The sequence below is a fragment of the Onthophagus taurus genome, chromosome 8, assembly GCF_036711975.1.
Source record: "Onthophagus taurus isolate NC chromosome 8, IU_Otau_3.0, whole genome shotgun sequence".
In the NCBI taxonomy this organism is placed as follows: Eukaryota; Metazoa; Arthropoda; class Insecta; order Coleoptera; family Scarabaeidae; genus Onthophagus; species Onthophagus taurus.
Window position 1 is genome coordinate 4724 of NC_091973.1, and position 506782 is coordinate 511505.

The window sequence follows — 506782 nt, forward strand, 5'->3', positions numbered from 1 at the left end:
CCAACCCAACCCAACCCAACCCAACCCAACCCAACCCAACCCAACCAACCCCAACCCAACCCAACCCAACCCAACCCAACCCAACCCAACCCAACCCAACCCAACCCAACCCAACCCAACCCAACCCAACCCAACCCAACCCAACCCAACCCAACCCAACCCAACCCAACCCAACCCAACCCAACCCAACCCAACCCAACCCAACCCAACCCAACCCAACCCAACCCAACCCAACCCAACCCAACCCAACCCAACCCAACCCAACCCAACCCAACCCAACCCAACCCAACCCAACCCAACCCAACCCAACCCAACCCAACCCAACCCAACCCAACCCAACCCAACCCAACCCAACCCAACCCAACCCAACCCAACCCAACCCAACCCAACCCAACCCAACCCAACCCAACCCAACCCAACCCAACCCAACCCAACCCAACCCAACCCAACCCAACCCAACCCAACCCAACCCAACCCAACCCAACCCAACCCAACCCAACCCAACCCAACCCAACCCAACCCAACCCAACCCAACCCAACCCAACCCAACCCAACCCAACCCAACCCAACCCAACCCAACCCAACCCAACCCAACCCAACCCAACCCAACCCAACCCAACCCAACCCAACCCAACCCAACCCAACCCAACCCAACCCAACCCAACCCAACCCAACCCAACCCAACCCAACCCAACCCAACCCAACCCAACCCAACCCAACCCAACCCAACCCAACCCAACCCAACCCAACCCAACCCAACCCAACCCAACCCAACCCAACCCAACCCAACCCAACCCAACCCAACCCAACCCAACCCAACCCAACCCAACCCAACCCAACCCAACCCAACCCAACCCAACCCAACCCAACCCAACCCAACCCAACCCAACCCAACCCAACCCAACCCAACCCAACCCAACCCAACCCAACCCAACCCAACCCAACCCAACCCAACCCAACCCAACCCAACCCAACCCAACCCAACCCAACCCAACCCAACCCAACCCAACCCAACCCAACCCAACCCAACCCAACCCAACCCAACCCAACCCAACCCAACCCAACCCAACCCAACCCAACCCAACCCAACCCAACCCAACCCAACCCAACCCAACCCAACCCAACCCAACCCAACCCAACCCAACCCAACCCAACCCAACCCAACCCAACCCAACCCAACCCAACCCAACCCAACCCAACCCAACCCAACCCAACCCAACCCAACCCAACCCAACCCAACCCAACCCAACCCAACCCAACCCAACCCAACCCAACCCAACCCAACCCAACCCAACCCAACCCAACCCAACCCAACCCAACCCAACCCAACCCAACCCAACCCAACCCAACCCAACCCAACCCAACCCAACCCAACCCAACCCAACCCAACCCAACCCAACCCAACCCAACCCAACCCAACCCAACCCAACCCAACCCAACCCAACCCAACCCAACCCAACCCAACCCAACCCAACCCAACCCAACCCAACCCAACCCAACCCAACCCAACCCAACCCAACCCAACCCAACCCAACCCAACCCAACCCAACCCAACCCAACCCAACCCAACCCAACCCAACCCAACCCAACCCAACCCAACCCAACCCAACCCAACCCAACCCAACCCAACCCAACCCAACCCAACCCAACCCAACCCAACCCAACCCAACCCAACCCAACCCAACCCAACCCAACCCAACCCAACCCAACCCAACCCAACCCAACCCAACCCAACCCAACCCAACCCAACCCAACCCAACCCAACCCAACCCAACCCAACCCAACCCAACCCAACCCAACCCAACCCAACCCAACCCAACCCAACCCAACCCAACCCAACCCAACCCAACCCAACCCAACCCAACCCAACCCAACCCAACCCAACCCAACCCAACCCAACCCAACCCAACCCAACCCAACCCAACCCAACCCAACCCAACCCAACCCAACCCAACCCAACCCAACCGCGAACCCAACCCAACCGCGAACCCAACCCAACCGCGAACCCAACCCAACCGCGAACCCAACCCAACCGCGAACCCAACCCAACCGCGAACCCAACCCAACCGCGAACCCAACCCAACCGCGAACCCAACCCAACCGCGAACCCAACCCAACCGCGAACCCAACCCAACCGCGAACCCAACCCAACCGCGAACCCAACCCAACCGCGAACCCAACCCAACCGCGAACCCAACCCAACCGCGAACCCAACCCAACCGCGAACCCAACCCAACCGCGAACCCAACCCAACCGCGAACCCAACCCAACCGCGAACCCAACCCAACCGCGAACCCAACCCAACCGCGAACCCAACCCAACCGCGAACCCAACCCAACCGCGAACCCAACCCAACCGCGAACCCAACCCAACCGCGAACCCAACCCAACCTCGCGCAAACCATTACCTCGCCCGACACGCGCGCCAACCATAATAATAAATAAATATTGAACAATGTTATCAAGTTTAAAAATAGAATTATATGTATTTTAAATATTTATAATTGCATAAATATTAAAATTATATATACATATATAAAAATTAATTAGAATTTTAAGAACATTTTTTACAAATCACCTTTTTAAACAAACATTATTTCTGTGTAAGTAACTGTGCAACTTCTCTTATTGAAGCCATATTTTCATGTATGTAAGCTTTGGTTTCCCATAACATTTTGCATAATCTTTCATCGGATTTTTCATCGAGGGCGAAATCTTCAGACAAGCGTGGGCTGAACCTAAAATAAGGGATTCCTGATGAAGAACACCAAGCTCTTGCTCTATCCACTACTCTGCCATCTGTTGCAGTTGCCTAATATTTTTATTTTTTTTTTAATTGTATATTTATTTATTGTTATTACCTGGTCAAGGAGTAAATATGCTAACGGCTGTAACACCAAAACTTGTTTTGGTCCTTTCCAACTATCTTCATGTAGCTTTTGATAAATATTTGACTCTGTAACCGGGAGAATACCCGTCCCTAAACTAACAACGATTTCTGCAGGGCATTCTTCACTGCAACGAAGTTTTGCTCTCAAAGCCAAATTGTATTCGTGAATTTCTGTCAAGGCGTCTAATGTTGGATTATTCGCTATTAAACCACCATCTAGGAATTTATTGAAAGCGCTGCAAAACATCAATTAGATTTCTATAAAAATAATTTTAAAATACTTTGGTCGGCCGACGTCTTCGTAGTCGGCCGAGATTACTTCTTATATCACGAACAATATCTGGAGCGGGCGTAGGGTGCTATAAATAATTAGTGTTATTTTTCCGAGTGATACATTAACAACTTCTAAAACTTGAAATTCATCATATTTTCGTATTTTTCTTGATATGCAGATGTTCCATAGCTTCCGCATCACAGCATAATACAGTTGTAGGACACATTATTCTGAAGCGATCTTTCTAATAAAATTTTTCCGAAATGTTTATAATAACCGCACGGGAACTGTTTAAAGTTATAGAAAAATAGCAATTTTCCGTGAATCACGGAAAATGTTTATTTCTCTTTCCGTGTTGATTTTATTGGTGAGTACACGTGCGAAACTAGCTTAGAACGGCGCGGTGGACCGGCCGAGGATGGGACCGATTGCCTGAGTGTTTTTTTTAGTGTAATAAAAATCAGAAGATATGAAAATTTGATGAATTCGTAGTTTTTACAAGTTGTTAATGTATCCCTCGAGATTGAGAGTAGCCTGCTGGAAATTTATGGAAGAAATAATCTCGGAAGACTTCCAAGACGTCGTATTATAAGTATTGCTCGTGATTAAAAATCATTCAAAAAAATGTTCACCTAAAATAAGTAGGGGCTGCTCCAGTGGCTCTGGCAACGTGCCAGAGCAAAGTTTCGTCCGGTGGTTTAGGTAATTCATAAGGTGAGTTATGTTTATCACCCAAAATTTCTCTGGGACTCTCATAATTTCGAAATAAATGTAACTCGGCGGGTTTTCGATCGGCTAAAACGCCGGGAATTAAAAGCTTTGGCTCTTTAATATCAGTCATAACAGAGTTTGAACCCAAACATTCTTTCAATATGGTTTCAAGGGGCTCGCTTGGATATGGGCGGCTTCCGCTAAACATTTGTTGTTTTAACCGGAAATACAAACATTGACACTCTTTCAATGTTTTACCAGCGGCTAAACCCAATGCTAAAATCCCGCCTGTGCTAGTTCCGGTGATCCAATCAAAACAGTTGTTAATTGGACAGCCGATAGCAGCTTCTAACTGCAAAAGTATTTGAATCAAAATTAATCCGCGAATTCCACCTCCATCTAAACACAGTAATCTTCCTTTTTGTGGGAGATTATTTTTGCGATTTAATGAAGTAACTGCAGTTAACGTTTCGTTCAATAAATCACGATCTGAGCTAAAAATTCTTGGTGGTGCGTCCCCGTTATAATTGTTATTGTATTTACAACCATTTGCGCAATTAGAAACGTTTGGGGTACACCTTCTCGCTCCAACAGCATGCAAACAATACAAACCCGTGGAATTGTTACTTTTAGCGGCTAAATGTCTCGGAGATTCCTCTTTGCGATTCACGGCATTTACATCAGCACCGAAAATAATTAAACATTGGATGATTGAGGTATTTCCCGAGTGAACAGCTAAATGTAAAGGTGTATTCCCATCGCGATCTTTAATGTTAGTTTCGGCCCCTCTACTTAATAACCCAACAACACATTCCAATTTGTTTTGAAAAATAGTTTTCCCATTTAGATTATCAGCCATACAAGCCAAGTGTAAAGGGGTATAACCCAATTTATTCTTGTTATTCAAAGAACGCGGGCGAAAAACATGCGGAAGAGTCGCAATAACTTCATTTTCTTTCGCAGCAAGGTGATAAATACTGTTAGCATTATGGTCAACATGATCTAACGAACATTTTAATTTTATCAAAATGTTTATGGTTCTCAAGCGCGCAAGTTTTAGATTATTTGTGGCTGTTAATGCAACTTGTAAAGGTGACATTCCTGTGACGGTATCTGTACTGTTTAAGTAACGCTTAATAATATCGTTATTAAAAGCATCATAAAGCGCGAAATAAGCCGCAATATGGGCGATATTCCACGATGGATAGTATAAGATAACATCAGAAATTTTCTGAATGTCACTGTTGGTTTTCATATCTTTAACGATTTCTAGAAATGTTAGAAGTTTGTCTTTTAGGGAGTTGAAGCGTTCTTCAGCGTCAGCTTGATTGTCTGATCGAAATACGCTATTAATTACAGATCATTTTAATTTAATAAAAAACTTTATATGTATAGTGTTAGTGTTACTACCTGAATGCTTGAGCTCTTGTCACTCCTTGTTTAAATAAAATTACTTCAAACACAAACTTACTTCGGAAACGGACTCTTGTTGTTTCGGGTGCGTAAAGAACCAGGTCATCTTTTCGGCAAATAATGCGCCTTTTAGCATATAAAGCTGGGGTAACATACATTACTTTAGTAGGGGGAGTTTCATTGGGAAGTAAGTTACGCATTACTACAAACAAAAATAAGAAATTTATGCAAAAAATTAACTAATAAAAATAAATTTTTGGTTTACTTACGATTAAACATTATCCCTTGTTTACAAATCAGATCAAGTTCAGTCAAGTTTCAAACCAATTAATAAAGATTTTTATCATTTTGATAAAAACAAAAATATATATATCAAACATTTATTACTAAATATAAATATATATATAATTATTTGTACATTAATACATTAAAGTAATATTTGAAATTAAACTGTTAACTAAAAAACTAACTTTTAAAATTTGTTATAAAAGTTCGAATTGTTTTTAGGTTAAGTTAATTGTTTTGTTTACCATCTTGTTGAAGTACGACCACTACGATACGGTAAGTTTATAATTATATTTATTAGAGATTTGGAACGTTTAAAAAAAAAGTTAGTATAAAAGTTATAGGAAACATTATTCTTAACAATATTGGACCTTTATACTTTTCCTCTTAGATGCATTAATATCGAGAAAAATATGAAAATATTCTGAAAGAAACGAATATTGTTAAGAACTAAATTTCCAGCATTAAACGCTGCGTGTACACGCAGCTTCATGTTTTCCTATAAGCGTGTGACGCAAACTAGTATAAAATTTGTTTCATCTTGAATGAGGTTTTGGGTAACCGTACAATGGATCCGCGATATATTAACAAATTGTTTCTCTTGTTAAGGTGGAATTTCCTAAGCGCATCGAACGCGTTCGACGTTTAATCACAGATGCAAACTAGTTAAACGTAATAGATTTCCTATGAATGCGAACTTAGATAGATTGGGCAGAGCTAAATACTTTAGCAGTCTCGACCTTAGTAATGGATACCACCAAATAGAATAATTGAAAAGAAGACTCGATATGTTGACGTAGAATTTCCACATACAGTCTGTCCGTAAAGTAGCGAATATACCCAGTAAACAAGAAACCTCTGTGAAACATTTCAATTTTAACGTACAGTGAATTAAATGAAACATCTTAGAACTACGTTTCATATACGTGACAGATACGATTTTTACGAAACGTATCTAAAGATATGTATCAAATACATTTCAGTAGAAATATTTATGAAATATCATTAAAATTTGTAGCAGAAACATTTCATTTGAAACATTTCGCTATAAATGTGTCTGAAACATGTCTGGAATATCTTCAGCACCGCCTGTGAACGTATGTACAAACATTAATTAATGTTTGTAAACAGAACTAACCTAAGGTAACATTCCTTCACGGTTTAATTGACAGTTCAAAAGAAAACTTCACGCTATGATTGGCATTACTAATTACTAAAGAAAACTTCACGCTATAATTAATATTTGTAAACAAAACTAACCTTACGTAACATTCCTTCACGGTTTAATTGGCATATCAAAAGAAAACTTCACGCTATGATTGGCATTACTAATTACTAAAGAAAACTTCACGCTATAATTAATGTTTGTAAACAGAACTAACCTTACATAACATTCCTTCACGGTTTAATTGGCATTTCAAAAGAAAACTTCACGCTATAATTAATGTTTGTAAACAAAACTAACCTTACTTAACATTCCTTCACGGTGTAATTGGCATTTCAAAAGAAAACTTCACGCTATAATTGGCATTACTAATTACTAAAGAAAACTTCACGCTATAATTAATGTTTGTAAACAGAACTAACCTTAAGTAACATTCCTTCACGGTTTAATTGGCATTTCAAAAGAAAACTTCACGCTATAATTAATGTTTGTAAACAGAACTAACCTTACGTAACATTCCTTATAGGCGATAAAATCATTATAAGCGTAAGTATTGGCTTTCACGGCCGGTGTTAATTAAATTAAAACTAACATTAGACCTACAACTAGAAACTTTCGGGTTAAGCCCGAAGTTATTTATTAAGTGCATTAAGTGCGGCTTTTGAAAACATTTTTGGCGTTTCGGATGCGATGTTGCAACCTTCTTTAGAAACAAAGAGAAAACTTCGAACTTGTTACTCTCTCATATTCCGCAATAAAAATGGGAGATTGCCATTTGAAAATAATATTGATGACGTAATAACTCGTTTAAAAATTGCGGAAAAAATTTAAAATCTATCCCAAAAAAAAACTTTTACAAAAATTTAAATCTTTAGACTCTTTTCAGGAATTTTTCCATAAACACCGACGTTTCTGTTCTTCTCTTGCTATCTTCACAACTTCATCCATAAAATGTACAAATAGCAATGGGGATAAACTGTCCCCCTGTTTAACATCTTTTTCCATGACGTTATATTTTCTTTGTAAATAATTTGTATGCAGAGTATACTAGTACTTTTAGTTAGCTATAAAACTTATCAATCAAAATACTACATACATACTTGTATCATTTACCAAGTACATTGTTTCTACGTCCTCTGATTAATTTAAAAGATTACATTATATTTATTGTGTTTAACACTTTCAAGTCTTATTAAAACTTAACAAAGATATAGAAAAAAATGCATTCTGCAATTTATAAAAGTGTTACGACAATAATTTTTCAATTAGTAATTAGTTTAACAATCAATTTTTAATTGTAATTTTATACATATAAGAAATTACGATGCTCTTTGGATACGCCACTGGATAAAATCAGACCAATTTGATTGTGGGGTATCGTTGGATTCGTATTGTTTTATTCTTTCGGAAGGTACCATAATATACTGGGTGTTCCATTTAAAAAAACAAAGTTGATCCACTTTCCGGAAAAACTAAAAGTGACAAATTTTCCGTAAGAAAATATTTGTGCTGATAAAGTATAGAAACTGACGTGTTTTTGTTCATATTGATATCTCAATCCGTTCAGAAGTTGAAGGGGGGGGGGGGGGGGGTTACTTTACGCTAGCACTGTATAATGTATACAATTTCTTTGCCCTGTCTTTTCCAGTGCTTTCCAGACCTCTAACTTTAGCACCACATCAAACGCAAAGTGCATACCCCAGATATGCAAATTTCCCTCTGCTAATCCACTTATCAGTTAGACGTACAGAGCAGAGAAAAATGGGATCATCTATTTGACTTTTCCACCAGAACTGTCTACTATCTTGGCAGAAGTTTCTATCCAGTAGAGGTGTTAACCGATACTTGTACCTGTTACTTTGGAACAGGTATTTGTATGTTGTTCCTTGGAACCGTTACTAAATTTAAAAAATAACAGCTACAAAATACTAGTTTTGTAAACGTTATCAATTTCTTCTTTACCTTACTTATTATTCGGTATGGGTTAGAACAACAAATATTTGATGTATTTTTTGTAACAACTGTTACCAATTAAACTGATACTGGAAACTGGAACGTATAACTCATTTATAGTAAAGTTAAATTGTACCTTTATGTTACTGACCTACTTATTATTAAACTGACCGTTAAGTTTGTTATCCACTAATAATTATTAATTAAGCAAATAATTTTAGTTTAATTTAATAATACTATAAGAATTTAAAAAAGCATATTTATATTTTGCTGTTGGTAGAGCACGGGATTCAGAATGTTTTGGAAAACAGTTTTAGTATAAAAGTTGTAGCAAACTTTATTCTTAACAATTTTACTCTTTTACACTTTTGCTCTCAGATCCATAAATATCGAAAAAAATTCGGGAAGGTGAAAATTAGATCTAATCGTAGGTTTACATGTTGTTGTTGGTTGAGCATAGGATTCGGAGCGTTTTAGAAAAAAACGTTTGGTATAAAAGTTGTAGTAAATTTTAGTTTTAATTATATTGTTCTCATACTTATGCATAAATATCAAGAAAAGTTCGAAAATATGAAAAATTGATGAATTGGTAGGTTATGTTAGATAAGGTTGACTATCGCCTAAGGCTCACTGTGCGCATGCTCACGCGGTTAGAATAATTAAAATTGCTCTCCATTTAAGGATACTATAAAGCGTATTACGGAACATAGCTAATTTTAAAATTATTTCTATTTTATTAATTGGTTCATTAATAGTATTTTTTCTCAATTAAAGTGATATATTGTTGGTCATTCTAACTTTCGCGCCCTGTTAGCCCTTGCAAAGGGGGGGATAATACGTTGTTCGGATTTTATCATGTAGTGGGTGCTCTTTTTATTATTGAATACCCGGTGTCGTTAGTTTACGTCAACTTCTTGTTTCATAACAAAATATAGAAAAAAGTTGTGTCGTGCTAGTCGAATACGTTGGGCCTCTATGACGCAGTGATGTTAAGTCCAACAAAATATTTCGAATTAACTTCGGGCCCCAAAGATTCCGTTAGTTGTTTGGAATTTTCTCCGTCAACACTTCTGCAAAATTTTTTAGTGGCCGGAAGTTGGGATCACAGTGTTAGATGTTGGGATGTTGAACAAGGCGGAAAGACAGTTCTAAAATCAAAACAGACTTATAAACTACCAGTTGTAGATGTTTCTTGGAGTGATGATGGATCAAAGGTAAGATATATTGCGATATACAGTGCGTGACAAAAGTAACTCCTAAATAAAACTCAGTTTTCGTACTTTAAAAGATAGATTTTTTAAATTTATTTTTTTTCAACTCGACCGGTTTCGAGTTCTTAATCAAATCATCTTCATTAGAAGGTTTTTGTCATCCATAATAATAAAAGGAAAGATATTAGAATTAAGAAATTCATACTGTAACAACTGAAGAGATGAAGTCGTTTGTTTTAGATAATTTAACAGGCTTAAATCCATTTTAGACGTTACTCCTGAAGATGATTTGATTAAGAAATCGAAACCGGTCAAGTTGAAAAAAATAAATTTATAAAATACATCTTTTAAAGTACGAAAACTGAGTATTTAAAAGACTAAGAATGGAAAGAAAAAAACAATAAAAGTAACTCCCCCGATGTAATTTAAATACGGTTGGAGATGTTGTCATGAGCCAAAACAACCCGATTATCATTTTTTTTATTATTCTTTAATGACTATAAATATATACAGTGCGTCCGTAAAGTAATGGATATAAGCGATAAAATCATAATAAACGGTTTATGGAAAAATCATGCGAAGAAATAGTACTACTATACGAATACTACTTGGGGTGCCCGACGTCTTCGAAGTCGGCGGAGATTATTTCGTATATCAGAAACAATAGTTGGGGCGGCTAACGATGCCAACAAAGATAAGAAATTTAGATTCTAATATAACTCATTTAAAACGATCAAAATTAATCAAAATTTTGAATCGTGCAATAATTATTAACATAACCTCAAATATATATATTTGTATACCAGTATAAAGCACCACCTGATGATGATATCGAAATTTTAATTAAAGGAATTAGTTTTAAGTGATATCGTAAACAAATTATGTAAAACATCTTTGGCTCATGACGATCTTTCCGTTTTCAAATTAAATGGGTGGTTACAAATGACGCGCACTGTATTTAATGGTACTTAATGAAGATAATTTTTTAATTCAGGTTTTTATGGCTGGTTGTGACAGAGAAGTCAAAGTATGGGATTTAGGGAGTAATCAAACCGTGCATATTGGAGCTCATAAAGCATCAATTGAAACATGTCATTGGTTTAAAGGTTCGAATTATTCATGCTTAATGACTGGGTCGTGGGATAAAACTTTAAAGTTTTGGGATATCCGCAGTCCATCTCCCATGATGAGTATCAGACTTCCAGAATATTGCTATTGTGCAGACGTTGATTACCCATTTGCTGTTGTTGCAACTGCCGGTCGAAAAATTATTGTTTATCGACTTGAAGGCAAACCTCAGCAGTTTAAAACTTACGAAAGTCAACGATGTGAACACAAATGTATTGCTCTTTTTAGGTAATAGTATTTTCACTTATACAAAATATTTAAATTTATTCAAATTTTATTAGGGATGAGAAACAAGAACCAGCTGGTTATGCATTGGGTTATGCAGAAGGACGAGTAGCGATTCAACATCTGAATTCATCAAATCCAAGCGATAACTTTGTGTTCAAATGTCATAGCTCTCAGCCTGTAAATAATCTGGCGTTTCATCCGGTCCACGGAACGTTAGCTACGGTTGGTTTTGATGGAGCATTTAATTTTTGGAATAAAGACACAAGAACCGCATTGAAGACGAATTGGAAAGCGTTGCCGAAACAGTCGATTACTCGTTGTGCTTTTAATCATGATGGCCAAATATTTGCTTACACCGCGGATGACAAATGGAGCATGGAGGATGGATACAGTACTGAGAAAAAGAAACAATATCTTTTTCTTCGATCGTGTAAAGGTGAATTAAAGTCGACTACATCATAAAAATTGTTTGTATTTGGTTTTAAGTAGATGTTGTGTAAGCAATAAATATATTTTTTTACGCTTTGAAAGTTCTATGATCTTGATAACCTAAAAGATAACCTATAGTAAAGTGATGATTGTTATTTTTATTAAAAATGTTAATGTTTTGAAAATACTTCTTCCTAGAAAAAGAGAAAAAAACGCGTTGCTTATAAATTAATATTTCTAGAACTAAAACACTGCGGAGCTAATGCTTTGATAATAGCGAGAGCAAGTTAGGACAACCATTTTTTTCCAACAACAGCATTTTAGAAAAAGTTGTAGCAAACTTTATTCTTAACAATATTGCTCTTTAACACTTTTACTCTCAGATGCATAAATATCGAGAAAAAATCGCCTTTTATCACTTCTTTTATGAGCTTATTTATTCAGACATACTTTTTTAAAATAAGATATAAAATTGATTTTATAGCTTCATTGTTTAAAGAAAACTTACAAATTGCTTTTTTAGTTTAGCAAAATGAATCACAACATAACATTTGTCTTTTTCATTTCGTTACTTGTATCCACCACAAATTCTTATAAAATTCTTGGTCTCTTTCCGTTACCCATCAAGAGCCATTTTATATTTTTTGAAGCAATTTTGAAAGGGTTAGTTGAAAGGGGACACGAAGTTTATGTGGTGAGTCATTTCCCACAAAAGAATCCTACAGCAAGGTTCGATTTTAATCCGATTAATTTTTTTAATTAATATATGTTTTTTTTTAAAGATATAATGATATAAATATTTCCGGGAGTATCCCTTATGATATCTCAAACATATCAATTTCTTACAAACTGTTTAGGAGTGTTTTTGGTATGGCTTGGCACATTTATAAAACATGTGGAAGTGAAATATGCGAATATTTAATGAAAAATCCCAAGATAATAGCTTTAAAAAAAAATCCTTTAAAATTTGATGTGGTTATTAGTGAAATTTACGGCACGGATTGTTTACTAGGATTTGCCCATCATTTTAACGTACCAATAATTGGAGCTTCGAGTACAGATCTTTTACCATGGTCGGGGACAAGAATGGGAAATCCCGATAATCCGTCCCATGTTTCAAATTATTTGGGGTTTAACAGCTTAAAAATGAATATATTCGAAAAAATCTATGCGGTCGGATTAACAATAGCAACAAAAATAGGGTGAGAAAAAAATTTAAAAATTAATTAAAAAAATTGTTAATAGATATTTTTGTATATCTACAGTCGTTACTGAGATGAGATCACGCGAATTTTTTGGCAAAACTTTTCCCCCAATGGAAAATTTAATTTACAACACCTCTATTTTGTTATCAAACACTCATTTCAGTTTTACTGAACCGAGACCAGTAGTGCCTGGAATTATAGAAGTCGGAGGTGCTCATATTAGGAAACCAAAACCAGTTTCTCAAGTAATTTTTTTAAATTAATAATTTTGAATTACACCTTGGCAAATTTATCTTGGCCGGTGAAGGTTAGATGTGACGTAGCAAACGGTGAGCGGCATGGTATAACAATACGTACAAATTTATTAATTAATTTGCCAAGCTGTACAGAAATAAAAACATATACAGTGCATCCGTAAAGTAGATTTCAATTTTTGCATAACTCGTTTAAAAATGCAGGGATTTTCCATAAACCGCGTATAATGATTTTATCGCCTATGTCTGCTACTTTATTATTAAAAATAATTAATTTTTTAGGAAATTGAAGTTGTCTTAATGGGATCAGTTGGAATTTATTTTAGTTTAGGATCAGTTATAAACTCAAAAAGTTTACAGCAAAAAGAAATTGAAATATTTGTGGACACATTTTCCAAACTTCCTTACCAAATAATTTGGAGTGGGATTTCAAATATCTCAGTACCAAAATGGGTGAATACCAAAAATATACATTTATTCGAATGGGTTGATCAACTGGACGTTCTTTGCCACCCAAATATAAAAGCATTCATCACTCATGGTGGTCTCTTAAGTATTCAAGAAACGATTTATTGTGGCAAACCAATTTTAGGGATTCCAATATTTCCCGATCAACAACGAAACGTGGAAAGAATCGTTCAAAACGGAGCGGGAATTTTAAAAAATATTAACGATTTAAATCAAACGATTTTAATAAAAAATTTAAACCATTTAGTTCGGGACGAAATGTTTCGAGAAAACGCCGAAAAACTGTCTAATTTATTTCAAGATCGGCCGATTCCGCCTTTAAATCAATCGACTTATTGGATCGAATACGTTATCAGACATCGTGGAGCGGCGCATATTAAATCAAAAGGAGTTGAAATGACTTGGTTCGAATACTATTTAATCGATGTTTATTTATTATTCTTAACCGCATTTCTTATATTTTTCAAATTTTGCCTCGTTTTACTGGATGTATTACAAAATTATTTTGAAAACCAAAATTATGATAACATCGAAAGAAACGAATAGATATTAATATTTATACACAAAATCAAATATAGTAGCAATTATAATATATGCAATTATTATTATAAATTTATATAAAAAACTTATGTTTGTTATTTTCGCAAGTACTATCTTCTAGTAAAGTTTATCGATTAAAATCTAAACCATCCCGTATATCATCCATAATCTCATCCAACTCTCCTTTAATTTCTCTCTCTCTCTTACTTCTGACCTCCCCTTTCATATCTCTCACCTTATATCTGTGTCTATTATCGATTGCAGCTCCGTCTAAGTTATCGTCGCTACATCTTATTGTTAGATCATTACTCTAACCTCTCTCATCACTTATTACTTTTTTTTCTACTTATTTATGTGAAACATATTTTTCAGCTCTGGCATTAATAAAAACCAGTGTTGTTAAATACCCGGGTATTTATTTTCAAGGGAAAATTTCCTGGATATATACCCGGGGGTATTTACCCAAGATGGGTATTTAGAGGTATTTATAAAATTTAATTTAAATTGAGTTGATGGCAGTTTTGCAAGCACTTCAAGAATTCAGAGTCGATTATCGATATACCAAACCTATTTATAACATCTACAAGAATGCTACAATGACGGTAAAATTGCATAAAAGTACTGAAGAGAGTAGCACTGATTGTGAGTAAAACAAGGCGATACGCTGTTGAACCCAAATTGTTCATCACAGTCCTCAGAGTGCATTTAAACAACTGGATTTGACCCAAAAAGGCATAAACATTAATTGCAAATGCTTAAGTAATTTGCGCTACGCGGCCGATATAGTTCTTATTTTGAGAGATTAAACTAACGCTGAACGACTTAAAGAGGGTGTGTGCAAAAGTCGGGCTAAATATCAACGAGGAGAAATTAAAATTTATGATAAGTCTTGTTCCCAGCTCTAACATCAACATTGGGGATAATGAGATTGAGAGGGTGACAGCTATGTATATCTTGGCTATGAGGTTCGTGTATCGAGAGATAATCAAACAAGCGAACTAAACAGAAGGATCACACTCGTATGCAAAGCCTACGGGAAACTTAGAGACATCTTCAAGAGAAAAGGCCAAGAAAGGCTTTCAATCAATACGTGTTTCCGGCTATGACATAAGGCTCCGAAACTTTAATATTAACGGTAGCCACTGCCAGGAGGGTCCAAGTAACACAAAGATAGATTTCGATCCTAGGTCGATCCTGGGTCTAACTCTGAGGGACTACATACGAAATGAAGACCTATGAAGAAGAACTAGCGTAAATGATCTGGTCAACATTGTGGCAAAGCTTAAGTGAAAGGCTCGGCGAAAAAAAGCTTAGGTTTGGATTAGGGAAGAACGGTACGGTTTCATGCAAAACAAATCTACTATCGACGCAACACTCATAGTCCGACAAGTTATTGAAAAAGTTATTTATTTAAGTTTGAAAGAGTTATTACTCGCAGTAATTACAACTACATTAAGGTACTCACTTATGCATCGGAAATTAGTGCGGATACATTAAAAGCCAAGAGCATCCTTAGAGTCATCAAAATGAGAACGCTAAAGATAGCAATATGGGAAGAAGAGAGTTGAGGGTGCCTGATGTGGTGCGATTTGTGAGAGTGAGGCGCAGATGTTGGACAAATCAAGTGGATAAGATGGACAACAAGTGTTGTGCATGGCCCAAGTTCAAGGAGACCTGTCGGACGACCATCAAAAAAGTGGCATGAATGTTAGACATAAGCGTTCCAAGAGTCTGATGAAGCAAACAAGCCACTCTTAAATAAAGAGAATAAGACGAAGAGAATGCCTAAGCAACTAATTGGTAGAAGGATACAAGGAGAGAGAACGAGAGGATGGCCAAGGATGAGATTGGACAGAAAGTGGAAGAGACAGGCCAAAATTTTGCTTTAATATAAACACAATAAAATAAAAGACTATAAAAACTGAACATAATCAAGATGCATAAACTAAAGAAACAATCATAAAAATTTCGAAACTTACTTTAATTTTATTTTCAATTAAAATTACGTTTTTTAGAACTTAATAAATAGTATCTCACAAACAGCCTTTAGGAGGATTTTTATATAATGCACAAAGTTCTTTACGAAAATGCTTAAGAACTTGCGCTAATGGAACATCTAAAGAACCATTGAATTGAACGGTTGGGATAAAATCAATTTTTGGTTTAACGGCATGAGTTCTTTCACCATACGTTTTTAACAATTGGGATCCTAAATTACCATTAGCACATTCAATCATTGGGTTATAATCAATTCCTACTTCTTTCCCACACTAAGAAAAAAATAAAGGTTGTTAATCTTTTAAAATAATAATAACTTACTAATAAACTTACTTTTTCTAGTGCCATAAAGGGAACAACATTATCGGAAATCATACAAGCCACATATTTTAGTTGGTCTCCTTGATCTAAGATCAAATGCAAGACACAAGCGTGAATTTTATTACCTATACATTCGGTTTTTCCATGTTGACAAATAAAGCTAATTTGTCCATCTTCTTCAATCGTCTTTGGTGATATGAAATGATATGTTAAAACTTTCATTACAAAATATATTTAAATCATACCTGTGCTTTCCCATATGGTACTAAATCCAAATTTATATTTTTTCTAAGATCTTCATACACATGTTTTAGTTGATTAACGATAAAGTTCTTCGAATCTGAACATAAAGCTTCGTAAAAAACGCTGACTGTAACAATTTCGGTTGGATTCTCATAAAGATGTTGTTTACTTGTTGATTTTTTATCGCCGAAAGGAAAGTAGATGACAAAATTTATAATTAAAAAGAGAATTAATGCAGGAATTAAACCATATTTACAATATTTGTGCATCGCGAAATGTACTAAAGAAATTAGTCAACCATTTTGTCATTGTTTATGAGCATCAGTTGCGAAAGGAAAATATTAATACCAACGTTGTAATATCAAAAACACCAGTTGATTTAAAGATGCTATTATTATTATTATTATTATTATTATTGATTAGGGCTTAGAATTTAAGCCATAACGTAAGTGCTGCTGAAACTGTATATCTAGAAATGAATCATATCATGAGCCAAGCAATTCATATACAGCAACGTAATTTTGGCCCACCTAGCGGTCAGAGGTTGAATAAATAAGATAATTAAATACGCATAGTCCTAAGAAAAGGAAACTTCCCTAGTTAAATAGTTTTCAATACCAACCTAAGATTTTGACAATTGTTTATAAAAAATCTACGTAAAAACTTCAATCTTTCCAAATACGTATTGAGATAAACGCGGTTAATTTAAAGTAGTTTTTTTAACCTAAAACAACAAAACACCGCGTGACCCCAATAACGGTTTGTAATTGGTTAAAACGAAATAGTCCTAAACCACGTGCTTCTCCCCAAATCGAAACGAATAACGAATCGACAATTCGTTTATAATGGGTCACAGCAAGCGTACCAAAAAGGATCAAAATTCGACCTCCAAGCGATACGAAGAACCCGAATCCACCACGGTTGCGGAAAAGAAACCAAAGAATGGTAAGAAACTCAAGTTTGAGAAACAAGATTCACCTGAAAAGTTGAAAATAACAACACGTATCTCCAAAGTGGAAGTTGATAGGAAAAAACGCTGCAAAAGGACTAAAAAACAGGCTAAAAACTTTAAAACAGTACAAAAAGTAGATGTCGTAGAAGAAGATGAAGAGTTTGCCAGTGATTCCAATGAGGCAAGTCAAGACTCTGATAAAAAATTTGACAGGAATGTTAAAAACGAAAAGAAAGTGCAAGATGTGAACAAAAACAAAAAACGAATGAGTGTTATTTCCGAGGATATTACATTTCCAGAGAAAGATCTTAATGAATTACTTCAAAGGATGCTTATAGCTATCCCAGAAAATGATTGTTTACTTTATAACACAAGAGTAGAAAAGTTAAATTGGGATGATGTAAGTTTATTTAATTATTTAAATGTATAGTATATATAGATGTCATCCGTTCTTCCTGTTGGTTCCCTTTGGAAAGGGGCAGAAGAAGTTTTGCCAAGATGTCACCTGGCATCTTCAGTGCGTTGTCGTAGTTTCCTGCCGGCAGACAGTCTGCCCCTTTCCAAAGGGAACCAACAGAAAGAACAGATGAAATCTCAGATCGACCACAACAACACATACTTCTCCATCTGTGAAGCACTACGCATTACCATTATAATATATTAGTATACATTAGTGCTAGTATACAGCGTGTTTGATTTTAGCTGTCACAGCAGATATCTTGATTATTATTGGAGATCTGACAAAATGTTATAGAAGGAAAGTTGCTCCACATTTAATATTCTATCATCTGCCATATTCCAAAAGCCAATTGAGCATCAAATATGTTAGATACTACAAAGATTGGCAGGCTAAGATGGGCAGGACATGTAGCAAGTTATGACATCGGTGTACCAACAAGGCGAACCTTTGAGGCCGTTCCAACAGGCAATAAAGGCTGAGGGAGACCAATTTACAGATGGAAAGATGGGGTATCCGGGAAAGATTAGTATGGTTAACTGTAGGATCCTTGCAAGAGACCAGAAAGGATAGAGGGCAAGGCTAGAGAAACTTGAGGCCCCCCTATAGGACTGCAGAACTACTGATGATGATCCTGAGCATATTAGAAATAATGTGATATATCGTTGCAATTAGATTTTTTTTATAGTTTAATACGTTATAAAATTGGACACATTCTATTTGAAATTTCAAGTCTATTCGCTGTATCTAACATTTTATGCCCACTTGCTTTTTTGAATATGGCAGATAACGTTTTGTCATATCTCCAACAATAGTTGAGATATTAGTATTATAGTCCTTTAGTAGTATATTATAGTTTACTAATATGAGTTAATTCATAGTTTGATCATTAATTCTTATGAATATATTTTTAAGATTTCTTTTAAAAAATACACTGGTGATGAATGTAAATCACAATGGTTATTATTACAAAGCAATGTTCGAAGATTTCGTTTATTAAGCGAACTGATTCAATCCGCTAAAGATTTGATTCACAAACCAGGAGTACGTGCAAAAAATGTAAGATTCAATTAATTTTTATATTTTTATTTACAAAAAACGGGTTTTCATAAGTTTTAAATATATGTAGTCAAGACATCCAGATATGCCGAAAAGGCCTTTGTCGTCATTTATGCTCTTTGCGATGGACAAAAGAAATAAAATTCGAGCTGAAAACCCTGATTTGGAAGTCACAGAAATCTCTAAAATAGCCACACAAATGTACAAAGCTTTACCGCCATCCAAGAAAGAAAAATATATTAAAGAAGCCGCTGAAAAACGGAAGGTTTATGACGCTGAAATGCTTGAATTCAAGTATGTTTTTATATCAAAGAGATGGAAATGTGTTATTATTAATTTAAATTTTCCTTTTTGAATATTTTTTTCTTTTAGTCGTTTACATCCAGAAACGGAAAATCCAACAAGAAATACGTCATCGGTACCGAAGAAACCAAATACACCATTTATGCTATTTTACGAATCCGAGTTGGAAAATTTGGATAAGAAAACAAAAGATAAAGACAGTAATAAAGAATTTAAGGATCTGTGTAAGGAGAAATGGAAAGATATGACAGATAAAAAAAAGGTGATTTATATTAACTGGTCCCTGGACCAAGAAAATAAATATTACGTAAGTATTTCTTTTTATTACGAAAAATAAAGTCAAAAACTTTCCCTTCAACACAAACCATCGCCATAGACTTTAAGTCCGTAAGATAATCCAGTACATATTCGCATATATGTATTTATCCTAGGCAAAAACATCCTTAAACTCACTGTTAATTAATTTTTGTCGATAATTCAAGTGGACTTAATTTTTTCTGTTCTGTTTGCAAAATTTAGGATGAATTAAAAATGTATAAAATGCAAAATCCAAATTTCGTTCCATTACCAAAAAAGTCAGTTCTAACCAAAGAGGAAAAAATGTTGAGAGAACGTATTGCTGGAAAACCATTAAAACCACCCAATTCCGCATACAGTCTTTATTCCAGAATGATGTTACAAAGTGATGAAATAAAAAACATCAATCCCAAAGATCGTATGGTGTACATAGCCGATAAGTGGAAAAGTTGTTCAGATGAGGAAAAAAAAGATTATAATGATAGAATAGTGCACGTAAGTGAAATTATTAAAAAAAAAAAATAAAAACTTCTAATAAAAACTGGTTTTTAGCTTCGCGAACAGTACAAATTGGATTTTGCGTCATATTTAGAATCATTACCAGAAGAAAAAAGACAAGAAGAAATAAGGAATACACTGCCAAAACGGAAACGAAATATAAAAAATGAAGAAATTGCTTTGTATAATAAAAAAGTTAAAACGGAGGATGAAAATGACACGAAATTAAATAAAGAGAATGTTAAGAAATCGAAGCTGAATCCGGAAAGTGGATTAGATAATGGAAAACACGAAAAAAAGAAAGTTTCGAAAAAAGACGAACCATTTTCGAAGCCGCCGTATTGGAATCGAATGAAGAAAGACGAAAAACAAAGTTTCAGAACTGCCATGCTGAAATTAAGGAAACATTTGGAATCCAAATTTGAATATCATGTAAGTTTAAAATTTTATTTTTATAAAAACAATAAAAACTTTTTAACTTTTCTTTTTAAGTTATATCTCATACTCTGACGACTGTTATTGTAGCTCTTTTATTTATTTATTTATTTTTTTTTTTTTTTTCAGGTTGATGACAGAGATTCAGTGTCTTCGGGAGAAGAGGAAAATTCTTGGGGCGAAGCATCATCATCAGATTCATCTTCAGACGAAAGTAGTTAAAACAAGTTTTTTTTTAATGATTATTTTTTATAAATTTAAACGTTTACTTACTGTTTCAATTTTTATTAAAAAATAAAAAAAATACCTATTACAAAAATGTTTTAAAAATAAAAAATTTGAATTCCATTAAGTTTTATTTCTAAATAATAATAATGCCAATATTTTTCTGTAATCACTCGGGATTCGAAGCGTGAAATCAAGTCTACCCTGCTTGTAGTTTATGGAAGAAGTAATGTCGACCCCAAGCACCACGAATAATACATAAACTTCAAGTAGGGTATACAGGATCCCGTATCGTCCGGATCAGAGCATTATACGGTTAAAGGATACATTATTCTGAAGCGATTTTTCTAATAAAATTTTTTCGAAATGTTTATAATAACCGCACGGGAACTGTTTAAAGTAGTCCAATAGGACTCAGTGATTAATCTTAACCTAAAACTGGATATTTCATTTCTACGTATATTATACAATACTTACCATGCAAATATACATATATAGATGTATTATTCGTTTACAGTTTATGATGCTCTTAACAGGATTAGATGAACCCGTTCGGCACCGAGGCGGATTTGTTAGGCGTATCTCAGGGACCGGTACCGACAGCGATGCGTGTTCCTGTGATACTCAATTAATCCACATATAGTATATGTTCAGAAAATAGAGAGAGATTTTCTAGCAAGATTTATTATAACAAAAACATGTCACACTTCAACATACCCTCAGGAAGTTTTCCTATAAAGTCAGAACACAAGGAGATCTATCAAGAACATTTGGAATTTATCAAAGTGCAAACGTTGACATGAATTGGCCTTGTAGCCAGAATGGACTTAAAAAGTGCCACAAGAATTATCTTTGATTGCCCTGGACCTGTAGATAGAAGATCGGTTGGAATATTGATGAGACGATTTGTGGACGATGTGGAGGACGACTTAAAAAGGCTGGAGGTCTGGGATTGGAAATAACAGGCGTGGGATGGACAAGTTTGGAAGTAACTATTACGGCTGGCCCAGTTTTAACGAGCTGTAGAGAATGTGAATAAGCCTTGTATTGGCTCATTTCACATATATATGATTATATAACCATATGAACGCAATCGCGTGGTTGTTAATATCGGAGGAACATGTAGGGACTACATGTTCCTCCGATATTAACACACTTTTTATTTTGAATATATATGATATATACGATCTTGGCCCTTAAAGGGTTAAAACATAAATTTTAATTTATATTATAATTTATTTAATAATATGTATCCTGTAGTATACAAAGTTTTGTGCTAATAATGAATACAGTGTTATGTACTTATATTATTCATTATGGGGTGTTCAAAATCATATTTATATTTTGAACACCCACTCAGAAAATAATACTTGATCAATATTAATGTTAAATCATCTTCTAGATTTTAGGATGTAGCTATTCCAATAGCAACACCAGCACAAAAAGATAAAAGAAATATATGAATTTCTTCCAGTCGGCAATCTGAATCGCCCATCAATCCAGAATACCAACGTTTTGCCTTTTTTGCTTTTCCCTTAATCACATCTTCAGCTCTATCTACTTTTCGTTCCAAAAACCGTTCGGTCTGCAACAAATATTAAAAATTTTTTTGAAATTAAGTAACAACTAAAATTTTTATTTAAACGAACCTTGTCCATCCAACTTGAACCTTCCCCCGTAATTTTTTCCTCAACTTTATCAACTATCTTGTCTATCTTTTTATTCACTTTTCCCCAATTCACATTTATGTAACCTTTCTCATTCGCTATTTGCAATAAAATTATTCCTCCACCTACAGAAATTGCAACAACCTTTCCAAATTTCATAGACAAATATCCAGTAATCCAACCAGAAGATGCCCCTAAGAAAATTTGTTTCGTTGCCGAAGCTTTGCTGATATCACCTAAACATTTTTCTAAAAACGAAGAAGATGCCGATGATTTTTCAGTATTTTTAAGCCTAACAATGCCTTTATTGCTTTCTTCTTTCGCAGATTTTCGAGAAGTCATAATAATATATATTGATGTATACTGTAATAATAAAAAAATTACTTATGTATTTATTAAAATTATTAGTAATATTGATTATGTCTAAAAATGTATGGAATTTTTATAATATTTTAAGATTGTTACATCTAATTCATAGTTGTAATAGTGATGAAAATATGAGATCTTTGTCTTAAATCATTTTTATATTTAGAAATATATTGTATATCATTGCAAAGTTACCAAAAAAAAAGGATCATTAAAATATTTTTCTTTGTTTTATTAAATTCTATACTATATATGTATATACATATATAATACTGTTTTACCTTTTATCAATACAACTAAATTAAGTAAATCACCAAATTGACAATCTTACTTTTGACACAACCACCCAGAACAGATGACAATATTTACTTTAACATCGGAAAAAGACAGGTATAGTATAAAAGTGCTGTTGGAAAAGAAAGATATTGTCATAGACCTTGTATTGCATGTTGATAGGAAAAACCTTTACATATATCTATTGCGCAATAGATGTCACCATAAATATTATTATCTATTTAATACATTAGTATATTTAAATATAAATGTTAGCGCTCATAAATAGAATCCAACTCGGGTTATTCCCCAAAGTTGCCCAATTGTAGGGAATTCAGGCCTACACGTGTGAATTCGCACTGGTCAAAGAATGTACCGGCAACCTGAGAAAACTCGTCAGGGGTAATGAAGTTACTCTATGGTGGGTTTCAGGTCACAAGGATATTGAAGGCAATGAAATGGGGTGGACAAGCGGCAGTGCAGACGAACTTTATTAGACCCAACCTGGCTGTGTATTACAAAAAATCCACTTAAAACAGGTAATTAGCACATGGGAGGACTCAAAGGTAGCCTGGCGATGGAAAGAACTTGCAGGGTACAGACAAGCGAGGAGTATGATAACTCCGTCGCAAAAGAAAACCAAAGAGGTTTTATGCCTAAACAACAGGGGACCCAGGGTCACTCTCAGGTTTCCTTGCCGGACATACGCCCCTAAAATATCTATTCAGCATTAGACAAGATCAGGATTCAACTTGTCGACTTTGTCTAACCTAATAATTAAACAATTAACTTAAATTTTGGTTTATATCAATTCAATGCATTAACTGACTTTAAATCTTGAAAGAATTGAAATTTCAAATATATTAAAACAGCATGTTGGTACCTAGTGGCGAATAGATGTATTAAACGTTTCTCTATCTTAAATAAACGTTGTAAGCAAGTACATTGATATTTTAGATATCATTGTAGAGAATATAACTACACATGCGTATAAGCGTAAGTTACAAAATACGGTGATCATAATATTTTTTAGTGAAACTTCAATTTTCTATAACAATGTGGTACGAAATTTTGCCGAGTGCTGGAATTATTTTGGTGGCGATGACCTTTCCGCACGCCTCTGCGTATGTTATTAATAAATTGGTACTTGGAAACGTAAGTAAAGATATCTTAAATGTTCTTTTTTGAGGTTATGTTAGATTATGTAATTTTAATAAAAACTTCTTGTAGATGTATCGAAGAGGTATGGTTACTGGAGCTGATAGATACAATTATACTAGGGATAGAAGACTAGCAGGTGGAAATCCTTATAAAGTTGTGGTTCGTATTAATAAAAAAGTATCGACATTATGCAGTGGGTTAAGAAAGTATTTGCTGAACCTAACTTTTTTTAAGTGTTTTCTCTATAAAATCTTTTATAAATACAAAGGCTTATACTAAAAGTAATATTAGCACTATCACTACGGCAAAATCGGTAAGAGGTTGAAAAAGTATATAACTGTTACTTAAATCAAAGTTTTGTAAAAAACCATTTTACACGAAAATATTGGCTGTTTGATAAAATTAATGTTTAATTTTAAAGAAATGTTAACACCCTACATCCCGTTAAAGTGGAATTTGAGAGCCTATCTATATTAAGACTATTCATCTCAATTTTTCATGTATTACCTGCTCTTGAAGTTTATCGACGGTTTTTTGAGTCACCCTGTCCATGTAAAATCCTATCTCACATACGTGGTTTATTAGTTGTTGTAAATTCTATTTCTAACTCGGTAAGAATCTTGCAACTCTAAAATAATATCGCGACAGACAAAAAAATTAAAATATCAACTTTAACAGAATTTTCAAGCATGATTTGATTGTTATTTATTTTTTTAGGGGTTAGAAGCCATCCCAAATAAATGAAGATAGTAGATGAAAAGAAAACTGAAGAAAAATCAATTCATAGGAAGTATTAATGATGTAAAATAATAATAAATGTAAATTTATTAATTGTTTATTTTTTGTTCTTCTTGGTTGGGGGTATGTTTGGGTAATTTGCTTTATACCTAATTTTTGTCAGTATATTTAGTTACAACCTTAAAAATTAATAAAAAAATCTGTTTTGGTTGGAATTAGCAGGTTTATTATCAAAAAAACTTGACTATGAAAAATAAAAATGCTTTTTTAAGGAATATTCTACATCGACACGGTTTTTTTCTGATAATCCTATACAAAAAAAAATATATATATATATATATGAATAATAAAAAATAAATATATAATAGTTGAAACATTTTTAGGTTCCAATTTCACTTCTTTTTTATTTGCATATTGGAAATAATATTGCCTACATCGTGAAATTCATTAAATTATCTAATATTTTTTAGGTCTAGTATAAAAAAAAATGAAAATGAGAAAAAAAAAAGTAACAAAAGTAAACAGTAATAATAAATTGAGGAGTAGTTTTAATGCTTGCTTATTTCGTTTAGAAAAATGCGTTAATCATTTATACTCATTTACAAATATAAAACAATTGAGGATATCATTACATCGTTTTACGAGCGTTTTTTTATTATATTTATTTATTTACAAAATACAGGGAACCCAAAAATAAGAGTAATCCGCCATTTTGATTTTCTCTTAAAAATCAGATTTTATAATATGGCTATTGGGTTACACCAACCCAATATGTGCAGATCAATTTTTTTACCCTTATTTTTTTTGTCTAATTTTTTACTCCCCAGTTACTGCAAAAAAAAAACTTTTCTTTCTTTCTTTACTATAACTTATGATTACTTGTTAACCACGTGAGACCTTCGTACAGACCATCTCCAGTAGTAGCGCAAGCTGGTTGAACATACCAATTCCTATCCCTTATTCGTGTCAAACCAAGTTTTTCTTGAATTTCATGTGGTTTCATCGCTTCAGGTAAGTCCTGTTTGTTCGCAAAAATCAAAATAATCGCATCCCTCATTTCTCTGTCATTAATAATCCTATGTAATTCTTGTCGCGCTTCATCTATTCGGTCTCTATCGGCACAATCAACAACAAAAATTAAACCTTGTGTTCCAGTATAATAATGACGCCATAATGGACGAATTTTATCTTGACCGCCAACATCCCAAACATTAAATTTTACATTTTTGTACGTAACTGTTTCAACATTAAAACCAACTGTTGGAATTGTTGTTACGGATTGACCGAGCTTCAATTTGTATAATATTGTGGTTTTACCCGCAGCGTCCAAACCTAACATCAGAATGCGCATCTCTTTATTACCAAAAATTTTTGATAGGAGTTTACCCATGGTGGAACGGGACCTATTCAAATAAATAAATATTATTCAAAATAGATATTTTACTTTGTTTAATGACCCGCCAGCGCTATCTATCCACTTAACATGATTGTGTATTAATTTTTGACGTGTATATGTACAAATATAAACTCAACCGAATGTAAACTTTTGACCACCTCTATAAAACCTAACCAACAAGACACTTTTCCTCAATATAGTAACGTTTTACCCTAACCAATTAGCTTATAACTTAGACAACAAATAAAAAGTTTTAAATTATTGAAACTGCTTAATATATTACCAATATATATTGATATTAAAACACAGTTGATATATAACTATGGCGGGTCAACTAACGGAACAAACAAAATCGATTTCGCCGGCGTTCCCAAAAACGTTTAATATCAATTAGACATTCACTTGAACCGTTTACGTACCCTTAAACATCAAGTAGTTTATTATCACAGTTCGTGTTGTTTTTGACGTGACGTTGATGAAAAACACTCCATATTGACTTTGGTACTAGTACACACTATGTGCGGTTGGTGGTTGTATTATTTGTTGGTCTGTATGTCATTCACGAAATGGGAGGATCTCACCGAGTGTACACGAACGGTGACGAAAAATTCACGAGGGGTTTTTGGTTCCTCCAGGTTCCTCAAAAATGTTATTTTTTTTTTCATTATTTTTTTTCAACTAGATCATGTGGTTATGAATATACCTGTTTTAGTGATTTATTGTTAAAAGTTAATAAATATATTTTTTATTCTATGTAGCTGATTATAAAAGATGTAGGGAGGTGAATGCTTTTAGGTTGGTGGTTATACATAATGTATATCTATATCATTTTTAAATGTTTTTGTATGTATTCACTTATAAAATTAACGATAATATTTAAAAAACATTACTTTATCAATATGTTTATTAAAATTTATTATTAATATGGCATTTTTATATTAAAATATCAAAAATAACGATATTTTAGTTCAATTTAAGAACACTATGTTGGTAATACCAGAAGTCTTCATCATAGGAGTTCTTATAAAGTTCATTTCCTGAGCTCATCGTTTATTCGCTGTAACAATTATGGCATAGATAATAATAATAATCACATTTAGGTATCAAACAGTTCAAAAACTGTTTTAAAACATGGCATTTTGTTTATAAGAATAGTTGTCTTTAAAAATTATCATGTTCCATTTTTTCTTTATGTATGTTTATTATTTATTTATTTAGTTTAATGTAAGTTTTATTAAAACTTATACTTAATACTACAACTAAAGCAAAACTTTAAAAAAAGCGTTACTCGTTTCCACTAGATGCACCATTTACTCCATTTAGTTCTCTAAATATGCAGACTAGTTTTGCTACTTTAGCATTTCCTAATCTAAGACGCCATAGCACGCCATAGGACTAAAAAAGGCGCTCAACATTAGCTGACATTGGCAGATGATGGATACTATCATACCCCTGGCACTTAATAGGAGCTAGGTTAACCATTGTGAACATAGTCACGAATGTTATTGTTAGTATAGAACCGACGCATTGATGGCGCTAGTGTTCATTATATCGTTACCAACTTCAGGGGCGACTTAGGAAAGCTTTGTTTTGTTGACAATGACAGTTTGTTGGTGTAAGTTGATGTGTAAGAGTTTTGTAAGTTTTCGGTGTTTTTTAAGTAATTTGTTACTATGTATTTTATTAAGGATGTTATTTTCCGAAGTTTTACCTATGGTAAGTACATTTAATTTAAGAGTTTTCTTTTTTTTATAAATGTAATTTAAAAATGACAAATATGTAGGTACATCTTTTTTAATAGAAAATTAGTGGAAGGAATTACGCTATGGATGAATGCAGAGAACGGTGTGGAACTTTTTACCGATTTCCAAACCCAAAACTATCCACAAATATTTTAACTAAGTGGATGGGAAGAATTATGGCAATATGAAGACATGAGAATTTACAGAAATGTTCATGGTGGAAAGCATTTCTCTAAGGAACATGTTGGATGGAATAGTAATAAGAAATAATAGTATGTTCTAGTTTTGCCGATGGTATGACAAGAGATTATGAGTTTATATATATATATTTTATATATTATAAACATTATACATAGGTCTGTACCTACAGGCTTATGCATGCATGTTATATATTATATATAATTAAATAAATGTTATAATATAATAATATACCATAATTATAATACTTATTATACTTATAACTTTTTATTTATTTAATTTCTGTGTTAGATAAAATACCATAGTAACATATTGTAAGCAATTTTGTTGGATCTTTATATATACAGCAATTAACCTTTGTGTAACATCAAATCAATGTTAAAATTTTAATATGACTGTTGTAACAATTGTACTTATACATTAAATTTTTATTTTATGAACGTTTTAGGATGAACCGATAGTCAGAATGTGATAAAGGTTTCAAATTGGAAACGAATTAGGAAAAATAACAAAAAAATAAAATAAGAGTATTGAATACTGTTAATACTAATAATAAACGTCTTTATTCAACATAAATTATAATGCAAAATAGAACATAAAGTATCTATTCCAAATTACAGTGCACATATCTGAATTAATGTGAATTTTTCTGATATTGTTAACATTTCCAACTATTGTAATTGTAAATTTCAATTATTTTATTTATTATTATTTCTGTTTAAAACTTTATAACTAGAAAACTTTTTCTTTATTATCTAAGATTGATTTATTGTCTAAGTTTTAAGTTTTTTACTGTTCAAAACTGTACTTTTGTTTTACAACATTCAATATTTAAATAAAATTTTTAAGTATACAACATACACTTCTTAATTGTCCCAAAATCAAAAAATTATCTGAAAAGTTTTTTTAGAATAAAAAATATGTCACATTTGAAATTGGCGGTATTTGATATTAGTATGGAATCAAGCATTTGGTGGCGCTAGTGCTGAGCGACAAAAATTCAACGCTAATGTCACATCTATACATTATCTATGGATACTATATCCACTATATCAGTGTTCCCTGCCATCTAGTAATCAAGTTTACGAACTGTAGATTCAGTTGTCTTTAAATAAAGGTAACGCTTAATAATACAATATAAATAGTGATTTATATATAGCTTTGTAAAAAGTGCAAATTTATTATTATAAAGTTAATTAATAGAGTTTTAAAATTTTATAAATTAGAAAGTAATAATTTAAAAATTGCTTTAAAATAAATTATCCACCTGTTTTAATACAAATTAACAAATAATTAAAAACGATTTTTATATTAAGCGTTTGAGGACGTACCCATAGTCAAATTTTTACGATAAAGATAACGCCTACATTATCGGCAATGTCAAATAATCTGTCAGTTGCGAGAAAATTTCTGTTTCTAGATGATCTGATGTCAGTTTTTTAGTGTTTGACCTAGTCAAGTGCGTGTAAGTTCTGTCTTCACCTAACCGGTACACACCTGCATAAAAAAATAATCAAAAAACCGGAAAAAGTATTTAAACAGGCATCAGTTTTCATTGAAAAACTTCAAAGTTATGGTTTCATTAAGAAGACGAATCAATTGTAAAGGTATAAAAAATTGGACTAAAACGTGATTAAGACTAAAATGCAAGCTAAAAAACGTTATTTATTAGTGTTGTTATCGTGTGCGTTTTTAGCTTATTGTTATTTTGGTGGATATCGATTGAAAAGTTCAAGTGAAATAGTCGATTTTATTGAAAGTTTACCTAATTATTTAATTTCATCTCGGACAGGTAGTGTTTTAAAACGTCGTGAACGTCCCCGTATTGAATTGGAAAACACAAATTTATGTCGAATGGAAACATGCTTCGATTTTTCACGTTGTAAAAATGATTTTAAAGTATTTGTTTACCCATCTGAGGATAATCTAGAACCAAGTCAATCTTATCAAAAATTGTTAAAAGTCCTTAAAGAATCACGTTATTATACATCCGATCCAAAAACAGCTTGTTTATTCATTTTAAGTTTAGATACGTTAGATCGTGATCATTTAAGTCAAGATTATGTCCGTAATCTACAAAGCCGTATCCAAAAACTTCCACATTGGAATAAAGGACTTAATCATTTAATTTTTAACTTATACGCCGGTACATGGCCTAATTATACTGAAAATGGTTTAGATTTCGATTATGGATTAGCTATTTTAGCTAAAGCTAGTATGTCGGAAAATCATGTAAGACCTGATTTTGATGTAAGCATACCTTTATTTCAAAAAAGTCATCCTGAAAAAGGGGGAGAACCCGGATTTGTTACTAGTAATAATTTCCCTTTAAACAAAAATTATTTATTAGCGTTCAGAGGGAAAAGATATGTTCATGGGATTGGCTCCGAAACGCGAAACTCATTGTATCATCTACACAACGCTAAAGATGTGGTTTTGGTAACTACTTGTAAACATGGAAAGAGTTGGAGAGAAATGCAAGACGATAGATGCGATGAGGATAATAAGGAATATGACAGGTGAGAAATTATGTTAATTATTTTATAATCAACAGATTTGATCCAAAAACTGATAGAAATCATATTATATATATAATATATAATTTAATAATTTTAATAAACGTATTAAAATTAGGTATATGGCAGCAATTGTAATATTAAGTACAATAATGACATATTTTATTACACATTTTTCTTTAAATTGTAAATATCACGAAAACTACTAAAATTGGACATATAACATACTTAGCATAAATTAAACGGAAGTTGATGGGCATTTCAACCAGCACATAACTGTATGTTATATGTTCCATTTAAAAACCTTGGTAAAAAGCCGTTTGAAAAACATCAAAATTTACAAAGTTTTATAAACGCGCTGTATAGTGTATCTAATATCTTTAGATACTCTCATCTACCTATTGGTTTTGACAATTATCTGACATAGTTTAAAGGCAAAACCGGTAAAAATGTCGTTTTTACATCGTAAGATCCTGCAACGGGCATATTTTGGAAAAACAATTGAATATCTTAGGAACTATTAATGCTGTAATAAAATATACATTTAAAAGAATTTACATACTTGTCGTCACGCTTAAATACAACACCCTGTATAAATGAAAATAATTAACTTTATAGAATTTTTTTCTCAGACATTTTGGTAAGAAATGTAGAAAATATTTTTATACATACAAGTGTTTCATAATGACGTACCAAAATAAACATATGCTGTTTTAAACGGAATAATATAGTTTTTGTTACGTGTTCTGATTCTACATATAAAAATATGTTGACTTTGATAAGACATGTTGGTTCCTGGCGCATTTAGTTTTTGAGTAATTTTGAATAGAACTTTTTCTAGCAATTAACACTATATGCTTGAAATGACTTTCTTTGTCATATCTCCAACAATAATTAAAATATCTGCTGTTAACGGTAGAAAAAATAATAGTAAATTAATAAAAGAAAATAATTTAACGGCGACATATATAAAAGGCTATTTGATACAAAGAGATTAAAAGCTTAAAATAGAGGCGTGTTAAAGCAAAATGCGATTAAATTGTTTAAACAAACCGTATTGCGTTATTAATTATTTGTTTATCCAGATAAATTTCAACTGTATTCGCTGTATCTAACACATTTGATGCTTGATAATTTTTTTTTTGAATATGGCAGATACAGAATATGAAAATGTTGGTAAGAAAAATAGCATACAATAAATGTTCAAAGTCCAAGGTTTAATCTAATTAATTTAAGTTATATTTTTTTTATAAATATGTGAGCCTAGATAATAGGTATTTATCTGGTTGTAAACATAAATTGAGGTCTTCTCAAAGGTGTGGTTTTTATAAACAAAAACGTGTAAATAAATTGGTTTCGTGTAAACTCATCGCAACATAAACACTTGAAGTTAAAAGATTCTTAGAAACCTTGAGGATTGTTTAAGTTAGGTACTCCCTGATTGGGTTAGGAGGATCGAAAAACAAATATTACGCTCGTTTAAAATCGGAAACCGGGTCATCTGTATATTTTTATGATTAAACGATATTCTAGGAAAACTAGTTGTTAAACAATTTCTCACAATTTTATAATGAAATTTTTTTTTGATAACATTCCTGTATCCGATTCGTAACTAACTAATAATCAATTAAAAACCTGGAAAAACCATCAGCATCATTTTCTGCTATTAAGAAGTATAAATAGTTTTGTGTAAACAATTTAAACTTGTTAAACAATTTTAGCACGTACGGACATGAACGCAAAAACATCAAAGGAATATTAACTAAAAATTACGACGCTGAGTAACTCACAAAAAAGAGCGATAAGAATATCGCCCGAGAAGAAACAGTTTTTTATTTAAATATAAACGACTGAAAACATACAAGTGAATAAATAAAAACGTAAATAATATAACGTGGGTTAATTAAATAACAACATTTTTGATTAATTTTTTAGTATACTGTTTTTAGTATAACTCTGAAATGAATGATGTGTATAAGTTGTTTTCAAATGTAAAGAATTGTAGAATTGTAGACAGATTGTTGTATACAATAAACTCTTAATCACAAGTTGTTTTCAAAAAACCATCGTTAGCCTTAATAAAGGCATACAAGCATAAAAAAGTTCGACGTTAAATTTAAAACTAAATTATATGCTTTACTAAAAATAAAAAATAAACTGTTTGGTATGAAATTTAAATCGAGTTGTATAACCGCAATAAGTAAAATCACAATTCTATATATGCAAACAATTTTATACTAAACTAAAGCTTAAATTGTGCTCTTTAAATCTGTTATATATTATATAACATATATTATAACGTATATGTTACATATTATAACATATAGCTTCATGTTGAAAAAAAGTTGAGAAAAAATTTGTTTAAGTAAAAAAGTTAAAGTTAATTCATCTTTTATTATGTATAGGTTGACGTTAAAAAAATTGGATTTTTTTTATGTGAAGTTATTTATGAAGTTCTTTATGCGAAGATACAAGATTACAATAATTTTGTTATCTTTTTTCTAGATTTGATTACGAGGTTCTTCTACAAAATTCTACGTTTTGCTTGGTTCCAAGAGGACGAAGGTTGGGTTCTTTCCGTTTTTTGGAAGTTCTTCAAGCCGGATGCATTCCTGTTCTCTTATCCAACGGTTGGGCTTTACCGTTTGCCCAAGTGATTGATTGGAGTAAAGCGGCTATTTGGGCGGATGAAAGATTACTTTTACAAGTAAATAAAATAATACTATTTACTTTGATCCCATAAATTAACGTTCCTTTTTCGTTAGGTTCCAAACATGGTACGGTCAATACCGCCGAAAAAAATCATGAAACTTCGTCAACAAACTCAAATTCTTTGGGACAGGTATTTTTCATCGATTGAAAAAATTGTATTTACTACCTTAGAGGTAAACATAGAAAAACTAACAATTGTGACAATGTTTTTATTTCGCTCCCATCTTCAGATTATCAGGGAAAGATTACCAAAAACTATTCCAAGAGACGGTGTAACGTGGAATAACTTCCCAGGCGCTTTGGTAACCCTTCAAGAATTTTCCGATTCGCCAACTGAGTTTCCATTTCACGAAACTAGTCGCTCTGATCGTTTTACTGCCGTCATTTACTGCCAATTAGGGCTTAGTCTCACTTCTTCATCAACATTATATCGGTTGCTTCAAAATGTTGGGCGAAGTAAACATGTTTTTAGGGTAAGTTTAAATATATATATGTATATTTATATATGTAAGTCACGACTTGTACAGTATGGTTAGTTTATTTTAAAACATCCATAATATTGAACTAAAACTAGAACTAACAGTAGATCTCATAAAATATTCGCGAAAAAATAATTAATAGTCCATTAACATCAGCGGCAGATGACATCAATCAGGGAGATAGTTTTAACCCAATCCTATTTAACAGTCATGGACAAAATATTGAACGAAGTCAAAGTCGTAGAAAAGGGATACTCATTATTCTGTCAAAATCATATGTTCGGTGACGACGCTGTGCTTATTGATGAGGACGATTTATAGAGAATGCTACATAAACTCGAGCGAACGGCAGAGAACTACAAAGAACATACAAACAACCGAAAAGCTGTAAGTTAGCTGTCTACAACCAGACAGTTAAATCAGGTTTTTTAGGAACTGCAATCCTGTCGCCCTTACACTGCTGATCCATTTCCGAATGGTTATAGGGTCAGGAACACTGTTATTACGATTTAATCCGAAAAGCCGAAAAGCAACTAAATCTTAGGTCTCCCCAGGATATCTTGGTTAGTTACGATATGGAATCCCTATTTACCAGAGTACTAGTCAAAGGTGCTGTGGATGATCTTCGCCAAAAAGTCATCCCAAGGGCTGACATATTTTAGGTGGCTTAACCCGAAAGGTTCTACACCTAGTTTTAGTTCAATTAACACCGTATTAACCCTGAAAGCCTTCGTACTTATATCCATAATTTTATTATATACTTTTAATTACATACATATATTCTTATGTATTTTTAGATAATTGTTGTTTGGTCGAATGATAAAAGATCGCCATCAAAAAATCGTTGGCCAACATTACCGTCCCACGTTCATTTCCACATTTTACAATCGTTCGCAGATCCATCGAATCCAGGAATCTCGCAACGTTTTTATCCGTATCCGTTAATCGAAACCGGCGCTGTATTATCGTTAGATGAAGATACAACATTAACCACCGACGAAGTTGACTTCGCTTTTGCCGTTTGGCAACAATTTCCGGATCGAATTGTTGGTTATCCAGCCAGATCGCATTATTGGGATGATTCGAAAGGTTCCTGGGGTTACACGTCAAAATGGACAAACGATTATTCAATCGTTTTAACGGGCGCAGCATTTTATCATCGATATTACAACGTTTTGTATACGCAATGGTTGAGCCCGTTGCTACATAAAACCGTTGAGCAAAGTCAAAATTGTGAAGATATTTTAATGAATTTTTTGGTAAGCCACGTGACGCGACGTCCACCAATTAAGGTAACCCAACGAAAACAGTATAAAGAGCAAGCGCAGGTAGGTGGTTGGTCGCCATGGAACGATCCGGATCATTTCATACAAAGACAGACTTGTTTAAATACTTTTGCGGCTGTTTTTGGTTATATGCCACTATTGAGGAGTAATTTAAGGTTAGATCCGGTTTTGTTTAAAGATCCCGTTTCTAATATGAGAAAGAAATATAGAAAAATTGAGTTGGTAGGTAGCTAGTTGGGTTATATTTTTGGTACTTACTCGATATTATGAACAAAATGTATCGTCCTAGTCTTAGATTTTAGTAAAAATGTGTTTTTAAGTTTCCATGAAAAACAATCTTTTTTAAGGTCAAGGAAACTTAATACACATATTTACTTAGACATTTCTATCTGTAAATAATTTTTGATAGGTAATTTTTAATAAATAAATTTTTATCATAAAAAAGGGAATTATTTTATTTATATTATGCTTAAGCTTTTTTTAAATATTATTTATGTAATACGAAATGTAACAATATTATATATAATTTAAAATATTTAGATTATCAAGTAAAATAATTTTTCAATGTAACATAAAAATTGCGATTTCTAATGTATACAGGATGATCTTAAAAACATTAAAAATCTTTACTGTTAATTTCGCCAATTTGGAACACCCTGTATGTAAAAAAAATCTGTATATAATACGATATAAAAAATAAAGAATCTATAAATGTCTGGCAGCACAAGATGTCCATTATAAATATATAATAATAATAGATTTATTGATTACATATTTTGGCAATTTTTTTTACTATTTGGTATATGCATATATAAAATTATATATAAACAAATATATATAGTTCCTTATATTATTCCTAAAAAAGATGTACTTAGTACCGTGCCATAAAATTTATTATTTCCTACACATTTTTCAATAATTTTTATGTAATATAGATGTCGCTTATAACGATTTTTTTTATTTGCGGAAAAATCTTTCCCCAAATCCAAAGTTGGGGTTTGGGGATTGTTAAAAGCGATTTTTACAGTACATATTATTTAATTATATTGATGTAAATTTTTAATTTTTTAAAAGCATTTCAATTTTTTATTAAATGTTGTGTTTATACATATTAATTGTTTATATTTGTTGTCTATTATGTATTAAATTTTTTTTCAACATTAACGGAGGAGGGATTAGAAAAATTCAAATAAAAATGTTAGAGTTTAACACAGCAATATAAAAGGTTGGGAAAAGGTGTTGTACACGGGAAACCAAACAATTCTTTATCGAAAACTATAAAAGTTTTATTTTTTGAGATAATTAAAAAATATTTACATAAAAATGATTTTCTTTTTAATCTTCTCTTTTAATATCTGGTTAGTATTGAAAATATCAAAACATTTTTAAGTTGCTATTAAAGATTTTGGATTTCTCGTGTATCTGATGTATATACAATTTTTACTCAAAAAAGTTATTTTATTACTAAATGACTTTTTGCAAAAATAAATAAATAATGACTATAAACTATGACGCATATTATTTAGCCATATGTTGATATAGTTAGGATATATTTTGGTACGTGTATGAATAACTACATAAAAATAGAGTGAATGTTTTGTACAATTTTGTATACACTTTAATATAAGTTAAACATTTATTTGTTGTATTTTTTTTATTGCTTACACCTACATTTGTAAATATAGGCATTAAGAGGGGAATTAACCACGATTTCTCAAAATCTACTGGCTCAATTGTGCTCAAACTTGGTACACATATACCAGTCGCCACAGAGTCGCACTGTACGGATATACCGTTCCAGAACTTTCTCAAGGGTTTTCAACCGAAATGACGTCAAGTTTTAGGTATTTTAGTCCATTTTGCCAGTACATATTTCCAGGCGACACTCGCTCTGAAAACTTTTACCAAAATAATAATAGTGAGCTTCCTTGCTGTAACAAAGCAGGAAAGATATTGTCTTCTCCGGGCGATATGAACGGATTAAACGTTTGAATTATTGATAGCACAATATCAGAGCTGATAATGTCTTCCGCACCCCATTGGTAGGACACGTCGGAGCAGCTTTGAGCATATTGCTTAAATCTGTAAATGGTAGTTCTAGCTACTTTCCCTATATGCAAAGGAATAAGTTAAGATGACGTTAAAATACAAGGTGCCCAGAACGAATACTTCCAGACCAACGGAGGTGTAAGACAAGGAGATGCTATCTTATCTATCCTATTCAACCTGGTCCTATATGCGGCTGTCGATAAAGCGAAGTGGCCTATTAGATATAAACTTAAGCAATTTTGTATACAAAATTAATGAATTTAATATATTATTTAAAAATGAAATATAAAAGAGCCATCTATTGGATTTCTAAAGCAACGTACCCTACATTTCGTTATAAGTAACTGCAATTTAGCTTAGCTTGCCGAATATGCCATCTAGATCGATCCATTTCATGTGAGAAAGACGGTGCTATCGCGCATTGTATTAATTAGACAAGCACAGATTCATGTACCATTTTATTGTGGTTCTAGTTCTCTCTCTGATTACTTTGTGTTCTTAATACCATTAATAAAAAGTATTCTTGTCAACATGATGGTTATTACTGGAAAAGTGAACATAACAAACGTTTAAATCACGGGCAATTTCTGTTGTTACATTCCGGATAGAGTTTCACGAAGAAAAGGGTCCTGTTTGGGTGTTTGATACGTAAGAAAAACGCGTGGTCCTAGAATTCCAAAAATACACACAATATTCGGATTGGAAAAGAAAACGTTTCACTTCGTTCTTTATTCACGTTTTTTGTGCATTGTAAGTTAACTTTTATAGTTAAAACATATAATCGTTTGTTTATTACGTTCAATGTTGTTCATTTAGTTAATTATTTTATTACTTCTTTTACTATGCTGAAAAAATATATTAATTATATAACATTAGAAATATATTTATAAATTTAATTGTTTTATGTATATTTATATAAATATGGTAATTTTTAATTATTTTTTAAAATTAACAGGTTTCATAAAATGAATAAACAAGTTGATAAAAATGAAGAAAAAAATCCTCAAGAAGAGAAAATTCGTCGGAAAGATTCGAAAATGATAGACAACGTTTTGAAGACTTTAACAAATTTGGACGTGCAAGATAAATATGATGCGTTAATTGATAAATATAAGGAGCTTTATGAAAATCATCGTCAATCACAAAATGCTTTAAACAGTTTAAAAAAGAAAAATTCAACTTTACAACAAGAAAACGAACACATTACAAATGAAAACAACAAATTAAATTTGGTTAGAAATCGTTTGGAAAAACTTTCCAGAGAATTTCAAAGACAAAATAAAATTTTAAAAGTAAGTTGATATATTTTTGACAATCATCAATTTTGTCAAAAAAAGTTTTATATAAAACTTTCATCATAAGAAAGGAGAAAATATTCTGTATGATTGTCATTGCATTTTAGAAGAGCTATCAATGTCTTCCAATTATTAAGTAAGTTTATTTAAATGGATACATTGTTTAAATTTTTATTATGCGTAATATTGATTAAATAAAAAAATGTTTCAAATAAAAATTACTTATTTTGTCATGCAGAATAGCATACTTATCTAAATATATGTATTCGTTTGAAAAAAATTACTTGATAATTGAGTAATTGGCCGGTGTACATCCAGAAGTTTCAGAACTTTCTCGGTAAAGTAACCTCAAGTAAACCCCAAGTATCATGAACCCAGAACCATGCTAATACAGTTCAACATAACATGCCATCATGAACCCAAACCCATGTCATAATGTTCGTGATACTTGTGGCGGCCAACGGCTTCATAGTCGGCCAGGTTATTTCTTGCGTCCGTTTCAAACGAGATACGCGAACCCAGAACCCAGGTCTTAATGTTCGTGATACTTGGGGCGGCCTTGGGGAAGTTTTTTTGAAACTTTTTTCGATAAAATTGATGGTTTGTGAGTTATTAATATCAATCCCAGTATGTTGATAATGTTTTAATAAAATATATATGTTTTAATTTTGATTAGGAAGAAAACTTTATAAAAATAAAAGAAGAAGAAGAACGTCGTCGTAAAATAACGGTGGAATTTCAAAAAGCTTTAAGTAATGTAACGGCAATGATGGCGGAAAGTAACGATCAAAATACAAAATTAGGGGAAGAAAATAAATTAATGGCAAGAAGATTAAGTAGTATTTATGAAGATTTTAAAAACCGTCAGTCTGAAGTGGATCGTTTCTCAAAACAAATTGAATTAGAACGTCAATTGGCTGAAACTCGTATTGCAAAATTAAGTGCTGAGTTTACAGTTGAAAAAGAAAAGGTGTGTGCTGAAAAAGATTTATTATTAAAACGTTGCGAGTTTTTAACAACCGAATTAAAAGTGAGTACGGAGAAATCATCATCATTAGAAAAAACCGTTGGAGAGTTTCAAAAAACGATCACAAAAAGTAGCGATATTTTTGATCATTGTAAATCGGAAATTGCAAATATGAGTGAATATATACAAAATCAACAGAAAAAGTTATTAGATTGGCAGGAAAAAAATGAAAAGAATTTAGCAACAATCCGCGAATTAACAATTTTAAATAATCAAAAATGTAAATTAAACGAGCAAATTACAAAGCAACAAGCTCAATTAACAAAACTTTGTCGACGACTTCAAGCCGAAAGAACCGCTTATATCAATGCATTAAGAACGAACGGCTTTAATCCAGACGATATTGTAGTTGAAGCACCTGAGGATCTTGAAGAAACTTCTTCAAACGTTACAAATACCGTTATAACAAACGTTACAAAAAAAAATGAAAATCTAACCGGAAAAGGTAAAAAGAATAAAAAAAATAAAAAAGTAGATTTTGAAAGTGGCAATGAACCTCCTGACAGCTTAACTTTAAAAGAAATACAACTTGCCGAACTCAAAGATGAACTTAAACGCGTTCAAGAAAGGGTCGAAAAAATTCAATGCGGGAAAATTGAGGTTAAAATTGACGACAATGGCGTTACTTTTGAAGAAAAAGAAAAACCTTTTAATCAAGAAATAAAAGAAAATTCTGAAAATCAAGAAGAAAAATGTGAAATTGAAGAAAAAACATTTCAAATTGATGAGAAAGAATCTGAAAATGTAGATGCTAAAAATGAGATTGAAAATGATGGAGGGAAAAAAAATGAATCTGAAATAAAGATTGAAGAAAAGGTAATCGAAAGTGTACCGAAAGTGGAAGAATCCAAAGATGATGAAAAATTTTATGAAAAAGTAGTTTAATTAACATTTTATTATTGTGCCTATTTATTGCTATAAAAAAGATTTTTGCACACATACTTTGTATTACGTCGTTTTAACTCGTTATTGTTTTTTAAGGTTTTTATCAAAACGATGAAAAATTGATTATATCGAATATTGAGTGAATAAAGTGTTTTGATTAAAAATTATTTTTGTTTCATATGTTGTCTATCACTTAAGCTAAATCTATAAACGGGAAGTGGCTCTTAACCTGAAGGATATCGAACTTTTTTCATATAAACTTGCACTTTAAATAGTGATAAATGATTAATATGTTTTATGTATCTTTATAATTATCAGAAAGGTTCAGATATAAAATTTCAATTAATTAAAAACGATAATTTATCGTTAAGGTTCAGTCGATCTGCGATAAATGAAAGATGTGATTGCTAACGCTTTTAAATCGTCGATAAGGAAATTATAAAAGTCTGTTATATCGCAAATAGGTCTTAAAAAGTAGGTTCCCGGTTTCCGAACTTTTCCTTTGTCCATATCTACATCATATATTCTCACATAACGGATGCAATAGGAATTTAGTTAACACTATCATGATAGGAAAAAGTAATAAACAATTTTTTAGTGTTAATTACAATTTTTATTCAAATGAAGCATAATACAATTGAAAACAAAAACGAATTTCAACGAAAATGATTTTTTTTATCCAAATTTTCAAATACCTTTTTTTTATTTTGTTTTTTTTTTACTTTTGCATTTTTATACAAGTTTTAAAAAATTGTATAATATAAATGGCACTTAGGTTAGTCGTTTCCTACCCAAGGTGGAGCAGTCATGATATCCATGTTATTATTTGTATGATTATTTTGGAATGTACTATCTATACTTTCGCTTCTATTAATAAAAAGTTGGAATGTATTCTAAGAAAAATTTAATCTAGCAAAAAAATTAATTTCAATGTAAATACATCCCAGGATAAAAAGATAATAATAACGAATAATCTTAAAGAGGAAAAAATATATATACCTTCTAATTATATATTACTTAAATCTTAAATTCTAGAAAAGAATTAATAAATGTTCAAAAATATATAATACATAATAAAAAAATATATAATATTATACAAATGCTCGACAGGAATGTTACGTACTTGTTTACGGTAACACAATTTCACAATTAATAATAATCATAGTAAAAAATAATAGTAATTAGCAAGTTAATTAATGTCAGTTGCAAGAAAATATTAAAGAATTATAATTTAAAATAGTATTACCATTTCCTCATTTTTTATTGCACGGAATCCAAAGAGAAAAAATGGGCCATTTTTGTTGATCATGCCGAAACTTTTCATGGATCACAGACACAAACAAATTTATACAAAAAAATAAGAATAAACGGTAATTTACGACAAAAAATTAAGCTTATAGTAGTAATAGTGTGGTTGAATATGGGGAAAATGACGTCTTAATCACGTCGATTATCAGCGTTTACTCTTGCTGCTGCGTTTGGCTGTCCATATTCGGTACATAATCCAAAGACATCAAACAAGCGAAAACCGTCATCACCATCTTTGGCTTCACTTCAATTATATCTTCAGGCAAAGCGTATACTCTAGCACCAGCTTTACGTGCCATCGATATTGCATATTTTGCGTTAGCCAAATTATCCTAGAAAAAAAAATGTATTACATTTTGAGTATTATTATTAGTAAAATTGAAATATTGTTCATCAGGATTGAGTAGCTCAGGAATCATCATTGCCGATCCCAAGCCCAGATAAAGGAGATGAGATTGGAACATAGAACATGAGGACACTAAACAAGCCAGGAGCACAAATAGGCTTGCTTAATGAAATAAAGGAATATAACTTAGCAATCACAGCCATACAAGAAACCAGATGACTGGCCGAAGATGTAAAATCAACAGCAAAACCCAACAAAAAAGACAAACATAGAAAACTGCATATTGAAAACGTGAAAACACCGGAAACGCAATGCAGATTAAAGGAGGAAATAGAAGTAAAGATAAAAGAACGTAGCGGTGATGAAGACGATTGACGAACAGAGGAATATTATTAAGACAGTTATGCAAGTGGCAGCAAGGAACGCAAAACGTGAGTACCAGAACAACCAAACATTCAATATGGAGGCGGACTTTAAAGCTATTAACACCAAGAATGCGTATAAATTTGTTAGACAGTTAAAACAGGGGTATAAACCGCACACAGCTCTATGCAGAGATGAAACAGGAAAAATAATAGGTGATAATAATATAAATAACATTTGGAAATATTATTCCCGTAACCTATGAAGACTGATTTGGAAATGGACTGGAATTTTGGAAGTTCACCACACAAAATTATTTGTAGAGAATTACCTTTTAATAAAATATGGGGCATTCCATATAAAATTTTGGACTTTTTTGTCATTGAATGCGGAAAAACGGTAATTTAATTTGTGACCAGTCTGTATAAGATACTGTGATACAGCAAATGGCAATCTATTTGACAACATTTGAAGAGTAATCGTGTAATTTAGAGCTTTTTTTAATGAACGGTAGCTGAGATATGGAGTTTTAAAGAGCATGGTGAAATTTGCCAAGAAAAATTTAAAATGAAAATAACTCGAAAACGAAAAAGGATAGGTACCTATAACTTTCATCAAAGTCAACTTATTTTTTGTCATATAATTAAAAGCTGTAATGATATGACTGTAAAGCCATGAAGAGAGAGTCATTAACTCTAATCAACTCTAAAACTCTACAACATCAAAACAAAGTTTTAAAAACTTACCTCTTCGGATCCACTTGATTTAACCAAATCGTAATTGATCGCGCCGGGTTTAATTGCATCAATAAGATCGATAACAACTTTTCCGTCGGCGATAACCGGATCTTGGAAATTTTTGATAAACGATTGTTTTCCGGCCGAGTTTAATTTGTTATTGACCCAGGTAACAATTTCCTTTTCGACGATTGGATTTCTATTTTCGGCAAGTTGTGACAAAATCGATAACGTGTAAGCTCGCATCAATTGCCAGATCAGGGCCAAAGTGAGCGTAACGTTTCCTTCGTTGATATCTTGACCGGCAATGCCAACCAAAGAAAATTTAATGCATTTACCCAATTCAACGGCGTAGTTGCAGTTTTCTAATTTCTCCATAAACTTCCCGAGATTCGAGAATTTCTTGTGGACACGATTCCAATTGACAATTCCCGGTTTAATGATGTCATACAGTTGAAAAACTACTAAGCCATCGGCTAAATCAGAGTACAACCAATTTACATGTGGACTAACACCCATTGAATTCATCCAATTACGATATGCTATTAAAAAATAATAATTTTATTTGCTTATAATGTTCATTAATATTATTTGTTCTTACTTTTTTCTTCACGTGTTTCCTCGATAGTTTGATACTCTACAGTACCGTTAGTTTGATCCAACCCAGGATAATTATTAAACAAATTAGCTACGTACGCTAAATTTAATTTATAAACACCATTAACCACATCTTGTGGCGTTACAAACGATCTACATTTCAATTTAGCAGCTTGTTGCAACATCTTCTCGGCCCTTTCGTGAAGATCAGTCTCATACAATGCTTCGGTATTAACACCAGACTCAGTGGGAGCAATTTGTTTCAATAAATGAGTATAGATCTCGGAATCACTGATATCTCCCTGAAAATTATTGATACGCCTATTCACGCCGGCTCTCTCCAAATGGTAGTTGACCCAACGCAACAAGATGGATTCCGGTGACAATTTTAATAGATCTTCGATCTTTTCTTCATCGGTTAAAAGAAGGGTTAAACCTGGACATTGGTCCAATGTGATTTGATTAAACAAACCGATACGGATTATTTGCCAAACTAAACCCAGCACTAAGTGAGGCGTTCCTTTTGAAAGACTGTGAGCGTCTATATTTACGACGTTACACCCGATCGACTGGGCGGAAGAAAGGGCTAATGTTAAATTTTCTAATTTTGTGTAAAGAGTTAAATTTTTTTTATTTATTGCACGCTCATCGATTGTATCCGGGCAAGAATGATTTATTACCTTACTAAAAAAACAAAAAAAAATATTTTTATTGATTTGTATTTGAACTTAATCTTTCGATTTCCAACCGTTTTTTATTGATTGCAACCTCACCTTTATCAATTTCGAGCTAATTTAATTTTCCGATTTTAAGATGATTTTTATTGATTTCAATAATTTTTATTAATTTAGTTTTATTAATAATGGTTAAGTTGCAAACATTAAATAAAGTGAATCCGTACTCATCCAAAAATTTACGGTTTCAAAAAATATTAATAAAACTAAGAAAAAAATTTGGTATTTACCATAATAAAATACCATCTTTAACTTTGTCGTATAAAGTTTTACCATGAGCATCGATTGGTAGTAAGTGTCCCAAATCGGGATCGCGACTTAAATTGGTATTTATCCAGTCGGAAAATGCCAATTGTTCCTCAACGCGAACGGAATGCGTGGTTCCTTCATTTGAAGCGTCGGAAGTACCCCCAATGTGTTGCAAATTTTCTTTCCTAGTGACAACCTGCTTGAAAGTGCTAGCGACCTCGTTCGATTTCAATTCGGCACAAAGCGATTCGAATTCGTCGTAAGTTAATTTTCCTTGTTTAATGTATCCAGGCTTGTTCTTAAATTCTTCTTCCATTTGCCTAACTCTCCATCCCGGGATTTTAAAACCACAAACGTCCAGAGCTACCTTTAGTTCCTTTAAATCTATGTAACCATCGTTGTTTTTGTCGATCTAAATAAAAAGTTTTTTTTATTAATTTTAATATGCGTCAGAATTTGATAAGGAAAATAAACAATTATCTAAGGCGTGGACTTATTTTATTTAAGTCTATTTGTTATTTTATTAAGATTTATCAAAGGAGAATTGTATACCGATATTATTGTTACGTTTTGTAGTATTTTTGATATTGTAAAATGTATTGAAATGAATTGATTCGATCGATTTCAACGAAATCTTTTTCCCAAAGAAAGGAATTTCCATTAATACAGTGAGTCCATGAACACACAGTGCCCTAAGAATGTGTAATTAATTGTGTAAATTATGGCTGATGAAGCAAACGGTAAAAATATTGAAAATGAAACTACATAGAAATGCTGGGGTGGGCTAAAACCACACAAAGTGCATCGAAGTACAAAACATTTTTATTATTATATAACTTATTGAAATTCTTGAAAATTGCAATTTTTTAAGAATAGATAAAGTTTAGCTTGAAAATAAAATGTTATCTGAAATTAAATCCTCAAATAAGATTTAAAATAATACTTGGCAAAGTTATCTTATCTCATTTACAACAAATATTACAACAAAAATTCTAAACTATTTGTTGTAAAAAGTGCATATTGTTCTTAATTGTTGACAATTCGTTGAAAAATAACATTCTTTCAAATATTTATACACACCTTTTTTATTTCAATTTCAACTCCATTCTTATACAGTATGCGGCATAAGTACCCCCCTCCTTGTGTGATTGGAAAACAGTTCGAGATATCGTCATGAAACACGTCGATCTTTATTTTTTTTACCCAATAATTCAGAATGAAAAATTGTTTATCACATTTAGTTTTTCCGGAAAATGAGTCAACTTTGTTTTTTAAATGGAACTTATATATTATATTATTTTCTAATAGAAATAATAAATACGAATACAATCAAATATTGATTAATTAGTTGTTATGTTGCGGGGGCATCTATTTATGCATCCGAGAGCAAAAATGAAAGAGAGCGATGTTGTTAAGAATAAAATTTGCCACAACTTTTGTTCCAAAAGTTTTTTTGTAATAGTGTGACATAGGTCGCCGCAAATATCAGTAACAATACTTACGGCGGTCGACATCTTTTAAAAGTTTGCACACCGCATTTTTCCAAAATTTTTATTAATTAGTATCATAAAAGCTAATTAACCAATATTTGATTGTAGGGTATTATTGGATTCGTATTTTTCGCTCTATTAGAAAATGTTATAATATATAGGGTGTTCCATTCAAAAAAAAAACAAAGTTAACTCATTTTCCTGAAAAAACTGAAAGTGATAAACAATCATTTATGTTAAATTATTTAGGTTAACAAAAAATAAAAATCGATATCTCGAACAGTTTTCAAATTAGGCAGGGGGTTACTTATGACGCGTACTGTATACACTCTGTATAAAAGGTTGTAGAAAAAGAAATAAATCGATTAGAAATCTAATCGTAAATATATAATTGCTTTCGGTTAAGGACGCTTTTTATTGGAACTTAAAACAGGTGTCCTTAAAACATTGAAATACTTTTGTAATGAGCAATGGGTTTTAATTAGATCGCCTTTTAATGTTAAAAGCGGCTTCAAAAAGGCCAATAATAATAAAAAATAAATTAAAAATCCACAGATGAAATCGTTTTTGTTATTTTTTTATCACCTAAAACCCCTCTATAAATCGATTTATCGTGAAATAACACCTTATCGATACCTTACATTATGTAAGTTATAAAAAATGTTTTTTAAGAAAAGTGATTCTTTTTAAAAACGATGACAGTTTCGTTTTCGTAAGAAATAAATAATTTTTTTTATCTGATTTTTAGAGTATTTACTACATTTTTTGATAAAAAGTGACTTATTATTTTTTTAAAGGAAATAAGGAAATTCCGAAGTTTGAAGATATAAAATGAGTATTTTCAGAGAACGCTATTGTTTATCTAGTTATCGCATAAAGGATATCCTGTCTCATATAAGTATTAAATTGAAACAAAATGTGAATTGTCGTTTCAAAATTGTCTTATCTTTCCAATATTTCTTACGTAAGGTTTAAATCATATGATTATCCACAAAAAATTTTTAAAATGATTTTAAAAATTATTACTTACTTGAGCGTACGGTTTATTTTCTTTTAAATATTCAAGAAATTCATGATGAGCACTTATTTGTCTGCTAAACGTTACATCCATTTTGACAAAAAAAAATTTAATAAAAATGCAAAGTGAACACAATCGATGCACACAACGAAGCGTAGAAAAACAGTACAGAACTGAACGCTTACGTTGACAGTATATTTCTAATTGATAAAGGTATAAAAAAATCAATTATTATATCTATGTCCTTATCAACGGACGTGTGACTATTTAAAAAAAAATTTAAGCTCCCCTCCTCTCCAATAAAATAGTTAAGCCGCATTTACTACACCTGTTAACATTATTTTATTAATATCATCGATCAAATAGTCTTTACATTTTACAAATCATGTACCACAATAATATCGTTAAATATTTGAGTTAAATCACAATTTATCAAGTCATATTATTTCAAATATTTTAAAATAACTCCATTTTTATTCACTCATTTTATGATTCAACATTTTTTTGACTCGATATTTGTTAAATTCACGGTTTCCAATATGTTGCGAACTCAACGAAAACCCCAAATCATTTATTAGATTTTCGATATATACGCATAATTTTTTTCGGTTTTCCATAATTATCAACGGAAATCGCGGCTTCAGATGTAATTTAGAAATTTACACTGTTTAAAGAAATTATTTCAAACCCACTGTTTATCAATAATTAGCCGTTTTTGAGAGAATTTCTCAACGATTTTGTCTGTTAAGATAATTCTAATCGAAATCTTATAAGGAATTGTATACTTGAATTCGTTAAAAATCATTGTACACTTTACCAAAGGGTTTTTTTAGAATGTTATCAAGATCTATATATGTATATACATATATGTATATAGCTCGTAGATTAAGATTATTAAAAAGAAATTGGACACTAATTACAACGTAAACAAAATTGACAGGAAGTAAATCTTACGATGCAAACAAAGTTGACGTGAAGGAAAAGAAAACGCAAGGCTGGGATTAATTGTATTTTGATCATGAGCTTATACGACGTTTTAACAAGGTTAAAACATCCGCAAGTGTTAAAAACTATCAATTTCGTTGACAACAATATGCGGTTTTTAAGATTTCTTAAATAAAATCGAATTAAAGTTAATCTAAAATATTATAGTATCAAGTGATGATCTGTAATTTAACATATAATAACGTTGCTAGTTGGGAGAAATACGGATATGATGTAAACAATTGATAAATTTTCGCATGAAAATGTACAAGTTATTATCTGGGATCGGAAAAATGTTCAAAAGCATTATCAACTCTAGAATAATTAACCTTACAAACAACAACGGCTTCAGATCCAAGCAGTCCACAATACGTTCTTTAATTGTCCTCCCAAACAATATTTAAGCATCTAAAATTCACGCCAAGTAGATATATATATAATGTTCGATAGTAAATTATATGCAGGATTCCTGGATTATATGATTGAGGCAACTACTTTCTTTTCCATATATTCTTTACTAGTTCCCGAAAGGCTGCTTCGGAGCCTTGTTGTTTCTCATTTTCTTTATTGCCATTAATACTTCGTTGGGTGTGGGTGGTTACGTTTCCCTTAACCCATTTGCATCATTCGGAAGAAATGACAAAGTCATTTCAGTCCCATCCATATCAACAAACATTTTTTTATTATATACCAACTACAAATATATACAAATTATAATACATTCGCGGGCGACCAGAGAAAAAATAGACATCATCGTTTACCAGCAAACGAAGGAAATGACAACGTGGTCGTGAACAGGAAAGAATAGGACGACAAGAAGATGACGAGTCGTTTGGATCCAGCCACCTACAACAAAATCAAGAAGATGAAATCTACAGAAATTTCAGCAGAACAACAGAAAAGTTTGTTTGTACAGGCCCCAGTACCACCAAGAATTTATGTATTACTTAAAATCCATAAACTAGATATCAGTGCCATAAATTGCTCAACAGGTACCAGTTGGCGAAGCTCCTTTCCAGATTCATTCTCCTTTTACAAGTAAAACAAAATCATATGTCAGAGATTGTACGCATTTTGTGGAATCAACCAAAAGTATGAAATTAGGTCCCAGGATATCTTGGTAAGTTTCAATGTGGAACCTCTATTTATCAGAGTACGAGTCAAAGATGCCGTGTATGGTCTTCGCCAGAAACTCATTTCCGAGGGTTTACGGAAGTATATTCCAGGGCTAGTGGAGTACTGTTTATCATCCAGATATTTTAGCTAGAAGAGAAAAACAGAGAAAAGCGTCTCCTGAAGTTCGTAGACCACCTGAATTCGCAACACCCCATGATCAAATTTATCATAACAGTATTAGTTGCTGTTCAGCGTCAAACTGTTGTATATTTTTATTAAACTAAAACTAGAACTAACACTACTTAGACCTTGAATTTGAAACATTTCTAGTTCTAACACTAGATTTACAACCAGAAACATTCTGGTTATAGGTCTAGTGACGGTTCAAGTACTAAAGTATGTTTCTACTTGGTTCTTTAAGTTGCTGTATGTTCAGTTTGTCAAGTTTTGCTTGACAAACTACTTGTTCTTTTTACACAATCCGGGGATACCCAGATTCCCTTGTATACTTGTATATATCTTATCCCAAGTGCGTACTCGCGACAATTACATTAAGATATGTTGCTAGATTTATTAATGTAACCGCATTATCGTTGAACTCTTCATGTAGATTATAGGCCTGTTTTGGTTCAAAAGTTTGGTAGTTCCTGACAGTTCTGAACTACAGAACACGTGAACTAAATCAGGCCATATATTTACCATGGAATTAATATAATCTTAACATCCCACGATATCTTCGGTAGGGGGTTTTGAGATCTTAGATATAAACGTAGATATAAACCCGTTATGAAAGATTATAACAGTCATAAAGATTGCAGTGAAATTCCAAAATACGTAAATAAACATATAACGTTAAGCAACAATATCTCATGCGCGGGAGATATGTAAATTGGAAGGTTGTTGAGAAAGCTTTGTAAAATGTTGCAGGCTGTCGTTCAAGTTTTCGGGTGGGTTAATTATTGATTCTCTTCACTAAATGAAATTGAGGGGTTTTCTGTTTACTAATTGAAAAAAATAGCAACCATTTCCTTTAAACTTTCAATGACAAACATAAGTTTGATTTTCTCTTGATAGTCAATAAAAATTTAATATATAACACCTTAATTCATTTATTTAATCAATTATGTTTAATTGATAACATGCGTAGTTTTATCGGAAAGAAACTTGGGAAGGAAAAAATTTTGAGGAAAATCTCAGAGTGAAATGACGCATTGATGACTAATCAAAAAAGGATTACTCAGTGTCACCAACAAGTAAAAAATTACTTAAATTACTTTCAATAATTATCGATTAATTTTTAATTGAAGTGTTTTATAAAAAAATCCAAATGTATTTCATTTTAAGAGACTCTACATTGAGAGTCTTTAAGTGTACAACGTAACATTGACCCAGTGGAGACAACAAACGTAACCTTTAAATAAATCTAATTGAAAATCACTGAATAAATGAATATTAAAACGATGGATTGCGAATTAAAGTAGACAATAATGTAATAACAGAATAAAAACGCTGAACAGAATATAAATACTGGAACAGAATTTTATATAAGAATAAAAATTAAAGCGTCGTTTTCATTTTCTTTTTTGAGGTTATGTTTAAAAATTCATGAATAAAAAAAATTGCTTTATAATTACTAATTACCTATAGAAACGTAAAAAAGGAGGCTTATATCTTTACGATTGCACGCAAAATAAACGAAACCGTTAAAAATTTGTGTTTACGAGGATTAAAAACATTTTTTATTCATTTTATTTATTTATTTAAAAAAAATCGTAAAATATCATTCTTTGGGTGTAACAAAAAAATACAAATTTAAATAAAATAACAGAAACAAAAATTTATAAAAAAAATTCTTACCGTATTGAAATGTTCTTTGAGTTCTTCTCGTTCGTCTTTTGTTATTTTCGCAAAGTTATTTATGGAAGCCATGTTTGGGACGCACTCTGGTTTTGTGTATTCAAGAAAGGAAAATATGTATAATATATCTATATATATGTATATATATTATGTGTATGTTGTTTAAAAAAATCGAAATGATTAACACCACTTTCGCTTTAGCTTTCCGTTCGCTTACTGACTCTTTTCGTTTCGATGAACGCGAACCCAACCCTGGACACCCAACCAAACGATTTAACGCTATTCCCCTCCTTACTTTCGAATGAAAAACTTCTTTGGGAGGAGTCCGTACTTTTACGATTCAGATATCTCGTTCGTATTACTTTAAAAATTTAAATCAAAATTTGCATCAAATATTTAAAATACATAAATTTGTTTATACATATATACGTATATATACATATACTTGTATTAAAGCAATTTTATTGATTTTTGGTCGCACCCTTAAAAATAAAGGCGATATAAAAGCATAAAAATCATAAACTTTATTTTTGTTCACTATTTCTGTCTTTTAAAACTTTTAACATTGCTTTTAAAATTATCGTATAAAAAAAAAAATTTAGGGTTATAAAAAATTTAATGATTAATGCACCTAACCTCAAAAAATTATTTTGTTACCATGCTTTTTGTTGTTATATTCTTTTTTGTGGTGTTATATTTACATCGCGACGATGCATATTTTTATAGCGAATAGGAATTTACTACGCAAAAAAAGCTGTGTATAATTATGTTTGGTGAATTAACCACATATTTTTTGTTTACATTTATATTTACCGGTAGATGGCGTTTGCTTGTTGACATAACAATGGAATCGTCTTTATCTCTTATTTGAATTTAAGTAACTTTTTTTTACCATGTTATAATCTTTTTAATCAATAAATAATTTGATAACATTGATCCTTGGTATCAATAAATCCCACTGGAAAGGAAAGAGTATTTTGGAAAATAATATTTATTAAGTGTAAACGGTGTCGCAATAATAATAGTGCCCAGATACTCCAAAATTTCTTGTGTGGATATGACGCAGTTAATGATAGAATCATTTGCGTACGATCCCAGGCCTTAACACGCACTCTGCACATTTCCAATTTCCACGACTATAATTTATACACAGGTCTTCGAAGTTGGCCGAGATTATTTCTTCCATAAACTTCAAGTAGGGTAGACTTAATGTCACGCTCGGAATCCCGAGTGATACATTAACTACAATTAATGATAGAATCATTCACCTACGACTCCAGACCTTCACATGAATTCTACACATAATACAAGTCTACGCCTCAATTTCCACGGCGGAAGCGACAAGCAGGCAGGTTTTGTAAAGGGAAAAGGGACCAATATTGCTTTCTTTCACTTCTGCTTTCAAGTTGTTAATGGTGACACTCGGGAATCGGAGCGGGATCTCAAGTGCAGGCAAGAAGATTACAAACCTGAGATATGCTGACGATACTACTTTGATAGCTGCATCAGAAGAAGAAATGCTAGATTTTCTAAACCGAATTGAGACTGAGTTCTGATGTTCTGTAACTGACCGTTGCTCTACACAAATTTCAAATCGTAGACTAGAAAGAGATTTTTTTTAAAGTTTCCGATTAGATTACACAATAAATATTTAGCAGCTACGAAATCGTTAACAATCAAATAAAATATAATTTTTTCAATCTCATTAATTTTATCAATTACTTAATCAATTAAATATTCGTTGCAAAGAGCCTATATTTTTTCACTTGATTCATATCAATAGATATTTTAGCATTACTAAACGCTGATTAATATTTGAGATAGTTACAAAATCACTTCTATATATTTTTCAAATTTAAGCAATATGTATATATTTGATATATAGTTCATTTGCTGGTAAACGTTCAGTAACTTATCTTGATTATTTATCAGTTTGAGTAAGGGATTTTTTATCATATTTACTTGAAAACTGCAAATATTTAATTTTTAAATATTAAATTTCAATTTTAGTTTTTCTATTTTTTCGTAGATGTCGCTACGTGTAGATAGTGTTAAGTCTGTATTTACAGACAGAAGCAATATTTAAAAATTAACTGTAAAAATATAAAAATATATTAATTATATTTTTTTTTAATAAAATCAGTTAATGCTTTTTGTTTCACGGTAATACATTAATTAATTTTTGAGATACATAAAGATTTAATACTATTATCCCAACGTTTATTATCATGGTTATGCAAGGTTGAATTCAAAAATTCATAAATTTAAAATTTGAAGATTTGAAAAAAATTTCCTCAAAATATTAAATGCTAAGTAAATTTGCTTTAAATTGCTTTTTATTTCATGATGATATCTCAATTCCTTGAGATACAATTTTAAAAAATTCACATTTCATATTTATTACAATAAAATTATGGATATGAAAACGATGTTTATGGAAAATAAGAATCATTGAAGAAAACGCAGATGGGCGCAAAAAAAAAACAGGAAACAAATCTTCAAAACCCCACCGTCCTTGGGTCTCGTTTTAAAAGCATTCCAAAGGGAATCCGGTAGAAGAAGGGGAAGGATAACAAGTGAGAGAAATAGTGGGGGCCATCTGATGGTGTTCCATCTCCATCGTCCAGCGACCAACAAGCCCACATTTCGGAACGAGATGCAGCCACCGTCGCGACGCTCGTAATCACAACGTACGTTGTTCGGTTTCCCGGCTTTTCCTTCTCCCAGTTTTTTTTGTTTGTCTTTATTTTACCTCTTAAATTTGGAAAGTGACGAAAATGGGTGAAGAAGAAATTCACTTGGAACTGGACGGTCCGTCGTTAGAAACTCATTTGGTGACACTTTTCGAAAAATTGGAGTCGATGAGAAATCACGACGAACTGTCGGCTATTAATCGGTGCGCGAAATATCCAATGCGAGTGGAAGTGAGAAGACTTGAATTTTGGAAATCAGTTTTTTGCGAGTGCGTGGCCTCTTTTGTGTACGTCTTGGTCGTTTGTGGAGCAGCCGCCGGTACCGGCGTTAGCCCGTCGATGTCTTCAATATTAATCAGTACATCACTATCTTCAGGATTTGCTATTGCAACTTTAACGCAATGTTTTGGACACATTTCAGGTAAAATATACCTTATTATATTTAAGAAATATATAAAATATTCTTTTAGGTGCACACATAAATCCGGCAGTTAGCATTGCTCAAGGTTTTACAAAACGCATATCAATGCTGAGGACTGCTCTTTTCGTTATCGCACAGTGCGGAGGTGGAATTGCCGGCGCTGGTTTCTTGTATGGGTAAGTTTTCTATTCATCAACTTCCGAGATCGTTTCCGGTCTGTTCACCTGCCCGTAGATGTTTTAATGAATGGGCGGTTTTTTAATGAATGTCGCGAGAATAAATAATTATAAGACACATAGAATCACACAGAATAATGAGCATTAAAGAAAAATTAGTAACCGTAATTAAGTTAATTACTTCTTTAGTTTCCATCATTTTTATATAATGTTGTAGATTCCGATTTAGAAATGTAACCTTCTTTTAACTTATTTACAATCCATAGCACGATTCGTGTTTTTTCTACCTGAGGAGCAGTTGTGTGAGGATTCTATGGGGGATGCAGCTGCTGATCTTTTTCAAATTAACACAAAACGTCCTTTTCCTTCAATCTCATTCAAGACACCGGCTGTCACACTTCTAAATGTTTTAAAAAGAATTACAACTTAACCCAGTTAAAAAAGAAAACATTTCTTCGATTGATTTTTGGTTCTTATCTGTTTAGATTTTGGGCAAATACGATATCAAAAAAGCAGACGTCTGCCGGTTCGTCGGAGTTACAGATAAACTTTTTTCCCACAGTTGGGGGAGAGGTCGAATCATATCCCTGGAGACGCTTTAGTTTATGAGACAAGTGGCTGACCCCAAATTTGAGCTCGTGTCGCGAACGCTCGTCGAATTATCGCTATTGTTACCATCGCGGAAGGGGTGGTCTCACAATAAACCCTTAAAAAAACTATCACACGCCACCGTCCGCGCGCCCCTTGAATTCGTTGTTTGCAAACCCCCACGAAATCACCGAAATGAATCGGATTATCCCCGAACAAGGATTCAGGGTATGCAAACAAGTTTTTTCATAATTCTATTAAGAATTGATGGGAGAATTTACATAGATGCTTTAATATGGCGACCACATGTTGAGCACGTCTTTAATTTTTTCTACTCCCCCTGTCTTAGTTTAGTTTGAAATCTATTTTAAGACGTCTTTCAAAAAAATTTTTTTGTTTAACCTAAATTTTCTTGAAAATCGTTTTATCATCAATTCATTAAAAGTGCGGTTACGTTTGTACTAAGAATCTTGAAGTTTTTTTTTTCATCGTCAAACTGTACAATATTCGTGGATCTTGTTGCACGTGTTTTTCGGAACGGCAACCACCTGGCGGTGGCCACCACTTGCTCCCATTTCCGCCCTCGCGTCTCTCGCCCATGTGTAACAGCGTCTTTCTCTTTCGTCTGAAAAGAAAATAAACTCCCGGCCTCCGCAGCTGTCCGCCTGCATCTCGCACTCTTCTTTGTCGCTTCATGACTCAAAACGGCAGATGATGATAATCTCGTACAATAATAATAATAGTTTATTGTAAAGAATAATAAACTCTTTTTCTCAGAAAATTGTTAATTTCAAAAATTATTGAATTAAATTATATATATATATATATATATATATATATATATATATATAATATAAATTATTAATTTATGGGGTTATAAAGTGGGAAGGGTGGGTGTGGATTGAGATATCAATAACTTTGAGTATCCCTTCCCCCTTTCTATTTTCTTTTTTTTTGACGGTCTTGGTTTATTAAATTCCACTTGTGTTTGGATGATACGTGAGGGCGCGGGGGCAAATTTAAACGGGGCTTTAACAGTTGGCGTCGTTCGCAGACGCTCAGACGGTTTTAATGAGCGCAAACGAACCTAAACAAAGAACCATGCTACACGCACGATTAATCTATTTAATTTTTTTTACAACCAAACACTTGTTCAATTTTATTGTTACCATTAAAATTTCTTACGTAGCTTTTCTAAAAATAATTATTATCATTTTTATGTTGTTATTTTTTAGTGTGAATATTTCTGGGTATCGTACAAATTTAGAAACGGCAATCTCACATTCAACGAACGTTTCCGCTTGGGAACGTTTTGGAATCGAGTTCATCCTGACATTTGTGGTCGTTTTAACATATTTCGTTTCAATGGATACCCACAGAAGATGGACTACATCAAGCAACATAACAATTGGAGCTGCTTACTCGGCATGTAGCTTTGTTTCGGTACGTATAGCTAATTACTGCTTCAAAAAAGATATGTCTGGAGAGTGTACAATATTATAATGCTGTAATATAAACTTGAAATGTCAGTGAATGCAATTCTTTATTCTTATTTCTATTTATATATTCTCAGTTACTTTTTGAAGATACTCGTTTTTTAATAGAATTTTTAATGAAAATTACAAGTTTATTATACAGGATGTATTTGAAATCTGAATTGCTATCTGAATTAGTCAAAAGATCTACAAGTCCGTTTAATAAAGCCGAGGCGCTTCAAGATGATGACCAGTTTTAGGTTAATATAATCTTAATCAGTAGTCTTAGTTTTAATAAGTCAGTGAAAATCTACAACATTAAATAATAAAGCCGAGGCCACTTGCGACCATTATTATCATCAGCCGTAAGCGACCTCGGCTTAATTAGTCTAAAGAACTACAACTTAACCCGATAAAACCAATAATAAAGCCGATCTCACTTCAACGATATACTTATTCATTTATTGTCGCACTCCTTTGCAAGCTTTATTTGATTTTTCAAACTGAATAATAGATTTCTTTCTCTGAAGAATTGGAGAAAAAGGCTTCGTGGTGATTTCTTTGGGGCATTATCGTTATGATTTATTTTCAAAATATCAACTAAGTGACCAAATCTGATCTTGTTAGTTTTTTTTGGCACATCGTAAAGAATAATATCTAATTCCTCCCGCTTCAAATTTTTAAATTCAGGTTTATCTTATCTTATCAATGGTTTATCACTGGTTCTCTTAGACAAGAATGTCGAAATACTGGTCGTAAACTGCATAAAGAAGTTTTCGTCTTTTAAATCAGATGAACTCCGGATCATATATATATATATATATTTGCAATTATCTAAATATGATTAAATACGCTCTCCAGATATGAAATATCTATCAATTGTAATAGGTATTTATTTATGTAATTTTTTTTTGATTAGATACCATATTTGAATCCAGCAAGATCTTTGGGTCCATCGTTTGTTTTAAGTAAATGGGATAATCATTGGGTGTATTGGTTAGGTCCGGCGATGGGTGGAGCAGCATCCGGATTAATTTACGAATATCTGTTAAATCCAAAACGTCAAAGAAAGACTAAATCGGCCGATGGTGATACATCGAGTATGAATTCAGATGCTGATACTTATGATGATTTAGAAAAAACGAATGGAAATAAGTTAGGATCAAATTATAATTCTTATAGACCACCTGGCGGAACGACTGCGAATGCTTTAGCTGCTTATTGTCCAAGCGTGGCATCGACTAGTTTATATTCAGCACCTCCAACTAAATTGGAACGTGTCGATTCTTTATACGGCAATTCAAAATCTTTGTATTGTAAATCTCCGCCTTTAACTCGAGCAAATTTAAATCGGTCGCAATCGGTTTATGCTAAATCGAATTCTTATTTGAATCGAGAAACATTGCCTAGACCTGGACCGTTAGTTCCAGCACAATCACTATATCCGATTCGATTAAATCCGGGCGGTGGTAATAATCAACAAGCGGAAAACGCTCAAAATCAACAACGAACTGAGGCTTACAATAATTCGAATTCAAATCGGGACCGAAACGATGGCTATAATAGCAATACGGTGGAAAGAAGAGAATATTATAGAAACGGCAATTACGATTCGGTTCAGTATGATGAAAACGAGAAAAGGGCCCCTAGGTCAACCCGACCTGAATCTTTATACGGTAGTGTTAATGGAAACCAAAGACGAGGTGGAGGCGGAGGTCAATCGGCTCCTTCTGACGATTCAAATTATGGTGGAGGATCTTATGGAGGATTTAGTAATAGAAAAACTAGCGGGACTTATAATGGAAGGACTGTTACGGGTGCTGAAGTTCGACAATCACCTAATTCTCAATATTAAGACTGGTTATTATTATTTTTGTATACATAGCTTAGACTGTAAAATTTATTTTTTTTTGTAAATACATTATTTCTTTAATTTCGACTAAATTTGTTTTATTTGTACAAAGCGCCACAAAACAATGACCAGTTTTAGGTTAGCATAATCTTAATCATTAACCCTCGGCCGCAAGCAACCTCGGCTTAATTACTCAATATATATATATTTGATAAGCTATAATATTACGAGTTCTGTGCAACTGACTGGCCAAGCTGTACAGCCACATTTTCCGCGGGTTCGGTTACTTTGATTTCTCTTTCGATCTTCAGTACTTTTCTAGAATTTCAATTTTAGACTGAAGAAAAGACTGGGCACTGAGTTCAGAGAAGCAGTTCGGCGGAAAGAGTTTTTCTAAGGCAGTTCAGTTCGTAAGTAGTTCGTAGTCTAGTCCAGTCCGTCCAGTCAAAAAGGGAGTCCAGGTCTGGAGGAGTCCAGAAAGCAGAGAGTAGGCGCAGACCACAAGAGTCGAAAACCAAAGAACAAAAATAAAGTTGAGAAGTGAGGTTTTTGGACAAAAGAAGTTTCTCCCAAGAGAAAATTACTAATATTCAAATTTTCAAATATACTTTGTTACTTCATTAACAGATGGCGCCACCGTAGACATAAACGTAAAAAAAAAAAAAAAATATATAATATATGAAGTTGTGGTTAAGATTCCGGTATTCGTGTTGACCGTTAAAAGGTTACAAAAATGATTTTCATAGTATTACCCTGTTTAGTTCTCCTTTACATTTTGTTAATAAACTTTTTATATGAATTATTCTGTGCTAAAGAAAAATCGGTTCAAGAAAAACACGTAGTGGTTATTGGTGGCTCAAGTGGGATTGGTAAGGCTTTTGCATGTTTAGCAGCCCAAAAAGGGGCACATGTGACAATCATAGCACGAAATGAAGACAGACTTCGATTAGCAGTTGAAGAAATTAAAAAGGACCGTCTAAATGACTCACAAAGAACGAAATCTATCTCCCTTGATGTTTCTGATTATGATCAAGTGAACGGGTGTTTACTATCTTTGGATGATGAACTTCCAATTTATATGTTAATGAATTGCGCTGGGTTAGCAATTTGTGGAATAATCGAAGATGTAAGTGAAGAAAATGTTAAAAAAATGTTTGATGTAAACTATTATGGAACTCATAATGCAATAAAAACTTTAGTTCCCCGATTTAAGACTCGGAAAGAGGGACATATTGTTTTAACTGGATCTCAAGCTTCATTACTTGGAATTTACGGTTATACAACTTACGCAGCAACTAAATTTGCTTTGAGAGGTTTAGCGGAAGCTTTAGCTATGGAATTGAAACATTATAACATTCATGTAACATTGGCCCTTCCTCCGGATACAAACACACCTGGTTTTCAAGAGGAAAATAAATCGAAACCTGAAGAAACTAGATTAATTACTGAATCAGCCGGTATTTACCAACCAAAAACGGTGGCTCAAGCAATTTTAAAAGACGTTTTAAAAGGATCTTTTTTTAGTTATATTGGGATGGAAAGTTTTTTGTTGACCACTTTATGTGTTGGAATGACTTCACATCGCAAATATTATGAACTCGCTTACCATTGTATTTTATTGGGACCTTTTAAATTGATTAGTTCCTTTTATTTGGGAAATTTTCATAAAATTATTAACGACTGTGCAAAAAAGAATAAAAAAGCTGATTAAAAGAATGATGTATTTGACAACGCATTTAAATTTAGCTTAGTATTAAAAGTATTTTTGTGAAATTAAACGATTACTTTTAAAAATAATTAATTAATTTTATTTTCCAATACAAAAATTATGAAATATTTCATCTAAAACATCAACGACGGGACTGTTATCTTTACGACCTTCGATAATTTCGGTGATATATCGCAAAGAGTATCTTAAATCATTTCCTAAAAGTCCATAATCTAAATCGTTTAATTTCTGTGAATCGCGAGCTTCTTTGATAGTATCTAAAAATGAATTGAAATGTTTTTCTGATTTTTCTAATAACAAACGGTATCGTAGTTTTGTTATTGCTGGATTTTCTTTTGTTGGTTCAGCACAACTAAAACGAAAATTACACTTTTTTGATGAAAATTGTTGTTTATACTCACATGTCCTTCAAGTGTGCCCCCATTTTAGTAATAAATTTATTTAGTCCTTTTTGCGTTTTGACGGAAACACATAACGCCTCATTTTCAATTGTATCATTAATTTTATCAACTTTGTTCAATAAAATAATACATTTTTTATTAAATAAGTTCTCTAATTTTTTTTCTTTCAAATCCATTTCATTAATGATATGAGGAACCTTTAAATTATCAACAACGTGTTCTTTAATAAAATCAAAAAGTACTTCATTATTATTCAGTTTCTTCCAAATTGTAAATTTTTCAACATCAACAATTAAAATTAATAATTGAGCTTTTTCTATGGCGCTTAAAGCAATTTTAACACCTTCAGCTTCAATTGGATCAACATCTTCATAGCGTAATCCACATGTATCAAATAAAATAACCGGATATCCTAAAATATCTAAGTTCATTTCAAGTGTATCTCGAGTCGTTCCTGGATAAGGAGTAACAATAGCTGCGTTTCTTTTACATAAAAAATTATATAAACTACTTTTCCCAACATTTGGTTCACCTAAAATAACCGTTTGAACGCCAGATCGTAACGTTTCCCCTCTAGTACCATCATTAAGGTGCTTTACAACATCGTTTCGGATCACCTCAATTTTAATAAAAATTTCATTTAATATTTTTTCACTTTCGTATTCTTCAATATTTTCAAAATTAAATAAACTCTCGAAATTCATTAAACTATTAAATATGTCATCCTTCCATTTTTTATAAACCTTACTTAAAACACCCTGACTTTGTAAGAAAGCTTGCTTTCGTTGCAACTCAGTTTCAGCATTTATTAAATCCGCCAAACCTTCAGCTTCGACTAGATCCATTTTTTTATTAAAAAAAGCACGTTTCGTGTATTCCCCAGGACGAGCTAATCGAAAATTTGGTAAAGTTTCCAAAGCTTGTAAGATACTTGAAACTATAGCGGTTCCACCATGCACTTGAAATTCACAAACATCTTCACCAGTAAAGCTATTTGGCGATGGAAACCAAAACAATAATCCTTTATCAATAACATCGTTAGTTTTAGGATGACAAATTGCCGTTAAATTAGCGTAACGTGGTGGTGGTAAACTCACGTTGTACTTAGTTAGTTTTTTTATGGCTAAGGAGGCATCTTTTCCTGATATTCTAATTACAGCAACTCCACATTTTCCTTGTCCTGAGCATAACGCATATATTGTATTTTCAGAAAGAGTTTTGACAGTTGTGTAATATCTTTGAAATTTAAACATTATTTATTATTATTTGGAGAACGGTGATGACAAATATTTTTCTACATAATTACTTTTAAATAGTTTTAATATTTTTCTTTATACATACTTTAAAAAAAAATTATAAACAAGTCACATAACCCAACTTTTTCCAATTATCCCCGAGAATATTTAGATAAGTCAACTTTAACTCGTGCATGTTAGATGCCGTTAGTATATGCCATCGCCTAAAATCATTGTTTCGAACTATTGTATATAACCTGACGAAATTAACCCCAAGATAGATTTTAGCCTTGTTTATAGATATACCTATAAACAGGTGTATTATTAATATTATTTAAATTAATAATTATTGTTGTGCGGCCGACGTCTTCGCAGTCGTCCGCCGAGATTATATCTTATGTCACAAACAATACTTGGTGGGCTCCCGATCTCCATTCGCTATTCGCTGAGGGTCATCTGTCGGAAGGCTTTTAATAAAGCTAAACAAACCACCCCGATTGAATAACTACATATATGTATAAACAAAGTTTCGAACTAATTAATTCAAAAAAACTTCGTTAACGCACAACAACATTAAAATATGTATAAACATGTAAAGATGCGTACACATCAAGCGAACGAATACCGAACATGGACTAATGTCTACGTTAATACACAGGATACATAAGCGAATCAAACGTTTGGTTCGTCTTCGCATGCGTTCGCCCCAAGAGCGGTACGTCAAAGAAAATCGGTGTGTGGACGGATTTGTTATTCGTGAGCTTGGTGTGTACAAACTTCCAAGTGTTGAACAAACGAACAACAAACGTTCGTTGTTCGGAGTTCGCTTGATGTGTACGCACCTTAATATGCACATATTTTAATTTATTGCAAGTTGGAGTACTGAATATAAGATGTCGCTAGTGTAAAAACTCCCCCTAGAATTATTTTTCCGAACTAATCCGCCATATCAATTATTATTGTTGAATAGAAATCATATTGAGAGTGAACACCCACTGGTTTATTCAAAAAATTTACTGGAAAATTCGTGCTTTTCTGAGTGAAAACTTGTGTAATTAAAAACCAACTGTGAAAATGGCAAAAATGGCATTTCAGCACCAAGCCGGAACGGCTATGGAATGTTTAAGCGTAAGTTTTGCAAGTCTGTTGGCGTCTTGTAAACATCATCATCGTCGTTGCAAAAGTTGAACATTAATTGTAAATTTAGATTCCAATAACTTTACACAAAGAAGGTGAAGGCGACAGCTTAAGGTGTGGTTTTAAAATTGGAGGTGGTATTGACCAGGATTATCACAAAAGTCCTCAAGGATATACTGATAATGTATATGATTTTTTTGCGTATTTATTTTTACTTTTTGTTTGAAATTTTTAGGGTATTTATGTGACCGAAGTACATGAATCAAGTCCAGCTTCACGCAGCGGTTTGAGAGTTCATGACAAAATTTTACAATGTAATGGTTATGATTTTACAATGGTTACTCATAAGAAAGCTGTTAGTTATATTAAAAAACATCCTGTTCTAAATTTATTAGTTGCACGTAAAGGTGTAACTTCCACATAATTATATTATTAATTTTTTTTATATAAAAAAAAAGAAAATATAACTCCTAAGGATTTTTTCTAATAATGTTTGGTTCGCATTGTGAGCCTGCGCAGTAGGATTTTTACACCCAGAAACAATGATGCGCATGCGCCGAAGGACGAAGTTTTATACATATTTAATATTAGCGTTACATGAAAAACATTTTTGTTAACAGTTAAATACTAAAAATGTTTAACCTTTAACTAATCGTAAGTTTCGCGTGATGTGACTTAGCGACTAGTTCAGGGTTAATAGACAATTTGTTACCAAGTTATTTTAGGACGTTTTTAGGTGATTTAGATTAATGTTATTAAAATAAAAATCGTTCGATAAAAGATATGTATATATATATAAGTTTTGATAAAGATTCTTGATTATGTGAGATTATACTCATTGTCTTAAGTATTTTTTGATTATTAATTAATTTAGATTTCCTTTTTTTTGTAGTCGACTACTGAACATTGCCAAAGTGTTACTGTTAGCAGTGTAAATGTCCTTGTTTTTATAAATGAAAACGTTTAATTTGCAATAATTTTTTTTCTAATTATTATTTTTATTGTACACGCCATTTTTCAAGCTACAAGCGGACATATGTTGTTTATTTCATATATCTATATATAGTTTTGTTTAAAATAAAAGGTTTACAAAAATCTGTTGTCGAATTATTAATACGTTTATTGTTACTTTGCCAATTTCTTTTTAATTGAACTGATTGACGTCGAGATATCTATTTAAATGTAGGTCATTGTTGTCTAAAATCTATGAATAAACCCTCATTTCTTAGTTGTAATCATTATGGAAACCTGGGCTAGATGAGAATTTTTTATTTATACTTTATTATAGACTAGAGTATGATTTTAACTGTCACAGCAGATATCTTCCGAATCTCAAGTGATACCGTTAACAAGTTGTAAAACAATTTTTACACATCTGAGGCTGTCTGAGGGGTCTGAGGAAGCTCTTGGGACATTGAAAAAGATATTTATATTATTGATTATATGAATTTTGCTGTTTATTATTATTAATTTGGATTCACTTTAAATTTATTCTTCCATCTAGTATTAACACTAAAAAATTCAATTTTAATTCCAGTTTCCTGTAAATTATTATTTTTAGTGTAATCAAAATGTTAGATTTCCTGTTATAAGATCATCAGATTTTTTTATTGTTTACAATAACATTAAATATTTGGAAGATAATAAGATAAGATATTTTTACGATTTGAAACCGTTATAAAAATATATAATTTGAATTAAAAATCCCGCGTTTTCGGATGCAATTCAATCATAAACGGATAGATGGCGACGTTTTAGTATCCGGTACACAATTGACACCGTCGGGTACATATTAGTCGTTCATACATATTACCCGTTGTCAGACAGACACCGTTCGAAAAAGATAAAAAAAAATACCCTGTAGATTCTGTTTTATTTATTATTTATTTCTTTGATTATATGCGACTCGCGGTTTATTGAAGAGTCCCCGTTTCCGAAAGACAGTACCCTGGAGAACTTGTTAATACAACCATGGATGCGACCGGTGTCTTGCAAGTCGGAACGAGCATCGACATAAAAAGAACCGATGGTAAGTTCATATAACCAACAAAAAAAAGACGTTTAGTGACACAAATCGAAATCAATCAATCAAAACGTTTGTTGTCTTTTCTATAAATATGTTGTATAGTCAAATATATTTTAAACCATACTCCAGACCAACCCGTTTCTTATCCTTCTCTTTTTCCATTTCAGTTGAAACCGAAATTTTGAATTTTAACCGTTATTGATAAAATTAATGATAAAGTTCATGTTCAAGTAATGTTAACCACACAGCGATAATTATATATATATATATATATATATATATATATATATATATATATATATGTATGATTCATGATCATAGACCAAGATTTTTTTATGTACTAGGAGGAAAAAATTATATGCTGTTTCAAAAACATGTGGTCTTTAACCAACAAAAAATATTTTATTTTACGTTTGCTAATTCATAGATATAATATAATATTTCCTTCATATGATGACTCATTGAGTATCATTTTTTTTTCGAGCGTATTGACCAGAGTACCAGGAGTTAAAGGAGTAGGTGTTTTGGTGCGCCCACCAAAAAAAAAAAATCTTATATATATATAAGACGACGTCGAAGAGACACTGATGTCTCTTAAGGTGTGTCCAGACATTGCGCGGATGCCTCGCGATGTTTAGACGTGATCGCGCGCGGCAAATCTGCCGGTGGCGAACATTTTTAGTAAGTGCGCGGCGTGTCTCGCATATGTCGGATAGCACTGCCGCGCAAACATTCTGTGGTATGTCCAAACTTGCGCGTGGCAAAACGCCGCGTGTTGCTGCCGCGCAATGTGTGGACACACCTTTATAGTTCGTCAAATATAGTTTGTCGAGAAATTAACATACAACTAAATGTAAAACTGAGTAATTGAAAACGAAAAAAGATATATGTGCGATTGAACGAGTTGGTAGCGGTCGTTTCTTTTTTTTTTGCGCGTCGAGAGACGAAATGACGTAAACCCCGCCGTTTTAAAACCGTTGGTACCTTATATGGGCTGTGTGCACTTCGTCTTTGAAGGCCGTTTCATTCTTCTCAATGCCTGCCACTGTAAAATGGGAGGTACATTTTTGGTTATTGCGTTTTTAGATTGGAAGATGAAGAAATGTTGTTTTAAAGTTTTCGATTTTTTCGAATACCGCTAAATTGCATATGCAGAAAGCAAGAAAATGTTAAGGTTAATTTATGTGCGTTATGTTAAAACTTTGTTTTCTGACTAATATTATTATCAAGAATATAATCAGATAAGTAGGTTTCATCATCACTATGTTTAATCGGTTATTGCAGTACCAACTATTTATAATTAATCATTAATAAATAGGTAAAAATATTAATTTTATTAATATTATTTGTTATAGGACGCGTACATTCAGCAATGGTGGCAGCAATAAATTTTGATTTGCGAACGGCTACAGTGGAATGGTATGAAAGAGGTGAGACAAAAGGGAAAGAGGTGGAACTTGCAGTGATAGAATCTTTAAATCCGGAAATAATAATTGTACAGCCTGTGGAAAAGTGCCTGCAGCAACCGATGTTACCTTCGCCATTGCAGAGGGTAAGTGAAGTGGTGAATAATTAGAAGCAACGCTATTATGTCCATTCCGACGACGAGTCTTCTTTTGAAAGACCCGGTACCAGGTACCTAACTCTTTTTATCGATTTGCATCGCGTGGTTACGTTTCGCAAAATTATCGTCTGAATAAGCCATGCAGTAATCCGGGATTTCTTTCTTTTCCTACACGCTGCTTTTCGATATTTTTAATGAAGGATTCGTCCGCGTCACCTTCGGAGGAGGAGGAGACGAGTACTGCCGTCGCGCAGTTATCCAGATTCGGACATAAATTGCACGAATCCGATGACGATTTTAACAGCAATCAGTTATCACCGGATACTGCAACACTTTCGGTATACTTTTTTTTTAGATTCTAATGAGAGTTTGTATTCGATTTGAATTAAAAACCAATTCATTCATACCTAATCATTATATCATTACGATTTTGTTTAGAACCCAACTCGACAAACCATAGCACCTTCTATGAACGATAAGAACAGCAATGGCGGGTTGCGTATACCTAAACCTACCACCGTTAAGGCGAACAACGGTCAAGTTATGGAAAATTATCCTATTAGCAAAGAAAATACAGCTTCAAGAACTAGCATGCTCCCTCAGGTATTACAGCTATTTTCCATATTATATATACAGAGTTCGCCAACAAGTCAGCAACACCCTGTTCCTTTTGGTTCTATTCACGAAATTTTGAAAAAAATCATTTCGGCTGTATTTTTAAGAATCACGATATGATCTGTATGTTAAATTGAAGCTTAAAGATTTTAGTTTATGTTATAATATAAGTACTATAAGATAATATTGAAATTTCCAAGAAGAAATTGTCACCTTTTTTAGTCAAAAATATATCGATGTATGTTAAATTGAAGCTTAAAGATTCTAGTTTATGAAATGATATAGAAACTATAAGGTAATATTATTGAAGTTTCCAGGAAAATTTATTTTAAAATTAAAATAACTGGAAAAAGCAAATTTGTTTGAATATGTAATAAAAACCGTAGCATAACGATTTTGTGGTCTACTTCCGTTGGACCTGACGTGGTGACCATCTTAAAAATATTTTAGATCGAAAATTTCAGAAATGTAAGTGCAATGAAACCAAAAAAAAACAGTGCGTTACTGACTTTTTGACGGACACTGTATATGCTATACTCACCTCAAAAATTCACGCATCATTATTAAATATTCGATTGAATATTTGACGCATGAATTTTTAATAATTCTTTATATTGATATGAAGTCTTTATCAAACAAGAATTCGAGGACAAGTAGCGTTGTAAAGGAAGTGGAGAAATTAAAAAAGAATCGTGAAGAACGAAGACAACGCCAAGCGGAAGAGAAGGCAGAAAAGGAAGCTTTTCTTCAGTCAGCACCGGGTAATCCTCATTGGGAACTCTTAAATATGATTCAGTAAGTAGTAATAATAATTATATATTTATACTCAACCCACAACTCGAAATAAACGTTTTTAGTTATTAAAATTTAACTTGGAAACTAAAAACAAACAAAAAATTCTCTTTAAAAATAATAGTAAGTAGATAATTTGGTTTACTAAAAAATGTACTTTTTTAAAGAGAATATCGTCGAGGAATAGATATAAAACCGCTGACAGAACACGACGCGCTCGAAGATCACTTAATAACGGTTTGTGTAAGAAAAAGGCCATTAAATAAAAAAGATGCATCGCGAAAAGAAGTTGACGTAATAACGATACCGTCAAAGAATCAGTTGATTGTTCATGAACCGAAAAACAAAGTGGATCTAACCAAGTATTTGGAGAATCAAATATTTCGATTCGATTACGCATTTGACGAGACATGCACGAACGATATTGTTTATAAATACACAGCACAGCCGCTTATAAAAACGATTTTCGATGGGGGTTTCGCCACGTGTTTTGCATATGGTCAAACCGGATCTGGAAAAACACATACAATGGGTGGCGATTTTAACGGAAAAACTCAAGACTGTCAAAAGGGTATATACGCGATGGTATCTGCCGACGTGTTTAGGTATATCAACATGGAAAAGTACCGTCATTTGAATCTCCTCGTTTGCGCGAGCTTCTTCGAGATCTATTCCGGAAAAGTATTCGATCTGCTCAACAATAAATTAAAACTACGTATCTTGGAAGACGGAAAACAACAAGTACAAGTTGTCGGATTGACCGAAAAAATCGTTTCCAGTGTCGACGAAGTCCTCAAACTCATTCAAAAGGGGAATCAAGCGAGAACATCGGGACAAACTTCGGCCAATTCGAATTCGTCACGATCTCACGCCGTTTTCCAAATTATATTGAGGTCGCAATCTTCAATGAGTAAAATACACGGAAAATTTTCGCTTATTGATTTAGCTGGAAACGAAAGAGGAGCTGATACCTCTTCTGCTAATAGAGAAACTAGTAAGCATTAATAAATATTAATTATTACATCAAGCAATATTAACTCGTTTCTTTTAAATCTTAGGAATGGAAGGAGCGGAAATAAATAAATCCCTTCTAGCTCTCAAAGAATGTATACGAGCTTTAGGTCGTAAAGGAGCTCATTTACCTTTTCGAGTAAGCAAGCTAACGCAAGTCCTTCGAGATTCGTTCGTCGGCCCAAATTCTAGAACGTGCATGATTGCTATGATTTCTCCGGGAGTTTCCTCTTGTGAACACTCCTTGAATACTTTACGTTATGCAGATCGAGTGAAAGAACTCGGAGCCGGCGATTTGGTAATCAATCAAGGTGACGATGGTTTCAATAACGCGGATAAACAGGGAGATGGCGATTTACAACAATTGCGCTCTCTAAACGTAAGTATAACTTTTTTTAAATAATTTAATGAAATAATTTTTTTGATTTATTTTAATAGGAGCACGATATGAGTGTTGAGATGCTTAATTTTCATCAAGTTATTTCTGAGTTGCAAACGGCTGAAGATTCTATGTTGGATAATCACAAGCAAACCATCGAACATTTGCATGCTAGCCTACAAAGAGCAAAGAAATTATTAAGAATGACTGACGATGTTACCTACGATCAAGAAGGCAAATATTATTTTAATTCGATTATCGTTTTCTTATTCATTTATTTGTAGGTTATTGTCGATTGTGGACGGATTTAGTAAAAGAGATGACATCACATTTGATACGTTCTGAAGAAACAGTGGCGGACTTTAAAGCTAAGTTAGCAACGGAAGAACAACTTAGCCGTAAGACGCAGAAAAAGAAAAACGAAAAATAAACTTCATTTAAAAAATGATAAAATTGTTTTAAAACAAGCAAAATTAAAACCTGCTACTTGTATAACACAAGCTTACGTTGTATTATTGAAGGTCATAATGACGTTTAAGGCGGTGAAAAGAATTAAAAACAGTTTTATTTAGTTTATGATATTCAATAATGTGATGTATTTGTCGCGAATACCACCGGGGACCGCCCAGTTTTTAAAAATTATTTACTAAAAGATGCGGGAGCCGTGTGTGCGATGAAAAAACTATATATATAGAGAGAGAGATCTGGCACAGTTGTCTTACCAAAAAAATACTATGCTCCTGTTTTTATAAGATTATTTATTTGTTCTTTTTTTTTTATTAAATCGGTCTCTGCATTTTCTTTTAATTTGTACACAAAACATTCCTAAGTTATTCTCAAGATAAGAAGGCGGCCACAGCGAAAGTTGGCAACGAAGATTTTGAAATAATTATGTTGTTTAATAATTTTTTTCTGTGAATTGTTACGTCGCATTGTTAGGCTGTGGTAATGTTTTTTAGAGTTATCTGCCGACTGATCGTTTGTTTAAAGCCGCCACCCTACCCTCGCTCCGCATTGCTTTCCCCCGAACATTGATTACTATAACAAATAACGAGATGTAGAGGCCTTAGTATCCACAGATGTGCAAGTATTCGTTTTTTCCCGTTATGTTACAATTTTTACCACTAATTTTGTGTTTTTTTTTACTGCGTTTATTTGTAATCCACCGTTTCACTTTTCGCTAATAAACTTTTCGAAATTTAATTATGTTTTTTTTTTACTATCTCTCAATGCTTTAGGCGTAGAAGAATCCAGCTAAATACCCCACAGAAGGGCTGCCTCATCGAATCTGGAGGAATAAAAAAATTCGCTAGACTGCAACACAACCTATATAGGGTGTATATACAGATTTTAGCTGTGACAGCAGATATCTTGATTATTGTTGGAGATCTGATAAAATGTTGTACAAGGAAAGTTTAATATTCTATTATCTGCCATATTCTAAAAACAATTGGTTATAAAACTATAAAAAAGTCTAGTTACAACGATATATCACATTGTTGGTAATATGCTCAGAATCCCGATCGTTACTATTAACAACACACAAAACTACGCACTCATCCCAGTTTCATATTTTCGTACACTTCTCGATATTTGTGGATCTCAGAGCAAAAAGCTCTCTTTCACTTTTGCTCTCAGCTGCGTAAATACCGAGAAAAATATGAAAATTTGCTGAATTCGTACTTTTACAAAAATGACATGTAAAATGACTTTTACATGAATGACGTTATATAGATGAGAGCAAAACCGATGAAGCAACAGGCAACACAAAATTGGTATAATCCGCGACAAGCAAACCAATACACTTACTACGTGTTAGACAAATAGGTCTGGCCTAGGCCTGTGGACAACTTAAATACGATTTCAAAAGCCCACTTTCGATATGTTTGAGAAAAAAGATATTATTAATGTTATTATTAATGTTTTACGAGACAGAGGCTGGGTGATGATGAATGGCTTTTTCTGGAAGAGATGGCAGAGCAATAAAAGAAAATATGACTGTATTAAATTAAATAATTTAATTGATTTATTTTTTATAAATAAATAATAGAAACACATTGGTTTTAACACAGATCTTTGATAATTAATTAGTTAATCACATTTTTATCAATCTTCTACTTCAATAACGGGACTACTGTAAATTTCATGGGTGATCAATTTATTCCTACCAAGATAAGTATTTAAGGTTTCGTCCGTACAGTAAGCGATAAATCTCACAAACGGTCTTAAATCACCTCGATTAGCTATTTTTAAATAATCGTAATACTTTTTTCGATCTTTTTTGCTAACTATAACAGGCGGATATCCCGACCTCAATAATATTAAATTCATAATTAATCGACTTGTGCGTCCGTTACCGTCCGTAAACGGATGAATATCAACTAATTTGTAATGAGCTAACGCCGCATAACGTACAGGATGCATATTGTGCGCTTCCTCGGAATTTAGCCAATCAACGTACGAATGCATTAGTTCGTTCAATTTTTCGGGGGGTGGTGGCATGTGTCCACCTACGAAGACTTGTTGATTACGGAAGTAACCTGCCTCTAATGGATCAGTATGACCCATAACGCGTTTATGTATTTCTAACAATTCGCGAATCGTTATTGTATCGGTTGTTGTTAGAATTTTTATATAACGGAGAGCCATTTCTAAACCTAAAATTTCGTTATGTTCATGTATTGTCTTTCCTGCAATCACCATTCCTGTTTCTAAAAGATATTGAAGTTCTGGTACAGTCATTGTGTTACCTTCTATTCCTACCTAAAAAAAAGTGATATAATTAAAATCTGTAACATATTGTAAGCTTACCGTATGATAAATATGTAAATAAAACAATTTCTTTTTCATTTCAAAATCAAATCCCGATTTTAATCTTTCTTTCAATAACTCTCTTTTTTCATCAATAATCTTAAACATCTCTAAATCAATTTTATCAACTAAATGCGAAGTCCTTCTGTGATTGCTTAAAGCTCCTTGATGATTAGGAGCATAAGTTAAAGCTCGTAAATATAGTTCGTCAGCGGAGACAACGTCTTCGTGAGTTTCTTCTAAATACTGTCCATAATGGATTAAAACTTCTGGGTTGTCAGGGGCCATGGCAGCTGCATGTTCAAATAATTTCAACGCTTTATCTAATTTACCCGATTTTCGGTAAGCTTGGGCAGCCTTTAAACAGTGTTCCACCTCGGAGTCTCTCGTCTGTGGACGACGTCGCTGATGTAAAAAAGCTGGTTGTTCAAAGATGACTTCATCCGCAAAGGATTTTACGTCACTCAGGATTAAATCCGTGAAAAGAGGTTCGTGTAATTTTCCTGTTTGATGACTTTTTTTTGAGTTGAGGAGATAATATTGTAGTATCGTCAACAAAATACAAATAACGCAAAGTATTATTGATGAAACTATTGTCGTTATATGCATTTCATACGTTAGAGTTGCTTGTTAACTGATTTTTGTCGAGCATCATACATTTTATCGGTTGGAATTTTTAAAGTACACGTATACGAAATTTGTTGGTTATCCATGTTATTTTTGACTTTGACATATCTTAAAATGCATTTTTTAAATAAATGTTTTCTACAGTATTTCTCTTATTTTACATTAAAATAAAGTCAATAGATGGCACTGTTTCCAGGCGAAGTTGTTCTAAATGTTGCCGCCATTTGTTGGCGACAAAAATTTGTTTCTGCGTTTAATTAAAACACTAACATACTAATCCTTAAAAGCCGGATACTTAATGTTCTGGGCTGCTTATAATTTTCAGTTAAAATTTCATTTATTAAAGTGGAGTGATCAGATTTGTTTATTGTCGAACGAGGGGCTAACTATCAATAGATGGCGCTGTTGTTTTTGAAATTTTCCGTATTGAAGTTAATTGATAGGGATTTAAATATTATAAGTCTATCTTGCATCCTTCACTGAATACCATTGAACACGCATTCCGTGAATTATAGCAGATAATTGAGCTCCATATCGCCCACTGTTTGCTACGGCGCATCTGACCTTCACCGTCAACATAGATTTGCCAGACTGTATGTAACTTTTGGAAAAAAATCATATCAGTTTCGTTTCATTTAAGTATTTTCAAGTATTAATATAAATCGTAGCGTAATCTTCAATTAAATAAAACTGATAGCGATGATATTTTATGAAAATATTTACAACGTATCGAGCTTTCAGTGCGTTAGATTTAATTTGGGCGTTGGTTTTTTTATTAAAGTGCAATGTTATTAATACTTGCAGCTTTAACCCTAGTTTTTATATATTTATATTTTGTGTTTACTACGCCTTTTTGGGATAAATTTGAAATTCCTTACTTAAAACCGAATCCGTTCTTTGGAAATTTGACGGATGTTGTTTTTCAAAAAGCTAGCTTAGTGGATGTTTATAACAGGATTTATAGGTTTGTCTGAGATTATTCTTAATTAGTAAAAGATTTAAGACATTTGAAATATTTTAGAAAATTTAAAAACAGTGCGTACGTTGGGATTTATATAATAAGAAGGCCCGGAATTTTAATTAGAGATATTGATTTGGCTAAAGATGTTTTAATTGGTAACTTTAGTCATTTTCACGAAAACGATTTAGAAGTTGATCCGGAATATGATCCGATTTTTGGAAATAACCCGTTTACTATGAAAGGTGAAGAATGGAAAATTCAAAGAACTAAACATGTACCTCTATACACAATAGCAAAAGTAATTTTTAATTTTTCAAATTTCGCAATTTCAATATTCAAATTTTAGATGAAAAATATGTTTGAATCGGTAAAGGATAGTTCAGAAAAATTAGTAAAATACTTAAAAGAACATACCGTAAAAAATAGTTGTGTTGAAGCAATGGATATTTCAGCAAAATACACTATTTCAAACGTGGGTAGTTGTGCCATAGGAATAGATAATCGAACATTAGAAGAAAAAAATTCAGAAATGCGTCAAATGGGGAAAGACTTAGTAGAAATATCAATTTACAATTCAATAAAACAATTTTTAATGATTGTTATTCCGAGTGTATTCGACTTTTTCAAGGTAACTTTGGTCCCAACAAAAGTTTACAAAAGGCTTAAAAGTATTATCATTGAACAAATCGATTATAGAAACAAAAATAATCTGAAACGGAACGATTTTTTTGATAATATTCGTAAACCTAAAGGAAAAGGTGCCGAATTAGAAGAAATAATCGCCCATGTTGGCGGATTTTTCGTAGATGGTTTTGCAACAAGTTCCCACGCCTTAAATTTCACACTTTACGAAATCGCCAAAAATGTAGATGTCCAAAGAAAATTACGAAAAGAAATCGACGAAACCATTTCAAAAAACGATGGAAAAATCACCTACGACATTTTAAATGAAATGGTTTACTTAGAAGCCGTTATTTTGGAAAGTTTAAGAAAATATCCCCCTTTAGGATCGATGACGAAATTGTGCACATCACCGTTTACGCTTCCTCCAGCAACTCCGGCCTCCAATCCAATCAAAATTCAAGTTGGAACACCCGTAGTAATTCCATTAATGGCCATTCAAAACGACGATAAGTATTATCCAAATCCAGAAAAATTCGATCCTAGCCGATTATTACCAGGAAACAAAGAATTTATTGAAAAAAAAGCTTTTATGCCATTTTCAACCGGCCCGAGAGCTTGTATTGGACAAAAATTTGCTTTGATGCAAGCTAAAATGTGTATTTTTAAACTTTTGGAACATTTTAAATTAAAAGTTAATTCCAAAACTAGAGAACCTATTATGTTACATCCGGCTGCTGTTTTAATTACTGCTAAAGGTGGGATTTGGTTAGATGTTACTAAAAGGAAATAAAAATAAAATTTTCAGGAAATTAAAAGTATTCATTATTTATTTCTTTACTGTGCCGTATTAATTTAATTAAACATTATTTAACAATACTGTTTAATATTTAATTTAATATTTAGTACGGAGGAATTTCGGATATAAACAAAAAAGCGCAAAAGAAACAAAATACTGCTCATAACTGATTATTATTTGGTAATTCTGTACCTAACCAACGTTCGAGTAGCTCATCATAACATATTAGATATTAGATTTGGCGGTATTAGATAGTAGATATCGTTCATTTGATGTCTTGGAATGTGAATCAAGCGTACAGCAGTTGAATAAGAAATCGTTTATCCTCACTCTGCCGAGATCATATATATCAATATAAAGCTAGTGTATACTATTGGTTCTAGCACCTCGTCCGCAAGCGACCTCGGCGATGTGAGGATAAGCGATTTCTTATTCAAGTGTTGTACATTTGGTGCTCTTTCTGGACATCAAATGAACTATATCGTGATGTAACATCGCTGAGGTTGCTTGCAGAGGAGACGTTGGATATACAATTATCGCAAGCGAGAATCGAAATTGGATAGGAGAAAAAAAAATTTTAAATTAACGGAATGTGCTATTAATTGTTAACTTATATTAACAATTTAAAAATTTAATTTTAATATTTAGGGGTATATTTTACTATTCATCGTTAGATGACGCTGCAATAATGTAAATAAACACTTAGGTTATTATATTATTTATAGCCGCAGTTATAACATGGTTATATGTATGTACATTGGGATAAGAATGCTGTAATAGCTACACATTTTTTTGTGTAAATACCATGAACTTTATCAAGAAATATTTATTGTAGCTCAGGTAAAGATCAATTTAAGTGTCATAAGCTTTTATATATTTAAATTAAAGTGTGCAGTAAACAATTTGTTGGTAATTATGTATCTCCATACGTAAATACTGTAAAAGTTGCTGCTAAATTATTGCAAGTTGAAGAATATGTAAATTATATATTTATTTATTTACATTTTGTACACCTGCAACATTTTAAAGATTCTTTAAAGCTTTTAAAATTATAAATAATTAAGTATTTATATTTGTTTAATTTTTTATGCGCTAGATCTAAGAAGATAAAAATAAAACCAAAACCTCGCAATACAAATATAAAAATTATTTGATTATTTTAAGTTATTAAAATATATATAAATGTTTTATAGATAATTATCATTCGTACTTGTAAAGCATAAAGTTTTGTATAAATTAATGAATAAAAAATTTCCTTTTGCACTTTTTTCAATATTTCCAACAGTTACCTTTCCTCTAGACAGTTGGTAATTTATCCATTTATCCGCTTTAGTACATTTTACATAGTAACATTTTTTGTCTACTAAATTACTAGACACAACAACAGGTTATAAAACCAAAGTATTTATTAATCGTAATGTGATTCTTTAACAATATCATTGCCAAAAAAACAAATCAAAAATGTATTTTCCACTGATACCTATTTTTCTACCAATGATTTATTCAGCTTCCGCTATGCAAACGGATTTTTGCGTTGTATACGGTGGAAAAATCTGCAAAAATTATATGCGCGATACAATGGTTTATAAGAACGGCACGAACGATATCAACGAGAATATAACAGCCGGTCTGTGGGAAGAAATGGTTGTAAAATTAAAAGAGCCATGTAAGAGTGCCGCCGAAGTAAGTTCATCACTATCTTTGCTTCAACAAAAACCCCATTATATAAAACGTTTTGCAGAAACTATTATGTATGTATGCATTTCCGTTGTGCAACGAAATGGGAAAACCTCTACCGCTCTGCTACGAAGATTGTTTGGTTGTCAAAGAACAATTTTGTTACAACGATTGGTTGTTGATCGAAGCGAATAAAAAGAGGAATGTGACTTATAAATCAAAGGGACATTTTCAGTTACCAATTTGTGATGATTTACCAAAGTATAAAGATAATAATAGTTCATGTTCTTATGCTAATTTAATGGATATAAAACAAGATGAAGTTACATGTAAGTAAATTATGTCTAAAATAAAATCTAATAAAATAAATTCATTTAGATGATTGTGTAAAAGGAAGAGGTCGTTTTTATCAAGGTACTATGAATGTGTCACAAAGTGGTTTACCTTGTCAAAATTGGGAATCGCAAACTCCTCACTCTCACATACACCCACCAATGTTTTTACCAGAATTACAAGGTGCTGAAAATTATTGCAGAAACGCCGGAGGTGCAGAACCAATGCCCTGGTGTTTTACAATGAACAGTACTGTTCGTTGGCAACATTGTAACATAACAAGATGTTCAAACGAGACCAAAAGCCCAAAAGAAGATGTTAAACCCCCAATAACAATGGATCAATATTTAACACCTACTTATATAATAGTTGGAGCAAGTATTGGGTTAATACTGATATTAATTTGTTTGTTATCGGTATTATTGTGTCATCGAATTCATAAACATCGATTGGGTTATAACCCGACTGGAAATACAGATGTGACTATCGATTTGGATAAATTACCAAATAACGCAACATACCATAATTCGGGGGCGCGTTTAAATCCGAAATTAGAACGTTTAGAGTTTCCTAGAAACAATATTATATATATAAAAGACTTAGGACAGGGGGCGTTTGGTAGAGTTTTTCAAGCCAAAGCGCCAGATTTAGTTTCAGGTGAAGAATTTACTTTGGTTGCTGTTAAAATGCTTAAAGATGACGCGACTGAAGACTTACAAGATGATTTCGAGAAGGAGGCGTGTTTACTAGCTGAATTTGATCACCCAAATATCGTAAAACTTCTAGGGGTTTGCGCTATTGGGCGGCCAATGTGTTTACTCTTTGAATACATGGGTAAAGGCGATTTAAACGAATATTTGAGAAAGTGTTCACCCACTTATCTTCCAAGAAGCGTTGATGAACGCGATTCCAAGGAAAACCTATTGAATCATGTCGAGCTATTAGAAATTGCACTTCAAATCGCTTCCGGAATGGTTTATCTTTCAGAACGGAAATTCGTACACCGTGATCTTGCAACAAGAAATTGTTTAATTAACGATGATATGGTTGTAAAAATTGCCGATTTTGGATTATCACAAAAAATTTACTTACAGGTAAATTTTACAATTTATAATTAATAGTTTAATAGAAATTTATTTTATAGGATTATTATAAAGGAGATGAACATGATGCGATTCCAGTTAGATGGATGCCTTTAGAAAGTATTCTTTACAATAAATACACGTTAGAATCGGACGTATGGGCTTTTGGGGTGTGTTTATGGGAAATTTTTTCGTTCGCTCTCCAACCGTACTTCGGGATGACGCATGAGGAGGTTGTCAAGTATTTGAAGGCGGGTCATATGCTACTTAGTCCGGAAAATACTCCGGCACCCGTTTATGAAATAATGCGAATGTGTTGGGCTCAAAAACCCGCAGACAGGCCGAATTTTAAAGTTATCTTTAACGCATTGCATAATATTTATAATACAATGATCTCTTTGCCGCAGCATCATTAATTTACTATTATATTGTAGTTTTGTTCCAACACATACACAATTTAAAACGCCGGTTTGAGTATTTATTAATAAGTGTACAGCTTAGTCCAAACTAGAATAGTTTAGATCTCATTTTATCTAAAAATTGGACCACTTTGTACACATTTATCCTACTTAATTTAACACATTCACTTGAGGACACATCTTTATATATATATATATATATATATATATACACTGGCAGTACAATCCTGTGAAATCCTTGATCTCACGGATAACCTGTCTTCATTCATAGCTGGTAGAGCTCTTGGTATGTATCCTTCATTCGCCTCGCTCACAGATGGGACCGTATATGCGACGAAGTACCTGTTGAGGAATTGCTCATCTCTCACTGTCATCACCCACGTCTCGCTCCCATACATTATCACTGGTCTTACACTGGTACGGTATATTTGGTCTTTGGTTCTCCGCGACAGTAGTCAGTAATTAATATATTAATTGGTGCCTGCACTGTATTGAGGTTTCTATTTCTTGGTATAAACATATATTTTGTCTTCCCCTCGTTAACTGCAAGCCCAGCTCTTTTTGGTTCTTCCTCAAACTGTGCAAAGCTTTCCACTACTTGTCAGCAGATCAACATCATCATCATACGTTAAATAAAGCGTTGAAAGCGTCTCGTTACTCTCTCCAGCTTACCGGTTCGACCAGGCTGTCCCTGGCGAAGCCTAATACCTTATCTTTCCATTACTTGACTAAAGAGGAAAATTTGGTCCATCGTTGATGAAATACCAGTATGTAGAATGCTATGTTTAAGAGCGTGATTCTTCTAAAGTTATCGCAGCTGGTCTTATGTATCGGACAGATGATTCCGATTTTCCATTTCTATCATACAAGTTCTAAATCATGTTCTCTTCTTACACCTAAACATTAATACATAACATTACACCACTATAATAAAGTAGTGTGGAGATGGTCCAACTGGGAATGTGTTAAATGTTATTTATTAACTTTTTTATTATTTATAATGGACTTGTTATTTTGTACAATAAAAAGAAACGGCTGCAATTGTGAGATTGCATAAATAAAGATAAAGCTCAACGTAAATAAAGAAAATGTAAATCGCACAAAATGTAAATTGTATTGCTCGTAGATAGGAGGAATTTTATTTTGAAGCTTATGATCACTATGTACTCTCGATTTAAGGAACCATCCTCAGGAGTTAAGATGTGCTAAAATGAAACCAACATTTTCTAAAAGAATTCTAAACCCGAATAAAAAGTACAATTCGGAAATATTAAAATGGCAGCGTGTAATGTAATGAACGGAGGAGTTTTATGTCCGAAAGACTGATTTAAAATGTTTTTTTTTAATTTCATTTCAAGGTTATTTAATGTTTTGACCAAAATAATAGCATGTTATTGTGGTAATTAAAATTACTTTGACCGATTTTATAAAGCTACGATTTATTGCCATTTTATTAAACTTTGACGTAAATTGAAACAAATAGCAAAATTAATCAGACCAAAAAGAACTCGTTATGGTTCGCCGTGTGATAAGATTTCATAATAATGGAAAATTAGTAATGGTTTTAGGTAATGGAAACACCCAACCACACGAAATAAAATTCCTTTTCTTATTTTTTGTGTCAAAATATGCATACAATTTAAGAAATTCGTTACAATCCGTTTCGTGAATTCCAAAATAAATTTTTAGATAAGAAGTTGTGTATATCTGTGAATGTGAATGTATTTCTTTTTTATATTTATACAAATATTTAAGCTTTGGAATTTTTTTATACACTTTATTTTTTATGTATGTAATATATACCGGAACTGTATGATTTTTCTTTTGAATTTATTGCTCTACCAAATAAAAGTAAATAAAAATCTTGTTTTTAATAACATAATGAAATTTTCATTTTTCCTCTTATAAGTATATACAGTGTGTTTGATTTTAGTTGTCAGAAGAGATATCTCGACTACTGTTACAGATATGACAAAATATTATAGAAGGAAAGTTGCTTCAATCTTATTATTTCTTATATCACGAACAATACTTGGGACTGCCATATAACTCATTTAAAACGACCAGAATTCGGATTCGGATCATAATACAACTTTTAGAACAAAAGTTGTAGCAAATTTTATTCTTAACAATATTGTTCTCTTTCACTTTTGCTCTCAGATGCATAAACATCAAGAAAATATGAAAATACGAAAATTAGATGAATTCGTAGTTTTCCGTGTTGTTAATAGTAACGTTTGGGATTCGGAGCATATTACAAATAATGTGATATATCGTTATAACTAGATTTTTTTATAGTTTTATAATCCGTAATAAAATTGGGCATGATAAAATGAAACATACTGTATATTAATATTTTGAAATTACCGCGTTTTCTTAATTTAATTTAAAAATTTTTAATAAATTTGAGAATTTTTTTTTGATTCAAGTGAGGATGAAAAATTGTCGGGATTTATTGCTGTTTATTGTTAGGGTGAAAAGTGATTAAATTAAAGCAATGTGAAATTATTAAACGAAATTGATATGTATATAAAGTAGTCAGTAGGTTTTCGGACGTAAGTGAAGGTAGGCGCGGAAGATTAAAAAGTAAATAAAAAAAAATAAATTAGGAGCTCAACTGTCGGTACGCAGGCGCAAAAATATTTTTGTTGTGCTACGTAGTACATATCTAATTCAGTCATTTACTAATGTAATATAATATGAATATGATTCCTTCACGTCATACCGTTGCCATTTAGCCGAATACGTAGTAGCGCGAGAGAGATAGTCGTAGTGTTTAGCTCTTTTCTCTGTATTATGGTCTGACATCTACACTTGTGCCATGGTATCACAATCTTTTTCCAAAGTTGAAACGCTAATGCAAAATAGGGCCGAGTGTTTTCAAATCTGAAATGTCAAGTATCAAGCTAGGGACAACAAGAGTGTTTTGTGTTAGGTAATAATTCGGACGTTACAGTTTAGGTAAATATACGGGGACCAGTGCGTATTTTTCCGTTTCTATTTTACATGGCACATCGTACTATTTCGTCTCGAGCCTAAGATTATTTCCTCTCTGGCTAATGAGAGCCTTTTATTTTCCAGTTGTTTACTAGAGGATGGCAGAAGAAAACGTAAGTAACCGTCGAAACAAAACATTTTTTCTAAACCTAAACATCTACGTCTAGGTTATGTTGCCTTACGTTTATTATCCCTCTCTCAAAATCTCTCACCTAAAATCCGTTCTTATTTTTAACCTAACCCTACGATTTCAACTATGTTTTAGACTAATGACGAAACGTCTGTTACAACAAACGGCACCAGGCGACCTAGAACCAGCGAAGACTTTTACATGTTTTGCACCTATGTTTTACAATATGAAAATTATGATACGGACAAAAAAGAGGTAAGTTATTAAAATATTAAATTAACTAAAACTTATTCATTTAAATTCATTTAGGAGGTTAGAAACGCAGTGAACCAAAGCCCCCCGTTGGATAGTTCCGGGAGCAGTGTAAACTCAGAGTCGACAAATTCAGACGCCCAACAAGATGATAAACCCAGCGGCGACGACACCGACGATGGGGATTCCTACGATCTGATTACGTGCTTTTGTGGCAAACCATTTGCTGGAAGACCAATGATCGAATGTTCCAATTGCCTAACTTGGATACATCTAACCTGTGCAAAAATTAAGAAGTCAAACATACCTGATGTAAGAAATATTAATTATTTTTAAATTATTTTACCAAAAATTATTTTTTATTTAAACGCTTTGTATCAGTATATTTGTAGGATATTTACCTGTAATGAAATCCAATATTATATTATGATCACCTGCTGATGGATTAACGAGTTTTAGAATGTTGAATATCACTGCCTGTAGACAAGACTTAAATTTTATCCTTGAAACGTCCAAAACGATGAAGTTGATGACTCAAATGCAAAAAGTACAAATAGTATAGGTGTCCCAAATTCGTATATCTTCGAAACTAAAAGAGTTAGAAAAAAACGTACCTTACATGTCATGACCTCGTATTTCGAGAAACTCTGAACAGCTATCGTCTTTTGTTTTCACCCTGTGCGGACAACGAATTTGGGACATCTGTACGTATTATCGATGTGGCGGTTACGACTATATTCTTCTATATTCAATTTTAATAAGGAGATAAATCTTTAATAAAACTCAGGGGTTGACCCATGGATATTGAGGAGGGGGATTTTTTTTTTGACCCTAAATTGCGACTTGAAAATAGTCGAAATTTCTCTTTATATTGAGGCTAGTTTGTTTAATGACGGAAATAGTGCCTCGAGAACATCGAATTATTCGACAGAAATGCGCAACGAAGCTTAACTATAGAAGCTTAGAAAGCAAGGAAATAAAAGTTAGTAATGGCAAGTCCTTGTTATGAAGAAGCATAGGTGTTTTGCTTTTTCACATCAAGATTCGTCATATCCTGATCATTGCTCGGAATGTATAGTATCTCCTCCACAAACATTTTTGCTCGTCTAAATGTATCTTAAGGTAACACACCTCCCATCACACGAAGCAACAGGTGCGACAGTATTTTCGAGTACGTTTCGAAGATATGCTTCAAAGAGCGCGCAGAAATGTACAAGATCTATAAAATAAATAAAATTGATATTGATTGTTTATTTCCATCTTTTAAAAACAAATACTTCAAGGCCGGTTCAACAGTCGTAAGATAAACTCGGGATAAGCATTTATCGGTATAACTTGAAAGGGCTGAACCGATTTGAACGCGGTGTGATTTGTCATATCTGATATTGTTACTTAACAGTTTATATTTTAGAATATTTTAATTTGATTAATAATTATTGAATTAAAATTGTTTATTTGTTGTTAGGTGTTCCATTGTGCCAGGTGCAAACCCAATAAAAAGCAAAGATCAGCGTCACCGACAAACCCGCCAGATAAAACCGTAAAGCGCCCGAAAAGAACAACGTAAGTAAGTTGTACATAGAGTCTATCGCATAGTAGATATGTATAATAATGTAAATACTCTCATTAATCAAGAGGTACCCTTTGTAAATTGTTTAAATCGCGCCCGATCCGTCAATCGGTCGTTGTTTTTTTTTGTTCGTGAGAATAATAATGATAATAAAATTAAAACAAGAAAAAAAAATAGAATTGTTATATTTCTATATGGATCCTAGGAATTTTGAAATTTCGTCTCTGACTCGTTGGCTGTTAGCTAGTGGAACAATGTGATAGCTACTACCGGCACTCTGATTTTATTTTCTATAATTTCTTTTCTAATGATAGTGTATTAGTGTTTATTGCCGCTATGTTGTTAAGTTCGCTTTTTAAACCGTGGAACGACAAATCAATTTTTATACATTTAAAGAAAAAAAACTAGTTAACATTTTAAAATTTCTAGGTGTTTTTTTATTTCTTTACTATATCTGTTTAATTTATTTTATTTTTTCCATTTATCATGGTTTAGTTTGTAAACAAAAAACGAAACGGTACGATAATCAAATTCTTTCTTATAATTGTATTGGATTTTTATATATATATATACATATATATATTGTGGATGAAAATGAAAAATACAAATGCAACAATGTCTAAGAGACAACATTGTAATTATATCACCTGTCATACATAATTCACCATCCCCTTTTTATTGTCGCTACGTTTTAGACTCCCGCTTAATGAATAATAATTTTTTTATTGTAAGAGGAAATTTACCTGAACGTTTTCAACTTGGTACGCGTACATTTCTATCAAAATATAATACATAAAAAAATATTATATACGAAATATATTATTGGATACACCTTATATTGTTCTTTGCCATAAATACTGATGAGTCAATGTAGGGAGTATTGTGATATTAAAAAAAATAATAAGAAAAATATATAGATGATGTGATAATATATGATATTTTATTATTGCAATTCGAAATTCGATATTTTTTGAAGATTTACATTGATAATAATTCATTTCACACAATCTCGGATAATATTATATTGATAAAAAAGGTGGGGGATGATCGTAATTGTTGTAAATAATTAGTGCTAAGAGCTTAAAGAATCGGACGTATACGCGCTATATCCAAGTGTGAAAACGACGGAAAAATTTCTTTAATAATATCTAAAAAAAGAAATTCTATTACAATATAAGCGATTAACAGGTTTTTTTGTGATACTATGTACAGATTTTAAGTTAAAACAAAACAAGTTATCGAAATGAAATTAAATCAAAAAAAAATAATAATTAATAATACAGTGTGAATCATAATAATGTATAAAAAAATTATCTTGACTATTTTCAAGCATAAACAGAGGAATTAATAAAAAAAAGAATTTTTTAAGAAGATAAAGGGTGTTAAAAATTGTTAAAAGAATTGAATTTCAAATTTGTTATTTAATTAGTTTGTTTATGTTTTAGGATAATCGGATAATTTCTTTTACTTATTTGCACTCTGTATACAACAAAATTTGTGTATGTTATGGTTTTTAATTTAGAAGTTGGATTTTTTGTGTTTATATGAAAAATTAATAAATGGATTGAAATTAGGAAGATTTCGTATCGACTAATAAAAAAATTAAACCCTAATAGATCTGCTATGTGAACTGTTTGATAAAATTTTCAGGGTAATTTTTTTATCATTTTCACCTTATTCCTAATTATTTTTTGTTGACTGACCGAAACTAGTACAGAATGGTATATAATACTGTTCGCAACATTTAAATTTAGTATATGTCCATTTTCCTTTCCCAAATTTAAGTACATATAGACACAACCCAAATATTATTTATGTTAATAATTTTCTTTATTTACCGTAATTGCGTTTTAATTATTATATTTTTGTATATTTGTTTTTCCCTTACACATTCTTTCATTTATTCTTATTATTTCTGTTTTGTCAACTACTTATAGTTTAATGGAAATTAATCATATATTGACTGAGTGTCTTTTACATGAGTGAACAGCTACATAATTTTTATAAAATAACTGTATTTGCAATAAAAAGTTCATGTTTCATTATTGTTATTATTTCTTTTTATTTTATTTAATTATCATGTATTAGAATTTTTCCAAGCCACCTCAACATTCTATACCTACCTCTACCTTAACCCAACACAACCCAACCCAACCACTTACTACGATCGCTTAAGGGAGGAAATACCTTCAAAAATTTTTAAAAAAATCAAATTTTCCTCTTCAAATAACGTTGAAAAAATTGATGAATCTAACGAGTCTCTATCCATAAAATCCTGGGAAGCAGGGAAATATAAGTTAGCAATGGAAAGTCTATTTCATGAAGAAACAGAAGCTTTATTGTGTGGCCCTGGAATTGCAGATTACTCGATGTCATTGTAAATTGAAAGAAATCATTTTCCCAAAACTACGTTTTTACAACTCTTAGACACGATATCTCAAAAACTATTCGACCAATCTTCCTGAAATTTGTAACACATAAAAATAGTAGTGCCTTTTTCTATTTGAACCTAGAAGATTGTATAAATCTCTTTTTAAATTGCATCTTTTTAATTATATTGCACACACTCCCCTGCTTTGGTCCCTTCTAGTTGATGATCTGATTGCGATAGTCGAAGTCGTTGGTAGTAATGTTACGGATGTGAGTTTAGGGGATGCGGATGCGGAATCGGATTTTCTAATTCTAATTTTGCGGATGCGGAGTTTTTGAAAAAAGTTACGTACTAAAATTTTCATGAAAATAATATTTCTATGGTAATTAATAGTAATTAGTAAATTATTAATTAGTAATTAGTAATTATTTATTGTAACGGAGCTCAGCTAAAATATATGCGGATGCAGATGCGGATCCTCAAAATAATGCGGATTATCCGCAGTTGCGGATGCGGATGCGGATATCCCTGACATCACTAGTCGTTGGTGTAGAAATACAAGCGTATGCTGATGTTATTTTGTCGTTATGGTCAAAGGAACCAGTTTGTCGAGGATATCCAAAATCCTCTAGGTGACCCTAGCTACCATTTGCGCTTGGTGTAAGGGAGAGAATCTCTCGACAAACCCGTTGAGACAAGACAATCGTTGCGCCCTTCACCAGAACACGAAAGTTGGATGGACTAATCCGCCCAACTATTCAAGGTGAAGAAATTCCTTTCTCAAAGGAAGTCTAATATCTAGGAGTAATGCTAGACAAAACCCTCTCATGGAATGTACATTTGCAGGGAGTTTTACGAGTTTTACAAAGCTAGACTATCCTTGTGGACTTGTCATAGTCTTTGTGGAAAAAATTGGAGTCTTACCCCTGAAAGACTGTACTGGCTCTATGTGACTGGTTAGACCTACGATGAGACTATGAGCAGTAGCCTGGTATAGGAAAGTCCGACAGACTTCAGTTATCAGTAAACTTTCACGAATTCAACGAGTAGTTGGATTGGCAATTTCTGGTGCGGTAAGCACAACGCCAACTGTAGGATGTTCTGCTTGGCCTATCTCCTTTGCATTTATTTGACTCTGCATTCTCGAAGTGCATGCAAAACCGTCACCAACTCAACTTAAATTAAATTTTATATATACCTCTAAATAGCCATCTTGGGTAAATACCCTCGGCTGTATATCCAGGGAATTTTCAATTGAAAATAAATACCCGGGTATTTAACAACACTCCTCATATGACGTATATTTGTTCGGCGCGGCATCTCGGAATACAGAGATTAACAGATTAGTTTTAAAATATGGACAAAAGAAGGACTGTCCTCCCTAAAGGAGGACGATTCACCTTATATTTGACCTAATTTATAAAATGCGTAATAAATAATAATAAAATAAAACAAGATGGCCTCCAATAGTTTTAAACGGTACTAAAATAACGCACCAGGTGGCGCTAATGCGGTAACAGAAAGAGACGATTAAGTGGCACATCTACCTTACCTTCTTTATTGGTATATATGTATATATATATAATTATATTTTCTATGGAGAGTGGAGAGTATCGTGGTAACAAAAAAATAAAAATTAATTAAAAACGCGATAGTAAGTGGTGATTTAGTTTAGATTCGATAATTAATAAAATTAAAAGAAAAAAACGGTGGCTTCAACTTGATTTATTAGGTAAATTTTAGGAATAAACTCTCAAATAATCGGGGCTAAATCAAAACAAAAAGTTATATTAAATTATAATTCGCAAGAAAGTATTGATTACAAATTTTTTTGTGTTAAATTTTCGTTTTCATTCGAGAAATCTAAGTTGCGGTTAACTTTATTAACGAAGAGAGACAAAGTTGAGGTTATGTTCGTTCGGATACAGTGATTGATTTGTATTCGCTATGGTTCTATTTGGGATGTATTTTAAACGTAAGTAATGTTCTTTTAATATTTTATTTATTAACCAAGTAAACTAAAGGATGATTTATTTTTTTTGCAAAATCCATTCGTTGTACAAAATTTTGATCAAAAAAAATGTTACCTGCTCCAACCCTGCATTACAATAGCAGTTGTCAAAGCGTGTTAACCACTTGACTTTGAACAAATTACTGTGGATTTAAGTAAATCGGCTTTAAAGAAAATATAACGAACATAACAAAGGTTTTTTAAGAAATTCCTGGGCGATATTTTGTGCGGATGACCCGAAATTGTTGCTTTATATCGTTCGCAATTTATATGTAATCTATTATAACGGAACAGCTGTCATTTTAAGATGATCTGCCCATGTGAATATATTTAAGATATTCGCTTTAAGATATCATTCGACAAACTGTAAGTTTTTAGAAAGCATGATCGTTATAATTGTGTCTCAAAAACGGTTTGGGTTTTCTAAGAAAAAAAAAACTAAAAGATTTCGTATTTCCTCCTTTAAGAGTACTTCAAATGCATTTCTAGTAGAAAATCTCCACTTGCCGACTTATATAAAGCATCAAATAGCAATTAAAATCAATTTACAATCGTTTTAATAATCCAAAAAGTTCCAGGTGTAACATAACCTTTTAATTAACCTCTATTTTTATAATGGAGAAAGTATTTTTTGGGCGTTTAATATCTTATTTTTATTAATCTAACTATAACGTTAATTTTTTTTATTTGCAGTATTAGAAATGGCCGGATCAATATATCTTTCATTAAAACCCTTCGAATATAAACAATGGGCTGAGTCGATTGAAGAAGTTAATAAATGTAAATTAATTGGTAAGTTCATTTATTTAATAAAATAAGGCGAACAAATTTGTATTAGCTAAGAATGTAAAAAAGGAGTGATAAAGTGATAAGCATGCGATTAAAAAAATGCGATTTTTCATTTACAAAATTAAGGTTACTCATTAATACCATGAAGCCTAGTCATTCATGGAAGGTGTTTCATCTACTTAATTCTTTATGTTACTACCTTTATTTCGACACAATCTTTTTGTTTAGTTTATAAACTGTAGAAAAGGTTGTAAGTTGATCTCAAGGAACCCTTGTACGACCAAAACTGTCTGTGATAGTCTGAAAATGATGATTAAAATTTGATGTTGTTGTCCTAGTATTATTATTCTCATGCGATATACAATTAGTTTATGCTTTTATACATCGTGTCATAAATGACTCGAAGTTATTAAGGGAAACCTAACCAATCATACGGTTAGACATGTAAGTCACAATAAATCTGCCCAACGTTTCATTCTAAAAGTTATTGTGGAAATAAATTTATTGTATGTTTTAAAATGTATTTGAGTGATATATAAAATATCATAACGCTGGGGATCGCCCTATTTAAATCACTTGATTTAAAAGACGATTTTTTTTGTGTTATTTCAGATTATCTACAGCAGTGGTCGACTTTTTATATAAAAGTCTTGCCAAGTTCGACCGAAGGGTTTAAAATCTTTTTTACAATTAAAACTAACCTTCCGTTTTTGGCTCTGAGGTCCAGATGCATATATTTCAGATTCATGATTTTGTTGGCAATCGACTCAAAATGCCTTCGCGATCGCCCTTATGGACACCATTGATCTACAAAGACGTAAATGCTTTAAGCTTTAATGGTCTTTTATTATGAAATTTAAATGTTAAATGATAATAAGAAAACGGTAAATGAATAAAATAACGAAAAGGAAACGTTATGAAACATTATCTTTCCATTAGAATACTTCCTTAATATAGTTACATGTTTTACAAAAACCTTAGATGGTTCACCATACCTAGGTCTAAACTGACCCATCATGGTCGTCCATGTTCGTTAAATTATTTTGGTCGTACAAGGGTATTAATTCTAAATACCAGACAAAACTTTATAAACAATCTGTCGAAATAGACGTAGTTACTTTCTAGAAAGGCGCATTTTTGAGATCGCCTTTATCGTAATCTAAATTTGTTAATTATTCTTTTGTTAGTAGTTGTGAAATCCTGTTGAGCACTTAACTATCACCAAATTAATTGAAAGTATTGACAAAAAGTAAGTGGAAATAATTATGGTTAATGTTGATATAACCGATTTTAACAATACAAATCAATAGATTTCGGTGTTATCAACGTGAACGGTAATTTATATCTAGAACAAAAATCGATGTTTATGTAAATGATTATAGATTTATTTATTACAGTATTAAAAATGTCAGGATTAACATATCCTTCATTAAAACCTTTCTATAATAGACCGTGGGGTGAGTGGTTTGAAGAAGTGGATAAATGTAAAATAACTTGTAAGTAAAAAAAAATATTAAAAAAATTTTTTTTCATATTTTTATTTGTTACATCAAAATAGCTGATGATAAATGTGAAGACAAAACCGTAAATTCCTCAGTAAGCTTGCTACCTAGAAAAGACATCCTCTTGTATGGTACCTGTCCAAAAAATGATGTGCGCGTTTTGTGTCGTTGCGAGCGATGCAACAAACTTTTAATGCCCGTCGCCTATGTGAAACATATGAACGAAAAGCATGGGCCTGATCAGCATCCCCAGTCGCTCCCTGTTGTGCAACCGGGCACAAGTTTGCTCAAAAAGAAATATTCCCATTCGAAGAATAAGAAGAAAATCAATCCACCGCCAGTTCCACCTCCCCCCTTATTTCAGGTACGTTTTAAGTGTAACCTTTCTGGAATCATTTCGATTCGTGTTAACCTTTGATTAATTCTTCATAAATTATTTTACTTTGCAGACGTACGAAGCGCCAGTGCCGGCGTCCCCAATCCAAGCACCGGCCGCCATCTCGGCAGCCTCAACTGCAACGACAACAACGTCAGCAACAGCAGCTGCCACAGCAACGGCCGCCGCAGTCCCGTCCGGGGCGTCCGGCACGACAACCGCCGCCCCGACGGTCGTTTGTGCAGCAGCAACGAGCGAGGGGAAATCAGGTGCCATGCAACCGGTGCACGCTGCGAAATCAGAGCACGAGGTACTCGCTGAGGCCGCGCCAAACCCCGTCAGTCCTGCCGGGGTCGGCACGGACCCTACGGACGGCTACAGCATTGTCGTCAACATCCCGGTCTCTAACTCCACCTCCTCCTCCTTCTCCTCGTCGTCGTCTTCGTCGAAACACAAAAAGTCCAAAAAAAGCTCCAAGAAGGTCAAAGAATTCGACCCGGACAAGCACTGCGGAGTCTTTGAGGGGAATAAAGGACCGTGCTTAAGATCTATCACGTGCTCTAATCATATGGTAATTAAATTATTTTTACAGTTGCTTATCTGCCAGTACGTCGGGAACTTGTGTCCCTTTGTTTACGACATTTTTTACTATGGTTAGTCCCTGGGGGAAAAATGTTTCAAATTCATGAAAATCAATAATTGACTTGAACATCTGCAATATATAATAACGTGAAAATTGTTGTTATAAATGTTTTTTTTTGTGACTTTCCGTTTCTGTACACGTTAAAAGTGATGTAGTCAACAGGGTGAACGATACGTTTAATTCATTTTATTATCTTCGCGTGGAAAGTTTTTAATTCAACAATTTACTCCGGAGAATTAAAATAATATTGTTCTTTCCAATCATTTCTTTTGATAAAGTTGTAATTTAGTGTAAATTAGGTATATACGCGATCGAACATTTAACATTGAAGCCAGGAACGGATTCTATCCCATCTTAATATTACTACTTTCTAACATTGTATTATTTTAAACTTTTAGACTATAACTGCTTCTCTTATTTTGTCAAATTTACGGTTGCAGTATCTTTTTCTTCTTCCATCATAAACCATTTCTCTATGAGATTAACGTTAAAAAAATTAATTTGCTGTCACTATCGATTATAAAGAAACCTTATTATAACTCTCCCATTTCCTCAATCAAAAAAATCATTTTCATTTCGTTATTTCTTAAGTTTCATTCTAGATAGAATTTTTTTAACAATTCATTTGTAGTGTGTTTAATTAATTTGAAGTGATGGTGACAGTAAATTGATGAATTCGATGTAAAATAATGAAATTATTCACCCGAGTATTTAAAAAATAAATTAATTTTCCCGATTAAAGTGTAAGTCGTCGTTGTTCTGAAAAGTAACTCGTATCCAAGCGTATACCTAAAAGTTTTTTGTGTCATGAACAAGTGTAATCGCAAAGGTGTATTAAAGAATATCAAAACATAACTTTGCTGTATCAATTTTACGTTTCGTTATATTTTTATTTTCGACCGTTAAAAATTATTCCAAATAACCGCTTCTTTTTGACTTGCTCTTTTTTATAATTTCTTTTTATTAAACCACAGTGCTATCGTAAAATTAAGTTTAGAAAGATATTAAAGGTAAACCAACGCTCGTCGATTTACAAAGTACCATTAACGGACGAATTTTCTTTGTAGATACATTTGAGAAAAGCGGTGCCGGGACGTAGCAAAGACCTTCATCAGCTTATTGCCGACCATAAGGCATCTAAAGATAAAGAAACTGTTAAGCAGCCCGTATCCGGTATTCCAAAAGCAACGTCGCTCACCACTTCTTCATTGGTATGTATAATTTTTTTAAAATTTTTCTTCATAAATTTATATTAATTAACAATCCTCATCCCGTTTTTTTTTCTTTTTTAAATCATTGTGATTGTTTATTTATTAACAGCATCCCGTACAGGCTGTTCCGACGTCAATACCAACGGCTACGGCGGTTTTAACCACTGCAACAACGGCCACAACTAAGTCCTCCGACGTACATGTCATAACGCAACCACTCCATATATCCGTACCCAGTACCGGCGTCAGTATAGTTTCATCTCAGGGAAATAACGAAACTTGTACTTCTGTCGTTTATATGCCTATGAGTCCTGTCGCTGTTGTCTCACCCGTTCAGGTACTAACAATAAAATTTTAAGTAATTTTATCTAATTTCTACGTGTAACTTACTTATGCGAAGTTAGCCCTCGATTAGTTGGGATTTTACATGGATAGTATTTTAATTATAAAAAGAGAACCTCTCAACAGATTTTGATTCGACGATTGATATTTTTGTGTTATTTTCGTGTACCTTCGCACTATTTTGGCGTTTTAGCGGAATTCAAAAGAGATTTCGAATCGGGCAGTTCCACTTTCGTATTGGTGAAGGATGAAGCTTTCGAATGTGGTATCGTTCATCGAATTCCGCTGAGAAAATATATGTAATATCTAATTGGGAGCTACCTTCGCATAGGTGACTAAATTAATGAAAAAGAATTTTTTTTCTATTTTTTCTGATTTTTTAAAATTTTTTACTTGATTTGTTTTTTTTTTTTACAAATAGCTGGGTGGACCTATACTTCGTGTAGCATCCACGCAACCAGTTTTAAGTCCTCCATTAGCGACCCAACCGATTGTCGTGACAATACCAGTACAAACGAGCGGAGCACCTCAATATCCAGCACATCCCAAACCGCTGGTGATGTCGTCTTCATCGACAAGGAAAATTGGAGGTACGTTTGTACTGCAAAACCAGCGGATCGATCGACAACGTAGTGAAATTCAAGTAGCTTCAAACGCCCGTCGAGCAATTTCTAATTCGTGCACGATCGTCAATACCCACCATAAGCCTAACATATTGAAGAATTCCGTTAGAAGCGGAGGAATAAAAACTGGCGGAGGAGTTAAACGACAGGCGTCTGATAAATTGGTTAACGACAATAACAAACATATTAGGTTAAGCGATGTGAACGGGTTTATTTTGCACGCCGACGTTAGCGAAGGTGCTGAGGCACCGCAAACGGCCCAAACAAATAATTCGATACACGAGAAAGTCGCTTTTATTAATATGAAATGAGGTTCCATGTGATTTCCTACGGTTCGCGTATATTTCATTTAAAAGTAATAATGCGGAAAGGTAATAAGAAATAATAATAAGAGGGACTTTTTTTGTAATCGTAGATTAGGGTTATTTTGTCGATACGTCCTGACGACTGTTTATTTGAAAGACTGTTTATTTAAAAAAAAAATGTAAACGTTGTGTAACGATCTTTTTTTTTACGTATACATATATACATATATATTTTTCCACAGATGGTGTTCAATAATTGATGTGTCTGCTTGCACGTTCAGTGGCAGAATGAACTTGACTGTTGTTTTTTTATTTGAAATTTATTAAATGGTACGATTATTTATTACGCAATATATATACATGTATATGTTAGTGTATATAGCCTAATTAATAAGAGTATATTTACTAAGAAGAAGGCAGTCGTATTTCTGCAACTGAACGATATTTATTACTATTTTTTTGTTTATAGTAATAAGAGAACAGTAAAAAATAAAAATGATTAATCGTGTTCCATTATAAGTGCTTGCTACGTTTCGGGTTGATAATGTCTTATCGTTATTTTAAAAACTAAGTAACAAGTATCTTGTATGTCAGATATTAACTGAGGGATGTGGTATTAATGGCTACATTATTTCTTTTTATCACTTTTTTTTTTCGTTTAATCTCACTTTTTTTATGTCCAACATTCGAATTCCGAATCTTTAGTTAAATCGTCGTCGCATATCTTTAGTACAGAGCCGCATCGGATATTAATTTGCTTGTTTTGTGTATAGCTAAGTAGTTTCGTCCATGGCTCAGTAAAAAAGACTTCCCCCTTAAATAGATTTCGAGTATTTATTGTATTTATTTTGTTAACTATTACTATTATTATTTATTGAATGCGGTAAATTTTTTGTTTATCGTCTTATGGTGTGATTAAAAAAGAGAAATACTATGTAATGTGTCAACAAATTTTTAATGAACAAAAATTAATTACTGATAAGTTTTTTTTTCTCATAGACGCTGACAGTTACCAATTGAATTTACATTTCTTCTCCTTCAAAATCTTTAAACATATAAAAATATTGCGTATAGTATATTGTCCGCGGCGTCTAAGGGTCTGTGAGCAGTATTAATTGGATATATTAATTTGCGTTTATGCCAACACAAAGAAGAAGAAAAAATTAGCACTTAATGTAAAGAAAAATATTAGAGAATTTAGGTGTAATTGTGGACAAAAACATTAGAGATTTAGGATTGTCTATCGTTTTTTCGTTTCTCCTTGGCATAAACATTTGTATAACACGTTGTAACAAATTGTTACTTTTGAAAATCCATCGCCATCGACCGGATTGTTATAACTATCGTCCCTATTATACTTCCTCATTGTTTGTGCACTTTATCTCGCCCCTCTTCCTCCTCCCTCATCCTCATATTCCGTTCATGAACCCAACCCGGTCGTTGGCGCGGGATTCCTTGTGCAGATTGTAATACTGTGATCTTCACAAGCAATGCTCTAATGGCTGTGAATATTGCCAATTCCAGGCTGGCAACCTTACTGCCCACGTAAATTATCACAATTACAAATCGTGTAAATGATACTTTACGACAAAAAATGTTTATTTTCTCGTTTACAATAAACCTGTACATAATATGATCGAAATTTTTATTATTGTTATTTCATTATAATATTCAAAACTTTTCCTCGTCCTTTTTCACTCTCGCAGATATCTACCGACTACTGTTCGAGATCTGACAAAATGTTATAGAAGAAAAGTTGCTCCACACTTAATATTCTATTATCTGCCATACTCAAAAAGGCAGGGACCTTCAATTGTGGTAGATGCAGCGAATACATTCAAAATTTTATTACGGATTGTAAAACTACACAAAAATCTAATTACAATGATTATTACAATGAATCTATTACAATTATTTGTAGTATGCATCGAACAATAAGAACAAAAGTTGATGATGTTGAAGTCGGAACATACTACAAAAAAACTTAAAACAAAAGTTTAAGCAAATTTTATTCGTAATAATATTGGTCTTTTTCACTTTTGCTCTCAGATGCATAAATATCGAGAAAGATTTTATAGAGTAGTTTTTCATGCTGTTAAAAGTAACGTCCGGAATTCGAAGTATACTACAAATAGTAATATTGTTGTAACAAAATTTTTTTATAGTTATAATCTCTAATAAAATTGGACACGTTTGTGTTTTAGATTATGGCAGGTGTATATATTCTCATTCCTTTCTTTTAATTTAAATTAAGTGAAAAAATTAAAAGTCTTAAAATTCAAGTGAAAGTAGATGACAGCGCCATCTTTCAATAGATGGAAAATAAAATGAAAGTTTCAAGAAGCAGACAAAATGATATCTACGTATCAAAAATAGAGAACGCAATTCCGGGAAAATTTTGAATTTATCGATCGGTGGTTCAAAATACGACGTATTTTAGTATTTGCCTTCAAGCTGCGGAAAGTTCTGTTATATTATTATGTTATTTAACATAATTAAAATAGAAATTGAAGTCACAAACAATTTAAAATCATAGTTTTAATTCGATTTATGCGTAAAAACCGAATGGAAAATTCGCGCTTTTACGGGTACTTTTTATGTTTGTGTGTTAAATTGAAAGATTACCAACTTTAAGTCTTAAAGAAATATTAGAATTGTTTTAAGTTTTTGAAGTTAATACCAGTATAGTGTGCTATAAAATCGGGTTGTGAGAAAAGAACAAAAGGAATAGTCTGTTTACCCATATATTTAGTCGAAAATCGTTTGTGTATATGCGTAATTTTAGGAAACAGATGTCCGGATATCTCCCTATCGAAAGGTGCAATAGCAAGCGATAGTGGTGAGGAGTGTGGAACGAAGAGATAAGGTGCAAATGTTGTTGGTTCATAGCGGCACGACGCGACGCCGCGGAGACAGACGTCGAAGGGCGAGTGGCGAACAGTGGCGGACGACGTACGACGACGAGCAACGTCGAGTACCGTTAGGAGTTTGTTGGAAGGGAGTCGGAACAATATGAGGGTGTAGGGAGCAACCCTAGCAGCTGCGCGTTACTGGCGTACGCATCACGAGGGCGCATACGAAGGCCCACCTGGTTATGCGCGCTCCCCATTCAACTCGGTATCGACCGGTCGTTCGCGTTTCGTTTTCCGCCTAAGTACAAAATCGAAATCCCTCGGATCGGCGGAAAAAGGGAACATAGGGCCGAGGCCAATCGGGATAACATAAAATTGTCGATCTGCGACGTCGTCGTCGACGATGTGCGGGCGCGAAAGTCGACGGCGTCCGTGTTTTTCGTGTGCGCGTTCAACGATAGAAGAAGCGTCGCGACGGCGGACGCCGCCGCTGTCATAAACAAAGTGCGCTCATGGCGTCCGACCGGTCGTCCATTTTTGCGCGCAATCGGCCGACGATTATCGTCAATTCGACATGCTAGTGCGTGAGGTGGTTCGATTTTCGTCGCGATGATGGATAATATCGGTAAGATGATCGAACACCAGGCGCTGAACGAACAGGGGGTTGATGTTAATGAAACAGTAGACGCGCAGTCCGTACGCATGAGGCTCGTACCGAGGGCCGTTGTCGAGAGGCGGTTAGTGAAGCAAGAGGAGGCCGACGGAGCCCTATCCGTCATCGTCCAGGCCCAGGAGGAGTCCAGGGACTCGGAGCTCCTTAGTCCTGGAAAACTTTCCCCGACGTCAGTCAGCGTCGCCAACATGATAGACACCACCGACTTTCGCACGTTACAACCTGAACCGACGTATCAGACGCTGACGTCCGTTAACGGGAGAATGTCGCCCCCGGGGTACAGCCCCAGTTCGTCTTATGCGACGTTGACGCCGCTACAGCCGTTGCCCCCCATCTCAACGATGTCCGACAAGTTCGCGTACGGACACGCTAGTAATGTTACCGGTTCCTTCACCGTCATGCAAAACAACGGTTTGGGTATCGGCCTGGGTTTGGGAGTGAACGTAAACACCGCGTATGCGATGCCTAACATGGACATCACGCCCCCGCACAACTACTCGTCACCGGGAATGGGCATGCAACAGCAACCGAGCCCCATCAGCCCCCAAAGCGCCTATAGCCAAAACGGATTACCCTCGCCTCAGAAGAGCATGTCGCCCCCGAGTTACGATTCCCCGTACGGGACTCAACGTGAGCTCGTAGGAAGACAACTTCAGAGTCCTCAACTCAGCCCTCCGTCGGCATCTTTGAACTCGCCCGGTGGTAGTTTGGTAACTAGTTTTAGTGGTGCAACTCTGAACGGACTGACACTTCAACACCATCCACCGACGTTGGTCCAAATCGCAGCACCTCCTCAAAGGGAATGTTCGCCCTCGCCGCCAGTTCTAAGTCTCCAGCAACAACCCGCGCAACAACAGCAACAACAGGTCCAACAACAAAACCAACAACAACAACAGTCCGTTCAGCAGATTCCTGCCAAAGGATCCTCGCAGAACGCACTCAACGTGACCACGATCTCAACGGACGTCGAGGAAATTAACACCAAAGAATTAGCGCAAAGGATCAGCGCCGAATTGAAGCGATATAGTATACCGCAGGCCATCTTCGCCCAAAGGGTTTTATGCAGATCCCAAGGGACGTTATCGGACCTGTTGAGAAACCCGAAACCGTGGTCGAAACTCAAATCGGGACGCGAGACCTTCAGGAGGATGTGGAAGTGGCTTCAAGAACCCGAATTTCAAAGGATGTCCGCCCTGAGGCTTGCAGGTCAGTACTTTTTGTGTTCCCTCAAACCTCGCCTTCGACAAGAGGGGTGCCGAATAAGGGCTCTTACAAAACGAGTTTTCTCTTGTATTATTTACCTTTCTTTTCTATTATACATACTCTTACACTTTATTATTGCACAAACGATCTACTTAACATTAGAGTTTGGATATGCTTTCCTTATTTTTGGCCCACACTAAACGACATACGTCCGTAAATCGTCCCCCTTCACATTTTGAGAAACCTAAAAAAAGTAAAAAAAAAGGGCAACAGGAAAACTACTACGGTAAACCGTGAAGCCGCGCGCTTTATTACTAATTTCTCGCAATTTATTTATTGTTTGTTCAATTTATTTTTGTCCCCCCCTTTCCTTCTTTTTGTTTCTCTATTTTAATTTTTTACGCTTCTTCCGGGCCGATGTAGGATTGAGTTATCGATGGAGCAAATCGAAAAACGCACGTGATCGTAGTCTATATAGGTAAAGTATTGATTTTCACTGACGTTGATAATATTCTCATCCCCACTCAAACCTCTCTACCCTTACGACGTCACGAGTGGAACTTTTAAATTTGTTTGTATTTCAATTTCAGTGGCGCACCCAGAATACAAATCTCGAGGCTGTATAATAATATAAATATAAAGAATTATTCTTACTTTGCCAAAACTTTTTATGTCAATAATAGATTTTGGGTGCTCTTCTGAATTTTATAAGATAAAAATAAAATAATGAGAAATAAAAAATGCCGAGAGATGATACACGGATGAAAAGTATATCCAAATACTGTGACCAGAGAGATCTCTAACGTTGTTATTTTAGGACCGAGGATTGTCTTAGCCCTATTGCTTAGTGGTTACTGTTGTTGTTGACTACTCTCTTGTTTTCATTGCAGACTGCCAGATGAGCAATGTAAACGTGAGGGCAGTCAACCCGAATAGGAGAAAATCACCCTCATCAACGTGCTTGTGAGTTATATCTGTCTCTCTGTGGAATGTATTAAACGAAAATTTAAACTAATACTGCATGTAATCATTTATCTGTGTTTCCCTAATGGCGATAACGATGGGTATATCCAAACTCTAATAACCAAATAGCTGATGGCAGTGCATGAACCACGATGAGGACGCTTTAACTTTTTTTGAGTGAGCATGGCTCTAAATATGCTTCAAATTAATTAAAAAATATTAACAATTTCCTACTCCATTAAATGTTACCACCTCATAAAGATTGTCACAATATTCTTTTAGTTCGAACCACGGAGACCTGCTACAAGCTCCTATGACTCACGAACTCGCGGGAATGTCGGAAAATTCCACCTAATTTGTAAAATCGATATATTGATTTCACTTGCAAGTCAGGCATTTCAATGTTGTACGCTATCCTTTCCTGCACTTTAATGTCTGTTCCCCCAACGAAACCCGACCTTACATTTTTATTTCGTTTCTTTTTGACTACCTACTTTTTAGAAGTCGAAACTTATTCAGACATTAAAAAAATTCATTTATTTACTTTTTTGTCAAATCAAATTTCTCTCTTTAAAATTAGTTATTAACTTAATTCTTTTACGCTATTTAATTACTAACAAATTTTATTAATTTTTATTTTTACTAACTTAACCGTAATTAAGATCAAATTGAAATTGAAATGTGACAATTATTAGTTTGAGGTGAAAATAAAAGAAATTTAAACAATATTAAAATAAAATAATTCATCTACGTCCAGTTTTTATCCTGAAGTTTTAAAGCTTCAGAGCTGCGCTATCGAAGGAACATACTTTGCCCCCACCACAAAATGGGCCCCACAGCTGTTCGGAAAATCAATACCGACCGAACTTGTGCGAAATTATAGATACGAACGAAGCCAACGGTGGACGAACTGCACCTGATTTTTAGAAATTAAAAAATGTTTCTTCACACAAATCAAAATTAACAAAATTTAAATTTATTATTTAATTAATTAACACATTTTATGTTATTTTGTTGGGTTAATAATAACATGTTGAAATCATTTTCATTCGAGATTCCATCCGTGACGCTTTCCGTAACATAAAGAGTACAAATAAAGATTTTAGAAAATGTACCTCTTCATGTTATCTTTTGTGTTCATCAAATAGAATTAATAAATAGTAATCGTTTTGATGTTATTTGATATATGTTTCAATTTGAGCTGTATGTTCTATAAAAATCTCTAATTTTGTTTATTAACATTCAAAGAACCCTAGAGGTGCTTAAAAAAGCTAGTTAATAATTAGATAAAAACGAGATAAATGTTGATCATAAATAAGAAGGTGGATTTGGTAAATAAAGTTTTATTTCTTTTCTGTTACAGCTGCACAGATACCTCAACGAGGCAGTAAGTATTAGAATATTGCTATATTTATAAAATATGATGACGGGAGGAACAGGAAAAAAATGGTCTTGGTTGTTCCTCCTGGCAGAGATTTTGGTTACTATGTCAGAGAATGTTATTAATCCAGTATGTTTCTGTCCAAAGACAATGAAGAATTTCTTTGTTCTTCATTAGGTTGCAAGAGGAAAGAAGACAATGCGAATCAATCAGATCAAATACCTACACCCAAGAAGCCCAGATTGGTTTTCACCGACCTACAACGTCGTACACTTCAGGCTATTTTTAAGGTAAAAATGTTAAAAAAAATTAATTTATTTTTTTATTATAACTATTTATTATAGGAAACAAAGCGACCGTCGAAAGAGATGCAAGTGACAATTGCAAGACAGCTAGGACTGGAGCCAACGACGGTTGGAAACTTCTTCATGAACGCGAGAAGACGGTCTATGGATAAATGGAAAGACGAAGATCCGAAGGCGGCGAACACGATTTTGCACCAACAGTTGTCGCCGGGTATGGACCACGACGACCAAGATAACGATGTAGATTTAGACAATGAAGTCGACGAGGATGACGTGTTGTGACATGCGTTCCGTGATCGACAACTATTGATGCTGTGAACATTGTTGCAACACTCGCGTGCGACCAGCAAAATAAAACAAAATAATAAGTATAAAGTAAAAATAAAAGTATAAAATAAAGTAAAAAAAAATAAACAAGGAGACGATGAAAAATAACATGAGAAGACACAAAGATAAAGGGAGGAGAACAGAGAACCTCGTTCGACTGTGGCAGGATGTATTTGACCTATAGGGGTTCACTTGTTTTTATATTTATATGAATCTATGTTAATAGTGACCAGATCTCTAAAAAAGTTCAACGTGATGATTGAAAACTACTAGTCATTTGTTGAGATTTAAAAAGAAAACTGTAATAGATGTAAAACGACGAAAAAAAAACATTCTCGTGTAACATTCCTACGTAAATTTAAATATTTTGTACAACCGGAACGAGATGGACGACTCGAAGTGTTAATTTCTTTGGTTGTAAAGTACACTTGTGATAATATCAGGTTCGTAAATAAAAAAGAAAATCTTAACATTCCTTTTCGAATATTTCCGTTATTGTTTGGTTTAGTAAAGGGTGCTTTAAATATAAAACGGCGATTTTTCCCATTCAGATTGCTTCAAGTACACCATTTTTTTATATTCATAAATATAGTGCGCGTCAAATGTAACCCTTTCCATCAAATTTCACAAACGATTTTTATTTTTTATTACCCCAAATGTTTTAGTAAACAAAATTGTTTGAGTTCAGTTAATCTTTTCTAACCGAATGAAATCTGCAACTTATTTGTTAGTTGCATTAAGAGATAAATAATACTGTACTTTATTAATATGGAAACGTCTCAATGATTAAAGAATTCAGTATTTGTTACAGTAGTAAATTCCATTTGTTTGAAAAGAAGATATGAGGTGAAATTTTTATATATTCCTAAAGAAAATGATGTTCGTCTTATTTAATTCTATTAGAAAATACTGTATGTAATATATAGAGTTTACATAAAAACATTTCACATTAAAATAGCAGGGCTAATATAAAATAGAAATCGACGTGTTTTGGCTCATAACGAAACAATGAACCGTTTTTGAATCAATCATGTGTTAAAATTATGCATTTAGCTACAATGCATAGACAAGTCCACTCGATTTAGAGACTGATATCTTCGCAACCGTTCGATAAAAAAAATTGCGCCAAAGTTTGTTGTAATCCCTGAACATTTCAATGTAACATATGTATGTATATGAATTAGAAAATTTTGCGGCGCCGCGTTTTTCTTTTTATCACGAATTAAATGAAAAAGTACCCGATTTTTGAGGGTATCGGCAACTTTGTCCACCTTGCGATTTTTTTTCTCAAGAACTGTCGAACAGTGGTAGCTTGCCTGATCGACCAAAAAATTACGTCTTTTGGTCGGTTAGTTTTTGAAAAAAAACATCGCAAAGTTGAGAAAGTCGGCTATCTTTTTCGATAAATTCGTGATATAAAAAAACCGTTTAGCCGAAATTTTTCAAATTCATTTATGTTACTTAGAAATTTTCAGTGATTACAACAAACATAACCGCTATTTTTTTCATCAAGCGGTTACGAAAAAATCGACCTCTAAATTGAGGGGCTTTGACTTTGAAATTTTAATTAATAATTTTTCATATATCGGTTTAATTTTGTTCGGGTATGTTAGGAAATGTAATGATTGTGTTCCATCTTGAGGTTTAGTTGTAAAAAGTAAGCATAAGCTGGCTAAAATGAGCTGTTTTAGACAAATCCCGAGGTGGATTCAACTATATTTTAAAATATGTAATGTTTAGTTATTTGAAGATTCTGTTTGGGAAAAAAATATGTTAAACGTTTCAAATCAAAAAAAAAAAAGAAAAAGAATTAAATAAATTGCGAAAGACAATAAAATAAACGTTAAGCCGTCGTAGTCACTTATAAAGCATTCTGCACGTGTAAATAGTAAAAAAATACTATTTATATATTTATTAATTTATTTATATTATAATATCGTTCCAAGTTTTTTTATATTGTAGTTTTTTTACTTATTAATGATTTATGGGCGCTTTTGTTTGTTTGAAATACAGGGACGTGCTTCCAAAATTAAATACTTAATTTTTAAAATCGGAGTTACAGTTTGTGAAGCGATTTATTTTTTTATTTTATACTGTATTAATTAAAGTTCCAACTTTGTAAATGTTGTGTATGCATTAATTTAGTTACAATTGTGATCCTGATTTTTTTTACTGTTTATTACATAGATTTTTTTCGTTTTTTACGAATAGGTCAAATACAACAAGATAACTTTACATAAAAAATACAAGAAAATAGAACGCAGATGTATTTTCTACACAAAATATGTACTTAGGTGAACAAAAAACCTTTTAGGGTAAAACAAGATTATATTTTAGCACAAAAATTTGGTATATTAATGTCATGGATGATACGTTTTTGTGTAAGGGAAATACCGCGTGTTCTTAAAAAATCGAGGGTACACTGTGCCCGTAGAGCACCTATTTTGCGTACCAAAAAAATTAAAAAAGAGGTTTTCTTAAGAGAAAATGTATTATATTAATTGTATAGCTTTTTTTGTTTTCTTTTTATTGAAAAAATTAAATACTTAGAAATAAATAGAAAGTAAAAAATAATAACAATAATACCAACTATGCTATAGTTGTACACTTGTGATTTAATTATTATTATTATTTATAACTTAGGAGGCTTTATTATTTATTTATTTTTTTAAAGTTTTATACCTCTTTATTATTTAAAATATAAGTTTATTACTTAGACCGGCGTAGTTCTTTTGTTTACACTTCGTGTTTTTCTTAATAATTTTTTACGAGTAGAGAATGACCAAATGTTGTTATTATTTTTTCCTTTTTTTAGTTTGTACATAAATCTAAATGAGAAAAATATGTATATTAAAATGACGTATGATCAGGAATCACTTTTGCTACTAAATTGGTCGAGACGACCGGTCATTTTTGTATGTTGGGCGTAAAACATCCCTTAGCTTTCAAATTGAGCTTTGTAGATATTTACAAACAAGAAACTAATAATAACTTTTGTTTATAAATAAAAATCAGTATCGATGTACGGTTATTTATATATTAAACAAAAATAGACACGGTGACAATGTTTTGGTGTCACAAAATGCCTTAATACCATGTAGATTGAAAGAAAAAAACATTGTTTACAAATTAGTCAGCACTGTCTTTCCTGTAATAGTTCATTTCTAGTCATTTTTAAATAAAAAACGGAAAAACATTTAGTTTAGTGAAGAACTAACCACTTGACAAATAAATACTCTCGAACAGCCAATATTTGAAATGATAATATTGGCTGTCCAACCTGGCGGGTGCTGTATTTTTTTTTAATGTATTGTTTTGTGAACTTTGTGCAATCCCCACCTATTAGTGTTGACAGCACCCTCTAGTCATTGATTGTGTGTAATACAAACTGTTCTGCACGACTATGCACCTTATTTACTATTTATTTTTAAACGTCGACGGTGGACAGATAGAAAAAAATAATAAAAAAAATTATATTCTTAATTATTACGTATAGGGAAGGGAGAATTCCGCAGCCAACCCAAATCAAGGTTTCGTGAAATATTTTTATTTTGGCCACACCCCGAAAATAATTAAAGAAATTACTAAAAGTTAAAAAAAATATATTTAATTTTTAGTGCAATAGTCAGTCAAGTGTATGAAAATGGCAATACCATATCCAATGAAATAAGGTAAAAATGACGATACAAAGTGTATTTCGTGGGCAACACGAATGGACACAGTTCTGTAGAAAATAGCATTGATTAAAGAAATATTTAAAATAAATATTTGTTTTCTTTCTTTTCATATTTCATTTTATTTTGTTAATTCCAAAAAATATTTTTAACTAATTTGAACTAATAAGACATAGATAAATAGTATAAAAAATAATTCGGTATAAATGTCGATGAAGAAAAATTAAAGGTAGGTACAATAATTGATATTGTAGCGAGATTTTTTAAGATATAATAGATCAGCAAATATATAAGCCGAGGCCGCTTATGTTATTTTCGATACTTTTTGATCTTAGGCTTGACTGATCTCAAAGGTTCTGAGTAGCCTTTCGTCCCTCTGTGATAGGACCGGTCGTATTAGAGTCCTACGCAGTTGGTACTTTATAGCTCACAATAAGCCCAAATACTCAAACTGTACAACGTTCAAAGTTGAGTGCGCCTACCGTTAGGTTTTGCAGTTTGCAGCTGTCCTAATTCCTAATTAGACCTAATTAATATTTCCATTAGTGACATTAGTCCACTTTTCATCCCTGCTCTTTCTATGAGGTGAAATGCTTCTATCATATCTCTTATCGTTCTAGTAATTATATCGACGTCATCCGTAAAGGCCAAGAACTGGACGCTTTTGTTGACTACAGTCCCTCTTAATCCCTCTTAGTTCTATCAATAGACCTAGAAGTAGAAACATTCGGGTTTTTGACGTATCATTACGGAATCGTTATTTTACGATGAAGAAGTTAGTAATAAATCAGAATTTTCAAAAAAATGATTAACATTTTTCAAATACTTAACTATACTACTAATAATGTGAGAAAAAACAAAAATATATGTTTTTGTTGATTCGAAAACAATGATGTTTTTGTTAGAGGCTCTCGGTGTTAATAAGACTTGTTGACCTGTAACAAATTTGTTGACTTATTACTACAAGGAGACGACGACTGATCTATTATAATTGTATTGTGGATATAAGTAACGTTAAAGTTAGGCAATGTGATAAGATCAGGTGTGAAGGTAAGTAGTGGAAAGTCTAAAAATAGAATGTAGCTGAGAGGAAGGAATTTGGTAGAGTAAAACGAACTGAAGGCGAGACTGGCGAGAGTATAGATTTTCGGAGCATCAAGTGCGTCCCCATTAGCCGGATCGATGATACGTTTGAAGGGCTTGCGCCAGAGTCGATCTGGCGTCGTCGCCACCGTTCGGAGTCGGCGTCGGCGTCGGTCGCGGGACCGACGGCAGCTGCATTATCCGCAGTGTGGCTCGAGAGCCGGGAGCCAACATGGCAATAAGCGTGCCGAAAATATACCGCGATCCGCGTCATCAGTGTTGATTATGCTCGAGCGCGACAACAAACCCAAACAGGTTAACCGCGCGACATGGGTGTAATGTTGTAGTAGTAAAGTCAGTGTACGAACATTCCTCCACATAGTATGGCGTCGGTCGCCGCTTGGCTGCCATTTGCGCGGGCGGCGGCCATAGGATGGGTTCCCATAGCCACCCATCCGCTCCCACCGCCGCCCGTTCCCAAGGATCGTCGGAAAGCCGACGACGAAAAGCTGCTCATAAACGTCTCGGGACGAAGGTTTGAGACGTGGAGGAACACGTTGGAGAAGTACCCTGACACTCTGCTCGGTTCTAACGAGCGAGAATTCTTCTACGACGAAGATTGTAAAGAGTACTTTTTCGATAGAGATCCGGATATATTTCGACACATCCTCAATTATTATAGAACTGGAAAATTGCACTATCCGAAACATGAGTGTTTAACTAGCTACGACGAAGAGCTAGCATTTTTCGGCATTCTTCCGGACGTAATCGGCGACTGCTGTTACGAAGACTACAGGGACAGAAAACGAGAAAATGCAGAAAGACTCATGGATGACAAATTATCGGAAAACGGCGACCAAAATCTTCAACAACTAACTAATATTAGGCAGAAAATGTGGAGGGCATTTGAAAATCCTCACACTTCAACAGCGGCGTTGGTCTTTTACTATGTCACCGGATTCTTTATTGCCGTATCGGTGATGGCAAACGTCGTGGAAACGGTTCCGTGCGGAAAACGGCCTGGTCGAGCGGGTCCTCTTCCGTGTGGTGAACGTTATAAAATAGTTTTCTTCTGTTTGGACACGGCCTGCGTAATGATCTTTACCGCCGAGTATCTACTCAGGTTATTCGCGGCCCCGAATCGGTACAAATTCGTTCGTAGCGTGATGAGCATCATAGACGTTGTTGCCATAATGCCGTATTATATTGGCCTCGGCATCACCGATAACGACGACGTTTCCGGGGCCTTTGTCACTCTTCGCGTGTTTCGCGTTTTTAGGATCTTCAAGTTCTCGCGCCACTCCCAAGGTTTGCGCATCCTCGGTTACACGCTCAAGTCTTGTGCTTCCGAGCTCGGCTTCCTCGTCTTTTCGCTAGCCATGGCCATCATCATCTTCGCCACCGTTATGTTTTATGCGGAGAAAAACGTTGGTGGCACACCTTTCACTTCAATACCCGCCGCTTTTTGGTATACTATAGTCACTATGACTACTTTAGGGTAAGGAAGGATTTTTTAAATTATCCCTAATTATTAAGGTTTTATTTTCTGTTTTTTAATAGTTATGGGGATATGGTTCCGGGGACTATAGCGGGAAAAATCGTCGGTGGAGTTTGTTCTCTTAGCGGCGTCTTGGTAATCGCTCTTCCCGTTCCGGTTATTGTTTCGAATTTTAGCAGAATTTATCATCAGAATCAAAGAGCCGATAAACGAAAAGCCCAAAGGGTGAGTAACAAGATTACAACATTGAGTATTGTAAACAATGGAGAGCTGTATTCGACGTCGAGATATTATATATAATGGTTGTTTAGCAAGATTAACTTAAGCACCTTTCCTTTGCCAGAATAATATAAATTGTATGCTCGAATCAGTTCCAAATTACCACCATCAGGAGCGATGACAGGTTTATTAACGTCAAAGAATGTATTTTCACTTATTAGACTTATAGTTATTTGATCTTGAATGAAAACCGTAAAAAAAAAAATAACAAATATTTAAATATTAACACGGTATCAAAAAAAAATGTTTTAGAATCGTAAAAATTTTTTCAAACATTTTTGCCTACACTAAAGTGTTTTTGGCAATAAAACTTTTATGCCACGACTGCGTTCGGGTAAGCCTATTTTATGTGTTTCTTGTTTGTAACTCTAAATAATAATGGTTGACATGAAGAGAATAGCGTAGGAGTTACGAGCCAACGTCCAAACTCTTTACATACAACAACAATCCCGATCAATCGAATCCATTCATGACGAAACTTTAAATACAAACTTCAATTCAAATCGGTTTTCGCGTAAAAATTATTTTTAAACTCGTTAAATTTTCAAGTCGGCTAAATTTCGTTTCGATTCGAAAATAAGTTGTTGTGTTTAGACGGGAATTAAAAAGAAACGAAGAAAAGAAAAAGATAATAGCAAGTCAACGTTACATTGTTGTATATTTTTATTGAACTAAAACTAGAACTAACACTATACCCAGAACTGGAATCTCGTCGGAATCTCTGGAGCCGTCTTAACAGACGTACGGCTAAATCCGAATGTTTCTACTTCTTGGTCTAGTGTTAGTTCGAGCATTTGCCAATTTAAAGTGTGAAATAGTAGTTGCTTGTGCACCTCTTCCCGGGATGTAGCAATCCTCTTAGATTCTACCGTCCTTGGGTGTGAGATATAAAATTAAATACACATAGAGCTTTCGTGATCACGTAAAAATAAAACAAAGCGACCGGAACTTAATTTCGGCGTTAGTTTAGGACGACATCGAGAGAAATCGATTTTTTATTATTATTTTGATTTATTATTATTAGTCAAGAAACTGCCTGCTCTAAAATCCCGATAACAACATGAACCGATCCTCAATTTATACGAACGCTTCTATAGAAATGAATATCTACATAAATCTCGCGTGTTGATCTTGTGCCAACTTTTATGAGTCACGTGTTTTGTTTTTTCTTCATGAATCCAAGTTGTTTACAAAATTTTGCTTTGTTATACAAATCTCTATTGATTCTACGCTTTGTAACCGAAAGATTTAAAGGAGATTTAAAATTAAAATAATTTTACAAATAATTTTTTTTTAATTATAGAAAGCAAGATTAGCAAGAATCCGTATTGCAAAGGCATCATCTGGAGCTGCATTTGTCAGCAAGAAAAAGGCTGCGGAAGCTCGATTGGCAGCCCAAGAATCTGGAATTGAGTTGGACGATAATTATCGGGAGGAAGACATTTTCGAGTTGCAACACCATCATCTTTTGAGGTGTTTGGAGAAGACGACTGATCGCGAATTTGTTGAACTGGAGGTTCCTTATAACGGACATCCAAAACGACCTGGATCGCCATCGCCGTTGGCGAGCCCGGCGCATTCGGCGGTATCTATAGGGCTTTTGCAGTCGTGTTGCGGAAGATGTTGCCCGAGAAGGTATCAACAAGGTTGCGGGAAATATATGCCGGCTACATCGGCCGCTCAAAGTAAACAAACTGGTGGCGGTATGGATGGGACTTATTTGGTTGAGGCTTCGTTTTAAGCCACATATCACATTTCACTTGATTAATTTTTTATTAAATTTTAAAACTAAGAAGATAAATTCTAAATATTTAAGTTCTTCTTTAACGATTATTATTTTTCGAGTTTTTCAATATTCTAAATAGAACGGAATTTGTTAATAAGTGATTGCAAAAAAATCTTGTTCGAGTTTGCGATTGAATCATTATTAACTGAGGGGATTAACTACATTTAAAATTAAAACATTCCCCGATAGTTAATTTGTTCAATTAAAATAAGAAGCAGTGAACTCTAAATGAACTTTTTTTTCGTTTTGATGTACGCGAATAAGTATAAATTTCCAATACTTCGAGATGTGTAGTATAAATAATGTGATATAGCTTATAAAAAAAGTAAAAAGGAAAAAGAGAAGTAAAAAGTTCGTTACAGTACTTGCATGTGTCTTAAATTTATAGTCATTGTTTGTAGAAGGTTAAAAAGATAAAATCCTCGACTAAAAAATAAAAAAAAAGCTTAAGAAATGAATACGCTCATTTAAAGGTTTGTGAAATCTAATTTGAAACTAAAAAATTCATAAAATAGTCGAGGAAAAACCCGGAAAGCTAAGTAGCTAAATATGAAGAGATCAGAGATCTATATAAATAAAATATTTTAAGAAATAGCTCTACACGCGCACGAAGAGAAAAAAATGTAAAGTTAAAGGTAAAAAAATATTATAGATAATAGACTTTCTAATTCTAAATAAAATTAATTAATTAATTATTATTACTATCATTTATTACTTCTAACGCGTTATATTTTTATTACTACTAAATGTTTCCGAGAGTTATTTTGTTAAAAAGAGAATGAAAATCAGAACGAAAACGAAAAAACGTTATTGTAATGCAACTTCTCGACCCCCTTTCGCGAAATAAAGTTTCCTCGTCGAAAATCGATAATTATTTTGTTTTATTTCCCTACAAATTAATAAAAAAATCATTCCTTTTTTTAAGATTTTTTATTTAAGTTTCTTTTTTATAATTTCGTAGAAAAGTCAGGAAACATAATTTTAAAGTTACTTGTGAGTGAAGTTGTTTATAAAGATTTGTTTACGCGGAGATCTGCGTAGGTTCGGCAGTGAAATAAACCAATAAAAATGTTCGAGTCTTGTCAACAATTCCGTGAATGCTTTATAAATTATTGGCTGCTTATAAGAGGAAGAGGAGTCGATAATTGAGAACGTTTCCGTAATTTCGAACTCATTCTCTCGAGTACGTCATTCCCAAAACGAAATTGAACCAATAAAAATTTGATATTTTCAATTTTTTTTATGTTGATTTTTCCTGAAGACGTTTTCGAACGAGATGAATCATATCGGGTGAAAGTAAAATTTTATAGCCGGAATGTTGATGTATATTTTAAATCACTAGTACATAATTCATTACAAGTAATCTAAACATTATCTAAAATTAACCTTTTTGCTTTTAATAGGTATTTAAAAAAAGACTTGTACATGCATTTTATTATCCTTTTATTCTTTTTCTTTGTCTCTCATTTTTTCATTTCTTCAAGGGTTGCAAACAAGAAGATAAATGTCGTTTCGATTGTTGATTGCTTTTACAATCGATTTCACGACTCAGATTTCAGACATTAGACCATTAATCATACCGAAAACAAATACTATTCTACCGTTCCAATTTCTTGTTTACATCTCATCTTATTTATTTTAACTTCAATTAACATTTCGCGCTTTTTAGAAATGGAATATCTAGGGGCCTGCGTTGAAATGAGACTGGTTCTAAGGATTTGTTCGCAACATCTTTGTTGTTGCCTTCATCTGTTCCATCAAAGTGTGAGTCTTTTGCATCTTGATGCTATGAAGTCCTAAACGATGTTACTCCCAGCCATTTTCTGAGACTTCTCTTGGAGTCACGGCAGTCTTTGGACTTCCAGAAAACGACGGACTGGAATCTCTACAGGAACTATTTCTTAGTCACCCTGACCTGGCGAAGACTCAAAATCGGGACACGGTTTACGTGGGACACCATTACCTGAAAACACACAAAGAAATACTTTAGATTTTTGGAGGAGCTTTTGGAGGAAATAATAAAAAAATAATAATCAAACAAAAAAATCAGTACGCATTTATGAATGAGAGTGAGAGAAGAAACATTGTTTGGGTTAATAAAAAAAATTAAAAATCAAACTATAAAAAATGACCACGAATTTATTTAAAGAAACGATTTTTATATCAAATTAAAGAAAAAACATTTCTCTTTAAAATGACGTATAAGGACCATTTTTCAAAAAAATTAATAATGAAATTTTAAAAAATCGCTACGAATTTATTGATGGTAGTAAAAAAAACGGTTTTTATATTAAAGTAATGAAAAATGTTTTCTCTTTACAATGATGTATGGCAATAAATAAATTTAATTCCCTCATCAAGCTTCTAAAAAAACTTTCCGCTACGTAAGTAAATTTCGTAAAAAAATCGCGATTTAAACGAAAGTAAAATAAAACGGTATAGATAGTGACAAACGTAAACTTTTAAACCAACCTTTAGAAAGATCAACAAACCGTTCTGCGGCAAAAAAAGAAAGAGCTTTAAATCAACCAGCGTAGACCTATGCTGAACATAAAAATTAAATATTGATTAATATTTATCTTAATTCACTGCCATTTGGGAATTTTTAAAATAAAAATACTTTATGTGAGTAATATAAACTCGAGAACGAGGTAAATAAGTCCTGGTATTTAATTTTGGATACACTAACACATTTTACTTATTGTTGGACGATGCCCAAGTGGTATGAATATGTGTTAGATTCTTTAATTTAAAACCGCACCTTACTTTAATTAAGATTAATGACATTATATATACTTTTTTTTTACTTTTTTATCTCTTACAAAAATAAACCACTTTTTTAACCAAATTTATTTTATTTTAAAATTCGCGCGTATACAGCGACATCTATTAGCAATAACGGAAACCAGCTTTCAAAACAAACCGTAAACGTCAAAGTTTAGTAACTTCATTGTAATGAATTTGGATTAAACCTTGTTGAAGATGTTGGAACCGTCATTGATTGCAGAGAAAAAATTTAATAAAGAAACCGAGCGTAAGCGTAACCTAACTTCAGAAGTAGCGTAATAAATCCATTTTAAACGTTTAAGGGTTAATCGGCCAAGCTCAGTTGCAAAGATACGGAACGTTTTTGGAGAATTACCACAAGAAATTGAATTCTTTTAAGAAGAAATTACAAAATGATAGAAATGTTAAAATAAAACCCATCTCTTTAGAGTTTCAGCCTAAGGAAAATATCAAGTTACTTCAACTTATCCACTCGGATAATAAGATTTTAACTAAAATTTTTGTTAGCTTACTCTCTGTTTGTCAGGAAATAAATTTACTCACGGATGAAGCTCAAGAATTTTATGAACATTTTATACTTTACGAAGAAGGTAATACAAATGATTATAATTGTTAATAAAACACACAAATAATAATTGTTGTAGAACAAGGTAAAGCAATTAACAAATTCAGCAAACTCCTTGAAACACTCCAAAAAGTTTCATTTTTTATTAATCGTGCTCACCAAGTAATCGTCTTGGTTTTGCGACAACTCAGTGGTATTTTAGGGAAAGGTTTTTATACGGGAAGTGCAACTTGTTCTTTTCCCGAACCGTTAGATTGTCTCTCGGAACTTTTAGTTTGCTTGGCCGTATTTGACACCCTCTTAAATCGTCCAATTATCAAGGAACATTGCGGGTTATATCGAAGATCTTTACGATATATGATGTCATCACCTGGGGATTACGAAATGACCATGGAAAATTTGCAATGCTTATTCCGAAAAGTTAATGATATCGAAAATATGTTGTTATCCGGAAATATTTTGCAGGTAATTTTCTTTTTTATCCCAACATGATAACTAATAATTAATGTTTTACTTTTTGTCTTAAATAAGCACGTTATGGAAAAATGTTTAGAAGAATCATTAATAACGTCCATAAAGGGATGCAGCTTAGCAAGCGAATTTTTGTTGTACACCCAACAGCTTTTAAATGATTTAGAAAAAGATGAAGATGGTATTACGTACACGCAATTCTTTTTACAAGCAAATACTTTGGTTGCTTTTCAAACGATCCTCTTTGGATCGATGGATAAAAGAATTTTAAAGCGTCTCATGGACATAAATAAAAAAACAACTGTTTGTACGATTTACGGGAATGTTCTTTGGTATCCAGAAAAATTTCTCACAACACACCTATCAACGACTGACAAAATTGATGTAAAAATGTTCCAAACGTGTCGTTTAAATCAAATAAACATACGATGTCAAAACTTGCTAAAAGACACAAATTTGATTTATTTACATGCTTACAATTGGATGGTTGATATAAATTCCTTGACTAAAGTCAATATGAGTCAATTACAAGTCCACCATTTAAACGAAGCTTGTAATCTTTTAATAGATGGTGTAAAAATGTCGAAAAAATTTTGTGAACTACTAAAATGGATCACTAATCTTCATGCTGATGAGGGAAAACCGATGTCCAAATCGGTTTTGGTCGTTTTATGTAAATTAATTGAGATCTTAAAAAGTTTTCAATTCATTTTTACTAACCACCAATTACCGTTAACTTACATTCTTTTAATGATTATGCAACATTTAAATCATAAAGCTTTGAGTATTTTAATTAACATTAAGGTAAAAAGTTCAATTTTTTTATTATTTTTATTTAATAACATTTTTAGAAAGGTTTAAAGACTGATAAGGCTTATAAGGAACAACATTTGGATGTTTTGTCAGCTTTAGTCGTTGCTGAACATGCTTTAAATGGTAAGTTAAATTTTTTAATAACATTTGCTATATTTCTGAACCGTTGTGACTATATTACCTCATAAAATAATACTACCTCTTTCATAATAAGTGAGACATTATTATTATTAATATTAATGTACCCTCATCTTCAAAGTTTAATCAAGTTTAATTTGTCACAAGTTAAAATGTTATAACAAAAAATAATATTATATGATAATACCTTTTTAGTCTAATAACATACTTTTTAGGTCCTAACACAAAAGAAAGAATTTTACTAACAAAACTAGCATTATCAGCAAGCGGTCTTTCGAACGACGTTCTACAAGAAATTCGATCTACAATAACAAAATTAGAAGTAATAACAAACATTGGATATTTAATGGCGAGATTATGCGATTGTTCGTTTCTTTATTGGCATCAAGTACTCTTACCGGTCTATTTCGGAAAATTAATCGAAACAAGATGCGATTTATCACGGACTTACGTATATCATTATTATTATTTTATTATTTGCGCAGCTACTAATTTTTAATTTTCTTGTAGCTATTATTAAAAGCTTTAAGTGATTCAACAAATATAAACAAGTCATTTTCTTTAACCAAAAGGAATTTAGTGAAACAAGAGTTAATTAATCCTTTAACGCAACAAGTTGAGACCCATTTACGTTTGCAAACGCATTTGCATTTACAATTACCGCCGAGCGATCCGTTCCAAAATCCGCCTCCGTTTTCATTTAAAAAAATTTTCCCCGGATTACTCGATAAAAAATATTTGGATATAAAAAGCGAGGTTGAACACGATTTAGGTACAACTTTTTATAACTTAACGACCGTCGCACAACACGATTGGAAAACGTACGTAGAAATGAGACGTTTAGCTTATTTACAATATGGTTTGGAAGCGGTAGAAAGTAATTTACCGATGCAAACATTAGAACAAGGTCTAGACGTTTTGGAAATAATGCGAAACATTAACATTTTCGTTAGTAGATATTTATACAATTTAAATAATCAAGTTTTTGTCGAAGAATGGAGCAACAATAAACATTTAAATACAATTAACATATCACACGTTGCAAACTCGATAAGAACACACGGAATTGGGATAATGAATACCACCGTAAACTTTACTTATCAATTTTTGCAAAATCAGTTTTTTGTTTTTTCGCAATTTATGTTCGACGAATTGATTAAATCGAGGCTATTAAAAGATATCCGTTTTTTTACCGAACACAAATCGGAATTAAATCAAATGTACCCGTTCGAACGTGCCGAAAAATTTAACATTGGAATTAAAAAATTGGGCTTAAACGAGGAAGGTTTAAGTCCGTTGGATTTATTTCGAAAATTAATCACACAAATTGGAAATGCCATGGGTTACATAAGATTAATAAGATCCGGAGGTCGACGATGTTTATCAGACGCGACGTGTTTTATTCCCGATTTAAAATCGGTCGACGAATTCAATAACACGCTTGAAAACACGCCGTTTAATGAGAACACAAAAAAATCAGCGTGCCATTTAACGAGAGATGTTAAAATTTTAGCCGAAAATTTCGAAGAAGCAACCGAATATTTTCAGTTATTAGTCACCGTTTTTGCATCGGTTTTTCGTAACCCTAGAAATATCCATTTAAGAAATTTTTACGTCATTGTTCCCCCATTAACAATCAACTTCATCGAGCATTCTTTAGGGAGCAAAGAAAGGTTAAATAAAAAGAACCGCGAAGGCGCCGCTTTTACAGACGACGGATTCGCAATGGGATTAGCGTATATTCTTGAATTATTAGATCAAACAAACCAGTTAAAAACTTTGCATTGGTTCGAATCGGTTAAAGCAAAAATATTAAATGACCGAAAAAATTTAAAACAACAATGGGACCTTGCCAGTAAAGATGATCAAAAATTACAACAAACGTTATCTTTAACCGAAAAAAGAGTTAATTCTTATGACGCGGTATTAATTAATAATTATTATTAATAATCAATAAATAATATCTTTTGGTTTTAGGAATTCCAACTTTTATATTATAATTTGAGCAGTGCTAAAATATTTTTTGAATCTTAAATCAAGTTGCTTCGTTTATTTGTTAATAAATATAAATTGTTTATGAAAAAATTATAATGTAATGTTATTTTTTAGTGTCAAAAAGAAAAATTTAATAACCGTTCCTATTGTGTTAATTATTTTTAATTTTTAAATCCTTTTATAACCATAAAATATTAAGTGTGGCATCTATTCTTGCCACTTGTTCAGTAATTTCAACAAACTTTACCGCAATTTTTTTTTATCGAACGTTTGCGAAGATATCGATCTCCAAAGTGAGGGGCTTGACTTTTGGCATGGATAGTAGATGATTTTGTCGATTTTTATAGCGAAGTCGAAAAAGAATAAAGAGCCGCGGCAGAAAATTGGGACCAACTATAATTAAAGTGAAATTACACTAGGAAGCGTATGAGCTGAACATCATAGGTACATATCCCAACAGATGACACATCTGACGACGTATAAGACAAATACTTTGAAGAATCGTGAATACACAATCTAAACAGTACGTGGATCAGGAAATACGGTTGCGATGCCGCTGCGGTTCCATGCTTTAGTACTCTAGGCCATATAATACCAAAATACTTTTACATACATGTTCACCCTTAAAAGGAACTTAAGAAAAGGATTGTTATATTTGTATTAATTTCAGGTTAAATTAGAGGGCCATCTATTAACTAAAACCTTAAGTTGATTTGGGTGAAATTGAGTCAAATCAGCACTTATTATTTAATTTATAATAAAATATTAATATTACGCTTATGGAGTATAAATTAAAAATTCCTTATTAAATATTTTAATTATAAAAAGTGAGTTTAATCAAGGTATAGTAATAATTAACGACGAAATAAATAATTGTTGGGACTTTATTTGACCAGTGACGTCTCCGCATATAACTTCACACCGAACACCATCTTGTACTCTCTCTTGTTGTGTATGAGTGGTGCGGTGCACATTGCTCATTATGAGGTAAGTAATAAACAAAGCTTATTTCCTACTCTAAACGCAAAAAATTGCATCTCTTACTTTAATAAACATATTATAAGAGTTCCTTTATCTATTTCGTGCCGATTAAGCTGAAATACCAAAATTATGCACGTGTTGCTCCACATGGTGGTATTCGGCTATTAATAACGCTAGTTTTTTGAGCAATTCCACCCAAATTCTACAAAAAGAAATCGTTTTTAACATTTCAACCATTGAACACGATAAAGAGCTCAGTTCGTGCTACTTTAATATATTATTCGAAAAATAAGATTTGAGGTTATGTTTTGCGTTTTTTCTTTCCAGTTCTTTAAAGTTACAAAAGAGGCTTGCAGCCTCTGTTATGAGATGCGGGAAGAAAAAGGTTTGGTTAGATCCAAATGAAATAAACGATATTGCAAATACAAATTCCAGTAAGTATCCGAGATTTGGGGAATATCCTTGTACGTAGAACGTCTTGTTTGTAGGGCAAAATATTCGTAAACTCATCAAAGATGGGTTGATCATCAAAAAACCTGTCGCCGTCCACTCCAGGGCTAGGGTTCGTAAAAACACTGAAGCTCGTCGTAAAGGAAGGCATTGCGGTTTCGGTAAACGCAAGGGTACCGCCAACGCACGTATGCCCCAAAAAGTAAGAAATTTTTTATTAAAATAAATATTGCGCCATGTTTTGTCAATGTAAAGTTATAAATGGATTAGCCCCTCTTAAAGAATTCTAAACCACAATTAAAATTAATTAAAGCAACAATTTCTTTTAAGGAATTGTGGATACAACGCATGAGAGTTTTGAGAAGACTCCTAAGAAAATACAGGGATGCCAAAAAAATCGATCGTCATCTGTACCATTCATTGTACATGAAGGCGAAAGGTAATGTATTCAAGAACAAGAGAGTCTTAATGGAATATATTCACAAAAAGAAAGCTGAAAAGGCGCGTGCAAAGATGTTGAATGATCAGGCTGAGGCGAGAAGGACGAAGGTTAAGGAGGCGAAGGAACGCAGGAAAGAACGTATCGCGACAAAGAAGCAAGAGGTGCTTCAAAATTACGCCAGAGAAGATGAAGCCGCGGCAGCGACGAAAAAATAAACATGTTATTTTATTAACTTGTATGCGGTTAGAATAAATCTTCTCTATGGTTAAGTAAAAAATCTTAGTTTTATTAATCCCTGTTGTTGATTTTTGTATGTTCACTTCAATTAAATTTATATTTATAGAGTAGAGTCCACAGAAATACAGGAACCAATGGTATACAAAAAACTTTTAGATTGAAAGTTGTGAAAACTACGATTATTGTCGTAGTTGAAAAATATGAAAATCAAATGAATTCATAGTTTTCCATGTTGTTAATAACAACGCTTGGTATTCTGAACATATTACTAATAACAATAAATAACGTCATCTATCAGTTGTGACAACTAAAATCAAATACGCTGTATGTGAATTAACTGGAAATAGTAGTCCAGTTAGTATTAATGATGTGTTTTGTAATTAATACTTTATCTATTAAACCAATTTTGAATTAACACTTTTTATTTACAATTTTGATTAAATTAATATGAGTTGAAATGAATCAAAACAACTTATTTATTTAAAATTTATTTATTTAACAAGATATTTATGAAATCAGAGTGAAATTAACTAAGTTTTCTTATTTCACAAATTTTATTCCTTTTTATCGTCATTCTTTGGATTCTTTGAGTCATTTTGTTCCTCTGTATCTTCATAGCCGAAATTAGTCGCGGATACTTTGGCAATTATAACTTCGTTATTTGGTAATGTTACAATTTCAAAATTCATCGAATCATCATTATCTTTAGTTTGGAATCTTTTTTCATCGATTTTTTTCGACTTTTCTTCTTGGCTGTTATCGTTTGAATTGTTTTGTTCTTCATAGCTCATATTATCTACAGAATCTTGGGAAATTATAACTTCATCTCTCGGTAATGTTATAGTATTAAAATTCTTTTTTTCGTCGCTTCTTTTCGGTGTTTCTTCTTGGTTGTTTTCATCTTCACTATCAATATAAGCCAAATTAGTCATGGAAACTTCCGTGATTATAACCTCATCATTCGGTAATGTTACGACTTCAAAATCCATGGACTCAACGTTGTTTTCGGTTTGCGAATTTTCTTCGTCAGTCTTTTTCGGGGTTTGATCTTGATTGTTGTCGTTTTCTTTTTCTCCAACAACTTTTTTTTCGTTCAAAATCGATCGCTTTTTCATGTAAATGTGGTAAAAGCCCAAATAAAGGAATCCAGAGATACCACTTATACCCGAAAATACTTGGAAAGTGCCTCTTATTCCGATCATTTTGATGAAATAACCCCCAACTAAACTTCCAAAACTCTTACCAACCCCATAAAATAAGCCCCCGAATATTCCCTGAATTGTTGTGTCAGTTCTTTGCGTGGATAAACGCGCGGCGTAAGTGACAGCAGCCGTAAAACACAAAGACTGAGTAATACATTCCAACCCCTCAAAAATCAGCGCCAACCAAGGGTTATAAATCAATGAATAGCCCAGCAATCGAATCACATAAGCAATAAAACCAATGAAAATCACATTTGCATGGCCGAGTTTTTTAATCAACGGCCCCGAAACGACAAGAATTGGTATTCCAAGTAACCCACCAGTCGTTATTGTTAATCCCATTAAAGATTTAGAACTACCCAAATCTTGGAGTAACCAAAAAAGAAAGCTTTCTATGTAACCCCAAGCTGAACCTAAAAAAACAAAAATTTAAATTTACTTAAAAACACAAAAAATAATTACCTAATAAAAATACTGCAACAAAAACTGAAAATAATTCGACGCTTAAAATTGATCGCACTTCCGAAACGACTTTTTGAGCTGGAGCTTTAAATTTCAAATTAATAAATAACATCATAATCCCGCTTAAGACTTTTAAAACCGCGTAAAGGTAAAAAACTGGGCGGAAGTCGGTGTATTTTTTCCCTATGCTTACGTAATCAATTAACCATCCGGATAATGGGGAACTTATTACGCCTCCTAAAGAAGCATAAATCTTTTGTAATCCGTAATCGGCTTTGTATTCCCTTAAAATGGCAATAACGGCACCCTCGAACATTGTGTAAGCTGTTCCGCCTATGATTGCAATAAAAACTCTCACGGCTAGGTAGGTCCAAAATGTGAATGAAGAATTAATATCGACCATTTTAAAACTGTTTGTGCATAACTTATTTCTTTCGGTTGTTGCGATGCACATTTTTTCGCACATTTCGGTAGCGTAAACATTTGTTTGGTTGTCCACAGCGAAAACATCTATTGAAATAGTTTCGTTTTTTAAAATTTGAAATCCATCACTACAAATTGGCGAATGTTTTTTCCCCTCATTAAAGTAATGCACATTGTAAGTGGTTTGATCGTCGAAAAAATATTTTTTCGATTGCAAGTAAGCGTTTAATTTAGATCCGTTCTTCCAATTTCTTGAGTATTCACACGTATTGTTTGCATCATAGCAAGATAAATCAAAAACTTCTTTTCCTGGAAAATAATACACGCCATCTTCAAACTTCCTATACGCACTAAAATACTGTTCGTTGATTTTCAGCGTTTCATGAGATTCGGGGTGAAGCTCTTCTTTAAGAAACTCAAGATCTTTGGGAGAGAGAATATAATCTTTTGATGCTTCATTCTGTTCACTATAATAATTCGTTACGTATCTATCAACGGTTATATTTTCCGCATTAAACGATGCGGGACATAAATATCCGCAAGATACTATGCTCAAAGAGACGTTATCGACGATAGCTTGTCTGTATGTTGTACATTCAGTCGCATTTGGGATTATCAATTCCAAGGGTAGTCGTGAGGAACACGATAAACCAACGACAAGAGCCGAATGATAATAAACTTTTATTCTCCCTACCGGCACGTATAAGAGTAGAAGAGCCGTAATTCCTCCTACTATAGAAAATCCTGAGAGTAAAACCTAAAACAGAATTAAGATATTACATAAACATGTATATAAATCTTGTTTCTTTTGCATTTAACTCCGGATGTCATGTAACAAAAAGTAACCAAGTTGTACGTTAAATGTTTATGTATGTGCTAAAAACTTGTATATAGAATATATTATTCTTATTTTTTTGTTTAAAATTTTATTTTGTATCGGCATCCAAAATATTGCACGCGAGTTATGAATCACTCTGTATATATAATCTTGCGTTAAGTTTAGTACTTTGAGGACATTTGGTTACGTATTGTTTTTGAATTCCCGATTTGAATTGCAAAAGATAAAACTTAAATTAAATAATTATTTATTTTACTAAATAAAATTTTTGTCGAATATTAATATTTCTCGCTAATCCTTTCTTTTTAAATCGGTAAATAAACTTAAAAGGTTTTCGATTTAAAAATTCATTACGGAAAAATAACGCTAAAATACTGGTTTGATTTTTCAATCACCGTTTATACAGCTAATTCAGAAAGAATTCCTTTATTAACAATTACATTTTTTATTGAAACTTTACTCACCGAACAATCGGCTCGTTATCGGGTTAACGATAATTTGGAAAAAATTTTAGAATGCAAAAACAAGCGTATGTAATGGATTATTACTTTTTCTTTGCAAGCTCTTTTTGATTAATTAAATGGAATTTAATTTTTTTTTTTGCTGTGTATTTTTAAATAACCTTTTGTTTATAAAAGAAAACAATGTCTACAATGTATATATATTTGCCTCGTAATTAAGAAGACGTTTATTATTGGTTACAAGTTAATCGACGTTGTTCGAGCTCAATAAGAACTGAGAGTTATGTAACAAAAGTTATGTCAATTTTGTGTTATTATCCTAACCATGATTACATTGCATATTTAAAATTATATTACAAAACATTTAATTAAACTTACCTTAAAATTACCAATTCTATCTGCCACTATTCCAGAAATGGGGGGCATAACTATTGTTACAATAGGCGTTACAGCTGACATAATGGCAGTTTCTTCAACATCAATTCCTAATTCTCTCATGTGAATTGTTAAATACGGATATAAAACGAGAATAGCTTAAAAGAATAAAAATAAATAAATTAAGAATCGACGCAGCTTTTTTCTTACTCGACATTTGCATAAAAAATAATATCTTAACTGGTAATAATTCCTTCAATTTGAAATCGTCGGTGATTCTTCTATAAAACATTTTGAAGTACCTCATGCTGAATCAGTTTCTGGAATGAAACATTACATTATAAAAAAGATTACTTGATAATTAATATAATTATGTTGAAATTAAAATAGCGCAATTTTCAATGAAAGAATCGCAATGTTGATGTTAGCCAAATTTTATTTTAATACCATCAATTTATATAATGGTTATTTAGATTTTTTTTGTTATACATACCACGTAAATACTTTGTTTTAGTACATATTAAAACGAGTGTTAGCGCTACGAAATTGTATTGAAAACTACACCGTAATAATTATTGTCGATATTTAAGTGAATTTAGGTCGTAATCAAACCGAATCAAAAGTAAATGATTATTAACAAAAAAATTTAAACGACATAAAAAATTATGCTGTATTGTAATACAATCTTTTTTTTTTTTTGGAATATTTTAGAACTGATTGTCGAGGTATTCGTTAACAATATGTTGGGTATTACGTGTATAGAATTTCAAATATGAGCTGTCGGAGGAGGTTGATTCAAAGTGATTTTATTAAAAAAAAAAGTGATAGTGTTCTTTACATTGATTAAAAGACACGCATGGGTTAAAGAGATAACTTTGTCTTTTAAAGAAACTATAAACAATGTAATTAATCGTATTGTTTGTTAAGTTACGAGATAAAAGAATATTTTATTTTTTAGATTATATTAAAGAAAAAAATGTTATCCATGTTCTTGCCGCGAATAAACGTTATTAATTCCAAAGTGTTTAGCCAATTTGACTAATAAGTTAAGAGGAAAAAGCAAAAATATTTTTCAAAAATCAAGAAAAACAGGGTATTGCTTTTTGGCGAACACTGTATTGCTATGTTCAAATTAATTTATTTAATTAATTTTCAATATTATTTATTTTGAATGATAAAGATCGAAACTTAACGAAACGGAATGCTCGGTATAAACTAGTTTTTGAACTAGGACGTTATGTATACAAAAAATTAAATCTAACGGTAACGCAAAATTAATGAGGATCCGAAGGATTCCATTCGAAAACGAGACGAGTTTAAAAACTTTTGTTGAAGGTTAACACGAAGATGTTTCTCACTTACCTGGGACTTTTTTCGACTAATTTGCGACTTATTATCTTACGAATTGTTTTTCCGTTTAAATAATTTGATTTTGTTAAAATAAATTTTTTTATTCAAATAATTTTTTGTCTAGATATCTTTTTTTAATTAAAAAAAAACTAAGTTCAACAATAGACCATCACTGCAAATTGTGCACTATTGGCGATGTGAGCTATAGAACAACTATTGCCGTCCACTTCTACACACTGTATAACCGTTTTATTCAACGTTTCGATTATTCGTCGATGATATTTCATTATTTTTAGTTCACATAGTTCTTTTTATCGCCAATTACACCGCTAATAATAAAATTCCAAAAAAAGGAATTTCAATTATTTCAAATATTTTGTACAATGAATAATTTTGGGAGCGATAATTTTTAGATATTTGTGTATTTTAAGAATAAAACTTGATAATTTTAATACAAAATAAAGATGAATGAAATTAGCTCTCGGTGAGGCGCACGAGAGAAAGCTTATTCTAGTAACTTTAACAAAATATTAATTACTTCAAAACGTTTTTTAATTTGAAATAAATTCAATTAATTATTTTATTCTTGAAGAAAGGTTGAGTAATCTTAGTAAATGTTGGGCAAGAACATCTTTCATGTATGTCACCGACCTACTTAACTCGAGCTTAACAAAAAGTCGACGTTAACGATAAACTCATCGACAATTTTTAATTAATTAAGATTAATTTTGATGTGCTTCATTAACTTGATTTATTTTAATTAGGATTTCAAGCTTTAAAAATTAATTGCCATCTCTTGATGTTATTCAGTAATATTGCAAAGAATCCTAGAATGAAATAAGTGAGTATGCAACTAACTTGACTTTATCGCTAAAATTATAATTATTTATAAATACAAAATAACGCGAAATTTTTAAAAAATCATATTGATTGTATTTTTAAGAATCTTGATATGATATGTATGTCAAATTGAAGCTTAGAGATTCTAGTTTATGGAATGATATAAAAACTATAAGATAATATTATTCAAATTGCTAGGAAAAAATTATTACTAGAAACATAGAAACATTCGGGTTTAGGCGTGCGGCTCTTCTAGTTCTAGGTCTAATATTCATTCTAACAATTAAAACTAGAACTAACATTAGATCTAGAACTAAAACGTGCTGACTTATCAATGTAGCAATCCTTTTAGATTCAACCGTCTTTGGGGTAAGAACTAAGAACATTTTTCATGTATGTCGCCGATCTACTAACTGTAACCTTAACAAAAAATCGACATTAACGATAGTGTGCTTCATTGACTTGATTTATTATAATTAAGATTTGAAGCTTCAAAATTTAATTGCCATCTTTTGATGTTACTGAATGATATTGAAAAGAATCCTTGAATGAGTATGCAACTAACTTTACTTTATCACTAATTTATTCCTAAATATATATGTATATAATTAATTATTAAATTTCAATTATATTATTTAATAAATGTGTATTAATATATGTGTTATTGAGTATATAAAAATAACATAGACAGATATGGCATAAATCATATGCGCGGCAAAGTGCGCGATCGTTCCGTCTGGTTCCGTCGGGGAATTGGAGGCGATTGGAGGAATTGGAGAGTGACAGAGAGTGAGTTTACTGGTGTTGCTTATATTTGGTTGTTTTCATCTGTCAAACGGGAATCAAAAGAATTCTCCTCATTCCGCAAAATTAAATTTATTCGAAAATATGAAATCAAGCCGAGTATAAATATGAGAATACTTTAACATGTCTCAAATTTCGAAAAACTGGTATTTTCCTGGCTTACAAAGAGAGGAAGCAGAACGCAAACTAAAAGAAGGTAGAATTGCAAACTCTTTAAATGCTTTGTTTGATAATAAATGAATTATTTTAGAATCTCGACAAAGTGGCACCTTCTTAGTACGGGATAGTACATCTTCTAATGGGGACTTTGTGTTATCGGTTTTACACAAAGATGAAGTCACACACTTTCAAATACGTAGATGTACCATTGATGATGCGTTTTTCTCTATAGATCAAAATACGAAAATCCTTGGCCTCGATAGCCTTATCGAACATTATCAAAACTCCACCGATGGTGTCGATGGAACTTTTAAGTTAACGGAACACTGCCTCGGGCAACCCCCGCCTCAAGATGCATGCCTCTTAGGTCGTGAAAACTTATTACACAGAGCGACAACGCAAGGAAATTATAAGGTTGTTACCGAATTGATTAAGAGTGGAAAAAATTTGGAGTTTAAAAATCAACGCGGTCAAACAGCTGCTCATATAGCTAGTATACAAGGCAAAAATGATATTTTATTAAAACTAATCGAAAGTGGAGCTAGCGTAAATTCACGGGATACATCCGGACACACGCCGTTACATGTAAGCTTTATTTCATTTCATTCATTATAATCAATTCATAATCAACATATTCTTTTAGTACGCTTGTCAATATAACTACCCGTTAACAGTACGATTATTAGTCCAAGTGGGCGGCGCAAATATTCAAGCCCGTAACACTGAAAACGGCCGAGTAGCGCTTCATGAAGCCGCTAGTCGCGGTAACAAACAAGTGATTCAAGAATTACTAAGTTTGAACGCACCCTGTAAACCCCGCACCACAAATAAGCAATTCCCCGTCGATTTAGCCAGAGAAAACGGCCATTTAGATTGTGTTTCAATGCTACTAAATTATAAGAGTCCAGTGCCGAAAACGAACCGAAACCATTGGTTCCACGGAACGATGAGCCGGCAGGAAGCGGAAAGACTAATCAACGAGTACGACCCAGCAACTGGTACTTTTTTGGTTCGGTTTAGTGAGCGCAATAAAAACACTGTCCTAACTTTAAAAGCTGACACTTGTTATTACAATTACATCATCCAAAACGAAAGGACGTATTACTTCATCGACGACGGGCCGTACTTGGATTCATTGGAACACGTTATTGAGTATTATAGTTTTATAAGTGATGGTTTACCGACAACTCTTAACAATCCAGTTCCGCCTAAACCAAAACCTTCCGTTCCCGACGTAAGTCTTGAATTATTCTCATCAAAACGAACTTTAAAATATTAATGTTAATAATATTAATGCTTTAGTTTTCAACAATTCCACGAACAAAAAATAAAAAAGTATTATCTACATCGATATCATCGCAAGATCTCTTTACAACGAGCATAGAGCAGCAATTTAACAGCATTTCATTTAAAACGAATATTTCGGGAATCAATAACAATAATTACATGCAGTCGGAAGCAACAAATTTAGGGTGTAGCTCAGAGACCGCGGAAATAGTATCGGAAGAACCTAACAATGACTACATCCTATACGGAGCGTTGGAATTTAACAGTAAAATCGGACAAGGCGAATTCGGAGCCGTTTACGAAGGGATTTACACAAAATCAAACGGCGACCGCGTTACGGTCGCTTTGAAAACGTTACATTCGACTGAAAACGGTATGGTACTTCAAGAATCGTTCGAGAAGGAAGCGCAGTTAATGAAAAAAATTAATCATCACTGTATAGTTAAGTTTATTGGATTGTCTAAAGGTCCCATGTGGGTTATGGTGACGGAGTTGGTTCCTTTAGGATCAATGCTAAATTATATTATTAATAATAAGGAAAGAATCATTCCTGGATATGAATTTAAAATATGGGCAGCACAAATTGCATGTGGTAAGTATTTACACTTTCAAATCATTCAAAAATCTATAATATTCCTGCCAAAAGTCCCACAAATTAAGAGATCGATATCTTCGCAACTGTTGAAATAGTTGAAATTGATTATTGTTGGAGATACGACAAAATGGTATAGAAGGATATTGTATTTATGATACTGTTTTATCATGAAAAATGATTAATTTTAGTCGTTTAAATAAGTGATCCGTCAGTTTACAAATATGTAACAATTATATAATCAAATTAATCATTTTTATATAACAAACATATATACCTACAAAGATTAGCAAGAATAGCTTTGTCAGGGTGATGTTTTTCAATAAAAGGCTGCACATCATTCCACTTACTGCAAATATCCTTTATTGCTGCAGTTGAACTATCTGGCACCTCATGTTATTTTGGCGAATGCTTCTCCTCCACAACTTTCATCTGCTCAAGTTCTTCTGGAGTGAGTTCTTAGCTGTGGTTCTGCAGTAACTCCACCACATCATTCTTGATGATTTCGAACTCCAAACTTTTGTCAATGTTTACAATGTTTGGTAACACACCTGCCTCCTCCACAAAATCTTTAAAATGTCTGTCAGGTACAGAAGTTGACCAAAGGTTTCTTCATGCTGACTACAATGTACGGCAAAAGATAATTGTTCCAGGCTTCGAAGTCGCCAAAGATTGTTTCTTACATCACGAACAATACTTGGGGTGGCCGACGTTTACGAAGCAAACAAAGATTTTCCCGTAATTTTTTACATCGAACGGTTGCGAAGATATCGATTTCTAACTTCACATTTGGCACGGATAGTACAAATAAATACTCACTGTACTTTTAAGATGGTACATATTTGATTTCCTTTGGTATTTTTTTAGTAATAGATGGATAAATGATGTAAGTAAAAAAATGTGCGTTTTGTTCGTTTTATAATATATTTACTTTCTTTAAAAAAATTACCTTATTATTAATTTTTTTGATTTTTCTTTAGGTATGAAATATTTGGAAGAACAAAGATTTGTCCATCGCGACTTGGCGGCAAGGAACATTCTTTTGTCATCAGCAAATCAAGCGAAAATCAGTGATTTTGGTCTATCCAGGGCGTTACAAGCCGATTCCGATTATTACAAGTATAGATCAAAAAATACAGCAATAACTAAAAGAGACACGAAAAAGATTTTTTTTTATTTTCATAGAAATGTTTGTGGAGGAAAATGGCCATTAAAATGGTACGCCCCGGAATCGTATAATTACGGCGTCTTCTCTCATAAAAGCGATGTATGGAGTTACGGTGTTACTTTATGGGAGATGTATTCCTTAGGAGAACAACCTTACGGTGATATGCCCGGTCATGAAGTACGTTTCGTTATTTTTCGTTTCGTAAATAAAAAATTTTATTTTTTAGGCGATAAAATTGATTGATAGAAACGAAAGGCTGCAGCAGCCGAAAGATTGCCCAGATCACGTTTACTCCATAATGTTGCGTTGTTGGAAATATGACAAAAACGATAGGCCAACGTTTGAAGAGTTACAAGAAATGTGGGAAGCTGATAGCATGTATACCAACATAAGAGAACTTATAGAGGAGAGGAGTTTAACGTAGTCTATAAAATATTATTAAAACATTACGAAAGTGCCAATTTTTATACTTATTGAAATTATATTGATACGCATATATTTTATACGATTGTTTATGGAGATAATAATATATTTTAACTATGTGATAATTATAGCCAGACGAATTTTTAATTAAACATTTCATGTGAAGCAAAATTGTTGCCGTCTTATTCAATTGATTCTAATCTATCTTTTGGTGCAATATGTCTGCTTTTAATTCATTCCATTAAATATGGTCAATAAGGTATTTTGTTCATGATTGTCATTCTATACTGTAATTTAATAAAGAAATTTGTTGAATGAAAAATTATTTGATTTTTGTCATTTAGCGAAGAAATTCTAATATTCACAGAACAGTAGTATAGAGAAGTTCGCACTATGTGTTAAGCAACACTATCCCTTCTAGATTATATTCCTAATATTCCAGGGTTGTTCCTGTTCTCTGCGTATAACATGACCATCCGAACATTTTTATTTCGGTAGTATAAAGTTTTTCCATATTAGTTATGATTTTGTGTGCATTTTATGCAATTTTTTATATTAACCATTTTGGGAAAACCCCACTGACTGTATGCTCCACGTCGGCTTCCAGCTTTAAAAGGCATATACCCTTTTTTTATGTCGATATAGCGGAATTTCGAGAAAACCCGCACTTTCTAATTCAAGATGGCGCTTGCGTCCCCCTATCGGCCATCTTAGAAACCTGAAAATACTTTCCAGGATTTTCCCTTACAATTAGCCACTTTAGATATTAAATGTTTTACCGCAAGTCTTTACAACGAGCAGTTCCCGAGATACAGTACTTTGCACGCTTATTTTTCCATTCTGTACATTATCGTATAGGTTTTTGTATTCTTGATAGCTTGATAGCCCAGACGTCTGGTTACTTGTATGGCTGTGCGTTGTGACTGCTATGGCTCTCTAATAAAGAAAATTTTTGTCTTAATCAAAAGACTTTTTTTTATAAGTTACTTCATTGGTAACTAATTTATTAAAAATAAGTTGTGGAAGTATAAAAACATATTCATATTATTTGGTTATTGTATGTGTTAAGTTGGTACCATGAGTTGGCAACATTGTATGCTAGACGAAAAAGCGTTACCGTCGAAAATTTGACATTTCTTTGTAGGAAGTGTTTTGCTGTTTATTTTTCAATTTTCCTAATAATTTTCCGATACAATATGGCCAATGCGAATGGGGCAAATCAGCCTCCCGAAAATGCTAATGAGGATGTGTTTTTTCCCGTACGTGAAGGAAGTTTCTTCAAACAAATCGGTGAAATTTGTGGCTTATACAAAACGATGGGTAAGCAAACTTTTTTTTTGAATTTAATCTCTATTTTATAACTTTTTTTTAAAATTTTAGTTGTTGTAAGTCCATATACTTCAATATATCTTTACGGCGTTGAAGTGGGAGCAATATTATACCTAGACGATGGAGAGACAGTATTGGGAAGGGTTGGGGAAATTGTGCGGCCTTTACGATTCTTAGTTGAAATGTCCACCCACAGAGAAGTTACCGATTTAGCAGTACGGACACCAGTTTATATGCGAAAATTCTTATTAGCTCGAAGTCAAAGGAATACAGCAGTAAGTGAATTGACTAAAATTATTATTATCGAAATTAATTATTTCGTCCAAACAGGTTTTTGAAAGAGAAAGAACCTTGCAATGTTTTTATACAAAAATCACCAACACTTTTTATGGTGCCTATCAAGTTGAATATTCGGATTCAACTGCTCGTCAACTTAAGCTTCGTGAGATGTACAGCGAGTTCCTTGATGTGTTCCATGGCCATGGAATACAAGGTTCTAGCGTGAAAAGTACCATTGCTGGGGAAGAGCCTGAAGATAAATATGAAACAAAAATTCATTTAATTTATCCTGATTAATTATACTTTGATTATATTTCATTTCATACAAAAAACAATTTAGGACAATTTCATTCAGCGAAACACAAACATTTTTTATATTATTAATGTCAAATTTTTGGTGGTTAACAGTAAACTTTGATTTACTATAAATGTGGTTTTATTTACTTCACTAATTTAACTTTATTATATTAATATATTACATTTTTTTATTGTTGATATATTAATTAAACGATTAGAAATTCGAAGAAAGAGTATCTAAGGACAAAAGTGGTAAACTTCTAACCAAAGAGGGGGAAGTCATGAAGAGATAGGAATGATATATCTCGGAACTGTTGAATGTATGCGGAGGACACTGCTACTATGGAACTACTATGGTATTTTTATGGAACAGGTACAATATGTGTATAATAATATAATATTAATATAGTATATAATAATATTATGAAATTAAATCATGTTTATATAAAAACGGATAAACAGGGAATTATCCTTAATCGAAAGTAGAAGAATTAAAAATGTATTACTTTAAAAAGCCCGCTTCGACATTGTTACCAACTTATTGCTGTTGTTCCCATATTTTGATATTTACAATATAGAGATAATATGAAGGGGGAGAGTATTATTTTTTATAAAAGCCTTATTTATTTATAGTTTACTATTACATCAATATTAAAATAAATTGAACAATTTCGTCGATTAATAAATGTTTATTTTATAAAGAGCGGTTTAAAGTTCCCGCGCAGTGTGGTGGCGACCTCTTGTAAGCGAAAGTTGGTTAAGTGTAATAAGAAGAACTGGTTAACTGGAGTTTGCCTCCCATCAAACTGTGTTTAGATCGTCGCCATTCGATAATCTTTTCTATTTACAGAGAGAAAATGAAGGTACGTTAGAGAATAATAGTTACGCGTCGAACAACGAGCGTACGAAAGATATGAGATGGTCGAGAATCGAGGTTAAGAGCTCGTCCGTTGTGTACAAGGGAACGTATACAAGTTTCTATGCGTATCGTACATCGTCAGGGGATGAAAACAAACCTATGCGTTCGTCAAGTATTTAAAAGTTTCACTGATTTATCTAGAAATATTAGTGCGGGGATGTGCAACAACTCTGGATGTGCGTGTCTGACAACTAGGATATCTATGGAGGTAGTGAAATGATGCGTTTATTTATTTATTTTTTTTATATTGGATGTAAAAAAATGTCACGGTATTTAAGTATTATCTGTTAGTTATAAACAATGTGCTAAACGCGCGACGAAAAGTGCCATACATGTACGAATGTTTATTGTGCATGCATTCTACACGTTTAATCATGGTTTTTGGGTGAACCTATCTATGCGGATATGGACCGCGAAATACCTAGCGTTCCTATCACCACATTAGCAGGGGTGACAAGTCTCAGCGACTGTAAGTAACGTCTATTAAAGCGTTGTTGTTTTTGTTTTCATCAAAATATCTCTAAATCGTAATTGTTATTTATTTTAGTGTTACCCGAAATGCCTTTACCCACTCCTCTACCTCAAACGTTGAGTAATAAATCGCTACTTTTTCATCCAAGGGTTGCTGAAGAGGCTCTTAACCTACTTGGCGTTCGAGACGAAACTCTTGTACCCCAATTAGTTCAATCGTTAGTTCAAACGTCAGCCGAACACATGTAATTAACAAATAAATACATAACCGTAGCGATACTTATTAGCAAACCCCTTTTTTAGAGAAATTAAAGATAACTATGCTACAACACAACCCCCTGTTTATCAACAAGAGGGAATTCCAGAATTGTTACGTGCTATGATTGACACGAATCCAAATCTTTTTAATGGAATTGGAAAAGGTAATTTTTTTTTTTAACTACTTATTATTACCAACAGTAACTTATTACCCCAGCAACATCTCAATGGAACCGTCCCGCAAATCATCACCAATCAGCGGCGGTTCACTGTGATACACCCCAACCAACGAACGTGACGTTACCAAAAACCGGTCAAATGTTGATCACCGGAAATCAACGTCTATCTACGGCTCCCGAACAACTGCAACCCTTACCCCAAAAAGTACCCAACAGCACCCACATATCAAAGGAAGAAAATTTTCAACAAATTTATTCCCACGAAACCAACACCACCGAATTACGACAATTACGGCGACCAATGAGAGGTAAAAAAAATGAATTTTAATTAATTCTATACTATAATTAAATATTTATATATTAATAAATAATCTTTTCTACTAGGTCCATCACCTGCACAAGCGAGCGATGCGCCATCTCAATCGCCCGTTCCACCGACGGAAACTCACAATACGAGATCGAAAACAAATAAAGACGAAACATTAAACGAGACGACTAAAAAAGAGCCAAGTCCAGCCAAAGAGACACCGAACGAAACGGCGCAACGATCGAGATCGAATTCGACGGAAACTGCTAGGGATAAAGACAAAGACACGTTACCTCCCGGTGTGATGCTGCCGATCGTTCGATTGCAGCGGATATCGACCGAAGATCAACAGCTGATGCAGCTCAGCTTGTCAGATTTCGCGGAGAATCGGCCGAAATTAGCCAAAGAACTGGGTATATTACCAATCGCTAATAACGCAGCCGGCGACTATTACGCCGACAAATTTTCCGAATTGGTCGGGAATAAAAGGAGATGGAGAGAGGATAAATCTGAACAAGTTGTGGTTAAGCCCAAATTGAGGCGGGTTAAAAAGAAATATGTTCCGGTGTTGGAAAAATTATCCGGAGAGGAATTAATGGAAACTAACACGTTTGATAGGTTCAATAGAAACTTGGAACACGTTTTGAAAAGTTCCGAAGGGTTCGATTACGCTGAAATAAGTGAGTTTTATTAAAATTTCCGCGATAGAGAGAAAAGTTGTAGGAAATTTAACAAACAAAATTTGCTTCATCATTCTTTGCATGATTTTGATTCATTCTGCAATGTCCCAAAAACTACAACCGAGAGGTATAGGGACATATACTGGTGAAGATTTGTAGAGAATAAAATTCTCTGTCTGATATTCTAATCAAATATGGGGTGTTCCTTTTTAAACATCCTGTATATGATAGATCGATGTAGCCAATTTTTTACCCCTGGAATGGTACACTTATTAACTGGTCTACTACATTATACTAAGTACAAGTGTACCCCGAGTAGCATTCTACGGTTAAGGATATCCAAGCAGCAACTGTAACAAATTTCAACATTCTAGCTCAATCGATCGTTCATGGTGTAGTAAATTTCCTACAACTTTTCTCTTAATGCCGTTTATGTACTTTGCCGCTGTACAAATAAATTTTTTTTTTTATTTTAGCGGATGATGGCGTTGTTCCAGCGGAATATTTATTAAGTAGACACACGTTACAAGAACTCACCACGGAATCTGCAAAATTAAAAATTTTGGGGGCTACCGAAATGATACCTGCCGAAAAATTAGTTCAATTATTGAACGTTTTGGAAATTAATATAAGAGGTGGCGATCGAGTGACGCCCATAACTGACGTAAAATAAAAATAAATTTAATTTGTTTAACTCAATTTAACTAAACATTTTTGCAGGAGGAAAACGAAAGGGTCCGACAAATTTGGGTGGAAACGGCGATGGAGAGGATAATGGGGGCGGCGGACGCTTGTTTAATAATTTTGTACGTTTTGACGTCCCCAAACATGCCGAAACGTGTATACATAGAAGACGTAATCGAGCGGGTTGTATTATTTATAAAATATCATATGCAAAACACAATATTTCCATCGTACGATTCAACGTATCGCTTAGATAATAAGAAAAAGGACGGTCGAAAAAAGAAGGCGATACATGTATTAGAAAAATCGGTAACAGGCCTTTACAGTAAAATATCGGTACTAATTAATCTGTTATCGGAGCTATTAAACATACAGATCTTAACTGACACGTCGGTTTTACACGCCTCATCAATGGGGGTGTCCCCTTTCTTTGCGGAAAACGTAAACGAAATTCAATTAGCTAGTTTAAAGTTGGTTACGACAATTTTTACGAAATACGAAAGCCACCGTAGGTTGTTATTGGACGATATCTTGGCTTCAATCGCTCGCCTTCCAAGCAATAAGCGCAGTTTAAGAACTTACAGGTTAAATAGCGAGGAACACATACAAATGTTAACCGCTTTAGTATTGCAATTGATCCAATGCGTCGTCGCTTTACCCGAAAATTTAAACAATAAGACTCGATCGATCGGCGATACAACTCAAAACGAAAACGTTAAAAACGTCGATTTAGACGTGCTTATTTGTAACAAATACGAAAAAGCCACTTCGACGGCGGCTACGTTCCTCACGGTTTTCCTAAGCAAATGCGGAAATAGATCTGAAGATATCGATTATAGGCCGTTGTTTGAAAATTTTATTCAAGATCTTTTATCGACGGTCAATAAACCCGAATGGCCGGCGACAGAACTTTTGCTCAGCATCCTTGGTAAAATGTTGATGAAAAATTTTACGAATAAAGGTACCGATATGTCTCTACGCGTCGCTAGTTTAGATTATTTGGGTGTAGTCGCGGCTAGACTTCGAAGAGACAGCGTTGTATCCCATTATAAATTAAACACAATCGATCAAATGATAAAAGAGATCAAATCGGAAGAAATGAAGGATAACGACCGAGACGATGATGACGACGTGGACGACGACGATGACACCGACGACGTTGACGCGAATAAAAAATCGGTTTCGAACCCCGACGAAGAGAGAACGCAATTTTTACAAAGGGTTTTATTAGATTTCTTGGCCGTAAACGCCCAAAATGAAGAAGCTCACCGATACGCGCGTCATTTTTATATAGCCCAATGGTACAAAGAAGTCGTTAATGAAAAATCGCAATTAGCCACCGGCGAAAAAAATAATAAACGTACTGGTTCTAAAGAAAACCATAAAAATCGTAGTAGGGTCATATCCGATGATGAACATAGTTCCGACGAAGAAAAACATCGGAAAAACGAAAAAATGTCGCGAGATCAAAGTAACGTCGAAAAGTTTCGGCTGTTGGAGGAAAGAAAAAAGTTTTTATTAACGAAAATTCGACCGTTTCAAGAAAAAATGTCCGCTGGTAACCGGATACAGGTTTTTCAAACTTACATCGATTACAACAGCGCCGAATTAATCGCTCAATTCCTCGCGTCAAAACGTTACTTTTCTCAAAGTTTCGACGTCTACCTTCGCGCCATTTTAATCGTACTTCGCGAAACATCCATAGCCATTCGGACTAAAGCTTTGAAATGTCTCACGATGATCGTGGAAGCCGATCCAGCCGTTTTGGGACGACACGATATGCAAATGAGCGTAAATGGCTCTTTACTTGATCATTCGACATCCGTTCGAGAAGCTGCCGTCGATTTGGTTGGAAAATTTGTCCTCAGCCGACCCGAATTGATCAACAAGTATTACGAGATGCTATCGGCGAGAATTTTAGACACAGGAGTTAGTGTGCGAAAGCGCGTCATTAAAATTCTTAAAGATATCTGCATCGAGTGTCCCGAGTTTCCCAAAATACCCGAAATTTGCGTCAAATTGATTCGGCGCGTTAACGATGAGGAGGGAATTCGGAAACTGGTTATGGAGGTTTTTCAAAATATGTGGTTTACGCCGAATAAAAGTACACCCTTAATTAGGAAAGTTATGAATATTACCGATGTAGTTGCATCGTCTAAAGATATTGGATTGGAATGGTTTGAGCAGTTACTTATTAGCGTAAGTATTTTTTTGACTTACTTACGGTTGTGTAGTTCCGATCGGTTTGATGGCCCAAAGAAAACTAACGTTAATGTGCCTCAAAACTGAATTTATATCATTCACGTGACTAATATTTTCTCTTACTACATTCGTTAGTTATTTTATCGTTTTCATATCGCAAATTTTGATAATCACTCAAAGGAAATCCTACAAATTCCCAACTGCTTGTATTGCCTCCATTTTAATTTTATGTAAAGATAAGATCATAACAACTCGGAAATGCCATTATTAATTTTTTTTTAATAATTTGTCAATCTTAACTGTTTTAATTTCCGTTTAGTTATTTAAACCTAAAGAAGATAAAGATGATTCGACAAAAATACAAGTGGAACCACCAAGAGCGCTCCTATTGGCTTGTAAACAAATTGTGGATTGTTTAATAGAAAATATTTTACGATTAGAAGAAACGAACGACAATAACACGGCATCCCAGAGGCTCGTTGCTTGTTTGGCGACGTTGTATCTCTTTGCAAAAATCAGGCCTCAATTGTTAGTGGCGCACGCGTTAACGTTACAACCTTACCTTAGCTTGAAATGTCAATCGAAAGGTGAGACGCAAATTATTTGTAACGTTGCGCGAATGTTAGAGCTGGTTGTACCGCTTATGGAACATCCCAGCGAATCGTTTCTCGCTCAATTAGAAGAGGATTTGATGAAATTGGTGATTCAACACGATAGAACGATTGTTTCTAGTAGCATATCGTGTTTGGGTTCGATAGTGAACAACACCACGCGAAATTACAAATTAATTCGCGAGTGTTTTGATAAGTATTATACATATTTGCTACGGTACAAATCGCGGTTGGAAGTTCATGCGAACGATCCCGCCATTAAGAACAACATCTGCCGGCAGTATTTCCGTAGGGCTTTGTTTATCGTCGGACTTTTATTGCGACATTTCGATTTTCGCGATTCCGAAGTAATAGGGGATCTTTCCCCAGACATCAAAGATCAAGTTTTTAAAACGATGAGTTTCTTCTTGCTACAACAAGAATTTGATATACAAGCGAACACTTTGAAATCGATCGGCTCGATATGTATCCGTCATTACGAGTTTATGTTGGAACCAGAATTGAAATCGTTTTATCACAAAATGTTGACTTCCGATGATGTTCCTTTGAAGATGAAAAGCGAGGTGCTTATTAATATCGAAAACTATCTTTTGGAGGAGGATAAACGCATGATACAACAAGATTTGGAATGTACGTTAAAAGGTTTTTTTTTAATTAAAAAATATATTAATTAATAACATTTTTTAGGGGCTAAAAGATCGAAAGGGGAAAATTTAAAGGAGATGGGCGACGTTTCATCGGGGATGGCCAGTACGGTTATTCAATTGTATTTAAAAGAAATTCTGCAGTCTTATCTACACCCGGCTTTAGGGGTCCGCCAACCAGCTTTAAGAGTAATCCAACTTATTTTGCAACAAGGTCTTGTTCATCCGGTCCAGGTAAATATCGATATTAATATTTTCATTTTTGGGTTATCTTGAATACATTTTATTTTTAGATTGTTCCATATTTAATTTGTATGACAACCGATTGCGAAAAAGTGGTATCTCACAGCGCCGATAAACTATTATTAGAAATAGAAAAGAAATATCCTGGATTTATCCACACGAAATCGTCATTGGGCGTGCGACTTTCGTATCAGTTGCAACTGATCTTTCAAAGTAGCGACATCATTAGGGGTTTCGTGGTAAAGGTTCAAGGCGAGTACCCCACCGCCCTTAACACGTATTTATACTCTATACTTCGTAACTCGAGACAGCAGAGACGTGCCTTAGTTTTAAACATTTTAAAACAATTCGACGATCAAGCGGTAAATAGCGTTTTATTCCAATTTTATTTTCGTTTATCAAATTTTTTATTATAGCGTACGAGCTTATCTTATATGTTGTACCTGGCCGATAATTTGGCATATTTTCCGTATTTGGTACAAGACGAACCGTTATTTATCGTACATCACATTGATATAATGATATCGGTTTCCGGTACTAATTTACTTCAAACATTTCGTGAGGTAACTTAAAAAAATAACCCCTTTTTATTATTTTTTATTATATTTAATATTTTTTGATATTAATAGGGTCTTATGATGCCTGAAAATCAAAAGTTAGCTTCCGACAACAATCCCGAAGTAAATATTGCAATATCAGCTTTAGACGAAGACGACGATGACCCTGAGGCACTTGTCGAACGTGTTCCCGAGGATACATCACAATTACAAGCTTGTATAACGGCCGCGCAGGGTTGTTTTCTTCTCTTAATGTTGAAACAACAATTAAAAGACGTTTATGGGTTAAGCGATGGGTAAATTAAATATCTTATTAATTAACTTGTTTTTAAATGAATTTATTTTTTAGTAAAATTCAACAATATACACCTTCCGAGCCGGCTAAAGTTTACGAAAAAACCGCTTCTCGTCGAAATAATGCTTTGTTCAATCCAACGATGACGTTAAATAAACTTAAGGAAGGGGCACCATCCGAGTTTTTGGATCAAGAAGGACGTAAAGATCTCATAAAGCAATATTTAGAAGTAAACTAATCAATATTTTATTGATGTATTTTTAAAATTTCTAATTTATTTTGTTTAGTTTAAACAATTAATGTTACAACTCGATCCTGACGATCCAGATGATGAGGAAGGTAACAAAGCATTAACGGCCTTGAGTACAGCAGGAACCGGGGCGAATTCGCTTTCTATGAATGCTAGTTCAGCTACCGTTTTATCAGATGCGGATAAAGTTGCTTTGACAAATTATAAGGTAACAAAAAAAATTTTTTTTTAACTTTTTGAATCTCTAAAGCTTCTTAAGGCTTTAACTTACATAGTTAACTTCCAAATTTGATTTTGTTTTTTTTTTTTTATATCATAGGATAATTTACCACCAAAAGTGCCCAAGTTAGTGATTTCAAATAGAAGGTTGGACGGTGAACATAAACGTACGCCGCGACAAAAACCTGAAAAGAAAAAACATCGGCACAAGAAAAAGCGACGAAAATTTGTGAGTTCGTCGGGCGATGAAAGTGAGAACGATTACAGCGATCCCGACTATATGGCTTAAAGCAGCAATCGTAAAAACAAATAAAAAAACAAAACTAATGGCGGTGTGAAAAGGCGATTAAGTGAACGTGAAAAAAAAAAGACAAATTTAATTACTAATGAGGTGTACAGTGAAAAGTAGTGTTAGTTTGGATATTGTAAGATTTATCAAAAGATTTTTTATAAGAACTACATAGGAAAAGAAACCGGACATTGAGGTTTTTTTTAAGATGCACTTTTTTCCGTTGACGGTAAAAAAAGATAATACAAGGAGTTTTGACGTTTAGAGATGAATATGTAACGATCGTTCTTTTGTTTTCATTTTTAAAATGGTTTTTCTAGTTATTTTTTTTTATTTTTAGTTAGAATAAAGGAACTATATTTTACATGTCGTTCTGCCGTTAGTTAATTGATATATATGTAAAATAATGTTTTCATTTTTTTTATAAATTTTCTGATCTCACATATTTTCATATTTATTTGTTTTAAAGGACTATTAGTCAGCAGTAGATGCAATTTATTAAAGCTCTCTATGGTTAAGCAATAAAGCAACGTTATTGCGGAGTATTTTGTTTTGAAAATATAATAAGAATTCAGATAGAGTTGAGAAATTAAGTTGTACATATATATTAATTAATGGTGATAAAATTTAACTCTTTTAAATCGAAATAGAAAAGTTTTGTAAAATATTGTTCCGGGAAAAAAATGAAAAAAAATAGTTTAAAGACCAATATGTACAAATATACTAAAAAGAAATGCCGAAACGAGTCGCTTCTTCTCGAAATGAAGCTAAAAGACCAAGGCTTATCAGAAAAAATAATGATCCCAAAAAATGAATAGAAGCACAAAATAATATTTCCGTTATTTAAATTTATTTTTTAGTAACGTTAGGTTTAGCAGCTTCTGTATTTTTACCTAGACTGTGTAGGATGTTCATTTTTTGACAAGTTTTCTTATTCGTGATAGATTCATTCGCAATATTATTTATTATTATTATTATTTTAATATTGCTTACTTTAAATAACCTGCTCACAAAAATTTTTTTATTCTACACCCACTATTCGTTTTTCAAATACTTTTAGAGCTATAATTATTTCGATTTATATCTAAATAAAGGACGATAATCTCACTAACATCAAAAAGATCATCACATCCGCATTCATTTTAGATCATATATATTACTGAAGCAGGTTATTCATGGTAAAAACAATATTTATCGGTTTCTAGATTTTTCGATATAATAAAGAAAAAATAAAGCATCTGGCATAAAGGCATTTGTCAACAGTCGTTATTTAAATTCATTTCTCGTTGTATAAATTAAAAGTACTAATATGTAATAAAACTGATCCACATAGAATGTAACACTATCGGCTGCTGACAAATTAACTGTTAGACGTTTTTCTCTTATGTAAAAGTCCGATTTGTATTTAAATAAATTTATATTTGTAAATATTTCATTTAAACTGACCTTTACTAATACCTATTTAATCGAATCCAGAACAAGTTATACCAAAAAATTTAACCCTTTAAAGACCAAAAAATAGACCACAGCAGGCAAAACGAGCCCTCTACAACGGATGTGTAGAATTACAAAACGGCGTCCTGCGTGGTCTTATTTGACCTGAAGCTAAATTGATGATTAACTTAATTAACTTACACTTATTTAAATTTTCGATATGGCAGGAAGAACTGCGACGGGTCTCTAATTGGTTATTAATGATGGGTGCCTTGAAAGGAGATTGAGAAAATGGACATTTAAAAGTCCTAAAGAGTCCAGACTGTGCTTATTATTGTAAAACAAAAATGTTGTAGTAAATTACGCCCCCCACTGCAGTCTCGATTTCAGCGACGTAAAACGTTTCGTAAACAGTGTGGGCTCCGTTTATGAAGGATGAAATGACGACCGAATTTGTCAACAGATGGCATGATAAGATAATCGTCGACTTCTTTTAGTAGAAATAAAAGTAGGTCTTCATGGGTATTACTATTAATTATTTATTGACTTTCATCAAATTGCAGTAAAATATAATTTTTTTTGTTAACTTAATATATATGCCGTGTGCTTCATGCCACATATATGTACATAAATATGCACATGGGTATAGGTACACCATTTGAAGATCGCCTCGAAATGTAGCGACCCAAATGGGGTGCCTGTACCCTTATATACATGTAAAAAAATGAATCGAGAAACGAAACGCCGATCTCTTACAAAATACTATGTATTTTAATTACAAAAATAGTTAAAGACATGAAAAGGCTTATTTTTATTGCGAAAGAAATGAGAATTACATTTAATCTCCATAATTTACCATTTAAACCTTATAAAACTATTAAAAAATTATTTATTTTCAAGAAAAAAATCTTACTTCAAAGATATGTGTATACTATAATGTATCTAACAACATTGTGGATATACACAATTTCGAAATTTATCCACAAGAATATATTTGATTCAACATTAAACCAATCATATACAAACGTTAAACGGAAAATTTTTAAAACATTACCAAAAGAAAAATTGTTAATATACTACTGGTTTGTTTTTGTCACTTATTTCGCAACACAAGATACAATTCACTGCCAAAGCAGCTATATTACTCTCAAAAAAAATAAAAATGGGTAAGAAAACATGAACGAAATAACTTTCGAGTATACAGAGTATTGATAGCAATACGCTACAACAAGCTATACAAACTGGACACCGCGAAATCTACGTCTTTCATGGAATCCACGTTATCATTAATTTAATTTTTTTGTATTTCCGTAAGTTCGAGTGTACAGGGGCTCCAAAAATACATACTGAAAACTACAGGGAAAAAAAAAGTACGTCCGAGAGTTATTTCTGCAAATGCTTTTTAGGACACCTGTATACGAGCGCACTTCCATATTGATAACTATTTCAGTTTTATACCACTTGTAATTATTATTCACACACGTCACACCACACCTATACTGTTATATATATATATTTATATTATGTATATAAATTACATGGCAATCATTCCCTTTTTCTTCGTCGATGATAACTAATTTACAAAAAAATTTGTACGTATATAAATACAATTATCTGAGAAGGCGTTCGCATTCCGATTATTTAATCCCTATACTTTCCTCACATAGCTATTCGAACGTGGTATTAAACATATTTAAATCCTCAAACGAAGTCGCCGCACTCTGGTCCAACATTTGTAGCATATCCGACAGTTCGTGCGGTTGCGTTTGTTGGGGTGGCCCCGAGCCGCTCGACCCGGGGCCTCCGCCGTCCGACGCTTGACTTGTCGTTTGCCAAGTCCATTGATAAGGCGTCGGTGCCGTCGTGCCGCGCGCTCCTCCACTTAGTTGCGTGTAGGTCGGTCCCGGCGACCTCGGACTGGGCTGGTTGAACTGGTAACTTTCGGCCGTCGGCTGTGGTTGTCGAAGACTCCACGGCGCCGCCGCCGGCGTGGGGCTCGTTGTACTACCCTTCGTCAAACGACCCAAAACCGTACTGCTACTGCTCGTCACGTTCGTCTGCGATGGAGAACCGTACGTTATCGGAGATGGCGTTGGTTCGTACGTTGTGTACACGTTTTGACCGCTACTCGGTCTTGGTACTTGTTGAGGCGCTGCAAAACAATGAAAACAATTTTATTATTAGAGACTAAAAAATAAAAGATTAGTTTGAATGAAATTACTTTGGATGTGTGTGGGAGGTATCATATGCGTATAAAGTGTGTCCCGACGTTGTAAACTGTAGTCTAAACCGGGTTGTTGTTGGTAAGAAACTTGTTCGGGCGCATCCGTGGCTGGCTCATTTCCGGCGTGCAACGATTTGGCGGTGCTGTTTGTGCAAACTATATACTCAACATCGTCCGTATAAGGATTTAAGAAGGCGTACGCTGATGTGCGCAACCAAACCCACTCTCGATTTTTGGCTCGGAATCGGTACATAACTGATAATACTTGTCCTTTTAATTTTAACACTAAAAATAAGCAACATTAAAAATAAAAAAATCGATTAATTTCAATGTATTACTTTACCTTGTTCAAAGCTATCCTTCATATGGGTTTGATCTTCTAAATGAAAAAACTCAAAACAGCTCTTCCCTAAAAGTTCTGTGGGCGCGTAACCTAAAAGTCCGATTACACGTTGATCGACAAAACTAAATTTGCCGTCTATCGAATGTCGCGAGATGAACTCGGCGGTATTATTGGATCCGGATAATTCGCTGGTGTTTGGTGTTGAGGTGACTTGCAACCGGCCGATCGCGACCAGACAACAATGGGACGAGTGAATCTCTTCTTCCGGCTGCCGCTCTAACTGAACACCTGTGAACATATCTGACGCGTTTCTACTTAGCCCTTTGTACACTTTATCTTCGCTCTTTAGTTTAAATTAATTTTATCGGAAGTTATTTCTTCCCGATAAAATTATTTAAAAATAAGTGAGAATAGAAAGTGTTGAATCTTACTTGCGCTATTGCTTTTACCTGTAGGTGGCCAATTTTTAATGTATCCCGTACAATGTACGACAGCGTAGTTTTGTCCATCCCTTCCGGGACCCAAACTATTTCGTTGCTTCAGTCTGTTCAAGTGCCCCACTGCCATGTTTTCCGGTGTTAAATTTCCTACCTTCATCCGACAAATAAAACCCCTTCGCGACCCCATACAAAGTCTCATTGAAGCTATAAATAATTACGAATAAAATAATCAATTAAAAACGCAAAAAATACTTACATTGATGCCCCTCCTTCTTTACTGTTCCCGTTTTCAAATCGAGTATTCTCCCGCTATTTTGAGGTTCCTGCGTAGATAACTGCTCGCGAACCTTCTCCACGTCTTCCGGATGAAGGTTATCGTAAATACACGACCCGTACCAATCACTTTGGGCGTAATTTAACACCGGAGCCACCGAATCGGATACGTAGATTACTCTTCCTGTATCACAACTTACTACAAACAGGAAACCGTCGGCCGCTTCAAGTATCAAATGTTTTAATTCTTGGTCGGTTAAAAATGATGGCTTATATGTTCCGTCTGTACTTGTATTCCCGGTCCCTACAAAGAAACAAATCGTATTTTCTCAAATCATCGATAGGAAATTTTTGAAAACACCCCGTTTTCAAAACCGGCTACGTTTTGTGCTACAACGAGGCGCATAGGGTTTACGAATTCGTATTTGAACACTGGGGCAGTAGGTTTACAACCCCCTCGTCGATGTTACACGACCACCGCCTATATACGTGTTTACGTTTTCGCACGGAAACGTGCATTTTGCTAATCCAAATATGGATAAACGCGGCTACGTTTTCCGCTCGAATCACCCGAAAATATAATAAAAATATTATCTCGCCAAAAACTTGCTTCCCATTCTCATCCATATACAGTGTGATTGATTTTAGTGATCATAACTGATTTAGCAGGTATAGTCGTACACTTCTCAAAATTTCTCTCAGATGCATTAATATTGAAAAACATATGAAAATTTGCTGAATCACGTGAAACCAACTCTACCCTGCTTGAAGTTTATGGAATAAAATATTGTTCATGATACTTGGGGCGGCCGTATTATTTCTCATATCACAAACAATATTTAGGATGACCGACGTCTACGAAGCAAACAAAGGTAAGAAACTAACGTTCTAATATAACTCATTTAAAACGATCAAAATTAATCAATTTTTCTTGATAAAACACTCGGCATTCGGGGTATACTACAAAAAAAACTGTTAGAGTTTTGTGGAAAATTTTGTTCTTAGCAATATTGCTCTCTTTTACTTTTGCTCTCAAACGCATAAATATCGAGAAAATACGAAAATTTGTAAATTTGCTGAATTCGTAGTTTTACAAGGTGTTAATGGTATCACTCAAGATTCGAAGCGTGATACCAACTCTACCCTGCTTGAAGTTTTTCGAGTAAATAATCTCGGCCGACTTCGAAGACGTCGGCCGCTCTAAATATTGTTCATGATACTTGGGGCGGCCGACGTCTTCGAAATCGGCCGAGATTATTTCTTATATCACGAACAATATTTAGAGCATCCGATGTCTACGAAACAATCAAAGGTAAGAGCATAAGATTCTAATATAACTCATTTGAAACGATCAAAATTAATTAATTTTTGAAGATAGAACACTCGGGATTCGGAGTAAACGACAAAAAACTTTTAGAACAAAAGTTGTAGCAAATTCTATTCTTAGCAATATTGCTCTCTTTCACTTTTGCTCTCAGAAGCATAATTATCGATGAAAATACAAAAATATAAAAATAAGATGAATTCACTAGTTGTTAACAGTAACGCTCGGGATTCGGAGCATATTCCAAATAATGTTTTATAATCCGTAATCAAATTGGGCACGTTCCATTTAAAGTTTTGAATATTCGGTGTATCTAACACATTTGATGCTCAATTGTTTTTTAGAATATGGCAAATAACAGAATATTAAATGTGGAGCAACTTTTCTTCTATAACATTTTGTCATATCTCCAGCAATAATGTAAACATCTGCTGTAACAGCTAAAATCAAACACTGTATAGACTTTTTTATTTTTTATTAAAAAAATCTCATCTAAATAAATAAATTGACCGTGAGGAAAGTAAACGATGGTTCCCTAGTATCGTGGTAGTATGCAAAAGAAAACGACCATTTTGTCAACCCGACGTGCATCATACTACATTCTTTATACGCGTCGTTCAACTGTACTCGTTAAAGAAGACAATGCTTCATGTAAATGCGACTAATTTTTATTCACGGCCCGTTCCGCTCATCCGGTAACATAAAATTCTTAAAATATCGAATTAACATTTTCAGAAACGGTTGGAACAGTTTAATAGCTTTTTTAAGACTTTTTTTGCATTGTTATTAAAAGAAATCACCAAAACTTACATATATATATATTTAAATATAAAAAATTAGTAAAAATAAGCAAAATAAAAAAATTTGATAAATTAATTTTGATATGTATATCAAGGGATTTGATGGAGATAGTGATGATATTACTACATCAGGTTAAATCAAAGATTATAGCGCTACAAATAATTCTGATTCGTTAATATTCCATAACGGAATGATACGTGATTATAATCACTATGCATCGTACGTCTCACGAAAGAAAGTTATTCAAAATGGCCGTTCGAACGATGTACTGACGTTATAACACTTTATAAAACTATTCGTAATTGTTAAAAACATTTATTTTATATTAATCAAAAAAAAATTTTTTATCTTGATGAAGATATCTTACCCCTTAAAGCTTTCATATGAGCCACTGCCATCCTCAAAATGGTCAGTTTATCGGGTTTCCGGGCTAAGGCGCTGCAGGTGGGCACCATATCGGATAATTCCGTAATGTACGCTGTCATCTTGTTCCGCCGTCTCCTTTCGATTTCGCAATGGTTCTCCCTACAGTAATTCGAAAGCAAAACGATCGGTCATTACAACTTCGTCTACAATGTTCCACTTGTTATAAATCAAAAGGAAACGAAAAAGACAAAAAAACACAAAAGAATAAAAAACAACGGTTCTAAAATACCATTATAGTTCTCCGGTTCAAACATAGCAGTGTATGTACGTCACGAAGTTTTAGTTTTCAAAAATAGTACCGACATAAACATGCCGGGTAAAGTATTGAACGAGTGACGAGAAAGTAGGTGTAATGGCACTTTCAAAAGAGAGTAAAAGTCATAGTGAAATCACCAAAAAAAAAATTAAATTGGAAAATTTTCGAAATACTTTTCGAAACAAAAAACAGGCAAAAATCATTAGCGTTTCAGGATTCTCCAAGAAAGTCAGCTTAGCCGCAAAACCGCGAACAATTATAGAGCACTAAACGAGCGAATAACGCGCTGTGAAACATTGTTAAGTTAAATTGCGCACGCGTTCTTGTACTCATCGAATGAAGTGTTATTAAACCATAACGTTATTTTGATCATTTTTTGATTTTGAGTTTAATCTAATATACTAAGATAAAAATGTCAAGATGTTGGTGGAGGTGACGGTCATTTATAAAAAGTGTTCGAAACGGATTTTCGTTGTTTCTGGTTATCCTTTCGAGTTAGTAGTGGCGTTGCGACGACGTTCACCGCCGAGGCGAGCTGGCGAGGGTCGCGAGAGAGTCGAGCGAGCGTCTGGCGATCGTGACCGGCCGCGGGGGAGGCGGCGTCGGTCCGCCGTCGGGCCACCGTTCCCACGCTGCTGCTGAGGTCCCGCGGGCCTTCCGCGGGCCCCCCGCGCCGCCGCCCCTGCTTCGGCTACGGCCCCGGCCCCGACCGGCATCATCCTCTCATTTCCTTGTGTCGCAATCCGACCTGAGAATACGAGGCGCGCTCGAAACCTCCTCCTCCTCTTTCTCCTCTTCGGCTCTACTCGCTTCTCGAGCTCCGCAATACGCTAATAAAGGTTACATACCTAGACCACTTCTTCTTCTACTTTTCTTCTTCTTATTCTTCTTTACTCTCCTTTATCAATTTATTTATTCTTATTCTTTAAAAACTTTTAAATATATGGATTTATTTAAATTCTCATAAGGAGTCAATAATGAGATATTAATATATATACACGGTGTTTCACTTGCCAAGTATCTCTGGAATGGGTTGAGATATATTAGTTATGTAAGAAATTGTTGTTAGAGTACGTAAATGACAGTCTAAGATTATCTTGAGACCAATATCGATTGTTTTGCTTAGATAGTATTCCATTATTATGGAAACAACTCTCCTTGCAGTACAGAATGTTATTGAGAAAGTTGTCTCTTTATGCCAAAACTGAAATTTGTTGAAGTTGGTCCGCCTACCTTATGTATAATATATGTAATGTAATGTAGTTGCCGTTTATTTTTATACAATGAATAATACCAATACGTAAGAACTGAAATCATTTACGAACTCTAGCAGCAACTTCTTACAAAACTACTACATCTCAACCCATTCCAGAGATACTTGACATGGGAGCTTTAAGTGAAACACCCTGTATATCAAAATAACGAAATCGGTATTACATGTAACTTTGATATTTAAAATGTTAGTAATAAATTACGATTGGGGTCTGCGATGGTTACGGTACGTTTTGAATGATCTTATTGCGTTGCAACATAGTGACAATTTAGTGTTGATTAAATTTTGTATCAGCCGTAAAATATAAGGCAATTTATACAAAAAATAAAATATTCTACAAAAAGCCTACGGCTAGAAAGAAAAAGATAGAAAGAAGAATAAATAGATACCTTGCAAATCGTTCTTTATCCTGAATACTGTCGTCTTCCATTCTTGAATATTTGCTACCGCTCGGGTCGTCTTCATCGGACCTGAAAAACAAAAAGGAATTTCAATAGGGTGAGCGGAGACGCTACTTTGGTTCTTCTTCCACATTGTCGAAGGGGCTCTTTGTTCTGGAAACTTATCTGTACCGCATCTCCTAACCTATATATCGCGTTTTAAGTAGTCTCTTTTTTTCACCTCGAGCTCGGCTTGCTGGTTTATTCGTTCGTTGGGTCGTTCGCTTGCGGTTTTTCTATATTACAAAAATGTCGCGCTCGTTAATTAACCTCTGACCCGGCGGCTTAAAGTGAATTATCGGTAATAAATATGTTATTTGCTCGGAGGGTAACGGTACCTCTATTATCCGATTTACGGTTTACTAATGAGGCCTTTATCAGTGCATCGCGGCACGTAACGTAGATTTAGTGTTACAACGGAGGGGATGACGCCCGATCCCGGAGTAATTCTACCTCAAATATCACCCCCTGCATGCGCCCTTTTCCCCCTATAAACGCCCTCAAAACTGCACCAGTTATTACCCACCACAATTATTACATTTTAAACTTATTCCATCTTCGAAACCGAATATAATCTACCGATAATAATTCCAACAATTGTATCCATTATACAAATAACTTTAATCAAATTAGCAGAATATATACGCTAACAATGGCAAGAAAACGAAAACGAAAAAAAAAAACCTGTTCTAAGAAATAGCCTAAAGCGAGGATTTTTTTTCTGTTGATAGAAATTTATCGGAACGCACATTAATAATAGAATTATTCATTGGGAATTTTCGTCTTTGATAGAGTTTTTATAAAAATTTGTCTTTAGATACTTGATTCGATTCGATTCGTTAAAGTGTTGACTAGGCGATTCGATATCAAAATTCAACATTGTCGCGTGTTCGCAGTAGTAGTATATAAACAAGTCGACTTGTTATTATTTCGCAACTAAATGTATAGTTAACCCAATAAAACAACGCCGATAGGCTTTCGACGTGTTGCAAGATCGACAAGTTGAACATTCGGATATTTTAGAACAGTATTGTAATCTTGTAAATAATACGTGTATTTGTGTAACTCGCGTGTGGTCGACAGAACGAATACGATACAGGCCTTAAACTCTGTTTATAATTAATTTAATATTTTGATTCAACTTCGCTTATCGACCGATTATGATTGGCTCCCGGTAATTTTCCTAAAAGGGCCCATACCGAACCTGTTTTTAAACATCGCGTGCTGCAAAACCCACGTTTCTTTATTCGCCGACGGACGAGTTGAAAATTATTATCGGATTTAACGCAAAACAATGTACAGACGCTATCTACCGAACCGCGTCGTTAATCTGCATATTATTCATTTTTATCTACGTACGTGCCAATCCATGCTATTCTATTATATACAATTTTTTTGTTATTGGAACGCACGCAAAAATTATTTCCAAGTGTTTTGTTATTAACGAGCGCCCAATTCGTTATTAATATTAATTATTTTCTTTTTTTACAAATTCTTCGAAAAACTTTTATAATGAAATCTGAGTATCCTGTTTCATATACCCAAACACAAAATAAATAAATTAAATAACATAACATGAATGTTTTGGTAATATTATTTATTTATTTATATATATATATATATACAGGTTGTATCAAATGTCTGGAATATAGCCAATAACTTTGCCATTTGTGATTTTAAAGAAAACTGTTTCAAATAAAAGTTTCTTTACTAATTGTGGCGCATTCTTTGGCGATATTTGCTTGTTCGCATTGTTTTTTGTTTCGCTGCTATGACAACCAACATTGCTATTTTAAATGGGATGCATATCTTTATTTTGCATATTTTGATAGAGGATAAATCTCTCTACGCGATGAACATATCAAATCATATGGTTGTATAAGATGAAAATCGAGAAAAAATGCGTTTTCTGTAAAAATTAAATCAACAAATTACAATCAAGTACACAATTTTTTAACATTTAAAGCTATCAATGGCGTTATTTCAGCACCTACTTTATCCTCTATCAAAATACGCAAAAAAATATATAATATGCATTCCATTTAAAATAAGACTGTTGGCTGCCATAGCAACGAAACAAAAAACAATGTAAATAAGCAAATATCGCCAAAAAATGCGCCACAATTAATAAAGAAACATTTATTTGAAACATTTTTCTCTAAATCACAAATGGCGAAGTTACTTGCTATATTGAAGACATTTGATACACCCTGTACAATACACAGGGTTTCCCAAAAGTAACGGATAAATTGGTTAAAACAATTAAAATCGGTTTATGGAAAATTATCTTAAAGTTTCATGATTTTCCATTCATTTGAAATAGCAAAATAGCAGTAGCCATGCGTAACCAACTGTTTCAGATATCAAAAATTAATCATTCTCAAATGAATGGAAAATCATGAAACTTTAAGGCGATTTTTCTCGAAAATTTTCTTATGTAGCTAACATTAATTTTAGTTGTACCAAATTCAGAAAAAAATCCTCCTTCATATTCCGTAATAAAAATGGGAGATTTCTATTTGAAAAAATTAGCAATGACGTCAAAATTGCAAAAAAAAATTAAATCCTTAGAGCCGTCTAAGCGATTTTTCCATAGACCGTTTCTAAATGTTTTAACGAATTTAGCAGATACCTTTGGGAAGCACTGTATATTGGACGAAATTCGAGCAAGAAATGTAGAGAGTAGTGAAGAAATGAAATAAAACAAAACGGCGCAAACCGCGGAACGGTAAAGTTTAAGGCCGCAGAACGGATCCGGGGAAAGTAAACAACAGTAGAGTGTGTGCGCCAATCCGCAATCGTATAAAGACAGGAAAGTACTGTTACTGTTACGTTCAAAAAGAGTATACTCTAAAACCTCAACATCAACGTCCCCGACGTTTACCTGTCTTTTTGACAGCCGACGTAGGTAGGTAGAAAGAAGAAAGAGATTTATATACGTTCAGAGCAGACAGGTGGGTCTGGAATACCAGGAAAAACGAAACGTCACCGCGGGCCACGTGTTGAACGGTACTAATTAAAGAGTGAGACGTCACCTCTTTCTCTTTGGGAAATGGGGGACGGACGGCGACGCCTGATCTTGGGGTATCCCCATCGCGGGCACCTGGGGATGATGAGGGGGCGGTGGCGGCGGCGGCTGAAGGTACGTCGGGGGCGACGCGTAGTGAGGGGGGCCGCCCCCTGACGCGTACGCGTACATATCCACTTCTGCGACGTGGTGGAAAACACTGCCGATTCAACGTTTCTTCTTTCTATTAATTCTTCCGCCAATATTATAACTTGCACAGCGAATTTTTTCGAAATTAAAAAATTTCTCTCGACGCACACACTGCACTCTCAAAAGTATTTAAAATCTCGTAAAAACGGATGTTTAATGTTATGTTAGTTTTTGGATATATTGCCGCCGGTACACGCATGCTGGTCCACGTGCACACGATTTACGAGTACGTCTCGACGGCTCGGCGTGCGGGAATGGACTGGACGTACGCACGGTATGGTTTGCTTTTGGGACCATACAACAGTTCCAAAGCAACAGCTTTTGTATTTGGAGGTGGGGGGTAGGTAGCGCGACCAACAGGTAACTGCCGAGAGAGCGCACGTTGAATATGACACTGCGTTACAAACTGTACAAAAGATGGGTACAATGTATTTCCATTCGATGCTGTTTTACCACACTTCGACTTTACACAATACCCGTACACAAAAGGTCTCTGAAAACACTTGCCCAAACAAGCGTCGATTGAAACAATTCTCAATTTTATTATAAAAATTGAATATTTTATTATTGGCAGAACAATAAAAATCAGTTCAACTCTCTTCTCGCCGGTTTAAATGGCCGAAAGATTGTAAACACGCAGATCGCTGCCGCGAGAGCATCAGTATTCATAGCGATAAGCTCGGTCGCTCGGATCTTAGGCAAAACGAGCCCCAAGATTTTCCGGCATATCGTACAACTATTTGGGATAACGCGCAAAGCCTTATAAATGATGTCGCGCTACTACTTTCAAAGCGGACGCGACGTCTTCTTCATCGTCGTCTTATTAAGACCTCTTTTTATGCTTAAGAAAAGAAAAAATGCGTTGTTTTTACTTAGCTAATTGTTGATTTATAACCAGAGATTTACGTGAACCATAAACAACGAGTTTCTCCCAAAAGAAACGCTTTGTAACAATCACCTTTTGTATTATTTTGTGTTATATTAGCTCACGCTTGTTGGAAAACATTAACAATTCATAAGTACAAAACGCACATTTTTTTTTTTGATTACGAATTAGTTTATATATAATTAGACCTACAAGTAAAAACATTCTGATTTAGCCGTCTTGAAAGACGCACTGCTAAACCCAAATATTTCTAGTTCTAATCCTAGACCTAGAACTAGAAACATTCTGGTTTAGCCGAATTGAAAGACGCACGGCTAAATTAGAATATTTCAAGTTTTAATTCTAGGTCTACTGTTAGAACGTGAAACATTCTGGTTTAGACGTCTTGAGAGATGTAGTACGGATAAACCCCAATGTTTCGAGTTCAAACACTAGACCTAGAACGAGAAACATTCTCGTTTAGCAGTTTTGAAAATCGCATGGCTAAACCCTACTAGAAACATTCTGAGAAACATTAATAATTCATAAATACAAAAACGCAGATTTTTTTGATCAAGAAATAGCTTATATATAACTTTGATATTTGAAATAATCAATAATAAACATTGATAAAAATCATTTATTAAAGTTGTCTGTCCAAGTATTTGTAAACAAACTGAAAGTGGAGGGCTAAAAGGAAGGCTCGGGCGCCGTCATCATTATATTTAACCCAAGAGGCGGCAACGCCACCTATTATTTATTAGCTGATAACCTCGACTCAAGCCGACAACGCGCCCTATCATAATTGAATCGCACCCGAACGAAAAACAGCGACTCGAGGAAAAGCAACTTCTCTCTCCAACGACGGAGACGTTAAATAATATTTTCCAACCAAAAAAATAAACCCCAGAAAATTTTCTTGATACCATGCTGCATGCTCGTAATGATCCTCAGCCCTTCACTCCCCTCTCAAGCCTAAATAAGGGAACTCCAAAGGAAACAACTGTGGGAGTCTTTAGATATAATCATGCTATGATTTACAACGAAAACTTAATCACAATAATTTTAATTAAGACTTCTTCTTAAAAAAAGAATATATATAATAGTATATATATCTTAAGTAATCTTGTTATAACCTTTACAAATAATAATAATGTTTTTTTTTAGGTTAAAAATATATCGAACAATAAAAATAAGAAATAAATCTAAAACTCACCCTATACTGCCTCCTCTTCGTTTCTGAATACCCTTCGTAGGGTCAGTACCTAAAAATGCAAAAGGAATCAAGCGAACTGATAAACCAATACAAAGAATATGTTTTCATAAACAAGGTTGCCTTGTTTTTCTACAAAAATAAATTTAATTTTTGTTATGATTGGGTACAATTTGATATAGGAAAAATATAAGACTTAAAAACTAACCTGATATGGAATGTGTCACTGCAGACATCTGTAAAACAATACATGCGTACTATCGGTCATTAAATCACACTATTAATCATCGATCGCACAATAAATTTAAACCAAACACCTTAATTATTTAACTTGTCTTGGATTGGTAAATATTACTGTTTATAAGTCACTACCGCCATTGCAAAACCAAATAGCCGTTTCAGGGTAGGGTAGGTTCAGCCATTTTGGGATTAAGGGTTGTTCACAAAAACACCCTGTTTCCGTTAATCGTAATCAACTTTCACGACGTTTAATTTATCGGGAAGCAGCAGGAAAAACGAAAATAATGCGTCCCACTAAGCCTCGTTCCTGTCAATATTTAGTTATTCGTTACCAACATTGAAAAATTAACGGTTGCATCCAAGAGTAACTTACAGCGCTCCTTGTCACCACGTTACTGTTACATCCGTTACACGCACTATTTAAAATCATTTTTTAAATAATCGTTTACCACCTTTTATTACTTGTATCCAGGTGTAAATTAATTTTAAAATAAACAATATATTTAAAACATCATAAGACTGATTAATATTCTAATCATAATAATCAATCGCAATAACAACCATAATCAAAGTCTTTCGAATCGTTTCTGTGGCGACATCTAGTAATCAGAGGACAATATTCACACTTATAGATAATATAAATAGATGACTAAATCGAATTTTTAAGGTTTTAAAAATATTACGTTTTTGGATCTTTAAATAAGTCCAGATATAATCATACATTTTCTCTTGCTACGATTATTAATGTTATATATTATAACGCTGTTCGTTGCTCCAACATTTGCCATTCTTTGTGTGGAATCACATTTATATGATATTATATAGTTGTGGTTAATCTTAACTTTGATACAACTTGAAATTATTTTCCAATTCCTACGAAAGGCAGAAATGACTGTTATATCTGTGGTAGTATTTTTAACGAAATTCACTGTATATTAAATGTTAATAATAGTAAAGTCATAAAGGTGTTAAATAACATTTAGATATAAAAGATTATAATTTAAAAATAATAAAAAAGAAATGAAGAGAAGTTTCAAAGTTCATTAAGTAAGTCTAGATGGCGCAAGAAGTAACATTTAAAAGTTGTTTCGAAACGTTCCAAACCTAACCTCAAAATATCTTGAAACATTACTCGACTATTTTGTCGACCGCGAAAACTTAATGTTCCGAGTCTCTTGGTTAACCTTAAATGTGGATACAATTTAATTGAAGCTAAGGAAGATGTAAGCACTTCATACACAATTAATGAACGATTTAAACTTTTTATTTCTATAGTTGTTCAATGTTAATTATGGAAACACCCCATGTAGATGGTTATGAGCTTGGGCCGAAAGTTGGAGGCGGCAGTTTTTCGACCGTTTATCGAGCATTCCCAAAAGGCGAACAAAAGGTATTGAATATTTTCTTGTTAAAAGTCAACACAGTTTCTCACTTTGTTTTTTAGGCAAAGGATGGAAACGATGAAGTCGCAGTAAAATGTATTCATCGGGATAAAAGGGCTGGTATCGAGATAGCTGTTGCGGAAATAAAATTAATGAAAAGTTTAAATCATCCGAACATCGTTAGGTTTTATGATTTTGGTGGGGACTCAAAGTAAGAATTGGTATCTTTGACGCGAATTTTTTCTAATTTCCTTTTTCGTGCAGATATATTTATATTATAATGGAGTATTGTAACGAAGGTGATTTGTCGAAATTAATAAAACAACGCTACAAACTAGTTGAAACGTTAGTACAAATGTTGATGCAACATTTAGCTTTAGCGATGAAGTACCTGAGGCAACATAACCTTTGTCACATGGATTTAAAACCCCAAAATTTGCTTTTAACCCGTAACCCTGGCTTAGCCTTGAAAGTCGCTGATTTTGGATTATCGAGGATTCTCTGTGAGAGCAATTTAGAAAAGAGTCGTTTTGCAGGGTCAGTTCGTTACATGGCCCCCGAAAAATTATTAAATATGAAATATGATTCAAAAATCGATTTATGGTCAGTCGGGGTGATTATGTTTGAATGTTTAGTAGGTAGGACACCTTTTGGTAACTTAAAGAATAAGGAAATGTGCGAGTTTATGAGCGCACAACGACCAATGCCGGTAAGTTCACCCAAATAAACAAAATATTCTTTTTAATTGAAGCTTTTTAGATTCCAGCATCTGTTAATGTTAGTCCTGTTTGTGAAAATCTTTTATATAAATTATTATGTTATAATCCTCAAGAACGCATTGATTTTGAGGCGTTTTTCGAGCACGAATTTTTAAATATTAACTATTGTCCGTGCGAAGAAAACTTTTCGAAAGTTCGTCAGTTAATGATGAAGTCTTTTGAATTTGAATCGGAGGGGAAACACAAAGAGGCATTATACGTATGCCAAAAAGCAATATGCTACATGGAATGTTTCGTAAATTTCGAACCAAATAAAGTTCGTAAACAACTCCTTTTAATAAAATTAAACGATTATAAAGAATATGAAGAAAAACTTCGCAATGCTGTTGCGAATAAGACAACTATGATGATCGGAGCTAATAATCATTTTAACTCCTTACAAATGACTTTTAGAGGGACACCTCAAGTTACAACCGCTGTCGAAATCGGAATGGCAGCTGAAATGTATTACTTAGAAGGCAAAAAAGAGATTGCTTTAACGAAATTTTTATCCGCCCTTGATATATTAATGCCTTTGTTACATACGGAACCAAACGGACCACGTAAAGAAATTTTATCTAAGCAAATCACCAAATGGTTATCGTTCGCCGAAAATTTAAAAAATGGTGATAATTCTTAAATATTTTTTTAATAAATTTGCAAAGTTGCAAACCAACTCTAGTGAGATTTTTCAGTTTAAAGAAGACTTCCTGTTTTATTTTGTGATGATTAAGTTTCGTTTTTATGTTTAATACCGGTTGTATGTTTAGTTTAATGAACACTGTTATTTATGTTTATTTATATATGAAGATAAAGGAAACTTATATAGTTTTATTTTGTGATGAATCAAACTTTTAGTTTGATTTGCATTTTTTCTAGTATAGTTAACAAAGTAAAAGAAGATTTATTTATGTTTGTTTCAGTTCTGTTTTAAGTAGTTTACTTGTAAACTTTGTTTTATAAAACAGAAACTTTTAGTTTGATTTGCATTTTTTCTAGTATAGTTAACAAAGAAAAAGAAGATTTATTTATGATTATTTCAGTTCTGTTTTAAGTTGTTTACTTGTAATCTTTGTTTTATAAATCAGAAACTTTGATTTAGATTTATTTTGTGATGATTTAATAAAGGTTATTTTTTAAAAGATGGTTTTTATTTTAAATGTTTGAGAATGACCCGCTGTTGCTTTTGTTACCTTATAATTTGCCAACTGTAAGGTAATAAAAATAGTTTTAAGTTTAGCCGTCTTGAGTGACGCACGGCTAAACTTGAATGTTTCTAGATCTAGAGTTAGAACATTAAGTGTTGTTCGTGATATTAGGGCCGGCCGACGTCCTGGAGGTCGGCCCAGTTTATTTCTTATATCACGAACAATACTTGGCATACTTTGGGAGAACAAATCCTAAATTTAAGACAACTCATAGAAAAATGCCTAGAATTCAATATCCCAATGGCCTTCTGTTTCTTGAATTACCAAAAGGAGATGAAAACCTAATTCTAGAACAATATTTCTTAGCTTTTTAAAGACGCTAATAACTTCTTGTTGGTAGAGGGGTTCTAATTAGTCTTGGGTTGGAGACCTCATTTCCTGTTATTCTCCCTACTTTAAGTTGCAATTTTTACGGTTAATGAAAAAAATCGGTATTCCGAGCGTGATACAGAAAAACTTTAAAAATAAAATTTGTAGCAAATTTTGCCCTGAATACATTGCTGTCTAACACTTTTGCTCCCAGATGCATCAATTTGAAGCAAAACTGAACAAATCTTTGGCTTTTATAGTATGGATAATACTATTGATATTATTTTAAATTTCCCGCAAACTGCCAGCTGGTTATGTTTACAATCAACGATTTCGACGAATCAGAGAGCAGATAAGAAGCGGGGTTTTAATAAAGCGCAAGCGCATTAACGACGTAGATGTAGTGTGGAAATGTTGAAGTAGTAATGTGTTAAATGTCCTCAAGATTTTAACTAATTCTGGTGGTATTTTTTATTAAAAGTTTTGTAAACTCACTTTGAAATTACGAATCGAGGTACGTAAATGTGAATTAAGAAATTTTTGGAAAGACATTTCTTGATTAAGCCTTGCTAAAAAAATTTCGCGGAATCATTGCGACCCCCTGCGTTAATACTTTAATTCGCGTATATATTATTAAGTTTTGCTTGTTTAACAATCGTTTACGGTAAATTTAAAATGTAATACATTAAAAAATGTTTCTAGAAATATAAGAATCTTAGAAATTGAGGAAATTAGTGATTGTAAGTTGGCGGGTAAAATTCTAACCTCTTCGTCGTGAACAATCGTGGGTTTTGGTGGTTTCAGCCCATTTAAAGTAAGTTTTAAGTAATATTTTTTCGAAATAACGTAGAAAACTATTGGGGACGGCTATTTCGATTCGAATTTACCTTAAAAATCGGGAATTACATCGACTTTAACGTGTGATTTTTGGCGGGCAAATTTCGACACGTATACCCACATTTTAACCCCTATTATTCATTAACTTTCCGTTATTTCCGGGTTTATCTTAAACACATAATCAATTAAAACAGCCTTACCTTCGTTTTCAGAATGGCTGATACGCATATCGAAAATAAATTGGAAGAATTCATGGAAGGAATTAACTGTATTAAAGATATATCAGTTGGATTGGACGTCCAGTTTAATAAACCAAAATCTAATATAGTTGATGTTAATCTTGAGAATGTTTTGTCTGATACAAAAAGTCCCTCAGCTATTACAGATATTATAAGCGATGAGACGGTAAGTTTATGCAGTGTGTTTGATTTTAGCTGTCACAATAGATATGTCAATTATTGTTGGAGAGTTAACAAAATGTTATAGAACGAGAGTTGCTTCATATTTAAAAATGTGTTAGATACAGTGAATACATTCAAATTTTGAAATGGAACATGCCCAATTTTCTAACGGAGTATAAAACTATGAAAAAATCTAGTTACAACGATATATCACATTATTAGTAATATACACCGAGTAAAATTTAGAATCAGGGTTCGATTGATTTAAATCAAAAACAAAACTGAAAATGCAATATCAGTTATATATTAAATATTAGTTATTAATTTACAACATTCACAGAAAAAGTATGCTAAATTTTAATTTTTTAAACAGTGGCAAAATACTGGTTTTATGGTGATAATTGATAATTACAAAAAAAGATGCTAAATACTATTTACCTAAACTAAATTAATTTCTCAGTTTCTTGGTCTGAGGTCCTCTCCATCAGAGATCCTGAACTTGCGCTTCTCATGGTGTTCTTTCAACCTTTGAACTAGTCCTTGTATATTTTTTCCGCAATTTTTGCAAATTGCTCTGCTACCGGTCTTTCGTTTTCCCACTTTTTCTAAGTAATAATTCCAAATTTTGTCTTTTTTTCTTCCGCTCATTTTATTTTATTCACTTCACTTCTACAGTTTGTTAACACAAACTAAAGATCTTAAATACGACACAACACTTTTTATATGGGAAGAACAAAAAAAAACCGAACGTTCGATTTTATTAAGGGCCTCGTCGCGACACGTATTTCGTTTCGACTACCATATTAAAAAAAAATTTATCTTGTAACACGTACAAACGTGTTCTTAAACGAGAAAACTAGCAATAAAACACTAATAATCGCCCGTTTTATGTTACATAACATAATTGATCTAAAAATTTTAAAAAATCATGATTTATTCGAACCCTGCTTAGAATACCGGAAGAAATTTTGAATACCGGTTTTCAGTGTTTAATCAGTGTGAATCCCGGGATAACAGTATTGATACCGGTATTGAATTTTTTTGCTGAAACTATAAAAGAGAAATAAAAACCAAGCAAATTTTATTTATTGCACTATAAAACTTGAAACGGACAAAAGTAACGAATGCATTTAGCAATTCCAAAGCAATTGAATTTTCTTGTTCAAACAGCGTATCTACCATAAACTTTAGTGAAGCCTTAGCAGTTAAAAGATATGAATCTCGCGTAGCGCATTCATTTCAAATTCATTTCATTTTCTGAAAATTTTATATCGCATCCTACATCAGTTAACGGGTTTTGAATGTAATGTCGTAAGTCATAAAATTTCTCACATAATCAACAAACCTCCTAAACAATCCTTCACTAGAGTAAGTCCAGTTATCGAATGTTATGCTGAATCATACACTTTCCTTCTACAATATTTTGTCATATCTCCAACTGACAACAAAAATCAATAACTGTATACAAAAATGATCTTAAAATGATATTGGAATTTGTATTTAGAGTGATAATTCCGGTGTAATTGAAAATGAGAAAACCCCTCATTCCATAAAACGCATGGTCAACGCAAAAAGAACAAAACAACAAGACGATATTCAAACGGGAAAATGTCAAGAAAGACTAACCCCTCTTCCCGTATTGAAATTTGCTGATTCAAACGCCGTTTGGCTTAATATGATTTACAAAGAGGAAGCAACGTTGAAAATGCGCAGCCCAAAAATATTTTCCGACCGTTCGGCTTACTTACCTCGAATGCGGGCGATTTTGCTTGATTGGCTCATGGAGGTTTGTGAGGTCTATCATTTAAGAAGGACTACGTATCACTTAACAGTTGATTACATCGATCGTTATTTAACTATTCGATCTTCAGTACCAAAAACCCAATTACAACTACTCGGTGTTTCTTGTCTTTACATCGCTGCTAAACTGGAAGAAATTTATCCACCTAAATTATCTGAATTTTCTTATGTTTGCGATGGGGCTTGCACTGAAAGTGAAATTTTAGCTTGTGAACTTTTATTATTAAACGTAAGTTAGAAACATTTTATTTAATACATAATTTTATTTCATTGAAATATATTTTAAGACTCTCACATGGGACGTAAACCCAATGACACCTACTTCCTGGTTAAGTTTATATATGCAGATTTTACAAAACCTCGATAATAACAAAAAATTACTTGATAACGATGGAATAGATGATTTCCAATTTCCCCAATATTCAGCTTATCAGTTTGTTATGGCTTCCCAATTAATCGATTTATTTTCAATGGATCCAGGATATTTAAGATATAGTTATAGTGTTATCGCAGCTGGAGCTTTTTATTATATTTATGGAAAAGAAGCAACTATTAAAGTATCAGGTACAAAGTTTTTTTTTTCACCGGCGCATCCACCAATATTTTTTTAATATCCATAAATACATAAATATTTTTTTTTCTTTAGGTTTAAGTTGGCCGCAATTTGAGGATTGCGTTGAATACATGGCAGTTTTCCACAAAGTCTTGAAGAACTCCAACGATCCACGATTAAAAACCACATTTCCTATCCAAGATTTAGAAGATAATAGCAACACCGCTAGCTTAAGGTTTTTAAAAAAACGTGTTCCTGGATTAGTATCTGATGAATTACATTGTTTACAAACTCACGTCGTCGACTTAGATTATTTTGTAAGTTCACCACCAAAATATTTATTTTAACCTTATAAAATAATAATTAAATATAAGTAAACCTAGAAACATTCCGGTTTAGCCATGGGTCTCTTAAGTCGGCTAAACTCGTATGGGGAACGTTTTTTCACTTTTTCAAAAAATTGTGTTACTTTGAAGTAGTAATAATGAAATAAAATGATTTTTTCCAGGAAAAATCAACAATACAAAGAGTAGAAGATCTTGGGTTTAGAATTGAAAAGGTTTACATGAAGAAAGTAAAGAAGAATGGTACAAAAGATGAAAAGGATAATACTGAGAAGGATGAAGAAGAACAGGTAGAAGAAACGACAGTGGTGGTTTATGAAATAGAAAAAATAAATGGATGTGTGGATAAAGACGAGGGAGAGGATGAAGAAACGGACGATGAGAACGTATTAAACCTATTGAAAGTAACGAAAAAAGCTGGTGCAAGTTTCGACGCGATTTTGGGTTCATTACATAACGATTGCTATAATTCAGAGAGGTAATTCAAAGATTTTAGGTATTGTAAGGTTTTATTATTAACAAGAATAGACTTTTTCTTTATTGTTTAATTATTTTGTTTAAATAATTCAGCGTGGTGTTATTAGGTTAAATAATGTTGATCTCATGTGATAAAAAAATAACTTGGAGCTTTAGAACTTACCAAGATACTTCTTTACTCAGATAACATAGGAAATTTTTTATTTTGGCTGACATGTAAAATATTTCTTGATATTTATCACTCAATAGTTTTTTTTAGACTACTTAACTGCCGTGTACTGTGATGATGTAGGTGTGTTTAATGATAAAAGAACTATTTCATCTCCTTTCTTATTTAAATAAATAGTATAAAACGTTGGTTATAGTACAAAAGCGTGATAAGCGGTAAAGTTATTATGTATTATTAAAAAACGTAAAAAATATAAATAAAACAGGATGTATAAATATTTAGTTATTTTTTTAGTACTTTTTAATAAATTAACTTTTAATAAAATAACTGGATTGTTATTTCGCATTCAAACCTTCCCGCCATTCCTGAATCAAATTTCTTGAAATTCACACAGATGGCGCATTTTTTATTTACAATCATTTGACAGGTAGTTAAAGATGTGAAAAGTTGAATTAAAATTACAAAGAAAATGGCATACAGCCGGGATAATAAATTAGAAGTGAAAGTGAAAAAAGGTAAAGCATTTCTGGAAAACTTGTATTTTTCTAACCTCACTGTTTGTCTCAGCCACTGAACGCATATCAGAAAATATGCATATTGTGGCCAACGAGCCCTCTTTGGCATTCTATCGGCTACAAGAGCATGTAAGGAAAGCTATAAATCCTATGGTGGATCGCCGAATGGAAGTTACCAAACTATATCATGAGTTACAAGGAAGGTGTTATGATATGGAATACGCAATTGGGTAACTTTTTACAATTTCTTTTTATTAATAATTCTCAATTTATTTTTTAGAGCAATAAAAGCAATGGATAAAGCTGAAAATAGCTTCAAGTTTATCCAGGATAATTTAATACATTCCATATTTTTAAAGCAACAATTGAAATATGAAGAATCCAGAAGGAAGAAACCTGATAGCGGTTCTGTTTATAAACGATTGTCAGCTCATATTACTATAGATTTACCTGAACTTCCTGAATTTTCAGATGTTGTTCGAGAAACAGCTAATAGGGTTGAATCTATAATGAAAGCATCACATTCATAATTTATATGTGCATACATTTATTATCTGTGATTCATTCTAATAATAAATACTATTAATAAATACTAAATAATTATGTTTTAACCCTTGAGTAGCGTTAGAATTAGAAACATTCTGGTTTAGCCGTGCGTCGTCGCACGGGTTAAAATTGATGGTTTATGAGTGTCAATTTAAGTACTTCACCCGGTATTAGTATATTTAATAAAATAAAAAATGTACAATATTAAATATTAATTGATAAAATTATTAAATAATTAATCATTTTAAGTCATAATTCAAAAGATAACATAAAAATTGAGTTTTTTTGTTGCTGTGTTTCCCAACTTAAATATTTATTTGTTTGTGATAAGTTCTGTCAAACGTTTTAGTTTTATTTACGTTCTCATATTGGCAGCAGTTGGGAGCTGTCAAAACGTGTTTAGTGTGTTTACTTTCGTACGTTAGTGAATGACTGGTTAAATCTAAAACGATAGTGCACTATTTATATATTTCCACGAAAGGTAAATGAAACATTTCGCTTCACAAAAATCAAAACATACTTTCGATTAACAAATTTAATCAAAAAAACGGCGAAAACCTCATCGCGAAACGTCATTATAAAACTTAATTTTTATTAAAGCTAATTGATTTATGAATGAATTTTTTAATTATTTATTGTTATGTTTTTGTCGTGTATTAAATCGATTCTCGTCCGAGATCGCATAGTGATCGCATTTTGAGTCACAGGTTTGCGCTCAATAATTCCGGACATCGACTGATTGTCCCGGATTTGCGCATGCGTGCAAGACATTTAAAACGCTTAAATGCCAAGTTAGCACGAAGTTTATATTGGAAACGATTTTAGAAATAAATAGCTCCGTGAAGTATATTCTTGTGTAAAGCCCACGCGTTCGACGAAGTAGACCTTTTATCGAGGGGACCGCGCCTATCACAAAGCTCGCCCCCCTCGCACGGGGTACAATAATATTGATTTTGACGTGCCGCATCAATTAGAAGTAGGACCCTTTCAAAAGCTTCTCTTAAAGTAAACGTATAAACTTATTTAGTTTATTAGAAAAAGGCGACGAGAAAAAAGGTGAAGTTTTATTAATGATCTAATTTTTGGTGTCATCCGTTTCAAAGTGAGTCATCTCAGTGTGGAAGAACTGTAGCGAATATGGATAAAACCGATCGGTAATCTATCTATTCGTTTTATTTTAGCGAAAAAAATATTGTAAGTTTATTGGTAAATTATTATTTTTTCGATCACGCACTCTTCCACACCTTCACCTTATTCATTATTTTCTATATACTGAACTTAATAGAAATTTAGTAATGTTTAGCAATTTCGCTTAAAAATTGAGGGATAACAAGAAAATAATCGAATTTGCTAAAAAAAGAACCAATCCAATCGACAAAACTTCTTATAATAATAAGTATTAATAGTAATATAATGTTATATATATATATATATATATATATATATATATATATACAGTGTCTTTGATTTTAGTTGTCATAAATAATAAATATCTCGAAATGACGTTGAGAATCGTTCTCATACCCAAAGATGTGATCTATGGGGACGTTTTTTAACTTTATTATCACTTAACTAAGAGGCATGGATTTTTTTTTAATTTTTGCCAGAACAGGTATGGGTTCGTATCTCGACCAGTACCTGTTTGATGTTGAGTTTCAGGACACTTGTATATATATTACATATATAGGTGTGCTATATATATTATATTATTAGTTAATATGTATACTTTGACCAGTATTAAATATTATTTTTTAGTATCGCGAGAAGAATAGGAAATTATAAAATGAACGGTTCCTGTTAATGATAGGTTCATCATTTCACGCCACTTCTGCACCTTTTCCGTTTCTAGGTGTATCGGTAATTTTTCGATGGGACGTTTTAGACAGAAATGACCAGCCTGGCCCTGGCGTTGGATAATGTAGACGTAAGTGACAGCACGGAGCAGATAAGTAAATTATTTCCGAAGTGCAGACCGAGAAGTGACATTAACTTGAACCCGATACTGGGCTCCGCTCGTGAACATGATCTCGTTCCCGACAACGCTACCATCGGTGTAATGAGTATCGATAGAGATAACGATAGGTACGCGGCCCGGCCTGTAGTGTACGCTCAAATAGACTCACACCGATCGTTCTTGCGCTAGATGGATTTCCGAACCCACAATCAACGATAGAGACAACAGGCATTCCACGGACGACGATGAAATGGGGGGTAGCTATAAACTGCGCGACTCTAGGTACGCGTTTTCTTTCTGATACTCATTTTTATTGTTTTTTCGTTTCTTTTCCGTTTTTTGCACACTTGGAAATAATTTATTTACGCTTCCTTTTCGTTATGCACTACCGAAGATGCCGTTATTTCACTACATTATTTTTTCTTCTTCATTTTTCGCCACTTGTAGAATTATCGAAATAGCCGGCGGTCGCGAGATATACTCTCAAAGTCGCAGCAAGGCCGTTCGCAAATCACGAAACCCGAACGATGGTGGTGATCCAGAAAAGAAGAAGCCCCAGAAGTCACCGCAAGGCGTCTGGCAATTGCGCGGCCGTTGCACGGACCCGAACAAACTGAAGGGTGCTCGCGAACTCACCGAGACGGTCTTCTCATCGGAGGTCCGTTCGGTCACGTACCAGCAGCAGGAGAATGAGGCGACCGTCGTCGTGAGTCCCAAAATGGCTAGCCCGCCCAGCGAGGTGGTGGTTTTCGACGACATCGGAGGCGAAGCGTGGCGCGACGAAGCCAAACGTGAAGACACCAACACTGCCCCCGTTATGTACAATCAAGAGGAAGCCGAAAGGGTCACCAAGGTAATCGGCAGCTTACCTATCGCCGTTTACGAGGGCTCTCCGCGTCGGTACGGCCCACGACAGGTCGAAACTTGCTCCCATCCTCAGCTGCCTAGTGCCCAAAGCTTGTTGGCTTCTCCCAGCGTTTACCCCCCGAGGCCAGGCTTTCCTCAACGCGTCGTTTGCTCTCCTAACGATGTTGAACCTCCACAGCAAAATGACACTACTACCACTACCTACAACGTGAGTACTTTATTTATCGGTTTTTATGCATTTTAATCATATATCATTTTATAGCGTAATAGCCCGACATCTCCACGTGGCACTACAACTTCATCTACTTTCGACTATCTTTACGAATTCTCGGAAACTAGAAAGGTTCTCGAAGAATTTTTCAAGTGTCCGCCGCCCGATGAAGAGAATAGGTTGGAGACTGAGTTTCAAGACTTGGAGTACGAGTTACGCAGGCAAGGTTCCGAGTCTGGAAATTCATATGTCGGGCAAAGATTAGCTAAAGGTCGACCTGACCAATCGGATTTTTGCTTACGTATTGAATCACCAAGGAAACATACAAATCCAACTCTCGTTTTACAGGTAAAAATTGTTTCAATTTATTCGTTAAGTATTATATGTATGCTAATATTTTTCCTTAGGATCATGATATAACAGAACATGAAAATAACTTCTTGGATTTAAGTATCGGAACGGGCTCAAGCGGAGATTTAGGTGAAACAGAAGTAGGTTTACAAGTTGGTCATAGTCGGAACTTTACTTTGTCTCCAGAAACTACCGATTGCGATTCGAATTGCGGCGACCTAGATAGCGAAGTCTCCCTAATGCTTATGGAAAATGAGTTGGGCCCGTCATCTGGTCTTTTAGGTTTGTCACTTTCTCTTTTTCAGCTATCCATTACCTTCGTCACTTTCAGGATCCAGTGGTGATATAGCTATTCCAAGCGATTCTTTGCGACTATACTCTAGCATGCCTGTTTTGGAGGACGGCTTATCTTCGGGTCACGCCAGCGACACTGACAACAACAATCCAACGGTCATGCTTATGAAACGGCAAATTACCGAAATTGAACGCGAAATCAATCAGACTATTGGGCGAAAGAAATTACAAGAAAACGGGGTTTCTCCGAATAAAGAGAGATCTTCGGTGTCACCAATTGATATTAATGGTTGCTTAAATAACTTCGAAGATCAACATTCTCACACGCAAAGCGAATCTTTAGGTACATTAGGGTCTTAACCCACTATCTACATGAGCATATTATATTAAAGGGTACGTTTATTTTGTTGTTAGAAAAAACACCACCTCCTCCAGCTCCAGCTCCACATCGTAGTTCAAATGAGAAACCAAACGACGTCGAGGCGGCTATTAAAGATATACGACTGACGTTACAAAGAACGAAAACGCTTCCGTTGAAATGTCATCCCGAGGAAGACAGCGAGGAGAACGCCACGAGCCCCGTGTGGGTGCCCAGGTAGCGACGTTTAAGGGCACGTAGGCAACTATGAGCCTTCCTCCTACGTACCCTTAAACAATTTCTCATTATAAAACGTCAACTTTATTGGTTTAGACAAAGAGGGTTATCCGCGACGAGCGGCGATTCCGACCGAAAGGTTCAAAGTGGCGAAGAAGGCGGCGATGAAGAAGAAGCCGATACCGATTTAGAAACGGATCGTTTGCTTGGACAACAGCGTACGGATGATCAAGGTTTCTATGACGACAAGGTAAGTTGAGCTTATTGAAATGTAACTTTTTTTTTTGAGAGAAATTATTTAGTAGTATTGAGATTTTTGTTTTTTGTTTATATATTGAATTAGATGCGGAAAGAGAAGCATGTTAAATCGCTGGTGGTCTAATCGTCTGTTGTATTTTTCTGTTTGTGTGATAGGGTTGGAGAAAACCTAAAAGCCGGACAATAATGCCTCCGCTCAGTTTATCAACCCCTAAAATTCACGCGCTAGAGGAGGGGACCGTACCGTTGGTCCCCTCCGATGCACGTGCCTCCCATCCGCCATCCCCTACAGTAACGTCCGATAAAAGCCAGTCGCCCCAAAGCCAAAAGGGATCCGTGTCGTCCGTAAAGCTAAAAAAGGTGTGAATTGTAGACCTAAACAATCGTAGACGGTCGACTGCTGTCTCCGTTTTAGAACTATTTAGAGTTATTTAGATGCCTGTCAGTGTAATAGGTAAAAACTTATTCGCTTCGCTCTCCGTTAGAAGAAGATTCTTTATCGCTCGGTATAGAATTATCTTCTTGTTGAAAGTAGCCACCTTACTACATAATAATGATGTTTAACGTTATAAAAACTGTTATTACAAGTTCAAGATAACAATTGATTTTATATTGTTATTTCAATTTGAAAAACGTCACACATCATTTTTTTTGAAATTTAATTAATTCAACTAAAAGTAAATAACTTATTGTTCTTTGTGTGGCTTCTTTCGTGTTGGGACTGCAAAAAAAAATATATATATATATGTGATGATATGCAAGAATGTTCGCGCGCACACCAAACAAAAAATAGCGTCCAATCAAAAAAAAAAGTAGGTAACAAACATATAATTTTTTCTTGCAGGAAAAAGAGAACAAGAAGAAGGGCCGGAACAAGGAAGGTAACGATACTTACACAAAACCCATTAAAATTTAGCTCTTTTACTAACCGAATGTACTTTTTTTTAACAATTTTTCTCTTTAACTTTTTTTGCCTGGGTCTATATCGGGTGAGTGGGTGCGTCCTAATTTGTTTCTTTCTATATTAATGACATTATTTGTTTTTAGATATCTTGGATCGTTCAGTTCTAATAGAAGGTGTGCTATTTCGAGCTCGGTACCTTGGTTCAACGCAGTTGGTATGCGAAGGACAACCAACGAAGACCACGCGAATGATGCAAGCGGAAGAAGCTGTGTCGAGGATCAAGGTAGGAATGGCATGGCGCTATCACTACACATTCTGTTGAGCACCAACACACCCTGCTACTACTCACAATATAAACACTTGTCATGACAAATTTATACAATTTTGTTTTTATTTTCTTTCATAATTGTGGTGGGCGGGGCAAAAGTTTCTCAAATTTGAAACTCTAGTGTAGCTCGATTTTTAGCATTTTAGAAAATTTTTTAGTATCGAGTACTTTTGTCCTCCAGATTCGCATTTTAAATTTTTATTTAAGTGTTGCTGGTGGCATGTTAGTGACGAGAGCCGAAGGTCTATGATCTTTTGTAATGGCGGTAATCCATGATCGGTAATTGTTCAAAAGGCCCTCCTCCCACTCTTTTTTTCTCTCTTTGTTCACTGGCGTGGACCTAACGTGCCGTAACCGTACAGTGGTTGGTTGCCTGCTCCATGTTTGTGGTACCCTTCGATCTGTCACCAATCTGTAGCGCACCTTATTTTTCGCTTTGGATGTTTTGTACTTACCCCCAGACGTTCCCCCCTACTCTTCTGTCTACTCTTACTATGTGTCAGATCTTGTACATAACACGGGATTAGATTACGGCGCTTCCGGTACTACCGATAGAGCTAGGGAAAACCGGCCTAGATGTTACTTTTTAGCGTTAGATGTGGCGTAGGCAGGGGATAGAAGGGATAAGATGCGGGTAAACTTGCAGGAGGCACCAACCAACCGTACGACCAGTCCCGAGAACACGTGTTTCGTCGACCACGTCGACGACTCCGAATGCGTTAAAGAGATTGCGCAACCTACTACACATGGTGAGCTGCATTTTTCATATTTTTTCTCCCACTTAACCATTCTAATACAAACCTCTTACAAAAATCGGATCTAATTATTGAACTAATATTTCAACTTTATCGCATATAATCGGTACTAAAATGATTCATTCTTGTATGGGCATCGTGTTAGAATGGTAATTTAATTCGGGTTTATATTCGAAAAAGAAGAAAAACAAGGGTCTGTGTGTCTTGTTGAAAGGCGGGGACCGTGCGTGTCACGTGCCAGCGGGCTATGGGGCTACCGGCACCGTCTTTCGCCTGCAATTTCTCGGATCCGTCGAGGTCGACGAAGAGGGGGGTCGTAAGCGCCGCAAACGGCTAAAGAAAAACATGGTTGAGGTGGCCGTTACTAAGATCAAGGTCTGAGTGCTCGATCATTAAAACAACAATTTCGCCCTATTGTCAAAATTTGCCTTGTTCCCAGTGCAACTCTTTAGCAAAATTTCCGTATCGGAATGATTTCTTTTTGTTTTAGAATTTGCAGCTTTTATTTATCACTATCACCACTGGCTTGCTAATGATTGCTCTGCGAACAATGTTGAATAGTACCTCTTTTCTGACCTAATTACACATTAAAACCTTGGCTTTTCTTTAACTATAACATTGACGATTTCCTTTTTCATAACATTTTTATCTTCCACGCTGCATTAATTTTTTTCATTCAAACTAGGCATTGGTAAGTTTACAAGTTTATAATTCAAGTAAATTTACAATAAAAGATTTATAAATTTTATGTTAGGCTCCTGATGGTGAGTCCCAACCGAGTACTGAAGTGGATTTGTTTATTTCAACGGAGAAAATTATGGTTTTAAATACGGACTTAAAAGAGATCATGATGGACCACGCGTTGCGGACGATATCCTACATAGCAGACATCGGAGATTTGGTCGTATTAATGGCGAGACGCCGATTTGTGCCCCACGAAATGGAGGACGCGCCAAAAATTAATCGAACACCAAAGATGATTTGTCACGTTTTTGAGAGCGAAGAAGCTCAATTTATAGCACAATCCATTGGACAGGCCTTTCAAGTAGCCTATATGGAATTTCTAAAAGCTAACGGGATTGAAGATCACAGTTTCGTTAAAGAAATGGATTATCAAGAAGTTCTTAATTCGCAGGAAATTTTTGGGGACGAACTTCAAATGTTCGCGAAGAAAGAAATGCAAAAGGAAGTAGTCGTTCCGAAAGCGAAAGGTGAAATTTTGGGGGTGGTTATTGTTGAATCCGGTTGGGGATCGATGCTTCCCACAGTTGTCATTGCCAATTTAGCACCGGCCGGGGCGGCAGCTCGGTGCGGCCAATTAAACATTGGTGACCAAATTATCGCCATAAACGGCGTCAGTTTGGTCGGGTTACCACTTTCCACTTGTCAGAATTATATTAAAAACTCGAAGAACCAAACTGTCGTTAAACTCACGGTTGTACCCTGCGCTCCCGTAGTTGAAGTTAAAATCAAACGACCTGATACAAAATACCAGTTAGGATTTAGCGTACAAAACGGAGTAATTTGTAGCTTACTTCGCGGTGGTATTGCGGAAAGGGGTGGTGTTCGAGTCGGACATCGGATTATTGAAATCAACAATCAGAGTGTCGTCGCTGTTCCTCATGAAAAAATTGTTAATCTTCTAGCTACATCTGTTGGGGAGGTAAGAATATAATAATTTTTTTTTATTTCGGTTTTTACTCTTTTTCTATCTAACACATCTCCAGCAGTAATCGAGATATCTGTTGTAACAACTAAAATCAAACACTGTTTATATAGTTTTTTTTATATTAATTTTATGATTGGTTTCAGATATTGATGAAGACAATGCCTACGTCGATGTTTCGATTGCTGACGGGACAAGAAAACCCGGTTTATATATAAGTGACAGTTTTGAAGTGCCTACCCGTAGTAGAAATACCGTACGCTCGATTGGTCATTAGACGAGCGTTCGCCCCTTATTTATGTTTTTCCGTTTCGTCCGTTCGCGCTTGGATCGCTAAGAGGGTTCCACGGTTTCCCGTTAAGGAAACCAACAATAAAAAAAATAAATGATTAAAATAAAAATAAATGATACATCAATAAAAAGACAATATAAATAATGATGAGGTGCGTGTGCCTCGAGTGTACTACTTCGAGAAATAACGTTGCCCTGAGCTTTCGTGATATATAATATTCGCTACATTGCATCTAATTACCGCTTCGTCTTTATTTTTTCGGAAGATTAAACGAAAGGATACGAACCAAAGAAGAGCGACTCTGTTTAGTTTCCTAATGCAGTGCTTGTTATTTCCTTAGAAAGGTGAGACAAATCCGGAAGCGAGCGTGCTGCGTTTGTAGAATTAACCACGTTTTTACGAAATGCTTTTATAATAATAATGTGTATCCATTGGATTCCTTCTAAATAATAACGCTTATTTTGCGAGTTGTGATTTTTAAGTAAAGCTTTTCGTTCACCGGTTTAGATGGAACGACACCGAGGAATTATATAAATGGCTCAAAATGAGTAAAGAAAGAAAAAATGATAATGAAATCAATGTAGCACTGTGTCTAGTCAGATTTAATATTTGTGTACGTGTTTAAGTTGAATAAAATAGGAGTGGGGTAATGAACCCCGGGACATTTCGACGACGAGGTCTATAGCCGTTCAAAAAAAAATTATAAATAAATTACGACATATATATTGTATATTTGCATCTACATAGTTACTGATGAAAAAAAAACAGATTTAACGTTAGATTTATATGTTTTTAACGTGACGACATATATTTTTGCTATATTGGTTTTGACCAAAATCTAAATACTCTACGTTTCGTCACCTTCCCTTTCCGTTTTTAAACTCTCCTCTGTTTGAAATTGACGACGTTTTTGCGATTAGGGTTTATTTTTGAACTCGATGTAGTTATTTGTGCCTGCCCGAACAACATTTCTATTATTCCCTTAACCATATCAACGATACGTCATCACACACTGTTTCCTATTTTCCTTTTACCCTTCTCTCTCGATCTCTATCGCTATCATTCGTTTCCCTCAACGACATTTGTGTTAACTTATTCTATCTATACGATAAAAATTTAAAAAAAAGAAACCTACATATATGTAAACAAATATGTACAAAAACAAATTAATGACACAATACAGTATCCCACAACAATATCTTTGTTTTTTTTTATTGACTTTTATTAATTAAAAAAAAAATCTAATTAATAATTAATTAAGAGCTATTAAACATCCTTGGAGATCAGATCGCTAATGCACGGAAGAACACCAGGAATAGACAACAATTGCACAGGCTATACACAGTCCAATAAATACACTACAAAGACAGCCTGGAGATAGGAAAGCAGTTGGGAGACTCAGAACATGTTAAAAGCTGGAAACTAGAAAAGAGCATCAGAAGACAAAGGTGAATGGAAGAGGAAAATTGTATTAATTAAAAACAAGTTAAACTCATATATTATAATTATGAAATAGAGACATTACAGAAAATACTTGAATTGTTTTAAATAAAAAAAAATTAGTTACAAATAATAGGAATTTAACAAGCTGGCAAACTAGGAACAAATCCTTCCTTAGCAACTGCCAGTTTTTGTTTAACCAAAAATCCCGCTACGATATCTGCAACATTGCCCGGCTGATCCTCATGTATGGCATGTCCGCTTTTTGCCAAAACCTGCAGTTGAAATTTGCCCTGCATTTGCCCGATCGTGAGGGTTGTATCCAACCCGTAAATATTCGCCAAAAGTAATACTTTGGGCATGGCGATGTTGAGGAATTTCTGCGACAAACCTTTGAACCAACCGCTCCAAAAACTTTCAGTTTTACTTAAATCAATGCGCCATGTGTAACTGTTGGCATCGGACGGTTTTACAAATTCTGTTGTAGAAACATCTTTTTCTACTTCTTGTGACGAACTTTCACCAGGTGAATCTTCTGATCGTGAATCTTCGTCTACTTCCGCGATACAATCCGCAGACCTTTGATGAACTAACTTATATTGGCGTGGTTCTGTTGAGCTTTCTTCCAAATCAATTTCTTGCGTTGCTAATAAACCTGTTTTTGAACTGATTTTTTTTATATATTAGAAATAGTAGGACTTTTTATTAATTCAACTCACTTTTTTATTTGTCCTGGCATCGAAATTCTTGCTGCTTCTAAATTATGAGTTTGACCACTTCTAAAACTAAAAATAATTTTGTGAATATTAATTTATGATTACAAATATTTATTTACCTCCACTGAATAGCTTGATCTATGGTTTTAAAACTATTAGGACGACCTCTTAGGATGCTTTGCATAGCCGATAATGATTCCATTGCGCTACCTTCAACAACATCTATAACGCAAAGTGCAACGGCCGTTTGAATTAAGTAAGCCGATTCAACAGCAATTGCTCCACCCATACTATGTCCAATTAAAACGACTGGGGGTATATTTTCAGTAAAGATTGTCTTAATGATTTCATCAACATCGGAAGCTAAAATTTCTAAGGAGAGATTCATATCATCTTCGGTATTTGTTAAACCATGCCCACGTAGATCAATAGCTAATACTTGACACTCAACTTTTCTTGTTATTTCCTCCTAATTATTAACACAAACAATTAAAAATAATCTTTAAAATGTAAATTTTTTGCTAACTTACGGTAAATAAAGCCCATGTTAAAGCCGAATACCCTCCACCATGGAGCATAGCCACTACGGGACCAGAATTACCTTTCAAATACACATTGAAAATGCTTTCACCTATCTTCACATCACGTTTACTATCAAAATACTTTTCCCATTTCGTTGGCGAAAAATCTTTAATAGCTCCAGAGGTGAATCTTAAAACAATTGGGATTATTTTCACTTTATTTTTTACCTCTCATAAAATTTAATTGTACCTTTTTGACCCTTTCGAAAGAAGGTTTTTTCGCAGTGAAGACATTGCTACTTCTTTTCAAAACCCCAAGCTTCGTGAATACATACGCGAATCAATGCAAAACTTAAAACGTAGGCGTTAAAAACATAACCTTCATTTCGCAGCCCCCTATACGCGAATTTATTGCATCATTTCGATTTTATTATAAAATCAAATATAAGTTATTTCATTAGAATTTGCGCTGTTCTTAACTAATCAAAGTATTTACCGGTGAAAACTTCTTGTTTTTAAAATATTAAACGATAAAAACAAAACGCCAATTAGTTACCAATTTTAATAACAGAGTGCGCTGATGTTCTGCTTCATAACAGAAAATGACATTTCAAGTGTTCAAAAATTATTGAAAATTGTTTATTTGACTTAAAATTGAAATATTAAATTATAGATTTTATTGTTCAATAGATCAGGCTTTGAATTTGATTGTGGGGAATCTGGTTCCACTCTTCTTCGGAAATCATCTTCTGTTTATTAGTTGCCCTGGTGTTTCTCTTACGTGAAGAGGACTCTGGCAAGTATTGGATTTATCTTTCACTTTTTTTAATATTAAATAACTCTCAAAAGCTATTGTACTTCTACGATTATAAAGATAAGTACAAAGACAAAATTTAGTTTTGTTAATATATTTTCCTTGAAACTTTATACTTAAAAGATTGAGATAAAGTGTAATTTTTGGTTGCCGGATTCGCAAAGTTTAATTTTTAATCAACGCGATTAATTGCGTTATCATGTTTGTACATTTACGTCAACTCAGATATAATCGAAGTCCTCAAAGATCAATATTTCGAGGTTAAATATTTACAGGATTAAATTTTTTTTTATTCTGGAGAAAGTATAAAAGAATTAAGTCTATTTGCGTATTCGTACCTGCTTTCTTTAAACAGTGACACCTATTGAATTAACATTGAAGTGATTAAATTAATCGTAGAAACCTGCATTATCGTTGCTTTTAGAAAATGGCGGATAGGATAAAATGCTGATGTGAAAATGTTTTTGATACCAACCAATTTGATAAATATTTACACACGTTCGCAATACACGAACATAAATACAGTTTAGTGGAAGCTTAATTTTTATGACATAGCTAAAAAAGTTGGGAAACCTATATAGAGAGAGAAAACACCGCAATCCGCAATGGGCCCAGCAAAGGGTTTGGTTCTTTCACTACATTGACTATTTTACATTTTTTTTTCGAAAGTGCGCGACCAAAAAAACGTTTATCGAGTGTTGTGCGCGTTCGAAAAATGTTTAAACAAATGTGTTAATCATAAACTATTAACAGGAAACGACTATGACTAGTCATAATCTACACAACTCTTCTCTTACACAGGTAAATCATCCACAATTTTTTGGAAACCCCATTTTTTACGTACTTTTTGTAGAGGTATCAGCCCCTTGATTATAGACACTACCAAGACAACGGCGACCAATGGTCAACAACTAGTGCACCACCAACCGTCCCTGCAAGGGGTATTAAAAGAAATAACCCAAACGATTGTACACGTAACACCGATATAAATTCTAGAGTCATGCTAGAAAATTGGGTAAATTCTTTAATATTTTAAACTATAAACATATTATTTATTTATTCACATTATTATAGCATTCTGATAATAATGCCATGGATATGGATGTTTTGCCTCAAACTCAAATTAACATGAACATCGACTGCAACAATAAAAACCAAATTGGTAATAACGAACATGACGTTAATGTGAATAGAGTGCAATCACCAAATAAAGTGGATGCCGTCTTTCATACGATGCCGTAAGTTGCAAACTCGAAATTAATTTATTTATTATCTTAATTAATTCTTTTTTAGTTGGTTTCATGGAAAAATAACTAGAGAACAAGCCGAAAATCTTCTAAAACCACGAATAGACGGTTTATTCCTTATTCGCGAATCAACAAATTTTCCGGGTGATTACACATTGTGCGTTTGCTTTCAAAATAAAGTTGAACATTACCGCATTAAATACCACGAGCGAAGTCTTACGATCGATGACGAGGAATTTTTTGATACTTTGGAGAAATTGATCGAACATTATAAAAGTGACGCAGACGGTCTTTGCACAAAACTAATCAAATGTCTCTCTAAGGAAACGATCACTCCTAAAAGTGACGATTTATTTATTATACCAGAGCAAGATATTGAGGTAAAATTTATAGTGTCCGCCAAAAAGGTTCTTTTTGGGTCTATTGCAATTCTGCTTATTAAGATATTTTCAAAATGGTCGCTACATTTAATTTTTACATTTTTAGATGTGTGAACCAATAGGGAAAGGCGAATTTGGCGAAGTAATGTTAGGTAAATGGAAGAAAGAAAAAGTAGCCGTAAAAATGTTGAAAGATTCGAGTGAAGCGGAAGCGATATTGATGAAATCGCTTCGACACGAGAATTTGGTCAATTTATTGGGCGTCGTTCGCAAAAAGGGTCAGATCTATCTGGTGACGGAGTACATGAGTAAAGGCAGCTTGGTGGATTATTTGCGGTCGCGGGGTCGACTTCACGTCACGCGGAAGGATCAGATCAATTTTGCGTACGACACCAGCGCCGGAATGGAGTACTTGGAACGGATGCACGTCATCCATCGCGACCTCGCCGCGCGAAACGTCCTTATCGCCGAAAACGGCATTGCCAAAGTTTCCGATTTTGGTTTAGCTCGTAAAGAAAAATATCTTAGCGTTGAATCAGCCAAATTACCTATTAAATGGACTGCACCTGAAGCTTTAAAACAAAATGTAATATTCATAATTATAAAAATACAAAATTTTTTATTTTGTATTTGTTTCATATTTTTAGAAATTCTCGAATAAATCCGATATGTGGAGTTTTGGAATTTTATTATGGGAAATTTATTCGTTTGGAAGAGTTCCATATCCACGAATTGTAAGATTTTCATCGTCTAATTTAATTTTATAAATTTGTATGACTTTTTTTTAATTAGCCTTTAGCAGATGTGGTGAAACACGTGGAAAAAGGGTACAAAATGGAAGCGCCCGAAGGTTGTCCGTCAGAAATTTATGAAATAATGCGACAAGCGTGGGATTTGAATCCGGAAAATAGGCCGAATTTCGAAGAAGTTAAATTGAAATTGGAGGTGCTTCGGCAACAAACTCCCCTTTGAGTTACTCGAAATTAGTGCATTTTAAGAATGAGAATAAAAATACAAACGGTTGCGGTTCTCCTAAGATTACATTCGACCGACTTTCGTTAATCAATTTAGAAAAAAGAAATTAAAAATAAAAATGATATGGTTTGTCTGCACTGTACGTGATTAGTTAGAGGTATTGTTTAAGTGTTGTACATAAAAAAGTGTGTGGTGTAGCACCAAGTAGCCCCACTATCCTGACTAAACAAAAAATAACTTATTCATTTTTAAATAAAATTCTTCTCGCTTTCCTTCAACCCACCTTTTTGTATTATACTATTACAACTATAAGAATTTTATTTTTTTGTTTTTATTTTGGCCAGCTTTTATTTTTTTATTTTATTATTTTACATTTATGTAAATTATTGTAGTTATATACAATTTTACTGTACTTCACGTATTTTTATTATACTTGAATATAACTAAGTGAAGAAAATCAAAATAAACAGATTTTTGACTTTTTTTTATTTTATAATTCCCTCAATATCATAATTATTATCTATGAGTTTTCAATTTTAGTAGTTAAAGCCAGAAAAGAACGGTAACATCGTGTTAGAGACTCAACAAGCTTGGTTAAACGGATGGCGGCAAAAAAGCAAGGAAAATTAGATTCTTACAAGACACGGATATTTTGGCAAGTACTTCCATATTATCAGTAAAACAAACACCCTGATTTATCAATATGCAGACTAATTGAATACAACTAAGTGAAGAAAATCAAAATAAACAGATTTTCGATTTTTTTTTATTTTATAATTCCGTCATAACATCATAATTACTTTATCGAACTTTGCGTGCTACTTCTACTCGCTGAGCGACGCCTCTTCAATTCCTCTTGTCTACGAGCTTTCGATTCCTTTTTGCGTTGAGCCAAAAGCTTGGCGTAATTATCAGCTTGCTCTTTGCGTTTCAAACAACGTTTCTTTTTCAATGCCAAACGATGTCGTTTTCTCTAAACAAATAATATGATTTTAATTAAATTAGTTTTTTATTATGATTAATTCGATGTATAACTTACTTGTAAAACAGAAGGAGTGATTAATCTTTGTATTTTTGGAGCCTTATATCTTTGTTTTTTACCCTCTTTCAACGGTAAAGGTCTCTTAATTACGTATTGACGCACATCATCTTCTTTATTCAAATTATATAATTTGCGGATTTTCGATGCCCGCTTTGGACCCAAACGACGTGGTACTTGAGTGTCTGTTAATCCGGGGATTTCTTGTTCGCCTTTACGGACAACAACAAGAGCAAGTACGCTTAAGTTGCCATCTACAATACAACCACGAACCGATTTCCTTTTGCGCTCACCAGTTCTTCGAGGTCTATAGCAAGAATGACCCTTTGAAAGTAGAAGACGTACTCGCGCTACAAAAATTATTTGTTAATTGAAAGAATTAATAAAGAAATTTATATGTACCATTAGTTAAAACACCCTGTTTCATGGGAAATCCTTGTTTGTCATTCCCACCAGTAATTCTTAACACGTAACCTTTCCATTCATCACCTAATGAATCTGCATCAACTTCTGCTCCCATACGCTTTTCATAGAATACGCGTATTTTGTGTTCATCCACAACTTCAATCAATTTTTGAGCTCCCGTTGCCGGGAACGAAATGTTTAGCTATTAAAAACAGTTCATGATTTAAAATCAACATTTTTATAAATTAAAAAAAATATATATTTAATAGATATATTTATTTTATTTCGGGACACCCAAAAAGATATTTATCGTCCACGAAACATGTTTGATTTTTTTGAGACATATTGGGGCGAGGAACGGGCAAAGTTCTTGTATCCGTTTCAATCCGCCTCAATTAACTTTGGGATAACATAAAATATGGAAAAAAGTATCGAAAATTATACGCGATAAGAAAATTCCGTGATATTTTTCGATATTAAACAGATAACAAGGAAGAAAAAGGGAACTTTACAAACCTTCATCGTGAGTACAACGACATAACCTCAGCACCGCCAAACATAAAAAGAGCTCGCTCGGTATGATAGATATCGTTTTAGAATTATTTCTTTCCACAGGAACAGTGCTGACATCTACCAGAAAATTATTGAAAAGAAACTTATTCGTTTCCATTTGCGATGAAAATAAATTATATTAATAATTGTTTATATATTAATAAATAATGTGAAAATATGGTTGTTTTCAAATCTATTTGACGTTAGAGGGCATTACATATTGCGGATTGGTAAGATATGAGATTCTCATATCTCAAATTCAACAGTGATACCAATTTTGTCTTTTCTTTCTATTTACAGCCTTCAGGAATAATTTTGCAGTTAGCTTTTATGTGCAGTAATTAGAGATGGAAAATTCTCGAGAGAAAAAATAGAATTTTTTCGATTTTGAGAATTTTCTGAGAACAACCTTTTAAATAGAACTGCATTCATATTTATGGGATTAATTACTTATGGAGGACTTATAACCATTTTCTCCTTCTTTTTTATCTTTATATTATTTTGTTTAAAGTAAATTTTAGATCTTTAGATTTTTCTCCATAGATGGCGTCACTCTTAATGAAAACAATAACCTTACAAAAAAAATGACGTAACAAAACATAACCTCAAAGTTTCAATTTATCGCATTGCGAAGAGAATTCTGAAAAAAATGTTCAAAAAGCCGTTCCGCGTGAAATCAAATACACCAATAAAAAGCTCCGAACGGTAAAAAAACAAATGTTTTATTTGATATATTACAAGGTCGAATATAATTTGTAATGCTTACACGTTGACGCTTTTTTTGGTATTATAATAAGCGCTTCAGGATTAGTTCGGCCTTGATATAATACATGTTAATTTAAAATAATATTCTTTCAGAAAATCACTCAAAGAATCTATTCGAAAGCACCTTCCCTTATTAAGTGGAACAGACGTTGATAATCTTTTCCCGAAGAAAGAAAACGCATCTTGTATGAAAATCATCACCTCAGATAATATAATTGTACAAGTTTATGTAGTTCAAAAACGTGCTGTTGCTTTTGAATATAACTCGATTATTTACCCAACTGTTTATGTATTATGGAAGTATGATAATATAGCGTTGAATTTCACAACGAATTCGTTTGTCTTTTCAAAAATATCTGGTGGGGCTGATTTAATGTTACCAGGAGTGAGTTTAAATCCAAGCGGTTATGGCATTTTCACCCAAAATCAAATAGCCAGTATTAATACTGTAGAAAATAAAGCTTGTTTAGCTGTTGGCGTTACAGCAATGTCCTCAGATCAAATACAAATACATGGAAAAGGAAAATGTGTTATCGTTTACCATTTTTATGGTGACAATTTGTGTACTATTGAAGATATGCCTCTTCAAAAATTACCATTATTTGGACCTCCCGCTTGGTTAACAACTGAAAATATCGAAGAATCCGTTAATGATGAAACCACTGAAGAAGAAATTGAAAGCACTGAAGCTACCAGTTCAGCAACAATAGTTTCTTCATCAAATGATGATACGGATAAGTTATTAATGGACTGTTTTTTAACTGCCATTAAATATTCAAAAACTATCGAATTACCCATATTAACATCTTCGTTTTATAAATCACAAGTTTTATCGGTGTGTCCACCCGATAAAGTGTTAGATATTAAAAAAACTAGTTTTAAGAAAGTTGGGGTGTTTCTTAAACAAATGTGTAAGGTGAGATAAATTCATTATTAAATGTAATATACAAGTGTTCATTAAGTATGGAACCGGCTTAATATTTGCAAAAGTAAAAATTTGACTGAACAAAATCTTTTGTTAACAACTAAAACTAACAGTAAATGTAGAACTAGAAATGTTCGGATTTAGTCGTCTGCCTAAACCCGAATGTTTCTAGTTCTAAGTCCAGGTTAGAACGAAACACGTCTGTAAAACACGCGTCAGTTCTCTCCGAAGGTAAAATTAAAACTGACATCGCTTCGCTGCCGTCTTATCGACGCTTCATTCTGGAGCCAGACTTTGGCGCCCCTAAGTCGCGAACTCAGATGTTTCTTTTCTTCTATAAAATCGACCGTTACTCCAACTTTTCTTTTTCTTTCTTTTCCTTTTTTTTTGTTTTCTGTTACACTCTTAGTTTCCCATAGACTACACATTCTGTTTACTTCGTTTGTTTGATATACAGGGTGAAACCCGAATATTTCTAGTTCTCAGTCTAGTGGTATGTTTCATGTTCTAAGTCTACTGTTACTTCTATACTAATGTTAGTTCTATTTTAGTTCAATTAACACCAGCCTTGGTGAAAGTTTTCATGCTTACATAAATATAATATGTTTTAGGAAGGAGTTATTGATATTAAAGAAAAGAAAAAAGGAGTTGAAACACTCGAAGGGATTAATCGAGATCATCAAATGTTAAAAGAATTTTATGTTGAGATTGATAATCGTCCTAAACCACAACAAGACAAACCTGATGCAAAAACCGATGTGCCAAATCGAAATATCATCGAAACTTATGCCATTACAAGTTCCACAGAACCTATATTTAAGGAATTTCAATTAAAGTAGTGTATATTAATTATTAATCGTTGTTTATGAATTAACAATTTGTTTTAAATTTTAGAAAAAATGATACGTTAACAAAATTAGAAATAAGAAAATATATAACGGAATATGTAAAAAGTCATAATTATCAGAACGAAGACAACAAAAGATTTGTTAAAATTGAAGGTGATTTATCGCATATTTGTAAAGGTGAAGCGATGGTGACTTGGGAAGAATTAATGGAGAAGATTTGCGCTTCAATGAAACAGTGCTTTAAGGTAACAACAGGTGTTGAGGAAATTGTATCAAAAGGTAAGTTAGAACCCATTGTAATGACCGTACAAAGACGGGGCGGTAATAAAAAAGTGACGCTCATTGACAATTTGGAACTTTACGGTATACGTATCGGCGAGTTTGCCAAAGAATGTCAACATGGTGTAGCGGCTAGCACTAGTATTAGTAGACCACCTGGGAAAAAATGTGAGGAACTTTTAGTACAAGGCAATCAGGTCTTATTTGTTTACAATTTATTAATCGATAAATATAACATCCCAAAAAAATATATCAGGGGCTTAGAAAACGCGCCTAAAAAGAAATAAGCGCCCCGTTTTTTACGGTGTTACTGTGATATTTATGAACGTTGGATGTCTTTGTGTGCCTGAAAATATAATTGTTTAACGGAAAAATTAATAAAATTGAAGGATAATAATATTAATAATAAAGAATTGAAAATAGTTTAAGACATATTTATTGAAATAAACATTCACTGCAATACAAATTGCAATTTGTGAGGAATAAAATAGAATTCTGTTTATAAAATAAATAAGTTGGGCGAATAAAAAGCTTCTTTTTATTATAAATGTATTTAATGCACAATAACTAAAAAATAAACAAAAAAGCAGTATTAACTTTCTCGAACATATAAATCTAACGGTTATATTCTTTTTAGAACAAACCCATATTAATTAATATATAATAATAATAATAACGTCATATAAGTAATAACTTTTTCTTTAATATAAATTCTTATTTACAAAAAAAACTTGATTTGAAGATATATTTTTAAGGCAATATAAAATAAAGATAAATTCGAGAAAGTTAACTTAAGTCAATCAATAATTAGAGGTTAGTTGGTGTCCCTTGAAAATGGCAAATTAACTGAATTAAAAATAAAGGAAATAACCATCGCGAACCTTCAAAAAAAAATAAACATTTCTTTTTAAACTTCGACTTTGAACGGCGAACCAGGAATATGATCATCTCCCCATTTTACGATAACGATGTAATCGCCACGGTCTTTAACCAGATAGCTGACTTGGTACTGATTATGACCCGAATGCTTTATATAAACTTCATCGCATGGCCCTTTTGGTCCATGTACACCAACAAATAATATATTAGTACCTAAAATAATACATAAATAAACTTTCGTCTTAAAAAATGAAGAAATAATGCATTTTTCTCACCTGCATCATTAGCAGCAACTGTAAATTGGTTTTGTTTACCGAGATAAGCCTTTTTAAGTCCCATTCCTTTGCAAGTAACCTTTGAGGCGTTACTTTTAAACGCAGGCATAGTCGGACCTTGTTTTACGGCTTTTCCGACTTTAGCGATTGTTTCGACAACAACCGATGATGTTTCTTGGGAACCAACGTCAACCATTGTCGATTCGCCGATGCTGCGGACCTTAAACGGCGATCCAACGATGTGATTGTTGTTGTATTTAATACTGACGAAATAATCTCCGGGCGCTAAAGGCGTATAACGGACTTTATAACCTTCTTCGACTTCCGTACAGTCCATCGAAACTTTACTAGGACCGTCAATTGTTACTGCAAGAGTTCCAGCTCCCGCATTTACGGTGTCAATTATAAAATCGGTTTTGGTTCCTAAACAAAAATTAATTAAATCTGAAATTGGAATGTTTATACAGTGTTTGCCAACAGTCAGCAGTTTCTGAAATTAAACATATTAACAAATTTTCCAGTTGAAAATATAGTCGATATGATTTTTGGAAAATTTTGTGTTTTCCTGAAAATTTCAATAATATCTCATAGTTTTTATATTATTTCGTAAACTAGAATTTTAAGCTTCAATTTAACATACATATCATATCAAGATTCTTTTGACTTGATAATTTTTTTGGCCAACGTAGGTGTAATAAAACCGAAAAGAACAGGTATTTGCTGACTTTTTGGCAAACACTGTATAAAATGATTATTACCAGTTTTAATATTGTCTAATCCAGCTCCAGAAGCATGAACGGCGGCTGGATCGGCGGTGTCTTTGCCGACTTTTACGCTGAATGGTGAACCAGGAATATGAACGCCGTTAAATTTGCAATGGATTTTATGAACGCCGTTTTCGCGGGGCATAAATCTTACGGAGTACTCCTCTAAATCGATCATTTGGATGAAGCAATCGTCTTCGTGACCGGATGGACCAATGACCTTGGCGTCTAATTCTCCGCGCGCGCCGTTTGTGCGCACCATAAACTGAGATGGTTTATCCGCTTGGATAGCTCCTTCCGGAAACTGAGCCACCTCTAAGAGATGAGCATCGCCGACCGCCGGCGAAATGTAGACTTTAAATGGAGAGTCTGGGACGTGCTCATCGTTGAATTTTAACCCAATTCTATATTCGCCTAATAAAAAAAATATTTTCTAACTTTTTATAATCTAGGAAAAGTAAGCGGATGAGTCGTTTTGGTTAAAATTAATTTGGGTTGCTTAAAAAATATAAAACAGAGAATTTTGAATGAGTGCCAGATGAGAATGAAAAACAGATGTGACGTTAAATTGCGGATTCGAGTCGGTTTATATATCCAATTACAAACACAATTTGAAGAATTTATAACCCTTACAAATTATTTTATAATAAGATCTTGGCAATAATCACTCGTATCAAGATTCATTATTCATTTTCTTACCTGGTTCTGTAACTCTATAAGAAACATCGCACGACCCATCTTTGCGATCGGTAAAATTAATTTCAGCTTTACTTGGACCTTCAACTGAAATGGCTAATTGACCACTTCCAGCCTCACGCGTCCAGACGTTGAACTCATTCAGTTCACCCTGTTCGCCACGCTCTAATCCAACACCTCCAGCTTTAACCAAATGGGCTCCGTGATCTTTTAAAGGACCCACGGTGAACTGGAACGGAGAACCTTAAATGGAAAGGAAATATGTTTATTGATCCTTAATAATGCTATAATTATCAATAATACCAGGTATGTGAATATCCTTGTATTTGACAGAAACGGTGTGAACACCCAATTCTTTCGGTATGAAATGAACGGCGTAAAGACCGTCTTCGATTTCATTGATAACGGCATCTTCAGTGACTCCGCCAGGGGAAGTAACGGAAGCGCTTAAATCTAACGAAGTGATTCCGGGCATTTTAAAAGTAAGTTTGCATTGACTTCCGACCTCCGTAATCGGCACAGCTTCGCGAGTGCGTTGAATCTTTTCTCTTTGCCGATTGGAACCTTCCCCGGTGACTTTAACGGTAAACGGAGATCCGTCGACATGATGATCGGCAAACTTCAAATTAACGATGTAATAACCCGGCTCGGTTGGTTTGTAGGAAATATTCAAAGTTCCGTCGTCTTTATCGGAACATTGAATTTCCGCTTTGCTTGGACCTTCGATTGAAAGCGATAAACCACCGAATCCGGCGTTACGAGTGTCAACAGTAAAGGTGTTATCAACGTGAGTTTTGCCTTCTTTCAATGCTTGCCCGGAAACTTGAACTTTTTTAGCGTCGCCGACTTCGCGTTCGCAAACGTTAATTTTAAACGGCGAGTTAGTAATGTGTTTACCCATTTTCTTAACGGAAACGACGTGTTCGCCAATTTCTCTTGGTGTAAACGAAATTCCAATGTTTCCGGTGGGTAATCGTTTCAAAAAGCACGGTTCCTCCAATCCGCTGGGAGCTTGAATCGAAGCGTTTAAAGATCTTATATCGGCGTCGGAAATTTTTCCGGGTAAAGAAACCTCGGAGCAAGATCCCACGGAAATTTGGTTCCGTTTTCGACCTTCGCCCGTTATTTTAGCATTAAAAGGCGACCCTTTGATGTGTTTATCGCCGAATCTGACGGAAATTTTGTATTCTCCCGGAGCGGTGGGAAGATAAGAAACGGAAACTGTTCCATCTTTGTTATCGTGACAACTTATTTCGGCTTTACTCGGACCTTCAACGGCCATCGATAATCCCCCGGCTCCTGCGCCTTTTGTTGAAATTGTAAAGTTACTCGGTTCGCCGCTCACTCCGTGAGTTAAACCTGGGCCGTAAGCCGTCACGTAACCGGAACTTATCGAATCCACGTGGAATTTGTATGGAGATCCTTGCACGTGCTCCCCATTATATTTAACGGAGAGCTCGTGAAGTCCTTCTTCGCGCGGATCGTATTTAATGCTAACCGTTCCATCACGATTATCTTCAATTATGGGTTTATCTACGTTTCCGCTTGGCATTTTAATATCGGCTATAAAAAATGTTATTTGATTAATTAATTAATTGATAAATTTTGTTTTTATGTTGTTATAATATAATGAAAAATGAGTAGCCACGACTCATTGGCATTGTGCCTAAGATACAATGACCGGCTTTATTCATTCGGAGAACGTTGGTCTGGCAATAAAATCCTAACGTGATTAGAGGTATGAAAAATTATAATTCACTTTGTAGGAGCGTACAAGTAGTCATGCAATTGTTACAATTTATAGGAACTAAAAAGGAAGTGTTTTTTACCTTTGTGTGTTTGAATGTGAAAGCAAGACAAAAATGTTATAGGGCTAAATTGTATTCCGCCGAATCCTTTTCCGCCAACGGGCAAAGAAGGTACAAATTTGGTGTAGACGATCGGTCGTTCTTCGCGATCGATATCTGAATACGTGACGCACTTATACTTTTCGACAAAAAAACTGGCGATATCGTTCCAGGTAGCTTGGGGTATTTCAGGTACGTTTAGCCAATGATACATGGTCGTCCTGCGGGACGGTAAAGCGCACCTTTCGATCGCGTTCTTCGCGGGGTTTTACCACGAAAAGAGTCGAAAAAACCCAGTACTGAGACCGTTTTAGATCTATCTGGTAAACATATTAGAGCTAATGTCCCAATTACATTTCGGTGGTGTATATTTTTGGAAACCAGAAGATGCAGTTTATATATAAAATTGTGGGGGGATATAAAATTCTAAAAATTACCTAAAACTTTTTAAACGGCTCAAAGAGAATTTAGATTAAAACGGTTTCACCACTCGCTAATTATTTTTTTAACAGAAATCGAAAGGTGCGGTTTACAATTTACTTAAGGTACACTTAATCACCGCGAAATTTTTACTAAAGCTCTCACGAGATCTGATGACCAACTGGCACTAAACCGTTAAGAGCTTCTTTTCTAAATGGTTCGGTTCGTCATGATGTCAAAAATGATATTAATATGCGAAAATAGAAATAGACCGCGTACAAATTTAAGGTGGTTCATGTAAAACTATAAATAAGTGATGACTTTCTGGAATCTGAGATTCCATCGATAGTTTCATTCGTTTTTCAAAGTAATTTTATGTTTAATACATATATATTTTATTTTTTTATTGACTTCCTCTGGAGACGAATTTATTTTAGAATGTTATAGCTTTATTAATAGACCAAAGAATTTGCGCATTTCTATTACATAAATTTTTTTTTATACAAAGAATATTTTTTTATTTCAAAACTTACCAGCAACTAATCCTCCTGTTGTAGGTAACGGGATGTTATCTAAATGAACGGATCTGTACGCCGGTTGTTTTCCACTGGATTGACTGGAAGTTGTGGAAGAAGTTGTTTTTTTAACGGCGGATTCAGTTTGAGTTTGCGTTTGGGTTTGTGTTGTAGTTGTTGTTTTCTCTGTTGTTGTTTTGCTTGTTTCTTCAGCCTAAACAAGACGAAACACATTTTTTTTAATTTTTATAATCGCCTTTTAACTTAAAAAATGCTGAAAATAGTGAGAGATGATTGAGAAATAGACGACAGGTGTATGGGATTAACGTAAACATTCAGATATGTTCAGAATGATCAAACGAGAAAAACTTCTGATTTACAGCTCCGGGTAAACTGCGCATATAAATGTATAAATAATTCGGAGCTCCCGAGGATGGACCGAAAAAAATGTCATTAATTATCCAGTTAGTTTGATGGCCCATTTGCGGGCGGGTACTAAAATATTCAATTTTAAAATATACGAGGACATATAATTTTATAAACCCAATTTATTAAAATATTAAATTTCCAAATTTTTTTAAAATTCAATTTAAAATTAAACGAGTACATTAAAAACAATACCATTTGCTGTGGATAAATCTCAAACTGTCGCCACATTAATTAGAGCATTAATTTTCTTGGCACTTTTACTGTCTCGTCGCCTCTAATCATTGTTACATTTTATAATAAATCAAAAAAAAATTAAAATATTTATTTCTCACCCAAAAACACACCCTCTTCAATCGTTAATCAAAGAAAAGTTCCCCCTTCGCTGTTGAATAGCACATCCAAACTGATCTGAATGCAATCAAGCACTAGTGTACTAGTCGTAGACAATCGACAATATCTGTATACTTTTAGAAATTCCGACTTCGTGTCGGGTGGGTGCTTCAAAATATAAAGGATTCAACGTCGGTTAAACTCGGGCAACTTCGTTAAAGTAACGCTACATTAGCATGTGTTGATTTTATATCAAAAATAATTATTTTTCATTTTTTCTTCGAAAAGATTTGATTTTGAGTCGATGGTGAAGATGAACATGACGACATATTTGTCAACCGCGCTCTAAATACGTCATGCACCCGTAATCTTAAATTACACCAAGCTATTTCCGTAGCAATATTAATAAAAACGATGGCGAAAAATCGCGCCCTCATATATCCGGTGATGAAATTCCTACGCCAGAAATTTTAATAAACATAGAATTTGATTTCTTTTTTGACGACCATTTCAAAAAAAATTTTTTTAATGTTAAAAGTTGATTTCTTTAAAAATAAAAAAACGTAGATAACGAACATTTTGGCTGCGTTCCATTCACCGTGTCCATTTTATTGGAAATACAAATGTATTCGATTTCAACACTTAGTTGTTCTAAATCTTGGAATCTTTCCAATTTTATGGATTAGTATCATATTCTTTTATGATTTTTAAAATTTACATTTTACAATTTTAAAATTACATTTAAATTCAACTTGCCAAAAAAAAAAAATTCTTTATTGCGGAAACGAAAAATACGTTAAAGTAAAATTAGTACTATGTACAATATTCTCTAGTACCGGTCTCTAATATCTATATTTATGTTGGCACACGACTTATGTGAGAATTAACGCGTTTTCTCTTCGATATCAACACGAAATTAGGTCGAGCTTTTGTCTCATCCAGATTTATTACGAAATTTGTTGAGCAACCCAACCAATTTAGAATAAAAAAAATTGAAACTTACCGTAAATGTGTAGAATCCTTCTGGAACCGGTTGACCACCGAATTTAACACTAAGGGTGTAATCCCCAGCGTCTTTAACGTTGTAATAAATGCTAAATGTTCCATCTCCGTTATCGACTATATCAATATCCAAATCACTACTAAACAAAAATTAAATTTAAAAAACTAAAATTTTTTTTGGGTAAACATACCTTCCAGATGTAGATCTGATACGGCAAGTAACAGCCCCGTATCCCGCATTTTCAGCATTTACCGTTATACAGTATTCTTCGCCGCTAGTTAAACATCTTTGAATACCTTCGGTTATTTTACATTTGTCAGCCTGTTATAATAATAAGAGTATTAAGAGAGGATAATCAAAGCGTATCAATGCCGAAAACCTCAAATTCAAGATTTTCAAACATTTAATTAACATTTTTAATTTGTAACTCCACGAGCCGCAATGATATGATTAAAACGAATGTGGGACGCCTATTTTTGGGTGAATATATTCTCCCCACAAAAATTAATCCCAAAAACTGACAACAATCACTGTTACGTGATGGTGTTAATAATTGTAAAGATAAAATTACATACGTGTCCTGTTGCAACCGCTTGAACTTTTAATGGAGCGTTAGGAACATCTTTTCCAGCGTATTTGATGACTACAGTATAACGTCCACAGTCATCCGGAACGTAAGTTGCGTTAAACGTACCATCACGGTTATCGACGAGTGAAACTCGCCGTGAACTTCCATCCGGACCCTAAAAACCATAAAAGTCAATTTAAAAAGAACCGATTATATAACAAAATAACTAACCAAGACGCTAACTTCTAAATCACCATATCCAGCTTCGTTAGTATCGATTTTAATTGTAGTAGGTAAAGAAGCAGGGACACCTTTTTCGTTAACGCTAGGTCCGCTTATTTTAATTTTGTCAGGTTCAGCGTAAGGTTTAGTCTTCATAGTAAACGGAATGTTAGGCACTTCTTTACCCCCAAAAGTAATTTGTCCTTGTATAGTTGCTCCTTCTTTTGGCGGAACGTAAGCGACATCGTAAGTCCCATCGCCGTTATTAACAACTTCGGATTTAATTATTGTCTGGTCTGATTTAATGTAAACACCCAAATTGCCTTGGCCGGCTTTGGACGCGTCAACTGTAAATTTCTGAGTCACCCCAACGCGACATTTATCTGCATCCAAACCCGGTCCGTAAGCTTTGATGGTGTTCACATTTACATCACCCTCAACTTGGACTTTAAATGGCGACCCAGGAATATGTTGTTCTGCGAACTTAATAGCTACATCGTACTCTCCCGGTTCCGTTGGGACGTATTCTACCGAACAAGAACCGTCGCGATTATCTTTACACGTCATTTTTGCTTCTGATGGTCCCTCGATTGCCAAACCCAACCCTCCGGTACCGGCACCTTTTGTTTCTACCGTGAAAACGTTGGGTTTATTAACGATACCTTTTTCTAAACCGGGTCCGTAAGCTCGAACTTTTCTAGCATCGCATCCGCGACGCACGTTCACCACAAATGGCGATCCGGGTACTGGCATATTATCGTAGAAAATATCGATGGTATGTCTACCTTCTTCGAATGGCGTGTAACTCACTTTGTAAGTGCCATCGGTTAATGGGGTTACTAATTTTTCAGTTTGCGCCCCCGATGGGTTTGTTATCGTACATGTTACTTTGCTATCATCGGTTGTTGGTAAACCGCGAGTGTCAACCAAAAAATCTGTTGGAGAATCGATGAATACACCTAAATAAAAAAAAATTTGATTAATAATTTTTATTAATTTTTTATTAACTTTGTATTTGCTTAAAAAACGTAAAAAATGATGCGATTAATTGCATAAAAATTATTAGGGGTAAAAATCGATGATTTTTTTTACAATTAGCATTTACATAATCAAAATTGTTAATTAGATTAAAATAAAAAAAACAACATTAAAAAATGCAACGCACACCATTTTACCATGTAACTGAATTCCACTTCCAGAAACTTTAATTTTATTAATATCAATTTCCGGTAAAATAATCGCTTGAAATGGACTACCGGGAATATGCTGATCATTAAATGTAATATTAATACCATAATCGCCAATTTCCGTCGGTAAATAAGCAACGGAACAAGTGCCATCTCCGTTATCTCTGCAATTAATAGCAGCTTCGCATGGGCCTTCGACGGTTACACCGAGTCCGCCTTGTCCGGCGCCTCGAGTGTCAATCATAAACTCGGCCGGTTTATTTACAACACCTCGGTACAATCCAGGACCCGAAGCTTTAACTTTAAGAGGATCGCTACCCGTTAAGCAAGTCAATTTATACGGTCGATGACTGATCGGTTCACCACCAAACGAAATACCCAGTAAATATTCGCCCAATTGCGTCGGAGTAAAATTAACCAAATATCCTTCGTGGGTAGGAATCACGTGAACTTTTACTTTACTTCCAGACGGGCTTGTAATCGAAATCGCGAACTCGGCTTTACCGGCGTCTTGGGTTATTACGCGAAATTGTTGCAAACTATTTACGGGGGCGGCTGAATAAGAAATGTTTATGAAGCGAAATTTCATTTTCAAGGAATAATCAATTTACTTAAGATTAAGTAACACTTACTTGGTTCTAATCCGTCAACTTTTATTTTTGAAACGTCCACGTTTGGTTGAACTCTATATTGCGTTGGGGTTGTGGGAACCTTTAAGCCTCCATAATTGAGTGTGCAAGTGTATAAACCCGGGGATGGTGGCTCGTAATCTACCGTATATGTACCATCTTCGTTATCAGACACTTGTACGGCTACTAATTCTTTAGTATCTTCGTTTTTAATGAGTACTTCTAAATTTCCGGGACCTGCGTCTCTGTCATTTAAAAAAATATATTTATATGTAAATATGTGTATCTTGATTATTGCTGGAGATATGACAAAATGTTATTGAAGGAAAGTTGCTCCACATTTAATATTCTATGAACAATCCTTGGAACGGCCGACGTCTTTGAAGTCGGCCGAGATTATTTCTTCCATAAACTTCAAGCAGGGTAGACTTGAACTAGTGACACCATTAACAAGTTTATGGAAGAAACAGTCTCATCATCAGAACTTAAGATTTGCATTAATTTTTACCTTGCATCTATATTAAAATGTGTAGGGACATTAGATTTAATTCCATTTTGAATGCCAGGTCCAAATGCGTGTACGCCAGAAACGTCTAATGGTTCAGACACATGTACTCTATATGGTGAATTTCTAGTCGCAACACCACCGTAATTTACTTGAACTGTGTGTTTGTTTCCTTTTGTTGGTGTGTAAGACCCTTCTATCGTTCCATCTGGTTTAGGAGTGAGCTTAACATTGACGGAGTTACAATTTGAATCTAAGACTTTAACATCAACCGGGGCGGAACCAGCTTTTCTTGGATCGATCAAGAATTTTGTTGGCAAACCTTTTTGAACGCCGTTTTGTTCGATTCCGGGTCCGGAGACTTCGACCTTATCAGGGTAATAATCTGTGTCGGGTAATATTTGAGCTATGTAAGGACTTTTGGGAATGTCTTCGTTGTCGCATAAGATGTGAACGGCGTATTCCCCCGGTGCTGTGGGGTAATATTTAACGTCAGCCGAACCATCGCCATTATCATGACAAACTATTTTTGCCTGGGACGGCCCTTGAATACTAAATCCTAAAGATCCAGTTTCCCCGTTTGTTTCAACCGTAAATAATGCTGGATAACGTACTACTCCCCCATTTAAACCAGGGCCATAAGCTCTAATTTGAGTATCTTTAAAAGGAAGAACTTCCACTTCAAATGGGGATTTATAAATTTCTTGTCCCGCGAATGTTACTTTAATTACGTGTTTTCCTTCTTTGATTGGACTATAAACTGCTTGGTAAGTCCCTCCATCCAACTAAAAAAAGCGATTATAATTCAAAACTTAATTAATTTATTTTTTAATACCTTTTTGATTTTGCATGGAACTTTAACTCCGCCAGGTCCGATTACGAGGACGTCCGGTTGACCTTCGCCGGCACCATCGGTATAAACTTTAAAATCTGCATCATCTTTCACCCGAATCCCAGCAGGTTGGAGGCCCCTTCCGCTGGCACGAACTTTTTTCGCATCGGAAACCGGAGATATCCGAACTCCGAATGGACTATTTGGAATGAAGTGTCCGGCGAAGAAAATATTTACGGAATGTAATCCTACGAACGACGAAACGTACTCGCAACGCCATATATCCGGCGAAGTTTGTCGCACTGTTACAGGAACGGTTGTTTTATGACCTTCAGGGTCTAAAATTATTACCTCTGGAACTCCTCTTCCGGCTTCTACAAATATTTTTAATCATAAAGTCGTCATTAAAATATAATGTGTCACTGGACCATGAAAATCATTTTCCGTGACTACATTTAATAAAGAAATATATGTTTCTTACCTTTAGTATAAATATCAAAATATGTAACCCTATTAATACAAACTCCATCGGCTTGTAATCCTGGGCCCGAAGCGGTGACTTTAGTTGGATCTCCAGCGTGTCCTTCCACTAAAACCGTGTAAGGACTTTTAGGAACTTCCCTTCCTGCGAATTTAACGGAAACTTTATGAGGTCCTTCCATGGTAGGGGTGTAGGAAACGGAATAGGTAAGGTTTCTGTCCTCGTTAAATCGAACTTCGACGGGTTCCTTTTGATTCTTAGGATTTTCCACGACGACGTCGACTTGTCCGCGTCCCGCTGAAAACGTTTCCACGGTGAAATTCGCCGTGGCACCAGCTATCGGTCCGGTTGGTTCAATTCCGGGTCCGTACACTCTTACTCTAAAATTTTTTTATATTTATTAAATTCGCCATAAAAAATTTATTTAAGAATCATGCATGTTAAAACTTGTCAAATCATGCACGTTAAATTCCAAAAATGTTTTTAAAACCCACCCTTACAAATTGACTTACCGAGGGGGCGGAAGACTAAATTAAAAAATGCAAGAAACATTCGTGTTAATTCACTTAATTCATTTTTTAATGTTTATTTACGTTTTTTTGGTGCGACTTTATTGCTTATTTTATGTATTTACCTGTTTGGATTAGTTCGTGGTCGTAGTGGTGCTCCCGTTTTGAGCTTAGCGTTTGGATATTGTGATAGGTAGGTCATCATCGACTGCTCATCTATGTTTGGATTTACCATTTCTTCCGGTTTGATTAATTGCGGTACGTTTAACCAATCGTCTGCTAAACCCATCGCTTCGGATGCGTTTTGTACCGAATCCTTTGGATCCCAATCCTTAAAACAAATAATTTTAGTATTGATAACCATCGATATAAGAAATTAAGCAAGGAAAAGGATGACGCAAAGGGAAACGAGAGCGGTGCACGAGTATGTGCGAGCGAGAACGCAAGCATCACATCTTATGTATTATTATCTATGTAAGGAAGGCCAGACTTAGATGGCTTGGCCTCTCCTCCAAGATCCTCCACATGTGGACAAGCCAAAAGCCACATGGAGAAGCTGTCGGAGGAGAGGCCCAATCGGAAGTGGAAGAAACCGTACCAAGTACCAATTATATGATGAACCACCCCTTACAACCGAAGTATTAATATATATATGTATATATATATATATATATATATATATATATATATATATAAGATTGGGGAAGTAAGATAATCCTCTCCATGTGGCCAAGCCAAAAGCTACACGGAGAGAATGTCGGAGGAGAATCCGGTAAGTAGAGTAAGGTAAGGTAAGGTATTGATATTAATTTAATTAAGATTAATAAATATTACCGGCCAATCTGGGCATAAACCAGGTGCTACCGCGTCAACTAACGCCCCAACGGCTTTTCCACTATTCCAATCGGTGGTAAAATTACTTATGGGTAAATCGGGTACTTTGCTTTGGATCCAATTCATTAATCTTTGTTTTGGCGTTGGGCCTTGTCCACCGTTTTGTTGATCGTCTTCGCCTTCCCACATCGGAAGCGAGATGGAATAGTGTAAAATTAACGTCCATATTAACCCTAATATTAATTTTAATTTGCAATCGACGATGTGTGTTGAATCTAAAAATTATAATAATACAAAAAATTGAACAATAAATTGCAATAAATATCGTGTAAATTTTATTTTTAACCGATGACGGAAAGGCAATAAATCTTACATGTTATCGATGTGGAATTTATGTCGTAAGATAATGAATTAGCAGTTATTATTAAAAATATATAATAATAATAAACCTACGCGAAGTTAGCCCCCAATTAGATAAAATTTTGAATGTAAAAAGAAAAATAAAACAAATCGTGGCGTTTTTTATATGACGAACAATACTTATGGCGGCCGACGTTTTTGAAGTCGGCCGAGATTATTTATTATATCACGAACAATACTTGGGATACCGTGTTTGAAATTTATGGAAGAAATAATCACGGCAGACGTCGAAGACGTCGGCCGCCCTAAGTATTGTTCATGATACTTAAGAATTCTTAAGAATTAAATGTGGTACAGCTTTTATATTAAAATATTTTTCTAACTAAATTAATTTTTGGGAAAGAATTGAGTTTTGCGAGAATCGATTTTGATAATAATCAAGTAAGGCCCTTAAAAATATGAACGTATAAAGAAAACGAGAAACTATTACAAGGTCGCATTACATCATCGCCAGACGGTGAAGGCGAAAAATGTTTCATCTCGTATTCACCGACGTGACAAAAACAAAAGGAACGAACGTGATTCTTGGAGAACTGACGTCATCCATTCCATGACACTATGTCATATAGGTGGAGAATCTCAAAAACCGATGATGTCATCGCCTCATTTTAAAGAAATTCTTTCCTTATCTAACTGATTACTCCGGAATTTTAAGTTAAACCATGTTTAGAGAAAAAAAGAGTTGCTTTGAAGAATTACACCATAAAATAAAGGCTTTTTATTTCTATTTTTTGTGGGTTACGTAAAACATTTTAAAGCAAAACCGGCTTTGGTGTAAACTATATATGGCAAGAGCAAGGTATATTGTTAAATTTGCAATCTAGACGTGGCCGTTCTTAAAACGGACTTAAATTTCTGTGCCACATTCGAGATCGTTCACCTGTGCGAACGGGGCGCATACCGCACTTTTTACTTTTGCTTTTATTCTATCGCCAATGCAAGCGCAAGCGCGTAACCAAAAGGATAAAAAATCTTAAAAAAAGAAAGAAAAAAAAAGCGATAAGGTTTTTGCGATAAAGAAAAAACCTCAATACGCGGAAGTTTTTGGTTTTGTTTATTTCCTCGATTTTTTAGAATTTAATTGATAACAAATTTTAATCGAATCTTATTGGTTGTAGACTAAACTTTACAAGATATGAATTTATTTCTCCTTTCAAAACGAGGTAAATGTACTGATGTTTTGTAAACACGTTTGGGGACCTCTGTATTTGTTGATATCATCGTTATTTTTGTACGCCGTTTCCAGTCGACTAATTAATTTTTTTTTTCACAATCGGTTTAACTCTAATTAACGAACAAGTGTTATATATATATATTAATTTTTTTATTTGCTTTACGTGTTTTTCTTGGTTTTAAAAAACATAATGCGGGTAAGTGCAAATAGAACGTGGCATTTAGATCGAATCGAACGGTTTCGAACGTTACCTTTTACCAAGATTATCAAAAATAAATATTGAAATTTTCTTATCTCCACATAGAATTATTGAGAATTTTTTTGAAATAAAAATATTTTTGTTAAAATTTTTAAACTTACCTATATTAACAATACGGATACCCTCGTCATCTTGTAAAAATTTTAACGCAACGGATACATTTTCCAATTTCTGAGATCTAAACGATGGTTTCTTGTTAAATTTGCCCATTTTCCGGCCGGAAAGTACTTCGATCAGCGTGATCAGTCGAAGACCATCGCTGAGGTCTGTTTCCAAGTTGCCGATATGTTTTTCGACGGTCTTCAGGTGTTCGTTGGCCCATCTCGTAAACGTGTTCTGTTGTATTTTCTTCCACTGCGCGTCTTCGGCCAACTCGCGCTCCGTAGCCACCATTTCGTCTTCTTCGACCTCCGCGAACTCATCTACATGACGAGAATCCAAGACCTGATCCGATACTACTCCCTCCATACTATGTGTTTATTCCACCAATCGCGTTTGCTTCGAATTTCTTAAAAACCAACAACGTTTAATCGATTTATTATATATTTACACATTACTAAACTTATAATTATTGCGTTTGCTCACATTTCTCAACTTATTTACTTTTTTGTTACTTAGTACTATTTAATATCCTCCTTAATTGCTTAGTTAATTGCTTAATTACAATAAGTAAGTAAGAAGAGAGAATGAAGTCATTACATTCAACATAAACATCACTCCCGATAAAAAAACCTTATTTGCGATCTTAAATAAACTTGAGTAAGAATACATAAAATATTTCCGATGAAAACTTCTTGCTACAAAAAGGAAACCACACCCCAGATAAAAAGTTGCGAAAAAAGGAAAAAAACTGATAACATTTTAAAACAATTTTCAAAATCACCTTGATCTATTGTTTCTTAATCTATTTTTAAATTGATTTGGACTGATATCAAAAATTGTTTCTTTTATTTAACCAATCGTTTTTACCTCGAAAGTAATGACAAAGTAGTAGATTTTGGGTTGTTCTTAAATGGTAAAGTTTTCGACCTTTTCTGTTTTTCGCTATGACTAAGAATCAAAAAATATCTATATGATACATTAAATGTAAAGACTTACCTCGGACTGAAATTAAAAATGAAATTTCGATATTTTCACAAATATACGAATATCTGGCACATTGTGGAGAAATTATCTTTTTTTAATATAGAATGCCGTGAAATGTATTAAAGAATACACCGTGTGTTGTACACCTCTAGAATGCTAAAGATATATGCGGGCTAATAATAGCGCGAACACGTAGTGCGAGTGTTGTTTATAGAATGTTCTTCCAGTCACTTCTTTACTTAAGTTCGTTCTTTTTTATCCCAACCCGAGCACTTGGTAGTAATACTTATTTTTTTCTTACCAATAGCACGTTGGTTAAACCACCCTACCATTCTCATTCTGTTTTGAAATTAACTATTTTTGACGCGACTTAACGTCAGCGCAAGCGCAAACACTTCTTCGTGCACTGTAAACGACGATTAAGCACGATTCAAATGTTTATTCACAATCGGTATTATTCGGTTTTAAGAAACCACCATGCATTTTTCTTTTACAACTAAAAAAAATCATCAAAATAAATCATTAAAATAAATTATTAAAAGAAAAACTTATTTTTTGCAATTTTTTTTGCGATTTTACCCCAAAACCTAGATTATCGAGGAATTGTTCTTACATTAAAGGGATTTTGATAACATCTGCTTTAGTGGAATAAACTTTCTTATTGTGCAATCGATTACCTAAAAAGGAATCGGTTTGGTCTCACTTATATTGCGTAAATTATGTACATGTAAGGAAGTGAATGTGGGTTTATATCCAAATGAAGGATTTTTGGTAAAATTTTTTTGAAATGCGTTTAAGACGTTTTTGCGCGCATTATTAATTTGATAATTATTTTAGGTTCATGTTACACTAAGAATTGCTTAAATACGCAATTGGTTGCCATCGTAACACAATTACAGTTAACCAATTGCAATTTTTGTAAATAATTTCTCAATAGTTTTTGCAAAATGGTTAGAATTTTTGCTGATAATAATTTTAAAGTCAAAAAATATATTTTTTTGTATTATTTTTTCTTTGGATTCTAGTTACCAGATAATTTGAAAAGTATTAATCTGCTCTATTAACAACTCTCCTTATCATTTAAATAAGGAGACGCACAGCTAAACCTGAATGTTTCTAGTTCTAACACTAGACCTAGAACTACAACTAGAAACATTTGAGAGAAAATAATTTTTTTAACAATATCTGTTAATCGGTTAATTTCGTATCTCGTGTCCATTAATTTTCCTCATATCTTATTAAATCTTATCATATTTTATTAACTTTCATTAAATTTAAGTGATGACCTAAATAATAATTTTTTTTTCTTCTAATATAGATGAAATAAATAATTAAATCTGATTGTTCTTTTTTTCAATACTGACTCATATACAATGTATGCAAAATAGATTTATGCAAATAAAAATTGGACACGCTGTACGAATTTGAAACGTCAAAATAATCGGTCAGCTTTACGGGATAAACAATTTTACAATTTAACCGGAAGTTGAACAAAGGAGATGCAGGAAGTAATGTGATACATGGTCGCACGGTTCTACAAATAATTTGTACAGTAACCGCGTTAATGTTGCAATGTGTTTATTAAAATGTTAAAGATACTCGTGTTTCACTTTGCTTTTGTGTATTCTCAATATTCAACTGATCGGCGGCCAACTATGCAAATAAAGCAAGGAACTATTACCGGTGTAAGTAAAGGTGGTGTTGTAAAAATTTCGATTTTTAACCTTTTTTGTTAGATTAAGTTGTACGGTGAAGATTTAAAAGTAGTAGATGCTTTCTTAGGAATACCGTACGCATCTCCACCAATAAATTATTTAAGATTTGCACCACCAAAAAAACATTTAGGTTGGAATAGAACTTTCGAAGCCACCGAATATGCTTCCCAATGTCCTCAATTACCCATCTCGAATAAATATAACGAGGATTGTTTGCGTTTGAACGTTTGGGCGCCTGCGAATGCCATCAAAACAGGTCCAAAATCAGTGGTGATTTTCATCGAAGGAATCGAATTCCAAAAATCATCCGGAACTCCTATTTCGGGTCAAGATTTGGCCATGGAAGACGTTATTGTCGTTTCAATAAACTACAGGTTGAACGTTTTTGGATTTCTTTGTTTGGGAATACCGGAAGCTCGTGGAAATTTGGGGTTATTAGATCAATATCTAGGCATATTATGGGTTAAAGAAAATATTAAATATTTTGGGGGCGATCCAGAAAAAATTACGTTGTTTGGGTATTCAGCTGGAGCTGCCAGTGTAATGCTTCATGTAACATCACCAAGAACTTTAGGTAAACAAATAATAAAAAAATTAATAATTTTCATCAAAGAATAATAATATCCTCTGGTTTTATCGACTTGACATATCTCAGAAGATCTTTTTCTAACACTAAATCTAGATCTTGAAACATTCTGGTTTAGCCGTCTTGAGAGACGTTCGGTTAAATCCGAATGTTTCTAGTATTAGGTTAACGTTTTAATTTTAAGGTTTATATCAAAGAATAATAATATCTTCTGGAAGCCCTTTATCGCCTTGGCATATCTCAGAAGATCCTTTTGCACCCAGCAAAAAATTAGCCAACATTTTAGGATGTTACAACAAAGATCCCAAAATCGTTTTGAAATGTCTTCAATCAAAAAGTGTTTATGATATTTTAAAATCTTACGAAAATTACGTCAAGGTACAATAAAAGTTATATTAAAATTATTTTTTTATCAAACAAATATTTTTTAGATGGGAAATCCACTATTTTTACCAATCGTAGATGATTTTCTCCCAGAAAACGATAAATATTTGCCGAAAAGTGCAGAAATAGCATTACAACACGACACCAAACAACAAGTTCCCATAATGGTTGGGATTTCGAGAAAAATTTCAGACTTTCAGTACAATAAATGGCACGATTTATCAAATCAAGGTATCCTACAGTTACAACAACACATCGATCACGTTGAAATCCCCGAAATTATTCGAAAATATAAATTAAACACAAACAATAAAGTACATATTATGGAACTTTTAAAATGGAGGTTTATTTCGTCGAGTCAAAGTCATCTTCAGCTGCTATTAAAACAATTAAAAGATTTAGATTTTGAGGCGAAAATCGAAGCACCTCTTTATTCACTTTTAGCAACGTTGGAAATGTCTCATATCGGCCCGTTGTATGTTTACTATTTGAATGATTTAGGAATTCATTTAAATACGACAAACGCAACGATTACGTCTGATATGTTATTGTTATTTGGGCCGTTGCTATTCAGTCAGTTAGGAAAGAGAAGACTGACCAATAAAGAATATCGACTTAGCGTTCAAGTAAAGAGTGCTTTTAAAAATTTTATTATTTTTGGAGATCCAACTCCAACACATGAAAACGAATGGAAACGATACACATCAAACGATCATTACGTGGAAACTTTCCAACCAAACATTTTTAAACAAGAAGATGACATTATTGATAGAAATAGGAGGATATCTTTTTGGTTAAATTTGTTACCCGTTATTTCTCAAAGAGATCAAGTTATTACGACTAGCCCAAAAGAATTTTCTGGATTAGGTAAAAAATCCCAAAGAAATATTCCCAATAATTTTGTTTTGTGTTTAAGATCCAACAGCAAGTTTTAAGCATGCCATTTACACTTTGGTGGGGTTAGTCATAGCTTTGCTTATCTTATTGGGAATTTGTATTATTATATTAAAGAAAAAATACAAAGAAGAGCATAGAAATTTCCATATGGGTTATTAATTTTTTAAATAGGATTTAATGAAGTGTTATTTTAGTTGAGTAACTTGTTATTTTCAATAAAAACGTTATGATAGTTTAATTGCATAATAAACATTATGGATATTTGTAAAATACCATTGTTTTAATAGTACTGCGTTAAGGCTAAACCCTAATGTTTCTAGTTCTAGATTTAGTGTTAAAAGTATAGAAATTTCCATATGGGTTATTAAGTTGCCTAACTTGTTGCGTTAAATAAAAAGGTTATGTTAGTTTGGTTGCATAATAAATCTTATGAATATTTGTAAAACACTATTGTTTTAATGCTACTGTTAGGTTAATCTGAATTGTTCAAAAACTCAATCAAGGCTTATCTTAAAACCTATTGAAATATAAAATTACAAAATGGCCACGTCTTAGTTGATAACAGTATCCGTTATCGTTAGATGTCTACGTAATGGTAGGCAAAATAACATTCAGTTGACCGGTGAACTTTGGTTCTTAGTTTTCGTTTGGTTTCAACGCTTAGCGAAAAAATGTCATCCCTCTGGTCCACTTTAAAGCGAACAACCAAAAGTTTAAATGTCGCTAAAGTAAGAATATAAACAAAATCCTATTTATTTTAGTACCTAATAACTAACCTCACTTTTTTTGATCTCATTAGAGGCAAGTCAGATTTTTAAACTTGCTCGAATTCCAAAGCAAGAATTTGTTGAGAAATAGCGGTGTGGCTGTTCAAAATTTTTGTTTAGTTGATGAAAAATCTTCAAGTGAATTTGAAAATTTTAGTAAGTTAATAATACTAAATTAATTTTATTATTAATAATAATATTAACTTTATTAACACTATCATTAGAACTAACACTAAACCTAGAACTAGAAACATTCAGGTTTAGCCTTGCGTCTTGATACTTGACTTCAATAAAAATATACTACAACCTAATGCTGAATAACAACTAAAACTAGACCTAATACTAACACTAGTACTAACACAAGACCTGGTATTAGAAACATTCGGGTTTAGCCTTGCGTTTTTCAAGACGGCTAAATCCAAATGTTTCTAGTGCCAACACAAGACCTAGAACTAGAAACATTCGGATTTAGCCGTCTTGAGAGTTTTCGGCTAAACCCGAATGTTTCTAGTTCTAACACAAGACCCGGAACTAGAAACATTCGGGTTTAGCCTTGCGTCTCTCAAGACGGCTAAATCCGAATGTTTCTAGTTCCAACACAAGACCTAGAAACATTTGGGTTTAGCCGTCTTGAGAGACGTTCGGCTAAACCCAAATGTTCCTAGTTCTAGATCTGGTTCTAGGTTTAATATTAGAACTAGAAAGATTCAGGTTTAGCCGTCTTGAAAGGCATATGGCAAAACTTATATTAATTAATTTTAATATAATAATATATTTTATTTACTAGAAACATTCGGGTTTAACCTTGCGTCTCTCAAGACGGCTAAATCCAAATGTTTCTAGTTCCAACACAAGACCTAGAAACATTTGGGTTTAGCCGTCTTGAGAGACGTTCGGCTAAACCCAAATGTTCCTAGTTCTAGATCTGGTTCTAGGTTTAATATTAGAACTAGAAAGATTCAGGTTTAGCCGTCTTGAAAGGCATATGGCAAAACTTATATTAATTAATTTTAATATAATAATATATTTTATTTACTAGAAACATTCGGGTTTAACCTTGCGTCTCTCAAGACGGCTAAATCCAAATGTTTCTAGTTCCAACACAAGACCTAGAAACATTTGGGTTTAGCCGTCTTGAGAGACGTTTGGCTAAACCCAAATGTTCCTAGTTCTGGATCTGGTTCTAGGTTTAATATTAGAACTAGAAAGATTCAGGTTTAGCCGTCTTGAAAGGCATATGGCAAAACTTATATTAATTAATTTTAATATAATAATATATTTTATTTACTATAGATGCAAAAGAATATGTAGTTAAAGCACAAATCTTAGCCGGTGGTCGAGGTAAAGGTCATTTCGACAATGGTTTTAAAGGTGGAGTTCAACTGACTACCGAGTAATTCCCTAAAATAATTAAATATATCCAATAAAATAGAAACTTTTTAGTCGCAACATCGTTAAGGATTACGTTTCAAAAATGTTGGGGCATAACTTAATCACCAAACAAACCCCAAAACAAGGAATTCCAGTTAAACAAGTTATGATAGCCGAGAGTGTGAATATCACGAAAGAAACTTACATTTGCATATTAATGGATCGAACTTATAACGGACCTGTGATTATTGCTTCCCCCGCTGGAGGAATGGATATTGAGGGTGTTGCTGAAAAGACTCCAGAATTAATCAAAAAAGTTCCAATAGATATCCATCAAGGTAAATTTATAATAATAAAATTAAAATGTAATCATTTTTTTTTGTACAAACAGGTGTAACTGATAAAATAGCAGATGATTTGGCAGCGTTTTTAGAATTTAAAGGCGAACCGAAGAAGAAAGCAGCTGAAGAAATAAAAAAGATTTGGGAAATGTTTAAAAAAGTTGATGCGACCCAATTAGAAATTAATCCTTTAGCGGAAACGGATCAAGGATTAGTAATTTCCGTCGATGCCAAGGTCAACTTTGATGATAACGCCAAATTTCGACAAAAAGATGTTTTCTCTTTAGAGGATCACTCCGAAACCGATCCTAGAGAAGTTGAGGCTGCTAAATATAACTTAAATTATATTGGAATGGATGGAAATATTGGGTAAGAATTTTCCAATAATAATTACAATTTAAAAAATTTTTTTATTTATTAGTTGCATGGTAAATGGTGCTGGTTTAGCAATGGCAACAATGGATATAATAAAATTACATGGCGGCGAACCCGCGAATTTCTTAGACGTAGGCGGAAGTGTCCAAGAAAATCAAGTACGCGCAGCTTTCAATATATTAACTTCCGATCCAAAAGTGAAATCAATTTTTGTTAACGTTTTTGGGGGCATCGTGAATTGCGCCGTTATCGCAAAAGGCATAGTCGCTGCATCCAAAGACTTAAAGATCCCTCTCATCGTCCGATTAGAAGGCACCAACGTAGCCGAGGCAAAGAAAATTATCAGAGAATCAGGATTAAATATCCAAGCATCCGACGATTTCGATGAAGCTGCTAAAAAAGCTGTGGCCAGTGCCAAATAATTTTTTTTATTATATACTTTGTTATACTTAACTGTTTTTTATTAATAAAAGCAATAAATTTTCATTTTTTAATAAACTAATAATTTCTAATAGCTTAAAATTAATACTCAAAAATCGCAAAATCTATTTTTTATAGGTAAAATAAAAGAATAAATTAAATAAACGCGTTTTATTAACAACTTAAATAACTCAAAATATAATAAAAATTATGAACGAAAATTACATTAAAAAAGTAAACGATTCTTTACGGATTACGAAAAATTCCAATCAAAGGGAAACCTAAAAATAAACTCAAATTAAAATTTGAACTAAATGGTTTTTGTGATTTCTGATAGTTTTTATAACCACTTTTTGGTTACGTTATAAAAACCATTGGAGACCTCAAAAACTTGATGAAAAAAGTTTTAACTTACGAAATATCTTGATGAGTAACTCTGTAAATCTATATAAAACGAAGAAACTGCGCAACAAAACTTACAAACTATACAAATAATCTGGACGCTATTACTAAGTAATACTGTACCTTATTTTGGTTCTGAAAAAGGATATAAAAAAAAATAATAAGTTAAATGAAAAAAAAATGGTTCAAAAACTACTATTCGAAAAAAACAGATTGTTTTGTCGAACTGAATTTTATTAAACCCAAAATTTTTGTTTACAAAATAACAAAAGAATCCTACTACCACTTTTTTTAATGAAAATTGATGGGAATTCTTATCATAAAATGTTTATAGTTAATAAGGTGAAGTTCTAATTAAAAGTTGTTGATTATCTTGCGAAGACGTGAATACTTCACCCCTTTAACTAATCAAATTTTTTGAAAGTCCATTTATAAAAAAAAACTGTAAGATACAATGAGTTTTTTTTTTGTTTAACATAAAACAGGGCAAAACAAGTATACCATTTTCATAAATCGGCCAAAGGAAAGAAAATAAAGAAGATGACGGGATATTATAGGTTGGTTTATATTAATTTGACGTCTATACAAAAATTGGCGACTTATCAAATAGGAAAAATCGTGTATGTTACAGCTCGTCTTTCAGCCTACGATCTCTTTCATTTACCTAAGTTTCAATTTTTTGGACCATTTGAAAATCTCCGCCGGAATGACCAAGCGCGAGATCATCAAACGATTCGTTTTTTTTTTATATACTTGTTTCGATTTTTATATATTTTTTTTGTCGAAAAAATTTTGCGATTTTTTTTATTTTATAATTCTTTTTATAACTGTGTATATGGGAAATACCTAGGCGATAGTATACCTACTAGACAAATAATTGAAAAAATTTCATACCTTTGACTTGCCTTGGCGATGAAATATTCTTTTAAAAATCATTTCATTTTAAATTCGCAATGAAACCGGAGAAAAAGGTGAGGAGGAGGAGGAGTTTTATTTTTTAAATTTAATTTTTTTAATTAATCTTTTTTGATCTGTGTGGCTGCTTGTTTGGCCTGGTGAGCTTGTAAAACAGCCACAGCTTCTTCCACCTTTGCTTTTAATGACTCGTTATGCTCCAACATATGGAGCAACTCGGAATTGTCAATTTCAAGTAACATACCAGTTATTTTACCAGCCAAATCTGGATACATATGTTGAATCAATGGGAATAAACGCTCTCCCAACATCTGCTTCTGCTCTTGTGGCGGCGCGGCTGCTAACATGGTGGCCGTCAACGGTTCCTGGCCCTGAATGTGTACTGCTTGCTGTACTTGCGGGGAAGTCGCAATATTCATGGTTTGTGGTGGATTCCTCATGTTAGGGGTGTATTTAAAGTTTGGCGTACGTGTATTTCCAGATACAACGCTTTGGCCTGTAAGTTGTCGTCCTTGAATATTAGGCGGTTGTTGTCCCGTTATAGGTCTTGGGACGCTCATATTACCACGCATTGATGACGCTTGATTTGGCGGCCGCGGTGCGGTTCTATAAGTGTTTTGCAACGCCGAGTAAGTGTTCCCGCTTCCCTGTGGTCCAGGTCTGACTGGGCTCTGTGCTGCCCAACGCGGTGTAGTCCTCATTTGAGTGACCTGAGCTGCCCCGTAGTAGCGTTGCGGTTGAGTCAAAGTTGGCACGTAGAATGTTCCAGCCGTTCCAGCGGGTTGTAAGTATGGACCCATTTGATGCATTCTCATGTTAGCTACACGTTGCATGTATTGTGAAGTTAAATGAGCTTTGCGGTCTTCTTTACGTTGGGCTAACGCGACATATAGTGGCTTCGAACCGACTATTCTACCATTCATTTCCGTTACAGCTTTAGTCGCTTCTTCTGGAGATGAAAAACAAACAAATCCAAATCCTTTGCTTCTACCTTCCTCCATCATAACCTAATTTCAAAAATAAATTATAGTTCATATTTCAAATTTAATTTAATACTGATCAAATTTACGCGGTTGGAACAAACGTTAATATTTACCTTGGCTGATGTAATTGTTCCAAAAAGCGTGAATTCCTTACGAAGGCGTTCATCGTCAATAGTATCATCCAAATTTTTGACGTATAAGTTGACGCCTTGGTAACGATTCATGCGTTCCAGTTTTAATTGTTCGAAACGTCTCCTTAGTTCTTGTTGGCGCTCGGCTTTCTTTTGGGCTCGCCCAACGTACATCGTTTTTCCTTCTACGATTTCTTTTCCGTTCAGATCTTGCACGGCTCTTTCAGCGGCTTCGGGGTCCTCGAACGCAACAAATCCAAACCCTTTAGATTTCCCATCGTCTTTGCTCATGATTTTATAGCTGGTAATGCGGCCGTATTTCTCGAACATGGTTCTTAACTCTTCGTCGGTCAAGTCTTCGCCAAAATTCTTCACGTAGACGTTGGTGAAGAGTTTAGCTTTTTCTCCCAATTCCTTCTCGCGTTCTTTACGTGGGATGAAACGTCCAACGTAGACTTTTCTGCAGTTCAACAACATTCCGTTGACCTTCTCGATGGATTTATTAGCAGCCTCTTCGGTCTCGAAATGAACAAAACCGTAACCTTTGCTGACGCCGTTCTCATCTTGAGCCACTTTGCAACTCAAAATGTTACCGAAAGCGGAAAACGTATCGTACATAGCTTTATTGTCAATGCTTTTGTCCAAATTTTTTATGAACACGTTTCCTACGCCGGATTTTCGCAAAGACGGGTCGCGTTGAGACCACATAATACGAATTGGACGTCCTTTAATTGCATCGAAATTCATTGTATCCAAAGCGCGTTCCGCTGTTTGATGATAAAAGGGAGATTATATTAAAATAAAATCAAATAAAGATGCTGATTTCGATCATCAACCGAATCAAAGCTTACCATCAGCAGGTTGTTGAAAGTTAACATATGCGTAGCCCAAAGATCTTCGTGTAATCATATCGCGACAAACGCGAATTGATAGTACGGGACCAGCAGTGGAAAATTTTTCAAAAAGCATTGCCTCGGTGATATCTGAATGTAAATCCCCGACGTACAACGACGCCATAGGATAATTGGGCGCCCCCGGATTCATTTCGAATAATTTATCTCCTCTTCACAACTTACGGATTTCCACAATACACAGTTTTAAACTAGGTACAAATAGAAAAACATATGAAACTCAATAGCATAACCGATAGTTGATTATTTTAAGTTTTATGATTTGTTTTGCGATTTTTTTGTGTTTTTATATAGATTTTAAAATTTTTTTTGTATTTTTATAAGAGTTAATTCACTTTTTTTTTGGTGGGTTGTGAAACCCTTGTGGAACACAACCACACACGCACACAACTACTCAATGAAATGGGATGACAGGCACGTTGGCGTCTTATATCTACTAAGCGGAAGTGACTACGCCGCCATTTCCAGTGACAACTAACACCGGGTCACAACAATTTCCGCACTATACTTTTCGCACAACATAAATTAATTAAAAACAGATTCATTAACCAAACAATTATGGCCCACCAATTACCATTAATTACGTTCCCTTCCCGAGTAATGCGATTAGAAAGTTTAAATCAAAAACAAAATGGCCGCCCTCATAATATTACTACGCCTTCCGGCTGTTGCAAACTCCTGATATGAAAAAAATTACGTAGGATATCAATGCGACACTATTATCAAAGACGCAATTTCGCGACAAATCGCGATTATTGTTCAACGTTTTTATATTTCGCATTTTTTTTTGAGTCATCATTCTTTCATGTTTTATTTCATTTTATGTCGAAATCCATTCTTTGTTCCCATACTTTATAAGCTAACATTTCCATTAAATTAGATATCACCTAAATAATCTCGCCTTATATTTGTTATTATTTAAACAATCGATAGCAAAATTTAAATTTGAATTGTCAAGTGGTTCACCGAGTTGCCGTTAGATGGCGACGCGGCATCAAGGTTATTTAAACTTTAAATTAATCAAAACGAATTTATTAAAAACCATGAAAAGTTAAATTTAAATCGATTAATTTAAATTTAATAATAAAAAGTAATATGTTATGGTCTTAATAATCTAAGAAGAATTAATTCATTTAAAATAATTCTTAATTTAAAAAAAAATCATGTAAAGTATATAGAACAAAAAGAAAACTTATTTTAATAGTTTTGTCGTTTATAAAATTGTGTAGGTTCGCGAAGAAATCGCAAAGAAATACAGTGGCGGACAAAAGTCTACATACAGCATTGAATTATGAGGTTTTTGGACAACGTAATAAGATGACAGAAAATAAACACAAATCACTCAACAGCTACATACTAAAAATTCAACAAATAATACAAAAATTAGTAGTAGTAGTTACATATACAGCAGTTTTTAAGTAAAAATAAATTATTAGGTCTATGTGACGACAGTTTTTAAAACTCAATATTTCCTTGGCCCCCCATGAACTTCTATAACAGCATAGAGGCGTCGTGGCAGTGAAGCAACTAAGTTTGTTCTCTTCTGCTGTTATTTCAGCTCAAGATTCGACTAACGCAGATTTCAGTGTTTTCGCATCTTACGTTCCTAAAACTCCCAAACATGCTCGATTGGATTCAAATCCCGACTCTGAGGAGGTGTATTCAACTGCCTGGGTGCATAATATAGCAACCAATGTTTGATAAGGTTTGCGGTATGCTCGACGGCTTCAAGTTTTGTTCAAAAATAGTTTTATATTTATACAGATCCATAATTCCATCAATGAATGTCAGTTTTCCTACACCAGATGCTGCTACCGCTTCCCAAACCATGACACTTCCTCCGCCGTTGGTACCACATTTTTCAACTCCATCTGTTGCCATGTTTCGTTTCCTCAAAATTTTTGTCCGACCATCACTTCCAAAAAGGTTGTATTTCGAATCGTTTCGAATCAGAAATTCATTCCCCTGTCGTCATGAGATTGAGCAAATTCTAGTCGAAGACGGCGATTCCTTTCTGAAATCAGCGGTTTTCTTCCGGGTGTCCTGCTGAAAAATCGATTATCGCGGTTCTTGGATGTACAGACTTATTAGATAGAGCCGCAATGTGGTTGGCTAATTTTGGTACGCTAACTCTAGGGTTTTTGCTCACTTCTTTTAATATGGAGCTAATATCTCTTTGGCCGGCCTGTACGAACTTTGCTAGCGAATAAATCAGTTTCATTGTTGACGATGATCTGGACTGTTGCTCGACTTAGATTTACAATTTTGGCTTTCTACTTTCTAATTTTAACAGAAATTTCTTGTGCACAGTGACGAAACACAAACTAAATACTAATAACTAGATCCGTAATCCCTACTGAATTAAGAAAAAAAATGTAATGCCAGCTACTTTATGCAACTCCTACTTGATTTCTTTAACTCAAGTGCATTGTATGTTGATTTTTGTCGTGTTAGTTTTTGTATTGTTTGTTGAATTAAGTAATATCTCTAATCACACTGTAATACTACTTTTCTATTATCTTATTATGTTTTACAAAAACCTCATAATTCAATGCTGTATGTAGACTTTTGTCCGTCTCTGTAGGTAGAAATTGCCGTGGCTTAGAGTTAAGCGCCTGCGTTGAGTTGTATAATACTACCTCGGTTTTAGTCGATGTATACGGCAGTCATCTTACATTCGCCGTTGAGTTAGCGCGGGTACCGTGCAAAAGAAAGTTTTCGATATCAAAAAAAAATAGATATACATTCGCGTTTAGTGTGCGTTGTACTAAAAGATGTGGTACCCTGGCGACGAAATCACTAAATAAATCCCGATCGTAAGTAAACTAACAAACAATATTCGCCTTTCAGTAAGTAAGGGCTTTTAAACTCTTTTTAACATTTCCTTTTTTTGTCGTTGTTAATTTATTCGCGATCAAATACTCAAAGAATTTACTTCTTTGTACAAATAAAAAAAAATATTTAATAAAAATTTAATTATTTTTTTGTTTCGTCTTAAAATAGTTACGGGTACTGAACTAGTTTCGCTGAATAAAAAACTGATACGGGTTTAAACAGGAAGTTTCACATTGGACGACGGGGTAATTTCGAACACGTCCTCCTGTGCGAAAACCCCATCTCTTCAATTTGCAACTTTTCGCGGCTCTAATATCACGGTTTAATTTAAAGGCCGCTTCTCATTGCTATTTCATCGAAGAAAATGAAACTTCTCAATGAAGCTTAATCGATCTCGCGTAATCGAAAATCACAATTTTAGTTTTGAAAAAAAACTTTTCTTAAGAAATGAAGTTTTCTTTTATAAATTAATAGTTATTAAGTATCTGAAAATTTCTCGCACGATGAATTATTATGGAAATGTGGGAGCAAAATAATTGTTAAAATTTTCAATATTCCGCCATTTTGATTAATGCATAAATTAATCTTCCAGGAATAATTAAATAAGTTTAAAAATTAATGTTGGTAAACCTAAAAGCAACCTAACCCCAATGCAAATTAATAAAATGAACCCAATCCAACCTCAATGCAAATTTATCAAATCTCAAAGCAAGTCAACCACGCAGTAATTCATCTCCAAAAGAATCAACCTCCAAGTATTGTTTGTCATTCTTGGGGCGCCCGAGGTTTTCGAAGTCGGCCGAGATTATTTCTTCCATAAACTACAAGCAGGGTAAACTTGGTTTCACGGTCTGAATCTCGAGTGATACCATTAACAACTTGTAAAACTACTAATTCACCAAATTTTCATATTTTCGAGAGCAAAAGTGAAAGAGAGCTCGTTTGCCATATTGAGTTATGCATAAATTAATCTCCCAGGAATAATTAAATAAGTTCAAAAATTCCATGTTGTTCAACATCTTCCATGTCTTTTGTGGCATCCCTCGTCCTCTAAATTAAGTTGGCAGTTTCGCGAGTTTACCATCCTCATCATGCTATCCAGCTCGTGATTCATCCTGATTCTCCAGCTACCGTCTTCCTGGGTTCCTCAAGCTTCTCCTAAAACACTCTCAGCGTGACCTCCTTTTTGCGTCATCGACCACGTTCCTAAGTTATTACAGGTCTTATTTGCGTTTTATATATTTTAAACTTGGTCTTAAACCTTCTTCCGCGATTCATCAAAGTGCTCCAAATGAATTCTTATTCTGTGAGAATATTCTTAGCTTAACAGACACATCGCCTTTAAGGAATGGGGATGCGCTAAACAACACGATAAAGTCCAATACTCGTTGGAACACTTGATTAAGCTTTATGTCTGCGAAGATGATTCTGCAAACCTGAAAGCAACCCATCCTCAAAGGAAATTAATCAAATCCCAAAGCAACTCAACCATGAAGCAACCCATCTCCAAATCTCTCTCTCTCTCTCTAGAGAGAGAGTAGAGAATATATATAATTTTTTTTTCGATATAAAACATTCTAGTAATGACAATTTTCTTAAAAAGGAAACCGTAGAAAGTCATGGAAAAGTTAAAACGTGATCAGGGCGTTGATTCGTAACCCAGAATTGATTTGTGTTTGTAGAGCAATTAGTTGAAACGACGGGAAATGTCGATGACGAATTTGGATAAGATTAAGTGTAGAAAATGTAAAGTTTGTGAAAATGATTTTACTTGAAACATTTCCTTTGTAATATGAATCCACAATGTATGGATCATTTCACGGTTCGTTTAATTCTCTATTTCATTTTCTTTAATGACGTGATATTTTTCTTCCTGGATCTTAATATTCGTTTTCGTTTTCACTTTTTCATTTACTCTTCACGTTAACTGTCTTATATATATATAAGAAATGGTGCATATATTTCATGACTATTTCATGGTTCGTTTAGTTCCGTTCGTTTCATTTTCAACAATAACGCTAAATAAAAAGAATAGTTTTATTCTTTTAGCGTTAATAACTTTCACTCTTTGTGTATCTGTGTGTTTTCTCGGGTGGTCGATTATGAAAAGATTTGATGTCCCACCGCCTTTAATAAATAAAATAAAACAAATCGAAAGTATAAGTCGCTTTCTATCGATGAGCGCACCTCGATAACTCTTCCAACGGTTGCTTTCTAATTATATAAGCACCGCGGTCGAAGTTCTCCATTCTGTGTATTTAGCGAAAACAACGTCCTCGACGAAACAAAGAATATAAAGGAACCTTATCATTACGTTTGTTATGCATATATGTTTGATTTGTTAAACAACGATCGCGATTAAAGTGTAGTCAAGAAGTCGTTACTCGAAAACGACCACAATCAGGAAATGCACTCCGAGTTTAGAGTTCGGAAGAAGGATTTAATAACCAACATGAAATTCTAAACTAAAACCAATGTAATTGAATCTTAAAATCAACTCATTTGATTTTGAGGAATTTTGTTTTAATTTTTTATTTTGAATTTCGTTAATAGGTAATTAAATATTTGTTAGTATGAATCGACCTGATTGAAAGTGCAGAGTTAGACGATTGCCCAACAAAACGCGTTCTAAACATAATATAACGGTTAAGGTATTTACCATTGAAGGTTTATAAATGAAATGTTTAAAGAGAAAGTCGCATACCTCTTCGCGTATATGTAAGTACTATAAGAACCTGAAGTCGTGGCAATTTCATTCTATTTTCCGATCGTTTTTCCTTCTGGTTCGTCGTTTTGTCCGCGCGTTTCGCTTCGGGCTTGCGATACTTTTCTGGTTAATTTACGATATTATCTCGGCAAGACCAGGTGTAATAATAGCGCTCGATTCCGTTAGTATTCATGCACCAATAACAACGCGATTTCTGTTATTAACCGTTGCTCCGGAGCGTTGTACTATTACTATTTATCCGACAATTAATTTGTGACAATTAACAAAATTAAATGATTAAAATAACACAAGACTCCGTTGGGATTTCTTCGAAATTTTTACCGGAAATTCCATTCTGTTTGGCATAACTTTTTCTCTTGGAATTCGTACGACATCACCGAGATTTTCGATGTTACAAATTCTCACAAAGTCTCTTCACAATGACTTGAAAACTAATAAGGCAGGATTTACACCTTACTAAAAACTTGTAAGGATACCTCTGTTTTACGAGTTTCAACGAGCTTACATTTTATATTAGGCAAAAGGTAATAATCGTACTAATTACTTTTCTTTCGGTGGCGTTAATTTTTTTTAACGTCTAATGTCCCCTCATTAAACTCAAAATAATCTGTCTCTGACGATTTAACATAAAAAAAGGAAAAATTTCAAACGAACAAAAAGAAAAAGAAACCCCTCAGCGGTAGGATCTCTCGTAGTTCTTGGTCCTTGACGTTAGCTGTGAGTCATTTTAAAGATATGCATGGGACGGACAGAGAGGGAAAAGACGAAGTGGACGTCGTCTAGCGAAAAAAAAGTGAAGAATACAAAAAAATAAATCAGAAAAAGAGAACTAATTTAAAGTTACTATGTTGGAAAAAAACATTAAAATGTAATTAAAAGTTTCTTATCGAAAAAAACGATCGGTTCTTCCAAGTAACCGTTTCTCGCCGCGTCCTTGCAAATGCCATCGAGAGTGAAATCCGAGATGATATGACTGAAAAGAGCCGCAGGCTTAATATGACATAACTCGCGTGAATATACGGTCTTTATTTTTTTTTTATTTATTTTTTTTTTTTCGAACCCAATTTCGTTTACGTAACGCGTTCATTCTCGAACTTTTTCGTAATTGGTTTTTGTAAACCGGGACCCATGTAATTCGTATGCACATTTCGTTGAAGAAAAGAACCGTTGTTACCTCGAAACAACAAGACATCAACCTATTAGGTTGCTACATTTTCTTGCTTACAATTCAATAAATATTATTAAGTATAATTTGATTATAAATGAATTCTTAATTTTCTTTTTTGATGTAAGGAAAAAATAAAATAGGAAACGTTCTACGGGATAATTGGAGTAAACTAATTACGGCTGAAAGGAGCGGTGAGAACGCATAAAGTTATTATAGGAGCGTAACGGTAACAAGAAGACGCGATACATGTGTCAATTTTATTCCATCGCCGAGATCTCGATTCGGAATCACATGCGAAACTCTCTCGTCATTAAAAAAACAATGCTCGTGTTTTGCAAAACCACCATTGTTTTGCAATAAAAGAATACATTTTTTTAATAACCATTTTTCGATCGAACCAAAACGAAAATTTCAACTTCTCGGAGAAAAGAATTCTTTTTAATTTCGACCTTGACGTCGTTGACCTTGTCTTTTATATTAATAACTGCATATACTTATATTTATCGGTTGATGTAAGTTGAAAGTACGTTCTGAGATGCGTAAAACGTTCCGGTAATATACAGGTCGATATACACGTAATTTTTTTTGCCAGCAACTAAATGGCATCTATTACGGGTAAGTGCAGAATGTGTTCCAGCCAGACTTACCAGCTTACTGCGGTCCACGCGACGTTCTTCCTTCCAACTACCGGGCTTCGGCCTCTGGAGATACACGCTGTTCGAAATGATCACCTTCGTTTTTAGACTTTTAAAACCTGGAAATAAACAAGATTCTTAAAATGAAGAGTTTTCATTCATTTATTTGATATTATATATAATTTATTTATCGTTTCCACAGTTAATAATTAAAATTTACGAATTAAAAATTATTTATAGACACAGTGTCCGCCAAAAAGTTAGCAACACCCTGTTTTCTGAAATCTTTAAGCTTCAATTTCACATACATATCATATCGTATTGTTTCAAAATTTCGTTTTATTTTTGATATATAAATTTAATTTCCTTAAAATATAAACAAAATATCACAAGATGTAGCTGACTTTTTGGCGGACACTATATAAATATAAGAAAAATCTTTTATGGATATATAATATATATGTATAATCTTTTAAATTAGAAATTAAAATCTGTTGATTTAAAAATTTCGTAACCTTTCTGTTTGGTGAGCTATTTATTGATTTACAGCAATTATATTGACCGATAAACTCGAAAATTCTGCTTCTCGACCAGAAGTGGATATCCTTGAAGAGTTGAACTTTCATCATTTTTCGATCCAAACCCTTACGTTGCGATTTGCTTTTGAAACTTGTGTACGCACAGTAATATTGAGCGAGTAAAATTTTAAAATCATTTTTTTTAGGAAAATGCGTTGGTTTCGAAAGCAAGGAGATTCACCTCGACTACTAAGTTTATCCCCGCTGCGAGCTGAATCACCACGACGTGAATTTCAATTACCGAACACCAACGAAATTTTAGATGGAAGCATCAAATCAACGACTTCTCATCGATCAAGAATAGGTAAGATAAAAAAAATGTATGAATTCAAGTATTACGTTTATATTAATTTATTTTAGGAGCATGGACAAGGCATCAAAGTTCAAAAAACGATAAAAACTGTTATAATGTCGAGGAGAGTGTGATAATCGTCGAAAAAAACGATAAAAAACGAAACAAGTCTCAATCACGAACCAAATCCACCGATCATTACACCAGGGAAAAACGAAATCCTTTATTAGACAAAGTAAAACATACAAGACTATCATGTTTTAGAACGGCTTCAAATGCTTCGCAATCACAGGGTGAGATGCCTTCGACATCTCAAAGTGATATGAATTTAAGTGATCAATTAATAGCTCAAAGTACAGATCTTCTCGATGAAAGTTTTGGGGAACTTATTTCGAGTCAAAATTATGACAGCCTTCCAAGGACTTCCTGTTTCAGCGCGAAATTACGAGCAATGTCCGAAAAATATTTACATTCCTCCACAAATAAGTTCCTTGCTAAATTGTATAAAACTTCCGATGGCCCCATTGGAGAATCGACTCCAAATAAAATGACTAAGAGAAAGTCGGTTCGGGCGAGATTAAGAAGTTTTTCGTATGGAGCTTTACCTGGTATCGAGGAATTCCAGAAAAAACACAATCCTCTTTATGATGACGATACAACTTTGGATCGCGAAGATGAAGAAGAACACGATGATCACGTTCTTTTGTTGGACGGTGAAGACACCGATAGTGGAATATTAGTAAACGATTCATCTTCATCGTCCGTTTTAGAAAGCGATAGTTTTCGATGCGGAAGTTCGTCTTCCATACAAAATACTTGTTTTGATCTTGATCGATCTCAGAGAGCTTTTTCTTTAGATAGAAAAGATTTTTCACCGCCGGCTTTACCGGCGAAGTCTTCCAAAAGAAAATCAACCGTTGTTGTTGTCAGTTTAGTTAAAACTTTACCAGATGAAGAACTTGGAATTTTTATTTCTAAAAATTCATCTTCCGATGCTGGTGGTTATCTTGTTGCTCATATTGTTGAAGGAGGAGTTGCTCATCGGTAAATATTACAATTTTATTGTTCTATTATTTAATTATTTTTTGCAGAGACGGTACTTTATCCATTGGAGATGAAATAACAATAATAAATGGTAGACACCTTTCAAATTTAGGAGTTGTAGAAGCTATGCAATGTCTGAGTACTCAAACATTAACGGTAGATATTGTGATATCACGGTCATTAGGACAATCAAATTTTCAACAAAGGGCTTTGAAACGAATGCAAGAAAGTTCCGTAGATTACGAAAACACGTCCCCATTAAAAAGTTCGTTTCAAGTGGCGTCGTTTTCTAGCCCTTTATCCAGAAGACAACATTTCTTCCAAAAGAACAGCGCAAGCCATAGTAGCCATAATAAAATGTTTAGGAAAGCGGGCACCCAAAAGAACTGCGAAACCCCATTTCCATACAATTCATTGCAACTCTTAGAGTATTCTTCGAAACTTCAAGTATACTGCGATAAGAGCGAAGAGAAAATTTGCGAAACAGAACGAAATAAGACTGGTTTTGACGAATTAAACGCTACAACGAATTTTTGTACGCTTCCTAGAAGACCTAGATCGACGTTGTGTACGTTTCAAACAGTAATTCTTGAAAAGGGGCCTGGCAAAAAGAGTCTTGGGTTCACGATTGTGGGAGGACGAGATTCCCCCAAAGGCGCTTTAGGGATTTTTATTAAAACTATTTTGGCTAATGGCCAAGCTGCTGATGATGGAAGATTAAAAGCGGGTAAAGTCTAAATTCTTTGTAATTTTTTTTTAAATAAATAATTATAATTAATAAACAATATATATGTATATATAGATACGCATCATAATTAATTCCAATTAGAGAGATATATCGTCATGAGCCAAAACACGTCGATTTTTTTTATTAGCCCAAATAGTAAAATGGATGATTTCATGGCACTTCATTTAGAGAATTGAATAGCGTTTGAAGTTTGTGTGCGGTTATACCTTTAAAAATCCTGTTCAACGGTGTAGCTAAGTAACGCCTAACCCCAAAGTGACCTTAGTTAAATTAAAAAGATTCTACATTGTGTTATCACACACAATTTGTTATATTAAAGCTCAAGACGATATCATCTCGAACCGTTTTCAAATTAGACCATAAGTCTCATAAACGTCATAACACGGACTTTATATATAAATATATATATAATATAAAATTAATATATAGGTGATGAAATATTGGCAGTAAACGGTCAAGTATGTCATGATATATCCCACGCAGAAGCCGTCAACCTTTTTAAAAGCGTTAAAACCGGACCTATAGCGTTGCACGTGTGCAGGAGGATGAAGTCGAAGCAATCGTGAGTTATTTTTTAATTTAAAATAAATTTTCCTAATACATATGTATGTTTAATTTTAGGTCCGTCAAAGCAAAGTCATGTACAGATCTGATACAATCAGCAAACAGCGAAGGTTGATGATCGATGAATTTCCCGTCCGATTATGACATATTTAGCTCAATGTCGCCAAATATTTATTATTAGGTTATTTATTATAAGATGTACAGAAATTGTATATTATGGATACAAATATAAAACATTTTTTTAAACTATAAATTTGTTTTTTTTGTGTTGAGTATTGATTTGTTAATACGAAGTGTATTTATTGATTTTTACGATTTTAAATATTTTTTTTAGTAAATTATTTTAATAGAAAACTTAATATTTAGTTCATCCTAAAAAAATACAAGTTTAAATATTAAAAAATATATATAGATATATATTTATATATATATATATGTGTGTGTGAACGTGTGGGTTGGGTGAATATATAACAGCAAAAATATATATTGCAATAATGGTGTTTTATTTGTGTTTTAATACGGATTGCATGAAGGGTGGGGGTTTATTGATTTTAGTTTGTCTTTCTCTATTAGGGGTGGGTATGGCGGGAATAACGTACACGTGTATTTTGACGGATGTCAAAGAGGAAATAATAAATTACGACGTTTCCAAAGATCGCACGATTTTCGAGAACATCTTGATCGCAAAATCAAACTTCATTCTACAAGGTAAGCGCAATTCCACCATCTGATTGCACCTATTTCGCCGATGACGACCGTTTTTTCAACCGCAATCTTTAGGGATGCATGAATTAGGTTTTTAAAAAACTACGCAATAGAAATTGTATAAATTGTAGCTATTCAGTGTGTGCGCAATAAGCAGATATTAGCACAGAGCTTTTTAGTTGTGCTGCAGGGATGATTGCTAACCTAAGACCCACCGATTTTTATGTTGAAATCGTTTCTTTCACGCCAATCAATGCGTGAAAATGGAATTAAATCTTTTTCGTTCTTGCCGCATTTGTTCGATTGCTTACGAGAATGCCATCAACGTCTTCAGTGATCTTGGAAAAAAATCATTTTTACAAGCTAAAATTAAAAAATATCTTCATATCACGGTAAGCGATTATTTTTACATAAATCAATTATTTTTATTTACGTTAATTTTTTATTTCATTTAGGTGTCTTTGGAAGATAAACTACCTAAAATTATTTGCGAAGGATGCTACAAAAGACTGGAAGGATTTCACAAATTTGCCACAATGGCAAATCGAACTCAAGACAAATTTACCAAAATTCTTATCAACAATAACATAGCTGAACAAAAAAAATCTGAAAATAAAGGATTATTACATTCTTATCTTACTAAGGTAATATTAATTAATACCAATTAAAATTTATTAATATCAATGAAATCGTTAGGGTACAAAAGAAGACATTGAAGTAACTGAAATGGAAGTCCGCGTAGATCCAATGGTTTTCCTCCAATGTACACTGGAAGAAGACGAGACTAGTTGCGAATCGGAGACAATGTCTTCTGAAGAGGATAAACGCGAAGTTGAGAAACGAAAAAAACCAGTCGAATTGGCTCAAACGTCCAAATTAAAACGTATACTGGTCATGAATTACAATAACTTAGTAGTGGAACGTGACGAAGAAAAAACAAACGTAGCCCATAACGAATTCAAGTCTGAACGGGAATCTGATGGTGAGATATCCGAAAGGTACAATTGTCCAATTTGTGCCAAAGTTATTTCGACGAAAGGTAATCTAAAGGTACATTTGGAAACGCATCGTCCTAAAGGGAAATATGCTTGTGATATTTGCGGAAGAATGTAAGTAATAAAAAAAAATATTAAAAAAGTTGATGGGGGTTTTCTTGTAGTTTCAAAACTCAATGTAATTTGCATCGCCATAAAGAGTATCACGGAGGAGTTCAATTTCCGTGTTCAGTGTGTGGAAGAGTTTATCCAACAAACAGCACTTTACGCGCTCATTCGATAACACACAGTAATCTAAGGCCACACAAATGTCCTTTGTGCGATAAAACGTTTAAAAGGAACCAAGACCTAAAGGTTGGTTTAAAATTTAAAATCTACTCCATCAACATTTTTTTCAAAATTTAGTTTCATATAAATCAGCATACAGGAGCCAGGCCGTATCAATGTCCGTATTGTCCTAAAGCATTTGCGAGTTCGGGAAATTGTTTTTCACATAGGAAAAGGATGCATCCTGTCGAGGTGGAACGAGACAGGGAAAGGGCGGCCAGTATAATACGATAAGTCAAATTTGATTTCGAACGTACAGGGTCTTTCGTCAAATATAAATCATTTCGTTTTGTTATTTTTACTCGCTCAAAAATAATCAAAAAACAATTTTTATAAAAATAACAACATAAAAATATCAGACTGACTTAAAAAAAATAAATAAAGAAAAAGAAAGAAATGATTTGGATTTCTTTTTAGGTTTTGACCGGAATAATGAGAAATGAAACATAAATGGTAATTAGCTTTAATAAGAAAAAAAAATGGTCTTGTTTTATAATCGTTGACGTTTATTTGTTTTTGTGTTAGTTTTGCAATACTTTATAGGTGTTACATTCTGTATATTTTTTGATATATTTTACTCTATATATTGATATTGGGGTGCATATTCGAAACATGTATCTAAACGAACATTTTAATCAAAAATGAAAAAAAAAAACAACTACAATGTATGTTTAGATGTATCAATGTTCTTTCTGTTTGAATTTTAACATATACATATATATTATAAATATATAATATAGAATAACTGTGATCTTTTTTGTATACGATATTATTATTTAGTTTAAGAAAGATAATAATACCGACGATAGACAACAATATGTAATTAGTGAGATAAATATAATACTAAACGTCTATAGGTAACAGGATTTTAAGAAAAAAATAACTGTTCTTTGATTTTTAATTATTAGCAATAACAATTATTTTCTTACTTAAGATTTTTTAATTTATTTTTAAAGCAACAGTATTACTAGAGTTAATGTACGTGTATTATTGTGATAAAATAAAGCATTTTCATGCAGTCACTTTTGTATTTTTTTTTATTGCTCTTTTATTCAACTCGCGAAGTTATCGCTTTAACATAAAAGAGTAAACAGTACATATGTCAACTCTGATAATGATAAAGAAAAAAATTTATGATAGCTTCCTTGTTTTATTTCGGATTAACATTTCACCTTAATTTCAAATTCCTTTCTTTTATAAGTCAGACTTTAGATTAATTATCGTTCCAGAAATTATTATCGTAGTTTTGATGTTAAAAACAGTTCTGTATTTACAAATAAGACGTTATCAGAAAATTATAAATAAATTGTTTAACATTCATTTAACATTTTATTACTTTAAGAAATAATATATAATATTATTTATACAGGTTTTTTACCACACTGTATCTACAATATATTAATCTACTAAATGTGGATTGAAATATCTAAACTAGAGCAAGGAACATTGTCCTCGAGGGCAGCAAAAACAATCTTGGAAGATTTGGGAAAGGAGCGTTAAAAGATTGCTAAAAGGTTTGAAATACGATAATACAGTAGCCGAACAATTCTAAAAAGTCATCGTTGAATATTGTGCACAATATAGCGGCTAAAAGGAGAAGTCAACCATCACCCAAGGCTATTCATGTTCTAAAGAAGGCGGTGATCGGTAACCATTTTTTCTGAATCACCATCATTTTAAATAGCGACTAAATCATAGGCATTTTCAACCTGAGAATGAAGACCAAATATTTAATTAATTCAAAACGACAACTTAAATATTAACTGTTTAGAGTATATTTGAGAATTAATTTCTCAGAAAATTATCATTATATCAAAGATCGGTATTCTGCGTTAGATTCCTTAATTAATTTTGAATAAGACAGCAACATTTAGTTTGTTCACATTAGTGAGAAATAAATATTTTAAAACAAGCCTACAAGACATTAATATAATTATTTTTATAAATTTATTTCTCAAGAACTAATCGAGGTATGAAAACGAGGTTTGAAGCTTTAGAAGCTATATATGAAGCTATATCGCACTGAATTATACATAACCATTAATTAAATTTGCTATTTTTCCCATTAATGAAATTAAAACAAAATAAAATTTGGATCATAATGTAACTTGATCCTGCATGCACCAAACGCAAATAATTACAAAATTAATTCGTCTGCAATTTTCAGTCGTTTTTAAGTTTATATCATCACAATTATAAAAGAGATTTCCGGTGATTTTTGTATAACATCATGGGAAGTCCCTGTTTACAAATTATTGCCATATTTTATAACTTAACAAACAAAGGAACAAGATAAGAATTGAAGATATCCGGGGATTTTTGTATATCATAAGGGGAAAACCCCCGGTTTTGATATTATTGCCGTATTTTATAATTCTGTAAACTCATTTTATAGTATGCAGTACATCGCAAACAACGCGATTGATTCAACATAAAAGTGGTGTTGAAATAATTTATTAATAGATAAACGTTGGAAACGTAATATCGATTATATTGAACGTAATTAAGACGAAACGTAAGTAGAAAAAACGAAATTTATTCTTAAATAAAATTAAAATGATTAAATGAATGTGTTTAAAAGAAATTAATAAATTATATATCGAAGTTGTCGTTAATATTTGTGACTTAACCTTCTCAATGACCCTTAGAATCAATAGCGTATAGTTGAATCAAAGTGTATTTAGTGTGTCTACGGCAGTGGCACGCGGCAGACCGAGCTGAGGCCGCCAAATGTCAGTGTGTCGACCTGCATAACAAACATAGTGTTACAATTTAATGGAATTATGACTGAAAAAAGCGTTATGGACGACAAGAGAAATGGTCAAAATGGGATCGTACAACCTCTTCTTACGGGTAAATATGAACTTTTTAAGCTTTTTCGCACAACTCGTATATTATTTTTTAGGTTATGTTTTTAACTCGTATATTCTAAGCTATATATTAAAGCCCGATTATTATAAAATTTGTATTACACGTGCGAAACGTTTCTATTGGTCAATACCTGTGTCGATCGAAAAGTGATCTGTTCGATTTTTAAATCAATTTAATTTACACATTTTTTTTATCTAATTTTGAATAATTCATTTAATTTTAATTCATAAAAAAAATGTTTTAAACTATATCGTGGCATTGTTTTTTCAACCTAAATTATCAAATCGTATAGTTGATAAGACCTTTTGTGTTTCAGATTTATATCAAATTACAATGGCTTACGCGTATTGGAAATCCGGGAAAACCAAAGATTACGCCGTATTCGATTTGTTTTTTCGAAAAAACCCTTTCCAAGGTGAATTTACGATCTTCGCCGGCCTGGAGGAGTGCTTAAAGTTTTTGGAACGTTTCCATTACTCGCTCAGCGGTACGCCCCTCCATTAAAAATTATAATATTTAAAATCTTTTTCATTCGTTTTTTCGTTTTTCATAAATACCAAGTAAAAAAAAATTTAGAAAATATGTCGCAACATGTGATGTAATTTGTTATGAACGAAAAAATCCAATGATAATAATCTATTTTCAAGGTTGAGTTAAACGTTTAGTGGTCAGGAAAGTGGGACTATTTAGAAAAAAAAAGTCATTCTCTTACTGATAAATAAATTGAAATCATTATATATACATATATATAATATCTATACTAATATCTATATATAACATTATACATATATATAATAATCACATTTCAGATTTAAATTATTTAAGATTGACATTATCACCTACAATTGAGGAAGAATTTTTCGAATTTTTGAGTAAATTAACTGCGAAAGAAGTTACTTTGTATGCCCTGGAAGAAGGGTCAGTTGCATTTCCAAGGTAAAATAATTTTTATTGTTTTAATAAATTATAAAATCGGTTTCATTCCCAGAATTCCGCTATTACGAGTTGAAGGTCCGTTAATAATCGTTCAATTGCTTGAAACAACGTTATTAACTCTCGTTAATTATGCGAGGTAGGTATTTTTCAATGGCAAGTGAGTTTTATTTTTGATAAAAATTGTTGTAGTTTGATGGCCACGAATGCGGCAAGATACAGAATGGCTGCGGGTGAATTAAAGCTATTGGAGTTTGGTCTCCGGAGGGCCCAAGGCCCTGACGGTGGTTTATCCGCATCGAAATATTCATATATCGGTGAGTTTAGTAGGAAAAGTGGTGCGATGTCGTACCATGGCACCAGATCATTAAATTGAACCTGTCGGAAAAGCCGTTGAAATTCGCGGTTCCACCGCAATAGATGGGGGGTGTATCGATCAACCCTCCGTGTATTTGGTACCATTCGGTGCTACCTTATCAAACTTCGGTTCTAATTTCCTATTTGCACGAACTGGTGCAACTTTTCGCCCTTCTAATTAACCTATTTTAATGTTAGCATCACCGAATAATAATAATATAAACAAACTCATTTAAACTTTGTGTTACAAAATCAATCTTTTTTTCTACTGTTTTAGGGTTAAGGTTAATTTGAGCTATTTACCTTTTCGTCGATTTCTTTTGGTTATATAACGGCCTCTGCATCTGCAATATCACTTATTTTAGCACTTTTTCGCTACTTTTAATTAAGTTTTACGGAGAAAACACTAAAAACGCCACAAAATTCGCCTACGAAACAAAAGACGGTTTTGTATTTTGGATGTCGGTAACGACACAAACTACTTTACCATCAATTCGAAATTACTTAATAAAATGATAATTACATAAAATAAAAATGATAATTAATAAATAAAGGAATGCAAGAAGTCACTAAGTGAAATTTTAGTTTTATTTTAAAGTTTAAATCTTATATTTATGTTATCGATAAGATTGTTGTGTCCAACACTTGTCTCCGATTACTTCGAAGAGGCATACGTAGGGCATTATTTCACTATTTAAAAATCAATGTATATGTAGAAGTAAATTGAAGGGGCCTAAGATTAGCATACAGGAAGACTTTACTGCGTGGAATCATAATCTTTCGAAACAGACCTGAGCAATTCGTTGTGAGAAAAAAGCTTTTATTGAACCGATCCGTATGATGGAAAGATCTTGGAAGGTTTCATGTGGAAGATCTTGGGAAAATTTAATTTTCCACCTGGTTGACCCTGATCAACTTATTTTTTTCTAAATCTAAATTTTTCGGATTTATTAAGTTTCTACCATATCAATCTACTAGTGTTGGTTCGGATGATATTTCTCAAGATATTTTGAATGTTCTTTGTCATATTTTATATGTATGAAAATGTGGACCTGTTTCTAAATTACCATCCTTCCGCTTTTGTCTAAAGTGTTAGAGAAGATTAGATTTTGAATAAACTTTGACTTATTTATTTATATATTACTTTAGTACGATCCGTATAAGATGTGCACGAGTTAATCTCGTATTAATCAGTTCATAAAATATCATTAAAGGCGATGCACTTCTTATCTACTCTGTCGCTGCGCTACGTTATAATTTATTATGATTACAATTCCTTCATTATTTGTGAATCCGTGCTTTATCGTAATACGATAATGATGTTGTTTCTTTTGAACACTATTTTATAAACAAATGATATATTGTTATAGTAACCTTTAAAATTATTTCTAGGTGGTTTTGATGGTACAAGTAACGTACTAGCCGGAAAATTATTCAACATTCCAGTAAAAGGAACGCATGCCCACGCGTATATAACTTCGTTTACAAACTTAGATGAGTTGAACAAACATTTTTTGGTCCCAAAAGGAGGAGGCGAGCAAAAAGACCTGATGGAATTGGCAACGAATTGGAGATTATCGCTGGTGCCGCTATTCAAAATGGCTAGTTGCGAAGCTAACGATGGCGAATTGGCCGCTCTAATATCCTTTGCGATCGCATTTCCGGATGGATTCATGGCTTTAGTCGACACGTACGATGTTAAGAGGTATCCATGTCGCATGCGTCACGCCATCACCTTGCGGCCTGTCACCCTACCAAACACCCTATCGCATAACGAGTACAGGTAATCTGCATGCCGTTACGATTAGGTTAGCGCCTAGCGCACACCTCAAATACGGCTAACCTAGTATTATTTTCACAATGAAATCAGTGTATTAGAGGAGATTTTGATGTATTCTTTTTAAGATTTCAGAAGTAATAATCTAATGGGATCTCCTCTAAAAGGTTAATAAGTAGCTGAAATAACCGGGTCGATGTAAATAACGGGGTTCGTAAAAGTTATCACTGTAAATACATGGGCAAATTATCATTTTTTTACTTTAAATTGGCTAAAAAAACCTAAAACATATTAAAATATAACCATGTTATTATAGGCAATTTTTTTTGGCCAATTTATTGGTTTAATATTTTGAGTTACTGATTTCTTTGTGCGCAAAATTGGATTTTTAGGTCAGCAGAAACTACCTGTGCTGGCAATGCGGGGTTGGTACACTCTCGCACAGTATTTACAACAACAGCAAGTGCACTTTTCAGTTCTTTCTGCTGGTCACTAAGATTATTTATTAAATTATTTGTTTATTATATATATTAATTATTTATTTGTTTGCTATTTCTTATTAACAAACTGCTTTGTTTATTCCATTTTATGAACTAAAATATTTTCTTTAATTTCTCAGTCATGTTTTGCTTTACTCATTACTCAACATAAAAAAACGCTTTGTTATTGTCTTTCTAAAAAAGGGCTTATTCGATATATATAAAGGCATTTTTCATTTATAAACTCATTTTTAGGAGTGGTTTATTAAATTTTTGCGCTGTCGCTTTGGCTTTAAACGAATTAGGGTATAAAGCGATTGGGATTCGTATAGATAGCGGTGATTTGGCGTATCTTTCTAAGGTCGCCCGACATCATTTCGTTGAAATCGGTAAAAAATATGATATCCCATGGTTTGGAAATTTAATGATAATGGCATCGAACGATATCAACGAAGAAACAATACTTAGCTTGAACGAACAAGGACACAAAATCAATTGTTTTGGAATCGGAACGCATTTGGTAACGTGTCAACGTCAACCAGCCTTAGGTTGCGTTTATAAAATGGTCGAATTGAACGAACAGCCTCGAATAAAGTTAAGCCAAGATGTTGCTAAAGTTACTATGCCGGGGAAAAAAGATGCGTATCGTTTATATAGCGAGAGTGGTGATGCTTTGATCGATTTATTACAAAGATCTGTCGAGGATCCACCTAAAATTAACGAAAAAGTTTTATGTAGACATCCTTTTGAAGAATCAAAAAGAGCGTATGTTATTCCATCGAAAGTTGAAAAGTTGCACAAACAATTTTGGGCTAACGGAACAATTGTTAACCCGTTGCCAAGTTTGGATCAAGTCAGGGAAAAGGTACAAATGTCTTTAAAGACTTTACGACCGGATATAAAACGAAATTTAAATCCTACACCATTTAAAGTAAGAAAATATGTTTATTATTAAAGAAGTAGTGTTTCAATAATTTTTTAGGTTGCCGTTAGCGACGCCTTATATAATTTTTTGCATCAATTATGGTTGGAAAACGCACCAATAGGCGAGTTATCTTAAAGAAGGAGAAGGAAACATTTTTGGGAAAACAAAGAATTTTACAGTTGAAGATTGCCAGAAAATTTAAATGAAACGGCGTGTTCTAAGAAGTACTTTTTAAGTCTTGAAAAAGTTTAATATCTGTTGGTTATTAAAAATATATATTTTTTATAAGTATATTGATAATTTAGTTAATAATTTTGTACTTGTTAAACTTGTTACAGTTTCTTTTTTTAATTTATTTTTTACTTATTGTTAGTTTTTTTACTTAAATAATTAATCTATTATTATTGAAAACTTGAGATGTAAACGGAACGCAAAGGTAAACGGAAATATTAAACATTTTATTAATTTTCGAATATCTTCTACAAGCCTAAGCAAACACACACAACAATTAATGGTACAAATCGCAAAAGTTTATTTCTAGATATTACAAAGATATCTAAAGCACCAATAAGTCGCTATTAAAAACATAAAAACATTTGCGTGGCTGTGAATGTTGTAATAATTTAACTACATACAAATTGTTACCTAATAAAAAGTGTTATACTTATTTAAAAAAGTGAAAAGGAAGCACTTTTGCGGAAACTACTTCAAAAAATGCTGGTCAGTGCTTTTATTTAAATAACGCTTCTTTTTTTTAATCACGTTCTACTTCACCTTGGCATCTCTTAATTAGTGGGTATATTTAAATAAAGGCATTTGACAGTAGCCTTAAATAAATACAAAAAATATATAGAATAAAATAGTTATTAGAATATCTTTTGCATTCAAATGTATTAAGTCTTTTATATAGTTTTTTCTTTATATATTAAAAAATAATAACATTATAAATATAATGTTTTCTAAAGAAATATTTGAAGTTTTTTTTGTTATAGCATTAGAACTAGAAACATTTGGGTTTAGCCATGCGTCTCTCAAGACGGCTAAACCCAAATATTTCTAGTTCTATATTCCTAGTGACCAAAACATTAAGGTAAGGTAAAGTTTAGCAACTTTCGTTTTCATGGTAAATTTGATCAGGGGATTTTGCGAGTTCAGGTGGTCTAGTAACCCCCTGGAATGAGTTTCTGACGAAGAGCATCCACGGCATCTTTGACTGGTACTCTGGTAAATAGAGGGCGCTAGATGGGATACGTCCATGATAACACCCCGAAGAGAACATTTAAAACAAACTCCCAGCGGAACCCGACACAGTGTTGTTGGGTCATATATGATGTTGAGATGATAAACAAGTGATAATGAATTAAGGTTTTAAATAAGACAAAAATAAAAAATGTAGTGTTTGAGTCCAAAGTTTATTGCTTATTAAAAAAAAACACATAGCCTTTTTAAGATCAAATTATTATTAATTGTAATTAGTAATTGCTAGTTTATTTACATCAGACTAGAAAGAAGATTTAGCTTTTTGTTTTTTTTTGTTTTAAAGTAATCCACATTTAAATTAACAAAATAATTCTATATACAAATAAACCTAAATTAAGTAGTAGAGCATGAACGGTGCAATTCAAATAGAAATTTGATATATTAATTAAAAAAAAAAAAAATGATAACGCAACAATTTCTATTACTAATTTTTTACGAACAAAATCCAAAATTAAATGAACCAGAAAGATAAAATTAAAAAAAAGAAGTTGCCGTTAAATAAATTACATAAAAAAGTACATTGTTACTATCGTTCTCTAAAAATTATGTAATCTGAGATGCTTGATCAATATTTTTGTTGATCTATCGCTTTTTAGAAGGGGGGATTATTTAAAAGTGAACCGCTTTCGAAACAGCCATAGTTATAATTATTTGGTAACACTCACAAATGCTCAAAATATATTTGGTTATAAATAACAGGATCTCAATAAATTACCTCCCAAAAAATAATAAAATAATAACAAATTTGGTCGAACCCATCTAGACCTCCGTTGTTTTAGCTGCCGACATCGCACCACCACCACTACCACCATGTTGCTGATGATTTTGATGCTGCTGTTGTTGCTGCTGCTGCTTTTTATTAAAGAAATTACCCAGGAACGACGAATGCTGATAATGCACCGATTTGTTGCCGCCTTTAGTTTTATCTGAACGCGAACATGTGCTAGCTGAAGTCGATTGGAATGATACTGACATCCCGCTATCTAAGGATCCCACACTCCCACGACGTTGTGCCTTTTCTCCTGCAACTGCACTGACATCACCCACATGACTTTACTGTTTACCTTAAGTCTAAATATTTATTGAACACTTACATTGCTCGTGAATATCCAACAACGAATTACTCAATGCTGAACGTTTTATTTGAGATTCGTGCGAAACCGTTTCTGAAGTCTCTTCGTTTTGTTGCATTTGTTGGTAAGGATATTGACACGGACATACTTCTACATCAGCTACACCGCTATCTCGATTTTCAGTTCCTATTATAAAAAAATCTTTTCCTAATGTTTTATAAAAGGAGTAAATACATGTACTACATATCGACTTATAACGACGAATAATATTAACAAAAACGCGCGTTATAAATCGATTTCTACTATAATAATTGAGATATTTTACCTGAACGATTTCCTCGACTTGATTTTTGCCTCTCCAACTCCGCTTCGATACGAAGATTTTCCATTTCATCCATTTCGCAAACGGATTCTTTTAAATCTTCGGCAAACTTGATTCTATCGTGTTCGTTGCGAGCGTTAAATATTATTAATGTTTTATCGTCTACGCGCTGGGATAAACGTATACCAAATGGATAATCTAAAAACAATATTTTAACTTCACCTTTATTTTAACGTATTTCATTTAATTAACTTACGTTGTGCTTCGAATAAAGTAACAGCCATCCCACATAACGGATAACTATTTCTAAAAGTATAGGTAACCGACGATTTTTTCTTGCTTAATATTTTAGTAATAACGAGTAAATCGTTAAAGAGGAAGACCTCCCGCTGATGAACACCCGGGCGTTCCTTTTTATTAACATCTGGAATCTCGTAAAGTCGACAATAACACACCAATCGACGATGTGGAAGCGCCATATTCGGTTTTTTACCAACAATTGTCGCTTGAACTTTCATTACTTGAGTCACATGATCCGAACCCGGCTTAAACTCGTTTGCTTTAACGCGCTCATAAATTCCGGTCAACATGTCGCTGTCAATATCATGGCAATCATCGATCCCACGCAAATTTTTTATGAAATCCTCCAGTTTCATTCGACGTTCCGGTTTTATGTTTGGTGTGTGTAAATCGGTGTTGAGCATTATTATTGCAAAAGCTAGCACAAATATCTAAAAGAAAATAATTTGTAAAAATTATTCGTTTTTTTTTTTTTGATTTAGTTAGTTGATCTTTTTTCAATTATTTAAAAAAAATGATTTCAGAAAAGGACGGTCCTTTTGTTACCAAAGCGATCCCATGACGCCTGACAATGGTTAGAAATGACATTAATTAATTAATTGACAAATAGGTAAGAATTAAGAAATTATAAAGATAATTTTTTTCGTAAAACTTAATTTTTATGGAATGTTAATTAGATTGTTGAAATAATTGATGATTCAACTTTAGTAATAAGTCATAAAAAGTTTCACAACTTATTTCATATAAGGGATTTAAAAGTATTTCTTTCTTACTTACGGTATCTGGCGATCGTAATCTAGCAACTATATCAACATTGCATTGACAGTAACGTTGCGAAAAGACTTCCATGAGTCGTTCAATTTTCTGGGCTTCTCCGGGCATGCGATAGTACTGTTGGAATTTTCTCAAGGCTACATCAACCTGCATACCGGCCAGGTCGAGTTCTAAAGCGAAACATTCTAGTACTGCCATGCAGAAAGGGTTTTGAAGGTTCCCCAGGTATTCGCCGATCATCTGTTTGCTGAGACCTTTTCGAGAGATTAAGAAACGTGCCACGCCCGTAGGTGTGTTTTCTAAAAACCCTTTGCGAATTAAATAGGTGATCCCGCGTTCGGGTTTTTTGTTAAACAAATTTAATCCAACGCGATATTGTCGTTTACGAACGGTTTCCGATATTTTACTGCAACTTGTTGTCGTCGGCGGTTCGGTACGTTCAAGGACATAAGTTGCACTTGAAGAGGAAGATATATTTCCTAAACTAGTCTCTAATGTGGGTTCAGCGTATTCGGGTAGATGTGGTCCACCTTTACGTTTCCAAATTGGCGAATATTCACATTGAACTCGATCAGCTGAAATACTGCTATCGCTTCCCGAGCTTTGCACGCTCGAAAGTGACCCGTTTTCCGTCGTTTTTGTCAAACCGCCATTCGAACGGTGCGAGCGTGACTCCAGCGACCTCGAAGAGATGCTGGAGGTGCGTTTGGGAACTTCCGGCGGTACCTTCCTACTGCTAACGCTGCTTCTTGATCTAACGTAACCATTGTTACCCGATGGTGTGCTATTCGCCGAATTTTGTAAGCTCATTGGTTGTTTCATCTCAATTGGAGAATAATAATGAGGATGTTGAGCGTGTGGCGAATAGTTGTCCCAACAAATTGTTGGCGTACCCGATTGACTCCTTGGTATTGGGGCTGTATCCATATTTCTGCGTTCTCGTAACGACATCGACCTCACGGGCACAGCACGTACAATTAGATTTTCATGTCCGCTGTTGAATAAATAACATAAATACAGGCTTAGAATAAAAGACGCCGTGCTTCTTTTGCGGTTATTAATCGACTACTATTTGCGATTTAATTCACGCACATTTTTTATCAAAAGGAATGCAAGGAATTTATTTTGATAGTGATTTTAAGTAAAAAAAAGTGAAAATGACTGGAATCGCCGGCGAAGTACGACCTGTCTTTGCTAGATATATTCAATGTGAGCCTGCATTTAAAAATATTTAAATAGGATTTAAACTTACTTATCAAACGGTCGGGCGTACTCGGCTTCAGATTGACCTTCGCCAATAGTGCTCCTATTATCGTCGCCGTTACTCGGAATACGTCGGGAGGTGCGTTTTTCGGCTTTAGCCATTGCCGTAATCGACGCAAATTTCTTACGTAGCGTATACCTTCTAAATGCTCGTTGAATGGTAACCGCGGCTGTACGAGCTTTAACACCACCATATTTTCTTTCCAATAATTCTATTTGTTTATCCAATATATCTTGGGAAAGCTCATAACTAAATTTTAATTAGGTTAAAAATCCAAGTTGAAAATATAAAAATACTTACGTATTTTGTACCCGTCTTTTGTGGACGTCACCGTTTCGCAGCGATCCTTTTTTGTGCAAAGGTTGCTGGACAGAAATATACCCTGATCCGTTTGGAGAAGATCGGGCATAAATCGGACTTGTGGCCGGAGTTGAGTAGTTTTGTGTTTGCATGTAGGTTGGAGCTTGAATATAAGTTTGCTCCTGAATGTGTAGGTGTGTCATATTTGAGGAAACCTGCGGTCTATCCATCTTTTGTGGAAAACTATAATAAAAAAAAACCATCACTATATATAAATTCAATAACTTTCTTTATAAACACACCTTCCCACTATAAACCCTGATATACATATAATCATTTTAAAATTAATATTTAAAAAAATTAATGCTTCTCAAAACCACCTCAACACGATGAAGAGAGTTTTGGTTCTACCCCTAAGCGAGCAGCTGACAGACTGAAGAAAGTTAAGGTTGCCCAAAAGATTTACAGGTAGAGGAGGAGAGGATCAAAACATTTTGGGTTCACGTTGCTGTTACACACCAAGGTCGATAATCGGCTCGTACTTACATTCGCTAAGCGCTAACCTGTCGAGCTCCTTACATAACGAACAGTTATTAAAACATGTTCTCCTTGACGTACAAATCGCGTTTATTACGCAACAACATCGAGATGCATCAAAAAAATGCTAAATCCAAAAAAATACCTTTCTAATTTGATCGAAATCGAAATTGTTTCACAAAAATGAGCCAAAAAAGAAAATAATAAATAATTTGTAATGACTGAAAATGATCCGAAAGTGAAAGTGAATGTACCTTTTATATAATCAAAAAAAGAAAACATTGTCATTGACATTTAGGATGAAATTTACGTACATTCTAAGCTAGAACGAAAGACGCAGGCGCGCATTTTGTTAAGAACATCGAGATCAGGTGTGGGTGATGCATGAAAAGGATGAAACCTAAGAATATATCACATGTGGGCTGTCAGCTGTCGTTTTTTGGGTAGCTAAAATTTCATTCAAAACGCATTTTATGTATATATATATATATATATTATTTTTTAACCAAAACATTTTAAAAAGATCGACTTCCGTGTATCGTTAGTTCGTTTTGTTTGTAAACACACAAAGTCTTATAGTTCTTCCTAGAATTTCTGGTAAAAATGAATAAGGGAATTTCCGGGTAAAGTCACAATTCGTTTACTAATTGGAGGTCGCTTTAAAGTTTTTATCCGGTTTATATACAAATAAATATGCCCTTTTAGTTAGCAAAAATAACGAGTCGTGAACAAAGGATGCGGTTTGGTTGTTAACAATGAGCCCGCTTAGAGATATCAAACAAAATTATTGTATCCAATTACGGTGCTTTAAATCCAACTTTTAGTATACGGAAAACTATATTAAACATTTTACAGGTATGTGAGCTTTTCTTGTGGAAAAATAATCGAAATAAAGCGACGGCAGATGTTCGTATGAGATTTCAAAAAAAAGAATAATAACCAAGAGAGGTGGAATCAGAGTAAATTCGGGTACAGTTCCGTCAAGGTATCCGAAGCCTTAGTAGACCTTTTGAGCACGTGGTCAACGAAAAATCGTCAGCAGGCAGGTGGCTGCTGCCGTCGAAGAGCAGATGTTCAAAAATCTGGTTGATTGTAACCACCTCTTTAGTAACACACGTGTCTCGCAGCTTCACAACGCCCCAAAGATGCATCTCAGTTTATAAAGCTGAATCATAAATTCAATTAATTACCATGTAAAGTAATTGCGTTTCATATTAAAACGCTAAATAGACTCGAACAGAGGAGGTTTAAATTAAACATACGCAGAAATATTAAATTCCTATTTTATTACTATTATTATGAATGTTTTCGGTTTGAGAAAAGTACCATGACCATGTATACCGCTTGTTAAAAAATTAAATTAAATTTTAATAAGGATATCCAAGGATAAATAAATTAGGACATTGTGCTAATGGAGGAGTAATTAAATGACGCAATGACGGAATTGAAATTGTCGACGATTTGCGACACTTTTACGTCCCAAATGCTTTTAATTTTACGTAAAAGTTTTCTAAAATGTCAACACTTTATAAGCGGGCTATTTTTTTATGGTGCAGTTTAAAAAGGTTTCAAGATTGATTATGATGAGAGGCCATTATATGTTTTATTCTCCTCATCGAATAACAACTTAGGGAACACGTTTTCTTGAAATTTCTTGGAAGGCGAAAATTTCGCGTCGCAAAAGCGTAAATCGGGATAGAATGCAATTGATACAAGTCAATTCTTGGAGCTATTTTCGAATATATTGTAAACATGTTTAAATCGAAAATATTGGTGAAATTCAATAACAGGAGCAAGTTCGGTTATTGCGCCACCCACGCATTTCTCGTGTTGTAAATAAATACGTTCACAAAAGCCCTTTTAAGACGGAGTTCTTTTCTATGAATTATTTGACACGTTACTTCCCCTGCATTCGACTGTACAGGAAATCATCCGTTTAAACCAGTGTACGTGCAGGTAAACATCTCTATTTCTCTCTCTCAACGAAATATGAACGAGAGAGACATTTCGATATACATTTCGTAATTCCTGGTTGCCGTATCGGTTCCAAAACGAAAATTAGTTATCCGCAATATGCGATCGAAACGGCACTAATAATTTGCTCTAACGAAATTATTTGCTCTTCTATTACCGGAAGAGCGGCATCTACGCGCTAGTCCATCTGCGGTCAATTAGTGGCCGTGGTTGCTAGTAGTTATTGATTGTGTATATAAACTTGAAAATGGTCATCTGGACCGTTATTGACGTTGTTAAAAACACAATCCATGTATAAATTTAAATTTAGATTTCTAAATAACTCTTTTTTACAATCATTTTTATAACATGATTGCGTTGATTACTGTTAAAGAAAGTATCTTTGTTAATAATGTTTTTTTTACTAAATTTGATTGGAACTTCTTTGAGCTTTCTATGAAACATGTTTATATGCAGTTTTCACAAAACTACCCGTTCCAGAAAAGCGTACCTCTGGGTAAACATGTTTATTGCGGTATATATCAATAAAAATATTTACACGAATAACATTTTAATAAATACGTTGAACATTATTTTTTTAAATCAACTTCAACTTGGCTTCCTCTTTATAAATATATGTTCCCCATGTTAGGTTTAGACTTTTTATATCATTTCATAAACTAGCGGTACTACAGTCGATATCATTTTTTAAAAATTTCTTATTATTTTTGACTTATAATGTATATTTATGAACTATTTCTATATATTTGACAATTTCTTCTTTAATAACTTTTTCTTGGAAATTTCAATAATATTATCTTATCTATAGTTTTTACGTAGAATAAATCCCCAAGTTTATGAGTATAGGTTAAGAATCATCCTGTATTTGAATAATTGGATAAAGAAGGAACTTTTTAAATTATATTTTGGCATTCTGAGAAAAGGAAAGATTATCTTTGGCATAGTTTTTATTGTTATTCTTACATAATTTCGCAATGAAAAGAGAAAGGGATAGGAATGAAATAAAAAAAATTGAAAAAAAAAGGTAACAGCATAAAATCCTATCTAGCAATTAGACATTTTCAGCACTTTCACTTAGAACGTAGTAGTTTAATGCTAAGAAATCGCGCTTTTGTTCCTCGATAAAACCGCATTGAAACTCAAACCACCGCGGACACGTATTTTACATTATAAGTCGATGATAGTAAAATTTATCGAGGCAAGCCTCTATAAACTTTCTAATTGCTTAGGGTCGTTCGTTAACTCGTTTGAGTATTTCAAAATAATCCTAAAACCTAATACTGAGCGAAACCGCGTCGTCGCTTGTCACAATTTTAGTTACAGGAAATGACTCACATCATGTATATTGTTCAATTCGTTTGTTGTTCATTTACACAATGACTGTTACAGAACGGTACTAGTTTCATGATAAACAAACCGCCCGATCAGGAGGCCGCTGTTGAAATCGGACGCGACCAACAATATCGGCGATACAAACTTAACGTGTGCTTAACCCGGAAACAACTCGTACAAACGGTAAACAACGTCAGACACGTATTCATAAGGAAGTATTTCCGAATCGTGACTATGATATTAATGATAACCAAAATTTTTATATTCAATTTTTATCTTTTTATAAAAACTTCATTTAATTTATCTTGAACACTTTCACATCCTCAACGGCACCAATTTCGTATCACCAACTGTGAAAGTATTAAATGAAATTTCAACTATAAAAAAGGCATTAAATATAATTACGCAAATAAACAAGAATTATTGAATTCTGTGTATCTCGCAATTTCATTGTAGAGATATTTACGTAGTTATGAATACTTAAGCCCACATTAAAAATGTGGAAACATAAAACCGATATTACTAGGAATCAGAACTATAGAAATTGAAGCATTGTTAGTGGTAGAACATAAATCCGAGTGGGTGAATAATTGATTGTTGGAATATGAACTAAATAAAATGAATTATTTGTGAAAATTAATATTTTTCTGGAACTATTATGCGCATATACTTTAATGGGTGCTTAAATCTATAAATAGCCAATGGAGCCCACTCAATATCGGAACACAAAGCTTCGAACCGGGAGATTCAACAAATCTACAACGTGCTTGCAACAACATACGGTTCGAATAATCGATGATTCGGCCAAACATACACGTCGGATCATGCGTCGACGAGATACATTTATGAACAGGATTACGTGTTGAATTCAGTTCGTTTTGGTTTGGAACAATTTGACGGATTCCTTGTTGCCGGGACACCGTAAAATCAATTATCGAGCTCTCCATTAGGACCAAAACATCCGAACCGTACTTAGTCTCTTTGTTTAGCGAACTTCCATTCTCTTGGAATTAACACGAAATCATTGGAAACAAAATTCTAACCGAACCACGCTTCGCATTCAACTCGAATATAGACTAAATATATATACAATAATATATTTAGTTCATTATATATATATATAAACTTATTCCAAATTGTTATTACTGTTATTACAAAAAAAACAGGTTAAAATTGTGCAATGATTGCATTGTCCTAGTTTACGAAAGGTAATCAAATGAAGGCTACCGGGTTAACGTGTGCAAAAAAAAAACATCGTCGGTTTGTAAACTAAATATTAAAGTAACAGTAAATGCCGTTGGCTTCCCAACAAGGTTAATATTTAACTGAGCCATTATCATCCGGTCAAGTCGAGCGTTCTAAACCAGTTGAAAGAACTGTAAAGCAAATTAAAACCGTTGACTTATTCTAATCGCATCAAAAGGCGAGGTTGTTCGTATGAACTTTTACAAAGCAAAATGTACTTGTTTATGTCGCAGTTTGTGACATCGTAGTATTGCCCCTGTTAGTGTAATAATAACCTTCTGAAATGGATGTTAAAGCTGTGTCCTCGTAAACAAACAAGAAATTGTGAAAACGACATAAATCGTAATAGTCCACGTAACATCGCAGGTTATCTTTAAGATATTGGCGAAAGCATGGAGGTTTAGAGCTCGTGAAAGTTCCCCGTCAATAACCTCTCCTTTTTCCTATAAATGTTTCTAATTATGTATCGGCTACAATTTCTCCCCACACAACAACAATAAAAATTTAATGAAATATAGACTAATTGTAGCCTTTTTCATTTAACATTTACAAAGTTGTAGTAGTTTTAGTTAAAGTGAAATAATTTGTAGGTCAGGTACGTTGTTATTTACACAGTGGTGACCCAATAACTTCTGTTCCGTTGTGTACGACACTTCCATTTTGATGTTTAGACCTCGTTTTCGGATTTAACCTGCTAACGGTCGAGTTTAAACGAACTAAACCGACTCTCGCCATTCAGTTGCGCAACGCGCAATAATGAAGCGGACTGTTTTTACGAAATCGCGCTCGCTTTCTTCTCTTGTAAACCTGCTCTCTTAAAAATCTATTCCATGGGATTCTCTTCGAAAATTTTTACAATTTCCACTATTATAGCTTGCCACTCTTTTTCGTCACCGAAGCGAATTTCCACAAAGAGAAAACAATCGCCAAGTTCCACTTTAGATGAACATAACATTCTTAAAGCTACTTTTTTTTAATTTCACACATTCAAGTTGTTTTAGTTAAGGTTGTAAAGTTTCACAAATCCTGTTTTACTCTTGTGAGTTTATCTTTAATTATTCAAACCACTTTCTAGGTGATTGTTATTTATTTTTTTTATTCTATTTCCTTCCACATCGTTTCACTAAACACCGTCCGAATATCCTGTTTACTCTCAACACACATGTCGCCACCGTTTCTGTATCCTCGTTAAGCTCAAATCACGATTCGCGTCGACCAATTGTTGACTCCTTCATTAGTTCCATTTTAGATCAAAGTCCAACAGATTGATATAACAATTTCGAGTTTCGGATAGACAGTGATAGGCGTCCAAATATTAGATTATAGTTTCGGACGTGATTTATCTCTTCGTACCATCTATATTGTTGTTTACAATTTTTAACATTTTTTATCCTTATCAAACAATATTTGAAATTGCAATGAATTTATTATTCGAAAAAGAAGGTATTGATGGATGTAGATGTATAAATTTACCTGATGGTGGTAATATGTTTTCTAAGGGGTGGAAGAGCTGCGCAAGCATCGGAAACGGTGACAAAACGGCTGGTATGATGATGTCGCGTGGTACATACAACCCGGAACCGCTCCTGGGCCCTAGAATGGTGCACCCTAACAACGGTTCTCGCGCTGGGCGCGTCCTTCACCACCAGATGGCCGCGCATGACGATCACTTCCGCTCGTTTCCGTTCGAATGCATAACAACACCCGCGACAATCGTGATCAGCTGACCAAAGATGTCGCAAATGAAAATATAGACATAAAAAGAGAATGTTCTTGTTTTTCGGTGACGTCACGGTTTTCGAGGCTTTTTTGGTTACATCACGATACTCTGCGCAAAACCGTTTCCAGCGACGTATGGAACGCGCACAGTAGACTTAATGGTCGCCCGAGCGGTACTAACGCTACCTAACAATTTCCCGACACTGGCGCGCGGGAGCCCCGCTTGTCTTATCCTTGCCCACTACTATAAACTGGTGTGGGTGAAATGCATTACTAACTATTAATAATTGTCTCTTTTCTTTTTACTTCTTCTTTATTCATTTACAGTCCATAGGAGCGCGCGTTAATAAGTGTAAAGATCGTGGCGGCCCCATCGACAACTGGGGCCTCCAACACTTCTCCTTTTCGATTCCAACTTTTATTACAATAAGCGTGAATCACTATCAAAGGTCTGGAATAAACAAAAATTAGCTTACATTACCATCTGTATTACCTAGAACAGAACAAAGCTCCACAATTAAATAAAGAAATTAAATATACATTTATAATACTGGAAATTACAAACTATAAATTGTCAAAGCATGAAGTATTAATTTTCATTTTAACTCGGTTGAACGCGTATAGCTATATTACGTCGAATTCGCTAGAAGTAAATTAATTAGGAGCAAATTAGTTACGTCCGAAACTACGAATTTGCATTCGAATGTCATTGAAGCGCATTCTAGAAACGCTCCGAAACGTCCATTATACGTTGATGAACAAATATAATGTTAAGAACTTTGTTATTGAAGATATCATTCGAAATGTATTAACACGTAACTGGTCGTGTGTGTGGTCAAATAGACAAAATGTATGTTATGAGAAAACGATTGATGAAAGTCAATATAAATAAAGATGAATGTTGAGAAAGTTTGAAGGCGGAAGTGTCCGTGAAAAGCCGAAAAATCGAAAATCTATTAGTACAGTTAGTAAGTCGGTGGTGAAAGTAACCGGACGTCGTATCACAATTAATGCGAGCATTTCCACCAATTACGCTTTTACGCTTTCGAGTGGCCATAGCAACCGGCCATTCGTCTTTAATTTAATATCAGCATTAATATTAACTTCCTCGGCCGCGTCTACTATTCAAACGACGTATTAGAGCGTGAAGATGGTCGGAAGTACGCGTACCGAACGAACAGAGATGGCGAGATTTCAGCTTGAACGTATTTGAAAATCCCGGACGAGAGATCTCCCGGAGCCTCAGACACGTGCAGTAGACACTTTACACCTCGTTACGGCCTCAAGAGCGCCAGCGACTCGATCGATAATCGCAAACATGTTCTGTATATGATTAAGAAGAAAAATTGAAAAAGCTTACCCCAACGTTCACTCATGTAGTATCATTCATTATAATACGAAACTTCAACATCACAAAATAACATAAATGAACTATTATTACGAGAAAGTAACAGACATAATCATTATTTCAACTGTTTGATTTCGTTAAAAAAACAAGATAACCGTTTCGATATTTTAATATCTTATCGTACACACCGTGTTGTAAACGATGAATAATGCAAGAATTTTATATAAAGTTACATATATGTAATACAAAAAATGGATGTCGAAATAAGCAAGCGCCATCTATTAATTAAGTTAACCATTTAATCGAAATAGTTGATATCAACATTATTATTACATACGTGTAGTGTTAGGTGAGAAACATTCGGGTTTAGCCGTCTTGAGAGACGCTCCGCTAAGCCCGAATGATACTAGTTCTAAGTCTAGTATTAGAGAACTAGCAATATTTGGATTTAGCCATGGGTCTAGCATTAGTTCTAATAGTAGACCTAGAAACATTTGGATTTAGCCATCTTGAAAGACGCACTATTAAATTAAATTTGGTTATGAATGCACAGATTTTTCCTAATTATCCAATTACTTTGATTAAATCACTCCAAAAGTTTTATAATCCCAATAAAAAAATGTCGTTTCACGAAAGAAATAACAATTTTTAGCGATAATTAAAATGTTACTTAAAGAAACTGTTTTGAAAATACAATTTTAGCTGGTTAAATTAAAAACGGTATTCCAGTTATATCTATGTCACATTAATTAGAAAGTTTAAACAATTAAACGGTTATAAAACTAACGTTAGTTCATAAATATACTAATAAAAACAATTGGTATATTGTATACAGTTACATATCAAGATCAATAAAGATTGTATTTATTGATTATACGTCACAAATTTGGTTAACCTCCGTGTTATTTATTGATGCTTAATAACGTCTACTACGTCAGAGATATTAATTTTAAAGCAAAACTTATTTGGCATTCGATGTCGTAAAGCGCCCAAAAAATTAACTGTATAAATTAAATTAATACAAATTGAATTAATAACAAAAATTAAATAAACAAAATAAATTAAGTAAACAGTAAATGAAAAATTGCGATGTATAATAAATGATGAAGCTTTCTATTTAAAGGTACGTTACCCTAGATAAGTGCTAGAAATGTATTAGAGAACGTGGACGCTCAAGGGGCGGCTCCGTGATTGTTTCGATTGTCAAAGTGTGCGTGCGCGGACACGTATCCGAGTTCTGATCGGTCGCAACTAGGTTATTCAGTTCGAATTATCGATACCAGGATCCTCAGAAATTATAATTACATCACCTATAATAAATATTCTAAATCGAAATCACAAAATAAGCATTAAAAAATAAATTGAACGCATTCCTGTATTCTACAATTTTATTAGTTATTGAAAATGTCATTCAGAAGAAATCCAAAGTAGCCTATATCAACCAAACTTTTTTTTTATTATACAGGTGTCCCGTATCTTCTGGATCAGAGCATTATGCGGTTGAAGGATACATTATTCTGCGTTTAGCCGTCTTAAGAGCCGTTCAGCTAAAATGTTTGTAGTTCTAACACGACATCTGGAAACGCTAGAAAAAAAGCAACTGAAGGTCTTTGATGGAGGATGGCTATTAAATTAAAGTTCCTGAATGAGTGTGGCGTTTGTTGCTATTATTACAGTACATTTCCATGTTTACTGCATAAAATATCGAATTTGTTGTGATGCTTTTTTGCCAGCACTTTCATAATAATAATGGGCGTAAATAATGTTGACAATTTGCCCCTAGGAAAAGTTTGAGTAAACATGTCTCGGGAAATACGTGGTAGCTCAATATTATTTACACCATTATTTAGATCCTATCTTTAAAAATGCAATGACACAATTATGAGGTGTATAATGTAAATTAAGTTTAAATGTACCGTTACATAATTTTACATTTTATTACTAATCTGCGCCATTTTTGTCAAAAGCAATCATTCCCACGAGTGCACTTACTACAAAAAGGAAAAATATGCAAAAATGAGACTTCATAAGAATGCGACTGGATCATATACAGTAAATCACAAAGGTTCTGCCGGTCAAATGGAGATTGTCGTCATTGAGGCGTCTTAAAGGTTCCAAGAACGATTCGGAATTCTGTATAAAATTATATAGGTGACGGTTATTCGAAAATGTTCAAAGAAATTCTAGATGCCAATTCGTACGGCAATGAAAAACGATTGCATGGGGCGTATCAAGAAGCACACGTCTTCCCAACGCCAAAAAGGAATAGAAATCAGGCGGAAAAAAGAAGTTTACGAATAAGTTTATAAATGACCTTACAAAATATCGCGATTTGGCTATGAATAGATATGAAAATTTATTCAACCATGTTTCGGTGGGAACTAATTTGTTTACATCATAAGATATAAACAAAATGTTTAAGGAGCAATCAGTAATTTTACTAATTTACTAACTAAACACTAGAACTGGGAAGTTTCGTCTAATTTGGTAATATAACTAATCATGTCTTGAAGTCAAATTTAGAATCCCTAAATGTTTTTATGTGTTTTTGCTTCTTTTTAGCATCTCGTTCGTGTATATCTTGTTGTTGGAATTTGTTTAGATACAATGTGTGTCCATAATTATCTTGTGTGGCAGTTTAGTTAGTTTCGCCGGCATTATAAATCTGGGATTACAATAACATTTCTTGATTATACCATGAGTGTTGAATTCAATCTGTATGCGCTGACATTTAGACTTCAAATATTACATGCATATATCAATAATATGACAAAAACCGTTTTAATGAGGTCCGATATATATTGAGGTTTTACTGTATCATGAAATAAAATATTATATTTAAGATGCCCATTTGTTTATTTATTTCTTACAATACCTAATAGTTATATACCATTATATGTTAATTAAAAATGCTGTGGCGTGTATGATGTCTTTTTGATCCGGCGTATCTTTTGATCCTCATTTCTTCACTTCGTACTTGTTTCTGAAAAATATTGCAGCCAGATGGACCGTATTATTTGATTTTCAGTAACTGTTAAAACCTTATTTTGTGAATTTTCTTGTAACAACCCTAGTAGTTGTAGGATAGAAAAAATCAATATAACGCGTTGTGAGATTAAGAAAGTTTGATCGAATTTTACGATAGTAAACGCTCAGATTATGCAACCAAATACGCGTATGCGTCATCGTGTTTTATCGAATTTTCCGATCATTGTAAAATAAAAACATCTGTTTTTGTGGGTATCTGTTCTTATCGGATAAAAAACGATTTAATACTCTATTTCACAAATTCAATTTTGCAGTACAAGGACAAATGCTGTCATAAAAAAATTCATGATTAAGAAACGTATTTAATTTATGACATAGATTTATTTTTTAAACCTTATTTTATGACTGCATAAAGATGTTAATGATATTATAAAAATGTGTTTTTTAATGAACTTACCTTTCGTCCTGAACTCTTTTTAGTTCGACCATCTCAAGTTCGAATCGAAGATTGCTATTTTCACACAGCAGGAGGTCCCTTTCGCTGGCCAAGCCATCTAGTTCCCTTTTGAGTCTTAAAATTTGTTCCCGCTGGTCCCTTATGATGGTATCTTTTTGGGCTAGCAAAGTGTTCACATCCAGGGTGTCTCCGGGTATGGCCAGGGGCCTCCCACCGTTGTAATCACACATGCTGATTCGCCGCCCTCGTACTTCGCTCCCTTAAGCGTCCCCATTGATTTGATGGGCCATACTTATCGACGTTGCGTCGATTACCTTTTTAAACGATTTATTATTAACAATTTTGACCTGACATAAAAGCTATTCAACTTTGGGGGCCCCGTTTTTACCGTACAAACAACAACAATGACAGTTCTAGCGCGCCATGTTTGTCTTTTTGTCAATTATTGGTCGACCGCTAGAGGTCGCCCTAATTTTTTTTTCGGCTTTATCTATCTATTGTGGTTATGTACAGGTGTTTACAAAAATTTTATACCTTCTTAATAAACAAAATAAATTCAATAATTAAGAAAAAATTACTAATTAATATTATTATTAATTACATTGTAATTAATTCGCGTTTGTTTGCAATGTTTCGACATCTAAAAATCAACAAAAGTAAGTAGACCTTAATAAATAAGTATATATATACATATATTTATATACAGTAAGAAATATATATAAAGTTTTTAATTTTTTATTATTTAACATTTGCTTCATTTTTAATTTAGTGTTAAAGGATCGATCAATATTTTTATTCTAACCTCAAAATGATTGTTTACCGGTATATATAGGTGTTTTTAAGTTGATGCGACCCAACCCAACTCAACCCAACCCCTCCTCCTCCAAGTTATAGCCCTCTAAAGTTAAGGGAAAAAATCTGCAATTTGCCTATCTCTTGACATTTTACAACTAACACATTGTTAGTTTAATCACAAAAAATAAAATAATGCTGAGATCAACTTGACATAACTTCATTTTTTTGACTAATAACCGATCTCTGAATTAATTCACTTGAGCCTGTGTATTATTTTATTTTTTTGTGATCAAACAATTTTAGCAGAAAATGTTAAGAGACAAATAAGTTGCGTGTTGAATCCCTCTATTTAAATCAAGTTTTTAAATAGCAAAATGTAGACGCATTAAAAAGTTCTGATGCAAAGTATTATAGGGATTGATATTTTCAGCTCCTTGTCGTCAAAAAGTGTCATTTTATTAGCAACAGTTATCTACTAAATTTCATTCTTCTAAATTCCTCCATAGTGGATTTATTAAATAAAAACAATTTTTTCCCCTAACTTTATAGTGCTGTAACTCCGTGGGGAAGGACTTTTGAACAAAAAGTTATATGAAAGACCCCCCTTAATTTTTGCTGAAAAATCACTCCTTGAAAGATTTCGCTTCAATTTAGAAACACCTGTATATATAAATAACAGGGTGGTTCAGTTTTTAATCTGGAAACTTTAATATTATATAATAATAAACATATAATTTTATTATATATTTATTTATAATAAACTTTATTATTCAATAATAAAATCAAAACAATAGATATTTGAAAAATCGGTTTAATTAATTCAACCGAGCCTTTCATTGACCACAAATGCACCTCAACTAATAATGGTTTTATTAATAACCATGCCGAAATTGGAAAATTACCGCGCACATACACCGCCGGAATGCGATAATTAAATAGCATGCGTTAATATGAGCATTAGTGGCTAATTCTATCTCTATTCTGGGCAATACTTTTTCATTAACAACCATTCAGTCTACTTGTCGAAGATTTTCCGGGGGTTTTCAGCAATGCTCGCCATTTAAGCCTCTTTTCCGTACGCCAAAATCACCCTGTGCGTTCAAATTATATTTATTGTATACATATATTAACTCCTTTGTATCATTTAATGGATACAGTACTATAAAAACCAATTTAAATTAATTGATTTAATCAATTTAGAAAATGCGTTTTCCTCTGCAAATATCTTCAATATATCCAAATAATTGGTATCCAAAGCGTTGCCTTGTCCTTTGTGCTCATCAATTGTCAGAATCATTGTCTTTAGTCCCTTGGAGGAAACCTTACCTTATTGTTGTTTCTGGAAAAAAATGTTCTAACTGCTATAGGTGTCTTAAAATTTTGTCTTTGTGCAACGAAGGTGTTTCGGATTATTATAAATTAAATAACTGAGATTTCCAATTTTTTCAAGCATGCATATAATTATATAATTTATTACTGAGCTATTAAAGGACCCAAATTGATCGCGTCATTTAAATATTTTGCGAAGCTGGCTTTTTAATTTAATTAATAAATAAAAAGCCGAATTTTTAATTTTTATTTAATGTATTATTTTAGGTGCCTGGTATACTTTTTTTCATCACATTGGAAGAATAAATTTATCTCTCGCGATCGGACAATTAACATTGTAATATACCGATAAATAGAAAGAAAATAATAATACATTTCCAACGAAAATTGAATAAATCCTTTATAAGTATGTTATAATGCAAATATTGGAATCGACGGGGATGGTATAAACATGCTGAATTTCAACAGTTTGCGTGGGTATTATAGGAAGATCGGCAGATGTCGGGTGGATTCGCGGACCGGGCATATGATTACAAATAGAAAGCCCGGCAACTTTCGATAGTATTTGTTTACGATTCGAGCCGATAACATCTAGATAAGATACAACCGTTGCTTGGATAGGTCGACGCTTCCTCTGAAGCTAAGTTGACTTTAAAACTTATAAAATACTGAAGATTTCCAGTTTTTCTGCAAATATGGGTGTTAATTGGCTCGCACACGTTTATGTTCATCATCCTTTTAAGATCATTATCACGATTTCTCTTCTTTCTGGAACTTGTTTAATTCTTCCTTTTGTTATAAGAGATTTTCCGAACTTTAGTGATCCCCAATTGGTAAGTAATACTAAAATTTTATTTATACATAAAATTAAAAAAAAAATCATTTTAGGGCTATCAAACAAGAGGCACACCAATGGCTAATAAGTTGACGACTTGGTTCAATTTAATTGAACAGACCAAGGAGGATGGAATTTTTACCACAAACCCCATGGAATATTTATATAGAAAGAATATTACCACTTTTTCTTTGAATCGCAATAACACAGCCCAAGAACTAGATAACAAGGTTTATGGAAAGGTGCTTAATTCATCTAAAAGACGGGTAAAAGAAATTATTAATTATCATTCTAACACAACAAAACATTATTTCCAAATAACTAACAGCAGCAACTTTCTGCAGGTAAAGATTTATATTTGTTGTTATTTTTCGTTCAATAAACTTTATTGCTCATTTTTGTTAGCGCCATTCGTTTACACAAAATCATCCTCATCAATTTATTCGCGTAATTGTTTTTAATAGAAACTGACCCGCAGCATATTCAATGGAACCTCCCAAGATCACAACTGGTTTCAGTTACGCCTCTTTTTCGTGGGTAACCAAAAACACAAGATCAGCGAAGAGGATTGGGACCGACTCAGCGCTGGCAAATCTGGCTACTTTTGCGGTTCTCCACGTAAGTAAGAAAAGTTAACCAAAAAATTATTAATATGTTAAAGAAAATTTTAAACTCAGATCCGGATTATTCTCATGTCGTCTTGGAATCAGCCTATGGACACGATTTATTCACATTACAATCCCTTCAAGCAATCTGTCGCATGCAAGATGTTTTAACCCAAAATAAACTATTTAAAGGACTTTGTGTTAGACGTATAAAAAGTAAACAATGTTGTCGATGTTGGTCCCTTCCAAATTATGTAGCTCTCCTGAATGATCGTGAATCTTGTCGAGATATTACGGTAAGATTTTATCAATAGAAAATTTGTTTTATATTAATTTTTAATTAATGTAAGGTTAATGATGTAGAAAAAACGAAAGAGTTATTACGAAATTGTTCGCATTATTATCACAGTGCGAAATTAAGCTACGATTGCAGCCAAGAAAACGAAGCATGTCATCTTCCTGCTCATTGTTCAAAACATAATGCTGTCTTTAGTATTATGAATTATTTAACAAGTACTTCATTTTTGCCACCAAATGTATGTATAGAAAAAAAAATTAATAATGACTTGTATTTATTCTTTTTTGTAGAAAACTGAAGACATAAAATTACACCAAACAATAATTTTTATTCCGGTTGCTTGTTCTTCTGTTATGTTAGATTATTACAATGAAATTGTTGTTGCTACATTGAATTTCGATGGAATTTCAATTGTAGCAAGTGAGTTTGGTTTAAAAAGTTTAGTTTTTGAGCAATATTTAATTAGAGATTCTTGGCTACTCAGTTTTGGTGCTTTGTTTGTTTTTGTAACCATGTGTTTTTATACACGATCAATATTTCTTACTATTATGACAATAATTGGCATATTATTTTCACTTGGAGTTTCATATTTCCTGTACAAGTTCGTTTTTAACCTGGATTATTTTCCGTTCATGAATCTGTTGACCATCGTTATCGTTTTAGGTACGACATATTAATCACAATATTTATATATTCATTTTTTAATCATTTTTTTTATTATTTGTTTATAATTGTTTTGTTAGGTATCGGTACTGATGATGCGTTTGTGTTTTGTAATATCTGGAAAATGCAGAAAGAATCTTTCGGGGGTCCTTTGGTTAAGGTGATGTCTTCAACGTTAGATCACGCAATCGTTTCGATGATAATAACATCATTTACGACCGCGGTAGCTTTTGCCGCATCATATATTAGTTCAATAACGGCAATTAAGTGTTTCAGGTGAGTTAGAAGTTATGAAATTTCGAGTAATATTATTTATTTATTTATTTTTTGTAGTTTATTTGCGAGTATTACGATTATGATTAACTGTTTTATGATGATATTTTGGTTCCCACCTTGCGTAATTATTTGGGAAAACAAGTTTCGATCGATGAATAGCCCCTCAAAATGTACGCGACCGATTTGGAAACGATTTTCGCGACAATTTCGTCGCCATAGTCCAAGTTGGATAATTACATTGAAAACTATCTTTATCGATTCAGTTATAAGATTTAGACACACTTGGTTTTGGACGTTATCACCGGTGGCTGTTGCGTGTGGAATTGTTGTTTTTTATTATCCAAAACTTCAGTTACCCAATACGAACGAATTTCAATTATTGCATAATTCACATCCTTTCGAGCAATATGAAATGCATTATAGTAAAATGTTTTGGTTCAGTAAATCATTGAGGGTTAGTTTTACAAAATAATTTTTTGATATTATTTTGATGTTAATTATATTTTTTAGGAAGATCAAAAAATGAAATTACCACTAAGATTTGTTTGGGGAGTTGTTCCCCAAGATAACGGAAATTACCTTGAACCATTATCGTATGGAACTTTACAACTCGACGAAAGGTTTAACATGTCTCACCCAGATTCGCAGGTTTGGTTGTTAAATTTTTGTCGAAACATCCGCGAACATTTTTTTCATGGAATAAATTTGGGTTTGACGCTTACAAATTGTTTTATCGAAACGTTCAAGGAATGGATGAAAAGGAAATGTGAGGATGATATGGAAAACGTAAATCATAGCCCTTGCTGCGAAACGGAAACATTTCCGTTTCGCAGCTGGGTATTCGAAAAATGTGTTGTCGAAGCGATTGCTTATCTTTACAAAACACCACAAGCTTTTCGTTCACACGGTTTTGCAGGCCCCAAATTTTCAAAAGAAAATGATCCCGTTATTAAAGCCTTGGTCATTGAATTCCAGAGTAACTACACATTTTCATTATCCTATAACCACATGAAAGAATTTGTAAATGAAGTGGAAACTTGGTTTATTAATGAATTAGAAACTGCACCAGAAACGATGCGGGGTGGCTTTTTTATCAGTAACACCGACTTTTACGATTTACAAAAAGTTTTGTCCGAAGGTACAGTAACAGCTGTAATAGTATCAATGACTTTGTCACTAATAGTGTTGTATTTGACAACGCTAAATATCATCACAAGCACTTTTGCTATCATGAACATCACTTGTAATGTTGTAGTAACGCTGGCATTTTTAATTTTATTAAAATGGACCTTAAATATTATTGAATCAATGTCTATATCATGCGCCATTGGTTTAGCCGTTGATTTTCCGCTACATTACACGATCAGTTACAAATTTCAATCGTCTAATCATCAAAATAGACTCGGCATTGCTCGACAAGCTTTAACGAATATGTTAACACCGGTTACGATGTCCGCTTTAACAACCGGAGTAGTCGGTGCTTTAATGTTACCTTCAAGGGTAATGGCTTATATCCAAATCGGCACGTTTCTTATAATCGTTGTAACCATAAGCTGGATATACTCGACTGTTCATTTAGTATCAATGTTGGCTTTGTTTGGACCCATACGCAATTTTGGCCAATGTACCTACAAACGATTATTTTGTAAGAAAACGGAAAGGAGGCCGAACCCTCTTCGAAGAGTTCCTCCGAAGTCCGATGAGCACGAGATGGATTTGCTACCGGTTAAACCAAGCACTACAAATATTAAACCTCCCTCTTCATCTTCAAACCAATCTCCTTCGGGTGTCAGTGTAATCACGGTTACAACGCAACCCGAAGAAATTTGATTACAATCGAATTTCCTAATAAAAAGATCCCCGCTTAACTCAACATACGTACTTAACGTATGTTCAATATTAAGAGTACCAAATCATTACATCAATAGATAAATCTGTTAATGTAACTTAAAAGAACTTATTAAATAGGAGTTCAAACATTTTTGTGACACTTCAGGGGTGTTTCTAATGAACATACGATATATCAATGATAAAATCTTGGCTTTAAGTCTCATAATCTATCTTTCACCCCAAACACCTGAATGTTAACTGTGATAATTGTATGCATTTACAGTTTTGTAGTTTTTTATGTTGAATGTAAAAGCGGCTTTTGGAAACGTTCGAGAGTTTATCTTGGTGTTAACCGATAAAATCTTTTAATTTTTTGACAGACTTCGAAAGAAATATTATGATCGTTGGATATTTAAACGTTCTTTAAAGCCGTTTATGCATTTTTGCAGGAGGTTTTATCCACTTTATTCAAAAATATGTAAGTATATACTCTTGACTGTCTATGAATGTTAGATATTAATCTGTATTTGGAAATATTATAAATGTAACATTCCAAATGTACTTTAATAAAACTTAAAAGGCACTTACTTTTTTAATAATACATTTTTTTTTGATCAAATAACTATAATTCAATAATTAAAACAATTTTCAATGACTTTGTCAGTAATAGTGTTGCATTTGACAATATTAAATATCATCACAAGCACTTTTGCTATCATAAACATCACTTGTAATGTTGTAGTAACGTTGGCCTTTTTAATTTTATTAAAATGGACCTTAAATATTATTGAATCAATGTCTATATCATATAGGGTCAGTCATAAATTTGAATCGTCTAACCATCAATAGACTCGGCATTGGTTACGATGTCCGTTTTAACAACCGAAGTAGTCGGTGTTTTAATGTTACCTTCATCCGTAATGGCGTATATTCAAATCGGCACGTATCTTATACGTGTTATAATCATAAACTGGATATTCTCGACGATTCATTTAGGATCAGTATTCGCCTTGTTTGGACCAATACACAATTATAGACAATGTTCCAACAACCAATTATTTTGTAAGATAACGGAAAGGAGGCCGAACCCTGTTTGAAGAGTTCTGCCGAAATCCGATGAGCACGAGCTGTTTGCGCACAATTTTGAATACACTCAAATTTCCTTATAAAAAAATCCCCGCATAACTCCTTAAAGAATATTTCAGACTTACGATCTAAGTATACAGCAAAAAGACTTAAAATAAAAAAAAAATTGTATTCTTGGAAAAATCGTAAGTCGGAAATAACGTATGTTCAATATTAGGAGTATCAAATCATTTTAATTAATGATTGATCCTTATTGTACCTTTAGTCACTATCTTCTTTGTTATTATCATTAATTTATATCCTTTATAACTTAATTTTCTTAAAATTGTCAACAAAATACTTTTGGAGTGCCATGATTTAACTAATACATAAATCTGTTAATGTATAATTATATTAAATATCTTATTAAATGGGAGTTCTATAATTTTTGTGGCTCTTCGGAAGTGTTTCTATTGAACATACGATATATCAATGATAAAACCTTGGCTTTAAGTGTAATAACCCTTCAATTCCCGTCTTTTACCCCAAACACCTGAATGTTAACTGTGATAATTGTATTTATTTACAGTTTTGTAGTTTTTTATATTGAATGTAAAGGCGGCTTTGGGAAACTTTTTTTTATTATTTTGACAGACATTGAAAGAAATTTTATGATCGTTGGATATTTAAACGTTCCTTAAAGCCGTTTATGCATGTTTGTAGGAGGTTTTGTCCTCTTTATTCTAAAATATATAAGTATATACTCTTGATTGTCTACGAATGTAATTAATGTACTTCAATAAAACTTAAAAGGCACTCCGTTTTTTGTTATTAATTCATTTATTTTTAATCAAATAATTATAATTCAATAATTACAATAATTTGATAAATCAATTTGCAATGACTTTGTCACTAATATAGAATACAATGGAATAGTGTTGTATTTGAACCGGTGTGAAGGTAGCAGTAGAAGATCGCAGTAGAAATTCCAAAAGTTACCCGAACGTCCATAGACATCCGCAAAATGGGGGCTCAATATGTTAGGTGTAGAAAACATTACGTTATTAAATTATAAAATTAATCGTGGCAAATTAGATGAGTTTAGACAAGATTTATACATACTTCAGGCGGGAAGAAAGTATTTTAACTGGTTACTACATTGAAGCGCCTTCCCCCAAAGTCCTCTTTAGGACCTGCTGGTAAAGTTTGAGATAGCCAAAGAAACAGTGGTCATTTCAAGAGTCAGAGCGTCTCCTCGAGGTGCTTTAGAGCCTTTACCACCGTTTCCACCACATTTCCCTTTTCCTTCTCCGGAATTACTATAAGGTATTTCGGACTTAAGCCTAGGTCACACGTAACGAGTACAGTGGCGAGACAGTAAAATGACACTAGGCCGAGAGAGTAGCGTGGCACTCGGTCCAGTAAATAGAATAGGGTCCGAGTGACTGTCTCGCCCTGGTACTATCTAGCCCTGGTAATATGTTTATACCAACCGAGGACTCGGCCGAGTACACTGTCTCGTACACTGGCTTAAGCCTAGGTCACACGTAACGAGTACAGTGGCGAGACAGTGTACTCGGCCGAGCGCTCGACCTAGTACCAGGACGAGACAGTCAGTCTAGTGTCATTTTACTGTCTCGCCACTGTACTCGTTACGTGTGACCTAGGCTTTACTGCAGGAGTATCCCCGCCCTACTTCCATCGACATCCTCCCATTCCACAATCTCGTGCCATGGGAATAACTTTTTAATCTAATTTTTTTTGTTGTTATCCTCTATGCCTTGCCCCACACATTATCATTTATTTCTGTGAGCAGAAATAAGCTTCTGTGAGTTTTTGTTGCTTTCTCTCCTGGATTTCGTTACTAGCAACATCGGCATTCTGCCAATACACCGGGTTCTATTTCTTCCTTTTTACCAATAAAACGTTGCATTTATATGTAATCTTCCATAACATTGTCGCAGGTGAGATCGGTTCCTCTTTCTCGAAGAGACCGAAGCATATCTCAATGTATCTCTTTATCGATAGATCGTTCGTGTGCCACATCAGTTGCTCTACCTACAAACTGATTGGTATCTTGTAAGGATACTTTACAACCCTCAGTTTAGTTAAATCTAACCTAAATAATTCCACACAAAAACTTAAAGCGTTTTCGTTTGATAAGAATCATAAATTTGAAGAATCTCTGCATAAAGCCAGTTTAACAAATCGGTATTCATTATAATCACTCATTAACCTTAGAGTACAAAACTTACCTAAAATTATTAACTTAACAACTACTATAACAATCACATATTTTTTTAATAAATAAAATAGTATAGACGGTCACTTCAATTTATTTCAATAAAAAAATAGCCGAAATTAAAAAAAAAATACAGAGAATTTTGATTAAGCCAAATCGAACGCCGTCATAAATTGACTCTGGCGTTTTTACGTAGTGAATGATGATTATGGGAGGATGTTAGCGATCATACGCGTATTATTGCAAAATTCGCAAGCACGTCGTATCGTCAACAGAAACCACTCCGCAGCTTGGCGAGATCTGAAGTGGAAATCAAGATCGCAATAGCCATTACGTCTATTGCGTTTCACAATCCTTAAGACGAAATCGACCCCGCGATACATTTCGCGGAGATTGTTAAGGGTGATTAAATCCCAAACGTGTCTCACTCTAACTATGGTGGTATCGTCATCAGCAGCTCTTTGCGCATGCGCACGATCTGGTTGTCCGTTAGCAGCCCTGCGACGTTCTCTGCGATTGGCGCGATTGCGATTCCTAATATACAAAAAAAATAGAAAAGGGTTGATGTAATAAATGTTATACGGACCTTCCCGCTTGATCAGGAGCTTCATCTGAGCTTGTTGACGATGACCTGTTCGACACAGGACTCAAGCTTCGTCGTCGTTGGGTTCCCGATCCTGATGCAGAATCCCCACGATCGTTGTTCCTGTTGTTTATTGGTGCCATCGTTCAATCGTTACTAATAATAAATAAATTCGATGAAATAATGCAAAAATGTTAAGAAAAAACCAGTTTTTTTACCTCTTGCAAAACTCAACGTGCGTCAGAGTCAAAAATCAAACTTAAAATGGCCGCTTTGACTGCGCTCAAAATGTTCTAGAACTTTCTAGAAGATTTCAAATAACACCGAAGTTTCTTTTTAAATTTATAAGACGACCTCTTTTTTGGGTGTATTACATCACGTTGTGATAATATACACTGATTTTGTAAATTAACTAATTCGTTTTAAAAAATTAATCTTCCCAAAAATCATTTGGCGCCATCTAACTTTTATAAACCGAACTAAAAATTTTGGAAAGTTGGGTTAGAATAAAATAGATGAGAAATATGTGAAAATTTGAATTAAAAACGGTTTTATTTATTGACCATGAACAAATTTAAATGTTATCATAAACATTTTTAGGCGAAATATAAAGGTTTAGTTACTTTGGACATTGAGTTGGAAGAATACAAGGGCTGTCGTGGCTATTAAGGGTTCTCACATATCCCGGTTCGCATAAGCAGCCTTTAATACACCATCTGTCACACTTAGGATCTCGTAAATTCTCGCAAGTTTTTACGCAATCCCATTGACATTCGTTGATGTATCTCTCATACTTTTTGCATTTTGGAATGGGTACGGTGTCACACATCTTTAGTGGGACGCACTCCAACATTTCGGGCGTTAATTTAATATAACCAGGCATGCAAAAGCATCCTTCCACACACCGTCCACAAGATCCTGATTCCTCGTTAGTTTGGTTACAAACATATGGGATGCAACTGTTACCGCATTTTAGGTAAACTGCGTTTGATCCACATTTACTATCTTGATTAAAATTCATTGTAGCTGAGTCTAATTAATTGAATTAATTTAAATCACAAAAAAGATTTCATTAAAAATTACTTACCGCACAGAACAACCAAAATCGTAACGATGAGAAGTGAAGTGTAAAATTGGGCCATTTTTAGTCTTTTTAAGTACACACCTCGAGTGTTAATGATTTAATGATAATTTAAAAGTAAAATCTTCTTTTTATACCTTAAATTACTCGGCATCAAATTAATAATCGCCAAATCGTGACGAATTAATTTAATTTTAATTCGCAGGTGTTCTAATAATTGATTTGGAATTTTTGATATTTCAAAAATAATTCTTGCTATTACTAATAGCCTAATATCTATATGATAAAACATTATGATTAATTTTAAAATATTTATGCAACTAAATCTACCGCAAACAACGTTATGTTTCTCTTCATTCATAGACGTCGCCCAAATAAACACCATTCAAGGTTGTTCTAATTATGACTCAAACCCCATCTTTTAAGAAATCCACGAACAATTCGCTTACAGGAAGAATTTACACTCAAAAGTAAAAAAATGGGCTTAAAAGAATTTAACATCACGTTCGACAACCCTTATCGAACATATTACGTTGGCCAAACAGTAACAGGAAGACTCGAAGTTGTGTTAGATTCGCCGAAGAAAATCAGAGGTATTTTATTGAAATTTAAGGGTGAGGCCAAAGTTAGATGGACAGAGCAGGAATCAAGAACGAATCAAGAAGGGAAATCGGAAACCCAATCTGTGTCTATGACCGGAGATGAGGAGTATTTTAAAACGCAATATTATTGTTTTGGTGGAGCAAACGGTGTGTTTAGTTATCTTAAAAATAGCTCGCTTAATACATTTTGTTTTAGCTGATACAACCGAGTTACCAATCGGAAGCCACATTTACCCATTTACTTGTGTTTTACCACCAAATTTACCATCATCGTTTGAAGATGAGTACGGTTATATAAGATATACGATAAAAGCAATTATAGACCGTCCGTGGAAATTCGATCATGAAACCAAACAAGCATTCACAGTTTTATCTCAATATGATTTAAACTCAAATCCTAAATTAAGCGAACAAGCTAAAATAACCATGGAAAAATTTATGTGTTGCTGTTGGTGTCAATCTGGTCCGTTATCTTGTGTTGTAACGTTACCAAAAGCCGGTTATGTACCTGGCGAGGCCATACCTATTTTAGCTGAAGTCGATAATAACTCTAATGTTACGGTATCTAAAATTAAATTTGAGCTACAAAAAGTTATCACGTGTTATTCGCAATTTCCAAGGAGGGATTCCAAGAAATCAGTGCATGTTGTTGCGGTTTTAGCAATGGGACCGATTAATAATAACAGTTTGCAGCTTTACACTCCTACAATGACTTTACCACCACTACCACCATCTAATTTAGTTCATTGCAATATTATTGATTTGGATTATGCTTTAGAAGTAAATATTTTGATATTAACGAAATTCTAGGATTAAAAATTTTTTTTTAGATAGTTTTAGATATAGATGGGTGCCACAGCAATTTAAGTAAATCCATACCAATTTCAATAGGCACAATTCCGTTAAAGGTATCTCCATCCGCACCACCATTAACCCCACCTCCATCCGAAGGAGGCCCATTGTTGGGGTGGGTCTTAGACGGACAGGGTAAGTGAAAAAATTTACAAAGTATTAACTTCTAATTATTATCTTTTTAGCACCTACTTTTGGAATGTACAATTACGGAGCAACAAATTTACAAGATCGGGATGATAATCAGCACACGATGTTCGATACGGAACCATTTCATCCAATGTATCCAGTTTATAAATTCACGAATGGTCCTCAAAGTTAATCTTTAGAGATTTAAGAGGGGTTTGGTGCTTTTTCAGATTTATTTACCTCAATTTTTGCTGTTGTTTTTTTGATATACTTGCGAAATAAATTTAATAATTTTGCAATGCGTTTTTTTAAGCTACTTAAACAGATATGATGAGCTGCAATTCCCTACCATAAAGCTTATTTTTTACATCTACAGGCTGTCCCGCAACGATTGTACAAAACTACATCAGCGTATTCTATGATCAAAAATAAACAAAAAAAGCCTAATAAACATAGGTCCGAAAATGGACCATTTTCGAGATATTCAAAGATTTAGTTTCATAAGTTGATATTGTTAACATCATGAATTTAAATTTGTTTTTATAATAATTAAGTCGTTACTATGATTACGATAAGTTGTCTAATCAAAAAAAAATAATAATACGTCATGAAATTATTATTTTACTATTTAATTTAATAAAACTATTAAGTATGGCTCCTATTAATTACTCCAAGGAAGAGATGGCGGATATGGTGTATTGTTACTCGTCATTAGGCGCAAAGATTCCAGAACAGACGATAGCCTAATAGTCACACCTTTAGCAGACTATTTCTCAGATTAAAAGAAACGGGAAGCGTAACCCACAGCCATTCCACGGAGAGACATTACGCAAGGCCGGTGGAATTAAAAGAAGCAGTTTTGAGAAGAGCCGATGAAAATGCCTCAACCAGCATTAGAAGAATTTCTGCACAAGAAAACATTAACAAAACAACCGTTCACCGCATTTTAAGGGAGCAGTTGCTTTATCCTTCTCATTACAACACCGTTCAAGCTCTAACAGAAAATGATGGCGAAAAAAGAGAGATTTTTTGTAGGTGGGCCATACAGGAAGAGGTAGTAAACGTCGACTTTCCCATAAACATTGTATTTACGGATGAAGCAACATTTACTCAAAGCGGAATTTTTAATATTCATAATGCGCACATTTGGAGCGATGAAAATCCCCATGAAATACTAGATACTCATCATCAGTGGCGATTCAGTGTTAATGTATGGACTGGAGTTATAGGTGCTCAGTTATTAGGTGCATTTTTTCTTCCAAAGAGATTGAGAGCCGATGCCTACATACATTTTTTACAAAATGACCTTACAGAGGCATTTGATGAATTACCTCAACAAATTCTAGAAGATTGCTACTTTATGCACGCGCTACTCGAGCATACTTAAATAACAGATTTGGCAATAAGTGGATTGGCCGAGGAGGATTCACCAGATTTAAATTAGTTAGATTTTTGGTTTTGGGGACATTTAAAACAAATTGTTTATTCTGAAGACGTTCAAAATGTGCAGGATTTGAAGAATAAAATTAGTAACGCATTTGACACAGTAAAACAAATTCCTGGTATCTTTGAACGCATTAGAAGTTCATTTAGAAAACGTATCCGTTTGTGTTTAGAAGTAAATGGTGCGCATATTGAACATTTATTATGATATGAATCTTTTCCAATTTGTCAAATATTCGTTGTTTTTATGCTGGTTGAACGATTTTCTTCGACAATCTTTGTTACTTGTTTTGTTAAATTATTAATGAACTGTATTAATTAACTTAATATTATCTTATTATTTATTAAACTTTATCTTAACCATCGTAACCATGGTAATCATATAATTACTGCATCTAAATCGTTAGAATTAATGATGTTTACAATAGGTCAGCTTATGAAACTAAAAGTTTGAATATCTCGAAATTGGTCCATTTTCGGACCTATGTTTATTAGACTTTTCTTGTCTGTTTTCGATCAGAGAATACGCTGATGCAGTATTGTACAATCGTTGCGGGACACCCTGTATATATCACTTGGAAGCCAAGGCAGCTTTGTCGAATCGAAAAACAGACAGTAAACCTAATTTTTTACATTCATGTATCATTTTACAGCTTAAGCAATTATGCTACTGAGGTAATAGAACGCAAGTCTTCTTAATCTTACATTGTTTATCTGGTCCGGATGTCATATCCTTGTTCACTGCTGCACGAAATAGTCCTGTTATTGTTGAAAACCACGTCCTAAGATTCTTGAGCCATCAATTTCTCCATTGACCCAGACCTCGTTGGCCAGGAATCTTCTCCTATATATTGTGTAGTAAACCAGACAAATGAGATAAAACACAGGGATGAGGAAGCTAAAGACAAGAAATTACAGGAGGATTGATTCTATTAAAAATTAAAAGAAATAAAAACATGGGTCACCTACATGGCTGAGCTATTCTAAAACCTACAATTAAAAATATTACCCAAACTTACATCACCGTTAGCGTTTTATTATTACGATTAGCGAGAAACAATTAATAATATTTTTTTGGAAGTATTAAAAAATCAATAAGTACATACATATTCCATTAAGTAATAATGAAGGTTGCTGATTCATGAAAATTTATTTAATAAATTGTTTGTTAATCTACGTTTAATAATCTATATTTTTGATAAAATTTTAAGATCTTATTTGTATTTTGTATCATACATCAATCATCGATCGAGGATGGGCAAATTCAAAATATCACTCAGAATTTATTTTTAGGAATAATCAATTTTTGTTTCAATTTAATACTAAAAGACCTTTTTCATTGGAAATCATTAAGGATTATGAGTAATTTAGCAATTTTTATGGCAGAAAAAATATATTACATTTTAGATATAAAATGATAAATCATTTATCAAGCTTTGTCTGATTCGATAAATGTGTGTTTATCGGTATAATTAGTTTCTAGCGCGATTAATCGTTAGCGCGGTTCCATTTTTTTTAATGTATTTTCGTTACTCTACTAATTATGGAGCTAGGAAGAATAAATTTAGTCTTAAATAAAAATGATTGTGTGTATTCTCCGGGGGATATAATTCAAGGCCGTTTAGAAATTGATATGCCGATTCAAAAAAAAATTAGAGGTAAAATAAGTTTATTTTATAACAACAAATTATTACTCTGTGATTTGAGTAGGTATTTATATAAAATTTAGTGGTGATGGCGGTGTTCGATTTCAAAATGTTATGGTTATATCCAATACTGGGAAAACTCAAAGTGTTTTATCGTACGCGGATGAAAAATATCTTCATTATAAACACGAATGCTTAAAAAATACGGGTAAGTTTAATCTAATTGTTGTAATGGAACGCTCGAATGTTGATATTTAGGAAGTTGTGCAATATTGGCGTCAGGAAAACATATTTACCCATTTTCTTGTCATTTACCGTACGATTTGCCGTCGAGTTTTCATCACGAATATGGAACGATACGTTATTTTTTAAAAACGGTCATCGAACAAAATAGGGGATTTAAACAAAGATCCTACAAAGACTTCTATGTTAAATCTTACCTTAATTTAAGATTATATCCAAAGTTGCAGGTAAGAAGATTCTTAATAAGAATTTCATGTTTATTTACTTATTTTTTTAAGGAAAATCGTGTAATAAGTTTAATAAAAAAATCGTCGTTTTTGTGGTTAAAAAATATAAAAGTAAAAGTAAATATTAAATTACCCAAAACTGGTTACGTTGTTGGCGAAACCATTTCTATGTACATCGAAGTAATAAACATGTCCGAAAGAGACATTTTAGATATCGTTTTTAATTTGCAACAAGTACTATTTTAGTTGAGGGAAAATTTCTTGTTTATTAATTTGTTTTTAGACCCTCCAATTTTACGCTCATTCCCCGAAGAAAGATTCAAAAACAATCCATGTCACTTTATCTTCGAGTCGTTTAGGTTTACAACCAGCTAGGAGTGCTCAAAACTTTAATCATCAATTGATCATACCGGATTTTTCGCACGAGAGTTTAAGCGGCTCAAAAATAATTAATCTTAGATATTATCTTGAGGTAAGGCTTCTAAAATTCTTTCAATTTTTTTATAATTTTTTTTAGATTATTGCTATTCGTGGTGACCACGAACAATTTTCAGAAAAAGTACCGATTACAATCGGAAATTGGAATGTTTAGGTTTATTTAAAGTTATACGTATGAATAAATGCGATTACTATAAAAATAAATAGAAAATTATAGCGGTCATACTTGAAAAACAGACAGTAAAGCTTATTTTATACATTTATATAACAATTGGAAGCCGAGACAGCTTCACTGCCGAGGTAACAGGCTACCTATACTTCTAAAAAGACATTAAAACTATTATTGAAGTGAATTGTATTATTTTATTTCCGAAGCAACTGTGCTGCTGAGGCAGTAGCGCGATTACCATAAAAATAAACTGTGAATATTATTAACGATAAAGTGATAAATATGAGACATTTAGATATCGTTTTTAATTTGCAACAAGTACTATTTTAATTGGGGGAAAATTTGTTGTTAATTAATTTGTTTATATACAGTATAATTTTACGCGTATTCCTCGACGATATATTCAAAAACAATCAGTTTATCTTCGAGTCGTTTATGTTTACAACCAGTCAGGAGTGCTGAAAACTTTTATCATCAATTGATCATACCGGATTGTTCGCACGATCAATAATCAATCTTCGATATTATCTTGAAGTAGTAAGTTTCATAAAATTCTTTCAATATTTTTATAATTTTTTTTTAGATTATTGCTATTCGTAGCGACCACGAACAATCGGAATGTTTAAGTTTATTTAAAGTTATACGCATGAAAAAATGTGATTAAAAAATTTATTAATAAAAATTAGTGCCATATTTTTGGCCTTCTTGAAATTGATTTTGTGTGAATAAGTTTGACTTTTGTGCGAAACTGTAAATTCCGGTGTTCTTGGTAACGTAGATAACAGGCGATAAGGGGATTACCACGTTATGACAATATATAATATATATATAATTTTTTATAGACTCCTTGTTAGTGTATTTGGAACCAGTTATTAATTCGGTTGTCAACTTAATTCGAATTTGTTTCAATATTTTTTAAGATGGTTATTAAAGATCTTAGTTTGCAGCTAAATAAACAAAATCTTGTTTATTTTCCCGGCGAAACCATTTCTGGTTATCTCACGTTCTTTGTACATTCTTCAAAAGAGGTCAAAGGTAAGGTTTGAAATATATAAATAAAATCGAGCGAAGTAATTTTTTTTTGATTAATTTTTTTAGTAAATGAAATTTATGTTAAATTTAATGGGATAGCGAAAGTTTCTTGGAGTGTTAGCGACTCAAGTGGAGATTCAAGCGATGCAACAACATACTCATCGAACGAAAACTATTTTAAGTACAAATTTGATATTTTAAAAACAACCGGTAAGTTTCCTTTTTAATTTTCGAGTCAATTTATTTTAAATTAAAATCATTTTTTTCTAAGATTTATCCCCTGGGAAGCATTCGTACCAATTCATTTTTTATCTACCAAACGAAATCCCATCAACTTTTAAGGGATATCATGGAGACGTTACTTATACTTTAAAAGTGCGAGTGAGGGTGCCATGGAAACTTACTTACAAATACGAATGCCCAATTAACGTTGTACCAAACATCAATGTTGATTGTTTTCCTTTACTAGCTGTAAGTAAATTTATTTATAACATAATCAATCAACTCTTATCAGGAGTCGATTAGATTTTAAATACTTACATTATTTTTAGTTGCCCCGTCGAATGTTTTTAGAAAAAACTTACAGCTCCTGTTGCACCGCGGGGGAAATGGATCTCCAAATAACATTCCCAAAAACAATTTATAGATGCGGCGAAACGATCCACATCACTTTAGATTTGGAAAATCGTTCGAATGTCAGAGTAAAAGATATTGTTTTTAAAATACAAAAACACGTCGAATTTATTTCGAATTTTCCGAGAACATTAAAAAAAAAGAAAGTTTTAACAGTGCAAAAACTCCATACAGAAGCGATTACTGGTGGGAATAGGCAATTTATTTATATCATTCCAATCCCAAACGATTTAGAAATCTACGATTTAAGTTATTGCTCAATCATTAATTTTAGTTATCTTTTAAGCGTTACTGTTAAACTAGGAGGTTGTATGAAGTTAAAGGATAGTGTACCTTTATTAATTTACAATTAAGATTAGAAAAACACAGCTATTTATTTATTGTCATTTAGACTTACATTTAAAGTTAAACTCAAAAAAAACTGTACAAACAAAAAACAACAACGAGTAAACGCAGAGAATAAATAAATATTCATTTCAGTCTATATTAAATGACTCAAATGACTTTTTAAACGCCTTTAAAGCTAATACTCTTTTTTTGGAGGAACATTAAGGAACACATCTCGAATTAAAGTTACGTTAAGTACGAATAAAAAATCTTAATTTAAATATCACGTTCATTCTATTTTTTTTCAAGCTGCTTGCGCAAGCTGAAGATTTCTTCATTGCGTTTTACAGCGATGGCTTTGACCTGCTGATATTTTTCTTTAATTTTCTTGTTTTCAACAAGAAGTTTATCCCTTTCATCCTATTAAAAAAAAAATCAATCTTCTTTAGAAAGGTCATCATGGGATTTAATAATGAAAAAGATGTTGATTGATAAAACGATGGTATCATATATCAGTATATTGGAATACTGTCAACGTAGTATCAAGCTGTAATGTCTTGAAAGTAGTAATCTCAAGTGTTGTCCTTCAAACTTGGGGTGGCCGCGATTATTTCTTATATCACGAAGAATACTTGGGCGGCCCCAAGTTTGAGAGACAACACTTGTGTTGAAAAATGAAGCGTGGCACAGAAGATATAATTTCGAGGTCTACTTAACATACAGAGAATGAAAGACGATGACAGTCCCAAGAAAATATCAAGTCAAAATTCATTTTTATAAAACTTTTTGGTTGGAAAATATAATTAAAAATTAACTTACCAATTCTGCCATCAAAGAACTACGTTCATCTTGAACTTCTTTCAGCTGCTTTTGTAATTGATCATTTGATTGTTGTAAATTTGTGATTAGTTCATTGCAAACTTCTAATGAAGACTGATAATACCAATCGGTCGACGTTTCCTTTTTCGACGCCAGTTTTTCGCATTCCATATGAAATATTTGTAAATCCTTTTCTTTACAATTGGCACATTCGGTTTCTTTTCCTTGTTCCTTTTCTCTTTGCGTATCTTGAGCGACTCTTCTTTTCGTTTTCCACGGTGCAACTCCGGCGGCGGCGGACGTAGTTGGAGATTCGCATTCGCATCGTTGTTTGTACCGTCGTAATTCTTTATTGCTTGTATGTAATTCGGACCGCAATTGTGTCAGTTCAGCATTGAGGGTTTCTTTCGCTTTACGTTCTTCAATTTCTTTTTTCTGCGCTGATTGGATCGCTTCTTCAAATTCTTTCTTTTGATCGAGTAAACTCTGTTGATGTTTGCGCTCTTTTTGCTTCGACTCGTGTTCCAAACAGCGTATCCTTGTAGTCAAACCACTATTTTCTTCTTCCATATCGCTTAATTTTCGCATATATTTTTTGAGTTTGAATTCCATTCGTTGATCGGGGGAGTTCGATTTGATCCGTTTTTGGAGAGCTTCAGTATCAGCGTTTAATCGGGTAATATTAGTGCGTTGAGTGTGGATTATAGCTCCTTGTTCTTGAGTGAGTATTTCGACCGATTGCAATTTATTCGCCAACTCGAGCTTTTCGCGTTCTAATTGCTTTCTTATTGCCTTATTTGAGTCGTGAGATGATTTTAAGCTCAAAATGTAAGAGTCGCGTTCACATAGCAATTTACTGTACTTTTCAACATTTGCTTGAGTAATTTCGTTTTGTTGTAAGAGCTGTTTGTTTTCCATTACTAACATGTTGTAGCGTTTTTCAAACGTGCCTTGAGCTTGTTGGATCCTCATCCGTAATTCTTGACTCTCCTGAACTGCCATATCCACTTTTTGGTCGGCGGAAGAAACGTATGCCGCATAGTCTTCGTTTTGGTCCAATAAATTGTTGATTTGTTTTTCGTTATCTTCCGCTTGCACTTTTTGTTGCCAATTTTCGTCGCGTAATTTTTCGTTGACTTCAAGTAAATTATTTAATTCCGTCCGTAATTTTGTGTTATCATCGTTAATCTCGGAGATTTTTTGTTGGTATTGGCTAATCATGCGTAACTTTGAATCGCAGAGGGTATGTAACGAATCCACTTTATCAGATAAACCAGCTATCGTTTCTTCGTATTTTTTTATTTTACTCTCGGTAAGACGAGTATGAGCTTCTGCAGTTGTTCTTACATCTTCTAATTCTCCTCGTAATTTATCGCAAGTTTCGGCTTCTTTTTGGCTACTTTCAATTGCCTCTTGATAGTTGGCATACAGGTGGTTATATTGTTCTTGCGCCGAACGAATTTCATCTCTCGAGGTTTCTTTGTAAGTTTTATAGGTGTTTCGTAAATCGGCATTTTCCGCCTGTAAGTGTGAAAGATCCTTAGACATAATTTGCATATTTGTGTGTAATTGATTCAATTGTTCTATTAAATGTTTGTTTTCCTCTGTTACTTTATGAAGTTGTTGGCCGATTTCGGTTTGAGTATTTGCGCTGGATTGAGCTTTCGTAATTTTTTCTTGCAGACGTATGACGGTTTCTTTAAGTTGTGTATTTAATGTAGTGCTTGCTGAAATCAATTCCATTTTGCTTTTAATAGAATTTTCTGCCGATTGTAACCTGTTAAGTAAATGGGCGTTTTCTGTTTGTACCTCGTCCAATTCTTTCACTTTTCCGGTTAATTGTTGATTTGCTGTTGTTATATCCGAATTCGATGCTTGGAGGCGCGCAATCAATTCTTTTTTCGCGTTAAGATCATCTTCAAGTCCTTTTTTAAGCCCCTCTAATTTACTAATTTCTGCTTGCTTATCAGCAAATAATGTTTGTAAGTTTTCATAGTTGCTTTTAACTGTTTTGTATTCATTCTCGATTTTGAGACTGTCTTCGGACATCTTCAAAGTTTCCATCTCACTTGTTGATTTCACATCATCGATAGTTTTGTTTAAGTCTTCATATTTCTTTTTTAATTCTGTGCATTCTTCTACTTTGCGCATGTATTTCCTTTCAAATTTTTTCTCTTTGTAGGACGATTCTTGGTAGTTTTTGAACATTTCGTTGTATTTAATGCTTGCAGCTTTAACCTGATTTTTGAGCTCATCTCTCGCTATATGCTGCATTTGTGTCATTTCGTCCTCTAAGTAACGATTTCGCTGTTTAAGATGAGTGATTTCGTCATTAGAGGACTCGACGTCTAATAAGTATCTTTCGACTTGATTTTGTAACGTGGTGATTCGGTTTCTTGCCAAGCTCAAGGACTCTTCCATTTCAATGCTTTTTGAATTTCCTGGGCCGCGTGATAAAACTTGGGAGAGACTCAATAAATCATCGCTGATTTCGCGGAAAGACGGTTCGTGCAAACATAAATGGATATTTTGTAATGAGCCACTGCTGGCGGGTTTTAATTGTTTAATTTCTGATTCTTTAAGAGAGGGTAAACTTTTGACGCGGAACAACCCCCCTGTCACTTTTTTCGAGTCTTCAGCTTTCAAGGTTTTCAAGATATTCTTTAAATCTTTGGATTTAGATTCATAATAAAGGTCCATAAATTTGACAAGTGATCGGTACGCTTTATTTTGCTGTGATAATGCTGCCATTCTTTTTTCGTACGCGTCAACGCTTTGAGACAACTCCAAGAGTTCGTCTTCGGCTTTCTCCAAAGTAGTCCTGGTAGTTTTTAATTCTAGCATTTTAATGACGTGCTCCTTCTTTAAGGTTTCAAGGTAACCATCTTTATCCACTAAATCTTGTTCTGAATGTTGAAGATTTAGTTCCAGGATACGCTTCTCTCTTGTTAACTCGTCTATGTTTACCTTTAGTGAATTCACATCATCAAGTTTTTTCAGGTTTTTCTCCAGAATCTTATCTAGAGCCATTTGACTATCGCAGACTTTTTCGAAAACTAATTTACTAGCTTCTTGGGGAAGTGTTTTATATAATTCATTTCTTAATAATGAAATCTCTTGATTGGCTCTGCACAAGTTGAACTCCAAATCTTGGATTTTTAGAGCGTCCGATTCCAGCTTGCTCGTGCTAGGTTCCTCGGCGAGTCTTTTGTGAGTTTCAGCCAATCTAATTTTTTTTAAAAGGACGAAAAATAAATCAGTTAACATAAAGCTATTTTGTTTTGGGTACTTATTAAAAGCTCGATATTTTATTATAATTTTCTAGGCTTTATAACGCAGCGAGAGCATTGAATGTGCTACAAAAAAATTATGTATTTGCAACGGCGTGATAGATTACATGTAAAGTATGGAAAATACAAATTAGGAAAAATGCTGAATTTTACAACAACTATATAACAAGCACATAATAATGTATAACAAAACATAAATAAAAAAGACTATTATGCACTATCGACAAAACATAGGCAACAAAGACTGGAGGAGACCAAATTAAGCGAGTGAATTTAGGTAGTCCTTCGCGGAGAGTTGCTCAGGCAACCAAATCCATAGTGCCTAATAGCCCAAAGGGTTGGATCAACAGTCGCAGGGGATCAGTTTAATGGGAAAAGATAGATTTATTTTACCTACATAAAAGAAACAATACGAATTCATCTAATTTTCATATTTTTATCGATATTTATGCATCTGAGAGCAAAAGTTGTCAAAATTAAAGTATAAACTCGGGATAAGTAATTATCTTGCGATTGTTGAACCGGCCCTAAGAGAATACATGCCCTCAATTTTGCAAAAATATAAAAAAACATCTTTTCCTTTAATTATAAAAATCAATCCCGAATCAAAGCTCACAAAATCGATTATGGATAAGTAATCTAATAGGAAAGAATAATGGTGTCTCGCCACGTTCATCACAAAAAATTAGAAAAATTAATTCTTAACTTTGCAAATTGAATTGGTTTATCGAGCATAAATGGACCCTTCAAGTGCAAAAAAAAAAAATAAAAACGATTAAAAAGCATGGTTGTTTTAGCACTCATAACCCAAAAGAACAATTATCTCACCTTTTTAGGTATAGTTTGTGTGCTGTAAATAAAAATTGCCCTTAAATCTTTACCTTTTTGTATTTTACTTTTTATTTTTAATTAAAAATACTTACTCGGCGTTTTTGGCAGTTAGTTCATCGATGTGGCCTGTTAAAAATTCTTTTTCTTTTAACACATGGAAGTATTCTTCCTGATTAATATTCAACTCCTCTTGAATTTCGTGATGTTTCACCTTTTCAGTTTCTAGTTCCTTTGTGAGTTGTTGAATTTCTCTTGTCATAACATCTTTTGTTATATTGTACTGCTCGAATGCCGGTTGTTTCTCCAATTCCTCAATTCTGTGTGTAGCCGCAACGAGTTTATCCATCAATTTTTGATTGGAGCTTTTTAGAAAAGTATTTAATGCCACTTGTTGTGAATATTGTTGTAAAGCAGTTGCAGCATAATCACGATTTTTTTTTAGTTCGTCTTGGAGATCTTTTGTAGGCGTTTTATGGGTCTCCTCTAATTCCATAAATTCTTGCAGATCCTCATCGGTGTCACTTAATGAGAAATCCACATTGTTTAAAAATTAAAATAAAAAAGAGTAAATAAAAGTACCTCTCTGCTAAATCCTTATCACACACAGAGTAGTCAACAATTGAGATATCGGGAGAGATCGTGCCATCCTCGTCTGTACCATCACCAGCTTCACCAACAGACAAATCTAATTGTGCTTCAAAAGGTAACGTTTGAACGTTTTCGGTAATTGAGGTTGATGAGGGATTCCTTTCGATGGCATTAGTTCGGGCTACACGCAGCATGCTTTTTTCAATTACAGTTAAAGGAATCGTTGAAGAAGTAACTAATAAAGGAAAATAAAAATTTTTTCAAGTCTCATTTTTTTTTTTTTTTTAAACTCACCTTGAAAAATATTATCAATATCATCATGTGAGCAAGCAACAACATCTCTAGTCTTTGAGATGGTGTGGCGACGATGAATTGGATCGGCAACATTTCCTTTAGCGAAAAGTCTGTTATTCAATTTAATCAGGTGATTGTAAGGTTGTTTATTTTCCGCCCGAGCCATTAACAATTCCCGTTCCAACTCCTTTATACGAATTTGTTGTCTTAAAAGTATACTACCTCCTTCGGTATTATTAATAACAGCTGTATTTTTAATAGCTTTCGCGCGACGAGCAAACCTAAATTTAAAAAATCAATCAAATTAAAAAAAAAAGAAAATGTTTGATAGAAAACCCTTACGATAACGTTGAATGAGTATCTTCTAGAGATGCCGGAGTTATATTTGCGACAATTAAAGTTTTCGCGTTTCCTCCAAGCGCATTTTTTAAAATCAATGTTAATTTTGAATCTCTATAACTACGGAATTTACAGTTCTCATCGGTTAATTGCGATATAACCAATGTCAAGGTAGATAATGACCTAAAATAAGAAAAATAAAATAAATAATAAAAATATTAATTAATTCTTATTCTTAAACCTAGCACTACAAGTGAATTTAATATGACCCATACATAGGGTGAGTCACAGAAGAGGGATGTTTTTAGAATACAGTACTCGAGAACACTGCGTGTCAGTGAAGTTTGCGCAAGGAATCAATTGCTTCTTGCTCTAGTGATAACAATCCGAAGTCTCTTCTGGCAAAAATTCCACATCAGTTGTCATGGTGGTATCCCCTGCAATACCATTCTTAGGTGCATTAATGCACTGAGAATGAGTAGTTCTGTATTGAAAAGGAAACTGCCAGAATCGCCACAACACCAGCAAATGTTGATGGAGTAAGAGAGGTATTTATCCGAAGTCCAAACAACATTATGGTAGTTCAACAGTGGTGCAAGACCTCATTTTAATGGGACAGTTAATAAACAAAATTGTCGATTCTGAGCTTCGATAAATAATTGTAGATTACATCAACCCATGCTACCAAACTGGGATGCTACCATTTCGGTAGCATGGGTTGTAATTAGTAACGGCAATTATAGCGTGAAGTTTTCTTTTGTAATGTCAATTATAGCGTGAAGGAATGTGAGGTAAGGTTAGTTTTGTTTACAAACATTAATTATACCATGAAGTATTCTTTGGCAATTAGTAATGGCAATTATAGCGTGAAGTTTTCTTTTGTAATGTCAACTGTAGCGTGAAGGAATGTGAGGTAAGGTTAGTTTTGTTTACAAACATTAATTATACCATGAAGTTTTCTTTGGCAATTAGTAATGGCAATTATAGCGTGAAGTTTTCTTTTGTAATGTCAACTGTAGCGTGAAGGAATGTGAGGTAAGGTTAGTTTTGTTTACAAACATTAATTATACCATGAAGTATTCTTTGGCAATTAGTAATGGCAATTATAGCGTGAAGTTTTCTTTTGTAATGTCAATTATAGCGTGAAGGAATGTTAAGTAAGGTTAGTTTTGTTTACAAACATTAATTATACGGGTGGAGAAGGTAGGAACTTAACGAAACCTTCTCCACCCGGATTTGACAAAAACAATTTAGTTGACAATTAGACACTAATTAGTCATTTTTACATATTTATTGTCAAAATGCAACATGGCATCCGAAACGTTAAACACTTTTCGAAAAGACGCACGGCTTAACACGAAAGTTTTTAGTTCTCGGTCTAGTGTTAGTTCTAGCGATAGTGCTATTATTAGTTCTAATTTGACAACGGCTGTGAAAGCCTTCAAATTAATTTGTGGGCGTTATCATATCTAACAGAGGATTATAAAGCATAATGATACATTGGTTCCAGTCATATTTTGTGAACAGATCTCAACATACAAAGATTAATGGTAATATATCTAGCGGTATCCTAGTCAAGCAAGGTGTTCCACAGGGAAGTGTTTTGGGTCCTATATTATTCAACTTATTTACGGCAGACATGCCAAATGTAGTGACGAGCTGTTCGGTTCATCAATACGCGGATGATGCGCAGATTTACATCTCTTGTGATATTATCAGTGTTGATGACACGGTGCGCTTGCTTAACTCTGATTTAAAGAATATTTGTGAGTGGTGTTCTGTTAACGGGTTAATTCTTAACGCGAAAAAAACTATATGTATGTGTGTCGGGTCGGCCAACATTCGCAGAAGAGCAATCGATAATTTATCGGTTCCTATACACCTCAATGGAGCTGTCTTAGCGTTCTCTGAATCGACCAACAACTTAGGTCTTACTGTCGACAGTAATCTTAATTTTGCAGAACATGTAAATAAGAAAATTGGTGTGTGCTACTATAAGTTAAAATCGTTATATAAATTTAAGTCATTGTTGTCACCATAATTGAAATGGAGACTTGTTAACTCCTTAATTCTAAGTCAACTTGATTACTGTAGTAACGTTTACTACAATTTTCTATCAGCTACTTTAAAAAATCGTATTTGAATACTTCAGAACAGCGGACTTAGGTTTTCATACTCGATTGATCGTAGAGAACATGTTACCCCCTATTACATAAGATATTCTATCTTAAAAATGGAACCTAGATGTACACTCTTGCTAGCTGTTATGTTATACAATGTAATATTTTACAAATTGCCTTATTATTTATATTGTATCTTAGTACCAAGATCGCAAATACATAATGTTAATCTAAGACAAACGAAGTTGTTGACGATTCCCAAACATAAACCTGCTAAATTTTGTGGTAGCTTTGCGTACAGAGCACCTACAATTTATAATTGCTTTTCAGATGTTTTTCAGTTGAAATCTAATAGATCTTTTAAATGCACCTTGAAGCGCAGGCTTCTTGAGGAACAAGAATCAAAATGTTAAGTTTAATTATTTTTATTTATAATTATTTTTATTTTGTTGGTTATTACTTTGATATATATGTATTTATTTTTGGTTTTCTAGTTTTCTAGTAATCAGCTATGCTGTACCCTATATATATATATGTATATATATGTTTATTGATGATGCAACAAAGAATTTACAAGCCCACAAAAAAAATACAAAAAATAATACATAAAAGTAAATAAAATAATAAACACTCTGAAATTATCAACAAAACCGGACTTAATAACAGCGCATCATCAAAAAGAGCCGACATAGCTTGTCTGCTATTGTTTTTCATCGGCCCTTTTATAATAGAAATAATAAATAAATTGGTTTCAAACAAGATAGCACTAACTATATATATATATATATAAAAACTATATTAACAGAAGTAAGCACCTAAATTAGTTAGCAATGAAAGATAACAATAATAAGGAATAATAAAAAAAATACAACAAAATTAAAGAACAAAAACATAGCAAAATGAAGAAAAGGTTGAACAAGCTGCCGCGAACAATCTCCCCCTGCCCTGTTAGGTCATACAATTCAGAAATGTAAAAAGTGAATATTACCTCTTAATAAGAACTTAAATTTAAAATTTAAATTTAAATGCTGTTCTGCTCAATCAAAAGAATTTTTTTATAATATGACTTGAAACTTCGCTCACTCAGCTGCTTGACTGAATCAGGAAGGCTATTCATAATAGTAGGATCTTTTAAAGATTTGAAGTTCATGGCGTGGTATGCATAACATGTGCCGATGTCGTATATTAATATTGTGCACGTCACTGCGATACCTGATTCTATTGGCTAAATATGGTGGACATTTATACGTAATAATTCTGTGAAAGAGGCAAGCACTGTGAAGGATTCTACGACGCGTCATATTCAACCAATTTGCCCAATTCAGAGTGTGTGATATGTTTTCCCGTCTTTTAATACCATATATAAACCTCAGACATGAGTTCTGCACTCTTTGGATACGCACTTTGGTTACAGAGTCTAAGCATGGATGATATAAAGCATCTCCGTAATTGAATATGGACAGAACAAGAGCTTCACATAATTGGATTTTCAAACGTTGGTTAAGTAAGCTCCTGTTACTGTACAATAATTTAAGCGTCACGTAGGCTCTACGAATTAGTGAAGAAACATGTCCACGGAATCGGAGTGCGGTATCAAGACGTATACCCAAATTACAGCACTCGTCCGTAAAATTCAATTTAACACCACCCACTCCGACACTCAGAGACCCCTTGACCCTGTTCACCACACCACCACTCCCAAATACCATAACTGCTGATTTAGACGGATTAATAATCAAACAATGATTTGAAGCTTCGTGGGCCAATTTGTCTAAATCAGAATTGATAGCTCTTTCAGCCTTGTCAATGTTATTCTCATTGAATGAGTAATAGACCTGAGTATCGTCAGCATACATGTGAGCAGTGCAATAGTCTAGTACTTTTGGTAAAGCAGCCGTATAAATTAGATAGAGCAGAGGGCCAAGAATTGAACCCTGCGGCACGCCTGAGGACACCACTGCTGCTGAAGATTCCTTTCCATGAAGCTTAACAGTTTGTGACCGATTCAGGAGGTAACTATTAAAAAACTTTATGGCACCCTCCGAAAGGCCAATATGGTGGAGTATTGCTAAGAGAGTGGGGTGGTGAATGGTATCAAAGGCCTTAGAGAAGTCCAAGAGAATCAGGATCTATATATATATGATATGTATATACTTTATATGTATATTTCTTTTTGGGCAAATTAAATAAATACAACCAACTAAAAAAATATTTACTTATTAATAGCAGCCCCTTCGAGAAGTCGTTGTCCTGTCGCTTTAGTTTGTGCGACCCTTTCCGTTCCAGCAAGATCAACCAAATTAAAATGGGATACTCTAACAGGAAGTGGAAGTCCGTCTTCGGTCCTGCCAGAATTTTCAACAATCTGTATATAGAAAAAGAAGTTAATTTTATATCGATTAATAAAAAAGAAAATTTATTACAATACGAAAAATTGTGTGACTACGACTGCTGTTGATATTCATGTTTGTCGAATATATTTTCCTGTTTTTCTTCCCCACCTTCATGATTTCTAATATTTGGTCTTTCGTAGATGTTACCAGTTCTTCGGAAAGAATTAAAATGTTTCCGTCAACATCTTCCCGTGTCTTTACATCTACGTTGTTCTTCTTTAATAAATCGTATATCTTCTCGTTGTAAATTTCTACGTAAGCCACCCTTATGAGGAATTTTGAATCATGTCGAACATCAATGATGTCAAAAAGTTGGTCGATTACACGAGGGATGATACCAGGATCCGATGGAGTTCCATGCATTGTGTGAGTTTTCCCACTCGATGTTTGGCCGTATGTGAATATTGTGCAATGGTATCCCTCGACGCAGGTTAACACCAACGGGGCAACTACGCTGTCGTAAACTTCTTCATTTGTGGAGTCGGTATCGAAAATGTGATCTTTAAGAAAATAATTAATTAGTTAATTAATAAAGAATCAAAAAAATTCTTACCAAACTGATAAACATCAGACCGAGAGTCAGCAGGATCTATTGGACTTATAATATTATTGTGAACTTGCCACTTCACTTTGTCTCTATTGTTCACCTCTCTTGTTATAAGGGGGCGAACCCTTATAACCACTTCTACGTTATCTCCCGACATTGTCTTTATATTAACGAAAACACGTGCGTTTTAGAACATCAAACACTGAGCACAACTCGCCATTCCGTGACAGTCGACGGTTGATTTCAAACTGCTCGCGGCGCCCCAAACGGTCAATTTACATAAGCTTGACCAATCACATGGCTAACTAGATCCAAGCCGAAACTTTCAAATATTTTACAACGAGATTTTATTTATATTTATTAAAATTTCATGATTTATATTAACTCTTATAATTAATCATGCGAAATTCTTTTTATTTTCATAAATTTCATAAATTAAATCGTCGGATATTTATAATAATTTTTATGAAACATTTTCAAAACTAACGCGAAGTTAGCCGCATAATTTGACACTTCAAAAACTTTATTTTCATCCTTTATTTCTAATTATTTACGATTTAAGATTTAAGCGATCTCTTTTAATGATTTATTTAAAATTATTAACATCACGTAAATGAAATCGTTGGATATTTTTAGTTTTTATTTTGTTATTATTGAGAAGTTAGCCCCGGTCGGATTAATTGAGTTAATTTTTAATTAATGCGGCTCTGATTTGGTGGTGTGGATGCTTTTAATTATTTGTATGAGATTTTTATTTAATAAAAATGAATAATTCAGGAGAAAATGTGTGGGAATATAACATAAAAAGGGAAAATAAAAATTTGGAACCTCATAAAAGCCGAATACGTTCGGGTATTTCCATGATTACGAAGTGTAGGTTCGGGTTTGTTCGTATAAATTTTAAAAAATTGTGTCTCAAGAACGATTTGAGATATTTTAACCCTCTTGTTTTATCATAAATGATAAAAATGTTATATGTAACCAGTGTTGTTAAATACCCGGGTATTTATTTTCAAGGGAAAATTCCCTGGATATATACCCTGGGGTATTTACCCAAGATGGGTATTTAGAGGTATTTATAAAATTTGATTTAAATTGAGTTGATGGCAGTTTTGCAAGTACTTCAAGAATACAGAGTCCATTATCGATACACCAAACTTATTTATAACATTTACAAGAATGCTAAAATGAGCGTGGGGTAAGACAAGGCGATATAATGTTGAACCCAAATTGTTTATCACAGTCCTGGAGAGTGCATTTAAATAACTGGATTGGTTTAAATCTGGATTGGATTGATATGGTCCTTATTTCGGTATCCTTGGAGAGATGAGACTGATGCTGAATGTATACAGGAGGCGTGTGCAAGAGTTGGGCTAAATATCAAAAAATTTAGGACAAATCTTGTTCCAAGCTGTAACATCAATATTGGTGATGATGAATATTCCATCTAGAATACTTTCGATGGTATGTTATTAATCTCTGATGCCTTTCTATATTTTGCCGCAGAGATTGCGTTTTGAACCTCACTGATTGATATAGGTGCCATGACACTATCCTTTCTATGGTGTGACGGACTGCTGTCTGTTTCCAAATCAGTTTCTCTATGCTTAATAGGTTTTGGAAATAATTTTTTCAAATGTCATTCATTTCACTATCACATATTATTTATTTATTTATTTATTTATTTCATGTGGGTACAGAAACAGGTCGAACCCAATAATACTGTACCACAAACAACCAATTGTATACAAATAAAATAGAATTACAGTTCACAATACTAATAATAATGAATTAACATTAATGGTACAAAAGTGATTCAAAAGGAAAAAAAATAAAACAAAGTTTAGGTGATATAAATATATCATATATCAAATATCAAATGAACGCTCGAGGCAACACACCAACTGCAGCAAAGAGCAGTTTTTTAAATGCATAGAACGAATGCTGAAACAGATCTATGTTAACACGATTCGCCGATCTTGCCATTCTCAATAAAGGAGAGTTTTGACAGGCATTGGTTCTAGGAGTAGGTGTCATAAATAGAAAATCAAAGCGAAGTAATCTCGAAGGAACGTGAACACATATAGAACCGACAAGCATTGGAGAATCACACTTGTTGTTCAAAAGTTTGTAAAAATATAATATATCCCCACAAAAGCGACGCTGGTTGAGGGTTAACATACGAAAAGAAGTGCAAGTTGATTCGTAATCAATGTATTGAATGGAAAATTTAAAACAAAGGTGTTTGAGGAATTTAGATTGAATACGCTCAATTCTAGATTTATACGAGAGATACTGAGGATTCCAAACGACGCTGCAGAAGTTAAGTGTGCTGTAAACATAGGCAAAATAGAGATTTCTAATTGCAGCAATGTTTGAAAAAGCTACCGTTGATCTCATAATAAATCCTAACATACGCCAGGCTTTGGAGACAACAGTATCGATATGTTTATCAAATAATAATTTATAATCAAATGTAACACCTAAATCTCTAATAAATGAGACACGTTGCAACCTCTCACCAGCGACGCTATAATTGTAGTGGATTGTGTTCACCTTCCTAGAGAAGGAAATAACATTACACTTTGATAAGTTTAATGAAAGGCGATTATTTAAGCAAAAAGCATGTAGATTGTTTAAGTCAGATTGCAGCTTAGAACAATCAAGAGGTGAGGAGATACGGAAAAAGAGTTTTAAATCATCAGCATACATTAAACATTATTTTTCCTGTTCCATCTCAGCATAGAGCTGTGTGCGATTTGTGCCTTTATCTTAACTGTCTAACAAATTTATACACATTCCTGGTGTTATTAGCTTTAAAGTGTACATATATTTCGGGAAAGTTTATATTTTCACTACCGACCATTCTCGTTTACGTAATATCTTCTTCGAAAATATTTAACGAATGACTAAATTCAGTTTTTATGCTTCATTAATTCTTGTTGTTTGATTCTTTTCTAGTCATATTGCACTTCCATCAAATCCAAGATCCATGAGATTGTTGATTTCCAATTTTAAATTAAGTAGTTCGTTTAAGATCTTATTATTCTTCTTCTTTTATTCAGGTTGTAACCTGTTTACGTATCATTCATTGTGTTTCATTAGAGCTGGAAATCCAACTTCCTGGTCTCCAGAGATTTCTTTCTAGCTAATCTTTGGTCTCTTTTGTCTTAATCAGCCAGGTTTCTTCCATTCTTTGGAAGTATTCATAAAATTTTTTTATTTCTCCCCTAGCAAATCTCATGACATATCCGAATCCACAAAATTCTCTTACAATTTTGTTCCTAACTCTATCTTTTCTTGTCTTTTCCACTATTGTTCTTAAAGTACTCATCTCAGTTGGTTCGCATCGCAGTCATATATTTTGGCCATGAGGTTCGTGTATCGAGAGATAATAATCAAAGGCAGCCTACAGGAAACTTAGAGACATTTTCATGGGCGATATTCCTGTATATTTGAAAAGAAAGGCTGTCAATCAATGCGTGGTTCCTCCTTTGGTTATGATATACGGTTCCGAAACTTTAACATTAACGGTGGCCATTACCAGGAGGCTCAACGTAACGCAAAGAAAGATGGAGAGGTCGATACTGGGTGTAACCCTGAGGGACCACATACGAAATGAAGACCTACGAAGAAGAACTGGCGTAAATGATGCGGTCAACATTGTGGCAAAGCTCAAGTGGACTGGGCGGATCATAGTCGCAAGAATGAAGAATGGGCAGTGGTTACCTGATTATAATACGTCTTCGATCGTTGACAATTCTTCGTCTTCAACGCCCATTTCATCATGTTCCTCTACATTTTTGTCCGAATCTGTTATATTTTTACTTGTATTACTTTTGTATGTACTGTTTGGGTATTTACCCTAGGCCGGGGTAAATACCCATTTTTTAAATACCTACCCGCCGGGTATTTACCCAGCGCCCATCACTGTATGTAACTGATTTCAATTATGTATAAAGTGTTCCTGGGGCATCCTCTACGTTGTAACTATACGGAATTTCTTTTATTCAGGGAAGCATGAATTCCTGAATAAGAAGGTAAATTTTTGTTTGCTATCGGGGAATCCCTTTCCTTGGTTTGTCGACTGTAAAGATGTTCCATTTTGGGAGATTATTTCTTATTATTTCTCACTAACAATACTTAGCTCTTATGAAGATTCTTATTTTCCATAAACATCGTTGTTATGATTTTTTAAACCCATCTCTACATGTTTGATTGTTATAGATATAAAACAATGATCATCTTTTGGGGAAGAAAACGCCAATTTTGAAAAGAAACAAATATTTTATTGTCATATAACATTTTGATTAATTTAAATAAATTATTAAGTTGATACAGAAATTATTTGAGACAACATTCTTAATTAATCTTGATTACACAAAAATAAGATCTATATTTCATCAAAAAGTTTCCTTTCCTCTAATTTAAATTCAACGCATCACTAGAAATCGATGCATGTCTCTAGCCCGCAATTTGGACGATTTCTATCTTAAACAATAGTTTTATTTACATTTAAATTAATTGTAGTAATACTGTTTTAAACAAATAAAATAAAAACGCCTTCTAGTCGAATTTATGAGTTAACAAAATCAGCCGAACATTCCCCACATATGAACGATTCATGAGAAATAATATCCAAATTGATGAGTTTTTGACATGAAACGCACTTTGGTAACGAGTTATTCACCTCTAACTCAAGATCTCTCTCATATATATTACGTAAAACGTTTTGTTCCTCAGTTAAAATTTCTTGTTCGACTTCAGCGATTAGATTCAACATGGAATTTATATCTTCCGGCTCATTGGATATAACCATATTTTTTATGTGTTCCCCACTTTGTTCTACTAATGTTTTTAGTGTTTCTTCAGAAAAATTCCGTTGGGAATCCCTCTGTTTCTCCCTTTGTACTTGTAATCGGTTCTTAAACTCCTAATAAAAAAATAATTAATATAAAGAAAAGTGAGGTTAGAAATCCTTACTGTTCGTATTTCACTCCTAAGGCTATCCACTGTTTGTTTATTATACTTGGAAAACTTTTTTTGGCTGTTGTACGGACTTCGACCGTCTTCTCCTTCCATGATTAAGCAACAAATTGATGAAATTTATGAAAACAATTTCAAACAAAAAGTTTATTCATCGTAGATGGCGACATCTATGAGAAGGTTAACGAATTACACAAAATAGCGGTAAAATTTAAAAGTTCATCATCTAAATTAAGGTGTGATTCCATATAATCGATTTCAATTTAATAAATTAACACGACACTCCTTTCTAACTGTACAGGATTATATTTAGTTATTCAGGAACCTTGGAGAATACTTTATCATGGGGAATAAATTAGTTACTTTTACTGAGCAACAATTGGAGAATTACCAAGTAAGATTTTTAATTAAGATTTAATAATTTAAATTTTCTTTAATTTAAATAGGATTGTACGTTTTTCGCACGAAAAGAAATCTTGAGGGTACAAAAAAGATACAGGGAGTTAAGACCAAATTTAGTCCCGAAACGAATGACGGGAAATGAAGCTGTTGAAGTAAAAATTCCCTTGGAAAACATGGAGAAGTTACCCGAATTGCGGGAAAATCCTTTTCGTCGTCGTATTTGTCAAGTTTTTTCGCGAGATGGTAAAGGAGCTTTATCGTTTGAAGATTTTCTTGATTTATTATCTGTGTTCAGCGAACAAGCACCCCGCGATATTAAAGTATATTACACATTTAGAATATATGGTAAGTCACATAACTGGATGAGATCGAAATAATATGTAATAATTCATTAGATTTCGATGGGGACAATCACATAGGGCCCGAAGATCTCGAGCAAGCTCTACATTTATTAACAAGAAACGAACTATCATCCGAAGATATACAACAAATTGTTGAGAAAGTTGTTGAAGAGGGTGATGTTGATGGTGATGGAAAACTCTCTTATATGGAGTTCGAACATGTTATAACTAGAGCACCCGATTTTTTTTCTAATTTTCATATTAGAATGTAAATTCAAAAACAATTTTAATAAAGCAAACTAGAGTAATAAAATTTTTATTAAAAATGCCTAGTCACTCAGGAACTTACAAAAACGAATCACTTCTTAAACAAATTTCCCACTTAAAATTAAAATATTCTAATTTTACTACTGATGATTACAGAAACAATCTAAAAAGCTACAATATTCTTTTTATTCTAATCATAACTCTAAAAAAATAAATCTAATTGGGGATAAATTAAGTGATATTTCGTTTACGGTTTTCTGACTGTATAAGTAGTCACTTTTCCGTTATCATTAACCGTTGTGCTCGCTTGATGGAAACTACTTGGCTTTCCATTTACATCAGACGAACTAGAGAAACTGCTTGTAGAAACGCTGTGGAAACCTCCAGGTGCTCCATCGGGACTCGCAGCGAATCTGGTGTTTATATTGGGAGAGTTCTATAATATAAAAATAAATAAATTATTTTTTAAAACAAAATTCTTCTGAGAAATACGTCAACATAGTTCATACTAATTTTAACTCTAATCTACCTCATTGAACATCGAGAAAGAATACAAAAAGGCAGAAAAAACATATAATTGGAAAATTTTTGGCGTTTTGAAACGTCCTTGAGATCCTATTTAGCAAGTTTACAAAGACTAATGACCTCGCGTTTTCTCATTTCGCAAAGTTATGCTTGCCATAGAGTAGAGAATGGATTAAAAAGTTGAATATTCTTACCGGATTTTCAGGAAAGACACCGGCTGTTTGATGTATACCACCAGGTCCAAATGCTGCTGATGCAGCGGCTCCTTCACCCCCATTTCCAGAGTAATGTTGTTGCCCCTGAAAACCTGCATATGCAGGTACTCCTCCTGGAAATCCATAACCGGCGTAACCACCAGGAAATTGTCCAGCACTAAATCAAATTATTAATTATTAATTTGTTATAAACATTTAATATTTGTAAATGGAAAGATAAAGTGTTAATTAACACGCGCATATTTGTTTAATACCTTTTCGATGAGATTGAAGATTTTGCTTGTGATTTACCATTATGAGCTGTGGAGAAAGCGTAAGAAAAGTCGCTGAAATGAAAGCGTAAGTTCCGCCACCGAATATGAATTTGTGAAGGTTTGACCTTTTAACTTACTTCCCGATGAGTTGCTCGTGATATTTTCTTAGGGAGCCAACGTATTGCTGTAGAAAGTTTTGGAAATCAAACTGTGGGAATTGCGGGAAATTCGGAGGTGCACCATCCCCGGAAAATGATCCAGAGTAACCATATCCATAACCACCTGTGACTTTATTATCATTAGTATTATCGGTACCTGAGTATCCGGCGAATGCGGAGGACGCAACAGCGAACAGAACGAATATAGGAAACATCTTTTCGCAACTGGCGCATCAGTTTTCTTATAAACAATATATTACCCACTCTCTTTTATAACAGGTATAGTTATTATGTGCTCCGACGCTAACCGATGTTTCTCGAGTTCACTAAAACTGGTTATTAACAATTATTATTCAATTATTATTTGCACTATATGCTCCCACGGTTTAAGCACAAAAATTATTTTTCATTGACGCTAAATAATCAGAGAAAAAAGAAAATCGTGTCAAGTTCATCTGACATTATAACTTGAGATCGTTGGGTGAAGGTCAATTAAAAGATCCCAGAATCTGATTCAAATAATGTTTACGCGTTTCATTTTTAAATTAAAATACAATTTTAATAACGGCTCATCTTCCAAGGTAATTATTTCAATTATACCTTTCAACAGGATCTAACAATTTGTTGCGCAAGGAATTTACATTCAAATGCAGAATAAAATTTTTTTTAAATAGATTATAAGCCATTTACCAAAATAACAATTTTTAAAAGCTACACAAAAAGGAACAATAAAAGAAAACCGCAGCAATAAAAAAGAACATCTATTAATTTCTTAAAAACGACGTCTAGAACGATTAGATTGTGTTTCAATGTTAATCTAAGGTCAACGTCTAATTTGTTGCTGAATTTCCAGATTACGTAAGGTTTTAAATATAAATGAAATAATTTTGGTTGCATACTCAATTTATTTTCTGATATCATATTTTTTTAATAAAACAACAGGAAAATTATCTTTTGTGTACCCCTGTATTTCGTACGGCTTATTTTCAATAAATTCTTGAACATCTTTAAATTGAAAATCTTTACTCCCATCTAAAAATTAATTTTAATTAAGAAGTATTCATTATAAAATTATTAACTAATTTGAACCCTACATAACTTCTCCGCAGTCTCAAAAGATGGCGATTGTGTTGAAGAATCCTGAAATGAAGGTGCTGGACATGGCGGACCTTTCTTTCTTTGGCCAGGTGGTAAAGAACTTTCTGGCCTCCCTTGTAAACCAGGAGGAAGTTGATGACATGGTTTCTGATTTTTATTGTGTTGAGATTTTTGATTACCTACAAACATAAATTGCTGAGGATGCACACGATCCGGTCTTCTAGGAAAATAATCTTCTAGATAATCAGGGGTATAAGGATCATAATAATCGTCGTGATGATTGCGGTTCGGAAGATGATTTCGAAAATAATTTCTATGATGATGATGGTGATGATGATGATAATTACCTGCCAAGGCGACTAAAAATAAAACAAAAAATTGATTTGAATATATAAAAAAATATATATGAAAAGGTTAAAGAACAACCTGTAACGATGAAACAAAGCAGAAATCGAAGACATGATGTTTTCAATGGCATATTTCGTTATAAACTAAAAGCCACGAGCAACCTGTTTTGGGTTGTGGAGTGAACTGCTTGTCTTCAATAATGGCTCCCGTCTCCTTGGTGGCTCATCTTGTAATACTCGTTCATTGTATCACATTTCCAAGGACACCGCCGGTCCCCGTCTTTTTAAAACGTGCCTTAATGCTAATTACGACACCATGAATTCGTGAGATTAATTGGCATTCACAGATTTGTTAATAAAAAAACTTAAGAAGAATCGATTCTTTGAGGCCTTTGTTTTTTGTTTTCTGCTTTGTACATCCGGCAAGAAAATTACTAAGGAAATTGATGATTATTAATTATTACCTTCAATTCAATCAAAAAAAAAAAATTAAACTAAATTTAAAAAAAAGATTGTTGTATTTTTATAAGTTTACGACATTCCTATTTCGAAATTGTGAGGTATCGATTGACTCATCGATTATTCTAAATTTATTCAAGGTGGTTTTTAGCATCACCCTCTTAATGCCAAAGTTAAAAAAAATTTTATCGGTTTCGTATTTTTCCATATTATAAGTTACATATTTTATCGATTATATTTCAAAAATTAACTCTGTAAATTTTATCTTTAACGATCTCAACCACTTTCTCAACCGGTTAGTAAAACTATGGGACCTTGTCATACAATTAATTGTATAATTAACCGGTGAAAATATATATTTTTGCTGATTGGAAAAAATTATAATCTATGTTTATAAAGAAGCTAATCATCATATTGTTGTGCTTGCTTGATCCCCTTTTATGAGTAAAGGTCTCGATTGCAGCGTCTCGTCCACAAGCGACCTTGGCACTAACTTTAAGAGTCTGATCTTTAAGAGTCTCTCTCTAATTGTAAGTATCTTTTAATGGCCAAAAAGAATCTCGTAATTGTTATAATAATAAATGTATTACAATTAAAAAGTATAATATTTTTAATGGAAAATTTCGCTTTTATAAATACCATTTAATTCTTGAGATAAAATCTGATTAAAATTTCTGAAACTCAACCCGAACGAATTGGTATAAAAAATTAGTATTTTTCATAACTTTTTTTAACATAAACATATAAAATTAACATATTTGCATGATAAAGAAGCATTTGTCTCAAAGGAGAAGATTAAGTAGGTCGTGTTCATACGGATGATTGCACATCCGCTCTATCAAACCAACCCATAGAGGGACCACGATCTATTTTCTTTGTAGTTACAAGTTATTTATGATGATTCGCGATTATAGTTGCTGTTATTATTTTAGAAACTTGTTTATTGTGATACATACCCCGATAATAATAAAGTTTCATGGTTTTACTAAGTTTCTATTATTAAGTGTTATCTATTTTAGATTAATCGTTTAAATAATAAAGCTTTTGTGTTTAAATAAAAAAATTGTATTTTTTTTCTACAAAGGTGTTTACAAAAATTGTTTAAAAATTGATTACAAAACGTGACTAATCGATAAGACTTTTAGTTCCTGGTTGGTTAATTAAAAAACCAAGAATGAGGAATACTAACGGAGTAACACTCTTTTTTTATTTAAGGAGATGTGGCCGAGTGTTGCAGCAATTTCGCTACCAATGCCATATAAACGATAATACCTCACAAGTTGGCCAGCAGTTACGGAGATCTCCCAGTGCAAGAAGGTCGAGGATGATCCGTTTAGTTTATCTTTCGTTGGTGCTTTGCTTCTTGCACATCGGTAACAAACTTAAAAATTTCAAGACGAAAACAAATTGCCGGTGGTATTTTTTATGTCGTTTTAGAATGTGTACCGAAAGGTATTAAGGAAGAAGGAAAAGGAAAACTTTTGTATGCAAACCCGAAGATTCAGGTGTTTTTAAGAGAAGGTGACACACCTTTAGAAGAAATTGATACAGATTTGGCCGCCGCTTTTAATAGTTACGCATTAAAACACAACAAAGTCATCGTGGGTGTACCTATAAATGAAAAAATTGATGCGAATGAAGCGAATAAAGCCAACGAGGTCGATGATGGTAACTCAAAATTAAATATACCAAAAATATAAAAGATATATATTATAAATTCTTAGAACTATGAGTGAGTAATTTATATATAATATAAAAAATGTACCAATAAAACCTTTCAATAAATACCTAAAGCCGTTTTTATCTTATCTTATCACTAACACCTTACCTACATAGATTTCAAAACTCACTTGTTATAGTTAATTCAACACTCCCATTTTGAGTGTGGCATTTAGCGTTCATTTGTTTTGGGTAAGTAACTCTCTTTTAATTAATTTTTTTGTAACATAATAATTCAAATAACTTAATTTTTTTGTTCTCAAATACTTTATTAAATTCAAATTGTAATCAAAATAGGGGTAAACGCCCAAAGTTTTTCTTATCTAAAGACAGAAGATAAGAAAACTTGAAACTCAAATTTTGAAAATTATAAAAATTCGACATTAATAATTAAATCTTTATATTTAATAAGAATTGATGTAAAGTAAAATTTTTTTTATAATCCAGGTTTTATACTTTAAACATTGTGACTCATTAAGTAATCATCGTTACAAAACTAAGATAAAATAATCGAAAAGTATTTATTTGAAACGTGGTTAATACTTAACACCGTTACAGATATGGCTCGAATGACGCCGATTTTTGCATACCTAACAATCCTGTTTTGTTTAAACAACCACATCGATGCTCAAAATTATGGAAGTTCCATTGCGCCGTATCTTGTGGAGTGTTACAACCAAACCGACCTTTTCGTTGCTGACAGAAGACTTCCTTCAACTATAAACGTCCTTATTGATCTTATTAGAAAAGCTGAGGATGGCAGAACTACCCAGGATGCTAGGCAACTCTCCAGTGAATTAATCCATAGGTATTAATTATTATTATTTTTTTTTATCAAAACATTAATTCCAATTCATCCATTTTACAGATTTAGGCAAGATGGAATATTAAGATCAACCGATACAGCTGAAGATACAGAGTTTTCTTTACCATTCAGCCCCGTGGGGATACAAGCATCCAAAAATAGAGTACTACAACTCATCCTCATTCCAGGATCGGCTGTTAATTTTCCAAATGAAACTTTGAATGCACTTGAAAGTGTAAGTTGGGTTAAAAATTACTAATTAATTTAGTTAGGGAGGGTTCGGTTTGTGAAATTATTTTAAAGTCCAAATTAAACTCAATATATAGAAATGCAGTAAAACCTCCTTATAATGGATTAATATGACCTGTCTAGTTCTAGATCCAGTCTTAGAACTAGAAACATTCAGGTTTAGCCATGCGTCTCTCAAGACGGCTAATCCTGAATGTTTCTAGCTCTAGGTCCAGTTATATCCGAAGTCCGTTTTAAAGAGGTTTTACTGTGTATATAAATTTATAATATATATAAATTAAAAATAATATATTTTAGTGCTCCCTTCACTTTATTTTATCAAGCACTGTTGACACGACGATTCGTAATGATGAATCAAACGTTTGTAATCGATTGGGAAGATATGAAAGAAGAGGAAGAAGTGTTGATGATGATGTTGAAGTTTTTGAGAAGGATCAATTATACAAGTAATATTTAAAAAAAAATTAAAATATTAAAATAATTAATTTTTAAATTGTAATAGAGCACTTCGTGGAAACATGGAAGAAGCTGCTGAAACACCGGCTGAGCCAAGTGATGAAACACCCGAAGAAACGCTTGATACGCAACATGAAGAAACCGAAGATGACCCAGTTGAATCCCTTGACGAAAAAACTCGTACGGGTGCTTTACAATCTTTGAGTGATTGCCCGGTTGAAGGTGGTGTAATTTATACTCGTTGGGGAGCTGTTCAAGCGGGCACTGTAATCGCTGGCATCGCCGCCGGGTTAGCACAACAAACAATAGAAAACCTCGTCGACAGCAGATTTGCAGCAACTCTAAGTGGCGATTTAGCTAAAGCATTATTGTTTCAAACTGGAAGAACAGGAGCTGTACGTTCTGTGGGCGCAACCGGAGGATGGAACAGTACCCAAGTACCCAGATGGTATTTTATTAACAGCAATACAAACTTCGAAATGACCGATGCTGATATTAGAGCTGGAATTGATGGGTTAATTATCGCCCAGAATGTTGTTAATTGGAGAAACAGTTTCCAAACGATCAAAGTTTCCCAAATACTTGATTTATATTATTCTCAACGAGGAGTTTTTAACGAAGAAGTTAGAGCGTGTAACAGATATAATTTATTAGCTACTGTTGCACCAACTGAAACATTAATTGCTCAAACCACTGCTTTTACTCCTCAATTAGATCGTTTTGCTGTTTCTCCTGGTTCTATCATTCCAGCTGGTATACCAACATTATCACAAAGAATTGTTAATTTGTTTAATCAATATGCACGTAAGTTTATTTATTTAAATTTATTAATTAAAATTTAAGCATATATAGGCAACTCAATACATTTATTTTTAATTTATCTTTTTAAGCAACGATGTCATCATCCGATCTTCAATGCAGTGTTGATACAAAAAGTAGGAATAGAATCGCAACGGAAATCATTATCGTTTTAGATACAGCGTGGACTCATAACGTTGCCCAAGCTGCTATTTCTTATATTTTAGATAATCTTGATGTTAACAGATTTGAAAGTAGCTACATGATTATTAACGGTGGTGATGGGGGAGTTATTGTTAATTCTAGTACAACGATCTTGGATTACCATCAACGTTTTAATTTGACAGTTCAACAAGCTCGTAAGTAAATTTATTCTTGGAAGTATGAAGGTTATTGAACTAAAATTAGAATTAACACTAGGATTATCACTAGAACTAAGATTACACCTAGATCTAGAAATATTCAGGTTTAGCTGTGCGTCTCTTAAAACGACTAAACCCGAATGTTTCTAATATTAATTCTAATTTTAGTTCAAATTTATTATTGTAACAAAAAAAAATATATTGGATTAATTTTTTTAGATCAAACTGGTTTTCAATATAGCAGAATGTACGCTGAAGTAGAAAACATAGTAAGGGAAAGAATGGATAATTTCACTGACGTAGGAGGAAAATCAACAATAGCGGTGTTTATGCCTTCTCAAGCTACCGTTTCTGAGGCGGATAGGAATTTTGCTCGGGAGAGACTTGAAATGCAACGCTCCTTATTACCAGATTTACGTATTATGGTACTTGGCCCTGGTCAAGCTACAGTTTATACCGATTTAACAACCGGAGGCGAAATGGATGTATTTACTTTACAAAATTCCATAGATGGAACAAACATTGTAACGGCACTTAATCCATTTTTGGATAGAGTGCGCGATATACCCAGAAGGCTTATTAATCCTGCGTGCAGATCTGATTTCTCAGGTTCAGAAGGAGAGACGCATACACACGACGATTTCCTTGAACCACAAACAATTAACTATTACAGAATTTCCCCTAATTACTTTTTCGGAGATGGTGATCGTTCGTTAATCGTAAGAGGACAAGGATACGGTACTTTTGTTGTTTGCACTTCAAGAACCGATATGTATGTTAGTCAAAATAGCACCGCAGCTGATAGAGACTGTAGGAATATCAATTCTAATGAAGAAACGTTTATTATGGATGGCTTTTGTACCGGGGGGTTAATTCTAGATTGCGCACCATTTTACATTTCAGTTCAATCAACGGCGGTTAATACAATTTGGCGTTGTACAGGTATTTAATTTAAATTTCAATTTAAATTAATTTTTATATAACACAATTTTTCTAATTTTAGATGTAGGCTGTAGATTCCCTGATAATATCAAATTTACATTTACATTAGTCAACTTTTCTTGCCGTAGCAGTTCCACAACCATCATGGGAAGCGTAGCTTTAATAGCCGTAATGTTAGCGTTATTGAAATGGTAATTATAAAAAAAATAATACATATTGAAGAATACATTTGTAAGATATCAACATTGTAGTTCGATAATTTATTAACATAAGTATTTTTATTTTAATCAATTATTTTTTTTTGTTCTTTTTGGTATTAAACTTAGCTTTACAATATTTTTGAAAACGATTTTCTTATTCTCCACCAATTTTTCCAAACCCGTTCCCTTAATAGACATTTTATTTGCATTAATAAGTAAGAGATTGTGAGATTTAGAAGGTGTTGTTTAAACGGAATATGAAGGTGTTGTCTTATGGTACCGAAACCATGGATTGAGGGCGTTCATTCTGTACCGGTCGAACCAGTTCTTGGAAGAAACCCAACATGCTTTCTTTACAGGTAGCAAAACCCAGCTTTTACTTTGTAGAAAAAAATTAATAATTAAAAAAAATGTGTCAATTTCGAAATGTTTAGTGTTTTTAAACGAGTATTTAAGAAGTTTATAGCAGTACTTATTACGGTATTAAATTACAAAAGCAATTGTGTTCACTACGCGTCTTTAACTAGGCGCTCGTAAAGCGATTGTTCCTATTTCCAATTTTAACAAACACGTTCTGGGCAGTTACGCAAATCTCCATGTGTAAATATCGCTTTATGATCGTATAGGCTTGTTTCGAATACTACTGGTAAACAACTTCCACTACCAAATCCAGAACCGTAACGAAACATTTATTTATATCCCCCCTATAAAAACAATTTTTAACAAAAATATGTTACAACAAAGTTGTTTTTAAAAATTTATATAAATATTTTCATATCTATTTTAAACTTATTACGCCACTGATCTTTCGACCATCTGAAACTTCTGGAGAGGATTCTGGAGGCTCAGCCTAAAAACCGCAGAGATCAACAGCTCAACAGTTTAGTTCGAACCGCGATGTTCTTCGTCACGTTTTTAACGTTCTCGTTATCACTATCGTCAACACTCGTTTCCGGTTTAAACACAACGACCATCTCATCGTTAATTAGTGCCACGTCTTGCGCACAATTATACGAAAAAGGAATCGAAGCATATTTAGAAAACGATTTCGAACGTTGCGTTCACTATTTAGAAGCTTCCGTAGAAAAATACCGGCAATATAGCCGTTCTCTTCATGGATGCCGCATCGAATGCAAAGATCGCGCACGAGATGTCCCATTTCTCTACGAAGAAAACATCGAGGACTTACAATTTTATGAAAAAACACTTAGAAATACACTCTGCATTTTAAAATGTAGAGCGAGCAAATTTTTACCTGAAGAGTATAATTTAAATCCCGAAACTGAAACGATTTTTATTGAAAAGAAACCTTACGAATATTTACAATTATGTTATTTTCAGGTAAATAAATAAGATTATAAATTTATTATTTATTAATTTTTGTGTTAGATTGAAGAGTACCAAAAATGCGCCTCAGCGGCTTTTACTTATTTAGTGTATCACCCGGATGATAAAATAATGTTAACGAATTTGAAGCATTACTCGAAACTTCCTGGGGTCGATGTAAAAGACATCGTTAATTTTGAAGCGCAAGTAACTTTAATAATTATCTTTTAATTTGAGGTTGTAATAACATCTTTTTTAAGATGTACGTTTATTTGTACGTACACGGATCTGATGCTCACATAAATAAAAATTGGGACGATGTCATCCAAAATATGGAGGAATCGATAACGTATTATTTATACGCAGAAGAAGAATGTAGGGCATCTTGCGAAGGTCCTTTTAATCAAGGATGGTTCCCCGATTTTATACCTTCCATAGCAAGTAAATAATCTAATTCAATAAAAAAATAAATAATATTCAAATATTATTTGAATTATTTACAGATCATTTCGCTTATAGTTTAAGATGTAAACGAAGGTGCCCAGAACAACTATCTTCATTAAATGGGGAAAAATATGATGATTTATATCCTAGTCATTACCATTATCTACAATATGCTTATTTTAAAACTGATAAATTAAAGGAGGCTTGTGCAGCCGTTGAAACTTATTTGATGTTTTATCCTAATGATGAAGTGATGATGTCGAATAAGGAATATTATTTAAAGCTGGATGTTAAAAAGGAATGGTTTAAACCGAGGGAGGAAGCCGAAGAATATTTTAAAAGGGATCTATACGAAAAGAGATTGTTTAAATTTATTATGAAGGAATTTAATGAAGAGTTGGATAAGAAGAGAGTTGATGTAAGTGAACTTTATTTTCGGTTATTAATTCATTTTCACCGCTATTTATTAATAATGGTATTTTTTAATAAAAGCATGATTTTATTTAAATTTATTTTATTTTAAGTATTCTTGGTTTGCTTGCAGGATTCTTCAGCAAATGTCAAAGAAAATGCCTTGTGATTCTCTACTTATGCTTTTTTTACTGTGTAAATATCTGGGATAAATTAACATTGATTAATTAATTAATAAATGTTCACTTTTTTTAATTATATCTTAATTATAATTTTATAAAAAAACACGATTATACTATTTTGTAAATAAATACTCTCTCTTCTTTAACACCTCACTCTCATTAATAAAATTTAGTAAATTAATTTTTTTTGGGAGACAGATAAGAAAAGGAAATAAAATTAAAGTTAGTAAAAACGCGAAAGATTTAAACGGAACTCACCGGTATTTAGCCGAAGATGTATTAACCGAATCGGAATGCACATCTTTGATTTATTTGGCGAAACTGTTTGCTTTACCCGGGGATGGTTACATTGGAAACAGAACTCCACACACTTTGATGGAGAATTTCGAAGGTGTTACTTTAAGTAGGACCTCTTTACTCACCTACGTTGGAATGTTAAACGCAAACGACCTTAAATTAATAATCAAAGTTACTGAAGACGCTAAAAATCATATTCAATATTATTTCGAATTAAACAGAAAGTTGTATTTTACTTACACCCATTTAGTTTGTAGATCTCCAGTTCCAGGTAAATTGAAAAAATTTTTTTTTAGTTAATAAACAACAAAATCGTTTTAGGATCTCCAAGTAACCGAACTGATTTTAGTCACGTTGTTCACGCCGATAATTGCAACTTAAAAAAAAATTTAAAATGCGAAAAAGAATATCCTAGTTACACGTACAGAGATTATAGCGCTATTATTTATTTAAACGATGATTTTGATGGAGGTGAATTCGTTTTTGTTTCGGATTTTTACGGGAAACAATTGGAGGTAAATTAATTATTAAATTTTATTCAACACAGTCTTGAGAGACGCAAGGCTAACATTTTTTGTTTTAAAATTTTTTTTAGAGTACTATCATCCCAAAATGTGGTCGAATGGTGGCATTTTCATCTGGAAATGAAAATTTGCACGCTGTAAAAGCGGTAACTAAAGGATCAAGGTGCGCTTTGGCCGTTTGGTTCACTTTTGATAAAAAGTATTCAGAAAATCGAAATTTCGCTTATCAAATTTTAAAGGGGGCATAATATTAGAATAGAATAAGAAATGTAAAATAAAATGTTATGTTGTTTGGTGATAATGAAGAAAATGGTTATAAAAAAAATCTTATTTATTAAAACTCATATCCTCGCTACTTTTTATTCATCTCTCTGATTAGTACATTTCTTACATTATAACATAATTAAAAAAGTACACCTACGATATTTTTTTAATTATTTATAAATAATTGGCAGTTTATATAAAATTTTTCTATGTAATCGTACAGGCGTTCCGTGTACGTGCTGGATGAACTCAAAAATTTACCGCCAAGCGATAGAGAATTACAAAGTACATTTAAAGAAAAAAAAAATAAAAACGTTTTTGTACACAACAAAATAAAAATTTGCAAGATCATCAAAAAAACACCTTCGCAATGAAAATATTACTTTGGTCTTGCAGTACAAAAAAAGTTAACGTATAGAACAATAAATTGCGAAAAGTTATCCATAAATAAAAATTATTTTTTCATGATTTTTTTTATTACATTTTTTTTAATAATTTCACAGTCTTATTAAACGGTTTTTAATAACATCAAAGAAAAAAACGAAAAAACCTATTAAAAACGAAAGTTAATATTATAAAACGAAAATAATTAATACCGCGAATTAGAACAAAAAATTATATATGAATATATTTAACTACAAATGAATTCAAGTACAGATTCACATTGAAAAAATTCCATTCTTTTGTGATTACGAAAGATGACCGTGCCTGCACTTGTACTTCAATCGTCGATGAAAAAAACCTCCAATGACATATACTCATGGCAGTGATACTTTTATTTATTTATATCTATTTTCTTTTTTTCGAGAAAATCAAAAAATATCATTACAGGTTTTTTACGCAATAAAACAAACAAAAAGGTACAATTAATAAATTCAATTAAATAATTCCTTAGTTATTAACACTATCTATTTACATATATATCATAATTAATTGTACTTGTAAAAATTCATTTAATTTAATCATCTCCGGTAGATTTTTTTTTGTACACAAATAAAATCGTTCGTAAAAATATACAATTGAAAGAATATACAAATGAATTTATTTTTTATTTAACTCTTTTTTTTATTAACAATGGGATGTGAGTTTTTTTTTGCAAATGGTATTTTTTAAGAAGGCAGTGATTAATGTTTTTCGATTTCTTTTTAACTAATATTTCTTTTTTCGCTATAATTTATAATGAATAAATAAATTTGCAATGAAATTATCGAATTTAAACGAATAAGTCGAAACGATCTCTGAACACAAGTATTGCAGTCTAATATTATCCCATAATCTTTATCTTTTTAATTTAAATTAATATTTTATTTCAATTTTTTTTCGGATTTTCAAATATAAAAAAAATTAAAAACAAAAATTTTCCTAAATGAACACAAATTATACAAAGTTATATTTTTATGTCATAATTTTCTTTGTTTCAAGATGATCTAGTGAAAGATGATCTAGTAATGAAACAAATATTAATTATTGCAATTTTATATATCACTCTGTTATAATCAAAAAAGTAACTCAATTAATAATTCAGTTAATAAAGAAAACGTTTTATTTTTTATCGAGATTCCATACAAACCAAACTTAATTTTTCCAATTATTTGATTGGTAATTTTCATCTCTAACTGAATCTTTTGGCCAATTCCAATCTTTTCCTTTCGGCTTAAATTTATCCCTCGGCGCATCCACGTATTCCTCTACGCTACTTTTTTGATATATATCATCCCGCCAATGTTCTCGATAATAAAATTTCTTTTTATAATGTTGATCAGGTTTCGTTCGTTTTTCTTCCGCGTGCCTTTGATACTTTAATAACGGATTTTGATTGGGACTTTTTTCCGTGGCAACAACCGGAAGTTCCGGGCTGTACGAAGCCGTAAGATTTGCTGGCGATGAAGGCGATGGTGTCCGCGGCGGTCCTAATTCATCGCCGTGATCCAACGTCGGCGAGCTTTCGACACTCTTACATTTATTTGAAGGCACCTTAAATAACGTTGGTTTGGCATTTGGATTTAATTTTAACATTTGTTTTGTGGCTGGCATAGACGTCGATGGGGCTGTTGGTATATCAAGGCCGATTCCGGAATCCGGCGACGTATTACAACTTTCGTTACCCTCCGTTGACCTTCTACGCTTATCTAATTCGGTTGAAGCAAAAGCCACCAAACGATCGAAACCTGACGATATTCGATCTTGCCATTTAGATTCTTCCGGTTCTTCTTCAACTTCAACATCTAATTTTAAGTAAAAAAAAATATGTAGAAAGAAATTTTTTAGTATAACAAAAAAATAATAAAAAAATGTTGCTAAATGTAAAAGGAAAGATGAAACCTTCACCAAATAATAGACAGTATTAAAATTTTAATAGGGAAAAATAATAAAAGAGGCGTTTAAAAGCTACTTACCGGTGATATATATTATTCAGCTGGCTTAATCTAGTATGGTACGGTAAATATGCATGCGCGCTTATGAGTACGCGTGTTTGTGCATGCCTCAACTGTGCTGATTCCTAAGTCAACGCAAACAAACTACTGTAAGTAAACTAGAGAATACCATTTCCACCATTACGACCATTACCGACAATTTTTTGGAATTTTAATGTATGTGTAACATTTTTTTGATATACAAATTTTGTCCACAACTATTATTATTGCATAATAATTATCGATTAATGCATCCTCAAAATGAGACTAATAACTGGTAGATTCCCCAGAGTAGAGACGAAGAATCACAAGAATGCGACAAGCGCTAAAATATGGTAAATAAGAACGTAACAGAGGACGACGGTGGTGAAGAGACTCCTGAAGAAATAGATAAAGGCCTAAACACAGTGCGAAACAATAAACCTTGGAGGCATTCAAATCGAGTTAATCAATCACAATCCAAGAGTAGTGAAGGAACCCTTAGCAGATGAGAGCAAATTATTCATAAAAGAGGTAACATGAGAAATTGTGAAAATTATAGAGAGATTACTATTACTAGTTTGATTGGTAAGCTTTTCAGGCGTAAATTAAAGACAAAGGTGGAAGGTCATCGCTCTATTAAAAAAATATTATTATTTAAAGCACAAAAATAAGAACATTTGAGAGCATTACTCATTGTTACAAAATGCGAGTACGTTTGTAACAATAATATGTTTTAAGTTCAACAGATAAGGTGAAATTAAAATGGCTTATTTCTGGATTACTCCAAAAATCACTCTGACATAACCCAAAATAACAACATAAATGCGCGTTTGTGTTGCCTTGCTGCATTACTATATAGGACACTAAAAAACCTAAAAAAACTCCATGTTATGGAGTGGTGAAAAACAGTTGTGGACAAACCATAATCATAAAAGTACCATTTTTTGTACACCACTCTATATAATTTCCATATTATAAAACAATTTCGAATATTTGATAAATAATTTAATAATTAAACCAAAAGATTGAATTGTCGTAATGGTTTTATATTAAAAATAAAGTTATTTTTTGAATATATTTTTTAATTTAATTAATTATTTAAATAAACCTTTTTAATAAAAATAATTAACCCACCAAAATATACGGTAACTTGTTTTTGTAAAATAAAAAAGTGCAATGATTAGTAGTAAAATCGATGAAATCTATCAAAAGCAATACTAAAGCTCTGCATGCAAACCAAAAATAACTAAAATCATTAAAAAAAACCGACTACAAAATAACTATAACAACACCTTTAAAATAATTTTTTTAATATAAAAATGAATTCAAACCTTCGTCGTGAGTTTTTCGTTGAATCGGGTTGCTCCTATCATCTCCATCCAACGGTAACGAATGAACGTCCCCTGCTGAATTTTCCGAGGGGTTCCGATGATTATGATTATCAGCGTATGAAGAAGATCTTCGTATTGTTGTCCTAATCGGACCTTGTATAACCGGCGATTCTCTTTTGTATTGACAATCATTTTGGACTGTTTCGGTCTTAATATGACTACCTTCTTGATAAACTAAAGCTCCCGGAATATATCTTCGATCAAACGCATCAACTTCTTCTTTAATTTGAGTTGTATTCAAAACGCGAGCTTGTAAACTAGCCGCCAAACCTTCCGGTACAAAATTACAACGTTCCGCTGTTGTTTCTGGTTGAACAGACGGTTTAACATCTGTGTGAAAGTATGATTCATGATAAGGTTTTAAATCAGCTCGAGGTAATGGTGTGTATTGTTCATTTTGTGAATAATTTGAATTTGTTGATCCAGAACGTACGGATGGGGGATACATAATTGTTGTTCTTGGTGAAAATTGAGATTGTCTCGGTGATATTTGTGGTTGTGTTGCGTAAGGATGCGGTTTTGGATGATTATGAACGTATGCTAAACCTTCAAGACCCTCAGTTGATGACGGCCTTGAAATTGGACTGTATACTTGTCTTAACGGTTCTGTTTCTTTATTGATCGGTAACGTGTCGTGTACTTTTACATTCACTCTTTCTGGTCTCGGTGGGATGTTTGCGTTAACAACCGAACGGGAAGTAACAGTTGTTGTACCTTGAATATCGCTCATATCAACAGCGGCGTTTATTATAGACTGATTAGATATTTCTAACGTACGTTCGATTTCGCCCGATACTAAATCACCAATCGTTCGTGTTGCAACCATTCCATCATTTTGCGATGAATAAGTATGATGTTGTGCTGCAAGTTTTTCTTGCGATAAATGACGCCTCAAAGCTAATTTGGCTGGGGAAACTTGTGTGTAATCGGGTTGTTCTTGACGATGACCAGTTTCACGATAATTATCAATTACAGATCCTAAACCTTCTTGTTGCGAATATCCAGCACGATATTCTTCCGGTTTAACAACTGTTTCCGTTTTGTTGTATTTATATTTATTATGATTATTGGTTGTTTTATGATCGGGTTCGTTTTTAATGTATTGATAAGTGTATTGCTGAGAATTATTATGTAAGTTAGGTAAATTGGTGTTACTTGGTGGAAGATAAGGTCCTGAGCTGGTCGGACTATATATTTGCGGTTTCCGGTCCTCATTTAGCACAGATGTTATGATACTCTTTAAACGATCCTCGAAGTTTGTTATTCTAGGTGGTTCTTGTGATCGCGACGTATTAATCGTGTTGATCGGATTTTGTTGATAATTATTTAATTTAGCTCGTTTTGAAACAGCTTGAGGAGCTGGCATTGCATTCCGAGATGATCTTTGTCCATTTCCGTTCGTCGTGTGATTTTTTGTAACCGGTTTATTTGACGACATTTTACTAGCTTCTAACATTCTTCCTTTTTCTAATATTTTTTGGGCTAAAATTTCTGGGTTTTGTTCCTCGATCTTAACCATATCGGGTACTTCCGGCCATTCTTGCGATCTAGTTCTGTAATCTCTCGATTTTCTTGACACCTTCGAGTTTTGTTGACGAACATTTAATGCTTGGGCTTGTTTCCTTTCCTCGCTGCTTTTTTCTAAAGACAACACTTCGTTTTCCAACATTGATACTTGATTGTGTAGCTTTTTCCTTTGAGACAGCGTCGATGAAATCTCCCTTAGAATGTATTCTTCGGGAACAAGTGGAGAAACATCTCTTCGTGTGGGATCTTGTTTAGAGTACTTTTCCGTTATTTCTTGTTGGCGCTGCGTAATCAAATTTTTTTGTTCTTGCTCCAAACCGTAAACTTGAACTTGCAATTTACTCGCCTTCGCTTGCAAATCTTTGTGTCTAATCACAATCTCTTTAGCTTTCGCCAATAAATCAGCGGGTGATAGCGCGTTTATGCCCAACTCGTTCATTCTCACTTTCAACAAGGCTACACTATCATCGATCAACACTTTAATTTGCTTTTCTAGTTGAGCCGCCCTGTTTTGCAACCGCTGATTACGCTCCTTCTCTTCCGTTATTAAATTCTCCACGTTACCTTTATATTGAGGCGTTTTCATTTCCTCGATCATACTCATATATTGAGCCCTGTACATGTCTAATAAAATTTGTAATGCGTACGGTGTATTTTCGGGAGCTGGCGGAATATCCAATTCATCGTGAACCATATCTGTGCTTAGAGATGTTAATTTTTGATCTACACAACCTGGGGGTGGTGGCAATTTTTTACCATTTGCTAAAATCGAAACAATTTAATATTATCGTCTTAGCTTTATGCTGACTTATTTTGTTAGAAAATTAATACAAGAAGGAAATTGGTCATTGTAACACTTGGGAAAAATTATTATTATTATTAAATATAAAAGTAAAAAAGTTTAAGATAATTACCTTGTGGTGATGTGCTCAGTAACGTTTGACTATGCAACAAATCAAGTCCATTAATTTTAATTGCTTTCTTTGGTTTGGTTTTTCGAACACGTCCCCGTCGTGGTTTCGCCAAAGGTTTATTAACCGCATTATTACCACCTTGGACTTTTCCACCGCGTTGGATTTTTCGTCTCAACTTCTTCGGTTGACGTTTAACCTTGGATCCGACGACCTCGTCTTCGCTTTGACTGCTTTTCCCTTTGTTTGAGCACCAATCGGACCAAGCTTTTCTGGTTGTTGGTCCGGCGGGATCGAAAAATTCGGAATCGGAAGATGAGTCCTGCATTATTTTCGATAAATCTCTGCGGGCTTTCTCGCGGGAATTGCGAGACGAGTTCGAGTTGTCGTCGTCGTTAACGGTTCCCTTTGGATTACGTAGCCTTTGGAAGTATCGTTCGAGTTTCGTGCGATCGATGATGTGTAAATAATAAGATACTGGTTTCCCAGTCCAAGAAACGGAACCTCGCAATGGTGACATCTCTGAAACGTGCATTATTGTACCGATATCGCTTAAGTTACGATCGGTTATACGAAAATTTAATGGACAAAAACTTTTTGAAGAAACAATCCTAGCACCGTCTTTTAAATCGGCAAATCTTTCTTTTAGTTGATGATCTACGTTTGGACCGAAAGCAAAATTATTAACGAACACAATAGTGGCAGAGGTGATCTTTTCCCGATGTTCTTCGTTTAAAAAATCCCCCTTAATTAGCTTATAATCCCCAAATTTCTTTCCGTACCATTGCATCCAAGCGCGAAAGTTTTTGTTCATACTTTCTGCATATCTACTCGGAACTTCAGCGCGTTCTACTCCCAAACAAATTTTACACGGAGTCGCTGCGGCCATTTGCAGAACAACTTGACCAACACCTGACCCTAAATCTATGAAAATATCATCTTGGGTGATATCGATCTGATCGATCATTTGACAAACTAAATCGTAGGATGTTTCACCGTACACTTCCGGTGAAAATGGCTCATACTGATTTAGTTTATCAGGGTCTGTCACTGCTTGGTTATAAGTTTGTTGTAGAATGTGACGCAACAGACCTCTCGATGGATATTTATTTAACCGTTGCGCTGGTAAAGATGTTCCCTTCTCCTAAAAGAAATATGCAATCAATTTTTACGGTTGTAATTGGAACGTGTATTCTTACCAATGCAACAATGCTATCAATCGCGCGATTAAACCGATCACAAAGTAATTTCATACTTTCATAACTTCTCGTATCATAGTCGCAGAGGATGTTATTCTCCAGCGGTAGTTTGAGCTCTGGGAGGTCCTCGCAGACCCAACGAATCGTTTCCACAATTTCCAGCGCACCATCATGTCGATCCTAAAGAAAAAATAATCAATTAATAACAAAATAAAAATAATTTTAGGTTATCTTATTTCATGTTTTTGTCATATCAATGTCCATTAATATAATATCATTGAACGATACATTATATTCACAAATTTATGTTTTAATTTGTTTCAACTCAATAATTATAAATAAAAAAGATAAAAACATTAATTGTGTTAATCAATTTTATTTAAAATTAAAAAAAATAATTTTTACGAAAATTCTTAAATCATGTCCATTACTATTAGGTCAATGATTGACATTCTCGTCAATTCTAGTCATTTGTAAACACACAGTTCGACTCAAAAATGAGTGAATGTTCAAAAGCAGGAAATGTGGATCAAGTTGAAAACGAAGAACCAGAACTCTCATCTGAAATTGAAAATCCTACGGATACGAAGGAAGAAACCACGCATGATGTATCTGAAGAAATGTTAGATGAAGGAACAACTCAAAGTGATACTTTACCTAGATTGGTAATTCCTAGTTTCGTGGCGCATAACTCGCGTTTTGGAATTTCCGATTTCGTGGTAAAATTATGTATGGAAGAAAAACATAAATGGCTTTGTGCGATCCCAATCGAATTTATTATTAATGGTGCAAATACACGCGGATTTCACAGTCACCCGATGTTCGAAGAAGCAATGTTGGTGTTAAAAGGTGACCTAGTCATAACTCGTATCAGTAAAAGTCAAGAACCAATTGTAAAAGCAGCTCGAGGTCTGTATTATCTCATTCACGCCCGTTACATTTTAACAGACCAAGGTTTAGCGTACATTTTAAAGAAATACCACAACCACGAATTCGGGTGTTGCCCCCGATACTTTTGTTACAACCAACCTGTCATCCCCTTCGGATTTTCGCCGGATCTTGAACGCGATACCATACAAATTTTCTGCGGAAAATGTTCCGAAATATATTCACCGAGTAATACAGTTAACCACATTGATGGGGCAGCATTCGGACCTCTATTACCAGAAATGTTTTACCTACAATTTCCTCATTTACGACCTCAATTATCCACAAAAAAATTTCAACCCAAGTTGTATGGATTTAAAATACACTCATCATGTTATCAACAAGAAACTGATACCGATGATGAAGATTCTGATGATGCCGAAAAATTTAAAATACAACAATTTAGTAAAAGAGTGCAATAAAAGTTTAAATCAAATTAAATTGTAATTATGTATTAATAAAGCATTTGTTTGATGAGGAATAATTCTGCATTTTATTTTCATAAATCTCTTTAATTTCTTTTTAACATTTTGGTTCAGTTCTGAATCCACCCTCAACCGCCCCAAGTTATGTTTGTGGCATAAAAAATGTTCGCCCTAAGTATTGTTCATAATATTATAATTTATAGTTTTATAAACTCCAACAGTAGTTGACATATCTGTTGTGACAACTAAAATCAAACACACTGACACATATATATATAGTCATAATTTGAGTATTTGGTATCTTGAAATTTTTTAATTCTGAATAATTGATGGGACAAAATTCTTCAAATATGCATATGAGGAAATAGAGTCACATGATGGTATTTTCGTGCGTTGGCAAGAATTCCAATAATGTCAGATATCAATTATAATAAAATTCTAATCAAGTTAAAAAAACTTCCAAGATTTGGTACAAATAACAATTCTCACTGGATCTTAATAAATAGGAGACATTCCTATATACTTAATAAACAAATAAAGGATTGCTTCTAAAGAATGCAGTTTATAAAACAACTAAGCATTATCTTCTTAATATCATATTTCCCAAATAAGGATTAAGCTGCATATCGAAGAACAATAAACTTGAACCATTTGTTAAATACCCAACTCCATTTCCTTTAAAACTTAGAATAAGATTAAAAAAAAACCTTAAAAGCAACAAGTGTAAATACATCAATCACCTGGAATGGATTGTAAAGATGATTAAAAGATATGTATCTACAATAGAATGAAGCAAGAGGATCCAGAACAAAATTGCTTCTTTGAAGAAAACCTTTGAGTATGAAATCTCTATATTAATAAGCACAATGCATCTAAAAAAAGAATGAATTATATTAAAGAAAAACCCACAAAATGAATTTTATGCTTGAAGAATCACTTGACGTCCTTTGCACAACATACATATAAACAGTATTTTTGTTCTTCAAGAAATCTTCTTTCCATTATATGTATAGTAATATCCATTATATAGATGATATCTAAATTGATTAGTTATTAAGATCTGTGCAAAATCAATTGTGTTAGGTGTGAGATAAATGAATATAACAGTTTAGTATTAAACGAACAAAGTCTAATTTGTATTTACTTACAGTACCACGGCCAGAGGTTAATGGCCAAGTGTATAAGACAGGTTCAGCACCCGCTGGAGAATGGAGCTTGAGCTCCATGTCGCGAATATTGAAACCGTCAACTAAACAAACTACGGCCACCGTTCGTCGGTTGCATTTGGAGTTTAAAGGCGCGACCGAAATCCGCGTATTCCGAGGGGAAATAAAAACGACTACAAACAGTGAAAACACGCCATGGTTAGCGTTTTGAGGGGCTGCGCGCGCATTCACTGTACGTCGGCTTCTTGGAAAATGCAGTTAGGCTGCCGCCATTCATAGCGTTATCAATATCTACTTCTACACGTACGCCTCTTTTTTCCCCCTAATATTTGCTTTGCAATTTTTCTCTTTATGCACTCTACGCATAAGGGACTCCGTTTATCAGCTGATCAGAAAAAAATACAAACTCGATATGCCCAAGAAATTTTTATTCAAATTTATCTATATCTTATTGAAATATAAAACGATTTACACAATTATGCATTTTATTTGTTTAGTTGTGAAGCTAACATTTAATTTCATGAGTAATCTTCGACGTAAATGTTAATAAGCTACGTCCGTTGGGCGTCATTGCGTTACGTTTTCTCTCGGGATTTACGCCACAAGGAAAAATGAATTTTCCAACATATCATTAAAAACAATTTTACAATAACTTTAGAATACCTAAAAACTATTGTAAGTATTTTAAATTACTAAGTTGGCAACAAGTTTTAGTCCTAAATGATTCATCAACCGTTATGTTTAGTCATAGTTTAAATAAAATCATTCTTTAAGAATTTTTTAACAATTTTAATAAACAAAATAACAATAATAAATAAATATGGTTATTAACAAATAATTTAAGGTTGATTCCCCAAATTCGTTGACAGATCATTTTTAAATTATTTTCTCTTTAAAAAATGTTGGCAATCGTGAATGTTTGCACACGTGCTTGTGTTTTTATCTATTCTAGCACAAAACCAAGATAATTTAAAAGGAAATAAATTCTTTTACAATTAATTTATTCTATTTTAGTTTCTCTTCTAGTCTCCGTACAAAATAAAGAAGCCTACAATATCGAGTTTCAAAACACCTTAATGTTATTCAACATCATTAAAATCTGAATATTTTTAGATACATTAGATATTTTTAGATTCTCAAGCTTGATCAAGAAAGTTTTTGCTAATGACAAAGTTTAACTTTTAACATTGGTTCCTTTAAGTGTATCTTTTGAGGTTGGGTTGGGTTTGGTTGAAACTCAATTGAGTTTCATACTCATTATTAGGAGCATTAATAACCTTGCTCCTCATGACTTCATCAAGGATTATATATTACGGTTGTGTATGATGCTTTCTATCACCAGGTATTCAAAAGATGCATTTCTAAAGGCAATATATCGCTCTCTTAAAGCTGTTGTGATCTTTTTTGATATTTTTTTGAAAGTCCACTCTACTTATATAATCATATACTATATATTTTTTTAAATATAAGCATCTTTTTATGAGTTTTTTATGTTTCCTTTTTATGTTATTCTTTTTTTACGTTAACCTTATTTCCCGCCATTCCCATTATGAGTAAATGGGACATTGTATTTTCCATTTTATTTTTCAAAATTTTACAGCCTTATTATTCGTTCACAATTCAATCCGTCGTAAATTTGTGTTAAATTCTGACCCGTTTGAATCGACAATCGTTTCAAACAATTGATTTCCCTATAAATTCTCATACAAATTGTGTTTAATAACTCACTGTTTCAAAATGACGGTCAAATTTTTATGCATAAAATGAAAAAATGGATTGTAGGCAACCCAATTAACACAATTTTATCAAAAATTTGCTAAGTTTAGAAATATTTTGAAATTTTTGTGATTCATATATATATATATATATATAATTATCTCATTGAAAAACAATTTTTATCTAATCAAAAAAAAACAGACATAAAAGGGTCAATAATTTAATAATTAAACTTATATTAAGAGATAATTTTTACGTAACTTGAATGAAATAAATAACATGACAAGAAATGTTGGGACATCGTTTCCGTTTTGGTGATATTATGAAAATGATAAAGACGGAAGGGCTGTCGAAACGTCGACGTGCAGCGTCGGTTATAAATAATATACACCCTTCCAGTCGATATTCTAGGTCTAAAAGCGTCCGTAACTCAAAGCAGGGTGGGGATTTCGTTATCGTAATCCAAGGGTGTTTCGTCACATTCCATTTAATAAAATAGTTTTAATCCAGTAGTCCACGGTAGTTCTAGGGACCCTATAAAAAAATAAAGACAAATCAATTCTTATCTAACGAAGACTGATTCCAAAAAAGACCCGGCGCCGGTGTAAAATGAGCGTGGAGCCGCAGGACGATGACAGTCTAAAATTAGGCAGCAGGGAGAACAGTACCGGTAAAGATCTCAGTCAGTCGAGAAGTAGTATCAAGAGCACAAAAAGTATTGAAAAGGCGATTAATTCAAGTACGGGAAGTTTGCGGGCTGACAAAGACGTGCATTTCGGGAAGGAAAGTGTCAAATCGATTAGTCCCGATCATTCCGCGACAGTTTCACACAAAATAATCGCTAACTGGCGTAACGCTTGCAGCAAAACCAAAGATCGCACAAAAGATCTCCTAAAGCGGTGGAGGACGCTCCCCGAATACGAAGACGCGGAAGGACATAAGAAAAAAATAGGTGCTTTGGAGAAAGACGAAACCCACCGGAATGGTTCCGGCTGGAGTGTTCATGTTTGGAGTAAGTAAATAAGTTCTTTACACAATATCGATTTCTATACCATTCATTTCCATTGTAGCCACTTGGGTTGATAGACTTACAGGAGACGCCACTGATTTTGAAGACGACGACGAAGTATTCCAACCTAAATTAACTGCTACGCAGAGCAATAAGTTTTTATATTTTTTTAATACCCTTTTGGATCATGATCAGGACAATCTCATCAGTGAAGAGGATTTTGAAGCATTTATTGAAGTAAGTTTTGTGGAACCATGAGAATCCAAGGCAATTAATAATCAAGTGGCGACCAAATTAAGTGATTTAACATATTCATAAATTACATAATATTCTTTATATTTACATTTAATAATTGACGCAATTTTTTGTTTACGAGCAAATATATCAATTTGATTAAATTCGATAAGATTTTTATAAACAAACAATATTTTTATTGCTAAATTTGGCAAAAAAACGCCACAATTAAAGCCACACATCACTTGATCATATTTTTAATAGATTCGTTGTTTTTTTCCTTTTAAGATATTATCATGCAATTAACCTTGAAGATATTTTTTATAATTTTTGAGGAGATAACATTTTATTATCATCAAGGTTAAGATCTCTGTTATTTTTAATTTAGGTGATTATCTTTTTTTGTTAAAGCGTCTTCGCCATTTCGCCGATTGGTCAATAAACTCGCAAGAATACAACACATTGCGGGAGGTTGAACAAGGATTCATTGAAACTTTTTTACAAGACTTGGGCGATGACAAATTCGGATTCACCGTCAATGATCATAATTATATTACGCAGGATGGTTGGCTTTATAAATGGGGATGTTTGATACTCGGTTGTCGAAATCTCTCCGATTTTCCCGTTTGGTTGCAATATTTCGTGAAAATATTATTTCAAATTATTAATAAAAGTGGGAATGGGATTATTTCTCGCGATGAATTAAAATCGTTTTACTCATCTGTACTTGGATTTGAATCGACGAAAGTTGATGCTACTTTTGATGTTGCTTATCGTATGTTAACCTCGGTAATATTTTTTTTTGTATACACTGTACATAAATATATATATATATATATATTTTATATATAATTTCTTTTTAGAATGGTGATCATCCATTAACATACAGGGTATACCAATTGTGTTTTGCCAACTACCTCTTAGCTCGTTACCCAAACGGACCTGGTCAATATATATTTGGAGCAATACCTACGTTAATAACATCGGCGTTATTTCCGATTGATTATTCAGCTTTGAACACGCAACCGGAAGATTTGGAGCAATATATCCCGGATCAAAAGTCAAATAGGCGTAGCATAATAGTGTAAGAAATCTTCCTTAAAAGAAATTAAAACCAAAAATTGTGGAAGCTTTCGTTCCGTAAACGCACACCCTTCCATGCTACGTGCACTTCTTAAAAGGTATTTTCTATCACAAGTGCACCTTTAACCAAAATTCAAAATATAACGTTAAAAAAAATAATAATGAAATTCTAAAGCTATGTGATACTTATTATTAAGCGTCATTGACGTTTTTTCTTACTTACTGCTCACTTTTACCCTAGAATTTAAATGTTTGTTGAATTGAATTAATGGAAGTGAAAACGTATAAAATTAAAGTCAATAAAAAAAATTAATCAAAATGTATAAGAAACAATAATTATAAGTTAATAATTGTTTATTAAGATTTATTATGGTTTTGTTGTTATATTTATAGGTTTAAATAAATTGGATGCAGAAGAAAAAGCAGTCTTTTTTTTAAATTTTCGTTTAATGAAAAATATAACAGAGTCATGTCATAAAAATAATATTAAAAATTACTTTAACCATCTTTGTTTTGATAATAATAACATTTACAAATGTGGAGGTTAAAAATAATTCTATTAGAATAATATTTCTATTATTCTCGTGCAGAACTGAATCTATCCCTCTCATTTCATTGTAATTTTTTTAATTACGTAACAATAAAGCATATTAGCGATGATATTAGACGAGTACTCATTAATCATTTCGTTATCTTCCCTTGTTTAGCACAAACGTTAATTTTTTTTGTTACGATCACATTTGAAATGTATTCTCCGTCTTAATTTGTATAAATACGAAATATATCTGTATATATAATATATGTATGTATATCTATTTAAAAAATTATTGTGCCGTCAGTTGACAATAAGACTGATATACTTTCCTCATAGAATTTTGCTCGTAACATCTTTTAAATAACATAATTTCCAGATAAACAGGAAATTAGATCTCAATTCATATTGTACGTGTTATCTTTTTTATATACAACTTTTTTATGAAGAATAATTCATAATTAGATTCTTTTTCTGCCAATTTTTTTTCTTTCTATTTAATAATTTCTTTTTAAAATCTAATTATGAATAATTCCGTATATAAAAACCTTACCAAAAAAAATTTTAACAAATAACAAGATAAAAATGATTTAAATTTCGTATTAAAACGTAAATAATATTAATGATAACGATATATTACATATGTGCTGCTCTTAAAATTATTATATAAAATATATAAAAGACTAACTAACAAGTAACGAAGTGGTTTTTTTACGCTTAAACGTTAAACAATTCCTTGTTAAGAAGCGCTCTGTTACATGGGTCTAATGGCGACAAGATCCGAATGATGGCTATGAGCGTGATGTAGATCGACACCGGTGCTAATCGAACCGTCACTTAGGTCTTGATGTATTCTTGATCTTCTGGTTCGTTTATGATGGGTAGGATGACATCGACAATCGCAGTGCATTACGCACAAAGCCACCGATGTGGCGAGAGTTATTATAAATGGTACAGCAAAATAATGTATTATAATAGCTACTTGTTCATCTCGTTTATAATGTGTTAATACCACGGTTCGATTTTCTTGAGAATGATGACATGGAAATTCGGTGCCTTCAGTACCATACATTTCAGTAAAATTTTTGCAGAGAACCGATGGAGGATACCCACATCCTTTTATATTTACTAAAAGCACAGCATCTTCGGTTTGATTGGGGTTTGCACTAGAATCATTATAGCTGACATAGATATGCGTACAGTGGTATGTGTCACTTGTGCAACCTTCTCTACAAGAACTCCAACTACAATTAGCTAAACCAGTTAAATCTTCACGTCTAGTCGTCACACAATTAACAGGTTCGGTAACAAAATTCGATGCAAGTGTTGATATAGCTGGATCAACATAAAGTGGTACGAGAAATAGTAAAGACGAGCCGGCGGTTATTGCAATTATAGCCAAAACACTGGTTGAATAAAATAGCGCCCTTTCCCTACATGATCTGCTCGTTTGGACACGGTTACGTTTTGATAAAGCTAACTCTTGTATCTTACGTTTTCTCAGTTCTTCTTGTTGGTCTAGAAGCAGCTCTGAGCTACTGCTTCTCATGTTCGCTAGCACTCTAACATCACTAAATAACGAACACGGGGTTTTAAACTTTTTTAATAACTTCACTTCTATTCGTACTGTATATAATGATCCATTGTCGTCAAAAGACAACCTGGACGAAAGAAAAGCGCATGCTCCCCAATACTCCCTCCGAACGGTTTTATTTCAGAGGGTTGACACCTTTAGTGAGACTACTAGAGATATTGACGAGTGATCTACCCTCTTTTTTTTTTAGGCCAACCCAACCTTACTAATCACTTTTCAAAAAAAATACTAGTATTTATACGAAAACTAAATCAACAAACTTCACCTCTTTATTGATTTCTGGTTTTCTCTAGAGATTACAAGTTAAATAATGTTTTTTGGGGGTTATGTACGTGTTCATAACAAACAAATAATAATTTTTTTTTTAAAACTTGAGTTCTTTCGAGTTTTTGGGTCAACGCAAAAATCCCCAATGGGATAGATTTATGAAAAAATACTTAGCTACCCATGTCTTTCTGTCCTTTTTGGTTTGTGTACTCGTTGGTCGGCATTTCCTGTACAGAACGGATTCCTTGATAGTGAGGACTCCTCCTCCATATGGCAGAGAGAAATGTTGAAGTTTTTGCCACAAACCCATTTCATCCAAAAGTGATGGGAACAATAAATATTACAAGATATAATATATTATGAAAAAATAGGATTAAAAATCAAAGAAATTGTATAACAATTGTAACAATGTTATACAATTTCTTTGCTAAAAACATAAAATGAATTGTAGACAACCACACAATCGAGCATGCATGATGAAACATCTATCTGGAATAATTTGTGGTTTTTGTGGTAACCTAATTAATAAATAACCTTATTAATTCATTATTTTTTAATAATAATAACTTTTATAATTAATAGTACTTCGTAATATTAATAAAAGTATGAATCGTTCATTATTATTTTTTTATCAGTTGGTATCAAACTGTCAAAACATAACCTAAAACAATTTCTCGTAAATTTTTTTTCAAAAAGAAATTTCTTCTTGAACAATTCCGAAATGTCGGATAACGAAGATTACATGTCGGATAAATTCCTTGAAGAATGGTAAATTAATAACCACGAAAGAAAAGCAAATCTTTTATTATTTTCACATTGCAGCACCAAATCTGATGTAAGACCGGGGTTACTTTTCAAACAATCCCAAAAAAGATCTCTCGACCAACACAAAAAAAGCTTAAACGCTAAGAAACCTAAATCGTACAAAGAACAGGAGAAGGAAACCAGAGAAATCGGTTTAAATACAGCACTCCCATCGAGTAACGTAGGTTTTAAATTATTACAAAAAATGGGTTTTAAAGAAGGTGAAAGTTTAGGTAAAAGTAGTACAGGGATTAAAGAACCAGTACCAATCATTGTAACAGAATCTTCTTCTGGTGTCGGTAGAGAAAAAGAAAACAAAGATGTTTTAGCAAAAAAGGAAGAATTAAAAGAAAAAAATTTGGAGCAAAAAGAGCAAGAATTCAAGCAAGCAATTTCTGAGAGGAATATGATGTATATATTAAGCAGAGATTATTATAAAGCACAGAGGGCTTGCGAAGAATTAGATTCAAAAAATGATATTTTAACACCAATTAAGGAACATTTTTGGCCTTTATTAACCATTAAAAAACTGAAAGAAGCTGAAAATAATAAAGATAATGATGAAAATGATAACGAGGATGACAATGATGAAGAAGAAGAAGAAGATGAACCTCCGGAAGAAATTACAAACGAGAAACTAAATGAAATTATAGATTATTTAAGAAATAATTATTTATATTGTTTATATTGCGGGTTTTGTGGCGATGACGTCGAAGAATTAAATCGAATTTGTCCTGGACCGTATAGAATAGATCATGATGATGAATTATAAGTAAATAAAATAATTAAAAATTGCGCGTTTACTTGGTAAAATCCCCTTCTCAAAAGTCGATTACATCATTAATAGGATAAAAAGCCAATTGTAACAAAAAGTCATTTATTTTTATTGAAATATTTATAATTTATATTACAAAAACTATTGTATTTATTAAATAAAATGAACATTGAAATGGAAATGAAATTATTGTGAACCTGTTGAGAATAAAGCTAAAAGTCCTGAAGCAGCACCAATCGAAACGGTATAATTAACAGCAGGACTTAATGATCTGAACAAATAAAAGCTAGCAAAAATAACAATAGCTAAATAAAGAGCGTTGTTGTAAAAAATAGAAAATGTGGTTGCTTCGAAATCAGCCACTTCATTTTTCTTCCATAAAATACGTTCGTTCTTTTCTTTATTGCTCATTTTCTTATCTTCAGAGAGTTTTTTCGTCATCTCCCTGGTTACGGCATCTTCACGTTTAACAGCAATTTTGTGTTTTAGAATATACTTGGTGTTTCTGTAAGCCATAGCTAACAAGTACATGGAAATGGCAGTTACCACGCAGAATAAAATCAAGGATGTAAAAATATCAATCATGTGAATTCTCCAAAAAAGCCATATGGGGACAGCAGAGACGATGAAAGCGTTTCCATAGAAAAGGGCTGAAGATTTCGTGGATACATTTCTGCTAAAGTCTTGTAACAGAAGTTCCTCTTCCTTTGTAAAACCTTTCGCTTGGTGCTTCGACATTTTTCTTTTCTTTTTAATTGATGTAAGTCACAAAAGTACACTTGAGACTTCGAGAGAAACCGAAGTATTGTTAACGAGTATCGACGTATACTAAATGAAGGAAACGGTTTGTAGTTACGACGCGCTACTTTTCGGTTCCACGTTTCCAATCTAAATGCCACTTTGGCTACAACTCGTTTCCAGATTGCGACTTTATTACGGAGGAGATTAGGGTCAAAATCCTTTAATGATTATGGAGATACAGCGACATCTGTCGAATTTAAAGTATTATTTATATATGCCTAAAAGAAAACTTAAAACTAATTGAAAGTTTATAAAATAGAGGGATATTATCTTGATTAAAATGTTATTTTTTAATTAATTAGGTAATTAAATTCTCTAATTTAGAAGGTTTAGGTTATATATCTTCGTATTTTCGGTTGCCTACGTCCAAAAATTTTATCATTTTAAAGATATCAACTATTGTAAGATGAAAAGAATTGAGTAAATTTTCACAAGATAACACTGCTTCATTTATTCAAAAGAAAATTATTATTACTTTTTTTCAGCACAACTTCTATGTAGCAGCAGCTTCAATGTAACTGCGTTATATAGTTGTCGAGGCAGTGGTTCATTTTTTGAATAGGGTAAGGATAAAGTAAATTTTCTGCCAAAATCTTGCAGACAAGTTACATGAGAAATGTTAAATATTCCTGCTAATTTTCTAGTGCTTGGGTCATTTTCAACTTTATGAACGACCGCTTGATCTATTTCAGGTGGTCTTATTATTGGATTTATGGTTATTTTCCTAAGGTATAATAAAACAATAGAAAGATAAAGAAAGCATAATACGATATCAAAATTTATACAGGATGTTCAAACAAAAACTTGCGGAAGAATCAAGAAAAAAATTGAAACCCTATAAAGTGACGCATTTTTGGCTACATGTTTATTAACATTTTTCGCTTATTTTGCCCGCTGAAATATCTGCACATCGTTCATTAACACCCTGTATAAAGTATAAAAGTAGGGGGGAATTTATAAAATAGGCAAATGAATAATCAGTGAAATGGTTAATAAAGTTGCCTACATTTAGGTGTAAACAGAATCGAAACAGTCTTATTTATAAATATCGATAGTGATACAAAGAGAGTAATATTAAACAAACACAAGATAAGTAATCAAATCGCAAGTAAGAGATAAAGCAGAAGCAGTACCCAATTGATGTGATTAAAGTGTATCAGTGTGAATCGAGTGTTCGAGGCGATAGCGTTCTCGGGGTTGGGGTACTCGCGATAAAAGTGTACAAGTAGTAGAAGATCGGTTTTTTCGAGGGGTAACTTGAGCCGATTGTCACGGATAGCGGAACAGTAAATCAGGTGGCGCCATCTGGTCAGGGACCAGGAGGCTGGTGCTACTTGTCAGCGTAGGAACCACTACAGGTGTGTCTCCGGTCATGCATTCCTGAACACAGAAACGCGACGTCAGGAAAGGGGCTCCGGGACGACGACGACGACGACGAACGTCACGGAACGGGCAACAACGGGTTACGGGTAACAGAACATCGAAATCGCGAATCGGGGACTGAACCACACTGAACAGTCCGGTGTCCCCACAGTCCACGGTCAGTCTACGGAGAGTTAACTACCGACCAACAAGTAACTAAAAAAGAATTAATAAAACAAAACAGACACAAAAAAAAGAAAAAAAAAACAAATTTTTTTTTTAATTAACCAATAAAAATAAATAAAAAACCGGACGATTCCGGACGCGTCCGGCGTCGTCGTTTTCTAAAGTGAAGAAGAAAATCTGTTGTGCGGAGGTGGGTGTCGGGAGATTTTTCTTATTATTTTTTCTTAAAAAGATAAGTGTCGGAAGATATGGCCCTAAATCCGGATGAGTCGGGTAAACAGGTGGTAAGAGTTGATCAAGACTCCGAAACGGACCTGCAAGCTCTTTTCGATACCGTGTTGAAGCCGGATTCAAAACGTCCCCTTCAAGTGCCGTGGAGTATGCGGAAGTTGCCCGATTCGTTTTTCAACCCGCCATCGACCGGTTCGAAATCGATCAACCATTCGCGCGAGAACTCCGTTGATTCGGCATTCGGATCAACCACTGGTACAAATTCTTCAGCTACGTCAACGGGTGCAACAATTAACCCTGTACAACCAGTTCATCATAGGGCGCATAGTTCTCCAGCGTCCCTTCAACAAACATACGCTGTCGGACAGCAACAGCAACAGCCGGCCCCGGCCCATCACCACATCAAACAAAGGTCCTATGACGTTGCCACTAAGACAGAAGATGCGACCCCGTTGCCCCCCGGTTGGGAACAGGCTCGTACGCCGGAAGGTCAGGTTTATTATCTAAAGTAAGTAGAATACAACAAAAAAGATATAATAACAAAAATAAAAAAAGGTTTTTTTTTCAATCAATTCTTTTTTCTTTCTTTTTTTCATTTTTTTTCTAGATAACTAACACATTGAGTGTTATCGTTGATTTGATGATAGTTCAAAGGATTAAGGATAAGAATTGATTGAAGAATCTCTCTTTTTTTGTTTTCTTTTTATTTTATTATTGTTTTTGTTTGTATAAAAAAAAATGAGAAAAATAAAAACGTTGGTGTCTTGACTGCGTATTTCCTTTTGGCGAGAGATCTCCATCTTGCCACTTCGCGCTCTTCTCGGGCGCACACGAGATATTTTTAGAATTTCAAATCTCCGCCGCTTCGCGTTTCTACACCGACGGTACCTCGGACGTCGAACCCTCTGGTATAACTTTAAGTTAAAATAATAACGCGCCGCAAAAAAGAATAACAAAACCCTACGAGTTACGCCGAATATATTTATAGAACAAACTAATATTACGACTATTTTTAAATCTTTCAGTCCATCTCGCTTTTTGTCCTCTTTTCGTCCCTTTCGCTTAATTCGTTTCATTCTTTTGTACATTTCGTTGCTGTTCTAAACAACAATCGCATTCGCGTTCGTAGTCCGCGCCGCCGTCCTCTTCGAGAGAACGCTTTCTAAAACGGGGCCTTCGTTTTGTAACAACCGCTCGACGAAGTTGCACCGCTATACGTTATGTAATGTCCAGCTGATACGCGGAATATTACCGAGAATAAGGGGGGGCCCTCGGTGGAATTCCGAACGCCGGGTCCCGTTTCTGTCCCAGATCGCGCCTCCAAAAATACGGGATTGTTTTGCATTCTCTGCACAATTTCCAGTTCAACGCAAAAATCAAATCCACTAACACACATCTAGTTTTCATGTCTATACCAAAAATATTTACCACGACAGAGATAACTTTTAAGTAAAAAAAACTCATTTTGACGAAGAAATTTGTTGTCTTCTTCTTGTAGACGATAAGAAGTTGGGGAACAACATGTTATGATATTATTATTATTATATTATTATTCTATTAATAATATTAACTAAATATATTTTATTAACCTTTCTTGTTACCCTTATTAATCTTTCATGTCTTTAGCCCGTGGACATTCCATCTTACCAATTTTGGTTTTTGCATTGGTGATGGATTGGATTGGATTGGCAGATGTGCTCGCAGCAGAACTTTCTCCTGCTTTTCAACATTCATCACCATAAACAACATAATCTATTATATCCAGAATCATCATTACTGCAAACTTTTTCTTTTTAATGAAACATTTTTTGGCCCATCGACCATAGTCTTTCTGCCCGGGATAGTCTTAGTTTGAATTTGGCTTCTTCTTACTTTGGTGATAATTTACGTAGAAGGTGTAGCGCGTGGTGACGAGATTGGGTAGTGATAAAGAGGTTTTCAAGGTATTAATAGGGAAGTTGATGGCATCATTATGGGATTAACATTGTAGACGGAGATGGATTGGAGCTCGTTGCTATTATTAAAGAGTGGATTTTGCGGGTGTCGGATACGTGTGATACATTTAAGAGCTTCTAGATTCCTCTAGATATGTGCAGTGCATGTGATTTTTGATCTTAATAAAAATCACAAATTTTAACATTTTATGAATTCTTCCCCAGTTTGATCTGGTTATGGATAATATCTTTTTGAATCATTACACACAATGTTTGTCCATTACTTTGTTCTGCAACATCGATTTTTATAGCAAAAATAGTCCATTTAGAGATTTTGAGCTTTTTTATTTAGCACCTGCAAAACGGTTACAGCTAGAATTGAATTAATTATGAATAATGCTTTTTTGATTCATTATAAACAATTATTATGCATAAAGCTTTCTTCCATTGCTTTCGATGTTGAGATATAACCCAATTTGTTAATTAAAATCGTAATTTTTGTGTTTAGAAAGTGGTGTTAGCTGTATTTGATCTGAGTGTTAATAACATCTTTTTAGTCCATTACAGACATTTTTGGTCCATAACATTTTTCTGCTTTCGTATTGGTTTTTGAGTTATAACTTATAACCTTTATTAATAAAAATCGTGAATTTGATTTGTTTCTATTTCAAAATTTTGTAACGTGAAGTTACGATTGGTATGGCTATCAGATATGAAGTAATATGATGAAGTCTGCTTTGTGCAACTCTGTGTGTTAGTGCATAATTAAAACAATTTCATTAAATTTTAATAAATGTTTTTGGCGACATTTTTTCGTACTCCGCAATAATTTCTTGAAATAGAAATTTCCCTTTGTGTGTTTCCTGTATAAAAAGCTATAAAAACGGTTGAGTTCTAAATCAGCAATTTCTCACTCGGTTTTAGTACCTATTAGTTTCCTAATAAAAACTGCAAACAAGCAGTTAACGGTCGTATTGCAGGTTTTAGTGTTTATGAACTGTTTTGGAAGACTGGAAATAGTTCTTTTAAATACTTCTTTCTCTTCAGCTAAAGAAGGGTTCGAATTAGTACTCTGGTCAGCTTCGGAAAAGATCTGAATTTCTTATTAATGCACCCTTAATTCTTCTAAGGCTGCATTTTTTTGATTAATAATTTAGGTTAAATTTTCCTTTGTGCGTTTCCTGTATAAAAAGCAATAAAACTCGTTGAGTTCTAAATCAGCAATTTCTCACTCGATTTTAATACCTAAAAGTTATCCAATAAAAGCTGGAAACAAACGGCTAACTGTGTTTGCAGTTTTTAGCGTTTATAAATTATTTTGAGAGAATGGCAATAGTTCCATAACCGCATTTTTTTGGCAGAATAGAATAGTGATTCTATGGTGGTATGTTAAATCAGAATAACCTTGTAATATTTCTTTGGGCCAATACAAAACACAATGAAGATCCTTCCTCCTAAGAATTGCAATGTTAATATTAAGAAAGTGTTTGGAACCAACGTAATTCTTACCAGAATGGTATAGAGGAGTCAAATTGAGGACTATGAAAAATCGGAATAATTAGATATAATAAATCAGATTTGAATTTCATTTTATGGCAAACAATTTATTTTCCCCGAAATTAATAAATATCTAAGAAAAATCAAGCTAAATCTTTAGCTAAGATTGTAGAGCAGTCTCAGCCTCACGCGAACTCTGCTAAACTCAGAATAAAGTTTATATGTTTGAGGTTGAGACGCTAAGATATTATCTATATATATATTTTATTGCGATATTGTTATATAAAAAGAAATTAAAAGAAATGTTTTTATTCTATATGGGGAATTTGTAACCACAAGTTAATAAAAATTCTTTCTTTAAAAGCTGCAAACAAGCAGTTAACGGTCTTATCGAAGTTTTTAACGTTTACTGAACTATTTTGCTTGAATGAAAAGAGCAATTTGGGTTATAAAACCGAAAAATGCGATTACTCCGGTGCAGTATTTAATGCGCGCTATAAAATAACTAAAAATACATTGAATTGGTACACTACCGTTGATTAAGATTTTTACGTCTCGCAATTCAGAATTAAATTCCATTCGTACAAACAATCCCATTTATATGTTTTCCATTCTGCATTTTAATTGTTTTGTTATTTCCATTTTCCAATAAATCTTTGGTTTTAAGAGTAACCAACTAAAATTTGTTATACCCGTCAAGATTGAAATGTAGCATTTTAGAGAGAGTGTGGGTGGCTTGGGAAAAGAAAAATATTCAAGTCTAACAATAACAGATTGGATTTCTTCATCACTCCAATACGCAAACGGAAACATGATAAACTTTTGCTGCGGTTTGTTTTTTTAAAAAATAATTTATTACACCGTAAGCACGTGAAGAAGTCTCAGAGAGAAAACGCATCTTACTCTTATTATCAACGGTTTATTATTTACTTTTAATGCGATATTAACTATCATACTTCCGGGTTAGAAAATAAACTTTTGACCCCGTCAGCTATTAAAATACAATCGTCTTCGTAACCTTTTAAGTAAATAGCTACGTTAATGTTAATATCGATATTAGAAATTGATAACCTTGGCAAAGTGAAAATAGCCAAAACGAGTTCTTCGAACACAACATCATAATAAACTTAACCTTACTTAAATAACGATAATTTAAACTTTTAAGAAACCTAGAAAAACTTTTTTTTAACGCAAAAAAGAAACTCCTTATATGGATTTTTTTTAATACGAAATAATACTTATAAATAATGTAATGCGATGTAACAACGTTCTTCGTAACGCGAAACGCTACGAAGAAGTTACGCAAAAACCTCACGAAGTGATACTAACTAATAGGAAGTAATACAGAGGCAATAACGAAACGTTGCGAAGTCAACGTTGATACATGAGATATATATGAGTCACATTTCTAACTGCTGGGTTTTTAGATTTTCACGTGAACCGTACGTGATCACAATATTTCCTTGTTTTTTTTACCTTCAACATTATTATAAAAAAAAGTTAAATTATAAAATGTAAATAGTCTTTGTTTCAAATCACTTCGCTTATTGATTACGATTATATCTATCTTGACCATAATATATATTTATGCTCAGGTTGTAGTTAAAACAAAAATAAATGAATTTAATAAATATATAAACTGGTTTTTGACGTATTTGTAGATTTAATTATATTCAGTTTGGTGACCTTGAGAACAAAGTAGAAAATCTCGTACTTGCGTATATTGATAACCAAAAAATCGTCTTGCTTTGAATGTTTATCGACACGTTTGTTCCCAAACAATAAAATTTTTATCAAAAAAAATTTTTAATCTAATCGAATACAGCAATACTGCGACGTTCGCTTTGAAGCGCCGCCCGTGTAATTTCTCGTGTATTAAATCGGCGACAAATCGAATCGACAGTAAATATTGTAATTGTAGATACAGTTAGTCGGAGAAAAACGGTTAAGTCTGGTCGGGCGTAATTTTTTTCTTGGATATTTCAGTTAGTTCTAGCGGTGAATTGGTTTTGTCGCTAAAACGCTTCGTCAGGGGACGACGCCAGGTAGCCTCCTCAAAGCTTTTTTTTTCAAAACGTCTTTTTGAGATAAGGACGACGGTTCCATTCATCTTATCTAAGACGTTTTCGAATCTACCTTCGCCCAGGTAGATTCTCTATTATCTTTTTTTTATTATTTTACTTGTTTCGGGACCTGCTATTCTTTTCTTTGTTGTCAAACCGACTCTTTTAAAGGTGGTAAAAACCTCCAAGGACAGGAACATTTCCCATCTAATTTTGTTCCGATTTTTTTTTCGAAAATGTTTGGAAATTTTGTATCTTGTTTATAAAAGTAACATCTGGTACTATTGTTATACGACATTTTTAGATATTTATTAATCATATCAAGAATGTTTATTCATCTTCTCTTGTTTATAGCACGTGCGTGGACGATGATGAAGCGTAACGCAAATTCCAACAAACTTTTTATTACTAATCGAAATTTTCTATTTTACGAACAAACTTCAATATGTTGTATGTGTATTCGTTTACTAAATTCGTTTTTAGGTTCGCTCTCTTGCGTTTTATTGGGGGAAAAGTTATTTTTGGGTTGATTTTGCTTTTGGGGCACGTGGATGAGTGCCACGAGTCAACTTTTCGTTCAAGCAAAGAAAAACGTTTTCAGATAACACAATAAATATTTAAATCACTTAATACATAATTATTTGTACGTAATGTTTATTATGAATACGTTTTCTAATACATGGTATTAAATAGGATGTTGTGGTGAGTCATTCGAGGGGTTTTACTCGTCATTCGTAGTTATTGATTTTCACAAAAATATATAAATATATTTTAGTATGAAAATTTTCGCTTTGTTCCTGATGATTAATTAATTAAGTAGAATCCGAAATCGGTTAAAAATACCGAGAATGTATTCCCTATAGTGTTTCTAGATGTATATAGCTGCCTCGAAATCAAACATTCTTAGCTCCAAGCTTCGTTGACAGTGTTTATAGAAGGATATAGCATTAATGGATCTGCCTCGGAAGCAAACGACCTCGGCTTAATTAGCTTCTTTATGGTCATTTACAATTGAAGGATTAAAACATACATTAACCAGTATTGGGTATTAATTCCACTGCCTCGGTTGCAAGCAACCTCAGAATCAAACATTCTTAGCCCCAAGCTTAGCCGATAGTGTTTATAGATAGGGTTAATGATTCTGCTTCGGCCGCAAGCGACCTCGGCTTAATTAGTTGAAACCAAATATTATCAGCCTAAAGCTTCGCCATTAGTGTTTGGAGTTGAAGAATCGCGAGTATATTTTGAATGAATGGCCAAAATCATAGTGTTAATGTATTTCTTATAATAATAAATAATAATAATATATAGATGTAATTAAAAATGATTTTATATGCAAATTCGATCAAGAAAACAAACGGAGTCTAAATGTAGTTTTGATGAGTCATTGAAGGGATGTTACTTGTCACGCGCAGTTGTTAATTTTGATGTAAAATTGACCCATATAGAAGTTTAAAAAAAGATTGTAAACAGTTGAATTTTTTTCGTAATATTGAGGTAGAAAATTGTTGATCATGCGCAGATATGATGTTAAAATAAAATCGGCTAAGAACGGCGGACGCGCGGCGACCGTTTGCGGTCAAAAATTACGTAATAACGCCTTTGTTGTTGCGCTTGGTATATTTAGAACGACGCCGGCGGTGGGGACGTTTATCAATTTCTAGCTACTATTTGTGAATGGAACGAAATGATTCATTGTCACGAAAATATCCTCTCTCTGAAAAGAACATGGCGCCAAGAGTTTCAGATGCTCGATCGTAACGTTTTGACGACGGCGACGATGTTCGACTTTCGACGCCGGTTTTAATGACGAATGCTATTGTTTTTAGATCTTACTCGTCGCGTCCCGTTATCTTCGCGACATAGATAACGTTATATGGAAACAATCGAGGTGTTTATGTTTTCGGTGAAGGTACGAGAAACGATTTCGAACGATGGAGATTAGTTTCTTTTTTTTTTGATTTTTCCTCGTCGCATCCACGGCTATATTTAGCGCCCGTTTCGGCCGTTTCAGTCTCCATGTCGGGCCTTTTTATTATCATATTTTTTCGGAATAGCACACCGCGGCCTGTCGTGTGTATTTTTTCGTAAATAGAGTGAGTTATTATTAATTTTGATCACGTATAAATAGCGATAAAATAAAAGAGTGGCAGATTGCCAGTAAATGGAGAAAAAAACGTTAAGGCGGGACCCAGCTATTTTCGACTACCCAACAGGAAATAACAACTTTACGAAGAAAGCCCAATAGATATATAGGCGCGCGTATTTACGCCGCACAGAAATAGACCGTAATATATCCAATATATAAATAATCTCCACTTTTAACTTGCCCTATCTCGGTTATAACACTTACAACTTCTTCACTTTATATAGAATTATATTATGATTTAACCATCAGGAATTACAAGATTACTCTTATTTTCGGTCAAATTTCATTTGGCAGTATGTTTATATACAAATAAAACTAACCTCAATTTAATTTAAAAAAACGTAAATAATAACATCAATCTTATTAAAGTTAGTTTAGTTTAAATTAGTTTTTTGTAAAAACTTTTTTCACAAGAATGGAATGCTTCTAGAAGGTTTCTTCTCGTTTCTTTACAGTCATATCACGCGCACGACGACATGGGAAGACCCAAGGAAGACCCTGGCCACTCAGGCAGCCGCACAACAACACCAAAGCGCCGAGCAACTGTTGACAACGCATCAAGTAACATCTCCAACGCAAACAAACAGTACAGGTATAAAAAAATTCTTTTCAATAAAATGTTCTCATTAGTAGTTAGTTATGTATCGAGGTAATCTTTTTATTACTTCGTTATATCAGCAAATATAATTTTTTAAATACTTACACTTACTTTTATAAATACTTATTATTTTTTTTCATTAATTTTTTATTAAGTTACAATTACATAATTTATATATACATTTACATTGTCCACTATTTAAAAACATATATTTGAGATTTGAAAATTAGATATTAAAACATTGCAATATAGCATTATTAAGAAGCCGAGACAGCTGAGTTGCCAAGGCAGTGGTTCCAGTATTTGAAAAATAGATAATAAAACGTATCAATGGAGTATTACTTATAATCCGAGGCAGCTGGGTTGTCGAGGCAGTGGTTGTAGTATTTGAAGAACAGATATGAAAACGTATGAATACAGCATATTGAGAAGCCGAGGCAGCTAACTTGCCGAGACAATGGTTCCAAAATTTGAAAACTATATATTAACATATCGCAACACAGCATTATTAAGAAGCCGAGGCAGCTAAGCTGCCAAGGCAGTGGTTCCAGTTTTTGAAAAACAGATAATAAAACATATCAATGCAGTATTACTTATAAGCCGGGGCAGTGGTTGTAGTATTTGAAAATAGATATGAAAACGTATGAATACAGCATATTAAGAAGCCGAGGCAATGGTTCCAGAATTTGAACACTATTTATTAAAATATCTCAATACAGTTATGAGCAGCAGTATTTGAGAGCTGCGGCTAAGACGAAAAAATTAAATGTTAATTAGTTATATCAATTTTTTACAATTTTCTTGATAAGTATATCGAAACAAGTTCAAAGAATAATATTTTTAATATCAATCCTTGCCATTTTTTACAATAAATTATCAGATCTTATCATATTGAATGATCGTATCAAAAACAATCTAATTTTTATTTTGTGATTATTAATATAAAATTGTTGAATTTTCGGTAGGTGTAAATGGAAGTTCGGACGTAGAATTAGGACCATTGCCGGAAGGATGGGAACAAGCACAGACGTCAGAAGGTGAAATATATTTTATAAACCATCAAACGCGCACAACGTCATGGTTCGACCCAAGAATACGTACGTTTTCATTTCTCTTAACAAATATTAACTACTTGTGCATGTCTTTTCGTAGTGAGCGGGGTCATGGGGACCAAAGTCCGAGTTTAGTCCGAGCGGACCGTAAATGTCGATTGATCTTCGGTCGACTTTCGGACCTTAAAAACCCGTCGTTTATTTTTGTTTGTTTTTGTTGATCATTTCTTGTTCATTATTTCTTGTTGATCATGTCTTGTTAATTATTCCTTGTTGATCATTTCTTGTTAATTATTTCTTGTTGATCATATCTAGTTGATCATTTCTTGTTGTTTCATGTCGCCGAAATTTAAAAAATAAAACTTTTTGGTCCGCTCTGCGACAAATCTTCAACATCTTTCTACTTTTTTGACTAGCTAACACACTTATCTTCAACTCTTTATATTTATTTATTTATTTTCTACTTTGGAGATGGGGAAAACGTTAACACGCTTGGAATGCATTTTATACTCACAGAAATATGGTTGTGGATAAGTATTTATTTAGTTAATTTATTTAGGGGGATTTTGGGTGCAGTAATTAAAATTGCAGTGAAATCTGTCTTTAAAGAATTTTGTTATCGCTCGATTTTATTTTTTTTTAATTATGGAATGTGTGAAATTCTTTAAATAGCAAGTTCAATTTCTAAACGTTTGAGATAAGAAAGCAATTCGATCTAAAATCTCGTTTTAATTTTTTTTAAGCAATAAATGGAATTAATTTTCTATAAATACAAGTTGGTGGGAAACGGTTTATTAAACTTTTTTTCAATGCATCCTACGCAATTGTGGTCATAAAAAAATAATAATTACAACGGTTAAAACGCGTTGAAAGCGTTCATAAAAGACTTCGCCGGTCTTAAACAATTATAGATATTAAGACTTTATAGTTATTAAGACTTTATAGATGTTAGGGTTTTATGAGCGTTTAAAGCTTGAATGGATTTATTCATGAATCGATTTAATGAATGACAAACGTTTGAGGTTTCGAAATGTTTGTAGTAATTGTATAAAATTGATTTTTATCGTTGTGTGATAGATTTCACTGCAGATTTAAAATTGAAAATAAAACAGATCAAGCTGAAAGAAAAGTTGCCCTTTACAGGTATGTGGGTTGATTCATTAGTAGCGTTTAGAGCCATTGTCAAATTTTTATAAGAAGCAGGTAAAGACTTAAAATAACAGTATAACTATTTTATAATAGTCTTTGTGTTTCTTTATTTGTTAAACCATCCGTGCTAAATCATGTTAATTAAGAAAACTGTATTTTAAAGAATATAATTTATTAATTATAGCCCAACACGTGCAACGTTCGCAAGTGCTCGGAAATCAATGGGTACAAGGTCCAGTTTCTCCCCAATCCCGATGCGACAAACAATCAAAATTGCGTTTGCAACTACTCCAAATGGAACGTGAACGTTTGAAACAACGGCAGCAGGAAATACGAAGGCAGCAAGAGTTGATGATGCGAGGAAGCAGTACCGAATTGCAAATGGACCCGTTCTTATCCAGTTTTACCGAACATACTCGTCAGGAATCGGCCGATAGCGGACTGGGTATGTACTATTTTGAAACACACCAACAGCAATAGATGTCTACAACATGTAAGCTCTGTTTGCGCTCGATTTTTATACTATAACATTGCGGTCTCTATCTGTTAAGGTATGGGAACGACCCTCTCGATGCCGCAGACACCCGAAGACTTTCTTGAGAACATCGATGATAACATGGAGGTGAGCAGCGACAGTCACACGATGGATACACCGGATATTTCTCTCAGCGAGAACATCGATTCAACAGACGACCTCGTGCCCTCGTTGCATCTTGGCGAGGAGTTTCCGAACATAGAGGACGTCCAATCGTTGATAAGGCCTGAAAATCTTATTTGGTTGTAAAACTTTATTTTTTTTATATTCTTTCGCGTCCTCTCCCGTCGCTATATTTCCGTCGATCAACTCTTCTTCTCATTAATTTTTTTTCTAAGAGCTTTTTATTTTTCTCTTTTTTATTTTCTATTTTCGACGCATGATACATATTGGAAACTCGTACACGGTAAGTTTACTACATTTTATTTCTACGGAAATGACGATATATTTTTTATTTTGATACCTTTTATTCATTATTTTTTTAGCGAAAATATATCGCCCTTTCTTTTATAATTTAATAACTTAAATAAGAAAAAATATATGTATATACAGGTTGGAGGAAAGTCTAAGAAACATTCAATTATTTCAAAAAAATCCTTTGTTATCTATACTCTAATATTATCTCTTAGGTTTTAAGGTTTAAATTATCTTTAAGTTTTAAGTTTGCTAAATTAACTGGGATTTTTTCCGGTTAATTTAGAACCCAAAACAAACCTTTAAATCACTTTTACTTATACATTAAAACAATCAAATGATCTCCTCTGTTCAAAAAATTTTTTTAGATGTAAATATTGAAATATATTTATACAAAAAAAATTTTATTTTTTTTATATTTTACAAAATTGAAGCGAAGTTGTAAATATTTGTTAAAAAGAAATTATTATTTTGCGGCATAAATCTGCCTTTTAATAATGTGATAGTAATATAATGAAAATCAAACGAGTACAAAAATTATTCAAGATCACAAAGATTGTTGATATGTATAAAATGGTTATTCTCAAGAAATTATTTTTATTCTTATCAAGGTACAAAAATTAATTACTAAAATTGTTTGAACTGATTGAGTGTTTCTTTACTCTGCTACATCTTCGTATGTAAATATTTGTTGAGATTATTATTTAGAAAAATTCATTGTAAGTGACCAATCAAAGTTGCAATCATAAGCAATCAAAATATATTTAAAAAAACGAAACGGTAAAGTAATACGCTTCTAAAAATGCAATAATAATTAATAATCGATTTATACACGATGTTAACAAATAATTGTTAAAGTTCTATATTCATATAAAAATACGTCGCGACATACATATTTATGGAAACGTTATTTTTTAATGTTGGGTATGTTTATCATACATTTTATAGTTTGTAACTTTTTATCTTAGTTGTTGTAGTATATAAAATTAATCGAGATTTAGAAGCTCCAATCAAAACGAAAACGAAAAAAAATCAAAAAATTATTTTTTCTCGTAATTTATTTTCTTATTTTTTTGTCCCGTTTAAAAAAAGAATAATAGCTATTAAATGAATATGCCGAGCCTCTTCGTTCTGTGATTAGACGGAATATAAAACCTTTTTTGAAAAATCGCAATAATGCCGAATTAAAAAAGAAAGAAATATTGAGTATTATAAATATATGTATACACATTTATAATTATATATTTACATGTTAGTAGTTGAGCGTATACGGTTTTCGTATACGTTTTTTTAGCTGTTTTTTTCATTTTCTCATTTTACATTTGTTTTTCTTTTGTAAGTTATTCAACGGCACGCCCTTCTCCTGATAGGAAAAGACGCGCGGCTGTTACGAAAATGAATCAAAATTAACTTTTAAAAAGTTTTTTATAATAACGTACACACTTTTTGAAAAAAACACTGTCGTTTATGCTCACAACGTATAACAAATCCATCCATATGAGGTGCCTTTACATTTTTGTAAATATATTGGACAATATATTTTGTAATCGTTAGCGTTAACTAATAATATACATTTATTAAAAAATGAATTAACATTAGGAGTGCCTTCAACACTTAAAAAAATAATTTAAAAAATCTTTACAGTAGATTTTATGTAGTACTAAGCAAGTTTGACAGCAATGATATTTTTACCATAATTTTTTTTATATAAATATATATATATTGTGTAAATTGCATCACCGTCGTGTTATGGTTATGCAATTTTTTTTATATATATGTTTTTATGTTTGGAACAATTATAGGCAGTGAACAATAATAATAATTATTATATTAAAAAAATTAAATGCTGAAGCGATACAAAACTTCTTTCTAAACCGAACCACTTTCAATAAAAAAAATTTTGTTCGGTTCGATTTAGCGAGTGAGGTCTAAACGCGTTTTTTTTTCTTTTTTACGATATAAATTGTTCTTTATAGTTAACAATTAATCGGATCAAACGAGACGGTTGTTCTAATTTTTTTTTCTCTGTATATTCATATTACATATACTTGTGGTGAACTATATCCGTGTTTGTAATGTGCAGTATCTTTTTAGGGCCTTACTTGTATTATATTATACATCTGATTTTATTATGTACATTTTGATAAGTTAACATTTTACTCATCTAATTTTATTTTATTTTTTGTTTTGATTTATTATTTTTTTTTTCGTCTGCAGCTTAGCAATGCTGCAAATCCCTAAATATTTTTCTTACATATTTTTTTTCTCTCCTGATATTATGTATGTAGTAGCCATGTAATGTAAATAAAATACAGAATTTAATTTATCGTTGTATTATTTCATATAACCAACCTTTATGGCGTCAATTGTCTAATAATCTAATCTTTTATTCTTCCGTATATATATATGTAGACTTACAAAAAATTAATTTTAGGCAAAAATGCCTCTTTAGATCATTTCTTCTTCATAATTAATAATAAATTTTTAAACTCTTTTAATGTTAAGGAAGGCAATGATGAAATTTGGAGATATCAAGACGATATTAAGAGATAATGGAGATGTTGAAGCAGGTTAAGTATCGAGAAATGTTGAAAATTTAGTTTATTATCAAGTTGATTTTTGCATTTTGAGGTCTACAGCATATTAGTCATCGGTTGATAGAGGTAATCTGGATAAATATCGCCTATCAGAAGCCTTCATATTTATATTACAACATTAAATTCATGAACCATAAGATTTAAGAGTGTATTAACTCATCCGTTTACATAACCACGTTTAAAAAATTATTTATATCAACAACCACAAAAATATACAATGATACATAAAATGTTTTCAGTACTTGTTTGCCTCGGCTTGAGATGCTTCAAATTGCTGCGTAAATACATATTTTTGTCGATATTTACGCATCTGGGAGCAAAAGGCAAAGAGTTAGTTAAATATAATTTTGGTATATACCCTAATTAACAATATTTGGCGGAAATAAGACATGTGAAAAGACTAAGATCAGTAATAGGAACTGGTTCTTAGGTTGGTAGTTAAAAATTGGACTTGTATTAAAAACGATGATGAATTCTATCGATATCAAACTTTAAAAGAATATTATTTCATAAATAAAATGTCTCTTCTCCATCAAAACACCATTTGGATATCTAAAAAAAATATAAATGAAGACCCAATTATCATAAAGACCAAATTATCATAAATAAACAATGGACATATTGGAAGACAAACTTCTTTATCTTCTTTGACTTTTATGTTCGTTATAAAAGCAATGATAAAAGCGTTTAATAAAATCATTTAGATTAGATATTCGCATCCATTTCCTTTTCATAGCCATTGTTAACCCACATAATTCCTGATTATATTAATTGCTGATATTAACAAAAAAATGAGAAATTTTGTTACTGTTTTATTTCGATTTCAAAAAAAAAAAAAAAGAATTATTACACTTATCTTAAAATCTATAACTAACTAACCTAGTAACAAGGCACAGCAAGCGTACTCATCAGTACTGATTAAAAAAATGTACTTACTAAGGACTACGCAAGTTGGTTGAGTGTACAAAAGTAGTAAGGAAGAAATTAAAAAAAAATTGTAAAAAATGAGTCTTAATAACCGTCCAAATCTCGACGTTCCCGTTCGACAATTGATTATTATCACCGAATGCACATAATAATAATAGCAATTTTAAAATAGTAATTGTTGAAATATAATATAAAACGTAAAACATGTGTGAATCAAAAGACAGCTTAGTTTTAACAAGATTTATTTTTCGATTCGAAAATAATCACAATCGAATATGCGTGAAAAAGTTTCTTCTCCTAACTGCAAAATAGAAAATGTCAATGGTAGTTTTTTTCGGAAAAATACTGTTAAAAATTTTTTCCTAAACAGTTTCTATTTCATTTTAATTTTTTTTATTGCTATTGAGGTCCTATAAAAATATGGACATATATACAAGATGGCTTTTAAAAAAATACTTTCAGTTAACAATTTGCACAGAATCGAACGTGGTAAAAAAGAAACGATGGAACAGTCTTAATTTATTTACACGATAGACGTCTTACACTTTGTCAGAGGTATTCGAAATAGGCTCTATTCTCGACGTCTAGGCTTTTTTATTATTTTCATTTTATCCAAGGCAGTGGGTTAGGTACTCAAAAACAAAACTTATTGCACAAAACACAGAGATTCAAAAAGAAAAAAAGTAATAACAATTAAAACGAGATGAAGAAGACTACTGATTTGTTTTTTTGCTTTTTTTTTTGTTTGGTTCATTATTATATGCATATCTGTGGGAATAATAAATGGAACCCATTAAGTACATTTAGGAACGTATTAATTACTCCCTGACTTGAATTTTCTTTTAACGTTTCTCGTTCCCCCTTTAATTATTCTTTTAAATTAATTAAAATAAAAAAAACAACACAATCCCATGACGTGTGATGATATAAATACTGACTTTCCGAGAGAATTATTTCGGTGGCACTAAGAACTAGAATTATATTTGGCTAATGATATTAAAAACTATCGAAAATAACAAACGATATAATAAGAAATAGTATTTAAGATAGCACGAAAGAAACAAATCTTTTTTTTGTCAAGTTTTTTTTTTTTCAATCTTTCGATTTCTTTTTTTTTCCTTAATTTTTTGAGCACCGCAAAGGAACCACAAACATTGCTCAAAAGTTCTGCTGTCGTTTGCGTTTCGTATCCATCGCTTCCAAGATAGGTTGTCTTTTAGTTTGATATCGTCTTCTTAACTCGTCTATTTCCCTCTCCATTTCTGCATCTAATATCGCCATTCTTTGTTGTAATTCTTCGTAACTCAAAAATTTTAACTATAATAAGAAAGTTAATCGTTATTTTAAATGTTTTTATTACATATTCAAACTCTTTATACAAGAATAGGTTGAGTTTGATAAGGATTGATAAGATTTTAGTTGTCATAACAGATATCTTGACTACTGCTGGAGATGTGACAAAGTTGTAGTAAAACATGAAAACTCGAAGAATATCTTATATATCTTCTATAACATTTTTGTCACATCTCCTGCAATAATAAAGATATCTGCTGTGAGAGCTAAAATCAAACACACTGTATAAGAAAGTAATGAATTTAATACTTACAAATTCAAAATCGCCATCTGAAAATGGTCGTTGAAAATTTGGTCGTACTTCCGGTTGTTGAACCGCTTGAGGGGATGGCACTATTTGTAAATGAAAGTGACTTTGAAACCTTTGTTGTTCATCGGCGTTAACATCACCGGTGCTGTCTAATGTTTGTGGTGTCGTGACGCCGTTACCCTGTTTAATTTCCGCTTCTTTCTTATCAAAATGTTCTAGAAATAGTGGTCTGTATTTTTTTCCTTGTGCTGAACCAGTATCGTGTCTTTTCATTGTTTGTTCGTCTACATCATTATTTATCACCATTGTTCCTAAATCCGATTGTAGTTCAACCAAAGTACCGCTAGGTGACATATTAACTAATGTTCCTCCTTTACTAGGAATTAATGTACCATCATCCGTACAATTAACCATCGTTTGGCTGACAGCTAGATCTTCATCAGATTCTTCATTAGTATTTGGTTTAGCTCCGATAGCAATATTAGTATTGCGGTGTTGATTTTCTCGGATTAAATGCGCGTCGGCTATCATTGTGCTAAGAATATTTGGAGCTTTTGCGTTACCGATAAATTCATGCTGAAGAAGATCTGTGGCTGTAGCTCGTTGATCTGGATTTTTAACCAAACATAAACTAACAAAATCAATAAATTCAGGGCTCCATTTGTCCGGTTCGCGAAATGATGGCGGTGGTTTTGTTGGTATCATAAAAATAGCTCGCATTGGATGAATATCGCCATAGGGAGGTTTACCTTCCGCCATTTCTAGCGCTGTTATACCTAAACTCCAAATATCCGCGACACAATCGTAACCAATTTCTTGAATAACTTCTGGTGCCATCCAGAACGGTGTACCAATAACGGTGTTTCTTTTAGCCATGGTATCAGTTAATTGTCCCGCAACTCCAAAGTCGGCAAGTTTGGCATGTCCCTCAGAATTTAATAAAATATTCCCAGCTTTAATATCTCTATGTATCTTCCTCCGCAGATGTAAATATTCTAAACCTTTAAGTGTATCACATAAAATGGTTGCAATCTCGTCTTCGCTTAACGTTTTCTTTCGTAGGCGCATTATATCCGATACAGAACCAGCTCCACAATATTCCATAACAATCCAAAGGTCGGTGTTTTTGAAGTAACTCCCATAATATTTCACAACATACGGACTGTCACATTGTTGCATTATAGAAATTTCTTTTATTATTTCTTGGAGGTCGGTGTCTACAGGTACTTGTTTAATTGCAAGCACCTGTCCGGATTCTTTATGTAAAGCTTTATAAACGCTCCCGTAGGAGCCCTCACCCAACTTACATATTATATCAAAAACCTCTTCTGGTTGTCTCGTCAAACTCTCTTCAGATAACTTTTTCAATTCACTAAAAATTAAATAGAAATACCAATAATACACATCTTTCTCAAGCTTAGTATTTTATCGTTAACCAAAATAATTTACACCGATAGGTTAAGAATTTCCTCTTTGGTTACATTATACGAAAATTGATAATGTGTCGTTTAGCGATTATACCGTTGCCATTGTTCCGATATTACTTACCTTTTGGAAGACATGATCGGTTCTGGGTGTAACGTCATTGAAAACAGACTAATACGGCCGAGATAGACATTATTTTTATAGTTTTCCTATTGTAAATAAATTTAGAAAAATCTCGTTGCACACTCCATGTTGTCCAGCGCTCTGGTTTTGACAAATGGCACCAATTGGTAAAACAATGTTAAAACAGAATTCTACAATTGTGTACATACAGGTTTGATACTGCACTAAATTTATTTCTTGTTATTGGGGTTGCCTACGTTTATTTTTAATAGTTACTGATGAATAAATTGGGCGACACTTTTATAATATGAAGGGGTCAGGAGAAAAAAGTGCCAAGCATCATGTTTGTTGTTTTGAGATATAGCAAGTTGAAAGTTTGGCTAAATCCATAAATAACATTTTAGTGCAGACAACAAACCAAAGTTTTTTAATACAAAGGTCATGTATCTATATACCGTTAAAAGTGAAGATGATTATAAGATAAAAATGGTTGTATAGAAAAATATGCACTGAATAATGTTGCTTGGCATTTTTTCCCCAAAAATAAAAGACATTAGGTTTGTTTGTACTTTTATTAAAACACACACTGTCATCGACAAAAAATACTCTTAACCAAAAAGGTACTTTTCAAATAGGCCTATATTACCACAACATCTTCCTTTTGGTCGTCTACTTCAGCGGAAGACTGTAGGCCATTGTAATATCCATGGTAGATGGGAGGAATGTATTGCATCAAGGATTTGACATCATCTTTTTAAATGTAGTGCTGGAATAGAACTCCTTCCACGTTTCTTTATGTTCAACACTAAAAACTCTTCGTTCATCAACTGTTTGAGTTTCATTTGAAAAGGTTCTTCGCTGTCAAATTTAAAGCAGATAGCTTTGGAAAATCGTGGAGGAGTAACACCATCTGTACAAAACTTGCTTTTTGTGTTAAAGTAGGTCTCTTGCACCCTAGACAAATCGAGGAAATCCTCACTCATCATGCATGTTACGATGAAGTTCAGTGTTTTGTTCCACACTTTGCTACTATCTCTCTCCATTGCCCAGGACTGTACACATTTTCTACACTTTTCTATTTTTGAAAAGTCACGGTCTGATGGAAGATAAGTATGCCCAGTTATCAGGAAGTAATGTTCTATTGTTTCAAAACGTTTACTAGCTACAAGGTGTGACCAAAGCGACATTATGTTCCAATTTTTATTTTGTCCTCCGCAGTTGTCGGTAAATATTACCAACTTCTTTGCGTGGACATTTGCTACTAATAAGTACTTTACAATACAGCTTCCTATTTCATCACTACCCCTTTTTCCAACTGATTCATCCCACATGAACATAAAACCTTGTCCAGAAGTTAAGGATACCTACGTTATAGGTCCACAGTTTCCTGCAGTAAAATGCAGGTCCACATGACAGTTTTGGTGTAGGGAGGGTTTGTTGCTAAATAATTGGGATCGCTGTCACTGTCATCAAATTCTTCATACAAGTCTTCTAGGTTTTCATAATAATCTTTAAGATTTCTAACACATTTCCTCTTTCCCTCCATTTCTCATGAGGAGCTTGACACTGTCTTCCCCAAAACTTTGCAAACAACCAGTTGAGGTAATAAAATGCAATGCAAATACAGAGCAATCTAACGGCAATAATTGAAATCTAAACAGTGCTGCTTGTAATTTGTTCAATTTACTCATAGACAGCACTGCTAAATTCGGTTAGGCCAAAATGATGCTTGGTACTTTTTTCTCCCGACCCCTTCATATTTCATACACATAAAAAAAATACATGTAATATTTTGTAGCATTTATTTTAAGATAAAATCAATTAATCGCACGCCGTGGGTCCATCGCCTACACAAGCAGCAAAAGCCATGGTATGAGGAATAACGTTTTGTTGGATAACGCCCGAAAAGAGATGGGCCCATGGTCCACTGGCAAAAACGCCAACATCATCACCACCATGAGTTTCAGAACCTAATGGAGCCAAAGCGGGGAATTCATAATTTTTATCATCTGTAAAAAAATACGATTAAAAAATTACTTTTTCGTGATTTTTAGACTTTACTTGTGTTATCATTAGATACATCGTATCTGGCTCCGTTGACATCATTGCGATGTCCAGGTCCGTTTCCGTAAGAAAGAGTTAAATAAGGAATACCATCAGATCCTTTTCCACCGACACCAAAGATGTTATTTCCTCTATTAGCGTAACCATTGACGTTCATAACGTGGGCATGATCGGATGTAACGACGATAAGGGTGTCTTCTTCGCTGGTGATATCTCTAGCTCTTTGAATGGCTTTTGAAAATTGGACTGTTTCATCTAAAGCTTTATGAGCACGAGTGTCATGGTGAGCGTGATCGATTCTGCCGCCTTCAACAAACAAGAAGTAACCATCGCCTTTCTTTGAAAGCAACTCAATAGCAGAAACTGTCATTTCTTCTAAGGAAGGTTCTTTATCCGTGGTTTCCAAGTTATAAACGCAATGACTGCTTTCGAAGAGTCCCAAAATTTTTGATGTGTTTGAAGGAAGATTCAAAAGATCGTCTCTGTTCCAAACGTAATGAGCGTTGTCTCCATTAATATCTTTCCATTCTTCAATAAGGTTTCTTCCATCTTGTCTTTTTCCTTTAGAACCTTCTTCATCGGTTAAAGTATTTGGTATGAAAGCCCTTCGGCCACCTCCGAGGATAACGTCGAAATTTTTTCCAGTTTCGCCATGAATAAGTTGATCTGCTATATCTGGACAAGCAGCCGGTCCATCACCATAAGCTTCCCAATCTCTATTAGCTGTGTGCGCATAAGCACCAGCTGGAGAAGCGTGGGTTACTCTTGTTGTGGTAACAATCCCAGTTCTCTTCCCTTGTTCTTGGGACCATTTTGCTATGGAATAAACATGAGTGGATTCGTCTAAACTTGCGTCACAATCACTTTTTGTTACTCTCCCATCAACACCGATTGTTCCATGGATTGCTTTTACGCCGCATAAATATGCGGTTGCTGTACATGCCGAGTCAGGTACTTGAGTATTTAAACAATATGTCTTAAGGAAGAAACAATAATATGTATGTATATAAAATAAATAAAAAAATAATTATTTACTTTAGATAACCCTGAATATGGGAATTCCTCGAATGATAATGGAACACCTTCTCCATCGAATCCTCCAATTTGTCCATTATAGACTCGTGCCGCTTTTAACGTGGGGATTGACATCCCATCACCGAGGAACATAATAATATTTTTTGCGACATCTTAAAAAGAAATTTTTTTTAAATATTTTTAAAGAACAACATGCGGAGCAATACTCGTATTTATTGGTGTATTAAGTTTCTTCTTAATCGTTTCTTTTGCTAGATCAGTCCAATATTTAGCATTGGTTTCTTCTGGGATGATAGCGTAAGGTCCTCTGCTTATTGGTTCATAAGAGTGCATGTAAGAGTCATCTAAATGAAGTCAGTTTGATAAAAAGAAAATTAAATAAAAATAATAGTATTTACCATCCTCTAAATGTTCTTGAGGAATAATATTTGCGAGTGTGCTAGCAAAAATAGCGATGAGTACAACTGTTAGCTTACCCATGGTGATTCTGATTAACATACATCGATTACCTCTGTATTTATACCGAAGTAACTCCAAATAAGTCGATCAAAAATCACCTGATAGTAAAAATATGAAGATGTTTGATAAGATATCAGAATTTTTTTCATCACGTTTGGTGAATTATCACGTGCACGAAATAAATCTTGTGTAGTAAGTCTTGTACACTATACCAAAATTTACGACTTTGATGTCAAAAACTTATCTAACACGTGTTATTACGTTATTGCGACTATTTAATTTCTTTTATCTTCGTCGCAGATCAGTTTATTAACTTACTAAAGTGGCCAATATTTTTAATCTTGATTGTACTTTAAGCTACTTGTCTTTTGTATTGTAAAACGTTTAATTTTAGACGTTGATTTTATTACTATAAGAAATTTAACGATTATTGCCTTTTTAAATATTTTTTTATTTAGAACGAGAAAACATTTTACAAAAAATAGGAACTTTTAAATAAACACAAACTAACTTAAATTACAAGAAAAATCGAACTTATAACACAAAAAATATTGCACAAAAGCAATTACGACTATTTTTTTTTGTCAGATTTAGAACTTAAACTATAATCACAAAAATGACTGAGATCGTGCAAAAATAAATACGAGAGAACGTAAAATTAAATTGAACTGAAACATGGATTTTATTACTATAAGCAATTTAACGATTATTGCCTTTTTAAATATTTTTTTGTTTAGAACGAGAAAACATTTTACAAAAAATAGGAACTTTTAAATAAACACAAACTAACTTAAATCACAAGAAAAATCGAACTTATGACACAAAAAATATTGCACAAAAACAATTACGACTATTTTTTTTTTGTCAGATTTAGAACTTAAACTATAATCACAAAAATGACCGAGATCGTGCAAAACTAAATACGAGAGAACGTAAAATTAAATTGAACTGAAACATGGATAAGTAATGTTTTTGATTATTCCTTCTTTTCTTTTCTCTTCAAAGGTCCCAAAGAAACCGAGTGACTTTCAATGTGGGAGAAATCGTAGTTGGGGAATTTTCTCATAAGTATTTCGTAGAATCTTACTTTGTAACAAACCATAGCCACAGCTCCAGGTTCAAGTGATAGTGACTGAAAAAGTAAATGTTGCATTATAATTAATTACAAAAACTTTATTCCGAGATCGCTTAAAAATTGATACTATTTGACTCAAAACTGGTCAATCCAGAATGGAGAAAGCAGGATTTAATCACATTAAGTCGACGTCGCTTGCGGGCGAGTCTCCACAATTAATACTATTTGAACTAAAAACTGCTACCTGCTACTTCGTCTATCAAATTTATCAAGTGATTTTTAATTTTGAGTTACAAGTTGAGATTTGAATTACGAATTTTTTAAAAAATAACATATTTTAGCTCGTAGCTAGTAAAATCAAAAGTTTAAGTGTGGTAATAGAAATGAATCTCACATCGCAAACAATAACAATAAGGCCTGTTTTGATTAAGGAGTTCTGTAGTTCCGAACAGTTCTGAATCTTTCCGCACATACGTGTAATATACAATACGTATGCGCAGAAAACTTGAGAACTGTTCGGAATTACAGAACTCTTGAACCAAAATAGGCCTTATCAGGCCTTATGTTATTGTTTGGTTTTTGAGATTGGAATCTATGACGTTGATTTATTTCATATATATACTATCTCCTATATCGCTGACTCCCTATCTAAGCAATGAGTGGCGAGCATTTCCATCAAAAGCAGACGGAATGATATATGTTTTGTCTTTGTCGTGCCTCCACGTCGCGAAGGCGCTTGCGCGAATCGTAAATTTTAAAGAGTTTGAAGTGTTTCGCGCGTATTTTATGCAGCTTTGAAATGGAATTATTGTAGATAGTTGACTTTAATTATAAATTATCGTAGATGCATCAAATAAATTAGAATATACAGGATGTCCCACCTAAGTTGCCTCGGTTCATAGCCGAATTATGATTGAGTTTTTCAAAAAATGTTTCAAATAAAAGTTGAATCGAATCATATTGTACATATTTTAAAATTAGTGTCAGTAATGGCGGACTTCCGCTTCTACCGGAAATGGATATCAACTTTGTTATTTTAAATGGAACATCCTGTATATTATTGCATTTTTGGATTCCTCGTGAAATTTCAATGGTACTTTGTTAAGGATACCTTAGGTCTAACTGGTATCGTTTTTGAATTATATGACGATTTTCGAAAAAAATGACATTTGCAGCATCTTATAAATTTGGCAATATTGCCGAAACTGTGAAAGCTAGAAAGATTTGGTTTTTTGTTTTGGATTAACAGTAAAACAGCACACGTTTGCTAATAGAAAATTATGCATTTATATTACGGAGTTCTTAAGTAGGGATCTGTAATTTTCGAACTTTTTAATCATGGATAACTTAATTTTTTTAAATGGAACAATATACGAGTTTTTGCATAACTGGATGTAAAATTTAATTTCCTTTTAGTTTTATACAGTTATCATGGTGTCTATCTTCAACGGTTTTGGAGATATTCCCGATTTTTCAGTTTTTAACGATAGATACGTATTTCGCAGCGCCGGCCACCTTCCCCTCGCATTTTACCAGGCTTGGGACTTTCAGAAATATTACTGGCATGTTTAAAAAGTGGCCAACAAAATACAACAAGACCACTGGAAACAAAACACAAATAAACAAACACTATTGCATCAAATGTTCAAAATGTTGTCCGTTTTGTTCACTACATAATAGAAATCGTTTTTGTAAGGAGTTTCGCACATTTCTGAGAATTTCTGGTGTGATTTCTTGAAAAGCTCTTACAATGCGTTGACGCATATCGTCAGGAGTAGTTGGTGATGTCTCATAAACCTTGCTTTTAATGAAACCCCATAAAAAGAAATCGCAAGTGGTAAGATCTGGCGATCTCGGAGGCCATCTAACAGCGGTCCGGAAAGGACACATCCAAATACGGACGTACTTGAGCGGTATTGTGCGGTGGAGCACCATCGTGTTGGAACCACATCTACTAACGAATAGCTAGTGGAATATTTTCCAACAGAACGCCCAAACTATTTTCTAAAAATTCTAAATAAATCCTACCCGTCAAACGTTGATTATGAAAGAAAGGGCCTATGATATGCGTTCCAATGACACCTGCCCAACGTTCACTGACCATCTGTACTGGCTATGCGTTGCAAGGAATCGATGGGGGTTTGTTGTATTATAATAATGACAATTGTGACGATTCAGAAACCCATTTCAGAAACCCTGCTTTCGCAATCGCCTTCAGTAATTTCCTGGTGCAACTGGATTCGATACGATGTACCGAAGATTTACTGATGTTTGTCCTCCTACTTATTTCACGCACACTAGATTCTGCATTTTCTTGCACAGCTAACAATACGTGCAACTGGTTTTCATCCGTAAGTACGGAGTTATTACGGTTGCGCTTAGTACGTTTTACGGATCCAGTATTTGTAAATCTTTCCAGTTTCTTTCCAGATATTGTTGTGCGTAAAGTCTTGACGCTAACAAAGCGTTCTTGTTACATTCGCCGAGAACGAAAACCATATCGACTAATTCTTTCCGCGTATGTGACATTTTTAATTATTATGTTAACAAATAATACTTTGAAAACCAGTTCTAATGCGTAGAACACTAATGACAGTTCTAATGCGTGGAACAGTAATGACAGTTTACCTAGTTTGTTTTCCAAGCCTACTTCAATTTTTAATAGTATTGCAAAGCATCCATTTTATTTTACCAGTCCTAAGCCTACTTCGCAATACATATCTATCGTAAAAAACTGAAAAATCGTGAATATCTTCAAAACCGTTGAAGATAGACACCATGATACCTGTATAAAACTGAAAGGAAATTAAATTTTACATCCAGTTATGCAAAAATTGGTATATTGTTCCATTTAAAAAAAATAAGTTATCCATGATTAAAAAGTTCGAAAATTACAGATCCCTACTTAAGAATTCCGTAATATAAATGCATAATTTTCTATTAGCAAACGTGTGTTCTTTTATTGTTAATCCAAAACAGAAAACCAAATCTTTCTAGCTTTCACACTTTCGGCAATATTGCCAAATTTATAAGAAGCTGCAAATGTAATTTTTTTCGAAAATCGTCATATAATTCAAAAACGATACCAGTTAGACCTAAGGTATCCTTAACAAAGTACCATTGAAATTTCACAAAGAATCCAAAAATGCAATAATATACAATCTGTTCCATTTAAAATAACAAAGTTGATATCCATTTCCGGTAGAAGCGGAAGTCCGCCATTACTGAAACTAATTTTAAAATATGTACAATATGATTCGATTCAACTTTTATCTGGAACATTTTTTGAAAAACTCAATCATAATTCGGCTATGGACCGAGGCAACTTAGGTGGGACACCTGTATGTACTTTTGTGTGAAATTGACGTGGAATATTGCTTTAAATATCAACTTTATGTAGGTTGTTCATTAAACATTATATTCTTTACTTTTAACAAATTTTCTTCACTTTCTTAACAAATAATAATTACATTTTAAATTGCTTAGTCCTAAAATATTTTAATAATTATGTTATTATACACATGAAACCTATAATATACATAACTGAATATTTAGATTTTAGGTTATGTTTATGTCAAACATTTATTTGGTGTTTTATAAACATCAAGGTCATCAGCTGCTATTAATTTTTAATTCACCGTCCAATAAGATAAAAGCGTACTCACCACGTGTTCACGCATGTCTCTTGTGTAGACGGGGGCACGACAGAGACAGATATATATATATCTGCACTCTAGTGTTTACACTCTTTTGCTGCCTTAGTCAGCGATATAGGAGATAGTATATATATGATTTATTTATTAATTAAATACTTTCACGTTGAATAATTAATGAATTAAAGGAATTAAAACAGTTAAAATAATACTTGAACTAAAAGGTAAGGTAAACCATAAACTTAATTGAATAAGTTTGTGAGGTTATGTTTGTAAAACTTTTAAACGATAATAAATTTTAATTCATAATAATTAAAACTTACCGAATAATATGAATAAGCATTCATTAAGGCGTGCATCAAATCAAAAACAAATTCATTAATATATTCGTATGTTGCAGAAGTTACTTTTTTCCGAATCGTCTTTATACTTGCGGGAACCATAACTGTATCAATGGATCCAGTGTAAGCTAACAGCGTATTCAACTCGTCGGTTTCAAAAGTGTCCAATACTTCTTCGAGAGTGACGTATCCCGCCATGGTAAGTCCTCCACCTTCGATTTCAAAAACTTTTTCAGGTTTGAATGCACGTGCAACTTGTCCAGCTGCAGCTAAATTCGAGAGATCTTGATCTGGAACTCTTGCTTGTGGGATTACTATTCGAGACTCGGTTCTTTGTGGGAAGTGTACGACTGGGTTTTGTGGCGTATTTAGCTCGAACGGTGCGAACGATTCTAAATTTTGTTCCAATATTTCTTGTATTCCCGGCTCATTAGGAATATGTACACTGGGTTGTGGAGGTGGCACACTCACAGATGGAGGTGGCGTTGATTGAAACGTATTATACACTGAAATTTTATTATTGTAGAATAAGGTTGTAGATTATGAAATGTGATACTCACTATAACGAGATAATTCTTCGAAATAAACCGGATCACCGTAAGGAGGGATGTTGCCGCTACCGGATTCTTCGACATAAGGGACGGTTTGATCGTTACCAGAGGATTGACCATAAAGAGATGGGTCGATGTAAGGAGAGGGATCGACATAATGCAAGGAATCACCATATGTAAGGTTTTGATCATATTGAGAAAGTTCTCCATAATGAGAAGAGGTTGCATCATACTGAGAGGTTGATGGCTGCGACATGTGCATCCATGAATTGTCTTGCGGGAGAGGTTGGAAGGTGTTATAACTTAAATCTGAATGTCTTCTGAAAGGAATGGATTCATCCTTTTTAACTAAATCTTGTTCTGGAACTGCACCAGCATAGCTCATGCCGCTGGAACTTGACGAACTAGAATCTGTTCTTTTGTGTTGATTGTAAGCTTTTAATACTGTGATATCTGTATCCTTATTTTCTTCCGGTACATCTAAACGGTTTGGTTCTTCACTCTCAGGTTCGTTTTGGTTATCTTTTGAGTGTGCAGATTCGTTATCCGAAATATTTTTAAAAATTGATAATGTGTGAAGAAGATCACCAGTACCCATCGAGCCAAGCAAACTTTGAGGAATTGGTAGACCAAATTGGTCCACATACTGTTGTTCAACATATTGCTGGTTTGCAAGTTGCGGGTCAACAGATTGCTGGGGTGTTGGATAATTTATTGCCGAACTCACAGGAGGTGTCTCTTGTTGCTCCTCATTCCAAGCCCTCTGATACTGCATTTGTGCTTCGACAGTATTATTTATTAAGCAGAACATGCGCATAAGAAAATATGTTAAGTCCCTGCTACTCCCTTCCCACTGTTGGAAGCAACGACTAAATCCGCAGCCCAAGGCTCTTTCGACGTTTCCTAAAGATCCTGGGCGAAAACCAACATATTGTCGCAACAAGTTCCACGTATTAATCAAACGAATAAATGCATATATAAAATCTTTGGTTATCCAAGATAACCCCTATTTTTATAAATAAAGTATAAAAAAAAATAAAATTAAAAAAAAATTAAATTTTGAAACAATAATGAAATATTAAATTAAAAATATGGATTACCTGCGTATGAATATTAGATATATTGTTATTCGGTAAAAGAATATCACAGCGCGTGTTAGCACATAAACTTTGAATATTTTTAAAGCACGGACGCATTCGATTTTTGCGTGCAATTTCTTCAGCAACTCGACAACCGTACTCTAATAATTTTAGAAACTCGTCTGGTGATATATCAGCTAATTCTCGGAGATCTCCAGTTCCCTACATGATCATAATCATTTTTATATAAAAATACATATACAATGTGTTTGATACTTGGGCAGATTATTTCTTCTATCACGACTTTATGGAAGAAATAATCTAGGCCGACTTCGAAGACGTCGGCCACCCCAAGTATTGTTCATAATAACAGAATATTAAATATGGAGTAACGTTTTGTCGTATCTCCAACGATAATCAAGATATCTGTTGTGACAGCTAAAATCACACTGTATAATAGATAAAATAAAAGTTAACCTCTAACAAATGTCTTAAATAAGCTGGCAGTCGCTCTTCGAACGATTGTACTTGCAGCTCTTCCCCCTCATTCGTTATTTCACGAATATTACATCTAGATAATTTCTCTTGTACCGTCCTAACAGCCATTGGGGTACTTTGCAAAGCTGGTTGCGACTCATATTCGCGAAGTAGACGTTGAGCTTGTTCTTGACGTGACGCTTGGTCCGTTACCTGAGTGTCTGAACGTACGCATTCCGGATAATACTGATGATATAGGACTAAAAAAAAATTATAATTCGGGAATAAAGAGACTAACTTATACTTAATTACTTACAAGGATTCGGCAGCTATAAAAAATATAGAAAGTGAGTAAAATTCATTGAATGAATTGGATCGAAAAATGACTTACAAAGGTAAAATTATGGCTTGGATGACTACCAAATGGCGGTTGTGGTCTTGGTTGTAAAACGAATTGCGGACGTTGTACCATCAGAGTTTGTTGATACGGACGTTGAAATTGTATAAGCGGCAGTTGGGCACGTTGCGGGCTATGCGGAAAGACTAGCCGAGGAACACTTTGCATAAATTGTTGATTGCGCAATGGAAATTGAACTGGTCGTTCTGGCCGTATGGGGAAAAATGGAACTTGTAATCTAGCTTCTGAACGTGATTGCGTAGGATGACTAGGTGTTCCGGGCCGAACATTTCCCGGTTGATTCGCCGCTTGATTCGCTGCTGCACGTTTTTTCTGCTTATTTTTTTTGCCACCCATTTTTTAGTTGTAATTTTCACCACTCATTATACTAGAAGAATAAATTGAACTTGCTCAAGCTATTCACCAATTAGTTTCGGAACGATTATTCAAAATTGGAAGTTATTCAATAATTCATCAGTTAAAGACAGAAAATTATTTCGAATTAATTTTAAACCAACTCAAAACTACATGGCTACCGATTGGCACGTCATATTCGTTACGTGTAAAAAAAGCAAACTAAAAAGCGCGCCAATTTCGAAAAAAGATCATCGAAAGTTCAACATAACCTAACTTTTTTCGCCCGATTTTTTACTACCTAATTACATCCCATAAATTGAATAAAACCAAAAAATTTTTAGTGAAGATCGATAATTACCTTACAAATAACGTTTTTACCCCGAATTATTCCAAACGATCCAATTTAAAACCACAAAAATCACTAAAATTTTGATTATGATAAAATATGGCGTCCGTTGTAATGGCGACCAATAATAATTGATTAACATAACCTAAATTTTAACGGTTATTTGTATTAAACTCCTCGTTTTGTTATTAAAAATCGTGATTTACCTTATAAACGCCGTTTTTAACTGAAATTTTCCCAAAAAATTGCTTTTGAATACCAAAAAAAGTGGAATTTTGTTACCCGGAAAACATGGCGTCCGTTCTGTTCCGCCCGAACGTTTTTGTACCCGTTACTAATATTTACACACAATTATTTCGAAAATAAATCAATAAAAATCGTTCCTTACCTTATAAGTGATGATTTAGAGTTGAATTCTCCTCTCCCAAACTCCTTTTCCCGCACAAAACTTTGAAAATTTCTGGACGGAAAATTCGTACAATGCGTTCGTGTAACGATGTATTCGGCCGGTAAGTTAGATAACCGAAATTTTATAACAAACTTATGTTCTAAAATTTAATTCTTTTCATTATTTAATCGAATTTATAAAAAGAATAATGAAATGAATGTGGTTATTAACATTTTATGTTGTTATTGTGAAAATAAATTGAAAATAAAAATATTATTTGACATAACCTAAAATTTATCATCCGCCATGTTTTTAAGAGTCAAATCAAGATTAATTAATAAAAATCGTTTTTGACTTTACAAAGAGATTTTTAACTTGAAATCTTTGATGAAAATTCTATTAACACTAAACTGAAATTAATGTGAATGGGAAAGAAAAATGAAAATAAAAATGTTTAAAACACAATTTATTTAAATAAAATTACCTATAATTTAATTCTTAATTATTTGAATTTTCCATCCAACTTATAAGATCTAAGAAGCTAACCGTACAATTTTTCTTATACTCATCACAATTGTTTACTGTAGCACCGTGAACTTCCGCTTTTTCATAAATCAAATCGATTCCGTTATTAATCGACGTTGAAGGACTAAATAAAAATTTGTTTAAAATAATTTAATTTTATTACCAGGCTTAAAATGTTCTTACGTAAATACAACATGAAAAATGTTTCCTAAAACCCCATTGGTTTCTGTTATGCTATGCAAAGCTGTTTCGCATATTAATCTTAATAGACAAGGCCTCCCTTTGTATCCATGACTAAAATGAAATTAAAAACAAATTGGTAACAAAAAAAATGATTTTTAATCTTACGATTCTAATTTAGACTCCATCGCATCATAAATCAATTTTCTATCGACACCTTTAAACATTTTCTTTTTGGTTTTTGTTGTTTCAATAACATTATTGTCTTTAGCTTCCTTTTTTTCGTCTTTATCTCCACTTCTTACACTATTTCTTTCAATAATAGGTGGATAAACATCTTGCGTTACATTGTAAGGGAGAAGGTAATTAGCTTCGAAATTATAAGCGACGTAAACGCTTTTATTTGGAATATCTAAAGGAATGGCTAAAGCTAAAAATAACTAAAATTTTTTTATTTAATTTAATTATTTTATTATAATTTAATTAACATACCCCCATACTACTTCCAGGTGGAAAATGAAACTTCCAGTTGTAAAACGTAAATTCACCCACTTCGTGCGTAGGAAATATTAAAACCGATATACAAAAGATTAAAAAATATACGTTCATTTTAGTGGGAAATTAATAAAATAAGTTTACTCCTGGTTTAAGCACGTATTTATTACGCTTTAGTTGTAACGGTTTTATATTCTCTTAACAAATTAGTGTTAAATAATCACAGTTAAATACTAACCTTTTAAGCAAACACTCTTGATGACTTAATTTTGTAACAAGAATTTAAAACGAAACTATATTCTCAATTACTAATTATTATTTTCCTTTCTAGCATTTTTCTTTAATCATCGCTAAAAAGAAGAAAAACCATGCCAGGAGAAGAAAGCAGTAAAAATGTTAATAAATTAATTTATAATCCAAATAAAAAAATTGTTTTAGCGATCCATCAACTGTTATGCGAATTCTTCGAAGTAATCATCCACAACATCTTATATAGACGACACGTTTACCCAAAATCGATATTTATTAAAACCAAATCATACGGAATCCCAGCGTTTCAATCGATTCATCCGCAATTAAACGAATACATTTTAGAAACGTTAAAAGTGGTTTTATTCCATTTAAAAAATAAAACCCTTAAAACGCTCATTATCACAATCGCAACCGGAAAAGTATTTTTGGAACGATACGTCATCAATCTCCTTGAAATTAAAGAGTACGCAACGAACGATTTATATCAATCTTTGGAGGGCGTTTTTAAAAAGTTTTGTTTAAAAATTGAAACTGCCATCGAGAGTTTAAATAATGTTCCTAAGGATCCCGGATTTCTCATTCATTTAGAAGTTACCAATCATGGGATGATTGTTTTTAATGAATCACCAGAATATTCGGTAATTAACAACTTTTTACTTGAATTTCCTGTATTAATTTCTATTATAAATAAGGTTTCAGATATTTTGGGGATACTTAACTTTTATTTAGAAGTCTGCACTTCGCCCAGTAATCTAATTCATAAAGAATTCATTAAAATTTTTTTTGTTACAGCATTTTCCTTGGTACAGCGACAACTTAAACGATGAATCATCAGAAATAATCCCAATATATAATTTTGAATCTGAAAATATAAAATTGGATATGGTTGTGGAAAAAAATGTTCTCGATTTAAATCATCATGAATCTTTTATAAGTTAGGAAATTATACACAAAATTTGTATGTACAATCTTTTAATCTCATCATATAAAATATAATGCTTAATATAAACATATAATTGTAAACGCAAAAAAATAAATACATGATTTAAAAAAATTCGTTATTTTTTTTAATTAATCCGCTGTGAGATTCATGGGTTGGTCATCATCTCCGCCGCTAATACTAAAATCGGTAGGCAAGCTTTCTGTGAAACTTCGACTTCCTTCTTTTCTACTTAAATCTAAAGAGAAATCACTTTTTGGAACCTTTCCGAACGATGAGGTTAAATCAGAAAATTCCGATTTTGTTTTAGTCGATGTTGGTAAATCAAATGGGCCGAAATCAAATTTGTTCTTTAAATTTAATACGTTAACGTCTGTGGGGAATTCAAGTTTTGGATTTTTAACCTCTGTTGGAATTTTTAGTGGCGAAGCAATTTTTTCATGTTTACTCTTACCACCCAACATCGTGTTTGTAGACAGGGGTTTCAGTAATTCTTGCATTTTAAACAAGTTCGTTGAAAGAAACATGTTATTAGCAGCTAAAGTAGAATGCGCCATCGGATCTGGCAAACCTAACATGCTTGTTGCGCTTGGAAATTTCCCGGAATTAAACAATACGGATGCGATATCTGTAGGTAACATTAAGTTACCTAAACTTGAATTCATTCCCGATAAAATTGATGATTTATTAACCGTGGGTATTGATAAAAGATTATCTTTAAGATCACTTGGACAACCTAAAATTTCACGAATAAACGACCAAATCATATTTTCGTTTTCTTCTCGTGGAAATTTCGACACCAAAGCTGTACGTAACTTTTCAATATAAGTCGAAGAATTGTTATAACGTTCTGAAAAATCTATAAAATCAACATCTTTTTTATAATATTCAGCAAGTTTTGTTATTTCTTCTTTTACATATGGTGTTAATAGGGAATCTTGAACTACGCTATACGACATTAACATTGGTCTTCCATATTCGTTTGGTTTACTTTCCGGTGGGGGAATCACCCAATATGCTATTATATTTGATAATATTTCTAATGGGGCGTTATCATAATTGTACGGTGCTAAAAAATAAATTAATAAATTGAATGTAATATACAGTGTTTGATTTTAGTTGTCATAACAGATATCTCAACTACTGTTAGAGATATGACAAAATATTATAGAAGGAAAGTTGCTCTACACTTAATATTGTGTTATCTGGCATATTAGAAAAAAGCAAGTGAGCATCAAATGTGTCAATCTAATCTCCAATAATAATCAAGATATGTGTTTTGTGACAGCTAAAATCAAACACACTGTATATTATTTTATAGATTGATGTCTCACATAAAATAAACCCAATACAAGGTGTATAACTGTTATCAGAAATTCCTTTCATTTTAATTTGATAATCTAATTGTGCGTCAATATCTCGTAATGTTGGTGCGCATGGTAAAAATGGATGGGAATGATACCATCCGACTAATACTAATTTTTCGGCTTCTATTGCTTTTGCTATATCACTTTCTACTTTGCTAGAGTTTTCCCTATCGGATTTTCCATTTCGACATGGAAAAGTATGCGTTATTTGTAAATCTAAAAAATAAAATGGTAATAATTGTTTATTAATTAATTAAATCTTTATTACTGTGCGTATTAACATCCCAATGCCCAGCTAAATATCCATAAACCTCCGATTTCGATAAATGGGAATGGAAATCCATTAACAGGGCGGCATTTGTAGATAATGTGACTAAAAACGGTTGGATTTTTCCTAAATTAGAAAACGGAACGCATTCTATCAAAGTATTTGAATCGCTAAAAAGAAGATTTAAGCTTTTTAATTTTCATTTAATACTTTAGTGAGGTATTTAATTGTTTAATCGTCAGTACTTACTGTGTAAAAGTTCTATTTGCTATGGAATTGTGTTTAACAATCGTTCTTTGTACTGGCAGTTGAGTAATATCCATGATTTCTTAAATTTTTAAACAATATTTGTAAATAAAACAAATATTTTTACACATAACCTCAAAAGATGAAACGTCAGTAAAATTGCTAATTTCATTCCGTTTGATTTATCGATGCGATTTATTATTTATTTATTACGAACGTTATTGAGCTTTTCTTTATTATTTTTAATATAATAATGTGTTAATACAACAAACATTTTTATAAATCAAATTATTTATTAATTGCTAATTTCACTTCTCTGCAATTTTGACATATTTAAATTTTTAATTTATGCTTTGTTCATACAAACATACGGGTTTAGCTAAACTCAAATGTTTCTACATCTGGTATTAGATTTTAGGCCCTAATTAGTTAGAGTTTGTAATAAAACAAGAAAAAAATCCATTACTATTAAATTTTAATTGAAAAGTTTCCAAAAAAAATACACTTCGTAGACGTAATGCTGAAAACTATCTAATAAAACAGAAAAAAAAACAAATATTTATTATAATAATAATATTAAACGGGAATGAAATGGACATCAATTGGCACCAGGGCCAAAATGTACTTTTTTATTATACATTTCGATTGTTAAAAAACGTGAAAACGAACGTAAACTCTTTGTATAATCCTACAAAGTGCGCAAAAAAAACAAAAAGAATTTATTCACTATTTGTAAGGTATACATATACACAATTGATATTTTTATATCTATATATGAATCTAAAACTTGAATTGTAAGTAATTGTAATAACATACCAATTGCGTATATCCTATATATGTACTATATTATATGCATGTATGTTATATTTATTTTTAAACATATATATTTGTTTTAAAAAAAGAAAAGGAAATTAACGAGAAAAGAAACGAATGATCCATATGTTAGCAAATAAAAAATAAATTTGAGCGATGATAAAATAAGGGCAATACAATACTATCACAAATATGCAAAAATGAAATTGCCTTTCGACCCATCAAAACAAACAAAAAGAAAAAACAATTAACATTTTTATAAATAATCGCGTTTAACTCGACGTTGACGGTCCTGGGGATCCAATTCGACGTTTGGAATTGCGCTTCAATTCATCTAAATAAGTGTTCCGAGATTCGGCTAAAACCTGAGCCATTATTCCATCATCCCAATCTTCGTCACCTAAGAAAACAAGAAAATCAAATTCATCAAATCAAATTGTTTCATCAAAAATGAAGTTTCTTACTAATTTCCGCGTTAGAAGCCTTATTAGTTTCATTAAACTCCTGATATGAAACACTTGTTGATGGTTGTAATTCAGGAGTTGGATCGAATTCATTGTTCCCACAATGATTTAAATTTCTGGGACTCATTCTATGACTCTTGGGAGAGCTAGCTTTTGGTGAAGAGTTTCCTTTCGGGGACGAACCACCTTTTGGTGACATAGAACCCCTACGATTTGCCCTCGGGCTCGAACAAACCGCGGAAGTAACCGTTGAACTGCTACCGGCACAAGCAGAACTTTGTGGTTTCAATCTACGTTCAGCGTCTCGAAAATATTGAATGTACGATTCTCGAGCAACTTCTTCTTCAAGTGCTTCATTAGTCGCTTCCCAATCGGTGGCTTTAATTTTATCTTCGAGCATAGTTTGTTCGATCAAAAGTTCTTCGCTAGCACGAACAGCATCCACCATTCTTCTACGGTTCAAATCGATCGGATGATAAGCTGGCAAACCAAGTCCTACACCTACTGATGGATTATTCGGGTTACTAATCGAATTATAGTGGCACATTCTATGATAAGAAAGCCGAATTGGTTCATCAGTGTTAATACGCGATCCGTTAAAAATATTAATAGGCTCTATTTGATAACAATAGACTTCGATAGTTCTATTGTACATTTCACTTAACGCTTGAATTTCGAGATGATTACCATGTACGTTCCACTTTCGTTTACGTGCAACGTATTTGTCAAAATCTTCTGTTACATATGGTGCGAAGAAATCTTTGTTTTTTACCTGGATTAAAATTTTTTTTGGTTTTTGAAATAGTTATTGATATTGACTTACAATATAATCCATGCAAGCACTTCGAACCATGTAATGCAATTCTTGGTCACCATATATTTGGTCAGCTATTGCGCGAAATAGACACGCTCCATCTTCGTGCATTTGCTTAATTTCATAGCCTAAGTCGGATAGACATCTTGCGAAAAGAGCATCTCTCTAAAAACGTTTTAATTGAAAAAAATAAATTTATTAATTTATTTAACTTACAGCCGACCATTCTTCATCGGTTAAATGTCGATCTTTCAAATTGCCTAATGTAGGTCCATACTCATCTTCACTATTAAATCCGGTACCCTCTTCAGATTCGATGTTAAGAGCAAGTTGTTCGCGTTCGCATTCGGAAGCGACGACTTCCGAAATTTCAGATGATGGAGGTGTCGCTGCGGTTTCAAGCGTCTCTTCCGGGGTTTCCAATCGCTTACCTTTGCGTTCTCGGTTATCGCGTTGCTTCCTGCGTACTTTAAAGCGTTTGCGCAGACAATGTTCGCTTGGTTCCGGAGTGGTACTTTTTCTTATAAGAAAAGAAAAGATTACGTTAAACTTATTTAGTATTTCAACTTACGGTATCAAATTAAAAACATATTCAAATGGGAAACAAACAAATGATAATATATATTTAAGGATATTAGAGGCTAATATACACATCTTTAATAAACACATATATCAATAAAAAATAATGTGATGTAGGAGAAATGTTAATCAATACTAATTTAAAAACGATTTGAAAGAAAAGTATTATTCACGAATATCATAATCAGTTGATGAAGGAGTTGGAAAAGTATTTAGAAAATTTTATTTATAATTTTGATAAAAGTAAATCGATTTTTTTTGGGCTTCTCCGAAATTATTTGTTTTATAGTGATGTTATTAGTTAAAAAAACGACCAAAAACGATTTTGTCTATCTCACTTGTAACCTTATCAATTATTTTGGTTGATTTCATTATTGTAATTAGTTGTCGTTAAAGATGCACGGCTAAACCTGAATGTTCAAAATGAATTCGATACAAAAATATTACATATTTTCGCGAATTCTAAAAACGATACAGCCAGAGAAGTCTTTCTCTACGAGTTTGGAGAGTTATTTGTACAACTCTTGAAATAACTGTATTATTTCTATCAAGATTATGTAGCAGAATTTTGTAACTTATGGTATCCCTCATTTTTTAAGATGACATTATTAAACTTATTTAATATAATTTTACCTGTTTGGCCTGGAACTTTTTTCATGCCTTCTTTATAAGCGTTTATCACCTCAATTGCATCTATCAGGGTGCCTGAGATCTTACTAATTTCGTGGTACTTTTGCATAAAAAATTGTAATTAGCTTGAATGTATGCTAGTTGTTCTACTATTTCTTGTTTAAATAAATCTTTACTTCTTTTATTGATTCAGCACAATCAGAAAATTCCTCTACGATAATTTTCATATTATCGTAATAAACAGCATAAATAAGATTTTTATAAATTTATATGGTGCCACATTATTTACAAAACATGCACTTTTTCACAAGGGATTCATGTTTTTATAACAAACTAGAAACCAGCCCGGGGAAACACAAGCAAACTTGTATTCTTATTTCAAATCACGCGTTTACTATATTTATATTATTAAACGAAATGAAAAGTCTGGTGAAACTTTAAAACATGCGAAATTGTACAATAAAAGCCGAAAATATGCAAAAATCCAAAAAATGATAAAAATATGCAATTTTTTATTGTGTTATTTGCTTTATCTTCGTGTAATTCGTCCAGAAATCAATTTTTGAAAATATTTCTGAAAATAAAAAGATGCATTTTGTATAAAATCCGAGCCCTAGTTGTAATTTTTTTTATTTTCATTCTTTTTACCAATATAAAAAACTTGTATGATAAAAGTTTTAGATTCTAAATATACATATTGATAAGTAAGTTGTGCCTAAAACATTTCAGGTTGATAATTCTAATAGAATTTGAAACATTTAATCATATCTTTTGGAATTTTTTCAATTTTTTTCTTGTTACACATATTTAAGCTTTTTTTATATCAAAGGAAACAAGATAGTCGATGAAGTTATGAAGTAGAAGAACAGCTTTTATTGCCTTAGTTATTAATGATAAAATTTGAGTTCGTATGAATTTTCTTTATATGATATTTATCATTTATCATTATTTGATGTGTATTTAGTAAATAATAAGTAAGTGTTGTCTTACTAGTAATAAGTTTTACTGGGTTTGATATGATTTTGTTTCATTTTTAATTTCTTACTTGACCATTAACAACAAATATATACTACATATATTATAGTTAAAGACCCCACCCATCAAATACCAAAATTACATTCAAAAAATTTAAACAACATTAAATATTTAGATCATCACAAATAGTATCACATCATTAATGCTACATATTAAGACTGGAAATAATAAAATGCATGTTATTATGATACTCACACATATATATGTATATATATACACCATAGATATATCTTACCTTCGGAACGGTCTTCTGTTAGAAGCGGTATCATTAAGACTGCTGGTATGAGATATATTATGATCCCGTCGTGTTGGGTTGCCCTATCGTAACAATAAGAGATTCGTAACACTTTAAAGGAGACATCTTTAATTGAGACTTAATACACTTACGTTTTGGGTGCTGGTATCTTTGTTTTCTTCGGCGGACGTGGACGCCCTTTTCGCCGGTAGAATCGTCATTGTGCACGTGCAGTTTCGCTACGAACCGTTTTTCCGATTGTATCGTTTCCTGGACGTGAAAACTTCGGAAATAATCATCAAAATATTTTGATAAGACGAACAGCTGTCACTATTATTTCATTGCCAACTTGAAACAGAAAAAATCCCCCAAAATTACAATAATGCGGTTGTGGCGACATCTAGGAACGTTCACAGTAATCTTAAAATAATTAATTGAGTTGATAGGTAGCGCTTTCATTTCAAAACAAATTTTTAAATAAGAAAATTTTATTTAATAAAGTTTATTTAAATTACAATAAATTCATTTCTTTGGGATTCCGTTTATTTCGATATAGCGAATTCTTTTTCTTGATTATAAACCTATAACATAATTCTTTTTATTTAAAAGGATTTTATATTTATAGGGAAAAGAAACACATAAATGCTTGTAAAATCTAACTGAATAAATATTTTAGTCGACAACATAAAACATATACATACGTAAATTGGACACACAAATCACACAAATACTGTAATAATAACATACACAATATAGAAAGTCAAGGTTACGATACACGGCAGCCAATCTTTGATTCCGCAGACGTGTACACACCTATAAAAAGGTTTTTGCTTCGGTGATATTAAAAAAAAAATAGGAGAGAATTTAGAAAGGGATTATAAAACTTGTAAATTATTTATGATAAAGCGACATGCGTGTCCGTCTCGTTGTATATGTCGATCACAGAAGCTACTCAGGACTTAACATAAATATTCGAAATGTGAGGGGATAAATATCTGCAACAAAAGAGAATAAAATAAATCGTTGTGATGACAAAAGTTTAATAAATAAGCTTACCTCACCCTGAAAATCTAAAGACGAAAAAAGATCCTATTACACATAAAGCTGCAGTAACTGATCGTATAAAAATACCATCATTACTACTATTACTATCATTATTATTATTAGGATCATCTACACTCCGAACAAATCGCTTTTTATGTTTTATTACATCAAATTCCGTTGAGAGTTCTGACCCATAAGTATCCAATAGAGATATAATAACTCCATTAGTCCATCCAAATCCAGTTTGGACCTCGTATTCACCTCCACTTCCATATGAGCCATAAAGAACATTATATTTCTCATATATACTGTTTGTTGCGATATAATTATTGTAAGTAGTTAGAATCCATTTATTACTAATATTCAAAGCAAGCTCTTTTGCAACTGGATCATCGGATTGTTGTAATCCAAAAATCATCATATGTTGAAGTGGTGGCCAAACGTTGGGGAAGTCCCATTGTTCCCCGGTGTCTTCTAAAGTAGTTGGAACTCCGAAGGGGTATTTGAGCAAATCCAAATTTGTCAAGTATGATATTACCTTGTTAATGTAATATCCTTGATTTGTTTGGGGATAACTCATTGTGTATAAAGGAACAAGGTTACTAGCGTAGTAAACGTGTCTTTTAGACAAGGTGTTGATGTCGAAATCAAACCACACCCCGCTCCTATCATCCCAAAGAACTGCGTTGATTGCTTCAAGTAGATTTTGAGCTTTCATATCATAATAATCAGCTTTTTTGCTGTTTAACATTTTATGAAAATCTCTCAAAATAACCGCGTTCCAATGAAGGAAAGAATTTAGATCAACAGGAATAATCGGCGTTGTTTCTGTGTAAGTAAGGTTATTGCGATCACCCATTGGAGAATAAAACCATCTACTAGAAAAATCCCAGCCGGATTCTGCAGCAGCTTTAATTTCAGTATAAAACGCTTCTTTTCCCGCAGTTGTTGCGAAATATTCCGCTGCTTTGACGTCTTCGTAATACGATTCCGGACGTGGTCCACGAGATTTATCTCCATACGCAGCCATGGTATAATCTACATTATTAAATGTAAAATTTCTCATGTGAAATTTCATCCAATATTCAAATTCTTTATCGAGAGTCTCTAAGTTATCTTTAATAAAATCGATATCACAAGTTGCATCAAAATATTTTTTTACCATAGGAACGAATAAAGGCGGTTGTGATCTTTCAACGTAATACAATCTTCCACCATTGGGAATATGTCCAAATTTATTAACCAAATAAACGAAGTTTTCAAGCATACCTCTCGCGGTATCAAACATACCACTTATAAGAAGCCCATCGATAATCCAATACGAATCCCAATAATAATACTCGCGAAATCTCCCACCAGGAACAATAAACGGTTTTGGCACCCATATTAAAGAATACCGATCAGGAGATTCTCTAACAGCATCCTTAATTTGACGACCCAATTTGGTCCAAATCACATTTACATCCGAACCATATTGTCTGAGATCTTTATCATTAATTTTATTCAAATACGAAGGATTCTCAACCCAATCTTTCGGCGCCCACTTATCAAATTCGTTATTTTCTGGCTCAAAATTTTTATGCACGAACTCTTTTATGTCTTGTCTTAGAGGATTATCATCAGCACCCTGCATCATTTCACCGAAATCTTTCACTATTTCCGATGGGGATGCTTTTAGGTGCATATCGACGAATGTTTTGGAATCATTGAATAATCTCGCCATTTGTACAACGTGAAGAATTGGACCATTGCAAAAAACATCTTCAATTCTGAAACGAACATTTTTAAGGTGATTTAATTTTTATGAAGTTTGAAAACAATCATGACGTCGAAATTTGTAGGAGTAAGAAAATAAATTACAAAAATTGTTTTAAAATGCTATTCATTACATTGTGAAATATCAATTTGTTTTTGAGATACGATGTTTTAAAGTTCTTTTAATACCAACCTAACTTCAATCAATTAATTTAAAAAGTTATAACATCGTGATTTATATTAATAAAGTAATTATATTTGGGGTGTTGAAACTAAATTAAATTTGCAGCAAAATGTTTTTTATTTAATCGTGATGTTTCATCTACTTTTTGAGATATGATTTTTTTAATTTATATTTTTTTAACAGAAATGAGTGGTATTAATACCGCAATGTTTTCTGAAACTGATATAAGTTAAGACATAGACTTGATAAATAAGATATCTAATACTCAGAATTTTTTTGCAATTCGATTTATTTCAAGAATTTCTCGAACGATTATGACGAAAATGTGTGATTTCCAGAGTATTTACAGCGAAAAAACATAATTAAATAAAAAATTAACAATGAACTTTGATAAAGTTGATGTATAAAAAAGATACTCAAATAATCGTCAGCCAAATTTGTAATTCATAAACAAAATGTTAAACTATAAGAAAATTTTTTTTAAATTAAATTTAAATCTTACCCATATTCTAGATGAGAAGAAATTGGTTTGAATTGAAATACCAATAGGATTAATACTGGTATGAATAAATAAAGTCGCTTCGGTAAGCCCATTTTCACTTTTAATAGCAAGTACAAAAAAAATAATGTGCGCTTGTGAACTCGTCGGCGTATTCGATGTGAATGCCAAGTAAACTTGGAATTGATTGTAGGAACAGCTGTGGTAGACAGGTAATTTAAAGAAACCGGCTACGTACGTGACATGCCCGTGTCGCGCCTACAAAATTGAACCAATCGCAAAAGCGGCATGGACCAAGTATCGTTGAACTTGCCTCCCCAGCCGTTCACCGTCCTCGTTTTTTAATTCTACTGTTCCACTTCAACCTTTACTTTGTAGTATCCGAACAAAACGATCATGCGCATTTTTGTGAAATTGTGGGATTTACAGAGATTTCAAAAGATCGAACATCAACATCGCTTGGAGTATTATTTTTACCGAACTATCTTTTTTTTTGGGAATTTTAACAAAACAAAAAATATATAATTTCTTTTAATTAAAACATTATCACGGAATATATATTATTAACGATCTGTAATAACAAAGAATGTTGCGTCAGGTTAGAAAAAATCGCGAAATTTAATTTTGGGAAGGTCGACAAATTATAAGAAGGCGAAATAGAACAAAACTTGTTTGAAGGTCAATAATTTCACTTTCGAAAACTGTTTAGAAGCACTGGCTAACTTTAAATACCAAAATAGTTAATAACTCCGATTAGACTAGCTTTATTAACGCTTTAAATATTTTGCGAATTTCTCGGTTGGATTCATTTACCTGGAATTGAGCGTTTCAGATCGTTTTCGAATACTAAAATAGTTAACAATAGCGATAAGATTAGATTAATTTAAATCGCTATAAATACCACGGACATGTGTTACAAATTCCAACGTGTCTACATTTAAATAACAACTGATCTTTGGCGTCGAGAGAAAATTTTATTTTTCTAATTACGCCATTGATAATTTAGTTATTATATATAGTAACGGTTGTTTTGATAATGATTCTTCGAAACCACGTCATTTCCACATGTAAATATTAAAATAATATCGTATTGCACAACTTTTCCACCAAATTCCTTTCGCGGTAAGCCTGAATTTACTTAGAAGTCTATCAGGAATTGTGATTACGTGACATCGAGAATGTACTTTTCTTACTTGATTAATCAACTCACCGTATTCGCCGTTTAAACACATTCCCTATCGCATTGCGTGACATTATAAACTATGTTTACATTACAATCTCTATCAATCTACGTAAAACTACTTGCACAAAAATTATTACGACCCAATATAATTTATATTTTTGATATATTTATTTCATAAGTATTTGTTTTTCGATTTATTTAATTTTTTAATAAGAATAAAATTACGCAATATATAGGCAATACTTTATGGTGGACTCAAACAATATATTTCTACTTAATCGAGCTTTCGAATCCAGTAGGTGTTTGTAAAAGTAATTAAAATAATTGTGTACTTCTGCTTTTGATTTAAAGAGATCGCACTGTGTTCGATTTTATTATTTCAAAAATAATGTAGCTACTAATATAAAGAATAAATAAAAATTGAGATATTAAAAAATAATATACAGGAATTCCTATATTGGAGCTTCAAATAACAAGAAATTAGAAAATTGATAAATTTAAAAAATGGTTCTAAAAAAAGTTGTTCCTTTTTTAATTCTTAACAAGTTTTATTTGAAAAATATTTTGATACAAACAATAATTAGGAAGATAATCTTGAATTCCATTACTATACTGTTAACATGGAAATTAATAAATTGATAATTCACTACACCAGGAGGATAAAGATGTCTACAACATAGAAGCCTCTTGGAAACTTAAAATTATTAAGAACCCAGTCGAATGCACCAACCTTATTTTGTTAAAACGTCAAAAAAAAGTTATATTAAATTATAATTAGTTAGGTATAAATTGGATAAAAATAGCATGTAAAATAGTTTTTATTAATAAAAAAATATACATAAAAATATGTACAAAAAAAAGTAACTTATTTTTATTTCCTAATTTAAACACAAATAAAAAATACTCATCAATCTTAAAAGCTGCGTAAAATACAACCACTGTTTTGACGAACACATTTTGATGATAAAGGTAATAAATAGAAAATAAAAAAATGATAACTGGTTTTTTTTAATAAGTTTTTGAATCATTTTATGGAATGTAATTAGTAATGAGATCGTTGTTTAAACATCTGTTTGTGGAACACCATCTGGTAAATACGCTCGATGTTTTTCATTTTTGGGTAGCAGTGGCGCTGCCTTTTTTGGTACGCTGTACTCTTGTAGTTCCTTCAAAGATATTTGGCTGTTTGATCTCAGTGAGCCGACGCTGCCCGATTTGACGGAAGTCTTCGGTTTGTCCGTGTACTCGAACCCTGGGGACCTCGTATTCGCGATACTTATCTCCTCATCGACTTGATTCATGTAAGTGTTATTATAGTATCTATCCGACTGCCTATAACGATAGAAGATAATGTTCTAAATCTAACTGAAGCACGCAAAGATTGGATCCGATGATGATGATCTTGAATGAATGAAACGATATGTCGATGAACGATGAGATTCGTGAAACTACTTACCTTTTTGCGTTTCTCCACAACATGCAACATACTACTACTAAGACTACTAATAATAAACACATTGTCGCCATGCTCCAAAAAGCTACTTGCAATGGGGTCCTTGGTTCCCACCAAAACTAAAAATTTGTACTATTAAAAAGAACACAAGAATGCTTAAAATTAAATACTTACTTCAGTTGTTGGAGGATATGTCGGAATTAAGTGTCCAACAACAGTTGGTAAATACATGGTCCAAAATGCAGATTCCGTTTGTCTGTAATTCCATTTGATCGTCGAGTTATACGTCGTATTTAAATTTAAGTATTTTAACATTCCATTTTCTGCCATTTCAAAATGTAAACCTAATATTCTTGTGTATGATGGTGTGCTAGAAAATTTATATAAATATAATACATATAATTAAGATGAATTAAAAACGTACCCATATCTAGCAAAATCTGTATAAGCTTTCATAAAGAAATGACTCATATTTCTATCATTATTCGTCCATTGGGTCCTTTTAAAACTTAAACTTTCTGGGAAAAACTCAACATCCATAAATGGAGCACCACAAAGTAAATAATGTTCGATATTATGAGGAGTTTTTCTCCAAAAATCTGTATTAAAAGATTCGACGGTTGTGTTTAAAACGTACATATAAACAGGTACGTTTTGTTCAACCAGTAATTTGATCATTTTGTCGTTTGGAGCTACGTATAAGAAATCGCTCAGTAATTCGATATATTTTTCCCTGATGTGAGTTACGTTTGATGGGTTTGGCCAATAAGTATACATGTATTTGATAGCTTCAAACGTTCCATTCATATTTAGGGTGTAGTTGTATCGTAGAACTAGTTCCCATAACTTTTGATCGAAAAATTCTTCGTTTACTATATAATTAGGCGCTAACGATTTGTTATTGTATATAAAATGAGCTGCTTCTTGCATGGTAACGCTTGCCATGTATTTTAAACCTTTATTAAATTCACCTTTACGTATTAAATTTTCAGGAGAATTTTGTAAAAAATGCCACTCTTTCTCGTACCATCCCTCATAATATGGCATTGAAAAATTCATTTCTGTAACTGGCCCCCAAGGAAATAATCCAACATGAGGGGGGAATTCAGCATTTCCTAACTCCAAAGCACTTCGAGCATGTTTTAAACAATTCACCAATTTCCAAGATGACTCAATACTGCAACCCATAATTTGTCCAAACACTCTACTTGTATTTTGCACCCTATATTTGTCGTTTATAAAAGCCCAATCTGCCAATGCAGATCCACTTTGAGCAATAACTTGTGTTACAATATTTCGCGTTGCCGGATTCACCATCAAAAGCCCAGCCGAAGCAGCTCCAGCTCCGGGTCCAAATAACGTTATCGAATTCCTATCCCCATTAAAATTATCAACATTCTCATGAATCCATTTCAAAGCCATCGCTTGATCTAGAATACCATAGTTTCCCGGGGAATTGATATCGCCCGTACTTAAAAATCCTAAAGCACCCAAACGGTAATTAAACGTCACAACTACCACTTTATAAAAAGTCGCCATTATGTGTCCTGGGAATAAATTTGAAGCTCCTCTTATGAAATCACCACCATGAATATACACCATAACTGGGTATTTCATTGGGACTATTTCTGTCGTTGGAGTGTAAATGTTTAGGTAAAGGCAATCTTCATGCATGTCTCTTATGCCATTTTGAGCGCCTGTATACATCGTTGGTTGTGGGCATGCCGGGCCAAAATCAACAGCTTGAATGTTTTGCCATCCTTTGTGCCATCTAGGTGGCTAAAAAATTAAAAAAATTCTGTCAGCAAAGTCCTACAATCAATGTGTTTTGACCAAATTTTGATTCACATTAAATTAATTTTTAATTTAAGGTTTGTTAAGTATAAAGAGTTTCTAATTTATATTAATATATTCTTACCCTAAATCTTCCTTCAGCTATAGGTGGTTGAGCATAAGGAATTCCAAGAAATACTGAAGTAACTCCTTGTTCTCTTTCAGTAAATTCTGTACCTGGTCTATATAAAGACTGTGGATCAGGAGTATCATATAAATAAACTTTAAATCCTTGAACTTGCCCATGACTTGTCTTAACAAATATATCTCTATCTCTTAAACGACTGTCAGGTCTCTCTTTTCCTTGCAAATCAGCTCTCCAACCGGCTAAGATCCCAGGGAGGATTGGTTCTGCATTGCCTTCCTTCAATGAACACAATTAAAGTTAATTACCACTACAACTCTAATTGGTCTTTATGAATGAAATTCTTACAAAGATATTTTTAAATTTTTGTACAAATAATTCTTACCCTATCATATCTAAACCGCGGATCTTGGCCAGATAAATTTGGATTTCCAGGATAACCTGGATACATGTGAGGTTGATTTTGCCCATATCTCCTATTGTTATATATGTACGTTTGATAATCTTTGTCTCCTGGGTTGGGAATGTGATAAGACGGATCTAAATGTGGATTTGGGGCTCCATAATATTGATTACCGTAATTTTGAGATTTTACAAGCACTAATACACAAACGAATATGCCCACTACACCCAGCTGTTTAGACATGGTATCGAGATCTTCACTTTCCGTTGATTTCACTTTAACTAACACCTGCCTTACACATCGTTCGTATCATATATACAATTGATGAATCATGTGGCTTAAAGCGTTGCGAGTTGCGACTCGGGATGACTTATCTAGGAGCGATAACGCCCATTTATTTTACAAAACTAACCTGCGTTTCTTCAGCTCTCTTTAATACGGTGCGAGACAAAAAAAGTGTGGGTTAAAACATGGACGGAATTTAAGGCACTTATTCAATGGTTTTAAGTTAAAATAGGACTTTTTTAATAACCCGTTAGTTTGGGATACCCAAACAAACAAAAGTCCTTTAACAGGTTGTAAAAAAACGTCAGGTACCAAAACAAGACCTCTATGAACAGGTAAAATTACTCAGGAGTTTTGGAGAGATAAAATAGAGGTATCTAAAGTAGCAGGATGCGGTGTTATTAACTGGATGATAGATGTCACTAGGTACGATAAAATAAAAAGATTTAAATAAAAAAAAATACTTTTTGGAATCCACAAAAAATATTTATTTAACATAAAAAAATGTTAATAATAAATTTCGAATTTCAAATAAGATTTGATATTCAAATAAGAGGGTTAAAGCAAAGCCTACAAAATTCCCAATTCGCAAGCATAATCATTTCTCGGTGCAGGCATTTTGTGTTTAGAAATCCAAAATAATCCGTAGTTATATCGAAGTGATGCCCGCGTGTAATTGGGCACGTTGGGGATTTTCATTCAATTTGGGTGAGATTAAGATGTGGGAAGAACACGGTCTCTTTACATTTATTTTTGTTTACGATTGATAAATCATAGAATTTAAAAATGTATTATTAAAAGTATATATTGTTATTTTACATCCGGATTTTACTATTAATACAGCGAATATCAGACTTTTTTTATTGTTTCGCATAAATCTGGATAAGTAAAAATATACGATAGTGAGCGTGGATAAAAAATTAATATGAAATATGTCCTCGTCGGCAGATAGAGGGGGAATTATTTATCCAACAGAAAAATGTACACAAAACTCGAATATATTGGAAAAAAGTAATTCGGGTGGTAGCCGTTGCTCTAAAAAAACTAAACGGCATTTTTTGATCAATGGCCCGATAGAAGTTTATTTATGGTTATTGATGGTTTAAATCGTTGGAATAAAATGCAAATTGTTGAGACCGGGGACGTTTTGCCCCACACGGGTCGCGCAATCTCAGATAGGATCATAACGTGCGATAACCGCCCTAAATGACCATTAACTACGTCGTTATAATCGAGTTCGCCGTTGAAAAATCACGTTCGCCTCCTATTATTCTCAAAAATGCCGGCCCGGCCGTGGTTTATTTGCATACAACGGATGAATACAAACGCAGGTATTCAAAGGTGCCATACAGTCTGGTTGCTTCAAAAGAAAAGAAGAAGGATTCACGTTGGGCTTCTGTCCTTCTTCTTCCCTGCTTACGTCCTCTTTCCATCCGTAAGACTGAATTATGCCGGCCTTTATTTGTGGATTACCTTTTAAAAGGATATTAGGCTCTAATAAACTGTATCCGGTGTTTTGTGACCCACACCTGTTCAGGTAACTTTCTGGCTGTCATTCTTACTTGTTGCTACATCAAAGAACACCTACTGATTCGCCAATTTCCCAGTCAAGCTTAACGTCAACAGGCAATATATAGTTCCGTTTAAGTTATTTTATTATTATTACATGTAGCATTTGAAACAAAAAGTAACCATTGGTAAAAATCTCCTCTGTTGATAAAAGCAACCATCCACAGGGACGTTTTACTACTTTGTGTACAATCTGCATCCGACTTTACGATATTTCCCAATCGTTCCACGAATATAGTATACGGCGCAATTTTAAAATTTATTATCCGACGTTCCCGGGGGTCCATATTGGTCCTTCAGGGCCCCGGTGCCGATACGGCGTTCTATCTTTACAGTGCAGTTTTTACCCGAACTGCGGCCATTATATTTTCGTTTTACTGTCGACCAATACATTCACTAAGTGAAACTATGGTTCGGCCGGATATCTTCGTTGATACTTTGCCAGTCCTGCTTTGCCGTAAACTTTTACATTTCCAGTTAAGCTGTAAACACCGACGAAATGTTTCGATACCATCCATCATAATTATCATACATATAGATATTGCTTCTTTTTAATATTACATTTTTTATTAGTACCTTTATATTATTTTGAACTTGAATCATTTATTTCATAAACAAGTTGAAAAACTCTTTTTTACAAAACGGTTAGGAATTAAGGAATGTAACTTTTTTGGGTTACAACGAAATGTTTGAGGTTGACTTGTACCAAATTATAAGGTGATTACTTTATTTTATAAAAAAAATTTAAAAAACTTCAATATGTATTATACTCTATTTTTTAATTGGGAGGAGTGTTTTCAAATTGAAGCCCCAAAAAGAAGGGTTGCTATTGGTCAGTTTTAAGCAAAAATTACACTAGGAAAATTTGAAATGTTGCCTACCGCCTAGAAACATTCGGGTTTATAATTCTATGTAGTTCCAGGTCTTGTGTTAGTTCTAGTGATAGTGCTAGGGTAAAACTAGAACTAACGCTAGACCAAGAACTAGAAACATTCGGGTTTAGCCGCACGTCTCTCAAGACGGCTAAACCAGAATGGTTCTAGTTCTAGTTCTTGTGTTAGTTCTAATGATAGTGAAAATGGAGAAATGATGTTTTATGAAGTTGTAAAATAATTGTAAATAAGTTTTTGTTAAGATAGTAATTTTGGTATATAATAGTATAAGTATGATAATGTAAAAGTTTGAATGACTGGTAGTTTCGTGAGGTACATTTAACATTATAAGCATCACGTGTTACGACGAATCATTAAGCAAATAAACAAAAAGTTTCTTTTAAAGTCGGGAGCATTCACATTCGGCGCGCCTTTAAACGGCCGCATCTGTCAGTGGAGTAACGTGGCAACCTTCATTTCAGATCCTCGGGCCTTGTGATGTTCATTATGTGATTGTGCGGTGGTTAATGACGTATGATCTAAACGCCAACGTCGTTCCACCGTTTGTATGGCGCGAAGGCCTTCTGGCTCGGTCCGCCTTCGTCGGGTCGCTTTTGAAACGAATTTACACAATTTTCTTTTGTCGGAGGCGGCCCATTGTCAAGAAATTACCGGTAGCACATTAACTCCTTTTTGGTGTTCATTAAATTCGTCGAGATCGGGGTTCGGGGAGGGAATTAGTTAAAAATTTTCCAACTCGGGGGCAAAGCGCGTCCCCTAAATAAATATTTTTATAGAAAGAAATATCGGTCCGATTTGTCATTTAAATTGGCGAAAAGTCGGGTCGTTTGTATCCCTGTCGGCTCGTTATATGATTATTTCGAGACGGCGAGCGCTGCGGAGCGGGGAAAGACAGGTCATCAGGGGCTTAAATCCATCCGGAGATATAAGCCATAATAGGATGCGAGGATAATTTTGTTTAAGCCGTTCAATCTAAGTTCCCGCTCATTCCGAGATAGAGCGGCGCGAACGTTTTTAATCAAATCATGCAAATTTCCTCATTTTTCCTCTTAGCCCAAATTGCCTTTCGAACGCTTCGGATTATTTTGATTTCAACTCTCGCTCGCCCAACAGGATTTGGATCTTTTAAGGTCGACCATTTCAATTGATTATGAATACCATTACAATTTGTTTTATTATTAATATTTACTAGTCTTGCTCAACGTATTTCGGCCGTTACCATCATCAGTGTATTGAATACATTTACGTTATTTATTATGTTTGAAAAGCTGAGATGTAAACTCCTGTCAGTTAATTATTTAGTACAGATTCTTTATAGGCAATCTAGATTTAATGTGAAGGGGAGTTTGAATCCCAGGGGAGTAAGTTTGAGAATACAGGTATAAGTTTTAACAATGGATGGAGTCTAATAGCCGGCTTGAAAGTCAGCGATAGCCGTTTATTGTTAATAATCTTATTGGGAAGTGACAAATTGTATCGAATACAGGAAGTCCGTGTTATTATCCCATTCAGGGCGGCGTTTGGTGCGAAAACGTTGACTCTTGAATGATTTCCTGAATGAGTCCCCTTCGAGAATGGACCGGGTCTATAGAAAGTCGGATTTGTAGCTCGGATACACATACACGGATTGAACCACGGCCCAGGTGGCGGTCGGTAAGCAGCCGGTCGTTCGTATTATGCCGGCAACACAACACCCCGTGTCATTTTCTACGTCATTGGGTTTACTTTGGTGCGTTATTATTTGCCCATCCTTTAAACGGCTGACACCTTTCTGACCAAAATTCCCTCCCTTATTACCATAGCCTCTTGGTGCAGCTAAAAATTTCGGACGTTTTTAGCGTCGTTAACGTTGATTGGGCCCCATTAAACGGCCGTAAATGATGTGGAGCGGTGGTGCTCGAACCGGGTTCCGGTGCTACAATAGAAGGGAATCGGTCGGATATAAATAAAGGAAGTCGAAACCTTTTACTAGGACAATGATAACTGAGCCCGGCCGTTTAACTTTTGAAAAGAGTCAATTTGTATTCACAGTTTAATATAATTGGGCAACGGAAGGGGTCGCACCCTCCACAAGGGTGCCATATAATAAGGGCCCATGATCCTCATACAGCGATTTAATTATACTCGTGATTTATGCGGTAGATAATTCTTAATAGCGTCACATCGCTACACCTATATCTTAAATACTTGCTAAATTATTCACTTAATTCACCGGCCGCGGGGCGCGATTTTATTGGCCAGATAAAACCACCTCTTGAATTTGTTATTAAACGATCCTCGTTTTAAAACCCCTTCCGTTCCCAACGCTAAACCCCACGTTTACATTCCCAACATAAAAATAACCTTTTATTTTCGATTCGCTTTTAATAGAATCCCGGTCGGTACATCATTCAATCATTATTTTATTAAACCATAAACCCTATACGGCACACTTTAAAAGGCTGTAAAATTAATATTCAAAACTCGCTCTCATAAAGTTACCTTTAAATGCTTGTATCATACATTTTTATCGCCTTTTTCTATATTTTATGCCCCTATTTATTTTATATCTATTTATATAATAATTATTAAGTGTTATTTTTAAGACAAACATCCCTTTCATATGAAGCATAAAAATTGGCAGCAACTCAATTTAAGAGTGGAAATTTAATTTGCGAACAGAATACTAGATGGCGGTTGGTAGCGAGTTGATACCGAGAGTAAATGGAGTACTCCTTACATACCTAATCTAATCAATGAGAAACACGCAATCTTTGCGATTCACTCTTGGTTTGAAATTCTTTGGTTTTCTTATTTTTATGGATTTTTTTAAAACTATTTGCGTTATTAAGCTGAGTGTTTATGAAAATGATAATTAATTAATTCAAAAGATTTGCAACATCACTTGACAAAACCACGGCCACTTGCGGCTGAGGCACTACGCCAGGAAGATCAGTTTCAGTTTCTATAATCTTGATTACTTAGCCAAAAGATCTACAAGTTCACTTGACAAAGTCAAGGCCAAAGAGGTTATTTTTTAACACTATTACAAAAACAGAACACGGTCGTCTTTGATGACAACGGTCGGCAGAGATTCTACTCCAAGTGTTTGGAAGTCGAGATGAAGCTCCACCGAGTAATTCGGGGTTATGCTTAGTTATTGTAATTGGCCGACGTCTTCGAAGACGGCCGAGAGTCTTGGGTACATTTGTCTTGTTTCCGGGTTTATTGGTCAATAGTGGTTGTTATATATTAAGTGTCTCCGAAACAACTTAGACCATCCTCGGTCTTCGAAGACGTCGGCCAACCCGGGGCATCTCCAATCCCAAGATTATGTTAATTCAAACTTCAAGAAAAACATGCAGAGATTCTGTTGTAAGTGCTTGGCAGTCGAGAAGAAGCTTCGCCGAGCAATTCAGGGTTATGCTCGATTATTATGGTCGGCCGACGTCTTTGAAGACGGCCGTGAATCTGGGAAAACCTTATCGTTGATAACATCCATCATCAAGGTTATGGAGAACATAATTTCATAAAGAAGCTTGACATCAAGTTCTCCAGGTGGTAGCATATCAATCAATTCGAATACAAGGCTTCTTTAACAGTTGCGTGGTCTAGATATCTTCGAATCTGATTATTAATAGTATTAGACCCTCAACTTCAATTTCCTTTTTGCTGCACTTTTTAGCCAAAGTGTTCATCTTGGAAATTTGTTATCAACGTAGAGTTTTAGCCATTTCTTGAAGGAGTTGTTTATGGAAATCCAGAAATATTTCTTTGGTTCGGGGAGAAAATAAACTATATTTTGAGTGTATTACTGAATTAATTCTACTCTATTAGATTCTTCAATTTATTAAAAAAGCAATAATAAAATCTTTATAGTTAATTGAATAGGAGATAGTTAAAAGAGTGTAGTATACGTCAAATAAAAAAAAATACAAGAGAGAGCCAATAAATTGAGTAGGGAAAAGAAGGAGCCGAGATGGCGAAAAAATGGTAACTCCCCTTCTTGTATGTACATGTAAAGCCACGTTTTTCCGCAGAAGATATGGGGGTTGATTTATTTAAGTTTGGAGAATGGGTGGAGGTTGCAGGCGCCGCGACGTTTCCTTGGCTACGACGCCATGTCTTCGACGCTCCCCTCCCGACGTTCGCCGCCGCCGGGAAGCCGTTTTTCTCAATAACTTCCTCGTCAGGACAACGATGGCGCCCGTTAACTGGTTTCGGCGTATCGAAATAATGAAGTAATGAATTTCAAGCTTACGTCTTGTTCGAGCACGATCGTAAACTCCGGTTTCTCCTCCGACGTTTATCGGAGATGTTTAATAAGGGCTCTAGAAATCGATCGAAGCATCCGAGACGAGACAAACACCACTTGAAATCACCACAATAAGATTCATTCGGTTAATATTATGTTATCTGGGGTAATAATAATGCAAAATAAAAAAATTATTTAAAATCACCAGAACAGATTTATTTCTTTAATATTACAAATACAATGGCTTTTGTTTAATATAGTACATAATTTAGCTTGCTCCTGCGACTATATAATAAATAGATTGCACAATCGGTTTAAGGTCCTTAAAACGAGGCGGTTCTTAACTATGACCTGCAAAATAAACTCGGCAAAAATGACCGCGCTTTTTAAGTTGACACTCTATTCTTAGACTTTTATGTACAAGACGTGTCCCTGATTTCTCGACCTTTTAACGGAACAAAAGAAGCAACAATTACAAGTTGAATTGTACGTTCATCGTTTCGTTTTCGATCAAATATAAGGTGATAACGTCGCATATTAATACATAATACTGAACTACGGTTCTCAAGTGTTCATTACCTCGAAATTTAAACGTTACGAGTGATAAATTAACACTAACTAGCAATGTATATACGTATACATATATTTCACGTGTAGATTATATTATATATATTAACACTTTTATACAAGGCGTCGACGTGGAAATTGTTCGACCGAACATTCACAAAACACTAGTTTCCGGTTTTCCTTATGTACAAACAACGTCTCTTTTAGAAAGTATTTACATCATCAGCAATCGGTCACTGTAAGTTCTGTCTCTTCGCCATGTGATCTTCTTCCGCGTCCGAGATGACGTCGCTATTATCGTCGGTTTGATTATCCAACACTTCCTGTTTCCTCTTCGCCGTCGCCATTTCCGCCGCGTGCTTTTTCCGCCATTTTGTACGTCTGTTTTGAAACCACACCTGAAACGAATAAAAAGAAACACCCTTTTAATTTTTAATACCACCTCGAAACAGAAAAACCGAGCATAAACTGAGACAAACAACTTTTCTTAACGATAGGGACGTTATGTTACGGCTTCTTGAAGTGCTAATTGGTAGAGGAACGAGAATGACAGAACCCGAAATAAAATTCTTTACATTTGGGTTTTATTTCAAAAACGGTTTTGTCAACAAAAGAAAATTTTATATATACATATTGTATATACATAGTATACAGTGTGTTAATTATCGTACTCGACGTCATCATTGCAAGTATGCAGCCAATATCACAGTATTGGTATTGTAATACGCAAATCGCGCGTGATATTGGTACCATTGTGATATTGGTTGCATACTTGCAATTATGACGTCGGGCACGATAATTAATTAACACACTGTATATGTAAGTTGGATGTTAGTATATAGAAATAAGAAGGAGAAATATGGACTAAAATTGTTCTGTCTAAAGATTTAAAAGAAGCAAATAGCTACAGCACTAAAGCTAATAGTAGAGGGAGTTTTAGGCGCGTTCGGTGAGGCGGGGAGGAATTTCAGGGGCGGAGCTGAAAAGTTCCGCGCCAGCGGAGAGTGGAGTAAGTTATTAAGGCCCGGGGAGCCTTTTATTTAACATTTTTATTTAATTTGAGCGAGGTTTTATTATCATAAAACATTCCGCATTTTTGTAGATGAAACGGCGCTCTCGGCATGGGCGTAAATAAATAATAAGGCGACGCCTCTGACCGTTAAACCGCAAGCACGACTTAGTTCATTAACTTAAGGGGGCCGCCGGGACCGGGGGTGCAGGAAAAAATAATAATCTCGAAAGAGAGCGGCGCAGTTAAGATTTTTAAGGGACATTCGCCCTTAATGAGCGGCGCCGTAAAAAAAGTCGGGAAATTAAAAATTAATTTTATCTCGGTAACGCGAATTAATTAAATTAGAATATGAATGGGGGCCGGATCTTTGTCCGCGTCAATGCGCGGCCCCCGGACCTATGATATATCGTTAAGGGGTGCAAGCTGTGATCGCATAATCTCCCGACAAATTGAATTAGGGCTTCGGTCGATGAAACCGTAAGGGTTCTGCGTGTTTATAACAAATACGGATCGCCGGTTACGCGCCCCCCTTCTGTCAATCATCTAAGATATCGCCATACTTGCGTAATCATAACTCCCCTAATAGTTCTATAGAAATTCGGATTAAGAACACGAACATAAATAAATAAAGTTTAAATAGAAAATAGGATTCTTTCACTTTTTTGGTTGTGTGTAGAGAATGATTGTGGTTAGAGTCGGGCTAGTTTCGGCGTGGGCGCGCATTTTGCATTGTTTATGAAGTGGCCCATCTATCACGGGCATGGATCATTCGGGCGACGCAGAAAGTGCACGATAAATATTAAAACCAAAATGAAATGGCCGGCCAGCCATCAAACAATAATATTTAGTGAATTCAATTAACTGATATATCGTATATAAATTTCCCCTTATAACTGTGACATTCGGCGGCATGGGCATGGGCAGGGGTCGGGGATGGGGATGGGGCCGGGGATGTTGCCGGGGGGTAGGCGGCGGTGGTAGCGGTGGCGGCAGCGCGAGGGGGGATAGCGGGGATAGGCGAGAGCGGTAAGCGGGGCGGTGGCGGCGGGGGGCATCCGGCCCCCAAAACTCACCCCAAAAGCCGGCGCCGTACACACCGGTCGCCATTGTTGTCTGTCCGTTCTCCAATCCATCACGGCATATGACATATATATGGAATTTTATTTTGCGGTATCGATGCATTGGCCGCCGCCGAATGGGATACGGGAAAACGGGATATGGGATACGGGATAGGAGTGTGAACAAGCGAAAGGGGATCCGCTCTTCGCAAAATGACGGCATGATTTATCGCTGACGTCGCTAATCTACGTGACGTATATATGTTTTTATTGTTTGCCCGGGCCAAATGTCCTGTTTTATAATTTCCAGATAAAATCGCTATGAGTTACACCCCCGGTACCGGGTAATCATCCCTTTCCCCCCTAAGCGCCCCCTAATCCCCAATTTCCCCTTCCGCCGCGCGCCGACCGCTATGGAAATGCCGGGTCATTAGTGTGTCGTTAAACGCTAACGTAAGGCGACCAAATCGATTAACGCTAAGTGACTGCGTAATTAGCTGTGTATGTTCCCTCCGTTCTGCTTCTCCTACTTCGCCTCCCTCCACCCTCAATTCCTTACGAATTAAACTCCAACACCCCCATTTATTTCCTATTATGCCTTGTCACCTACTCGTCCACCCAACCTCCCGTTCTCCAACTCCCACCATCTAAAAACTAACTACGTAACCCAACTAACCCAACAATCAATACTTCACCTTACTAATAATACCATCCTTCATCTTAAATATAATAACAAACTGTTTACGTGGAAGATTTAACCGCAATCGTGGTCTGGGGATAACCTCGTATCATTTCCGTTGAACAAATCGATTAAAACTCCAGGAGGATGGATGCCGGAGAAGATGGAACGTTGGCCCTTTCGTCGGAAATATTAAGGGTATTATTTTTTGTGAACATCCCGACTTGTATTCAAATCTGGCTGGCTAAAGATTCAATAAAAATGCAAATTTAGAGAGTAACAAAAGGGGGGCATTTACGCTTGTCAAAATGCGGGGACCGGAATCCTTCACCGTTTTCATTAATTCGGGACACACTGCCCATTCTGTCGACCGCCGCATTACTCACAGGGGATTTCGGCCTATTTTTAACCCCACGATGTACTTATACCTAATCCGATTCATTTTGGAACACACATCCCGCGACCGGCACGCTAATCAGCCCATTTTGTAAAGCCCACCTTAACATACCGCACCACCCTAACGTTTTTTAATCGAAAAATTATCATCTTAATCAATTTATCCATATTGAAATTCAAAAAATATATATAAAACAAAATTATAATAACTTTTATATGTTGCTAAACTATATAAGAGAACTGGAAGAAAATTGTATCCATTAAGTACATATTTTGCATTCTTGAGATTAAACCTAAGGAATCAAAAATTAATATTTAAATCAGACTTATGAACCCTGAATTGAAAAACCACAAGAAATGATTTTGCCAGCATGTTTGGGAAAATATACTTAATGTAATTAAAGATTTGACAAGTCTTAAAATGTGCAGAATGACCTACAACACGATGAGTGCAAGCAATTCAAATTTGGTAATAACAAACTATTTTGTATCATTCCCCTATCTACTCACAAAATAAAACTTAGTCAATCACTTAGGGCCGGTTGTACAATATACCGATAAATCTACCTGATATCTATCCGCCCGATAAACTTATCAGGAGGATAAAGATATTTGCTGTTGTACAAACTGTTTTTGTCGGTAGGATTGCTATCGGCGAAACAAGAGTCGGTTGGTAGTAGTTTTTCCCCATATCTAGTGATTTATGCCGTAGAATGGTAACGCCAACGTCTTTCTTTGAAGTTTGAATTATGACTTTGACAATATAAATTGTTTAAAAAAATTTTCACTGACACATCGTACATATAAGGTTAACGTTTAATGTTAGAGGTTAACCTATGCAGTAATCATACAAAGTTTTTATATAAAAACCTTGGTAACCATAAATATCTGCCGGATAAGTGTCTTATCGGCACCGCTGAGTACCCGATAAGTTATCCTGCCGATAATCTCACCGACAAAAATATCCGTACATTGTAATACAGTACAAACTAACTTATCTGCCAGATAACGCTGTCGGGAAGTTTATCGCTATATTGTACAACCGGCCCTTAGTCATTTAATCACTTAGTCGGTAGGTTTGAAAGTCTCGGCTGTAAGCCTTACAAGTTTAATCTGCAATGATGATTGAAAGAACTGAGTGACAGAGACAAAACAGTACAACCTGCAACGATTAAGTCAAAAATCGATTTCGACTACTACTTATACATCAAAAATAGAATTTTGTAACTTTGGTATAAAATACTTATTGTGTTCCAAGATCATTGAGTTTAATCTGTGATGATCGAGGAGGTTAAAATGAGGTCGGTTGCGGCCGAGGCGCTACAATTCAGTTTCACCTATCTCATCAATCGAGAATAAAAGTTCTTAATCCGGGTATACAATAGTTACTTGTGCTCCTAAATCACGATGATTAATTTTCAATGCCACGTGGGTTGAAGCCGAGGCTGCTTATGACAGAGGGGTTTCTTCCAATCAGAATTGACTCAAAGTTTTTATTCAACAATGAAGAAGTGTACTTGGAGGACAAAAAGTTATGGACGGAATGTTGCTCCACATTTATTATTCTATTATCAGCCGTATTTTAAAAAACAAGTTAGATACAGCGAATACATTCAAAATTTTAACTGGAATTTTACTACGGATTATGAAACTATAAAAAAATCTAGTTTATTATTTTAATGATATATCACATTATTTGCAATATGTTCCGAATTCCGAGAGTTACTATTAATAACATGGAAATAAACGAATTCTTCTAATTTTCATATTTTCGCATTTTTCTTGATATTTATGCATCTGAGAGCAAAAGTGAAAGAGAGCAATGTTGTTAACAATAAAAATTGCTACAACTTTCAATATAAAAGTTTTTTGTAATATCTTCAGAATTTCGAGCGTTACTATTAAACAATATGGAAAACTACACATTCATCTAATTTTCATGTTTTCGTGCAAAAGAGCGTGAAACCAAAGCTATCCTGCTTGAAGCTTACGGAACAAATAATCTCGGCCGACTTCGAAGACGTCGGCCAAAATTATTTCTTATATCACGAACATAACTTGAAGACTTCGAAGACGTCGGCCGCCCTAAGTAGTGTTCATAATACTTGTATTCGCTGTATCTAACACATTTGATTCTCACTTGCTTTTTTTTGAATATGCCAGATAATAGAATATTAAGTGTGGAGCAACTTTTCTTCTATAACTATTTGTCATATCTCCAGCAGTAGTCGAGATATTTCTTGTGATAACTAAAATCAAACACACTGTATATGTATATATACAGGGTGTTTCGGTGACTCGGGGAACAAATGTAACCTAGTACACTAGACTGAAAATGATGACGATTCATGTAAAAAAAATTAGTAAAAGTCCTCAAATTGCAAAGATACGGGCCATCAAAGTTATGAAATTTTAACACATTTTTCTAAGTATCTTAAACACTATTTATGGTAAAGCGTTGAAATTTGGTACAGTATAAACTAATATCACGTAAAATCATTAGGCAATTTTTGAGTTGCATCGGTACGCGGGAACAGTGCTATACAGGATGTTCCTAAAGTTTGTTTGTTCAGAACTTTTTTATTCTATCATAACCCTACATTTATTTTTGCAGTTTCTAATAGTAAATTTAGTTTAGAATCTTTTATCACTCTTAGAGAATATTGATAAAAACCACCGTTTTCGTATTAAATGCAAAAATGTTAGGCTCCGAATTCAATAACACTATAAAAAAAGAAATAAATAAATAATCTGAATTGGCAATGACAAGTGAAAATCGAACTGAGCTGTCATAACTATTATGTATGCAACATGTCCAAGTGTAGATTTAGCTAAATCACATTTTTAATTTGTTTTAGTTGGTTTAATAAAAGAATTCGAAAACAATAAATTAAAAATCAACAAAAAATAAACAAAAAAACGACAACACTAACAGGAATAATAAAAACATACATAAAATAACAAGACAAGTAATAAAAAATACTAAAGGAAATGTTCAAAAACTTAGATTTCCTCTTTTTTTAGTGCTATTAATGAAATCGGAACCCAACATTTTTGGATTTAACACGAAAACGGTGACTTTTATCAATATTATCTAAGAGTAATAAAAGTTTCTAAATTAAATTTGCTATTAGAAACTGCAAACATAAATATACGGTTATGATAGAATAAAAAAGTTCTGAACAAACAAACTTTAGGAACATCCTGTATAGCATTGTTCCCGATGACCGATCCAATTCATAAATTGCCTAACGATTTTACATGACATTGATTTACACTGTACCAAATTTCAACGCTTTACTGTAAATAGTGTTTAAGATATTTGGAAAAATGTGTTAAAATTTCCTAACTTTTATGTCGTCATCATTTTCACTCTAGTATATATGGTTAAATTTGTTCCCCGAGTCACCGAAACACCTTGTATATTAGTAATATAATTTTGAATTATAAAACAAGTAAAGATTTGAAGAACTGCTAAGTATCGAAATCGTGTTACAGGTTTTCAGAGATTTCCTCCAAACAGACCCATTATATATTAAATTTGCGAATTACACGGTATTTAGAGCTATGCTGCGGCGATAAATCATACGAAATAGGGTCTGGGGCCGAGAAGTTAATGCAGAGAGGAGCCCGGGACCGTTATTCCGCCACCAGGCTTCCCTCATCAATCAAGCCATTCTTCGGGAGGACGTACGAATCCTAATCACCAGATTATTTGAATTTTCACACAGATGCGGTTCCACCGCAACTCTTTTTTAATGTTACCTTTTTGAATGTAACCGTTTGTTAACAGCTTCGTTTACACTGAATTAAAATAAAAGTTTTGAAACTTACCTTAACTTGTGATTCAGTCATTCCAAGTGCATAAGCTAACTTAGCTCTTTCTGGTCCAGCCAAGTATTTAGTCTGTTCGAATGTCTTCTCTAATGCGAATATCTGTTGTCCGGAGAACGTCGGCCTCGTATGCTTTTTCTTGGCGTCCTTATCGGGTCCAATGCCGCCCAGCGAGTTTTGGTTCACTGTAAATGCAAAAAAAGGGGTAGCTTAATATCGTTTTGTTTGCACGTACAACTTTATAAGGGCTACGCTAATAGGGGATGGTTACTTCGCTCTTAATAGGCTAACCCTACCATCGAAAACGGGGTACCACCCTATCTAATACAAATCCTACGGTGCGGTACATGATCCCACCCCTTTGGCCACCGTTCTTGGGGGGTGTTGGGGTAGTCGAGTGTGACCTAAAATGGAGCACCCTTGTCCTGCGAAAGCTTGGAAACGGACGCATTTTAAGATTTCGACCGTCACTCCTCGAAAAATATCGTTCTGCTAATGTTGCCGGGGAAATATGCGTGTAGGGTGTAACCGCAAAGGAGGGGTTTACAAAAAATAAGGCAATTAAGGACATATGGTGCGGCAGGAGGAATAATCGAGCGGCACGTGGTGATTTCTAAAGCGAATACCAAAGGAGCGAGGGGACAGAATGGGATTTCTGTATTGCTATCCAAAAGTCCTTTCGATTGAAATTCGGAAAACTTATTAGATTACATTTGCTTACCGGTTACAAGAAGATATTGTCATAATAGACAAACCACAACTACAAGTTTCAACTTAGATTATACAAGTTTCCAGTTTAAGATTTAGTCAAGAGTAGAATTGGATGAAGCTAGGATAAAGTAATCAAAGCAACCTATCGAAGAAATCTTTACAATGGAAACTCATCCGGTTGTACGACTGCAAATTGTAGGATTTAATAGAATAGACAAGGAGAGAAAGAATGTCTTAGATATAATCTTAGAGTCGGTGAACGCTGAAGAAGGGGTGGTTAATGGAAGTTTCGAGAAGATTTCTAAAACGAAAGCCAAAGTAGCGATTCGGGTGTCGTCGAAGACGGAATTGCGAGGCGAAATGCGCACGAAAGAAAGGCGGATCGATAAAATTCAGCAAGCGACGTACATAATGCCAGCATAATCCGAAAAACGAACGTAAACATAAACGGCATTCGAGTAGGGGAAATGCTAAAAGCCGTTTCAAAACGGGGGCCGTCAAGTTGTAAAATTTGATAACATTAAGTACTGTCATTAATATCATTGCAAAACCGGCGAAGGAAAAACAACTCGCACAATTCGTGTGCGGAAATCGCGTTTTTATCGTTAGGATTACCATGAATCCTCGAGGACAGCAAAGTGAAAAAACGTTGTGATGCGTTCTGCAAATCGTTGTCATCGAAATAATTAGCACGAGCTGCGATAATAAAACCATCCTATTCTCGAAGGGTGACTACTACAGACGAGATATTAACTGACACAGGGTGGCAAGAGCCGGTCATAAAAGAACTGGGCTGGATCAACAAATTTACTGCTGTAGACCTCAATTAGCTAACTTGCTTGTTATTGTACTACACCAGCCAGGAAGCCATCATTTCGGCAATGCCTTGCACGGGACGTCTCTTGTTCCCGCTGTTTATTGCCGGATGGACGTTTCGCTCTTCATTAGTTTTACCGTTTCATGGTTTTATCGCCTCCGGGGTACTTCGTCCCTATTGCTTCATTATTAGCCCCGTCAGTTTCTAAAAAGGAACTCGCATGTGACCGAATTCTACTATCTATTCCCGCTAAACTAACATTGAGGGCCGCCTCAAGCAATTGAATTTTCCCCTCCTAATCGCGTTAAATAAATAACCGACGCAAACAATCCCAACCACAATTCTTAGTCTTCCCATACAACCATGAAGACATATAATACATACCTTGTATATTGTGTATTTAGATGTTATAACAAATCATTTTAAATTTATCCTGATTTCATATTTATCAAATATTATATAAATATTTAATTATGATTTTCAAACGAAAAACATGAAAATGACGGATTTGGATTACTAACGTAATATAACAAATAGCGCGATTTGTTAGAATCGGGTATGAATAACAGCCAAACAAAACTAATACTTTCAGTATAGGATTTGAAGGTTCTTTTATCGCGAAATCTCCATTGCAAATAGCGCGCGGCTAATGTTTATTTATTATTATCGCATCAAACGATTTGGCAGCCGGATATTTATTCATTTATTTTCAATTTATTACGATTTATATATTATAATTTGGGACCGTTTTTCCCTTCAACCTTAATACTTTAATACGGCTACGATATTTATTAAAATTGTTAAACCGAAACGCGCTAAGCGGACGGGTTGTTTGGTTAACCAATACATTATATGCCTTTTTATGGTTTCATTCGAATTCGCGCAAAATGGCGGCTGCGAAATTTAAGAATAAAGAAAAGGTGGAGGCGGAAGTGATCGATACAATTCTCGTCGACTCCAAATTCATTCTGCACCCGTAAATTTCGTGGTCAAACCCAGCGTGGCTCCTCCCCCAAATAACGGCGCAAATCCCCTATTCATCAGCCCTATCAATTTGCGCTGATTTTGTTGCCGACGAACAGAATTTGAATGATTTTTTTTTATTTTTACCATTAACTGTTTCCATTTGAATAATAGAAGAAATTGTGTTGGGAGTAATCTTGGGAGGTAGATAAAAAGTGGTGGCATAGATGAAGGATGGCGGTGAATTTCTTGTACGGTAGCGCGTTTTAATAGGAAAAAAGTGTGAAAAATTCAAATGAAGGAAGGGAGCTGCGAGGCGATTGTTATCGGGGCAATCCATCTTCCCTATCTCGCAAAGTGTTGTGTGTGTCGTGTAATACAAGCATCTACAATGTAGCAGTATTTCTGCGGTCTGAGGGCGGTATCCTAGCAACGGCGAAGGGTGAAAGCCGGGCGCAGGAACGTTACGACGATCCAGCAAGCTGTTTTAAGCAAGACACCCTGTTAGAATAATTATATCTCTAGATAACAGGATCAAGAGATTATCTACGGAGCGCCGTATCGCTCTCTCTGTCGGACGCGCTTGCCGGGATTGTTATCTCCGAATTTCGGCACCGGCGCCGGCGGGGCGCTGCCGGCGTTCGTCATTTCCTTGTTCCTATGAATAATTTCTAGATTACCGCCGGGCTCCTCTAACAATCCAATTAGGCGTAACAGACTATGGACTCTAGGTGGTACTCATCGATCGCCATGATTTCGAGTTCGTGCCGCCGTGCCGCCCCAGAAGATGTCGCCGCCTTCGAGGAAACCTCGCTTACAGCTTTCCCGGCCGTAGATACATTATTGAATTTGTTCGAGGCTTATATGTCCCCGGAGGACTATCTCGCGCTACATCCTGCATTGTCAGCATATATAGATTATTATATAGACATCTGGCTCCGATATCCCGGGAATCTTTCAAATATAAAAGCATCCGCCGCCATTCGACCGTAATATAACCTGCTTTGCATGGGTTTGTTACACGCTAACAACGCGTTTTATCCACCATATTTCATGGTTTCTCATAAATAATACAGTTTCCGAACGATCACATCAGCATACAAACATTGTTTCCTATATATTCAACTTTTTACACACTCACCATAAAAACCACTCTCTTTCAGAATTATGTTTTTTACCTGATTTTAACTGTTCTTCTCTAAATTTCAGCGACATCTATAGCTTAATTTGTTGGTAACTTTCTTTAACGGTTCTGTTTCTCCGTTTCTACTTTGTGATGTCTAACGTTTTCTTCTGTAACTGTATTTAATATATATATCTTGTCAATCATAGGATCATAAATGTCTTTTATCTGGTATTGTAGATGTTTTGTGAAAACGATTACAACTTATTTTAACCGAAATTTTAGGTGATATGGATACAAGATTTATAGTATATATAATAGTATAAATATATATAAGCAAAAATGCTTCATAAACCATATCTTAAATCAATTGGAAAATTCTTTTTTCTTAGAATTTATCGTAGAATATAAATATGACCGAAAGAAAAATTTATTTATATATGTATTAATTTTATTAATCTTAAGATCGACGATATCTAATTGAGCCCTAACAAATTACGACCGTTATTAGAGTAATAAATAACAATAACACCCGCATATTATCACACACACACAGTGTCATATGTTCAGATTACGCGAATGATGTCCCGTTTATCGCCTTTTTGAAATTTTCATATAATTATTTACCCTGCCATGTCATTATTCCTTATCTACGACGGCATATGCGCTTAAGCATGTAATGAATATTGTTAGTATCGGTTTGGTGTCGACCTTATTAATTGATAACTGGTATTAATATTCGTTTCCATTGGAGCGTGCCGTTAATTAAAATTGGTTTGCCTTCCAAATGTCAAACAATATTTACTTTATGTTGTTCATATATTCAGATTTAAGTGGAAATCAAAATGTTATATAAATTACTCAAAAATATAATTCGTTTAAAGTGTAAAAAAGTAAGGTGTAGAAATGAGGGCTTTTTAGCAAGATTTAGGGAATGTCGTGAGGGGATTGAGATTGACAAAAGGGGATGAGAATTTTTTTTTTATTATTATTGTAGTATGACAACGTAATTTAGAACTGTTATAATGAATGGATGATGATGATCGTGTAGGTAACATGTGTGATTTCTTTATTAGAAACGTTGAGACCTGAGTTGATTACTACATATCAATACAAATTTTGTTATCGCGAGGGAACACATATGTTTGCAGCATTATTACATCATATATCATGATATACAAGTATAGGTGATTGCGGCTAACTAGAATATAGTTCGGCGAGAGGCGGCGCGGTCGGCGCGCAACGGGATACGCAACGGCCGATGACGTATATGTTATTTGTACGGCGCCATCTGGTTGTAGCGTTATTAACTTGACAAATCAAACAAACCCCGACATTAATTACCCTGATCTGGACGTAGACGGGCTTTTCTCCGGCGCTCGATACGCTTTCAAACAAATAACTATAATTTATACTTTCGCCAGTCGGTAGGTTTTTTGTTCGCTTTTTTCGTTCGTTCGATAATTCACACTTCCTGCCTCCGACATCCCTGAACACCACCCCACGGGCTACCGCCTATCGTTCCCCCCGCGGCCTAAAGCGCAGAGCCGGACTCGAAGTGTTTGATTGCTCACCATATCGCGCCCTCGGGAGCAGTGATATCATCGAACTATGAGCACTCCTGAACTCCAAACGAGTCAAAAGGACGCAAATATGCAATATTGTTTTCACGCCCCCGCCCCCCGGTGGTGAAATAAATCTATCCGCTCTCGAAATTTTTCGTTGGTTACGCCCCGTTTCGGCGAGGGTTTAGGGTCGAAATAAGCGAATCATTAATACTATCATCGGGAATCCGTTCGGCTGTCACCGCCTGGGGGCGGCAGTGTGAGACGTGGTGATGTTTTTATCGGGCTTTTTATCAAGATTTCTATATCCAAACAAATGACCGGGGGCGCCGAGGTCGGCCCGTTTGTGCATTTCTGCGGAAATAGAATGATTATCAAAGCGACGGGATAACAGCGCTCCGGGGACGACAAATAAAAGAAAATAAAGGGCCCGTTTGAAAAGTTTAAAGCTAGAGTGGCTTCGGTGTATTGATTGGGACCGAAAGTAAATAATAAATCAGCGTGCCGGGAAGGTAATAATAAATAAATTTACTCGAAACTCCCAACTTCGAAAGAGTTTGAACGCCGGCCGTGTGCGCGCGAAGTCTGTCGCAAATTTCAAGCTGGTTACTTAGCTTGAATTTAGTGTACTCTACCCGCAAAACTGCATCTACTATATTACTTCTATTTCGTCCGTCCTTTTCAAACTTATCGTTTAAATTTCGCAATATTCCTTTGATTAATTAACTTTATTAAACTTGTTATGGTGTGATTTGATTAGATTACACGTAATTATAAGAAATAATTCATCATATTAATCATTATGTGACATAACCTATAACTCAAGAGAATTAATAATATCATATCTAATATACATGCTATATAATTAGAATTTATAGAGTATAACGGAATTTAAAAAATAAATGAAATAATACGAATCTGAATGGCAAAATCTTAGATTATCATCCAGATCCGCCGGTAACACGATATTAGAAAAGGTACTTACTGGAATTAAGTCTATCTCTCCACGCGATGGGGTTGGAAACGACACCTTGAAAGCCGGGCCAATACAATCCTCCGGTCGTTCTGCCAAGTTCCATGGGAGGTTTGTTAACGGAATTGGCGACGTGGTGATGAAAGAAAGCGGCCGCGGCGATGTTGAAACCGCGTAGACCCGAGTTGGAGGTACTCTGCGAAGCGTTCGCGGCCATTCCCAACGCGTTTTGGGAGAAACCGAGCCCGTGGGGAAAGTGCAGAGGACCTGTGGTGATCTGCGAGGGCCTCGAAAGGATGTGGTCGATGCCGTGGGGATTGGCTCCTTGGGAGCTGTTGCTGTTGGACGTCGCCCCGAGGGGACTCCTCGAGGATAAACCCGAACGCGTGTGCTCGAGGAGAAGGTCGGTTTCGGATTTCTCGACCTGGTCGGAGGATTGGTTATGATTGGAGGGTTGATGAGGTTGGTGAGGCTGGTGCGGCTGGTGATTTTGATGAGGCTGTTGTTTCATCTCTGTCATAGAGTGGAGAGCGGCCAGCGGCGCCGCGAGCATATTACGATGCTCGAGATTGAGAAAGGAAAGGTTCTGTTGAGACGCGAACTCCAACATCTTGGAGACGGGTGGCGGCGGTGGCGTAACGGAGACCTCGGAGTGGTCGCTGGATGCGTCGCTGTGCTGGGTCATTGCTGGAGACGCCGTTTTCGGGCCGTTGCCTCAGACGCGACCGGATCGCGTCTTCTTCTTCCGAACTCGCCGCGATGTCACACTAGCAGCACGTGGTCACACATCACAACAAACACTTTCGACGGAGTTCTTGATTTGAATGGAGCGTTTCCTCCCGCGTCGGGACGACGTTGGGTTTTGGGGTTCGAGCGTCGGTCGTCGGGCGTCGAGTTGCTGCCCGGTGGGCGTTCTCCGGTAGTCGAGCAAAGAGAGGGGGAAGAGGTAGAGGTAGAGCTCTATGAAGTGAAGTGCATGTTAAAATATGTGCTGGCGCTCTAGATCATTACGGTAGCCTTTATGGAAGGGTAGCATTGAGTGGTGCTACCCCTTCGCGCGCGCTCTATTTTTAAAATAGATTAATGCTTTTTTCATTGGTCCGAAGAAGGAGAGGGTTCCGTGTGTGGGGCCGTGATTGGCGGCATGGCTATAGACCGGAACCGCCGCCATTGGCCGTGAGACCGCCCTTCCCCCTCCGGACTCCGGGCTCCGGTCTCCTATTATCGGAGTATACATGGGACTCAATCTGTAAGGAGCTATTTTACTAGCATAAACATGTTAGCGGTGAAAACAAGGTTTTCCGACCCCTCTCTTCGAGGACCGGCGCTTCTCTGCTATTTTCTCCTACCGTACCTACCCCTTCCGTTGTTCCGACGTTTCGTTCTCCTTACCCCGTCCATCGTGTCTATTCTCTCTATCCTCTCCTACCCTCTACTCTAACCGAAAAATCATGCACACCCACTTTACTCTTTATTCCTTTGCTATTTCCCTATTATTCTTATGTTATACCTCGTCTCTTCTTCTCGCATCTAAATGGCTATTTTCAATTATCCTCTTTCGTTTATTATCTGTTCGTTCCTCTTAAAATAGAATCTATAATAAAAATAGAGAGGCGAAATGTTTTTGCCATTTATTATTATAGGTGAAAAGGGGCCCACTCTTTGTTTTGACCCTCTAAAGATGGTGGAAAAAACAATTGACCATAAAATCACCAATCGATCTGACCGGTGGTCTCCGATAGTATAAATCTCCTGAGCTTAGCCTTTGCCCTTTCAGGTCTCGAAAACGTTTCACAGCCGATTTATTTATATCTAACTGAACTAGACGTAACCGAGTGCTATTATGTTCAACTGAATATTTATTATTATGTTTCCTTTTTCAATCAAAACAATTTTTTTTTCTTACATTTGTGAAAATTCAGTTATTATCTAAAGACACTCATTCAAAGTTCTAAATCTTCATTATGACCCGTTTCGGACAGAATTTGTAGCCCACTAGGAGCTCTCGCTTCCGAACCAGAAGTAGTTTTGAATTTTGCGGTCGCCAAGCTAAGTGGCTATTCGTTTGCGTTAGCGATTACTGCGTCGGGCTTTTAACACGTCCGCTCTTATTATTGGGAGCAGATTAAGTTCGCCGCCCGTTTCCGGATTGATTTTCCAAACGGGCCGATAAACAATCCGTCTCCTGCTCGGAAAGGCGAATGGCACAACGGATTTCAGAGATTGACGTCACTTTTGACGTACTGGCATTGTTCCAAATCTGTCGAACTATGTCGCACTTTGCTGTTTTCAGAGTTTTCCTTCCATTCACTGTCTATCTAACTAAACACTTTCACCCACTATCGAATAACTTCTTTTTGGGGTTTATTTAACGGGTTCTTAATACACTTTCTTAATGCAATTTCATTTATATTAGACGATATAAAATTTTAAATAAGTAATTTATGAATTGAAGGCGTTTCGAGGTTCGATTTGGAGAGTATAGAGAAGGGGAGAAATTTTTAATTTGGATTTGGCGAGAGGCGATAATTTTTTGCCGTTAGCCGGGGAAGTTCTTGCGAACCAGCGTGTATAAGCGACCATAAATTTTTCACTTCATTTCGATAAGGACGGGCGAATACCGGCAACTAGGGATTGAACGACTGCCCGCGTAGCGATAAATTAAAAAGTTCGCAATGTGTTTCATTTATGTAATTCGATTTCCGACCGAGAGAGCGGCTTGGTTTGCATTCGCGCCCGTCATATTACATATTTTATAAGTTCGGCGATTGAATGACGTTTCGACTGGCGGTAGTAAAAACCTCGGCCCCGTTCGTGCTAATGCAATAACTTCTTTTCCTCGCGAAATTACAAAATCCAGCGCCGAACGGGCGTAATAAATCGGAAAGTTTTTCACCTTCTAGTGACAATCTACCCAACAGAAGTTTTGCGCGCTTGTTGCGAGATTAATTTTTGCGTTCGGCCGGGGGCAATTCATTTGTAAAATAGCCAGTGGGGTGATCTAATAGGAGTCAAGTTGGAGGACAAATATCATTGTATAGTGAGGGTCCGTAAGTTAATTAAATGTTCCATTGTGCTGTAGATACCGAGGGCCGTTAGTCGTAGATGTTGTAGGCCAAATCGAATTACTTACCCTCGTTTTAACATGTAATATCCAGAAGGCTTTTAGCGCCCCCGCGAACGGCAATACGCCGGGTTTCCCGTTCGAATAAATACGAACATTCACAACACCCCCCGCTCCCGGGACCTTTTAAAATCCTATTTACCTTAGTGGCCAGTTCGAATTCGTTTCGTCCCTTTGGAATCGTTCGGCTACGACTTCGCTTTAATTATGTGAATAATTTTACGCATTTGCATAAATGTGATTTTATCGTTACACGATGCACACGGCCCTCGTACGATTTTAATTAAAACGCTAATTTTAATTACCGCGTACGGTTAAGCGAAATTAAATAAGAAAACTCACCAAATCCAATTTTACCATATTAGGCTTTATTTTCGGCTTTGTTTCCCTTTTACCAACGTTATAAAATTTAAACCAATTTTAGAATAAATATGTTATTATAACATTATCAATTTGGAGCACGTCTAAAGATCTTTGGTATGCTAGGGTGATACGTGAACTACTGCAACGTAACGTATGGTGATATTGAAATCTAATTGCCGCTATAGGGTAAAGGATTTTTTAAATCTCCGCAATGCACGGGACCGACTCTTTTTGTGTTATCTAGCTCTGGTTTCCAATCGACAATTACTTTGTCTTTCAAATCGAATTTGTTGAAAACGTCGAAAAAAAAGGCTCCAAAAAAACCAGATTTCTTCCGACGATGGTCGTCCCTCGCTTGGCCCCACCGACGGCAAAGCTCTTTCCGGGGTCGTAGGGGGGACACGGTGGGACGCGGCATTACGCGCGCCCTCTAAACTCAAGATAGAGCTACTCTGCATATCATTAATCTTAATTAAAGTCGAATTTAGATATCTCGCATGAACGTCGGTCTCTATTCGAGCCGCATTGTATCAAAAGATACATTACCGCTTGGCTCCGGGTCCCCAGAGCGAACCGGCCTAATTGTTAACGCGCCGCGCGCCATTAACAACACCTTATTTGAACGTTTAGTACCTCGTGTCTGCCGCGGCACTGCGAGCTGATATTGTCAGCGATTCTGATATTGGAATCGTATTATCGCGAGGACGCGTTTCGTCGCGACGCTATGACGTACACACACATCCCCAAACGACTATTTGAATTACCGTTTAACATCTCTACACTTCATTTCCCACATACACTACAATATTACTTGTTGAAACTTGGAACTATCGCATTATAATGCATTCTTTTTTCTTTACTATCTACATGCTCATTAACTACTTATTATTTAACGTAACCAACTTCACACAGGAAAAAATATAGAGTAAAAATCAACTCTAAACCATGGTTCAGATCGGTCCAATATATTTAGAGTTATTTTTTTGCACTATGTAGTGTAGGTGAATAGATCAAAATTTTACACTAAATAGTGAAAGCTGGTGTTTATTAAATAGTGTAAAATCGTTACTCTATAACAGTGTATTATATGTAATTTAACTAGATGTTGTCGTGACTCTAATTAGATACATTTCTAATCTAATCACTGTAAATTATTAAAAATTCGCTCTAATTTTACTCTATTAAGTGACAAAATATCACTAAATAGTGTGTATCTTTCACTTATTAGTGTTAATTTTTAATAGGAAGTATAGAATATTTTTAGGAAGGTTTTAGGTTTGTAATAAAAATCAAAATTATAAAATATTTCTTTTTATTTTTACTTGTAATATATTGTTATATCTTAAATTAAAAAAAAATTAATTTTTTTTTATATAACCATACTCAATCTTAATTTTAAATTTTCCACCGAGTCACCATGAAAACTGCATCTAATGAGTCTTCTATAAGTTTTCTGTATGTACAGAAAGTTTTAAAGATATTTTCAGTAAGACCGTCTGCTTTAAAACAAATGAGCTAGAGGACGTTATCTGCAGCGATTACATATTTTTGTGATTTTTGAAGAAAAGTTAAATGGAACGATACTATTTACTTCACAGACCCTTAGTCACCTTCAAATTTGCTAAATTTTAGTGAAAACCGCATCTCGATGTCGCCACCCGTTCTCGAGTTATAGAAGAAAATGTTAAAAACTCGAGTGCCATCAATCGGATCCAGTTACCTCATCGAGAAAAACAAATCACATAACCATGGTAACTGTAAACATGTCATTTACTAACGCAGAAGCGTATGATAGAGCGTATGATGATTTATTTTCAATGTTTCAAATACGATGCAACTGCATGGCAAAAATGTGCAATGCAATTACGACAAAGAAAGACATTTTTCTCTAGAAGTGTTTTTAAGATTGACTTAGCGATTACGGAAAACTGGCAACGTGTAGCCCATTCAGACATCTCTATGAATTCGTAAATCATATTGGTGCGCAATGTGATCCCACATAATCTGGGAACTCCGAAAACAATTGTCCACAAGAGTTCTCAAGAGAATAATATCTCCACCACGTTGTTTTACATCAGGCCTTAACAGATACCGATTTTGATAACAGACTGAACTATTACCATTGACTTTTAAATATGATTTGGGCAAATCCAAACCTTTTACACGAATGCTATGGATGCATGAAGCATCTGTCCACAAGCTGATGTAAACTTGCATAATATGCATTCTTGGTTCGAGCAAAACCCACATTGCTTTCACCCCTTTATCTATTGGGCAGACTAAACGACCTGACTTTTCAAGAAAAACCAATAACCAGGGAAAATATGACAAAACACTAAATACCAGTAAAAACGTGTCCAGGGAAGAGACTTAAGCAGCGCTTTTTTTTCGTCGAAACTAGATTAAATAAATGCATCGAGGTTTATGGAAGGCATTTCGCTCATTAGTGAGTTATTTTTGCCAAAAATTTAAGTTATTCTAAGTGTTTTGGTTTATTTTGTTTTATTATCATTGTTGATGTTTCATTGATCCGTTGGCTTTTCAACACGCCTCAAAAGTAGTTTTGAAGCAGTTCTAAGCTTAGATAAAGTGTGAAGGAAGGTTCTAGATAATAAAATTTTTGTTCTCTCTTATTTGTTTCCTAAGGTAACTTGATCCGATTAAGATATACGAATTTTTAACATTTTCTTTTATAATTCGAGAATGGATGGAGATATCGAGATGCGGTTTTCACTAATATTTAGCAAATTTTATGGTGATTAACGGTCTGTGAAGTAAATAGTATCGTTCCATATAACTTTTCTTCAAAAATCACAAAAGTATGTAATCGCTGCAGATAACGTCCTCTAGCTCATTTGTTTTAAAGCAGACGGCCTTACTGAAAATATCTTTAAAAAGAGCATAAAATGCTCTTTCAAACAACACCGAAAACATTCAAATCGGTTGAATGGTCCAGGAGATATTAAAATGTAAACATTTGAAAACGCATTGGCCTCCCCCTCCCTTATTATGACAGATATGAAAAATATTGCAAAACAAAAGTGATGCGGTATTATCCAAGCTACTAAATGATGTTGTCAAAGTTATGGCTCATCGTCTAACTTTCTGAGATAGCGGGAATTTTATGTTTCTCTATGGCAGTTACGCCCCCTAGCGGTCGAATTACGAACTTCAAAATAATTTCCAGCTATTTCTCTTGCCCACTTTGCTTATAAAGATTTTTTTCCCAAACCTCTAGGCCCAAACCTCGTTGAGATACAGCCGCTCCGTACGCTTAACGGAACACCCTGTATAGTTGTACATACTTACCAATCTTCGCAAGGAACTCGTACGTAAAATCTTCCACTAATTTCACAACACGAAGGGTTGGCAAACATAAATAAAATAAAAATAATCGTTCTTTCTTTTTATATCGCGTAAATCAGGTCTCGAGACGCTGTCGAGTTCCGACTCGTTTAGTAAATGACCGTTAAATTTTAGCTGTATCACACCACATGTTAATCACGTGGTACCGACGAGTAATCCCGAGCAAAATAGTGCGATGCCTACGAAGTACCTGAAGGAAAAATACAGTTTACACGTCTTGTGTAAAATTTAATGTTTTATATATTACATAACTTCACTAACATAAGTAAAAAAGAACTCTCCTTTAGAGAACTGTAAAAACTACTCTATTAAGTGAATAATATATGAACTCTATATTAATATTAAATATAGTGTACATTAGAGTTATTTTTACCATGTGATATTACAATTTTTACTCTAATTCTTTTTACCAACTACTCTAAAATTTTTACACGACACGATTTTTTCCTGTGCATTTACAATACATATTTTTATGAAAGTCAACAACTCATTTGAGTTACCTACATTTTTAAGTCTTAACTTTTACTAGGTATATGCATTGTGAACTTGGCATAAAAAAGAAAATGACTGAGAAGAACCAGAAAGAGGTAATTCGAAGAAATTCAGAAAGAGAAAGCCAGAAACGAACTAATAATTTGAATGATACCAAGTCAGAAGAAAATTCTGGTAATATAGAAGAAGACATAAATATTTTTGGAACAGTACTTCTAAAAAACTAAGTATTTTGATTTTTTAATGAATCAACTAACTAAACACCACCTATAAAGTGTCTTGAACCTTACTCGGAACCAGTGTTGTTAAATACCCGGGTATTTATTTTCAAGGGTAAATATCCTGGATATATACCCGGGGGTATTTACCCAAGATGGGTATTTTGAGGTATTTATAAATTTAATTTAAATTGAGTTGATGGCAGTTTTGCAAGCACTTCAAGAATGCAGAGTCGCTTATCGACATACCAAACTTATTTATAACATCTACAAGAATGCTACAATGACGGTAAAATTGCATGAAAGTACTGAAGAGAGTAAAAGTAGTAAAGTACTGATTGTGAGGAAAACAAGGCGGGACACTGTTGAACTCAACTTGTTCATGACAGTCCTCAGAGTGCATTTAAACAACTCGATTGGACCCAAAAAGGCATAAACATTGATTGCAAATGCTTAAATAATTTGCGCTACGCGGACGATATAGTTCTTATATCGGATAGCCTTGGAGAGATTAAACTAATGATGAACTACTTAAAGGAGGTGTATGCAAGAGTCGTGCTAAATATCAACAAGGAGAAATCAAAATTTATGATAAATCTTGTTCCCAGCTCTAACATCAACATTGGGGATAATGAGATTCAGAGGGTTGACAGCTATATCTTGGCTATGAGGTTCGTGTATCGAGAGATAATCAAACAAGCGAACTAAACAGAAGGATTTCAAAGGCCTTCAATCAATCCGAAACTTTAACATTAACGGTAACCACTGCCAGGAGGGTCCAAGTAGCGCAAAGATAGATGGAGAGGTCGATCCTGGGTTTAACTCTGAGAGACTACATACGAAATGAAGACCTATGAAGAAGAACTGGCGTAAATGATGTTGTCAACATTGTGGCAAAGTTTAAGTGGAACTGGACGGGTCATGTCGTGCGAATGAAGAATGAGCAGTGGACAAAACGGTTGCTTGAGTGAAGACCGCGAGCGAACAGACGAAGTAGACGTCAAAAGAATGACCAATAATAATCATAATAACTTGATCTTATCTAAATTACGGCAGATTCGTCTAATGATAATACGTCTTTGATTGTTGACAATTCCTCGTCTTCCTCTTCATTTTTATTGTAATCGATATATTTTTACTGATACTGATACATCACTTTTATACCCACTGTTTGGGTATTTACCCTGGGCCGAGGTAAATACCCGGATAAATACCCATTTTAGAAATACCTACCCGCCGGGTATTTACCCAGCGCCCATCACTGCTCGGAACGAACTCTGGGTAAATATCAAACTGAATTTAACTTAACTATATTCTAATTAACCGTTTGAATCCCAGAGAGTATTGAAAAGCGCTGCTTAGGACCCAAACGATTAATATCTTGCTAAGTGGATTAAAGGCAACTGTCAGAATTCAGGGAGAGCTAACAGAATTGTTTGTAATAAACTGCGCACTGTTATCTCCTGTAATATTTAATCTGGTTTTAGAAGGCGTCAATTGTCAGACAATGTAAGCTTTGTGCTATTATAAGACCAAGAATAACAAAGCATGGCCTACATTGTCAGGAGATGGATACAAATTAATAATGTTTGAAACACGGATCTTGCACCAGATCTATGAGCCGAAACAAGATGGCGCAGACATAATAAGACGCATAAAAGCACAAAGAATCACATGATTAAAAAGAGAAGCTAAGAAAATTGTAAAAGCTAGAAGGTCTGACAGATCGGAATGGCAATGTATTATGAAGCAAACCAAAGTCCACAAAGGACTATAGTGCTGGAAGAAGAACTATATTCTTAGATTCTGTGTGTTATATTCCGTTAATTATAGATAGAGTGTGCAGTATAATTACAAAGTTTGTAATTTTGTAATTGAGCGACCAAATATAAGTTTGGCATCCGAGCAGGGGAGTCCGTTAGTTGAATGTAACTGTGTTGTTAGATTTCATTCCCCACATTTTTTGGTCTCGTTGACAAATATTAAGTACTTGGTTATCTTCTTCACCTTTCAAGGCTTCTTTCTCAATTCAATATCTAGAAAGTCTCTAGAAAGTTGGTGTTGCTGCAGTTTTCTTAAATTTACCCCAATGAAAACCTCCAAGGTTTCTTCAACTTTGTGAGGTGTATAACTTCAACGTCCAGAAATTCTTTCAGTTGAATCTCCCTCTTCACGTAGAAGATATGTATTCTCTTAAGACCAGAAGCTTTGGTAAGAGGTGATCTCAGTGAAGATAATATTTCTAGAGCTCCAATGGCTTAGGCATTGATTGCATTGAACAGAGTATAGTTCTAGTGCAAGTGTTAGTTCTAGTTTTAATTGTTATTCAGCGCTAAGTTGTATATTTTTAAGTTTCGGGTTTAACCCTGTGTCTTCAGACGCTGAATGTTAGGTAAGGTTAGTTTTGTTTACAAACATTAATTATACCATGAAGTATTCTTTGGCAATTAGTAATGGCAATTATAGCGTGAAGTTTTCTTTTGTAATGTCAATTATAGCGTGAAGGAATGTTCGGTAAGGTTAGTTTTGTTTACAAACATTAATTATACCATGAAGTTTTCTTTGGCAATTAGTAATGGCAATTATAGCGTGAAGTTTTCTTTTGTTATGTCAATTATAGCGTGAAGGAATGTGAGGTAAGGTTAGTTTTGTTTACAAACATTAATTATACCATGAAGTATTCTTTGGCAATTTGTAATGGCAATTATAGCGTGAAGTTTTCTTTTGTAATGTCAATTATAGCGTGAAGGAATGTGAGGTAAGGTTAGTTTTGTTTACAAACATTAATTATACCATGAAGTATTCTTTGGCAATTAGTAATGATCGTGGACATCTTTTTACCTAGGTGACTGGTATTGAGTTCTTAACTTCCGGGTTCCAGGTCACGTCGGCATTGGTAACAATGAGATGGCAGACAGCTGAATGAACGCAGTTACTCATGGTCAACAATATGGTATATAATATACCTTAGAATACATTAAATAGGAAGATGACTAGCAACATAAGTTTTCTTCATCGCATCAAACTTTACTTTCGGTAGATCCAAGCAGGATGTGATTATCAGATGAATTTGTAGATGTTTTGATTAAGTCGAGGTCGCTTGCAGAAGATATAATATATCTATATGAATGTATGTTATAGTTTAGAAAATATTAAGATCGTCAGGTTAGTTAATTTAGAAGACAGTAAATACTTTTTTGTACTTTTTGGAAAGAAAGAAGAAAATATATTATATAATTGATGACTATTGAATAAGTTAAAATAAAATCGATCAATCACTTGATAATTTTTAATAAAAATGGCTGTTCGACGAATGTCGAGTTTAATTGAATTAGCACGTCATCGTTGGAGACGTCAGTTTGTGACGGGGTTAAATTTTCGCTCATCTATTGCATATTAAAGCCGATTTGGAGCGTTTAAATTGAGAATAAACCTTGTTTTAATTTGAATAGTTGAATATTGATGGAGGGTATTGAGATCGATTTATTGATGAGGGCGTTAATGACCTTAAACCATCGGTTACAATATTTTTGGAGTCGTCCGGTTGATCCGGTTAACGTTTAAACGGTATGAAAAGGCGCAAATGCACGTTCGCGTTTTACCATCGCAATTAACGTGCGGGGAAGATAACAATGCATTAATAAATATTATTGAATTAGTCGCAGCTCTCGCTATTATTAACTACAGATTAATTTTATCTATATTTCGTTGTGTTCGCGTGAGCTAGGCATTAACATAATTATTGATCATGAATAAATTTGCGTTCGTAATCGAACGCAAATGCGCGGTGTCGCGACTCGAAAAAGTCCTATTTGCACCAAATTTATACGACGCCCCCAACGCTTCCGCCACCGACCACCACCGACGCTCTCGACGGCGCGGCTCGGCGCGTAAAACCGACCTGGAGGCGATTTGTTTTCCAGATTGCGGGAGGAGAAATCATTATTCGGATTACACTTTTATAGTGCTAATAAAATAAAATAAATATATGTTTGTGGGGACCGCCGCGGTTTCGTATGAGACCATTTTATTGCCCTAACAGACGCGGCCTACCTATGCCCTCTACCTATGCCCTACGTCCCGATCTCCCAATGTCTCTATACTGGGCCATTTGCGAAATTTATAGATCCAAATCGTGATGCGCTTTTATTTGTTCTAAACTTTTATAACAGGAGGAAATCTCATATCTAATAGTTATGGTCTACAACATTTCAACTGATATTAAGATGTAAAAAAAAATGTATTTCTACATTTTATATATTAATGTTATATTTAGATTTAAAATGAATTCAAAATAATCAGTTTGAAATTGAACTTTCTAAGTTGAGGTGTTATCCCAACGTCCGAAGTGTTAATATTTGCATTGGGTCGCAGGTGCACATATCGTCTGTGATTTCTGAATATCGCGAAGAGGGGCTCACGTATCATTTCCATACGACTACTAGCCGGCCGATATCTTGTGCCGGATCCATCTCGAGAGGATAAGAATTGAATTTGAAATGGCGCTGACCAATAGCAACTGCAGATTACGGTTGCGAAAATTGAATTCAAAAACTCGGATAGAATCTATAATGCCCCCTATTCGGCCGTATATCTATAGATATATTCGTGCTGCCCTTTGCTGTGGCAACCGGAGGATTACTCCTCGATATCCAGTTGGAAAGGCGATACAGGGCCGTACCTGGTTCTTTCTAATCGAAGTTTCCCACTTTTTTGGATTTATGTCATTACGATTGCATCAATTGAAAACTGTAATTTGGATCATATCTGTACGCGATTTAATTTGAAAACATTTTATCTAAAATTGCGATAATGTTATAAATCAGGGGTGGAAAGAATGAAATTATCTTTGGTTTATGGCCGTTACAAAAATAAATTGACGTCGGATAAAAATGTTGGCTGGAACATTTTGGGAGAGAAAAAACATCAACAAATGAGTTAGTGAGATCATCTACATCACCCCATAGTGTTTTCGATTAGAGCGCTAGCGACATTAAAAGATCGTTAAGCTTCCGAGAAAATCATATTATCTATCCATTATATTAATAGTATATATGCCCGCAAGGGGTGGAGTGTTTTTATTAAATTAGGGGTGCAGTATTAAATCGGCAAGTGCTGCGCATTGATTTAAATAAGTGCCACCCTCGGAAGGCCCTAGAGTGGCTCTCTGCGAGACTTCACCCGAAGCATAAATCAGACATTTTTGCAATAATTTTTACTAGGCGCCTTATGATTCAATTACGATTGCCATTAATCAATCGCTATATTTTTATGGACGCTCTTCGAGGGGTAGAGAGGTTGTTCGCTAATGAAATTACCGAAAGGGAGGATTTCCCTTGCATCTATCAAAATATTACACTTCGGCAACGGAAGATGGGAAAGTTTTTTTAATATTTCGGGGGAACGTGTTTTATACCCTTAATAACGCCTTCGAACGCTAAAATTAACGACTCTACGACGCCGTTTTAAGCTATATTTCTTTTTCGAACGACTTGTCACTTTCTGAAAGTTGAAATAAATAATTTATATTAACATTTTTGTTTTATATTCTCATCAATTTTTAAGAATGTGCGAAAATAGAATGAAAGTGAATACGGATATAAATAAATCGGTAACAATGTAACTGTCGTCAAGAAAGGAGCTTTACACCGAAGTAAAGTAAGTAAAGTAATAAACCCTTGGGGAAAGGAAACGTGCCGGAAAGGACGGCTTGAGGCAATTTGTATTCTTTTGGCACGCTGGGATACATAGCCGTTTTACAAGGCCGTCGTTGCGTAGATCGCCCATTTTATGACATTATTTCATCTTCCCATCAATAGATAAACCAAGCGGCTGCGTGTCGGAAAAATTGCGGTTAAAATCGGGGTGTTTGCGAAGTTGTTCCGCGTATCCAATGCCGGGCGTATATTGATTTTTAGAGATCCATTCCGGGGGATGGTATTCCAGTAAAATACGAGACGCGGTTGTCAACCATAAATCAACTGTGCCGAGTAAAATACGAAATTGACTAAAAACAATCGTATTTGCGAAATTCGGTGGCGCGAGCGGCGCATAAAAGGCTATGAAATCAATCAACCGAATTGAATTCTAAATAGTCCGAATATACAGTCTAGTTCTATGTCAATACATTTTTGAGGGACATCATTTACCGCAATGTTTATCCTAATTTACTTTAGCATTTAAACTTGCAAAAAGGGTTGAACAAACAATTCCTTTCTCCGCATTTTCGGGAACCCTCGTTCCAATAATCGTAGTACATCCGATACGGCGCCGTTTTGAGAGGCCGCAGTACGCAAACATCTGGTAGCTGGTAGCTTCGAGCACAATAAAGACTTAAAGGGGAGGAGCGTATATTTTGAAAATTACTTTCCTCGCGCTCGGGGAGAGATTTTGAGAAAATACCTTTTAACGATCTCGCAAAATAGGTAAACGCACCGGACCTCGTGCTCTAAATCACAATTAAATTCTATTCAGCGACTATTCGGTTATGGTTATGTTCGCCACAACACATGTCGGCCGCGGTTTCGGACTTGCTGGAGCCGCTGCTGTTCTCGTGGATATCAAATAATCAACCCTAACTTGAAATTCCCTTTTATACTAATTACAGGTTTATATTATTCACTTTTCATTACTATCACACTCCTTCAAGATTTACAGCAAACCAAACACAACTCATTTAACACTTTACTCGAATAATGTGTCATTGCTTTTAATATGAGTTCATTTTTCTTTTACTTCTGAGATGTCGCTACTTATATAACGTCAAAATAAAAAAAAAATCTACGATTAGTCTAAAAATTTACAACCTAAATTGTAGAGCAACAATTTTATGGACAGTTTTAAGTTGATATGATATTAATCACTGAACTTCGATCTCAAGCAACCTCAGATTAACTAGTCCAAAGATCCACATAGTCAGCCGATACTGCTTGTGGTGTAGTCGCTACAATATGATGACAGGCTTCATTACTCAAAAAATTTACAACCTCAGCGGATAAAGCCGAAGCTGCCAGAAGAGACTGAGTGTAGCGTGCTGTGGCAGCAGCTCCATTTAAAAACATAAAATTGTAATTCATTTGTTATTATTTTTATATTTGCCACACAATTGTTTTTGAAGCAAACATAACAGACGCAAAATAAAAGTCTGCCAAAAGTTAATTTTATAATTATTGTATTATTATGTTGGCTAATACCTCATAGCCACACTGAGCTTTTAATTGAGTAAATTGCCTTTTCAAGAATTTGTCAGAGAGTTTCACTCCTAGCAAAGCTTACTTCGCCTGTTTTTACGGACATACATGAGAATAACTTGTGTTTGAAGTTTTATGTATTAATTAGTTTTTACGTCTCGAGTCATATATTTTGATTACAGTGTATTTATTGCACAATTAAATATTACAAATGTTTTGGTAACATCCCCCGATGACTTTAAATTGTATGGAAAATCTTTGGCACGTGTCCGGACGACGTTTCGTAGAAGAACGATGTAAATCTCGTGTGTGGCGTGTTAACAAGCTTTTAGGGGTTTAAACCGCCCCTAATAAGGCGTGTACCAAAAATGTCTAAGCATGTGGTTCTTATCTGCGTTCCGCGTAACCCCTTCCTTATCAGTTGTGTTTAACTACGATCGATTTGCATTTATATTGAGTATTTTAAGGGATGCATTTAAAAGTGGAACGACGTGGTGTTAGTTCTAGCTGGCGTATCGATAATCGAAACGTGTCCGGATTAGTTCGCTCCGTTTTATGGGCATCAGGTGTTATTTTTCTAAGGGTTTAATCACTCCATCCGGGCCTACGAAAAAGGGCAAGCACGCCCTCGTTTCCCATATCATAACAAGGTATTATTCGGGATTAGCGCAACGCCCTGTATATTTGAACATAATAAGCACCAAACGTTAATATTTACGACATAAATCTTGCCTGTTAATGCAGCAAATGGGACTTTTTTTTAAAGATTTATCTTCCAACGAAGTTTTTACAATTACATTTTTATTTGTTTATCTCCACCATCATATCTTTTATTTCCCAATTTGTGTTTCTATAAACTATATCCTAGTTACGATAATTACTTTAAAAAAGGTGTAGTTTGAAAACATAAAACACTTCACACATTGTTTAAAGATTTCACACAATTTTAACAATGTAATTCCCAAGATAATAGTGTAATACATAGTTTGTTCTGTGCGGTGATTCCACTGTGAAAAGGGGTGAATATTGAATGTTGAAACGTTGAAACGACATTCACACGCGGCGTAACTATTAAATTAAATTTCTTTTCCGCACGAAAAGAACGGCCCGAATTCCTGAAATTCGAATTATCTACTTTACATTCATTTTAAATTTAGCGCGCCCCTGGAAAGTTTGAACGTTTTTAATATTTAATTCTAGTTGATTTACGATGTTAGTCGGGACCAGCATGAACCAAACTCGCCGTGCGGCAAACGTGCATTGGCGTCGGCGTCGCGGTGGTAAGCGTCCGGAACTCTTTGCTAATGTTGAAACGATTGGCCGGAGCACGTCATGAATTCCCTACAAGGAAACGACTTTTTCATTTTATACAGCGGGCGTCCACCGACCGTTATACAAGAGGGGAAACGATGCCAACTTACAAGTTTTGTGGCGATTTTCATTTTACGGACTTTACAAGGACTTTAAGAGTTTAGTTTTACAATACTTGGATTTTTTTCAATTCTTCCTACCTTAATACCATCTGTATCAAAAAGATCGTATTAACGGTGATTTTTAGAGATCCCATCGCCATCTATGAAGGGGAAACTGGACTGCGATAGTAACGGAAGTTACTTTTTTATGACTGAAAATAAATAGAAAATAATTACATTATTAAATATTTCTAATAATTATTAAATTATTGGAGTTAATTACATAAATTTTTTGTTGTTCCTGCATAATCAATAAATGGTGCATCGTGCCTCAATCAACAGATGGCGGAGTACATTGGTGCCATTTTAAAAGTGTCATTTTAACGAACTCTCAGTCCTGTGGGATAAATATGTCCACAATCGTTGTAGAAATTAAAAAAGAGAGACCAGCAATGATGTTCATTGATGTTGGAGAATATGTGGAGGACAATATAAAGGTATGCCAGGAACAATATTGAAATCATAATCATTTATAACAGAAGAAGAAAGAAAAAAGTCGCCAAAAAGTCGTTATTACGCCAAAATAATGGGTGCGGCAAAATGATAGGTACTATTTGGGATATCAATAACAACCAAACCACATAAAGCAATCTTTTCTTTTTATTACTATTCAAATCTACATTTCATGCCATTTAGGAAAGTTATTTTTTAAAAATGATATCTTTTAAATGACGGCCATTATTGTCGATGCACTCTTGTAGGTTTTCACGGAAGCGCGTCATTACCCGATGGTTCATTTCTTGGGGAATTGCGGCAATTTGTTGTCTTATGGCTGCCTTTAATTCTTCCAAAGTCCGCGGACGATGTGTAAAAACTCTCGATTTGAGGTAACCCCAAAGAAAAAAGTCGCAAGGCGACAAATCAGACGAACGCGGCGGCCAGCTGACATCACCTCGTAAAGACACCACAACATTTCTTGAAGAAGATTAAGTGAACGACGTGTGGTGTGCGATGTAGCACCATCCTGCTGGAACCAAAGGGTTTCTCGTTGATTGTCGTTCAAGTCGTTAAGTTTTGGACGTAGGAAATTGTTAAGCATATCTAAATATCAGTCTCCGTTGACTGTTACCGTTATTCAATCTTCCTCAAAAAAGTAAGGACCCCACACGCCCAACTCAGATATTGCACACCAGACGGTAACCTTTGGACTGTGAAGTGGTCGCTCATGAAGTTCCTGTGGGTTATTTACCGACCAATAACGAAAATTTTGCTTATTTACGGTACCCGATAGGTGAAAGTGAGCTTCATCGCTAGACATGAATACAGCGCCTCGGGGAATGTTTTGAAGAATATCTCGGCATGAATCTGTACGGGTTTCAAAATCTCTTTCATTTAATTCCTGCACTACCATCATTTTGTACGGATGCATTTGGAGTGACTTGTGTAAAATTCGTCGAACACTTCTATCGGAAATTCCCAAAGCAGCTGCATGCTTACGAGCTGAACGCCTTGGAGACTGTTGTACGGAAACGCTTACTGCATTCACATTTTCCGGTGTTGTTACTGTCCTTGGTCGGCCAGTAGATTTTCGTTTAAGCGCAGAACTTGTATCCCTGAAGTGTAAAACCCACCGACGAATTGTTCTTCCATCCGGAACCGCGCCATGTCGACCAACATCAAACTGATTACGGAAGGCACGCTGCGTCGCTATTACAGATTCCCTATTTCTAATATACTCCTCGACAACGAACGCACGATGCACTCCGCTCCAAGCCATGTCATTAACTGACAACTGCATACTGTTGCCGGTTTTACAAACCGAGCAACCACTATTTGAAATCCTGCCTATCTTTTTGCCGCACCCTGTATTTTATAATGCATACAGAACAAAGTTGTCGCTTAGTGAAATTGTGTACTTTTCATTTTTATTGCTAATACTATGGAGAGAGCCAAACAATAATCGAAACTGAGTTCTTTCTAAGCAAAAAATTTGTCAAGAGTGAAGAAGCCACTGTTTTGCGATATCATCAATGACATTTTTAATGTTATATAATGTATTTTATAATGCATACAGAACAAAATTGTCACTTATTGAAATTGTGTACTTTTCATTTTTATTGCTAATACTATGGAGAGAGCCAAACAATATCGAAACTGAGTTCTTTCTAAGCAAAAAATTTGTCAAGAGTGAAGAAGCCACTGTTTTGCGATATCATCAACTACATCTTTAATGTTATAAACACAACTTGACCGAAATAAATGGAGTTTGTTTATAATCGCGGCTAAACCTAAAAACGGTATAGGTAAGCCACGTTTTGCGTTAGGCGATAAAGTTTGCCAAAGAGTACATTTTAATAGGAAGTCAATTTTGCACATCCGAAAGCTCCAATAACTCCAATGTTCGGTTGGCTTTAGTTCGATGATCTTAACTTGATTAAGCCGAGGCTCAGTGATTAATATCATATATATCGATATAGAAAAAGACTTACAACACGATGTCCATAAAAAAGGTATTTGAGACCCTGACAAATACTGCGTATCTGACTGCTTTTCGACAACGAAAGGACTGGGTTGGTGTCAACCGTATTTAATATATACATCCAAGAAGTGCTGAAAGCATGGATGCTGATGACCAAGTTGTTGTAGCACATGAAGAGTATGATATTGGCTGTATGTTTAGGAAACTCAAGCAAAGAATATAGATATTTCGCAGCATATCAATTTTAACATATGGGTTGGGTTGAGTTGGCTAAAAAGATCTGTTGGGTTTATAGCTCAACATAAAAGAAGGAGAGGGTTGACATCATTATAAATAATATATAGTAAATGTAAAATGATTTATATTTAAGTTACTGTATTCTGTAAAACCGATGGAATTGTTTAGATAAATTTGGATAATGATTGATAGATGGCGTGTAGTTATAATATCAATTACAGTGTTGTTTGAGTTAAATACCATTCAGGCGTGGGATATATTCGATTTGGTCTGGCGGTAAAACGGTTCAGTTCAAAGTGAACCGAAGTATCGTGTCGAACGTGGGAACGAATAGAGTAGGTCGAAGCGTCTCGGTCGTGATGAACGAACGGTGTGCGGTTGAGTTTAACAATTATTTTGTTAGAATTGTCGTGGGATACAATTTAATAAATATTGTTTTATAAAAAATAAACGATATCAAATATAGTTTAACGAATCGGGTTTAATAGAAACGAGTTGGAGTTTAGAATTAGTTTTATTTTTTTTAAGGGGGAGTATTAAGGTTTAGTAATTGAGCGACGGCGCTTTACTAGAGATGATTCACGGGGGCAATTGACGGCGCTCGACGGCGTTTAGTACGCGTCGGATTGCCGATGCCATGTGCGGGGGTTGTGGCGTCGACGACGGCATCGCGACGGTGGCATCGCGACGCACCCCAGTGCCGTCGTGTCCTCGTTCGCGCCGGTAAAGCGCACTCTCGACGCCCTCCCCTTGATCCTCGTTATATTTCGAATTCGGTCCGCGGTTTTGATAGTGAATAGCGCACCGACTAACGGAGAAACTGTCAACTCGCAAAAAAAATAAACGCAAAAAAGAGAGAGTTTAAAAAGACGTGAAGAGAAGCGAGAAGAAGAAAAAGTAAAGAGACGTGCGTCTAAATCACCACTTAGTTTTACTCAGTTCGCGGAGAATAATGGGACGATTATTAATGTATGTGAAAATTTTACGTGTTATTTTCTTTGTTGATATATGACGGTACGATAGATGTTTAAATTTGAAAGTGCGATGACAGATAGTCCGGAAAAGGAGGAAAAGCTTCACGCAATTGGCGTGTCGAGCGAACCGGACGGTGACGGTGACGTGCGGTCGAAAGACGACGCGTGCAGGACGCTAACGTGGCACGAGCACGTGTACAAGAAGTTGACAAACAAGCCAACCCCTCATTATATAGAAAATATACTCGGTCTTCAATCGAAAACAACGTGTCAGGGTGAAGATAACTGCAGGAAAACCGTATCATTGACTGAAACGCCGCAGGACGATTCGACTGAGCCGAAGGAAGAAGTAAATGAGCCACTTAATTTATCAATAAAAACAGATGCACCCGCTACTAAAAGAACAAAAAGTTGTAATAAAGGTAAGAAAGACGCGACCGGAAGAAGATCTATCGCAGTTCCTTTGTCATTGGTACCGTAATCTTTTTTTTAACATAAACACACGTGTATTGCAACCGCAAAAACCTCGTCCTGTTTTTTTCCAGCCAATTCTATCTTATTTGTTTCAACAATTAATTGTAACGTTCCGTCTCGCTTTTGAAAAAAACAATAAAAGCGATAATTTTTTGATATTCGATTTCAAAAATCTAATCTGAACGAAGGAAACGGATTCTACCACTGGAATTGGTATAATAATAATACATAAATATGCATGTTATTTCATTCAGTATTTTAGCGAATTAAATTGAAATTCATTTTACCACAACAGTAACAACAACAGGTGGTTTATGTACGCATAATATCGGCGGGTTTAGGGTTAGTTCTCTATTAAAAAATACGTCCGCCTCGTTGCAAAAATTCCACACATTGTTGTAATTAATTCAACAGGGACGTATTCACACGATTTTAATCCCCGCTCTCTACAAAACTCGACTACATATTTTTGTATTCAATTGTATCTCCGCAATTCTATTTTATTATCGGTATGTAACGGATTAATATTGATCAAATTTTTTTTTCTTCGAAATTAATTTCGTTTATTAATTTAAAATAAATTTATGATTTGAATAAATTAATAAATTTGACTTTACTTAATTTTATTGCAATTCAATTAAAAATAAAACTCAATACATCCCTGATGGGTACTAAAATTTAATATTTAAATAATCGTTGAACAAATACTCTGCGGCGGAAAGGATGGCTAAATGCCGAACAAAAATGTTTTATCATCGCATTTTAATTTGTGTTTAATTAATATTCATCAAAGTAAACATTTTTTAACTTTTGTTTCGACTACTATCTAGTTCCGGAATTTAATGTATTAAATTGTACGTACATAAATTAAACTTTTTTTTATTTATTTTTGATTTATTCCTTTTTAATTATATTCTTTTTTATTTTTTCTTTTTGTTCTAGATGTTACTAGGAAAAGAAAAAAAGCAAGAGATTTGGAGTGCAAAACTCCCGTTTCTTGTATCACACCAGACAGTATTGCTGAAGATGCGGACGTAAAGTGTAAAAAGAAAAAAGCGAGAACTACGTTTACTGGCCGACAAATTTTCGAACTTGAAAAACAATTCGAATTAAAGAAATATCTTAGTAGCAGTGAACGGTCGGAGATGGCAAAATTATTGAATGTCACAGAAACTCAGGTAACACAAATTATTAATATAATTAACACTCCGAATTGCGGCAGTCCAATGAACAGAGACTTCCATGAATATATGTGATTTCTCGGTAAATAAACGCTCGCAGTTCTCGGAAATAATATAATCCGATTAAATGAATGTGGCGCTGACCATAATAAAACGTCTTAATTTGATAATGATAGAATACTTAATGTATTCATTTACACCTATTTTTATATTTTTTGTTTATAAATCGTTTATGTAACTTCCGCTGGTTTAATTCGATTGTCGTGAACTCAATTATTATTCCATTAGCGCACTTCTGGTAATCAGTAAGAATCAGGGACGAGCTTTCAACATTTTGCTCCTTTAATATTTATGTCCGGATATCGATTTTAAATTAGTCTTATTGCGAGCACGAATTCCGTCCGATGCGCGGTAAACGTCTCCCCGTATTTGCATGAATAAATGACGGCAACAACCTATGCATTTAATATTTAGATTCGTTCCTAAAATACTTGACATTGTTATATTTCCGACCCCTACCTCAATTACATCAAATAAAAATCCTTGAGATCATTTACATTCCAACATCAATCGATGTTGTTGTATCTTTTTATCGCGCCGCGAAATTCAACGATGCGAAAATAAAAAAGAATGAATTACACGGCGTAGCATTACAGCGAAACAATTTTCTCGGAATTTCTGTGTCACATACTCATTGAGGATGAGGTCTACGCACTTGTTATACTACACTTCGACACATGAGCCGTTCGTCGAACGTGTCTATCAAACGAATAGCAACGATTTGCTTATTCATTAAAGACCCTCCGTTAAAATAAACCTTCATAAATAGGTTTTGAATATCTCCAACTTGCTTTGTTACAACCCCCCTTTTCATCATGACTCATTAAAAAGATTTTGATCAATCTCAAATCCATACAAATTCACACAAAGACAGGATTAAACTATATATATATATTTAATTTTTATCTTAAATTTTAATATAAATTAGAGGCACAATTATAAATAGCAATTAATTTTGAATTTAGCTGAGAGATGTCATTGAAATCCACTTGATACGAACTCCAAAGATACCGATCCATTCTGAGTTCCGGTTCGAAACCCCGGAATTAGCTCGAGATCCTACACTCACATGCTCTTTAGTTTCATGATGAAAGGCTCAATTTTTAAAATTATTTCTTCACTCTTTCTCTATATCTCCAATTAATATTAAAAAATGCCATTGCCAAGTTTGAATTGTGTGTACTCCTCGTGTTCCTTAAGTCATTCTACACATTTTAAGACCAAGCAGAACACTCGAATGTGGTATGGATCGGCATATCCTCTTCGTTACATCCATACCAGCCGCCACTTGCTTGCCTCTTCTTAATTTTCATTAGGTACTTTCCAAATGCTCCATGTTGATTGCATATTTTTATTTTTTTGTTCCCCGCAGGATTCCCAGTTTCAAGTCCTCTCCCACGCTAGCAAGAGATCCATCGGCTGTATCACCGTAACTATGAGTCTCCATTTCCTCTGGCTTGGCCCAGCTATCTTTGGTCTTAACTGCTTTATCGTTTGTCATCTTTAGGTGACAACCCACATCAATTAACCCAACGATAGTGTTTTTAGTTGTTTGTTCTTCATAAAGATCCTTTCAACAACATGAAGTTTGATGTAATATTTGAAAAAATGTAATAATCAGGGTTTAAGTGTGAGTTGAGTTAAGCACAGGTGTGTTTAAAAACGTATGATTATAATTGATGTGGGTTGGATGGTCGTTAAAAAAAGCGGTAGGGTATTTTAAACGAGGCGTTAAGGCGGTTAAGGGATAGTATTTCTGTGAGAGATCAGATTAAAGATGCCGGTGGTGGAGAGAGGGGGAAATAAAACGAATACTAATGAGCGAAGTTGGTTCTTAACGGTTTAGATAGCACAATCAGTGTAAACGCGATGATGGGCGCTAAGAGCGATGCTCCGTTGATCCCGAACGTGGACGATGAGCGGTGAAAAGGGGGAAAGTTGATGAGTTACTGCACCAGCTGTCTTCCAGCATCCTCTCGTTTCATTGCCTGCGCCGGGACTCTTGTTTTTACTAATTGCCTGCCCGACTTACACGACTAAAATATTAAGTTGGGGGCCCCTTTTAACGCGACAAACGCCGGGGAACGTTTCCCCTTAATTAGAACCATTTTTAACGTCTAGGCTTTAGCGATTATTGTTCTGTAATGTTACACCGCGCCCGGACTATTTTCGTCCGGTTCTCTTTTTCTCTTGTCTGGCAGCAAGTATTCACGAGCTTGTCGCAGGAAGTAAATTAAAAGACGAAAACGGACGGGCCAAACAATTACGGCAATTACGTGTTAAATATAACGAAATGAGTTTTTATTCGGTATAATGGAGTTATTAAACCGACCCGACGCAAAAGCAAGGTAAAACAAGATGAAATCAAATAAAATGAATGATACTCGTTTAGTTAAATATCTTTCGTCGTGTTGTGAATCTTCATCATCTTCACGTAATTGGTTAGACGCGACGTTTCTTTCTTTGTCAGTTTAATGGGTTTTTGGCTTCTGTGTGGATCGAAATGCATCTAGCGATTTATTTATAGTGTGGAGTAAGTCGATGATACGGTCAAGGAAATATCATTTTACCGTTATAATTAGTCGTAAGCGCGCATTAGAGTCGCGAGGGCCTCCGGTTGACAGTTGGAACTCTATAAATAAAGATCACAGGGTCCAATAGCGCTCGCATGTGTTTCGTTTAATTTGTGAAAACATATTCGATGGAGGCACGGGGATATATTTAAACGGTCCATTAGAACAAAATTTAATAGGCTTCCGACACCGCCGACAATTCGTACAAATTAGCCCGGCCTGTTGACATTGTTAACTATCGACCGAAATAATAGCTATCCGAAATAACACGTGTTCAGAGTTTATTTAATGTATCGCGCTTTGAAAGCTCGACGCTCCATACTCTCGTCGTCCCTCCACCCTCCCAACCCAACCCAACCCACTCCAACATTTCATACTCCATCATCAAAAGTTGGAAACTTTACGCGGATTTCGCGTTATTATTATATTTCACATGATTACGACTGGTAATTGAACTAAAGCGCGTTATGCCGAGCTATAAAGTTAATGGGCGCAGTCCGTTAGGACGGGTACGTTCAGCTGTAATACTTGTTTAATTGGTACAGCGAAGTACCATTTACACCGTCCAGTCGCCGCCCTGCGGCGATAAATTTTATTGGCCACTTTTAAGGGTTTTCCTGTTTCCCTAGTTCGGCGAGAATCCTCCAGGGCCGGAACTTTTAAGCCCATTAAACGTCCTGAATTAATCATTCACCTGGCCAAACTGAATCTCGGCGTCTGTATTAAAAGAACGCCCATAGATTATCGATTACTAGAATTAACTCACTAAGCTTTTCAAACAGTACAGTCTTCATCAAAAATAAATTTTGGTGTAATTAACATGCATTTTTGACAACGAAAGGTAAGTATTTATGTGTGTGTAAAAGGGCGTGCCAATCAGTTATAAATGTCGTGGTATTATATAGGTAAAACGGAATGTAATTAACTGCAATTATAAATTAATAATACCTTTGTTGTTTTACGCTGACTAAATTAGCAAACATACGGGTTGTTATCGATTGCGGTGGATATTAGCGGGCGACGGCGCTATCCAATACTATCCTCGCCATTCGGCGGTCGTTGGCGAGGATTTTGATTTATAATAGAATCCGTTTTTGCTGTGACAAACTCGGCCAGATGCCGGGCACAAAGACCGGCTAATTAATTCGATAAAGACAACAATTGGAATCGGACGCAATATTTAATTACGATATAATGATCCTAATTGGTATGGCAAATTAAATCATAACGCAAACAGTCAGTAGCGCGCGGAAACGGCCGTCGCTTTATTATAATAGCTTGTAAAACGGTGTTTATGTTTTAATTAGCTAAACACAACGGATTGCAACGTTTAATGTTTGTCAATAAAACCTGATTGTTATTACTTTATTATCGCTACCCTTTATTGTCCATTCAATCGAAATATATTGCCTGTTCCCTTTCTGCTCCGCGTAACTCGAGCTTAACTCGACCAATTCGATTTCTTTTTAATACCGTTGGTGCGTTCTTTGGCCACGTTTAACTTATCAACTCAAACACATTTACGATCTAAACTGTGGCGTAAATCGCAGTACCAACAGTACCAACACAACATTCGAATCGCCGTCACCATTGTTATTAGTTTATAACCCATTAATCAATCATTCAAAAAGAATGAAAAGAACTTATTTCTATTTTTTTATGACTTTTTTAATCGTTGTTACTTAAACAGTTAAAATAATATTTAATAATAATTTTCAACCGCCACATCCAATCGCGGCCATTTTGGTTCCACCTCTGGTTACACGGTTTGATATTAATAGCCATAAACTGGGACACGCATTATATGCAAATCAATTTATTGAAATATGCATGCGACAATCGGTACGCTGCTGCGGTACTTGCATTGTGTCAAAGTGGAGGTAATTACTCAGACAACAACCCCCTTTTGTATTGATATCGTCTACGTTACAGATATTACTGTTTCCATTATTTTCGCAATGCAATTTATCGGGAGAATACTTATCGAATTTTAAATATGCATTCAAACGGTACAATAAAATTTATGAAAGAGCGAATACAAACACTGTTAGGTATAAAGATAAAAAATAAGCTGGATTTTATTTCATTTTCTGCTAATAAATCACAACGATATTTAAATTTACGAAATTTATTATGATTGATATATTTGTCGGCGAAATATTAATACAAAGCAAAAATCGCCAAAATAAATTATTTACGTTGCATAATCCACCACTACTTAAAAACTGTAACCGATGGAGATACGCACAAAATATGTTTGTACTAAACCAAGAAAACATAATCCATAAGCAGTATCGCCAAAATCTTCACTATGGATGGTTCAGTTTATATAATTTTCCACTACACAAAAGCTATAACTGATAGCCTAGCTATCATAGCCTAGCTATCATCATTTTCTAAGAATTAGGAGAAAATCGCCAAAATCACTAACAAACAAAACTATACCCGGTATTGGAAAGAAAACCAATACTACTTTGGACATGACAACTTTGTGAGTCTCAAAATACTCTGCAAGTTCTCTGCTACAAGTTTTTATGAAAGAATGTTTCCACAATCAACGTCAGAAATATATTAGAATAGCCCTATACTTGTTCATACGATTTATGCGAAATACCTGTTGCTTTCAAAACGGTTTTTCTTTATGGAAATATTCACATTTTCCGTTTAATTTAATTTAATAAAAAATGTTCTTGTTATATACGGATTATATAAAGATCTAAAAATGATATACAAGCTTTAACACTCCATATATAGGTAACCAACAGAAACAGGCCGCTAAATCATATGTATATACAGGGTGATTCATAAGGAATGGGCCAAATTGTAAATGTACGTTCAGGAGGCCAAAATAATAATATTTTCATTAACAATAATGGGTCTTAGTCTGCTCCTTACTGAGATACAGGATGTTAAAGCGAAAAAAATAAAATAGATTTTTGTTAATAGATCAGCTACTTTTCTACATAATGACTCATAGTTGACTTATAGTTTTTGTAAGGGTAAACAATAATGTGTGAGAGGATTTGAGTTAACTCGTAGATGTCGCCACAAGCGCCATATGAATTATGAAACGTCAATGAGCTTTTACGTTTAATGAATAGTTTAAAACATTTTATTGTTAAGTAAACTGATTCATTTTTGTCCATTAAAATGCGTGTATAAATGCTGGTGGTGGTCATGTTGAAAACCTTTTGCAGTAGCTCATAATTAAGCTTAAATTTAATTTAACTTCGCACAACATTAACATGTAGGTTTTGATAACAGTTGTCGTAAGTGGTCTTAGTTCAAGTCTGTTCTAATGTTGTATTTCGTTTTATTAACTGGCGTACAATAAATTGTTTTATTACGTAATTTTTTTATGGTTTCAGTTTAATATTGTTATCAATTATCAATTACGGTTAGGTAAATGTCAACATTCCATGCCATGCTTGTGTCTTAACAGATTAATGCTACGTCGACCACCGTGAAATGTAGTGTAGTGAATTAGTAAAATTCAAATATCTCGAAAATCGTTAATATTTTCAAGATCAAAGAAGTATAGCTTTTTTCTACAGAAATGATGGGGCTATCCAAATTAAACAAGTATGTTGTAAAATAATGAGCGATAAAAAATTTGTAGCTGATTTCATCTAATTCATATGGCGCATGTGGCGACATCTACGAGTTAACTCAAATCCTCTCACACATTATTGTTTACCCTTACAAAAACTATAAGTCAACTATGAGTCATTATGTAGAACAGTAGCTGATCTATTAACAAAAATCTATTTTATTTTTTTCGCTTTAACATCCTGTATCTCAGTAAGGAGCAGACTAAGACCCATTATTGTTAATGAAAATATTATTATTTTGGCCTCCTGAACGTACATTTACAATTTGGCCCATTACTTATGAATCACCCTGTATAATCCTATGCAACATTTTTAAATATTCATGATATGCAAAGTGTTAAATCAGTAAATCATGCAGATTTCCTTCCGAAAATATTTTAATCGTATAGAATGTTAATTTAATTTCATTTAATTTACAATTTAATGAAATAATTTTTGATGCTACTTGGTGTGTAATAAATAAAGTGATAATAACTTTGTTGATGCTGTAATGGAAACGTTTAAACGACTGCGTCCGTAAGTGTTTGATTGACTCATAAATGTTCGAGGAACCCTATCCGAAAAGTAACGTTATTATAATCAAATATTTTATAACCTCTGATTGAATTATCGTGTATTCACCTATCGATTGATTGTTGGGCTTAGTAGCATCAGGCGAATGGTCAATTAACGCTAATATCATTCGATTTAACGATAATTTCTCTTTTAGGTTCGCGTCGATTTAACGATGGTAAGGGTGGAGAAAAATCTGGGTTTTCCCCGATAAACCCCTGCAAAAGGAGCATTTAACGCGACGCGTAGTTCAAACAAGTCGTAACGAGACCATTTATGCGTAAGTTAAATTACGGGGTTGGCGTATTTGCTCCGCTCAAAGTAACTTTATAACATTTACGTAATGCGAGCAAATTCATTTTTTATTGGATCGATCCGGAGTTTTTTTTGTCGAGTGTGGAAGGGCGTTATTTGCGCTGGCTGCAACTTCATCATTAAATTGGAGCGGATAAATAACTGTCAGGGAGTAGCTTGGGGCCCGAATAGGCAGGACATATAACAAGCCTCTGATATCGACAGAATCACAAACGCCAGTTATGGGACCCAGCACCCGGATCAATACTCATTGTGAAGTTCACTTAAACGCATTGTTAATTGCTGGGCCGCGTGTATACTCGTAGATTTGCCGGACCTGTCAGAGTCACGTTCGAGTTTCGCCTGTTTCATTCGTTTCGGCTTTTTCGTTTCGATTTTTCGCTTCGAATCTACAAAACGAAACATTCGCCTTAAAATCCGACGAAAATCCGCGCTCCCGGATAATTATAACTCCGTTGACCGAAATTTTTTTAAACTCGAAAATTAAAATTACGCGATCGCCACAGCATCTACATCCAAAAATACGACGCTCCTCCCCTAACTCTTAATTAAGAAATATTTACGAGAGTTAAATAGGACCCGACGAGGGCACGAGACAAAGTGGGGCCAACGAAAACAGAACGGAATATATGGATTTCGCGTTCGGACAGGAAACGCCTAATTATATTTGACGGAAGAAACCCGAACGATCCCTACTCTCAAAGAGAAAGAAGCCTTAAGTCGAGAAAGATAAAATAAATAAAAAATATATCCCCTTTAAAGATGTATTTGTACATCTTTTAAAAAAATCGTTTATATTTTGTAAAATAATAGTTCATTAATGTATTAATTTATACGAGGAAGGATTGATGAAAAGAGATTAGAAGTGGCGTTTAGCGTTTAAGATGTTTTTAATTGGTGTTACGGGTGGAGAAAAGCGAGTAAACCGTCGTAAACGATGAGACGGTAGCGAAGGCAAAAGCGGCTCGTTACGAACGAAAGTTGCGGCCTCTCGCGGCAAACAATTCGGTATCGCTAATCGACAAAGAGCTCGCCTGTTTATGGATCACGGCTGCTTTCACCCCAGCAGGGATATACCACTCAATTACTGGCGTGTTTATCGAGCAAAGTCGGGCGTATCCCGCCCCTCCTGCACGCCGTCCCGCGTGCCACCCCCGCTGTCCCCACTCTGGATGCCCCCTTTAACCCTCGACTCCCCGGCATCCCTCGACTGGGGACCCTGCTCATCACCGGAGCAAGCCTTCTCTACTAATGACCGCCATTTACATCTAATAACATCGTGCCATGCCACTTATGTAAATAACGTAGCGGTTGCCGCCACTTTAAAAACAACGGAAACCGAGAGAGTGAGCACTATGAGAAACGTTTGTCGCATTTCGAACATGATTTCCCCTAAAACGTTAAAACGTCGCGCCCCTTCTTGATAATTTCGAATCGTTCAAATCAAATCGCTCTTTGCCAATTTAACTTCGTTCGGGATAAAAATTGAAGGTGGCAGGACCTGTCGTCGCTATGGCAACGCTAAGCGGCGCGCCACCGGTGCTCGTGCTGCCGCCGTCGCCCCATTAATGTCAAAATTATATCGCACTTATTCCTACTAAATTTCTGCCGATTTCGGCAAATAAAAGCGCCTCTCTCCCGTTCCCAATTAAAGCCTCCCGTTGCCGCGTTATTGTTCGCGAACAATAAAGTACAGAGCAGGGCGAAGACCCCTATTTCTTCACCCACCCCCAACATCCCTTTCTCATCCTTCGTACCGTAATTTATTCACTCCGATGAGGAGGGCATTAAGACGATCATAATGTGAACCGGAATAATTAGATAAATATCTCCATTAATTGAAATGAAAATTACCTCAATAATAATATACTCAAAATAACAATATTTCAATTACATGTTTCTGTTTAACAGGACTATCTTCAGGGAGATCAAAAAATTTAATCAACTATAATAAAGTATGTTGCATTGAATTGTATATTCGCGTAGTTGCAAAGGAAAATTCCCAAACAGCAATTAATCCCAAACCCAAATACTAATAGTTCGTAATTAGCAACATGTACCAGAAGCATTTATTTGCAAACAGGCTACCTAATTAGAACACGACAGTGCTTATTATCGCTGCAATAAGTCAGTGCTTAATTACCAGTTATTGGAACATGTCAGCTTCGTGCGATAGAGGAACCTCTAATGGAGCAGTGCTTTACGAAGTAAGCGGCAGCTCGGTTACGGAGGGTCGCTGGTATTTACGAGTAGTTCATGCGTCTTGGTCGAACGTAAAGCGGCCCCTGCAATTAAATCCCAATGCGCGTTATTGATTCACCGTCGACGAACGAATTGAAAGTTGTTCATACCGCTTCCGCTTTCAGTTCCGGAAACGGATTGCGGCGTTCCGTTATTTCGGCATTTCGTCCAGGATTAACCGGCAAGTCCTCAGGGCTGTGTGTTAATTAATACACGGCACGCCGTCAGCTGCCGACCTGCACGTTCTCTTGACTCCCTCTCTCTCTCTCTCACTCTTTCCATACCAACAAAGCCCCATACACGACTCTTAAGAGATGTTGTTCACGTATCATGTTCGTTGCTGACGGGACAATGTTTACGGTACGTACATATATGTATGTGTTTGGACGTTGAATACCTTTTATTCACTTTAAATAATTGCTATTATTAACACTTCGTATAATATTACATTAATGTGTTCATAATTATTATTAAGCTTTACTTTATTGTGTAACTTAAACCTTCAAACTTTCTCAATACAATTGCTATACATTTTTATAGAACTAAAAGTAGAATTAACACTAAGAGTTAGAACTAGAAACATTCGAGTTTAGCCGTACGTCTCTTAAGATGGCTAAACCCGAATGTTGGCTTTTTGATGGAAAAAATAAAGTTATATGACTAAAATGGGTTTAGATTGGGGGTGAATGCGTTGAGCTTTAGGATGATCTGGGTAGAAATTGGTAGGGGAAATAATTTTGGCCCTTATGGGAGAAGTGCGGGAAGGTAAAAGTGGCAAGCGTTCATTATATGTATAAAGAGGCGCGGTATTATCGTACGTTCGGGAGGACGGAAAATTTTTAGGTTAGCTGTTGCCTAGTAACATACGATAGGGGTTGGTTGCCCTTAAGACAAAACCGTTTTAAGGGAATTATATTTTCAATGGGCTCTACCCGATTGCAACGGATGCCTACAAATTGCTTCCCTTCGATTTATTTCCCTATCGAGCGATAAATTCGCGTCGGTACCGTTTACGCGGTCTGCAAGTTTTGGTTGATTTTTTTTGGGTACTTTTAAAATTGTGGCAAATATATTTTTGGGGAAGAAACAAAGTGCGATATCAAGAAAGTGAATAAAAATAATCAATAGGAGAACGGAGTCGTCGGTAATTTATCATCCCCTTTTATGAAAAGGGAAATTCCAAGAGCGTCTTTGCCTGTTCGGGAGGCGCGCGCTGCGAAATCCTTCGGCAATTTAATTAAATGGCCGCCCCGCCGTGTTAAACACGATCCGCTCCATTTAAATGGCGTATCGCAGTGCAGTAAGTGGTCTGTTAGTATTGTGTCAACGCAGTTACTCGTTTGCCCGCTAGAGAGCACGATTTATCGCTCAATAAATTACATCTATCCTCCTTGTCTGGCACACGCGTCGCGGCGCTCTGGGCGTCGTCTCACATACAAATCATCGTTTCGCTATCCGCTCAACAACTGTGCAACATTGTCGCCGACTTCTCTACCGTAATTATCCGCTGGATTGATGACCGTTTATAACCGCGCAACCGTTTTATACTCAAACGCGTGCGATTACAGGAAATTATTATTACTTTATCCATTTCCTTACGCCTAATAACAACATTTACACTATCATCAAAATATTTACTTCAAACAGAATTTGTGTTCATATTTATTATTAAATAAAACGGTTCATAAAGCCTCATTACTTTATGAGCCGACTGTACATTTATATTTTATACATCAAGTTAAACGAATATATCGACCACCAAAAATGATTTTACCTATAACAAGGAAAAGAGATGTAGAGATACGGTAAAAGAGTAATAAAGCGTGATATAAATACAATGGAGAGGGCGATTATTGTTGGTAGTAAAATCGAAGCAAGTTAGTGGAATGATGAAGCAATTCCAGGCAAGCATCCGACGAGCATATATATCCGTTGAACGAGCCGCTAATCGAGCTAAAACGGCGCTCTAGTGGCCATTTCCAGTTGAAACGCTAATCGATGTGTTCGCTAATACATCACAATCCCTCCCCTTAAACGGGGAGCGGGGGCCACGGGGTCGGGATGTTAGGGCAGCGGGCCGGGGGACGTGGGGAACGCGGCTCAGCCGCTCGCTTCTGGGGAGGGCGACGTGCTGCGAGGGGGGCACGAGCCGAGCGTGCAGCGCCCCCTCCCCCCGATAAACCGAATTGAAATACCAATACGTTGATAGCCGACGCATCGCTACGTAATAATTATCCGCTTGCGTTCGGACAGTTTAAACATTTATTTTTTATTACTCCAATTTAAATTTAATTCGCCCGTTTTTGTCGGCCCTCCAATCGTACCGTTTCAATTATTTAATACGCGTGTGATTTACTCACGATTATTCCCGAATTATTCGCACGCGAAACCTATATAGCTTTTACAAATGGATATACTATTTATTATTTTTGAAATTTATTTTTACCCTTTCACTAATTCTAACCGGTAACATATTTTTATATCAACATTTTTTTTAAATAATTTCAAGATTATTAATAATCATTTTTTGTAGGTAAAAATATGGTTTCAAAATCGACGAACAAAATGGAAGAAAATAGATAATATTTCGAATGCTGAAGCGGCAGAGCACAAGAACCACGGTCCGAAGGATGCGAAAGAGGAGTTACCGCCGTCGAAGCTTCGAAACTATCCAAAGCACATAAGCCAAAGTTCAAATTCGAGCATAGAAAGCGACTCAAAGAGCATAGCGTCGATAGCGGCCGACTCTTCGGTCGGTGTAAAGAGTTTCAAAGACATTCTGCAACAATCCGACCACTTGCCTCTTTCGCCGGACTCGCATTTCCGGGAGCAGATGGACACGGCCAAAGATGTCTTGCTAAACCTCTCCTTCAATGTTCAAGAGAATTCATAATGTGTTAATTGTATAGGTTTCTTCGTGCATAGACTTTTAAATGTAAGGTATGAGTAATAATTAATTACGTGGATTCTTCAGAGAGTAAAGAGATTGGTCGCGGAAAAAATACACAGAGAGTACAATTAATTAGTTGCACATATATTAGAAAGATATTTTTAATATAAACTTATTTTCATCGGCATTCAGACTGTTTTATATGTAAAGAAAGACCGCCGATTGCGGGCAAACCTTTGTAATGAAAAATCAATTACTCGTCAGTAAATAAATCGTTTCAATTATATGTAATTGTATTATATATTAATTTTTTTCGTTATTTATTACGTTTTATTGTCTTATTTTAATTACATCATTTTTTTATTAACCCTAATCGTATTTGCGATTATTTCCCAAAACATATCCCGTTTCATATAATTTCATATTTTATTTGCATATTCAATTAATACGTTGATATATTACAACAAAAGTTTATTCCTGAATAATTATCCATTTCCAAAACACGAATTTATATTCCTTTCACAATTAATATTAAACGTTTCTAGGTTTATAAATAATCATTGCGTTTTAAATTAATTATTATTTGTATATAATTATATTAAATGATATTCAAAAATAAATCAAATACAGATCGCTATATCTATCAATATTTTAGTAATTAAATAAATTTCTACGTTTGAATTGAGATGGCGCTCCTTGTTAAAATTATTTTTATCTTATCTCTTAAATCACGAAATTTTTTTGATAACAAATACGCCTTAACAAACAGCATTGTTTTATTACAAATAATATCGAAAAATGAATTTATTGAATTAAGAATATTCTAAAATTATTGTTCTTAAACTATGAACATTTAGTGCCACCTCTTAGACGTTGACTAAACTAATTCAGTTCCACATTGTAGAGAGTGTGAAATTTAGTGCGAGGACCATATTGATCGGATATAGCGAACATTTTTATCATCTTGTCCAAAAATCAGCTGGCGTTCGATGATAATCGGCGATTAATAGTGCGTGGACTAGAATTAAAAACGCTCGAAATGACATAATTGTATGCGGTTTCTTCGAAACGCCGAGCACACTGCGGCTCGGCATCGAGTTTACATAACCTGGTTGCGAAATTTACTCTGTGATATATCCGTGCCTAACAACTTCAAATACTAATCGGAATATTGGAATTTATAACGTGATATATTCAATTGGTAAGATTAAAATAAAATTTATAATAAATTTTTTTAGTATTTCAGAATTTTTAATATATTAATATAGATGTCGTTAAAGTGATGCAATCGATGGTCATTTGTTTCGTTTTTTACGTAACCCAAAAATGTTTTCTTTTATTTAAATGATATGATAATTTAAACGATACACTTTCACTCGCGAGTCGTTTCGCAAAACCAAATCAACTATTATTTAATTGATGTTTAAGCAGTGGAGTAACTCCTTACTAAGTGACATCTATATATATTTCATATATTCTATAACTTAAATATTTAAATTTCCTAAAAGTGTTTATTTTAAGCGTTCTTATCTCCACAAGAAATTGCGGTAAAGTTTCTCGTTAATTATTGAAACAAATTTTGTCGAAAATTTCAAAAAATTTTTTATTTATTTTGTAGCTCTTCATCGTTAAACTGTAAAAATTAAGGGAGCTTGTGGTTTTTAAAAACAGTTTTCATGATGATGTCCAAAAAGTAATAAAAAACCAATAAATAGCTAATTGATTCAGCGATTATCTTATCAGAGGATTTAGCAATTACACATCAGGAAATAAATGATGCTGTTAATTCAATTCAAATTACTCATACATGTATTAAAAGAGCTATATCAAGATAATGTGATTAAATGTCCTCAAAGAAGCAAAGTTTCAAAGCTCACACCTCATTTATTCCTTTTTCGGCTTCTTATTTGCTTCAAGCACTCCTACCCATCCTGGTTAGATAGTTGCTATATATACCATTCACTTCCATCACAGCTTTTGTTGCAGTTAAATCACGTCGAATTAAATAGGTGACTTTAAAAATGTATATAAAATAGAAACTTTAAATTTGGTCGATACATTTTTGACCATTTTGGAGAAAAGAATTTTTTTCATTAATTAAACATCGTATTAAACCAGCGATATTTAAAAATATCCTTATATAAATCGAATTGTTTACACTGGAAACATAAATTATTCATTCAAATTGTTTTGGAGAAAACATTTTCTATCTTTAATCTTATTTTCAACAAACCTCACATTAAAATCGGCGATTTTAAAGTAGCAGCGTAACCCCATTTTTTTAAGATGTATCAACAACTGCCGTGATGTAAATAAGTTGTCGAAATATATCCCAAGCAGTGATAGTTTTATGAATCAAGGTCATCTGTTACTGAAACCTTTCCAAATCTCTTTTGATACCCCGAAAATCAACACATTTATCAAATATGCAATCATATAAGAGATTTCAGTACCTACTCGCCGCTAGATGGTGGTAATCTGGTATTAAAAACAGTTAATGAATGTATTATTTCGTGAAAAAACAATTGCTTTAAATTAGCAATAAAATTTAATATGTCCTACGTAGTGGGGTTTCTGGTGTTCTTGGAATACGAGCAACAAATAGCCGGACGTTGTAGAGGGCACGTGTTGTGACCTGTTTGCTTTCGTTTGAATTCGCGGAGAGACGCTTTCAAGCTAAATTCTAAATAGTTATGCGTCTGGCGTTTGTGGAAATCCCCTTCAGAAACAAATTTACCAAATGAACCACTCGTCTAAATTTAAACTATGAGTATGATCCAACTTGAGTTTTGTTTAAATTTTCTAATATCGGCTTATTGATTCATCTAATAATAAGTTGAATACATTATTACGTATATATTGTGTGTTAAGTATGAATTAGATACTCATTCAGACTCATGATTTATAATTACTAATTTATATATAAAACTGAAAGTGTTTATTTGTAAACAATTGCGGTGATAAACCGCAGATTAATATCGTCCTGCACAAAATAAAAAGACGATTGAAAGAAATATATTAAATAATAGTTCTTTAATTAAAATTGACGCATACTGTGTTTAAAAGGGGGATGTTTATAATTATGTCCGCAAAGCGACAGAGTGGCGCTTCGCGTAAATGCAACAACGAAAACCATTCCTCAGCTTTCAGTTCAGTCGTTATTGTACATCGGTGTAGTTCGCGTCTTTAACACTTGCGCGAACGCAGCGTTTGTGGTAACTTCACGTCTTTTGCTCTTCTCCAACAGTAAGTAATTAATTTTAGTTTTTTTTTAATTCAATATTTTTTTGTTTATTTAAAATGTTTCGGTTATAAATTTTGAAATGGAATTTAGATAATCGGGTCAAAATTTGTATTTTTTATGTAATCTCTTCGAACGTTTAAGGATCGCGTAGAAAGTTATATAGTGTGGCCTGCGCATCTTATATAAGTCAAATAGATAGGGTTGTTTTTTGGTCAAGGTCAATTAATTAATCTTCTTTTTATCACTGAAAATTTGAGATTACTTCACTTCGTCTACTAATTATGAGTGGTAGGTAAAAGTTGAAGGCCTTTTTTTGTTGTTTTTAAAACTTTAACTTTCTGTTTCTTTATTTTTCTTTTCTTCTCGGTCACGTTTTCAACATCTGTTGGTGATAAACTTTAAAGTTGTACCTGATAGTTTAACGAAAAAAGAAAATATATATATGGGCAGTAATTTATGGAGTAGGAAGAACTGAATTGTCTTTTTGATTCATGGTTCATAAATCATTCATGCGACGTCGCGACGACGACAAAACTTTGTAACCAAACGTATCTAAGGGTTAAATTTTAATTGTTTTGCGTCAACTCGATTGTTACAGAAATTTTTACGCAATTATTTCTTTCAATTTTATTCCTATAATGTGATGAAAAATTAATTAGGGGGTTGAAACTTAACTAAACCAATATTTAACCTCGATTTTTTTTTATCAAACAATTAAGTCATTTTCTTATCTACATTATTTTTTATATAATCATTGTTTGATTTCAACACTTGTCATTTTTTAAATATTTACAGGAAAGGAAATTCCAAGAACTCTTACTCATAATTTTCTTGCCCACATCAAATATTAAGGAATTTGTTTTAATTCTTATCGATTCTTTAATTAGATTTATAATTTTTTTTATAAATTATATTTTGTTATTTTGCTACGAGGTAATTTTTGATCAAAGTTTCCTTCCTCTAGCCTTTGATGAGCTAACATCTAACCAGAAGGAAGTGGCTTTGCCGTATCCTGACAGGAGCCCTTAGAAGGTGCTAGCATCTGGCCCGGGATGAACCATGGTTTTTCGATACTTTACTCCTTTTCAACCTGGCTTCTCAGGAAGTTATGCTCACAAAGTTCCAAAGTTCATCCGCTCACAAAGTTTTAACGCTTCTGTGCGCTTTCGCGCACCATTTCATTTTAATCAAAGTAACTCAGGGATTTGAGGTACACAAACATTCAGAATCTAAACCACAAAATCTTTAAATTGGCGTTGGAAAAAATGTTTAGATCAAAAACTGTATGAAATTTGACACAACACTTAATTGATTAATTCCAGGTGTGAACAATGATGAATTTGCAAAAAAAGTAACTTCAAATCGCGATTTAGTTCGCGATCGTTAAAACATAAGCATTTACATAGTATTCAATTTGCACTAACTTTATTCCAATTAAAGCGTTATTTGTTGTTAGTTTTTTGCAACATCGTATTTAATTTAAGAGGTGAAAATGATTTTTTTTTTGACATAATTTTAAATGAATAAAAATATCTTAAATCCTCTAAGAATCATTTAAAATCGTTCCAGAAATCGATGATTGTTTAGAATCCATTCATACCGATTTTCGATTCTAAATTAAACAAATGTTTAGACTAAACAAAAAGAAAGACTGATGAAAAGGATGTTTGTAAATTCATCGATAAGATAAAAGAAAACTAAAAAAATATTTAAAAATAAATATCAGGTTTTAGATGATTTGAAACTCTTCAATTTCTTGTGTTTAATATTAAATATGAACCGAAAATAATATTTGTAATTCAAAATTTCTTATATAACAAATTTAAATTTTAAAAATGGTATTTCTCGATTTTCTTATAAATATTAATCACCCAGATTTGCGAAGTAAGAGAAAATATCTTAAAGGCATAAAATTTAATTAGGATATTTTAAGAATTATGTAATATAGGAAGTCAGAAATGAGTATATCACCGCAATGTATAGTTTAATTAACTCTAAAGAACAATATAACTAGAAAGAGTTAGATTGGTGTTTCATCTCTTTCTCTAGAACTTGCAATTAAATATAAAAGGACATACGCTGCGTTTTAAAAGCAATTAAAGAAAAAAAATTACAAAGCACTTTCAAAATCGTAAAAGTTTTACAACTTCAATAACGAACGAGTCAGTAAGTTTTAAAAAAAGCTTTTTTGTTCGTAGACAAATTTAAAGAATAAATAAATTTTATTGAGTCTATTGACAGAGTTACTGAATGTGTTGTTTTATTTATTTTGTGTAATGGGGCTCGAAATTCCGAAGGTTTGTGAGACGCAACTCTGGTCCAGAGAGACGAAATAGAGCCAAGGTTGGCTGCTTTCTCTTAAAGAGTGCGCTAACCCCTAAAAAAAAGAAGTACGTCTCTGGAGGCGTCCAAAGAGGTGTCCAAACCATTGAAGAGGTGAAACAACGCACCGAGTATTTTCTTTTACGAAAAAACTAATAATCTCTATATTTAGATGCGGGCCATTAAATCTCTTCCTTGTAATTCCATTCTGCGCTCCGTCGAGCGCTCGAAGAGCATCTTAATTTTGTATTACAAGGTCCTTTTGCATCGTTGTGCAATTGACAACATTTAACATGTCTCAACCAAGGATCTTATCGGCAGTTTTTTATTTTAACACATTTTTCGTTTCAAAATTTATAGGTAATCGTTTAAAATTAATAATGTTAATTTATTTCAATTCGAAAGTAGATTAGGAACAAATAAACACATTTGTTCCCATTAATATAATTTACGTCAACGTAACAAATACCTTATCATTATAAAATGGAATTCAAATTACAACTATGATTTTATATATATATATATATATATATATATATACCTTAATACATTATATATTGTTATAAAAAATATAACTTAATTTCTTCCTATTTATTCTACCGATAATGTGCATAAACAAATAAATGATTGTGTTGGTTGTTAGACTAAACTATTGAAAATCTGCTATAAGCCAAGGTGCAGCCTCGGGCGCAACAATTACAATTACAATATTATAAATATCTACAGTGACTGATATACCAAGGCGTTGAAATTATATATATGAACGGATTGAATCAATATTGACTTTATTAAATAATTTACAAATTTTTTTCTTTTTAATTTTCAGTAACAAAATAATGACGAGCACATTTTTCCGAAAACATGGTGAATTTTGCGCTACCCACCCCTGGGAGGTAATAGTTGCAATATTTACATTAACAGCATGTATGTTGACAATGGATAAAGGTCAGTGGCCAAAGCCGGTACGAACATGTCCGGGATGTCCAAATGATGTAAGTTAAAAAATAACTTAAAAAAATTTTTTTCTTTAAATTTATTTTTTAGGGTGAATATAATCCAGCTGATGTGATCTTGATGACGGCCATACGTTGCTTAGCAGTACTTTATGCTTATTATCAGCTGCGGCATCTAAATACACTCGGATCCAAGTGCATCTTAGGTAGGTTTTTCCGATCCGTTCCGTCTGGTGCTTCAACAGCGAAAGCGACAAAGTGAAAACGTTCAAGGTTTGGCGGAGAAAGTGACGACGACGCCGCATAACCGTGAACTTATTTGCGGGACCCCCTTTTCGTCGCTGCTTCTTAACTTATATAATTGCGGGTTTCACCGAGACTAACTGACGCAACGACTGTTCTTTTCTACATTTTTAACCATTTTTACTAATATTTACTCCATTTTTACTTTTTTTTTCAGGCATAGCTGGAGTTTTTACCGTATTTTCCAGCTTCGTTTTTATCTCGACCGTTATCAATTTTCTTCGAAATGATGTTAATGATTTAAAGTACGATATTTTTTAATGTTTATAACAAGAATTAATAATATTTATTTTTAGGGATGCTTTATTTTTCTTTTTACTACTTATCGATTTATCCAAAGCCGCTTTATTGGCGGAATTTGCTTTATCGGCTGCCAATCAAGAGGAAGTTAAAAATAATATAGCTACGGGGATGTCTGTATTAGGACCTACAATTACGTTAGATACAATTGTGGTGACGCTTGTTATTGGAGTTGGCACTTTATCTGGTAAGTAACGATTTTTTTTAAATGAGTCTGGTATTAATCAATGAGGTAGATTTAATTTTTAAGATCTGGCGTATATTAAGAGGTTTTTTTTAAAACAAGGTCTAAAAATAAAGGTTTCTGGTTGAGTCTTGAGACGGTTTACGTTCCAAGAATGATATTTAAAATTTTAATGATTTTCCTTTTAACCAAAAAGAAAAATAATAAATAAATAGATTGATTAAAAATGTTTAAACGGTTTGAAAATCTAAATGTTTTGGAAAGTAATTAACGAGGCGAGACAAAATCCGAGGAATTTCTAAAAAAAGTTAAATTTAGAATCGAATCGATTATTTAAGTTTCTCGTTCATTGCTAAGGTTGCGTTTGAAGTTTTTTTAGTATAAATATTCATGATATATAAATATTCTTGAACCACCTTGAGATTATACAATTGTTAACACGTCTGTAACACGTTACTTCATTACTTTCATCGGGATTTTCTCTATTCACTTTCACTATCTCCGGTTGAAGAATTGAAATGTAAAGAAAAAAATTATATCGGACTCGCGCTCGACTCTTCTCGTGTAGGTCAATAACATCTAAATTGTCATGGATTTATTAGAGGCACTATGCGCTGCCGGATATTTCGGGATCTAACAGGAAGCCCTCAACGGAGATGGGCAGCATCTGATGGCCCCTTGTTTTATTTTTTCTTTTTCGCGAAATTACTTCGTTTACCCGACAAACGCTATTTTAACATTTGTTTGCGTTCCAGGAATTTATCCCGTTCTGTTTAGCAAACACGTTGCGCGATTCCAACACGTAAATCCTTTTCTCGCTAAATTATTTTAAAACATACACCCTAACATTTACGTTTATTTGCACTACTTCAAAGTTATAACGATATTTTGTGTTCATCCGACGCCATAATATTTGCATACGCTCTCTTAAAATTTACGATTATTTTTGTTTATATTTCATTTTTAAGGAAATGCATAATACTCTATGTGTTCGTTACATCTGAAGGTTACTTACCTGAGTATTTACTTGTTTACGCAGTGAATAATTGAAGAAAAGATTTTTTTTTGTATGGTTAAAAACATGAATGCTTACTTTCACGAAGATCTTTCAATGCCAAGTAAAAGCAAACGTCTTCTCTTCTTATTCAGAGATAATTACTTCTGAAAATCTTCTTTTATACTAATAGAAACTTTTAAATCATCTAAATTTATTATTTTGTTTTGTTAGTTTGAGTTTAGATTCTATATATAAAAATATTGCTCCCTAAGGTGGTTAGTTCGTCGAAGATCGCTCTCAACTAATGGGTTTTATGAGTACTTCAAAGATTACTTGGGGTAAAAATATAACGAAAAAATTTTTTTTGTTATATTTGCTTTAATTTTATTTCTCTCATCTTGTAGCAAAAAGATTCTATTTTAAAATAATATTAACATATATAATTTTTTTAGGTGCTCATCGTTGGGAAGTTCTTTCGTACTTCGCATGTCTTTCAGTAATAGTGAACTACATAGTTTTTATGACTTTTTACCCAGCGTGTTTATCATTAATCTCAGAGGTAAATAAAAATTAATATTGTAATAATATTTTTATACAACAAAAAAATGTATTTTCAGTTATCAAATCTTCGTATAAATTACCGCTCGATAATTTCTTTAGCGTTAAAAGCTGAAGATCACAAATCAAATCCGGTTGTTCAGCGGGTTAAAATCATAATGTCCGTGGGTTTGATGTGCGTACACGTTCATAGGTAAGTTACTCATTGACAAAAATGTAAATTCGAAAAAAAGCTGAAAGCGGAAGGTTTGAACCCCGACCTTAGCTTATCTCGATTTATTTTTAAAACCATTTTCTTTTTCTTCTCTATTATTACGATGGTTTATTTACAGCCGGTTACCGTTTCGGGAGGATTTACTCGGTGGCAACAATCCGAGGGCCGTTGAGCATTTTGTGTCAAATAACACGGAAGATACAGCGTTACATAGCTATATTATGAAGTAAGTCAAAAAATATATATATACAAATAAAAATGTATTAAAACAATTTTAGATGGTTGACTTTAAGTGCTGACCACATCGTGATATTAATTTTATTACTCGCTTTGGTGGTTAAGTTCATCTTTTTTGAAAACGAAGAGGAATTCCAACAAATTCGTAGCCAATTATCGCAATCTGGTGAACAATTTTTGTTGAATCAAAAAAAGACTGCTCGTGAAGAACGCACATCCATTTTAAGAAATCGATTTAAATCAGGGATGCCATTTTTTATCAGCGATGACTCTACAAGTAAGTAAAATTTTCTTCTTTATTAATATTTTTCTTTATTATGTTTTTTTAATTAACATTTCAGCAACAGAAGATAGAGAAGTTCAAACTGAATTTCCGTACATCGACTCAAGCGATGTAGAAGTGAAACCTTCAAAACCGAAGGATCCGCGTCCGTTAGATGAATGTTTAACAATATATAAATCGGAGTGGGGTGCATCAACTTTATCGGATGAGGAAGTAATTCGATTGGTAAAAAATAAAACGATAGCACCTTACCAGTTAGAAAAGGCCGTAAATAACCCAGAACGCGGTGTTGGCATTCGAAGAAAAATTTTTGGTGAAAACGGAAAATTCGACGAAGCTTTAATTAATCTCCCCTACAAAGATTACGATTATAGCAAAGTTATGGGTGCTTGTTGTGAAAATGTAATCGGTTATCTTCCAGTGCCAATCGGTATAGTAGGGCCATTAAAATTGGATGGAAAATTAATGTATGTGCCAATGGCTACTACCGAAGGGTGTTTAGTAGCTAGTACTAATCGTGGGTGTCGCGCGTTGATACAAAACGGCGTAACCAGTCGTATTGTTAAAGATGGAATGACGAGAGCTCCAGTTGTTCGATTCCCTACACTTGCTCAAGCTAGCGAAGCTATGGCTTGGATGGAGAACCCTGATAACTTTACGAAAATCAAAGAACATTTTGACTCAAGTAGTCGTTACGCAAGACTCACTCGATTACATATCAACATCGCGGGCAGACAACTTTTTATACGATTTGAAGCGAAAACTGGCGACGCAATGGGTATGAATATGGTCTCAAAAGGAACAGAACAAAGTTTAAGATTCGTACAAAATTCATATCCGGAAATGGAAATTTTAAGTTTGAGTGGAAATTTTTGTACTGACAAAAAACCTGCTGCTGTTAATTGGTAAGTTAAAAAAATTAATATAAATTTAAAAATAACAGAAAAAATTGTTTAGGATTGAAGGCCGTGGAAAATCGGTTGTATGCGAAGCGATAGTTCCAGCAGCAGTAATATCAACGGTATTAAAAACATCGGTAAAAACTTTAGTTGATGTAAACATATCAAAAAATATGGTGGGTTCTGCTATGGCTGGGAGTATAGGAGGGTTTAATGCCCATTCTGCGAATGTTGTAACGGCAATATATATAGCGACGGGTCAAGATCCAGCTCAAAATGTCGGAAGTAGTAATTGTATAACTTTGATGGAGCCTTGCGGAGAAACCGGGGAAGATTTGTATATTTCGTGTACGATGCCGTCGATTGAAATTGGAACGGTTGGTGGAGGAACAATTTTGGCTCCGCAAGCTGCTTGTTTGGATATATTGAATGTGAAAGGTGCGAACATAGCAAATCCTGGAGAAAATGCCAAACAATTGGCGAGGATTGTTTGCGCAACGGTTTTAGCCGGCGAATTATCTTTAATGTCCGCTTTAGCTGCTGGTCATTTGGTTAAAAGTCATTTAAAGCACAATAGATCGTCGACAACGATGAGTGGAGATGTAGCAACGGGTAAAAGTCTATTTATAGCGCCTTGTAAAGATAATGTTTAGAATAGACGTTGTTTAGGTTTCGGATGAATGACACACTTAGTTGTTATTAATTTTTTTATGCGATATTACCAAAGGATTTATTTTTCTCTTATAGCAGCCTGTACTTAAATGTGGTATACCTCAGAACCGTTTTTCTATGTACATAAATATCTATGGAATATTTTCCTTCGAACGGCTGTTTCTTTGTAAATAGTGATTAATAACTACTTTTTACTGTATTCCTCATGTGATTATCAAAATCAATCACACCATTTTCTTGACGCATAGTTTTAGTTTCGATATCAATTTTAAATTAAAACTGCATGTTAAGAAATTAATATTCACGTTCGGGATGAGTATGATTTTAAATAAAATATTTTACTGGCAATTTTATTTTTTTGTTTGTAATAAGATTTTATACATTACTCGAATATAAGGTTTACAAAAAAAATATTTAAGCGCAATCTCTTCTTCAATGCTGTAACTAACAATAATACAGAAAGCAAAGTAACATTTTTACAGTGACCTGAATAAATATATAGAAAGACTGTTAGATTTGACTATTAAATAAGAGGGGACGCTTTAAAATTTTCTTTTGCCAATTATAATAATTATTGATTACCAAAAAATATATATTTAGAACTCTGCAAAGTCTCATATTTACAGGTGGTCTGAATAGATGATGATCAGATTTTACTATTAAATGAGAGGTGGCGCTTTAAAATTTTCCTTTGCCAGTTATAATAATTATTGATTACCAAAAAATATATATTTGGAACTCTGCAAAGTCTCATTTTTACAGGTGGTCTGAATAGATGATGATCAGATTTTACTATTAAATAAGAGGTGGCGCTTTAAAATTTTCCTCGATTATTTATAATAATTATATTGGATGATAGGTGGCGCTCGAAATGTTTTGAATCACAAAGTACTTCTTTTCTTTTTCATAATTGTATAAGATGTAGGTAATAAGAAATAACACAATAAATTAGGAAAATTGGATTTTTTATTTTAAAATATAATAAGTAGGAAAGAAGAAAAAACAAATATCGTTATTGCTTTATTATTGTTATAATTACGAATTAAATATTAAAACGGAACGAAATTAAATTGATATACAGTAAAAATGATACAATTAATGAATAGATCGTTTTTATTTTCTTAATAATCTGACTGGTTAGCAAGGAACAATACTGTGCTGTTTCAAAACCTAGACATGTTTGATATGTAGGGGATCGCGTGTGACTAGGTTTTAGGTTTTATTTTAAACGTGAGTCGTAGTCGTTACGCAGTCCTTGCGCGAATGGTACGGAAAAATGGAAACGTTGTTTGCGTCGTTTTTTTTGTACATCATCAAAGTAAGGTCGGCAAATAAATATTGTATTTGTAATCCTCATGCAATGTCATTCTTACAGCTAGTTTTTTTCAATGTTTTTTGTTTATTTTTTAAAATGTTTTTCTAGGTAAACGATCAGAACTAAAGTACTATCACATTAAACGCGAATGTATTTTTGGCAACAATGATAATTCCTTACATATCCACAAAAATTTATTCGATATTTACTCGCTATTTTGCGAAGGCGGGCGCGCCTTAAGACGCGTTTTCGGACGCGCCTCGGCGAAAAAATGGTACATTTATGACTTTTTTTTGAAAATAAATAGATGTTCGCTAAGTTTACTTGTATAGAGTAATACGAAAATGACTGATACATGGGACAAAAGTAGCCTAGCTAACGTAGTAAAGTCGTCTTAACTACCGCTTCTGTTTTCACTTTTCTTTATACATTGATATTATGACGTAGTTCGTTTAGATAATGATATGGAATTTTTTTTACCGATAAAAAGATAATAATGACAAGTTGAAAGTTTTTTATACACAATATTGCTTAGGTCTTGTGAGCTCGAGGGTGAAAATAGTCGTTATTTTTTTTCTTTTCCGTAATAAAAAAAATAAATTAATACTAAGCGAAAGGAAACAAAAAATCAATAGTCGTAAATGCAACTGACGGCTTTGTCAACATTTGAAACTGGCCGTCGATAAAATTCTAACAATAATCGTTAATACAGAGTAGCAATAATAATAATAATAATAGAATCTTTTCTTTTGTAAAACTTACTTTGGCGACAATGGTTATTTTTTTTAATAATGCGTAGGGTAGAAGTCCATCCGCTTCTTCGTTTCCTCTAACAGACAACCCTGTAGGTAAAATTTAAAGAACTAAAGGGCCCTACTAAGTACTGATTATATCCATTCAACTAACAAGTAACAGTACATAAACGCAACGCACTTCGTCTACAAACCCACCGTTTTAACATATCTATATACACACTGCTGTACAAGTAGTAGTAATAGTAGTAGTCGAGTTTTGATCTGTGTTTTACGCACACTACTCAGATATGCCGTCGTCGTTCATCTTTCCGTCGCCCATCATACAATGCTTCCAACATTCCATAGGCGACTCCAAGAGACATCGAAATAATAAAGATATAACATCGTCCGATTTTTTTTTAATTCGCGATTTTCGCTCACTACGCGTCGATCACGCTCGGATCGCTATGATTCACGTTCACCGTTAAATCTTCCGCCATTCCTTCACCGTGCCCATCTTCCATTTCCTCGTACTCCGAATGCATCTCCCTCTTGATCACGTGATGCACTGGTTGTTGGTCCTCCCGCTGCATATGATGGTCCTGTTGCATTATACTCTCTTGTTTTATATGAAGGCCACCATTTAAAGGTGACCTAAATGAAAACCCATACAAACAAATCTCATAAGATTTTTTTTGTTAACAAATATATTTGAATTATTTCTTTTATTGTTATTATTTAATCATACAGGTTTAGGAGATACAACGTCAATCATCAAATACCTATGTTGTATAAATCCAACAAAATTTAAATTGGAGTAAATTTTATGAAGTTAATAGGAAAACTGTATCTCATAAATCAATAATGATTACTATATTTTTCATAAAACATAAATGTTTGTTTAGAAATACCTCATGTGGTCATGTGGTGGTGAATCGGACCGTTCTCCTGGTCGGGCGCTCATGTTGGCCCCGGATAGGTACGCCAGATTCTCCTCGAGCAGCGAATTCTGCGAATACTGCCACGGACTCCCTTGATACGACTCGACACCGCTAACGTTTTTCGAACGTACCTGTATGTTTCCCGTCAATGGATCACCGTACATCGTGGGACTGTGGTTCATCGTTGGACTCTTCGACGTTCCGCCCCTGAGAAAATCATGAATAATGAGTACTCAATTTCTTATATAAACCAATTATATTAAACATTAACACACATAGAAAAATTTTATAAAAAAGTTTATATTTTAAGAGATAGAAAAAAGAGAATTCAAAAAAGCGAAATTTGTTTAAAAAAACCTACCGTTTTGGAGGGGGGGTATCGTTCTAGTGAGGGCAGATAAGTGCTAAAGACTTTCTTTTGGACACAAATGTTATTTATTTAATATTTATTTTCGTATAAATGTTTAACTAATAACATTTGTTAGCTACATTACGGCCGTAGTTCCTGTGCGAAATATCATTTACCTGATTTTCAGCTTTTCCGTCCGTGGGCTTCGTGTCTGACCGAACCTTTTTCCGTGAGAAAAGTGTTGGGGCGGCCGGATAAATATGAATTAAAAAGAGAGATAAACCTCGCACAGGAACTGCACACGGCGCGCTAATTAAAGCGTGCAAGATAAAAAACATTTAGAGAAAGATAGAGTCGAAAAAGGGTCGACGGGGTGAAAAAAGGGGGCTTAAAGAGATTTAATTACGTTTGGGTACCTCTTTCCTTGCGGCGTCGGAGCGCCGACGTTTATGTGTCGGCGCGGTCGGTCTCTGCAGTCGTTATTAGGGTTGTTGAGTAAACCACCAAAATCATCATACATAAAGTAATATATTTTTTTTTCGTAAAAAAATTTTTTATATGATGATTTTAGTTGTATACTATTTTTTATTAAGTAGCATAACCACATTCATACTGAACAAGCAGGTTCTTCTGATTTGGTATTGAATTATCTTTTGTGTTATCTGGTAAGAGCGCCAACCAACCTAACATTCTGCAAGCTGCCGAATTCTACGTTCATCTAACATGCGGACTTGCGAGAGCAGGTGTGATCTTTTCTGTGGTACTCTGGTGTACTTAGGTGTGTTTTTGTAGTATATTGGTGTATGTAAAAAAATATATTTGGATCGGAGCTAAAAAATAATCATGCTTCGATCGGATGGCATCGGCCGTAGACGTTTCGGGTTCATGCATAGGTAAGCATCGGCTTTATCCTCTAAAACGGGTCGTAAATAAAAGATGGCGAACTGGCAAAGAAAATTAAATGGCTGGGAGGAGGCACGCGGTACTTGCTGACGACGACCGATCCGGGGATCTCCCCTTTTTTTTGAAACCCCTCTTTCCCCGGTCGAGCGCAATTATATTTATAGCGGAAGATATCCTCCAGTCACCAAATGTGTGCCTTCGGTCTTTATTTGCGAATTTTCCGGGGCGCAATCTGACCGCGGAATTAATTTCCCGTAGAACACCCACCCCCGGCGAAAAACTGACCCTTCGCGTTTTCCCATCCAGTATTTGATTTTCCTTCATTTTCCGAACGCGATTAAAACCACCGCGAAAATCAAGAATAAACTTTATTTTTTTTTTAATTATGATTTTTATTTCTATATATTTCTAATTAAAGGAGAAAAAAAATAAGAAGCTTAAAGCCGAGCAAATTGCATTATATTTCCTAGCTTATGAGGTAAGTAGTCGCGTCGCGTCTATGGTATAGTGCTTACTGTGCGCAGTGGGGTGGAGTAGGTGACGGGGTGGGATCATATTTCCGTGGGCGGCCACGCGACAAGTGGCGCCGCTTCACAAATTCGGCGTCATCAACCATCCAAAATGACCCAAAGTCGTCCTCATAGCGCACAAAACACTTGTGGAGTGATAGATTGGTGCGAATCGCATTCTATACACCCAGACCCAAGAAAAGAAAGATCACAATCAAGTCAGGTCAAGTTAGCGTCTTCCGGCACGTGACGCCAGGTGTATACCTTCCCAAGACTCCACGTCGCTTTTAGTTTTGCTGGTAGGCCTCTGCGTCATGCTGTTACTGACCTCGCAGTCCCCAATCACTCGAAACGTACGCTCTAAATCCCCACGCATTCAATATATCACTCATTCACACCCGGTCGAGTTCAACGAACGAACGCATGCGTTGTGAAAGACGGCGCAAGCGCTCTACGATTGCGCAATTTTTCGCAAGCAACTACGAATTCGTCCCAAAAACCCCACCGCCCTTTCATTTAAAATGTTAATAAATTGTTAATAAAAAAGGGGGATAAATATATAAATATTAAAAAATAGATTAATAGAGTAGTAAAAAACCCACACTAGACGAATACATAAATAGATATATAAAAGTGGCAAAAATATCGGTTTGCAGGGCATCAGCGACGTACCCTACGACTGGCTGCACCAGGGGCCCTGAGGAACACCGTTGAGGTCGTCTCTTGTAGAATTCCACTTCGTCTACGGTCCAAACGGCACCCTTAACATTTTCGACCCTCATGAAACATTTGTGTAGAGACAGGTTGTGTCGTACGGCATTCTAACAACAGATCAAACACTCCCAAATAAACAATGCGAGGCACTTCATCGAATTCGGCAAACTTTCGTCCTAAGTCCACTGGGGCCGGCCCAAAAATAACAAGTGCCGACTGGGCCGGCGGCCGCAAAGATTTACCGAATTCAAGTTTTCGTAATCGAACGAAAATTAAATCAAACTTAAAATTACTTCGCGCACACAAGTATTAGTGCACTTCAAAAAGAATTAAAAAAAAATTTTTTTAATTAAAAAAATTAATAATAAATAAGTAATAATAAAATCCATTTCTTCGTAGTGCTCCTGGCCCTGAAAACGTAGTGAGCTACCCAAAAAAATACTTTACCAAAATAGATGAAATTTTATTTTTTTTTATCCAAAAACCAGAACGTTACTGTACCTTCCAAGTTGCTGCGTTCCTTCGGAAGTAGCAAAAAGTGTTTTGGAACCAGTTGTATATTTCATTGAGTGTCAACTGTTTGTCTGGAGATTCTATGATAGACTGGAAAATAATATTTTTCAATTTGTTGTTTATTATTAGATTAATTAAGGTCGTGTAACCCACGAAGATTATACAATAATTAAGCAATTAATCAAATAAATTACACTAACTTTTCATCAAAATCTCAAGATTGAACTTGTACACTAACTTTTGCATCGCGGTGTACATTGATATAAAAACTTGCTTTAATCGAAAATTGTTTTAAATAAAAGTTGTTTAAAATTTGATTTGAATTTAATTTTTTAAATACAAAATACTAAAATTTTTAAGGTTATATCACATATTGTTGTTATTATCGATAGTTATTTAGAATAAAACTCGGAATTATAATAATATTATTCATTATTGCTTCATGTACTTGGTGGGTATTTTTTTTAAATAATGCGTTTATGTACTAAAGACATAGAAAATAGAAATAGTTTGTATAAAAATTTGAAAAATATTTTGTTTGTGCATACCTGTCTGATGAGTGAGGCGTACGTGAATGGTGGCCTGACGTCGGCGTTCTTGTAGAACTCCCTATTCCGTTGTATCTCTGTGAAACGTAAGAAAAAAATGAGAATCGTATAATTTCAAGACTGTGGGCGCCCGCGCTAAGACTATACTTCTATTTCTAGTGCAAACAAGTGTAAAAAGTATCCCATTAACTCTCTGACTACACTTTTCCCACAACGCCGGCCGGCGGAGGGTAAACAAAGAGGCCGTTTTAACGTCCGTACGGCCGGCGATCTCAAATATTTAACCAAACAGATGTATAGTTTGAAATTTAGTATTTCTATACCTTGTTGGACGTCCAGTCCGGCCCGTTCCAACATGTACGGCAAGCCTGACAGCGCAGCGTAAGAGAACACGTGGCCTAATTTAGAAACGGTCTATACAGTTCGCGGGATTACCGCACTTACCACCTGCTAGTGAGAGTGCACTCTTGTCACTGATCCGCCTCCTGATAGGACCCGCTACGTTTGAAGCTGACGAATGCAGCACCGGTGACCTTACTGCCGACACCAAAGGACCCATCGAAACGGGAGGTTGAGGATGGACTCCACCGAGAGGAAGTTTCCCCCCAACAGCAACGCCACCGTCCTTCAATGGTTCAGGGGACCCTAACTGCTTCGATAAGTGCAGGTGATGCATCATCGCCTGCAACCTGTCTCGTTCTTTTTGCAACTGGAGCTCCAATTGTGACACTACTTGCATCTGCACTCTAGCTTGAGCAGTCGATCTGTCGTCAAGGGTGTGCTCTGTATTCAGATGTCTACAATTCGATTAGAAACAAATCTATTTTTATGAACATTAAATGGGGGAGATTTCAATTAACAAAAAAAAATAAAAATAAAATTAATTATTTCATACCAGTTTCGGTTTATGTAATCTTCAGGAAATAACAATTTTATTTATATTGATTGAATAATGTCGGGGTTTACCTCGAAATTAGATGTAAAATAAAAATAGGTATTTAAACAAAAAAAATAAAATAAATAAACAATAGGAAGATGGGTGTTTTAAAGATGATGAAAGCGTGTCGAAGTTAAATAATTCAAAGGCGTTTAAATAAGAAATAAAAAAGGGAGGCGATAAAGCGTTTTTCCGGCGGTCCCGAACCCGCAATTAATTTCGGTTTATATTTAGTCCTTCGGCGCCCGTTTAATATGTAAAGGAAAAGGGCGCGCGGGGTGACCGTCAAATTACAATATTCCAGCGACAAAAGAAAGTCAACCTGGAATAAATTAGGGTAGCGACGTTGTTTAAAAACTCTAATGAAGGGATGTTTTAATTAATATGCAAGACGCTCGATCGGGCGGGATTTAAAAGTCAATCTCAACGTCGTCTTCGTTGACGTCGGGGGGAATGTGGTTGCGCGGCGTCGGCGTCGGCGTCGACTTACTTCATAAACGCAGAGAGGTCATCGCAGATCACCTCACAGCCCGGCCATTTGCATACACCGTGTCCGTAGAGGTGGTGTACCCTGTCTGGGGTGCTAGTTCTATCGATTTTGTCCTCTGTATTCTCTTCCCTTTCGCGACTCGAACGTCCCGGCGTCACAACTCCTAATAAATCTGAAGAATCTTAAAAAAAATTTTTTTTGCTAAATAAACATATTATTATTTAGTGTAATATTTACCATTAACATCTGATGCTGCTTTAGAATTAGAAGATTGTTGATCGCCGGTGAGTTCTTGCTTCCAGGGTGACATTACCTCACGGGGTGTGACCCCTGCAAACGTAAGGGGTAGTTGTTTTAGGGCGATATCTTTCCAAATTTAGCGTTGGCAGGCGGAGACAGAGTTTCACGTGCGTTTAAAACGTCGGAGAACTTGGGGTGGTGAGGTGGGTGAAGAGGGCGCGGGAAGGACGGGCAACTGCCAATTGTTTTAACCGCACGTGAAAGTCGCCTGTCCGCATACGGGCGTCCTGGAAAATTCATTCGGCACCGGAAAAACTGTGGAAGACCCCCGTCAATATCGGCAATTAATTATTCGAAAAGTGGCATTGCCCGGCGTCGAAGGGTTCGATTGCTAATGAGGGTGGGACAGGAGGGGATTGACAAGTAGGTACCTACCTTTCCACCGATCCCGAGTTCTTCAACTGCGTGAATCTCTGTCTCTCGCTACCGCGTTTTTTTAGTTTTAATTATTGACTTTGATATTATTGCAAATTACATGCATGATCTTTTAATGAACTTTAATATAACTGACTTTAATGACAATTAAAAAAATCTTGTAGATTTTCCCAAGAAAAAAACTACTCTTCCTGCCTTTCTTCCTACCTGGACCTTGTGCTAACATAAGAGGTTGCATCCCCATCCCTTGGTGTACAACATACTGTCGTTGTATCAATTGGATCTGTTGTATGAGCTGTTGTTGTTGTATAACTAGTTGTTGTAAAGGGCCGGAGGAAGCTTTTTTCTTATCCCCACTTTGAAGTATGTGTGTCTGCTGGATAATGTTAAGTTGGAGTTGTTCTTGAAGTTGCTGCATCGTTTGCTCGATTTGTTTCTTCCCTAACTCGGCAAGTTGATGTTGCTAAAATAATGCGCATAAAAACCTATCCATGCTGAAATTTGCGTGCTGTAGGAACCCTACCTGTTGTTGCTGTTGTAGCATGCTATGATGTTTCATAAGCTGCTGAAGTTGATTGGGACTTAAAACGTGCTGTTGTAATAATTGCTGCATATGGTGAAGACCGGGCACAGGTGAAGGTAACATCTGTGGCCCGGCGGATGACTGAAATTTTGAGGAACTTCGATAGAGGAAATTTTGACTAAAACTACAAAATACGGTACTTGTGATACTGGAACAGTCGTGATAACCGGCTTTTGTACGTCCGGTGGCGTAGCCGGAGAGTGATCCTGCACCCGGGGTTCGCCACTTGGGGGGCTGGAGTTTCCATTTCCCTTAATCTCCCTATCTTCCCAAGCCCGCTCCAGGTCTAACTGTTGTTGCTGCTGGTGTTCCTTGAGCACTTTTTCTAAGGAGGCAGCCTGCTGAAATGAAAGCCCGAAATCCCGGGTTAATTTCCTCCAAAAACTATCATCAATTAGTCGGCCCGGTTCGACGGGGCCGTTGTTTAGTCCTCGCGAGGGGACCGTATATAAATGGGGGCATATGGCGCTTCGACAGTGGGGATTCGATAAATTAAGACCTCCCAAGCTAAGTACACCGTAAAGTGTGAAATTCATACCGGCAGTCCGGCAGTGAATTATGTCCTCTTGACCATGTCTCCCCATTTGTCAAAATTGCGAAATATATATTACGTTTTATTGCTTGGTATTAAGGCTAACGCCCTCCCTCCCCTCTCACGCTTCGACGGATACGCAGCTACCCTCCTTTTTATATACCCCTATACTTTGAAATTGTATTTTGAAACGAACTTTAAGAACAATGTATTCGATTTTATACTATAATAAGTTTACAAAATAATTATATAATATATATATATATAGAGAGAGAAAGAGAATATAGATTTTATTAGAAATATAAGGGGAACAAAAAGAGGCAGTGCGAAAAAGTAAACACGAAGGAAATAAAAAAATCGGAATACGAAAGTATCTAAATATGAATGGGGGGCGGTTAAAAAGTGGAGCGGTTGATTTTGATATTCGCGATGCAAATTTTCTTATTCGAGAAAGTGGCGTTTAGGGAAGGGCACGGTGGTACGTGGTTCGAAGAGTGTGAGGGTATATAGGAGAGAGGTGGGGGCGTGGTGAGGTCCGGGGATTTTTTAAAAATATCACCGGCCGCCTATCGTTTCATTTAAATTTTCAAACAAAGTGCCCTCTTCTGAATAAACATATTTTGAAACCCCGCGTAATAAATATGCACAAGTTCTCATTCGCAACTTTATATCAAATTTCCATAGTCAGAAAAACGGACCAACCCTTTTCCGGGGTTATTTATTATTTTAAGAACGTAAAAATGGATCTCTTTTCATAGAGGGCGAAGTTTTTCTCCTCGGCCTCTTTGTCCCAAGATTTATGGTTATTATTGTTTGGTAAATTATTGTTATTATTGTCCGTAAAAATATAAAATTTGAAGGTGGGGGGGAATGATGTATGCCTCGGACGGACGAAAATACCTGAGAGGGTGGAAGAGCGCGACTTTTCGGGGGGAGGTGGAGCCGTTTTGGGGGTGGCATATTCTCATTAAATCTTTCTAAATTGCACTCCGGGTCTGCCTAACACCATTGGTATTCACTGCGAGAGCAGGCCGGTAGAAAAAAGTCGGAAAAAAAAACTTCTTACCCCCGATCGCATAATTCATATGCAGAGAGCCATGTTTTGCTAGCGCCCGGCAATATTATTACCATATTTTTCACATAATGCGCCACTGTATATGGGTTTTATTTCATGTGACATCATCGTAATGCATTTTAACGTCTCAGCATTCATTGGGGCGTAAGCGCGCCGCGCTTTTTATTATAAAGAAGCACGATCTCGCAGTAAATATTTGTTAGCTGCGGTTTTTGTATCTTTCTCCCTCCCCACGGTTTCAACCCTGCCCTGCCCCCGAGGCGACAATGAAATTAGCAAGACACCTCACCCCGAAAAGAAACGCAGAACTCAATCGAATAACGAACCGGAATATAAAATTTTGACGGGGAAAAATTTTAAATTCCATGTACAACCCGAACGCGACCAAGTCGATTTAACAAGTTCCAATTCTGGAAACATTTCTCACTCAACCAGAAAAACCAGTTCCATTTCTAAATCGAAGTTTATCATAAAATCATATTTTAGTTATTATCATAGTAAAGAAAAGTTCGAAGTATCATTACTTGCAATGGCAAATAGAATTAGGAATTGGATGTACTAAGCCCAAGAGTGTCATAAGCTTCCAAATTGAAAATTTTGATTTTCTTAATTTTTTCTATTGTAACATGTGCTGAATGACCTATAGACGAGGACGAGTACAGACAATTCAAATTTGGCAATAGCAAAAAAGCTTTGATGATAATATCTATTTATTTAAAGTTAGTTGAAGATTGGCAATGACTGTGGATGACAAATTAAAAGAGTACAAAAGGAGATTTGCGGGTGTGGGGAGGAGAGGGGTTGAGTGTTGGAAAGTTGGGGAGACTGTGGGTATTTTTCGAGGTTGAAACGAACCAGAGGGGATGAGAGGGGTTGGCCTCGGGTGAAAAAGAAAGGCCAAGATTGAGTTTATATAATTCACCGTGCCGCTAATTGATATTGAATCATTTATACGCGGAAAACAGTGGTGCCTGTATTTGTAATCGGGGCAGTGGCGCGACGCCGCGGGGGTGGCTTATTATATTACCGGCGCAGACAATGGTCTCGCGTCCAAAGACGAGGGGAACGGTATTTTGCCGCGGAACGAAACGGTGCCCCATTCAATTCGGTCCCTTAATTCCGGTCCGATTTAGATATCCACCGATTGGCGGTGTCGCTCATTTTTTACCAACCTATCTCTCAATTACGGCCCCCGTAACAATACACCCCTTTGCGCGTTTTTTATTGTTCCCCGACGTTTCGGACGTCTCTCCAATTACGACCGACGTCCGTTTCTCTTCTCTTCTTATTCTTTTCGACCCAGACGCCATCCATTAGCGTAATTTATTAGAAACTTTTATTTATACTCCCCCGTAGGTAGAAATAAAATAAAAAAACGTAAAAGCTCGGAGGAAGTTCGATATCTACGGGAAATCGAGAAAAAGGCAACAGAATCGGAGAGAATCGAGGGGATGTCGAGTTTTAAGCTTCGAGTTTTCGAGATACGAGCTTTCCTGTTACGGAACGTTGTAACGTGTAGCTTCGATGGTCGTCACGGCGCAACTGTAACAGCGTAACAGGGTCGAGGGAAAGCCCCTGCTGTTTATGCTTTGTTGTGATGCTATATATATAACACAACGAGTATACAAAGTTCACGTGGGGGTTGGTCGTGAACGCAGTGCGTTTAGAGAGGTCGTAGGGTGAGCGTCGCGTTGGATGCCGTCGGGACGTCGCGATTTGTTGCATAAATTATTGTTTATTTTACCTTTAATGAACGCGACCGATTGTTTCGAAATTAACCTTGTTTATTAATTTATTCGAGCAAGTTATATTTGATCGCGCGCCCGCCCGATTGTTTTTTCCCCCGTTATTTTATAATTAGTAAGTAATTATGAAATTTGTAATTGCAAAAATTAACGTGGTACCCTACCAGTTTGCACAGCCGATATTTCCGAATTTTACATTATTTGCACTCCCACTTATATTGCGCAAATATTAGTTAATTTATTGTTTTAAAAATGTAAAATCTCAAATAATAAATTCAAATAAAATTAAACCAGCCAGCAAAATCGTTTATTTTACTTTCCAAATTGTTAAATTACCCACCATTATCAAAAATTAATAAGTTTTCTTTCGCATCCAATAAAAATTATCTAAACACTCACTATTTCTTGACTTCATAAATAAATACCGCTTTTTTTTAACACAACGTCAACGACGTTAAACACTTAACTTTACAAAAACAAACTATGCAAAGATTTACGATCGCATGATGGAAAAACTCCTGTTTTATTATTGCGCATTTTCCTTTTTTTTATTATAAATGAAAAATATGTTATAATTAAAATAAAATAAAACGACTAAATAATTATATTCATTAAACCAACAGAATCAACGCTAATATTAAATATTACATCGAATAAAAACAAATCGACACGGTCAGCATAAAACTATAAAATTTAAACGTAATTTTAAATAAGCATTAAATATTCGTTTGTTATTTTACAAATTATAAGTTAATAGAGATTTAGCCCAAAAATTAATTAAAATTTTTTTTTTAATTTTTTAATATTTTTAAATACATTTTCTTAGGCCTGAATTATTTCAAAAATATTTTTAAATATTTTCTATTTTTTTTTAATATTATATATATAAATATATGGGAATTTTAAAATGAAGATAAAATTATTGTTGGAGATAGTAGTAAATTTGTAAAAACTTGAAATGTAAGCAAAGTAGATGTGAAAATTACCTGAGCAAAAGAGGCGAGCATACGAGTCTCACAGTACTTCATAGAGGCGGTTGGCGGGCGTCCGCGGTGGCAGAGCGTCACAACACCAAAACACAACTAAACACATAAACGGTAACAGCGTCTATTAATTATTTCTTTTTCGGTAGAAAGAACAAGAGTTAGTTGTGTTGTTGCGCAAAAAGGGTCGTTGAAGTCGCCGGGACGCGAGGACGCGAGGACGGCGCTACTCGTAGGCGGTACAAGCGCCGGCCCAGATGCGCACCGAACTGCAGTTTGTGTTGTTTGTGTGTGTGTACATCCAGCAACGGGATCGGCGGAGGAGGCGGAGGAGGCGGCCGAGGCGTCGGAGGCGTCGGAGGCGTCGGCGGCGACGGCAACGCCACGGCACGGCGCAACACCAGGCACCTACCACCTTCCAAAGCCGCCTACATACCTCCTACCACCGAAACGCTTTTGCACAATAAGACAGAACACTACAACTACTATCGAATAATGTGCGAGCTTCTCCCGCCGTTTTAAACAAAACTAAGGGGGGGCACCCGCCGGAGGGGTAGTTTTCGACGGAGAGGGGCACCCGCCGCCGCTGCCGCCACCATCCGCCACCTCCCCGTCGCCCCGTTGCACTGGATGCGGGAGCTCTGGAAAGGTAGGGGTGGTTAGCGGAGGTTATCGCCGCCTTTTTAACGTTCCCGAAGACGCAGAATTAAAGTATCGATCGGGGCCGCTTTTAATATTAAAAATCGCCCGCCCCGCACGTCCCCGCGCAAACCGTCCGAGACTCAGCGCCCTCTCCCCGCAGCCCCGCGTCGCGGTGATAACAAAAATCCGCCCTTTGGACACTTCGAAACTCGAATTATACCGATATCCTTCTACGTTTTCCGCCAAATTCGCCTTTTGCCCGGAACCTGTCCCTCTCTTTGTCACCCTCCGCCTTATTTCCAATTCCCAAATCATTCCGCGAAACCTCCCTTTCCTTCTTAGATTCATTCTTCTCGATTCGCACCCCTTAAACACCTCAAAAATCAACCAAATTCGCCCTTTTTCTCACTTAAACCTCATTTCGTAACCTCTCTATATCCTCTTTTACCTTATTTCCAATTTTTAAATCGCTTTACCAAGTCTTCATCTTTTAAAAGACTTTATTTCAACTACACATTAAGTTAGCATTATGAAGTTGGGAAAAAAAATTTAGACATGTATGAATGATGAGATGAGATGAGTGCAAATCATGCTGATTACTAAAAAAATGATGGTCCACTTGGAATAAAATGAACTGGATATAAATAGGATAATTCTCGGTTGAAGGTGAGAAGTTAAAAAAAGGGGGAAAGAAGAAATATATGACGTTCCGGGGAGGGTCTGCCGCAATCAGATGGTCCGGCCACCAATGGAAGCGGCAAAAGAAAAATGAAAAGATTGTATCAAAGAAATTGCTTTTATTTCTGGGTTGACACCCGCCGATTTGTTGAAGCATCAACGGCCGTGAATATTGCCAAGAAGGGGCCACACGTGTCGTCTTATTGACAAGTCCGAAGTACTGGATATTGTATGAAAATGATCTATCGAAGGGGCAGATATTGAATACACCCCCAAAACGGTCTACAAACGAAATTAGGGCTGATGACGGCGGCATTTAAATAATTCCGCTCTTTGCAATATCGGCATTCGGAGGTCGGCCGCTTGACGGTTTTTGTCGTCCTTAACAATTTGCCCCGACTGGAATAAGTGGCACCCGCTCGACCATTAGCCGAGAACGCTGTCCATTTGGCAAAGGACCGTAGCAGCGTCAGCATTCTGTCCTATCTCCCTCCGTGGCCAGGCGTTGTGGTCACCCGTCGCCATCCACGAAACCTCCGTAAATGCTTCCCTCATCCCCCTTCCTCTCACCCTTATTATCATATCGAATTCATCAACACATCCAGTTTTTATCGATTCTGGCGACGTTAGGGTATTTACACATCATCCACCTCTAAAACTGCATCTGACGTTTTCCGGAATTGATCTTTCCTTTTCCCTTCGTCATCACCTGGTTTTCTCATCACTTTACAGTAATTTCTCCAACCATCTTCTCTTGTTATTTTAAACTTCTTTATTTTCATTTTTATCTTTCTGGCAAGTTATCAATTTTGTCAAGTTAATTTTCTAAAATTACATCTTATATCAACAATTGAGTTGATTGAGGTCCATAATTTCTTGGAGCTTTTTTCCTTGTTATTATTTTATTGGGAGATGTTAGGCAATCACCAGTACCCGTGGTCTACCTCAATGATACGACATAATTTTCTTGGAAAGTCAAAATTAGAATACTGAGGAGGTGCATTCATGAGATGTAATGCATTTTAGAGCAAATTTAATGTAATTCCATTCAGCCGTAAATTATTTCTTTCCATTAACTTAGTCGTTTTGATTTTTGAATCCAATTCTGCTTGTTTGAACGATTATTCAGAAAGATGAAAATTAAATAAATCATATCTCCCAAATTAATTGAGATATAAAACTGAGATGTAACGCGTTTCAAAGCAAATTTAATCTAGATTTAGTGTGCCTTAAATTGTTTCTTAGATTCTATAAACTTCGAATATTTACTTTTTTGAATCCAACGCAGTTCGTAGTTATTGAAAAGGATGGAAATAAAAAAATCATATCTCTAAAATTAATTGAGATATTAAAATGAGATATACAGCATTCTAAAGTAAATTTAATCTATTTATTTCTTAGCTTCCATTAACGCGGTCGTTTTGATTTTTTGAATCCAATTTTGCATGATTGAATAAAGATGAAAATTAAAAAAATTATATCTGCCAAATTAATTGAGATATACAGCATATTAAACAAATTTAATATCCAAAATTAAAGGAGATAAGTATATGTATAAGTAATATGGAAATAAAAGAAAAGTCTATGTTAATGTTAGTTGACGTTGATAATTTTGTATAATCCCAGTTAATTCCCTGAGAATTTCGGTTAGTTGGCTCCACGAGGTGTCAGTTAATTGTTTACTATCGGGGTTTGGGCAAATCGATTTTGTTATTTGTCGGGGATTAGGGGTAGCTTCGATGGACGTACTGTTTGCCTTCGAAACAAGTGTCTAAAACAACCCTTTCTATCATGGAAGTGTTAGATATGTTGTATTGGGATTATTATTGTTTCTGTGTGGTTTTTGTGTTTGGAAGGAAAAAAATTCCACCCCGGCTGGAAAAGAGAAAGTAAAAATACCATTATAGCACGGGGGGACGGCAAATTTATGCGGTTTGAGGACATTCAATAACATCTACAAGTTACGAGTTAGCTTTCTATAGGCGATATTCAATAAAATAAAGCTTCGAGAAGGGCTTGACAATGTGTGCGGCTTATACTTTCCGAAATATATTTGCACGACCGGGGGCCCGCATAACAATCCCAGAAGGATCGGCCTCTCGCGTGATATAAGTTGTCTTCAGGCAGGTGCCCAAGCTTCGGCAATATTTCCGATAACCAATATCGAGGACGACATAAACTTCGACATTCAACTCTACGCGAACGCTGTGGATTCTACAGATTATGTCCGGATTATTGCGAACGTCGCTTTTAGAGGACCTCCATCCCCGTTTGCCAAAATCAAAAAACGCGGATACAAGAGGAACGAAGTCCTGATCTAACCCCAACTTTCATCTTTGCAACCCATATTCCTTATCTTAGACACACATTCCTAAGCCGGACTTTCGTTTATGACCTTTGTGAACAAGATTCGATACTTTTTATTAAAACTACTATGTGCTCATCATATTGCTAAAATGTTATGATATAATGAGGGTGGTGGTCGAAATTTAGTGGAAAATTATAAAATTGGTTGATCCTCGTATGCGAAGAGACCCCTTGTATATTATGTTTAAAGAGTTTAAATAGGATGGGGAAGTTCGGGAAAGATAAGGGCGAGCCGAAAAAAAATTGGTGTAAACAAGAAACAGCGAACGAGAAGCGGTCGGAGGGTATCGAGGTGCCGGGTTCCCCCTTCCGGTCACTGTCTCCTATTATTTCGGTTAAACATTTCTCATTGCGCGTTCCGCGTTCCTCTCCGTCCGCTGCGAGAATACTAAATAAACATAAGTTTTAATTGAAGAATCTCGCCGGCCCAGCCCGTTATTAGACCGGCTACCAACCGATGCAAATACAGATTATAAAGATCGGCGAGATGAAAAATGAGATACGGCATCCGCATTGTCTTATGTTATGACAATGGAGCCTTCCGAAGAGACCGGGGCCAAATATTTGCCTTCCACCGTAATGCCGCCGCACTCGGGCCGCCTCCAAGCCCGCGAACGTGGAAGAAGCACAAACGGAACGTGAATATTTATTATAACTACTGTTTATATACCTACGAACCCCCCGTTACGCTTCGAGGACTCCGGCCCGTCACTGCTGCTTACGTATGCAGCTGAATCCTCCCTCGCACCTCTAATATTAAAATTTGATTCCATCCCCCTACAGAAATTCTCCCAGTACTTATTGTCACCAATCGATAAAAACAAACCAACTTTTTTTACTTTACAAACATTTCAAACAATCAATACGTTAATATACATATATATATAACTAAAAGTTTCAATTTGTAATTCTCATGGTGATAATTACCATTTATTAAGCTTAAAAAAGTCGTATTAAAAGTCTTCCTGAACTAGGTGAAGTTTTCCCGTTTTCAGAAATTTTTCATTTTGCGTTTGCTATCTATTAGAATTAAAATTTATGATTCCCAGGGTTATTATTATTATGTTCTCTGCTTAATCAAATTATTACGAAAGTCTTCCTATATTACGTTGAAATTTATTTTATGTAAAAAAGATATTTGAAGGAAGTATTGAATTTAGAATTAGGTTGGGTTTTGGGATCGAGATTAAGTGTTTGTGAGGTAGTGAATCGTTTTTATCCGTTGGGGTAGAAAGAACGTTTTTGGTGAAGCTTTGGGTTTTTAGTTTTGCCCAAAATAGTATCGAAGGAAATTAGCAAGGGGTTGGAAGGCAGGGGTCGAAGGGTATTTCGGGCGAGTCGACAAGACGACCGTTAGCATTGATTGGAGTCCTTCGTCACCCGTCACCTCGCAAGATTACCTCAGGGCAACCATAACACGGCTTTTAGCCGCGAAAAAAAGATAAAGAAAAAGCGGCCCAATAAAACAGGGCTAAGGGTTCGGGAACGGGGAACGGGTCCAGCGGAAAAAAGGGAGATTTTCATCTGATTAATACCTGCTTCTGCGGACGTCAATAACCGGGTGAAACCGATGAGGGTGGTTTGGAGAATACAGCACGACCCTTCTAGGCGTCCTCGCTCCCGGCTATTTAATTAAGCGAGTAACTTTGACTATTGTCGCGGGTTGGAAAACTATGGACACGTAGGTGCTGTGCCGATGCGGGAAAATCGTGTGGAAAAACAAAAAAAAAGAACGCAAAGTGGGAGGAAGGGATAAACGAATTAAGCTTTATTTGGCGGAGTCGAATTAAAATGGCGGCTCCTCCGGCGCGGTTTATTTCTACAACAAAAAGACAATAAGAGCGGAGAGACTACTGACAGCGGTATTTGTTTTACAGATGGATCTGGAAAGCCAAACACAAACAAGACCGAATGGAGAGAGAGAGCTAGGCGGTTAGGGAAATGTGGTTAATCCAGATGCGAGAAATAAACGACCCTCGCTGAGTCATCGCCGATGGTCTCCCCTCGATATTTACCGATAAATAATTTTTTTGGTCTTCGCGAGCGCGTAATATATTTTAGAAGCATTAGCGACCGACACTTTTCCGTTTCCCATCGTCGCGCCGACGTCAAAGGTTTTGAATTTTTCGAGATAATTCCAGCGACGATCGAGTTTTCTTCTCGCCAATAAAAGAAATCCTCTGACGAGTAAAGTTTCCCCCTTGCGTTTTATTCCGGGTAATCCACTTTGAATGAAAAGCAAGCAAATAATTTTTGAACACGTTGCATTTTTGACCCTTTCTGTTTTCTTTCGGTCGGACGACGGAGAAACGATAGGGACTACGTCGTGCCTCTCTACGTCTACGTTTCTGTGCGGGGTTCGGGGTTCGGGGTTCGGGGTCTGAGTCTGAGTCCAATTTAAAGAAGTCATTTCCGCGTAAGACAGTGGCGGAGGCGCGGGGTCGCCCGAAGTTAGAAATGCGGTGTTGACGTTTTGCGATATAGCCGGGCATGCAAAGACTAAATTGAATTTGGGACTGGCCGTCCTGTTTGGATTCCAGGATGGTTGTTTAGTTTGCCGGAACAAAGAAAACAGCCATGTGTTTATTCTGCTTGAAATAGCAAGCCACTCCCGGCCAGCCTCGGACCGACGATGTAAACACCTCGGCAAGGCCCAACGTCCGATACAACGGACTTTAACTAGTCGATCCAACGACGTCTACGACGCCCCCTACTGTCTTTAGTTTGAAAAACCGTCGGGCCCTTTTAACGAGAATCCTATCGCGGGCTTACTGAGATAGTACGTCTCCGCTTCTAAGTGAGATGTAATGCTTCAGCCAGATACCCGGGACTATTAACGCGTACACTGGATTTTCCTCCACGGTTATCTAGATAAATGGATGCCTAAAACTCCTCGAATATTTATATATCGTCCCGGCAAATAGCCTACTCCGGTGCGCCTCCGCTGACGTTCGCCCCACACACCCTCTAGCTACCCCTCTTCCCCAGCTTCCGTACTCCAACCCCCATATCAAATCCGCCACACTTTTGTAAACAATACCCTATTTAATTGCTTTTACAGTCTCCTGCACTCTTTTAGCATTAAATATTTCCCGGCGATCGTTGAAATCCAAACATCTGGAGGCGGACGATACGGCTCTACGAAAATAACCGTTAATACTACAAAATTTTCATTTACTTCTTTCTACCCATCTCCTTTTTTTACAAGAAAAAAGAAGAAATTTACATTTCCACCTCGCGCATTTTTTATTTTTTATTTTTAAGAAAGTTGAAAACAATAAAAGCTTCAATTGGGGAGATGGGGGGTTCCTTTTTATTGATTGGATTAGTAATAAGAATCGTGAGGATTTTTGCTAATAATAAAAATGAATTAATAACGAACTGGATAAAGGTTGGGGGATGGCCTGACACCGGGGAAAGTTTCTGTTTTTAATTTAAAGTCAGAAAACGCGACGTCGCGATGGCAGGTGAGGGGCGACGGAGGTGGTGGGGAGGGACGTCGGCGGCGGATTCACATTAAATTAACGCTTAAAAACCGCTTTTTAATTTCGACATTAAGAAAGGAGGCGGAAGTGTGAACGTAGCAGCCGGCATTTGTTAAAATCCTTAATTAAAGTCGAAAAACAAAGAGAGCGCCGCGCGGACCGGCAAATATCTTAATTTCGGAAACTTTATCGAACGCATCTATCACGGTGAGTTACGGGAAAGTTGAAAAAAAGCCCCTCCACCCCCCGTCCCCGGGCACCGCATCTAAATACGACGGTACTTTATATTGGAGACATCTGGCACAAAACTCTTTCAATTAAGATGAAAAATCCAAGTGCATTAGTATAAACTCGGAGGGTAACTCCCAAACCGGTCGTGATTAGAGGGGGCATCCCTCCTCTCATCGAGGATTTTTAATATTTTCCCAGGAAGAACGAGTATCTACTCACTTGTTCAACGTTATCCGCTGGCACTCCATCGTTTGGAGTTGTGGCAGCCGATGGTCGCTGCGAAGTCGAAAGGTTAATTGCACCATCTCCATCTATGTCTTGATCCATAATACCATCATCCTATAACAAATTTATTCATTAATAAACACAAAATAAATATTAAAAAAAAATTTGATATTTTCTGATTTCCTTTTTGTATTTGCCAAGTATTATAATCAAAATTAAAACTTTTCTGGGCGATAATTATGCTCCTTTAACCATAAAAAAATGGTATTAAAAGTCTTCTTATCCTAAGTCAAAATTTGATATTTTCCAAATTTTTTTTTGTATTAGCCAAGTATTAAAAAAAAATTAAATCTTTTCTGGGCGATAATTATGCTCTTTTAAGCATAAGAAAATTATGTTAAAAGTCTTCCTCTCCTAAGTAAAAATTTTATATTTTCTGAATTATTTTTTGTGTTGGCCATTAAAAGTCTTCCTCAACTAAAGTTAAAATTTCTGTTTTAAAGTCTTATTCAGTCTTCCTTTTTAGTTAATTTCTTAACGTAATTTCTTCTATTTTACCCGAAGGTAGTGAAAAACGCACGCCGATCGAAAACGTTAGGAGATAATAGCGAAAGACTTTGGGGCGTGGTTGGAGGGTGCGAAAGGTGGACAATTATCGCACAGGGAACTTCCGAAAGTGGACAAAAGTCCCTGCGGGAGTTCGCGGTACGAAAGGAGCTTGATTTTATCGGCCCTTTAGAGTCCCCTAACCGAGGTTCGTGTACCACTTATAATAACGACTTATGATTTCCCTAACGAGAGGCAATAAAAAGAACGCGGATATAATTGCGGGGATATGCGCGATTTTTTTCGAGCTTACGGAGCGTGCGAATTGATGGGTTTCCGAGCTGGGCGGTATATAAAACTGGACGCAAAACCCTAGATAAGGTGCAGACACTGCCCAGTCCCTTAGCGGTCATTTATTCCGTTTAAAGGATAATCTGGATAATAGACGCCGGTTATCTCCGGCTCACTGACCGCTTGCTCCCTTGCCTTGTATATTATATTGCCCACGTCGATACCTTCGCATTAAAGTTCCACCCCCTCCTCACGATTTTTATCCTACCGGGATTGCGTTTTATTAAGAGAGGAAACCTTAGATTATCCCGATTTGCTTTATCTATCGGAAATACAAATAAGGGATTTAGCTTTTTTCTTTTTTTTTCGGGGAGAACGCTAACGTTCTTTTGGGGTGAAAGTAAACTACGAAACAAAAAAGTTAACATAAAAATAAAAAAGTTTCACAAAAAGGAGTCTTTTAGTATCCGACATATAAAAAAATGTGATAATTTAGTTAAACCTCGCGAGGTGTCAGACGCTATCGGTCTCCCCCCATTATTCGAGGGCAAGTAAGGGTGTCCTGCAGGAAAGTGCCGCCATTTTTCAAAACAGGACACAATACTGGACGGACTTGATTATCGGGACTTTTCTCTATTCAGCCGGGACGCGGAATAAGTAGTAGAGCTATCGGGCGAACTAAGCTGTTATTTACAATTTCAAATGGAAGGACCGGTCAACGAAAGGGGGCGACGAATTGGGGTTCTGCCAAATGCACCTAACGATTGCCCACACCCTCGCGTTTCCTTGTATCGGCGCTTTTTTTTCTATAATTCATCTACCCCATCTCGCCTCCGTCTCCATTTGTCAACCGGGTAATGTTATTATCACCCGGACCTCGATCGATTAGCGGAAGGGTTAAGGAGGTCCTGGCCTGGAGGCAGCTCTGGTTTTCCGAGGACTCGGCTCATTTGTTTGTAGTGAATAATATATACACCCCCGCGAACGGTTCTTGCGAGGCACAATGCCAACTATGGATGCTGCTAATTTAAATTTAAACGCCAAGTTTAGCACTAATCGTCCTATCAGTCTCCTTGCCTTTTCCGGCAAACAAACCGGCTTTGAATTATTTAATAACGTTTACTTAATCGAAACCCGACTCGATCTTCTTTAAACACAAGTAAACACTTCCTGTTATCTATTAAAAGATAAATAAAAAAATCATATTGATCTCCGGGTGATAATTATTGATTTTTAAGTGAAAGAAAGCTATGCTAAAAGTTTTGCCTTCCTAAGTGAAAATTTGATATTTTCTGGTTTATTTTCTTTAGCTTGGCAGCTATAAAAGTTAAAAGTTTTGATTCCCCAGCTAATAATAATTATTTCCTAACCATACTGAAGTGTTATGCAAAGTCTTCCTTTCCTATTTCAAAATTTCATATTTTTTCATAATTTCATATATTATCTATAAATATGTTAGGAAAAGATTTAGTATTTTGAGATAATAATTATTGTTTTTGAGTAAAAAATGTAACATTAAGAGTGTTCTTCTAGTTGGAGAATTAATGTTTTTGGTCGGTTTTGAATAATTTAAATCCGTCGCGACAAGCTCTATCGAGCCGAGCCGGGAGGAGAATATTTCGTACGCAATTTAAAGTAGCAGATAAAACCGTTCCACCCTTAGGTGCGGCGAAATGCTCCTTGCATTCTAATTTGTATAATTCTGGTCTCCTGATTCGAATATCGGATTGAAGATATCGTCCCGGAGTTGGGTGGTGGTGCGGACCTCATTTTTTACTCTTCAAGTATTTACCGCGAGGTCTTATCTTGGGACCATAAATATTCGTCAAATTTAGTATACGTCTCAACAAATTTGAAAGTCGTAAGGCATATAATTAGCAGGTCCCGCAGGTCCTTTGGACCGTAATTGCTTACAGCGCGAACTTACTATGAATGCAAATGAATGCTTTCCTTTTTTGCCTCTAATTTATGTTTCTCGGTTTAATCTGTTTCCAAACTCTGGAAGGCAGCAAAATCAATTCCGCAACGTTTCGTTTCTAACGCATTTATCTTCCTCTAACACTTAAATCTTAAATTCTATTAAAGTTGCACTAAAGAATTTTTCTTAATTTTAAAGAACTTTTTTAATGCACTAAAGAATTTTTCAACTAATATACGAGTGAAAAAGCGATAGAGAAAATGATCAAGAGTAGTAAGAGGTTACATTACGAAGAAAGATTTGTATTTCTTGTTTTAATCTGTTTCGTGCCCTCGAGATAAGAAAATCAATCCCAAGAGAACTTTTGTTATTATTTCATTTGTCTCCCAAGAAAATTATATCGGCAAAAGTAAACAAAATTACTGAGGCCCCTTTGTTTTTTTATTATTAATTGCACTAATTAATTCAAGTGAGAGAAGTCAACGCAAAAGGGTTGATCGATAAAACCGAAGTTTCCGCACCCCCGATAACTTGCTCGACCGCCAGGAAACTTCTCTGATTTTTCATTCTTCGCCGCCGAAATCGAATTACCGGCCTGTATCGATGCGAAAAACAGCGTCCCCCTACCATCAACCGCCGAGCTCCGACCCAAATTAGGGGATGATGGTATGATTATGACATTTTTTATGCCGAAATAAGCTAGCTTTCTTTTAGAAATATGGCTCACGCCGCATGAATTTTGATGACGCAACGTTTTTACCTGCTCCCCTTCGATCTAACCGCCAAAAAATGCAAACGATCTGTTTATAATTTATAATAAAAATAAAGATTTACTTTATTTTTATTAAACCCATCCAATTTTTAACCCTCATCCCATAAATTTTTTAATCAACTTATAATATTACATGTATATATTACAAAAATTTTTCTCGGCGATAATTATTTTCTTTTATGCATAAGAAAATTATATTAAAAGTCTTCTTATGCTAAATCAAAATTTGATATTTTCTGATTTTCTTTTGTATTAGCCAAGCATTAAAAAAAATTAAATCTTTTCTGGGCGATAATTATGCTCTTTTATGCATAAGAAAATGATGTTAAAAGTTTTCTTATCCCAAGTCAAAATTTGATATTTTCAAATTTCTTGGATTACCCAAGTATTAAAATAAAAATTAAATCTTTTTTTGGTGATAATTATGCTCTTTTATGCATAAGAAAATGATGTTAAAAGTTTTCTTATTCTAAGTCAAAATTTGATATTTTCTGAATAATTTTAGTTTTCTAAAAGTTAAAATTGAAATTTTTGATTTTCTTGGTAATAATAATTGTTTCTTAAGCTTAAAAAAGCAAGATTGAAAGTCTTCCTCTCCTAAGTGAAAAATTATTATTAATTATTATTTTGGTTCATTTAGATGTTTCAATCGCCAAGAATACGTTAAAATTTAAAGATAATTTAGTAAAATGAAAAATTGTTTAAGAAAGTTGAAAAAAAGGAAGGTATTGATTTAGGGATGAGAAAAAAGTCAAAATTAAGCACGGATTTTTCACGTTCCAAGTAAAAATAGGGTGAACAGGTGAGGTTGAGTGTAGTTTAGAAAAATCCACATATGGAGTGGAAAAAAGTTACCGTGCAAGTTTGATTGTTTCCGGAAGGCAAAGGGGAGGCGGTGGCGGTGGCGGCGTCGAACGGGGGTGAGCTGCGACGGGGCGGGAGGCATCCGGGAGGCAACCGGGCGCGGAGAGAAGTCTGCATAAATCAAGTTTAGAGACGTAGAATGGCGAGCAGGATATTTTATTTGTTTTATTGTGTCCTGCATATCGGGGCTTAGGTTTAGCTCTGCCTCGGCTTGGCGGACGGTAGGTGGTGGGTGGCGGGTACAGGAGCGCCCATAATGTACGGGGAGTGCGGGGGGCCGGTAGGAAGGCGTTCACTGCGCCATCTACGTCAAGATGCGGCGTCGGTCCGTTTTATTTTGTTATTTTCTAGTCAAGAAATAGAATAAAACGTGCGGCGGTGGCAGTCTGAGTGGGCAGAGCTTCGTCCGTGATTGGGTATCCCCCGGAGCTCCTAGCTCCAACCAGGTGGCGACTGCGCGATCTCGAACCACGCCTTCCACAGCCACGGTTTATGGTCAATTCTCACACAGAACGTAGGATCCTCGGGAGCCATCAAGCTCTCCTCCAAAAATCACCTCGAAACTCTAAAATGTAGACGATCGCGACAAGTCCGTGATAAAACGTCCGCGAATTTTACATACCCGACCTCGCTCTTGTTTGCGAGGGTGCGACCCCAATAGGCTCGACTTCGGCCGGCGAAGGGTAGCCTGTCTCCCCACACTTGAAATTACCGGTTGTATACAAAACAAATAATCGTAAACAACCGGGAAATTTCCCCGAAAAAAATGCTTTTTCGTTCGCATTAATGGTATTGTATTTCGATGGCATACTTCCATTATCTCGACGCAGATTCGACGATCACCGATTATCATATATGATATGATAAAATAAAATTCAAATTCTCAAAATTTCTCGATAACATTTTTTCGTGATAAAAAAATTTTAAATTACTTATCATGACTCATCAAGTATTATGTCAAATGTTGGTCAGTGGGTCACTGAACTTAATCTTATATGAGACTAAATATGCTTATAATTAGATATGGATGTTGATAATAAATAAACAAAGCTATAAAAAGTGAAAACTACAGTTTCCTGATCGTTTTGGAGGGTGTTTATCAAAAGATATCGAAAGCGTTTGACCGCATCCTAAAAGTTAATTGGTTTCATCGAAATAAACAAGGTCGTAAATAATGCAGTAATTGATCCGAATCCTTGAGGACGTTCCGATTCAGCCCCCCTACTGAGTCTTAGTTGGATAATTTATTTAGATATAATGTGCGGGGGTTCCCTTTTCGCGGTCGACAGGAAAAAAGCTTAAGCGGTTAAGCTCTGCTAATTTCTTGCAGCGTTCTTTTGTTATTCAAGAGGCTAGGGGCGAAGGGCACTCCAATAAAAAGGGCATTATCCGCGTAACCGTAAACAAGAGCGATTCTTTAAAAGTCGGAGAAGGACCAGGGCCAAGATAACGTCTTTCATCTGATCCTTCCTCGCGAATGTATAAAACGTTCTTTCTTCAATTCCTAATTAAGCCCTCTGTGGGACAAAGTATTGATGGGTTTGTTTACGTTCGCAAGTGGTGCACTTTCACCATGACGGCGTACATTTAATTTTCTTGGGCTGGTAAACAAGCATGATGTTACAGTTTCCCAGGAAAGATCGCTCAGCGGGAAAATGAATATAAAATTGCATTCCGTTACCGCGATGGACCGGAACGCCATTTTTTGGCCCGAGCGCCTCTCTTCGCCCGAAAAACATGTTTGTTTCACTTTTCGCCGCGGCAGAGATTAATTATCTAACCCGGTTTTTAAAGAATAGCTGTTTTTGATACGCCCACCGAATAACCGGATACCATTAACGAGCCAACGAGGATGCTCCATCTACGCCAATGGTCCGATTCAAATCTTCAATCCTTTTTGAAACGGCTTAAATCATGCGCGATTATCAACCTATTCCCAGATTCTTACAAAAACGAAAATCGACGTTTAACAAATTATCATTCTCAATGAGGAGTTAGTACTGCGGAAGACTTGTTATGAAGCAAATGCAAGACAATTACTTGGATAATATGATTATAAGAGAAGAAAAAACCAAGCAATTTGTAATCAAGTCTTCTAAGGAGTGTTTAGTTTTCTACAGCAAAAATCTAACCTTCTATACTTTTTGCCGAGCTTCAAACAGCGTCTAATCTTCAACAAATAGAATCTGGCTTTCTGCAATAGGAACCTAGCCTTCTGTAAGCAGTATCTAGTCTATTATAAGCAGTATCTAGTCTTCAGCAAGCAATATTTAGTCTTCAGTGATGATACACCAAAAGATCATTTCACCTCTATCCTGTCAAAAAAGCCCTCGACAAGTTGGCAGATGTGGAAGAAATGAATCTAGATCAAGTAAAATTTCAAATAAAATTTGAGTTTTCTAAAATGCAAATTACATTTCAGTAATTTAACTGCTTTGCTCAAGATAAAGATAAAAACAACTGTCTCTTTTATTACCTCTCATAATTTGTATCTCAGGAAGTAAACGGAAAATTGTATTGGAAAGCATATACTTTTCTTACTAAATCGTTAAAATTTTATAAATATTTACCAAGAATTTGATTTTTCAAAAATTTTTAAAATTGAAAAGAATTATGCTCACCATTCACAACTTATATCTCAGGAAGTAAAAGCAATTTTTCAAAGCGGCAACTTGTGTTGGAATGCACATACTTTAATTGATAACTCATGGGAATTTTATAAATATTTACTAAGAATTCGATTTTTCAGAAATTTAATTATTGAAAAAATTAAAACTTGTGTTCAGATTTCACAATTTATGTCTCAAGAAGTAAAAGTTATTTTTCAAAATGGCAACTTGTATTGGAAAGCGCATACTTTTCTTGCTAAGTCGTTAAAATTTTATAAATATTTACCACGAATTCAATTTTTGAGAAATTTATAAAATTGAAAAAAATTATGCTCACCATTCACAACTTATATCTCAGGAAGCAAAAGTAACTTTTCAAAGCGGCAACTTGTGTTGGAATACACATACTTTAATTAATAATTCATGGAAATTTTATAAAAAAATACTAAAAATTCGATTTTTCTGAAATTTATGAAATCATTGAGAAAATTAAAAGTTATGTTCACCTTTCACAGTTTATATCTTAGGAAGTAGAAGTAATTTTTCAAAACGGAAAATTGTATTGGAAAGCATATACTTTTCTTACTAAGTCGTTAAAATTTTATAAATATTTACCAAGAATTTGATTTTTCAAAAATTTTTAAAATTGAAAAGAATTATGCTCACCATTCACAACTTATATCTCAGGAAGTAAAAGCAATTTTTCAAAGCGGCAACTTGTGTTGGAATGCACATACTTTAATTGATAACTCATGGGAATTTTATAAATATTTACTAAGAATTCAATTTTTCAGAAATTTAATTATTGAAAAAATTAAAACTCGTGTTCAGCTTTCACAATTTATGTCTCAAGAAGTAAAAGTTATTTTTCAAAATGGCAACTTGTATTGGAAAGCGCATACTTTTCTTGCTAAGTCGTTAAAATTTTATAAATATTTACTAAGAATTCAATTTTTGAGAAATTTATAAAATTGAAAAAAATTATGCTCACCATTCACAACTTATATCTCAGGAAGTAAAAGTAACTTTTCAAAGCGGCAACTTGTGTTGGAATACACATACTTTAATTAATAATTCATGGAAATTTTATAAAAAAATACTAAAAATTCGATTTTTCTGAAATTTATGAAATCATTGAGAAAATTAAAAGTTATGTTCACCTTTCATAGTTTATATCTCAGGAAGTAGAAGTAATTTTTCAAAACGGAAAATTGTATTGGAAAGCATATACTTTTCTTACTAAGTCGTTAAAATTTTATAAATATTTACCAAGAATTTGATTTTTCAAAAATTTTTAAAATTGAAAAGAATTATGCTCACCATTCACAACTTATATCTCAGGAAGTAAAAGCAATTTTTCAAAGCGGCAACTTGTGTTGGAATGCACATACTTTAATTGATAACTCATTGAAATTTTATAAATATTTACTAAGAATTCGATTTTTCAGAAATTTAATTATTGAAAAAATTAAAACTTGTGTTCAGCTTTCACAATTTATGTCTCAGGAAATAAAAGTTATTTTTCAAAATGGCAACTTGTATTGGAAAGCGCATACTTTTCTTGCTAAGTCGTTAAAATTTTATAAATATTTACCAAGAATTTAATTTTTGAGAAATTTATAAAATTGAAAAAAATTATGCTCACCATTCACAACTTATATCTCAGGAAGCAAGAGTAACTTTTCAAAGCGGCAACTTGTGTTGGAATACACATATTTTAATTAATAATTCATGGAAATTTTATAAAAAAATACTAAAAATTCGATTTTTCTGAAATTTATGAAATCATTGAGAAAATTAAAAGTTATGTTCACCTTTCACAGTTTATATCTCAGGAAGTAGAAGTAATTTTTCAAAACGGAAAATTGTATTGGAAAGCATATACTTTTCTTACTAAGTCGTTAAAATTTTATAAATATTTACCAAGAATTCAATTTTTCAGAAATTTATAAAATTGAAAAAAATTATGCTCACCATTCACAACTTATATCTCAGGAAGCAAAAGTAACTTTTCAAAGCGGCAATTTGTGTTGGAATACACATACTTTAATTAATAATTCATGGAAATTTTATAAAAAAATACTAAAAATTCGATTTTTCAGAAATTTATGAAATCATTGAGAAAATTAAAAGTTATGTTCACCTTTCACAGTTAATATCTCAGGAAGTAGAAGTAATTTCTCAATATGGCAACTTGTATTGGAAAACGCATACTTTAGCTGATTGAATTTTATGAATATTTACCAAGAATTCGATTTTTCAGAAATTAAATACATTAAGAAAAAAAAATATTAAATATTTATAAAATCATCTTGTTTGGTCTTTCTCAAATTGAATTTGGACCGATTTCGAATTATGACAAGAAAACTGTACGAAATAAAAATGAAAACTCTGTGTAATGTTGGAATCGAAAGAATCAATATGGATTGAAGTGGTTATTAGAAAGATTGTGGGATCATCAAGGATTGGCAGAATGGCAAAGAAGCTTTTACTGTTAGTTCGACCTTTTCTAGAATCCTTTAAGTGCACTTCATAAAAAGAAGAAGAAAAAGTGATAAGACTAGTAATGGGTATACAACTTGAAGAGCTGGTGTACGCAGCATCGGTTGCGTATTGGTTAGGCGTATTATAATGAAAAGCGGTGCCGACGCGGGTTTCTAAGTCTATGTACATAACAATTTGTACATATATTGTTTACGATAACGGGAAAAATGTTACAAAATCCGTTATCTGGTCGCAAATAATAATTAAAAAAGGGACGAATGGTGTGTTCTTGTTTTTCTTATCGCCTAACTTATGGCAATAAAAAGTAACAATCGTAAGACAATAAATAAATTAATAAAGCCTTTTGCTAGAGATTGACCCCGTGACGTCGACGGTGATTGTAAAAATTTTACTTTCGCGCGAGTAAATTTCGCGTAGTACTACTACGAGATAGCGCTATTTTATCTGTAGCGTTATATTTAGAACGGTTCATTAATACAACCCGATTAAATTTATTGAGTATAGAGCTAAAAACAGCGGAGCACGTTTACGTCACCGCGAACGCTATTAAACGAATTATTATTGACACATATTTTTCCATATTCATCAGTGTAGCTTATCGAACGAAGAGAGAATCACGTATCTATCTATCCTTCGGTGCGTGCGGGTATTATTCGAAGTCCCAAGAAAAAAAACAAGTGTTTATAAGTCAATATTTGATCTTTTGTAATGCGACGTCGTCCGCGTTACCTTGTACTGCCGCATTATCTCCACTATCAGTGTGGAAATTGGCCTTTTTTCTATTTATTGTGGAGAGATGTAGAAAAAAACAACTTGTTAGCACAACAAATTTCGAAACTCGGCCTTCTTGATATGTACACAAAAAACATGCTCTCGACTCGCGCTCGCACTTACTAAAAGATAACTGATAATATCCCGTACTACGGGCCATACTTTTAACGTGATTTTGTGCAATTCTTTTCACACGTTCCACAATTTATTTTCACAAACAAATAACAGAACACACACATGGTCACTTTTATCTACAAACTTTGTCACAACAACTTTTTTTCAACCACTTTTCAAACATTAATTAGGTACTTTACAAAATATCTAAAAAACAACCTTCTTTTCACATATTTTCTTCCATCACACTTCAAACATTAAAAAAAAAATGTTATTTTAATATGCATTGAACTTTACTCCTGATGATAATGTATAAAGATTGAAACCAGTAAGATTTTGTTGAAACCAAACGAATAAGGAATAAAAAATTAGGGGTTAAAACGAAGTGCGAACCAGGTAAAGAAAAAAAAAGTTGGAAAAGCGACAAGGAAGAGAAATTTCTGAACAAGACAATAACGAGAATATAAAGTTTATTTAATGTTATTGTTTCAAAGGGGATGAAGGGGGTGGGGTTGGAAACGGAGTGGTCGCGCTCGAAGAGCCATGACGACCTCGAAAAAAAGGAAAAAAGGAAGCGGGAAAAAAATACAATAGACTTCGGCGATCTGTAAAATCGCAATCAGATCAGAAATTTAAAATGAACGCTCAGCGGGGCAGCTATCGACGCGCCGGGGGTGGACGGGGTGGCGGTCGATGATTTCTTTAAGCCGCCGCCACTCTGCAGAAAGAGGATTTAAAAGTGATAATTAAAAACTCCGCCCTGTCACTGGATGCAGCCTTCATTATTTCAAAAATTAACTTAATCGATAATTGTCTTTGTTAAAATTTAAAACCTTTACCCCCGCCGCCTTTCAGCCGCCCTCAATGTAACCCCAGCTTCCCGTCACCCTCACGTAATGGCTAGAGACGTTCCAGGGGTTTATCAACTACTTCAAAGAAAAAAATTTACGACTTTTAATCATTGAAAACGCCATTCAAATCTTTATATGTTTAATAAAAAAAAATGAAAAATCATTTCGTTACAAAAAGATCAATTTGTAATTAATTTTAATCGACCAGATATTTAATATGCTTTAATACATTGTTTTTCAAAAGCACGTTGTTTTTATCTTCCGCACTACGTGCGCGAACATAAGGGTCAGAAAAGGTTAATTGTAAGCAATCGTAAATGTTTGTAAACTCTCAAATAGAACTAAAACGTTTCTACTTTTAGTACATATAACAAAACCTAAATAACCCACCGCAAAACTTTAACAAAACATTTTAGAACAAAAAATGTTTTCAAACAAAAACGTTTACATTTTTCATTGTACAAGAATAACCTCGGTATATGCCATGTTGCATTAATAATTCAATACATTAACTTCCGAATTATTAAATCTAATACTTTTTTTATGCACGAAAACTTGAGACCTCACAAAATAGGATTTGTCAATCCTATATATTTCAAATTCATGATTTTCGTTAATAATTAAGTAGTTCTAAATGTTCAGAAGACATCAAGATTTTCATAGAATTTCCAAAAAACTTCTATTGGAATTCCATGATGTTTTAGTATTTTTAGTAATAACTAATTTTGCCATGATAACTAATATTCTGTCCAAGAGGAATTATGAGAATTTGAGGAATGAATTCTTTTTTGAGGAATTCTAGAGAATTACTAGATGATTTTCCAGATTGCCCAAACAAAATTTTCAAATAATTTTGGATCCTGGATATCTTAATTCATAATTTGTAACGACTTTCTTGGATATCCAAGAATACCTAGGTATATTTCACGGAATTTGACGAATTTCAAATGATTATTATTGAGAATTATTTGTAATGATTGCAAAACACTTCTAAAGAGTTCCAAAATATTTGCATACAATTTGTAAAGATTATATTGGATGTACGGAAATGCAAAGAAATTTCTAAGTATATTGATTGTACGATTTTAAGTGGATTGTTTCTAGATGATTTTCAAGATTTTTCAACAAATTTACAAGGATTACAATGATTTGCAAGGATTTTTAGGGATAGTTAAGTAAATTCTACAACTTCAATTAATATAACAAGCTTCTTAGGAGTGTCTAAACATTTTCAAAGACTTTACAAGATGCTTAAAGCATTTCGACATAATTTGTAAGATGGATATTTCACTATTTCTAAAAATAATTAAATAACCACAAGGATTTCAAGAGGATTTCCACAGATTATGGATCTATGATTGGGTTATGATTATTATAAAGTATTAGATCCGAACAACATCTAGTAATATAAGTACGAAGGCTTTCACGGCCGGTGTGAATTAATCTAAGATTAGAACTAAAACTAGAACTAACACTAGAAACTTTCCGGTTTTGCCGTGCGTCTTTTAATAAAAGGTTTGACGTTTCGGATGCCATGTTGCAACCTTCTTCAGAAACTGGTTCGAAGTCTTCACTTTCTAGAATTAGTTCTAGTTTTATTTCTAATCTTAGTTTAACATCTAGTAATTAATAATATACCGATATTCAAAAAGAAACATCGTCTGGTTAATTATTTCTTTTATATATTGACAAAATTAAATAAATAAAAGCAAAATTAATAAAAACAAAGGCTGCACTTACTGTAAGGGAAAGCAGAGTTTCATATTCTTGATCGTCCAAGATTAGGAGAGTTTTTATATTTGCCTACCATACACCACTTGATAGAAAATCGTTTCTCAATATCGACCAATAGCAGCATTTATTATTTAATTTGGTATAGATGAATTCGGCCGTAAGCGAGTTAGGCTTAATCAGATGAAAACATACATTTCCATCATAATCAAGTAAAATCATAGCTTAGCCGAGATTTCTTGCAGATGAAGCACTACAAAGTGCGCTGCATTATATATTATTCAATTTAATTTTATTAAAGCGAAATCATATAGAAAAACATTTCTAACCATCGACAGATTCTGCGAAAAACAAAAATTTTGAGACTAAAGTTTATAAATATTGGAATTTAACGTTTAGTTTGTAAATTCAAACTTGAAGAACTTATTATACAGTCGACTTTGAAGACGTCGGCCGCTCTAAGTATTGCTTATGATACTTAGGCCAAGTCATCTACCAAGCAAGCAAAGGTAAAAAATTAATCATTTAAAACGATCAAAATTAATCAATTTTTCATGATGATTCGGGACAAAAGTTGTAGCAAATTTTATTCTTAACAATATCGTCCCCTTTCAAGATATCTGCTGTGACAGCTAAAATCAAACACATTGTATACATATAAAGCAATGATATAGCAACATATGTTTATTTATAAATAACTGAAAAGAATAATATCTGTGCAGAGATTTGAACCCGGTATCCCAGCATATGATGTAATAACAATCTCGGGTTACAAAAAGTATTATTATAATTTTAATTTAAATTAAGTTAACCAGAGTTGTAATAATTTTATAAATAGCGTATTTTCTCGAATCTTATCCGCACTCGAATCTAATCCGCACCCCGATTTTAAAAATGCATAATGGTAAAAAAATTTAGTTTGCGAATGTAATCCGCATCTTCCTCTGAGCAATTCGACAACAACAAAATGATGCGATGCTTGTTGTTAACCATAAATATATAATAATAATAATATATTTATGCATAGTATACATATATACATAAAATTATTATAAATTAAGTCAGCACAAATTAGGCGGAGTTCAGGTGCAGCCTGCTCTTCCAACAACACCTGCTCTTCCACTCAAACCTAATAAAACTAATTCTAAATATATAAGAGAGAAAAAGAAAAGAAAAACGAAAAGAAAAAGACCCGATGGTGAAATCATAATTAATTACTAAGCGTAAACTGCCCGATCCCTGTCGCCCTACAATGCATTCTGAATTTGAGACAAGCGGCCGTTCACTCTGTGACGAAACAACCTTGAAGAAGTGCAACATTTTATAGTTGATGGCAAATCGTTAAGAATATGTGTTATTTGATATGAACAGCATTTCTTAAATAGCTGGTGATGAATATTCAATTGAACATCGGTACGAAATTTTATTTTATTGAAGAAGTATGGAGATTTCTTCAAAGTAATTATATTAAAGAACAAAACCGCCGAATGAAGTATGCGCCTGTTTTTCATGTTGAGCCAACTCAAATCCTTTAATTTGTGCGAAACATGCTGACGTCCCCGTAACCCAAATATCAAGAGCAAGCAAGAATTTTGAATTTTCTGAATTTTTTTCGTATTACTATACGAAATACACTGATCATACAATGTATCACAATAATTAAAATGCGCTAACACCAAGGCCTCGCACAAAAGCACCCTTGTTCTACGATTGAGGAACGACCGACCGCCATAAATCAGCTTAAGAGCAGCATACGCGGAAGCAGTGCACTTATTGATGTGTTTATTAAAGTTTAAATTTTCGTCCAATAAGACACCCAAGTTTTTCACACAATCCTTCAGCGGCAATACTTGATTGCTGACAACTATCTTGACCCGATCTCGAACAGAATTATCACTTATCACCTTTCTTGGCCCAAATAAAATCAGCTCTGTTTTAGCAGCTTTAAGATATATATAACTGGGTGTCATCCGCGTAGAAATGATGATTACAACTTTTTATGTATCTGTTCTATCAAGTAACCGTGCAAGTAACTAACCCCGCTGCAAGATCATCAAACCCAATGTAGCGAAGCTTGGCATGATTGATAGTATCAAAAGCCTTTGAATAATTTAAGAGACACATCAAAGTGTATTTTTCTTGGTCTGTGCTTCGTATGACATCGTCCACAATGCTTTCTAAAACCTGACTATGTAGGCGGTAAAAGGTTGTATTCCGTAACATAGTCCATTAATTGTAATTCGATTACTCTGTCTGTAATTTTAATACTAGCAAAGGTTGGACAAACTACAATTTCCCAAAAGCTCCTAATGATTTTCAAAAAAATTTCAATTGCCGACGAAATGGCAGTATATCTGAATATGCCTCCCAATTTCCTTAGAAACGAGTGGTTGCGAAAAATTGTGCATAACATTAGTATGCTAGCAGTAACAAGTGACAGGGAAAAATTGCTGTCATTATTAATATTGAGAAAAAAACCATTCTGAAATCCGAAAGACTTCCCGAATGACGTCTTAGTTAGGGCACAATAAAAGGATGAATAATGGAAAAGCTGATGATGGAATGGTTAAGACAAGTATGGAGTCGTAGACCAGGAACACACATGGAAAACGATTCCTGAAAACAATATTATAACAACATTTAAGAAGTTTTGTATAACCACTGCTTTGGACAGATCCGAAGATGACGAAATATGGGCAGAAAATGATACATAAAAATGTAAATATCGTTCTAAAACCCTTAACAGCGTTATTGTTACAATGCGATTTTATTTTACTATTTTCCAAATCGCAACTATACGACTGCGAATCTAATCCGCATTTGATTTTAGAGCATATAAAATTTGTAAAAAGGGTGCGGATTAGATTCGAGAAAATACGGTACTATAATTTTATATTTTCTAAAAAAGTAAAATTACGTTGGTGTGTAAAATATAAATATTCAATATATATAGTTTAGATAAGAAAAATTTCAATGAGAGTATCTATGTTAACACGGATATAGTGTGAATGAATTTGAAGGAAAAATTCGTAGTATCCAAGGTATAGCCATTGAGATTTGTTCGAGCAAATAAATACGACGAGGAATATGTATGTATGTATACACGCGCTGATACGTCATTATCGGCAAATAATGATAAGAGCACACGGCTGATAAATCGCCGAATTCGCAAGAGAAAAAAAAATTTTAATTTGTTTATTGGCAACAAATTTATTTATCATTATTATCGCGAGCACTATCGTTACATATAATGACTCGCACTTTTATAGTAAGATATGAAAATATATTTTATTCATAATCTATTTCAAAGACGATAAATAAAAGCGATTGTGACATAAGAAAATAATTTTCTTTTAAAATGTAATTCGATTGTAGTAAATCATTGACAATGAGTCATAAAAGCGACATCAGCAATGTCGAATGTCGAAATACACAAACAGGACCGAATTAAAATTATTGTTATTTTTTTCTTTTAATCTGTAAGGTCAAAAATAAAAAAAACAACGACTGACAATAGGAAGTTTTTTATCGTGGTATTAATAAATATTAATGTTAAATTGGCTGAGTATTAAACGATGTTTGATTTTGTAGTGGTTGTAAATAAATTACGTCTAACGAGAAAGAGTGAGAGCATACGAAAGCCGAAAGAGTACGTCGTCCTTGATTTTTTTGAAAAAGGTCAAAGTTTAAAATGTTGAGCGCGCCATCTACGCGTGGTATCATCTAAAACCGCTAGAAGAAGGCGCTTTAGGCGAGTACGCACGCGCTTGTTTACGGAGTTTACGGAGTATGAGGCGTGAATCCAGCGTCGACGCTTCTTCCTTCGCGTAAAGAGAGATAATGCGTTGACAATACTCACATAAATGAAAACCGTTGTTTGTCGACATCTCAAACGGGCCGAGCACACGAGAAAGAGTAGGCGATGGGCTCGGCGCGCGAAGGGGAGGGAAGGGGGCCGTTTTCGTTTTTAAATAAACACGCAAAACAAATTACTAATGTTTGTTAACAATTCCAGGAAGGCAAGGTTTCCTTCTTCTTCGCTTTTTTGTCTTTCTCTTTATTTACCCCGATATTAACGATATTTTCCATACGTCCGTTTAGTTTTGAGCGTCTTCGTTTGTCGTCAGAGCGCCGGTTCTCTGGACAACACGCGTGGTCCACATACGCGACACAAATAAACACATTTCTAGTTCATTTGTGTAAAACGTATTGCTCCGTACGTGCGACAATGACAGTGCGTGCCGCATGTGCGTGATAGTAAAGGATGAACGGCTATGGCACGACCGGATTGCCATGAGCAGATAATAAACATCTTTTATCTACACATCGTGTTTATTTGTTTATTATTAACTTACGTCATTTGTTTATTCTGCATGACGGAATTAGAATTATTGGAAGGTTACGCTTTCGCACGTGTCGTTGCACTTATGAACGGCATTGTCTCTATACTATATAGTACTCTATTCGCATCCACTTCCATCAATCCATCAATTTTATCAGAACCATTCCAAATTTTAATTTCTTAGCAAATTTTTATTTCAAAATTTATACATATCAAATCTAACTAAAATTAGGGAATCCATTTTGCACCAATTTTTTAAAATTTAAGTACAAATTTTCCAAAAAACCATAAAATTTTGATAATTCTGGGTTAATAGGTGATTAACATGGTAACAATGAGAGTTGGATAAACAACGTTTACTGCAAATGTTAACCAGAAATATTTTTTGAATGAAACACTTTTCCATATCGCTCAATCGACGAGAAATAAAATCGATTTTAAGTTAAAATTTTTTATTAATAACATTACTTACTTATTAATTGAAATAACAGGTGAAATATAACAAGAAGAAATGAAGAAATCTGTTGTTTTGATTTCGCAAGAATCTCGTTGCGAAATTGTATCAACCGAAATCGGTTTTGAATAAATAGAGAGATAGCCGAGAACGAAAGGAGCGGTTTGCGAGCGAAAATTGTTGGTCATGTTGCCGATAAAATTCCACGGACAGAGTTATTTACGCGATTGTTCCAGCTATAAAAAAGCATAAATAAACACCAGTCCGAGATGTGTTTAGTTTACCGGATTAAAAAATGATTGTGTGTTGACTAACAGATACTATTTTTAATATCTGAATACGCGGCGCCTCTCTAATTATTGTTCCGAGACTTTTTTTATAAATCCCACGCGAAACTAACTTTACATTTAAACTCAATTTACTTTTTAAGTTACCAGATAAAAAATTCAAACTCTCTTTAATAAATATATTTTCAAACAGACAATGTGATTGTTATAGCCGGAAATGGTTATAGAAATTCAAGCAAACTCACAAACATCCTAATCAGATACAGGGTAAAAACAAACAAAAGCAATAAATCAAACAACAACGATAATCACTGTTGTAAAAGAACAAGAGAAAAACAAATGTATGATTATTTTTTTTTTCACTCACTTTGTTTACAAATTCAAAATTGATAAAAACATTTTTGACGAAAACAAAAAAATTAATCACCCAAAAGAGAATAATCAACGTTATCAAAAGCTGTTTTACAAAACTTTTTGAACTCTCTGAATTAATATAAACCGTTCCGCTTCAAAGAAGAACAAATATCCCAACATATCTAAATAACAATTTCGCTAACTTGGATCTTCTCGACTATTATCTTTGGGTAAACATGAAACGTCAAGTTCAATCTCACACCATATCTCATTATATGATAACATATAACATCATATCTTGTTTTCTAATACTTCTTTCATTCAGTACTCATCACTTAATGCAAATTAATATCTATAATATATATATAATTACAGGCTATGCATAAATTGATAAATAAGTAGGTATAATATTTTTGATGTACTACACTCACTACATTTTGAATATATTAAGTGTTATTTACAGTTATCAACCTAATCAAAGATAAAATTTCAAGATATGATAAGTATAGCAAGCCTATATTACCTGATTATGAAATTTTATCACTGACATACTGTGTGTTTAATTTTAGTTGCTAAAAGTGTTCTATTATATATATTCCAAAAGCATTGCTTGTAATGAAACATTGCTCTCTTTCACTTTTGCTCTCAGATGCATAAGTATAAAATGGCAAATAATAGAATATTAAAAGAGAAGCAATAATCAAGATATTTGCTATAACATCTAAAATCAAACCCACTGCACAGTAGTCTAGTTTAGTATACTCTACTTAATATCTTTAAGATATAATGAGTGTGGCAGGTTTTAAGTAAAATACTACATTTCCTGTTTTGAGTTTAACCGAGATCGCTTGTGGTCCAGCATGTAGGATTTTGCCTCATAAAGCCGATGGAGCTGAAGCAATGTAGCTTGTGTCATTCAATATAGTATCAATAATACTGCCTCGGCCTAATCACATGAAACCATACATTTCCACCAAAATCAGGTAATGTCATAGATTTTCGTGTCTAGTCCCGCCGAGGTTGCTTGCGGGCGAGGCGGTACAGCATGCATTATAACATTGCCTCGGCCGCAAGCGACCTCGACTTAATCAGATGAAAACATACATTTCAGCCATAATCAATTAATGTCATAGATTCTTGACTCTAGTTTCGCCGACGTCGCTTCATCGCTTCACAACATTAGCAATCAAATAAAGAAAAGATAAAGATAATTCATTTCTTGTGATATAAACTGACCGGCAAAAAAAAACGGCCACTATAAATTAGCCAAAACTTCAAAGCTGGCTTTCTCGCGAACCGCGCATTCGATTTTGATGATTGTTTTTTTGATCGAAAGGTTGATTCTTCGGTAATAATCCTGCGATAGAAATTTTCATTTAGATTTTAATTTGAGCATATACGGGTTGCAAGAATGAGAAAAACTTTTGTTTCTCGAAATTTGTAATACCCTGTGGGGTGCAACTGCTACAGCAGATAGTGTTAACTGGAATCACACGATAGCCCAATCTTTTCTGAACATCTTGTTTTTTTATTCACTCTATTATCTCTATTATTAACGAAGATGCAGTGTTTTAAAGCGAACGCCTGTAAAAACAAGACAAACAAGTATAAAAAAAGCTAAGGTGGCGCGCTAGGTAGCGTATGTCATTTGTTTCGAATAGTAAATTGACAGTTGTTAAAGATTTTTACAGTCTTTTAACATAATAGCAATCCCGTTGTCAGTAACTGATGTTGCGGCTATTGTTACTTTAATTGAGGATGGCAAAAGTCAGCAATACGTTGCTCATACGTTGGGTGTACCCTGAACAACAGTTCAGGATGCTTGGAACCAATATGTGGAAACAGGAAATTTCACTAGGCGGCAAGGTTTCGGTAGAAGACGAGTGACAACAGCAGTTGATGACCGATTTATTGTTCTAAACACTCTGAGGAATTTTAGAACGACAGCTGTAGAAACTCGGCATCCTCTTCAGATGGTGCGTGGGGTTGGCGTAAGTGAAAGAACTATTCATCGAAGACTTGATAAAAGTGATCTGACTGCAAGAAGACTTCTCAACTGCTCCAGAGACATCGGCGAGCACGTCTTCAATTTGAGCGCGTACGTATGAAGTAGGGAATGGAACAATGGGGATTTTGTCTCCGGTCACCTGATGGTCGAGAGTGAGTGTGGAGACGTCGTAATGAAAGGTTTGCGACCTGCACCATTTCGGAAAGAGTACCTTTCCATGGAGGTTCTATTCCCATTTTATTGGTGAAGGATTCATGCTAATGCATGACAATGTGCGACCGGACGTAGCACGTGTGGTTAACGAATATCTTGATGAAGTAGGGTATTGAACGGATAGAGTGGCTCGCGTGCAGCCCGGACCTTAACCCTATCGAATATCTTTGGGACCAACTTGAGAGACGCATTCGTCGTCGTCCTGTCCTACTGGACAACCTTCAAGAGTTACAAATTGCTTTTGAAGAAGAGTTTACCGCAATTGCTCACTGACATCAACGACATGCACCATTTGAAGACGACACCGAGCTTCTACAGCTGTCGTTCTACGATTGCTTAGAACAATAAAACGGTCATCAGCTACTATAGTCACTCGTCTTGTTTTCACAGGCGATCGCTTGAAAATACTGCATCTTCGTTAGTAACAGAGATAATAGAGTGAATAAAAAAACAAAATGCTCAGAAAAGATTGGGCTACCATTCGATTCCAGTTAACACCCTCTGCTGTAGCAGCTGCACCCCATAGGGTATTACAAATTTCGAGAAAAAAAGGTTTTCTCATTCTTGCACCCCGTATATGCTCAAATTAATATCCGAATAAAAGTTTCTATCGCAGGATTATTAGAGAAGAATCAAATTACATTAATTATAAAAATGAGTAGGTAGTAAAGAAAATGAATTCAAAAGTTACTCTATTTTAGTCTACTATTTTTTAGATAATCTTAAATGAGATTCTAGGAAGGATTCTAGTTCGGTCGAGTGCACAATTAAAGACTTTAATTTATTCTGAGAGACCGGAGACGTGCATAAAAAGGTCCTCGGAGAGCGTAAACAGGGTGCACCCTTAGCGGTGTGGGGGGATTGGCAAGGAGATCACCCCAAGGGTGGTATCTTTGAGGGGTCGATCTTCGCCCCTTGTTTGTTGTTTACCCCATAATGGTATCATAATAAGTTCGACGTCTACGTACGTAGGATCCAAGAACGGGTCCTGTTTGCGCTAAGGATTTGGTGTATAGTGAAGGAGAAGGGTGGGGGTAGGTTATTACCTTTTCGGTAAAGGTTGGAGGGAGTCCCCCCTCCTTGAAAAACTCCGAAGACGATGACCGTGCGGAGGTATTCAAATAGAAACGAGGCGAGTAGGATAAATAATAGTAGAGAGACGGGATAAATAACGGTCGGGTAATAATAAAAAAAGGAGAAAAAATGCCTTAGGGGTCGTTTGAAACATATGGTGCGATATTTGCTAACTTTGCGTTGCGATTCCCATTTCTTTCTAAGAAGCCGTAAGCACTTTTCTAGTTTGTCTAGCGAAGTGTAAACATCGGTCAAACGCGGGAGGATTTTGAACCCGTACGATCTTTGTCTGAAAAGATTTGCCTAAACCAATCTTAATTAACGCTAATAACAATGATGCAGCTATAAGGAATTCGCGGTGATAGCACTTTCAATGGTTTATATACGTGCTTTTCAAAAAAAATAATAAAAAGAATTTTTTTTCTTGACGTTTTCATCATCATGATTTTTTAATGTCGGGTTTTGTATCTAAAAACAAAGTAAACATGGGTAATAAAAAGGGCACGTACACTCTGTATTGATTGGTGCAATATAAATAATACCAACAATTATTCAAATAGTAAAAATGGACCGTTAAATAGGGCAATTAAAATTAATGAACACAATCGACAACGACGGCGGAGCACCGTATTTGCGAAAATTAAAATAAATTTAACATAAATAAATAAACAACAAACAAATAAATTATTATATTTTTCATCGAACCGTCGCGAATTCCCCACTCATTTATCGTGTATTAACCGTCACGTCATTACAGTCTAATTAAACCGTCCAATTTTATACCGTGTTATCACATTTCTTTTATATAACAAATATGCAGAATAAAATTATATCAAAAAAATTATTTTTTATTGATAAAATTTTAAAAATATTTCGATAAAATTATTTTTGTAAAAAATATTTATTTATTTTTAACGATTAATTATATATTATCAATAAACAATACAGATAATAATCTAACATATTTCTTATCTACTTGATTAGTGGATTGTAGTTAAAAATTTTATCGAATTATTTATCTAAATATTTAGTTGTTATCTAAAAAATGACCCAAAAACTATTACATTATTAGATTCAATATTATCAATGTATTGTATTAAAAAATATTAATCAGTTATTGTATTAGATTAAATGTTAGTAAATAAATTATTTAATATATCGTATATATACTATCAAAAATGAAATTTTGTAAAGTTGATATAATTATAAAAGGGAAAAGGCGAAGAATTTTAATTTTAAATTTGCAATAAATAATAGAAATTATCAGAGGACAAAATAAAGGGGCGCTTTTATAAATTGCGTCTGATGTAGAACCCTTCATTCCCCAAAGCGTTAGTCATTTCTCAAGCTGATGTTAATCTTCAATTACCCCCCGGTTTTTGGGGTAACAATTACGCCAATTTTGGGTCAGAATATTATTATTGCGGAATATAAACCAGCTCGAAGCAAAAAAATAATAATAAAGACGCAGATTTACTTGACTACTTCATAAACATTTTTATTAACTTATTAACTTATTTAATGAAATAAAATTTACTTACTGATGAATTAAAAACCGTCGGTTGTTGTCGTCGCTGCATGTTAACTGTGTTTGACAACTCACAAAAATGATTAAAAGAAACGATTTTACCTACACGAAATAAAAATAGATATAAAGAATTCTTTTTTAATATCGTAACACGAAACACCTCTTTGATGATAAAAACAGTTGCGACCAATTGTCGACTTCGATGTTCGTGTTGATTTGCAATGGCATAACAATTTTTGGGACATTCTCGTTCAATCGTGAATTCTTGCGATAAAGTGTCTTCAAATAAAAAAAATAATCAATTAAAATAATAAAAAAAACGTGAGGTTTAATCGAATTCGTTAGGAGCCGAATTGGTACGAACGTCCCGAAAGCTTTTTCGTAAAAGCCGTAGATAATATTTTCTAAATATAAGCGGGCTCACGGGGCCGTTATTTGTGTGTTTGTTTATTCTAAATTCACATTTCAGCCTCTATGCGGCATTTAAAAATAATAAATTGAATTCTTTCCCGTTAGCGTCATTTATTTTTCGCGTCAATACCACCTATGTGTTTTCCTTCGCCATTATACTGCAATAATTTACGCTCTCGTACAAATAAACATTAAACAAAAAAAAAGTATTTCGCCTACTCACACTATATCGAGATTGTCTTAAAGGTGCTGGCCATGGAGATGCTGCTCCTGTCGAAAAATGATTTTTCGTCCACGTTGTGTTTTCGAAAGGGTTATCACCAATATGGCCCTATAACAATAAATAAATAATATATCACATTTATAATTATAATTGTTTTTAATTCATAATTTTCTTGAGATATTTATAAATAATATATAATTCATTACTTAATTAATAAAATTAAAGCTACACGCATTTTTTACATTTATAAAAGAATTAAATCAAAAATTTTTTTCCTTAAAATTTAATACATAAAACAACTCGATTGCCATTTTTTTTATTAAAATATAATCTTTTTGCTTCAATTTGGTGTATAACTCATTACTTAATTCTTAAAATTAAAGCTTGCACGATTTTTTTTAATTTTGCACTATATTAAGATATCGAAAAAATTAAATTGTTTTCAGGATTCTTTTCTAGAAAACTTTATTTATAAACTAATTCGATTACTATTTTTTTTATTAAAATATAATCTTTTAGCTTCAATTTGGTGTATAACTCATTACTTAATTCTTAAAATTAAAGCTTGCACGATTTTTTTTAATTTTGCACTATATTAAGATATCGAAAAAATTAAATTGTTTTCAGGATTCTTTTCTAGAAAACTTTATTTATAAACTAATTCGATTACTATTTTTTTTATTAAAATATAATCTTTTTGCTTCAATTTGGTGTATAACTCATTACTTAATTCTTAAAATTAAAGCTTGCACGATTTTTTTTTAATTTTGCACTATATTAAGATATCGAAAAAATTAAATTGTTTTCAGGATTCTTTTCTAGAAAACTTTATTTATAAACTAATTCGATTACTATTTTTTTTATTAAAATATAATCTTTTAGCTTCAATTTGGTGTATAACTCATTACTTAATTCTTAAAATTAAAGCTTGCACGATTTTTTTTAATTTTGCACTATATTAAGATATCGAAAAAATTAAATTGTTTTCAGGATTCTTTTCTAGAAAACTTTATTTATAAACTAATTCAATTACTATTTTTTTTATTAAAATATAATCTTTTTGCTTCAATTTGGTGTATAACTCATTACTTAATTCTTAAAATTAAAGCTTGCACGATTTTTTTTAATTTTGCACTATATTAAGATATCGAAAAAATTAAATTGTTTTCGGGATTCTTTTCTAGAAAACTTTATTTATAAACTAATTCGATTACTATTTTTTTTATTAAAATATAATCTTTTAGCTTCAATTTGGTGTATAACTCATTACTTAATTCTTAAAATTAAAGCTTGCACGATTTTTTTTAATTTTGCACTATATTAAGATATCGAAAAAATCAATTAAATTGTCTTCAGGATTCTTTTCTAGAAAACTTTATTTATAAACTAACTCGATTACTATTTTTTTTATTAAAATATAATCTTTTAGCTTCAATTTGGTGTATAAATCATTGCTTAATTCTTAAAATTAAAGCTTACACGTTTTTTTTTTAATTAAATATTAAAATATTGAAGAATCAATTTAATTGATGAAAATATAAAAAAATATATATAATTCGATTTCTATGCTTTCATAGATTCATTATTCAGCAACTCCGTATATACTTGCTGGTCACTGGGGTGAAAAACCTCGTTACAACCCTCTATTGTAGACCCTTAGGGTGCAAGGTCATTGCAAACTGTACGACATCGATTCCAAAATATTTTAAAAACAGTCATTTTGATGAATTATTTGATAAATGTTAAATTGGATGTTAAAACTGTTAATTCCTTTAACGATTTTTTAGATATAACTTGATATATGTATCTAAATCAAAGTTAACAGTTTTTGCTGATATTGAATATACGATCTGGAGCAAACATCACATTTTCCCAGAATTTACGCTATAAGCGTATTAGAAGCCCGGAGTCAGTCCAGTTCGATTATTTGGTGCAGGTGTCGCCCGTACGATATCGTCAATAATACGTGGACAATACCCTGAAAGGGACAGAGGGTGTTTAAATAGGAGAGAGATGGGGTTTCCAACGTAATTATCGATCAACTTATAACTCTTTTTAAGATTCAAACTATAAGAATTCAAAAAGAAAACTGAATAAAATTATTATTTTTTCGCGTCATAAAGTTTTGATGTAAATTTACATCCCGATCTCGTTAAGTATTCTTTCAGTTGATGAACACTCCTCCTTGGTTTATTCTTTTTCTTTTTTTATTTCGGTAAATACTAGCGCCACCCCCGCGAGCTTTACGACCCGCCGTGATTTATATATATAAAACGCGTAGAGAAAATCTCACGTCCGAGATATGGTTGTAAAGCTCCACGCAAACGGGGAATACACTTTATTGCTGAAAAAATACATTTCGAATCGATCATGTTCGTTTCCTCGTTTACATAATTCGACACTTTTCGTAGGAAATATTCGACTATCGTTAGAACTCCCGGACATAAATCTTGATATAACCAAAAAATATTAAAGAAATTAAATTTGTATAGAATTTGTGATTTAGTTAAAAAAAGAGAAGAAAGAGAAGAAACGGTCATCGGATGACCTCAAAGCGATTAAACCGTTCCGAGACCGCAATTCCGTCCCTCTATCCCGATTGGAAAAAATGTTAAAAACTCCGGCATCTGGCAAAAGCGCCCCTGATTAAGTGCAAAGGGATGACTAAGGGCGGCTTCCTGCACAAAGATCGTTGCAAGCGTCAGCACCCCCGTAACGAGATGTGGTCTCTCCTCTTTTTCTATACGAATAAATGAACTTTTCTTTTTCTATTTATTTCAAGATTTAATTTATTAAATAAAAAATCTTTTTACCTGAAACATCGCGCCAATCCCTTATTATATCAACGAAACAATAATCTGATCCCCGTTGAATGTGGTGCGAAAATTACAACAACGAAGCGAACATGCAACTGGTGGAATACCACCAACAAGACAATTTGAAACTAGGTTGAAGGCCCAACTATGCCACGATGTGTTATAGGTACCACACAAAACGATACTAAATGTGTGAAAACGTAAAGGACGATATTTGATTGTTTCAACATAAGAAACTAAAATTAAAATGGCTATTAAAAGTAGTTGTTAGAATTTTGAAACGTTAAAATTAGAATACATTATTAATAAATGAGAATTTTAATGTGCATTGATAAGGTTTTTTTTTATAAAAATAGCATAACAAGTGATTATGACCAATTATATATATCTATATTTATAGGTGATATTAAAAATTTCATTTTAGTCTAACTTTTTAGCAAGACATAAAAAATTAAAAAAAATAATCCTTTTATTGTCTCGTTGCATAAATATTGATGTATATAATTATTTCATAAAAAATTTATGTTTTTCTGTAGCAACAAAACAGCAATGGAAAAAGTGTAACATCACGTACGGCTCGTGTATATCTATAAATCGATATTTCCAACCTGTTTGTCGCTTGAGCGTTGAGAACATAAAAATTCAAAAATATTAGTTTGATTTAGAAAATCGTAAAAAGTGTGAAAATAGATTTTGATATTCGGTATCGAATGTGCGTCACGTAAGCGATGTATGAATGAACAATTAATAAAGTAAGATGTTATTGTTTATTGGGCGCACGTGTTGTTTCGCAAAAACAGCGAAACCGAGGGCGCACATTTACAGAAAACTGTAAATTTCAAAAGTAAACATACTCACATGTCTGTAGGGATTTTGGGCTTCGTGCGAAGGCATCAGGTCAAGCACAGACGGATAACAATCATAGCTCGCCGTTTTCTGAAAATCAGCGGTAAAATCCGAAATGTCAAAATGAGGCGGCCAGGTGTAAGCACGTTGACATTTTCTATGGCATTTAAAACTTGAACAAGTTCAAATCGAAACTTCAAAACAAATATCAATAAATTGAATGAAATCACAAAAAAAATAAAAATAAAGTAGAAAAAAAATGAAGATTTGCGCGAAAGTCGAAGAGAGTTGAATCACCGGCGCGGCGGGAGTTTGAGTTAAATTTGAATAGCGGAATAGCGTCTCTTCGTAACCGTTACGTAACCGTAGGTCCCTTAGGTGGGGGACGTCCGAATTGCGGGAAGTTTAAAACGCGAGAAACTCGGCTTCGATCCCCGTACGTCAACGTAACCGAGGAAGAAACGTCGCGTTTTTAAACGCTCGGTTATAAAGACCGATGCGTAGGCACAACCAGTCAGAAACATACTGAGTTAGGCACACGTTTCGTGCGGCACATAATGTTGTTTACTGTTTACATGTCTGGCCGCCTCGCCCGTATGAGAGATGTTGTTTACTCGGTTATATTTAGAGTTTAGAGAAATGCAAAGGCAAACTACACCTGCCGCGACAGGACCGTACTTGGCCCAGATTATACGCGTTCAAATAACATTATCGTTCAACTCGAAATCGGTCCGTACCTGTTCGTTACAGTCCCGTAATGAGGTTCTAATTTTCGATAGCGATTTATCGGCGTCGGTGGCGGCAGAGGTAGCGGTGAGAGCGTCGCGTAATTGCCGCGCACGTGTCGCTCCCCCTCTCTCTACACTTCTCCAAAGGCCGTTTTTTCCCTAAAATCAACAATATCCCCCGCGCACAACATTTTCACGTTTTATAATTATAAAATTACGCACGATTGTTAATTATTTCTCTTATTGTTATTTTAATTAAATTATTTATTTTACTTCAATTTCGTTTGATATTAATTTTTTACCCGCGATTTATTGATTCACATCGTACTTAATTTACCAAACGAATTAAAATTGCACCCAAATTATACCAAAACAATTAATCTAAAACCATACAATAAATAATTTTTGTTTTTCTTACCTATCACAACAACATTATTAACTTATTATTATTTTATACACAACAATTTTATAAAAAAAATATTTTTCGTTTCAACAATTCTTTCTTATCAGGAAAAAATTAATTTAATATTCTAATATGTTCCTTTACGAGTAAAACCTTTTTTCAAGCATCGAAAAGATCCCTGGTGATGCCTTAATTGCCGAAACCGGTTTCGAGATACAAATATTATTAAAAATTATTAATATTATGCAAAGACGAATTACAAAAATATTATTTCTGCTACACTAAATTTGTTATAAAATGTTTTTAATTTCATCGCAATATCTCAACTAGTTCTTAAGATACGAATTTTTAAAATTAATGGCTAAAATTTCCAAGATATTGCAATGTTGTATTCTAAAAATCTTGGGATCAAGATTTATAGGAATTAAGAAATAATTTTTGCATTACTAAATCTGGATTAAATTTGCTTCAAAATGCTTTTAATTTCATCGCGATATCTCAATTTGTTCAAGAGATACAAATTTTTAAAATTTAATATTGCTAATGTAACTAAAATTATCGATATATAAGATTAATTCTAAAAATCTTGACATCAAAGAAAATAACTTGTGGTGGGTTGAATCTGGATTACATTTGTTTTAAATTCCTTTTTATTTTACTGCGGTGTTTCAACTAGTTCTTAAGATACAACTTTTTAAAGCTTAAACAAAAATTCTAAAAATCTTGACATCAAGATTTATAGGAATTAAAAAATAATTTTTGGTACACTAAATTTGTATTAAATTTGTTATAAAATGCTTTTAATTTCATCGCAATATCTCAACTAGTTCTTAAGATACGAATTTTTAAAATTAATGGCTAAAATTTCCAAGATATTGCAATGTTGTATTCTAAAAATCGTGGGATCAAGATTTATAGGAATTAAGAAATACTTTTTTAATTACTAAATCTGGATTAAATTTGCTTCAAAATGCTTTTAATTTCATCGCGATATCTCAATTTGTTCAAGAGATACAAATTTTAAAAATTTAATATTGCTAAGGTAACTAAAATTATCGATATATAAGATTAATTCTAAAAATCTTGACATCAAAGAAAATAACTTGTGGTGGGTTGAATCTGGATTACATTTGCTTTAAAATTCTTTTTATTTTATTGCGGTGTTTCAACTAGTTCTTAAGATACAACTTTTTAAAGCTTAAACAAAAATTCTAAAAATCTTGACATCAAGATTTATAGGAATTAAAAAATAATTTTTGGTACATTAAATTTGTTATAAAATGCTTTTAATCTCATCGCAATATCTCAACTAGTTCTTAAGATACGAATTTTTAAAATTAATGGCTAAAATTTCCAAGATATTGCAATGTTGTATTCTAAAAATCTTGGGATCAAGATTTATAGGAATTAAGAAATAATTTTTGGATTACTAAATCTGGATTAAATTTGCTTCAAAATGCTTTTAATTTCATCGCGATATCTCAATTTGTTCAAGAGATACAAATTTTAAAAATTTAATATTGCTAATGTAACTAAAATTATCGATATATAAGATTAATTCTAAAAATCTTGACATCAAAGAAAATAACTTGTGGTGGGTTGAATCTGGATTACATTTGCTTTAAAATTCTTTTTATTTTATTGCGGTGTTTCAACTAGTTCTTAAGATACAACTTTTTAAAGCTTAAACAAAAATTCTAAAAATCTTGACATCAAGATTTATAGGAATTAAAAAATAATTTTTGGTACACTAAATTTGTTATAAAATGCTTTTAATTTCATCGCAATATCTCAACTAGTTCTTAAGATACGAATTTTTAAAATTAATGGTTAAAATTTCCAAGATATTGCAATGTTGTATTCTAAAAATCTTGGGATCAAGATTTATAGGAATTAAGAAATAATTTTTTAATTACTAAATCTGGTTTAAATTTGCTTCAAAATGCTTTTAATTTCATCGCGATATCTCAATTTGTTCAAGAGATACAAATTTTAAAAATTTAATATTGCTAATGTAACTAAACTTATCGATATATAAGATTAATTCTAAAAATCTTGACATCAAAGAAAATAACTTGTGGTGGGTTGAATCTGGATTACATTTGCTTTAAAATTCTTTTTATTTTATTGCGGTGTTTCAACTAGTTCTTAAGATACAACTTTTTAAAGCTTAAACAAAAATTCTAAAAATCTTGACATCAACATTTATAGGAATTAAAAAATAATTTTTGGTACACTAAATTTGTTATAAAATGCTTTTAATTTCATCGCAATATCTCAACTAGTTCTTAAGATACGAAGTTTTAAAATTAATGGCTAAAATTTCCAAGATATTGCAATGTTGTATTCTAAAAATCGTGGGATCAAGATTTATAGGAATTAAGAAATACTTTTTTAATTACTAAATCTGGATTAAATTTGCTTCAAAATGCTTTTAATTTCATCGCGATATCTCAATTTGTTCAAGAGATACAAATTTTTAAAATTTAATATTGCTAATGTAACTAAAATTATCGATATATAAGATTAATTCTAAAAATCTTGACATCAAAGAAAATAACTTGTGGTGGGTTGAATCTGGATTACATTTGCTTTAAAATTCTTTTTATTTTATTGCGGTGTTTCAACTAGTTCTTAAGATACAACTTTTTAAAGTTTAAACAAAAATTCTAAAAGTCTTGACATCAAGATTTATAGGAATTAAAAAATTATTTTTGGTACACTAAATTTATTATAAAATGCTTTTAATTTCATCGCAATATCTCAACTAGTTCTTAAGATACGAATTTTTAAAATTAATGGTTAAAATTTCCAAGATATTGCAATGTTGTATTCTAAAAATCTTGGGATCAAGATTTATAGGAATTAAGAAATAATTTTTGGATTACTAAATCTGGATTAAATTTGCTTCAAAATGCTTTTAATTTCATCGCGATATCTCAATTTGTTCAAGAGATACAAATTTTAAAAATTTAATATTGCTAATGTAACTAAAATTATCGATATATAAGATTAATTCTAAAAATCTTGACATCAAAGAAAATAACTTGTGGTGGGTTGAATCTGGATTACATTTGCTTTAAAATTCTTTTTATTTTATTGCGGTGTTTCAACTAGTTCTTAAGATACAACTTTTTAAAGCTTAAACAAAAATTCTAAAAATCTTGACATCAAGATTTATAGGAATTAAAAAATAATTTTTGGTACACTAAATTTGTTATAAAATGCTTTTAATTTCATCGCAATATCTCAACTAGTTCTTAAGATACGAATTTTTAAAATTAATGGTTAAAATTTCCAAGATATTGCAATGTTGTATTCTAAAAATCGTGGGATCAAGATTTATAGGAATTAAGAAATAATTTTTTAATTACTAAATCTGGATTAAATTTGCTTCAAAATGCTTTTAATTTCATCGCGATATCTCAATTTGTTCAAGAGATACAAATTTTAAAAATTTAATATTGCTAATGTAACTAAAATTATCGATATATAAGATTAATTCTAAAAATCTTGACATCAAAGAAAATAACTTGTGGTGGGTTGAATCTGGATTACATTTGCTTTAAAATTCTTTTTATTTTATTGCGGTGTTTCAACTAGTTCTTAAGATACAACTTTTTAAAGCTTAAACAAAAATTCTAAAAATCTTGACATCAAGATTTATAGGAATTAAAAAATAATTTTTGGTACATTAAATTTGTTATAAAATGCTTTTAATCTCATCACAATATCTCAACTAGTTCTTAAGATACGAATTTTTAAAATTAATGGTTAAAATTTCCAAGATATTGCAACGTTGTATTCTAAAAATCTTGGGATCAAGATTTATAGGAATTAAGAAATAATTTTTGGATTACTAAATCTGGATTAAATTTGCTTCAAAATGCTTTTAATTTCATAGCGATATCTCAATTTGTTCAAAAGACATGAATTTTTAAAGTTAATGTTAAAATTGTCAATATGTATTCTAAAAGTCGTAGCATCAAGATTAAAAGGAATTAAAAAATAATTTTTGGTATGTTAATACTAGATAAAATTTGCTTCAAATTGTTTTTTATTTCACCGCGATATCTAAATTTCTTCTCTAGATAGGAATTTTTAAAATTTGATAACAGTTTTATCGCGATTTTAAGATGTATCGATTGCGTTTTATCTATAATGGTTTCGATTGTAGCGTTTTGGCCTTAAGTGACCTCGGATTAAATTATATATTATGTAATTAATAAAAAAGGAGGGAAAGTAAAATTAATGAAAGAATTTAGAATTTTGATGTTTATTAAACCACACAGTGGATTATAATAGATTCTACCACATTGTAAAAACGTTAATTAACATTGATTGGAACAAATTGAGCCGCACAACATAAATAAAACAAAAATCTAAGAAACGTTAATAGATAAAAGAGATATATTGTGTAGTTCTCATCAATTATTTATTTATTCATGCCGTGAATATCATTACTAACTTTTGATTACCTTTGCTGAGTTAATTACAATTGAAAATTGGCGCTTTAAAAATTAAATATAAATTGGACTAATTCTTTAATTAATATTCTTAACTCTATATATTGTATTAATGGCTGAAGGCCGAGTGTTAAAAATATCCATAACTATTAATAATTTTGTGAATAATTGGAGATTCTAAAAGAAGTATTTGAAATGTATTAATTTAATAAAAATTGGTTTGTTTAAACGATGTCATTTCTTGTGTAGAATGAGTCACCAAGTTTAATAATTGATTTTACCAGGGAATTTTGCCGTACTCGTCAAACGGCAGATGTCGTAACGTCGCAAGTAAACACGATGTTGTTCCCGTTCGAGCAGTGATAAATACGTAACATTAATTACATATTTTGAGTGTTTTTCTTGCACGATAAAAATAGACCACGCATGAAGGGGCAAAAACTAATACGGCTACTTATACAAATTGAATACGGCAATTACGGCGCCCGTATTGTTATCTATTTATTTGTTTGTGCGTTTATTTGCGTTCCGCGGAACATATTTATTTTCCCATTTATTTATACATGCGCTACGCAGGTCTCAAGGTTGAAGGTTTTTGAAGAGCCTACTGCGCTCCGAACGAACCTCGTCGATGTTATTGTGGCTTTATAACGCCGAGTTATAAACTTTCTATATCCTGGAGAATTTATTAATTTTTATTAAACGTTAAACGTTTTTTTTAAACTTAAAATAATTATTAAATTAAATATGTATAAATTTGAAATCTTTTCATGCGCAATCGCATTCTCCCTTTTAGAACGCTTGAGCATTACTATGCATGCGTGAAAGAATTGTCAACTATATATGTATTGTATATATGTAGTAGATTAGATATACAGGTTGGGTTAAAATGTGGCAACACGGCAAATTACGCGTTCAAATTGAACCGGTCTAAAATCGTACGCAAACAATCCCGGGTGCCTCAAGATACAGGTATAAGGGAATAGGAAAAATTTGGGAAAAGTAAACAAGCAGCTTTGTGGGTCCGGGCCGGGTAGGTCAGGAGGGCCACATTCCCTGTTTAAACAAGATTTTTTCCACGTGAAATTTTTATTTAATTAAATCGAATAAATATGTGAAGGCAGTAAAGATGGTGTTAAGGCCGCTTATTGAGAACCGCTGCGATGCTGAAGGCGTAGGTTCATACTAAATATATATTTGTGTTGTGCTATAAACAAATCGAACTTCCGGCCTCGTGATGTAAACGTTGCGAATTTTGTTATGGTTCGCGAGTGTTTGTTAGATTTCGAGGCTAAAAGACCGGCGTTTCGCGCAAATAAACAGAAGTAGGAGGAGGCAGAGGAGGACCGATAAAACGTTTATCCGGGCTCCCTGAGAATCAGCATTCATATTAACTTGCCGCTCCAAAGGTGCGAAATTATTATAAGGGTGTATTCCGATGAAGCTGCATTAAGGGTCTTCTCGACGCCGCGTGCAGTCGACCGTGTAACAGTCTTCGAAAGCGGTCCTAATAAAAGACGTCTTATGAATAAAAAAAAGAAAGACCCGTCCTCTTTGTTCCTCGCCTTAGAAATCAGCACGGAACGGGAGGGTTTTCCTGCACACGTGACAGTCTCCCGTTTACGCCCATCCTTTTTTTATTTTTATTTTTTTTTCACCCACACATGGCAAGACAGGTGCTAGCTTTTTTTGACGCAACATGGTTTTCGTCGCGGGGTTAAATGCAAACAACCCTTAAGGATCGTCACACGCTAGCACTTCATAAAACATTGGACAACCATAAATAAACAAGTTATCTATATTTTCTAATTATAATCTAAATTACATCAAACAATTTAGTTCTAAAATTCCAAGGTCGCTTACGTCCGAGGCGCTGCTATGTAGACTGTCACGTCGCGAAAAATGTAAAATTTTTTCTCTTAAAAACGACGATTTAGATTAGAACTGAAATTAATAATTATTAATCATATATATATATGTAGTCCATAAATGTTTATCTAAAATAAGCACATAAACTGTTTGTTTTTGCAGTGACACAGTTTTTTTGTCTACAATTTTATTATGTGTGTTTCTGATAATGCTGATAAAACCTTTGCGTTTTAAAATTTCCGGCCAAATGATTAAGAAATGAATGTGGGATTTTTTTTTAAATCGTGATTTAAATTTAATAAAATGAGGATCACTTCAGGTGCAGTTACAATAACGCGAAATTGGAATGGGGGGTGGTTCGCGGAAGCAGTATGGCTGGTACAAGGGTAGTTACAGTTTAATTAGCCTGGTATTAAACTGAAATCGGGAGGTTACACGCGCGGTTGTGTTAGGGCGTCGGTTGCGAAAGTTTAGTTCGGGACGGCTGTTTGCTAAGAAACAGTATGACAAGTCAGCAAACTTAAAGCTAACTTTAACAACAGCCAAGTGGTTAGTTAGTAATGTAAAAGTACAAATACAATGTGGGGTCGGAGGTCCCTGGAGCCCGATCGTAAGGTACATACACGTTTTGTTCCCAAACGGGAGGCGGTACGAAGTGGGGGGAGCCTGTAAGGGGGGGATGAACGTACGCAGTGAAGGTATTCTAGCTAACGCAAGTTTTCCCGAGTTTTGGTCTCAAGCAAACGTCTTTCAATATACATGTAGTTGGAAACGATGCCATAACCCTTCCAAGGGTGGAGGACGGGAGGCGGTTGATTGTTCCCTTAGGTGGAGACTAATTGTGTAGTAACAGCAAGAATCCGGGAGGTGAGGGTCGGAATTTGTTAAAACAAGCCTGGAAATCGGATAAATATCGACGGCATCCGCAGCCCCGACTATACGGGGAAATGACGGGGACATTAAGGCAACTCGGATCGTAAATTTTAATGCTCCCAACCCTGGCGCCGCTCTAAGATTCCCGGCAAGTTATCAAAATAATTTCGAGGGAACCATAACGTTTAATTAAAGTCCCGGAACAACACCAGAATAACACTGTGTCTCTTAAACTTAAAAACGGTCGGCCACCCAATCGTTTTTAAGCGTCCTAAAAAAACAATACAAATAAATTCTCCGATATACGGGTGATCGTTTAGTCGAACAAGGGCCTCAAAGAAGAAAAACTTCCTAAGGCGAACCCCCGCTAACCGAATCCTTAATAGTCCGGAATTTAGTTTATGGCTTTGTTTTCTTTTTTCAATCAATATACTTACAGCGCATAAAGCGCCTCTTACATCCTCATTTAAGCCCCTAACTTCGAAAAACTTCCACAAGCGAGGGAAAACTTTCCCAGTACCGCGATTTCCCGATGCTTAGCTACACTGTATTTCTTTTTTATTTCTTAGCTTTTCGTAATATGAAAACTAGGAAACAAACTTGAATCATTAAACTTTTCACTTTCCTAAAAAAAAATTTGAAAAAAATTTAAAAAGTATTTATATTGATACAAAATATTAAGTTTCTTTTTACGTATATTTGAAAGGTGGTTATAGATAGAGTTTATTTGTTTAGTGAAAAGGACTTGGGGGAAACAAAGTTTCCCTTAGGTCAGTGTGGAAAGGGGTGGGGGTTTTTGGGGACGGCATGAAGTGGACGCCGGTCTGTGTTCCTTGGGGATTAGAGAGGAAGAGTAGGTTCGCTGTCAGATTGCATGAATGCGTTCATCAGAGGGTAGGGTCCGTTTGTCAACTTTTGATTTGCACTTTTTTCGGGCGAGATGCCACCCGGAATATTCGCGACGCGACCGGATCCGGAACCCGTCAATAAGGGCTATCGTTTCGGGGGCGGGAGATGCAAAAGGCGAGGTGAACGTAATTTGTGCCACCTACTTACCGCGGATGTGACTTGAAATAAGAAATAATATCGGCGTCGAGGAGTGCCGGATCAGGGTGGGGAATGCTAAAATACGCTGGGGTTGGCACTTCTTTTGATTTCCCCACACCAACCCTGCCGGCTACTTTATATACTACTCCGAGACGGATGTCCTCTTTCTTACTTCTTCTCCCTAAGTTATCGGACCCTCTCCTTCCCACCTATTGACTAGTAATCACACCCTCCCTCGCCCCGCCGCGAATTATGTATTCCACTACACAATTTTATTTTATTTCACCTTCCACTGTGCCCCCTTTATTAAAATTACTTCACATCCCTCAACTTTATTGTATTTTTTATCTCGGTCTTTTCGCGTTTTATTACCTTAATTTTTTTCGCATATCCTCACTACCTACTTCTTTTTAGTGTTGAATTTCCGGTAAATAAAGTTTATCTTAATTTGTGAATAAAATCAATATATTCCTTTTGAATGATGGTTATATAAAGAACCCTTTAAACGGCCCACAAAATCTCTTTCTATCCGTTTTTCATTGAAAATAATTGAACGAGATAAAATTTAAATAAGTTTATTTTGGAGACGATTGCGGACGACGGGAGGGTAAGTCTGGGAGAGCTGTGGGAGGTCTGTGTCCCCCCTAAAGTTACCCACCGAGCAGTAGCTTGCGGTGAATTATCAGCGAGGGTAATCCAGCGTTGCATGCCATTTTTAGCCTAAACTTCTTATTGTAATCTTTCTGTAGATTGTTATTGCTCGGGGTGGCGAGGGTGGCTGCGGAACCGCCCCGAGGCGAACGACGAACCCGGCGATTAAGCTTGCCCAACCCTAATGAAGTAACATCACCAAAGTTCCGACGCCCTTTAATGTTCCTTCGTGTTTTTATAATGACACGCTTCACCGATGATGTCTCGCGCCGAACTTTCTATAGCCGAAAACCAAGCGAAATTAACCCCCAGTTCCCCAAAACAGAAGGCCAGGTGGGGCGCTCGGATATTATCTCGTTTCGTTACTTATCCCGATCATCACCGCTTTCTCGAAATTTCAACCATCGGTCAACTTATTCACCGATAACAGAATTTAATATTACACTCTCAATAAATTCCATTACGATTCATTGGCCACCCACGGATCACAAATCGATGATTAAGCGTTGTTTGTTATTTCTGCATATCGCACTACAGGTTTACTCACTCCGCTTTGTGCAAATATATAAAGCAAAATAGTTTTCTTAGTAAATCGGGTTTCATTACATGCTTTCGGTGTGATACAACTCTTTGTGTAATAGGATAGACTACTCATTAATTATATATATATATAAATTTCTGAATTGCCATGAATTATTAATTAATGCATGTGCTTTCCAATACCAGTTGCTATTTTGAAAAATTGCTTTTACTTCCTGAGATATAAATTGTGAAAAGTAAGCATAATTTTTAACTTATAGTTTCAAAAATTTATGAAAAATCGAAATCTTGGTAAATTTTTATAAAATTGCCATGAATTATTAATTAAAGTATGTGTTTTCCAATACAAGTTATAATTTTGAAAAAATACTTTTACTTCCTGAGATATAAACTGTGAAAAGTGAGCACAACTTTTCATTTTTTTCAATGATTTCAAAAATTTATGAAAAATCGAATTCATGGTAAATTTTTATAAAATTGCCATGAATTATTAATTAAAGTATGTGTTTTCCAATACAAGTTATAATTTTGAAAAAATACTTTTACTTCCTGAGATATAATCTGTGAAAGGTGAGCACAACTTTTAGTTTTTTTTCAATGATTGTAAAAATTTCTGTAAAATCGAATTCTTGGTAAATTTTTATAAAATTGCCATGAATTATTAATTAAAGTATGTGTTTTCCAATACATGTTATAATTTTGAAAAAATACTTTTACTTCCTGAGATATAAACTGTGAAAGGTGAGCACAACTTTTAGTTTTTTTTCAATGATTTCAAAAATTTATGAAAAATCGAATTCTTAGTAATTTTTTATGAAGTTGCCATGAATTATCAATTAAAGTATGTGCTTTCCAATACAAGTTGCCGTTTTGGAAAAATGCTTTTACTTCCTGAGGTATAAATTGTGAAAGGTGAGTACAACTTTTAATTTTTTTCAATGATTTTAAAAATTACTGTAAAATCGAATTCTTGGTAAATTTTTATAAAATTGCCATGAATTATTAATTAAAGTACGTGTTTTCCAATACAAGTTATAATTTTGAAAAAATACTTTTACTTCCTGAGATATAAACTGTGAAAAGTGAGCACAACTTTTCATTTTTTTCAATGATTTCAAAAATTTATGAAAAATCGAATTCTTAGTAAATTTTTATGAAGTTGCCATGAATTATCAATTAAAGTATGTGCTTTCCAATACAAGTTGCCGTTTTGAAAAAATGCTTTTACTTCCTGAGGTATAAATTGTGAACGGTGAGCACAACTTTTAGATTTTTTTCAATGATTTTAAAAATTTCTGTAAAATCAAATTCTTGGTAAATTTTTATAAAATTGCCATGAATTATTAATTAAAGTACATGTTTTCCAATACAAGTTATAATTTTGAAAAAATACTTTTACTTCCTGAGATATAAACTGTGAAAAGTGAGCACAACTTTTCATTTTTTTCAATGATTTCAAAAATTTATGAAAGATCGAATTCTTGGTAAATTTTTATGAAGTTGCCAAAAATTATCAATTAAAGTATGTGCTTTCCAATACAAGTTGCCGTTTTGAAAAAATGCTTTTACTTCCTGAGGTATAAATTGTGAAAGGTGACTACAACTTTTAGTTTTTTTTCAATGATTTTAAAAATTTCTGTAAAATCGAATTCTTGGTAAATTTTTATAAAATTGCCATGAATTATTAATTAAAGTACGTGTTTTCCAATACAAGTTATAATTTTGAAAAAATACTTTTACTTCCTGAGATATAAACTGTGAAAAGTGAGCACAACTTTTCATTTTTTTCAATGATTTCAAAAATTTATGAAAAATCGAATTCTTGGTAAATTTTTATGAAGTTGCCATGAATTATTAATTAAAGTATGTGTTTTCCAATACATGTTATAATTTTGAAAAAATACTTTTACTTCCTGAGATATAAACTGTGAAAGGTGAGTACAACTTTTAATTTTTTTCAATGATTTTAAAAATTACTGTAAAATCGAATTCTTGGTAAATTTTTATAAAATTGCCATGAATTATTAATTAAAGTATGTGTTTTCCAATACAAGTTATAATTTTGAAAAAATACTTTTACTTCCTGAGATATAAACTGTGAAAAGTGAGCACAACTTTTCATTTTTTTCAATGATTTCAAAAATTTATGAAAGATCGAATTCTCGGTAAATTTTTATGAAGTTGCCATGAATTATCAATTAAAGTATGTGCTTTCCAATACAAGTTGCCGTTTTGAAAAAATGCTTTTACTTCCTGAGGTATAAATTGTGAAAGGTGAGTACAACTTTTAATCTTTTTTCAATGATTTTAAAAATTACTGTAAAATCGAATTCTTGGTAAATTTTTATAAAATTGCCATGAATTATTAATTAAAGTATGTGTTTTCCAATACATGTTTTAATTTTGAAAAAATACTTTTACTTCCTGAGATATAAACTGTGAAAGGTGAGCACAACTTTGTTATTTTCAATGATTTTAAAAATTTCTGTAAAATCGAATTCTTGGTAAATTTTTATGAACTTGCCACGAATTATCAATTAAAGTATGTGCTTTCCAACACACGTTGCCGTTTTGAAAAAATGCTTTTACTTCCTGAGGTATAAAGTGTGAAAGGTGAGTACAACTTTTAGTTTTTTTTCAATGATTTTAAAAATTACTGTAAAATTGAATCTTGGTAAATTTTTATAAAATTGCTATCAATTATTAATTAAAGTATGTGTTTTCCAATAGAAGTTATAATTTTGAAAAAATACTTTTACTTCCTGAGATATAAACTGTGAAAGGTGAGCACAACTTTTAGTTTTTTTTCAATGATTTCAAAAATTTATGAAAAATCGAATTCTTGGTAAATTTTTATGAAGTTGCCATGAATTTTCAATTAAAGTATGTGCATTCTAATACAAGTTGCCGTTTTGAAAAAATGCTTTTACTTCCTGAGGTATAAATTGTGAAAGGTGAGTACAACTTTTAATTTTTTTCAATGATTTTAAAAATTACTGTAAAATCGAATTCTTGGTAAATTTTTATAAAATTGCCATGAATTATTAATTAAAGTATGTGTTTTCCAATACATGTTATAATTTTGAAAAAATACTTTTACTTCCTGAGATATAAACTGTGAAAGGTGAGCACAACTTTTAGGTTTTTGTCAAAGATTTCAAAAATTTCTGAAAAATCGAATTCTTGGTAAATTTTTATGAAGTTGCCATGAATTATCAATTAAAGTATGTGTTTTCCAATACAAGTTATTATTTTGAAAAAATACTTTTACTTCCTGAGATATAAACTGTGAAAGGTGAGTACAACTTTTAATTTTTTTCAATGATTTCAAAAATTTATGAAAAATCGAATTCATGGTAAATTTTTATGAAGTTACCATGAATTATCAATTAAAGTATGTGCATTCCAATACAAGTTGCCGTTTTGAAAAAATGCTTTTACTTCCTGAGTTATAAATTGTGAAAGGTGAGTATAACTTTTAATTTTTTTCAATGATTGAGAAATCCTGACTGAAAAATCGAATTCATAATCAAGATGTGATATCTTGATTAAGTCATTTAAGTCTGCATTATGAGCATGTCAAATCTACACCAAGAGTCCGTGAAGTTTGTTTCAATCTCGTCCCCACTAATTCTGCACAAAGATTGGCTAAAACTATCAAGTTTGCATCACATTAATTTTTCAAAAAATATTCTTCATTCATTATTATTTCCATACAATAAGGTTTATTTATGAATTGACATAAAACTGGAATACAGATTATATAAATTAATTTTAATTTAATTTAAAATGGAATAAAGGAGGGGGGTTGATTCATCTAACACGAGTCCCACACGAGTGCCCGTTGAGTTTAAATTTCGCGGGAATTGCTAACGTCACAGAATACTCACGTATTCGTTCAGTTAATGGCGCTGAAGATCACGAACTTTGAAAACATAGTCACTGTATCGCGATACATGAAAAAATAAGACCAAAAAATTTGGCATTGTCGAGTGTAGTGAACGCGGTTTTTGCCCGATGTTTAATGAAATAATGTTTGTCCACGACTGTAGTGTATTTCCTTACATACACAGTAGACGGGGGAATGGGGTAAATAAATCAATACCGTAGTATATTTGTACTAAAGCAAGAAGACTGTGCGGCAAGGGGAGTCGCATGCATGTTGTTTACCGGCGAAGAAAAACAAACAAAAAATGTTAGCTAGAGCTGTTTCACGGCGGCGTTCGAAGTTATCGTAGACGTACGTCACGTGTTACCATCGCTCGTGACGACTCGATAAAGTCATGTCGTTTCCTGACCATTCGTCGCCTTGCTTTGTTAGTTTCCACTTTTTATTAATTATCGATTTACGCTCATTTGCATGCACGGCACCTATTCGGTTCCGCACTTATTTCAAAAAGTTGCGATCCTCAAAAAAAAATAATTACCGAGTAACCCGACAAATTTGAACAAAGAAAATCCAAAAAGATCTAAAAAAACTACCAAAGTCAGCTCTTATTTCGCTTATTAATTAGCAACCCCTCTTTTTTAAATTTTTTTTACCGGAGATCAAAACTTTATCGGCCCTTGCGGGGTGAGACACATGTGTTCCTCGTTCCGTAACAAAACAACAACCTGTTGAGCCAACGCTCTGTGTACCACTTTTTTTTTTTGTATTTTTTTTTATCCGGCGATAATACCCCGCGTCGCCACGTAGAGCTGACAGTGAAAGGGGGGAAATTCAAAACCCCTTTGTACTTCACCGCCGTACGAATCTTTCGTCGACCAACATTCTCCTTATTTTCTAGCTTGGATAAGAGCTGGCATAATTAGGCAGCACTTTTTGTTCTCGTAAAACGCCTCGGGGCCTTTACAATGACGATAAAACGATCGTAAAATCGCACGCAAAACGCAAAGGGAACACGCTGATCGTAAACTTAACGACAATAAAAGCAAAAGCAACACAACAACTGTATAAAATTTTTCAGAAATTAAAATAGGTTTTTTTTGTTTGAAATTTTAAAGATAAATCTAATATTCGTGGCACATCAATTTATAATTTGTGAAAATATAATATCGAGGGGTGATAACAAGTGGCGCAGGCGATAGAAATCGACCTGATCCGTGATTTTCTTCGAAGGGGAAACGCGCTATGAAAGAATATGAAAAGGGCTGAACGTATGTCGAGATCGTGTTGTGTTATGTCAAGGGGTGGGAGGATCTGAGGTCGTTACGAAGCCGGTAAATGCCTCAGAAATGGGAAAAGCTCCCCAGAAAATCTTTCCAGTAGTTTGTAATTTGCCTGTAATTGTAGGTAAGTATAATTACGGTAGATAATAAACGAAAACGGTTTATTTCGTAACGGGGAATTTGTTTCCTTCTCTTTCTAGCGACGGACAAAAACTTTTCCTTTCCTTTTCTTCGAGAAGCCTCTATGAAAATTTAAAGGCAAACGTTTATTATATATTATATTGTTAGTATCAGCAGTGATAATCTGGTAGTACGTGAGCATTGGGGTAGCAAAAGGGGTTGAAAATGTAGCAAGTCGTTCCCGTTGTACGTCGCGAGTCGTGCGTGTAAAGAATTAATAGAAGGGGTAGTGAGAGGGGAGCAATATGATGACGGTTTATGTGTTAAAGTTCGCCTAAACGATTTTTTTATTTCCCCCCCTTGAAAAGTTCTTAAACGCTTTCCATTCCAGTTGTGTTTCTTGCCCCTCGTCCAAGAATTTATGGCCTTTCTTTAAAAACTGTTTACCACAACTCCATTGTTTCTACCCAAAATGAAACTAATTCTTAAAAAAGTAATGGAGTAAATCGCGAAGAATCGTTAAAAAAATTAAAAAGAACATTCTTTCTCAATTAAAATATTGATAAATGATCGTACGAAAAGAAACTAATAACGGGACGGTCTCCGTTTTTTCCCCTCAGTCCTTCAAGAAAATAACTGGAGTAACGAATATTGACAGTTATTAAAACGCTCAAGAAGTAATTAATTTGAATTACTGGTAGACGACGCTTAGGTGGTAATGAATTAAATTTTTGTTTAAAAACAAAAAATAAAGATTGATTAGTTTGCCGTCTGCGGCGAGGCGGCCGCGCTTTAATTCAAATTTTAATAAGCCCAGCAGAAGGGAAAAAATTGATCTAATTGGGAAATTAATTTTGTATCAGGGCATACCCCAATTGTTTTCGAAGCGCTATCCCAAAAATGGAACGACATGCATTTTTAATTTAAGCACCCCCCGGAAAATACGGCCTCTCCATTTCTCCGCCAAGGGAACAGAAACAACATTTCCCATTTTCTTTTTTACTTTTTTTTTACCCCACTGATGATGTATGATCTCATTACTCAACCGAAAACGAAGCAAATATCATCAACCCTTAATTGGCATACTTGTTGATGCGGAGGTACAAAGTTTCCTGACTTGACCCAAATTAATAACCCTTCTTAACTGTTTCGTCTACATCAATTAAGTGTAACTATACCCAAATTACATTCACTAAATTAATACTCTACAAACACCTTTTACAATACACAAATTGTAAATTTCCGAATATGTCGTGGAGACTCATTTACAGATTTAATAATTTAATAATAATAATCAATTACATACATAGAGATATAATCTTAAAAGAAATCAAAATCGAATTTTGTACAATAATTTTTGCGCAGTACTATACATCGACACAAAAAGTTGCTTTTATCAAAAATTATTTTAAATAAAAGTTGTTTCAAATTTGATTTGAAAATGATTTCGTTTATAATTTTTTTTTGTATCTTCGCTAGATGGCGCTGTGTACTGGTATATTAAAACTCGTTCAGAATTGAATTAATAACACTTTCGTTTCATTAACGCAATAACCTGGATGATGCTTAGCCTTCGACTTCATTCTTGATCTAGAGTCTAAAGGAAGGTGTGGACTTGTCATTAATGATGAGTAATACTTTCGAGAGGATTCCAACTTGAATGCTAATGGGGCAAATTGTTAGTGAGAGATTGTTAATGAGAAGACGGAGTTAAAACAAATACGTGAGATGATATTTCAATACTAAAATGTCTTCATGATAAACGATGGAATTCGAGAAAAAGTATTTTGTATTAATATATGTGTATTAAAAAAATTTTTTTCTTAATAAAAAAAAATGTGTTTAGTATGATTTGAAGTGTTTTAAAAGTGGGAAATTCGTTCGAGAGTGGGAATAATAGAGGGTTGGGGGCGACGTGATCTTTATGGGGTGTACTGTACGGCGGGGAACACAAAAAGAGTCCGTATAGAGCAAAGTAAACAAGGCAGTATAAATATCGAGTATAAACAAAGATGCAAATACGCGGCGTGAGTCGACGTGATCGAAAAGGGTTGCCGAAACGATGGGGCGGCAGTGGTGTTAGTGGAGGCAACGGCGGCGTCGGCGACGTCGGGGGTGTCCGCCGTTGTCGTACGGCAAATGCAATTAGTAGGTGCCGCGGAGGACGCAGGATGGCCAGCTCTAGTTGGGCGGTAAGTATACAGGGTGGGTCCCCGGTGTTTGCCCACCCTATTGATCGAGACCATGTAAATAACCAGCGCGAAAAGTGATACCTTGCATACGATTCAGAGATCTGCCGACGTCATCGCCGCGGATAAAATCGAACCGGGACGGAGGCATAAGGTGCCTCGAATTCGAGGATATCAATCTTATCTTGACCACCAGTTTACTTCCCATGCACGTATTTCTTCTTTTAACTCCTCATAACTCTTGCAGAGGGAGATTTACTCTTGACAGTTTCCCTTTGGCGTCACTCAATTAGAAAACTAGGACGATTTTTCACTTCCGGTATAAATATAAATTATTTACTAAAACTCAACCATATCTTACACGGACTTTGCCTACGAGCATACCAACTTAGACAACTATCACTACATCAAAGAGGTGGACGTTTAGGGAGACCATTTATCCGAATGCTAAAAGACGTAAAGGGGGACGTAAAGGAAAACGTATCCCGCATAGAAATTAGCTGCCTCGCGAGTCCAAAAATTCAAGCAAAATACCATCGGATCGAACCCTTCGCTGTCGCCAATAATGGAGCGGAATAACATTTCAGGAGTGTATCACTGTAGCGGCAATTATCAGATTCCCTCAGGATACGCTAATAAAGTAAGTAAAGGTGAGCAGTCGGCGCGCGGGGGGAGACGACACATTGTTTCGGTTGTCGCGGCACGACGCGAAGGGGGCGAAGAGTTGACTAATTTACACTGTCGGGCGGCGGCAAAGCGCAAATGACAAGAGCGGTAAGGCATTAGCTTCGGATAATTAAGGTAAAGACATTAAATATTCATTTACATCTGCGAAGTTAACAAACTTGAAAATGCAAGACGCGCCTGCACGGATTCGTTTCTATATTCAGCGGGGTCCTAATTCCTTTCTGGCTGAACCCTTTTCGCGAGGTCTTAACTCCAGCCCGGGCTTTACACTTCCTTTAATTAATACCCAGTCGGTTCTAGTCGATATTTCGAGTTCAAAGAACCCCGCGCTCGTCCATATCTAACCCTCCCACCCCCTTCACCTGATATCGTTTTAAAGATATGTAATCGTTTTGTTTGTTTAGGTACGTTAGCTTTTTACACGATGAAATGAGATTTTAAATCTTTAATAAGAATAAATATGTGCGAGTTAAAGGTTTGAAAACGAGCTATTGTAATTCAGTGTGGTCAGTACGTTATGGAAAACTGGAATTGGAAGCATGAGAAATGGGAGTCCTGCCCTTTTGTCACACGAATAATAACTTCTTGGTAGATAAGGTGACCACGAGGCTATTCGACCATCACCAGTGGTCGCCGAGCTTCCGATGGTCACGCGTAGCCGTATTTGTATTGTTCCATAGGGGGCGCTTTGTTAAATGGAGTGTGAAGTGATAGCGGATGACCACGCAGACTTCCAGACAAACAAACAATACAGATTCGTCTGTCGCCGTCAGGCGACGAATTAAGATAATTTCCTGATTAATTGCCGACCGAGAACGGGAAAAACCGTTTGTTTAAACTGAAAGTAGACGAGGAGCGTAAATGTTTATCAAGCCGCTTTTTAAACAACGTCGACGTCGCCATTGGACGGCACAAAAAAAGGCATCATCATTGGTCGCCCACGGTTTACATTAAGACGAAAATAATCGCCAGTTACATCAGGCAATCTGGTTACATTTTACGCTTGATTGGTCAACACCTCTGGGTCGCAGTGTAGCGAGAAATAACCCAGATGGAAACGTAGTTATTTCGAAATTTCATCCGAACAGCGTAATAAACAAACGAGAGAAGGGGGCGTTAGTTTCTCTCTCCCCTTTCGTTAAGTGTCACGTCTTCTGTGGAAGATATCTTTTGTTGACGAGACGTGCATTCAACTTAACGAAGTACAGGTGAATTCTCCGCTTGATGAACTGCAGGAGTAATGAGAGACGTCTCGAAAACGAGGACATAAAATTCCCTTTATTTCAACAGTAAATTTTGGCCTTCTTGCTGGAGTTTTGAGGAGGAGTCTCTACCAGAACAGTTCCGTTTTTTTCTCGAACAACTCGGACTGTAACGGCAGCAATAAAAATCGACTGGATCTTGTTTTTATCTTCAGGCTATATAAGTTCGGAACTTCGGCGTCAAAGGAGGGCATGTTTGACATCGCGACGTTAACTGCTATCGCACCATCATACCAAGAAAACTGACCGAGCATTACTGCCTTAGGGGGAATGGGGATAAGTTATTTATTAGAAACGTTGTTTCCCTTCCGAATCCTAATATCCGATTGTTATTTATCCCTGCCTTTTTTTTCGGTTAGAAATTGACCTTTATTTCTTTACGAAATGTTATATCGAAACAGAAAAAATTTGAAAATAAAAGGAAATGTTAACTTAAAAAAGGAGGGTGTTTTTTCGTTCGATTTGAAGACGTGAAATGTAACCCTCCATTTCGGACAGCAGAAGGGGTATCAATAACGACAAGCCGTAGTTGATAAAAGAAATAAAGTAAAGACGGGAAACGCGTTCTCTGAGGGGGTAAGGACGCCCTCGGGAAGTATTAGCAGGCCAGGACGATTGGATATGTTACGTGCTTTACACGTAAAAATCCCGTGAAGTCCGGGAAGTCCATACAAATGCGACAACATTATCTACAAACACGAAGAGGGGAGAATAGCGGATTCCGCCTATAACGGATAGCGCCTGTAACGGATAGCTCGGCACATGGTCTGCCACTTTTTAAAGTTTAATGAAACGGGGGCGCGAAACCCATCGGCCGATTTAAAACGGCGGAAAAGTTTAACGCCGCATTTGCCATATGTCAAAAAAGTAAACAATCGAACGGCGCCGGAGCCGGCCTGTTACCGTTAGTTATACCCGCTTGTAATCGGCAAACAACTAAAATTTATCATTAGACTCTATTATTTACTCACAGTACACCGGATGGCTAGCTCATTTTCATCACGAAATCTATCCATATTCCCATTCATTCAATAATTACTACACTAATTGTAATATGTACTCCCTTTATATATATATATACATATATATACAGGGTGCCCATTATGTATGAAATATAGTATATATCTTGATAGGTATTAACTTCATAAAAAAACATTTTATACAAAAGTTGTTTAATATTTTATTTGCCATAATAAGACAGCATTCAATTGTTTTTATTTCAGAAAACAAATGAGCCTAATATAACACTTGAAGTTTTTTAAATGGCAATGTACCCTTTCGTTAGGCTCATTTGATAGAGATTTCTTTTCTCTTTACGATGACGTAAAATTTTAGTACCCTTGTATCAGAAAATTTTTGAAAACATGTAAAAATTGCTTATTAAGAAAATTTAACTAATAACAGTAATCTAGATATCCGAGATCATCAAATACCTTGAAGTACCTTGAATTATTGGAGATGTACACTAATTTTTCGTTTATTTGTTTTATTTTGCACGTAAATTTAATTTACGGTAATAATTTGAGATCTCGGGTATCTAGATTAATGTTATTGATTTATTTTTATTAATAAACAATTACACATTTTTTTCAAAAATTTTCTAACGTAAGGGTACAAAAATTTTACACCATCGTAAAGAGAAAAGTAATCTTTATCAAATGAGCCTAACGAAAGAATACATTGCCATTTAAAAAAATGTAAGTATTATTCGTTACTCATTTGTTTTCTGAATTAAAAACAATTGAATGCAGTCTTATTATGGCAAATAAAATATTAAACAACTTTTGTATAAAATGTTTTTTTATAAAGTTGATACTTACCAAGATATATGCTACATTCCATACATAATGGGCACCCTGTATACATATACAGCCTGATTCAGAGTAAGCGCCTTATTTTTTTTAGCCACACTATGGGTACTACTTTCAAAATATTTCGCAGTAATATGTTTTAGGACACTCTCTACACGATGGTGATATCATATTTTCAATTGGACGAGTTATTTCAAAATGGCGACTGTCAACTTTTTTTTTTAAATGGAATGCCAAAATTTTTTTTTTATTATTGAGATCTTAAAAGCATTCTTTTTACGACAGTATTTTGTTTTTCTTAAAAATTCATTTCTTTCCCCATCCAAAAGGAACCTAATATTTTAATCTATACTCTGTTTTTAAACCAGGAGGAGTATTTTAAATTTGTCACCAGATTCGACAGTTTCGTGTCATTATTGTATATTTTGTGTTCTTAAACCCTTTTTTATTATATTTTGAAATAAATATACTCATAACTTCAATGTTAATTGGTATGTATAGTATTGACGATAACAAACGAAAATAAATACAATAATAAGTAAATAAATAAATAATAATTATTAATTTAAATTTACCGCCAAAATATCTAGTGATATTTTCTGGTGATTTTTTCCAGTGTAAATCTGACTTTCGCGTTTACTCCTCCTGGTTTAAAAACAGAGTATAGTTCTAGTGCAAGTGTTAGTTCTAGTTTTAATTGTTATTCAGCGCTAAGTTGTATATTTTTAAGTTTCGGGTTTAGCCCTGTGCCTTCAGATGCTGAATGTTAGGTAAGGTTAGTTTTGTTTACAAACATTAATTATACCATGAAGTTTTCTTTGGCAATTAGTAATGGCAATTATAGCGTGAAGTTTTCTTTTGTAATGTCAATTATAGCGTGAAGGAATGTGAGGTAAGGTTAGTTTTGTTTACAAACATTAATTCTACCATGAAGTTTTCTTTGGGAATTAGTAATGGCAATTATAGCGTGAAGTTTTCTTTTGTAATGTCAATTATAGCGTGAAGGAATGTTCGGTAAGGTTAGTTTTGTTTACAAACATTAATTATACCATGAAGTATTCTTTGGCAATTTGTAATGGCAATTATAGCGTGAAGTTTTCTTTTGTAATGTCAATTATAGCGTGAAGGAATGTTAGGTAAGGTTAGTTTTGTTTACAAACATTAATTATACCTTGAAGTTTTCTTTGGCAATTATACTCTGTTTTTAAACCAGGAGGAGTATTTTAAATTTGTCACCAGATTGACCTTGCACGTGATTGGTTGAATGCGAGGAAGGTTCACACACAGGCAATTTTGAATTTGAAGGTTAGGTTATTGACAATTCGACAGTTTCGTGTCATTATTGTAAATTTTGTGTTCTTAAACCCTTCTTTATTATATATTGAAATAAATACACTCATAACTTCAATGTTAATTTGTATGTTTAGTGTTGACGATAACAAACGAAAATAAATACAATAATAAGTAAATAAATAAATAATAACAATTATTAATTTAAATTTACCGCCAAAATATCTAGTGATATTTTCTGGTGATTTTTCCTAGTGTAAATCTGACTTTCGCGTTTACTCCTCCTGGTTTAAAAACAGAGTATAGTAGCGCATGAATGTTTTACACTCGATGTTATTTTTGTCAAAATAAATAAATAAGTAGATGTTTATTACAAAATAAAGTTTAATTGTTTCTTTTGTGTCTAGCGCTACTTGATATTTGGACAAAAATAACATCGAGTGTAAAACATTCATGCGCTACTAGATTAAAATGTATGCTTTTTGATGGGGAAAGAAATGAATTTTTAAGAAAAACAAAATACTATCGTATAAAGAATGTTTTTAGGACCTCAATAATAAAAAAAAAATTTTGGCGCTTACTCTGAATCAGGCTGTATATATATTAAACAAAAAAAAAGCATGCAACCGAATATACATATACAAAGTCGATAATGCAGTATTTTTTTTAACCGGTTATTTCTAACAATATATTAAGTTAATAATTAGAAGTTTAGAAAGGATACGGAAGAGTAAATGGTTGAAAGGGGTAAAATGGAAGGTTGTTGAGGGGGGTGGTGTAAATTTCACCTTGGGATGTGTAGGAACGCCCCGCTTGTGTCTGTGCCCTTCTCCTCCGATTAAATTAAAGTAACAAATCGCGGAGTAAACCGAGGGATTTACCAGACATAAACATGTAACTTGAAATTAACGCTCCGGTTAAATGTCGTACGTTCGTCTCCCGGTGGAAAACTAGAATACGTAGAAATGCAAATGAGCGCGCGGGGTGCTTCTTGTCATTATAAGAGGGGTAGGGGGAAAGCGGAAAGTGGTAAACACGGCCGATATGGAAGTGTATAAATTTCGTTGGAGGACGTAGAAAATCGCAGAGTTTTCGGTCGATTACCATAATCCCCGTTATTATTTACATCTGGCCTATAAAGCGCAGATTAAGGACCGCCGGGTATAGGTAATCTTGTAAATCCAGCTCCTCGCGCTGAATTAATTCATAATTTCCCCGCGGCCGTAAAAATTTGCATCCACAACCCCGTTATGACGTGTTTAACAAGACAAGACAACAATACATTTTACTTTCCCCCTTCATTCTTCCGTACCTTTTCTTTTCCGTTTCCGTTTTTTAAACGTCTCCGGACGCCAATCTCCCCCTCTTATAAGAAAACTTGTTATAATTGTAAAATAATAAAAGAGTAATTTCAAAAGGAAGATTATTTATTTTTTGAGCTTCCTCCTCTTTTTCTTAAATAAATGTATTTCATTTTTCATGTCATTTCGAGAGAAATTTATAACAGTCTGTAATTTTGTAATAATAGCTTAAATTGGGGGGGTAAATACAGGGAATAAGGGGTTGGTATTAGAGATATCGAATGGAACTTATTGCGGTGGATGTACACAAGGCAATAAGGGCACCGTCCCGAATTAATTAAATCGAGCGAATTCACAATAGTCTTAACACCTTGGGAGGAGTGTACAGCGCCAGCTATCGGAGGCGGTAGGGAATCAGTGGTGGCGGCCGTACGCCGGGGAGGTTAAGCGCATTGAAATATTAAACACGTTCTTATCTTAATTGCCGTTTGCAGATTATTTATGTAGTTCGGTCAGAAAGGCATTAGTCGGTGCCACTTTGTCGAGGCTGGAATCTTCGGAGAACTTCGGAATATATTAGGAATACCTATGTGTCACCTTGCCTAGATAGCTACCAATAACCGCCCCCGCCGGTTCGGGCTACGCGGAACCCCGTCGAGGTAATATATGGCCGAAGGAAACAGTAACAAAACGATCTCGTAATGTATAATAGTATAATAACTATTCGAGCGTTCAAAGCAATCATACGTTATACTGTTAGCGACCCGAATATATTATATTTCTAGCTTTATATATATATTTTTACCCGAACTCCCAAACACTTCATCAAAAATTCGCTTACAACAATCACTTTTCGATTAAATTAAAAACATCACCGAACCTTTAATTTTTATCCGCAGTATTTAGTATTAATTGCAATAAAACTTTGGTTTTGATCAAAAAATTTAATATTAACTCAAGAAACTTCATTGCAACTTAGTCAAATTAGCTAACCTTCATCAAAATGTTAAGTTATAACCGAAACTTGAAGCAACAAAGAAAGTAACTTCATTAAAACTATATGTAAACTTCTATAAACTTTGATTTTGATCTCAAAAATTAATGTCTATTCAAAAACTTCTTTAAAATTTAATCAAATTAACTAAACGTCCTTAAAATTGAACGTAAACTTGTATAACCTTAGATTTTGATCTCAAAATTTAATGTTTATTCAAAAAACTTCATTGGAATGTAATCAAATTAACTAAACTTCTTCAAAATGTTAAATTATAACCGATACATTAAGCAGCAAAGAAAGAAACTTCAATAAAACTAATGTAAACTTCTAAAAAACTTGATTTTGATCAGAAAATTTAATGTTTACTCATAGAAAAAACAAGTTTTAATCAAAAATTTTGAGCCAACTTCACCAAAAGATTAACTTTTAACAGAAAGCTTTATCTAAATGTAGGCAGATTTAAGAAAATCGTCAATCTTACAACAAAGTTTAACGGAACATTAATTTTTAATCTCTAAAACTTCATCAAAATCTGTCTAAATTGAAGAAACTTCATCACAATCTGAAGTTATAAGCGAAACGTTTGAATCAAACACAGAAAGTTCATTAAAACTAAATAAAACTTCCTCAAACTTAAATTTTTAGCAAAAATTTTAAGACTAAGAAATAACTTCATTAAAATCACAAATTTTAATCCAATTTTTATTCACGATTATCGTGATTAATCGATTTTATCAAAATTTCTAAATATTTATCTTAAATTTTCGACATCAACCTAACTAATGCATAAAACTATAAAAATCTTAATTTTGATAAAGAAATTTAATATTAATCGAAAAATAAAAAACTTCATCGAAACATAACCAAATTGAAAGAAACTTCATCAAAATTCCAAATTATAAACGAAACTTTCAAAATCAAATAAAAAACTTCAATCAAACTCAATGCAATTTGTAAAACTTTATGAAAATGTAAAATTTGACCACGCAGTTTAATGTTAACCCAAAAAACTTCATCAAAACTTTAGAAATTGAAGAAACTTTATCAAAAATTTCAAATTTTTAGAATTAAACACAAGAACTTCAATAAAATTTTAGAATATTAATTTTTAATCGATAAATTTTATTTGATTTAGAGAAACTTCAAATTTGAACCAATAAATTTAATGTTAACTTAGAAAACTTCATCAAAACTGCATAAATTGAAGAAACTTTATCAAAAATTTCAAATTTTTAGAATTAAACACAAGAACTTCAATAAAATTTTAGAATATTAATTTTTAATCGATAAATTTTATTTGATTTAGAGAAACTTCAAATTTTAACCAAGATATTTAATATTAACTTAGAAAACTTCATCAAAACTGCATAAATTGAAGAAACTTTATCAAAAATTTCAAATTTTTAGAATTAAACATAAGAACTTCAATAAAATTTTAGAATATTAATTTTTAATCGATAAATTTTATTTGATTTAGAGAAACTTCAAATTTTAACCAAGAAATTTAATATTAACTTAGAAAACTTCATCAAAACTGCATAAATTGAAGAAACTTTATCAAAAATTTCAAATTTTTAGAATTAAACACAAGAACTTCAATAAAATTTTAAAATATTAATTTTTAATCGATAAATTTTATTTGATTTAGAGAAACTTCAAATTTTAACCAAGAAATTTAATATTAACTTAGAAAACTTCATCAAAACTGCATAAATTGAAGAAACTTTATCAAAAATTTCAAATTTTTAGAATTAAACACAAGAACTTCAATAAAATTTTAGAATATTAATTTTTAATCGTTAAATTTTATTTGATTTAGAGAAACTTCAAATTTTAACCAAGAAATTTAATATTAACTTAGAAAACTTCATCAAAACTGCATAAATTGAAGAAACTTTATCAAAAATTTCAAATTTTTAGAATTAAACACAAGAACTTCAATAAAATTTTAAAATATTAATTTTTAATCGATAAATTTTATTTGATTTAGAGAAACTTCAAATTTTAACCAAGAAATTTAATATTGACTTAGAAAACTTCATCAAAACTGCATAAATTGAAGAAACTTTATCAAAAATTTCAAATTTTTAGAATTAAACACAAGAACTTCAATAAAATTTTAGAATATTAATTTTTAATCGATAAATTTTATTTGATTTAGAGAAACTTCAAATTTTAACCAAGAAATTTAATATTAACTTAGAAAACTTCATCAAAACTGCATAAATTGAAGAAACTTTATCAAAAATTTCAAATTTTTAGAATCAAACAAAAGAACTTCAATGAAATTAAGCTAAAAAATTTCATTCAAATTTTAGAATATTAATTTTTAATCCATAAATTTTATTTGATTTAGAAAAATTTTATCGAAACTTAAAATTTTAACCAAGAAATTTAATATTCACTCAGAAAACTTCATCAAAGAAACTTCAATCATTTATGAAAATGTTAATTTTGACCACGAAGTTTAATATTAACCCGAAAACCTTCATCGAATCTTAATGAAATGGAAGAAACTTCATCAAAAACTGAAATTATAATCGAATCTAATTGGAATTTCAATCAAACTAAATGCATTTTATAAAAGTTTATCAAAATAATAAGTTTCACCGCGAAGTTTAATATTAATATAAAAATAGCACTTCATTATAATCTTAATTTGTAACTAGAAGTTTAATAGTAACACGAAAAACTAACTCCCGAATTAACTCAAAAAGAATCCTAAATTTTAATCAATAATTTCACTTCATTATAACCTTAATTTGTAATAAGTTTGTTTAATGTTAGTCTAAAGAAGTTCTTCATCGAAACTTAAATTTTCGAATCTTTCATTTTTAGTCAATTTGTGGGTAAATTTAACATCGACTCAACTCAATCAACTTCAATTTGTTGACTCAATCAAGTTTGGCAAATATCCGACAACGATTGTAATAGTTATAAAAATTATTCACAACATTAGTATAAATAAATAATAAACAAAGAATTGATAGATCAAATCGATTTAAAATTAAGAAAATGAAAAAGTAAATAGTAAAAAAGAAAAGTATAAAAAAGTGATTTAAAAAAGATTTTTGTTTGGATTACTTCGTTAAGTTGATATAAAAGAGGGGTAAAGGAGATCTATGTCGACATGGAGGTGATTTCCGAAGGAAGGCGGGAAAGCAGGGAATCCCCGCTCGACGGCGCCCGAAACGGCACAACACAACAACACAACAAGCGAGAGCAACCCCGACGAATCCTCGACCTTTCCCAAAGTGCGAGAGATGTTCCTTCGAAAGAATTTTAATTACCGAAATCCGTCCTCCGCCTTAATAATATAGCAATTAAATTTCGCGCCGCACAAAAGAACGAAAACGCGAAAGTCCGGTGATAAATAGAACAGGAAAAGGAAATAGTTTTCGCGGAGGAGAAGTTGGAGAAGGAGGTGAAGGTGGGGGCGGGTGAGAAAGAGAACCCGAGAGAGGAAGACAACGGCGGAAGGCGGTAGGTGGAGCTTGGGAGGATCCACAAGGTATGCAAGAGGTGGCGAAGTGGAGGCTGGTGGGGAGCGAAAAAAAAACAGAAATAAGTTGAAGAAGACGATGGGAGATGGTGGAGAAGAGGAGAAGGTGGGTGGGGGAGCATAAAGGATTGTTACCTGCACAGGCCTCCAGCGTGGCTCCAGCATATCTTCGATGGTTACCGAAGGAGACAGCTTCCGCCGCCGCGCGTCCTCTCGTTCTATTTCTATTTCAATTCCTGCCGCTAGAGGAGCTTGATACCGTAACGTGTCTGATGTTAGACTGTAGGGGCCTCCTGCAGCCAGAAGTTGTCTCGCAACCAACTGTACGATGGCCTGCGCACTCAACACTAACGGCAGGCTCCGGAGGCAGTAGCAGTGGCGGCGTCGACGACCGCCAGCAGGACGAACGCCAGCAGGGCACAACATATGCCAATCA

General features: G+C 34.1%; 77 protein-coding genes and 4 long non-coding RNA genes across 169 annotated transcripts; 47 read left to right on the forward strand and 34 right to left on the reverse strand.

The window, feature by feature from the left end:
• Positions 1-2585: 2585 nt before the first annotated feature.
• Positions 2586-5591, reverse strand: LOC111414191 (85/88 kDa calcium-independent phospholipase A2-like). 2 transcript variants are annotated; one of them, XM_023045441.2, is made up of 5 exons: positions 5557-5591; positions 5285-5489; positions 3796-5220; positions 2861-3125; positions 2586-2811 (listed from the first exon to the last, which is right to left on the reverse strand). In XM_023045441.2, exons 1-5 carry the CDS (start codon positions 5564-5566, stop codon positions 2593-2595), a joined length of 2124 nt encoding a protein of 707 aa, XP_022901209.1. In that variant the 5' UTR covers positions 5567-5591; the 3' UTR covers positions 2586-2592. The 2 variants fall into 2 exon arrangements, with proteins under 2 accessions (XP_022901209.1, XP_071054775.1); XM_071198674.1 differs by having other exon boundaries at positions 2636-2737.
• A 2730-nt stretch (positions 5592-8321) lies between these two features.
• LOC111414275 (protein Rae1-like) lies at positions 8322-11814 on the forward strand. The gene is made up of 3 exons (XM_023045578.2): positions 8322-9904; positions 10896-11257; positions 11311-11814. The coding sequence occupies exons 1-3, from the start codon at positions 9677-9679 to the stop codon at positions 11717-11719; spliced, it is 999 nt and encodes a 332-aa protein (XP_022901346.1). The 5' UTR covers positions 8322-9676; the 3' UTR covers positions 11720-11814.
• Positions 11815-12205: 391 nt separating this feature from the next.
• On the forward strand, positions 12206-14367 carry LOC111414256 (UDP-glucosyltransferase 2-like). The gene is made up of 4 exons (XM_071198534.1): positions 12206-12415; positions 12469-12888; positions 12932-13136; positions 13428-14367. Exons 1-4 carry the CDS (start codon positions 12219-12221, stop codon positions 14157-14159), a joined length of 1554 nt encoding a protein of 517 aa, XP_071054635.1. The 5' UTR covers positions 12206-12218; the 3' UTR covers positions 14160-14367.
• Positions 14368-16115: 1748 nt separating this feature from the next.
• LOC111414174 (GILT-like protein 1) lies at positions 16116-17065 on the reverse strand. Its single transcript, XM_023045405.2, has 3 exons — positions 16718-17065; positions 16485-16658; positions 16116-16423 (listed from the first exon to the last, which is right to left on the reverse strand). The coding sequence occupies exons 1-3, from the start codon at positions 16982-16984 to the stop codon at positions 16187-16189; spliced, it is 678 nt and encodes a 225-aa protein (XP_022901173.1). The 5' UTR covers positions 16985-17065; the 3' UTR covers positions 16116-16186.
• Positions 17066-17281: 216 nt separating this feature from the next.
• LOC111414173 (nucleolar transcription factor 1-like) lies at positions 17282-21064 on the forward strand. Of its 2 annotated transcripts, XM_023045404.2 has the most exons (8): positions 17362-17660; positions 17730-18067; positions 19040-19183; positions 19254-19477; positions 19556-19793; positions 20006-20278; positions 20336-20713; positions 20846-21064. In XM_023045404.2, exons 1-8 carry the CDS (start codon positions 17561-17563, stop codon positions 20936-20938), a joined length of 1788 nt encoding a protein of 595 aa, XP_022901172.1. In that variant the 5' UTR covers positions 17362-17560; the 3' UTR covers positions 20939-21064. The 2 variants fall into 2 exon arrangements, with proteins under 2 accessions (XP_022901171.1, XP_022901172.1); XM_023045403.2 differs by having other exon boundaries at positions 17282-18067.
• Positions 21065-22157: 1093 nt separating this feature from the next.
• Positions 22158-23361, reverse strand: LOC111414192 (FUN14 domain-containing protein 1-like). The gene is made up of 3 exons (XM_023045443.2): positions 23256-23361; positions 22591-22971; positions 22158-22526 (listed from the first exon to the last, which is right to left on the reverse strand). The coding sequence occupies exons 2-3, from the start codon at positions 22948-22950 to the stop codon at positions 22347-22349; spliced, it is 540 nt and encodes a 179-aa protein (XP_022901211.1). The 5' UTR covers positions 22951-22971; positions 23256-23361; the 3' UTR covers positions 22158-22346.
• An 846-nt stretch (positions 23362-24207) lies between these two features.
• Positions 24208-25244, forward strand: LOC111414226 (NADH dehydrogenase [ubiquinone] 1 alpha subcomplex subunit 1-like). Its single transcript, XM_071198535.1, has 3 exons — positions 24208-24402; positions 24478-24567; positions 25126-25244. Exons 1-3 carry the CDS (start codon positions 24304-24306, stop codon positions 25150-25152), a joined length of 216 nt encoding a protein of 71 aa, XP_071054636.1. The 5' UTR covers positions 24208-24303; the 3' UTR covers positions 25153-25244.
• Positions 25228-27090, reverse strand: LOC111414225 (ADP-ribosylation factor 6). Its single transcript, XM_023045504.2, has 2 exons — positions 26962-27090; positions 25228-26549 (listed from the first exon to the last, which is right to left on the reverse strand). Exon 2 carries the CDS (start codon positions 26534-26536, stop codon positions 26009-26011), a length of 528 nt encoding a protein of 175 aa, XP_022901272.1. The 5' UTR covers positions 26537-26549; positions 26962-27090; the 3' UTR covers positions 25228-26008.
• A 338-nt stretch (positions 27091-27428) lies between these two features.
• Positions 27429-28075, reverse strand: LOC139430985 (uncharacterized). The gene is made up of 2 exons (XR_011641333.1): positions 27831-28075; positions 27429-27599 (listed from the first exon to the last, which is right to left on the reverse strand). It is a non-coding gene; the product is annotated as an uncharacterized lncRNA (long non-coding RNA).
• Positions 28076-28126: 51 nt separating this feature from the next.
• LOC139430984 (uncharacterized) lies at positions 28127-29338 on the forward strand. Its single transcript, XR_011641332.1, has 2 exons — positions 28127-28258; positions 28326-29338. It is a non-coding gene; the product is annotated as an uncharacterized lncRNA (long non-coding RNA).
• A 519-nt stretch (positions 29339-29857) lies between these two features.
• Positions 29858-37114, forward strand: LOC111414203 (exostosin glycosyltransferase 1 ttv). The gene is made up of 5 exons (XM_023045463.2): positions 29858-31001; positions 33504-33705; positions 33764-33883; positions 33941-34183; positions 34987-37114. The coding sequence occupies exons 1-5, from the start codon at positions 30127-30129 to the stop codon at positions 35707-35709; spliced, it is 2163 nt and encodes a 720-aa protein (XP_022901231.1). The 5' UTR covers positions 29858-30126; the 3' UTR covers positions 35710-37114.
• Positions 37115-37922: 808 nt separating this feature from the next.
• LOC111414204 (alpha-taxilin-like) lies at positions 37923-40898 on the forward strand. Its single transcript, XM_023045464.2, has 3 exons — positions 37923-38274; positions 38480-38816; positions 39496-40898. The coding sequence occupies exons 2-3, from the start codon at positions 38490-38492 to the stop codon at positions 40729-40731; spliced, it is 1563 nt and encodes a 520-aa protein (XP_022901232.1). The 5' UTR covers positions 37923-38274; positions 38480-38489; the 3' UTR covers positions 40732-40898.
• Positions 40899-41321: 423 nt separating this feature from the next.
• On the reverse strand, positions 41322-51805 carry LOC111414206 (plastin-2 Fim). Of its 2 annotated transcripts, none has more exons than XM_023045476.2 (5): positions 51531-51805; positions 45047-45477; positions 44087-44766; positions 43495-44027; positions 41322-42371 (listed from the first exon to the last, which is right to left on the reverse strand). In XM_023045476.2, exons 1-5 carry the CDS (start codon positions 51600-51602, stop codon positions 42192-42194), a joined length of 1896 nt encoding a protein of 631 aa, XP_022901244.1. In that variant the 5' UTR covers positions 51603-51805; the 3' UTR covers positions 41322-42191. The 2 variants fall into 2 exon arrangements, with proteins under 2 accessions (XP_022901244.1, XP_022901243.1); XM_023045475.2 differs by lacking the exon at positions 51531-51805 and adding an exon at positions 47586-47757.
• Positions 51806-54176: 2371 nt separating this feature from the next.
• On the forward strand, positions 54177-58827 carry LOC111414209 (big brain). Its single transcript, XM_023045479.2, has 4 exons — positions 54177-54644; positions 54694-54820; positions 56644-56851; positions 57803-58827. Exons 1-4 carry the CDS (start codon positions 54308-54310, stop codon positions 58736-58738), a joined length of 1608 nt encoding a protein of 535 aa, XP_022901247.1. The 5' UTR covers positions 54177-54307; the 3' UTR covers positions 58739-58827.
• A 569-nt stretch (positions 58828-59396) lies between these two features.
• On the forward strand, positions 59397-61011 carry LOC111414213 (3-ketodihydrosphingosine reductase). The gene has a single exon (XM_023045484.2). The coding sequence runs from the start codon at positions 59469-59471 to the stop codon at positions 60444-60446; it is 978 nt and encodes a 325-aa protein (XP_022901252.1). The 5' UTR covers positions 59397-59468; the 3' UTR covers positions 60447-61011.
• On the reverse strand, positions 60521-62826 carry LOC111414210 (tRNA modification GTPase GTPBP3, mitochondrial). The gene is made up of 2 exons (XM_023045480.2): positions 60866-62826; positions 60521-60816 (listed from the first exon to the last, which is right to left on the reverse strand). The coding sequence occupies exons 1-2, from the start codon at positions 62116-62118 to the stop codon at positions 60543-60545; spliced, it is 1527 nt and encodes a 508-aa protein (XP_022901248.1). The 5' UTR covers positions 62119-62826; the 3' UTR covers positions 60521-60542.
• A 222-nt stretch (positions 62827-63048) lies between these two features.
• LOC111414214 (tax1-binding protein 3 homolog) lies at positions 63049-64334 on the forward strand. The gene is made up of 3 exons (XM_023045485.2): positions 63049-63228; positions 63308-63421; positions 63473-64334. The coding sequence occupies exons 1-3, from the start codon at positions 63175-63177 to the stop codon at positions 63659-63661; spliced, it is 357 nt and encodes a 118-aa protein (XP_022901253.1). The 5' UTR covers positions 63049-63174; the 3' UTR covers positions 63662-64334.
• Positions 64335-64999: 665 nt separating this feature from the next.
• LOC111414205 (kinesin-like protein Klp10A) lies at positions 65000-70827 on the forward strand. 9 transcript variants are annotated; one of them, XM_023045466.2, is made up of 9 exons: positions 65017-65266; positions 66619-66815; positions 67028-67165; positions 67266-67430; positions 68068-68237; positions 68402-69228; positions 69293-69624; positions 69684-69858; positions 69909-70827. In XM_023045466.2, exons 1-9 carry the CDS (start codon positions 65209-65211, stop codon positions 70052-70054), a joined length of 2208 nt encoding a protein of 735 aa, XP_022901234.1. In that variant the 5' UTR covers positions 65017-65208; the 3' UTR covers positions 70055-70827. The 9 variants fall into 9 exon arrangements, with proteins under 9 accessions (XP_022901239.1, XP_022901241.1, XP_022901234.1 ...); XM_023045465.2 differs by lacking the exon at positions 65017-65266 and adding an exon at positions 65896-66322; XM_023045467.2 differs by lacking the exon at positions 65017-65266 and adding an exon at positions 65897-66322 and having other exon boundaries at positions 68083-68237.
• An 800-nt stretch (positions 70828-71627) lies between these two features.
• Positions 71628-73186, reverse strand: LOC111414212 (FIC domain protein adenylyltransferase). The gene is made up of 2 exons (XM_023045483.2): positions 72436-73186; positions 71628-72387 (listed from the first exon to the last, which is right to left on the reverse strand). The coding sequence occupies exons 1-2, from the start codon at positions 73042-73044 to the stop codon at positions 71731-71733; spliced, it is 1266 nt and encodes a 421-aa protein (XP_022901251.2). The 5' UTR covers positions 73045-73186; the 3' UTR covers positions 71628-71730.
• A 577-nt stretch (positions 73187-73763) lies between these two features.
• Positions 73764-75462, forward strand: LOC111414211 (cytochrome P450 6j1-like). Its single transcript, XM_023045481.2, has 3 exons — positions 73764-74026; positions 74084-74321; positions 74370-75462. Exons 1-3 carry the CDS (start codon positions 73848-73850, stop codon positions 75435-75437), a joined length of 1485 nt encoding a protein of 494 aa, XP_022901249.2. The 5' UTR covers positions 73764-73847; the 3' UTR covers positions 75438-75462.
• Positions 75463-76766: 1304 nt separating this feature from the next.
• Positions 76767-80767, forward strand: LOC111414207 (Neurospecific receptor kinase). Its single transcript, XM_023045477.2, has 4 exons — positions 76767-77126; positions 77185-77449; positions 77499-78547; positions 78598-80767. The coding sequence occupies exons 1-4, from the start codon at positions 76905-76907 to the stop codon at positions 78949-78951; spliced, it is 1890 nt and encodes a 629-aa protein (XP_022901245.2). The 5' UTR covers positions 76767-76904; the 3' UTR covers positions 78952-80767.
• Positions 80768-81623: 856 nt separating this feature from the next.
• LOC111414235 (PHD finger protein 23A-like) lies at positions 81624-85945 on the forward strand. The gene is made up of 5 exons (XM_023045520.2): positions 81624-81915; positions 82036-82064; positions 82217-82336; positions 82391-82645; positions 83799-85945. Exons 2-5 carry the CDS (start codon positions 82050-82052, stop codon positions 83898-83900), a joined length of 492 nt encoding a protein of 163 aa, XP_022901288.1. The 5' UTR covers positions 81624-81915; positions 82036-82049; the 3' UTR covers positions 83901-85945.
• Positions 85946-87839: 1894 nt separating this feature from the next.
• Positions 87840-95709, forward strand: LOC111414202 (ataxin-7-like protein 1). Of its 8 annotated transcripts, XM_071198472.1 has the most exons (10): positions 87840-87928; positions 88007-88249; positions 88979-89077; positions 90265-90323; positions 90472-90570; positions 90633-90940; positions 91026-91523; positions 92663-92806; positions 92916-93143; positions 93570-95709. In XM_071198472.1, exons 5-10 carry the CDS (start codon positions 90480-90482, stop codon positions 94080-94082), a joined length of 1782 nt encoding a protein of 593 aa, XP_071054573.1. In that variant the 5' UTR covers positions 87840-87928; positions 88007-88249; positions 88979-89077; positions 90265-90323; positions 90472-90479; the 3' UTR covers positions 94083-95709. The 8 variants fall into 8 exon arrangements, with proteins under 8 accessions (XP_071054573.1, XP_071054575.1, XP_071054574.1 ...); XM_071198474.1 differs by having other exon boundaries at positions 87853-88249; positions 90262-90323; positions 90457-90570; XM_071198473.1 differs by having other exon boundaries at positions 87853-88249; positions 90262-90323.
• A 1334-nt stretch (positions 95710-97043) lies between these two features.
• Positions 97044-105545, forward strand: LOC111414234 (homeobox protein onecut). Of its 4 annotated transcripts, XM_023045518.2 has the most exons (5): positions 97049-98807; positions 99695-99767; positions 101131-101154; positions 101326-101438; positions 101493-101575. In XM_023045518.2, exons 1-4 carry the CDS (start codon positions 97538-97540, stop codon positions 101435-101437), a joined length of 1479 nt encoding a protein of 492 aa, XP_022901286.1. In that variant the 5' UTR covers positions 97049-97537; the 3' UTR covers position 101438; positions 101493-101575. The 4 variants fall into 4 exon arrangements, with proteins under 4 accessions (XP_022901287.1, XP_022901286.1, XP_022901284.1 ...); XM_023045519.2 differs by lacking the exon at positions 101493-101575 and having other exon boundaries at positions 97044-98807; positions 101296-101388; XM_023045516.2 differs by lacking the exon at positions 99695-99767 and having other exon boundaries at positions 97056-98807; positions 101296-101438; positions 101493-105545.
• A 1160-nt stretch (positions 105546-106705) lies between these two features.
• Positions 106706-110971, forward strand: LOC111414248 (Potassium voltage-gated channel protein Shal). The gene is made up of 3 exons (XM_023045536.2): positions 106706-108035; positions 108098-108260; positions 109618-110971. The coding sequence occupies exons 1-3, from the start codon at positions 106921-106923 to the stop codon at positions 110053-110055; spliced, it is 1716 nt and encodes a 571-aa protein (XP_022901304.1). The 5' UTR covers positions 106706-106920; the 3' UTR covers positions 110056-110971.
• Positions 110972-111526: 555 nt separating this feature from the next.
• LOC111414216 (uncharacterized) lies at positions 111527-112794 on the reverse strand. The gene is made up of 2 exons (XR_002706250.2): positions 112573-112794; positions 111527-112063 (listed from the first exon to the last, which is right to left on the reverse strand). It is a non-coding gene; the product is annotated as an uncharacterized lncRNA (long non-coding RNA).
• Positions 112795-113013: 219 nt separating this feature from the next.
• On the forward strand, positions 113014-117011 carry SWI (strumpellin and WASH-interacting protein). Its single transcript, XM_023045486.2, has 8 exons — positions 113014-113134; positions 113190-113477; positions 113532-113917; positions 113984-114727; positions 114775-114859; positions 115090-115325; positions 115385-116797; positions 116852-117011. Exons 1-8 carry the CDS (start codon positions 113083-113085, stop codon positions 116906-116908), a joined length of 3261 nt encoding a protein of 1086 aa, XP_022901254.1. The 5' UTR covers positions 113014-113082; the 3' UTR covers positions 116909-117011.
• A 746-nt stretch (positions 117012-117757) lies between these two features.
• Positions 117758-119019, forward strand: LOC111414245 (ribosomal protein L19). Its single transcript, XM_023045531.2, has 4 exons — positions 117758-117856; positions 118178-118284; positions 118339-118502; positions 118631-119019. Exons 1-4 carry the CDS (start codon positions 117852-117854, stop codon positions 118955-118957), a joined length of 603 nt encoding a protein of 200 aa, XP_022901299.1. The 5' UTR covers positions 117758-117851; the 3' UTR covers positions 118958-119019.
• Positions 119020-119457: 438 nt separating this feature from the next.
• LOC111414266 (uncharacterized) lies at positions 119458-124338 on the reverse strand. 2 transcript variants are annotated; one of them, XM_023045563.2, is made up of 5 exons: positions 124103-124338; positions 122951-123060; positions 122744-122898; positions 120644-121823; positions 119458-120594 (listed from the first exon to the last, which is right to left on the reverse strand). In XM_023045563.2, exons 2-5 carry the CDS (start codon positions 123045-123047, stop codon positions 119534-119536), a joined length of 2493 nt encoding a protein of 830 aa, XP_022901331.2. In that variant the 5' UTR covers positions 123048-123060; positions 124103-124338; the 3' UTR covers positions 119458-119533. The 2 variants fall into 2 exon arrangements, with proteins under 2 accessions (XP_022901331.2, XP_022901333.2); XM_023045565.2 differs by lacking the exon at positions 124103-124338 and adding an exon at positions 123234-123535.
• Positions 124339-125660: 1322 nt separating this feature from the next.
• Positions 125661-129685, forward strand: LOC111414200 (SH2 ankyrin repeat kinase). The gene is made up of 7 exons (XM_023045453.2): positions 125661-125930; positions 125985-126478; positions 126537-127127; positions 127196-127772; positions 128753-128891; positions 128958-129117; positions 129167-129685. The coding sequence occupies exons 1-7, from the start codon at positions 125858-125860 to the stop codon at positions 129362-129364; spliced, it is 2232 nt and encodes a 743-aa protein (XP_022901221.1). The 5' UTR covers positions 125661-125857; the 3' UTR covers positions 129365-129685.
• Positions 129686-130451: 766 nt separating this feature from the next.
• LOC111414223 (uncharacterized) lies at positions 130452-131400 on the forward strand. The gene is made up of 3 exons (XM_023045501.2): positions 130452-130683; positions 130744-130967; positions 131023-131400. Exons 1-3 carry the CDS (start codon positions 130560-130562, stop codon positions 131266-131268), a joined length of 594 nt encoding a protein of 197 aa, XP_022901269.1. The 5' UTR covers positions 130452-130559; the 3' UTR covers positions 131269-131400.
• Positions 131401-132084: 684 nt separating this feature from the next.
• Positions 132085-140192, forward strand: LOC111414269 (Nipped-B cohesin loading factor). The gene is made up of 15 exons (XM_023045569.2): positions 132085-132656; positions 132735-132903; positions 132962-133080; positions 133134-133403; positions 133480-134082; positions 134559-134746; positions 134803-136965; positions 137288-138209; positions 138267-138457; positions 138517-138828; positions 138883-139029; positions 139096-139319; positions 139373-139547; positions 139606-139776; positions 139888-140192. The coding sequence occupies exons 1-15, from the start codon at positions 132593-132595 to the stop codon at positions 140074-140076; spliced, it is 5907 nt and encodes a 1968-aa protein (XP_022901337.1). The 5' UTR covers positions 132085-132592; the 3' UTR covers positions 140077-140192.
• A 1833-nt stretch (positions 140193-142025) lies between these two features.
• LOC111414171 (Aryl hydrocarbon receptor nuclear translocator homolog tgo) lies at positions 142026-155233 on the reverse strand. 6 transcript variants are annotated; one of them, XM_023045400.2, is made up of 9 exons: positions 154814-155233; positions 154609-154657; positions 149260-149340; positions 147283-147443; positions 144774-145094; positions 144527-144721; positions 144078-144377; positions 143732-144019; positions 142026-143662 (listed from the first exon to the last, which is right to left on the reverse strand). In XM_023045400.2, exons 1-9 carry the CDS (start codon positions 154839-154841, stop codon positions 143178-143180), a joined length of 1908 nt encoding a protein of 635 aa, XP_022901168.1. In that variant the 5' UTR covers positions 154842-155233; the 3' UTR covers positions 142026-143177. The 6 variants fall into 6 exon arrangements, with proteins under 6 accessions (XP_022901168.1, XP_022901169.1, XP_071054513.1 ...); XM_023045401.2 differs by having other exon boundaries at positions 144078-144365; positions 147283-147440; positions 154814-155232; XM_071198412.1 differs by having other exon boundaries at positions 147283-147440; positions 154814-154858.
• A 681-nt stretch (positions 155234-155914) lies between these two features.
• On the forward strand, positions 155915-158127 carry LOC111414268 (Another Drosophila Unc-51-like kinase). The gene is made up of 5 exons (XM_023045567.2): positions 155915-156068; positions 156121-156235; positions 156290-156438; positions 156492-156936; positions 156987-158127. The coding sequence occupies exons 2-5, from the start codon at positions 156128-156130 to the stop codon at positions 157623-157625; spliced, it is 1341 nt and encodes a 446-aa protein (XP_022901335.1). The 5' UTR covers positions 155915-156068; positions 156121-156127; the 3' UTR covers positions 157626-158127.
• Positions 158128-158896: 769 nt separating this feature from the next.
• LOC111414251 (cyclin E) lies at positions 158897-163410 on the forward strand. Of its 2 annotated transcripts, XM_071198546.1 has the most exons (7): positions 158915-159016; positions 159205-159316; positions 159552-159744; positions 161245-161769; positions 161828-162104; positions 162187-162410; positions 162602-163410. In XM_071198546.1, the coding sequence occupies exons 3-7, from the start codon at positions 159553-159555 to the stop codon at positions 162917-162919; spliced, it is 1536 nt and encodes a 511-aa protein (XP_071054647.1). In that variant the 5' UTR covers positions 158915-159016; positions 159205-159316; position 159552; the 3' UTR covers positions 162920-163410. The 2 variants fall into 2 exon arrangements, with proteins under 2 accessions (XP_022901310.2, XP_071054647.1); XM_023045542.2 differs by lacking the exon at positions 159205-159316 and having other exon boundaries at positions 158897-159016.
• Positions 163411-163450: 40 nt separating this feature from the next.
• LOC111414199 (BLOC-1-related complex subunit 8 homolog) lies at positions 163451-164188 on the forward strand. The gene is made up of 3 exons (XM_023045452.2): positions 163451-163598; positions 163651-163828; positions 163879-164188. The coding sequence occupies exons 1-3, from the start codon at positions 163553-163555 to the stop codon at positions 164126-164128; spliced, it is 474 nt and encodes a 157-aa protein (XP_022901220.1). The 5' UTR covers positions 163451-163552; the 3' UTR covers positions 164129-164188.
• Positions 164189-164514: 326 nt separating this feature from the next.
• Positions 164515-173815, forward strand: LOC111414179 (amyloid-beta A4 precursor protein-binding family A member 2-like). 13 transcript variants are annotated; one of them, XM_071198702.1, is made up of 17 exons: positions 164516-164625; positions 165994-166226; positions 166288-166380; positions 166546-167173; positions 167228-167524; positions 167584-167656; positions 167714-167809; positions 167859-168164; positions 168236-168416; positions 168513-168666; positions 168831-169034; positions 169519-169555; positions 169722-169861; positions 170553-170655; positions 170876-171036; positions 171416-172324; positions 172474-173815. In XM_071198702.1, the coding sequence occupies exons 2-17, from the start codon at positions 166033-166035 to the stop codon at positions 172543-172545; spliced, it is 3648 nt and encodes a 1215-aa protein (XP_071054803.1). In that variant the 5' UTR covers positions 164516-164625; positions 165994-166032; the 3' UTR covers positions 172546-173815. The 13 variants fall into 13 exon arrangements, with proteins under 13 accessions (XP_071054795.1, XP_071054803.1, XP_071054794.1 ...); XM_071198694.1 differs by having other exon boundaries at positions 164515-164625; positions 165900-166226; positions 167584-167809; XM_071198693.1 differs by having other exon boundaries at positions 167584-167809.
• A 290-nt stretch (positions 173816-174105) lies between these two features.
• LOC111414181 (protein phosphatase methylesterase 1) lies at positions 174106-175855 on the reverse strand. The gene is made up of 5 exons (XM_023045425.2): positions 175547-175855; positions 175306-175486; positions 174895-175244; positions 174779-174844; positions 174106-174725 (listed from the first exon to the last, which is right to left on the reverse strand). Exons 1-5 carry the CDS (start codon positions 175588-175590, stop codon positions 174200-174202), a joined length of 1167 nt encoding a protein of 388 aa, XP_022901193.1. The 5' UTR covers positions 175591-175855; the 3' UTR covers positions 174106-174199.
• A 451-nt stretch (positions 175856-176306) lies between these two features.
• On the forward strand, positions 176307-179195 carry LOC111414180 (tyrosine-protein kinase CSK-like). Its single transcript, XM_023045424.2, has 7 exons — positions 176307-176911; positions 176964-177125; positions 177185-177348; positions 177404-177737; positions 177844-178323; positions 178385-178471; positions 178530-179195. Exons 1-7 carry the CDS (start codon positions 176873-176875, stop codon positions 178707-178709), a joined length of 1446 nt encoding a protein of 481 aa, XP_022901192.2. The 5' UTR covers positions 176307-176872; the 3' UTR covers positions 178710-179195.
• Positions 179196-179460: 265 nt separating this feature from the next.
• Positions 179461-180770, reverse strand: LOC111414182 (small ribosomal subunit protein eS6-like). The gene is made up of 4 exons (XM_023045426.2): positions 180673-180770; positions 180154-180358; positions 179752-180101; positions 179461-179685 (listed from the first exon to the last, which is right to left on the reverse strand). Exons 1-4 carry the CDS (start codon positions 180676-180678, stop codon positions 179509-179511), a joined length of 738 nt encoding a protein of 245 aa, XP_022901194.1. The 5' UTR covers positions 180679-180770; the 3' UTR covers positions 179461-179508.
• Positions 180771-181181: 411 nt separating this feature from the next.
• LOC111414162 (eukaryotic translation initiation factor 2D) lies at positions 181182-183948 on the forward strand. The gene is made up of 4 exons (XM_023045381.2): positions 181182-181413; positions 181567-182389; positions 183010-183233; positions 183293-183948. Exons 1-4 carry the CDS (start codon positions 181358-181360, stop codon positions 183810-183812), a joined length of 1623 nt encoding a protein of 540 aa, XP_022901149.1. The 5' UTR covers positions 181182-181357; the 3' UTR covers positions 183813-183948.
• On the reverse strand, positions 183945-199725 carry LOC111414156 (filamin protein cher). Of its 4 annotated transcripts, none has more exons than XM_023045370.2 (19): positions 199402-199725; positions 198405-198811; positions 196451-196725; positions 195742-195947; positions 195108-195487; positions 194630-195000; positions 193798-194579; positions 193293-193534; positions 192649-193215; positions 191483-192432; positions 191259-191426; positions 190874-191004; positions 190684-190819; positions 188940-189135; positions 186443-187702; positions 186143-186382; positions 185438-185857; positions 184680-185102; positions 183945-184617 (listed from the first exon to the last, which is right to left on the reverse strand). In XM_023045370.2, the coding sequence occupies exons 2-19, from the start codon at positions 198769-198771 to the stop codon at positions 184433-184435; spliced, it is 7299 nt and encodes a 2432-aa protein (XP_022901138.2). In that variant the 5' UTR covers positions 198772-198811; positions 199402-199725; the 3' UTR covers positions 183945-184432. The 4 variants fall into 4 exon arrangements, with proteins under 4 accessions (XP_022901138.2, XP_022901137.2, XP_022901139.2 ...); XM_023045369.2 differs by having other exon boundaries at positions 190684-190822; XM_023045371.2 differs by lacking the exon at positions 192649-193215 and having other exon boundaries at positions 190684-190822.
• A 35-nt stretch (positions 199726-199760) lies between these two features.
• LOC111414158 (pyrethroid hydrolase Ces2a) lies at positions 199761-203241 on the forward strand. Its single transcript, XM_023045375.2, has 5 exons — positions 199761-201074; positions 201126-201678; positions 201875-202068; positions 202122-202941; positions 202991-203241. Exons 1-5 carry the CDS (start codon positions 200976-200978, stop codon positions 203128-203130), a joined length of 1806 nt encoding a protein of 601 aa, XP_022901143.2. The 5' UTR covers positions 199761-200975; the 3' UTR covers positions 203131-203241.
• Positions 203242-203377: 136 nt separating this feature from the next.
• LOC111414163 (Succinyl-coenzyme A synthetase beta subunit, GDP-forming) lies at positions 203378-206311 on the forward strand. The gene is made up of 6 exons (XM_023045382.2): positions 203378-203699; positions 203771-203894; positions 205032-205131; positions 205182-205447; positions 205501-205819; positions 205872-206311. The coding sequence occupies exons 1-6, from the start codon at positions 203643-203645 to the stop codon at positions 206245-206247; spliced, it is 1242 nt and encodes a 413-aa protein (XP_022901150.1). The 5' UTR covers positions 203378-203642; the 3' UTR covers positions 206248-206311.
• A 549-nt stretch (positions 206312-206860) lies between these two features.
• LOC111414157 (poly(A) binding protein) lies at positions 206861-209989 on the reverse strand. 2 transcript variants are annotated; one of them, XM_023045374.2, is made up of 4 exons: positions 209528-209989; positions 208659-209443; positions 208128-208569; positions 206861-208058 (listed from the first exon to the last, which is right to left on the reverse strand). In XM_023045374.2, exons 1-4 carry the CDS (start codon positions 209718-209720, stop codon positions 207664-207666), a joined length of 1815 nt encoding a protein of 604 aa, XP_022901142.1. In that variant the 5' UTR covers positions 209721-209989; the 3' UTR covers positions 206861-207663. The 2 variants fall into 2 exon arrangements, with proteins under 2 accessions (XP_022901142.1, XP_022901141.1); XM_023045373.2 differs by having other exon boundaries at positions 206861-208569.
• A 2269-nt stretch (positions 209990-212258) lies between these two features.
• On the forward strand, positions 212259-220432 carry LOC111414161 (uncharacterized). 2 transcript variants are annotated; one of them, XM_071199097.1, is made up of 7 exons: positions 212259-212403; positions 217503-217627; positions 217678-217835; positions 217892-218867; positions 218915-219594; positions 220045-220177; positions 220237-220432. In XM_071199097.1, exons 3-7 carry the CDS (start codon positions 217682-217684, stop codon positions 220292-220294), a joined length of 2001 nt encoding a protein of 666 aa, XP_071055198.1. In that variant the 5' UTR covers positions 212259-212403; positions 217503-217627; positions 217678-217681; the 3' UTR covers positions 220295-220432. The 2 variants fall into 2 exon arrangements, with proteins under 2 accessions (XP_071055198.1, XP_022901148.2); XM_023045380.2 differs by lacking the exon at positions 217503-217627.
• Positions 220433-220770: 338 nt separating this feature from the next.
• On the forward strand, positions 220771-223228 carry LOC111414164 (zinc finger and BTB domain-containing protein 14-like). Of its 2 annotated transcripts, none has more exons than XM_023045384.2 (6): positions 220771-220887; positions 221016-221276; positions 221340-221528; positions 221581-221993; positions 222044-222233; positions 222285-223228. In XM_023045384.2, exons 2-6 carry the CDS (start codon positions 221148-221150, stop codon positions 222438-222440), a joined length of 1077 nt encoding a protein of 358 aa, XP_022901152.1. In that variant the 5' UTR covers positions 220771-220887; positions 221016-221147; the 3' UTR covers positions 222441-223228. The 2 variants fall into 2 exon arrangements, with proteins under 2 accessions (XP_022901152.1, XP_022901151.1); XM_023045383.2 differs by having other exon boundaries at positions 221064-221276.
• A 1386-nt stretch (positions 223229-224614) lies between these two features.
• Positions 224615-230516, forward strand: LOC111414159 (nicotinate phosphoribosyltransferase). 4 transcript variants are annotated; one of them, XM_023045376.2, is made up of 9 exons: positions 224615-224721; positions 224855-225059; positions 225394-225564; positions 225887-226013; positions 226066-226149; positions 226203-226327; positions 227760-228150; positions 228879-229554; positions 229606-230516. In XM_023045376.2, the coding sequence occupies exons 2-9, from the start codon at positions 224990-224992 to the stop codon at positions 229681-229683; spliced, it is 1722 nt and encodes a 573-aa protein (XP_022901144.1). In that variant the 5' UTR covers positions 224615-224721; positions 224855-224989; the 3' UTR covers positions 229684-230516. The 4 variants fall into 4 exon arrangements, with proteins under 4 accessions (XP_022901144.1, XP_022901146.1, XP_022901147.1 ...); XM_023045378.2 differs by having other exon boundaries at positions 227760-228072; XM_023045379.2 differs by having other exon boundaries at positions 227760-228057.
• A 425-nt stretch (positions 230517-230941) lies between these two features.
• LOC111414219 (Brefeldin-resistant Arf-GEF family protein schizo) lies at positions 230942-246880 on the reverse strand. Of its 8 annotated transcripts, none has more exons than XM_071198566.1 (8): positions 246442-246880; positions 234842-235084; positions 234530-234790; positions 233281-234232; positions 232460-232934; positions 232207-232401; positions 231903-232088; positions 230942-231836 (listed from the first exon to the last, which is right to left on the reverse strand). In XM_071198566.1, the coding sequence occupies exons 1-8, from the start codon at positions 246669-246671 to the stop codon at positions 231568-231570; spliced, it is 2811 nt and encodes a 936-aa protein (XP_071054667.1). In that variant the 5' UTR covers positions 246672-246880; the 3' UTR covers positions 230942-231567. The 8 variants fall into 8 exon arrangements, with proteins under 8 accessions (XP_071054667.1, XP_071054671.1, XP_022901260.1 ...); XM_071198570.1 differs by having other exon boundaries at positions 231903-232067; positions 233281-234271; positions 246442-246879; XM_023045492.2 differs by having other exon boundaries at positions 231903-232082; positions 233281-234271; positions 246442-246879.
• A 50-nt stretch (positions 246881-246930) lies between these two features.
• LOC111414217 (RND transporter family member dispatched) lies at positions 246931-254953 on the forward strand. 5 transcript variants are annotated; one of them, XM_023045489.2, is made up of 10 exons: positions 246931-247097; positions 248833-249398; positions 249454-249666; positions 249865-250022; positions 250078-250301; positions 250356-250541; positions 250594-250966; positions 251047-251242; positions 251300-251696; positions 251753-254953. In XM_023045489.2, exons 4-10 carry the CDS (start codon positions 249887-249889, stop codon positions 253070-253072), a joined length of 2832 nt encoding a protein of 943 aa, XP_022901257.2. In that variant the 5' UTR covers positions 246931-247097; positions 248833-249398; positions 249454-249666; positions 249865-249886; the 3' UTR covers positions 253073-254953. The 5 variants fall into 5 exon arrangements, with proteins under 5 accessions (XP_022901257.2, XP_022901255.2, XP_022901256.2 ...); XM_023045487.2 differs by having other exon boundaries at positions 249865-250018; XM_023045488.2 differs by lacking the exons at positions 246931-247097; positions 248833-249398 and having other exon boundaries at positions 249553-249666; positions 249879-250018.
• Positions 254954-257485: 2532 nt separating this feature from the next.
• On the reverse strand, positions 257486-258152 carry LOC111414222 (von Willebrand factor-like). The gene is made up of 2 exons (XM_023045500.2): positions 258050-258152; positions 257486-257994 (listed from the first exon to the last, which is right to left on the reverse strand). Exons 1-2 carry the CDS (start codon positions 258102-258104, stop codon positions 257582-257584), a joined length of 468 nt encoding a protein of 155 aa, XP_022901268.1. The 5' UTR covers positions 258105-258152; the 3' UTR covers positions 257486-257581.
• Positions 258153-258446: 294 nt separating this feature from the next.
• On the forward strand, positions 258447-266070 carry LOC111414220 (uncharacterized). The gene is made up of 9 exons (XM_023045498.2): positions 258447-258792; positions 258842-259425; positions 259476-259632; positions 259683-259816; positions 264376-264448; positions 264696-264827; positions 264891-265034; positions 265096-265295; positions 265376-266070. Exons 1-9 carry the CDS (start codon positions 258522-258524, stop codon positions 265808-265810), a joined length of 2130 nt encoding a protein of 709 aa, XP_022901266.2. The 5' UTR covers positions 258447-258521; the 3' UTR covers positions 265811-266070.
• LOC111414194 (arrestin domain-containing protein 1-like) lies at positions 262539-263976 on the forward strand. Its single transcript, XM_023045445.2, has 6 exons — positions 262539-262727; positions 262780-262923; positions 262974-263185; positions 263237-263419; positions 263469-263657; positions 263703-263976. Exons 1-6 carry the CDS (start codon positions 262613-262615, stop codon positions 263775-263777), a joined length of 918 nt encoding a protein of 305 aa, XP_022901213.1. The 5' UTR covers positions 262539-262612; the 3' UTR covers positions 263778-263976.
• Positions 265813-277278, reverse strand: LOC111414193 (uncharacterized). The gene is made up of 9 exons (XM_023045444.2): positions 277012-277278; positions 276489-276958; positions 276282-276430; positions 271949-272128; positions 271607-271887; positions 271304-271547; positions 270817-271245; positions 266604-269829; positions 265813-266204 (listed from the first exon to the last, which is right to left on the reverse strand). The coding sequence occupies exons 1-9, from the start codon at positions 277160-277162 to the stop codon at positions 266079-266081; spliced, it is 5256 nt and encodes a 1751-aa protein (XP_022901212.2). The 5' UTR covers positions 277163-277278; the 3' UTR covers positions 265813-266078.
• Positions 277279-281512: 4234 nt separating this feature from the next.
• LOC111414237 (calcium and integrin-binding family member 2-like) lies at positions 281513-283041 on the forward strand. Its single transcript, XM_023045523.2, has 3 exons — positions 281513-282385; positions 282438-282738; positions 282789-283041. The coding sequence occupies exons 1-3, from the start codon at positions 282335-282337 to the stop codon at positions 283004-283006; spliced, it is 570 nt and encodes a 189-aa protein (XP_022901291.1). The 5' UTR covers positions 281513-282334; the 3' UTR covers positions 283007-283041.
• On the reverse strand, positions 283035-284542 carry LOC111414236 (uncharacterized). 2 transcript variants are annotated; one of them, XM_023045521.2, is made up of 4 exons: positions 284133-284502; positions 283996-284067; positions 283721-283898; positions 283035-283437 (listed from the first exon to the last, which is right to left on the reverse strand). In XM_023045521.2, the coding sequence occupies exons 1-4, from the start codon at positions 284366-284368 to the stop codon at positions 283249-283251; spliced, it is 675 nt and encodes a 224-aa protein (XP_022901289.1). In that variant the 5' UTR covers positions 284369-284502; the 3' UTR covers positions 283035-283248. The 2 variants fall into 2 exon arrangements, with proteins under 2 accessions (XP_022901289.1, XP_022901290.1); XM_023045522.2 differs by lacking the exon at positions 283996-284067 and having other exon boundaries at positions 284133-284542.
• A 496-nt stretch (positions 284543-285038) lies between these two features.
• On the reverse strand, positions 285039-285835 carry LOC111414177 (uncharacterized). 2 transcript variants are annotated; one of them, XM_023045408.2, is made up of 4 exons: positions 285678-285813; positions 285599-285610; positions 285248-285430; positions 285039-285185 (listed from the first exon to the last, which is right to left on the reverse strand). In XM_023045408.2, the coding sequence occupies exons 1-4, from the start codon at positions 285727-285729 to the stop codon at positions 285058-285060; spliced, it is 375 nt and encodes a 124-aa protein (XP_022901176.1). In that variant the 5' UTR covers positions 285730-285813; the 3' UTR covers positions 285039-285057. The 2 variants fall into 2 exon arrangements, with proteins under 2 accessions (XP_022901176.1, XP_022901175.1); XM_023045407.2 differs by having other exon boundaries at positions 285248-285610; positions 285678-285835.
• Positions 285836-286572: 737 nt separating this feature from the next.
• On the forward strand, positions 286573-287586 carry LOC139431424 (uncharacterized). The gene is made up of 3 exons (XR_011641526.1): positions 286573-286587; positions 287273-287430; positions 287495-287586. It is a non-coding gene; the product is annotated as an uncharacterized lncRNA (long non-coding RNA).
• Positions 287587-287753: 167 nt separating this feature from the next.
• LOC111414176 (uncharacterized) lies at positions 287754-291724 on the forward strand. Its single transcript, XM_023045406.2, has 8 exons — positions 287754-287968; positions 288335-288584; positions 288645-288816; positions 289128-289276; positions 289333-290090; positions 290177-290443; positions 290666-291388; positions 291450-291724. The coding sequence occupies exons 2-8, from the start codon at positions 288337-288339 to the stop codon at positions 291581-291583; spliced, it is 2451 nt and encodes an 816-aa protein (XP_022901174.1). The 5' UTR covers positions 287754-287968; positions 288335-288336; the 3' UTR covers positions 291584-291724.
• A 602-nt stretch (positions 291725-292326) lies between these two features.
• Positions 292327-295088, forward strand: LOC111414178 (prolyl 3-hydroxylase 1-like). The gene is made up of 7 exons (XM_071199102.1): positions 292327-292929; positions 292978-293121; positions 293175-293355; positions 293418-293776; positions 294150-294519; positions 294570-294763; positions 294844-295088. Exons 1-7 carry the CDS (start codon positions 292486-292488, stop codon positions 295018-295020), a joined length of 1869 nt encoding a protein of 622 aa, XP_071055203.1. The 5' UTR covers positions 292327-292485; the 3' UTR covers positions 295021-295088.
• LOC111414151 (DOT1 like histone lysine methyltransferase grappa) lies at positions 295086-305213 on the reverse strand. Of its 2 annotated transcripts, XM_023045346.2 has the most exons (6): positions 304961-305213; positions 302461-302640; positions 301265-302405; positions 298764-301112; positions 297433-297536; positions 296835-297261 (listed from the first exon to the last, which is right to left on the reverse strand). In XM_023045346.2, exons 1-5 carry the CDS (start codon positions 305036-305038, stop codon positions 297463-297465), a joined length of 3822 nt encoding a protein of 1273 aa, XP_022901114.2. In that variant the 5' UTR covers positions 305039-305213; the 3' UTR covers positions 296835-297261; positions 297433-297462. The 2 variants fall into 2 exon arrangements, with proteins under 2 accessions (XP_022901113.2, XP_022901114.2); XM_023045345.2 differs by lacking the exon at positions 297433-297536 and having other exon boundaries at positions 295086-297261; positions 304961-305209.
• LOC111414152 (casein kinase II subunit beta'-like) lies at positions 302879-303871 on the forward strand. The gene has a single exon (XM_023045347.2). The coding sequence runs from the start codon at positions 302958-302960 to the stop codon at positions 303807-303809; it is 852 nt and encodes a 283-aa protein (XP_022901115.1). The 5' UTR covers positions 302879-302957; the 3' UTR covers positions 303810-303871.
• Positions 305214-307260: 2047 nt separating the features above from the next.
• LOC111414240 (uncharacterized) lies at positions 307261-309442 on the forward strand. Its single transcript, XM_023045525.2, has 4 exons — positions 307261-307706; positions 307765-307940; positions 308349-308726; positions 308801-309442. Exons 1-4 carry the CDS (start codon positions 307304-307306, stop codon positions 309023-309025), a joined length of 1182 nt encoding a protein of 393 aa, XP_022901293.1. The 5' UTR covers positions 307261-307303; the 3' UTR covers positions 309026-309442.
• Positions 309443-310061: 619 nt separating this feature from the next.
• Positions 310062-311497, reverse strand: LOC111414241 (tipE homolog 1). Its single transcript, XM_023045526.2, has one exon. It carries the CDS (start codon positions 311099-311101, stop codon positions 310307-310309), a length of 795 nt encoding a protein of 264 aa, XP_022901294.1. The 5' UTR covers positions 311102-311497; the 3' UTR covers positions 310062-310306.
• A 550-nt stretch (positions 311498-312047) lies between these two features.
• LOC111414243 (G patch domain-containing protein 11) lies at positions 312048-313012 on the forward strand. The gene is made up of 2 exons (XM_023045529.2): positions 312048-312181; positions 312236-313012. Exons 1-2 carry the CDS (start codon positions 312135-312137, stop codon positions 312987-312989), a joined length of 801 nt encoding a protein of 266 aa, XP_022901297.2. The 5' UTR covers positions 312048-312134; the 3' UTR covers positions 312990-313012.
• Positions 313013-313077: 65 nt separating this feature from the next.
• Positions 313078-313895, reverse strand: LOC111414244 (translocon-associated protein subunit gamma). Its single transcript, XM_023045530.2, has one exon. It carries the CDS (start codon positions 313728-313730, stop codon positions 313179-313181), a length of 552 nt encoding a protein of 183 aa, XP_022901298.1. The 5' UTR covers positions 313731-313895; the 3' UTR covers positions 313078-313178.
• A 676-nt stretch (positions 313896-314571) lies between these two features.
• LOC111414250 (Transcriptional coactivator yki) lies at positions 314572-329285 on the forward strand. 3 transcript variants are annotated; one of them, XM_023045538.2, is made up of 5 exons: positions 314572-316080; positions 323671-323807; positions 324779-324910; positions 326199-326459; positions 326566-329285. In XM_023045538.2, the coding sequence occupies exons 1-5, from the start codon at positions 315590-315592 to the stop codon at positions 326796-326798; spliced, it is 1254 nt and encodes a 417-aa protein (XP_022901306.1). In that variant the 5' UTR covers positions 314572-315589; the 3' UTR covers positions 326799-329285. The 3 variants fall into 3 exon arrangements, with proteins under 3 accessions (XP_022901306.1, XP_022901308.1, XP_022901309.1); XM_023045540.2 differs by having other exon boundaries at positions 324779-324850; XM_023045541.2 differs by having other exon boundaries at positions 326199-326507; positions 326566-326657.
• A 1427-nt stretch (positions 329286-330712) lies between these two features.
• On the reverse strand, positions 330713-333794 carry LOC111414249 (serine/threonine-protein kinase hippo). The gene is made up of 3 exons (XM_023045537.2): positions 333639-333794; positions 332094-333462; positions 330713-331804 (listed from the first exon to the last, which is right to left on the reverse strand). Exons 1-3 carry the CDS (start codon positions 333674-333676, stop codon positions 331646-331648), a joined length of 1566 nt encoding a protein of 521 aa, XP_022901305.1. The 5' UTR covers positions 333677-333794; the 3' UTR covers positions 330713-331645.
• Positions 333795-335426: 1632 nt separating this feature from the next.
• LOC111414252 (alkaline phosphatase-like) lies at positions 335427-337249 on the reverse strand. Its single transcript, XM_023045543.2, has 5 exons — positions 337136-337249; positions 336944-337081; positions 336738-336889; positions 335700-336678; positions 335427-335647 (listed from the first exon to the last, which is right to left on the reverse strand). The coding sequence occupies exons 1-5, from the start codon at positions 337233-337235 to the stop codon at positions 335460-335462; spliced, it is 1557 nt and encodes a 518-aa protein (XP_022901311.1). The 5' UTR covers positions 337236-337249; the 3' UTR covers positions 335427-335459.
• Positions 337250-337622: 373 nt separating this feature from the next.
• LOC111414257 (uncharacterized) lies at positions 337623-345962 on the reverse strand. 2 transcript variants are annotated; one of them, XM_071198654.1, is made up of 4 exons: positions 345861-345962; positions 342826-345157; positions 342248-342771; positions 337623-338328 (listed from the first exon to the last, which is right to left on the reverse strand). In XM_071198654.1, exons 2-4 carry the CDS (start codon positions 343631-343633, stop codon positions 338173-338175), a joined length of 1488 nt encoding a protein of 495 aa, XP_071054755.1. In that variant the 5' UTR covers positions 343634-345157; positions 345861-345962; the 3' UTR covers positions 337623-338172. The 2 variants fall into 2 exon arrangements, with proteins under 2 accessions (XP_071054755.1, XP_071054756.1); XM_071198655.1 differs by lacking the exon at positions 345861-345962 and adding an exon at positions 345485-345674.
• On the forward strand, positions 342374-348251 carry LOC111414198 (DNA polymerase zeta subunit 2). Of its 3 annotated transcripts, none has more exons than XM_023045451.2 (4): positions 342374-342464; positions 347392-347447; positions 347499-347950; positions 348105-348251. In XM_023045451.2, the coding sequence occupies exons 2-4, from the start codon at positions 347429-347431 to the stop codon at positions 348249-348251; spliced, it is 618 nt and encodes a 205-aa protein (XP_022901219.2). In that variant the 5' UTR covers positions 342374-342464; positions 347392-347428. The 3 variants fall into 3 exon arrangements, with proteins under 3 accessions (XP_022901219.2, XP_071054757.1, XP_071054758.1); XM_071198656.1 differs by lacking the exon at positions 342374-342464 and adding an exon at positions 342910-342992; XM_071198657.1 differs by lacking the exon at positions 342374-342464 and adding an exon at positions 347246-347331.
• On the reverse strand, positions 346314-347174 carry LOC111414197 (uncharacterized). The gene is made up of 4 exons (XM_023045449.2): positions 347058-347174; positions 346734-347005; positions 346569-346679; positions 346314-346509 (listed from the first exon to the last, which is right to left on the reverse strand). Exons 1-4 carry the CDS (start codon positions 347172-347174, stop codon positions 346359-346361), a joined length of 651 nt encoding a protein of 216 aa, XP_022901217.1. The 3' UTR covers positions 346314-346358.
• Positions 348252-348267: 16 nt separating the features above from the next.
• Positions 348268-350303, reverse strand: LOC111414195 (MPN domain-containing protein CG4751-like). Its single transcript, XM_023045447.2, has 4 exons — positions 350137-350303; positions 349888-350057; positions 349587-349835; positions 348268-349321 (listed from the first exon to the last, which is right to left on the reverse strand). The coding sequence occupies exons 1-4, from the start codon at positions 350208-350210 to the stop codon at positions 348384-348386; spliced, it is 1431 nt and encodes a 476-aa protein (XP_022901215.1). The 5' UTR covers positions 350211-350303; the 3' UTR covers positions 348268-348383.
• A 288-nt stretch (positions 350304-350591) lies between these two features.
• On the reverse strand, positions 350592-355046 carry LOC111414188 (Deubiquitinating enzyme A). The gene is made up of 6 exons (XM_023045437.2): positions 354856-355046; positions 354704-354786; positions 352441-352744; positions 352234-352389; positions 351411-352182; positions 350592-351346 (listed from the first exon to the last, which is right to left on the reverse strand). The coding sequence occupies exons 1-6, from the start codon at positions 354922-354924 to the stop codon at positions 351219-351221; spliced, it is 1512 nt and encodes a 503-aa protein (XP_022901205.1). The 5' UTR covers positions 354925-355046; the 3' UTR covers positions 350592-351218.
• A 133-nt stretch (positions 355047-355179) lies between these two features.
• Positions 355180-359116, reverse strand: LOC111414187 (trehalase-like). Of its 3 annotated transcripts, none has more exons than XM_071198652.1 (3): positions 358189-359116; positions 355765-357516; positions 355180-355284 (listed from the first exon to the last, which is right to left on the reverse strand). In XM_071198652.1, the coding sequence occupies exons 1-3, from the start codon at positions 358278-358280 to the stop codon at positions 355215-355217; spliced, it is 1914 nt and encodes a 637-aa protein (XP_071054753.1). In that variant the 5' UTR covers positions 358281-359116; the 3' UTR covers positions 355180-355214. The 3 variants fall into 3 exon arrangements, with proteins under 3 accessions (XP_071054753.1, XP_071054754.1, XP_022901204.2); XM_071198653.1 differs by lacking the exon at positions 355180-355284 and adding an exon at positions 355347-355698 and having other exon boundaries at positions 358189-359115; XM_023045436.2 differs by lacking the exon at positions 355180-355284 and adding an exon at positions 355347-355698 and having other exon boundaries at positions 355760-357516; positions 358189-359112.
• Positions 359117-360168: 1052 nt separating this feature from the next.
• Positions 360169-363724, reverse strand: LOC111414170 (carboxyl ester lipase-like protein Gli). 2 transcript variants are annotated; one of them, XM_023045394.2, is made up of 6 exons: positions 363125-363724; positions 362740-363018; positions 361246-362600; positions 360996-361191; positions 360825-360940; positions 360169-360700 (listed from the first exon to the last, which is right to left on the reverse strand). In XM_023045394.2, the coding sequence occupies exons 1-6, from the start codon at positions 363383-363385 to the stop codon at positions 360430-360432; spliced, it is 2478 nt and encodes an 825-aa protein (XP_022901162.1). In that variant the 5' UTR covers positions 363386-363724; the 3' UTR covers positions 360169-360429. The 2 variants fall into 2 exon arrangements, with proteins under 2 accessions (XP_022901162.1, XP_022901163.1); XM_023045395.2 differs by having other exon boundaries at positions 360169-360769.
• A 6611-nt stretch (positions 363725-370335) lies between these two features.
• LOC111414253 (HGTX homeodomain transcription factor) lies at positions 370336-384668 on the reverse strand. Its single transcript, XM_023045544.2, has 3 exons — positions 383834-384668; positions 377670-377854; positions 370336-371088 (listed from the first exon to the last, which is right to left on the reverse strand). The coding sequence occupies exons 1-3, from the start codon at positions 384504-384506 to the stop codon at positions 370924-370926; spliced, it is 1023 nt and encodes a 340-aa protein (XP_022901312.1). The 5' UTR covers positions 384507-384668; the 3' UTR covers positions 370336-370923.
• A 16453-nt stretch (positions 384669-401121) lies between these two features.
• On the reverse strand, positions 401122-401763 carry LOC139431006 (uncharacterized). The gene has a single exon (XM_071198561.1). It carries the CDS (start codon positions 401761-401763, stop codon positions 401122-401124), a length of 642 nt encoding a protein of 213 aa, XP_071054662.1.
• Positions 401764-403018: 1255 nt separating this feature from the next.
• LOC111414259 (homeobox protein Nkx-6.3-like) lies at positions 403019-417859 on the forward strand. Its single transcript, XM_023045552.2, has 3 exons — positions 403019-404098; positions 405093-405328; positions 417217-417859. The coding sequence occupies exons 1-3, from the start codon at positions 403726-403728 to the stop codon at positions 417574-417576; spliced, it is 969 nt and encodes a 322-aa protein (XP_022901320.1). The 5' UTR covers positions 403019-403725; the 3' UTR covers positions 417577-417859.
• A 528-nt stretch (positions 417860-418387) lies between these two features.
• On the forward strand, positions 418388-429087 carry LOC111414153 (3-hydroxy-3-methylglutaryl-coenzyme A reductase-like). 2 transcript variants are annotated; one of them, XM_023045348.2, is made up of 11 exons: positions 418388-418774; positions 423966-424131; positions 424184-424298; positions 424553-424640; positions 424692-424882; positions 426329-426435; positions 426494-426627; positions 426767-426874; positions 426927-427162; positions 427227-428073; positions 428126-429087. In XM_023045348.2, the coding sequence occupies exons 2-11, from the start codon at positions 423976-423978 to the stop codon at positions 428718-428720; spliced, it is 2577 nt and encodes an 858-aa protein (XP_022901116.1). In that variant the 5' UTR covers positions 418388-418774; positions 423966-423975; the 3' UTR covers positions 428721-429087. The 2 variants fall into 2 exon arrangements, with proteins under 2 accessions (XP_022901116.1, XP_022901117.1); XM_023045349.2 differs by lacking the exon at positions 418388-418774 and adding an exon at positions 420714-420819.
• Positions 429088-429746: 659 nt separating this feature from the next.
• Positions 429747-478007, reverse strand: LOC111414154 (forkhead box P). 17 transcript variants are annotated; one of them, XM_071199087.1, is made up of 17 exons: positions 477454-478007; positions 473780-473887; positions 449908-450027; positions 442289-442384; positions 438091-438291; positions 437891-438031; positions 437575-437830; positions 436930-437022; positions 436693-436873; positions 435710-436062; positions 435589-435663; positions 435266-435342; positions 434706-434807; positions 433497-433669; positions 431861-431936; positions 431698-431806; positions 429747-431452 (listed from the first exon to the last, which is right to left on the reverse strand). In XM_071199087.1, the coding sequence occupies exons 1-17, from the start codon at positions 477487-477489 to the stop codon at positions 431229-431231; spliced, it is 2421 nt and encodes an 806-aa protein (XP_071055188.1). In that variant the 5' UTR covers positions 477490-478007; the 3' UTR covers positions 429747-431228. The 17 variants fall into 17 exon arrangements, with proteins under 17 accessions (XP_071055188.1, XP_071055190.1, XP_022901129.1 ...); XM_071199089.1 differs by lacking the exon at positions 433497-433669 and adding an exon at positions 434163-434311 and having other exon boundaries at positions 477454-477999; XM_023045361.2 differs by lacking the exon at positions 433497-433669 and adding an exon at positions 434163-434311 and having other exon boundaries at positions 429747-431442; positions 431700-431806; positions 477454-477998.
• Between the last annotated feature and the right edge of the window lie 28775 nt (positions 478008-506782).

What these genes read in the sequence shown, in the direction of transcription:
- LOC111414178 (XM_071199102.1), top strand. Translation starts at nt 292,486, where the DNA reads ATGTTCTTCGTCACGTTTTTAACGTTCTCGTTATCACTATCGTCAACA. An exon ending in TTTTATACCTTCCATAGCAA is followed by an intron (nt 293,356 to 293,417) that starts GTAAATAATCTA and finishes AATTATTTACAG; the next exon opens with ATCATTTCGCTTATAGTTTA. An exon ending in TGGATAAGAAGAGAGTTGAT is followed by an intron (nt 293,777 to 294,149) that starts GTAAGTGAACTT and finishes TTTGGGAGACAG; the next exon opens with ATAAGAAAAGGAAATAAAAT.
- LOC111414234 (XM_023045516.2), top strand. Translation starts at nt 97,538, where the DNA reads ATGATGGATAATATCGGTAAGATGATCGAACACCAGGCGCTGAACGAA. An exon ending in GTCCGCCCTGAGGCTTGCAG is followed by an intron (nt 98,808 to 101,130) that starts GTCAGTACTTTT and finishes TTTCTGTTACAG; the next exon opens with CTGCACAGATACCTCAACGA. An exon ending in ACAGATACCTCAACGAGGCA is followed by an intron (nt 101,155 to 101,295) that starts GTAAGTATTAGA and finishes TTCTGTCCAAAG; the next exon opens with ACAATGAAGAATTTCTTTGT.
- LOC111414214 (XM_023045485.2), top strand. Translation starts at nt 63,175, where the DNA reads ATGGCAAAAATGGCATTTCAGCACCAAGCCGGAACGGCTATGGAATGT. An exon ending in CGGCTATGGAATGTTTAAGC is followed by an intron (nt 63,229 to 63,307) that starts GTAAGTTTTGCA and finishes TTGTAAATTTAG; the next exon opens with ATTCCAATAACTTTACACAA. An exon ending in CTCAAGGATATACTGATAAT is followed by an intron (nt 63,422 to 63,472) that starts GTATATGATTTT and finishes TGAAATTTTTAG; the next exon opens with GGTATTTATGTGACCGAAGT.
- LOC111414205 (XM_023045465.2), top strand. Translation starts at nt 66,253, where the DNA reads ATGGGCTGTGTGCACTTCGTCTTTGAAGGCCGTTTCATTCTTCTCAAT. An exon ending in CGGATACTGCAACACTTTCG is followed by an intron (nt 67,166 to 67,265) that starts GTATACTTTTTT and finishes GATTTTGTTTAG; the next exon opens with AACCCAACTCGACAAACCAT. An exon ending in AACAATTGCGCTCTCTAAAC is followed by an intron (nt 69,625 to 69,683) that starts GTAAGTATAACT and finishes TTATTTTAATAG; the next exon opens with GAGCACGATATGAGTGTTGA.
- LOC111414225 (XM_023045504.2), bottom strand. Translation starts at nt 26,536, where the DNA reads ATGGGTAAACTCCTATCAAAAATTTTTGGTAATAAAGAGATGCGCATT.
- LOC111414192 (XM_023045443.2), bottom strand. Translation starts at nt 22,950, where the DNA reads ATGACTTCTCGAAAATCTGCGAAAGAAGAAAGCAATAAAGGCATTGTT. An exon ending in GTTCAAGTTGGATGGACAAG is followed by an intron (nt 22,527 to 22,590) that starts GTTCGTTTAAAT and finishes TATTTGTTGCAG; the next exon opens with ACCGAACGGTTTTTGGAACG.
- LOC111414268 (XM_023045567.2), top strand. Translation starts at nt 156,128, where the DNA reads ATGTTAATTATGGAAACACCCCATGTAGATGGTTATGAGCTTGGGCCG. An exon ending in TCCCAAAAGGCGAACAAAAG is followed by an intron (nt 156,236 to 156,289) that starts GTATTGAATATT and finishes TTTGTTTTTTAG; the next exon opens with GCAAAGGATGGAAACGATGA. An exon ending in GATTTTGGTGGGGACTCAAA is followed by an intron (nt 156,439 to 156,491) that starts GTAAGAATTGGT and finishes TTTTTCGTGCAG; the next exon opens with ATATATTTATATTATAATGG.
- LOC111414154 (XM_071199081.1), bottom strand. Translation starts at nt 477,489, where the DNA reads ATGCCTTCGCACGAAGCCCAAAATCCCTACAGACAT. An exon ending in TGCTCGCCTCTTTTGCTCAG is followed by an intron (nt 438,292 to 442,288) that starts GTAATTTTCACA and finishes CTTTCATTTCAG; the next exon opens with CAGGCTGCCTCCTTAGAAAA. An exon ending in ACGCCTCACTCATCAGACAG is followed by an intron (nt 434,808 to 435,265) that starts GTATGCACAAAC and finishes ATTATTTTCCAG; the next exon opens with TCTATCATAGAATCTCCAGA.
- LOC111414253 (XM_023045544.2), bottom strand. Translation starts at nt 384,506, where the DNA reads ATGACCCAGCACAGCGACGCATCCAGCGACCACTCCGAGGTCTCCGTT. An exon ending in GAGAGATAGACTTAATTCCA is followed by an intron (nt 377,855 to 383,833) that starts GTAAGTACCTTT and finishes TTGCATTTACAG; the next exon opens with TGAACCAAAACTCGCTGGGC. An exon ending in TGACTGAATCACAAGTTAAG is followed by an intron (nt 371,089 to 377,669) that starts GTAAGTTTCAAA and finishes TATTCGTTTCAG; the next exon opens with GTGTGGTTTCAAAACAGACG.
- LOC111414174 (XM_023045405.2), bottom strand. Translation starts at nt 16,984, where the DNA reads ATGCACAAATATTGTAAATATGGTTTAATTCCTGCATTAATTCTCTTT. An exon ending in TACCATATGGGAAAGCACAG is followed by an intron (nt 16,659 to 16,717) that starts GTATGATTTAAA and finishes ATATCACCAAAG; the next exon opens with ACGATTGAAGAAGATGGACA. An exon ending in CCTTTATGGCACTAGAAAAA is followed by an intron (nt 16,424 to 16,484) that starts GTAAGTTTATTA and finishes TTTTTTTCTTAG; the next exon opens with TGTGGGAAAGAAGTAGGAAT.
- LOC111414193 (XM_023045444.2), bottom strand. Translation starts at nt 277,162, where the DNA reads ATGTCGGGAGATAACGTAGAAGTGGTTATAAGGGTTCGCCCCCTTATA. An exon ending in GTCTGATGTTTATCAGTTTG is followed by an intron (nt 276,959 to 277,011) that starts GTAAGAATTTTT and finishes ATTTTCTTAAAG; the next exon opens with ATCACATTTTCGATACCGAC. An exon ending in TATTGATAATATTTTTCAAG is followed by an intron (nt 271,548 to 271,606) that starts GTGAGTTTAAAA and finishes TTCCTTTATTAG; the next exon opens with TTACTTCTTCAACGATTCCT.
- LOC111414194 (XM_023045445.2), top strand. Translation starts at nt 262,613, where the DNA reads ATGGAGCTAGGAAGAATAAATTTAGTCTTAAATAAAAATGATTGTGTG. An exon ending in GATTATATCCAAAGTTGCAG is followed by an intron (nt 263,186 to 263,236) that starts GTAAGAAGATTC and finishes TATTTTTTTAAG; the next exon opens with GAAAATCGTGTAATAAGTTT. An exon ending in TCGTTTTTAATTTGCAACAA is followed by an intron (nt 263,420 to 263,468) that starts GTACTATTTTAG and finishes ATTTGTTTTTAG; the next exon opens with ACCCTCCAATTTTACGCTCA.
- LOC111414176 (XM_023045406.2), top strand. Translation starts at nt 288,337, where the DNA reads ATGGCTCGAATGACGCCGATTTTTGCATACCTAACAATCCTGTTTTGT. An exon ending in CTTTGAATGCACTTGAAAGT is followed by an intron (nt 288,817 to 289,127) that starts GTAAGTTGGGTT and finishes AATATATTTTAG; the next exon opens with TGCTCCCTTCACTTTATTTT. An exon ending in TTTGTTTAATCAATATGCAC is followed by an intron (nt 290,091 to 290,176) that starts GTAAGTTTATTT and finishes TATCTTTTTAAG; the next exon opens with CAACGATGTCATCATCCGAT.
- LOC111414202 (XM_071198472.1), top strand. Translation starts at nt 90,480, where the DNA reads ATGTCAGGATTAACATATCCTTCATTAAAACCTTTCTATAATAGACCG. An exon ending in CGCTCACCACTTCTTCATTG is followed by an intron (nt 92,807 to 92,915) that starts GTATGTATAATT and finishes ATTTATTAACAG; the next exon opens with CATCCCGTACAGGCTGTTCC. An exon ending in CTGTTGTCTCACCCGTTCAG is followed by an intron (nt 93,144 to 93,569) that starts GTACTAACAATA and finishes TTTTACAAATAG; the next exon opens with CTGGGTGGACCTATACTTCG.
- LOC111414153 (XM_023045348.2), top strand. Translation starts at nt 423,976, where the DNA reads ATGACGAGCACATTTTTCCGAAAACATGGTGAATTTTGCGCTACCCAC. An exon ending in GTTTATCATTAATCTCAGAG is followed by an intron (nt 426,436 to 426,493) that starts GTAAATAAAAAT and finishes ATGTATTTTCAG; the next exon opens with TTATCAAATCTTCGTATAAA. An exon ending in TATCAGCGATGACTCTACAA is followed by an intron (nt 427,163 to 427,226) that starts GTAAGTAAAATT and finishes TTAACATTTCAG; the next exon opens with CAACAGAAGATAGAGAAGTT.
- LOC139431006 (XM_071198561.1), bottom strand. Translation starts at nt 401,763, where the DNA reads ATGGCTTGGAGCGGAGTGCATCGTGCGTTCGTTGTCGAGGAGTATATT.
- LOC111414170 (XM_023045394.2), bottom strand. Translation starts at nt 363,385, where the DNA reads ATGTCTAAACAGCTGGGTGTAGTGGGCATATTCGTTTGTGTATTAGTG. An exon ending in TAGCTGAAGGAAGATTTAGG is followed by an intron (nt 362,601 to 362,739) that starts GTAAGAATATAT and finishes TTAATTTTTTAG; the next exon opens with CCACCTAGATGGCACAAAGG. An exon ending in ACAGATTTTGCTAGATATGG is followed by an intron (nt 361,192 to 361,245) that starts GTACGTTTTTAA and finishes TAAATTTTCTAG; the next exon opens with CACACCATCATACACAAGAA.
- LOC111414187 (XM_071198652.1), bottom strand. Translation starts at nt 358,280, where the DNA reads ATGGGCTTACCGAAGCGACTTTATTTATTCATACCAGTATTAATCCTA. An exon ending in TCTTCTCATCTAGAATATGG is followed by an intron (nt 357,517 to 358,188) that starts GTAAGATTTAAA and finishes TGTTCGTTTCAG; the next exon opens with AATTGAAGATGTTTTTTGCA. An exon ending in TTCGTCTTTAGATTTTCAGG is followed by an intron (nt 355,285 to 355,764) that starts GTGAGGTAAGCT and finishes ATTATGTTATAG; the next exon opens with GTTTATAATCAAGAAAAAGA.
- LOC111414236 (XM_023045521.2), bottom strand. Translation starts at nt 284,368, where the DNA reads ATGTTTCCTATATTCGTTCTGTTCGCTGTTGCGTCCTCCGCATTCGCC. An exon ending in TCTTCAATCTCATCGAAAAG is followed by an intron (nt 283,899 to 283,995) that starts GTATTAAACAAA and finishes AATTTGATTTAG; the next exon opens with TGCTGGACAATTTCCTGGTG. An exon ending in GTGTCTTTCCTGAAAATCCG is followed by an intron (nt 283,438 to 283,720) that starts GTAAGAATATTC and finishes TTTATATTATAG; the next exon opens with AACTCTCCCAATATAAACAC.
- LOC111414211 (XM_023045481.2), top strand. Translation starts at nt 73,848, where the DNA reads ATGTTATTAATACTTGCAGCTTTAACCCTAGTTTTTATATATTTATAT. An exon ending in GTTTATAACAGGATTTATAG is followed by an intron (nt 74,027 to 74,083) that starts GTTTGTCTGAGA and finishes GAAATATTTTAG; the next exon opens with AAAATTTAAAAACAGTGCGT. An exon ending in CTCTATACACAATAGCAAAA is followed by an intron (nt 74,322 to 74,369) that starts GTAATTTTTAAT and finishes TTCAAATTTTAG; the next exon opens with ATGAAAAATATGTTTGAATC.
- LOC111414249 (XM_023045537.2), bottom strand. Translation starts at nt 333,676, where the DNA reads ATGACGTTACACCCAGAACCGATCATGTCTTCCAAAAG. An exon ending in CCGATCATGTCTTCCAAAAG is followed by an intron (nt 333,463 to 333,638) that starts GTAAGTAATATC and finishes TTTAATTTTTAG; the next exon opens with TGAATTGAAAAAGTTATCTG. An exon ending in CAGATGGCGATTTTGAATTT is followed by an intron (nt 331,805 to 332,093) that starts GTAAGTATTAAA and finishes TTCTTATTATAG; the next exon opens with TTAAAATTTTTGAGTTACGA.
- LOC111414200 (XM_023045453.2), top strand. Translation starts at nt 125,858, where the DNA reads ATGTCTCAAATTTCGAAAAACTGGTATTTTCCTGGCTTACAAAGAGAG. An exon ending in AGAACGCAAACTAAAAGAAG is followed by an intron (nt 125,931 to 125,984) that starts GTAGAATTGCAA and finishes GAATTATTTTAG; the next exon opens with AATCTCGACAAAGTGGCACC. An exon ending in GCCGATTCCGATTATTACAA is followed by an intron (nt 128,892 to 128,957) that starts GTATAGATCAAA and finishes TTATTTTCATAG; the next exon opens with AAATGTTTGTGGAGGAAAAT.
- LOC111414245 (XM_023045531.2), top strand. An exon ending in TATTGCAAATACAAATTCCA is followed by an intron (nt 118,285 to 118,338) that starts GTAAGTATCCGA and finishes TCTTGTTTGTAG; the next exon opens with GGCAAAATATTCGTAAACTC. An exon ending in ACGCACGTATGCCCCAAAAA is followed by an intron (nt 118,503 to 118,630) that starts GTAAGAAATTTT and finishes ATTTCTTTTAAG; the next exon opens with GAATTGTGGATACAACGCAT.
- SWI (XM_023045486.2), top strand. Translation starts at nt 113,083, where the DNA reads ATGTTGGAACCGTCATTGATTGCAGAGAAAAAATTTAATAAAGAAACC. An exon ending in GCGATTTATCACGGACTTAC is followed by an intron (nt 115,326 to 115,384) that starts GTATATCATTAT and finishes ATTTTCTTGTAG; the next exon opens with CTATTATTAAAAGCTTTAAG. An exon ending in GAGTTAATTCTTATGACGCG is followed by an intron (nt 116,798 to 116,851) that starts GTATTAATTAAT and finishes TTTTGGTTTTAG; the next exon opens with GAATTCCAACTTTTATATTA.
- LOC111414158 (XM_023045375.2), top strand. Translation starts at nt 200,976, where the DNA reads ATGTTAAAGATACTCGTGTTTCACTTTGCTTTTGTGTATTCTCAATAT. An exon ending in AACATCACCAAGAACTTTAG is followed by an intron (nt 201,679 to 201,874) that starts GTAAACAAATAA and finishes TTTAATTTTAAG; the next exon opens with GTTTATATCAAAGAATAATA. An exon ending in CTTACGAAAATTACGTCAAG is followed by an intron (nt 202,069 to 202,121) that starts GTACAATAAAAG and finishes AATATTTTTTAG; the next exon opens with ATGGGAAATCCACTATTTTT.
- LOC111414235 (XM_023045520.2), top strand. An exon ending in ATGATACGGACAAAAAAGAG is followed by an intron (nt 82,337 to 82,390) that starts GTAAGTTATTAA and finishes AAATTCATTTAG; the next exon opens with GAGGTTAGAAACGCAGTGAA. An exon ending in AGAAGTCAAACATACCTGAT is followed by an intron (nt 82,646 to 83,798) that starts GTAAGAAATATT and finishes ATTTGTTGTTAG; the next exon opens with GTGTTCCATTGTGCCAGGTG.
- LOC111414257 (XM_071198654.1), bottom strand. Translation starts at nt 343,633, where the DNA reads ATGCGCATGTTCTGCTTAATAAATAATACTGTCGAAGCACAAATGCAG. An exon ending in CGAAGAATTATCTCGTTATA is followed by an intron (nt 342,772 to 342,825) that starts GTGAGTATCACA and finishes ATAAAATTTCAG; the next exon opens with TGTATAATACGTTTCAATCA. An exon ending in ATGCTTATTCATATTATTCG is followed by an intron (nt 338,329 to 342,247) that starts GTAAGTTTTAAT and finishes TTACTTTTTCAG; the next exon opens with TCACTATCACTTGAACCTGG.
- LOC111414248 (XM_023045536.2), top strand. Translation starts at nt 106,921, where the DNA reads ATGGCGTCGGTCGCCGCTTGGCTGCCATTTGCGCGGGCGGCGGCCATA. An exon ending in GTCACTATGACTACTTTAGG is followed by an intron (nt 108,036 to 108,097) that starts GTAAGGAAGGAT and finishes GTTTTTTAATAG; the next exon opens with TTATGGGGATATGGTTCCGG. An exon ending in ATAAACGAAAAGCCCAAAGG is followed by an intron (nt 108,261 to 109,617) that starts GTGAGTAACAAG and finishes TTTTAATTATAG; the next exon opens with AAAGCAAGATTAGCAAGAAT.
- LOC111414223 (XM_023045501.2), top strand. Translation starts at nt 130,560, where the DNA reads ATGGCCAATGCGAATGGGGCAAATCAGCCTCCCGAAAATGCTAATGAG. An exon ending in TGGCTTATACAAAACGATGG is followed by an intron (nt 130,684 to 130,743) that starts GTAAGCAAACTT and finishes TTAAAATTTTAG; the next exon opens with TTGTTGTAAGTCCATATACT. An exon ending in GAAGTCAAAGGAATACAGCA is followed by an intron (nt 130,968 to 131,022) that starts GTAAGTGAATTG and finishes TCGTCCAAACAG; the next exon opens with GTTTTTGAAAGAGAAAGAAC.
- LOC111414151 (XM_023045345.2), bottom strand. Translation starts at nt 305,038, where the DNA reads ATGGAGCTCAAGCTCCATTCTCCAGCGGGTGCTGAACCTGTCTTATAC. An exon ending in TTGATAGCATTGTTGCATTG is followed by an intron (nt 302,406 to 302,460) that starts GTAAGAATACAC and finishes TATTTCTTTTAG; the next exon opens with GAGAAGGGAACATCTTTACC. An exon ending in ACGAAAAACTCACGACGAAG is followed by an intron (nt 297,262 to 298,763) that starts GTTTGAATTCAT and finishes ACTTAAAATTAG; the next exon opens with ATGTTGAAGTTGAAGAAGAA.
- LOC111414237 (XM_023045523.2), top strand. Translation starts at nt 282,335, where the DNA reads ATGGGGAATAAATTAGTTACTTTTACTGAGCAACAATTGGAGAATTAC. An exon ending in AACAATTGGAGAATTACCAA is followed by an intron (nt 282,386 to 282,437) that starts GTAAGATTTTTA and finishes TAATTTAAATAG; the next exon opens with GATTGTACGTTTTTCGCACG. An exon ending in TTACACATTTAGAATATATG is followed by an intron (nt 282,739 to 282,788) that starts GTAAGTCACATA and finishes ATAATTCATTAG; the next exon opens with ATTTCGATGGGGACAATCAC.
- LOC111414212 (XM_023045483.2), bottom strand. Translation starts at nt 73,044, where the DNA reads ATGCATATAACGACAATAGTTTCATCAATAATACTTTGCGTTATTTGT. An exon ending in ATTTACATATTTATCATACG is followed by an intron (nt 72,388 to 72,435) that starts GTAAGCTTACAA and finishes ACTTTTTTTTAG; the next exon opens with GTAGGAATAGAAGGTAACAC.
- LOC111414210 (XM_023045480.2), bottom strand. Translation starts at nt 62,118, where the DNA reads ATGTTTAAATTTCAAAGATATTACACAACTGTCAAAACTCTTTCTGAA. An exon ending in GGGGCACACTTGAAGGACAT is followed by an intron (nt 60,817 to 60,865) that starts GTGAGTATAAAC and finishes TTTTCGTTTTAG; the next exon opens with TTGTGCTGAACCAACAAAAG.
- LOC111414252 (XM_023045543.2), bottom strand. Translation starts at nt 337,235, where the DNA reads ATGTTAATCAGAATCACCATGGGTAAGCTAACAGTTGTACTCATCGCT. An exon ending in CATATTCAGGGTTATCTAAA is followed by an intron (nt 336,679 to 336,737) that starts GTAAATAATTAT and finishes TTCTTCCTTAAG; the next exon opens with ACATATTGTTTAAATACTCA. An exon ending in TGTATCTAATGATAACACAA is followed by an intron (nt 335,648 to 335,699) that starts GTAAAGTCTAAA and finishes ATTTTTTTACAG; the next exon opens with ATGATAAAAATTATGAATTC.
- LOC111414164 (XM_023045384.2), top strand. Translation starts at nt 221,148, where the DNA reads ATGGAATTAAATCTTTTTCGTTCTTGCCGCATTTGTTCGATTGCTTAC. An exon ending in TGTGATATTTGCGGAAGAAT is followed by an intron (nt 221,994 to 222,043) that starts GTAAGTAATAAA and finishes GTTTTCTTGTAG; the next exon opens with TTTCAAAACTCAATGTAATT. An exon ending in AAAGGAACCAAGACCTAAAG is followed by an intron (nt 222,234 to 222,284) that starts GTTGGTTTAAAA and finishes TTCAAAATTTAG; the next exon opens with TTTCATATAAATCAGCATAC.
- LOC111414266 (XM_023045563.2), bottom strand. Translation starts at nt 123,047, where the DNA reads ATGAGGTACTTCAAAATGTTTTATAGAAGAATCACCGACGATTTCAAA. An exon ending in ATAGAATTGGTAATTTTAAG is followed by an intron (nt 121,824 to 122,743) that starts GTAAGTTTAATT and finishes ATTCTGTTTTAG; the next exon opens with GTTTTACTCTCAGGATTTTC. An exon ending in TGTTGCAGTATTTTTATTAG is followed by an intron (nt 120,595 to 120,643) that starts GTAATTATTTTT and finishes TTGTTTTTTTAG; the next exon opens with GTTCAGCTTGGGGTTACATA.
- LOC111414181 (XM_023045425.2), bottom strand. Translation starts at nt 175,590, where the DNA reads ATGTCTTCACTGCGAAAAAACCTTCTTTCGAAAGGGTCAAAAAG. An exon ending in GATCAAGCTATTCAGTGGAG is followed by an intron (nt 174,845 to 174,894) that starts GTAAATAAATAT and finishes AATTATTTTTAG; the next exon opens with TTTTAGAAGTGGTCAAACTC. An exon ending in ATGCCAGGACAAATAAAAAA is followed by an intron (nt 174,726 to 174,778) that starts GTGAGTTGAATT and finishes AAAAAAAATCAG; the next exon opens with TTCAAAAACAGGTTTATTAG.
- LOC111414171 (XM_023045397.2), bottom strand. Translation starts at nt 152,509, where the DNA reads ATGTACGCGTACGCGTCAGGGGGCGGCCCCCCTCACTACGCGTCGCCC. An exon ending in TCATATGAAAGCTTTAAGGG is followed by an intron (nt 145,095 to 147,282) that starts GTAAGATATCTT and finishes GTTTCTTTGTAG; the next exon opens with GGACCGGGAATACAAGTACA. An exon ending in AAAGAAGGAGGGGCATCAAT is followed by an intron (nt 144,722 to 144,773) that starts GTAAGTATTTTT and finishes AATTATTTATAG; the next exon opens with CTTCAATGAGACTTTGTATG.
- LOC111414241 (XM_023045526.2), bottom strand. Translation starts at nt 311,101, where the DNA reads ATGAGAAGCAGTAGCTCAGAGCTGCTTCTAGACCAACAAGAAGAACTG.
- LOC111414157 (XM_023045373.2), bottom strand. Translation starts at nt 209,720, where the DNA reads ATGAATCCGGGGGCGCCCAATTATCCTATGGCGTCGTTGTACGTCGGG. An exon ending in CTTTCAACAACCTGCTGATG is followed by an intron (nt 209,444 to 209,527) that starts GTAAGCTTTGAT and finishes ATCATCAAACAG; the next exon opens with CGGAACGCGCTTTGGATACA. An exon ending in GAACAATTACATCAGCCAAG is followed by an intron (nt 208,570 to 208,658) that starts GTAAATATTAAC and finishes TTTTGAAATTAG; the next exon opens with GTTATGATGGAGGAAGGTAG.
- LOC111414259 (XM_023045552.2), top strand. Translation starts at nt 403,726, where the DNA reads ATGTTTAAATTTGAAAGTGCGATGACAGATAGTCCGGAAAAGGAGGAA. An exon ending in AACAAAAAGTTGTAATAAAG is followed by an intron (nt 404,099 to 405,092) that starts GTAAGAAAGACG and finishes TTTTTGTTCTAG; the next exon opens with ATGTTACTAGGAAAAGAAAA. An exon ending in TGAATGTCACAGAAACTCAG is followed by an intron (nt 405,329 to 417,216) that starts GTAACACAAATT and finishes CATTTTTTGTAG; the next exon opens with GTAAAAATATGGTTTCAAAA.
- LOC111414179 (XM_071198694.1), top strand. Translation starts at nt 166,033, where the DNA reads ATGACCAGCCTGGCCCTGGCGTTGGATAATGTAGACGTAAGTGACAGC. An exon ending in CCCGTCATCTGGTCTTTTAG is followed by an intron (nt 167,810 to 167,858) that starts GTTTGTCACTTT and finishes CGTCACTTTCAG; the next exon opens with GATCCAGTGGTGATATAGCT. An exon ending in CACGCAAAGCGAATCTTTAG is followed by an intron (nt 168,165 to 168,235) that starts GTACATTAGGGT and finishes TTTTGTTGTTAG; the next exon opens with AAAAAACACCACCTCCTCCA.
- LOC111414275 (XM_023045578.2), top strand. Translation starts at nt 9,677, where the DNA reads ATGTTAAGTCCAACAAAATATTTCGAATTAACTTCGGGCCCCAAAGAT. An exon ending in GGAGTGATGATGGATCAAAG is followed by an intron (nt 9,905 to 10,895) that starts GTAAGATATATT and finishes TTTTTAATTCAG; the next exon opens with GTTTTTATGGCTGGTTGTGA. An exon ending in AAATGTATTGCTCTTTTTAG is followed by an intron (nt 11,258 to 11,310) that starts GTAATAGTATTT and finishes AAATTTTATTAG; the next exon opens with GGATGAGAAACAAGAACCAG.
- LOC111414198 (XM_023045451.2), top strand. An exon ending in ATGAATCACCAGAATATTCG is followed by an intron (nt 347,951 to 348,104) that starts GTAATTAACAAC and finishes TTTTTGTTACAG; the next exon opens with CATTTTCCTTGGTACAGCGA.
- LOC111414173 (XM_023045403.2), top strand. Translation starts at nt 17,561, where the DNA reads ATGGGTCACAGCAAGCGTACCAAAAAGGATCAAAATTCGACCTCCAAG. An exon ending in CAGGAGTACGTGCAAAAAAT is followed by an intron (nt 19,184 to 19,253) that starts GTAAGATTCAAT and finishes AAATATATGTAG; the next exon opens with TCAAGACATCCAGATATGCC. An exon ending in AATCCAAATTTGAATATCAT is followed by an intron (nt 20,714 to 20,845) that starts GTAAGTTTAAAA and finishes TTTTTTTTTCAG; the next exon opens with GTTGATGACAGAGATTCAGT.
- LOC111414250 (XM_023045538.2), top strand. Translation starts at nt 315,590, where the DNA reads ATGGCCCTAAATCCGGATGAGTCGGGTAAACAGGTGGTAAGAGTTGAT. An exon ending in AACGCAAACAAACAGTACAG is followed by an intron (nt 323,808 to 324,778) that starts GTATAAAAAAAT and finishes AATTTTCGGTAG; the next exon opens with GTGTAAATGGAAGTTCGGAC. An exon ending in ATCGGCCGATAGCGGACTGG is followed by an intron (nt 326,460 to 326,565) that starts GTATGTACTATT and finishes CTATCTGTTAAG; the next exon opens with GTATGGGAACGACCCTCTCG.
- LOC111414206 (XM_023045475.2), bottom strand. Translation starts at nt 47,666, where the DNA reads ATGGATGTAACGTTTAGCAGACAAATAAGTGCTCATCATGAATTTCTT. An exon ending in AAAGATGGTATTTTATTATG is followed by an intron (nt 44,767 to 45,046) that starts GTAAATACCAAA and finishes TTGTTTTTTTAG; the next exon opens with TAAGGTAATAAATCATTCTT. An exon ending in GGAAACACGTGAAGAAAAAA is followed by an intron (nt 44,028 to 44,086) that starts GTAAGAACAAAT and finishes ATTTTTTAATAG; the next exon opens with CATATCGTAATTGGATGAAT.
- LOC111414243 (XM_023045529.2), top strand. Translation starts at nt 312,135, where the DNA reads ATGTCGGATAACGAAGATTACATGTCGGATAAATTCCTTGAAGAATG. An exon ending in GATAAATTCCTTGAAGAATG is followed by an intron (nt 312,182 to 312,235) that starts GTAAATTAATAA and finishes TTCACATTGCAG; the next exon opens with CACCAAATCTGATGTAAGAC.
- LOC111414240 (XM_023045525.2), top strand. Translation starts at nt 307,304, where the DNA reads ATGAGCGTGGAGCCGCAGGACGATGACAGTCTAAAATTAGGCAGCAGG. An exon ending in CTGGAGTGTTCATGTTTGGA is followed by an intron (nt 307,707 to 307,764) that starts GTAAGTAAATAA and finishes TTTCCATTGTAG; the next exon opens with CCACTTGGGTTGATAGACTT. An exon ending in ATTTTGAAGCATTTATTGAA is followed by an intron (nt 307,941 to 308,348) that starts GTAAGTTTTGTG and finishes TTTTTGTTAAAG; the next exon opens with CGTCTTCGCCATTTCGCCGA.
- LOC111414177 (XM_023045407.2), bottom strand. Translation starts at nt 285,729, where the DNA reads ATGCCATTGAAAACATCATGTCTTCGATTTCTGCTTTGTTTCATCGTT. An exon ending in GCTTTGTTTCATCGTTACAG is followed by an intron (nt 285,611 to 285,677) that starts GTTGTTCTTTAA and finishes TTTTATTTTTAG; the next exon opens with TCGCCTTGGCAGGTAATTAT. An exon ending in TGAGACTGCGGAGAAGTTAT is followed by an intron (nt 285,186 to 285,247) that starts GTAGGGTTCAAA and finishes ATTAATTTTTAG; the next exon opens with ATGGGAGTAAAGATTTTCAA.
- LOC111414209 (XM_023045479.2), top strand. Translation starts at nt 54,308, where the DNA reads ATGGGTGAAGAAGAAATTCACTTGGAACTGGACGGTCCGTCGTTAGAA. An exon ending in GGCGCTGGTTTCTTGTATGG is followed by an intron (nt 54,821 to 56,643) that starts GTAAGTTTTCTA and finishes GTTATTTTTTAG; the next exon opens with TGTGAATATTTCTGGGTATC. An exon ending in CGGCATGTAGCTTTGTTTCG is followed by an intron (nt 56,852 to 57,802) that starts GTACGTATAGCT and finishes TTTTTTGATTAG; the next exon opens with ATACCATATTTGAATCCAGC.
- LOC111414197 (XM_023045449.2), bottom strand. Translation starts at nt 347,174, where the DNA reads ATGAACGTATATTTTTTAATCTTTTGTATATCGGTTTTAATATTTCCT. An exon ending in ATGGAGTCTAAATTAGAATC is followed by an intron (nt 346,680 to 346,733) that starts GTAAGATTAAAA and finishes ATTTCATTTTAG; the next exon opens with TCATGGATACAAAGGGAGGC. An exon ending in ATTTTTCATGTTGTATTTAC is followed by an intron (nt 346,510 to 346,568) that starts GTAAGAACATTT and finishes ATTTTTATTTAG; the next exon opens with TCCTTCAACGTCGATTAATA.
- LOC111414226 (XM_071198535.1), top strand. Translation starts at nt 24,304, where the DNA reads ATGTGGTACGAAATTTTGCCGAGTGCTGGAATTATTTTGGTGGCGATG. An exon ending in ATAAATTGGTACTTGGAAAC is followed by an intron (nt 24,403 to 24,477) that starts GTAAGTAAAGAT and finishes AACTTCTTGTAG; the next exon opens with ATGTATCGAAGAGGTATGGT. An exon ending in GAAATCCTTATAAAGTTGTG is followed by an intron (nt 24,568 to 25,125) that starts GTTCGTATTAAT and finishes TTATTTTTTTAG; the next exon opens with GGGTTAGAAGCCATCCCAAA.
- LOC111414162 (XM_023045381.2), top strand. Translation starts at nt 181,358, where the DNA reads ATGTTCAAAAAGCCGTTCCGCGTGAAATCAAATACACCAATAAAAAGC. An exon ending in CCAATAAAAAGCTCCGAACG is followed by an intron (nt 181,414 to 181,566) that starts GTAAAAAAACAA and finishes ATATTCTTTCAG; the next exon opens with AAAATCACTCAAAGAATCTA. An exon ending in TTCTTAAACAAATGTGTAAG is followed by an intron (nt 182,390 to 183,009) that starts GTGAGATAAATT and finishes AATATGTTTTAG; the next exon opens with GAAGGAGTTATTGATATTAA.
- LOC111414251 (XM_023045542.2), top strand. Translation starts at nt 159,553, where the DNA reads ATGGCTGATACGCATATCGAAAATAAATTGGAAGAATTCATGGAAGGA. An exon ending in ATATTATAAGCGATGAGACG is followed by an intron (nt 159,745 to 161,244) that starts GTAAGTTTATGC and finishes ATTTGTATTTAG; the next exon opens with AGTGATAATTCCGGTGTAAT. An exon ending in TCGTCGACTTAGATTATTTT is followed by an intron (nt 162,411 to 162,601) that starts GTAAGTTCACCA and finishes GATTTTTTCCAG; the next exon opens with GAAAAATCAACAATACAAAG.
- LOC111414244 (XM_023045530.2), bottom strand. Translation starts at nt 313,730, where the DNA reads ATGTCGAAGCACCAAGCGAAAGGTTTTACAAAGGAAGAGGAACTTCTG.
- LOC111414207 (XM_023045477.2), top strand. Translation starts at nt 76,905, where the DNA reads ATGTATTTTCCACTGATACCTATTTTTCTACCAATGATTTATTCAGCT. An exon ending in AAAACAAGATGAAGTTACAT is followed by an intron (nt 77,450 to 77,498) that starts GTAAGTAAATTA and finishes AAATTCATTTAG; the next exon opens with ATGATTGTGTAAAAGGAAGA. An exon ending in CACAAAAAATTTACTTACAG is followed by an intron (nt 78,548 to 78,597) that starts GTAAATTTTACA and finishes TTTATTTTATAG; the next exon opens with GATTATTATAAAGGAGATGA.
- LOC111414159 (XM_023045376.2), top strand. Translation starts at nt 224,990, where the DNA reads ATGACTGAAAAAAGCGTTATGGACGACAAGAGAAATGGTCAAAATGGG. An exon ending in GGGTCAGTTGCATTTCCAAG is followed by an intron (nt 226,014 to 226,065) that starts GTAAAATAATTT and finishes TTTCATTCCCAG; the next exon opens with AATTCCGCTATTACGAGTTG. An exon ending in TAAATCCTACACCATTTAAA is followed by an intron (nt 229,555 to 229,605) that starts GTAAGAAAATAT and finishes ATAATTTTTTAG; the next exon opens with GTTGCCGTTAGCGACGCCTT.
- LOC111414199 (XM_023045452.2), top strand. Translation starts at nt 163,553, where the DNA reads ATGGCATACAGCCGGGATAATAAATTAGAAGTGAAAGTGAAAAAAG. An exon ending in AGAAGTGAAAGTGAAAAAAG is followed by an intron (nt 163,599 to 163,650) that starts GTAAAGCATTTC and finishes TGTTTGTCTCAG; the next exon opens with CCACTGAACGCATATCAGAA. An exon ending in GATATGGAATACGCAATTGG is followed by an intron (nt 163,829 to 163,878) that starts GTAACTTTTTAC and finishes TTTATTTTTTAG; the next exon opens with AGCAATAAAAGCAATGGATA.
- LOC111414156 (XM_023045369.2), bottom strand. Translation starts at nt 198,771, where the DNA reads ATGGAGGGAGTAGTATCGGATCAGGTCTTGGATTCTCGTCATGTAGAT. An exon ending in GTTTATGCCCAGATTGGCCG is followed by an intron (nt 195,948 to 196,450) that starts GTAATATTTATT and finishes ATTTGTTTTAAG; the next exon opens with GATTGGGATCCAAAGGATTC. An exon ending in CCACGAACTAATCCAAACAG is followed by an intron (nt 195,488 to 195,741) that starts GTAAATACATAA and finishes AAAAAATTTTAG; the next exon opens with AGTAAGAGTGTACGGACCCG.
- LOC111414219 (XM_071198565.1), bottom strand. Translation starts at nt 246,671, where the DNA reads ATGTGTGATTACAACGGTGGGAGGCCCCTGGCCATACCCGGAGACACC. An exon ending in AAAAGACGGGTACAAAATAC is followed by an intron (nt 234,791 to 234,841) that starts GTAAGTATTTTT and finishes ATTAAAATTTAG; the next exon opens with TTATGAGCTTTCCCAAGATA. An exon ending in GATTACGATCGCCAGATACC is followed by an intron (nt 232,935 to 233,280) that starts GTAAGTAAGAAA and finishes ATTTTCTTTTAG; the next exon opens with ATATTTGTGCTAGCTTTTGC.
- LOC111414217 (XM_023045487.2), top strand. Translation starts at nt 249,261, where the DNA reads ATGGGTGTTAATTGGCTCGCACACGTTTATGTTCATCATCCTTTTAAG. An exon ending in CTTCATTTTTGCCACCAAAT is followed by an intron (nt 250,542 to 250,593) that starts GTATGTATAGAA and finishes TCTTTTTTGTAG; the next exon opens with AAAACTGAAGACATAAAATT. An exon ending in GGTTCAGTAAATCATTGAGG is followed by an intron (nt 251,697 to 251,752) that starts GTTAGTTTTACA and finishes TATATTTTTTAG; the next exon opens with GAAGATCAAAAAATGAAATT.
- LOC111414182 (XM_023045426.2), bottom strand. An exon ending in ACAGGGTGTTTTAACTAATG is followed by an intron (nt 180,102 to 180,153) that starts GTACATATAAAT and finishes TAATTTTTGTAG; the next exon opens with CGCGAGTACGTCTTCTACTT. An exon ending in TCACTCCTTCTGTTTTACAA is followed by an intron (nt 179,686 to 179,751) that starts GTAAGTTATACA and finishes TTATTTGTTTAG; the next exon opens with AGAAAACGACATCGTTTGGC.
- LOC111414180 (XM_023045424.2), top strand. Translation starts at nt 176,873, where the DNA reads ATGACTAGTCATAATCTACACAACTCTTCTCTTACACAG. An exon ending in CTGAAGCTTTAAAACAAAAT is followed by an intron (nt 178,324 to 178,384) that starts GTAATATTCATA and finishes TCATATTTTTAG; the next exon opens with AAATTCTCGAATAAATCCGA. An exon ending in GAGTTCCATATCCACGAATT is followed by an intron (nt 178,472 to 178,529) that starts GTAAGATTTTCA and finishes TTTTTTAATTAG; the next exon opens with CCTTTAGCAGATGTGGTGAA.
- LOC111414163 (XM_023045382.2), top strand. Translation starts at nt 203,643, where the DNA reads ATGTCATCCCTCTGGTCCACTTTAAAGCGAACAACCAAAAGTTTAAAT. An exon ending in GGAGTTCAACTGACTACCGA is followed by an intron (nt 205,132 to 205,181) that starts GTAATTCCCTAA and finishes GAAACTTTTTAG; the next exon opens with TCGCAACATCGTTAAGGATT. An exon ending in GGAATGGATGGAAATATTGG is followed by an intron (nt 205,820 to 205,871) that starts GTAAGAATTTTC and finishes TTTATTTATTAG; the next exon opens with TTGCATGGTAAATGGTGCTG.
- LOC111414191 (XM_023045441.2), bottom strand. An exon ending in GCAGCCCCTACTTATTTTAG is followed by an intron (nt 3,126 to 3,795) that starts GTGAACATTTTT and finishes GATGTTTTGCAG; the next exon opens with CGCTTTCAATAAATTCCTAG. An exon ending in CATATTTACTCCTTGACCAG is followed by an intron (nt 2,812 to 2,860) that starts GTAATAACAATA and finishes TAAAAATATTAG; the next exon opens with GCAACTGCAACAGATGGCAG.
- LOC111414256 (XM_071198534.1), top strand. Translation starts at nt 12,219, where the DNA reads ATGAATCACAACATAACATTTGTCTTTTTCATTTCGTTACTTGTATCC. An exon ending in CAAAAGAATCCTACAGCAAG is followed by an intron (nt 12,416 to 12,468) that starts GTTCGATTTTAA and finishes TTTTTTTTAAAG; the next exon opens with ATATAATGATATAAATATTT. An exon ending in AACCAAAACCAGTTTCTCAA is followed by an intron (nt 13,137 to 13,427) that starts GTAATTTTTTTA and finishes TTAATTTTTTAG; the next exon opens with GAAATTGAAGTTGTCTTAAT.
- LOC111414188 (XM_023045437.2), bottom strand. Translation starts at nt 354,924, where the DNA reads ATGACGATTCTACCGGCGAAAAGGGCGTCCACGTCCGCCGAAGAAAAC. An exon ending in AACAGAAGACCGTTCCGAAG is followed by an intron (nt 352,745 to 354,703) that starts GTAAGATATATC and finishes TTTTCTTATAAG; the next exon opens with AAAAAGTACCACTCCGGAAC. An exon ending in GTGCTTGCATGGATTATATT is followed by an intron (nt 352,183 to 352,233) that starts GTAAGTCAATAT and finishes ATTTTAATCCAG; the next exon opens with GTAAAAAACAAAGATTTCTT.
- LOC111414152 (XM_023045347.2), top strand. Translation starts at nt 302,958, where the DNA reads ATGAGTGAATGTTCAAAAGCAGGAAATGTGGATCAAGTTGAAAACGAA.
- LOC111414195 (XM_023045447.2), bottom strand. Translation starts at nt 350,210, where the DNA reads ATGGATATTACTCAACTGCCAGTACAAAGAACGATTGTTAAACACAAT. An exon ending in GCAAATAGAACTTTTACACA is followed by an intron (nt 350,058 to 350,136) that starts GTAAGTACTGAC and finishes TCTTCTTTTTAG; the next exon opens with CGATTCAAATACTTTGATAG. An exon ending in TTGTATTGGGTTTATTTTAT is followed by an intron (nt 349,322 to 349,586) that starts GTGAGACATCAA and finishes TTTATTTTTTAG; the next exon opens with CACCGTACAATTATGATAAC.
- LOC111414203 (XM_023045463.2), top strand. Translation starts at nt 30,127, where the DNA reads ATGCAAGCTAAAAAACGTTATTTATTAGTGTTGTTATCGTGTGCGTTT. An exon ending in GATAATAAGGAATATGACAG is followed by an intron (nt 31,002 to 33,503) that starts GTGAGAAATTAT and finishes TCTTTTTTCTAG; the next exon opens with ATTTGATTACGAGGTTCTTC. An exon ending in GAAGTAAACATGTTTTTAGG is followed by an intron (nt 34,184 to 34,986) that starts GTAAGTTTAAAT and finishes ATGTATTTTTAG; the next exon opens with ATAATTGTTGTTTGGTCGAA.
- LOC111414161 (XM_071199097.1), top strand. Translation starts at nt 217,682, where the DNA reads ATGCGTTGGTTTCGAAAGCAAGGAGATTCACCTCGACTACTAAGTTTA. An exon ending in TTCTCATCGATCAAGAATAG is followed by an intron (nt 217,836 to 217,891) that starts GTAAGATAAAAA and finishes AATTTATTTTAG; the next exon opens with GAGCATGGACAAGGCATCAA. An exon ending in TGATGGAAGATTAAAAGCGG is followed by an intron (nt 219,595 to 220,044) that starts GTAAAGTCTAAA and finishes ATTAATATATAG; the next exon opens with GTGATGAAATATTGGCAGTA.
- LOC111414220 (XM_023045498.2), top strand. Translation starts at nt 258,522, where the DNA reads ATGGGCTTAAAAGAATTTAACATCACGTTCGACAACCCTTATCGAACA. An exon ending in AGTTATACGCATGAAAAAAT is followed by an intron (nt 264,449 to 264,695) that starts GTGATTAAAAAA and finishes AATTCGAATTTG; the next exon opens with TTTCAATATTTTTTAAGATG. An exon ending in TTCTTCAAAAGAGGTCAAAG is followed by an intron (nt 264,828 to 264,890) that starts GTAAGGTTTGAA and finishes TAATTTTTTTAG; the next exon opens with TAAATGAAATTTATGTTAAA.
- LOC111414222 (XM_023045500.2), bottom strand. Translation starts at nt 258,104, where the DNA reads ATGGCCCAATTTTACACTTCACTTCTCATCGTTACGATTTTGGTTGTT. An exon ending in GATTTTGGTTGTTCTGTGCG is followed by an intron (nt 257,995 to 258,049) that starts GTAAGTAATTTT and finishes TCAATTAATTAG; the next exon opens with ACTCAGCTACAATGAATTTT.
- LOC111414213 (XM_023045484.2), top strand. Translation starts at nt 59,469, where the DNA reads ATGATTTTCATAGTATTACCCTGTTTAGTTCTCCTTTACATTTTGTTA.
- LOC111414269 (XM_023045569.2), top strand. Translation starts at nt 132,593, where the DNA reads ATGGACCGCGAAATACCTAGCGTTCCTATCACCACATTAGCAGGGGTG. An exon ending in GGTGACAAGTCTCAGCGACT is followed by an intron (nt 132,657 to 132,734) that starts GTAAGTAACGTC and finishes TATTTATTTTAG; the next exon opens with TGTTACCCGAAATGCCTTTA. An exon ending in GATACAACAAGATTTGGAAT is followed by an intron (nt 138,210 to 138,266) that starts GTACGTTAAAAG and finishes AACATTTTTTAG; the next exon opens with GGGCTAAAAGATCGAAAGGG.
- LOC111414204 (XM_023045464.2), top strand. Translation starts at nt 38,490, where the DNA reads ATGAATAAACAAGTTGATAAAAATGAAGAAAAAAATCCTCAAGAAGAG. An exon ending in GACAAAATAAAATTTTAAAA is followed by an intron (nt 38,817 to 39,495) that starts GTAAGTTGATAT and finishes AATTTTGATTAG; the next exon opens with GAAGAAAACTTTATAAAAAT.